The sequence below is a fragment of the Diabrotica virgifera genome, chromosome 10 (assembly GCF_917563875.1).
Source record: "Diabrotica virgifera virgifera chromosome 10, PGI_DIABVI_V3a".
Lineage (NCBI taxonomy): Eukaryota > Metazoa > Arthropoda > Insecta > Coleoptera > Chrysomelidae > Diabrotica > Diabrotica virgifera.
In genome coordinates, this window is record NC_065452.1 from 91,307,895 (window position 1) to 91,884,610 (window position 576,716).

Below are 576,716 nucleotides of genomic sequence, written 5' to 3' on the forward strand. Positions count from 1 at the left end.
TGAATAATATACCTATGTCTGAATTCTGAATTGTCAATAATACCTATATGAATGAGTCAGATAAATTTAAATTATTAGAAGAATTTTTTTATCAAGCAACAAGAACAAAATTTGTTTAATTTATTAATTATTTTGTATTTGGATAACGATTTTCGAAGTGGAAATCAAAACGTCAAATAAATTTAATTTCAGACTTAAATTTTGGTTTATTCCCAACCAAAAAACTGGAGTTTTAAAATTTTGAAAAGTATTTTAATAAATTTAAAAAAATTACAAATATGGTACATTTTTCAATAGCTCACGTTTTGTTTTTCCCATATTTTAAAATAAATTTAAAATATAGGCACTAATTAATAATTTCGTTATAAAAATTACCCATTTTCTAAATTTTCTAATATTACAATATACCAACGAAAGTATACTCTCTAATTAATATAATTTATAGAATAAATACAGCACCATTTCAAAAAGAATAAAACAAATTCCTATCCAATTGCAAATTATTTAGTTAAAATTTTTATATATATGTACTTCTAGATGGTTGAAAGGGACCAGGGACCTTACTTTTCAAAAAAGACACTAAATAGTTACCTTGGCATGCAAAAACATGCACATATATTTTTGTAATATCAAAAATTTTAAATATGTCAAATTATATTTTAAAAATTATTTATTATCTAATATTTTATAGTGATTATAATTTAAGATCCAAAAATCAAACAACAATTTTCAAAATCTAATTGGTACATACCCAAAAAACTGTTAACAAAAAGCACTAAACAAATACCACTCCGCGAGTTTCAGTTGGTAGTCGTAGTGAATGCACTGGTCGCGCGTACAAGACGAAGTTTCAGAGAAGACTGAAAGTGAATTAAAAATCAAATATGTTCTCTCCAATACCGTATGCACCACACAGCGAATGTTGCGTTTGGAACTTGGCTATGAATTTCTTTTCTACACCTTATAATTTGATTGAACCCAAAAATATACCGAATTCAGACACTGTTATACAAGGGATACGAAAACGTGACAGCCATTTATTCAAAAAAAAATTTTGTTGATTTTTTGTTATTTCAAGTAGATGTTAATCGTTTATTCATTAATATTTTACCGAAAAAGAAATAATCCATTTAACTTCTTTAATCCAATGTAAAATCTTTATTGAAAAAATAAATCTTCTTAAAGTGCCCTCTCTTCAATAGAGGTTGGCTACTACATTATTTGTAAATTTTTCTGTCTTCAGCTCTTCATATTATCTGTTTAAAATTTAGCCCTCTTCATTGTCGGATGTTTCTTAGCCACGATAGTTTTTCCTTCCTAGTCGTCTCTTCCCTCGATCTTTCCTTTCACTATTGGTTGAGCATATTGGTACTTATTATTTCTCACTATGTGGCTTAGGTATGATGTTTTTTCTAACTTTCACTGTGTCTCGTTCCTTACCTATTCTAGGAAGTTCTTCATTTGAGGTGTGAGATGAAATTTTGATGATTATCCACATTCCAAAGGCCTCCACTCCAATTTATTTACGGTTGATCTTTTAATGGTCTTCGTCTCAACTGTATAGAGAAGAGTCGACCAGATGTAGGATTTTAATAAACGTAGTCGAATTTCGAGTTTTATTCGAGAATCACATAGCAGTCATTTGATTTTTCGAAAGATTTTCTGGTCTATTCTATTCTCTATCTTATTTCTGGATAAGGATGTAGGCTGTTGTCGATCCAACATCTCAGGTACTTAAATTTATTGACCTGTTCTAAAATGTACCCGTTTATTTTGCAAGGTTGAGGTACGTTTTGGTTTTTTGGGATTGACATCACTTTGGTTTTCTTAATGTTTATTTTCATATCAAACTGCTCACAGACCACAGACCTAGTTGGTCCTGTCGATAAGTCGTTGTACAACCAAGTCGAAATCTGCTATCAACACCATACCTACCATCGGCGTAACTGATGCTAACTCCTCTGCTAATTTCTACTTCTGGCATAGTGGTTCTAAAGTACAAGTTTTTTAGTAATTTCATGTCTTTTCCATCTAAACCGACTTCTTACAAACGTTCTAATAGTAGGTCGTGTCTTACTCTAGTCAGGTCGTGTCAGAAGTAGTAAACTGCACAGGGCTGGGCTCGTTCCCATGTCGGCTCTCAATTAAAACTGATCGTCTCGGATGATTGTTTCACACTTTTTATAGATTCGGTTATGTACAACTTTTAATAGGACTTTTACTGCATGACGCATATGGTTTTTGTCGATTTCGAGCGTGTTATTGACAGCTTACATCATGCTGATAAATGGAAAATTTGTGAAGCTAAAAACATCCCGCAAAAAATTATTTTCATTATAAAATCACTTTGCTGCTGTGTGTCTTGCTGCGAAATGCAGCATGACACACAATGGAATCAACAATGATGAATTTAAATGCATACTACTTAAGTCAGACACGGATGTGTTCTTTCTCCGTTTCTTTTTAACATAGTTGTAGACTATGATCTCCAAACTAGACTCACGACACAATAGGGATACAATGACGATAACCACACACCTAAGCGATCTAGAATATGCCGATGATATCTGCCTCTTAGGACTAGTGTTGCCCAAAATCGGTCTTGGTCTTGCAGTCTTGGTCTTGTTCTTGAGTTTTTGCAAGGTCAAAACCAAGACCAAGAGCGCCTAATTTAAGCAAGACCAAGACCAAGACTTACTGTGCAAGATTTGAGCATGAACAAGACTAAGCCTGCAAGATTCTTGCGTCTTGCAGTTAGAACTAAGGGTCATTTTAGGGAGTATATTAGTTCGGGTATATTCTTAGATACTCTATGAGAAGCAAAAAAATTTGTAATAAAAATTTGAAAAATTATATGTATTTAGGCGTATTACGAACAATACCGTAAACATACATAGCGAATCAAAATATCCATTAAAAGAACACTTGACACGTTTGACACGTACTCAAAGGTCATTATTACAATGTAAAAATAAAATATTTTGTACATTCTCTCCCAGCAGACGACTTCTACGCTCTGAAAGTAGTTGTCCAGGTTTTGAGAATAGCCGCCCTCTAGTCATAAATTAATATTCTTGCGTTACGACTCACAGTAATATCCTATCGAAACTTTTTAAAAATATGTCACCTGAGCTGATAAAAATTATACCTAATTCGTAATGAATTATTTTCCTTCTTAGTTTTCTAGGAATCTAAGCTCCACAAATCTTATCGGTATATAGTATGACTATTTATTAGGTGTATTGTTTTTGCCGATTGTGCAATGACATCATTCGGTTAAACAAAATTTGCTGAAAGAGTGCGCCTACACAAAATATTGAAATATTTGATAACGATATACTGGCTAATGAGGCATTGAACAAAGAAATATTTACAGTGAAATACATGGAAAACAAAAGAACATTTTAGCAGTTTTTTCTGTACGTAAATTAAATTGACCATTTGATTTATGAATCGGCTATGGTGCTTTGTTCTTTTGTTACTCTGGTTGGTATAAACTACTCCAAGAAATTAACGCACTACCTTAAAAACGGGTCATTTTTGATGTCTCGAATTTCCTAAACCGCTTTTTTGATTTAAGTGGTTTTTTTTTAATATATTATAGCCTTATTCTTTAACAATATCGCTGTAATAAAATTGTTGCTAGACAGGTAAATTGTCACTGTATACCGGGCAGGCCCGACCAGAGGGGGGCAGGGGGGGCAAAATCCCCGGGGCCCGGGGCCCAAGGGGGCCCGGGCCCGGCCGTTAGCAAATTTAAAAAAATTCCTTTTATTAAAATATTTTACAACAGATTGAATTTGCTTGCGGTTTTAATTATGAAATTATTATAAGGAATATTATGCATTTGGAAAAGGCAATATGCAAGAAATTATTTAAATCTTGAATAGGTTGCATGTGAGAGTTCATTTTAAATGAAGTAAAAGTCAGACTTACTCTCAATCTTTATAATAACTTCCGACGACCGGTTTCGCTCTTTAAAATTTGTAGAGCATCTTCAGGTCAAAGGTAATAAGTTACAAAATGCTACAAATAAAAACCAGAATTAGCACATTGTCTGGTTGTAAAAGATGCTAAAGATCCATATGATCAAGCCAATGTTGAATAACATACATAAAAGTAGCGAAATAGCATACCAATGTACATGCAAACATTCATGGGGGTGGTGGTACAAAACTTCCCTTAAACGCAACAACATGCGCAGTAGTATGCTATATATAATCATGCAATCATAACGTGTCGTACTTACATTCGGATACAAGGTGATATCAACTCAGTTTTCATTATCATGATGTTTCTTTTAAAGTTATGTTAACGGGATATGGTGGAATAGACGGACGATGCAGCAAAGGTAAACAAATCTATGGGACTTAGGAGTTCTTGAGGGTGATGAGATAGTTGGTGTAAGTTAACCAGCAAATCTATGTCTGTTATTATGTTTGTGTAAATCAAATTAGTTAATGACTTATTTACAATTTTACAATTTTAATGTGTGTTGATTTTAAAGATTTTATTTTTATTTTATTTTAATTTTAATTTTAATTTTATCTATATTTATATATATATTAAAGAATTAGAATTAGAATTAGAATTAGAATCCTAAGTCCCATAGATTTGTTTACCTTTGCTGCATCGTCCGTCTATTCCACCATATCCCGTTAACATAACTTTAAAAGATACATCATGATAATGAAAACTGAGTTGATAGCACCTTGTATCCGAATGTAAGTACGACACGTTATGATTGCATGATTATATATAGCATACTACTGCGCATGTTGTTGCGTTTGAGGGAAGTTTTGTACCACCACCCCCATGAATGCTTGCATGTGCATTGGTATGCTATTTCGCTACTTTTATGTATGTTATTCAACATTGGCTTGATCATATGGATCTTTAGCATCTTTTACAACCAGACAATGTGCTAATTCTGGTTTTTATTTGTAGCATTTTGTAACTTGTTACCTTTGACCTGAAGATGCTCTACAAATTTTAAAGAGCGAAACCGGTCGTCGGAAGTTATAATAAAGATTGAGAGTAAGTCTGACTTTTACTTCATTTAAGAAATTATTTCTTTGCATAAGTTACAATTAATAAAAATATATCGGGAATACATTGCGCGTGGGAGCCCCTGATCGGAAGCTCGCTCTATCGGCCACTGCCACACGATTCGCAGAAGCGCTGACCTTGGCGCGACGTCTGTTTGTCTACGAGTTTACGTCCTGACTCACTACCATTCCCATATACCCCCTTCGTCACAGGTTTCAATTGCAATTTTCGGCAGTTCGAGTTTAAATAGGACGTTGAACACAGCTTTGGTGTTATTCTGTTGTTTACTTTCAGTTTTTAGTAGCTGTTATGTGATTAATTAAGAAGATTCTGAAGATTATATGTGATGATATTGAGAATAACAAAATAAGGTATGTTTTCACAACTAAAACTTTAAAACTATATGTAGTTATAATGGGCCTCCTAGTTCTAATCTTGTATTTTGGCAGAGATTATTCGTGAATTTCGCGAAGTGCTTTATTATCTGCCTAACATGTCTGTTATTTTATTTTATGTTCTATCCAATTATTAAATGCTATAACATAAGTAAGATTATGTAATGAATTTATTTAATTACAAATATATATTGAGCATACTGTACTGGATATAGCTTCAATAGAAACTGTTGGCGAAAGACAGTTTTTAGGTGCAAATGGTCTTTGTTTTTTGTAATTAAATTAATTGTAGATGTGGTTTGGATGAATTTTTTCCCGTGGGAAAAGGACAAATAGGGCCTCTCTATCCACTATCCTCTAACGGGTTTTTTTTTAATCAACTAGCTTACATAGGTTTTTATTTTTTTTTAGAATTTAAAATGGAATACCGACACAAATCTGGGGCCGTAAAGAGGAAAGAAAAACATGAAAGAGAGGAGAAGGCAAAGAAAGGCCAACAGAAGCTGTCTGTTTTCTTTACACAGCCGAAAAATGTGTCAAATGAAGAGAAAGAAACTAACATTGAAAATGATCCCTTAATCTTGCCGGGCACTTCAAATTCACAAACACCCTCCAACAGCTCAAATGTTGGTCGTGAGCTATCCTCACTTAGTAGTGACGAGTTTTTAACTCCCTTACAGTTAGAAGAACGTGACGAACAGGATGAGGCAGTGTCAGCGTCTACGAACATTTTGAGCCAACCAGAAGTTTTTGATGTAGGCAATTTGAGTTTGTTACAACTTAGTACTAAAGAAGTTGAAGCTGTTGTCACAAAGGGGCCACAAGCTCATCCCAACATGTTTCCTGCAGACTCAACGAGACGGAAATTTCCTTTATCTCTGCTTAAATTTAAACTACCCAATAATGAAGTTGTTCCAAGGGATTGGCTTGTTTGGAGCGAAGTGAAACAGGCTTTGTTTTGCTTTCCTTGTCGGCTGTTTTGTACTCAGACAGAGGTGGTGCGATCCAAATTCGCCTCAGTTAGTGGGTATCCAAAAGAACATAAATGGAAAAAGTTGTACGAAAAGATTCCTGAGCACCAAAACAGCCTTAGCCATAAAGAATGTTACTTAAAATGGAAAGATCTGGAATTAAATCTTAACAAAGGAGGTACTATATTTGGTAGCATTGAAAAACAATTGCAGAATGAAATCACTACCTGGAAACAGATCTTACACAGACTCCTTCACGTAACTTTATTTTTAAGTGAGCGAGGTCTCTCTTTTAGAGGAGAAACTCAAAAGGTGGGTCATCCAAACAACGGCAATTTTTTGGGCGTGCTAGAACTTTTAGGTCATTATGACCCTATTTTATCGAAGCATCTAGATCAGGTTAAGCAATCTCAAGAATCGAATAAGAGAATGCAAGTGCATTATTTGTCTTGGAGAACTCAAAACGAGTTCATAGCAAGTTGTGCTGATTATGTAAGGAAAGTTATTGTGGACGAACTCAAGCGATCTAAATACTATTCTATTATGGTTGACGCTACACCAGACTCAAGCCATGTAGAACAGACCTCTTTTGTATTTAGATACATTATTTTCAAAGAAGACGTAAAAGAATATGAAATCCATGAACGATTTTTGGAGTTTTTCGACTGCAATGAAAAAACTGGAGAAGACATCGCACATCTAATCAAAGAAGTTCTTAAAAAATATGACATATCCTTAGATGACTGTAGAGGACAGGGATTCGATAACGGCAGTAATATGAGTGGCAAGTATAAGGGTGTTCAGGCTCATATTTTAAAATCAAACCCTCTGGCTGTGTACTCACCATGTGGATGCCACAGTTTGAACTTATGTGGAGTATGCGCTGCTGAGAGTTGTACTGAAGCACAGACTTTCTTTGGTGTTGTTCAGAATCTGTACAATTTATTCAGTTGCAGCCCGAAAAGATGGGAGCTTCTGAAAGAGATAGTAGGATCTTCACTGCACTCATTGTCTGATACGAGGTGGAGTGCTAGAGTAGAATGTGTGAAACCAATAGCGGCACACATAGGCAAAATCATTGAGGCAGTTTCATCATTGTTGAATCTTAACGTAACTGTTGAAACGAGAGCCACAATCAATGGGGTTTTAGAATATCTTAACACCTTCAAGTGCATCCTCATGGCTTCAATTTGGGTGAAAGTGTTGGTACCCATCAACTACAGAAATCAACTACTTCAAACTATGGACGCTACTTTGGATGTTGAGAGTAGTAATATAGAGAGCCTAATTGATGATTTAAGTGCCATTAAGAAATAACTGGGACAAGATATTGTCTGAATGCAAACATGTTGCAAATGCTTATGGTATCGAACCGGAACTCTCCACTTCCCGTGCGAGAAAGAGGAAGACTTTTCACGATGAAACAGCTACAGAAGATGTAATGTTAAATTTATCCCCGGAAGAACGCTTCAAAACAGAAGTTTCTTACACAATAATTGATGTTTTGGTGGCCAACCTGAAAACGAGGTTCACAGCACTGAGAGAAATCAAAATGAAATTTTCATTTTTATGGAAGTATAACGAAATGGACGAGAATACGATCTCAGAAAGTTGTGTAAGATTCGCCGAAGAGTACAATTCAGATGTAAGCAGGGATCTAGTTGATGAAATGATTTACTTGAAAACTGTTAGTAAATCAAACATCTCAGATACGTCGCTGAAACCAGCAAAACTTTTGAACAAGCTCGTGTCCCTTAATGTGACAAATCTTTTCCCCAATGTGTGCATTGCTCTTCTCATATTCTGTTGCCTACCAGTATCCGTTGCTCAGGCCGAGAGATCATTTAGTGTTTTGAGCCGAATTAAGAATTGTGTAAGATCTACTATGGGTCAACAACGATTATCTGATTTGGGACTGTTAAGCATAAAGTCGAAACTTGCAAAAACTCTTGATTTCGACCACGTGATCCAAAACTTTGCGGATATGAAAGCAAGAAAAGTTATGTTGTAACTAACAGTTCTATTGTAAATAATTAAAAACAAAGTTTAATTGTTAAAACTGTTTTAATTTTCTTCCTTCCTGTGTCAATAGCATGAGTGTTCACTATTACATATCACAGTTTATGAGTTATCAGATTTGGGGGGGGGGGGCGGCCGGGTCTCATCCCCGGGGCCCGGCCTGGCTCTGGGCGGCCCTGATACCGGGTGTACCAATCAAACTTTTTTTTTCTCAAAGTTCGCATCAGCCTGTGGAATATTCTAGCATTTATAAAATATTGAAATTAAAACCCAACTATAGCCTCATATTTTCTTAACAATTTGTTTTTTTGATTCATTCGCTTCTGTTGGATAATAAAAAGTTAAGTACTTTTTTAACTAGCGATGTTTTTGATCAATACAGGGTGTTTTTAAATAAGTATGGCAAACTTTAAGGGGTAATTCTGACAGTTTGATTTATAAACGTATGCTCGCAAATGCTTCGTTTCCGAAATAGGGGTGTTGAAATTTTTCTTACAAACTGACGATTTATTTATTGCTCTAAAACCGGTTGAGATATGCAAATGAAAGTTTGTGGGTTTTAAGAGGTAGTTATTGCGCATTTTTGCATACAATTAAGAATTTAATATTTACCACTGGCGTGCGTACGGGTAACATGACCCGTTTGTGTAGAATTACCCCTTAAAATTTGCCATACTTATTTAAAAACACCCTGTATTGACAAAAAACATGGCTAGTTATTAACATACCTAACTTTATTGTTATCCAACTTAAGCGAATGAATAAAAAAACAGAATGTTAAGAAAATATCAGACTGTAGTTGGATTTTAATTTCAGTATTTTATAAATGCTTGAATATTCCGCAGGATGATGCGAACTTTGAGAAAAAAACACAGTTTGATTGATACACTAATTGGTACCGGTACGGTATCCGGTACCTATACAACGACAATTTACCTGTCTTGTAACAATATTATTACAACGATATTGTTAGCGAATAAGGCTATATCATATTAAAAAAATCACTTAAATCGGACAACAGGTTTAGGAGATGCGAGAGATCAAAAATGACCCATTTTTAAGGTGGTGAGTTAATTTTTTGGAGATGTGTATAATTTTCGGTTTGGTATTCGCTACTCAGGTTATTGGATAGTGACGAATAGTTAATTTTCCACGAACGTTTAATGGAATATGACATAATTGATAAAATTCAGCGTATTACGGTCGACAACGCAACTGCAAATATCAAATGTACCTATGTATGAACTGAGCAAACAGCTACGAGAGATCGATTCAGACAATCAACACTTCCGGTACTTTGCTCACATTTTGAACCTTGGTGTATAAGATTTATTAAATACCTTAGCATTGCACAGCGAAACTGACAATAATGGACAAGAACAGTAGTATGAAGACCATGAAGACGAAACTGAGGAAGATGAAGAATAACGGCAAAACATTGCTGACTTACGTACAGTTATAATAAAATTACGCAGTATTTCCAGTAAAATAAAAGGAAGTGAGATTTTGAAGAGATAAGATTTTGATCACTCTTTTTGTGAAGTAGTTGGCGTGCCATCAAATCGAAATCCCATACTCGATTGTCCATCTCAACGAGATGGTATTTCACATATGATATGATTGGATTTGATTTAAAAATGAGAACTGGCATTAACATATTGTGCACATCTATCACCGAATTAAATGCTTTTCAAATCACACATAGTCAATGGCAAATACTCGAAAAAATAAGCAAAATTCTAATAAACTTTAGTTGGTTGGAACATAGGCACGGAGCGCTGAGATCGTGGGTTCAAACCCCAACCAGTGTGAGTTATTTAGATATTTATTAATTTACTATTCTAACTGGGAAATAAGCCTCAATTTAACTTGAAAAAAAAAACAATAAAATTATTTTTTTTAAGTTAAATTGTGGCCTATTTTCCAATTAGAATAGTTAATTACAAAAGTACCACATATAAATAGCTTCAGAACAATTTATTAATTTGGTTGGTCTTTACTATGGCTATGATATTCTAGCTTTAAATTTACGTACTCTGTTATTACGTTGTTCTAAGATATGTAATAGTCTAATGGGCAACTGCGAGACTTGCAAGACTCTTGCTGCAAGACCAAGACCAAGACCTGGAGCGCAATACCAAAACCAAGACCAGGTGTACTGCCGCAAGACCAAGACCAAGACTGTCTAAGTCTCGTCTTGGTCTTGCATTTGGGCAACATTACTTAGGACAAAGGCACAACAAAGGTTTCAAGATGGGATATATCTTAAAATAAACGGTTTTGACATTTAAATTGTCACTTCTGAGATGTAACAAATAAAACATCAAAATCAATATATAATGACTTATAAGAACGACTGACCCATGACCTTGTCTTTCTCATTGTTTTTTGTTTATTTCAGTTTGTTGCCCCAATTATAATAATGCACTTGTATTAAAATCCACATTCTTTTACATATCAATCATATTTTTACAAAGTAATTCGGGTTTTGAATATAATTTGTGGCCTCCGCCAGGAGGTAGATGGTTTTCTTATGAAATTGGAATAAAAGAATGGCATAGTATGTTGAACAGTCCTGTGGTTGAACGATGGAAATCAAAGTAAAAGACAGTTCATTAGATAAAAACTGTATGTTAGAATGACATTTAACTAAAACAAATACATATTTAATAGCAAACAGCTTAAAGTGAAATGTGAACCTAATGGCACTTACATTAAAAACAAATTTAATAGAACAGATATATTTAAATTATATTCAAACCTCAAAATTAATACTAAAAATTTCTTACAAGAAAAATATTAATTAATCATTAGTCGATTTGAGTCCACTGCTAAACATAGGCCCCCGTAAATAATTCTATTGCATCCGATCTTTTTCGGAAAAACTGAACAAATCAACCCCTATGGAGTTGAAGCAATCCCGAACCCAGTCAAGGATATAAAATGCGGGATCTTTACTTAGTTTTACCATAAAAATGTGTCGCACTATTTTTTCAGAAAAACTAAACAAATCAACCCCTATAGGTTTGAAACCACCCCGAAATCAGCCACTAATAGAAAATTCGGGATAAATATTTAGTTCTACCATAAAAACATGTGTTGAACTATAATTTTTTGGAAAAACTGAAGAAATCAACTACCAAAGGGTTGAAATCACCCTGAATCCAGCCAAACAATAGAAAATTCGGGATATATACTTAATTTAAGAAAGTTAAAATAAGTCCTTATGTATGTATATTATGTATATATTACTATATACCGGACTTAGTGTTACTGCACGCTTCTCCATTTTTCGAATGACGCTAAATAGAATTTCGGACCCGTGCAAAAAGACCATAATTAGCGATAAGAAGTATTTACTTCAAAATATTTTTGATATTGATAATGAGTTTATTCGCAGAACTAAAAAGAGCTGTAACCCTCTAAAGATATAAAAGAAACTGTTTTTTTTTACAAAGGTACCACAGTTAACTGTATACAAATTTATTGGAAAAGAGGTAGAACCTAGACAGACAAAAGAAGACAAAAACAATGATTATAAGTAGAAATAATTACCCCAACGCAAAGATATAGGTATGTATCTGGAGAAGAAATCGAATAAGTCAGGCAATTTAAATACTTGGGTTTTCTGGTGAACGAGGGTTAGGACCCTGAGAATGAAATAAAGAGCAGAGTAGAACAAGCCAGAAATGCTCTCTTTCTTCTTAACGTGCCCTATCAAGTCCCCTTGACGTTGGCGATTAACATGGCGAAACTGTGTCTGTCTCGAGCTATTCTAAATAGGTGTTCTGCTTTCTTTATTCCTGTCCACTCCCGGATATTCTTCAACCAAGAGGCCTGCTTTCTACCAATTCCTCTGCTCTCTTTAGGCTTCGTAAATTTCTGACTGATCGCAACTTGGATTTCAACCTCCGATATAAGATGCTAAAGTGTTATGTTTGGCCTGTGCTCTTGTACGAAATGGAAGCATGGACATTAAAAGCCAGTTCCATTAAAAAACTTGAAGTCTTTGAAATGTGGTGCCTGCGTCGAATGCTTAGAATATCATGGACGGACAGAGTCAAAAATGAGGAAGTACTAAGAAGAGCGGGCTTATAGGATAAAGAACTTTTTAATTATGTTAAAAGTTAGAAGACTGCACACTTGGGGCACATATTACGAAGAGAACGATACACTTTTCAGCAACTAATACTCGAAGGAAAGATAGAGGGTAAGACGGTCTGGGACGTAAAAAGACAAAAAGATATCATGGCTGCGTAATATTCGCCAATGGACAGGAATACACATCTATGAAATGCTTCGTAATGCTGCTAAAAACAAAAAAAAATTCCCTCATCTTCCTTAGTCTCAGCATCCGTTATGGCTTGCAAATTGTAGAAGCCTCGGGGGTGTTACCAGAGAAGGTTCCCATTGTTTTCAATCTGGTAGGATGTAGAGTAACATTTTTTGATGTTGTTTTAAGTGCTATTAGATTGAAAACTTAGTCTTTTGCTAGCAGTTGCCGCTAGGGCATCCCTGCCATTTCGTTCGTTGCAATCCGTGACTGCACGCCGGAGTTTGTCCTAGTTGGATCAGAGAGAGCAGCATATGTGCCTCCTGATGAGAGACTAATAATGTAGAGGTGCTTGCTGCACTCTCTGATTGAACTGGAATAATGATGCGGTTGTAGTTTCGTGTTGCAACGAAATTGAAAATGGTTATTCATTTTTTACAAAATTATTTTTTATTCCTGACTATCCAACCTAAGATCTCACCAGATAAGACAATATATACAGTGGACGCCTACGCAGAGATGCACGGCACCTTAAGAAGAAGAATTTTGTAGATATATCACTGACACGCAGTGCATATCGTTTTTCAGATAATCCAAATAATCCTTTGGAACGTGCCAACACTAAAGTTCAGTTACATTGTTTTGCACTTTTTATGTAAATAAAGATGATATTTCCCTCTTTGCGAAAACGATTAAATGGCAAAAAATGCAATTAAGTACGGTAAGTTATTTTTCACAAATTTAATAAAAACACAATACATCCCAAACGAAGAAGCTGACAGGACTGCATGATAGGCAATTTTAAGCGATTATTCGGAGTCTATAGAGAAGTGTGTTTCCAGCGACATAAAGCTTATTTTAAAAATAAAGTGTGGGTTTGTGGCAAAGTGAGTGCTGTCAAACTAATTCTAAAGGTGGGTACTTCTTCTTACGGTGCCTTATCCTTAATGACGTTGGCCATTACATTTGCCCATTTAATCTTATTTGCAGCCGCCCTGAATAGTCCTATGGGGGTTATATTCGTCCATTGTCGTAGGTTTTTAAACCAGGAGTTGCGTCTTCTTCCTGGTCCCCTTTTGGTATTGATTTTGCCTTCAATTATAAGTTGGAGCAGTTCATACTTTTGATTTCTTACGATGTGACCAAAATATTGTGTTTTCTGTTCTTTTATTATAAGCATAAGCTCTCACGTCTAAACGCCACATTCTGGGAAAGGCCCGATGGAAAAAGGTCAGTTGGTCGCCCAAGAAAGAGATGGAAGGACGCAGTAGCCAGTGATCTACGCAAAATGGGAGTACAGCAATGTGAAATAGCTGCTCAGGACCGACAACAATGGAGGGAAATAGTAAACGCGGCCAAGACTCACATAGAGTTGTAGAGCTCTTTCCTTATTAATCCTCAGTAAGACTTCCGCATTTGTCATATGGCTCATGTAGGATATTCTGAGCATTTTACGCTAACACCAGAGTTCGAATGCTTGGATTCTTTTTTTGTTGCCTCGGTCATTGTCCAGGCTTCAACACCATAGAGCAAGGTGGAGAAAACATAGCACTAAAGTATTCTAGTTCTCAATGAGATAGCCAGCTGGCGGTTGCATAGGACTTTTTGCATTTTGTAAAACACTGTACGTCAGGGCCGTGCGGTGCTATGATGCGGTGAGACAGTCGCATAAGGCGGCATCATAAGGGGCGCGGCATAATCAGTAAAATCAAAATACATAAAAATAATCATAGGAATAAGATAAGGTGTGCAAAATAGAACACTTGAAAAATATCAGAGGGCGTTTTACGTGCCCTGCGCATGCCAATCTTTAAACTTAGTTTTAAAAGTGAAGAAAGCGTCTTCTTCTACAGAAACAACAACCCTTTTTGTACTACACAAGAACTGTACACTTTTTTTCTAATTATACAAAGATTTGGGAAGTTCCGAAAAAACATGTTTCACAACTCTAAAACCGTTGAGTGATACTATATCAGAGGTTCCCAACCAGTGTGCCGGGGCACACTGGTGTGCCCTGAAGTCCCTGTAGATGTGCCGCGACGTTTGATTATACTCACTATCATTATAGAGATTATTTACAAAGTGTGCCGTGGCTGAACCAGTTTTTAAGTTAGTGTGCCTCAAGCTAAAAAAGGTTGGAAACCGCTGTACTATATGGTCAAGTCAAATAGATGCATTGCAACATTTAATGCTTTAATATTTCAAGTTTACGAAATATACGATACCTCATTCGAAATAATAGAAGAAGTCAACAAAGATTCAGAAATCAGAAACTAAAGTTAAAGCACTAGGATTAGCAAAAAATAATAAAAATTATAAATTTATATGCGGTGTAGTGATGTAACGAATATTCGTATTCGCATTCGCATTCGCGAATATTCGCATGTTTTTGCATATTCGCATTCGCATCCGCATTCGCGAAATTTGCGCGAATGTTTTGCGAATATGAAAACCAGAAAGGAATAATTTTAAGATAATATTAGGTTAATAAAATCAAAATCTATTCACGTCTCATCTTTTTTTATTAAGAAAAGGTAACTTAACCTCAAACATGCAGCTACTCTCAAATGGAAACATGCAGGACACAACAGCAGACAAAGAGAAGGGAAGATGGAATGAAGCGATAACTCACTGGAGACCTTGGGACTACAAAAGAGGAAGGGGCAGACCACAGACGAGATGGTCGAATGAGCTAAAGAGATACGCAGCGACCAGATCGACAGCATTAGCACTGAACGGTGAAGAGTAGAAAAGTAAGGGGGAGGCCTACGTTCAACTTTGGACAAATGAAGGGCAATAGATAGATAGAATTTAACCTTGTATAATCACATTATCAGCCTTCACTTTTTTTTATTATTTGGTATTATGTAATAAAGCTTAAGATTCAGATTGATTTACACTAAATATCAATTAACTTTTCATTAAAAATTTAGGAAACATTACAAAAATAGAAACAAATTTAAAAAAACTGGACATTCGCATTCGCATCCTCATTCGCGAATGTCAGTAGCAGATATTTGCATTCGCATTCGTATTCGCGAATGTTAAAAAAATGACATTCGTTACATCATTAATGCGGTGTAGTTCTTTGGCATGATATTTTATTTCATAGAAATTCAATCTCGAAGATGTTGCAACAAGTAACTATAAATTTGTCAGATTGTGTAAAAATGTTGTCAGAAACTATAGAAAAAAATGAAAAGTCGCAGACAATCTGGCTATGACTTAATGAAAATTACTGCTAATGAAATTAAAGAAAATCTTGATATAAATTCGAATTTTCAGCTAAAAATAAAATTCGAACCAGGAGAAAAAAGCGTCAATTTGATTACGAAAAATCTTTGGATGAGCTCTTAACAAAGGAAGATAAATCATGAAGGGTCGCCAATGCGAGTCCATTATACTATTAGATACAAATTAAGTCAATACTCGCAATCTTTGAGTTTGTATTTAATTGATGTTAAAAAATGTGGAGCAACCGGTTTCGAGGCTTACATTTTCGTTGCCTCATCATCAGGCTCAGTACATAGTCTTTCATAAATTACAAACTATTTTACAATTTTATAGACAAAGCTTACATAGAGTCAAAAAAAATAACAATAACACATACAATTTCCTGAAATTAGATAAATCGTCAATATTAAAAAACAAGTTAATAAATTAAAAGAAAATTAAAATAAAAAACAAAACCAATATATGTATTACAAAATTAATATAAATTGCAGATTAAACATACAACATAATAAAATACAAACATAGGAACTAATAAGTTCTATCACTAAGAATTATATTAACACTCCCTGTCTTAATAGCTAGTGGTGAAAGAAGTCTTTCAAAAACAAAACTAAAAAATTTAGCACTCATTTCAAGAGTCCTCACTAGCTGCTACTTTAGGGTAAGAACAGAACAAGTGGGACTCGGTGGAGGTGGAGGTGGAGGTCGCGGTCGATGTCGACATCCATGTAAAACAAACACACTGTACTGAATGAAAGAGAACAGAGCAGGTAAGTCGCGGTGGAGGTTTAGCGCGATGCCATCTAGGAGGTTTACATCGATGCTTTTGAAAATAAAATGAGTTTTTTTTACATGGATGTCTACTACGCGGCCTACAAGGATACTTCCCTGTGATTGGTCCGTTCGAAGCCAAGTTGTCATTACCTGCGCTATCTGAGTTGATACTTTTTATATAATCCCTTTTTTGTATTCAGTTAATTTTTGAATTTCTAAAGTAATTAAATTCAGTAAATTTTTGAAATATAAAGGAGGATTTAATTACTTACAGCTGACATTTCATCACTATCATCACTTGACTGACACAACATCGCAAAAGCACAGTCTTTTTGTCATTCAAATTTAATTAAACTACTTCACTTGATAGTGGTTCTGCGACTGACAGCGCAGGTGACCTCCTTGCTATGTGCTGTCGACATCGACCGCGACTTAACTAGTGGCATCCACCGCGACCTACACCTCCACCTCGACCCACTTGTTCTGTTCTTACCCTTAGACTACACCAATCTGACGCATTTACCAAAATTATAGTCAGAAGGATAAAATTGAAATTTTTGTAAATATGTATTATTTAATGTTAATACATATTTCATTTAATTTAAATTATGTGTTGTTTTTAAAATAAAAGTTTTAGTTCATTTTGTGCAGTTGCATTTAATAAAAATAAAAGTCAAGTTTCAATAATATTTAAGGGGCGGCATTTCGAAGACTTGCATCATATTGAAAATATGTATTGCACGGCTTTGTTACGTGCCTTTTCCAGACGTATTTCTTATCTCTAGTGAGTGGTCCCCAGTTTCATCAAGATTACTTAAGGCCGGCCATTGGTAATGTTACAAGTATAGGCGATCCCATCACCTTTATAAAGTACACCACTCATAATCTAGAGCATATATGTATACCGAAAAATGCTTACCCTACTAACAATATATCTCGCTAATTACAGCCATATTTTTGCTACCCTACCTGTTGTGTATTGTTTATAAAAAAATGTGAAAGTTTTGCTTTTTTCTCAATAAATATAAGAGCGTTTATATCTAAATTACTCAAGTATTTAAATGAATTTCATGATAAAAGTCCGTTTAGCACTAGCCTATATGTAACGGAAGGATGTAACGTTAAAAAAATGTGAATTAATAAAGTACTTTTTGCGTGGTGTACTTTTAAAATAAATTTCTGGAATTAATAGAAATTGGCATGTGAAACGTAAATCTTGTACATATAATACACAAAAAGTATAGGAATCTGTAAGAATCTAAGCTCTGTTAATGTAGCAATTATGTATAAGATGGCGCTACGAAAAAAATTAAATAAACATCAAAAATTCAGGAGCGTAATGGCCCGTTTGAAACTTTCCTTAGGAAATTTCGGTACTTGACAAATATGAGTTTATTAGGGGTCCGGACAAATAATCCCGGACAAAAAATCCCCACAAATTATCCCCGGACAAAAATCCAAGGACAAAAAATCCCCACAAATAATCCTCACAAATAATCCCCACAAATAATCCCCGGACAAATAATCCCCACAAAAAATCCCGGACAGATAATCCCCACAATTTTTTTTTGACAAAATATCCCCGCAAAAAATCCCCAAGAAATATTTTTGCCGAATAAAGTTGTCAAATGAATGCTTATAATCCAAGGATGGTACTAAAGATGAGAAATTTAGACTGTCTGTCCGTCGGTACGTCCGACCGCGCATATAACTACTCCGTCATTATGCCAGGTAGAATGACACATGAGGGGTCGAATGAACGGTTATAATCCAACAATGGTACTACAGATGAGCAATTTGGTCCGTCGGTCTGCTTGACCACGAATATAACTCCTCCATCACTGTACCAGGTAGAATGACAAATGAGGTGTCGAATGAAAGCTTATAATCCAAGGATGGTACTAAAGATGAGAAATTAGACCAAGGCTGTCTGTCCATCGGTCCGTCCGACCGCGAATGTAACTACTCCGTCATTATGCCAGGTAGATTGACAAATGGGGTGTCGAATGAACGGTTATATTCCAACGATGGTACTAAAGATGTGCAATTTGGTCCGTCGGTCTGCCTGACCGCGAATATAAGTCTTCCGTCACTGTACCAGGTAGAATGACAAATAAGGTGTCGAATGAAAGCTTATAACCAAGGATGGTACTAAGGTTGAGAAATTTGACCAAGGCTGTCTGTCCATCGGTCCGTCCGACCGCGAATGTAACTACTCCGTCAATATGCCAGGTAGATTGACAAATGGGGTGTCGAATGAACGGTTATAACCCAACGATGGTACTAAAGATGAGCAATTTGGTCCGTCTGTCTGCTTGACCGCGAATATAACTCCCCCGTCACTGTACCAGGTAGAATGACAAATGAGGTGTCGAATGAAAGCTTATTATTCAAAGATGGTACTAAAGATGAGAAATTAGACCAAGGCTGTCTGTCCATCGGTCCGTCCGACCGCGAATGTAACTACTCCGTCATTATGCCAGGTAGATTGACAAAAGGGATGTCGAATGAACGGTTATATTCCAACGAATTTGGTCCGTCTGTCTGCCTGACCGCAAATATAACTCCTCCGTCACTGTACCAGGTAGAATGACCAATAAGGTGTCCAGTGAAAGCTTATAACCAAAGATGGTACTAAAGATGAGAAATTTGACCAAGGCTGTCTGTTCATCTGTACGTCCGACCGCGAATGTAACGACTCCGTCATTATGCCAGGATTAGTGACAAATGGGGTGTCGAATTAACGATTATAATTCAACAATGGTACTAAAGATGAGCAATTTGGTCCGTCGGTCTGCTTGACCGCGGATATAACTCCCCCGTCACTGTACCAGGTAGAATGACAAATGAGGTGTCGAATGAAAGCTTATAATCCAAGGATGGTACTAAAGATGAGAAATTAGACCAGGGCTGTCTGTCCATCGGTCCGTCCGACCGCGAATGTAACTACTCCGTCAATATGCCAGGTAGAATGACTAATGACGTGTCGAATGAATGGTTATAATCCAACGATGGTACTAAAGATGAGAAATTTGATCCGTCGGTGTGCCTGACCGCGAATATAACTCCTCCGTCACTGTACCAGGTAGAATGACAAATGAGGTGTCAAATGAAAGCTTATAATCCAAGGATGGTACTAAAGATGAGAAATTAGACCAAGGCTGTCTGTCCATCGGTCCGTCCGACCGCGAATGTAACTACTCCGTCATTATGCCAGGCAGAATGACAGATGAGGTGACGAGTGTACAGTGAACGGTTATAATCCAACCATGGTACTCAAGATTCACGCACGCATTTCGTTGCCGAAAGTTGCACTTTCACGCACGACTTGCGGGAAAGTCAAATACCTTGTAATATTGCATTATAATATATTATAATACATGCAATAAACTAATATTGAAAGTTTGTTTTTGACAACCTTGTCAAATAATTGATTTGTGTATTTTCACTTCTAAATAAAAATTGATATAACTCTATTTTTTTGTGGCTTTTTCCAAACGTACGGCCCTAGAATAAATATTATTCCTAACTCGTGCGGAAAGTGTGTTCCTCGCACTCGAATGCCTGCCCGAACTCCGCTATCGCGTCGTTCGGGTCAACGACAGTCTCGTGCGTGAAATTATCACTTTCCGCACTAGTTAGGAAAATAACTATTTAATGATGTCGATATTTTCCAAGTTATGGGGGGAAATAGTGACAGTTAGAGGTTAGAGTTAGAGCATAACTATTGAATTGTCTCGTTAATTATGAGTTTTACGACAAAAATGTAGGTACCTATAATACAAAAATAGAACTTAGTAGATAGAATTAACTTTTACATAATTTTGAATTTTGATCTCTTTCATTTTTTTTACGAATATTTAAAATTGTTTCAAATATGATTTCCTACAATTATTTCTTTTTGACAATTTTTTTCGTGCGGTTGATATTTTCCGAGTTAGCGGGAATATATTAAAAAGGGGTGGGGGAGCATAATTATTGAATTGAATCTTGTTTCCGAGCTGCCCCAAATTTTATAATTCTAACCTTTAGGGGAGGTCAATAGTGGTGTAAATTTAAAATTGCGACTGAATTCCGCTGAAGGGTTAGCCGTCATATTGATTTTAAAGGAGAACCGTTGATGCTAAATACCTCCACCATTTTCAACTTTTTTGCTCTACTGCTCATTATTTATAATAGTTCCCAGGTAGCAAGACTGTTTAACGCGCTCTATCTGAATCTGCGTTCCATTAGTGTGCAGATGGGTTATAGGTATAGATAGGGCTATTATAGCAATCGCCATTAAACCGGTTTTTGGTACGAAAATAGTGATTAGCAATTAAATTTAAGCATGAATTGTAATTTCGATTACCAAATATCGAATTCCAATTGTGAGTTCTTTCAAAAATCGTGCATGCAGCACTCTGCTTTGAATAACCCTGTTCAAAACATCCTATTTGTGGTGATAATTGCTTGTCCTGAAAACGATAATCTTGATTGTAATACAAAAAAACCTATTCATTTTTGTAATTTCAAAAGTATTTGCTCATCATCATCATCAATGGCGTTATAACTCTTCGAGACTCTGCCACATTTTTTATTATTTAAAATCAATACAGCTGCCCACGATGTGATATTTGATACCGTTCACGTTATCAACACCAGTAATAAAAATTTAATGTGTTTCTCGGTCGATGATCGAAATGCCACATCAGCGACTTGTTAATTATTGTGTTTTGACTGGAATAAGAATGTGAATTTTAACCGAATTTTTAACGTGCTAACAAATTGCACATACAATTTTTTTTTGTTTATGCGTATTTTTTATTATAATAAATATGTTGATTTTCACCCATTCGTGAGCAAAAATTTGGTTGTTTTGACTTCTGAGTAATACCAAAAAGTCAAAAATCGTTATAACTGAAAAAACTCGACAGAGTTATGCTCGATAAACTCATAATACTCATAAAGCTAATAAAATATTTTTGATCTTTTCGTTTCACATGATTCACTGAGCGTTGGCTTATTTTTTAATATGTTTACTTATTTTTTTTTAATTCATTGAATTATAGCGTTGATTGAGATATTAGAAGCCGTCCAATATATCAATCAACGATTATAGTGAATATGCTTATTTAATTTAAAAATAAAATAATTCTATCCTCTTCTTCTTGCTGTGCCTGTCCGTGACGAATGTTGGCGATCACCATGGCATGGCAATCTTTATTTTATCTGCAGCAATGCAGGAAAGCTTCACATATGCTGAGTTGAACCAGGTTCTGAGGTTCTTTAACCAGGATGTTCTTCTTCTTCCTGGACCTCGCTTTCCAAATATTTTTCCTTGCAGAATGGCTTGTAGGAGGGCATATCTGGATTAATTTCGCATAATGTGTCCAAAGTATTCCAACTTTTGAGATTTGATGGTGGTTAATACTTCTCGGTTTTTCCCCATTCTTCTGTAAGGACCTCCTCATTTGTGACCCGATCAGTCCATGGGATTTTAAGAATTCTATTATAAGTTCAAAAAAAATTCAAAAAAATATGCTTGAAATATTTATTTCAAACTCTAAGGCCGATGCCGCAGTGCAGGAAGTTTGCTAGGATGGTGGATGGTAGATACCCGCCTGGCGACCATCCAGCTACTTATACCACGAATAATACAACGACGGTAGCCGCAGTGGCCTCCCACAACCATCTACCCACCCGGTGGTCCGCCAGGCGTCTATCCACCCATATCAGTCGTGTTTGATAATCCATCCGGGTAGCCTCGCTATGGACGAAAGCGTAATAAGTGCTGTATATAAAATAAGGGCAATTTGGGACCCAGCAGACCCACTATGTGACGAAACATGGCTTAAAATATCTGTTTTATTTATTCTTTGCATTTGCATTAAAAAAATCCAATATTCAAGTCAGGTGAATTTAAAAAGCAATTTTTGCCTTTAAGTCGATTTTTCTCCATTTTCTGAAAAGTTTAGTGAGTGAGTTTTACCTCTAATATGACGATATGCTAAAAAACAAACCAAATGTAACGTAACAAATGAAACAAACGATTCCTCAGCAGTCAGTTGGATACCGACTTCTGACTTCATTTCACTCTTTCACTGCGTCCAGGATGCAGCGACCCTCCACCATCCACCTTTAAAATCCATCCTCCAAGCCACCATCTAGCCTCCTGCAGTGCGGCATCGGCTTAAGCTCACCCCACCTTAAGGATAGCTATGACACGAATTTGATAGGCAAGCCATGCAAGTCGTTTTTGTCTATGTATGAAATTTAATAAAAAAATGTCTCATCCGGAAAGCAGATGGGTGCAGGTCGACCTATATTCGGATCTTAGACTATAACGTATATATATGATATTTGAGTGATATAATTTCGTAGAGTTTTGCTATCAGCCGTTGATGATTTGCTGATGAACGCTACTCGTGTTATTTCTTTCCGTTCATGTTCACAAGAGCATGGGTTAACAAGTAATTGGACTTCGTAAGTCCTAGGTTTTCATCCAAAGTAATCGAAAGTAGAACTGGAAGTCGATATTTTAACTCTTCGTGTAACTTTGCGTCGATTCATATACGATTTTACTAATTTTGGATCATATTCATTTACATTAATATCATACTTTGAGTCACTTTAAAACAGATACTTGCGGTTGCAACTCTAAAACTGAAGTCCGATGTTAAATTACTCATCTTGTGTTAAATTACATACCATCCTTGTGTTATAATCTTTTATTCGAAACCTCATTATTTGTCATTATATCTGTATTAATACGGAGGAGTTGTATGTAGGAGGACAGACGGAAAGACACTCATGAAACCGGAAGTATATATATGTTCTCGCCTTGCGAAGGCTCGTCGAATAATATATCACTTTTACTATTCCGGTGACTTTAAAACAGTATTTCCGGTCCCATTTGTAAAACCGGAAGTCCTTTATCAAATTTCTCACCTTTAGTACCATCCTTGGATTATAAGCTTTCATTCGACACCTCATTTGTCATTCAACCTGGTATAGTGACGGAAGAGTTATATTCGCGGTCGGACGGACCGACGGACAGACAGCCTTGGTCAAATTGCTCATCTTTAGTACCATCCTTGGATTATAAGCTTTCATTCGACACCTCATTTGTCATTCTACCTGGTACAGTAACGGAGGAGTTATATTCGCGATCAGGCAGACCGACGGACCAAATTGCTCATCTTTAGTACCATCGTTAGATTATAATCGTTCATTCGAAACCTCATTTGTCATTTTCCCTGGCATAATGACGGAGAGAAGTTACATTTGCGGTCGGACGGACCGACGGACAGACAGCCTTGGTCAAATTGCTCATCTTTAGTACCATCCTTGGTTATAAGCTTTCATTCGACACCTTATTGGTCATTCTACCTGGTACAGTGACGGAGGAGTTATCTTCGCGGTCAGACAGACCGACGGACCAAATTGCTCAACTTTAGTACCATCGTTGGATTATAATCGTTCATTTAAAACCTCATTTGTCATTTTCCCTGGCATAATGACGGAGAAGTTACATTCGCGGTCGGACGGACAAATGGACCGACAGCCTTGGTCAAATTTTTCATCTTTAGTACCATCCTCGGTTATAAGCTTTCATTCGAAACCTTATTCGTCATTCTACCTGGTACAGTGACGGAGGAGTTATATTCGCGGTCAGGCAGACCGACGGACCAAATTGCTTATCTTTAGTACCATCGTTGGATTATAACCATTCATTCGACACCTCATTTGTCATTCTACCTGGCATAATGACGGAGTAGTTACATTCGCGGTCGGACGGACAGATGGACAGACAACCTTGGTCAAATTTATCAGCTTTAGTACCATCCTTGGATTATAGGCTTTCATTCGACACCTCATTCGCTATTCTACCTGGTACAGTGACGGAGGAGTTATATTCGCGGTCAGGCAGACCGACGGACCAAATTGCTCATCTTTAGTACCATCCTTGGTTATAAGCTTTCATTAAATGTTCTAAACATTAATTACATTTTCATTCTAAATTAGACAATTAGACAAATTTGAGTGATATAATTGTTCTTCCCTGGTATAATTTTATAATATTGGGACATGAGAAGTAGGTAACAAACTATGATGAACCAATATGCGAAATAGATTTTTCCAATACTTTTGGTTTAGATTTTACCACGAGATACGAGCACAGTATTTATCCGAGTAAAATTTTCAGCGAGACCCCGTCCTTAAACCTCCTAGAAAATGAAAAGTTCGCACCTCATATATAAAACGATTTCGAGTCATCTTATCGAGACCGCACCTGCATACCTCTCTGTACTGAAACTAAACTATCAGCTGACTATAAAGTCTGGAGTCCGCGGCTTCGCTTAGATATCTATTGCGTTATTTCTCCGATAGAGGCAGCATCTCTCGGGAAAGAATCTTTTCTCTCTGTTGCACTGCGACTTGGGGACCTCTCTTTCATACAACGGCCGGCCTTAACGTACGAAGGTACGTTATTCTTGTTACCTACTCTTTCTAGATCTGTTGCGTCGACATTGACCTTTACCCTTTTGTCTTGGTGCTTGCTGATGACCATCGTTTTTGTCTTCGCTGTATTCAATTTCATTCCAAATTCTCTACAGGCTATCGTTACTTGGTCCATTAGGCGTTGCAGTGCTTCAGCATTATCCGACAGAATGGAATGACCATGTCATCAGCGTATCGCAGGTTATTTATTCATTGTCCGTTTATAATTATACTATCTGAGGTGCCTTCCAAAGCTTTCTTAAATATCTTCTCAGAGTAAAAGTTGAACAGCAAAGGTTACAGGATACATTCCTATCTTACTCCCTTCTCGATATTGATTTTTCCAGATGTTTCGCTTTTTATTCTGATTTTAGCCTTTCGTTCTTGGTAGAGGTTTGAAATGATCCTTAAGTCTTTATCGTCGATATTACATTGCCTTAAAATATCTATTAGTTTATCATGTTTCACCAGGTCAAAAGCCTTCTGAAAGTATATAAAACACAAGTATTTATCAGAATCGACATCTCTACATCTTTCAACTAGCACACGTATTGAAAAAAGTGCTTTTCTTGTTCCGAAGCCATTCTTAAAACCAAATTCAGTTTGACCAGTGTGTTCGTCTCGTTTATTGTATACTCTATTGTGGATTTTCCGTAGGAAAAGCTTCAGCATATGATTCATCAGGTTAATCATCCTATGGTCTTCACATTTCTTGGAGTTTCTCTTCTTTGGTATTGGTATAAACACCGATGTCAGCCAATCATTTGGTATTATGCCTGTATCGTATATTTTATTAAATATATCTTTCATCACCTCACCCAAAGGTGGGTACAGACATATAAAACTTCGTATCGTAACACAGTCGCGCAACAATTTTTTGTTACGCGTCGTCGTGTCAGAAAATCTAGCGTATCAATACATCGCGTAACCTACAAGCAGAACATACTGGCGTTCAATTTCATCTGAATATTCTGAATTGTTTTTTTAGTTGTATAGTACTGCTAACGAAATGGAGGTTGCTGCAGCAACCTGTTTGTCACTCTTTTTAATTTTGGATTTCTCTCTCCTAAGTTCTGGTAATAAAGCATTCATTTTTTTACACGCATCTACTACTGTTCGAAATTCTGAAACAAGTTCTTTCCAAGTATAATGCTTTTTATGTTATTATAATATTTCAGATGCTTTGTATCCCACAAAATTTCTTTATTTTGGTAACTACTTATAAAATCAATGGTATATTCTTCCATCCACTCCATAATATTTCAACTGAATAAGTAAAACTGAAAAAGTATATCTTGCTTTTTGAAAAAGTATCTAGTATCAAAAATATGCAAGATACGCTCAAAATAAAGTTGGTCCCTTTTTTTGGTAAAAAATCGTAAAAAATTACCCCCCGCATCCCAACTGGAACCAGGGCCCGCTGATCCATGGGTACGCCACTGGTTTGGCATTCCTTTCCTCAGGCAGGTAGCTGTAGCTTTCTCCGTGGGTGTTGTTAGTCTTGTCAAAGAATATTCCATGGATAGAGTATTCTTTGGTCTTCTATTCTCACAAATTGGTCGCATGGCTCCTGTAGTAATTCTTTTTCCTAAGTTAATGTTCTCCTTTTCTAACTTGAATACACCGTACTGATGACGATCAAATAGTAAGAAATGCGTATTTATGGTTACCCTTCATCGTATGTGTCTTACTTTTGATCGTTTTCTTCTTTATTCATTACGGACGGTGGGTGCTACCCACCGTCGCGCGTCGTCCGTAAAGACATACTACACTCAAGCTCAAGCAAGCGACCCACGTGCCTTGTGGGGAGTCATAAGATGCCAAAGGCCATATCCATACGAATTTTTATCCATCACTTGGATTTGTTAATAATAATGTAACTCTACTTTATTTTGTTAACGTTTAAAGGGTTTTACCCATTACACACACCCAAACTTATATGGAATCACCGTGTATTTCAAAGTAATATTTATTTCTTTTGAAAAAACTTGTTATTGTTGCGAAAAATAAAGGTTTTTATTGAAAATAAACAAATCTATAAGACAATCAGATAGTACAGCTCGGTACGGCATAGGTTATTTGGCTAAGTTGCAAATTGAACATAAATAAATAAACTAACTTTTGCGTCCAAAAACGAAAATATGCTTCATGTGGGTTATAGAACTTAAAACGGGGAAAGATAATGTTCAAATGTTTGTGGAGAAAATAATGTTCTCAGAGGGACATAGCTGTAGAGCTATGCGTAACACAGGACGTTCTATCCAAAACCTATGCAGGAACTAGGAAAGCTTAGAAATAAAGCAAGGGAAAGTCGCCAAAAAGTAATAACGGCTCGCTACGATAGTTTAATTGTCCAATCAACTGAAAAACACCCAACCATTTCTCACATGCAGCTCCAAAAGCAGCCTTTGGAAGCTACAGGTGTAACTGTTTCAGTTGAAACGATAAGAAGAAGAGTTCGTGCCAAGAAGTATACAGCAGGATACAGTTAAGAGCTCCCGAGTTATCCAGGCAGCACACGATTGATCGCCTAAATTGGTGTCTTCACCACCAAAACTGGAACATTGGGAATTGACAAAATGTGCTATTTTCAGAAACAAATGTGCCCTTTAGACTTTTTTTGGCCCGCGAAAAAAAGTGAATTATTTCCATTTAAAGATTTTTTTAATTATTGCTTATATTAATAATTCAATATAGATAATACAGCTATTAACACTTTCGCAGCGGGTGATTTTTGCTCAAATACCACAATCATATTCGTTGGTAAAGTTTAAAAAAGGTTTTTAAAATATGCTATGAATTAGGGGAGGAAATTGTTTTATTTTTAGAAATGAAAAAATGCGACAAATTCGCTAAATTTATAAGTTTTGAACGCAAAATGAAACTTTTAAAATGAAACTAAAACTATTCATTGGTCATACAAAAAAGCAAGAATTCGTTCAATTATTTCCATAATTAAAATCGTTAAATAATGTACCATAAAATGAGTTTAAAATTTATGAAGAAAAAATTTGTAATTTGCTGGCGGTATTTGAAAATTGTTTTAACGATTTTGAAGATATATTTTTCATTACCACTTCTAAGAAATCATTTTTCAGTTCAAATTGATTTGGTACCAGCCTACATTCAACCAGAAAATAAACCACAATTTAAGTTTGAAATTAAATTTATTTGACGTTTCGATTTCCACTTCGGAAATCGTTATAAAAATAAAAACATACAAAACGATTCAAAAACATATTTAGGTGTTCATCACTTTACGATTTGACAGACAAAAAAGAAATTGAAAATAAAAATTGTCAAAACTTTAAACGCGTTTTTCTCAAAACTGCTTTTTTCAAAGGCGGTGGACATTGCAACTCAAAAGCTACTTAATAGATCCACCTGAAATTTTTTAATGATTTTCTTAGACATTTCGTGAGGTAACGTGTCGAGATATATTTGTCTTTGTGTTTATTTTTTCTTTAGAAATAATAAATATGTTGATTTTGATGTCGAGATATTTTTCTTTAACAATAATAAATAAGTTTGTTTTGCGCCCCTTTTTTACAAAAAATTTTCTTATTTTGACTTCTGAGTGATATCAAAAACTCAAAAATCATTAAAACTAAAAAAACGACAGCGTTACCTCAATAAACTCATAAGCTAATAAAATATTTTTGAATTTTTTGTTGATGTCTACTGCAAAATCCTTTTTTTTTGAGGTGTCTGTAAAAATTTGCCACCGTTAAATCATTTTTCAATATTTGGTCTTGAAATTTTTTGAATATTCTTTGAATTGTACCGAATATATTTATTTATTTTAAAAATAAAATAATTCTATCATAGTTTCAAAAAATGTGCTTGAAATGTTAATTTATGTTCAAATGTTAAACATGTTAAAATATTGCGGCCCTCGGTAATAGACCAAAAACATTTTGTGGCCCTTACTAAAAAAAGTTTGCCCACCTCTGCTATAGATTATTCGTGGGATATGCTTAAAAGAAATATTGGAGCTCACCCGGATAATCCACAAAACACCGCACGGCTAGTATTAGCTGCTCTTGAAGAATGGAGCAACCTACTACAACAAAATGTTGATAATTTGATTAGGAGCATGCTCACGCAAACTGAAGCTTGCATAGGACTAGAGGTGATAACAGTGACTACAAAAAAAAAAAAATAAAAACAATTTAAACATTATTAGTTTTACATTGAAATTTTTTATTCTATTGACTTTAAAACAACTAGTTTTAATTTGTTTCTTAAAGACTTTATTGTTTTATTTAATTGTTACGTATTTATTATTAAATTGCTTTAAAACAAATTATGTTTGACTTCGTGTATTCGGTTTTTTTTTAATTCGCACGAAATAATAAGAAATATCAATGATTCCATATAAGTTTGGGTGTGTGAATTTTTGGTGGCTCAGCATGTAATTTGTATGTATCCGCACTGATGATGATTTATGTAGATCGAAAACGTTATGTGATTTAAATCTGGCCCTTTGAGGTTTTTTTTATAAATATATACCTTTTATAAAGGATTGTTCAATTTTTTTTTGTGATTAATGGGATACAGTCAGCTACAGGAAAATTTTTCTTTGTGGACTTCGAAACATCTTCTAGAACTAAAGTAAATAGCTTATTTGGGTGAGATAGAATCTCCTTGTCTATCCCCTCCCTGTTCTATATGCGTGTAACTTATTTTTATAGAAATAGAAATAGAAGAAGATAGGAATAGAAGCACTAAATTTATTATAAGAAGGCAGATATCGAGCCCAAGTATACTTTCGCTCCTAGAGTATCATCAGGGAGCATCATCAGGGGCATTTCGTCATATTAGGAAGATATCCTGGAATGTCGTAGACATTTGTTTAAATTGATGGCAAAAAATTTAACATATAACATAAACACATACTCAGGGCCGCGCCAAGGCTTTCAAGCGCCCCGGGGCAAGTAATTTTAGGCGTCCCTTTCCTCCTCCCCTTGTAAGTAGTTTTTTGCAACTTAGTGAATAAGTCCATTTACTCACGGTTTTTGCTTCGGATTTTAAAGCACCGCTTGTATTGAAAAGAAATTTGGCATAAGCGTAGCTAACATGTCAAAGAAAAAAAGTGATATTGTGCCGATGTGTGCTTTTGCTCTGAGGGTGAGCTTTAACCCTTCTCGGGGATGAAAAACTATACGTTTAAAATAAGTACGGAAATGGATAAACTGACTAATTTTAAGCCACTTTTGTTCTATAGAGTTTTTTCACTACTTTTCGATTATTTGCGAATGAATGTCCATTTTTCAACAAAAAAAAACACGTTTTTCGCAAAAGTATTTTATCGAAAAAACATTCTTAGCAAAAATATAGCTCATAAAAAAGTGAAAAAAAAAATGGTGTATGCATGAAGTCAGTAGACCCAGATACTACTAGTAGAAAACTAGGTTCTTATTCGTCAAATTCCAAATCAAATACCTATTTCAACGAGAAATAAACAAAAAATGAAGCACTTTTCGGGGTAAACTAAGTTTCATCGGTTCAAAGTGCTTTTAACAAAAAATTGGTTTTAAAGTAATGTTTTTTTAAATAAATCTAATTTTTTTCCAAAAAAACTTAAAAATCATTGTGATACCAAAAATCTCAACAAAGAGTAAAAAAATGTACGTTTTGATTTTCTGAATATTTTGGATTTTTTGTTTTTCTGTAAGACAAAAATTGGTTAATCAGCGGTAAAAAAATATAAAACCGTGGAATTTTGAGAATCAACACCGATTTTAATGAAAATTCCACACCTGTAATTTTGAACCAATCAAAATACGTTATTTTGACAGATTACCATGGCAACGGAGGTATTTTATCGGAAATTTTTTGCTCGTGGGGTACCCAACAGCGAATTATAGTGGAAATTTTTTGACGTTTACAATAACAGAACATTTTTGACAGACTGGTTTTTATTTGTTTACATAATTTAGTTTTGATTCATTTTCTATCACTTGTAGTTACTCAAAACTTAGGTAAAATTGAAGAATATACTATTTTCTATCTTGAAATGGTATTCCCATGCAACTACAATGAGTAGAAATTACGAATTTGAAAGCCTAAATAATTGCTGACAAAGCTATGGCGCGCTATTAATCTGTTCATGCAGCTTTGGATTTTCAAATGCAAATTTGGTGTGGAATTTTCTTACCGAATACCACGCGAAGTCAAATTAATATCCGGAAATTTTTTTTTGATCATGAATATTTTTAGAAAATTTCCCTCGTCTGCGACTCGGGAAATTTTCAAAATATTCATGACCTCAAAAAAATTTCCGGAAATAATTTGACTCTTAGTGGTATTACTAGTGAAAATTTGGATTTAAGCTCGGTTGATCCTCTTCTTCAAAATCTACCCTATGCCGAACCGAGCTTCTGCCCTGGGGGTGAAAGCAACCCCATCTAGGGAATGAACATTTTTTAATCAAAATAACTATGGAAGTCGTTAGATTGACCAATTCTGAGTAAATTTTGTTCTATAAATTATTTTTGCAAAGTTGATATTTTCCAAGTTATTAGCGATTGAAACTATGCATTTTTCATTGAAAAAACTCACGTTTTATGACCGTTTTTCATGAATAACTTATATTTTTTTAATGACCTATGAAATATGTCGCTTGTTTTTCCAAAAAAATTTCACCACATTCGAGTTATTTGAGATTGAAGGTTCTCATAATTCGGTTCTAATAACTTTCAAAGTATCAACTTTGCAAAAAAATTTTATAGAATAAAATTTACTCAGAATTGGTCAATATATCGACTTCCATAGTTATTTTGATTAAAAATATTTTCAACCCCTAGACGGGGTTGTTTTCACCCCTAGGGCAAAAGCCCGCTTTGGCGTAGGGTAGATTTTGACAAAGGTTAAAATCTACCCTACCCTGAAATCAAACTTGATTCTCAAAATTCCACGAGAAAATGTTGATTGGACAGATTGGACTATAAGATATGGCTGTTCAAAATTTGCATACTCTCGTGATTAGGGACTCGATCAAGCCGATTCAACTACAGCCCTTTCAAAAATATGCACTTTGAACCGACGAAACTTACAGAGAATAAAAATAATACATAAGTAAAGTAACTTGTGAAGCGGTAACGGTTAATTTCATTTAGGATGCTAATTAGGGGGTGATTTTCACGATTTTTTTACCAAAAAAAGGGACCAACTTTATTTTGTGTGTAACTTGCTTACTGTTAATGGTAAAAACTTTTTTAAAAAACAAAAATAAACAAGTTATGATAAGTTTTCCCCGAAAAGTGCCGAAAAATGGACATATGCACTCGCAAATAACTAGAAAAGTATTGACTTAGCAAAAAACTCTATACAACAAAAGTTGCTTCCGGACTTGTTTTAAACGTATACTTTTTCACACCCGAGAAGGGGTGAAATTCACCCCCAGGGCAAAAGCAAATATCAGCATAATATCACTTTTTTATTTGGCAGGTTAGCTATGTGTATGCCAAACTTCATGTCAAGCGAAGCGGTTCTTTAAAATTCGGAAGTTTTACAATATTTTATTGTGAGTGAATGGACTAGAATCGGTATTCGGTATTCACTCCGTGCGTGACCATGGTGGGGGTACCTAGAAACGATGTCAACGTGAGTAGTGGCGAAATGTCATTGGCATTGTTGGTATAACAAATTTTATAAAAAATGGTAAATAAATGTTATCTATTTATCATATGCTTAACGTAAGTTTGTGAGATCTAAAAAGGTCAGGACCTAGATTTTTGACCCTTCGCTTCGTTATCGAACGTATTCGCTTCGTATCTGTTCAGTGTACAGATAGCGAATGATCGATAATGAAGCGAAGGGTCAAAAATCGAGGTCCTGGTGAAGCTAGGTGTTGCGTCAGTCATGCACGGAGCGAATACCCACAAACTATTTGTTATGTGTTTAGGAAAGTAATATACATACCGATAAATTATTATGACTACTATAAATATTTACAAAAAACAACGATTACACCATCGGAGAACAAATATGGTTTAATTTAATAAGAGAAATAAGGGTTCGTACAATTATGGGATCAAAGTAATACTTACTGTCATTTTTATACCTACATACGATTGGCAAGTTTTAAATTTTACAAGATAATAAAATATTACTAATATTTCTGGTAATTTCGGTATTGTGAACATTTTTTTTCGGCTCCTACTGGCGCCTTTTGAATACGGCGCCGGGGGGCTTCGCCCCTCTTCGCCCTTATGGACGGCGCGGGCCTGCACATACTGGACAAAGAACAAACAAATTAAAATTAAATGCTGCTACTACAGTACATATTCGAAGATGAAGGTACAATGAAACAAGATTGTACCTTCTTCTTCGAATATGTAATGTAGTAGCAGCATTTAATTTTAATCTGTTTGTCCTTTGTCCAGTGTGTTTGTTATATGTTAAATTTTTTTGCCATTAATTTAAACAAATAATGTCTACGACATTCCAGGATATCTTCCTAATATGCCGAAATGCCCCTGATTATGCTCTAAGATCGAAAGTATACTTGGGCAAGATATAATAAAACTCAGTGCTTGAAATCTGTCTTTTATTTCCCTAAAATTCATATATTCGAGCATTCAACCATTTCCTATTTTACTGAGTTTTATATTATCTCGATTGTTGCTTAAGGCATTAACGATTATCCAAATTTCTATCGAGTCAAATGCCTTATTCGTGTAATATACAAAAGCTATCTAGACTGTTATATTGTATTCGTTTGATTTGTATGCATCTTGTTGCCATTTTTTAATGGTCAATATGGTTCCATTTTTTTTATTTATTTAATTGTAAATTTACAATCTAACATTTAGAATAATAAGTAAATAGTTTATATTTTGTAGTATGCATGTCGTGCCTGGTACCATTCAGCAATGGCTCTCCGTACAGTTACCTACTCAAGTAGGTCTTCTGGCCAGATTCGTTTCAATCTTCTATTTTCTAACGGCTGATCGAACGGGTTTCTTACGAACATTGTCAAAGTCATGGATTGTCACGATCTGATGTTCGTTCCTTGTATTTATCCAGTCTAGACGATATTTCATCTTTTATTAATGGGATTTTTAAATCGCTATGTAAGGTTAGATTTGTTACATACCAAGGTGCTCCAGATATCATACGTCATACTAAGTATCTTGGGCTGAAATGACTATTATAATAATAATAATAATAATAATATAATAATAGAACATCTTTATAAGACCATGCAGAAAGCAGTACTACTCGCAACGGCCAGATGTGTACGAAAATTTTTGGGAGATACACCTCCATACCAAGTCACCTAGGGATCGATAATACGGAAAGAGTCCCACCAGAGCTCAATCCTTTTGATACCGTAGGTATCTGGGATGAGTCAATTTTCCCCTTAGAGGGAGTGTGAGCCGTATGGCTAAATCGTAATAATGGAATATTTTGGTATTTGATGGCTTGGTATGGTACATCCCCAAAGCTCAATCAAATATATCCAAATTGGCTTTAGCATATATTTGTAGATGGTCAATTTGTTTTCAAGTGATAGTTTGGACTTTCTATTGAGTATCCAGTACATATTTTTAATTTTCAGATTAAGTTGGCTTCTTTTTGCTTTTATGTGTGTCTTCCATGTCAGTTTCTCATCCAAGTGGAGTCCAATATATTTTACTACAGTTTTTACGGGGATAGGGTTGTTATTTATGGTAACTTGAGGTGGTCTGCTTCTTCTTGTAGTAAATGTTATTTAGGCGGATTTATCGGTATTAACATTTTTTATTTTCCATTTATGTAGCCTTCTAGAAAGAATATCCAGGTAGTATTGCAGCTTCTCAGATGCTCTCGTCAGTATCATCTGCAAATGTAGCTGTTATAATATTGATATTGTCGGTTTGTGGGAGGTCTGCAGTAAAAATTAGATAAAGGAAAGGACCAAGTACGCTACTTTGAGGAACTCCCGATTTTATCGATTGATAACTTGATAAGTCATCATCTATTTTCACTTGGAAGTATCTATCATTTAAATACGATTTCAAGATAATGTAAAATCGATCGGGTAAGACAGTTTTTAATTTATAAAGTAGTCCATCGTGCCATAATTTATCGAATGCTTGTTATACATCTAAAAACACTGAAGCACAGTATTCTCTTCCATTTAAACTAGTTTTGATTTAATTAACTATTCGATGGCACAACTGTATTATTGTTGAATGTTTTCTTCTAGATCCAAATTGATGATCCGGTATAATCTCGTTTAGAGACACCGTTTCTTCTATTCTTTTAAGTAAGAGTTTTTCAAATGTTTTTGACATTAGTGGTAACAAACTGATCGGCCAATATGAGTTGGTTTCGGTCGGCGGTTTACCAGGTTTGGCTACCATGATGACTTGTGCCATTTTCCATTGGATGGGGTAGTAACCAATCCTTAGTATACTATTGTATATGGTAGTCAGCAGGACTACTGCTTTTCGTGGCAAGTTCTTCAAAATATCTCCTTCTATTAAATCGTGTACAGGTGTCTTACGTGGGTTTAATAATTTTATTTCTTGTAGTACCTCTGTAGGGGAGAGGGGTTTTATCTTCTTCTTTAAGTTCCATCTTCTATCGAAGGTTGGAAACAATCATGGCAATGCGGACCCTGTTGACTGCCGCTCTAAATAGCTCTGCACTACTGCACTCGAACCATTCCCGTAAGTTCATAAGGCAGGAAGTTCTTCGTCTTCCCACATTTCGCTTTCCTTAGATTTTGCCCTGCATAATAAGTTGTAATCATGAGTATTTTTGACCTCTCATCCTCATCACATATCCCAAGTACTCAAGTTTTCATCTTTTGATAGTTAATATTATTTCCGGTTGAATTCCTATCCTTTTTTTTTTAATGTTTATTAGGCAATCTGTTATAACATATAACAATAGGCACATTTTATCTGAGAAATAATGACATGAAGAGATTGTGACCAGCGCCACACATCTCTATAGAGATAATATTAAATTACTGTATTACATATATTATATTAACTTAGCTACTGTAACAATATTAATGTCTGTGCGGTAAATCTAATGGTGTCTGTTTCTTTAACCGTTTTGTTTCCTGACTGTTGTCTAACAAACTAATTGCAAGCACATTCGCGTGGCTTTCAAGACGTACGATGTATTTTGCACTTAACTCCACTATCACTTCACTGACGGTTTTGTTTTCTAGATCATTGTAAATATCCCAGTTAGTAACAAACCACAGAGCATCGATTATTGAACGTAACACCTTGGACTGGAATCTCTCAATTATGGATACATTCGACTTGGATGCTGTTCCCCAGAGCTGCAGACCATATGCCCAGACTGATTTGAATATTGTGTTGTAGACTAGCAGTTTATTTCTTGTCGTGAGCTTAGACTTACGCCCTAGAAGCCAATAATGCTTACTAAATTTTATGCCCAGTTGTTTCCGTTTGTTTCATATATGGGTTCTCCAGGTTAATCCCCTGTCCAAGTGCATGCCCAGATATTTTACAGAGGTAACTGAGGGAATTACCTTATTATTTATTGTTACTGTAGGTGATTCACCGTGACATTTTGTAAAAACAATATGGTTTGATTTTTGTTCATTCAATTTAATTCTCCAATTTTGTGCCCATGTATTTATTTTATTTAATACTCTCTGGAGTTTTGCAGCAGCTTCGACGGGATTTTTGTGTACTGCTAGGATTGCAGTATCGTCTGCAAAGGTGGTGGTCGTTGTATCACGATATATGGGTAAGTCGGCTGTGTAAATCAGATACAGTTGTGGTCCGAGAACACTTCCTTTCGGTACCCCTGATCTGATGGGATATAGTTTTGTATAGGCTGACTCAAACTTCACTCGAAAGTATCTTTCTGATAAATACGACTTAAGGAGTGTATATAGTTCCTCTGGTAAGTTCTTTTTCAGTTTATACAACAGTCCTTGATGCCAAACTTTATCAAAAGCCTGGCTAACATCGAGGAATGCTGCTGAACAGTAACTTTTTTCTTCAAATGTTTTATTTATAACGTTGACCACTCTGTGAACTTGTTCAACGGTGCCATGCTCTTTCCTAAAGCCAAATTGGTGGTCGGGTATCATATTTCTGTCGGTTAGTATTTGTAGAAGTCTTTTTTCTATTATTTTTTCCATGATCTTAGACATTACTGGCATTAAACTAATTGGCCGATATGAAGTGGGCTCATTTCGAGGTTTTCCTGATTTTTGTATAAGGATAATTTCCGCAATTTTCCATTGCATTGGGAAGTGTTTTAGCCTTAGTACCGCATTACGCAATTGAGTTAGCATTTTAATTGCTTTGGTAGGTAGATTTTTAATTACCTCACCTGTGATTAAGTCATAGCCAGGTGCCTTCTTTTTTATTAGATTATTGTTGATTATGTTTTGAACTTCTTTGGGTGAAGTATGTAGTGTGTTTTCTCCTGTCGGGGTTTGGTTCTGTAGGAAATTGTAGATTTCTTTATCGTTATTTGTTGCAGCAGCTGGTATAGGTTTGAAAACTTCTTCTAGGTATTCGCCGAAAGTTTCTGCCTTTTCATTGTTTGTTTTGGTCCATGTTCCGTTGGATTTTCTAATTGGTGGGATATGACGATGTTGCTGTTTTAATTTTTTTGTAGCCTTCCATAGCGCATAATCGCTGGCATCTGACGGCGTTAAATTTTCTAGGTATTCTTGAACGCTGTTATTTTTTAGTTGTTTTAGTAGTTCCTTCAATTGTCGTGCTGCTCTATTGAGCCTTAACTTGTCATCTGGATGTCTAGTTTGCTTCCAAGTTCTACTCAGATACCTTTTTTCAATTATTTTTTCTCTGACATTTATTGGACAATTAATTTTTTGTTTTGCTTTTGTTGGTGGAGGTGTTGATTTCCATGCAGCTTCCTGAATCGTTGTTGTGTAATTTTTGATTTCTTTTTCTAGTTCTTCTGGTGACTTTAGTGATACGTTTAGTTCAATATTTGCTTCAACTCTTTCTCTGAAAGCTTGCCAGTTGGTTTTGTAATTGTGCAACTTGGGCAGAGGCTCTTTTTCTTTAATTCCTGAATGTACAGTTGCTACTACAGGAGTATGATCAGACTCTATATCAAAATTTGATTCGATACTTAGATATCCCCTTGAGAACCCTTTTGTAACAAAGAAATCTAAACAGTCGGGAACTTTTTGCGGGTCTGATGGCCAGTATGTAGGCTGATACGTAGACAAATGGTCCAAGTGTTGTTCTGATATGATTTGATGTAGTACCCTGCCTCTTCCAGGAGCGCACAGTCTTGAACCCCAACTAGTATGTTTGGCGTTATAGTCTCCACCTGCCAGGAAACGGTTACCAAGTTGGTTAAAGAGATTACTTAAAGAATTTTTGTTAGCTCTATAATTTGGTGGGCAGTATACAGCAGCTATCGAGATTGGTCCGATCCCATCTTCTATTTCAATGGAGACTGCTTGTAGATCTGGTTGTTCAATCTTGTGTAAAATATGGTGTTTTATACCCTTTCTAATGATTATAGCTGCTCCAGCACTGGTTCTTCTTGTTGCGTCTGGATGGGCAGCATTGTACAATAAATAGTTGGATATTCTAAAACTATTTTCTGATGTTAAGTCAGATTCAGATATTAGAATTATATCTGGATTGTGAAATTTTAAAAATGCCTCAATTTCATTCTTCCGATTTATGACCCCATTGGCGTTCCCTAAAGCTATTTTAAATATTTGAGCCATTAATTGTTGGATTTAGTGTTTTGCTGTACTAGATCTCTCAAATGTCTTATTTCCTTGGTTAGTTCAAGGATTGCTTGCTGTTGCCTTTTAGTTACTTCCATGTTTGACATTTTTTGAATCCATGATATTCGTAGGATTCTTCTGTAACACCAAAATTCAAAGGCGGCTAACTTATTCAAATGGACTTGTTTCAATGTCCACGCTTCCAAGACATAAAGAAGAGTAGAGAACGCGTAACATCGAAGCATCCTTTTAGGCGTAGTTCTAACCTTATATCACGACGTTTTATTCCAAATGTATATAATTTTGGTGTGGTTATAACTGATGAATAAATAATAATATTGTGTAAATAATTGTGTAATAAGGAACAGGGCCGGATTTACCACTAGGCCGACAAGGCACTGGCCTAGAGCGCCAAATTTGTTAGGGCGCGGAACGGGCGGATTTTGTTCGCAGCGTAGAGCAACAATTCAATAAAGAAAAATTTCCTAAACTAACAAAAATTTTGTAAAGAAAAAGAGAGAGCAAATAAGTAGGACGAGGCCAGCGCGAGTGTTTTATCAGCTAAACTAGTGCTTGAAAATGAAAATAGGGCAGTAAGTGAAGGGGACAAAAACGAACGCTACGAAAACGAAAACACTGTATTTAGATGATGATACGAAGTGTAACGTAGTTGATGATTATGATGTTGGTGATAATGTCGGTTCTGATAACAATGACTATTCTTTGGCGGCATTTAAATTTGAATGTGATCCTGCAAACTGGAGTATATCTGAAGAGTTACGTGATTATGTGGCTCAAAACGGTGCATCACAAAACCGGCAACCAACTTACATATTTTTCATCAAAGCGGCACTATCCATCAGATAAAAAAAGCAGGTATGTACCTGATAATCTATTTTCTCGTAAACTTAAAAATGGAGAAATAATAAATAGAAATTGGATGTCATTTTCTCAGAGAAAAGGGTCTGTGTTTTGTGTACCATGCATATTGTTCCGTTGCCCTGCTAACGCAAATGCATTTTTACAACCGATTTTAATGATTGGAAAAATGCTTCACAAAGAGTGGTAGACCACGAACTCCTTGTCGTAAGTCACACCACTCACTAGAGAATATTAAAATTGAGAGGTCAAATAAAAGGACATGTTAGTTCAAGTCTTGCTGATCAGTTAAATAAGGAAACTGAATACTGGAGGAATGTTCTTAAACGTGTTGCTGCCGCTGTAAAATTTCTATCCACAGAGGATTAACTTTTCGATGTAGCCATGAACATTTAGGACTGTTTGATCAACGCAACTTTTAGGTTTAATACAATTTTTATCTGAGTTTGACCACTTTCTTGCAGAGCATTTGAAAATATATGGTGATGAACTCTCTGTGTATTATTTTAAGTGATATGATCACTATTAACTATTATTACTAAAACCTAGAAAACATTAATTACAGTAATTTTGTATTTATTATTTTCAATCCTTAGCAAACTTCTCTTATATATCCATAGATAGAACATTGTTAAGAGTGCAGAAGAACACTAGGGTAAGGGTATAAGTTTTTATTAAAATAATCAGCAGCAAAAGCCAAGTAAGTTGGTTGGTTATGAGGGGGTTTGGGGGGGGGGGGGGTCAAGGCGTGGGGCGCCAGAAATATTAATGCCTAGACGGGTTCAACATGTAAATCCTGCCCTGATAAGGTAGTTGTGTTTTAAGTTTTTACATTGATAATTGATAATAAACATATTTTATGAACATACATATAAACATTTTTATAAATAAAGATTGTATTTTATATTTTATTCTTTAATTTTTTAACCACTTTGACATTTTAATGTAATGGAAAATAAATGTAACCTCATAATAACCCAAGAAAATGCAAATAGTATACGAAACGTATAAACTTTGATTGAAAAATATACAGATATATTTTTATCAATCTTATATTTATTATCAATCAACGATATAAATATTATCGTATAGGATAAGGATTTTGTTTTCTTCTGTTATTTTAAGGTTATATTGATTTTCCTTTACATTAAAATAAGTTCTCAATCCCAGTTAATTTTACAGGCCTTTTGAATTTACCGCCATATGGCATATAGTTACGCTCCCTACCACTGGCTGATGCGACAATCGTCGTTCCACTCGTTAACAGGGAACTTGCATTGCTAGTGGTCCAGTTTGCATTTGCCTAACCGCATTTGGGGCCAGCCCATCTCCCTGCCCCTGCTTTAGTCCCTGCGAAATTTTGAAAAAGTTTGTCCGGTGCTTTTGTATTCGTACATATACCTGAGTTTCATCCATTGTGGCTTTAATGAGTCTTATTAGCTTGTGTGGTATTGCCAATTCAGCCAATATATAGTATAGTTTGTTCCTTTTGACTGAGTCGTATGCCTGTTTAAAGTCTACAAACACGTTGTGAACATCAATATCGTGCTCCCATGATTTGCCTTGGTTGTCAACTCTTACCTTGGCAGTTTGATTCCAATATATATTAGATATAATTTTCATATCACGACTGTCAATATTTTTACTTTTTAATATAGCTGGGGTTTTATAGGAGTTTGTAGGGTAAGTTTATAGGGGTTTTATAGGAGTAAATAATTGATAGAGAGCATTTAAGAAGTCTTCGACGTCATGTCGGTTTCAATGAGAAATGATTCTCTCTATTAATTAAAACTTTTTGGTTATTACTTCCTCGGCTGATTTCCCTTTTAGATCAGACATTTTCGATAGGGCTCATGTCTGGTGAGTTGCCAGGCTATGGTAATAGATGAATTTCTTGCCATATCAAAAAACTTTTAATACTTTTAGCCTTATAGCAACGTGCTCCATCGGTGCATTGGTGGAATCAATCTTGTCTGCCAGTCATTCTAATCTTGGTTTCTTCTACCACATATAAACAATTCATTCCTTTGCCCCTCCATTATAAACCAGATCAATACTGAGGTGGGATCTTTAATTGTTTTTACTTCACATCCCTTCTCATATCTTTCCCCTAGACCTGGACATCTTGGGTTTTTCATCATGCATAATTTGAAATTTTGCTTCATCGTTAGCTTCATCTGCAAATCTAAATAAAAATGATAAAATATTTAATTTAATATTTTGAAATATAAGTGGATAGGTACATATTATAAAATATAAATAACTAATTGTTATTATATTTTATTAATTTATGTAAAATTTGGTCTGATTGTCTGCGTCATCTATATGGTAAGTATCAGACTAATAGAATTAATAAAGAAGAACACTGTAATGGGGTGAGATCATAAGTGACGAAGACACAGACGATCTCCTCTAGTTTCTGTTATCCGAATACTCAATTTTGGTGATTGAAACTTCCTCTTACTAGTTTAGAAATTTATTTATAAAGTAGTATTTATTAAACTAGTATATAGTATTATTAAACTAGTATTATAGTTTAAACTAGTATTTATAAAGATCCTTGTATTTTATAAGAACAACCTTTAAAAAAGAAATTCCACGGAAGGTTGAGAGAAATAGACAAATATAGGTACCAGAAAAAGATAAAAACTGACGACGGGATTCAACGCAACGTGAAATAACGAAATTTCTCTCAAAATTTGTTATTTATGATCATTAAACTCATACCAAACCCTAATTTATTGCCTTTTTATTGTCCTGACGGACCTGGATATTTCTGATGAATTGTCGGTAACATGACACAGTTCAAAGAAATTTAACATACAGGTGCTAAAGCGTCCCCCTTTCGACTGAGCTAGGGAGCCTGGTACGATCAGTGCCGTGGTAATTTTACTATGCAGTGGTCTAACTACGTTGTGTTAAGATTTTTACCATTGTATGAAATAACCAATTAAATAAAAATTTTACCGCCCGCACTGGCGGTTTACCTCGATATTCTTGAGGACATGATGGTCGGACTGATTTTACCATAAAAGTAAATATGTATTAATTTTACAGTACTGTGGGGTGCAAACTGTGCTCTCTTTCCATTTCACTATTATATATTTTATATCTCTCTTTGCCGACGTTTAAATTTGTAAACCACTTTAACACGTTCTTCAACGCGTCATTGGTCTGGACTTTAATAGTAATTTAGTATGTTAAAATTATAAAAAAACAAGGGGTGCCTGATATAATTTTGCCAAGGTATAATTTACCAAAAAAACTATAACTAAAAGAGAATTAGAGAATTCTACTAAAATTTTTTCGGTTGATCAGATATTATTTTAGATTGTTTGGACCATTCGAAACAAATGTTTTTTGTACCTAATTTTTCTAAGTTGATCGTTTTCGAGTTCTCAACAAAATAAAAATTAAAAAAAAAAACGAGAAATGACGATTTTTAAGGCTGAGTAACAGAAGTAAAAATATTGTTTTTGAAATTATTACAAAACCACATTTCTGAAATTACTAAATTCAAGTTCAAACCTTATTCTATGAGTTCTTGATAAGTAGGTACATATTTTTGGGCTTATTTCATTTAAAAAAATTGTTTTTAGTTGTTAGTGCAGCCCATCGCCCAGCCTCCCATAAAAAACCTTCCTCATTAACAATTAAAATAAAACATATTTTAGAATAAACTCAAACTCAAAGATGATCAACTTTTTATGATGAGAAAAATTACAAAAGATCTTTTTTGTTTAGAATTATCCAAAAAATCTAAAATAATATCTTCTCAGGCCGAAAAAAAGTTGGTAGAATTTATATAAAAAAAAAGAAATATTTTAATTATTAATGAATTATAATCTGGACAAAATTATATCGGACTTGTTTTTATAATTTTTAACACTGACTATTTATTACACTATGAATGTAGCATGAATTTTATCAGCAATTCAAAATCATAACTACATATTACTATACTATAAGATAAAGCACACGTAAAGCATTTAAAAGGATATTAAAGTTACAGGATAGAGACGATTAGCTAAAAACTACGATTTTTTTAATTCGGAACTAATTTGTTTATACCTATACACTTAGGGCCGCTCCAAGACTTTCGAGCGCCATGGAGCAAGTAATTTTAGGCCCCCCTTTCCTCCTCCCTTTATAAGTAGTTTTTTGCAACTAAGTAAATCGGTATACGGTATTCGCTCCGTGTGTGACCATGGTGAGGGTATCTTGAAACGATGCCAGCGTGAGTAATGGAGAAATATGACAACTATCCTTGTAATGTCATTGTCAGTGTTTGTATCTCTCTCTCTCTCTCTCTCTCTCTCTCTCTCTCTCTCTCTCTCTCTCTCTCTCTCTCTCTCTCTCTCTCTCTCTCTCTCTCTCTCTCTCTCTCTCTCTTGTCGTTTCCCCATTACTGAGGATCGTGATTTCTTTCAATATGTCATATATTTCTTTCAATATATTTCTTTCAAGTATAGTGTCATCAGCAAATCTTAAATTGGAGATTTTCCTACCAGCTACTGTTACTCCACCGGCCCATCCTTCTAAAACCATCCACATGACATGTTCACCATAAATGTTAAATAAGTCAGGTGACAACACGCATCCTTGTCTAACACCTTTCTCGGTCTTGAATTGGTTACTTGATCTAAAGAAAGAGCTTCTTCTAGGTTTTGTTGGAAGTCATTGATTTTTGATGGATTTAGAGACATGACTTTTCTCTGGGGTCTTCTTTTGGGGACTTTAAAACGAAGTCGAACGTTCAATACCAGGAGTTGATGATCGCTTCCACAGTCTGCGCCAGGATATGTTTTACAGTTGATGGACGACGATTTCCATATTGATCTTATTAGGATGTAGTCTATTTGATTCCTTGTTCGTCCGTCTGGGCTGCGCCATGTGTATAATCTCCGTGGATGATGTTGACATAACGTGTTTGTAATTGTAAGATGTTGTTCTACACAGAAGTTCACTAGACGGTCGCCATTCTCATTTCTCTGTCCCAGTCCATTTTTGCCCAGCACTCCTTCAATATTTTCATTAGATGACCCCACTTTGGCGTTAAAATCTCCTAAAATTATGACGAGTTCACGATTCGGAATAGCGCGAACAGTTTCTTCTAGACGACCATAGAACCTGTTGATGCCTTCTTCTTGTGCAGCTGTTGTAGGAGCGTATACCTGGACAAGGTGTAGGGTATTGGTGGATATTCTCACTTTAAGGGATATTATCCTGTCATCAATAGTATTACATCCAATTACGCAGTCGTTAAGTTTAGAGGGTATAATTATTGCGACTCCATTTGCACTTTTGTTATCTGGGCCTGAAAAATAGACGACGTTGTCAGCAGTTGTTTTAAAATGCCCTTTTCCTCTCCAGTGAGTTTCTGAGAGTCCCAGTACCGAAAGATTGTGGTCTGCCATTTATTTTTCAATTATGTGTAACTTTCCAGGGTTTTGGATCAGTCCCTGGACGTTTCATGTACCAATTCGCTGACATTTTCTTAAATTAAATGAAAATTTGGATTCAGTCGCACAATTTCTGCTAGGTGCCTGCTCCCTCACACCTTGGCAGCCGGTAGCAAATTTCACACCATTCGACCCGGAACCGAGATGGCGCCGAGCGTGAGTCGGGTCGCTACACATTCCATTTTCACTTACTGAAATTGTCATCGTTATGGGAAGAAATTTTCTTGGGAAAATAGTGCAGTGGTTTCCCTTTGCCTTCTGTACCGCTGTATATGTGCCGTTTCTGTGGCTATCATTCTCGCCGCATGGTCAATTTTGTAACAGCCAGCTACCACTGTCCAACCTATCACCATGTCTGGCTACCCTCACTTAGTTTAGCCTGCAGACCAATGAGGTTGCCCGGGATGTGGCACGTGGAGCCATAAGTGAGAGTTGAGTGCCTTATGAGGACCAGTTATCAAAAAACAATCTTCCGTCGATGACGTTTGATGTGGTCGTTCCAATAAAAGGTGCTACCTTTATAACACACTCTTACACCCCGCAGTGTTTGTCTTACAGTGTTTGTATAACTTTTATCAAATATTGTAAATAAATGTTAGGTATTTGTAATTATGAGGATAGAATAAATATAAGAAAAGAGATGAGTTTGCAAGAAGCAGAAATGCAGCTCGAAGGCATGGACGATAAAAGAGAGAAAGATAACATCCCTTCCAGAGGAAGAAGTTATCAAAGCAATACATAAATTGAAAGAAGATTAAGATCCTGGATCAGATGGCAGTCCTTCTGAACTTTTAAAACATGGCGCAAAAATCTTACTTGTAGTATAACTAGGCTAGTAGAACTGATTTGGAAGCAGGTAAAACTACCAGCAAACTGGAACGTAAGTATAATTATTGTACCTATCCACAAGAAAGGAGATCAAACAGTTTGTGAATACTACAGAGGCATTACCCTGCTAAACGTGACCTACAAAATATGGGCCTATATTCTTTAAGATCGACTGTCGGTATATTGTGAAAGCATAATAGGCAAATACCAATGTGGGTTTCGCAGAGAAAAGTCTAATATCCATCAAATGTACTCACCATTTATTTGTGGATTTTAGATATGCCTATGACAGTGTAGACAGAAACGCACTATACAAAGCCATGGCAGAATTTCATACCCCTATACACTAAGTAAAATTGGTGAAAGCAACTCTCTCAACAGTCGAGTGTACGGTTAAAATACAGAACGGAGTATCAAGAATTTTCCAGACACAAACAAGACTTCGAAAGAGAGATAGCCTATCGTGCTTTCTATTCAACATTGCCCTATAAAAAGCTATTAAAGAATCTGGAATAGCAACAAGAGGGACCATTATTATTTGAAGTGTACAAATATTAGCGTATGCAGAGGGCATTGATATCATAGCAAGAGGACAGGCGGACCTGGTTTGGAAGCAGCAGCAAAAGAATGGGGACGCGTTAATACTAATAAAAATAAAACTAATTATAAAAATAAAATAAAAATTTTATTTATTTATTTTTTTTATTTTTAATTCAGTTGCAATGCGAAGGCAAAACAATCTTACTTTTCAATTAGAATACGGAGCGCAGTCCAGTCCCTTGAATCTCGATTTTCGGCTCTTATTGGAGCCTCATCGGAAAGAACGTAGGCTTGTTCTCCATACCCCAATTGATCAGCACTGAGAGGTTTTCCCACCCATTGCAACTGAAGTGAAAATATTAGGTGACTAGCGTCATCTGGCAATTAAAAGATGAAGTTTTTGATCCTAATAGCATTATTAATAATATTTAGAAAATATGAAAATATTACTACTAAAAGATTTTTAAATCGAAAACTTATTGGTCCATTTCCTTGGTAACACCTCCAAGGCTTCTAAAATTTGCAAGCCAAATGGATGCTGAAGCGAAGAAGACAAGAGGGAATTTAAAAAACTTACAATTCACGACCCCGTCTGTTCAGGTGGTAAATTCCAACAGAAAATGGACCTAGTTACTCGAAGGAGTAAAGACCAATATAAAAATAAAATTTAATTATTATTATATAATTATATAATTATAATATTATATAATTATATATATATATATATATATATATATATATTGTTGTGATCTTATTTATTTATATGTGATGATATTCTTATATGTAATTTAATTTAATTAATGCATTAATGATAATCTAATTAATCAACCAGATCACATACCAATATGTTTTCAATCTCAGGGCGAATTATAAATTACTTACTTACTTTCGTGACTTCTAAGTATTTCTCAGTGGTTCCTAATCGAGATAGGAAAAAAATAAAATAATACACACATATGGATTACAATTATTATAAATCAATATTTTGTTTATTTTATATAAATGGCAATTACTGCTTAATATTTGTTATATCTTATATTTATTTAATATAAACATTTAAAAATGGGAATCTTATTTCCTTTTGGTTTCCAATTTAAAACTTTTAATTAATAATGAAACTATTAGGATTTATTAGCAACAAATTGATTTAAGTTTGATGAAAATCTTCTGATATTAGCGATTATGTTCTTCAATTTTTAATGTGGTATTTAATACAAAAACCCATACATTCATGTCCTGACAAATGAGACTGACCTTTATCTGGTGAACTGCGAATGTCCTCACACTAAACCCGTTTCCTGCTACCCTTGGTTGCGATGAAAAACTCGTCCTGGCCTCCAGTAATGTTCTCCTTTGAAAACTACCTCGTACAGCTCTCGTTCCTGCTTTTCTCGTGATGCCGTGTTCTACCTTTTTCGAACCACTTCAATCAGCTACCGGGATACTCTTTGCTCAAGGAGATTCTTTTCTCTCGACTCGGCCTACTTCTCGTTCCCCTTGGGTACTCAACACTCACGGAACTACACCGGCTTTTTCACTCTTCGTACACTACCGTCTCCCACTGGACTTCACTTCTCGACCGCTCAAAACATTCTGATCTCTCATCCTCATTCAATCCCCTACTTTCTCAATATCCCTTCCAGATTCAAAAATCAACATTCCACCACAAATTTTAATTCGCCGTATTCCTCAATACCAACTTTTAATCTTTCTAAATATGTTTAATGGATTTCAAGAAAAAATAATCATTTCCCAATTTAAACTTACTTTCTACTTTTTACAAAACTTAATGACCTATTATCTATTTCACTGAGTCTTATTTAGCGTAGGCTAATGATCGAATCTTCCGCGAAACACTATAATGGTCCGCGTCACTCAACTTGTTTATCTTAGGCGCATTGTTACCGAGTTTCGTACACTTCTTCGAATCACTTTCTTAAAAACTAAATATAATAATTTGTTGTATACAGGTTGTTCTAAATTTACATGCCCGTGGCTGAGAAAATTGAAGATCTTTTATATTAATTTGAATTTTGCTTATAATTATAAATTTTAATTCTCCTATCAAATAGGAATATAACAAATCCCCGCCTTGTATTCGATAAAATTTATCTGCATTTTTAAATAAATTTTCTCGAGGCAAAACCAACTCCCTGTCTATTTCCTTACTTTAATCTACGTCTTATACCCTAACTTACTATCTACTTTATGTAATTCTGTCTTTTATTCGTGATATTTGTATACATCGTGAATATTATAAATCCCTCGGATCTTTTCCGAGTTCCTATGCCTCAACTCATAACTATTTATCCCATTTTCATTATTCACGATGTACGGGCCTTCGAAAACAGGCATCAACTTTGCGCAAATGCCCCCAGGAAGATTTGATACTCGTAATGCCATCACGAGTACTTTTTCACCCTTTTGGAAAGTCACTGGTCTTCTTTTTCTATTGTTTTCCTGTCTTTGAATATACTTTTCGTTGCTTCGCCGTAATCTTCTCTGTACTGTTTCAATCACCTGTTGATATTCCTTTGGCTCTGGGTCTTCCCATGGCCTTATCGGCAGTACACCCTTCATGATGTATTCTGGGGTCTCTTTTGTTACTGTGCTCGGAATTGTATTTAGATACACTTCTATTTCCGCCATTTTCCTGTCCCAGTGGCAATGTTGACCATCTGTTGCAATGCGAAGAAATTTCGTCACTTCCTGTATGAATCGTTCCGAAGGATTACTCTGTGGATGCCTGATGCTGACAAAATTTGTCTCTATTCCGCGTTCTCGAAGTTGTCCCTTGAAACGATCATTTCGGAAATACGTTGCATTGTCCAGTAGAATCTTTTTTGGTGTTCCTACTGTGGCTATAAAGTTGTCGATTTTTCTTAATATTTCTTCCCCCTTTGTGGTGCGGCAACTATATAATTTTACGTATTTTGAAAACACATCCACCATCACTAGAATATGTTTGTTCCTTTTAGTGGTCATAATTAGATCGCTTAACATATCTATTGCTACAATGTCTAGTTTGTTTCGGGCTTCAATATTTTTGGCAATATTTTCGTTTTTGAAATTTCTACTCTTATATTTTTGACATACATCTTCTGGGTAATTTCCTTTGCAATGCGGTAATCCTGTCGGCTGATGTAATTTTCCCTAAAAACGAGCCAAACCTTTCTGCTACCAATATGCCCATTGTCCTCTTGTAATTTCTTTATTATCTTTTCTGCCAATGTCTGTGTCACTAAATATAGTTCCTTTCCGTCTATTCTCTTAAAATATATGTTATTTTCTACCTCCGCTCTTCTTTTCTCTCTTTCCTCTAGGTCTTCCTGGTTTGTCCTTATCTCATTTAACGAATATATCCCTTCTTCTTGTATTAATCTATTTAGTCCCACCTGTAGAGTAATTGTTTCCTTTTTTCCGGTGTCCTCATCCCGTGTTAGAGCGTCGGCTATTATGTTGTCTTTTCCTTTTATATATCGGAACTCAAAATCATACTCCTGTAATAATAGAATGCCTCTATGTATTCTATTATTTACTAATCTATTCTTCATGATATGTACTAAAGCTGCATGGTCTGTTTCGATTGTGAATTTTGCTCCCAATAAGTAAAACCTCAATTTGTTTACGCAATATAGTACACTGGCAAACTCCAATTCTGTAACACTATATTTTCTCTCATGTGTTTTAGTCACTCGAGATATAAAGCATATCGGCACTTCTTGGTCGTTTTGTATTTGAGACAGAACTCCTGCGAATTTTTGTATGGACGCATCAGTTCGGAGTATAAAAGGTAAATTGTAAATGGGGTGGTATATTTTCGTTCCTTTTGCGAATTCTCGTTTTAATGTTTTGAAAGCTTCCTCCTGTTCTTCTTTCCAATTCCATTTTATTCCCTTTTTTAGCAATTTTATCAGAGGAATTTCCTTTTGGCTCAAATCGGGAATCAGCTTTTTAAAATAATTAATCGTGCCAAGAAAACCTCTCAATGTTTTCAAATTCGTTGGTCTTGGGTATTTATCTATGAGCTTGACTCTGTCTTCGGCTAATCTGACTGTTTTGGTGTCCAATTGAAAACCCAAATAAATTATTTCTTTTTGAAAAAATTGACATTTTTCAATGTTTAATTTCAATCCCGCTGTGTCCAATTCTTCCAGAATTATTTTTATGTGTTCCAGATGACTCTGAGTATCTTGTGAAAAAATTAATAAATCATCGATATAATGAACTATGAAATCTTCATGGCGATTTAAAATGGTATGTAGAGCTCGGACGAGTGCAGCACAAGCACTCTGCAATCCAAATGGCACTACCTTAAACCGGTAGACAATACCATCAATTGAGAAAGCGGTGTAGTTTCTACACTTTTCAGCCAAAGGTATCAACCAAAAACTGTGTTTTAAGTCAATTTTAGAAAATATGTGTGATCCCGTAATTCTTCCAAAAATGGCCTCGATGTTTAGAGGTGATTCATATTGTGATACAGTGTGCTGGTTGATATTCCTGGCATCTAAACATAATCTCAATTCTCCATTGCTTTTCTTTACTATCACAATCGGGTTAACATACGGTGAATCACATCTTTCGATGATTTGATCTTCCAACATTTTATTAATTTCTTCTTTCACCTCTTGTCGATACTTGTATGGAATCGGGTAAGTCTTTGATCTAAAATTTCCCAAGTTTTTCACCTCAAATGAATGTTCGTACTTTTTCGCCACTCTGTTTTCCTCATTGATCAAATTTTCGTAGTTTCTTAACATCAACCGCCATTCTTTTTCTTTTCCTTCTCCACATATCAATTTTCTGTCTTTTTCCTCAGACTCTTCACATATGTTTACCGTGCATTCTGCATCCTCGTTTGCATATACCTCCTCTTCAAATACCACTGTTTCAATCATATTCTTTTCACTTTCATTTGTTAGCTTTATTTCTTCTTCTCCTGAGCTCGTCTCTTCTTTTGAGGAATCCCAGGTTTCTTTTGCTTTTGATACTCTCAATTTTTCTTCTTCTGGGCTCAACTCTTCTTTTGAGCAGCCACAGGTTTCATTTTCTTTTATCTTTTTCTGACTTTTTCTCCTTTTTCTTTTTCGTCCTTGCTTCGTTGCCAAATTCATTTCCATTGTTTGTTCTTTCCCTGATTTGTCCGTATTTTGTTTCTCATGTTCCTTGTCCTGTTCTTCTTCTTTTTCTTCTGTTAGTTTCATCGTATTATTTTTAGAATCTATCACTACATGTTTTTCTGCCAATTCGTCAACTCCTACTATCATGTCATGTGACATGTTTGGCACTATTACACATTGTAGTGCATACATCTTCTTACCCAGTCGTACCCTTACTCGTATGCCTTCATTTATAGTTGCCAATGTCCGTTTGTTTGCGCCCACTAAATTTACCCTAGGTATTTTGTAAATTAAATTTGTTAAATTAACTTCTTCTATTAGTTTTCTGTTGACCAATGTTATTTCAGATCCAGTATCTATCATAATTTTAATTGGTTTCTCGTTGATAAATCCATCCACAAATTTTAAATTAACTCCATTCTTCTTTTCGTTGTTTCCTGCCAATTTAATAAACTCCTTGGGGTGACAAAAGATTCCTGTTTGATTTTTTGTTTTTAGTGAGCGCCGTCGTGAAAAGACGCCGGTTGCTCCTCGTTGTTTATATTTTCGTCATAATTTCTCTCTCCGTCATATTCTTCTGTCTGGGTATTATTTACCTCTCTTCTATTTTCTCTTGGTCTGTCGGATCTGTTTCGGTTTTCTCGATATCCCTGTTCATTTTGTCTACCATTATTTCTGTTTTCTTGATTTGAGCGTGTGATGTTTCTACTCTGGTCTTCTCGATTTCTGTCCTCATTCCATTGCCTATTTCTTTGTTCATAATTTCCTCTTCCGTTGTCTCTATTTTCGTTTTCCCTTCTGGGATTAAAATCTCGTCTTGTATAGTCTCTCCTATTTTGATTTCTCTCTCTGTAATCCTGTGTCTCTCGGGGCCTGTAATCTTCTCGCGACCTTCTTGATTTTCTTTCTCTTAAACGTGATTCTCTTATTTGTAAGAATTGGCATAGACTATCTATGTCTTTGTAGTTTTGCAATGTAATGTGGTCTTCCAGCGTTTCTTCGAAATGTCTTGCAATCAGTTCGACTAATTGTTCCGATGAGTAATTATATTGTAAATATTTTGCATTATTGTAAATTTGTAAAGCATATGTCCTTTCTGATACCCCCATCCTATCATTGTATTTCCCATTTTGCAATTCCTTGTTAATTTCCAATTGTTGGACTTTTCCCCAGAAATAATTCAAAAATTTTTGTTCAAATTGTTGCCAATTGCCGAATTCTTCTTCTTTACTATCGAACCATAGGCTTGCTTCATATTTGAGATGGTTTCTGATAGTTTCTTTTGCTGTTTCGAAATTTCCGATGTGTTGTATTTTCTTTTTCAGGCTATTTATGAACGGCACTGGGTGTAATCTTCTTACGTCCCCGCCAAACCTTATCTTCACGTCATCTGTGCTATGTATAACCATTTCTCTTCTTTCTCCGACATTTTGTTGAGTATTGATTTCCGCAATCTTTCTTTCCACTTCTTCTATGTCTGCTTGAATAGCGTTTTGCAACTTGTTTTCCAAACTTTCCATTTTATTTTGAATTTTCATTTCTTGTTCTTTCATGTGGTCCTTCATTCTCATTTCTTGTTCTTGCATGTGATCTTTAATTTTCATTTCATACTTTTCTATGCGTTCCTCCATTTTCTTGTTGTTCTCTTCTATGGCTTGTTTTGTTTCCTGTTGGTTGTCTTGGATTCTATCCATTTTCTGTTGTGTTTCATCCATTTTTTGATCCAATTTTTGTTGTGTTTCATCCATTTTTTGTTGTGTTTCATCCATTTTTTGATCCAATTTTTGTTGTGTTTCATCCATTTTCTTTGATGTTTCTTCCTGATTTTTATCCATTGTCCTTTTTGCTTCATCCATTTTTTTTGACTGGAGTTGCATAAGTTGTAATATCTTTTCTAATTCTGACAATTCTTTTTTTTCTGTTTCCATGATTGTTGTGTCTAAAATATCTTCTTGGTCTGAATTATCCTCTTGATTTGAATGTTCTTTTTGTTATTTGTTGTCTTTGCTTTGGCTTCTTGTCACAGACATTTGTTTTCAAGAAGTACTATCCCCGCCAAATATGAAATTTTACTAGTATGTTACCAAAACGACTTTTTCTCACCCAAATATTATAAATTGTTCATAAATATATTAAATGTAAATATCGTAAAAATAAAGTATTAAATCAGTTATGTAAAATTTGTACCTAAAGAGATCTAAATTTTTATGTTATCAACTGTAAGTATCTCACTTTTTACCACAGGCATATAAATTTCCAACTACCGGCTTTTCTCTTTCTATCCTTCAAATTTGCCACTAGAAATACTTTTCAATGCTTACCACGTTGGACGACATTTTTGTTGTGATCTTATTTATTTATATGTGATGATATTCTTATATGTAATTTAATTTAATTAATGCATTAATGATAATCTAATTAATCAACCAGATCACATACCAATATGTTTTCAATCTCAGGGCGAATTATAAATTACTTACTTACTTTCGTGACTTCTAAGTATTTCTCAGTGGTTCCTAATCGAGATAGGAAAAAAATAAAATAATACACACATATGGATTACAATTATAAATCAATATTTTGTTTATTTTATATAAATGGCAATTACTGCTTAATATTTGTTATATCTTATATTTATTTAATATAAACATTTAAAAATGGGAATCTTATTTCCTTTTGGTTTCCAATTTAAAACTTTTAATTAATAATGAAACTATTAGGATTTATTAGCAACAAATTGATTTAAGTTTGATGAAAATCTTCTGATATTAGCGATTATGTTCTTCAATTTTTAATGTGGTATTTAATACAAAAACCCATACATTCATGTCCTGACAAATGAGACTGACCTTTATCTGGTGAACTGCGAATGTCCTCACACTAAACCCGTTTCCTGCTACCCTTGGTTGCGATGAAAAACTCGTCCTGGCCTCCAGTAATGTTCTCCTTTGAAAACTACCTCGTACAGCTCTCGTTCCTGCTTTTCTCGTGATGCCGTGTTCTACCTTTTTCGAACCACTTCAATCAGCTACCGGGATACTCTTTGCTCAAGGAGATTCTTTTCTCTCGACTCGGCCTACTTCTCGTTCCCCTTGGGTACTCAACACTCACGGAACTACACCGGCTTTTTCACTCTTCGTACACTACCGTCTCCCACTGGACTTCACTTCTCGACCGCTCAAACATTCTGATCTCTCATCCTCATTCAATCCCCTACTTTCTCAATATCCCTTCCAGATTCAAAAATCAACATTCCACCACAAATTTTAATTCGCCGTATTCCTCAATACCAACTTTTAATCTTTCTAAATATGTTTAATGGATTTCAAGAAAAAATAATCATTTCCCAATTTAAACTTACTTTCTACTTTTTACAAAACTTAATGACCTATTATCTATTTCACTGAGTCTTATTTAGCGTAGGCTAATGATCGAATCTTCCGCGAAACACTATAATGGTCCGCGTCACTCAACTTGTTTATCTTAGGCGCATTGTTACCGAGTTTCGTGCACTTCTTCGAATCACTTTCTTAAAAACTAAATATAATAATTTGTTGTATACAGGTTGTTCTAAATTTACATGCCCGTGGCTGAGAAAATTGAAGATCTTTTATATTAATTTGAATTTTGCTTATAATTATAAATTTTAATTCTCCTATCAAATAGGAATATAACAATATATATATATATATATATATATATATATATATATATATATATATATATATATATATATATATATATATATATATATATATATATATATAATAAAATTAAAATATAATTTAATTCAGTTGCAATGAGAAGGCAAAACAATCTTACTTTTCAATTAGAATACGGAGCGTCGTCCAGTCCCTTGAATCTCGATTTTCGGCTCTTATTGGAGCCTCATCGGAAAGAACGTAGGCTTGTTCTCCATACCCCAATTGATCAGCACTGAGAGGTTTTCCCACCCATTGCAACTGAAGTGAAAATATTAGGTGACTAGCGTCATCTGGCAATTAAAAGATGAAGTTTTCGATCCTAATAGCATTATTAATAATATTTCATCTTTTAATTGCCAGATGACGCTAGTCACCTAATATTTTCACTTCAGTTGCAATGGGTGGGAAAACCTCTCGGTGCTGATCAATTGGGGTATGGAGAACAAGCCTACGTTCTTTCCGATGAGGCTCCAATAAGAGCCGAAAATCGAGATTCAAGGGACTGGACTGCGCTCCGTATTCTAATTGAAAAGTAAGATTGTTTTGCCTTCGCATTGCAACTGAATTAAAAATAAAAATTTTATTTTATTTTTATATTGGTCTTTACTCCTTCGAGTAACTAGGTCCATTTTCTGTTGGAATTTACCACCTGAACAGACGGGGTCGTGAATTGTAAGTTTTTTGAATTCCCTCTTGTCTTCTTCGCTTCAGCATCCATTTGGCTTGCAAATTTTAGAAGCCTTGGAGGTGTTACCAAGGAAATGGACCAATAAGTTTTCGATTTAAAAATCTTTTAGTAGTAATATTTTAATATTTTCTAAATATTATTAATAATACTATTAGAATCGAAAACTTCATCTTTTAAAACTAATTATATGAAGGTCTCAAATAATAATCAAGTAGCAAAACCCAAGGATCTACCGGTTGGAACATATACTTTCGAAGGAGTAAGAGAGTTCATATATCTATAGGCTCACAAATCAACCAGAGTAGGTAATACAGTGACTGCAGAAATTAACATGCGTATATATCGAGAAAAAAGGACATACTATGGATTAAAGAAACTTTTAACATCAAATTAATATAATATAATATATTATATATAGAACTCTATATACAGAACTCTAATCAAGCCCTTCCTTACTTACGCGCCAGAAACGTGGACGATAACAAAAAGTGATGAAGAATGGTTAGGCTGTTTTGAATGTTAAATCCTTAGATTTTATAAAGGCAGGGAAACGGATTATGGCGTAGACGCTATAATCTTCAGCTTTACCGCCTTTATAATGAGCCTAGTGTTGGTAGGTATATCAAAATAAACAGGCTGCGGTGGTTATGAGGGACCACTTAGAGGGAATGAATGCGATGGAGCCGTCGAAAATCATTTATAAGCAAAGACAGAATGGAGTGAGGAGAAGAGGCAGGCCCAGAGTACGATTTAAGGACCAGGTGGAAGACGGCTTACGAGTATTAAGATTACGAAATTGGAAAACCAATGCGAAGGATAGGAAGGAATGGAAGCTGATTCTGGAACAGGTCAAGATCCACCATGGGTTGTAGCTTGTTGTAGGTCTTGACCCACCATCATATGCTTAAGGTCAAATTGTGAGATGTCAGGTGAATGTCCGTCATGCACGGAGCACAAACTATTTATTATTGGTAAGTTTTGAATTTTACAAGATAATAAAATATTACTAATATTTCTGGTAATTTCGGTCTTAAAAATTTTTTTTCGGCACCTGCCGGCGCTTTTTCGAATACGTCGCCGGGGTGCACCGCTCCTCTTCGTCCTTATGGACGGCGCGGTCCTGTATACACTCAACCAAACTTATATGGAATCACTATGTATTTGAAACCTGCAGCTTTTGGAAGCTATAGGTGTAAATATTTTAGTTGAAACGATAAGAAGAGTTGCCGTGCCCAAGGACTATATAGCAGAAGGAAGTTACGGGATCCCGAGTAACCAGGCAGCACAAAATATATCACGTAAATTGGTGTATTCAACACCAAAACTGAAACATTGAAAACTGAAAAAGTGTGCTATTTTCAAACGAAAGTAGGATGTGTTAAATCAGAGTATTAACAAATTCGTGTATTACTTAGAGGGCGAGGAAGACAAGCAAGGACGGAAACTGCAAGATTTGTTCATAAATATAAAAGAGGAAGGGCAGTCCCGGATTAAGAATCTTGAGGACCCTAGGCAACCTAAGCTAGGAGGCCCCCTAAGAAACTTTTGTCTTTTCCCTCCAAAACCTCGAATAGCCCCTCCATCTCCGAGCGGTATTCCTTTGATATATTAGTGGACATTTTGTAGATTTAATCTTAAATTTTGTTCCATTTTGTAAAATGTATTGCTTAAAGAAATAAACCAAAGAAATAGTCAAAAAACTGTTTATTTATATAATTTTGCTTAAATTCTGCAATAAAAAAATTATTTTAACTTTTGTTTTGTTATAGTTATCAATAAACCAACGATTCATTTTAAAGTATAATTTTTCTAATAATGAAAAAAAAAGAAAGTTGTAGAAAAAGTATAGTATTCTACTCACATGTAATGGCTACTACTCACTCTGACGAATAACGACACTCGCCTTCGGCTCGTGATGCACACTTCATCATCGTCAGAAATACCCATCGTTACATGCTCGTTGAATAATATACTATTACTTATTACATAATTATGTAATAATAAATATAGTTATGGATTAAATTTAATATGAGTTTTCAAAGCCTTATAGTTATTATAAAGCAACTTTTCCGAGTTTCATGGAAACAAAACTACTTAAAATATCTTCAACTTCCAAATTTTTGAGCAAATCATTCTCAATAGCCATAATTGAGGGAAATGCTAGTCTATTTTGTGCCACTGTCGAACGGTGACAGTTTTTAATAATATTCATTTTTGAAAATGACCGTTCGCCTGTTGCATTTGTAGCCGAAATGTGCCCGAGTTGGCATACATTTCGTAATTTTTTTTTTTTCTAAGTTACTTTTGGGATTTACGATTTACGGGCTAAAACTTGGCAGTTAAATAAAAAAATACCTAGCCTAACAATTACAAACATTAATAGAGCCCTAACGTTTTTTTAATTAAGTCATCATCATCATCATGGTGCTACAGCCCTTAGAGGGCCTCGACCTTCTCAAGTGTTCTACGCCATTCTGTTCTGTCCCTTGCCTGCACTTTCCAGTTGCCGACTCCAATCTTCTCGGCATCTTGTGTTACCCCGTCCATCCACCTCAACTTTGGTCTTCCCCGTCTTCTCATTCCCACGGGTTGAGCTGTTAGAATCCTTTTTATCATGTTCGATTCAGGGGCTCGGGCTACATGCCCTGCCCACTGCAGGCGATTTCGCTTAATTATAGTGATCATATCTTTTCCACCAAACGTTTGCTTGTAGATATTCTGCAGTTCAAAGTTATATCTACGCCTCCATATTCCGTTCTCACAAACCGCTCCGAATATCTTGCGTAGTACCTTTCTTTCAAAAATTGATAGAGCGGATTCATCTGTTTTAGTTAGCGTCCATGCCTTTGAACCATATGTGAGAACGGGGACTATCAATGTTCTATACAGCCTTATACGAGTTTTTTGAGACAGACGTTTGTTAGATAAGTACTTTGATAGACCATGATAACACCTGTTTGCAATTATTATTCGCCTTTTTATTTCCTCAGATGTGTCATTATTGGGGTTAACCGATGTCCCTAGATATATGAACTCTTTGACCGCTTCGAAGTTTTGGTCATTGATGATTAGATCTGCATCAACATTTCCAGCTCTTGTGTTTGTGTTGGTCGCCATGAATTTTGTTTTATTTTGATTTATATGTAACCCCATTAGTTCTGCTGCTGCTACTAGATCGGTTAGGATTTCCGCAGTTCTCGCCCTGGTTCTTGTTATAATGTCCACGTCATCTGCATATGCAAGAATTTGGACTGATCTATTAAATATTGTTCCTCTGCTATCTAAATTAGCGTCTCGTACAACTTTTTCTAAGGCTACATTAAAAAGCTGACACGCCAGCGCATCTCCCTGCCTTAACCCCTTATGTATTTCGAATGGGGTTGACGAGTCATTTTGAATTTTTACTGCTGATAGCATCTTCTTCATTGTTACTTTTTTAATTAAGTATATTTTTTTAAAAACTCACCTCGGTATGCCATCTCGGGCTGAATGTTTCGGGTAAGATGGCTTAGGGTATGCAACTTGCCAAAACTATCAAGTTACTTGAAGTAAATAAATATAATATGGAATTTAATTTTCCAATAAAGTCTATTTAACAAAAAATGCTTAATAATACACTTATGCAGACTTAGGTACAATTATTAATACCTAAAACAACATTTTAAAGAACTTAGAAATATAAAAAACACAAATTTTATTGATAAAAAGTCAAAACAAAGAAGCAAGAAAGAAGCAACTTAAGCTAAACACAAGGTTCACATATATTTACTGCTTTGTCTTAAAGGAGCAATCTGCACAGTTGCAGTGGGCCCATTTATTACAAGACAAGCAACGAATCCATCTTTCATTTGGTTTGGAGTGAGGAAATACTCCATTGCAAAAGATGCAGGCTGTATCATCTTCATCGTCACTGATCTCTGTTGATTTATCACCATCAGTTTTTCTATGTTTAGTTTTGGGGTCAGAATCATGAAACATTTTTATTTGGACCTTTTTGCCACCTTTCTTCTTAACTCAGCATTTTTTTCAGCTGTTTTCATTTTTAAAAGTTCTATTTCGGGAGTTGTATTTAAGACGCCATATTTAGAAAGGTTTTTCGTTTTCTTTTGTTGTTCTTTTGGTACGGCAGCTTTTGGTAAGGGTGACATTTCTGAGGGTAGGATTAAGGAAGATGTTGCTGGTAATTTATTTGTTTTTTCATTAATTTTTTTCTGTAATATTTTAGTTTGTATGCTGATCCGGCTACTTGCGAAATTCTTATTTGTTTGCTCTACATTACTTTTCTCTTCTGCCGTTTTCTCGTTATTATTCGGTTCTTCAATATTCTGGTTGTATTCAAAATTGGTGGTTTCCGAAGGCTCAAACATCCAATCCGGAAAAACATCTTTATTAAAAGGATATATACCCGTTTTAAGAAACCCTTTTTCAGCATTGTTCATAGTAGCTGCTTTTTGGTAGGCAGGTTTAAAAAATTTTCCTACCTGAAAATGACTGACCACCCTTCCAGGATTCTGTTTTAACCAGTTGGTAATTTCTTGATTGTAATAGGTCGAGAGTGGCCCAAAGAATGCGACATCTAATGGCTGTACCCTATGTGTACAGTGCGGTGGAAAACAAAATATGATTATGCCTTTACTTTTCGCATAAAGCTGGCACTCTAATGACTTGTGGCTTCTATGCTCATCTACTAGCAACATCACTTTTTCAGTTTCTGTAGGTTTTACAGTTTCAGCAAAAATTTAAGCCTCTTTAAAAAAATTTCGGAAGTTGTCCATCCGTTCTCCTGAGCAAAACCAATTGAACCAGGAGGAGAATCGTCCATTAATTCGATTTTCATGTTTTTGCGCGGAAATACAAAACACGGTGGTAAATAAGATAGGGCTTACAATACCGAGCCAAAATCTCAATACCGGTATTTGTTATTTAAAATTTCAAATACCGGGATCCCGGTATTAAAACCGGTATTATGAATAAAAAATATACACGTTATATTTATACTATCCTCGCAGTTGTTATATTGACTTGTTATTAAATAATATATGAAACCTATTAAATTTTGTTTTGAAATGTGTAGATGTTGTTTATAACATTACATAGAGAGTAGGAATAGATAGATACAAAAAATGTGCAAATAGAAAAACTATATATATTTGATTCTAGGATAAATCTTGCATATAATAGGATAGTACTTTTACTTATGAAATTTGCTATTTGTAAATTAATTTAACTTTAAAATATATTAATACAAAGATTAACTTACCGTGACAAATATTTTATATGGATTACTCTGTATTTCGACCGCTATATATTTTCAATTATTATTAATAATTCAGAAAATAAGTGAGCCTAATTTATACACCACAATACACAAAAAAATGAAAAATAGATCTGAAAATGTAAAAACAATTCTGATTAATAAATCTTACGGCTTATTTATAAAATAAAGTAGTCTAATTTTAAATATTTAAGAATTTTTGTATAACTCATTTTATGTATTTGAATATAGCCCAGTCGGGATACCATTTGACCTTGCATTAGGAATTGCCCCAAATTTTATTTCTCTAATTTTTAGGGGGGGGGGTCAATAGTAGTATAAATTTAAAATCTCGACTGAATTTGACCGTTGCGTTAGCCGCCATCTTGATTTTAAACGAGAACCGTTTTTGCTCAATATCTCCGCCATTTTCAACTTTTCGACAAAAAATATATAAACTGAAATTGTTGAAAATGCGATTTTCTATAATTTTATTTATTATAATTTTTTTCGTGCGGTCTATATTTTTCGAGTTATGGGGAAAAACAGTGACAGTTAAAGCATAATTATTGATTTATTGAATTATCTCGTTTATTATTACTTTTACAACAAATTTTAACCTATACAAAAATGAAGAAAATTAAATTTTGTACAATTTTTATCTCTTTCATTTTTTTGATAAAATCAATATTTAAGGTAGTACATATGCGGTAAAGGCGCGAGCGTAAGACCTGATTGATTCTATAGCAATTGTTTTTGTTCAATATCTCCGCATTTTCAACTTTTCGACAAAAAGTGTAAGGACTGAAATTGTTGCAATTACGATTTACTACAATTTTTCGAAAGAACCAGTGGCGAGTCTAAGAGGGGGGAATGGGAAAATCCCCCCAACGGGGTCCAAAATTAAAAAAAAATTGTTGAAATATTAAAATATGTTAGCTGACATGAAACTTAATTATCGACAGACAAATTCAACCAATAAAACCCGCTAGTTAATAAAATTAAGTGAACTTAATGCATATAAGTTATTATTATGTCTTTTATGTACTTAGTTTGGTTGGTGTTTCATTGGAAGTTTAAAAAATTGTATAAAATATAATTCTCTTTATTTTTGTTTATGTACAATTATGTCGTAAAGTTAATAATAAATGAGACAATTCAATAATTATGCTTCCCCTCCGCTTCCACTATTTTCCTCCTTAACTCGGAGAATATTGATCGCATAAAAAAATTGCGGAAAAGAAATTGTAGGAAATGGCGTTTCTAACAATTTTAGTTCCTACCGTTTTTGTCGAAAAGTTGAAAATGGCGGAGATATTAAGCAACAACGGTTCTCCTAATCAATATGGCGGCTAATGCAACCGCGGAATTCAGTCGAGATTTTAAATTTACACTACTATCCCCTAAAGGATAGAATAATAAAACTTGGGGCAGCTCGAAAAAAAGATTCAATTCAGTAATTATGCTCCCCCCACCACTTTTTACTATTTTCTCACATAACTCCGAAAATATCAACCGCACCAAAAAAACTTGTTAAGAAGAAATTGTACGAAATCATATTTGGAACAATTTAAGTTGAAAATGGCTTAGATATTGAACAAAAACAATTGCTACAAAATCAATCAGGTCTTACGCTCGCGCCATTAGCGCATACATACTACCTTAAATATTAACTTTAGCAAAAAAATGAAAGAAACTAAAATTATGCAGAATTCAATTCTCTCTATTTTTGTTTAGGAACATTTTGTCGTAAAACTAACAATAAACGAGATAATTCAATAATTATGCTCTATTTATATATAACTGTCATTATTTTCCGCTATAACTCGGAAAATAACGATAGCACGAAAAAATTGTAAAAATAGAAATGATAGAAAATTACATTTTCAACAATTTTGGTTGTTATACTTTTTATCGAAAAGTTGAAAATGGCGTAGATATTGAGCAAAAACAGTTCTCGTTTAAAATCAAGATGGCGGCTAACGCAAAGGCGGAATTCAGTCGAGATTTTAAATTTACACTATTATTGACCCCCCTAGATTAAAAAAATAAAATTTGGGGCAGCTCCTAATGCAAGGTTAGGCCTGTTATTCGTCTAACCCGACTGGACTATAGACGAGATTTTGGTTGTAGAAGCTGATATAACCCTTCGCCTTAAATTAACGACATTCCCGCTTTTAGAAAGCGCTATACTTGACTTGTATGTTTAATAAACGTGTTTAATAAATATTTTTTACAATGATATTGGTTGTTTATCTTCAAAAATAATTTTTGTAATAGCAAAAAATATCTTAGAAGAAAGTTTATTGTGCATCAATTCACTTTTTATAAATTAAGCTAATACCGAAATACCGGTATTTTTATTATAAATACCGGTATCGAATACCGGACAAAAATCGTCCGGGATCCCGGTATAAGAACGTACTTTTTAGAATATTCCAAGGAAGTGCTATAAACCTTCTATTTATTACTCTGGGCTAATTAGCAAAATACAAGGAAAAGTTATTTACCAGCAATTTTATTGCTGGAATCGAATCTTATTATTGTATGTATTAATAATATAGATATGCAAAGTCCGCAGATAGTGTGCTACTTTTTTATAAACAAAATGGCGCCCGAAAATCGTGTTGTTTTCAATTTTTGCTTTATAACTTCAAAGATTTTAACTTTAGACCAAAAACACTCAAATTAAAATCCACCGCAATTAAATTCTGCATAGAGACGTGTTTTTTCCGATTTACTTCGACGAAAACTTTCCCCGGAAAAAGCGGGTTTTTCCAACAAAATCTTTAATTTTCAACTAAACTTTTAGATAAGTAGTTGTTAATTAATAATTAAATAACTTGGTAACTTAAAAGCCCTTTCCGTGTACATTATAATTCCAGAAGCCGATGGGAATTGAATGAACAGTTTAGCAAAAATTGAAATGTTAATTAAAAATTTATGGTCGCTATAATAACGACAATAATTATGATGCATAAGAATAACTATGATTTTTTTATAAAAAGACACTATGCCTATCTAATGTACTTTACAGAATTGAAAATGGACTATTTAGGCGGCCTCAGGAATATTTAAAAAATTATAAACAATTTTTTGGTTTATAAACAAATAGAGTATCTCGGGAAATATTAAACTAAATTAAATTGTGCTTCTTTTAAAAGAAAAAACGTTTAATTATGACGAGTGGTTCTTGAGATACAACCGGTCAAAATTTACGGCAAAGATATAAACAATAGGATCATAATTTTCAAACCATCACCTTTTTATTTTTGTCCTCTTTCTCCACACCAATTTTCATATCTTTAAAATCCTCATAACATATATTATTAAAATAAAAACTATCGATAATACGTGTGAAAATTGCCAAAAATAGCAAAATTCCAATCAAAAATTAGGTTGGAGAAAATGTAACCCTCAAAGTTCACAATCGGTATACTTTAACAAAATGCATTTTCTCGGCTTCCCATGGAGCAATTTCCTTCATTCTTTTTTTGTTCCCTAATAACTCGAGTAGAGCCATCGAACTAACGCATTATTAAATGTCAAACTTGCTTTTGTTTTGTTATAATAGATTAATTTATTTATAAGAACAGAAAATTACATATTTTTTCCAGTTGTAGGCTTTTTTTTAGATAAACTTACTAGAAGTGTACCTTTTAAAGTTAAAAACATAAATATTCTCATTTGAAAGCTGTATAATTATTTAAACAATTTTTATTTAAACAAATTAAAATATTGTGTTATAATAAATAAATTAATTTATTATAACAAAACAAAAGCAAGTTTGACATTTAATAATGCGTTAGTTCGATGGCTCTACTCGAGTTACTTGGGAACAAAAAAGAATGAAGGAAATTGCTCCATGGAAACCGAGAAAATGCATTTTTTTTAACGTACACCGATTTTGAACTTTGAGGGTTCAAAAAAATTGTTTATAATTTTAAAATATTCCTGAGGCCGCTTAAATAGTCCAATTTCAATTCTGTAAAGTACATTTTCTTCAACCTAATTTTTGATGGGAATTTTGCTATTTTTGGCAATTTTCACACGTGTTATCGATAGTTTTTATTATAATAATATATGTTATGAGGATTTTAAAGATATGAAAATTGGTGTGGAGAAAGAGGACAAAAATAAAAAGGTGATGGTTTGAAAATTATAATCCTATTGTTTATTTCTTTGCCGTAAATTTCAGTCAACTTTGACCGGTTGTATCTGTATCTCAGGAACCACTCGTCATAACTAAACGTTTTTTCTTTTAAAAGAAGCGTCCTGCCGCTGTCTTTTGAATACCGTTTTCACAATTTAATTTAGTTTAATATTTCCCGAGATATTGTATTTGTTTATAAGCCAAAAAATTGTTTATAATTTTAAAATATTCCTGAGGCCGCTTAAATAGTCCAATTTCAATTCTGTAAAGTACATTAGATAGGTATAGTGTCTTTTTATGAAAAAATCATAGTTATTCTTATGCACCATAATTATTGTCGTTATTATAGCGACCGTAAATTTTTAATTAACATTTCAATTGTTGCTAAACTGTTCATTCAATTTCCATTGGCTTCTGGAATTATAATACATACGGAAAGGGCTTTTACGTTACCAAGTTATTTAATTTTTGATTAACAACTTCTTATCTAAAAGTTTAGTTGAAAATTAAAGATTTTGTTGGAAAACCCGCTTTTTCCGGGGAAAGTTTTCGTCGAAGTAAATCGGAAAAAACACGTCTCTATGCAGAATTTAATTGCGGTGAATTTTTATTTGGTGTTTTTGGTCTAAAGTTAAAATCTTTTGAGTTATAGAGCAAAAATTGAAAAAAGCACGATTTTAAAAGTAGCACACTATCTGCGGACTTTGCATATCTATATTATTAATATACACAATCATAAGATTCGATTCCAGTAATAAAATTTCTGGTAAATAACTTTTCCCAAAAATGGCCTATTCTCCGATAATCAGCCCAGACTATATATACTTAGAACGTACTACTGCACATCTTTGTATTAGAAGAATATATTTTTAAGGATATTCTAAGAAAGTGCTATCAAGTGCTATATTGCTCAGAAGTACCTATGTTTTCAGCATCACCTAATCTCATCTTAGGTTCTACTGGTTCTACCAAATACCTATTATATTTACATATTTTAATGGCAAATGAGAATGTAGTTAGTACCTACATTCTGCAATATTACTTAAAAAGTAAGTACATATTTATAAATTTTAGTTATCTATATAAACTATTATATTATAATAGTTAGCTAAACTAAACTATGTATGAGTAACTAAAATTTATATACTTATATGTACTTACTTATATGTATTTATTAAATAATATTGAGTTACCAAAATAGATTATACCTATTTTGAAGCACCGCAAACAAAAGAGATTATGTATGTTCTTTAGTCCTAGTTTAGTACTTTATTATAATTCGTCTTCATCCTTAACACTGCCACACTGCATAGATAGATACATATATTTTCGATTTCATATTTTACCGTTGTTTACTACCCTGATCCATTCAGGTAAGAAATGGTCAGAATAAGACAAGACGGGTTTAGGGGGATATGTATTGTGGAAGTGGAATAACAACATCGGTGCACCGCTGAGTGTTGCCAAACGGAGGGAAATTTCACTTTATGCGGGAATTTTCAACATAAAAGGTGATAAAGAGAAAAGTTAACTCAAAAGGGAATTTTTGTTCCAGTCCAAATTGTAAGATATTAAAAAAAATCAAAATATTTGAAAATAATTAAACATATCTTCTCAGATTTTGTAAACAGGAGGGAATTTTTTTATAAAAGTGGGAATTTTTAAGGTTGACGGAAAAAGCTTACTCGATGGTTGGCAACACCAAAGCCTTTGGTTGTGGGTTTTGGCATGCTTTGATTCTGGAATGGCCTCCCGTATTGAATTGAATGTATCTAAATTCAAATTACAACGATGTAAAAATACTCGTGATAAACTCGAAATGGTAAAGTTATTTCAATTATGAAAACGAATTTTTAATAATAAACGTTAATACAATTAATGTTTAAACTTTTTTACCATACAACAATTTTCAAATGAAATTCGCCCAATACTACCTACATACATAAATTTTATTAATTATTCTAAAATATAACAAAGTTGATAATCTATAAGGCTAATATTATACTTCCTATACATACATATTATTTTTAAGATTTTTTAAAAGCATCTACTTATAAGTACTTATGTGTTAAGAATGTACTTATAAGTATGTGCTAAGCATATTCGATAAAGGTATATTCTAAGAATAAACTTTTACGAATATTCCGAGTTACTACGTACACGAATGTACTCAGTATATTCGGTACGAGAATATACTTTAAAGTATATGCAAAGAACATGAAATTTAGAATGTTTTTTAAGGTACATGCTATGCTTGTACTACGCATATACTAAAAAGAATATACTCCGACGAATGTTGGTAGTATATGCTTAGAACATGATACGAACATCATTGTTATGTGGGTACTGACAGCGTTCACGAGTTCTAAAATTGTTGCCCAAAACTTATTCTTTATGAATGTTTCTGTTTTGACATTTCTTTCTCTCTCATCATGAACTGTTTCAACTTTCTGATTAGTGTCTTCAGCAAGAGTATGAAGAGCGGATTTGAAGGCGTTGTAACCCTTAGACAAAGCTCTTGTTGCATCAGCCCTCGCATTCCATCTAGTGCTGCTTGTTATTTTAAGGCAGGGGCGTCATTTGATAGGGGCGAAGGGGGGGCAATTGCCCCTCCCCATAATATTGGAATTTACAAAAAAATACATCAATTTTATTACTGTAAGATTTATTTGTATTAATACCTAATTAATACAAATTAATAAATATCCACCACTGAGTAAAATCATACGTATCAGTGATAATGTAGCAGCTCAGAAGTAGCTGCGCTTTTTGTGCTGTGCTTTTTGTGCAGTGATAATGTAGCAGCTCAGAAGCAGCTGCGCTTTTTGTGCTGTGCTTTTTGTGCTGTGCTTTTTGTGCTTGACCCCCTCAATCAAAATTTGAAATGACGCCCCTGTTTTAAGGACAATGTTTAGATCGTGGCGAATGGGATCGCTTAGTTGATTTTCATTTGAGCATTTGATCGTAGCTTCCCAACGGTGGGTAGAGGCTGAAAAAAAGTTGTACACGGACTGAACAAATCCAAAATACGATATTGCTCCAACCGGTCCAACGCAACTTTTAGCAGCACTTACTCCAACTAAAGCGAGTGTACGGCGCAAGAAATGTAAATTGCAAGAGTTTGTTAATCTTAGATAAATGATCCTGGAGACCATTGTATTTGCCTGACATGAATCGAAAGGCATAGGTAATGAAGGAGAGGGTAGCGAGGGGGCGCTGACTCATTATTGTTGCTCTTGCTCTTACTACTTTTCTAAGAAACCGTGCAGACTGATAGTTACTGTTCCTTCCACCAAACGCCATTCAATATCGACTTATTTTCACAACATAGGCTTTCTATGTGAACAAAAGTATTCATTGGGGGCTATGATGTATCTTTACGTAAGCTGATTACGTACGGTAAACTCGAATTACAGGCTGTAATCTCCCATAACACATGTACGTAAAATCGGTATGATGTATCATTGTTTTCCAACGGGTTGCCTACCTTCGTATGTAATTTGTTTTAGGTAAACGCAATTTTTAAACTTTTCTAAACTAAAATTACTTGCCCTTTAGTTAGGTTATGTTTAAATGTTTATTATTGTTATATGATATAATAAATATTATGTTATTTTTATTTGTGAAACCAAGTTGTTTGTGTAGACTTGTATTTGATTTTGAGTTTAATTGGTTTAGTGTTTAATTTTTAAGTGATATTTTAGTTGTTTAGTACTTCAATATATTATATCATAAAATGAATTCTTGTTTTTGTTCTAAGTAGCTTTCACTATTTCCTACTAACACTACATCATCAGGATACACGATACAGTAAGTACCAGGGAATGTTACCCTGCTAGGCCTGGATCCCGCGTACCAAAAAATAATTGAATAGCAAGTTGAAAATTTGTTAATAGCTTAACAGTGTCTAGTCAGGCAAACTTTGATGTATGCGAACACTGGAAGTTTTAATTGTGGAACAGTTTAAAAATTTGGAACGTAGATTACTAAAACTCCTGTGTATTTTGTCGGACAGAACATCCAATTGATTTGTTACCTGTTCATTAAACTCTCATGCAAAAATCAGACTGATATTACTAACCAACATGATTCCTGTCATTTGACATGTTCTTCTTGTTCCACACATTAAAATGCCCAGTTGGTGTTAAACAGCAGTCTGATTTTTGCATGAGAGTTTAATGAAATGGTAACAAATCAATTGGAAGTTCTGTCAGACAAAATACATGGAACGTTTTCAAAAACGTTCCAAATTTTTAACCTGTTCCACAATTAATACTTCCCTGTTCCAGTGTTCCCATACATCAAAGTTTGTCTGACTAGACACTGTTAACCTATTAACAAATTTTCAGCTTGCTATTAATCAACTTCTTTGATTACGCAGGATCCAGGTCTATGCAGTTTCCTTGTTTACTGATCCAAAACTAATGAGTATAAATAAGAACTGAGTACTTACTGTGCCTCTCCCATATTTTCATGATGTGTCTAAGTAGTTTTATGACTGTAGTTTGTTCATTATTGTATTTTTTTTTTGTTTTTTATAAACAGGTACAAATATATTGCTTCTCCATTCATTTAGCATTTGTCCAACTTCCATAATTCTATTAAATAAACGTGTTAGCCAACTTATTCCTGTCTCTCCTAATGGCTTCCACACTTCCCCAGGATCCACTGATTCCTTTTTTTTTATTTTAAGTGCTTGGACCACTTCCTCATGGTTAATGCGAGTTAACAGTAAAATCAAGGTAAGAAGTATATATCAGCATGTCTCCCAACAAGGATGGAAAAAATACAGTATGTTTAAGATATGCAACGACAGACATGTGTCTCTGACTCATCAGTACAGTATAGCCAAGTTAGAATAGGTCTGCGTTAACCTTTCCTTGTTTGAAAAACTCTAAACATTGATTGTTTGAAACATTCGGCATTCCTTTCCTCAGGTAGCTGTAGCTTCCTCCTTGGATTTATTAGTTGTTGCTCTGGAATCGTCAGGGTCTTCTAACATTATTGTCATATTGTCACAAATTGGTTGCATTGTTCCTGTAGTGATCTTTTCCCAAGCTAACATACACCTATTCTAACTTGGCTATATAGTACTGATGACGAGTAATGAGTCAGAAACATGTGTCTATAGTTGCAATCCATCTTATACATACTTTGTTTTTTTTTTCATCATTGCGAGACATGCCGATATATACTTCCTACCTTGATTTTTACTATTAACTCACATCACTAACCTTCTCTTATATAGTTGATGATGTTTACTAATTAGTAAACGTCATCAGTTCTTGTATGAATGAGTTTGATAAGAAACAAACATCCATAGAGATATAAAATGCAACAGTTGTTGCCTTAAAAAGATATTAACTAACAAGATTTAAGTAATGTAGCTAGTCAAATGAACCATTGAAAATGTAAATATAAACATAAAAGATTAAGTTTGTCAAAAACTAAGTACAGTTGACATTTAAAAATTATTTCAACAGTAAGAGAACAAGTGGTAAAAAACCATTGCAAAAAACTATGTTCACCAAGAGTCACACTTCCAAATATTTAATGCTTATTATAATTTAATACTATTAAATATTTGGAAGTGTGACTCTTGGTTCCTGTTCTTCGTTAATAAACGTTTATATCTTACATTTTCAATGGCTCATTTGAACATTACTTATCTTGTTAGTTGATATCTTTTTAAGTTAACAACTGTTGCATTTTTATATCTTTATGGATGTTTGTTTCTTATCAAACTCATTTGTAGATGAACTGATGAAGTTTACTGATGGGACCGAAGTAGCCAAATTCGTCTTTTATTCTCTACCTATTGATTGAAAAACCCACCACTTTCGAGTGATCCTTATTTGATATAGACGGTGGAGAATAAAGGCAAAGAATCCGGCTACTTCATCATTTACTGAAGACATTTTCGTTTACAAATCTGTGAAAATTCTAGTAGGTATAGCATACAGAAATGTAGATAAACTGATAATGTTTATAGATTTGTAAACAAAACATCTTCACTAAATGGATGAAGTAGCTGAATTCTTAGCCTGTTATCTGTATTTTGAGGTTGCAGTCAGTAAGTTAAAGGGCAGGATAACAAAACTCAGTTAACACATTCACGGACACGCTTCACATGTAGGCACATCTTCTTATGGAGTAAGTTACTTCATATGCAGTTGTGTCGGTGAATATGTTAATATCAAGCTTTCGCAAAATTTATTTGTTTCATCAAGTCTAAAATAAATTTATAATTATTTTCTCAATAAATACAATGAAATTAAGATGAAAAAGCATTGTATAAAAGAAGCATAAAAACTTACAACATGAGGTTAAATAGTCCATTGAATTTTAAACATTATAACTAAACATAAAAAATATAAGATTGTTAATCTATTAGTAATTACAATGTTTCATTTATTTTTATCTCACAGTATATAATAGTTTTTGGCACTGAAATATCTCATAAAAACTTGGTCGTCTGTTTCAAAGGGATTACTGGTTCACTGGTTGTCTTGTTCACCGGATGAAGAAATTAAAACTCGTATAGAAATTGCAAGAGGAGCATTTATGAAACTTAGATCTATTCTGAGCAACTCTCAGCTGAACTTACAGCTAAGAATAAAGTTCCTAAAATGTTACGTGTATCCTGTATTACTATATGGATGTGAAACCTGGATCATGAAGGTTAACATGATGAACAAATTAGAAGCCTTTGAGATGTGGTCGTATCGTAGAATGCTCAGAATATCTTGGGTTCAACGCATTTCAAACAGAGAAGTCTTAAAAAGAGTAGGTCAAGGCGAAGGTGATTTAATGAAGATGATAAAAAAGAGAAAACTTGAATATCTGGGGCATATAATGAGAGGTAGCAGATACAGGATGCTGCAGTTAATACTCAATGGAAAGATCGACGGAAAAAGAGGAATTGGTCGAAAGAAATATTCATGGCTCCGAAACCTTCGTCAATGGACTGGCTTATCAGCACATCAATTATTACATGCCGCACAAGATCGAGAACGATATCGGCAAATTGTTATGGAAGCTACCCACGCCTAAAAAATTTGGGCACGGTACTTAAAGAAGAAGAAGGTTGTCTTGTAATCCATCTCATAACTGAAGTCACTCTAGATTTAAATTATATCTTTCTGCCACAGAAGTTCATAAATAACAGATTTACAAAATTCATATTTTCAAAATATAAACATTAAATTACTGGTTGTCTTGTAATCCATCTCGTAACTGAAGTCACTCTAGATTTAAATTATGTCTTTCTGCCACAGCATTTAAGTTCATAAATAACAGATTTACAAAATTCATCTTTTCAAAATATAAACATTAAACCCATTAAACTTATAAACAAAGCAAAAAGTTGGGTTAACATGAATTAACTGACAGTCAGGACATGACAGAACCCTAAATAACATAATAGTACGTAATTTTTTTGAAACATCATACCACTTTACTGTTCTTACGATGTCAGTTGGACCAGAAGCATTTTTGGGGTCCGGTCAATAATTCTACGAAGAGCATAGAAATAAAGATAAACCATATAAACATTTGCTTGCTTCAAAATTGATCACTCCTTGTATTAGTCCACATGGACGCGGGTGTGGCTTACTACTTTCTAACGTATCTTATTGGGCAATACTGAAGAGTAATTGGTCAAATTGTTCGGAAGTGCTTAGGCTCAAATCATATCGTTATCTGGTCAAAATACCTTCTCATGTTTCAAAGGCGGCAAGCAATATAAACACTAAATAAACAGTGTCGTCGTCATAACTTACAATTATTTTATTTTTATAATACATTTTTTGTCTCATTTCTTTAGTACTTAAAAAATGAATAAGCACATTAAATTGCATTTGTAGATACGTATTATATACTTTTAATGATCAATTTTAAATTTTATTGTATTGTATTATACTGAAACTGTATTGTTTATACAGGATGTCCCATATATTATGCGAGATTTAATGACGTCAATTTGCTCAGTCCGCTGATTGGATAATGTAATTAATGGAATTTTTCATGTTTCATATTTTTATTTTTTCCATATTTTCCTTTGTATGTGTCCATGTCTAAGAGCCATATATGAGGAGAGGGAGTGTACATTGATTGAAGACTCTTGATTTTAGGTATTGGGGGTATTTTTTTTCTTTAGAATAAAAGACAGTTTTCCGAGTGATGCCCAGGCCAATCTTATTATTTTTTTTTATTTCTTCGGTCTGATTTTTTTTATTTAATTTAGTGATTTGTCCTAGAATATCTCTTTTACTTGCTTTATTCTTGTTTGTGCCACTGTAATTATTGGTTCTCCTTGTTGATTGGTCATGGCGTTTGTTTTACTGTAAGCGATGTTCAGTCCCATCTTTGTCGATTCACTATCTAGTGCTTCCATCATTCTTGGTAATTCTTCACTATTTTCTGTTTTAATACAATATATATACTTACAAGTCAAAAGTGACATTTGGAAAAATTGTGTAGCTCAAGTTTAAGTAAAATAAAAATATTATCTTGCTTTGTCACCAATATTAATGTCTTCTTCTTCTTTTCCTTCTTCTTCTTCTTGTGTAGACATGACTGTCTGTTTTTCAATGTGGCTCCAGTAAGTTGTCATTCCATCGTTTTCGTGGTCTTCCCACTTAGTTTTGGATCCCGCGTATGAAAAAAAAGTTAATTAATAGCACGCTGAAAATTTTTTAATAGCTTAAGGGTGTGTAGTTGGAGAAACTTTGATATATGGGAACACTGGAATAGGGGAAGTTTTAATTGTGGAACAGGTTAAAAATTTGGAACGGCCAGACCACGAAAACGGCACATGTATTTTATCCGACAGAACAGACTTAAACTCTCCGAACAGAGATTAAACTCTCATGCAAAAATCAGCCTACTATTTATCACCAAATGGGCGTTTTAATGAGTGGAACATGTAGAATATGTCAAATGACAGGAATTATGACAGCTGATAAATAGCAGTCTGATTTTTGCATGAGAGTTTAATCTCTGTTCGGAGAGTTTAAGTCTGACCGTTCCAAATTTTTAACCACAATTAAAACTGCCCCTGTTACAGTGTTCTCATATATCACAGTTTATCCGACTAGACACCGTTTAAGCTATTAACAAATTTTCAGCTTACTATTAATCAACTTTTTTTTTCATACGCGGGATACAGACCTAACTGATCGTCTTCCTATTGGGGAACCGTCTCTCGCCGTCCTTACTACTTTGTTTTTTGTCATTTGGCTCATGTAGTTGTTCCATTATACTCTTCTGCTTTTTACCCAGTTATTGATGTTGTCCACCTTGCATATCTGTTGTATATCTGCACTTCTACCTTTTCCCATATCCCATCGATTTTTCAAAGTATTTTCATCTCTGCTGTTTCTAGCATTCTTTCTGTCCTTTCTGTATCAAGTCGAGTTTCTGCCGCGTATTTATGTCATTATTGGTCTGATAACTGTTGTGTAAATTGCGCCTTTCACTTCTTTTCCAATATTGGTGTGGTAGTTATAAACACGACAAGTGTCGAATCAAGTTCTGAACACACGGATAGTGATATATTTCAACTTGTCAAAAATATGTCCTATGTATACCTCGTCCAATTTACTTACCGTTGCACGTCATCCGAGCCATAGCCTGTGACACGATACCAACACGAAATATCTAGGCGGTAGGTGTGTTCCCCTTTAGAATCATTTTGATTCTAAAAAAGAACACACTCACCGCCTAAATATTTCGTGTTGGTATCGTGTCACAGGCTATGGCGCGGATGACGTGCGACGGTAAGTAAATTGGACGAGGTATATAGTATTTTTACTACAAAAGCGATATTACGTAGGTCAAAATTTTTGACGTAAGAGAACTGTCAAAACATTAGAATGTGAATTTTCATTATTGCCATGTTTATTATAAACATGGATATAATGAAGAGTCACATTCTAATGTTTTTGACAGTTCTCTTACGTCAAAAATTTTGACCTACGTAATATCGCTTTTGTAGTAAAAATACTATACAGTAGTAAAAGTGATCTCTTCATTAGTCATGAATTAGACAATTCGACTGGAAGAGGAATTGTTCGTTTTCATGTATTTTATGTGTATATTCAAAGTGTAGTCTTATTTCTTTAGTTCTCAAATTAATAAGCACGTTAAATTTCATTTGTATTATGTATTTTTAATTATCTTTGGTGTCAATTTCATAAAGAAATGTGAACAGTTAACAACATTATTACTGTTTAACAAATATTGAACCATAATTTAAAAATAAAAGTTTACTCATTAATTTCTATTGCGCCGCCTATGTTTTACAAACGGTGCCGACAATCGGTGTCGAATTTTGTTTTTATACTGGTCCAACTGACATCGTAAGAACAGTACACACTTATGTTTTGACGACTGTAATCTGATGTACGTAATTCTGAACTTTACACATGTATGTAATCACTTTACGTAAACGATACATCATAGCCCCCATTGTAATGTAATTTTATACGTCCACCATCACTTTTATGGTATTGCGCGATAATTGAATTTTTCAACATAATATGATTTACAATTTTTATATAAATATAATTATTATTTTTTCAAAAAACTAAGTTTTCAATCTAATAGCACATAAAACAACATCCAAAAATGTCATTCTACATCCTACCAGACTGAAAACAATGGGAACCTTCTCTGGTAACACCTCCGAGGCTTCTACAATTTGCAAGCCATAACGGATGCTGAGACTAAGGAAGATGAGGGAATTTTACAATTTATAATTCACGTCCCATCTGCTCAGCGCGGTAAAGTTCCAACGAGAATGATTCCCTTCGTACTCCAATGGGAGTAAACATAAATCAAAAATGAATAACCATTTTCAATTTCGTTGCAACACGAAACTACAGCCGCATCATTATTCCAGTTCAATCAGAGAGTGCAGCAAGCACCTCTACCGGTTTCGAAACTTATTAGTCTCTCATCAGGAGGCACATATGCTGCTCTCTCTGACCCAACTAGGACAAACCCCGGCGTGCAGTCACGGATTGCAACGAATGAAATGGCAGGGATGCCCTAGCGGCAACTGCTTTCAAAAATCTATTCGTTGCAATCCGTGACTGCACGCCGGGGTTTGACCTAGTTGGGTCAGAGAGAGCAGCATATGTGCCTCCTGATGAGAGACTAATAAGTTTCGAAACTGGTAGAGGTGCTTGCTGCACTCTCTGATTGAACTGGAATAATGATGCGGCTGTAGTTTCGTGTTGCAACGAAATTGAAAATGGTTATTCATTTTTGATTTATGTTTACTCCCATTGGAGTACGAAGGGAACTATTCTCGTTGGAACTTTACCGCGCTGAGCAGATGAGACGTGAATTATAAATTGTAAAATTCCCTCATCTTCCTTAGTCTCAGCATCCCCCAGGCAACCAAACGACGTTTTTATAACGTAGATAACACGTCATAAAAATGACCAATTGACTTGTTTCTATGACGTAGTACTGACGTTGAAAATCACGTGTATTTGTCTCATCGATTTGACGTCATAATTGTGACGATATTCAAACGTCAAAAAGATGACGACCTTTATACGTCGGTAAAATTACGTCTTTAATGCTTTCAAAAAGTGACCTCTTTCAGATGTTTCAAAATAGTATAAAAAATACATGAAATACAATACAATAAAACAAAAAAATACAATAACATGAAACCTGTAGGCCTACTTCCCATGTGTCGAAGATATACTACCACTTGTTTAAGATCGCTTGTGCGCTAGAAGCAACATTGATTCTGCATGATTGTACCAGCCCTCACATTATAGAATTTTCACTAGTTACCTATACATACCTACTTACTGTGTCAAAACTGAAACAACATATATATGAAACTAATAAATAATTTATTAACAAATTATCCAGCATACTTAATATCTTAATTTAATGCTGTCGTAATATCTTCATTTAACGCTTAATTAAAAACAAATAAACATAACCTCAAATAGTTGTCAAGAAGAATTACTGCATTAACCCTTAAACGCCCAACCTTTTTTAGGTTCCATGTACGCCCAAGGGTGGGTAAAAAATGTCCACCGCGAAAATAGTCAACATATTTATTGAGAGTTGTTGGAAATGGATTAAACTTAAGAATCTTATGCTTAATAAACACAGCATCTTCTAATATATTAATATAAACAATTTACAAACCTTACAACAAAATTACAATGTACATCAAAATTAACATACCAGTAAAAGCCAATAATTCAGATTTGTCGATTTTCTCTACATTCTTCCGTTCAGCCTCCTCATTGGTGGATAATTATGTTGATAATGTAAGTATACGTCGATAATTAAATGGATTATGTTCCTACCAACGAGAAATTTTAGAGAAACCTTTAGTAACAAGTTTTGCCAAGGGTGTACTTTGAGATATTACTTTTATTTTCAAAAATATCGGTAAAACCAAATTAACATTCGATAAAGGGCTGTATTTTTAACAATAAATAATTTTTGAAAAATTTTTAAATACGTAATAAATATGTTACAAGGGAATACGCATTAGGTGGACATTTTTTACCCACCCTTGGGCGTTCAAGGGTTAAACTAACTCACTGAGCAAAAACGCATAAAAATCTCTTAATTAACACGTTTCTTCAACTAAATATCTAAATGATAAGTCTTATTTTATCACACAAGACACAAACCGCGTAAACAATAAATAAGAAATTTCTTATGAACATTTAGCGTCATACCTAAACGAAATTTACCAATTTTGTGACGTCAGACATAGGCTGTCTAAAATTAAAACGTTTTTTAAACGTAATTTTAACGTCATTAATCTTACGTATTTAAAATCACCTACAAAAGACGTCTATCTGACGTAATGTTCAAACACGTGTTATATTCATCCAAAAACTAACGTTTCCTCAACGTTATATGACGTCACTTGGTTGCCTGGGCCCTTATGGCTTGCAAATTGTAAAAGCCTCGGAGGTGTTACCAGAGAAGGTTCCCATTGTTTTCAGTCTGGTAGGATGTAGAATGACATTTTTGGATGTTGTTTTATGTGCTATTAGATTGAAAACTTAGTTTTGTGATAGCAGTTGCCTCTAGGGCATCCCTGCCATTTCGTTCGTTGCAATCCGTGACGCACGCCGGGGTTTGTCCTAGTTGGGTCAGAGAGAGCAGCATATGTGCCTCCTGATGAGAGGCTAATAAGTTTCGAAACCGGTAGAGGTGCTTGCTGCACTCTCTGATTGAACTGGAATAATGATGCGGCTATAGTTTCGTGTTGCAACGAGATTGAAAATGGTTATTCATTTTTTTTTATTATTTTTTCATTTTGGGCCCTGCGAGACCCTCTTTGGGACCGAGGCCCCTAGGCAACTGCCTACCTACCTTGCCTATTGGTTAATCCGGAATCCCCAGAATCCGGCACTGAGGACTGAGGAAGGGTCATGTTCTGGGTTCTGGGGAGGAATTATGATCGGTAAAAAGATCCTCTAATTTTCATCCAACCAAGTTTAATAGTTCGCAGTATGTCGAATCTTGGTAGTTGGCAGTTGGTTCTATAACATGTAGAGCAGGGGTGGGCAAATACTTTTAAGCGCGGGCCAAAATGAAATTTTCAAAATGTCCCCCGGGCCGGAGACCTATACCCAGTATGTACGCCGCGCACACGCTAATGTTTTTGGTGGAGGTTTTTCTCTGCCCAAAAAAGTTTTTTGACATAAATACTATAACTATCATTTTAAAGCATTTGGACAAACACATTTGACTGTTAATAATAAATAATAGTAATAATAAATTGTCTTACTTGTGTGTATATGCGAACAATTTGTTCTCAGTAAAATTACGAAATTTTTGATATAATCCATTATATTAAGCCATAACAGGGATTCAGATAAAAAATGAAATTTAGAAATTCAAGAGAAGCCTTTTTGAAGATTAGGAAATTTCTGAGCAACCAAAGATTCAATCTGCAAATCTGATATCGGATGGTAAAATGTTATGTCAAGTCAACCATCATAGTCGAAATTGAAAGGTGTAACTTATGTAGTATGGTCATGTAGAAAGAATGGACGACGACAGGCTGCCAAAACAAATTTTAAAACGAACGCCATGGAAAGAAGGAAGAGAGGAAAGCCGAAACAATTCTGGCTGGGTGGCATTCAGAAGAAAATGTCGGAAAGGAACCTTCATCCTGGCGAATGCAACAACGGACGAAGCTGGAAACTGGGAACCGGAAGGCGGAGAACCCTATAAAAACCGGGATGATACTAAAATGTTATGTCAACTCTATTATTCGTTATTGGATTGTTAATGCTAACTTAGTGAGAAAGCTGGAAGCTTTTGAGATGTGGCTTTTTAGGAGAATTTTGAAAATACCATGGACGGATCATATTACGAACGAAATTGTGTTGCACATGCACAGAATGGGAATGGAACAGAGAAATTTGACCATCATTAAAGGGAGAAAGACAGCAAGGAGAAAGGGCACATACTAATAAATAATAAGTACGTTGTTGTAAGTTTTGTTGCAGCAGCTGATTATGAAGGGTAAAATTGAAGGAAAAGGGTCCTGGTAGACGACAAATACCTTGGCCGAAAATTATTCGCGACTGGAACTGGTTAATCACACAGACGCTTTTAAGAAAAACAGAAGATACAGATTCATTATTTATATGAACACTACAAACACTAATACTGTTGATTTCAACAAAATCGCACAAAAGAGATTAAAAGCGTATGCGCAAAATGTCGGACTAATGCTTTTTAAAAGCATTCCTTTTTTTGAATCGTGAGAAAACTAATAAATATTTTTGAAAAATTTAAATGCAGAATGAAAGAATATTATTACCGAGGGCCAAAAATCTTTTAGAATAAACAAAAAGTTTCTTTTGAATGAGATATTTAAAATTAAAAATCACATTAATTTTTTTTTATTTTCACCCCTGCGACTTATTAAAATAGGCATTCTAGAAGTTTTCAGAGAGTTTCGGCCCTCGGCAGTATAATTTTCTCAGGATGCGAAAAAAAAATGAATTCATTTAAAAAGCATTGCACCTATGCTCTTAAAAAAAGCTTGCGGGATTTTTCAACGGGCCGGATAAAGTAAGCAAAAGGGCCGGATCCGGCCCGCGGGCCGCCTTTTGCCCACCCCTGATGTAGAGGCTCCTGAGAGAGGCGATGTAAGAAAATTTAATTTAGCATTAATTTGCTTGATTAATTATTTATATGGGAAATAAGCCACAATTAAAATGAAAAAAATAATTTTATTAACGTTTCGACGCCCAAATCGGGTGCCGTTGTCAAAATACAAAATATTACTATATATATTGACAACGGCACCCGATTTGGGCGTCGAAACGTTAATAATATTTTTTTCATTTTAAATGTGGCTTATTTCCCATATAAATAATTAATCATAAAAATGCCACAAGGAAATAGCTTCAGGACATTAATTTGCTTAAAATAATAAAAAATATCAGATGATTCCAAATATAAGTTTGGTTGAGTGTAATAATTAAGAAACGTATTTAGTCTCATGTTAAAGATTTAAAAACAAACGAATTCCAAAGATCTGAAGATTTCTTACGTTTCATAGATTAAAGATTTAAAGTTCTATTATAATAAAAAAAAGTTTAACATAAATTTCATTTATATATTATTCTGTTTTATCTAGTTTTATCTTCATTGTCAGCGCCATCTATGCGGAAAGTATCAAATTAGCGGAGTTAATGAAGAAGAAAACTGTAAGCGGGCCGGATCATAAAGTGTTTGTGTGGGTGCGGCGCAATTCAATGAATCAGTACTCCTCGAAAGCCATTTCATATACACCCAAATCGTATACAGCCCCTTTATCTAAAGCTCCAACTCATCAACTGGACATTTCAATATACATTCACATTAAGGCCCATCCTTGAATAATGTAACTGTAAAATATCTCTATTTCAAAAATTTCTTTCAATACAAAACAAAATCTATTCATGAAGTAATACTCTTTACGTCAATCTGATGTTTCCTCAACCCCAGTTCAAAAATTCTATTATACAATACACCCCCTGGAGTGAAAGGTTCGGACCTACACAATGAAAGGATTAACGTGATTATGATTGTAAATTTTTAAATAAAAACTTTAACAAAATGATGTATAGCGATATATTTTGAGATCATTCATCCTACTTTAGTATTTGCATATAGGTATATAAGTGTGTATTTATCGTACTGTAAAAATCCATACGCTAAATAAATAAACAAAAACAAAATAAAAAAGAAATAAGATTGTTTCAATAGTATTAGGGAAATACTTTGTATACTGTATTGATAAGTGATATACGTGTATAGTTTGAGCAATCGATTTTATCACCCTTTTTGTGTATGGGAATGATAACACTCTCTCTACAGGAGGTTGTCAAATGCTCTTTTTTCCAAATTTGGCAAATCAGCTCTTGAAAGGCATGTACCAAAATGTCTTCTCAATTTTTCAAACATTTTGAATATAGTGTCGGTTCTTGGCTTTGTGATTTTTAAATTTATGGATTGCTCTAGAAACTGTAGGTTCTTTCACTATGGGTTCTGCCGTAGAATACACACATTCCTTTCAGGTGACATGCACCCAAAATTATGTCTATGATTATAATTAATAAAATTAATTTCAAATCTCTTCCTACATGACTACTGAGTGAACTGAGTAGGTTAGCAATTATGTTGCCAGTCCCAAATCGGATAAAGAGAGGAGAGGGAAGTAATTACCTTGAAAAAAAAAGCAAGGTTCAGCTGACTTCGGTTGATAGTATATGTAAGAGCCACTGTCTACGGTTACAGATGAAGAATATGTCAATATCCAAAAAACAAATAAATACAAATAGGTCACAATGGTTAGAGGAGCAGATGAACATATTCAAAAATAAAGGTGGAATGAACTCTTCATGGATGACAATAATTAGTCTAGGGGAATAAAACCGTGAGGATAAATTACATGGCCCTTCAGGTTAGGGGTTGAGGAGAACCGGTGATCCACCACTCAAAAAAATTAATAGTACTTACTAATAAGCCCAAACCAAGGGACGGAACAAGGTACCGAATAAATAGAATAAATCGGCAATGAAAACGGATAATGAATTTAGAAGCATGGAATATACAGAATTGCAACATTAGCAGAAGAACAATAAGGTTTTAGGTCGGGAAGATCATGAACAGATGCTATATTTATAATGAGGAAAGTTCAAAAGAAATCATTAGAATACAACAAACCGGATATTTATGTTTCGTTTAATAAGCCATTTAACACGGTAAAATTAAAGGGTGTTATCCATTTGTTATACTGAATAGAGGTACTTCTACGAATAATTAAAACGATCGAAAACATCAACCAGAACAACACAATAACAGTAAAAGTAGAAGATGAACTAACTGGCCCAATTGAAGCTGGCAATCGGATAAGACAGGCGGATTCACTGAGTCCTTTATTATTCAACCTGATCATGGATGAAATATTAATAAAAAGTAAGAACTAAAAAAGGATACCAAGTGGGAGAAAACCAACATAATGTGACATGCAGACGATACGGATGCAGATTTACAACGTATGCTGCATCTATTTAATATAACTACCAAAAAATTTAACATGTTAATTTCCAAAAAAAAAAAGAAAAATGCGTGGTTATATCAGACGGAATCCAGATGTAAATTAGAGCTGAAGAGTCAGATAATAGAACAAGTGGGAGATAAAGTGAGTGGAGTAAATAGTGCCGCAGGTTGCCTGAATGACTCAATGTGGAGAAATAAAAATTACGGAAAAGAAATGAAAGGCAGAATTTACAAAACAGTCGTCAGACCAGTAATGACATATGCGGCAGAAGCACGACCTAAGACAGAGAAGACATAAAGATTGCTCAAAACAGAGCAGATGAAAACCCTTCGAAAAATCGATGGTAAGAAACTATGGGACAGAGCTAGAAGTATAGATATACGGCGGAGATGTAAGGTGGAGAACATTAAAAACTGGGTAAGAAGCACAAGAGTAGAATAGAATGACTACGTAAGCCACATAGCAACAAATAGAGTAGTAAGGACGGCGAGAGATGGTTCCCCAATAGGAAGACGATCAGTAGGATGACCACGAAAACGATGGAACCACAACTTACTGGAGGCACATGAAAAAACAGACAGTCATGTTTATACAAAAAGAAGAAGAAGAAGACAAGCACAAGAGTAGAATGGAATGACTACATAAGCCACATAGCAACAAATAGAGTAGTAAGGACGGCGAGAGATGGTTCCCCAATAGGAAGACGATCAGTAGGATGACCACGAAAACGATGGAACCACAACTTACTGGAGGCACATTAAAAAACAGACAGTCATGTTTATACAAAAAAAGAAGAAGAAGACAAGCAAGAATATACAGTGAGTCAATAACAAACATGGACTGGGAGTAAAAGACATGGAAAATCTAAAATTGAATATATATTTCTCACGGAAACAAAAAAATGGTAAAAAGGTGCAAGCAGAGGAGTTTCAATTCTTATAAAAAAAATTTATATAACTTGAAAATTATATAAAAATTGAAAAAAATGGGGGGTTTATTTGGTTAATAATGAATTTATGCGTTACTTTATGGACGCACATACCTAATTATATTTATATGATAAGAATTTGAGTAGTATCACGATCAGTAAGATCGATAAAATAAAATTATATAACATAGAATTATGTGTAATGTTTCTGTAGATGGTGTTTTCAAATAAAAATTATAATAAAAATCTTGGAATTTTATCAAAAGTCTAAATAAGCTTTATCTATTTACAAGATAGGTACCCCCTACTGAGAGGGTCTCTGTACCTGTCGACTTGCGGACTGCTCGATATCGACAACAAGGATAGCCTGTGATCACTGAGCGAGATCAATTTTAGCAGAACTTTGAGATTTTTTAATAAGTTTAAACAAAATAGGTGCTTTGTGTTACACTTTATGTTAAAAACAAAAACAGATTCGGAAAGTGGGAAAAATTCTCTAGTGACGTATTTGTATTTAAATTTTTTTACGTTAATTTTAAACAAAAAAAAATAAAAAACACACATTGTTTAAACAATTTAATAATTTAATAACAAATAGAGCACTAGAACTTTTTAATTCCTTTCATATAAAAAAATAATTATTTCAATATATGCCATAGTTTTAGCGTTATTTTATTTAAACTTTTACATCGAAATTTAGATATGCCCAGAATCGCGAGGAACGGCCTTAAGTCAGTAACGCCGGATTTACTTGACAGTCTACCACCGTTTTTCTTCTAAATTTACTATTTTAAAGTGGTTTGTGGCAAAAAGTCGCAAATTCATTTTTCTTTCAGGGCAGTTCCTTTTACATACGAGTATTTATTAAGTATAGGTACATAAGTTAAATAATTATTAAATTCTGTTTTCGCCTTTTTTACCAAATATTTAAAATTGTGGGAATAAACCCAGGGCAAGATTCAGATTATTAAAGTAGAGGCTACAAATATTTTTAGCGTGTCTAATAATGTCTTAATTGTTTGCTTGTTTATTAATCTAAAATAATAATTAAATTAATGAGCCAGTAGTTTTGTAGTTTATTGAGTATTATGCTTTAATCCAGCATTCAATTAAATCAAAATACTGAATGCAATACATACTGCCGAACCCTATAAAGCCTAATACATAGGCATATAAAGCAAATTTCTGGTCCAGAAAAACTCCGCTAATGCCATTGCCTGGTTCCAAGTCCAGGATGAGAAAGGAGGAGGGTTGTGCGTTGGGCTAACAACCCAACCACATTAAAATATTTTGTTATGGAATCGTCTAGATGCCTCGAAACTGGACTGAATAAAACGATGACGACAAATGCTATGAAAATGGATACGAGAGAGGTTATAAGTATATAGGGACTGTTGGAATGTAAGAACTATACAGAGCCGGATTTAAGGCCGTGGGGGCCCCTGGGCAGAATTGGTGTGGGGCCCTACCTCCTACCATTAAACAAATTGTTGTTATGACTATGGTATGGTTAAAGTCCGGGTACTTTTCGAGATTTTTTAACTGAAAATTCCTTGATTATGTCGGGCATGTCTAGTTGTTTTAAGGCATTGTATTCAATGCTCATTATAAAGAGACGGTTCAAACTCTCTTGGCCTATCATAGACCGAAGTCGATTTTTAATTAACTTAAATTTTTAGAATGATCTCTCTCCACTACAGTTAGTTACCATCAGAACTAAATATAAACAAAGTGCCACTACAAGGTTTGGAACCGCATCATTCACCTTTTTCTCTTTTAACCGTCGCGTCGGTACATTTGAAGTTCTTTACTTATATTTGATGAGCCGATTTCCTCTTTAAATGAATTGAAAAATTCTACAAATTGTACTAGTTCGACACCTAGTTTTTCACCGGTAAGCTTCAGTGAGTGAGCTTCATTTCATTGGGAGTTAAATTTTACAAATAATGTAAAAATCCAAAATTGAAATGAATGGATTCATATGCCGAAAGCCTATGACTTGAAGAGGAAATGAAGTGATCTATAATAGCTATAAAATTTTGAGTCCTAAGTTTCTCTGATGTTGTCATTTCAGTCTCTGAAATATTCCTTAGAAAAATATAAATTTTTTAATTGATTTAAATGTCGCCACTCCTGAATTAAAGCCAATATTTGGATCTTGGATAATGCGACTTGTGTTGTTTGTCCTCTCTAAGATTTCATTCCAAAATATTGCAAATATCCCTGTTTTCAGTAAACACACTCGATTATACAAACCATTTGTATCGCTACGAGTTTCAAATTGTTGCCCATCGCCTTTTGAAATTTTGGATAATACTCCTTTAATCTGATTATAACCTTTAACTAATTCTTTTGCGGCATCACTTCTATACGACCATCTAATAGTATTTACTCTTTTTTAGGAACAATAATATTTCTGCCATGGTCGGAGTTGCTCTCGCTTAAAGACGTTTTTAAACATTCGATTAACAAGTTGTATCTATATGTAGAGGAAGTGAAAAATACATAGGGTTCATACACTCCTTCCATGAAATCAAAGAATTCTATGGCAGCAGGACAACACTTAGCTGCAGTTTTAACAACTAAATTTAGAGAGTGGGCGACACATGGAATCTACAACGCCAAGATATTGTGTTATCTAAATTTTAGCTGAACCATTGTATTTTCCACTCATAACTGACGCATTGTCGTAGGACTGTCCCTTGCAGCTTTTCAAATCGATATCATCTTCTTGCAAAAATGTCTTAAATATATCTTCTGCTTTATGACCGTAATTTGTCAAAATACATTTTTAATAGGAGAGAAACCTTCCATATAACGAAATATTACAGTTAATTAATAATAATAATAATAGTAATAATAATAATGTTTATAGGGTGTTATAATGTTTATACAGGGTGTTGAGGAGGCGGGCCCCTGTCACACAAACAGCTACAGCCCAACAACAAGAACAACAACCACAAGCGAGCCAAACAACAGCAAGAGCTCCACTCGCTGAAGGTGCTGCGCCGGAACATCAGCCGGAGCTCACTCGAGCGGGACGACCGAGGCAGCGCATGAAATGGACTGTGTCCATTAACGAAAGCATTTTGCGCTTCTATTATAAGGTGACAAACCTCGGTCAAGAAACGATCTGCTACAGACAACAGCTGTATGCCGAATTTTGCAGGGAGTACCCAGATATTCAAGTATCGGAGCAAAGAGTATCAGATCAATACCGGGTAATCGTAAGAAACAACCTTATCCCAGAGACTAGACGCAATATTATCAAAAGCGAAGTCGAACGGGAGATTAATAACCAAGAGCTAGTTTTAGATCAAGTCCCTAATGAAATCCTTGATGAGCAGATTCCTGAGATTCCCATACCAGAAACTCAACCTGACAATACACAGCAGGAAAACAACGAGTTGCGCGATAGTCTAGAGAACGAAATGGCTCGTGCCGTACAAGAGTTTAATGGAACAAATCCACTTAGCAGACCCCCGCTACCACGAATAAACTCTTGTAAGAAACTAGGTGCCCTGTTACAAATTGTGAATACTGAAGTCCTACCCAATTATGTCGTAGAAGCCCACACATTGGAATATCTGCATATGCTAATCTACTGTGCAGCTACAGCAATTGCCAATGTAATGGGCGTTAAGATCAGAACACGACGGGGTACTAATAACGGAAGGACTGGTAACAGAATTGCACCCTGGGAAAAAAGACTTCTCGGAAAAATCGAATTACTGCGTAGGGATATTGGTCAACTCACAGAATATATAAGAGGTGTTACAAGTAGAAAAGTCATTAAAAGAGCTGAAGAAATAATGCGGAGCACTGCAAGACACTCGAGATACGATCCAGAAAATAACACAGCCCAACAGTGTCTGGATACATTAAAACAAAAACTCTCCGTCTATTCAGGACGATTAAGAAGGTATAAAGTTAGTAACAACCGAAAATGTGACAATGCACTTTTTGAGAACTCTGAGAAGGCGTTCTACCGAAAACTCAATTCCACCGTAGAAAGTGTCGACAAGTCTTACCCAAGCCAAGAAGAAATTCATGAGTTTTGGGGAAATCAACTTTCCACACCAGCTGCTTTTAACAACAATGCTGGCTGGATAGAAGATACGACGCACAACTGTCACCACTACATCACTGCTAACTACGAACCATTCACGACTGAAGAAGTCTCAAATGTCATCAAAGAGCTTCATAACTGGAAATCTCCTGGACCAGACGGAGTTCAGAACTTCTGGCTTAAAAAGTTTTGGAGTATTCATGAGTGCTTATCAACATTAATTAATCATGTTATTTCTAATCCGCAGGAATTACCATCATTTCTAACTCAGGGAACTACTTATTTAATACCCAAGGATCAAAATAACACCCAAGATCCATCCAAGTAACGCCCAATTACTTGTCTTCCAACTTTGTATAAATTGGTCACATCCTGTGTAACCCGGCGTATCTACCAACACTGTGCTCTAAACAATATCATAGAGCCTCAACAGAAAGGATGCGCTAAGGGTTCCATGGGTTGCAAAGAACAGCTTATCATCGACTCAGTCATTTCTAACCAGACATTCACAAAAAAAAGGAACCTTTTTACTGCTTTTATTGACTATAAAAAGGCCTTTGATTCAGTACCGCATGAATGGCTAATAGATATATTGAAAATATACAAAGTAGATGATAACATAGTGACCTTTTTAAGGCATATAATGAGAGATTGGAAGACTAAAATTCACCTCCAAATACCTAGTGAAAACAATATCGAAACCGAAAATATCGCAATCAACCGGGGCCTATTTCAAGGAGACTCGTTGAGTCCATTGTGGTTCTGTTTAGCTTTGAACCCCCTTTCCCAGCTATTAAACTCCACTGACTCACGTTTTAGCATTAAAAGCAATAACACTGTGGTAGCGAAGCTCAATCATATGTTGTATATGGATGATTTGAAATTAATGGCTTCCACTCGAGAACACCTAGAAGAGATGCTAAAAAATGTAGAAACATTTTCTAATGATATTAGTATGCAGTTCGGTCTAGACAAGTGCCGTGTTTTGAATATAGTCAGAGGAAAGGTACAGCCCGGTGGTTTTAAGCACATGAAAACTGAGATAACTACTGAGTTTATAAGAAGGGTAAAACAGCTGCTTCGTTCACAGCTTAACAGTAAAAATTTGTTTAAGGCACTAAACACCTACGCTTGTTCCGCGCTTAGCTATTCATTTGGTATTATTAAGTGGACAAGAACGGATATAGAAAATCTTCAGCGAAAAGTACGAACACACCTTACAAAGGCACAAAAACACCACCCTAAAAGTGCAGTAGAACGAACGACATTACCCCGGTATTTAGGAGGAAGAGGACTTATGGATATAGGTGAGCAATTAGATAAACAAATTGCTACTGAGGGAAGCAGAACTGCGCATAAACCACCTTACTAAGGACGAAAAAGTGCGAGCCTGGATGGGTAAACCTTTGCACGGGCGACATCCCAATGAGGTCAGCCAAGATTATGTCGACAATATAGCGTCGAACTACTGGTTGACATCAGGAAAGATGTTTCCTGAAACGGAGGGTTCATTACTGGCCATTCAGGATCAGGTTATACCAACCAGAAACTACCTGAAATATATCATCAAAGACCCTCAGGTTCAAAGCGACAGATGCCGATATGGATGTCAAGCCCAAGAAACCATCCAACATCTTACAGGGGGCTGCCAGGCATTTGCTGCAACTGAATACAAGGAACGGCATGACGCAGTGGGAAAAATCCTTCATCAAGAGATAGCTATCAAGCTGGGACTTCTCCAAACGGACCATCTCCCGTATTATCAATACGTCCCTGAGAGTATGCTTGAGGATGGCAACTACAAGCTATACTGGGACCGCACTGTGCTCACAGACCAAACAGTGTAACATAATAGACCAGATCTCGTACTAGTTAATAAATTAACAAGACAAACCACACTAATTGATGTGGCGATACCTAACAACAATAATCTACGTAGTAAATTCACTGAAAAGATCGCCAAGTACAGAGATCTAGAAATTCAAATACGAATGCAATGGAGAATGCAAAGTACCCAGACGATACCTATTGTTATGTCTACTACTGGAGTCATTCCGAAGAACCTCCTCGAAAGCATAAAAAGGCTGGGTCTAAATGAACATCTTTATAAGACCATGCAGAAAGCTGTACTACTCGCAACGGCCAGATGTGTACGAAAATTTTTGGGAGATACACCTGCATACCAAGTCACCTAGGGCTCGATAACACGGAAAGAGTCCCACCAGAGCTCAATCCTTTTGATACCGTAGGTATCTGGGATGAGTCAATTTTCCCCTTAGAGGGAGTGTGAGCCGTATGGCTAAAAGGGGAAATGTTTATAGTAGAAATTATAGTAGAAATTTGTTTAAGGCACTAAACACCTACGCATGTTCCGCGCTTAGCTATTCATTTGGCATTGTTAAGTGGACAAAAACGGACATAGAAAATCTTCAGCGAAAAGTAAGAACGCACCTCACAAAGGCACAAAAACACCATCCAAAAAGTGCAGTAGAAAGAACGACATTACCACGGAATTTAGGAGGAAGAGGACTTATGGATATAGGTGAGCAATTAGACAAACAAATTGCTAATTTAAGATCTTATTTTCAGATGCAGGCTGAAACATCTACTCTACATCGCGCTATCTGCGCAGTAGATGACACAACACCGATAAAACTGAGGGAAGCAGAACTTCGCATAAACCACCTTACTAAGGACGAAAAAGTGCGCGCCTGGATGGGTAAACCTCTGCACGGGCGACATCCCAATGAGGTCAGCCAAGATTATGTCGACAATATAGCGTCTAACTACTGGTTGACATCAGGAAAGATGTTCCCTGAAACGGAAGGTTCATTACTGGCCATTCAGGAACAGGTTATACCAACCAGAAATTACCTGAAATAAATCATCAAAGACCCTCATGTTCAAAACGACAGATGCCGATATGGATGTCAAGCCCAAGAAACCATCCAACATCTTACAGGGGGCTGCCAGGCATTTGCTGCAACTGAGTACAAGGAACGACATGACGCAGTGGGAAAAATCATTCATCAGGAGATAGCTATAAAGCTAGGACTTCTCCAAACCGACCATCTCCCATATTATCAATACTTCCCTGAAAGTATGCTTGAGGATGGCAACTACAAGCTATACTGGGACCGCACTGTGCTCACAGACCAAACAGTGGCGCATAATAGACCAGATCTCGTATTAGTCAATAAATTAACGAGACAAACAACCCTCATTGATGTGGCGATTCCTAACAACAATAATCTACGTACTAAATTTACTGAAAAGATCGCCAAGTACAGAGATCTGGAAATTCAAATACGGAGACAATGGAGAATGCAAAGTACCCAGACGATACCGATTATTATGTTTACTACTGGAGTCATTCCGAAGACCCTCCTCGAAAGCATAAAAAAGCTGGGTCTTAATGAACATCTTTATAAGACCATGCAGAAAGCAGTACTACTCGCAACGGCCAGATGTGTACGAAAATTTTTGGGAGATACACCTGCATACCAAGTCACCTAGGGCTCGATAACACGGAAAGAGTCCCACCAGAGCTCAATCCTTTTGATACCGTAGGTATCTGGGATGAGTCAATTTTCCCCTTAGAGGGAGTGTGAGCCGTATGGCTAAATCTGGATAATGTTTATTAATTTCACAGTACAAGAATTAAATACATACATTTTAACTTTATATTCTACGTTTTACATTATTACATTCTACTTTTTAATTTTGCATGTTAATCCTGGAAAATAAAGAAACATTTACTCACTACCCGTTAAAACCTATTGGTCGAACACGGGGATAGTGTGTGACAATGTATAGTTATTGAATATAGTATGTGTATACTAAATGCCAAGGTACAAACATTCTATTATCTTACATGTATTTATTTATTTTCTTTTATTTTTTTATATTATAAATAAAGGAACTGGGTAAATTTAACAAACCACTGTATTGCAAACATTCTTTTTTTTATCATTTTTTTTATTTTTTTTTTAATTTCATTCACTTGTTAAGTCAATTAAACAACTTATGTACAATATTACGATCAAGGTTCAATACATACTTTTTGAATATAGATTTTACCATACTTAATGAATTAAGAGTACTAATATATATCTTGTATATGTTCGGCAAGTGATTAAATACTTTTGGAGCAAGATACATGTCAGATCTCTGTCCTATTGATTTTTTAATATTTCCCAATTGTACGTGTTGGTTGGTTTTAGTGCGAGTCTCATAGTGATGAGGTAATGTATGCAGGATATGTTTATGGTTGTATGTGTATAATACCAGGTAATACATATAAAGTTGCCTCGTATCCATTACGTTAGTATCACAGAATAATAAATGAGACGGGTAGGTCATTTTTTTGTTAATTATTATTTTCAATATATTTTTTTGTAAGATGTCGACTTTCTTTAAATAAGTTTTTTGTACACCGCCCCACCCAAGTATTCCATATCTAATTCTAGATTCAACTAGTGCATAATATAATATTTTTAAATATTTTACATCTATTTTAGATTTGAGAAATTTGAACTTTGGAACCAAGGCTCTCAAACACTTTGTTATTTGATCAATGTGGGCATCCCACCTTAAATGAGAGTCGATTTTTACTCCAAGATATTTTATATTGTTACTTGATTTTATAATTATATTTCCTTTCGTGTTTTTAATTGTTATAGCACTATAAGAAGGTAGTGATACTTTGTAACTGCAAAACGGAACAAAAAAGGTTTTTTCATAATTAATTGTTAAACCTTTATAATTAAACCATTTTATTAGTTTGTGCATATCTACATTAATTTTATCCCTTAAATGTTCCCAACTGTCTGCGCTATATAAAATTGCAGTGTCATCGGCAAAACTGATTATCTTTCCCTCAGTATTAAGGTTATATAAATCGTTGACGTGGATATTGAATAATAGTGGCCCTAATACTGTACCTTGAGGCACCCCGCATCTTACGTGAAGTTTGTTACTATTGATATTATTTATCCTAACAATTTGTTGTCTATTGTCCAAGTAAGATTTCAGTAGATTATAAGCAGTGCCGCGTATTCCACTATTTTCTAGTGCCTCTAGTAGTTTTGGATGGCTTACAGTATCGAAAGCTTTTGCGAGATCTAGAAACACACAAGCAGTAGGTTGGCTATTGTCAATTCGATTGTATTTCATTGGTGAGTTCTATAATTGCGTCGTTTGTTGAAAAACCTTCACGGAATCCAAACTGAGAAGACGATAATATGTTGTGTTTATCAAGAAAAGATGTTAATCTGATTTTAAGACATTTTTCAAAGATTTTTGTTAAAGTAGTAATTAATGAAATTGGTCTGTAGTTTGAGAAACTTAGTTTATCTCCTTTCTTGTGTATAGGAATTACTACCGTTTCTTTAAATTTTTCTGGGCATTCACCAGTTTTAAATATTAAATTTATTAGATCCATCAACGGTTTGGTGATTTGTTTATCTATAGTTCGTATTGTTTCTGTTCTAATGTTGTCAATACCGGGTGATTTGTTCGTTTTAAGTGTTTTAATAGTTCCCTCAATTTCGCTTTCCGAGACCGGTCTTAAATGCATCACGTTGTTATATTTAGGGAGATACGATGTCGGTGGTATTATTTTTTTTTTAGCATAAGATTCTCCAATTTCTGTAAAATAACGAGCAAAAGAATTAGAGATAGCTCCACCATCTGTTACAGTAGTTCCTTCTTGTGTAATTATTTCTGTAATATTTTTTTCAGTTTCTTTACCTGTCAAAGTTTTAACAATATTCCACAAGTTTTTGGAAACATTCTTGTTTTTTTCAATTTCATTTCTAAAGTAATTTTTCTTAGCATTTTTTATTAATATATTCAGGTGTTTTCTATAATTTAAATACTCATTTTTTTTTGTTAACGTTGTCAAGATCTTTGACATGTTTACGATACAAAAGATTTTTTGTGTTTATGGATTTAATGAGTCCTGCAGTTATCCAACTTTGACGCTTCATTTCCCGTCTTTTGTGTTTTTTTATATAACTGTTTTTTTCTATAAGTTTATTTAGAATTTCACATAATAGATTGCATTTAATATTAACATTTTTAGAGGCATTATATTCGCACCAATAATAACTTTCTAAGTCTTTTCTTAGTTCTTTGTGATTGATTACGTGTTGTTCTCTGACTAGTTTTTTATAACTAATTTTTAGGTTAAGTGGTAAACAAATAACAGTCGCTTTATGATCAGTAACGTAAGTTTCCACTACTGCTGACTTAGATTGTCCATGAATTCCCTGTGCTTTTAAAAAAAATATGATCAATGCAACTTTTAGATTTTCCTTGTATTCTTGTATATTTGTTGACCATAGATTCAAATTGGTATTCATACATCAAGTTAAGATATTCGTAAGCATGTTCGTTATTTGTATCCTTAATATTAATATTAATGTCCCCGAGTAGTATATGATTCGTTACCCGTTCTTGTTTTTGTTGTTCTAAATATTGTTTTAAGTATTGAAGGAATTCTTCCACATCACCAGATGGTCAACGATAAAGACAAGTAACTAGGATTTTGTTATTATTTTCTAATTGAATAAGTAATTCGATTGCTTGAGAATGCCCAATTATTACCTTTTTATGCGAAAATCTAATGGTTTTCTTTATATATACTGCCACCCCGTCATTCCTATTGAAGTTTGATTCACTATACAAGAATATGTATTCATTATTATCGTAATATTGTATATCACATAGTTTAAAAGTTTCAGTTAGTACTATCAAATCAAAGTCTGAATTTAGTTGACTTAACACTGTGCTAAACTCATCAATGTTTTTTGTTATGCTTCTAATATTTTGGTGAATAATTTTTAAGTTATTTTGATTATTTTCCGGTTTGATAAATTCATTTAGTTGCACTATTTCATTTATTTCTTGAGTATCAAAAGGCTCAAAATCTACATCTCTTATAAATTGATCAATTCTAATGGATTACCAGCTATTAAATATAATATAAGATAATAATATATAAAAAAATATTAAAATTAACAATATATAATCTATAGATACGATATTTAAAAAGTATATTTAAACAACGATAACAAAGGGCAAACCTGTTTTACAAATTACAATGTTATTACTAGCAGTAAGTACCTATATGTAATTATTTCCTGGACTGAGAAGAAGTTGAACTGTTTCATATTCTTTGATCTTAAAGACGAGTATAAGGCTTAATTATGTTTTTCGAAGTAGTTGGTGTCCCTTTTATGTCAGCCTTACCTTCTGGTTTAGAATTTTCTTTCAAAGTAGTTGTTGTTTGTAATGGGTTTGTGAGCTCCACACCGTCGGTTGTTTCTGGTAATGGGGATTGCGGAGCACTGTTTGAACGTCTCTCGTTGTTTTCTTCCTCCTCTTCCGTTAAATCTTTTACTGTATAGGCTTTATTATTTATATACAGTCTACTGTTTTTTATATAGCAATTTTCTTTATTTTGTTGTTTAGCCAAAAATAAGTGTTTTCTTAACGTTTTTGATTCCAATTGCTGTGTCTTAGTTAAAACTGGTGAGATGGAAACCTCTTTTCCTTTTAGTTTTAACAGTTTTGTAAGATTTCGCTCTTCATCCAGTAGTGTAGAAATTCTATTTTTAATGGACTATTAGGTTTGTTTCTTAAGGTATAGTAATCTTTTATATCTACCGGTTGGAGTTCGATTTCCACTAATGAAAATATATGTGCACAGATCTCTTCCACTGTAAGTTTTTTTTTAGTTATTTGTAGTCCAAAAACTACAATACTATTTTTATTGTTATCTCGTTTTATCTGTTCTATTTCTTGTTTTAATTTTTGATTTTCTTGTTCAAGTTTGCTATTTCTCTTTTTTAGATCTGCTATCTCCATAAGTAATCTCACTTCAGATGCTTCTATAGCATTCTTTATCTCTGTTCTGTTTATTTTTATCTCATTTAGTATATCTTGTACCGTTGCACTTTGATTGACAAAAATCATTCTATGTGAATAATGTGCTGATTTTTTTAAGTTTGGGGATTTGTGGGGGCACCCAAAATGTGGGGCCCCCGGGCAGCTGCCCAGCCTGCCCCACTTAAATCCGGCCCTGGAACTATATGAATGAGATCATCAAAACTAATCAGGTAGCAGCTGGACAAAAACAAAATAGAAATTCTAGGAATTAAGGGAGGTAAGGTGGAAAGGATGTGGAAAAACGAGACTACAAAATGGAAAAACAATCTTATTTTCGGGACATACACAGGAAACTGCCAACATGAGGGCGGAGTGTACATAATGAGGGGAAAAACGCAGCACAAGCATTGATAGATTGGGAGTGTGTGACAGATAGGATTATAGTAGCAAGGTTTAAAACGAGATTTGGCAACATCTCAATATTAAATGTTTATGCTGCCACCAACGCCAAAGAACAGGTAGTGAAAGAAGAATTTTATGAACAATTACAAGCTGTATATTATGATGGAATGGAGGCAATAATAAAAGTGATATTTGAATAGTGATGGGGAATATGGCCAAACTAGGTGGAGATAATGAAGGAAAAGAGTTTGTAATGGGCAGGGAAGGCTTAGGAGAAATAAATGAAAATTGTGAAATGTTTACTGACTTCTGTGCCCAAAACCACTTAATAATTGGCGGAAGTATCTTTACACACAAGCGCATACACAATAAGATACCGTGGATTTCTCCAGGAGGTGAAGTACAAAACCAAATAGACCACATTACAATAAATAGACGATGGAGGAAATCACTACTGGATATAAATAAGATCTATGAGAGGGGCGGATGTAGGGTCCGACTGTGTGTTAGTGAGACCGCAATTTACAGTTAAACTGCGAGCAACAGCAAACAGAACACCGAATAGAGAAAAATACAATGTCCACTGGATCAGAGATGGAAATGACATACAGAATGAATTTAGAGAGCGAATGCAGAATAATTGGAGAAAGGTCGGTGACATGGAGGAAGCCACTGTTGAGGAACTGTGAAACAAGTATTAAGAGACGTTAAAGAAAACGGCAGTGGAATCAGTTGGCTACAAGAAAAACAGCAACCAGGCACGTAGCCAGAATATGTGCTTGAGGGGGGTCCAAACACAACTCAAATTTTTGGTTAGATTAGATATAAGAGGGCAATAAGTGATAAGATGGTAGACGGTAGTTCATCATCATCAGCCTCTCTCCATCCACTGCTGGACATAGGCCTCCCCTGTTTGTCTCCAAAGTGTTCTATCTTGTGCTTTCTGTATCCAGTTTTTAGTTGTCTTTCGTACGTCGTCTTGCCATCGTGTTGGTGGTCTTCCTCTACTATGTTTATCGGCTCTTGATCTCCATTCAACTAGTTTGCGAGTCCATCTTCCATCCTTCATTCTGGCAACGTGTCCAGCCCATTTCCATTTTAGGTTACAGCTTCTTTCAATGATGTTTATGACTTTGGTCTTAGCTCGTAGATATTCGTTTCTAATCCTGTCTCGCAGAGTGGCCCCTACCATTGATCGCTCCATTCTTCTCTGCGCTACTCTTAGTTTTTGTGCGTTTTTCTTTGTGAACGATAATGTTTCTGCGCCATAGGTCATCACTGGTAGAACGCATTGGTCGAAAACTTTTTTCTTCATATTAGCTGGAATGTCACTCTTAAAAACGTTTCTAAGAGCTTCGTATGCTGCCCATCCTTATATTATTCTTCTGGAAATTTGGGTTGTTTGATTGTACTTACCTATCTTAATTAAGTATTGAAAAAATATTCAGAATATTCAGGTAGACGGTAAGGTATTGACAAAATATTCAGAATAAATTTTAGATCCATATGGAAAATTTGAAAAAAACTATTTTAATATTTTAAAAATTGCAATTTGTTGTAATTATCTCATTTCATTAAATAATATTTTTAAATTCAATAAAATATATTAATCAAGTAAAACATATTATTTTTAAAAATTTTCAAATTACTTTTACTATAATAAGTATTTACTACTTTAATAAGATACAACATCTATATGACCACAATCTCACCCTAGTAAGTTGTTTTTAATACCTAATTTCACCATTGTATCTTTAATATCATTTTAGCGTCCCTGATGATATTGAAATAGGTATAGCATTCCATAGAAAAAAGTACATCTGGTCTTCTATTCAGCTGTCTACTCAATAATATTTGGTTATTTGATATATCTGGCTTTCATTCAATATTCCAATGAACGGGCCAAAGAGCCAATTTGTAAATGTTTGGAAAAATCTTTATTACAATGTTCCATTACGTGGAAACTTCGATATTTGATTCCAAAGAGGACATTGTATTACAGTTACACCATAACATATATTCAGCTTTTATTACTATAATAGGGAAGTGTCGTGAAAGTAATAGGCAGACAAATTTTCTAGCAATTTTGATTTTTCTGTAGAGGCAAATCCAGGTAAAAGAAATTGAAATGCTGATAGAATAATTATGTACAATAAAAATAATTTCGTTCGCTTCTCAAAAATAATAATATTATCTTGGGGATAAAGTCGCTGCCTTGGTACCAAAGCTGGGGCAGTTTTGGGGGGGTCCGGACCCCATGGACCCCCTTTGGCTACGTGCCTGACAGCAACAAACCCTGGATGACAAAAACAACATGTGACAAGATACAAGAACATAAACAAATTAAAGTCAAGTTACTAGGAATCAAAGATAACGATGAGAAGCATCGATTAGAACAGTAATACTGGAAAAAACAAAGAAGTCAAAAGAAGTGCAAGAAATGACAAAGATCATATCACAAGAGACTTATTAATGAAGCTGAAAATGAAGCAAGAGAAAACGACCAAAATAGAAAAAATTGGATGACATCACAAGAACCTTGACAAGAACAAGCCGAAATGGTGCCACTAAAATAAAAAATAAAAATGGTGCCGTACTGAAAACAACAAATTCTTACTAGATGGAGTATTTCAAAGAAATGTATGAAGAACAGAATGTAGCAAACCAAATAGAAGAGGAACCTAACAGACACCCAATGAACATGAACACCGAAGAGTTTAGCCATGCAGAGTTAAAAAAAGCAATTAAACAAATTAAAAGAGAAAAAGCTGCTGGAATAGACAATATCCCTGCCTGAGCTAATCAAAGCAGACATCAAAACGTCCACCTCTATACTGTACACACCTTTAAATAAAATTTGGAGATCCGAAGAGCTACTCAGAGAATGGACGCAAGGCTTAAATTGTAAAAATTCCTAAGAAGGGCGACACATCCAAATGTGAAAATTGGAGACCGATCACCCTGCTATGCACAACAAGCAAAATAATGACCCGAATCATACTTGAAAGAATGAAGAAATTTGATAAAGTTATAAGAGAAAACCAAGCTGGATTCCGGGCACGAAGATCCTGCACTGACCACATTTGTACGATGAGAACGATTATACAGCAATCATTAGAGTGGCAGAATAAGCTATATGTAAACTTTATAGATTTCGAGAAAGCGTTTGATCGTGTAGATTTCGTTAATGTGTATGCGAGTTGGTATATTATATGAATAGGGTCATATACGTTTTGGTGAGTTGGGATTCGGACATGCCAGGTTTCCTCAACACGACTCTACCTTATCGGCAGAGTCTACGCGAAGTGTACGGTAAATTGAAGCTGTAATTACAAAAAAAGAAATATGTATGTCTTTGTACTCACTTTATAATGCTCAAAAAATTACGCGATCTGGATTTCAATGCATATTATTTTTTATAATTGTCGTATCAAAGTTACGCGTGAAGTTAGTCGTATTGATGACAGTTGGGAAAACATGGGCGACCCTTGGGATTCGCTGAGTTAGGTTTCGTTGAGTTCGGTACGATAACGGTACGACCTAAAGTGCGGGCGGGATTATAAATGCACCTTACAAACGACGAAGACACCTGCGATCTTCTCGCGTTTCTGTTATCTTGTTATCCCAACACCAAATATTGTAGCAAGTTCGAGTTGAATGATATCCGTCCGTATTTATCGTCTCAACAAAGCAAGGCATCCGAGTATTCGCATTCGTATCCGCATCTATGAAAAATAATCGGATTAATCCGAGTAGTTGAATATTCGGATTCAAGGATTATTTTAATTCGAATTCAGAAATCACCAGTTGAAACTATGACGCCCGTATTTACGAGTAGGTGTTACAACAAATTATGTACATTGTATTGTATATTGTATCCTAATCAAACATATTGCTCTAAGGTATGTAAAGTATCAGTCCTAACACCAAAGTCATATAGACCGATAAGCCTATCTTCTTTTCTATTAAAAACGCTGGAAAGGCTTCTTAATAAGTATATCAGAGACGAAGTGCTAAAAGGTAATCCTCTAAGCAATCGTCAATATGCATACCAACCTGGTAAATCTACGGACTCTGCGTTGGATGATCTAAATAGGCTTATCTCAAAGTCAATGGAGGACAAAAAAATCAATGGCCGCTTTTTTAGATATAGAAGGAGCATTTAATAATGTTACTACCACTACCAGCTCTCTGATAGGGGCTGTTTGAATTCCATTAGAATTGATTTGGTTGTTTTAAATAGTTCGAAATCAGATCCCTTTTCCGCTACCCCTGTGTTCCTTTCTCTGACCGTATCGAAAATACCCCACAAATCGAGGACGTTCGGGGTTCGGGGTAAACCACTTGAAGCCAGAAATGCTCTCCCCCCTGAGACAAGACATGAGACACATTGAGACGAGAAACCTGTGTGCACCCATCGATGTTCGTTCGTTCGCTAATGTTTCGCATTCGACAAGTAAGTGGTTTTAATTACCTATATTATTTATCCCTTGTTTCCTTTGTTTCGTTTTTTTTGAGCTATTTAACCACCAATTGATTTGAACATGTGTGTATTATTATTATGTTTATTGATTTCATTCAATACCTGCTAATAACCAACATTTTTGGTCCTTCTAGCCGAATGTGAACGATTTGTTAATATTATTTGATACACTATTTAAAATTTGAATGGTGGTTCGTTGTTTGATTCGTCGGTAAAAAAAGAATATTATTTGTCGTTTGATAATTATTGTGGTAATATATTTATAATATATAATTGATATATTAATCAATAATTATATTTGTTTTGTTTGATATCGGGATATGTATCAGGGAAGATTTTGCGTTGTGTCGAAGCGAAACTTATCTGTTTAACCGTGACGAATTTAAGGGTCGTGTCTATCCAAAGTAGGTACTAAATAGTGTTGAGTTTCGGTTCCTTGAATGGGTCTAAAGATTTAATTATCGTTTCGCCGTTTTAAGAAACCAAATATTTTGTATTTTTCCGAGCGTCGCGTCACCAAGGGCGTAGAGAAATATTTTTTTGTTATACTTTTAATTTTTTTGATTTTAGGCAGTTTAGGTCTATAATCGCCTTTGGTGTTAGTATTTTATTATTACTTTATTGGGGTGTAAAGCTAGTTCGCGTCCGTAGTAGAACACTACACGTGCACCCTGGGTAACGCTAAATGAACTAGCACAAAAGGCGCCAGACAATCTTGAATCTCCTGGCAATTCAAATATCACAGAAAATCTTTCCAGAAATGACACTTGTAAATGGACCTTATCAGGACCACTTGACCAAAGAACTCGGACCAAGCATACGAGTTTGCCATTTTAACATAGAAGGCATAAGCAGGGCAAAATGTCAAATCCTGCACAGACTTTTAAAAGACAACGAAGTTGACCTAGTAGCACTTCAGGAAACGCACACAGAAAACGAAGGTCAACTAAGCTCAAGAGGAAAATCCCCGGCTATGATCTTTTGGGCGCTACCTACGATAGAGCTTACGGAGTGGCAACATATGTCCGTTCAAACATAGAAAATGCAGCATTAATCGCCACTTCTACCGAGAACAACATCCACGAGGTAACTGTGAAAATAGGCAATGTCATAATAGCTAACATATACAAACCTCCTGCTATTACATGGCCTGTCCAAGTTCTTAATCCCTATGAACACCCAGCCATATACGTAGGGGATTTCAACAGCCACCATGAGATGTGGAAATACTCAGACACTAACAGAAATGGCACGTCCCTTGTGGAATGGGCAGAGGAACATGGTGCCCACCTTCTATTCGACGCGAAAGATAGAGGCACTTTCAGATCTGCGGCCTGGAGGAGAGAATATAACCCTGATCTCTGTTTTGTTACCATTGACAACAAAGGCCAACCGCTAGCAGCATCACGAAGGGTTATGCCTGACTTTCCACATAGTCAACATCGCCCCGTCCTAATCAAGATCGGTATCAGCATTCCGATTATAAGATCGTTCCCACGCCCCAGATGGAACTTCAAGAAAGCTAACTGGTCTGCTTTCACCAGTAACCTTGACAAATGCCTAGGATGGATTCCACCAAAGAGCCAGAACTACGGGAGACTAACAGGAGCAATAATCACCTCAGCAAAAGCGACAATCCCTAGAGGATACCGCAAAGAATATATCCCTGGTTGGACAGAACAGAGCGAAAAACTGTATAAAGAATATTGCGAAGATGGAAAGCAGGAGATTACAGACGAACTACTCCACAGCATTGATGCTGCCAGGCGTGAAAAATGGACCCAGACAGTAGAAAACCTAGACTTTCAGAAGTCAAGTCGACAAGCCTGGTCCCTACTACAGAAACTCGGAAGTAGCAACCCACCCGCTCGCCAAACCAACCTAGTAACTCCAGACCAAATAGCTACGCACATAGTGTCAACCTCTAGGGCACCTCAAAATCGTTTACATACAATTAAAGTAAAAAAAGACCTCAAAACCATAAAATCTAGTCTTGCACACTCAACAGAATATTCCAACCCATTTACGCATGAAGAAATATCGCAAGCCCTAAATGAAATGAAAACAGGAAAAGCGCCGGGTTTCGACGCCATTCACGCTGAGTTCCTCAAACATAGCGGCAGATTCACTAGGCAATGGCTCGCAAAACTCTTTTCTGACATCCTTCAAACGGGAAACGCCCCCACCAACTCAATAATGCAAAAATCGTCGCCATTTTAAAACCAGGGAAAAGTAATAATTCACCGAAAAACTACCGCCCCATCGCACTCTTAAGTATGGTGTACAAATTGTTCGAAAGACTGTTGTATAATATAATCAGCAAAACCATATTCCAACACTTACCAGTGGAACAGGCAGGATTTCGGCCAAACCGCAGCTGCACAGACCAGGTACTCGCCCTGACCAATTATGTGGAATCAAACTTTCAAAAGCACTTAAAAACAACCGCTGTCTTCATCGATCTATCTGCTGCTTACGACACTGTGTGGCGACAAGGGGCAATATATAAATTAATGCGAATAATCCCATGCAGAAAGACCACTGAGGTTATTAACGCCATGCTATCCAACAGATGTTTTAAAGTTATATTGGGAGACAAGACTAGTACCCAGAGAAAACTGAATAATGGACTTCCACAAGGATCCGTGCTGGCTCCCATGCTTTTCAGCCTCTACATAGCAGACATGCCAGAAACCACATCAAAAAAGTTTGGATACGCAGACGACTGGACGCTTGCCGCAAGTCATAAAGAATTCGAGGTCACTGAACGCATTCTAACAAACGATTTAAATGCCCTAGGAAATTATTTCCGCAAATGGAGATTGCAACCCAATCCAACTAAGACAGAAGTGTCCTGCTTCCATTTGAACAACAAGATGGCCAACTATTAACCTCAAATCCATTTTGAGGACAGACTCCTTAACTATAATAAACACCCAAAATACTTGGGTGTTACACTTGACAGAACGCTAAACTTTAAAGAGCATCTTACTAAGACTGCTGCAAAACTCCGAACTCGTAACAACATCCTGCAAAAGCTCTGCGGCACTACATGGGGCTCCTCAGCACCCACACTTAGATCGACAGCATTAGGACTGGTATACCCCGTAGCGGAATACTGTGCACCAGTATGGATAAACAGTCCACATACTCACCGTGTTGATGTCCAACTCAACCAAGCCATGGGAACTATATCGGGCACAATCAAGGCCACGCCCACTTACTGGTTACCAGCTTTGAGTCATATACCTCCACCACCCATCCGCCGGGAACATGCCCTTGTCAGAGAATTTACAAAAATCAATACTGATCCTGAGCTCCGCTCCCATGTCGGAACTTCCGCCAGAGACATAAATAGGCTCCGTTCAAGACACCCGCCTCTAAAAACAGCAAAAAGGCTAGTAGATCAAAACTTTAATGCAACTGAACGGTGGAGAGAACAATGGGAGAATAACGCTGCACCAGCTAACTGGAACATGCCATGTATTACAAGCAAACCTGAGGGCTTCAACCAACCGAGACGAATTTGGACCACACTCAATAGAATAAGGACGAACTGTGGCAGATGTTCCGACTCACTTTTCAGATGGGGAAAAATACAATCACCAAATTGCGACTGCGGCGCCGAAAGGCAAACAGTAAAACACATGGTAGAGGAATGCCCGATTAGATCCTATAACGGCAACCCTTCGGATTTCCTGGTTGCTACAAAAGAGTCAATCGAATATATTTATAATCTAGATGTTTGTTTGTAGAATATTTTTGTATTTACTGTTGTTTGTAATTTATATATATACAGGGTGGTTCATCTTATTCGCCTCGGTCTCTGTACGGAAAACCACTTGATATTTTAAAAAAATTTCTTCACAGAAATATACAGGGCCTTTAATACTACAATCTAAAAATAATGTGAATTATACAGGTGCTCCAAAAAAGAGTGGTATATCAAAGTTATATTTTTTCTTATGGAATGCCCTATATCTGATGACATTACTGAATTGACCTTAAAAAATAAGCTATACTTTTATAAGGGTTCCCTATACCTAAATACAGGGTGTTGTGATTTATTTCGATTTTTATGAAAATGTAAGGTTTTGAAAAAAATAAATATATACGAATCTAAGAATCAGTAACAAATTACTTCTTGGATATTAATAATAGACTATTTAGCATACTTAAACAGATACTTACTGCAACAAAATTTCTTACAGGGTGGTCAAAATATGAGATTGCTCTATTAACAAATTCAAGCTGTAATAACTTACTTATTTTAAATAGAACACCCTATATCTTACTAGTCTATCGCGTAGAAAATTTACTTAGCTTTCAAGTTATATTAGGGTTTCCTATACCTATCTTTTACAGGGTGGTCAAAATATTAGATTGTTTTATTAACAAATTCAAGATGTAATAACTTACTTATTTTAAAAGGAACACCCTGTATCTTACTAATCTATCGCGTATAAAATTTACTTTGCTTTCAATTCTTATTAGGGTTTCCTATGCCTATCTCCCTTCATTTTTGAAATATTTTAAGATTTCCTAATTTGTAAGCTTTAAAAATTAGAATTAAGTACCTATGTCGTACAACACATCACCAACACCGGCAATATACTTAAATATCTTAGTCAAGATACTTTTGTTAATAAAATTCATATTTTTATCATTTAATCACACAGAGTGTTCTTATTTTAAATGACATACTCGATATTCTATTCTTTATAATGGAAGATATTTAAAGTCTCTTCAATTCCATGTAAACATTCTCAATACACATGTTATTCTGTAAATGTTAATTCCCATGTTATTCTGTAAATGCCCATTTTTACATATTTTTGTACAATAGGCTCGTTTTCGTCATAGTAGCCATTGCATTTAATTGTCTGTAATTGCGATTCAAAGATTCAAACAAAAAGTGGTGTTCATAAAACTATTTAATAACCGTTGGTTTAAGATATGGAAAATACTTATACGGAATGAAATATAATTTAAGTATCTTCCAGAATACGGCATCTAATATAGGGTAGGCAGTTTAATAGAAACATATTATTCAATGTCACATGTAGGCCAAAATCAACTAAAATAATACAACACTGTGTGATTACATGATAACAATGAAAATTGTATTATTGACAGTATCATGTCTAAGTACATTGCCGGTGTTGGTGATGTGTTGTACATAATATGTAACCACGACATATTTACTTAATTCTAATTTTTAAAGCTTGCAAATTAGGAAATCTTAAAATATTTCAAAAATGAAGGGAGATAGGCATAGGAAACCCTAATAAGAATTGAAAGCAAAGTAAATTTTATACGCGATAGATTAGTAAGATACAGGGTGTTCCATTTAAAATAAGTAAGTTATTACAGCTTGAATTTGTTAATAATAATATCGTATGGCATTTTTGCCGGGGAGATCCTTTCGGATAGTTCCAGCGCCAATTACATCTTTAACCCTGTTTCAAGTAACTAGTGTCGATGTACACTAGCCCAGGGGGACCGACGGCTTAACGTACTCTCCGAGGCACGGTGAGACGGCACGTGTCATTATTGGAAATGAAAATGGTTTGTCTTTGGCTGGAATCGAACCCACGTCTACTGGCGTATGAGGCCAGCGTTTATGCCGTTACCCACGGCCGAATTTGTTAATAGAACAATCTAATATTTTGACCACCCTGTAAAAGATAGGTATAGGAAACCCTAATATAAATTGAAAGCTAAGTAAATTTTCTACGCGATAGACTAGTAAGATACAGGGTGTTCCATTTAAATTAAGTAAGTTATTACAGCTTGAATTTGTTAATAGAACAATCTCATATTTTGACCACCCTGTAAGAAATTTTGTTGCAGTAAGCATCTGTTTAAGTATGCTAAATAGTCTATTATTAAGATCCAAAAAGGAATTTGTTACTGATTCTTAGATTCGTAGATATTTATTTTTTTCTAAATCCTTACATTTTCATAAAAATCGAAATAAATCAAAACACCCTGTATTTAGGTATAGGGAACCCTTATAAAAGTATAGCTTATTTTTTAAGGTCAATTCTAAAATGTCATCATATATAGGGCATTCCATAAGAAAAAATATAACTTTGATATACCACTCTTTTTTGGAGCACCCTGTATAATTCACATTATTTTTAGATTGTAGTATTAAAGGCCCTGTATATTACTGTGAAGAAATTTTTTAAAAATATCAAGTGGTTTTCCGTACAGACACCGAGGCGAATAAGATGAACCACCCTGTATATATACTGGGTTGGGCTAAAGAATGGAACCAAGCAAATATCATTGAAACGAAAAGAAGAATCTTTTTGAAACTTTGCTTGCAAGTACAGTGACGTAAAACGCATCTGTTGCTATACTTTTTGTTACTAGTTCACTTCCGGTTTCACCGGAAATACCCTTAACTTATTTATTTTAAATGGGACACCCTGTATATTTTTTCAGATTTTGAAAGAACTTATTATTTTTAATTTATACATACCAAATTTGGAAGAAAAAATAGTTAAAAAGTGTCTGTAGATAATTTTTTGTATTAAAAATAAACGAGTACTACCATCCATACTATAGACTAAAACTATTGTTGTATTTATTTAAATTTAGCATAGTAGTTAACTGTTACTGAACTAATTGACAGAAATAAGTTTTATTCAAAATGGTTCATTTAACCTTCGGATGACCAAGCGGGGGAAATTGTGACCCCAGCGTATGTTTTTCTTTAATAAATTCAAAAGTATTTTCAATTTTTAACTCATTATTTTTTTATTTACTTTAATATCATTCTGGATATCCTCATATTTTGAAATAAAAAAAATTCCCTATATTTTACGAATAAAAAATATATTCTGAAGTTGATGTTTAGTAAAATACCGTATATTATGTGTAATTCCATGTAGTTTTACGCTAATGACGTCGACTTTGCAAAGTAACAAGACACTTACTTAACATACACACTACACATGACACTAATACTCATGTTACGACTGGCGGAATAACATAAGGTCCATGCCATAAAAAAATAAATAAAAAAAAAATATAAAAAAATACAAAAAAAATAAAAAAAAAGCTTAATTTTTTTGTTAATTGTCATTTTTGACCTGGGGTCATTTTCTCCCTTGATCATCCGTGTAACAAAAAAAGGTTGGTCATCGGAAGGTTAAGTGAAAGAGATCGCATTGAAATATTAATGATAATCGGTTATGGTGATCGTGTTAGAACTCATGACGAGGTGTGTAATATTTTTAATGAATTGCATCCTGAAAGAAATTCTATATCACGTTCAATGGTTACTAAAACATTGAAACGTTTTAATGCAGCTGGGATAGTCAAAAATTTGCCAAAAACTGGAAGACCAAGGACTGCAACGAACGAAGTTATTAAACAAAATATTGCAATTGATTTAGAGGAATCACCTTAAACTTCCACAACAAATTTGGCACTAAACCATGGAATAAGTCAACGTTCTGTAAGGAGAATATTGAAAATGGAAAATATCACCCGTATAAGATACAATTGGTTCAAGAATTGTCAGATGATGATTTTGACCGACGGCTAGAGTTTTGCGAACGAATGATGGACATTTGTAACAATGACGAACATTTTGCAAGTAATGTAGTGTTTTCCGATGAGGCAACTTTTTGCTTAAATGGAACCGTTAACCGCCATAACTGTAGGTATTGGTCGAATGAGAATCCTCGTTGGATTATGGAAGCACATACCCAACATCCACAAAAGTTAAATGTTTGGATGGGAATTGTCCAAAATATACTTATAGGCCCTTTTTCATAGACGGAAATTTGAATGGTGACAAGTATTTAAATTTACTAAATAACCAAATTATTCCTGCACTTCACAGAATGGCCAGTTACCACAAAATTTTTGGTTTCAACAAGATGGAGCGCCTCCCCACTATGATCGACGGGTTAGGGATTTTCTGGATATGAATTTTCCAAATCAATGGATTGGACGTAGAGGATTCCTAGAGTGGCCAGCTCGTTCTCCCGACCTCAACCCGTTAGATTTTTTTCTTTGGGGTTGTCTAAAATCACGGGTTTACGTTATAAGACCAACATGCTTGCAGGATTTGAGACAGAGAATAATTGATGAATGTGATCTAATACGTAAAGAAATTCTGGAAAGAGTAACTCAAGAATTTATTTATAGGCTTGCACGTTGTAAAGAGGTGAATGGCGGGCATTTTCAACATTTGAAATGATTTTTTTTATTTTTATTATCATTGGTCTAACGTAAATAAATTAACCTATTTTTTAACTGTAAAGAGATTTATTTCTTGTTTTAATAGTTTTTTCTTCCAAACTTGGTATTTATGAATTGCAAATAAAAAGTTGTTTTAAAATCTGCAAAAATATACAGGGTGTCCCATTTAAAATAAATAAGTTAAGGGTATTTCCGGTGAAACCGGAAGTGAACTAGTAACAAAAAGTATAGCAACAGATGCGTTTTGCGTCACTGTACTTGCATGCAAAGTTTCAAAAATATTGTTCTTTCCGTTTCAAAGATATTTGCTTGGTTCCATTCTTTAGCCCAACTCTGTATATATATATATATATATATATATATATATATATATATATATATATATATATATATATATATATATATATATATATATATATATATGAACCTGTGATGTAGCCATACGCTAAATAAATAAATATTACTTTATTATTGCATTTTTTTGATCGTCGCATTTATAGTACAGTTAATATTCTTTTATTTTGGTCATTTCATTTCGGTTTGAAATTTTTATATAAAAAGCTAGAATGGATAAATCGAGGAAATTGAAATTCCTGAGGCATACAGCGCTCAATGACATTCAGTCGATTTATGATCTAGGTAATAGATCGGTTTCTCATCAGAGTCTACGATCGTTGTTTAAAATAAGGTGTAGCGAGTTAGACGTGATCAAGGAGGAATTTTTAAAGCAGCATACAGGCATTATTAATAATTTTTTGTCGGTACCGGATTCAGATACGGGGGACGAAGAAAAAGTCCGAGAATTATTCTTGGACTTATTCTACAAAATAAAAGTTTTTAACGCGGAATTCTTCGGGTCACCATCTGAAAGTCCAGGTCCAGCGTCTTGTGCTTCCGGTGAAGCTCATCAATCCCAAATTAGCTTGCCTCATATTGATCTTCCTCGTTTTCAAGGAAATTTTATTAATTTTGCATCCTTTTTAGACCTTTATAATTTGATAGTGCATAACAATGCAGCCCTAGGAAACGTAGAAAAATTCAAATATTTGAAAGGTTGTTTAGACGGGACTCCGCTTAGCTTAATTCGCAATTTGCCCATAACTAACGATAATTACCAAGTGGCTTACGATTTAATTGTTAAACGGTACGCAAATGTTCGTCGTTGTGCGACCGCCTATTGGGATGCAATAATGGGCGTTCAAAAAATCTCCGCGGTTAACTCGAAAAATCTAGCTAAATTGGTAGACACCTTTTTAAAAAATTTAGCCGCATTGAAAACTTTAGGCCTTCCCACTGAGCATTGGGATTTCATTATGTTCAATTTGCTTTTGTCCAAATTAGATGTTGATTCCATTAAGTTATTCGAGTTGGAAAATAACGGAATGGGACGTTTCGGCGTCGCCGTTTCGGCGTGGCCATTTCGGCGTGGCCGTTTGGGCGTAGAGCCGTTTCGGCGTAGGCCGTTTCGGCGTAGGCCGTTTCGGCGTCGGCCATTTCGGCGTCAGAAATTTTATTTTAGTTGACTAAGTTTTGTAGGTTAAATATAAATGTCTTGTATGTAAGTATAAATGTTTCAGAATTTTTAATTGGACTAGCACATATCTAATTATAACATGTAAATACTTTATTTTAATTAATATTTCGTGAATAAGTTTTGTAGGTTAAATATAAATGTTTTGTATGTAAATATAAATGTTTCAGGATTTTTAATTGGACTAGCACATATCTAATTATAACATGTAAATAATAACTAAAATAAAATATTCATTTTTCCAAAATCTTGTTTATTCATTTATTTATATATAATATCTACAGCTAGAAGCCAATTACAGATATTACATTAACTATGAGCTAAATAACAAGCACACACACATAAGTATAAAATTGACATATACAAATCTACCATTAATATTAAAATTTTGTGATCAATGGACTCCAATGTATCTATTTAAATAACTATATTAAAAGATTTTTTTCAAAATAATGTCTTACTAATAGACTCCAATGTAGGTATTTAGTCAACTAAAATAAAATCTCTGACGCCGAAATGGCCGACGCCGAAACGGCCTACGCCGAAACGGCTCTACGCCCAAACGGCCACGCCGAAATGGCCACGCCGAAACGGCGACGCCGAAATGTCCTAGACCCGGAAAATAAGTCTAATGAAATTCCGTCCTTCAAAAAATTAGTAGCGTTCATCGAAACACAATACATCGCGTATGATAATTTAGACAGTAGTATAGGGGAGGGAAGAAGTCGTCGCGGGCCCCAAATAACACGGAGCCAGGGGCCAACTCCAAACACCAGGCTGGTGATTCAAGGCACAATCGTAGTAGCTCGTCGTTCGTAACAAATTCGTCTTCAGTATGTTGCGCTCTATGCAAACAAAGTCATTATCTCAACCAGTGTTCGTTGTTCTTGAAAAAATCGGCAAAAGAGAGATATCAGTTTTGTAAAGAGTCTTCTTCCTGTTTTAAATGTCTTAATCAGGCTAACCATTCAGTCAAGTCGTGTCCTAAATCCTTCAAATGTAGCAAATGTAGTAGTCATCTCCATAATAGTTTGTTGCACTTTGATAGAAACCGTTCCAATAGTCAGTCGTCCTCAGAAAATAATAGTACAGGGACATCGGGAATCGAATCGTCTCCTGAAGTATCCCATTGTGCCGCTAGTTTTGTAGGAAAGAAAAATGAAACTAAAAAGGAAATCTTGCTCGGTACTGTCATGCAATTGACAGTAAAGGGTGCAAACAACCCTTGAGATGTCTTCTCGATTCGCGTTCGATGAGTTTATTCATTAGTCGAAAGGCTGCCAATCGATTGGGATGGCCTAAAACTCCTTGCTCGTTCGAAATTAACGGACTCAATTCGATGACAACGAAACTGAATCAGGGGCAAATAAGTTTCTCTATCCAACCTCGTCATCAGGAGTCATCGGTGTTTCATTTGGAGGCTATTATTACGGATAGATCGGGTTTGCTCGGATTTGCCCAGCACCCAAATAGATATTTCTGCTTGGAATTATATTAAAAATTTGAAGTTAGCCGATCCCAAATTTAATTGTAGTCAATCGGTCGATTTGTTAATTGGTTGTAGTATATTTTCGAAGGTGTTGTTAGAGGGTAAAATTGAAGGTAAACCGGGACAACCTGATGCCCTAAATACCGTTTTTAGATATATTTTGTTGGGCCCAACTAGCACACCTAACCTTTCGTCAACTTTTTCTTCTTCTTCGTCGCTTGTTTGTCTTTCAAATGTGAAAGACTCGTTAGATTCTTCGTTAAGGAAATTTTGGGAACTGGAGAACATACCGGAAGAGCCAGTTTCAGAACCGGAAGACGTTCTGTGCGAAACCATGTATCGGGAAACAAATAGTCGGGGCGTCTCGGGGAAATATGTTGTATCTTTGCCTTTTCGTGAATCGCCGCCTTGTTTAAGAGATAGTTATGATGTTGCTTTAAACAGATTTATGTCGTTGGAATGTCGCTTGTTTCGGCAACCAAGTTTGCAAAAGGAATATTCGTCCCAGATGCAGGAGTATATTGATTTAGGTCATATGCAATTGGTTCCTGAGGGCGAAAAGACAAAGGGAAAGTATTATATCCCACATCATTGCGTTGTTAAGTCGGAAAGTGTCTCTACTAAAATTCGAGTGGTATATAATGCGTCTCAGAAAAGTCCCAGGCTTGGTAAATCGTTGAATGATTATTTATTAGTCGGTCCTAAGCTACAACAGGACATTGTCTCGCTTTTGTTAAATTTTAGACTTAATCGTTTTGCGTTGTGTGCAGATATTCGTCAGATGTATCCTAATATTTTAGTAGTTTCTGAGCATACGGATTATCAACGTGTGTTACGGAGATTTTCTAGCTTTGAGGAGATTCAGGAATATCGTTTGTTAACTGTCACTTTTGGAGTTGTATCCTCGCCGTATCTCGCTCTAAGAACCCTTTAACAACTAGTGTTGGACGAAGGCTCTTGTTTTCCTAAAGCCGCCTCGCTCGTTTGTAATGCTTCGTATATTGATGATTTTGTTTTCGGTGCTTCGACGCTCGAAGAAGCACAAGGTTTAGTGGAAGAATTAGTCGCTTTGTTGAAGTTAGGAAGGCTTTGAGTTACGGAAATTGTGTTCGAACGAACCCAAATTGTTGTCGCAATTTCCTAAATCGCATAATAATCCTCATTCTATTAATTTTGATCCAGAATCAAATGGTCCTTCTTTAAAAATCCTTGGTTTGAAGTGGATTGCACAGTCCGATGTCTTTCAATTTGCAGTCAAATTGCAGGATGTTCCTTGTACTAAAAGATCGCTTTTGTCCGAATTAGCTCGAATTTATGACCCGTGTGGTTATCTAACACCTATCACCTTTTTCATCAAGCATTTAATCCAACGACTTTGGGCAACTGGTCTTGAATGGGATGATCGTCCTCCCTCAGAAATTATTCATGTGTGGGAGCAATATAAAAGTGAATTAACTCTTATTTCACAGTTTAAAATTCCTCGTTTTTTGAATATTTCCTCTTGTCCCATCTTAGAACTTCATGGATTTGCTGATGCCAGTGAAAAGGGATACGCTTGTGTCGTTTATATTCGTAGTATTGATAGTCAGAACATGGTTTAAGTTAATTTACTTTGTGCCAAATCGAAAGTAGCTCCTATGAAACAGATTACGATCCCTCGATTAGAATTGTTAGCTGCTGTTCATTTGGTCAAACTTATGTCGTTTGTGCCACAGTCGTGGAAGAATATAATCTTTCAAAAGGTGTATGCTTGGGTAGACTCGCAAATAGTATTGCACTGGATTAAAAGTTCACCTTCTAGGTTTAAAACTTTCGTCGCAAATCGCATTTCGTATATCCAGACCCATAGTCAAAATTATTCTTGGCATTACATTGAATCTCACAGTAATGCAGCCGATGCGCCTTCGCGAGGCATGCTACCGGCCGCTTTTGTATCGAAACTAGACTGGTTGACAGGTCCTTCGTTTTTATATAATGTTCCATTAATCTTTCCAGAGGTTCCTCCATCATTGCGGGAAAAATCCCCCTCGGAAGAGGTAAAGAAAAGTTTAGTGTTTGTTTCCACTCGTGAGGAACATTTTTTGTCTTGTTTGTTAAAAAACCAATCGTCTTTTACCTCTGTCCAAAGAATTGTGGCCTTTATGTTGCGATTCGCGCACAACTCTCGTTTTAAAAGGTCAAGACGTGTAGGACCCTTGAGTTCAGTAGAATTGGAAAGCTCGTTAATTATTCTTGTTAGGTTTACACAGGAACAGTATTTTGAAGACCAGCTTCAGTCGAACTCGTTTCCAAAACCATTTCGCAAATTAGGAGTATTTTTAGATGATAATAGTCAGTACTTAAGAGTAGGTGGTCGTCTATCGCAGTCTTCCTTGTCGTATGAGACCAAACACCCCTTTTTGTTGCCAAAGAAATCTCGTCTTACGACTCTCCTAGTTCGTTATTATCATGAAAAGTACTTACGTGCTGGATTTAAGAGTACTCAATTTTTGGTGAGTCAAAGGTTTTGGATATTGTCTTCTAAGCAGTCCGTTAATTCAGTCTTGTCTAAGTGCATTAGATGTTGGAAGCAATCTCCTAGGGCCTTACAGCCCCCTATGGGTGATTTGCCTACATTTCGTCTCGGGGCCATTAAACCCTTTTCGATTTGTGGGGTAGATTATGGTGGGCCTTTTTCGATAACTATGTCTCGTTATCGAGGAGTTAGAAGTCAAAAGGCATATTTGTGCCTCTTTTTTTGTTGTGCCACAAAGGCTTTACATCTTGAATTGGCTAGTGATTTGTCCGCAGAAGCCTTTTTAGCCGCTTTACAGCGTTTTATTGCTCGGAGAGGTCGAGTATCGCAAGTATTTTGTGATAACGGTACCAACTTTCATGGCGCGTATCGACAATTGCGTAGCTTTATGGAGGGTGCTCTCGATAAAGAAAATATTAAATTTTCTTTTGCGCCTCCTGCGGCTCCACATTTCGGTGGTATTTATGAGCGCGGCATTCGTTCTGTAAAAGAACATATCGCTCGGATAGTCGGGGCTCAAATAGTTTTACACTGTTTTGACGTTGATTGAGTCCGTTTTGAATTCGCGTCCTCTCACCCCATTGACCAATGATGTTGAAGATCTCAACGCTTTGACCCCAGGGCATTTCCTGACTCTCGAACCTTTAACATCATTGCCTGTGCCTGATTGTTCGGAGGTATCCCTCAATCGTTTGTCCCGATGGCAGTTGTTACAACGTAACAAATGGTTAGATTCTGGCTTTGTACCCAAAATCGGTAGTTTAGTTTTTTTGAAGAAGGATAATTTGGCTCCGTGTAAATGGCCTCTCGCGCGTCTTGTTGAATTGCATGCGGGCAAAGACGGGGTAGCTCGGGTAGCCACCGTGCGTATGACTACCGGAACTTTGAAACGGCCTCTTGTCCGACTCTGTCCCTTGCCGATGGAGGACTAGATGCCAACTTTTCGTTGCTTAAGATTTATTTTAGATTTACGTTTCGTTACTTTAGACTTAGGTTTTTTTTGTTCGGATTTGTTAGTACGACTGCGACAAAACCACCATTTTAATTTTAGTTGTGATTTTAGCTTAAGTTTTAATATTTTTGTTTAAGTATTTTAGTATTTTTTTGTTTATTGGATTTGTTTGTTTTGTCATTGCTTGTTGCTCAAGTAGTGATATGTAGTATTAGTTATTGTTAAATGCCTTATGGCCTTTAAAGGGGGGAGAATGTTTGAATTCCATTAGAATTGATTTGGTTGTTTTAAATAGTTCGAAATCAGATCCCTTTTCCGCTACCCCTGTGTTCCTTTCTCTGACCGTATCGAAAATACCACACAAATCGAGGACGTTCGGGCTCGGGGTAAACCACTTGAAGCCAGAAATGCTCTCCCCCTGAGACAAGACATGAGACACATTGAGACGAGAAACCTGTGTGCACCCATCGATGTTCGTTCGTTCGCTAATGTTTCGACAAGTAAGTGGTTTTAATTACCTATATTATTTATCCCTTGTTTCCTTTGTTTCGTTTTTTTTTTGAGCTATTTAACCACCAATTGATTTGAACATGTGTGTATTATTATTATGTTTATTGCACCTATGAGAATTTCCATTCATTTCTACCAATAGAAGCTATTCGAAGGCCTAGTAAACTAGCAGGTGTTGTAATATGTTTATTGCTTGTTTTGATTTTATTATTGTTTTCGTTCAATACCTGCTAATAACCAACAGGGGCTATGAGTAGACAAGGCGCACCTGTGGTAATATGCAGATGGATAAGGACATTCCTGGAAAATAGAATAGTAATATTCGCTCTGGGTAAAGCAACCATCAAAGCAAGAGTAGGTGGAGGCTGTCCACAAGGAGGGGTTCTGTCACCTCTACTTTCGGCAAACTTGGCAGATGAACTCCTTAAAAATCTGTCCACAGAAGATTTGTAATGTCTAGGATACGCAGACGATATAGCAATCGTTGTTAGGGGCAGGTTTGCCCAGGTGGTGTCTGGGAGAATGCAAGTAGCCCTAAATATAGTAGACGACTGGTGTAAACAAGAGAGACTGATAGTCACTGCTCAGAAAACACAAATCGTCAACTTTACCAAAAAGACAGCACTACATTGCCTAAAACCATGGATGCTGGGAGGAACAGAGATTTTATTTGCCAAAGAAACAAAATACCTTGGGGATTATTTTGATTATCGGCCTACATAGAATACTCACATCCTGAAAACCACACAGAAAGCTACTATGTCCTTGGGCAGATGTAGAAGAATGTCTGGTAAGAATTGGGGGGCTTAACCCCAAAATGACTATGGTTATACACAAGGGTTTATTAGACCAATGATAACGTATGGGTCGGTGACGTGGTGGACAAAGACGCAGCAAGTGGGACCAATAAGGCTGCTAGGTAATACACAAAGACTAGCATGCCTGTGTATTACGGGGGCCATAAAAACAACTCCTACAGCAGCGTTGGAAGTTCTGCTGAATCTACCACCACTTCATATCATTATACAGGGCGAAGCCAGATCAGTGATGCACAGATTAGTACATGGTAAGCGACATATAAGCCATGTGCATGGTGCTGACAACAGAAAGCTAATCGAAGAGCTAAAAGCAGGTATTGTGATGGGGCAGCCTATCGATGCAAAAGCTACGAAATATAGCTTTTACAATAAGTTCACAGTTAGTATACCAGGCAGGGAAGACTGGAAGGAAGGTGTACCCATACAAGCTGCTGATACCTGGTACACTGATGGCTCAAAAACATCAGAAGGTGTGGTAACCGGCATAGCAGTGACAAATGAAGGGATAAATTTTCCGGTAAGTCTATCTAAGGATGTCACAGTTTTCCAGGCGGAAATAATGGGAATCCATCACTGCGTGGAAAAAATCGAAAGGCAGGAAAGAACGTTCCGTTCTTTTGCCATCTTCACAGATAGTCAGGCACTCAATTCTGTATAGGTCAATTCTAAGCTAGTATAGGATTGTGTGTATGTCCTAAATAATAAAGTAGGACACGAGGGTAATAAGGGCAATGAAAAAGCAGATGAAATGGCCAAACAAGGCTCATCAATGCATTTGTTGGACCGGAACCCTTCTGCGGCATTGCAAAGGCAATAACAAGAACGGCTATAAGAAAATGGGTAGCTCACAAATCTTTGGAATGGTGGAGGAATCTACCAGGACAAAAACAGGCGAAACAGTTCATTACAGAACATTCGCTAAAAATTTACGGCAGACCTAATAAGCAAAGACAGGAAAACAGTCAAAGCCATAGTAGGTCTGCTAACAGGGCACTGTAAGCTGAATAGGCACTTGAACCTAATGGGATTGTCAGATGATGACCTGTGCAGATTCTGTCACCTGGAAGAAGAAACAGTAGAGCACATTCTATGTCAGTGTGACAGCCTGGCAAATGTGCGGTTCTTCGCATTGGGAGAAAAAAATCCACCGGCAAATAGCTACATGGAAGGTTTAGTCTAGAAGCTATTAGACCTTTTAAAAAGAGTCTGGCTAGAGAATGTTATCTAGGACTAGAGGACCACAATAGATCTGAAAAGGTCGAAGTGGATTAGGCCAAAATGCCACCTAAAATGCATTAGGCCAAAATGCCAAAATTTTTTCACAAAAAGTGTAGATACAAAAGTTGTAGATCTTTTTATTACCAACCACTTCGCCATTTAACGTTTTCCAATTGGACTTCTAGTTTGGCCGAAAATCGTGATAAACCGTTTTTAGCCTTAAAAAAATTAAACTCTGAATTTTGAAGTATGTATATTTATTGGAAGCATTTTCGCATTTTTAATAACGGTATATTTAATCCTTTTTTGAAGGATTTGAAAAGTAGTAAATATGTTTACTGTTCGTAATACAAATAACATTTTAATGATAAGGTACCAACTTATCACGAGAAATGAAATTTCATTATCAAATACCTGGGATCTAATTAGAAGCTTAGCGAGACTTATAATTTTCTCTTGAATTTGACGGAATACAGTTTAGTGACAAGTTGTAATCAAAGTTATAAAATTTTACACAAATTCTAATATTTTATCTTTGAAAGAAAATTAGTTATATAATAATGATGTGTAAGTACCTTTTTAACTATTATTTTTACATATTACTTTATTTATTTTTATGTCTTCTTATACTGTTTATTGTCTAGGAAAATAAGTTTTTCTCGAAACATATGAATAGCCAGATATTTGTGTTTTTCCGATAATATAATATAGCTATAATAAGCAAACCTATAAGTTTTTGTGCAGAAATTTCGGCTTGTTTGTTTAATTAGTATCTAACAATTTATTGCGAAAGCTGAGATTTTTTTGAATTCTCACTTACTATTAAAACTCTGTCTATTCATTAAACGCTTTTATTTAGTTCAATAGTTTGCGTCAAATCTTTAGACGTTAATTTGAGTGCCTTTTCTCCAATGCAAATAAATGAAAATTTGCAGACATATGTATTCGCGGGAACAATACACGAATAATCAATAAAAATTTTTTTTATGTTTATTAATTTTTTAAATAAAAAAAACGATTTTAGTGGAAAATGCTTAAATTCTCTTGTTTTTTTACAATGTAAAAACTTGAAACTTTTACGGATTGTAGCTAATGATATGAACTATACATAATTTCACTTTTTACGTGAATTGTTAACGTTATGATTCATAAATAAACAATAAAGTTTCAAATTTTTTGCCGATTCCGACTACTTTTCATGTTAGTACATCATATGCTTTATACATATTTTAAGAAACATGACGATATATTTTAATGTTTGAAAAGTGTAAGACTAAAAATAAAAAATAAAAAAAAATGAAAAAAAAAATTTTAAGAAACGCTCTTCTTTAGTTACGAGTGACTAAAATTAAAAATATTATAAAAAAACAACTAAAAAGCAAAAAAATTGAAAAATGTAATACATTCGTCAAAGAAAAGCGTGGCGCGTTTTCATCGAATAAACGGTTTTTGCCCCACGCTTTTCTTTAACGAATGTGTTACATTTTTTTATTTTTGTTATTTTTTGCTTTTTAGTTGATTTTTTTTTATAATATTTTTAATTTTAGTCACTCGTAACTAAAGAAAAGCGTTTCTTAAAATTTTTTTTTCATATTTTTTTATATTTAAATATAAACATTTTACTAGCATCAACGTGAAAACATCAGTATTGACCGTGACACTTCTGAAGAGCTTAAAAAAATATGAAGAGGAGTAAGGCAGAGCTGCATTTTGTCCCCTCTAATATTTAACATCTATTCTGACTTCCTTTTCAATAAAGCAGTGGATAATGTTCAATCTGCTATCAAAATGAATGGCGGCAATATTATTAATTTGAGATACGTGAATGACACGGTGTTAATTGCAAGCAATTACGAAGAATCAAAAATGAATAACCATTTTTAATTTCGTTGCAATACGAAACTACAGCCGCATCATCATTCCAGTTCAATCAGAGAGTGTAGCAAGCACCTCTACCGGTTTAGAAACTTATTAGTCTCTCATCAGGAGGCACATATGCTGCTCCATCTGACCCAACTAGGACAAACCCCGGCATGTAGTCACGGATTGCAACGAACGAAATGGCAAGTGGCAACTTGCCTAGCGAACTGGCTAGCGGCAACTGCTAGCAAAAAACTAAGTTTTCAATCTAATAGCACATAAAACAACACCCAAAAATCGTCGGCTTAGTGACACAGAAATGTAAGTACATTTTGTCTCGTTTTGACAAACGAGACACTGATATCTACACCACTGAACTTACCTTAATGAGTTCTTTTGAGTGACACCTCTTTCTGAATACCTAAAACCCCAGTGAGGAGTTACGAAAACTCCTCACTACAAAACTCACTAAGGCAAGTTTCGTACATTGAACTTCAAAATGTGAAATGTAGTTAGATTTTTGTGTCTCTAAGCCGACGTAATGTTACTCTACATCCTACCAGACTGAAAACAATGGGATCCTTCTCTGGTAACACCTCCGAGGCTTCTACAATTTGCAAGCCAGCCATAACAGATGCTGAGACTAAGTAAGATGGGGGAATTTTACAATTTTTACAATTTACAGCTTTTTTTAATTACGAAGAACTTCAACATCTGAATAATAGGATTACCACAACGTGTGATGAATACGAACTCAAGTTAAACACCGCAAAGACAAAGGTTCTGGTTGCCAGTAAAACGCCAATACAACCGGAAGTGGTAACAGCTTATGGTAAACCACTGGAGAGAACTAACAGTATCACCTTCCATAGTTGTAATCTAAATGAGAACTGGGACATGGGCAAGGAAATAAGAATACACCTCATACACACTCACACACCTCATCATCTTTAAGATGAAGACACTGTTATGTGGAAACAATATTACTTTCAGTCTGAAAATTAGGTTAGTGAGATGTTATGTATTTTCTACTCTTTTATATGGTATCGAAGGTTGGACTTTAACGGATATACTTCTCAAGAAACTGAAAGCCTTTGAAATCTGGGTATATCGGAGAATCCTACGAATAAGTTGGGAGGATAGAGTTGTAGGTGAAAATTTTCTCCTAATGCAGGATAATGCCCAACCGCACATAGTCAGGGCACGCCAGGGTAACAATGCAATACTTTATAGATGTTGGTATTCGTGTACTAACCTCATCTCCTAGAAGTGCAGACGTTATCTCCAACGAGCATTCCTAGGACAACTTGTGAAGAGCAGTAGGCAAAATTATGGCGAGTTTAAGACTGTGGTAGCGTTAGCGCAGAAACAGACGAACCACTCTGCAGCGCTACTAAGTGGATCCACAAAGTGGCTTAAACAGGCGATTTTGTAGCCCCAATGATTTTGTAATAGACACCACAGTGGCGAGAACCACAACGACACCACCGGATCGGCGACAATGGCTAACCACTGTCGCCGATTCTCACCACTGTGGCATCCATTACAAAATATCATTGGGGCTACAAAATCGCCTGTTCAAGCTACTTTGTGGATCCACTTAGTAGCGCTGCAGAGTGGTTCGTCTGTTTCAGTTTTTAGAACAGGCGCTGGTAGAGGAATGGGAACAAATACCGCAAAATAAGATTGCTGCTTTGATCCTGCAGGGAGGGACGCGGAAAATTATTGATTGTGCAAAAATATTTTTTTTATTTAACCTCCCAATTTATATATATATATATATATATATATATATATATATATATATATATATATATATATCAAGTCCTGTTACTCCGTCAAGGAGCATAGGGCATCCACGAAGCTTCTCCATTCTCCTCTATTTCTGGCCATGGTTGTTATTTCTCCCCAGGTTTTCTTCATACTTTTGTGGTCTTCTTCAACGGTACTCCTCCATGTTTTGGTCGGGCGTCCTCTGCTTCTTCGTCCTACTGCATTCCATTTGAGTGCCTGTTTTGTTATGTCTGCATTTTCTTTCCTCAGTGTGTGTCCCAGCCAGTTCCATCTTTTCCTCTTTATTGTTGTTCTGATGGGTTCTTGTTTGGTTTTTTTCCATAGTGCTACATTTGTTATGGTATTGGGCCAGTATACCTTTAGAATTTTACGTAGACATCTATTTACAAAAACTTGGATTTTATTTACATTTCCCTCAGTTATTGCACATGTTTCACTCCCATAAAGTAGCACAGTTTTCACGTTACTATTAAATAGCCTTATTTTAGTATTTTGGCTTATCTGTGTTGATCTCCATATATTTGCGAGGGTTCCAAAGGCTTGTTGTGCTTTTCGTATTCTCTGTTTAATATCTGCTTGAGCTCCACCTTTTGCACTGATTATACTGCCTAGGTAGCAAAATTCTTGAACCTGTTTTATTTCTTGTTGGTTGATGTATAGTTTATCACAGTTAGTTACTCCTATTCTCATCTCTACTGTCTTGTTCGTGTTGATTTTAAGACCCACTTCTGCCGATTTCACCTCTAGCTTCCTTAACATGCTCTTCATATCATCTATTGTGTTCGCTACGAAACAGATATCATCTGCGTATTCCATATCTGCTAGTTTCTTGTTCTGAAGGTAGTTCCAAGGGATCCCATTTTTTCTTTCAATTGTTTTTTCCAGTATATGATTAAGACATATATTGAAGAGCAAATGTGACAGTACGCAACCTTGTTTTAAACCTACTTCAATTGGTATTTTATCTGTTATTTGCCCTTTATGCAATACCTGACATGTTGTTTGCTGATACATCATTTTGATTATTCCAATGATCTTTGGAGGTAATCTATTTAGTCTTAAGATTTTTCACAGGGCTGTATGTTTTATGCTGTCGAAGGCTTTAGCAAAGTCTATAAAGGCCATTATCAAGGCTGCGTTCTTCTCTATAGTTTCGTCTATGATGATTCTTACCGTCGAAATTTGGTCTATACAGGATCTTCCCCTTCTGAAACCCGCTTGTTCTTTTCTGAGAGTTTTGTCTATTATATTGTTGATTCTTTGATGAACAATAAATGCTAATATTTTATTTATGGAACATAACAGCGTTATTCCTCTCCAGTTTTCACATAGTTGTACGTCCCCTTTTTTTGGAAGCTTGACTATAATTCCATTATTCCATTCCTTAGGTAGGATTTCAATCCATACATCTGCTAATAATGGTTCTATTAGGTCCACGGTTCTCTCAGTGTCCGCTTTTCACAGTTCTGCTGGGATATCGTCCATTCCCGCTGCTTTGTTGTTCCTCAGGTGCCGGATCGCTTCAGCTATTTTTTTTTCGTTGGAATTTCCTCGTTTATCCTTAGATAATTTTCATTTGGCTCTACGTCGTTACCCTCTTGGAACGGCGGCTCATTTTCTTCTTCTGTCATAAGTTCGCTATAGTACTCATGCCATCTTCGTGTTTGCTCTTCAGTTGTTGTAAGCAGTTGTCCTAGTTTGTCTTTTAGTGGTTTGTCACTGTTGAAGTTCTTATTTGCAAGACGTTTAGTGGTTCTATATAGCTCTCTTTGATTATTTGTTTCGGCTGCCTCTTCTGCTAAGCGCGCCATCTTCTCTGTCCATTTTCTTTTGTCATTTCTAGCGCTCTTTTTTACTTGCTTATTTGTATCTGCATACTCTTGGGTTATTCTGATTCTATCTTCTAATTTTTGTATCCTATTTAGTTCGGCTTTTAAGTATTTCCTCTTTTTTATCAGTTGCCATGTGTTATCATTTAGCCACTCTGATTTCTTTTCTTCGTTGTAGCCCAACACTTCTTGTGCGGTTTGTTGTACAGCCTCTTTGATCATCTCCCATTTGTTTGCTATATTTGTCTGTGTGTTGTTTACAGTTTCTGTGTTCAACTTTATTTTGTTACTTCACATTTTTTGGGTTTCACTGTCTTTCAGTCGTTGTATATTGTATCTTCTTCGTTTGTTCTATTGTTTACTTCCGCGTTTGGCTTAATTTTTACTTTTATTTCTGCTATTAGTAGTTGGTGATCACTTCCTACATCTGCTGATCTTTTATTTCGTACATCTAGAAGGCTACTTCTCCATTTTTTATTAATCAAAATGTGGTCTATCTGATTTTGCGTTTTATTATCTGGTGATATCCAGGTTATTTTGTGGCAGTCTTTGTGTGGGAAAATCGTTCCTCCAATGACAAGATTGTTTTCTAGGCTAAGTTCTATGAGTTTCTCTCCATTGTTGTTTCTATTCCCTAGTCCATGTGTTCCCATGAATGTTTCCACTCCCTTGTTGTCTTTGCCAACTTTCGCGTTCAGATCTCCCATGACTACTAGTATACCTCCTTTGTTCACCTTTCCGATAGTATCTGTTAATTGTTAGTAGAAATTTTCTTTCTCATCTTCTGCGCTTACCTCTGTCGGTGCGTAACATTGAATAATGGTTATCTTTCTTATTTGAGAATTGAATTGTGCTACTATTATTCTGTCTGATATAGGATGCCATTTTATTAGCCCTCTTTTTGCCTCTTTACTTAGAAGGATCCCAACTCCATTCCTCCTGTCTTCTTTTATATCGTTTCCTGAGTGTCACAGCACTCCTCCGTTTGATATTGTTGTCTCTCCTTGCCCAGGCCATCTTATTTCAGATAGCATACTGTGTATCCTTAATTCTTCCATTTTTTTACTACTTGCGCTAGTCTTGAACGCTTCATACATGGTCCTGACGTTCCAAGCTCCGATTCTGTAACGTTTTTCGAGATAAAAGGTATTATTGGGTTTGTTTTGCTTCGCTTCAGTTTCATTGATTTTAGAGTTTAAGGTGAGTGAGTAATCAACTCTCTGCACCCGAGAGTCCGTTTCTTCTTCTGTTTCCTGATTGTCCTCTTCATTTTGCCAATAATCTGTTTTATTTTTGTATGTTTTTTGCATTCTATCTGATAATTCATTTTCTTCCTCGTTTTTCCAATTTCTTTGCCTAATCGTCATCATAGTTCTGGGTTTCGTTTCGGCCTTTAGTTTTTTAACTTGTTTGACCCTGTGAGTTTCTGGGACCTATGATCCCACTTCATTTTCTTCCCGTTCACTTCTAATTTCTGATAACCCATTTTTACGATAGCACCTTTTTTCTTTTGTTCTCTGGCTATATCTCTTATATTTTTCTGGATTTTTCGTTCATTTCTTGTAAGTTCCGAGTCTATGAAAATGCCTTTCCCCTTTAGCTTTGCTTTTTCTCGGAGTATCTTTATTTTGTCATTCCATTCTACCATTTCGACTATGCATCTATCTTGTCCTGTCTTCTGCGCTCTACGTATCTTTGTTTTCAAAAGGAGTTCTGTCTGAAACATTTTTTCCAAAGCTTCTTCGAGTGTATCTTCATTATCGGTATTCGTTGTAAGTCCAGTTATTGTTAAGTTGTTTCGAATTTTTTGTTTTTCCATCCTTTCGATCTTGTCTTCCACTTCCTTTATTTTGTCATGTAGTTCTTCTTTTTCTCTCGTCCATTCTTCCTTCATTTGGGTGATTTCCTTCGCCATGCTTTTCATTTCCTCTCGGTTCTTCTGCAGCTCTTTTTTGGTGTCCTTTATGTCCTCTCTCATGTCCCTGATGTCATTTTTAATTTCTCTCTTTATTTGTGCCATATCCTCATGTAAGTCTTTTTTAAGATCGCGCAGCATTTGTTTGATTTCATCCATGCTGGGTTCTGGCTGTTTTACCTTTTCTTTATGTTGAGGTGATCTGGCTACTAATTTGTTTTCTCTGAGAAATTCCTGCTCTTCTTGTGACGAGTTATGCTCGTTCCTACCCCTCTTCATGTACTAGCAAAATACCTAATTAAATGAAGAGAAGAAATGCCAAAATACTAAAACATGGAAAAACAGATTTGTTTATTTATTAATTGTTAATTTATTATTATTAATTATATACTTTATAGATGTTGGTATTCGGGTACTAACCTCATCTCCTAGAAGTGCAGACGTTATCTCCAACGAGCATTCCTAGGACAACTTGTGAATAGCAGTAGGCAAAATTATGGCGAGTTTAAAACTGTGGTAGAGTTAGCGCAGAAACAGACGAACCACTCTGCAGCTCTACTAAGTGGATCCACAAAGTGGCTTAAACAGGCGATTTTATAGCCCCAATGATTTTGTAATGGACACCACAGTGGCGAGAACCACAACGACACCACAGGATCGGCGACAGTGGCTAACCACTGTCGCCGATTCTCGCCACTGTGGCATCCATTACAAAATATCATTGGGGCTACAAAATCGCCTGTTCAAGCTACTTTGTGGATCCACTTAGTAGCGCTGCAGAGTGGTTCGTCTGTTTCAGTTCTTAGAACAGGCGCTGGTAGAGGAATGGGAACAAATACCGCAAAATAAGATTGCTGCTTTGATCCTGCAGGGAGGGACGCGGAAAATTATTGATTGTGCAAAAGTAATTTTTTTTACTTAATCTGTAAAACATCTTTATGTAATCTTTATTTACAGTCTTACAGGTGACTTGGAGAAAATGATTCATTAATAATTTTCTTTACAAATATTTTACATAGATATAAAATTGTTTGTCTCTGGGAATTACGGCACATATAACTAAAATCGCGATGGTAAATCACTAGGTGTATTTCGTCTAAGTCTTCGTCTGACTGGTTGTCTCATCAGGTTTCTGGCTAGTACATTTGGATGTTGTGTCAGTCTGTCTTCGTATTTCTGTGCGAAGTTAGTAATTTCTTCTTTTACTGTTGCAATTTCTAGATCGCGTCTAATAATATTATTTGCAACATACCATGGGGCATTTGTGATTATTCGAAGAACCTTCGACTGGAACCTCTCCAAGATTTCGATATTGGAGTTTGATGCAGTACCCCAAAGTTGGATCCCGTAACTCCATATTGGCATCAAAATTGCTTTGTAGACAAGTACTTTATTTTTCATTGAAAGTGATGATTTGTGACCAATCAGCCAGTAAAGATTGTGTAATTTGAGACCAAGTTGTTTACGCTTCATAAAAATGTGTGTTCTCCAATTTAATCTTTGGTCCAGGTGCATTGCAAGGTATTTGACTGTTGCTTGCTGTTTTAGTTGGTGGTTGTTGATATATACAGGCGAGCAGTGACCTTTACGGTTTGTGAAGGTAATATGAACCGACTTTGTTTCATTTGTTTGAAAACGCCACCGTTTTAGCCAAGTTTGCATTTTGTTGAGGCTGGTTTACAAAAGTTGAGAAGCTATCCGTAGGTCATGATGTACTGACATCACTGCTGTGTCATCTGCATATGTAGCTGTTGTAGTTTGAAAGTTTGTTGGTAAGTCCGCTGTGTACAATAGGTATAACACTGGCCCCAGAACACTGCCCTGTGGAACTCCGGATCCAACTGGAAATAGAGACGTGCGCTCATCTCTATGTTGTACAAAAAAGTAACCGTTATGGAGGTAGGATTTTAAAATTAGGAAGTGAGTGAGAGGAAGCATTTTTTCAATTTGTATAGAAGGCCTGTGTGCCAGACTTTATCGAATGCTTGCGAGATGTCTAGAAAGTGCAGTACATTTTGTCTTCCAATGCTCGATTAACAGTTCTGCATATCCGATGAACCTGTTCTATGGCTGCGTGTTGGGATCTGAATCCAAACTGGTGTGCAGGGATTAGTTCTCTATCTGATAGGAGTGGTTGAATTCTTGAGAGTATCAGTTTTTCTGGGGTCTTTGACACTATCGGCAGTAAGCTTATGGGTCGATATGATTTGACATCTTCCAGAGGCTTACCTGGTTTGGGAATTAGTATAATTTTTGCAACTTTCCAGATGAGAGGGAAATATGCGGTTCTTAATACTGCATTAAATAATTGAGTGAGGTACATAATTCCTTTCCTGGGTAGTTGTTTAATAATTTTACTGGTTATAAGATCGAAGCCTGGGGACTTTTTCGATTTAAGATTTTGTATTATTTTGATCACTTCATTTACCTTAAACTTTTCTGCTGGAAGTTCTAACTGGTATGGAAATTCTAAAAATTGTTGGATGGATGCTTCAAAGTTTTGATTATTCTCAGCAGGGAAAGGTTGAAAGACCTCTGTGAGATATTTTGCAAACACTTCTGATTTTTCTTTATTGCTTTTGGCCCATTCGCCGTTTTCTGTGCGAATAGGAGGGTTGGTTGATTGAGGTCGTTTAAACTTTTTCGTAGCCTTCCATAGAGAATAGTCTGTACTTTCTGTTGCTGATAGATTGCTAAGATATTCTTTAATTCCATCATTTTTGTAGTTATTTAGGAGAGTTTTGAGTTGAAGTGTAACCTGGTTGAGTCTGGTTTTGTCCTGAGGTGCGTACGTTCTTTGCCATGTTTTTCTTAAATTTCGGTTTTCTATGATTTTTTGTCTGGTTATGCTTGGTAGCTCTTGTTTCATGAGCGTCGTGTTTTTTAGGGGTGTTGTTTGCCAGATTGCTTCCTGTATAATAACGTTAAAGTTTTGTATGGCTTCATCTATTTCATAGTTTGTTTTTAAAGGTATGTTTAGGTTTAGGCTGTCCTCAATCACCCGCCGAAACCTTTCCCAACCCGTATATTTGTTGTCCAGTTTCAGTGGTAGCTGTATATTCCGTTTGTTACGCAGAAGTCAAGTAGATCTGGTATTTTGTTCATGTCGGTTGGCCAATAAGTAGGTTCACCACTGGAAATATATGAGTAGTTGTTACTATTAATAGCCGCTAGAAGCTGTCGTCCTTTTGGGGTGATTAATCTTGATCCCCAATGTGTATGTTTAGAGTTGTAATCTCCTCCAGCCAGGAATTTGTTACCCAATGTTTTAAAAACTTCTTCAAATTCTTCTTTTTTTATCTTGTGTATTGGTGGGCAATAGACTGCAGAGATTTTTAGTGAGCCATGCCAATCTTCAATAACTATATTAGTAGCCTGCAAGTAGTCTTTTTTAAAGTCATTAGTCTCGTAGTGTTTAATATTGTTTTTGATTATAATAGCGGATCCACCATGGGCTGTACCATCTGGGTGTCTAGTATTGTAAGTTGTGTAGTTAGGTATTTTAAAGTAGCTTCTACTTGTGAAGTGAGTTTCTGATATTAACATTATATCAATTTCGTGACTAATGATGAAAGTTTTTACCTCAAGACAATGTTTGGCAAGCCCGTTGGCGTTCCAAAGTGCAATTTTTAATAACTTATTCATTTTGTTAAATTATTGACGACTATCGTGAGGTTTAGCAGTGTGGACAGTTGTTCCGCAAATCCTTTAAACATAGATTTTAGTTCAGATCGGTCGTTAGCTGGAGTAGGGTGTGTTAAATTTGGTGCTTGTAAAGTATTCTGAGATGTGCTTGCTTGAGGTAGTTGGTTTGTTACTGCTTATGAGTAGCTAATGCCTGGATTGATGGTTCTTCCAATATTACTCGTTAGTGGGGTTGTAGGTTGTTTTTGCCGTAGGGTTGGATATGTTTTTTTCTGCAGTTCCTTATATATAGTACATCCTTTATAATTTGCCGGGTGGTTTCCTTCACAAAGAATGCACTGAACATCGTCAGATCTTTCTTTTCTTGTACAGTGTTCAGTAGCATGATCTCCGGTGCATTTTACACATCTGGGCCTATGTTGACAGTATTTTTTTGTATGCGCATATCTTTGACATCTACTGCACTGTGGGATTTCCCTCCTTGTGTATGGTGGTTCAAATTTAATTTTGTAGTTTAGCAAGTGTTCAACATCGTAAATTGTTTTATTATTTTCTGCTGACTTTAAGTCAATGAAGAACATTGATAAAGGTTGCTTAATTTGTAATTTTTAATGTTCCACATATTTACTACTGAATGCCCCAGCTTTTCGATTTCTTCTTTTAATTCTGTCAGATTGGCTGAGTAGTGCATGTTTTTTAATACGAATCTGAAGCTGCGTTCGTCACGAGGCCTAAATGTATGGAATTCTGTTTTTTTCTCAGTTAAAGCTTTAGTTATTGTACTATAATTTTCTTTTTCTTTAGGTTGTATTTTAACTTGATCGTAATTTAAAACTTTTATTTCGTATCCATTTTTGGCTATATTATTTAATAGTGTGGTGAGTGGGTTCACATTTTTCACTCCATTTACAAATATGGGAGGTGGTTTTGAGTTTTATTCAGTTTGAATCTCAGTTTTTTCAGTTTGAACTTCTTCATTTTTTGCTTCGTTATCTGCGTCGTTAGGCAACTCCTCAAATCGATTTGATGTATGAACAGGTGAATTTAGCTAGGTGGCAAAAATGATGGTGGCATTTTTATGTTTTCTATTAGTAGGTAAAGTAGTTTATGTATAGAAGTATATTTGCTGCAATTCATAAAATAAACAAAGTTCCAAATATCTTTTATGTACATATTTGTGGACTGCAAAACTTGATCATAGCGGTCACATTAATTTATATATCGGCCAACAGTTTCATTTTATTTTTAGTGGCCGTTATTAACAGGTTTCACTGTAATTACATTTCTGGCCTATTCCCAAAATAAACCACTTTGTACTCTTTTATTTTCTCATCACTTCAAATTCGTAGTGACATTTTAATGTAACAGTCACGTGATAATGAAAAACTGTGTAACTTTTATTGTTCAGTAAATATTGTTTTAAAATTCAAACATTGCCTAAGAAGTGAAGTCGTAAACTTAATTGTCCGCAAATTACATCATACGTTTACCTTTTTTGCCTTAACTTCATGTAGTACTATTAAAATTATATAAAAATATTATTTTTTTAGTAAGACATCTGCTTTCTATCTCTTGCTGTTATACATGTGTGTGAATCTACTGCAATGTTGTTATCTTTAATTTATTTACAGTCTTTATTATACACTTTCATTTTTTTACACCAACACTAAAACTCAACTACTTAATTTATTATTATAATACATTTATTTATTAATTGGCAATCCGATCTTATTATTTAGACTGATCCTCTACCTACGATTTAATTTTAAGTATTTATATGGAAGTATTCTGGTGGAAATTTCTAGATCCCATTCCACACCTGCGCCTTGATTGTTGTTCATGTCCCACCACAGCCCAATTCTTTTGATACCATAGTATCATATTGGCTCCGTGCATCTCCCCTCTACCTACAGTCACGTGACACGCTGTCAGATTTTGTCAGGACGTTTTAACATTGAGTCTTATGGGATTATTTTGTTAAACTTGAATATTTTATTTTGTAGTGATAATAACCGAATACAATTGTTAGAATTCATTAGTTAATAATTTATACTGTAATTTATAGTGCAACAAAAATATTTTCTTTTTCGTTAATAAAGATTTATTGACATAAACTGCGATAGTGAAGTTATGTATACAAAATCAAACTGATAATCAATATTAGAAATAGAAGAATTTATATCAGATTAAGTGCGTTTTTATTTTCTGTTGATATTAATACATAATATCACTAGCGGGACACGGCATTTTTTTTAAATGTCTCATTAAACATACACAAAGCGTCCTGATAAAATTTCAAAAAACCGCCACCATGAGCAGGTCGGTCGATTTTGCTTTGACACTTTGTTAACGCTCAGAGCGAATACATTTTAAGCTCCCTACTGGAATTTGCTCTGCACTTGCTGCTTTGTCATTTTTGCTGTTTTTATTGCCATTTTAATTTCGTCGTTTAATATATTTTAAGGTATTTTTTAGTATCCCACCACCTTATACTTCTACTTCAATCTGTTCTGTTCTATTGTCTTTGAGCAACTCATTTATGTATTTTGTCCATCTCTTTAATTTTTCGTTAGTATTCAACACTAGTTCCCCATTTGTATCTTTCAGTATTCTCTGTTTTCTTTTTCTATTGTTGTGAGTTCATTATCATTTTTTTGTGTGTGTTAAAACTGTCTTTTGTAGTATTCTTCTCTTTCTGCGCATTGTTCTTCTAACCATTTTTCTTTCGATTGTTTAATTTTATATTTTATTTGTTTATCAACTTTTTGAAGTTATACTTCTTTAGTTGCGTTTAGAGGAGATTTATATGTGCGCAAATTCATCAAAAGTCTTGGTCCTTGGCGCACCTGAAACGTTATATTATGTGCTCTGATTGGGTAATTACAGTGACCTGCCAACAATAATTGTTCAATATGTCGGTTATTTTTATTAATAAGTCAATGGTTATGGGTAAACAAATGTGTATATTAGATTTTATTGTTGTGAGGACACAGACAAAAGCAAGTTTATAATTGTAGTGACTTTTTAAATAGTTTTTAAAAGCCACAGGTACCTACGTAATTGTAAATGTTGTTCAGTATTGTAATAAAAAATTACATAGGTACTTACCTACTTGGAAAATAGAAAATAGGTATTACCTACCTAGTAGGTAATGCTTTGATTTACATAATTGGATTACCAACAAAATTTCTATCAATCTTCATCTAATACATTGTTTTCTTACTCTATGTTTTGTTGTATTTTAATATTTTAATTCCACAAAAATCAAACTAATTTAATTAAATTCTGAACTGTCAAAAAGTAAAACGTTCAGTTCGCGTATCTTCCCACATGACGGATATGTGTAGATGGGTAAATGAGTAGAGGCTTCGATTACAAATCTAAGCAGGCTAAAATGCGCGGGTTCGAATCACAATGCGAGTTTTTATTTTTTTATTTTTTCTTATACATTTTATGATTGTAAGTATATTTGTTATATAATATTTTTTTCAGAAAATGCGTATTTAGTTAAAAATTTTTCCAGCAATTATTGTTCAGAAATCATTTCTTGTGGCATTTTTCAACGTGTTTGTGTGTGTTTTATTCTTTTATATTTTTAATTTTTGATATTGTTTTAATCAAAAATTTTGGAAAGTAGTAAGTATTAACATAAGTATTAATCAGTCTCGATCCAACCTTTGCTAGAGACGGTCGCATAAATTTATTTTTAGTACAAAAATATTTAGTAACCAGTTTTTGTTCCAAACTTTATCGTTAATTAGTAATATTAATTACTAGTGTTTTAAAAACGCAAATAAAATAAAACAAGTACTATTTCTATTTTCTATACGCAAAAATATCGCCAAATAAAGTCATAGGCGTCCCATAAAATAATTGTTCGTGATGTATAAAACATTTAATTGTGATACAGGATGAGCGAAAATGTAGAAATCATAGACAAAGACAATCCATTTCTAAATTCAAATAAAGTGAGCAGATCTCCGACGAGAAGATCAACTTCAGAAGAATACACCGCTAACTTGCAAACAAATACCATGGAACAACCATCGAGAGATTCAACCACAGCCTCGTCTAGTGAGCAACAAAGCAATGAAAATTACTCAAGCATTATAGTGCACCAAGAGACTGATTCTACTAACAATCAACAAGAACAACCAGGTAACTCTTTTCTTTCTAATCATGCTTCTTCTTCTTATTCTTATCAACCGTCACAAATACACATCAGTAATCTACACGATAGCCAAGAAAATCAGGACCAAGGATGGGACACTGTTCAAGCACGCAAAAGAGCAAGAAAGGACAGCCCTGAAGCTGATAAACAACTAAGACAAACAATAATGAGCGATTACTGGCTCAAAGCACCCACACCAACGTCTAATAGATTTGCTAGCTTAGATGAAATACCTGATGAGACCAACCTAACCGAAACTGATGAAGTTAAAAATAGTATTCAGCCACCACCCATATTTGTTTCAGATGTAGGTGATATAAAACCTCTTAGAGAATTGTTAGAAACAATATCCCCACTGGGATACACCATCAAATGCCTTTATAACAACCAAGTAAAGATCCAGCCCACAACCTCTGAACATTACAGAAACATAGCCAAAGCACTAAATGAGAAAAAATCCCACTATTACACCTACCAGACAAAGGAAGAAAGAACATTCCGAGTTGTACTTCGTAATATGCATCAAACAGAAGATAAAGATGCTTTAAAAGATGAGTTAGCACAAATGGGACACGAAGTAACCAACATAGCTAATATATATAAGAATGGATCCAAAACGGCGCTTCCGCTTTTTTATATAGAACTAAAAGCTAAGCCAAATAATAAAGACATTTATGAAGTGAGAGCACTTCAGAATATGATTGTGTCCTTCGAACCACCACATCCCAAGCGTCAGGTTCCCCAATGTACCAAATGTCAACGTTATGGCCACACACAAAAATTCTGTTATATGCCTCCAAGATGCGTAAAGTGTGCAAGTAATCATCATACTCTAGACTGCCCACGCAAGGAACGCAGCAATAACGTACAATGTGTACTCTGTATGGGAAACCATCCGGCCAACTATAAGGGCTGCAGCGTATACAAACAAATACAAAAAGAAAAGTTCCCCCAACTCAGACAGAAACAAGAGATCCATAGAACAGACATCAATACAATTAACAGCCAAACAGTAACCCCTGGTATTTCTTACGCTCAAAAAACGTCAGGAAATAGTCAAACAGCTGAAATCACAAACCAACAAAGTAATGTTAGCTCAAACCATTTAACGACAATTGCCAACCTGGAAAACATGATGGCAAAATTAATGGAGAGAATGGATACTATGCTTAATCTCCTTACCACTATGATCTCCAAAATGCACTAATGCAAAACGCACTTAAAATAGCCGTCTGGGACTCAAATGGGCTAACGAATCATATCCAAGAAATAAAAATTTTTCTCGACGAGAAGAAAATTGATGTTATGCTCATATCAGAAGCCCATCTAACAGACAAAAATTATATAAAAATTCCAAAATACACTGTTTACTACACAAAACATCCAAATGACAAAGCACACGGTGGCACAGCTATCATTATCAAATCTAATATAAAACACCATGAGTTAAATAAGTTCAGTGAAAAGTACCTGCAGTCAACTAGCATTGTCATTGACGACTGGTTAGGCAACCTTACCTTATCTGCTGTCTACTGTCCTCCTGGCCAATCCATCAACGAAAATAACTTTAATACCTATTTTAGTTCACTTGGACACAAATTCATAGCAGGAGGAGACTTTAACTGTAAACATCATCACTGGGGCTCTAGAATAATCACAACAAGGGGTAGACAACTGCTGAAGTCGATAATAGGAAACAATCTACAACACATATCTACAGGAGAACCAACTTATTGGCCTACAGATCCAAATAAAACACCAGATCTCTTAGACTTCTGTGTGATTAAAGGTATCTCTCTTAACCCTTAAATGCCCGTGATATGAAAATAACCATAAATGCCCATGTGGGGTCTCCTAGGGACCCCACTAAAATTTTCAATTTAGTAACGTCATTTAGCACTGACTAAAAGGAAAACACGGTTAAAAATAATTTTAAGCATATTTGAATAATTTTTATTTATTTTTCATACAAAATTAACGGCTTTTCTAGAAACAAATTATTTTCAATTCGAACAAAATTAAAATTAAATAATAATATAAGCATATAACTTTTAGTTGCAATTTTTACATACAATAGTTTTTTCTTCTTTTCTGTGCACCTGGCATATAAATTTTTTGCAAAAAGAGCAAACGGTATTCACTTTTCTGTCACAGTTTCGCGGACACTGGTAACAACGAGCACGTTTCTTAGCTGAATGGACGGATTGAGTTGCAACTTCGGTAGTTGGGTTTACCATTGGTATGCCACAATCTTTTAGAGCAGATTTTACATAGGCTTTATGTTTTATATATTTCGCTCTTTTTTCCATGTTGTTTCGAGCAAGCTCAGCCCCTAATTGTAACAGGAAAATACGTCTTCGTGAAAAATTATTTTTCTTCCAATCAGGATTTTTTTCAATGTATAAAATATAGGCATTTAGTGCACATATGTCTATAATATTCATAAAGAGCCTGAATGGCCAACGAGCAGTTCTTCTTTTACAGGAATATTCCCTAATCAGTTTGTCGGCATTATCAACACCACCCTTGGTATTATTATAGTCTAAAATCATCAAGGGTTTGTTTTGAGAGTCTTGACAAATTATATCACTATCGTGTTGACTTGAAAGAAGATGTACCATCCTGTGTATTTTAGGTATGTACGAAACCATAGCTAATTCTTTAGTAAAAGCAAATATTGACGACTCCGCAGGTCTTTTTGTCAAACTTAGTTGTGGTGGTGTATCAGGTTTATTTTTGCGGACGGTCCCAAGTAAAGTAAGGTTTTTAGATAAAAGATATTGAGCAAGAGGAACACTGGTAAAAAAGTTGTCAGTTGTAATTCCTCTCCAACTGCCATGATATGGTTCCACCAGATCTTTCACAACACGAAATCCCTGATTTTTCTCTATTGTACCACCTGGTAGTTTTCCAAGGTACACCTGAAGTTTTGATAAATAAGATGTTTTAACATCCGCGGCAGCCCAAATTTTTATCCCATAGCGGCAAGGTTTTGATTTTATATATTGTCTAAAAGGACACTTTCCTCTAAAACTCACTAACTGTTCGTCAACGGTTATATGTTCGTATGGTTCAAAGGCTTTGTCACAGTTAGAGACGAACATGTCCCAAATTACTCGTATCGCCGCTAACTTATCCTGTTCCTTCCGCTCCACCCTGGTCACTTTGTCATCAAACCTCAAGAAACTCGATAATTCTTCAAATCGGTTCCTAGCTAATGCGGCTGTAAAAAATGACCGGCGTATTGAGGTGTCTGTAGACCATATCTCTCGTGTCGATTCTTTCCCACACCTTAAAGCACCAGCTTTGATAAGTGCTCCTAAAAAGCTATCCAGTTCATTGTTGGTAAGTACCGTCCACTCTTTTTTGTTATTCGGATGTTTTTCGTTCCACTCTTGATAACGCCTAACAGCTTCTTCATTAGTATGAAGGCATATGACATTCTTCATCTCTTCGGTCAAAAATAAATTGAAATAGTCTAAAAACGTGTTGGAATTTTTACTATAGTTTGTTAAGCCTGGATGTACATTTATAATATTTTTTTGTTGCCTCTTGGATCTCACGAAAGGTAGGCTATTCCACTGCATTCCAGATTTGGATGTATATGTTGGACCACTAACCTCACTAATATTATCGTCCACTTCGGTAGGTTCTGCATCTGATTCCTCGTCACTGTTGACTTCTAAATTGTCCTCAGTTTCCGAAACATTTTCCTCAAAAACATCTTGCTCTTCGCTATCTGATTCGTCGGTAATCTCATAGTCGAAATCGGAGTCTGATATCCCTTCTTCTATATTTCGGATAATTTTTTCATGTTCTTGGTCGCTTATTGTCATTTTCATTCTCTTACGGTCCATTTTTCAATGTAAACTGACGAAAAATGTTAAAAATAATAAAAATATTCTGGTGCCTCTAAATGCCCAATCGGGGTCACAGCGAGACCCCACTTATCTAAATCTCTCTTACAGACCACTGCACCTCACGAATGTTCGTGGTATACTAACAGAAAACGTAGGAGACACGTCCACACAAATACCTGATTGCGCGGTTGCCAAATGTTTCAAATAAAGATATTATAGCCAAAAATGTATGTCTGGGGTCCCATAGTGACCCCGATTGGGCATTTAAGGGTTAACTACTTAGCAATACAATCATGCTGGGACCTCTCGTCAGATCATTCTCCCATTCTAATTGACCTAGACTCCAAAGTCATACTCAGAAATAAGCCTCCAGTCCTAACCAATAACCAAACAAATTGGAACATATTCCGAAGTGCATTAACAGAACAAATATCAACGAATTTGCCACTTAAAACAGAAATACAAATTGAAAATGCAGTACAACAACTTACTACCTCCATACAAAAGGCGGGATGGAGTGCTACACCTGAACAAACATTATGGAAGGAAACCATAAATTGTTCTCTGAGTGCAAAGAACATGATTGAAGAAAAAAGAAAACTTAGGAGAAAATGGCAAAACACACATGCACCTATTGACAAAGAAAATCTAAACAGAATTACCAGAAGACTTAAAAATCTATTAAAAAAGAAAAAAACAGGGGGATTCAAACTTACTTAGAAAATTTGACTCCATTCAAAGACACTAACTATTCGCTATGGAAGGCTACGAGAAAAGTAAAAGGACCAAAAGACGCCATACCTCCTTTAAAAAATGCCAAAGGTAAATGGGCAAGAACAGACACAGAGAAATCCGAGACATTCGCAGAACATCTTTCGACAGTATTTAGTCCTTTTACTAGAGTAGTACCATTAGAACAAGAAGAACCATTTCATTCTTTTCTTGAGGCTCCATATCAAATGGAACCGCCAATCTCCAAGTTTAATATTAAAGAAGTAAAACAGATAATAAATAATGAGATACAACCTAATAAGGCACCAGGATTCGACCTCATAACGGGTAAGGTCCTTCAGGAACTAACCGATGATTGTTACAGAATAATCACTATGATCTTTAATGCTATGTTAAGTCTGCACTACTTCCCGTTGCAATGGAAAGTGGCACAGATTATACTAATTCAAAAACCTGGAAAAGATCCAAAAGATGTCAACTCATACCGACCGATAAGTCTGCTCCCAGTCATCTCTAAGGTGTTTGAAAAACTTCTGTTAAGAAAAATAAAACCAATATTAGAAGAGAAGAGTCTCAAACCTGACCATCAATTCGGATTTCGTAATCAACATAGTACAATAGAACAAGTTCACAGACTGTACACAACAATAAGAACTAGTCTCGAAAACAAGCAATACTGCACTGCAGCCTTTTTAGACGCCTCTCAAGCTTTTGACAAGGTGTGGCACACAGGACTTCTGTACAAATTAAAGAAAAACCTACCTTACACTTACTTCAAACTGCTTCCATCATACCTTACAGAAAGGAGATATCTGGTAAAATATAGTGAAGCCTATACAAAACTCTACCCCATCCTATCTGGTGTACCTCAGGGTAGTGTGCTCGGACCGATCCTATACCTAATATATACGGCTGACTTGCCAACAAGCAACGACCTAACACTTGCAACATTCGCAGATGATACTGCTTTCCTGGCCTCTCATGGTAATCCAATAATAGCATCAGAGAGACTGCAACTACATCTGAACAAAACAAATGAATGGCTTAAACTCTGGAGAATTAGAGTAAACCCCTCAAAATCCACACACATTACATTCACTCTAAGAAGAGGTACATGTCCAGAACTTAATCTCGATGGACATCCTTTACCTCAAAAGGATGACGTAAAATATCTAGGTATTCACCTTGACAAACGACTAACTTGGACCAAACATATATGGACGAAAAGACTTCAACTGGGAATTGTATACAGAAAACTTTACTGGATGTTGGGAAAAAACTCTCACCTATCGATCGATAACAAGCTGCTTATATACAAAACAATAATAAAACCCATTTGGACATATGGTTCGCAGCTCTGGGGATCAGCTAGCAAATCTAATATTATGAAAATACAAAGATTTCAATCCAAAACTCTAAGAACAATCGCTAATGCCCCTTGGTACATCCATAATGACGCAATACATAGAGATCTTCAGGTACTATCAGTCTCCGAAGAGTGCAAAAAATCTTCTGAACAATATCAAAATAGGTTGCGGGTACATCCAAACACCCTGGCACACAATCTTCTCAACAAGCAACAAGCGAAGAGATTGAAGCGATATGATCCCTTGGCCCTACCTAACCGATCCTGACAGAGCCTACAGCAGAGGAAGCTACGCCTTCAACAGCGTCCACCCATTGTGTTCTGTGCCAGTTTTAGTTTTAGTTTTCGTGCTCGCGTAACAGTGTATGTGCGCATCTCACCGGTAAACAAGGTAATGTGTGTGTGTCGTGATGCTTTGGTCACTGGACCTTACATCTCTCTGCCATTGTAAAGACAAACAATTTTACTTATTGTTTTCATTGTAAAACAGATTGTAAAAAAACTTGGATGTTAATAAAAAAAAAAAAAATAAAAAAAAAGTAAGTATTAAAATTAGTTTAATATTTAAATAAAATATAAATAAACTGTTTAAAGTACATATATATATATATATATATATATATATATATATATATATATATAATGTTACACTTGAAGTTTCCGCGGGAGCTATATGTGCTTTCTGTTGTTTTCCGGATTTGACTCCGCGTTGAATAATTTTGGTTTTAAGAAAAACCATTATTTTGACGACGTTTCGGCAAGATCTCACTTGCCATTGTCAAGTCAGGTAGTTCCGCTTCTCGCTGCTGCTTGAAGTAAACTGAATTCTTACTCACGATACCGTCACTTATGTAGTTGATCCTGATGGGGCTGCTTGCCCTGCGCGAACTCTGGCTCTTGTTATTGGTCCAGTGTAGGTTTCAGTCGCCGGAGGGATGTTACGCGTAGATGTTGCGGCCTGATTTATTTTGGTCTTTTTCTTCAGTGCCGTTTTCCATGTTGTAGGAAGCCGTTGCGCATCATCTCTTTGGTTTAAGCCGTTGGGATTTCTTTCAATTTCTATCGATTTTCTGATTTCCCGTTTTCTTTTTATTTCGATGTTAGCTAATATCGTTGTTTGGTTCAGGTTTATTGTATGTCCTGTGTTTGCGACATGTTGAGCCAGGGATAACGTGGTTTCTCCCCTTTCGATAGAATTTCGGTGTTCTTCTCGTATTACATGGATCCTTCGGTTGGTCTGTCCAATGTACGACTTTCCACAATCCCCACACGGAATCTCGTATACACCTTGACTTTCTAACGATATTTTGGTTTTTGGTGTTGGTAAGATAGTTGAGACCTTTCTGTCCGTATTAAATATCGTTTCTATGTTGTGTTTTCTCAGCACTCTCCATATTTTCTCTGTCGTACCCTTTACATATGGCAGAATGGTTTTGCCGATCGGTTTATCGTCTTCTGTAGGGTCCTTAACTCTTCTTCGAGCATTTTGAGCTTTTCCGATGGTGTATGTTGAGAAGCCGTTTTCTCTTAACGCTGTTTTCACATTACGCATTTCTTCATTTTGATGTTCTTGGTCTGTCAGTCTTTCGGATCTTGTAATCAAGGTTTTGATGACTGAATGTAATTGTGCAGGATGGTGGTGTGAAGCAGCATTTAGATATCTATCGGTATGTGTCGGTTTCCGATACACTGTATGGCCTATGTGTCCGTCTTGTTTCTTTATTATTAACACATCTAAGAATGGTATTTGATCGTTTTCTTCCAGTTCCATAGTAAACTGAATGTTATGGTGGATATTGTTGATGTGTTCTAAAAATGCCTTTAGTTTTTCTTCTCCGTGGGTCCAGATGATAAACGTGTCATCCACGTATCTAAGCCAAAGTTTAGGTTTGTACTCAGCTGTTTCTATTGCCCGCTGTTCTATTTCCTTCATAAACAAGTTCGCTATTACTGGTGACAGTGGGGAACCCATCGGTGCTCCCTCAACTTGTTTATATCTTTGTTCCTTATAGATGAAATATGTGTTATTTAAACAGTGTTTGGTTAGGTTTAGAGTATCCGGTGATATTGGATACTTTTTGCTTATGATGTCCAGTGATTCATCTATAGGAACATTCGTGAAAATTGAGACTACATCGAAGCTGACTAGTAAATGTCCCGGCTCAAGAGTCACACCTTTTATACGTTCGATGAAGTGGCTCGCGTTCTTGACGTAAGAATCCGCTCCTCCGCATATGGTTGCAGCTGTTGAGCCAGAAATTTTGCCAGCGGTTGTAGGGGAGATCCGATGGAGCTCACAATTGGTCGCAGTGGTAATCATGCCTTGTGTACTTTGGGTAGGCCGTAAAATTTTGGGCATCTTGATGACTTCTGTCTAGGTATGAGAGTTGTTCTTTCTTGATATTTGAGGCTTTGATCTTGGCTTTTGTTATTTTCTCCAGATATTTTGTCGGGTCTGACGAGATGCTTTGATATGTTGTATCATTTAAGATGTCGTTTATTTTTGTTTCGTAGTCTTGAATATTCATCACTACCGTAGCGTTGCCTTTGTCACTTTTCTACGTAGTCTCACTTTTCACGAATGTTCCTATAGATGAATCACTGGACATCATAAGCAAAAAGTATCCAATATCACCGGATACTCTAAACCTAACCAAACACTGTTTAAATAACACATATTTCATCTATAAGGAACAAAGATATAAACAAGTTGAAGGAGCACCGATGGGTTCCCCACTGTCACCAGTAATAGCGAACTTGTTTATGAAGGAAATAGAACAGCGGGCAATAGAAACAGCTGAATACAAACCTAAACTTTGGCTTAGATACGTGGATGACACGTTTATCATTAGGACCCACGGAGAAGAAAAACTAAAGGCATTTTTAGAACACATCAACAATATCCACCATAAAATTCAGTTTACTATGGAACTGGAAGAAAACGATCAAATACCATTCTTAGATGTGTTAATAATAAAGAAACAAGACGGACACATAGGCCATACAGTGTATCGGAAACCGACACATACCGATAGATATCTAAATGCTGCTTAACATCACCATCCTGCACAATTACATTCAGTCATCAAAACCTTGATTACAAGTTGTCTAGAGTTGTCTAGTTGTCAAGATTACATTGTCGTTCATCGTCTTTTATGAAGACTTTGAAATTTACATTTTCGCGTCCGCTACGAAAAAGATTTCTTCTGTATACCAGAGAAATCTTTTCGTTTAATTCATATAGATGTCGTACCAAGTGTACTGAAGTCTGGTTATTTTATTATTACCAGAAAGGCCAATTGCATTTTCTTACACCTCGACCATCCACCTAGATGTTCCTGACGAGAGCTTGACATGAGCTCGAAACACGTCGTGTAGAATATCGGTGATGGTCGAAGTGAAATAAAATGCAATCGCCGTTTCCTTTCATATATATATATATATATCTATATATATATATATATATATATATATATATATATATATATATATATATATATATATATATATATATATATATATATATATATATATATATTGCATTTGCGTCCCTCGTGGCTTCTGTATAGTTTTGACTCTTCGTGACTTCCGATCAATATACAGCGTGTATATTAACAAGAATTATTTCATACAGTTAGCGCTCGCTTTGGCATTCGTTATACTGGCAACAATGTACTTTGATGAATGCATATGAAGTAAAATATGTAACCTTGGTCGTGTTTATGTGAGAATTTAGTTGAAGAACCCAGACAAATTCTATTTATAACTTTTGCCAACTAGGTGGTTTTGCTCAGATATACGATTTGCTGTAAATTGTTTGTTTTCGTTTTTATACTCTTAAATCAGGTTAGAAAAACTTATTTCTTGGGTGTAGTTATGGATAATGTATTTTCTAAACTTTTAAATTTTCTATTTTATTTCGATGGAAGAAGATTATGGATCTCGGAAGATTCGATGGAATAAGTTATAATGTAATATACTTAACAATACCACTATATACCCTTGACAAATGTTTATTTTTTAAAGTTAATAGGTAATTGTTTGATGAGCCTTTCGATAGGTTAGGTTTATTATTAAATTTTATTTTTTTATTTTGATAAATAATCGGTATTGTTTCTCTCTCTCTCTCTCTCTCTCTCTCTCTCTCCTCAGCGCATCCTTTTCTGTTTTATTCTTTCGAAATTTGCTATACAAGTATTTTCCATTGCTCTCTGTTTGACTTCTCTCCATCTCAACGCCAATTCTTTCATGATCTCTTGTTACAGTTCTTCTTCAGCTATTATCAGGTCTTCCTCTTCTTCTTCTTCTTTCGTCTGGTTGGTATTCGAGTGCTTGTTTGGTTATATTATTTCGATCCTTCCTCAGAGTATGTATAATCAATCCATTTTCATTTCCTTCTTTTAATCGTGACTGTTATTTTCTCTTATTTTGTTCTTCTCCGTAGATCTATGTTTTTTATTTTCTGGCCAGTATATTTTTAGGATTTTCCTCAACTATTTATTTATAAAGGTTTGTAATTTTTTGCTAGTTGTCTCTTCCTCTCTCTAAGATTCTGCGCCATACAACAATATAGTCTTAAAACAGCTGTTAAAGATTTTGATTTTGGTTAATTCTGATATATCGCGTGTGTTCCAGATTTTCCTTAATGCATTATATGATTATATAATGAGTGCATATTTTGCCTTTACTATCCTTTTTTCTACATCTGATCTACTAGCGCCTTTTTTTCCATAATTGATCCCAGATATGTAAAGTTATCTACCTCCCGTATTTGTCTTCCTTTTATTTTAATTTTAGTTTATTGGTTACTGTTTCTTAAGTTTTGTTTTTTTGTCTTTATCTTCAGGCCCATTACCTTGGAGTATTTTGCAAGCGTGTCGATCTATTTTTGCTTATGGCTGTTATGTTCGGTTAGGGGACAAATGTCATCTGCGAACTACAAATCCTCCAACTAGTTATGCAATTTCCATCTAATACCTGTTTTATTATTGCTTACTTTCTGCATGATCCAGTCCGTTATTATTAGAAATAATGTCGGGGATAGCACACATCCTTGTTTAACTCCGCTTTGTATAGCTATATCTACATACTACCATTTTTCCCGCATGTTCTAGTCTGGCTCTATATTTCTTGTAAAGTAGTCTGATTAAGTTGATGGATTTTATCGGTAGTCCATATAGTTTTAGAATCTTCCACATTTGTTCTCTGTTTATACTATCGAAGACCTTTTCAAACTCAAAGTCAAAGTAAACATGTTTATATTTTTTTGCCATTCACTAGCTTGTTCCAAGATAATTGTAGAGTACAAGAGATACAGCGGTACAGGTACAAGATACAGAGGTACAGATAGAGTACAAATGTGGTCGATAATGGAGTGTTTTGCGCGAAAACCTTCTTGGTTGTTTCTTAGTCTTAGTTTCTTGTCTAGTTCTGGCTTCAGTCTATTCAATATGATATTTGACATTATTTTGAATGTGGCACTTAGCAGTGTTATTGCTCGCCAATTCTAGCATTTATTTAAATCGCCCTTTTTTGGTATCTTAATGGTTACACCCTCGTTCCATTTCGCCTTTATTAAATCTATCGGTAGGTTGTAGCTTTCAGCGGCTTTGCCATTTTTTAGTTGATTCAGTGTGTTTTGTATTTCTTCTTTCGTAATTTCAACTGTTGTAATGTTTATTTCCTGTATTACATTATCTTCGTTTATATCTGATGTTTGGAGTATATTTCCTCGCAGTGTTCTTTTCAGCTTTGTATTATTTTATGTTCTGATGTAATTACATTTCTTTGTTTATCTTTGATTTGTTTATTAATGTTTAGTGTTTTTGCCCTGTCAAATTTCGGATGATATTGTACTGTATTTTCAGGTCGTTTTCTTGCGCAGCTTTTTCTGACATTTTTACCATATGATTTACATAGTATCTTGTCTTTTCTGGGTCGCTTTTTAACCGCTATATCTTTTCTTTGTATTTCCTTTCTACTGCTTTTCCTTCTTCGGTTGCTTCTTTTTGTAACATTTCTTCTTTAAGTTTCTTTCTTTCTTCTTTTAGTTAGTTATAACATTATAACATTACTACTATTACATTATAAATACAACAATGCCCGTCAGGGTTCGGACGAGAATTTTAGTTATTAACAAATAAGGGTCAAATATGACAGTTTTTCGTTTAAATCGCTACAGGTAAAAATAAGGTAATTAAATATTTTATTTAGATTATTCATCTCTTAGTAGATAAGCAAAGGTTTAAAATGGAAGTTTTTAAATTTTGATCCGATTATTTGTTACTTGGGAAATTGCAAAATAAAACTAAATTTCGAAAATAAAAAATTGCTATAACTTTTGCAGAAATGAACTTAAGACTTTGATATTGCATGAAATGTTGAGTCAAATAGTCCACATAATGCACAAAAAATTTCCAGACGATTTGTCAATTAGTTTAAATTTCATTCGATTTGTTTATCACAAAGAGCTTTTTTTGCAATGTTGTTGTTCATAAAATAATAATGATACAGCAATTCTGTGAAAACCACAGGAAAGAAGAATACTTATATTTTCAACTTATTTAAAAAATCAATAAGAAGTCATTTTTACCATTCTGAAAACATACCATTCTGAAAACATACGAAAGTAGAATCATTTTTGGCTTATAAACAATTTGAATAACCATATTAACATATTGACTAAATCTGCGTTGGGATTTGAAAAGCTGATATTTTTACACGAATTTTCAAAAAAAACCTTTCGCCTAGGTTAATTACGAGCAAAGTTAGCCACGTTATTTTTAAAGATATATTAACCACTATGTTCAAGTTTACTCAAACTTTTACACATAAACTATATACATACCTTGAACTTCAAAATAGCGATAGTTAGGTTTCTTAATTGTTATGAACAAACTAGCTGTGAATTAAATAAAAAAGTGGCTAACTTTGACCGTAATTAACCAAGGTAAATTTTTTTTTAACATTTATGTAAAAATACACATCGAAAACAATGTGATAACTACAGGGGTATTTCCGTTACACCAACAATCAGCAAAATATACGGAAGGATCTTAAAAAACCGAATAGAAGACGAATACAAGGAAATGGAAGCAGAAGAACAAGCAGGATTTAGAGCCGGAAGATTTACAATTGATCACCTTTTTGCAATCGCACAAGTCATGGAAAAGAAAACAGCGATTAACCAAGAGATTTATTTCGTATATTATATTGATCTGAAAAAGGCATACGACAGTGTACCTTTGGTAAAGTTGTGGGAGGCAATGGTGAATACAAATATTAACATAGAAACGTGAAAAGTGAAAACTACCCCTAATTGTAAAAAATTATAAAACAACATTTTAAACTTTAATATTGTCAACATTTGGTTTTTATTAGGTACATAATGATTGTTTTATGCTTTAAGATATACTATCGTAATATTTCAACCCTTAAAACCACCCTTCTTGGAGCTATATATAAAAAATTTACTTATCCTAAAAGAATCATTTCGGCTTGCATCGATTTACATAAAAATTTGGGATTAGGATCATCTCACCCTGTACTTCATATTCTATATCATGCTTAAGGGCGTTGATTATTTTAGGGGTGTAACCTACCCCTTATTAACAAAAATGATATAAAAACATTGTAAATTTTAATATGGGTAAAATTTGGTTATGATTGGTTAAATAATTATTGTTTTATACTTTAGGATAAAATATCATAATATTTCAACCCTTAAAAACCACCCTTAATAACATCACAATTTTTATAAGTAGATAATTTAATAGATCTATACAGAAAAAAAAAGTAGAATTAAAGAATTACAAAAATATTTATTTACACAAAAATACGAATTTACAAATATGTACAAATACAAATACAAATAGTTTTTTAGTCATCTTCTAGTATACGAACCGGTTCTGTGGTATTATACATACATTGAAAATGATCCATAAGTGGACTATTCCAATTTTTCAAAAAAATATTGGTTTTCTAAACATAGCTCCTTCATTTTTGGCGATAAAAAGTTTTTTCAAAAATAATTTTGTAGGATTTTTAAAGAGTTATAAGACTGTGAAAACTAAATTCTGTAAGAGCCCTTAGTTTTAATTGGGGTGGGTTTAAAAGAATAAGGGGGTGTTTGCTCGAAAATAGAGGTTTTAAATAGCTATAGTATCTCGCTAACTGTTCACTGTAATGAAAATCTATGCAGAAGGCAATTTTACTTATTAAATAATAAGCTACAATTTAGTAGTCCATAATTTTTTTCGTATCTCCAGTATTCGTAACTCCAATTTTTCTAAAATTAGGCCTTTTAAATAGGTCAAACTTCTTGGGTGTATTGATAATACGAATATAAAGGGAATGACAGAAAGGTGAAGACTAATTTTTAATTAGTAGGGTAGTTAGGGGGTTGTTTTCACTGATTTTTTCATAGAGAATAGCAGGTACCGACTGTTTTGATCATAAGTCGCTTAATTTTCATACTAGAGGAGCTTCATATTATTATTTTTTGAAAGGTCTAACAGTATACTTGAAAAAAGATTATTTAAGTTTAATTTAATTTGTGTTACTAAAAGATACATTTTTGATATCTACAGTTTTTTTTTGATTAAATGCATATTTTTCGAGGTATTCTCAAAAAACCCTCTAAAAAAGGCGATTTTTTCGTCGAAAAACTGTTACTTTCAAGCGCGAATAACTCGAAAAATATTAGTTTTACGAAGAAAATTTAAAAAACTTTTTTTCTTAGAATTACTTTTTACATCGATTTACATGGTTAAAATGCAATAAAAAATTTCCGTCCCCGAGATAGGGTGGCAACCACCCCAAGTTTTTAGCGTACAGCGGCATGATATAGAAAATGATTCTTGTACTATTCCCTACCTTCTGTGAAAATTTCATGTAAATCCATGTTGGACGAAAAAATTGCGAGCCAAAATGCTTCACTACCTAGACTATAGAAGGAGGAGAAACAATCAGTAAATGTTACGAATATAAATAACTGGGTATAAAAAACACGAATGATGGAACACTGGACGGAGCCATTAAAGAACGAAATACTCAGGCCAGGAAAGCAATTAGGCTCCTAAACTAAGTACTCTGGGACAAGCAGATAAACAACCAAAACAAGAAAAAGATCTATAACGCCGTAGTGAAAAGTATTATAACATAGAGCTGAGAAGTATGGCATATGAAGGAAAAATCAAAACGAATGTTAGATGTCACCGAAATGGACTTCTAAAGAAGAGCTGCAGGAAGATCAAGAAGAGAACATGTCACCAATGAACGGATACGAGAAATAATGAAGGTTACACATACAATAAATGACGAAATCAACGAAATACAACTACGATGGTTTGGTCACGTACAAAGAATGCATGAAGACAGAATCAAAAAACAAGTGCAAAACTAGAAACCGCAAGGTAGAAGAAGAAGAGGTAGAAAGAGGAAAAGTTGACAGGCAGGAATAAACAAAGTCATGGATGAAAGAGGTCTGAAAGTAGATCAATGTGCGGACGGAGAGAAGTGGCGAACGGGTATCGGAAGACGGAGAACGTTATAAACCGATAATACAATAATAATGTAAAAGTACCAGCCTTTTAAATCCTAAAGTCTAGGGATGGCGGTTGATGAACAAAAAACCGGTTTTCGGCTATACCGTTTTTTTTTAATTACGGCTTAACCTGGCGGTTATAACCGGTCAAAAACCCGGTTGTTCCAAAAACCGGTTTTCGTTTTTTTCATCAAAAGCAAATACTCAATAGGTTATAATGTTAAATTTATATTGCACTTTAGTTTGCTCAATTTTCCTCCCGGCGCTTTCAAATTACCCTAAAAATGGGCGAAAGTACCCCAATCTCTGATTCGTCGCTCGTTGTAGACGGCGTTGGCGTATATTGCGTTGTCAATAATTGGGATATTTCCAAAAGTGATGATCCTACCGATCTACCGAAATGTCCCTTGGATCTATCAGGTTTAAAAAAATATCCAAATGACATATTTTACTTAAAAATAAATTCGATAAACCAATTCATTATTTACTTCTCTATTGCCATCAAAAAATTTCAGTAGGTAATATTTTTTAATACGTTCGTATAATACCTACCTTTTATATCCTAAGAATTATTTATTGTTTAAAAATTACATAATGGAGGTTCCTAATCGGTTTTCGGTATTCAAATTTCTTACAAACAAGAGTCCCAAGTCTCAAGTACTCAAGTATAAACAATTTTTTAGATGATGGTTGGAATATCAATTTCAAGCAGATCACTTACTTTTTTATGTAAATATATTATCATCTAAATCTAAAAATAACTATTCCCAAAATTGTTTCATAAAAGCTGATGTGACACTTTCGTCCAGTTCTCTATTAGTAAATAAAAGTTGAATTATGGTTGTTTGGGTTAATTACTTCGCATATATAATACATATGATTGAGATCGAAAATAGATAGAAATTTTTTCATTTTTCTCTAAATAAATTTTTTTTCCACAGGTAACTTTTTCGGGTTTTCACCGGTAATTACTTTAAAAAGAAAAAACCGGTTATAACCGGGACAAAAAAACAACCGGTAAAACTGGTTGTTTCGAATTAAAAAAACTGGTTTTAGGTTATAACCGGTAGGTCTTTAGCATCCTTAAGTCGATTAATTTAGTTTGCAGTCAATACTAACAAAGTTATTCAAATTGTTTATAAGCCAAAAATGACTCTATTTTACTAAAATATTTTCGGAATGATAAAAATGACTTTTTATTATTTTTTTAAAAACTTTGAAAACATAAGTATTCTGTTTTCATGTGGTTTCCACAAAATTGCTGTATCATTGTTATTTTATGAAGAAAATCATGCTTCATCATTGCAAAGAAAAGGCTTTTTTTATAAACAAATTGAATAAAATGTAAACTAATTGACGAATCGCCTTGAAATTTTTTGTATATTATCTGGACTGGACATGGACTGTTCGACCCAATATTTCATGTAATATAAGTTTATGTAATATAACTTAAGTTTATTTTTGCAAAAGTTATAGCAAATTTTTTATTTTCGAAATTTAAGTTTTATTTTGCAATTACTGAAGCAACAAATAATCTTACGAAAATTCAAAAACTGCCATTTTAAACCTTTGTTCATCTACTAAAAATGAATACTCTATCTGATATAAGATATTTAATTACTTATTTTTACCTGTAGCGATTTAAACGAAAAAACTGCCATTTTTGACCCTTATTTGTTAATAACTAAAATTATCGTCCGAACTGTAACGGACATTTTTGTATTTATAATGTAATAGGTATATAGTGTCCAAAAAATCCATTTGAAACCTGGCCGGTCAAGTGTTCCGAACGTATATTTTTGATATATTTCCCTGGAGTACAATGTGTTTCCGGTTATCCATTTCTTTTCTCTTTTTTTCATCCCTATAATTTCGTTTGCAGTTTTTGCATAATGTCCTTGAAGTTCTTCCATATTTCTTCCACTGTTTCCTCATGTTGGGACAGTGCTGTTCGGTTTAATTTCAGTCTTTTTGTGAATTCGATTCTTGTGTTTTCTTGTTTAAGAGCTTCGACATTGTATCTTCTTCTTGTGTTTACTTTCCGGTTTTTGTCTTTGACTAATTTCATCTTTATTTTGGCCCTTACTCGCATGTAATATTTAGTATTCGCCATAAGTGTCTCCACTTGACCTTGTCGAACGCTTTACGATAATCTATAAAGCATATGTACAGTGGAATATTGAATTCCCTAGATTTTTCGATTATCTGTCTTATATTCAACAGGTGTTCTCGAGTACCTCTACCTTTGGTAAATCCAGTTTGCTCTTGTGGAATTTCTCTTTGAAAAAATGTTTTTATTCTCTCATTGATTATATGTAGCATTATTTTAATTTTAATGGCATGTGATATAAGAGAAATAAGTCTATAATTGTTGCATTTATGGAAGCTGCCTTTTTTATGAATCGTTGTTATTGCAGATTTTGTCCAGTCTTTAGGCCATTGTTTAGAATGCCATATTTGGTTACAGAGTCGATGAAGTAATTTTACGCCAGTTTCTTCTGTGGCTTTGAGTATTTCTGCTGTTATCATATCTGGACCTGGTGCTTTATTATATTTGAGCTAAATGATCGCTAGTCTTACTTCATTTTCAAGTATATCAGGTTCTTGTTCTACCTCGTCAAAGATTTGGTTAACAGGTTCTTGGCGTTGATCATCTTTATATAGGTCCCTGCAATACGATCTCCATGTCTCTGCTATATCTTCTCTGATTGTTCTCAGAGTTCCAGTGTTGTCTTCAATGGCCCAAGTTCTGGCTTTGAAGTATCTTGTTAAGTAGCGTATTTTTCTAAATAGACCTCTCGGCTGATTATTCTGATCATGTCTCTCAATTTCTTTGCATATATTTTGATAGTAGAGTTTTTTATCTGCCTTGCATCTTCGCTTTACTTCTTTATTGAGGTTTCTTAAACTAGCTTTTTCCCTTTCACTATGCATACCACTTTGACAAAGATTTCTTCTGTTCTCAATGATTTGAAAGGTTTCATCTGTTATCCAGTGTTTCCGTTGCACAGGATTATTTATCTTTGGATGATCAATTGGTGTTGTTACACAATGTTTAAAAGTCTCCCATATTTCTTGTGATGTTCCGTGACGAATAGAGGGCATTATTTTATGTACTTCCTGGAGAAGGTCGTCCTGCTTTCTTAGTTGTATCTAATGATCTATCTGATTCTATCTATGATAAAGGTGGTGACATCATAATTGATATATTATTATTATAGTATGAGAATAGAAAAATTATATAATTAAAAATATTGTAATAAAGAATTATATCTATATATCTATAAGCGAGGTTCCTATAGCCTCTGCTGCTTCTCGCATTTTGACCGCCATCTTTTTCTGTCCATCCATTCGTCTTCTTTGATGGCTCTATCTCTCATGATGTGCTTGCTATACATGTTCTTCCCAGGTAACTCAAGGCCTTCCCCTTCTTCTTCTTCTTTGTTGTGGTATATAATTTAAAGCTTTCTTTGGTCATCTATCTTCATTCATTCGTTTGACGTGACCATACCACACTAGTTGTCTCGTTTCAATTCTATCTACTCTGGAATATACAGTTTTTGTCCTCCTAATATCTTCATTCCTGATGCGATCTTTTTTGGATATACCACACGCTCTCCTTAGATAATCCATTTCTACTACCTACTTCTATTCTCTTTCTATCTTTTTTCGTGATCTGCCAAACTTCTGCCCCATAAGTCATAATAGGCTCTACCAAGGTACTATAGATTGTCGTTTTTTGTCTTATCTTTTTAGACCATAGCTGAGAGCTTAGAATGTTTACCGCTATTTTGCCCTGCTGTGTTCTGTTTTCGATGTCTCTTTTGCCTTCTTTAGATATTATAGATCCGAGATATTTATATTCTTTAAATGTGTTTGTGGTTCTAATTTCTAAATCTGGATTTTCTAATCAAGAATTAAGAACTAAATTCTAACACTTCTATAATATGTTACAATTGAGCAATTAGACCACCAGTTTCGGCAACTGGTTGTGATAAATTCATCAATTTTAATGAACATACTTTTTAATTTTTTTTATTTTTGTAATAAAAAAATACATTGTTAATTATACAAAGAGAACATCATTAATCTGTCACAACAATAATTGTTTTAACATACTACAATAATCATTTATAAAAATATCCGAAGTCTAAATACCAACATTTGAGGTGGCAACAGCGTAGTAGAAGCCATGAGGACATAAACTGAAATATACGGATTCCGCGACAACCTTAAACTGAATAAATATATATTTGGACGTCACCAAAACCGTTAAAGTGATTTTAGATATACAGCAAGCGAACGTGGCGCGCCTGATGGCAACTGCTCCAAGTAATGTGTATATTATTATACAGATAACGTGTCTGAGGACATCCGGCCAATATTTTGTTCAGGCATTGTAGGAAGTGGTACCTTTCACCTGCGATATATTTTAGAGAAAATCCTCGTGGCAACCGTATATCGGAGTCCACGAAGACCTGGACGCCACGAGAGACTACAGTTTAACATGGGGGGACGTCATGAGAGGCTAAAAATAAATGTATATATATATATATATATATATATATATATTTAAAAACATAAGATGTAGATCTTTGAAACACACTCAGTGAACCAAAGATCCAAGGTTATTGGTTTAACGACCACTCGTACGAAATCAAATAGATGAAATAGAGAATGTGGAAAAATCCCCTTACGAACAATTCATATATATATATATATATTGATGCACGTTAAGTTGTGACTTCCGGTATACAGAAGAGGCTGTCTGGCTTCCACCTTTTCTACTTGGGATTATTTTTTAAAAATTGTATATTTGATAAGAGGGGGGGTGCTACGATAGATCTACATATTGAGGGGAAAGGATTTACCATAATAAATGTTGTATATATATAGGTATATACGGAAGCGGACATAATACGTTGTGGCTTCTGTAAATAGGGTAGTTCAAGTCGCGTTGTCACTTCCAGCGATGTTGTCATGTTTTTGGAAGTCACAACGTCTCTTCTGCCAAATTTACCTCGTAGTTTGAGCGTGATCTGTTATCTTAGAGTCTCACACTTGGCAGTGGAATTCATTGGTATCTAGCGTTCCAATAAGAATGTCTTCTTTTTAAAGTGCCTACCCGTTCCGGATGTTGGCGATCATCATGGCTATCTTGACTTTGTTTACCGCAGCGCGGGACAGTTCAGTGGTAGTCATGTTATACCACGTTCGTAAAGTTTACCACTTTTACCACTTCCTCTTTTACTACTTACCTTCCCTTGAAAAATCCGTTGGAGAAGGCGGTAACGTTCTTGATTTCTCATTACATGTCATTTTCGCATTGGAAATCGAAATTGCTTAATTGGCTTAATTGGTTAATTGGTTAAACGGCTTAATTCTATATATAAAATATCATTAATATTATATAGTTTAACTGTAATAATAATTGTTACAATAATTAAAACTATGCATTAGTCAATTACAGCTATTAATGAACATAATTCTGTAAATGAATATGAGTCTGTAATTCGGACCCCCGGAGAATTACAGAGGAATTAATTTATTAAACACAACACTAAGTGATAACAAACACACTGAATACAATTATAAGATTAGCAGAAGAACAACAAGGTTTAAGGTCGGGAAGATCATGTACCGACGCTATATTTATAATGAGGCAGATTCAAGAGAAATCAGTAGAATACAACAAACCGGCATACTTATGTTTCGTCGATTTTAAAAAGGAATTTGACAGAGTCAAATTAAAAGACGTTATCCATTTATTTTACGCAAGAGAGGTACCTCTAGGAATAATTAAAACGATCGAAAATATCTATCAGAACAACAAGATCAGAGTAAAAGTAGATAAAGAACTAACTGACCCAATTGAAGCTGACAATGGGATAAAACAGGGAGACTCCCTGTCTTGTTCTCTATTGTTCAACCTGATCATGGATGAAATAATGAAAAAAAGTAAGAACAAAAGAAAGATACCAAATGGGAGAAAACAACTTAAAATAATCTGCTATGCAGACGACGCAATACTAATGTCTCAAAGTGAAGATGATTTACAACGTATGCTGCACCAATTTAATATAACCGCTAGAAAATTTAACATGTTGATTTCCCCAAAAAAGACTAAATGCATGGTTATAACAACAAATCTAGTTGTAAATTAGAGCTGGACGGTCAGATAATAGCACAAGTCATAGAGTTTAAATATCTAGGCATCACACTATCTAGCTCTATCTACGGAAAGCTCGAAACCGAAGTACAAGCTCAGGTGAATAAAGTAAACAGAGCCGCAGGCTGCCTGAATGACACAATATGGAGAAATAAAAATATCGGAAAAGAAATGGAAGGCAGAATTTACAAAAGAGTCCTCAGACTAATAATGACATACGCGACAGAAACACAACCTGATACAGAAAGGACAAAAAGAATGCTAGAAACAGCAGAGATGAAAACACTTCGAAAAATCGATGGTAAGACACTATGTGATAGAGCCAGAAGTGCAGATATACGTATACGACAGAGATGCAAGGTGGACAACATTAATAACTGGGTGAAAAACAGAAGAGTAGAATGGTGGAATGACCACAAAACCCGAATGACAATAAACAGAGTAGTAAGGACGGAGAGAGACGGTTCCCCAATAGGAAGGCGATCAGTGGGAAGACCACGAAAACGATGGAATGACAACTTACTGGAGTCACATTGAAAAACAGACAGTTATGTCTACACAAAAAGATGAAGAAGAAGAATAAATGAATATAATGAATAAAATGATGCTAGGTAATAGTAATTTTAACAAATATTTTTAGTGATTTTATTTTAGCTCCAGGTTATTGTTGGAGTTGGAGTTTACTAACGACATTTTAAATTTAATAATATAATATTGAATAATAAAATATTATGAACAATATAAAGGTAGATACACTCCGGCCAAGAAAATCGAGCTTAGTAACAAATAAAAAACAAAATATTGCAAATCCTATAATTGCAAAAAACGCTCAGGGAGTTTGTCAGTTATCCAAAGTCAGTGTCAGTATCAGTGTCAGTTTTTTTTAACAGTAACAGTGATCCAAAAAATTTTTTACGGCACAAAAATAGCAACTGTAACAATTTGTTTAAAACATTTTTAGAATTTTTAAGTGCTTATTTTCCGAGTTCTGTTAATATGATGTATTTTTGCACACGTTTAAAGCAAAAAACTTTTAATAATTAGATACAATTATTCTATTATAGAGTGAACCCTCCCTTGGATGGACAGTAGTTGATCCGCATAAACTGTCCGTTTAAGGCAGGTGTCCGTTTAAGGGAAAAATAAATATGATATAATTAATTATTTTTAATGAGAAATAAGCAACAATTTTACTAAAAAAAATTATTTCATTAACGTTTCGACGCCCAAGTCGGGTGTCATCAAAATAAATATTACTAGAGTAACAATGTATTACTAGAGTAATATTTTGTATTTTGTTAATTTAAAATTTTTAATAACTTTAATAATTAAAATTATTTCAGTTACTTTAATTATATGTACATATAGGTTGATGGCTCAGATCATGCACAAAATTTATTGTGAAATTTAATCATTAATACAATGACGTCTATTGAACCCAAATATCTTCATTCGACAATTAAGTTAAGATTCATATTTCAGTCAAAACACAAAAATTTATCGAGGTATTTATTATCAGAGTAATAATGGGGTCAGCAATTCTTTCATGTATCGACATACACATTAAAATTTTGCTTGCGTTGCTAACAGTTAAAAGATGTGAACAGATTTGTATTACATAATTAATATAGCGTAAACAGTATTCATACCTAATATCAAATATCACTTGTGTAAAGATCTGTTAGCCCGATCAAGGAATACAAAACTTATCGAAAACCTCCAAAAAATAAATTAAGGATGAAAATTTGGGAATAGGTAGTTGAAATTGTCTATTATTATATAAGAAAATGTTTACAATTCTACATCTCCTCCATTTTACAAAAATGGAGGGGAATACACCCTTCTTGGGGTTGAAAATATACATTCAAAATAAGTCCGGAATTGGATAAAATAACTAATTTTAAGCAACTTTTGTTCTAGAGAGTTTTTTCACTAAGTCAATACTTTTCGAGTTATTTGCAAGTGAATATGTTCATTTTTATGCTTATGAACGGTTTTTCGCAAGTAACTCAAAAAGTAAGTATTTTATCGAAAAATGTATTCTTAGCAAAAATATAGCTTATAAAAAAGTGAAACAAATGGTGTACATATGAAGTCTGTTGAACCAGTAGAAGCAGAGTTGTAGCTAATGAGGAGTAGGTCCTTCTTCGTCAAATTTCATCAAATCTTCTTTTTTCATTAAATTTCATCTTCGTCAAATCCAATGTTTCGACGTGAAATAACCAAAAAACGGAGCACTTTTCAGGGAAAATTAATTACAACTTTTTTAAAGTGTTTAAAAAAAGGTTTATTTTTGTTTTTTAAAAGAACTTTTACCGTTAAAAGTAAGTGAGTTACGCTCAAAATATTGTTACGCAAATAAAAGGGCTCAACCCTTTTTATTTTTTGGTATAAAAATCGCGAAAATCACCCCCTAATTAGCATCTCAAATAAATTTAATTGTTACCCGCTTCACACTTTATTTTTCTTATGTATTCTTTATATGATCTGTAAGTTTCATCGGATTAAAGTGCTTCTTTTTGAAAAGGCTTTAGTTAAAATGGCTTGAACAAGTCACTAATCACGAGTGTATGCAAATTTTGAACAGTCATAGCATAACCAATTTTTGTCTACCAGGAAAACAAAAAATCCAAAATAATCAGAAAAGCAAAACGTACATTTTATTACTGTTTGAGATTTTTGGTATTACTAATAATTTTTAAGTTATTTTGAAAAAAAAGAAATTTTTTTCAAGATCAGAAATTTTTTTTTTATTTTAAAACCAATTTTTTTCAAAATTGAACAGTTTGAACCAATAAAACTTATAGATCATTATAAAGAATACATAAACAAAATACCTTGTGAAGCAGTAACGATTCATTTTATTTGGGATGCTAATTAGGGGGTGATTTTCGCGATTGTTTTTACCAAAATATAAAAGGGAGCAAAAATATTTTGAGCGTAACTCACTTCCTTTTAATGTTAGAAGTTAAAAAAAACAAAAATAAACCTGTTTTAAACACTTTAAAAAAATTTTTAATAAGTTTTCCCCGGAAAGTTCTCCGTTTTTTGGTTATTTCACTTTGAAATATTCGATTTGGAATTGGACGAATAAGGACTTACTTTTCATTAGTTACAACTCCGCTTCTACTGGGTATACAGATTTCATGCGTACTCCATTCTTTTCACTATTTATAAGCTAGATTTTTACTAAGAATATCTTCTTCGATAAAATACTTATTTTTTGAGTTATTTGCGAAAAACCGTCTAAAACATGTTTTTTGTTGTTAAAAATGAATATATTCACTCGCAAATAACTCTATATTTTTCACCTCCGAGAAGGGGTATTCCCCTCAATTTTTGTAAAATGGAGGGTGTGTAGAGTAGTTAACTTTTTCTTATATAATAATAGACAATTTCAACTACCTATTCCCAAATTTTCATCCTTCCTTTATTTTTTTTGGGTCAGATTGTTCTTTGATCGGGCTATGTATCAATTTGAAACGATAAAAAATGACCTACAGTATCATAGGCAGAGCATGCGAAACATGGGTGCTGAAAAGTCAGAGACAGACCTTTTAGAAAGATTGCAGAGAAAAATGCTAAGAGCAATATAATATGGAGGTGCGAAAATAGATCAGTGGAGAAGAAGAACCAATAAAGAACTGGAAGAACTGTATAAAGAGCCAACGATAACGATGACGATCAAAGCACAGAGAATAATATTTGGGGCAAATCGAAAGAATGAGAAGTAAAAGAATGCCAAAATGGTACTCTTACGTAGGCCATAACAAAAGAGAAGGAAAGGCAGGCCAAGAGAAAGATGGGAGGACAGTGTGTACGAAGACCCGAAGAAAAGTAACATTGAGAGATGGAAACAACTCGCATTGAACTGAAGGAGAGGAAAGTAGGTGGTGAAAGATTGTATAAATGGACTGAATTGTAATTATATAAAATTTATAAGACTAAAATAAAATGTAATCAGAAATGTAAACGTTTTATTCCTAGGCCAACAAGGAATATTGAGCTTAATAAATAATAAAAAATGTAGTTTTATATCGTAAAATATTTGGAAAAAGTTCTTCATTTTATATTTACTATCCACGTTTGCGGATACGTGCTGTCGTGCACGGATGGGTGCTGTCGCCACAATTATTCAATGTGTAGTCCCAACTAATATTTCAGGAGGCACTATGGGAAAGAATTGAAGGTGTAAGGATTGGAGGGAGCATCATTAATAACATAAGATTTTCAGACGATACCGCAATCATGGCAGAGAATATAGACAATTTTCAAATTCTCCTATATATCATTATTATTAGAGCTTATTAGAGCTATTTATCACTTTTAATTCATTGTTTCAATTTTTTTGTGTGTTTTTATACTTTTACTTACTTCCAAAGTAACAATCACTAAAATTGACTTTTCAGCCTAGGTCCAAAATACCTATACGCGATTTTCGGCAATTTCGTGAAAAGAAAATATTTACCTAAATTTATTTTTTAATAAGGTTATTAAAAAATAATTTATATTATTTAATGGACACTTTGAATTTTGTACATGTATAATATACTAATTATAAAGATAATATATTTAATTTAACGCTAACTATGAAAGTAAAGCAGATCTGCTATTACTCATATTTAAATAACAGCTGCACAAAATACTACGACCGCAAATCTATAACAATGAAATGTCTGGCGTCTGGGAACGTTTACACAGCGTTGCCAAATAACGGAAGTCACAACGAGCGGTGTGGTATACGGAAGTCCCTACGCGTTGTGTATATCACGTGTATTCTCGTACGGGAGCGACACTAGCGCTGACGATATACCGTCGTACTAAAATCTGATCTTATGAGTATATTAGATACGATGTGACTTCTAGTGAAATTTTTGATATAAGCCTTCTAATACCATCTAGTAGCCAAATTCGTAAAAATTTAGGCAAAAACGTTGTGACTTCCGAAATCGGAAGTCATAACGGTATATATGAAGTGACAACGTATTACGAGTATCTACTTTGGAAGTTACATGGATACATGTATCAATATATATATATATATATATATATATATATATATATATATATATATATATATATATATATATATATATATATATATATTGTTATATTTCTATTTGATATGAAAATTAAATTTTGATAATTATAAACAGAATTCATTTTAATATAAAATATTTTCAATTTTCTCAACCACGCGCATATAAATTTAGAACAACCTGTATACAACAAATTGTTATATTTAATTTTAAGAAGTGATTAAACGAAACTCGGGACAATGCGCTTAGAACAAACAAAGTGAATGGCGCGTACCATTATCGTTGTTCGCGGAAGGTTCGATCATTAGCCTATGCTAAATAAAACTCAAGTGAAATCGATAATAGGTCATTATCGTTGTTCGCGGAAGGTTCGATCATTAGCTTATGCTAAATAAGACTCAGTTGAAGTAGATAATAGATCATTAAATTTTGTAAATAGTAGAAAGTAATTTTAGAATGGGAATTAACTATTTTTCTTTTGAAATCCATTAAGCATATTTAGAAAGATTAAAAATTGGTTTTGAGGAATACTGCGAATGAGAGTTGGTGGTGGAAGTTTGATTTGTGAATCTGGAAGGGATATTTAGAAAGTAGGGGAATGAATGACAAATAGAGATCAGAATGTTTTGAGCTGTCGAGAAGTGAAGTCCAGTAGTAGACGGTAGTGTACGGAGAGTGAGAAAGCCGGTGTAGTTCCGTGAGTGTGGAGTATCTATCGTGGAACGAGAGGTAGGCCAGGTTGAGAGTAAAAGAACCTCCTTGAGCCAAGAGTTCCCGGTAGCTGATTGCAGTTTCGAAAAAGGTAGAACACAGCATCACGACAGAAGCAGAAAACGAGAGCTATACGAGCTAGTTTCAAAGGAGAACATTACTGGAAGCCAGGACGAGGTTTTGATCGCAGCCAAGGATAACAGGAAACGGGTCTTGTGTGAAGACATTCTCAGTTCACCAGAAAAAGGTCAGTCTCATTTGTTTGGACATGAATGTATGGGTTTTTCGTATTAAATACCACATTTAAAATTGAAGAAACATAATCAATAATATCAGAAAAGCTTCATCAAACTTAAATAGAATTGTTGCTAATAAATCATAATAGTTAAATGTTAATAAAAACTTTCAATTGGAAACCAAAAGTAAATAAGATTCCCATGTGTAAATGTTATGTTTAAGAATAATAAGATATAGCAAATATTAAGCAGTGATTGCCATTTAAAAAAAATAAACAATATTTTGATTATAATTGTAACCCATATGTGTGTATTATTTTACTCTTTTCTTTCCTATCCCGATTAGGAACCATTGAGAAATACTTAGAAGCCACGAGAGTAAGTAATTAATTTTATAATTCGCCCTGAGATTGAAAACATATTGATATGTGATCTGGTAAATTAATTAGATTATGATTAATGCATTGAGTAAATTAAATGACATATAAAAATATTATCTCATATCAATAATCAAGATCACATCAATATATATATATATATATATATATATATATATATATATATATATATATATATATATATATATATATATATATATATATATATATATATATATATATAAAACAAATGAAATAGAGAATGTGGAAAAATCCCCTTACGAATAACTCACACATCCACTATTTCTGGCTGGGAAAAATTTTTCGAATAGAATCAAAGATCCAAACACCAGTTCTTAGAAATGTGTTTCGCCCTCTTCAACCTCCGTGGGCTCATCGGTAAAGATGAGAGGTTGAATATCTTTAGACACATTCCATCAAAAAACAACATCCGAGACATAGACATAACAGGAGCGTAAATCTACGCCCAACCTGAAAATGTCAGTCTCAAGTTTTAATTCCCTAATTACTTTAGAGTAAGTAAGATAATGTTTATGAAAAAACAAAAGATGTAGATCTTTGAAACACACTCAGTGATCAAAAGATCCACAGGTACTGGTTTAACGACCACTCGTACGAAATCAAACAAATGAAATAGAGAATGTGGAAAAATCCCCTTACGAATAACTCACACATCCACTATTTCTGGCTGGGAAAAATTTTTCGAATAGAATCAAAGATCCAAACACCAGTTCTTAGAAATGTGTTTCGCCCTCTTCAACCTCCGTGGGCTCATCGGTAAAGATGAGAGGTTGAATATCTTTAGACACATTCCATCAAAAAACAACATCCGAGACATAGACATAACAGGAGCGTAAATCTACGCCCAACCTGAAAATGTCAGTCTCAAGTTTTAATTCCCTAATTACTTTAGAGTAAGGAAGATAATGTTTATGAAAAAACAAAAGATGTAGATCTTTGAAACACACTCAGTGATCAAAAGATCCACAGGTAGGTACTGGTTTAACGACCACTCGTACGAAATCAAACAAATGAAATAGAGAATGTGGAAAAATCCCCTTACGAATAACTCACACATCCACTATTTCTGGCTGGGAAAAATTTTTCGAATAGAATCAAAGATCCAAACACCAGTTCTTAGAAATGTGTTTCGCCCTCTTCAACCTCCGTGGGCTCATCGGTAAAGATGAGAGGTTGAATATCTTTAGACACATTCCATCAAAAAACAACATCCGAGACATAGACATAACAGGAGCGTAAATCTACGCCCAACCTGAAAATGTCAGTCTCAAGTTTTAATTCCCTAATTACTTTAGAGTAAGTAAGATAATGTTTATGAAAAAACAAAAGATGTAGATCTTTGAAACACACTCAGTGATCAAAAGATCCACAGGTACTGGTTTAACGACCACTCGTACGAAATCAAACAAATGAAATAGAGAATGTGGAAAAATCCCCTTACGAATAACTCACACATCCACTATTTCTGGCTGGGAAAAATTTTTCGAATAGAATCAAAGATCCAAACACCAGTTCTTAGAAATGTGTTTCGCCCTCTTCAACCTCCGTGGGCTCATCGGTAAAGATGAGAGGTTGAATATCTTTAGACACATTCCATCAAAAAACAACATCCGAGACATAGACATAACAGGAGCGTAAATCTACGCCCAACCTGAAAATGTCAGTCTCAAGTTTTAATTCCCTAATTACTTTAGAGTAAGTAAGATAATGTTTATGAAAAAACAAAAGATGTAGATCTTTGAAACACACTCAGTGATCAAAAGATCCACAGGTACTGGTTTAACGACCACTCGTACGAAATCAAACAAATGAAATAGAGAATGTGGAAAAATCCCCTTACGAATAACTCACACATCCACTATTTCTGGCTGGGAAAAATTTTTCGAATAGAATCAAAGATCCAAACACCAGTTCTTAGAAATGTGTTTCGCCTTCTTCAACCTCCGTGGGCTCATCGGTAAAGATGAGAGGTTGAATATCTTTAGACACATTCCATCAAAAAACAACATCCGAGACATAGACATAACAGGAGCGTAAATCTACGCCCAACCTGAAAATGTCAGTCTCAAGTTTTAATTCCCTAATTACTTTAGAGTAAGTAAGATAATGTTTATGAAAAAACAAAAGATGTAGATCTTTGAAATATATATATATATATATATATATATAAAATGGCGTTGGATAATCGAGTACAAATATAAAAATAAATAAGCAAAATTATTGGCTAATACTCGTAAAGTGAATGTGAATTTAGTTGAAAATATATAAAAGGATGAAGGGTCATCATTCCATACATTTCTGTGCAACTATATACACCGGTGTTTCGGCCTATTTGAGCTTCGTCAGTATAGTGTAGCAAGTTAAAAAAGTTGTTTGTTAACTTGTAAAAGGATTACTACAGGAGCAAGGTTACCATTTTTGGTCAGATTGTTAGAAGACCCGCAGTCGCAAGGCTACAACTAACATTGCCAAGGAGGTAAGGTTATGGCTTTTCATTTCCTCAGGTAGCCTTACCTCCTTGGCAATGTTAGTTGTAGCCTTGCGACTGCGGGTCTTCTAACAATCTGACCAAAAATGGTAACCTTGCTCCTGTAGTAATCCTTTTACAAGTTAACAAACAACTTTTTTAACTTGCTACACTATACTGACGAAGCCCAAATAGGCCGAAACACCGGTGTATATAGTTGCACAGAAATGTATGGAATGATGACCCTTCATCCTTTTATATATTTCCAACTAAATTCACATTCACTTTACGAGTATTAGCCAATAATTTTGCTTATTTATTTATATATATATATATATATATATATATATATATATATATATATATATATATATATATATATATATGCTCTCTGTTTTCTTCCGGGTTTTACTCCGCGTTGAAAATAATTTTGGTTTTGAGAAAAACCATTATTTTGACGACGTTTCGGCAAGATCTCACTTGCCATTGTCAAGTCAGGTAGTTCCGCTTCTCGCTGCTGCTTGAAGTAAACTGAATTCTTACTCACGATACCGTCACTTATGTAGTTGATCCTGATGCTGCTGTTTGCCCTGCGCGAAGTTTAAAAACCTTAAGGTGTGACAAAACTACAGCCCATTTAATATTGCAAAAATCGAAAAAACGCGTTTTTGCTCATTGTGACCCCCATTACAACTTCTGTGCAGAAAAATATTTTGCTTTCAGATTTTCAACATTTTTTACTCAAGACACCAATTTAAAGATTTTGACTATCTCGTTCATGGCATTTGATATTATGATAGAAATTTAAGGCAATGAAATTTTAAAAAAATCGAAAAAACGCGTTTTTGCTAATGTTGACCCCTATTACAACTTTTTTGTAGAAACATATTTTCCTTTCAAACTTTCAGTATTTTTTGCTTTAAGTACCAATTTAAAGATTTTACATATCCCGTTAATGGTATTTGATAATGAGATAGAAATTTAAGGCATTAAAATTTAAAAAAATCGAAAAATTTCGATTTTGGTAATATTGATCCCTATTACAACTTTTTTGTGGAAAAATATTTTGCGTTCAAACTTTCAGTATTTTCCGCTTAACCTTCCGATGACCAACCTTTTTTTGTTACACGGATGACCAACGGGGGTAAAAAATGACCCCAAGTCAAAAATGACAATTGACAAAAAATGAAGTTGTTTTAAGAAATGTAATAATGTATTCGTAATTTTAATGTTACTATTGTATCAATTTACATTGGTAAAGCATACTTTTAATTACAACTGAACAAAAACAGGAATCATCATTCTGAACTTAGAACTAAAGAAATTTTAAAATATACACTAATTACTGTTGTTCTGAAGATATTTCATTGTGGCATTTTTATGATTAACTATTTATATGGGAAATAAGCCACAATTAAATTGAAAAAATAATTTTATTAACGTTTCGACGCCCAAATCGGGTGTCGTTTTCAAAATACAAAATACTACTAAAATAAACAAAAATGTTGTTGCTAAGTAAAAATTCTTCTAATAATTTATTTAATCTGACTCATATATATTGGCAATTCAGACATATATTATACATTTTAAAGTAGAAGTCTTTAAAATGATATTGCCAATATTTATGAGTTGCGTTCCTGGGACGACTTTACAAAAGATAGTTCATTCGATTACATGAAATCAACCCCAACGCAAGAATATCCGTCACAAAAAATCATAGCATGTGATCTGTCTTTAAAAAGACAACCAAATGCAACGATGACAGTAAAATTCTCGCATTAGAGATTCCATAGTAAATCACAAGGGAAAACCAAGAAATATATATATAAATATATATATATATATATATATATATATATATATATATATATATATATATATATATATATATTACTTTACTTAATCAGTAGACCCATTAGTACCTTTCGGTGTAGGGCCATTTATAATACAATTCATTAAATTACAATTCAATAAATTACAATATTTTACAATCTTCTGGATTGTCCTAGCTCTTAACGAACTTTCTCCATTCCTTCCTATTGGATGCCATCTGTGTTGCTTCCTGCCAAGTCTTACCCTTACTCTGCAGTATCTGCGAAATGTCACTGTTCCATTCTTTGATGGGCCTTCCTCTTCTATTCTTACCTATTGGTTTGGCTTCCCACACTCTTTTCACTTGTCTATCATTGTCCATCCGGGTTAGATGTCCGAACCATGCCAATTTTTTCTTCTTGATTGAGTCGAGTATCGGCTTGATTTTGAGTCTTTCTCTTATTTCTTCATTTCTGATTCTATCTGTTCTTTTTACTCCTATCGTTCTTCTGAGGTATTTCATCTCTGCTGCCTGTATTCTGCTCTGGTGTCTTTTGTTTAATATCCAATTTTCTGCTCCATATGTCACCGTAGGTCTATATATTGTTTTGTATATTGTCATCTTGGTCTTTGTTGATATTTCTTTGTTATTAAGGAATCCTCTATTTAGTGCTTGGAATAGTTTTCCTGTGTTTTCCATTCTGTTGTTAAGATCGTCCTCTATGTCTCCTTTGTTATTGATTACTGTTCCTAAGTATTTGTATGAATTTGTCTGTATTAATTGATGTTGGTCTATCATTATTTCTATTTGATCTTCCGTCCCTTGTTTCCTTGATATTTTCATTATCTGAGTCTTCTCTTTGTTTACGTTTAAGTTGTATTTGCTTGCTTCTAGGTTCCATTTCTCTAAGTTGTATTTCAGTTTTTCTGCTGTTTCCGCAATTAATACTATGTCGTCTGCAAATATACACATCTCAGCGTTTATCATTTGCATTCTGTTCCAACCGATGCAGTATTTCTTGAAAGTTTTCTTACATTCTTTCACTATCTCATCTATTACATTTATGAATAGCACTGGGCTGAGACTTCCCCTTTGTCTAACTCCTTGAGTTGTTTCAAATGGTTCTGACTGTATATTTAACATTCTTACTGTATTTGTTGTTTTCATGTATATACTCTTTGTTGCTTCTATCAGTTCTTCGCTTACTTCCTTCTTCTTTAGGCTTTCCCATATATCTTTTCTTTTGACTGAGTCGAAGGCTTTTTCCATGTCTATAAAGCTCAGGTATATTTCTCTATTTTTCTTTAATGCTTTTTCTATTACTTGTTGCATGGTAAATATATGGTCTTGTGTGTTGTGTCCTTTCCTGAATCCACTTTGTACGTCCTCTAATTTATGTTCTATTTCTTTTCTGATTTTCCTTTCTATTATGGTTTCGTATACTTTTGCTGCTACACATAGTAGTGATATACCTCTATAGTTCTTACAGTCTCTTGTGTTTCCTTTTTTGTATATAGGTATAATTACTGCATTTGTCCATTCTCTGGGTATTACTTTTCTCTTCCATATTAGGTTATATATGTATAACAATTTTTCTTTTGCTTTTATTCCTATATATTTCATCATTTCTGGTGCTACTTCATCGCTTCCTGGTGCTTTTCCAATCTTTATCTTTCTTATTGCTTCTTCTAGTTCTTCTTTTTCTAAAGTTTCTGGATTTTCCGTGTTTCTTATGGATACTCTCTTTATGTGGCTTTCCTTCTCCATTGTGTTCACTTGATTTCCATTCAGTAACAGCTGGAAATGTTCCCTCCATCTTTCCATTATTGTTTTATCGTCATTTATTATTATTCCTTCCTTGTTCCTGAACAACAAGGATATATATATATATATATATATATATATATATATATATATATATATATATATATATATATTTAGCATCTTATGACGTCCCCCCATGTTAAACCGTAGTCTCTCGTGGCTTCCAGGTCTTCGTGAACTCCGATATACGGTTGCCACGAGGACTTTCCCTAAAATTTATCGCAGATGAAAGGTACCACTTCCTACAATGCTTACACAAAATATTGGCCGGACGTCCTCAGTCACGTTATCTGTATAATAATATACACATTACTTGGAGCAATTGCCGTCAGGCGCGCCATGTTCGCTTGATGTATATCTAAAATCACTTTAACGGTTTTGATGGCATCCAAATATATATTTATTCAGTTTGCGGTTGTAGTGGTCTCCGTATATTTGAGTTTATGTCCTCATGGCTTCCACTGCGCTGTTGTCACCTCAAATGTTGGAATTTAGACTTCGGATATTTTTATAATTGATTATTGTAGTATGTTGAAAAAAATATTGTTGTGATATATTAATGATATTTTTTTGTATAATTAACAATGTATTTTTTTTTCACTGCAAAAATAAAAAATTAAAAAGTATGTTCAATAAAATTGATGAATTTATCATAACCAGTTGCCGAATCTGCTGGTCTAATTGCTCAATTGTAACATATTATAGAAGTGTTAAAATTGAATTCTTAATTTTTTATTACAAACTTTTACCTCGACAGCGTAGGGTACAAGAGGACGGCTTAAGTAAAGTAAGTACAAAATTTTTAATAATATAATTTGTTCAACTAATAGGTGCAAAGGTGTCTGGAAAATAATAAAAATGTTTAAAACATTGCTTACTTATTTCATACACTCAATGTATTTTTTTATGTAAGGATATAGAAAATAATATTTTGAAAAATATTTAAAATATAGTAGTAAGTCTTAAATTTCACATTACATAAAGTAGTTAAGTCTGCTAGTCTACAAAATTAAAAACAAATTGAATACATACTTAAAAAAAATTAAAGCACTCATGCCATACCAAACGAACTACATTCTTACATATTTTAAAAAGAAAAATCTTTAATTTTGCCCAACCCGACTAAACTATCGGCAGGTAAAAAGTCTGCAGTATGCGGGGGCCCTACTGTTGAAATAGATTAGAAAATTAAAATAAACTTATCTACCATTATGAAATTCTAATTTGACACAAAAAACTGTATCCTGGATTAAGAACAAGTGTGTAGAATACTCTCGTGAATTAAGAAGCGTTTCTACTGTAGGGTGACCATATCATAAATTTGAAAAAAACGGGACACATCCAAGCAGCAGTAGCGCACCTATAATTTTTCTCTGGGGGGAAGGGGGTTGGCTTGGGCGTCGAAATTTTCCTGCTATTATTTATATATTTTTCATATGCCCTGGGGGAAAGGGGGTTTAACTCCCAAACCCCCCCCCCCCCCCCCCCGGGTGCGCTACTGCCAAGAAGGGTTTGGAGCGATAATACACAAACAGGGATTGAAACACCGTCTTTTAGCTAATTTGGAACCTATAAATCCTTTTCAATTTTAAATGTGTAATTTACGTACGATCAAGACTGCGAAACGCAGAAAACTAAAAAACTACGCTAGAATGACGTTAATAAAACAACTAATCCGTCAAAACAAAACAGGGAAGAATAAAAAATAGCGAGAAACACAGCAAACTCAACAAATAAAAAGAAGAAAAATGACGGGTTTCGCTGGAGGACATTAAAAAAGACAGAAAACCATCAAATATAACAATTTTACAAAAAAGTCAGATAAAAAAATACGTCCAGCATTAAAACAAGAGTACTAAAAAACAAAAAAAAGAGAAACCCTGTTTGAAGACAAACAGATCAGCAGAATATGAGAAGAATATTACGAAAAAATGCTATTCGGTATGAAGGAAACAGATGAAGAAGAACAAGATAACAACGAAGTAGAAATTTTCACAGAAGAAAACGTACAAAAACAAATATTAAAAACATAGAAAACGGAAAAGCAGCAGAAGAAAATGAAATAACAGTGGAAAAAAATACAGAGGAAGAGAATTACATAAGGAAATAAACCAGCTAATACAACAAAAAATATGAACAAAACAGACTACCAGCCGATTGGAACGCAGATATTATAGTAGGTACCTATATACAGTAAAACCCCGCAAATCCTACCTAATTGGGGGGACAGCCTGTTCGGATTCCGAAAAGGTCGGATTATCCGAAAGTTAGCCTAACTAATAATTGAAAGTTTACTTTGTCGTTGATTTTGAGTCGCTGTGCCTGTCTCTCTCCCTCTTCCACCCATCTCAGATTGATGTCACTGATGCAGAGCCAGTGTCATCATTTGTGCTTAGTCGTTAACTCCATGGCTTGATTTCTAATTTGAATAAGCTCCATTTTTCCCCGTTCCCCTATACAAGATGGATCAGAAAACTAAGAAGAAAGTGTAATTACAGAATGGATTGAAGCTGACGACAAAGGGAGCGAAGAATTTACGGATGAATACATTGTAGACTTGGTTCAACCTCAAGGCAACCCTAATGACTAATGAAGATGAAGAAAGCGAGGAAGAAGTTTCCCTGTCATATTGAGTGTCACACGCAGATGCCACTAAAGCTCTGGGTGTGGCTGTACGTTACGTGGAGCATAACTCTGCTGCATTACCAGTAGATGTAATGTTTATGTGTAAATAGAATTAGAATTAAACAATGGTTTCGAATTCACCTGTATAAGTTGCAAGTTGGGAGGGTCAGGTAGTAAAAAAGTTACGAATTGGCCGGTGTACATTTTGATTTGAAAAAGTTTGTCATTAAGAGTTACGAGTTGGCGCGTGTCCATTGGAAGAAGGAGAATGTCACGGTTAAAGAATTTAAGGGACTGGTTTAGATGCAGTTCTATAGAACTCTTTAGAGCAGAGGTGGATAGATTAAAGATATTGATGATGATATCCAACCTCCGATTAGGAGACGGCACTTGAAGAAGAAGAAGATATTAGATTTCACTGATTATGCCGCCCCCTTGTGATGCCGCCTGATGCGGCTGCCTTACCGCATCATAGAACGGCACGGCCCTGAAAATTACAGTCTTTTCGTTTAAGTCGCTACAGGTAAAAATAAGTAATTAAATATCTTATATCAGATAGAGTATTCATTTTTAGTAGATGAACAAAGGTTTAAAATGGCAGTTTTTGAATTTTGGTACGATTATTTGTTGCTTCGGAAGTTGCAAAAATAAACTTTTGCAAAAATAAACTTAAGACTGATATTACATGAAAAATTGGGTCAAACAGTCCATGTTCAGTCCAGATATAACAAAAAATTTCAAGGTGATTCGTCAATTAGTTTACATTTTATTCAATTTGTTTAATAAAAAATCCTTTTCTTTGCAATGATAAAGCATGCTTTTCTTCATAAAATAATAATGATACAGCAATTTTGTGGAAACTACATGAAAGAAGAATACTTATGTTTTCAAAGTTTTTAAAAAAATAATAAAAACTCATTTTTATCATTCCGAAAATATTTTAGTAAAGTAGTCATTTTTGGCTTATAAACAATTTGAATAACTTTGTTAGTATTGACTGCAAACTAAATTAATCGACTAAGGGCAGTGGTGTCATGGTGTGGGAACGCGTGGGAACGCCGTTCCCGCACTGGTTAAGAAAAGAAAAAAATAATAGAGAATTTAGGTTTTGTAAACAAAAATTAGCAGTGCGTTCCGGCACTGCGTTCCCGCACTGCTAATTTTGCCATGACACCACTGACTAAGGGATGGAGAAAACCTACCGGCTATAACCTAAACCCAGTTTTTTTAATTCGAAACAACCGGTTTTACCGGTTGTTTTTTTGTCCCGGTTATAACCGGTTTTTTTCTTTTTAAAGTAATAACCATTGAAAAACCGAATAAGTTGCCTGTGGAAAAAAATTAATTTAGAGAAAAATGAAGAAATTTCTATATATTTTCGATCTTAATCATATAATATTATAAATAATAAATGCGAAGTAATTAACCCAAACAACCATAATTCAACTTTTATTTACTAATAGAGAACTGGACGAAAGTGTCACATCAGCTTTTATGAAACAATTTTGAGAATAGTTATTTAGATTAATAAATGTTTCAGAGACTGGTAAAATGGTGCATGTGATGATAATATTTACATAAAAGTATGTGATCTGCTTGAAAATCGATGTTCCAACCATCATCAGCTAAAAAATTGTTTATACTTGAGTACTTGAGACTTGAGACTCTTGTATAATGTGAATACCGAAATACGATTAGGAATCTCCATTATGTAATTTTTAAACAATAAATAATTCTTACGAAATAAATAGTAGGTATTATACAAACGTATTAAAAAATATTACCTACTGAAATTTTTTGATGGCAATAGAGAAGTAAATACTGAATTGGTTTATCGAATTTATTTTGTAAAATACCTATAAGTCATTTGGACATTTTTTAAAACTTGATAGATCCAAGGGACATTTTGATAGATCGATAGGATCATCACTTTTGGGAATATCCCAATTATTGACAACGCAATATACGCCGACGCCGTCTACAACGAGCGACGAATCAGAGATCGGGGTACTCTGGCCCATTTTTAGGGTAACTTGAAAGCGCCTGGGAAAATTTTTATAGGTTGAATTGGTTGGGGAATTTTTCGGGAGGAAAATTGAGCAAACTAAAGTGCAATATAAATGTAACATTATAACTTATTGAGTATTTGCTTTTGATTAAAAAAACCGAAAACCTGTTTTTGGAACAACCGATTTTTTGACCGGTTATAACCGCCAGGTTAAACCGTAAGTTAAAAAAACCGGTATAACCAAAAACCGGTTTTTTGTTCAACAAGCGCCATCCCTAGACTTAGGATTTAAAAAGCTGGTACTTTTACATTATTATTATATTATCGGTTTATAACGTTCTTCGTCTTCCGATACCCGTTCGCCATTCCTCTCTGTCCGTACATTGATCTACTTGCAGACCTCTTTCATCCATGGCTTTGTTTATTCCTGCCTGCCAACTTTTCCTCGGTCTACCTCATCTTCTTCTATCTTGCAGTTTCCATTTTTGCCCTTGTTTTGGGATTCTGTCTTCATGCATTCTTTATACGTGACCAAACCATCGTAGTTGTATTTCGTTGGTTTCGTCATTTATTGTATGTGTGACCTTCATTATTTCTCGTATCCGTTCATTGGTGACATGTTCTCTTCTTGATCTTCCTGCAGCCCTTCTCCAGAAATCCATTTCGGTGACCTGTAACATTCGTTTTGATTTTTCCTTCATATACCATACTTCGCAGCTGTATGTTATAATGCTTTTCACTACGGCGTTATAGATCTTTTTCTTGTTTTGGTTGTTTACCTGCTTGTTCCAGAGTACTGAGTTTAGGAGCCTAATTGCTTTCCTGCCCTGAGTGTTTCGTTCTTTAACGGCTCCGTCTAGTGTTCCATCATTCGTGATTTTCATATTCATACCCAGGTATTTATATTCGTTACATTTACTGATTGTTTCTCCTCCTTCTATAGTCGAGGAAATGAAGCATTTTGACTCGCAATTTTTTCGTCCAGCATGGATTTACTTGAAATTTTCACAGAAGGTAGGGCGTAGGGAATAGGCCAAGGATCATTTTCTATGTCATGCCGCTGTACGCTAAAAGCTTGGGGTGGTTGCCACCCCATCTCGGGGACGGGAAATTTTTATTGCATTTTAACCATGTAAATCGATGTAAAAAGTAATTCTAAGAAAGAAATGTTTTTTACATTTTCTTCGTAAAACTAATATTTTTCGAGTTATTCGCGCTTGAAAGTAACAGTTTTTCGACGAAAAAATCGACTTTTTTAGAGGGTTTTTTGAGAATACCTCGAAAAATATGCATTTTATCAAAAAATACTGTAGATATGAAAAATTTATCTTTTAGTAACACAAATTACCTCTGTAGTTATCACATTGTTTTCGATGTGTACTTTTACATAAATGTTAAAAAAAACTTTTACCTTGATTAATTACGGTCAAAGTTAGGCATTTTTTTTTATTTAATTCACAGCTAGTTTCTTTATAACAATTAAGAAACCTAACTAGCGCTATTTTAAAGTTCAAGGTATGTATATAGTTTATGTGTAAAAGTTTGAGTAAACTTGAACAGAGTTGTTAATATAGGTATCTTTAAAAATGACGTCCTAACGAAATCGACTCGTGGTCTGTGGAGCGGAATTATTAAAATCCGTGCACTCAAAAAATGAAATTAACTTTTCAAAGATATGTTGCGCTTAATATCTCCGGAGTTTGTTGATGGACTTTGATCATTATTTTTTTAATTTATATATACCTGTAGTTTTGTAGAGTATGTTATGTACACATATACCCACCTAACAATACAAAATGTTATGTATACATATACAAGTATATGTATACATATATAATTTCATAAAAATCGTTCAAGCGGTATCGGAGGATTATGGCAACTAACATTACGACAGGAGAATTTTATAGATGTAAATAAATAGATAACTATTAAAAAATAGGGGTTGGTGGTAAAAAGGTGAAAATTAAGGGTTGTATATATTTTTAATGGTACATAATATAAAATGAAGGTAGACAATTTTCTCCAAAACAATAAAAAAGTGGCAGGGGGCAACCCCCCTTATAACGTATGGGTGTAAATAATAGATTACCACCTATTTTCAGTCCTACAGAATATACGTGTAAAATTTCATAAAAATCGGTCAAGCCGTTTCGGAGGGATATGATAACTAACACTGTTACAGGAGAATTTTATGTACATAGAAGTAACTGTGAATTAAATAAGTAATAAAAGTGGCTAACTTTGCTCGTAATTAACCTAGGCGAAAAGTTTTTTTTTAAATTCGTGTAAAAATATCAGCTTTTCAAATCCCAACGCAGATTTAGTCAATATGTTAATATGGTTATTAAAATTGTTTAGAAGCCAAAAATGATTCTACTTTCGTAAAATGTTTTCAGAATGCTAAAAATGACTTCTTATTGATTTTTTAAATAAGTTAAAAATATAAGTATTCTTCTTTCCTGTGGTTTCCACAGAATTGCTGTATTATTATAATTTTCTGAACAATAACATTGCAAAAAAGCTCTTTGTGATAAACAAATCGAATAAAATTTAAACTAATTGACAAATCGTCTTCAAATTTATTGTGCATTATGGACTGTTTGACTCAACATTTCATGCAATATCAATGTCTTAATTTCATTTTTATAACAATTTTTTTATAAGTTATAACAATTTTTTTATTTTCGAAATTTAGTTTTATTTTGCAATTTCCGAAGTAACAAATAATCGGATCAAAATTTAAAAAATTTTAAACCTTTGCTTATCTACTAAAAGGTGAATAATCTAAATAAGATATTTAATTACCTTATTTTTACCTGTAGCGATTTAAACGAAAAACTGTCATATTTGACCCTTATTTGTTAATTACTAAAATTCTCGTCCGAACTGTGACGGGCATTGTTGTATTTATAATGTAATAGGTATAACTCCAAAAAACCTATTTGCAACCTGGCTGGTCAAGTGTCCCGACAAAAACCTTATTTTTCTGGACTATTGCAACTAAGAGAAGAAAGAAAGAAACTTAAAAAAAAAATGTTACAAAAAGAAGCAACCAAAGAAGGAAAAAGCAGTAGAAAGGAAATACAAAGAAAAAATATAGCGGTTAAAAAGCAAGCCAGGAAAGACAAAAGATACTATGTATATGATATGGTAAAAATGTCAGAAAAAGCTGCGCAAGAAAACGACCTGAAGATACAGTACAATATCATCCGAAATTTGACAGGGAAAACACTAAACAGTAATAAACAAATCAAAGATAAACAAGGAAATATAATTAAATCAGAACATAAAATAATACAAAGATGAAAACAACACTGCGAGGAAATATACTCCAAACACCAGATATAGACGAAGATAACGTAATACAGGAAATAAACATTAGAACAATTGAAATTACGAAAGAAGAAATACAAAACACATTTTGCAAAGCCGCTGAAAGCGACAACCTACCGATAAATTTAATAAAGGCGGGCGCAAACAAATTAGTAGAAATGTTACACAAACTCAAGATATGGGCCGACCAGGAGCTCCCACAGAAATGGAACGAGGGTGTAACCATTAAGACACCAAAAAAGGGCGATTTAAATAAATGCGAGAATTGGCGAGCAATAACACTGCTAAGTGCCACATTCAAAATAATGTCAAATATCATATTGAATAGACTGAAGCCAGAAATAGAAAAGAAACTAAGACTAAGAAGCAACCAAGAAGGCTTTCGCGCAAAACGCTCCACTATCGACCACATTTGTACTCTATCAGCACCTCTGTATCTTGTACCTGTACCGCTGTATCTCCTGTACTCTATAATTATCTTGGAACAAGCTAGTGAATGGCAAAAAAATATAAACATAATGTTTACTTTGACTTTGACTTTGAAAAGGCATTCGATAGTATAAACAGAGAACAAATGTGGAAGATTCTAAAACTATATGGACTACCGATAAAATAGATCAACTTAATCAGACTATTTGACAAGAAATATACAGCCAGACTAGAACATGCGGGAAAAATGGTAGTAGATGTAGTTATACAAAGCGGAGTTAAGCAAGGATGTGTGCTATCCCCGACATTATTTCTAATAATAACGGACTGGATCATGCAGAAAGTAAGCAATAATAAAACAGGTATTAGATTGAAATTGCATGACTAGTTGGAGGATTTGTAGTTCCCAGATGACATTTTTCCCCTAACCGAACATAGCAGCCATAAGCAAAAGAAGCTTGCAAAATACTCCAGGGTAATGGGCCTGAAGATAAAGACAAAAAAAAAAACAAAACTTAAAAAACAGCAACCAAGAAACTAAAATTAAAATACAAGGAAGACAAATACAGGAGGTAGATAACTTTACATATTATCTGGGATCAACCATGGAAAAAAAGGCGCTAGTAGATCAGATGTAGAAAAAAGGATAGTAAAGGCACAATATGCACTCATTATATATTCATAATGCATTAAGGAAAATCTTGAACACACGCGATATATCAGAATTAACCAAAATCAAAATATTTACAGGAAGAGACAGGAAGAAACAACTAGCAAAAAATTAAAAACCTTTATAAATAAATCGTTGAGGAAAATCCTAAAAATATACTGGCCAGATAAAATAAAAAACATAGATCTACGGAGAAGAACAAAACAAGAGAAAATAACAGTCACGATTAAAAATAGGAAATGGAAATGAATTACACGGACTCTGAGGAAGGATCGAAATAATATAACCAAACAAGCACTCGAATACCAACCAGACGAAAGAAGAAGAAGAGGAAGACCTGATAATAGCTGGAGAAGAACTGTAATAAGAGATCATGAAAGAATTGGCCTGAGATGGAGAGAAGTCAAACAGAGAGCGAGAAACGGAGAGCAATGGAAAATACTTGTATAGCAAATTTCGAAAGAATAAAACAGACAAGGATGCGCTGGGAAGGGATTACAGGAAGAGAGAGAGAGAGAGAGAGAGAGAGAGAGAGAGAGAGAGAGAGAGAAACAGTACCGATTATTATCAAAATAAAATTTAATAATATACCTAACCTAACTTATCGAAAGGCTCATCAAACAATTATTAACTTTAAAAAATAAAAATTTGTCAAGGGTATATAGTGGTATTGTTAAGTATATTACAATATAACTTATTCCATCGAAATCTTCCGAAATCCATAATCTTCTTCCATCGAAATAAAATAGAAAATCTAAAAGTTTAGAAAATACATCATTCATAACTACACCCAAGAAATAAGTTTTTCTAACCTGATTTAAGAGTATAAAAAAACGAAAACAAACAATTTACAGCAAATCCTTATCGTATATCCGAGCAAAACCACCTAATTGGCAAAAGTTATAAATAGAATTTGTCTGGGTTCTACAACTAAATTTGCACTTAAACACGACCAAGGTTAAATATTTTACTTGATATTATAAGTACGTTGTTGCCAGTATAACGGATGCCAAAGCGAGCGCTAACTGTATGAAATTATTCTTGTTAATATACACGCTGTATATTGATCGGAAGTCACGAAGAGTCAAAACTATACAGAAGCCACGAGGGACGCAAATACAATATATATATATATATATATATATATATATATATATATATATATATATATATATATATATATATATATATATATATGTTACAGTGAAAGTTGACGTTTCAGGGAAGGTTAACCTTTACTAGTCACGGTCGACTCTCGCTGGGCATCTTAGTGAAAGTTGAATTCTGAAATAACAAGATCAACTTTCACTAGTGAAGGTTGACCATTCTTAGTGAACGTCAACCTCCCCTACAGCAGTCTAGGGAAAGTTACACAGACGTACAAACAAGATCAACATCCACTAGTGAAGGTTGACAATTCCTATAGTGAATGACAACCTCCGTCCTCTACAACAGTCTAGGGAAAGTTAGAGAGAAATAAAAGACTAATCTTAAATCACGTATACTTTTATAACAAAAGTAAATTTAGAATTTGAAAGATGAACAAATAAGAACAAAATAAAACGTGAAACTATAGTCTACAATTTAAAGACTATAATAGAGACGAAAATACTATAGTCAACAATAATAAAATTATTTGTTGCAACATGATAATGCTTTATGGCATTTGGAATTGCATAAAACATTGTTTTTTATGCAGTAACACTTCTTTGTTTGGCACTTCTTGTTACAACTGCACTTAAAAAATCCTTGCCCACTTCCGGTTGACTGAGTAGTAGCAACTGTTCGTAAAGTAAGTGTCTTTTCCATTGGAATTTCATCTTCTTTTATAATGTTTACTGGACAAGTATTAAACTGGGATCTGCAAATAAAAAGATACTTGCAGGCTTAAATGTAAAATTACTAATTATTATACTATGCGGTATTAAATACGTTCAAACAAGTTAAACTTCATAAAAGTATTAAAAATGTAAACTAAATTGACGACAGGTCAAGGTCGTTCGCCCGCCGTGCACATCCGCCAGATGTTCAACATTCCCTAGGCTGATTCCGTGAAGGTTCACCTTCCCTAGTGAAAGCTGATATATATTTTCTACTATCAACATTCACTGGTCATTTCAGTGAAGGTCGACAATCACTAGCGACGGTACACCTTGACTAATATTCAGCTTTCACTGTAACATATATATATATATATATATATATATATATATATATATATATATATATATAAATATATATATATATATATATATATATATATATATATATATATATAAAAAGAATAATTTTGGGGAATGCAGTCAATGTGTTTTGGGCTGATTAGAAGTGAAACACTTTGAACTTTTGTCGAGCTTTCGGACAATTTATTTCCTTTATCAAGACAATCTAAAAATACAAATGTTTAAATTTAGATGAAAACTAGAAAAATAAAAACTTACTGCTCGTGGTTTACAAAATAACTAACATAATTATAAAAAACATAAAAATTCTTTCTAAAAAATTATTATGTTATTTTTTATAATTATGTTAGTTATTTTGTAAACCACGAGCAGTAAGTTTTTATTTTTCTAGTTTTCATCTAAATTTAAACATTTGTATTTTTAGATTGTCTTGATAAAGGAAATAAATTGTCCGAAAGCTCGACAAAAGTTCAAAGTGTTTCACTTCTAATCAGCCCAAAACACATTGACTGCATTCCCCAAAATTATTCTTTTTGTATTATTAACAGTCACTACATATTAATAATTATATATATATATATATATATATATATATATATATATATATATATATATATATATATATATGCTTTCTGTTGTTTCCCGGGTTTGACTCCGCGTTGAATAATTTTGGTTTTGATAAAAACCATTATTTTGACGACGTTTCGGCAAGATCTCACTTGACATTGCCGAAACGTCGTCAAAATAATGGTTTTTATCAAAACCAAAATTATTCAACGCGGAGTCAAACCCGGAAAACAACAGAAAGCACATATAGCTCCCGCGGAAACTTCAAGTGTAACATATATATATATATATATATATATATATATATATATATATATATATATATATATATTTTTAGCATCTTATGACGTCCCCCCATGTTAAACCGTAGTCTCTCGTGGCTTCCAGGTCTTCGTGAACTCCGATATACGGTTGCCACGAGGACTTTCCCTAAAATGTATCGCAAATGAAAGGTACCACTTCCTACAATGCTTACACAAAATATTGGCCGGACGTCCTCAATCACGTTATCTGTATAATAATATACACATTACTTGGAGCAATTGCCGTCAGGCGCGCCATGTTCGCTTGCTGTATATCTAAAATCACTTTAACGGTTTTGATGGCATCCAAATATATATTTATTCAGTTTGCGGTTGTAGTGGTCTCCGTATATTTGAGTTTATGTCCTCATGGCTTCCACTGCGCTGTTGTCACCTCAAATGTTGGAATTTAGATTTCGGATATTTTTATAATTGATTATTGTAGTATGTTGAAAAAAATATTGTTGTGATATATTAATGATATTTTTTTGTATAATTAACAATGTATTTTTTTTTCACTGCAAAAATAAAAAATTAAAAAGTATGTTCATTAAAATTGATGAATTTATCATAACCAGTTGCCGAATCTGCTGGTCTAATTGCTCAATTGTAACATATTATAGAAGTGTTAAAATTGAATTCTTAATTTTTATTACAAAACTTTTACCTCGACAGCGTAGGGTACAAGAGGACGGCTTAAGTAAAGTAAGTACAAAATGTTTAATAATATAATTTGTTGAACTAATAGGTGCAAAGGTGTCTGGAAAATAATAAAAATGTTTAAAACATTGCTTACTTATTTCATACACTCAATGTATTTTTTTATGTAAGGATATAGAAAATAATATTTTGAAAAATATTTAAAATATAGTAGTAAGTCGTAAATTTCACATTACATAAAGTAGTTAAGTCTGCGAGTCTACAAAATTAAAAACAAATAGAAAACATACTTAAAAAAAATTAAAGCACTCATGCTATACCAAACGAACTATATTCTTACATATTTTAAAAAGAAAAATCTTTAATTTTGCCCAACCCGACTAAACTATCGGCAGGTAAAAAGTCTGCAGTATGCGGGGGCCCTACTGTTGAAATAGATTAGAAAATTAAAATAAACTTATCTACCATTATGAAATTCTAATTTGACACAAAAAACTGTATCCTGGATTAAGAACAAGTGTGTAGAATACTCTCGTGAATTAAGAAGCGTTTCTACTGTAGGGTGACCATATCATAAATTTGAAAAAAACGGGACACATCCAAGCAGCAGTAGCGCACCTATAATTTTTCTCTGGGGGGAAGGGGGTTGGCTTGGGCGTCGAAATTTTTTTCTATATTTTGTGAAAGACAAGTTACATTTTCCTGCTATTATTTATATATTTTTCATATGCCCTGGGGGAAAGGGGGTTTAACTCCCAAACCCCCCCCCCCTGGGTGCGCTACTGCCAAGAAGGGTTTGGAGCGATAATACACAAACAGGGATTGAAACACCGTCTTTTAGCTAATTTGGAACCTATAAATCCTTTTCAATTTTAAATGTGTAATTTACGTACGATCAAGACTGCGAAACGCAGAAAACTAAAAAGCTACGCTAGAATGACGTGGATAAACAACCAATCCGTCAAAACAAAACAGGGAAGAATAAAAAATAGCGAGAAACACAGCAAACTCAACAAATAAAAAGAAGAAAAATGACGGGTTTCGCTGGAGGACATTAAAAAAGACAGAAAACCATCAAATATAACAATTTTACAAAAAAGTCAGATAAAAAAATACGTCCAGCATTAAAACAAGAGTACTAAAAAACAAAAAAAAAAAGAGAAACCCTGTTTGAAGACAAACAGATCAGCAGAATATGAGAAGAATATTACGAAAAAATGCTATTCGGTATGAAGGAAACAGATGAAGAAGAACAAGATAACAACGAAGTATAAATTTTCACAGAAGAAAACGTACAAAAACAAATATTAAAAACATAGAAAACGGAAAAGCAGCAGAAGAAAATGAAATAACAGTGGAAAAAAATACAGAGGAAGAGAATTACATAAGGAAATAAACCAGCTAATACAACAAAAAATATGAACAAAACAGACTACCAGCCGATTGGAACGCAGATATTATAGTAGGTACCTATATACAGTAAAACCCCGCAAATCCTAACTAATTGGGGGGACAGCCTGTTCGGATTCCGAAAAGGTCGGATTATCCGAAAGTTAGCCTAACTAATAATTGAAAGTTTACTTTGTCGTTGATTTTGAGTCGCTGTGCCTGTCTCTCTCCCTCTTCCACCCATCTCAGATTGATGTCACTGATGCAGAGCTAGTGTCATCATTTGTGCTTAGTCGTTAACTCCATGGCTTGATTTCTAATTTGAATAAGCTCCATTTTCCCCCGTTCCCCTATACAAGATGGATCAGAAAACTAAGAAGAAAGTGTAATTACAGAATGGATTGAAGCTGACGACAAAGGGAGCGAAGAATTTACGGATGAATACATTGTAGACTTAGTTCAACCTCAAGGCAACCCTAATGACTAATGAAGATGAAGAAAGCGAGGAAGAAGTTTCCCTGTCATATTGAGTGTCACACGCAGATGCCACTAAAGCTCTGGGTGTGGCTCTACGTTACGTGGAGTATAACTCTGCTGCATTACCAGTAGATGTAATGTTTATGTGTAAATAGAATTAGAATTAAACAATGGTTTCGAATTCACCTGTATAAGTTGCAAGTTGGGAGGGTCAGGTAGTAAAAAAGTTATGAATTGGCCGGTGTACATTTTGATTTGAAAAAGTTTGTCATTAAGAGTTACGAGTTGGCGCGTGTCCATTGGAAGAAGGAGAATGTCACGGTTAAAGAATTTAAGGGACTGGTTTAGATGCAGTTCTATAGAACCCTTTAGAGCAGAGGTGGATAGATTAAAGATAGTGATGATGATATCCAACCACCGATTAAGAGACGGCACTTGAAGAAGAAGAAGATATTAGATTTTACTGATTATGCCGCCCCCTTGTGATGCCGCCTGATGCGGCTGCCTCACCGCATCATAGAACGGCACGGCCCTGAAAATTACAGTCTTTTCGTTTAAGTCGCTACAGGTAAAAATAAGTAATTAAATATCTTATATCAGATAGAGTATTCATTTTTAGTAGATGAACAAAGGTTTAAAATGGCAGTTTTTGAATTTTGGTACGATTATTTGTTGTTTCGGAAGTTGCAAAAATAAACTTTTGCAAAAATAAACTTAAGACTGATATTACATGAAAAATTGGGTCAAACAGTCCATGTCCAGTCCAGATATAACAAAAAATTTCAAGGTGATTCGTCAATTAGTTTACATTTTATTCAATTTGTTTAATAAAAAATTCTTTTCTTTGCAATGATAAAGCATGCTTTTCTTCATAAAATAATAATGATACAGCAATTTTGTGGAAACTACATGAAAAAAGAATACTTATGTTTTCAAAGTTTTTAAAAAAATAATAAAAACTCATTTTTATCATTCCGAAAATATTTTAGTAGAGTCATTTTTGGCTTATAAACAATTTGAATAACTTTGTTAGTATTGACTGCAAACTAAATTAATCGACTAAGGGATGGAAAAAACCTACCGATTATAACCTAAACCCAGTTTTTTTAATTCGAAACAACCGGTTTTACCGGTTTTTTTTTGTCCCGGTTATAACCGGTTTTTTTCTTTTTAAAGTAATAACCATTGAAAAACCGAATAAGTTGCCTGTGGAAAAAAATTAATTTAGAGAAAAATGAAGAAATTTCTATATATTTTCGATCTTAATCATATAATATTATAAATAATAAATGCGAAGTAATTAACCCAAACAACCATAATTCAACTTTTATTTACTAATAGAGAACTGGACGAAAGTGTCACATCAGCTTTTATGAAACAATTTTGAGAATAGTTATTTAGATTAATAAATATTTCAAAGACTGGTGAAATGGTGCATGTGATGATAATATTTACATAAAAGTATGTGATCTGCTTGAAATCGATATTCCAACCATCATCAGCTAAAAAGTTGTTTATACTTGAGTACTTGAGACTTGAGACTCTTGTATAATGTGAATACCGAAATACGATTAGGAATCTCCATTATGTAATTTTTAAACAATAAATAATTCTTATGAAACAAATGGTAGGTATTATACAAACGTATTAAAAAATATTACCTACTGAAATTTTTTGATGGCAATAGAGAAGTAAATACTGAATTGGTTTATCGAATTTATTTTGTAAAATACCTATAAGTCATTTGGACATTTTTTAAAACTTGATAGATCCAAGGGACATTTTGATAGATCGATAGGATCATCACTTTTGGGAATATCCCAATTATTGACAACGCAATATACGCCGACGCCGTCTACAACGAGCGACGAATCAGAGATTGGGGTACTCTGGCCCATTTTTAGGGTAACTTGAAAGCGCCTGGGAAAATTTTTATAGGTTGAATTGGTTGGGGAATTTTTCGGGAGGAAAATTGAGCAAACCAAAGTGCAATATAAATGTAACATTATAACTTATTGAGTATTTGCTTTTGATTAAAAAAAACCGAAAACCTGTTTCTGGAACAACCGATTTTTTGACCGGTTATAACCGCCAGGTTAAACCGTAAGTTAAAAAAACCGGTATAACCAAAAACCGGTTTTTTGTTCAACAAGCGCCATCCCTAGACTTTAGGATTTAAAAAGCTGGTACTTTTACATTATTATTATATTATCGGTTTATAACGTTCTTCGTCTTCCGATACCCGTTCGCCATTCCTCGCTGTCCGTACATTGATCTACTTGCAGACCTCTTTCATCCATGGCTTTGTTTATTCCTGCCTGCCAACTTTTCCTCGGTCTACCTCATCTTCTTCTATCTTGCAGTTTCCATTTTTGCCCTTGTTTTGGGATTCTGTCTTCATGCATTCTTTATACGTGACCAAACCATCGTAGTTGTATTTCGTTGGTTTCGTCATTTATTGTATGTGTGACCTTCATTATTTCTCGTATCCGTTCATTGGTGACATGTTCTCTTCTTGATCTTCCTGCAGCCCTTCTCCAGAAATCCATTTCGGTAACCTCTAACATTCGTTTTGATTTTTCCTTCATATGCCATACTTCGCAGCTGTATGTTATAATGCTTTTCACTACGGCGTTAGAGATCTTTTTCTTGTTTTGGTTGTTTACCTGCTTGTCCCAGAGTACTGAGTTTAGGAGCCTAATTGCTTTCCTGCCCTGAGTGTTTCGTTCTTTAACGGCTTCGTCTAGTGTTCCATCATTCGTGATTTTCATATTCATACCCAGGTATTTATATTCGTTACATTTACTGATTGTTTCTCCTCCTTCTATAGTCGAGGAAATGAAGCATTTTGACTCGCAATTTTTTCGTCCAGCATGGATTTACTTGAAATTTTCACAGAAGGTAGGGCGTAGGGAATAGGCCAAGGATCATTTTCTATATCATGCCGCTGTACGCTAAAACCTTGGGGTGGTTGCCACCCCATCTCGGGGACGGGAAATTTTTATTGCATTTAAACCATGTAAATCGATGTAAAAAGTAATTCTAAGAAAGAAATGTTTTTTACATTTTCTTCGTAAAACTAATATTTTTCGAGTTATTCGCGCTTGAAAGTAACAGTTTTTCGACGAAAAAATCGACTTTTTTAGAGGGTTTTTTGAGAATACCTCGAAAAATATGCATTTTATCAAAAAATACTGTAGATATGAAAAATTTATCTTTTAGTAACACAAATTACCCCTGTAGTTATCACATTGTTTTCGATGTGTACTTTTACATAAATGTTAAAAAAAACTTTTACCTTGATTAATTACGGTCAAAGTTAGGCACTTTTTTTTATTTAATTCACAGCTAGTTTCTTTATAACAATTAAGAAACCTAACTAGCGCTATTTTAAAGTTCAAGGTATGTATATAGTTTATGTGTAAAAGTTTGAGTAAACTGGAACAGAGTTGTTAATATATCTTTAAAAATGACGTCCTAACGAAATCGACTCGTGGTCTGTGGAGCGGAATTATTAAAATCCGTGCACTCAAAAAATGAAATTACCTTTTCAAAGATATGTTGCGCTTAATATCTCCGGAGTTTGTTGATGGACTTTGATCATTATTTTTTTAATTTATATATACCTGTAGTTTTGTAGAGTATGTTATGTACACATATACCCACCTAACAATACAAAATGTTATGTATACATATACAAGTATATGTATACATATATAATTTCATAAAAATCGTTCAAGCGGTATCGGAGGATTATGGCAACTAACATTACGACAGGAGAATTTTATAGATGTAAATAAATAGATAACTATTAAAAAATAGGGGTTGGTGGTAGAAAGGTGAAAATTAAGGGTTGTATATATTTTTAATGGTACATAATATAAAATGAAGGTAGACAATTTTCTCCAAAACAATAAAAAAGTGGCAGGGGGCAACCCCCCTTATAACGTATGAGTGTAAATAATAGATTACCACCTATTTTCAGTCCTACATAATATACGTGTAAAATTTCATAAAAATCGGTCAAGCTGTTTCGGAGGAATATGATAACTTACACTGTTACAGGAGAATTTTATGTACATAGAAGTAATTGTGAATTAAATAAGTAATAAAAGTGGCTAACTTTGCTCGTAATTAACCTAGGCGAAAAGTTTTTTTTTGAAAATTCGTGTAAAATATCAGCTTTTCAAATCCCAACACAGATTTAGTCAATATGTTAATATGGTTATTAAAACCGTTTAGAAGCCAAAAATGATTCTACTTTCGTAAAATGTTTTCAGAATGCTAAAAATGACTTCTTATTGATTTTTTAAATAAGTTAAAAATATAAGTATTCTTCTTTCCTGTGGTTTCCACAGAATTGCTGTATTATTATAATTTTCTGAACAATAACATTGCAAAAAAAGCTCTTTGTGATAAACAAATCGAATAAAATTTAAACTAATTGACAAATCGTCTTCAAATTTATTGTGCATTATGGACTGTTTGACTCAACATTTCATGCAATATCAAAGTCTTAATTTCATTTTTATAACAATTTTTTTATGTTGTAACAATTTTTTTATTTTCGAAATTTAGTTTTATTTTGCAATTTCCGAAGTAACAAATAATCGGATCAAAATTTAAAAAATTTTAAACCTTTGCTTATCTACTAAAAGGTGAATAATCTAAATAAGATATTTAATTACCTTATTTTTACCTGTAGCGATTTAAACGAAAAACTGTCATATTTGACCCTTATTTGTTAATTACTAAAATTCTCGTCCGAACTGTGACGGGCATTGTTGTATTTATAATGTAATAGGTATCCAAAAACTGTAATAGGTATAACTCCAAAAAACCCATTTGCAACCTGGCTGGTCAAGTGTCCCGACAAAAAACCTTATTTTTCTGGACTATTGCAACTAAGAGAAGAAAGAAAGAAACTTAAAAAAAATGTTACAAAAAGAAGCAACCGAAGAAGGAAAAAGCAGTAGAAAGGAAATACAAAGAAAAAATATAGCGGTTAAAAAGCAAGACAGGAAAGACAAAAGATACTATGTATATGATATGGTAAAAATGTCAGAAAAAGCTGCGCAAGAAAACGACCTGAAGATACAGTACAATATCATCCGAAATTTGACAGGGAAAACACTAAACAGTAATAAACAAATCAAAGATAAACAAGGAAATATAATTAAATCAGAACATAAAATAATACAAAGATGAAAACAACACTGCGAGGAAATATACTCCAAACACCAGATATAGACGAAGATAACGTAATACAGGAAATAAACATTAGAACAATTGAAATTACGAAAGAAGAAATACAAAACACACTGAATCAACTAAAAAAATGGCAAAGCCGCTGAAAGCGACAACCTACCGATAAATTTAATAAAGGCGGGCGCAAACAAATTAGTAGAAATGTTACACAAACTCAAGATATGGGCCGACCAGGAGCTCCCACAGAAATGGAACGAGGGTGTAACCATTAAGACACCAAAAAAGGGCGATTTAAATAAATGCGAGAATTGGCGAGCAATAACACTGTTAAGTGCCACATTCAAAATAATGTCAAATATCATATTGAATAGACTGAAGCCAGAAATAGACAAGAAACTAAGACTAAGAAGCAACCAAGAAGGCTTTCGCGCAAAACGCTCCACTATCGACCACATTTGTACTCTATCAGCACCTCTGTATCTTGTACCTGTACCGCTGTATCTCCTGTACTCTATAATTATCTTGGAACAAGCTAGTGAATGGCAAAAAAATATAAACATAATGTTTACTTTGACTTTGACTTTGAAAAGGCATTCGATAGTATAAACAGAGAACAAATGTGGAAGATTCTAAAACTATATGGACTACCGATAAAATACATCAACTTAATCAGACTATTTGACAAGAAATATACAGCCAGACTAGAACATGCGGGAAAAATGGTAGTAGATGTAGTTATACAAAGCGGAGTTAAGCAAGGATGTGTGCTATCCCCGACATTATTTCTAATAATAACGGACTGGATCATGCAGAAAGTAAGCAATAATAAAACAGGTATTAGATTGAAATTGCATGACTACTTGGAGGATTTGTAGTTCCCAGATGACATTTTTCCCCTAACCGAACATAGCAGCCATAAGCAAAAGAAGCTTGCAAAATACTCCAGGGTAATGGGCCTGAAGATAAAGACAAAAAAAAAACAAAACTTAAAAAACAGCAACCAAGAAACTAAAATTAAAGTACAAGGAAGACAAATACAGGAGGTAGATAACTTTACATATTATCTGGGATCAACCATGGAAAAAAAGGCGCTAGTAGATCAGATGTAGAAAAAAGGATAGTAAAGGCACAATATGCACTCATTATATATTCATAATGCATTAAGGAAAATATTGAACACACGCGATATATCAGAATTAACCAAAATCAAAATATTTACAGGAAGAGACAGGAAGAAACAACTAGCAAAAAATTAAAAACCTTTATAAATAAATCGTTGACGAAAATCCTAAAAATATACTGGCCAGATAAAATAAAAAACATAGATCTACGGAGAAGAACAAAACAAGGAGAAAATAACAGTACCGATTAAAAATAGGAAATGGAAATGAATTACACGGACTCTGAGGAAGGATCGAATTAATATAACCAAACAAGCACTCGAATACCAACCAGACGAAATAAGAAGAAGAGGAAGACCTGATAATAGCTGGAGAAGAACTGTAATAAGAGATCATGAAAGAATTGGCCTGAGATGGAGAGAAGTCAAACAGAGAGCGAGAAACAGAGAGCAATGGAAAATACTTGTATAGCAAATTTCGAAAGAATAAAACAGATAAGGATGCGCTGGGAAGGGATTACAGGAAGAGAGAGAGAGAGAGAGAGAGAGAGAGAGAGAGAGAGAGAAACAGTACCGATTATTATCAAAATAAAATTTAATAATATACCTAACCTAACTTATCGAAAGGCTCATCAAACAATTATTAACTTTAAAAAATAAAAATTTGTCAAGGGTATATAGTGGTATTGTTAATTATATTACAATACAGTGCTAGTCAAAAGTCCGTACCCCCCCTTTTATCTTTTGAACGGTTATAACAATGATAGTGAAATTTGGAGGGAGGAAATAAACGGATGTAAGCTTCTTAACTAGTCATGACAGGTGACGTAATAGTGACAAATGACGTTACAGAGCCACTGTGACCGATAATTTTAAATGGGACCTTATGGCAAGTGATACCTCGTTTGAAAGGTATTGAAAATACCTATTCAGTCATACTAATTTTGTTTGGGTTTAAGCTAATTTTGACGAATAAATGAAATAAATATAAAATTGTAGTTCCGCATTTAATTAATAAAAATTCAAAATTCCGCGTATGATTACTTGTCAAAAAGTTTGACGTTGACGTAAAAACTATTAGAGAATTGAAAAACGTCAACTTTTTTGACAAAAAAACCATAGGCGGACATTTGAATTTTTATCAATTAAATGCGAAACTACAATATTATATTTATTTAATTTATTCACCAAAATTAAAATCAACTGAAACTCAAAAAAATTAATATGACTGAATAGGTATTTTGAATACCTTTCAAACGAGGTATCACTTGCCATAAGGTCCCATTTAAAATTATCGGTCAGAGTGGCTCTGTAACGTCATCTGTCACTATTACGTCACCTGTCATAATTAGTTAAGAAGCTTATGTCCGTTTATTTCCTCCCTCCAAATTTCACTATTATAGGTATAACCGTTCAAAAGATAAGAGGGGGGGTACAGACTTTTGACTAGCACTGTATAACTTATTCCATCGAAATCTTCCGAAATCCATAATCTTCTTCCATCGAAATAAAATAGAAAATCTAAAAGTTTAGAAAATACGTCATTCATAACTACACCCAAGAAATAAGTTTTTCTAACCTGATTTAAGAGTATAAAAAAACGAAAACAAACAATTTACAGCAAATCCTTATCGTATATCCGAGCAAAACCACCTAATTGGCAAAAGTTATAAATAGAATTTGTCTGGGTTCTACAACTAAATTTGCACTTAAACACGACCAAGGTTAAATATTTTACTTGATATTATAAGTACGTTGTTGCCAGTATAACGGATGCCAAAGCGAGCGCTAACTGTATGAAATTATTCTTGTTAATATACACGCTGTATATTGATCGGAAGTCACGAAGAGTCAAAACTATACAGAAGCCACGAGGGACGCAAATACAATATATATATATATATATATATATATATATATATATATATAAATAGTTGCTTTTTAATTCCTGGGTTTGCGGTCTGTTATAAATAAAACACTTGATTTTGCTTAGACGTTTCGGCTGTTTGCCATTTTCAATAAGCACTTTTAATTATTAAACATTACACTGTTAACAAACATATTTTATATACCATACACGTAATATTTTGAAAATTTAAAAAAATGCACATCGTGTTTCTCTATTTATAACAGACCGCAAACCCAGGAATTAAAAACCAACTATTTAAAAATTCACGGTCAGGAAATAAGCAATATATATATATATATATATATATATATATATATATATATATATATATATATATATATATATATATATATATATACAGAACTGGATTCGAAATCCGATGTATTTATCGACCGTGCAAGTATATTCTATAACACTATAAAACAGTGTTGAAATTATCGGGAAATGCGGTCTGTGGCTTAGATTGAAACTACATTTAATTCTATTGAATTCGATATTTCGATGAGTATTTATTAATTTTTCATCTTCATCAGGAACAAACTACAAAATTAACTAACAGTTAGGTACAAACATAATATTACAATGATATAACTTACGAATTGTTGTAGGTATGTTATATAAAGCAATTTAACTTAAAGCTATGCATGTCGTTTCACGAGAACGTCGAGGGCGGCACTGAATCAGGTATCTTTTCTCACATGTGTTAAGGGCCAAAAGTTCCAATATCGAGCCATCTGTTTAATATTCTGCTATTTTTAGAATTTTAAAACATTGCAGTAAATTTCGCTTAATCTACTTGTGTCTGATTTATAATTAATTGAACGTTTATTACTGTTTATGTGGTACATCTCGAGGAACAATCTTTTCTTATAATTGCTTTCTGAATCTAGGATCTTGATATCTGACAAATTAAATTGGTGTCCTGTTGTTATGGAATGGTGTGCTGCTGCACAAGTATTTTTGTGTGTTTTGCAATCACTTTTGTGCTGCGTTATTCTTTGTTTCAACCATTGCGATGTTTGTCCTATATACTGCCCATCACATTCGAGACAAGAAAGTTGATAGATGATATGACTCTGATTTAGAAGCGGTGTCTGGTCTTTAAGCTTCGAGAATAAGCTATAGTTGGATATGCTATTGTATTTCGCTATTTTGATTTTCGGAATTCCGTTCAGCAGCTTGATTATATTGTTGGTTAAGCCATTTATGAAGGGCAACTTTTTGTAAATCACGGGATCTGATGGTCTGTTGTCACGTTGCCCGTCGTATAAGTCTGAGTTATATATCAGTTGCTTAAGAATTTTACTTGGATAGCCGTTGTTCAAGAATATGTTATAGAGTATTTTTAAATTCTTTTGTGTGAACAGGTCATTGCTGATGTGTAAAATTCTGTTTTTCATTGCCACAACAGTGTTGTGTTTTTGGCTTTTAGAGTGCTGAGAGAAATAATTTATATATCTTCCAGAGTCAGTTGGTTTCTGATACCAATCCAAAATTATCTTGTTCTCTGTGGTTCTTATCACCTTAGTGTCTAAAAAGGGCACACTTTGTTCTTTCTCCTCCTCAACGGTAAATTGTAGGTGTTTGTTAAATCCATTGAAGAGGTCCAGTGTAGTTTGAATAGAGTCCTCGGGGATCGCACTTATCACATCCGTTCCATAATTCCACGACTACCGTTCAAGTTACCGTTCATATACAAATATGTGGATGATGTGATAAGTGCGATCCCCGAGGACTCTATTCAAACTACACTGGACCTCTTCAATGGATTTAACAAACACCTACAATTTACCGTTGAGGAGGAGAAAGAACAAAGTGTGCCCTTTTTAGACACTAAGGTGATAAGAACCACAGAGAACAAGATAATTTTGGATTGGTATCAGAAACCAACTGACTCTGGAAGATATATAAATTATTTCTCTCAGCACTCTAAAAGCCAAAAACACAACACTGTTGTGGCAATGAAAAACAGAATTTTACACATCAGCAATGACCTGTTCACACAAAAGAATTTAAAAATACTCTATAACATATTCTTGAACAACGGCTATCCAAGTAAAATTCTTAAGCAACTGATATATAACTCAGACTTATACGACGGGCAACGTGACAACAGACCATCAGATCCCGTGATTTACAAAAAGTTGCCCTTCATAAATGGCTTAACCAACAATATAATCAAGCTGCTGAACGGAATTCCGAAAATCAAAATAGCGAAATACAATAGCATATCCAACTATAGCTTATTCTCGAAGCTTAAAGACCAGACACCGCTTCTAAATCAGAGTCATATCATCTATCAACTTTCTTGTCTCGAATGTGATGGGCAGTATATAGGACAAACATCGCAATGGTTGAAACAAAGAATAACGCAGCACAAAAGTGATTGCAAAACACACAAAAATACTTGTGCAGCAGCACACCATTCCATAACAACAGGACACCAATTTAATTTGTCAGATATCAAGATCCTAGATTCAGAAAGCAATTATAAGAAAAGATTGTTCCTCGAGATGTACCACATAAACAGTAATAAACGTTCAATTAATTATAAATCAGACACAAGTAGATTAAGCGAAATTTACTGCAATGTTTTAAAATTCTAAAAATAGCAGAATATTAAACAGATGGCTCGATATTGGAACTTTTGGCCCTTAACACATGTGAGAAAAGATACCTGATTCAGTGCCGCCCTCGACGTTCTCGTGAAACGACATGCATAGCTTTAAGTTAAATTGCTTTATATAACATACCTACAACAATTCGTAAGTTATATCATTGTAATATTATGTTTGTACCTAACTGTTAGTTAATTTTGTAGTTTGTTCCTGATGAAGATGAAAAATTAATAAATACTCATCGAAATATCGAATTCAATAGAATTAAATGTAGTTTCAATCTAAGCCACAGACCGCATTTCCCGATAATTTCAACACTGTTTTATAGTGTTATAGAATATATATATATATATATATATATATATATATATATATATATATATATATATATATATATATATATATATATAACAGGTATATAATATTTGCTGAACAGTTAGGAAACAAGGCTGAAATATTGCATAAGACATTTTCAAAAATGCCATTTGACATACATCATTTTTTAAAATATTTTACCATTTTTCAATTTATACTCGATTTTTAGAACAATTTTTTATATATAGTTTTTAATTTTAATTTTTATATACGATTTGTACCAGGACAAAATTTCGTTTTATATGTCAGTGTTTAACAACTAGGCTCAACATCCTCAAATAATTTTCCCTGATGATGAAAATAAACATTTTCGAAAGCTTGGAACTATTATAAAGAGTTTTCTTTGAGATTGCTGCTACCCCAATATTTCAGCCTTGTTTTATATATATATATATATATATATATATATATATATATATATAAAGAATAATTTTGGGGAATGCAGTCAATGTGTTTTGGGCTGATTAGAAGTGAAACACTTTGAACTTTTGTCGAGCTTTCGGACAATTTATTTCCTTTATCAAGACAATCTAAAAATACAAATGTTTAAATTTAGATGAAAACTAGAAAAATAAAAACTTACTGCTCGTGGTTTACAAAATAACTAACATAATTATAAAAAACATAAAAATTCTTTCTAAAAAATATAAATTGTAAACGTAAATTAATTTTGAAATATGTCAAAAAGACATTAATCAAATGTAGTTAGACTACTTTAATAACTCGATAGATTGGGAAAGAAGTTAGTTAACAGTGTATAAAATAATGATGTAAAGATGTAAGTAAATTTGAAGTTATAATTATTAGTAAAAAAAAAAAACTGATAGTAATGTAAAACAAGTTGATTTAGAATGTTATAAATATTTTTCTTTTGATACTATTTAGTGAAATTTTAAAAATTAATAAGACCAAATTGTTTATAAAATGCATAAATTAGTAATATCAGATCTCAAAATTAAAGTCAAAGTTAGTAAAAATTACAGTCAAAGTTAGTTAGTCAAAGCCAAAATGTTATTATAAATAATGCTTAGATTATTGATATCAGATCTCTTATTAATACAATTTGATTTTTTTATCCAAACCATTTCTTTAAATTCTCTTTTACGTAAATTTACTTCTCTTTCCAAAATTGTTGCTTCTTGAAAAATGAAAACATGATCCTCATTAATAACATGCTCTGCCAATGCACAAGAAGGGATATTTCTCTTGATATCACTTTTATGAGAATTTATTTACTATTTATTTATTTATTTATTATTTATTTATTTATCACTATTTACGTAAAAGAGAATTTAAAGAAATGGTTTGGATAAAAAAATCAAATTGTATTAATAAGAGATCTGATATCAATAATCTAAGCATTATTTATAATAACATTTTGGCTTTGACTAACTAACTTTGACTGTAATTTTTACTAACTTTGACTTTAATTTTGAGATCTGATATTACTAATTTATGCATTTTATAAACAATTTGGTCTTATTAATTTTTAAAATTTCACTAAATAGTATCAAAAGGAAAATATTTATAACATTCTAAATCAACTTGTTTTACATTACTATCAGTTTTTTTTTTTACTAATAATTATAACTTCAAATTTACTTACATCTTTATATCATTATTTTATACACTGTTAACTAACTTCTTTCCCAATCTATCGAGTTATTAAAGTAGTCTAACTACATTTGATTAATGTCTTTTTGACATATTTCAAAATTAATTTACGTTTACAATTTATATTTTTTAGAAAGAATTTTTATGTTTTTTATAATTATGTTAGTTATTTTGTAAACCACGACCAGTAAGTTTTTATTTTTCTAGTTTTCATCTAAATTTAAACATTTGTATTTTTAGATTGTCTTGATAAAGGAAATAAATTGTCCGAAAGCTCGACAAAAGTTCAAAGTGTTTCACTTCTAATCAGCCCAAAACACATTGACTGCATTCCCCAAAATTATTCTTTTTGTATTATTAACAGTCACTACATATTAATAATTATATAAATATATATATATATATATATATATATATATATATATATATATATATATATACGAGTTAGTACATATTTTATATTTTAGTATTACTTATATATCTATATATTATTAATATTATTTATAACTTAAACATGTTAAAGTCAGAATTTGGTATTCATTTTTTTTTGAGAGTAAATTAAATGTAAGACCAAATACTTACGATGTCGGGATAGTATCACGAGGTTTTTCCTGGTTTTCCCTTGTGATTTACTATGGAATCTCTAACGCGAGAATTTTACTGTCATCGTTGCATTTGGTTGTCTTTTTAAAGACAGATCACATGCTATGTTTTTTTTGTGAGATATTCTTAAGCTGGGGTTGATTTCATGTAATCGAATGAACTATCTTTTAGTAAAGTCGTCCCAGGAACGCAACTCATAAATATTGGCTATATCATTTTAAAGTCTTCTACTTTAAAATGTATAATATATGTCTGAATTGCTAATATAAATGAGTCAGATTAAATAAATTATTAGAAGAATTTTTACTAAGCAACAATATTTTTGTTTGTTAGTAGTATTTTGTATTTTGACAACGACACCCGATTTGGGCGTCGAAACGTTAATAAAATTATGTTTTCAATTTAATTGTGGCTTATTTCCCATATAAATAGTTAATCATAAAAATGCCACAAGGAAATAGCTTCAGAACAACAGTAATTAGTGTATATTTTAAAATTTCTTTAGTTCTAAGTTCAGAATGATGATTCCTGTTTTTGTTCAGTTGTAATTAAAAGTATGCTTTACTAATATTTATTTATAATTTATTGATACAATAGTAACATTAAAATTACGAATTTATTATTACATTTCTTAAAACAACTTCATTTTTTTGTCAATTGTCATTTTTTACTTGGGGTCATTTTTTACCCCCGTTGGTCATCCGTGTAACAAAAAAAGGTTGGTCATTGGAAGGTTAAGCGGAAAATACTGAAAGTTTGAACGCAAAATATTATTCCACAAAAAAGTTGTAATAGGGATCAATACATATTAGCAAAAACGAAATTTTTCGATTTTTTTAAATTTTAATGCCTTAAATTTCTATCTCATTATCAAATACCATTAACGGGATATGCAAAATCTTTAAATTGGTACTTAAAGCAAAAAATACTGAAAGTTTGAAAGGAAAATATGTTTCTACAAAAAAGTTGTAATAGGGGTATACATTAGCAAAAACGCGTCTTTTCGATTTTTTAAAATTTCATTGCCTTAAATTTTTATCATAATATCAAATGCCATGAACGAGATAGTCAAAATCTTTAAATTGGTGCCTTGAGCAAAAAATGTTGAAAATCTGAAAGCAAAATATTTTTCTGCACAGAAGTTGTAATATGGGTCAAAATGAGCAAAAACGCGTTTTTTCGATTATTTGCAATTTTAAATGGGCTGTAGTTTTGTCAGACCTTAAGGTTTTTAAACTTCTAAAAGGCCAATATTAATGGTGTTTCTATTAGAAGCAAACGGCATTATTAAAATTTGTCAAAAATAAGAGAAGCAGGTCTCACGATTATTTTAATGGACACGAAAATTGCAAAAAGGTCACATTTTCGACAATAGGCTAACTTTTTATAGACCCACTATTCAGAATAAAAAAATGTTGAAAACTTGAATTTTGAGAGAATTTTAAAAATAGGTAAAAAACGATGAAAAAAGGTCATTTTTTCAGCTAAAAATGGCTCGTTCTCCGATTTGGAGAGGGGGAAAAATCTGAAAATTTGGCAACAGTGTTTTTTTATAACCTTCTATAACATACTAAAATTTGAAGGAAATCGGAGGACCCCCCCCCTAGCAGAATGACCCATATATATATATATATATATATATATATATATATATATATATATATATATATATATATATATACACTTTTCGAGTTTCGGTGGGTTGGAGTCAATAAAAAGGGGCTGTTAGAATACTATTTTTTATTACTCGAGCTTTCGAATGTGTTTACATTCATTTTCAAGAGCTAAAAAGTAACTGATAAAGTGGAAACAAAGATCATGTAAAAATATAACTCACCAGATAAATATAGATTAGTTATTAAAACTTGCTAACATTAATACATATAAATAAGAGGAAAACTATTAATATCCATAAAATGAATTCTTCCCAGACTGCATAATATAAATTAATGGCCAAAAGATTTAAATTTTTTGAATTGAATTTTGAATTTGAATGATCGGTAAATTGGAAAGAAATTTTAATACAAAAAATCAAAGTCAATGTCAGTGAAAAAATCAGCCTACATCGACAAGTAGCTAAAAGTAATTTATTTAAATATATTATACCGTGATGATTTATTAAAAAAAAGAAGAAATAAATAAGTAGGGAAAAAAAATATTTTAGTAGTTTACAGAAGTACAAAAGAAATGTAATAAGGATGTGAAAAAAAAGGTGACATATTTATGGTGCTGTGAATATTATTTAAAATTATAAGGAAATGATGTAATTATAAATTTTACTTAAATTTTGAATTTCTGATCTTTTATTTAAACTATGATCGCTTCTACTAATAGATACCATTTCCAAAAAAGTCCTTTTGAATTTATTACCTTCATTGCACAAAATTTTTATGTTGTCAAAATCCATGATATGGTCTTTATCAATCACATGCTCTGCCAAAGCACAAGACGGTTTTTTGATTCGGCAATCACTTTTGTGGGAAATTACGCGATTAGATAAGTTCCTCCCAGTCTCACCAATATATACAGCCTCACACTGAGTGCAACTAATGCCGTATACTACATTAGTTTTCTCTAATTTTTCTATAGGATACTTTGTCTTAGAATATAGAGATGTAATGGTTTTGATGTTTTTTGTTGTTATTTTTATATTGTCAATAACCTTTAAAATTTTTATTAACTTAGGTATATTTTATTAACTAATGTAGTATACGGCATTAGTTGCACTCAGTGTGAGGCTGTATATATTGGTGAGACTGGGAGGAACTTATCTAATCGCGTAATTTCCCACAAAAGTGATTGCCGAATCAAAAAAACCGTCTTGTGCTTTGGCAGAGCATGTGATTGATAAAGACCATATCATGGATTTTGACAACATAAAAATTTTGTGCAATGAAGGTAATAAATTCAAAAGGACTTTTTTGGAAATGGTATCTATTAGTAGAAGCGATCATAGTTTAAATAAAAGATCAGAAATTCAAAATTTAAGTAAAATTTATAATTACATTATTTCCTTATAATTTTAAATAATATTCACAGCACCATAAATATGTCACCTTTTTTTTTTCACATCCTTATTACATTTCTTTTGTACTTCTGTAAACTACTAAAATATTTTTTTTCTCTACTTATTTATTTGTTCTTTTTTTTAATAAATCATCACGGTATAATATATTTAAATAAATTACTTTTAGCTACTTGTCGATGTAGGCTGATTTTTTCACTGACATTGACTTTGATTTTTTGTATTAAAATTTCTTTCCAATTTACCGATCATTCAAATTCAAAATTCAATTCAAAAATTTAAATCTTTTGGCCATTAATTTATATTATGCAGTCTGGGAGGAATTCATTTTATGGATATTAATAGTTTTCCTCTTATTTATATGTATTAATGTTAGCAAGTTTTAATAACCAATCTAGATTTATCTGGTGAGTTATATTTTTACATGATCTTTGTTTCCACTTTATCAGTTACTTTTTAGCTCTTGAAAATGAATGTAAACACATTCGAAAGCTCGAGTAATAAAAAATAGTGTTCTAACAGCCCCTTTTTATTGACTCCAACCCACCGAAACTCGAAAAGTGTTTTTTATAAACAAGTCAACAAAGTACTTCTTTTTTCTTTACATTATATATATATATATATATATATATATATATATATATATATATATATATTATATATATATATATATATATATATATATATATATATATATATATATTTATTTTCTCTTTTCACATATAGAGGTCGTACTAAGTATACTCTGTTGGATTTAGTTTATAAATTCACGAAGTAATAGCGGCAAATCAGTTAGCTTCGAACACCTACCTAGTGTCTCCTGATGACGACTTGACATGAGTCGAAACTAGTCGGGGCACCGGTGGGGTTCGAATCTAACTGAAATGCAATTATCTATTTTTCATTTTACTGTATTCTCCAGTAAGAGACGAATTGGTTAGCCCAAACGGTGTTTGCATGATGTATTGTCGGAAAAAGGATTCCGTTACATCGCCTTTCATAGCTTTATTGTTATAAAGCTTGATTTTGCTATTCGCCGGGCTACCAAGAGAATATTTATTTTCTCTTTTCACATATAGAGGTCGTACTAAGTATACTCTGTTGGATTTAGTTTATAAATTCACGAAGTAATAGCGGCAAATCAGTTAGCTTCGAACACCTACCTAGTGTCTCCTGATGACGACTTGACATGAGTCGAAACTAGTCGGGGCACCGGTGGGGTTCGAATCTAACTGAAATGCAATTATCTATTTTTCATATATATATATATATATATATATATATATATATATATATATATATATATATTGTCTTTTCTGTCATGATCCTTGTTTCTACTCCATATGTTGCTATTGGTCGTATGATGGTTTTATATATTTTAAACTTTACTTCCCTATGGATGTCTTTGGATCCAAACACCTGCGTCAGAGAAAAGTGTGCTTTATTAGCCAGCAATATGCGTTTTCGCATTTCCTCCTCCTCGCTGCACACCCAGGTATGTGAATGTGAGCTGTTTTGCTACTTCAATGTTAGCGTCGTGTAATGTCAAATTGTGCCAGTTTCATTGTTTCCTTGCTTGTATTAGGGCTTTAGTTTTATCTACGTTGACGGCTAGCCCTACTTCTTTTGCATTTTCTTCAAGCTCCGCATAAAGTTCTGTGATGTCTCTTACGGTTCTTCACCTCAAGTTTACATCTTTTGCTTTACATTATTACAATGTGCTTAGACTTAATAAACAATAATATTTTTGGGTCTATAGACATTTTTCTTATAACATATTCCATACATATCTATTTTAATAGAGTCGGTGCCAGCCCATCTCCCTGTTTTAGACCTTTAGTTATCTGGAAGGGGTCTGTCAATTGATTTTAGGCTAAGATGACTAATAAATAGGAGACAACATAAATGAAGGATAAAAGGAAGGTAGATTCTGATTTGAGTTCTTAAAAGTGAATTTTCAAAAAATTTATTTAAATAAATTAATTACTTGTGTAAGATAGCTATTTTTCTTAGTGTAGAACTACAGTGGAAAATTTTGTTTCGAGAACTGATTCGATAGTGATCTACTATCAATTTTAATTAATCATTCCATGCGACAATCAAGCACAGCAGCGCATTCAATTTCTAAAAATAACGTTACAAAAGGTGCTGTAAATTTCAAGCGACAGATCGGTTAACGACATACTGACGATATTGACATCAAGGCTTTGTGAGACAAAACATAAAATACGTGCGGTCAATCAGGCATCCATAGATTATAGGGTAATTCAACTCGGCTGCCATACGGTTAAACACAGTAACTCCAATTGCACAAGTTTTGAGATAAATCACATTTTACAAAAAAATGCAGCCTTTCCATATTATTGCAGTTGAAGTGCTAATTTTATGCAATGGCATTATACAATCAGTACTGCATGATTTACTTACTATTCGGTTTTATTTAATATAATGAATATTTTTGTCGAAAGGCAACTTCTACTTTGTTTTTATACTTGGTTTGTGATAATAAATAACATAAAAATTATTTTAATAAAACACAGTAAATGAAATTACTGTGTTTTTTCAAATACCATGTGGACAATAGTAAAAATATTTTAATAATGTAAGTGCAATAACTGTGTTTTTAATGCAAAGTAATAATTTTTTTAAATTTCTTTAATAACGACGGAAAAAGTGAAATCTGTTATCATTTTTTTTTAATTGCAAATTTAGAGCGTTCAGCACATTTCATTCTGTGGCAAGTAAAATGTTAAATAAACTTTTTTCACAAAATTCAAACATTAATTTATTAATCACAAAATATTGTGAATAGTACAGAATGAAAAATAATAAGAAATAATAAACAAAATAAATTTAGTTTTCACTATATTGGTGGGATTAAAATTCTCCAACCAATTCCCCACTATTGCTTAGATCGGATGATACATCTGATTCGGGAAGGGTTTTCCAAAAGATTTGCCTATTTGCTGGCATCAATAGGACTAAATTCTTAAGTATTTTTTTTTAGCTGTTGCTATATTTCGAACTGGTAACGACTGTGGGACGTGATCAAGACGATACTTTTTTGCAAGAAATCCAATTTCGTAAATTCGTCATCAAAATCTAATTTAAATTCCAGGTTTCGACTTCCTTTCGTAAAGCAAACTTCAACGACGTTTTTTAACTGGAAGTCTTTCATTGTCTCGTTGCCAGAACCTTTGGTGAATATTTTTTTCTTATTTTCCCAGCCGTGAAATTCCGTCAACTGAATCACATTCAAGTTTACCCTGCTAGACTGTATTAAGTCACATAATTCCTGAAAGTCGTAGACATTTCTATGTTTTAGAATGTTTTTGTCTATGTTTCCATGTACTCCATCGGCACTCATATGAGTGTGGTCTTTTGTCAGGTATTTGATTAATACTTTAGAAGGACCTTCGCTTCGATTGACGATGTTAATTAATGTTGTGTAGAGAACCCAGTTCTTATTTTGTGCTGTGAAGTTGTCTGCCCAAAATACAAATTCAGAAAGATCACGTTCCTGGGAAATTATTTTCAATATCGAATCTGTTATTGCTTCTGCCTTTCTACCTCCAATTGCCTCGTGACAGAGAACGCAGTAACTTTTATAATGACTAGCATTACCCAAAGAAGCAAACGTTTCATTAAATACCACAAGCCTGGTTATAAAAAAACTGGATTTTATTTGCGACATGATAGGAAGCAATTTAATTTTTTGGAGATCCATAGAATAAATACGTTTGGCAGAATTACTCGGTTACTATTTTTTCCTGACGCGTGACGAGACATGTTCAACTTAGCCACCTTAAGTTAACTGCTCTGGATATGAGATGAGGCAAGGCAATCTCCAAATTAAAATCATAGTGCAACGTTGTGGTGCCGAAAAAGAAGTGGTAGTAGATCGTGTTTGATGATTTTAAAACACAGTAATTGTTTAAAACATGGAAAAACACAGTAAGCCTGAGTCAGTTACTGTGTTTTTTCAATGTTTCGTACTTACTGTGTTTTAATCCACTGAAATTGTCCGGATAAAGTCACTTACTGTGTTTACACACTTTCAAATCTTAGTTAATATACGAATTTTGATTAATTTCTCAGAATTATCCGATGCGCAAAAACACAGTAAATAAGATTCTGTATGTAATTCATTTTTTTAAAATTTAGCACTTACTATGTTTTTCTATCAGGCAGCCGAACTGTAGGTACATAGTCTTTGACAATAGAAAGATAACTGATTTTTATTTGTTTTATTTATGAATATTGTGCTACTGCTAACGCCTGGTTTCATAATCAACTTAAAGTGAACATTAACTAAAGTTCACTTTAATGTGTATTACAATCCCATTAATAAAGGTACCAACTTAAAATTTAAAGTCCACTTTAATTTTATTATGAAATCGAGCTTAAGCCAAATACTCAGTGCCGGATTAAGAATCTTGAGCCCCTAGGCAACCAAAGCTAAGAGGCCCCTTAAGAAAAAGTTACTTTTTTATGGTTTGAGATTTTTGGTACCTCTAATAATTTTTTAAGGTATTTTAACAAAAAGCATTTTTTTCAAAATTAAAAATTCTACTTTAAAACCAATTTGTTTAAAAGATAAGCACTTTGAATATACGAAACTTACAGATCTGATCATATAAACAGAGGCGGTTGCCACCCCTTTTCAAGGGTTGAAAATTATTTTATTAAAAATAACCTCATAAATGGACAGAGGGATGAATTTTTAGCAAAAAATATGTTATATCAAATCATCAAAATAAATAAATGCTTTTTGAGTTATTAAAGAACATAGATTTTAATTGTTAACTTTATATAACAAATGTTATTTTTAATAATATAATTTTCAACCCCCAGGGTAAAATTTTACTTTCATTTTTTGGCGTATCCTCTATCCTCTAACTCCTCACCAATTTGAATGAAAATCGACAGAGGTTCAACGAAATCGGAGGTAATGGTTGTTTTTTACTTTCAGTGACTGCTGATGTATAACAGGAATAAAAATATTGTTATTGCTATTAAGGCCTACTAAAATTTTTTCATTTTTTTTATAGCGAAAATTGGTTAAATCCATTGAGTGTATACATCTTTTGTTAACTGGGTAACAATGCATTTAATTTTGAGATTGACTATAAATTATTTTGATTGAATTTTCTTTAATTAGATAATATTGTGACGTCTTATGAAATAATTGTGTCAGATATCTCAATAGATGTTTTACCTTTCCTTAAAGAATAACGTATATTATTTTTATTTTATTTCGGGCATCATTTAAGCCTACAACCATTTATGATGGTGATCGTGCAGTATTATGGGGGATCTGGTAAACAACCTTACGGGGGGCCTACAGGATCTTAGTGCCGCCACTGATTCCTCTGACGAAGTAACGCACAACCGTTAATAGCCTGACTTACGCTAATTACACACATACACCGATTTTGGACGGTCGATGTTATATCGGCCTTCCTAATTCCTATAGTAAACCACATGTGAGAATGGGATATTACACACACACACACGACCGTCGATCACCGTTCGGCGTATGTGCAATGTACCCTTCTCACATGTGGTTCACGATATGAATTGTATATTCTCTCTCTCCTGTCGTTTCCCCATTACTGAGGATCGTGATTTCTTCCAATATTCCTAACAATGTTTCTCCATTGGTCTCTATCTTCAGCTGCTCTAAAAGCTTCGCAGAATGAGTTTCCAGCTGAATGCTTTATTTGGTCAGACCATCTAGTTGGTGATCGTCCTCTTGATCTTCTCCCCGGAACGTTTCCAGAAACAATTAATCTCTCCAAACTGTCGTCACCTCTGCGAACTACGTGACCAAAGAATTGCAGAATTCGTTGCAGACATATTGTGGACAGCCTTTTTTTAATATTGAGTTGGTTTATAATGGAAACGTTTGTCCTATGAGCTGTCCAAGGTATGCGCAGCATTCTTCTCCAGCACCACATCTCAAAGGCATCAATTTTTTGGCGCTCGCATGCGCGAAGAGTCCAAGTCTCTGCTCTGTATAGAAATATTGAGAATACAAGGGCATTCACCAGTCTCATCTTGATATTTTGAGAGATAGATCTTTCTTTCCAAACTTTAGTTAGGCGACTCATCGCATTTTTTGCCATACCAATACGTCTCCGAACTTCTGCTTCACAGTTACCATCGTTAGTTATACTAGACCAGAGATAGACAAAGGTGTTTACTATCTGGTATTCCTGTAATATGTTAGTCAGTTGAATAGTGTCAAATCTGTCGACCACCATTATTTTTGTCTTAGTTTTTTTGATTTTCAGACCAACTCTATTGCTTTCGTACTCAACTCTTCGCAGAAGATCAAACATTTCTTGCTCATTTGCTGGAAATTGGAGATTTTCTTACCAGCTACTATTACTCCACCAGCCCATCCTTCTAAAACCATCCTCATGACATGTTCACCATAAATGTTAAATAAGTCAGGTGACAATACGCATCCTTGTCTAACACCTCTCTCGGTCTTGAATTGGTTTGAGAACTTCTGATCTATTGTATATTAGGCCAGGATAATAAGACAAAAATATACCTTGTTCGTGACACTTCAACATTCAAGGTACTAAAGCGTTTTTTCGACAGGTAATACTTATAAGAACAAATTGTAACCATTTCCTGCGTAGGGTCTGGCGGCCATTTTAATTTATAAAAAATTTAGTGTCAAGAAACGGCTTTTTCCTTTTTTTTTTCAAATCAATAGAAAATAATTTCACAATAACTATTATAAAAATTAATGTACAGCTTTAAAATTTTTGTCACATGAGGGTTCTTTGGTGCTTAATAGGTGATAAAAATTTTACAGGTGTCAAATGAAAGAGCATGAGCTAGACTTTCAAATTGGTTTAAAAACAGTGAATAAAAAATGCATTTATTAGTAATAAATAATTATGCAAAATTATCGTCAATTTTTCCTTATAAACTTTTTGAATAACTTTTTTAAAAAAATCTATTTTTTTTACTCTGTTTTAGATGCACAACTAATAAGTAGTATTATTTATATATACATAATAATTGATAAAAAATTGTAATAATATATATAATTGTAATAATTTTCCTGTAAATAAATCAAAATATCTTAAGTTAAACAGTGAAACTAATTATAAATTTAGTATCAATTTATAGCAAATTTTTGTGGTATCTCCTGCATTCACAGTGTTTTTAATACAATTGTGTAATAGTTGGTTAATCTGCAATTAACAGAAAATAATTCAGTGTTTTGTGGTAATTTACAGATCACGAAAAAGCTGAACTTGTCCATTATCTGTAGGCAATTGATAAAGCTCATTAGTGTACAGGACCGGCTTTTAAATTTTAATTTAGAAAATGGAGTGTATGGAATGCAAGAAAGATGGTACTGAAGAAGAAATGCTTTATTGTGATAGCTGTGACCGCCCAGTTCACAAAGATACTTATTGTTCTGGTCTGTGTTCATCAGAAATTAGGGTTATGGAGTTAAAGAAGAATCGTGTTCTGCAGTTTTTGTGTCAAGAATGTAAATCTGGAATAAAACGTGTTCCAAAGCTATTCAAATTAATTGAAAAACTGCAGAATGAGGTTAATGATATGAAATTGCAGAATTCTAAAAACCAAGAAGAGGATATTGTAAGTGAGGTTTTGAAAGACAAAAGAGAATGAACAACTTAATCATTCATAATCTAGGTGAATCTGTGGATAGAAGAAATGCTGCTTCTGATGATTTGGCTACTGTGACCTCAATTTTCAAGGATATTACTCAAGAGGATATTAAAGTTGTCAAAGCTATTAGATTTGGTAAGAAAAACAAAAATGGTGCTCGTTCCCTAAAAATTGTATTAACAAATTCTTTTGATGTAATGAATATTTAAAAAAATAAGATTCACGTTGCCAAAGCAAAAAAGATATTTATAACTTCTGATCTAACTCCCCAGCAACTCAACAAACTCAATAAAGTTAAAGAGGACCTCAAAAAACGCCAAGAACAAGGTGAGAAAGATTTATTTATACGATATGTTAAAGGTATACCTGAAATTTGCAAAAATGATAATTCCACACAAAAAAACTAGACACAACGAAACATATAAGCTCACCTCCTTTATTAATTTATTATCAAAATGTTGGTGGATTAAAAACTAAACTAAAGTCTCTGGAAATTGCCATAGCTCAATGTAATTATCATATAATCATTTTGGTGGAAACTTGGTTAACTTGTGATTATAGCGATGCAGAATTAGGACTTATTGGTTATAATGTGTTCAGAAATGATCGCAATCCTGCTGCTACAGGAAAAACTAGGGGTGGAGGTGTGTTGATTGCTGTTAAAAATGACATAAGTGCGCAGAAAGTGATAATCCCTGATTGTGAAGTAGAACAAATTTTTGTATCACTGAAAATTAATAATAAGTGCATAGTTATGGGTGGACTTTATATCCCTCCTGCATCCGACCTAAATGTATACATGTTACATTGCAGTTCAGTTGAATATGTTATGGAGAAGTGTGGAAACTTGGTACTGTGTGGTGATTATAATTTACCAAATGCTTCCTGGAGTAATGACAACTTTGGATTAAATGTTGAATGTCCTGATGACTCTCCTGCTGTGTATTTGGCCAATTCTTTTGGTTATTTTAACATGTTTCAAATGAACACTTTACCTAACAGTCGTAATGTCTTTCTAGATTTAGTATTTACAAATTTAAACAATGTTGATGTAGTTATTCCACTTGATTCGCTATTTGATAATAGTATCCATCATTCGCCTATACTTGTAGAATTAACTGGTTTTGGAAAGCATTATCAACTGAACTACGAGGAATTTTATTATGATTTTAAAAATGCAAATTATGTCGGATTAAATGATTACTTTTCAAGTATTAATTGGGACTTACTTTTATCAGATGATGTGAATTACAGCTTAGCAGTATTTTATGATTTTATGTATACAGGTTTTGACTTATTGTTCCGATCAAAAAATTTAAAACAAGTTCGTTTCCGATTTGGTTTAATGGTAAATTAAGGAAGTTGATATATTTAAAAAAGAAAATACATAAGCAGTATAAATTATTTGGTAGAAGGGATGATTATTTAAGATTTTCTCAGTTAAGAGATGAATGTAAACAAGTCTCCTCTCAATGTTATACTAACTATTTGAATAACATTGAGAATGGGATTCTATCTAATCCTCATTTTTGGAAGTATATCAATAATAAACGTAAAAGTTATAATCTGCCATCTAATATGTCCTACGGTGATAGTACAGGTGATAATGCTCAAGACGTAGTTAATTTATTTAGTAAGTTTTTCTCAACTACATATTCTAATTCTAAAGTTAATCAGATCCCAATTTTTAACTATCAGCAGAGTGTAAATGTGAATAATTATAGTATTGGGCTCTCAGACATAATTGATAGTGTTTTAAAGATGCCTTGGAAATTATCGCTTGGACCAGATTTTTTGCCAGCTTATGTTCTCAAGCATTGCATTTTTACTCTCGTAAAACCTATCTGCTACTTACTTATTTAATTCCTCACTGAGTACTGGCATCTTTCCTGATTTTTGGAAAACTAGTTATTTAACACCAATTTTTAAGTCTGGTAATAAAAATGATGTTTAAAATTATCGAGCGGTTTGTAACCAATCTGTATTACCCAAACTTTTTGAGGGCCTTGTAAATAACTTTTTGACATGGAATTGTAAAGATATAATTGATGTTAGACAACATGGCTTTTCTAAAGGTAAGTCTACATGCACAAACTTAATATTGTATACTAATTTCATTGCTAATTCAGTTGAACAGAAGGGTCAGGTTGACGCTATCTACACAGACTTTTCTAAAGCCTTCGATAGAGTTAAACATGATCTGCTTATTGCTAAATTAAAAGGCTATGGATTTGGAGGTAAAATAATTGAGTGGATAGGTAGTTATATATCTGGTAGATGTCAGTATGTTAAATATGGAAACTGTTTATCTCAACGAGTATCTGTAACCTCAGGAGTTCCTCAGGGGTCTCATATTGGGCCTCTCTTATTTAATTTATTTGTTAATGATATATTCTCAGTGATTAAAAGTAGTAATTTTCTAATGTTTGCTGATGACCTTAAAATATTTCGAATAGTAAATAACCTAGTTGACGCCTCTTTGTTACAGAATGATATTAAAAGCTTAGCTAGTTGGTGTGAGGTAAACATGCTGTACTTAAATATAAAAAAATGTTTTAAAATTACTTTTGGAAGATCAAGAGAGTTTGTAAATTATGATTATTGTATAAATAATGTACCATTAGAGGCACGTCATAATATTAATGATTTAGGAATTAATTTTGATTCTAAATTAACTTTTAAATATCACATTAACGAAACTTCAGCTAAAGCTTTAAAAATGTTGGGATTCATTCTAAGAAACTGTAATCAGTTTTCAGTACAAACTTTAAAAATGTTATACTTTAGTTTAGTTCGATCAGTTTTGGAGTATGGTTCTCTCATTTGGTCTCCTTCATATAATAGTGACATCTACAGTATCGAGAGAGTTCAGAATAAATTCTTGAGGGTATGTGCTTACAAGATTGGTTTTATTAGAGAACAATACACATATGATGATATACTGTCAATACTAAATATCTCACCACTACATCATAGAAGGTGTCAAGCGGATTTATGTTTCCTTTTTAAGATTATAAATGGATATGTTCAAGATCCAGAGTTACTAAGTTTAATAAGTTTTAATGTTAATACTAGAAGAACTCGTAACACTGAGATTTTCAACATTCCATTCCACACTACAAATTATGGTCAAAATCAACCCATTACAAGAATTTTACGAACTGCCAATGAGCACAGCAATAGTTTAGAGTTATTTGGAATATCTATAGCAACATTTAAGAAATCAGTTGAGAAATTTTGAGCATTATATAACTTAATAATAACTTTAAGCTACTACTTTTATTGAATTTTGTTTAATTTTAATTTTGGTTTTTTTTAACGCAACCTATTGAACCTATGCTTTCTAAAGGTTGACGTCGTATTTTTGTAAAAATGGTGTATTGGTTCTAACATAATTTTTTTTTCTGACATGTTATTGCAAAAAAATGCTCTCTGTGATAAACAATTTGAATAAAATTTAAACAATCGAATGAATCGCTTTGAATTTTTGTCACATATTAAGCACCAAAGAACCTTCATTTGACAATAATTTCAAAGCTGTACATTCATTTTTACAATAGTTATGAGAAATTATTTGTTTTTGCAACTTTGACCTTTTTCGAAATTATATTAACCTTTGTAATAATCCATTAGTATATCAAACTTTGAGTATCAATTGAGTGTATCAAACTTTGAAATAATCCATTTTAAAGCTTTTTCCATACTCTCGAAGATGTTTGTACTAAAAACCCATAAGTTTCACTGGTTTCAATTGATTTGAAAAAAAAAAAGGAAAAATGCCGTTTTTTGACACTAAATTGTTTATAAATAAAAATGGCCGCCAGATCCTACGCAGGAAATAGTTAGAATTTGCTCTATAGGCGAGGATTCTTGTCGAAAAAACGCTTCAGTGTCCTTGCTCTTGAAGTGTCATGGAAAAAACCTTAGGTATTACCCTGGACTATATACACTTTATTGAAAATATCTTACCTGGTTTAAATATTGTAGAGATCAAAACAAATACTTAAATTCCAATATTATACCAAGCACAACACATAAATACACTAAGTCAAAAATTAAGGTGTCTGGTGATCACTTAAAAGTGCCTTGGCACTGCTTTAAAATGAAGAGTTATTAGAATAAAATATTAATCAATCTGATGTGCAAATTTATAAAATCAACTATTGCACCTAACTACACGATCACAATTATTCTCTTCCAAAGAACAAAACCAAACTAAGAAAAAATGACTTCGATATAAATATTAGATTGAAAGAACCATCGATGTTTAAATAAAACCACCCAACGCCAATAATATTAAGTTTTAGTATAGATATACAATAGAATTATAAAACTTCATAGAATGTACGTGACAAATGTCCAAATTCAAATAAATTTATTATGGTTGATATAACCTTACCCCATTGTAGGTACTTATATTGCTAAAATCTTGTATTTACTAGGTTACCTGAAATGTTTTTCAACAGTTTAGGTATAAAAATATTTTATGAGAGATATCCGCCGAAACGTCGATTTAAATGGAAATATAAAATCCAATTCCAATTTTAACATTATTTACTGAACCGAAACCCAAGAAACACAAAATCTAATTAAATATAGTGTAGTTCAAGAAACTCATTAAAACAAAATATTTTAGTAGGTATTACTCAAAACAGATATAACTCGTAGAAACATGTTGTTTAGATTATATTGTCAGTTGGGTAAAGGTAAAAATTTAGCAAATTTTTATATTTTAACAATTTTATAGTTTTCGTTTTGGGCCCTGCGAGGGCTGCGAAGCCCCCTTTGGGGTCGAGGCCCCTACGCAACTGCCTACTTTGCCTAATGGTTAATCCAGCACTGCAAATACTGGAAAAAACAAAAAACCATTGAATTAAATATCGACACATACGATCGTTCCGTATATTTTAAATCGGTTTATGATAGTGTCCTAAGAAATAAATTGTATGAAGCCATGGATTAAGTCCATTTCCCCGATAAACTAATAAGATTGGTTAAGGCTACAATTCGTAAATTTGTTTGCATAGTCGAAATACAGGGCGAACAATCACAGGCGTTTGAAACGCATGTTGGGCTGCGACAGGGAGATGCGCTGGCGTGTCTGCTTTTTAACATAGCCCTGGAAAAGGCTGTCAATGATACCCGAATAGACAACAGAGGAAATATTTTTAATAAATCATCCCAAATTTTGGCATATAGATGAAATGTATACCACCTTCTCAAATGTCTCAAAAAATATGGGCCTGCAAGTAAATGAGGAGAAAACTAAGATGATGGCATCAACACCCAACTATAGAGCCAGAAACATCGGTCATCAATTCATTCTTGATAACTCTAGCTTTGAAGTGGTGGACAAATTCACATACTTAGGCTCCCTGATCACCAAGGAGAACGTCATGACGGAAGAAATCAAGCGAAAGATAATCCTAGTAAACATATGCTATTTTGGACTGATTAGACATATGAGAAGCAGAAACAAGCCAAAAAACAAAAATAACCCTATACAAAACCCTTATACAACCAGTGTTGACATATAGATCGGAGACATGGACCATCTCCAAGGCAGACGAAAACCTTCTGCTTATATTTGAACGAAGGATTCTGAGAGGAATATTCGGTGGCATCTGTGAAAATGGTGTTTGGAGGAGGAGGTACAACTACGAGATATACCACAGATATAAACATATATTTGGTGGTAAAGACGTAGTATCTCTTATAAAAATAGAAAAACTAAGACGGGCAGGACATCTAGCAAGATCACAGCAGAACAACCCTCCTAGAAGAATCCTTATGTCACAACATGTGGGAAGTAGAAATAGGGGTAGGCCAAAACTCAGATGGAAGGATGGTATAGATGAGGATGGTAGAAAAATAGGCGAAGCAAACTGACAATAGTTGGCAATGGATAGAACTGACTGGCGTAATAGACTTGGGAAGGTCGAAGCTCTTTTATAGGGTTGTAGCACCACTGATGATGATGATTTATGAATACATTTTGTCACCTCGATACTACAACTATAGGCAACTCAAATATATGTAAAAAAAGACTAAATTTTCACTCTAACGGCATATAAAACAACATAATGCTATTCTACGTCCCACCAAAATAAAAACAATTCTCTGGTTACACCTCCGAGGCTTCTACAATTTGCAAGCCATACGGATGCTGAGACTAAGGAAGATGAGGGAATTCTACAATTTACAGTTCACGTCCCATCTGCTCAGCGCGGTAAAGTTCCAAGGGAACCATTCTCGTTGGAACTTTACCGCGCTGAGCAGATGGGACGTGAATTGTAAATTGTAGAATTCCCTCATCTCCCTTAGTCTCAGCATCCGTATGGCTTGCAAATTGTATAGAAGCCTCGGAGGTGTAACCAGAGAATGTTCCCATTGTTTTTATTCTGGTGGGATGTAGAATAGCATTATGTTGTTTTATATGCCATTAGAGTGAAAACTTAATCTTTTTGCTAGCAGTTGCCCCTAGGGCATCTATGCCATTTCGTTTGTTGCAATCCGGCTGTATTTTCGTTTTGCAACGAAATTAAAAATAGTTATTCATTTTTCAAATAAAAAACTTTTAAGGAAAACAATTCAAAGTTTTTTGCAATGATTGAATTCGCATGTGGGCTAAAACTGACATGATTTTAAAGCCTTATTTAGTTTTTAATATTCTCTTATTTAATTTTATTTTTCTATTTTTAATGGTGGGTATACTCCTTCCTCCTCCTCGTCCTCTATCTTTTCGTTTTCGTAAGGATCTAGTGGCGTCGTGTAATTTGTTTGACTATTTCTGCCCAATTATCTCTCCTGCGCGTCTTATTTTGCTTCGTAGGATGAGTAACCAGCATATAAAATTCCTTTATTTGGTTCGACCATCGTGCTGGAGATCTTCCTGTGGATCTTTTGCCCGCCACGTTGACTTTAACTATTATTCGTTCCATGCCTTCTCTTCTTCTAGTTCTATGTCCAAAATATCTTAGTACTTATATTTTGATTGATAGTAGTTGTGTTGAGTCTAGTGTTTATGTTAAGTTTTGCTATAGTTGATTTTTAACCAAGAGGAGTAAACTAAAAAGACAGATTCACACCCAAGAAAGTTACTAGAAAAGTCACCAAATTCATCTTTTTTCGTTGATCATATCAGCTTTCGATGATATTCCATACATATTATATACTAACACATCGCTAAAGAGTTCTAAAAACAACTGTTTTTATATGAAAGTAGACTAAAAATCTAAAAATTAAAGAAATAATGCAGAAAACACAAAAAATCGCCGATATACTTAATTAACCTATAAAATGACAGAAGTGCCAAAATTTCATAAATGTAATTAGTGTCAAAATTTATTAACAGTAGAATAAACTTGCCTGCGGTTGGACCAATTAGAAACAAGCATTACGGCGCGGTAAATTTGAATCACTCGTCGTGGTTAAAAAACAAACAATAGTATTGAATGATTTGTGCGATATGAGGTATATGGTATGCGTAACATTCTACGGTCCATTCCACGGAAATCCACATTTCAAATGCCATTATACGCTTCGAATCGGCTTTTTTCATGGTCCAAGTTTTTGAAGCGTAGGTGGCGATCTATCTATCTATTTAATCAGCCCTAAAAATCCATCCTTGGATATACGCCTCTTCTTCCTTCTTCCATGCCTCTCTATCTTGGGCAATTTGCATCCATTTTGACCCGGCGTGTTTCTTCAGGTCATCTGCCCATCGCATTTGTGGCCTTCCCCTTTTTCGTTTGTGGTTCCACGGTATCCAATGTATAATACTCTTAGTCCATCTCTCATCCTTCTGCCTTAGGGTGTGTCTGGCGAACTTCCATTTAAACTTTGCTACTTGGGTTGAGGTAGCAGATAAAAAAACAAAAGTTGTCTCAACCCAAGTAAGTGGCGATAGGAAATATAAATGCTCGAAAAAGGTGTAATTTTGTGTTTTTTGTAATGTCAGTGTTCTTTGATATTTTTATGAGTTTAGCTGTTGCCGATCTGGCCATTGTGATGCATCGTCATAGCTCGTCTTCTCATACACCACTGTTAGTAATAGTGAAGCCTAAATAATTTATAAAATTGTCTGACCACTTGGTAACCTGCCACGTTTCTTTTTATATTGGTTGCTTCTGATTCTATCGATGATCATTACTTTGGTTTTCTGTATATTTATTTTGGGGGCCTTCTTTTGACGAACATATGAAATGGAAGATATAATAATAATAGAAATATCAATAGAGCAGAAAAAATTAGATCACAGTGCTACAAAATAAAAAAAAAACGCCAGTGTACGGGTATGATTATAATACCAGTTGAAATGACATGACTGGCAGACCTAAACTGCGTAAATATACGAATTAATTAGAACCATGTGGAGAAATGGAGAAATGCCTTTACACTAGACCAGAGCAAGGATTTGTCCAATACTCCCAAAAATCGACAAAATGTTTTATCAGACCAATAGAAGCTAATCACGGAAAACATCTGGCAGTAGGCTTTAAAACAATGAAACATGGTATAAGAAAAATACTGAACGATTAGGCACAAGTATTTTAGGTGTTTATAAAATTAGAGTTAATAAATTTTGCTGTTTCTTTAGATTACATTCAATCAGGTTTTTTTTTATCTTCTAACTCTTCACTATCACAAATGTAAAAAACCACTATTTATTGAGAAATTAATTGGTTTTAACGAACAATGAAGCAATTTTAAAAAAGCCTTCGACAAAATATAACATAGAAGGCTTACAAACATATTACGGAACACAGAAATAGATGATCATGATATGAGAAGCATTACAAATTTATACCGATATCAGAAAGCCATAGATACCTACCTATAAGAAGATGAGTACAACAAGGATGTATACCATCCCCTCTATTTTTTAATATGTTCTTAGAAGAGATATTTAAGGAGACACCGGAAGACATGAATGAAGGCATATCAATTAACAGAACACTAGTGAATAATCTCAGATATGCAGACGATACAATACCCCTTGCGGAGATCAGAGAAATGCTTTGCACTTTTGGATTTTTTGGACTTTAAAATTTTGGATAATTGCACTACGATTGCGAGAGGTATGGAATGGCTTTAAACACAAAAAACAAAAATCATGATTGTCAGTAAGAACAAGGTCGAAGACGAAACAATCTACGTGAAAGAAAAAGCTTTAGAGAAAGTAGCCAGATACACTTACTTGGGATGTGAGCTAAATCAACAATGGGACCGCAGCCTTGAGATAAAACGATGCATAGAGATGACCAGAAACGCTTTCAATAAAGCGAAAGCAGTATTATGCAATGAAAAACTCGGAAAAGAAATTAGAACTAGAACTAGAGCATTAAGATACTACGTATTCTCTGTTCTTTTATATGGAGTAGAAGCCTGGACAATTACAGACACAACTGAAAAAATACTTGCCAGCTTTAAAATGTGGTGTAATCGAAGAATGTGGAAAACATGATGGACACAAACACGGAAACAAAGAAATATGAAAAAATAAAAAGAAATACTCAACACTATATATGTAAATTAGTAGTGGACGACAATATAATTGAACAGGTAATGGATTTTAGATACTTAGGTGTGGAAATATCTAGCGACAGGCATCTGTGGCAGGAATCAAAACAGCAGGCAGCGAGAATATCTGGTTTGCTGAGGGTTATAATCTGGCGGAATAAATATATGAGCACCGAAAGCAGAGTCCGCATTTATAAGACATGTGTTAGACCCGTACTGACATACGCAGCTGAGACAAGGGCCGAGACAACAAAGACCAAACAAATAATGAGAGCAACAGAGATGAAAACCCTAAGATCCATAAGAGGTATCACACTCAGAGATAGAATACGAAACGAAGACACATTGAGAGAGCTAGGCGTTCAAGACGTAGTGAGATGGACAAGAGCGCGACGACGCATGTGGAGAGACCACGTAGATCGGATGGACCCTGAACGTATGGCGCATTGGGCGAAAACACAGAAGCCCAACACCAAGCGACCCATAGGAAGACCCAAAAAACGATGGTACGAGAGTTGGAGCTCCGGATCGCAGCAAAGACTGTAACAGAAGAAACAGGACATAGTCCTATTACAAGAAGAAGAAGAAGAAGAAAACTCAACACTATGAAGAAAATCAAAATGAGCTACTTTGGTCACATACTAAGAAATGAAAAATATGAGTTGTTCCGATTGGTTAAACAAGACAAACTGGAAAGGAAAAAGAAGACCGGGGAGACGACGCACGTTCTGGTTGAAAATTTTAGAGCAGTGGAGTGGAAAAATAACAATAGAACACTTCAGACCCGCTGCAGACAGAGTAAAATGGACAATGCGGTGATCGCCAATATCCTTAAAAGATGAGGCACAGGAAGAAGAAGAACGGACAATAATTTTTTCTTTTTAATTTAGCAAAGGATAGAAAACCTTGCAATAATTTTACTTGCTTAATGCTATTATGGTACTACCAGTATACATAGTTTCCTAGATTTTTATATCTTATAATAGGGGCATCCATAAAAACTACGTCGTAAAAAATTTGGACTTTTTAATACCCTCCCCCCTCCGTCGTAATTCGTCGTTTACAGACGAACCCCCCCTCCCATGTCGACGTCGTCATTGCAGTTCACGACCCCCCTTAGAGTGATTTAAAAAAAATTAATGTTATTTATGTTTTTTTAATCAACCTTGAAACTTTATTTGCGAATGTATCATAACAAGAGCAATTAAGGGGGTAGGCGCAAAATCTTGGTCCAATGCTATTTAAATGCATTATTTTTTCGAATCCTGAGAAAATTAATAAATATATTTGAAAAATATAAACGCAGAATGTAAGATTACATTATTACCGAGGGCTGAAAGTCCCTTAGAATAAACAAAAGGTTTCTTTTGAATGAAATTTTTGAACTTAAAAATCAGACTAAATATTTTTATTTTTTTATCCCTGTAACTTATTAAAATAAACATTATAGATGTTTTCAGAAACTTTTGGCCCTCGGTAATAATGTAATCTCTCAATCTGCGTTTAAATATTTCAAAAATTTTTATTAGTTTTCTGAGTATTCGAAAAAAATGAATGCATTTAAATGGCATTGGACCAAGATTTTGCGTATAAATCTTCTCTAAGTATAAATACGACTTACTAACTAAATAGAACACAATATTTTATTTCCATTCATTCTTTCAGAACTATTTTTTCACACACAGTATGCAGCACATAAATGAACTAACAATTTAATATTGTTTGCTTCCAGACGTTGTTCTGTATATATAGAAGCGCTTGTTTAAACCCAAAGAACAATGTCTTATTGTTTGTTGTCCTGTACAAAAGTACTACCTAATTATTATTTTAAGGCTGTGACTGATAAAAACGAAATGTATGCGATAAAAGTATCTATAGAGAATTCTTTTTAATTTTAACATAGGTGTATTTATTCGTAAACGTTTTGTTTTATTTTCAATTTCATTTCAAAAACTATACGTTTTTATATGAATATCTGATACTTTAATGCTGGTAAAAGCTAGTAAAAAATTATATTTATAGAGGCAATAGCGACAAATTTAAATATACCAATATATTAAACGACGTCGAATGTGCACTCATACCCCCCACCCCCTGTCGTATTTTGTCGAAATAAGCAAGCCCCCCTCCCTCTTCCCAACGACGTAGTTTATGGATGCCCCCATATATAATTATATCCTCTAAAAATATGTTCCATATACAAGTATTTAGTGTCAACCAACACCCTATAACCTTCTAGAACGTAATAAATCAAGTAAAAGTCAAGATAACGTAAAAATGTTACGTTTTTAAGCATCTGAATTCTGAAAATACCTGAATAGAAAACTTGCCTGGGGATTTGTTGCACCAGAATGCCACCGGAATGGTCAATAAACGAAGGTGTGTTCTGACGTCAGCTATGCCAATTGCAGCGTTGCCACACTAACATTTTTTATTAAATTCGATGTTAATTCAAAACCAAAACATACCTAATCTATTTAGAGAAAAGCATAATCAATCAATATCAATTATCATATCAATATAATTTGTGTTGTTAAAATTTAGAAAAATATTCTCACATAGACCAGGGCGCATCTGTAAAATTATTAGTACGTAGGTACATTTGGATGTTGAGAGATGACTCATATGTTTTTACAGAAATTGCTTGAAAATAACTCTTCTTCTTCTTCTTCTTCTTCTTCTTCTTTTTCTTCTTCTTCTTCTTTTTATCAGACATCTTTTTAACAGACATTACTCTGTCTGTTTTTCAATGTGCCTCCAGTAAGTTGTCATTCCATCTTTTTCGTGGTCTTTCCACTGATCGTCTTCCTATTGGGGAACCGTCTCTCGCCGTCCTTACTACTCTATTCGCTGTCATTCGGCTTATGTGGTCGTTCCATTCTACTCTTCTGCTTTTCACCCAGTTATTAATGTTGTCCACCTTGCATCTCCTTCGTATATCTGCGCTTCTAGCTCTATCCCACATCCTCTTACCATCGATTTTTCGCAATGTTTTCATTTCTGCTGTTTCTAGCAATCTTTTTGTCCTTTCTGTATCAGGTCGTGTTTCTGCCACGTATGTCATTATTGGTCTGATGACTGTTTTGTAAATTCTGCCTTTCACTTCTTTTCCGATGTTTTTATTTCTCCATATTGTTTCATTCAGGCAACCTGCGTCTCTGTTTGCTTTATTCACCTGATCTTCCACTTCTGTTTCGAGCTTTCCGTAGCTGCATAGTGTGATGCCTAGATATTTAAACTCCATGACTTGTTCTATTATTTGACCCTCCAGCTCTAATTTACATCTTATTAGATCTGCTGTTATAACCATTCATTTAGTCTTTTTTGGGGAAAAAAACATGTTAAATTTTCTAGCGGTTATATTAAATTCGTGCAGCATACGTTGTAAATCATCTTCACTTTGAGAGATTAGTATTGCGTCGTCTGCGTAGCAGATTATTTTAAGTTGTTTTTCTCCCATTTGGTATCCTTTTTTTGTTCTTACTTTTTTTATTATTTCGTCCATGATCAGGTTGAACAACAGAGGACTCAGAAAATCTCCCTGTCTTATCCCATTGCCAGCTTCAATTGGGTCAGTTAGTTCTTCATCTACTTTTACTTTTATTGTGTTGTTCTGGTAGATATTTTCGATAGTTTTAATTATTCCTAGAGGTACCTCTCTTGCGTACAATAAATGGATAACGTCCTTTAATTTGACCCTGTCAAATGCCTTCTTAAGGTCCACGAAACATAAGTATGCCGGTTTGTTGTATTCTAACGATTTTTCTTGAATCTGCCTCATTATAATTATAGCGTCGGTGCATGATTTTCCCGACATAAAACCTTGCTGTTCTTCTGCTAATGTTATAATTTTATTCAGTTTGTTTGTTATCACTTTGGTCGTTAATTTTAGTGTTGTGTTTAATAAATTAATTCCTCTGTAATTCTCCGGGTCCGATTTTTATCCCTTTTTGAAGAGAGGTATTAGAATGCTTAATCTCCATTCTTGTGGTATTCTGTTTTGTTCTATTATTTTTTGGATTAGTTTTAATAATTGTTTGGTCAGGTCTTGTCCTCCATACTTTAGGAGTTCATTCGATATTCTGTCCTCTCCTGGTGATTTTCTATTTTTTAATTTCCTTAATGCTTCCGTTACCTCTGCTTCTTCAATATTTGTTTCTTCGTTTGTTGTCACTTCAGGTGTTGGTGGTTCGTTATCGTTATCTTTAGCAAACAGAGATCGAAAATAGTCTGCCCAAGTTTCCTTCTGAATGTCTTTCGTTTTTATTAGTTCGTTCATCTCTTTTCTTTGTCCTCTGATCATTCTCCATATTTGCTTTTGTGTTCCGTAGAAGTCGTGTTCCATCTGTTTTGAGAAACTCTCCCAGTGTTCTCTTTTTATTTGTCTGACTAGAGTTTTTGTTTCGTTTCTAATTCTTTTATAGTGGTTGTATGCCTGTTGTGTTTGTTGTGTTCTGTATTGTAAAAAGGCTTTCTTATTTTCTTCACATTTTATCTTCACTTCCTCTCGAAACCATGGGGTTTTCTTTTTTGATATATTGGTATTCGTTACTTTCCTCTCTCCAAGTGACTCTGTTGCTACGTTAATTATGTTACTTTTGAGTTTTTCCCAGCTTTCCTCGATGTTATCGTTTTCTAGTATTTCATTATCAGCAAGCTTCTCTGATATTCTTTTTCTATATAAGTACTCCGTGGATTCCGTACTTAGTCCGTCGACTTTTATTTTTGTTTGTGTTGGTGCCACTCTCTTAGGTGTGAAGCATTTCATGGTGATTCTAATTTTACATAATACTAGGTTGTGGTCACTACCTACATCTGCTGAGTTGAGGCATCTTACGTCAATTATTTTTGATGGATGTATATCTCTGTTAGTTACAATATAATCTATCATAGATCTTTGTCCACGGGTATTATTGAATGTATATTTGTGTTGGTCTTTGTAAGGTCAAAAAAGGTGTTGTTTATTCGAAGTTCGTTATTCGTGCAGAAGTTTATCATCAGTTCTTCATTTTCGTTTTTGACATTCTCATTATGTTTTTGTTTAATTCCAGGTATTACTTGGTTGCCTATTCGAGCGTTAAAATCCCCCAGTATTATCAACTTTCCTCTAACTTGATCTACTACTTGTTGCAATTGATCTTAGAATATTTCCCTTGTTGTTTGGGGCTTACTATTTTCTGGGCCGTATACTCCGATGATGTTCAGGTCTTCTTTCTCCATTCTAATTTTTGCTGTGACAATCCTTTCTTATACATATTCCTGACCTGGGGCCTATAAACATGTTAAAAATGTCTAGTTGTTCTTGCCGGTGGTAGGATTTGAACTCCGGACCACCGGCACGCGAGCCAAGCACACTACCACTTAGCTACGCCGGCCCTGTAATTTATTATTGACTCTATTAAATGTAACTGAATGTGAATGATCTACCTTATCCTGAACGTCTGACAAAAAAGAATTAAGATTAATAAATTGTAAAGTTTTGAGTAGAGAATCATGTTACGTTTAACTTACAATCGATGTAGTTTGCTGTAATGTTTACAAATCTCTTTCTTCAAGGGTTTAATCTGCATGGAGGTCCTGATGTTGGGATGTACATTATTGGATGTTCTAACTCTACAGAATATTGGGAAGACTTTATGATGTAACATCTGGATATGAACCATATGTCCAGCTTTATGTTGCTCCGTTGTGTGGCTAATCGCAAGTATTGTAGCGCCAAGTTGACCATACTGTCATATATAAACTAAAAAGGTGTAGTTCCCTAGGTTGGCTGTATATCATATAGTTAAAAAACTCTAACATGAAGTAAAAACCACTTCTATGTAATAGGTATATTTACTAAAAATTAAAAAAAACCCCAATGGATTGAATAAAATATGTCCAATTCAGAACGTTGTCGGACCTATCAGTCCATCATCAGTGAATTCAAATACTTGGTAGTCAACGTTGGCCTAAGATGGTTGATTTTCGTGATAGGGTTTCACCATGTTCCCGGAGGTTATATCTTATAACATCGGCGTTTAGCCTTTTCAATATTACTTCAAAATAATGTAGATTGAATTATAATTACAACCATTGTTTGGTTCTGGGGCTATTTAGCAAGTATTTGAATTCACTGATGATGGACTGATAGGTCCGAAAACGTTCTGAATTGGACATATTTTATTCAATCCATTGGGATTTTTAAATTTTTAGTAAATATACCTATTACATAGAAGTGGTTTTTACTTCATGTTAGAGTTTTTTATTATTATATAAGTTATTTACTATATGAAATATGAGTCACCTCTCAACGTCCATCTCAAAACAGATGCGGCCTGGACTAACTGTAGTATCGAAGTAAGCAGCTTGTTTCCTATTTAATTTTCTTAATTATCTTATCTGAGGTAGTATGTAAACGTAAACAAACTGACATCGGTGTCACAACTGAAGGAAAGGATCTTGATTTATTTAAATATAATAAGTTTGTGAGGTATATAATTAATTTGCTTTGAATTAAGGTCAACATACGATACATAAAACATTTTATTCACTATGGTAATATTGACTCAATTGTTTACCGTAAAAATGTAACTTGCTTATTAAAAACAATAAAAAGAGTTTTCAAATCATGCAAGTGCTTCAAGGCTGCGTGACGTTGCAATTAAATGCATTGGTGTGTATGAATGGGAGGCAACAGGTATTAGTTCATTTTACACAAACATTATAAATTATCACAAGCGACCGTATACCAAAATAAAAAAGGACCCAATGACATCACTAGAAAAGAAAATTTAGAAATCACTGCACTTTAAGGAATATCTCACAGGCTGGCAAAGAAGAGCCTTAACACCACACTATAGCAGGACACCACACTTATACGTTCCGAAAACCCACAAAAGAGTACCTACCCCTCAAACCAATGGACCGAGAAAGTGTGACGTCAAAACGTCAAAAAGGTTTCCAAACAAAGCAAAAGTTTGACATCTATACACGTGATTTGTGTAATCATTTTTAATTTTATTTTGTTTTAACAATCATCTGCACATTTTTTCTAAAGACACAATCCTTGTTAGTCATATCAATCGTATTGCTTTTAATTTTATAAATGGCCTTACACAAAATCAAGGATTTACACACTACATAGTACTTACTGCGTTTCTTCAGGTTCTTAGCCAGTCCTATTTGGAAATATGGTGGGAAATATACTATCAGCATTGATTACAATCAGGGGTACCCAGCACATTACCATTTTGTAAAAATTAAACATCGTACAAGCAATATATTTCAATTATAAAAACGAAAAACAAACACCACGTGTGAATTTTTGCGTTGTTTGGAACCCTTTCCACAATAGCCAACATTGATTTGATGTCACGACTATCACGGTCCATTTGTAGAAGCATGGTTTCCCCTTGCAGCAGACTGTCAAATTTCCTCTTAGAGATTATTCAGCCTCTAGCACATAACACAACACAGAGGCGTGCGGTCCATGGAAGCGGGGGAAGCACCGCTCCCCTATTTATACTTCGATATAAGAAAATATATTATTAATTAATATTTAATAATCAAAAATTTTTCCCTACTCCAAGTAATCTAGATATATTATTACCTAGGCAATAGGCATTGAACAATATTAAAAATTAATCGCGTACGAACGAACTCAATATGCACACAATTCAACTAATCGGTCCACTCCTGACAGAAGCGCATCTCAAAATCGCCGCTTGTCATGCAGTTGTCCCGTTTAAAAATTGGTCAGGGTTCAATGACCGCACCCACTAGTCGCGCGAATTCTGGTACCTTGGGGAAGCGATCGTCCTATCGCCTTCCCGAAAGTGAGATGCTCCGACTGTTACTGCTGCTAAGAGGTGCTTATTAGGTATTACATACATTCGCTTAAAGAATATTTCGATTTAAATTTTTTGCAGAGATTTTTCCTTTTACTGATCTTTTATTTGACATTTTACAGAAGTCAAATGGTATTGCATTTTGTATAAGACAAAAATATTTGGGATAAAACTGAACATATGGAGTTTGAACATGAAAGAAAAATCATGAAGATTGATAATTTCGGAGACAGAGAGACAGAGAAAACAGAGGAAACAAAGAGACCTTTTGATAATATTCTACAACAAATTAATTCTAGCTTTCAAAATTTTAACAATTTAAAATTTGTAAAATTATATATAATCTTAATATTTCTAATTATAATTCATCAAAATTTCCCACAGAGGAATTTATTTCACTACGATTAAATAATGAAATTTTTTTGATATCCCAGCTTTGCATTCTCAGTGTCATTTATGAAACAACTGACATTAATGATAAAGAAATACCCAGAAATCTGGGATTTCTTTTTTCTTTATAACTACTACTGGTTTAAACAAGTCACTGTGTGAAGTGGTCAAGTTGTGTGAATTAGTACTACTAACTATCCCAGCCACAAGTGCATCGTGCATCAGTTGAACGAAGTTTTGCAGTATTAAGATGCATTAAAAGTTTCAAATTAAGAGTTTAAAAGAAATTCAACAAGCGAAGACAGACTTTGAAAGTTAGCCCTATTATCCATTGAAAAAGACTGCATTCAACAATTATCAGAAATTGATATGAGAATAGACCTCGAGTATAAATAAGTGTCATTTTAGTGAAAGTTGTGTGTTGTGGAAAATGCCTCGGAGTTTATTTTTTTTTAAATAGGATTCTTCTTAAGAAAACCAAGCCCGGCGCGAGGACTCAAGGCCCGAGCTAGTAATACAGATCAATGATAGGTCACTAGTCACTAGAAATAGCGGGAATAGAGTGCCTCACGCATTTATCAGGGTAGGATTTAGTGCGTGAGTCCTTGTACCCAGGACGTCTCACATAAGCACTTTGCTGATAGAGAGCCCCTGCGCATCAGAGTGTTATCAGGTGGGAAGTGGCTCGACCCTCGACCCTTAAGAAAATATTTTTGTATCCTTATTGAATCGCTTCCCCTTTCGAAAAAGTCACCGCACGCCACTGACACAACATCCTTTATCAAAAACTCACAGTATTTCAAAAACAGCAGAAATATATTATACCTAATTCCAAAAATACGCCAGTCAGTTTTGAGAGTAAAAGTCTTTTCGCCAATATATCACTGGAGAAACCTTTAAAAATAATAAGAGCCAAACTAGAAAGATATTATACATTGACAACAAAAACCAAACTAAATGTATCCATCATGGAGCTATCATGCCATCATGGAGCTAATGCACAAATAATACTACTTATTTTGAACTACACAATGACTTTTATAAGCAAAGTTTCGGATTATTTCTGATATATTTATTCATGGATGATTTCGAACACAACACAGTACACAAACTAGACAAACAACCCATAGTATGATAGAGATATGTAGATGATGTGCTATTCATTTGGCCCCTCGGACCAAAAACATTGAACAAATTTCTGATAGACATCAACAATAAAGAAGAATCCATCAAATTCACCATGTAACAGGAGAACAATAATACATTTTCTTTTCTGGATGTGCTAATCATAAAATAATAAGATACAGGATATTATAATATAACCAAGTTTAAATAAAATCAACCCACACCAACACATAGTTAAAATTTCACTCCAATCACAACATAAACATCACGAAAGGAATTATCAAATGCATATATGATAGAGGTAAAGGTTTTGACCAAAAATGACTACCTGTTTTGACTAGATTAATAATAAGGAATTCCAGAATATTGAAGAAAATAAACAATAAAATAGCACAAACACTCCAGACTCGCCCACAAGAAGGAATTCAAAGATGACAACAATACCATTTATGTAAAGGGATTATCAGAAAAATTGAAAAGGATAGGAACTATGTACAACATCACAACGTTCAAAACAAACAACACTCTGAGACCCATCCTGTCCAAAACCAAACCCAACAACACACAAGAAAGATTTAAAAACTGCATCTACAAAATACCCTGTGCATGCAACAGTTTCTTCATGGGAGAAACTGCAAGACAACTAAATGTCAGGATAAATGAGCATAATGCGTACATAAAGAACAGAGACTTCGAGAAATCCCAGACATGCAGACATGCCTGGGACAAGGAGCACAAAGTACAATGGAAATATGCATTAATAATCATGAAAGAAACAGAAATGGAAAAGAGAAAAGTGAAAGAAGCGACTCTCATCCTACTTAACGAAGAAAAATATGTTCCAAACCCATCAGCAGAATGCAGTAGGCGTTGGTTACCAATACTAAAAGAAGAAGTCAAAAACAAGAACATACCAATAATACCGAAATAAAGGAAGTAGAAGAGCAAACCATTGAAAAACTCATTGAAAGAACTATGGTTGTCAAACATAAAATTGACATTGATAATGGTAAGTCCCAACTTTTGACGGGAAACCGTCATGGAACAACTGCATAAAACAGTTAGGCTACAAGAGTGAATGGATTGTCCGGAAAAGACAAGGCTGTAAATCTGACTATTGCCCTTCAAGGAGATGCTGTGGATGAACTTCAGACCACAGGCGTAGGGGAAAGATGCTTTCGAACCGCGTAAGAAGATATTAAACATGTGATATTGTAACGGTATGAAAATCATTATCATTTTCGCTTCACCCTGTATTCTAAATTCGTTAAAATCATGTTTGGTTTCAGAGGAAGATGGATGGTATGCTGGAACAACTTTGTAACCGCCAATACTGTTTTCCATGGAACTACGTTCTAAATGTGCAAAATAATGTACTGCTGACTGTGGGGAATATTATGAGACTTAACTTGCCTGTTTTGGTAGTTTCAAAATCAGTCAGCCTTCAACTTTCGGCGTAACAACGTTGTATGTGTTAAAGTGGGTCATCTTTCGTGTCAAATTTTCTGCATATGTTTTGTAAATCAACGTTTTCAATCGTGTAATTTTTCATTTCGAGCTAAAATGGATGTTAGTATAACCAATTCAGTGATTACCCAAATTAATAGAGACAAAAAACGTTTCTTAATTTCACGTGTACTTCATTTTTTATTTCTAAAACGTTTTAACTGCCTTACTTCCACACAACAACGTTTTAACCGACGGGGATTTAACACGTTGTTTTATTAAAATATCGCATATAAGTTCATAAATGCTTGATTTGTATAACCTAAGGTTATTTTTGTTGATATTAATGTTATGCATCGTCTAGTCTATCATATTACGCTCATAAATATTTTTTTCAAAATAATCAATTATAAAGTGTTTTTTCAATTTGTCAACAAAATGTGATTTGGCGTTTACAACGTTGTTCCAGCATAGCATTCGATTGTTGAATTCTCACATGAATCTATCGCTTGGTAAATCGAAAACGTAATTCGTTCTCGTATTCTCATGGATATTCATATTTCTTTTATCTGAGGGACCTCGATATGTTTATATTAATTTGTATCGACAAAAGAATCAAAGCCGTAAATTCTTCAATATTGTGTTTCTGGCGACCGAAATATATTTTTTTTTGAGCTGGTTTGTTTATGTTGGGCATTATTTTGCAGATATAAGGGTTCTGAGTTGAGTAACGGGTCCAGATGTTGTTTGAGCTGAATTAGCATTTTACATGGGAGAGTTTTGTCCAAGGTGACGCAAAACCCATAATGTTGGTAAATCTTTGATTCGCTGAAAATATCGATGGCATTGAAAAGGGGTTTGACCGAGAATGCAGTTTGTTTTTTTTTATTGGTCGATGAGAAAGAGGAAGGATTAAACTTTTCTTTAATTGGTTGATCGAGAAATATCGGTAGGAAGTGGGATGTTTTTTTAGAAGAGGATGTTTCTGAGAGATTGAGTCGTTTTAGATTGGTAGATTAATTCTAGTTTTGACATCCAAGCAGAGAAATGAGTTCCGAAGAGTCAAGAGTAGAAATCTGGTGTTCTTTCCGTCAGCAGTGTTTTTTGCCTTGCTGGCGGAGATAAATGTTTAACAATAGTTTGATGGAGATAGTTAATATTTAAGACAGTTCAGTTTTAGTTCCAGAGCCGAAGTAGGCTCAAGTGGCCGCTGTATCTATGGTCGTATAGAGTGTAAATTCTCGGCCGCATTTTATGTTTCTCATAATGAATTAAACTTATCCAAATTTGGTATTTTTTTGTCGAAATGTTTTCGTTTCTTTCAATTAAGTTTAATCAATAATAATAATTATAATAATAGTACCTATCCAAGTGTTGTGTCATCTACTGCGCAGATAGCGCGATGTAGAGTAGATGTCTCAGCCTGCATCTGAAAATAAGTTCTTAAGGTATCCAAGTGTTGAATACAATAAACGAACAAGGGAATTTCATCTCTAATGTGCCGTGACAGCAAATGTTCCGTGACATCAAGGAGAATGTTTAACACCTTAACTGCCGCATGGACTATGGAACACCCACGGATAAAGAAAACAACAAGGTACTTGCGCTATTTTTAATTGTTGAACTCTTACGTGTTCTCGCAAATTAATAAAATGATTAAGGACTTTTTTTTCTTGATAACAACTTTGCTAAATTTTTATTTGTTTTCAATAAAGTGAGAATTATGTTTAATTATTAGATTTTCTTTACCAATCTCTATCCTTCTTATAAAGTAACTATGCATGAGAGTAGCTACGGTAAGTACAAAAAATATTTCAGCAGCCGGCCTTCTTAGTTTTTCATTTTTTTTTTACAAGTAAACACATATTATATCTTCTTTTTTTAATTATGGCGCCCCCGAGCATTTGACATTCTATCATATTTAAAATCTATGAAGAATCCACCCCTAGGTCTCTGAAGACTTAGAGCTACCGAGTTACTTCGAAAAGTTACGTAAAGCATTTAGTATATTTGTTTAATTTGTCATAATGACAAATTAAACAAAACATAGAAATATACTAAATGCTATACGAGAACATACTTTGGTAAATGAAATATTTTCAAATTTTAGTTGTTTTGAACACTGTTTATAATCCCTAAAATCTGACTCTTTCATATGAATTATTTGAAAGGGTTTTTTTGTTAATTTGTTTCAGTTCCCTTATAAAGTCAAGAGGTGAGAAAAATTCTGTTTTAGATATGTGCCTTTCAATTTGGCTATGAATATGGTCTACCTCCTGTACAGCACCGTGTCCAGGAATGGAATACTGTGTTAAAACCTCCAGTTCTGGACGATTTTTAAGTACATCTAGAACACAAAAAGAAATGTGGGAGTTTCGATTTTGGGGGACGCAGTTGTCACTCCAAGTGATAGGTTGTCTAAGATGATTTTCTTCTTAAACCTTTTCTATAATTTTTCTGTACGCACTGGTTAGGCAGTTTCCACTTCGTCCCTGGAGAGTTTCTATCCATATTGCACAATATGCTTTACTTGTTGTGGATAAATGGCCTGTTAAATTGTACATAGTAAGTTTTGGTAAATAAAATTAATTACCAAAAGAAGATCTTGGGTAAGTTATTACATTTTCCAAGTCAAAACATAAAACTGGAATGTCACTTTTCTTATCATTTTGTTTTTATTTTCGCATGGCTTCCTTTTCTTTAGTATGTTTTTCCATAGATTCAGCTTCAGTATTATTGAGTCTATAAAATCCTTAAAATATTAGTCATAATTTTAGGTAATTGATAGGTATGGTATGTTAAACAGTAAATGGTTAAGTTCAATTAGTTACCACTATAAACTGCCCAGATTAACCGATAATAGTATAAAAGGCCCGGTTTCAGGTAAAATTTATTTTAGGCTTTATTATGGGAGTACCGTCTAGTCAGTGTTAATTGCAAAAGACCAATTCTGTCTACCTCGGTGGCTTATCGATCCGGGTGGATCTTAACAATGGGCCAGGTCAGATAAATTTAATAATATTTACGACCGCACTAATTGAACTCAAACCATTTACTGTTGAACAAACCATACTTACCAATTTTTAATAGGTTTGTTCTAGCAAACAGTCAAACTAGTCAGAAACCGTCAGCAAACAGTTGGTCAGTGAGAGAACATAATACGGTCACCAGTGCTATCCCCTCTACTCGCGCTGGTCTGCTATTCGCTGATGGTTTCAAACCGTTTGAAACTGATGCTAGAACAAACCTAATATTAAAGTTTTTCTATTCATGGTAGTTTGAACAAATTTGCACCCAATTTTTATATTTACACATGCAATCAATTTAAGATTATAATACACGCAGAAATCATTTCATTAATACTATAACAACGGAGTAACTACTGTTTGGGAATTACAAAGTGCTAAGTGTATTTAGATACAATTCTGTTAAATTAAACTGACGAGCAATCGCTGCACATAGAACTCTGCCATTCTTCTAAAATATTTGCCCGTGGTTAGATGGAGCTAAGGTTTATTAAATTCGATAAAAAAGAACACTTAGAACCTTATTAGGCTAAAACTTACAATTTGAAAAAAAAAAAGGTGCAGTTAGAACTTTGTTGTAAGTGGACGATGTTACATACTATTTTTTTTGCCTTTGTTATCCATAGGTGTGCTATATTAAATAGCGCCTATTCCTGGTGTTACAAAAATGTCGCCCACCGTGAAGGCTTTGGCATTTGACGTGTTAATGGCTACATAAATTTTGCACTTGTTTAGGATTGCTACAAAGTGGCTCCCATTCGTGGGACTGTTATAATATGGTCACGAACACTTCGAGCATATCTACCAGTCACAGCTCAAAAATTGAAGACAAAAGCAATATAAGACTCTTCAATAATATGATGTAAATATTGCTAGTGCGATATGCTTATCCAACTGCTCCTGAAAAGTTTGGAAAAGTTGCCTGTTGTTCAAACATTTATTATTGATGGTTTGATTTTTATAAATAAATCACAATAAACCATGTGTTTGTTTAGTTATACTACTGTTTTAAATTTTGCAAGCTCTTATGAAAAATGTCGGCGCGACGTCCATGGTAAAGGGGCAAAGCCAAATACTGCTTTCTGATTGGCTGACCGGTTCTACACCTATTTTACGTTTGTCGATGCATTCTCGTATAATGACTGATGTTAAAGAACTTACTCAACCAAGAAATTACATCAGCCCAAGTCACAAGTCACAGCCTACAATATTTAAAAATTTAGTGCCACATTTTAAAATACAATAACATATTAAATTATTAAGACAAATACATAATAAAAATTAAAAAAAACTTAAGTCCTTTATAAGAGGTACCTATATTTGTAAAAATAAAATAAAAATTCCATTTTTTTTCAGTTGCAATGCGAAGGCAAAACCGTCTTATTTTTCACTTAGAACAGGGAGCGCAGACGAGCTAGCAATCTAAATCGACGATTTTCGACTCTTTTTGGAGTCATTATCAGTGAGGCGTACTAGGCGTAGGTCTGCTGCTCTCTGCCCGAAGTGACAAAATCACGAAAGTTTCCCCCCGCATTGCAACTGACGTTTATGAAGTAGGTGACTAGCGTCATCTGGCAACTGAAAGGCAAAGTTTTCAACCTAATATAAACATTAATAATATTGAAAAATATTAAAAATATTACTAAAAGATTTTTAATTGAAAACTTATTGGTCCATTTCCCTGGTAACACCTCCATGGCTTCTAAAAATTGTAAGCCAGATGGATGCTGAAGCGAAGAAGACAAGAGGGAATTTACAAACTTACAATTCAAGACCCCGTCTGTTCAGCTGGTAAATTCCAACGGAAAATGGACCTAGTTGCCAAAAGGAGTAAAGACTAATATAAAAATAAAAAGATTATTGGTAGTGGAAGTAAAACTAGAAAATACAAATATAACCAGCATAATCGTAGCATATGGGCCAAATGATAATGCCAAAAAAGAGGAAAAAGAGGAATTCTTTGAAATATTACAAGCAGAGATGGATAACGAAGGAGAAAACATTATATTAATGGGAGACCTAAATGGTAGAGTGGGAAGAGACAATAAAGGGATTGAACGATACCTAGGGCAACATGGAGAAGAAATGAATAATGATAACAGAAACAGAATCATAGACTAGACCTATGTATAGCAAATGATATGGTTATAACGAATTCAAAATTTATGCACAAAGACATACACAAATATACTAGAGAAATCCCATCGAGAAAAGAAAAATCCATAATAGACTATTTCCTCATAAAAAGAAAAGACCTAAAGATGATAAAAGACGTAAAGGTAAAAAGAGAGGCTGAAATAAGCAGTGACCATTACTTGCTCATAATGGAACTAAGGGTGCACACACATAACACAACAGAAAAAAGAAAGGAGATAACTAAAGAAAAAATAAAAAGCTACAAATTAAGAGAAATAGATAGTAAAGAGGAATACCAGACGAAGTTAACCAAACAGTTCGAGACTATAAAGGCAATTAACATAGGAATAGAAAATAAATGGAAGCAATTTAAGGAAATCATATTGAAAACAGCAAAAGAAGTATGCGGAACAACTAAAATCACAAACATATATTCGAAGAAAAGTAAATGGTGGACAGCAGAAATACAACGTAAAGTGAAAGAAAAGAAAAAAGTATGGAAAAAGTATCTAAAAACCAAATCGGAGAACGATTACGAAAAATACAAAATGGCCAGAAACGACATTAAACAAGAAATTAAAACGGCAAAAAAGAAGTCTTGGGAAGATTTTGGACACAAAATGAATGAAAACTATTTTAATAACCAGAAATTGTTCTATGGTACATTGAAACAGCTAAGACAAAAGAAATCACATAGATTAAGAAATATAAGAGATAAAGAAGGAAATATATTAACTACAGAAAGAGAAATAATGCAAAGATGGAAGCAGTATTTTGAAGAACTAACAGAATGGAAACAATATCAACAAGAAAGAGAGGAAGACATGATCGAAAATACAAAGGAAATGCAACAAATAACAAAAGAGGAAATTGCAGAAGCCATTGACAAATTAAAATTGGGAAAATCTCCAGGCCAAGATGAAATCACAGCTGAAATGTTAAAGTACATGAGTGAAAATTCAAAAGAAAAATTCCGAGAATTACTAAATGAAATAATCACAGCAAAGGAAATACCATCTGATTGGAAAACAGATATAATAATACCACTGTTTAAGAAGGGAGACGCAAGAAATTGCGAAAATTATAGGGGTATTACATTGACAAGCATTTCTGCCAAAATATTCAATAGAATCATTGAAAAAAGGCTAAGGGAAAAACTAGAAATAAAATTAGAAGAATTCCAGCATGGCTTTACAAAAGGAAGGAGTACCCAAGATCTGATTTTCATATTGAGACAAATAGGAGAAAAACTATTGATGAAAGGCAAAGAGATACATATATGCTTTATTGATCTGAAAAAAGCTTTTGATAGAATAAGAAGGGAAGATATATGGAAATGTTTAAAGAAAAACGGAATAGAAGAGGATATGATAGAAATAATTAAAGCCTTGTATAAAAATAATAAAATAAAAATAAGGACGCACAATCAAGAATCTGATGAAATCCAGGCAAATATAGGACTAAAACAAGGCTGCGTACTAAGTCCATTACTTTTCTCAATGGTACTAGATGACGCAATAAAGCAATGCAAGGAGAAATCCAAAGACATGATATTGGGAAAATGAAAAATGAACAATGTACAAATACAAGAATTACTATTTGCAGATGATATGGTATTGTTAGCTGACACGGAAGAGAAACTGCAACAAATAATAAACACTTATATAAAAGAACTAAGAAAAATGAACATGGAAATAAACACCGGTAAAAGTAAATCAATGGTTATGGCAACTACAAAAAAAGTGATAAAAATTAATGTAGAAGGACAAGTGTGGAACAAGTAAACAGCTACAACTACTTAGGTACAATTATTGAAGAAGATGGTAAAATAGACAAAGAAATAAACAATAAAATAGAAAAAGCAGGGACAATTTATAATACATTAAAAAATACGTTCTTTGGAAAGAAAGAGGTACCCAAAGAAGTCAAAACACAAGTGTACCAAAAAGTGGTTCGACCATCAATCATCTATGGGAGTGAGTCGTGGACGCTAACAAAGAACAACAAAAGAAAAATCAAAGCTACAGAGATGAGATTCTTGAGAAAAATAGAAGGGGTCACACGAAGAGACAAAATAAGAAATGACACAATAACTCAAGCTCTAAAGATAAAACCCATAGAGACAATTATAGGGGAACGACAGTTAGGATGGTTGGGACACATCCATAGACTAAACGACACGAGAATAACGAAAAAAGTATATGAAGTTCAGAGTAGGAGTATATGAAGGAAAAATAAAGTAGGTCGCCCAAGAATGAGATGGGAAGAACAAGTTAGACAAGAAGCAGAGAAGAAAGGACTGCAATGGAGTATGGCAAAAAAATTAGCTCAAAATAGAACAGCATGGAAAAGATGTATCAAAGAAGCACCACAAGATTAAAACATATGGACACAAAGATGGGTCAAATAAGTAACTTATAATCATTAAAACTGTATTGTTAAAATAAGTATTGTATAATAATTATTAAAATATATTGAAATGTAGATATTGAACTAGTTGTAAACAGCCCAACACCGAAAGGTACGAATGGGCTTAATTGATTAAATAAAATAAATAAAATAAACATAAAATAAAAATTACATTTTTATTCAGTTGCAATGTCGTGAATTGTAAGTTTTTGAATTCCATCTTGACTTCTTCGCTTCAGCATCCATCTGGCTTGCAATTTTTTGAAGCCATGGAGGTGTTACCAGGAAATGGACCAATAAGTTTTCAATTAAAGATCTTTTAGTAATATTTTTAATATTTTTTAATATTATTAATGTTTATATTAGGTTGAAAACTTTGCCTTTCAGTTGCCAGATGACGCTAGTTACCTACTCCATAAACGTCAGTTGCAATGCGGGGGGAAGCTTTCGTGATTTTGTCACTTCGGGCAGAGAGCAGCAGACCTACGCCTCACTGATGATGACTCCAAAAAGAGTCGAAAATCGTCGATTTAGAGTGCTAGCTGGTCTGCGCTCCCTGTTCTAAGTGAAAAATAAGACGGTTTTGCCTTCGCATTGCAACTGAATAAAAATGGAATTTTTATATTATTTTTATATTTGTCTTTACTCCTTTGAGTAACTAGGTCCATTTTCCGTTGGAATTTACCAGCTGAACAGACAGGGTCGTGAATTGTAAGTTTTTGAATTCCCTCTTGTCTTCTTCTCTTCAGCATCCATCTGGCTTGCAATTTTTAGAAGCCATGGGGGTGTTACCAGTAGTGTTGCCCCAAATCGGTCTTGGTCTTACAGTCTTGGTCTTGTTCTTGCGTCTTCGCAAGACCAAGACCAAGACCGCCTAATTTTAGCAAGACCAAGACCAAGACTTACCGTGCAAGACTTGAGCAAGAACAAGACTAAGCCTGCGAGACTTTTGCGTCTTGCAGTTAGAACTGAGAGTCGTTTTAGGGAGTATATAAGTTCGGCTATATTCTTAGATACTTTATGAGAAACAAAACAATTGTAACAAAAATCTTGGAAATTGGACTTATGCGCATTACGAACAATACCATAAACATACATAGCGAATCAAAATATCCATTAAAAGAACACTCGACACATTTGACATGTACTCAGAGGTCATTATTATAATGTAAAAACAAAATTTCTTAGTACATTTTTCTCAGCAGCCGACTTCTTTGCTCTGAAATTAATTGTCCTGGTTTTGATATCTTCATATCAAACTCTTGGTCCTTGGTCTTCTAATCATATTCATATAACACAACATTCCTGCTTTGCGACGCCTACAGTAATATCGAATATCGTTTCCAAACTTTTTAAAAATATGTCACCTTAGCACTTATATAAATTTACATAAATAATTTTTTCATTATTAGTTTTCTAGGAATCTAAATACCAGAAATTTTATCAGTATACATTATTATAGTAAGACTATTATGTATTGTTTTTGCTGACTGTGTCCTGTGTTATGAGGTCACTCGCCTAAATAAAATTTGCCGAAATAGCGCGGCTATTATATTAATTAAGTATCATAACCAGACAAAAGTATAGAGATAGTGCCGGATATCGTGTAAACATAATACCGAAATATTAGTTTAACGATATACACTTCTCCAAGAAATTACCGCAGCACTTTAAAAACGGGTCATTTTTAATGTCTCAAATTTTCTCAACCTGTCTTATTCTTTATAAATATCGCAGTAATAATAGATATTTTTGCTAGACAGGTCAATGGTCAATTATTGTCAATGTATACCGGGTGTACCAATCAAACTGTGTTTTTCTCACTCTGTGGAATATTCTAGCATTATGCTAACTTATTATTCTAGCATGCAATAGCATACTGAAATTAAAGCTCAATTATAGCCTCACATTTTCTTAACATTATGTTTTTTTATTCATTCACTTATATTGGATAATAAAAAAGTTAGGTACTTTTTTAACTAGCCATGTTTTTCATCAATACAGAATGTTTTTAAATAAGTATGGCAAACTTTAATGGGTAATTCTGCACGAAAAAGTAATGACAGTTTGCTTCATAAAAGTTTACTTTATAAATGCTTTGTTTACCAATTAGTGGGGGGTTGAAATTTTTCTTACAAACTGACGATTTATTTATTGTTTTAAGACCGGTTGAGATACGCAAATGAAATTTTGTGGGTTTTAAGGTGTAGTTTTAACTTTAGTTAGTTAGAACATAGGCAGGGATCACTTAGATCGTGGGTTCAAACTCCACCCGGTGTCAGTTGTTTAGATATTTATTAATTTGGCTAGTCTTTACTATGGCTATGATATTCAAGCTTAAAATGTACCTCTTTGTTACGTTGTTCTAAGATATGCAATAGGCTAATGGGCAACTGCGAGACTTGCAAGACTCTTGCTGCAAGACCAAGACCAAGACTAAGACCGGGAGCGCAATACCAAGACCAAGACCAAGACCAGGTGTACAAGCGCAAGACCAAGACCAAGACTGTCTAAGTCTCGGCTTGGTCTTGCATTTGGGCAACACTAGTTACCAGGGAAATGGACCAATAAGTTTTCAACTAAAAATCTTTTAGTAATATTTTTAATATTTTTCAATATTATTAATGTTTATATTAGGTTGAAAACTTTGCCTTTTTGGGTATATTTGTATTTAAAATCCTTTAAAGGGCTACATCACAGAATGTTTTCAAACTGAAAAGTTCATCATCAGTGCTTTTTACATGCTTAAGCCACAAGGATATGTGGGTGAAAACCCTTTAAAACAAAAAAAATTACAAAATGTTAACATTATTAGGTACTTATGTTAAAAAGAAAGTGATGTTTAAAATATTCCTGGATATATGTAACATCAATCATCACAGGATTTTCTACGACACGTGGGTTGCTTTGTCTGGAGGATGTATCTTCACATTACGGACAGTAACTAGAAACTGTATACATAATATAATATATGTTGTGATTTGAGTGATAATTTTAGTGTCCCTCTGGGTTGAGTGCGTTGGTTTTCTGTAGGTAGACTTTAGTTATTTATTTGGTATACACCTTTGCGATTAACATATCTAGAAATGGTAGTGAGTTCTTGTTTTCCTTTTCCACGACGAATGTAATTAATTCATCTTTACAGTTAATGTCCATCAAAAAATTATTCAGTGCTTCTGGTCCATCGGGCTAAATGGAGAACACATCATCTACAAATCTCCAACCTATTGTGGATTTTGATCATGATACAATAACTGGGTTATTGTATCATGGGTTTTGATTATGCTTGTATAAAATATGTTACTAAAATATGATTTCATGAATGTATTTGCTAATAATGGAGACAATTATTAAAAGCATAACGGCTAATCCAAAATCTTGTTATAGGTGGTATCAGCGCATGATAATAAATATACAATATGCATAATAATAAAAAAAGATGTTAAGAAAAAAGTAAGTTCCAGAAATAATATCACACGCAAACTAACTAATATAAAATGGGGAGCACAACCACACACTTTCCGCACTTCTACCTAAGCATTATGTTTTTCGGCCGCAGAGTTTGGAGTACCAGTGTGGACACGCTCTGCTTACGTAGACGTAGCTCTAAATGAAACGGTTCGTATGATATCGGGTTTCCTGAAACTGACACCTATCGAAGAGGTCTACTCCATAGTTGGAATCGCTCCACCACCTATCAGAAGACAGGTCTCGCCAGAGGTAGAAAAAAAGAAGCAGGAGACGGATCGACACCTTGCACCACCACCAGATTCAGTCTACAAGTAAAATAAGATCTTGGAAAAGCTGTCTGAAAAAATCAAGATCCAAAGACCTTCTTCTTTAAGTTCCATCTTCTATCGAAGGTTATAAATCATCATGGCAATGCGGACCCTGTTGACTGCCGCTCTAAATAGCTCTGCACTACTTCATTCGAACAATTCCCTTAAGTTCTTAAGCCAGGATGTTCTTCGTCTTCCCACACTTCATCTAAAGACCAAAGGAGGACAATACCTGCAACTGTGGTGCAGTTCAGACTAGTCACCATCTACTATCATCAACAGAGATGACAGAGACCTGCACAGAATAAGGCCTAATTTTAGAAAATGACAGGGCCATCTGCTTGGCCAACCATTGGAAGTACAGAATTTAAAGTTATTAGTGTTCCAGACAGGGAAAGTAAGAAAGTACCGCATAATTTTATTGCGCAACTCATCGTCGGTTTATTTTTGTATACTTTAAAAGTCTACTCAAGAACGCGTCCCTTATTATTGGTAGTAAAAACTACCCTTCGACCCGACCAGAAAAACCTTGAGTTTACACAAAACCCTACCAGTATAACGACATTTTTCTTGAGCACCGTTGGTAAAACAATTCATAACAAATATCAAAGATGTCGAATACATGCGCGTGAAATTTACTAGCTGTTTTAATATCAATTCTATGTGTTTTGCTTAATATTGTAGATAAGATGATATCAAAAGTACCTAAATTTAAAACGAGACTAAGTAGACGAAGCAACGAAGCACTAAAAAGCCCAAAACCTAGGAATTTTGTGCAGTAAGATGAATCGTCATGCAACTTTTTGCATTCAATTCGAGAGATTGTCAGGCAACTTTGTAAACTAAATTGATCTCCGGTAAAAAATTTTGTGCATGAGAAAATGCATTTTCAAACTGCATCTCGAAAAGATGGAAAATGAAAAATTTAGAACTCTGGAAATATTGACAGTAATGAGTTAAATTTTTATATTTGGGGGTTTTGGAGGTTAGTGAACACAAATTTCATGACGGCGATGGTCTCCGAGGTACCTGGTGCCCAGGGTGGAGCTCGTCGCCTGGGACGGTCGAATAATTCGCGAAATGAAGATTGGATCGAAAAACTGAAAAATACGCGTTTAATATTTTTCAAAAATCTATCGAATGACACTAAAGACGACCCCCCACTCCATACCCTGGAGATGGGGTAAGGGTAACTTTGAAATCTTAAACGGAAACGCCCATTTGTGATTACAGATTTGGATTGTTTACTTAAAAATAAACAAATTTTATTCGAGAAAGTTTTTCGAATTGTGGATAGATGGCGCTATAATCGGAAAAAACGATTTATCGTGATACCATAGGTAAATTATAGAAACGGTCTAATATCTCGAGAAATACACTTCCAAATAAAAGACCAAAAAATACGTATTTAATATTTTTCAAGAACCTATCGAATAACATCAAACACGACTCTCCACTCCACCCCCTGGAGGTGGGGTGGGGGTTAACTTTAAAATCTTAAATGGGAATCCCCATGTTTTATTGCAGATTTGTAATCCTCATGAAAAAGTAAGTAATATTTATTCGAAACATTTTTTAGAATTGTTACTAGATGGGGCTAATAAATAGTGTTTTTCCAATTATAGCGCCATCTATCCATAATTCGAAAAAATGTCTCGAATAAAAGTTACTTATTTTTACGTAAGGAATCCAAATCTGCAATAAAAAATGGGGGCTGCTATTTAAGATTTTAAAGTTACACCCCTCCCCATGGGCGTCCGCAGAATCAAAACTAGGGGGGGGGGGCAGATTTGAGAAATAAAAAAATTGGTTAGAGAAGCAATAATAAATATAGACGTAAATTTTGAGAGTCTTCACTGAGAGGGGAGAGAGAAAAGAGGTTCCCTCAGAAAAGTTTTGAAAATAACGTTTTTGGATTATAACTCAACAAAATTATAACTCAACGCCTTCATACAAAAATGAATCAAACTAAATATAATTTAAATATTTAGAAACTTTTTTAATGCCTTTTACAAAAACGTGATGTAAATTTAACAAATTTATTTCCTCCTAGATAAGCCTAGATAAGCCTTCGATTTGTGAAGCTGGATAAATTGTCTGGTCCTAAACACTATTATTTAAACAAATATTTACGCGGATCAATTGTAAATTAAGTATTTTCTATGGGAAATAAGCCACAATTTTACTAAAAAATGAATTTATTAACGTTTCGAAGCCCAAATCGGGTTTCGTTGTCAAAATACAAAATACTATTAAAATAAACAAAAATGTTGTTGCTAAGTAAAAAAATTCTTCTAATAATTTATTTAATCTGACTCATTTATATTGGGAATTCAGACGTATATTATACATTTTAAAGTAGAAGACTTTAAAATGATATCGCTAATATTTATGAGTTGCGTTCCTGGGACGACTTTACTAAAAGATAGTTCATTCGATTACATGAAATCAATCCCAACTCAAGAATATCCGTCGCAAAAAAATCATAGCATGTGATATGTCTTTAAAAAGACAACCAAATGCAACGATGACAGTAAAATTCTCGCGTTAGAGATTCCATAGTAAAAATAAAAATGCCACAAGGAAATAGCTTCACAACAACATCAATTGTAAATTCTTGTAAAACTTTCTCTACAAACTTTTTTTTGGTAATATTTGTTTCCGATGAATGCTCATTGGAGCTAGCCCATTAAGGCGATCTTCGACCATAATACTCCGCAACCTTGTTTTTATTCTTCGAAAACTGCTGAACGACCTCTCAACTGTACACGTAGTGCAAGGCAATGTTACGAAAATTTCCAGCATTTTTTTTGTTAACGGATAAAAAGTAGTGGACGCTCGAACCAGTTCAAAAATTTCAAGGGTGTTGAAGTTGTCTAACTCATTATTAAGGCGTTTTTTACTCCAATGTTCTACCCATACTTCTAGCTCTGCATATATTCCATCTATTTCACAGTGGTTTAAGGATTGTCTCAGTTCTAATTTAAGGCAATTTAAATCCATTTTTGAAAAATGCTTGGGATGCAGAAGAGAAGGCTGGCGTATTTGCTTCGGAAAACCGTGTCTGTAGAGAAGATAATATGATAGAATCCAGATACCTAAGAATCATGGATCGCCTACAGTATTCACTAGGCGTATCATCTGGTTGATTGCTTCTATGCTGTTGCTTGTTTACAGTTCTAGGGGTAGATAATTCAAAACCGCATTCTTCGGCTATCTTATTGGCTTCATGCAATAAAGTGTTTGTTACGTTCTCTGGGCGTTAAAAGAATCTAAAATTCGTTGAATTGCATATTTGGACTTATTAGTTGTTCTTGGAAATACTTCCGGTTTGAGCTAAATGTATTCCCAGAACTCATAAGGCCATCAAAATATTTGGTTCTACGAATTCAGGGGTGGTTGCTGTCGCTTTCAGATTTAAAAAAATATTAGGTAAATAAAATAATAGCAGATTTCAAATTTTCATTAAAGTTTTGTTAAGTTTATGTGGTTTTTTCTTCCCAACTAGAATGTAGAAACAGAGTGGTTGCATTCAAAAACAAGATTAAGTTACAACTTCGTATTTTTCTATATTGCGTATTCACCAATTCTACACTCACCTCGACATCTCTAGGGGTCTCGACTCGAGGGTCGTGTTTTATGTTATTCGATAGGTTCTTAAAAAATATAACAGATGTTTTTTTGGTTTTTTTTATTTGGAAGTGTATTTCTCGAGATATTAGACCGTTTCTATAATTTACCTATGGTATCACGAAAAAATCGTTTTTTCCGATTATAGCGCCATCTATATACAATTCTAAAAACATGTCTCGAATAAGAGTTGCTTTTACGTGAGCAAACCAAATCTGCAATAACAAATGGGGTTTCTATTTAATATTTTAAAGTTACCCTCACCGCACCTGTAGCGGGTGGAGTGGGGTGGTCGTGTTTAGTGTCATTCGATAGATCTTTGAAAAATATTAAACACGTATTTTTCAATTTTTCGATCCAATCTTCATTTCGCGAATTATTCGATCGTCAAAACCCCCAAGTATAAAAATTGAACTCATTTCCGTCAATATTTCCTGAGTTCTAAATTTTTCATTTTACATCTCTTCGAGATGCACTTTAAAGATGCTTTTTCTCATGCACAAAAATTTTTGCCGGAGATCAATTTAGTTCACAAAATTGCCTGACACTCTCACAAATCGAATGCAAAAAGTTGCATGACCATTCATCTTACTGCACAAAATTCCTAAGTTTAATGCTTCATTGCTTTGTCTAAAGAATCAAAGCTGATAATTAATTTTTGGAGCCAAATCACACGTATAATAGTTTTGATTTGAAAATTATGAATTTGAATCTGAACATGCCATACTTTTTTCCGGGGTTGAATTTGCTTTGAAAAGATAATCAATGCAACAGGCTGTGACTTCATTACGGCTGATGTCTTGAAGCATCTACCGGAATGTGAAGTGAAAATATTACATTGATTGTGTAATGAAATTTGGCACACAGGCGTCTGGCCGGAAGATTGGAGAAAAACCATAATCATACCTCTACATAAGAAAGGTCCAACAAATAATTGTAACAACTCTAGACTACTAGCTCTAAAATAACACGCCAGTAAGGTGATCCTCTACACCCTGCACGTCGTCTAGAAAACTTCATAAGTTGGCAAATAGCACCTGAGAAGGCCGGGGATTTGGGAAGGGCAGAGGTACTAGATAACAAATCCTTAATGCAAGAAACATCATACAAAAAACCAGACAATATCAGATCCCGATATTTTTGTTTTGTTGATTATACAAAGTCCTTTGATAATGTTAAATGGGACAAACTATGGAACATACTGACGACAATGGGTGTACCTAAACACTTGACGACTCACAGTGGAGTGTAAAGATAACCTAGCATATATTCGAATGGATGAATTCCTATCTGATAAATGCACTTTGGAGAAGGGAGTCCGCCAATGATGCGCTTTATCTCCCTTATTATTTAACAACTATACAGTGGTCATAACGCTCAGAGTTTTGGAGGATTGGGAGGGAGGGTTAAACCTTGACGGTGTCAAGATACCTAACTTGTGTTTCGAAGACGACACCAACCCCCTACTCCAGAAGACATTGCTAACGTATTAAAGAAACTCGAGGTAGAAATTGCTAAGTTTGGACTCATAGTTAACTATAGAACAAAACCAAAATCAAGGCTATGGATCGCCAACAACACTTTCCTGAAACCCCAACTAATGCGAGATGCGAGGTAGTCCCCTCTATGATACATCTTGGAGCTCTAGTTAACAATACAGGCAGTTGTGAAACGAAATTCTTGCTAGTTGTATGCGAAGACGCATACAACTAGCAAGAGCAGCAATGGCCAAACAAAACGAAGTATGACGTGATCGTCACATTACCAATGCAAACAAGAAGAGTTTCTCAACCGTAGGAAAGAGTTTGACAAACTGTATTTTCCATATTTTACTACGTATGCGAGGCACGGTCAGGGAAATGGAACAAATACTCCAACCAAAGAAAACAAAAAGAATCTTTCAGAGCATAGTGCTGAATATTACAGTCTATGGATGGAGCAGAAATATAGACAATGACAACAACAATACGAAATAGAATAGTAACAGTTGAGATAGAATAGAAAAGAATATTGGACTTAGACCCGCCGGAAAGACGACGGAGAGGAAGGCTTGCTATGGAAAACTTACATAGGAAATACTATGATAAATAGAGATTTCAGAGAAGGTGACTGGGAGAACAGAGTGCTGTGGAGACCAAAACCTCGAACTCATAATAGGAAAAAGCCGAAAAAGAAGAATATAGTCCGGTGCATGATAAACAGCGCTATTATGAGTTTCCAAATCAAATATAAAGCCAATACTCCAGGGTAATAAGCTTGTTCCAAAGTGTTCCAAGACCATGTTCGGGACACTCAAAGATCCAGGTAGCTGACTACTTTTTTAGTTATTGTAGACCTATAGGAAGAAAACCTACCTGTTTCCTGCCTAGAATTCGCGTCCGTTTTTTAATTATTAACAATTTAGTGCAAAAATCGCGATTTTTTCGATTTTATTTGCACCCCTTTCAAAAGCTAAATAGTTGACATAAAATTACAAAATTTAATTTTTTAGAACATTAAAAACCTTCAAAATACCTGTTTTTGAAAGTTAAAAAGTTAATTTGTTGCTACGCAAACTGCAAAATAAGCGAAAATCGTTATTTGTTAATAACTTTTACTAAAACTACCTTAGAACTTTGGTGTTTCACCCAAAGTTGGGTATTGGGGAACTTAACAAACCCTCGAAATTTGAGACCGATCCATTAATTAGTTTAAGAGTTATTCTAATTGTTTATCCCAGAGACCTTTATTTTGCAATAACATAAGACGGAAAATAATGAAGGTAGGGCAATTCTGCTTATGCCAAATGAATGTAGAAAACTGATCAATAGCTATCAAAATGTACTAAAAAAGATAAAATATTATCTAATATAGTCAAAAATCCTAATGCCAAATTTGTGAAATGTTGTAGTTTATAAACATTTAGAATAACTTTAAAGATATTGTCCATAGAAAAAAATCATTTCACATATTAGAAAAGCTGGTATTTTACAAGAATTTTTAAAAATGTATTTTAATTGGTGGCTAGTCGTGGTAAGTGAAGGGAGAGCTGGGAGCCGACAAATGCACGAGTTCAAAAACTAAAAAAGGCAACTTAAAACTACTATCATTTTCTATATCTCGGGATCTACTGAATATATTTTGTTCGTTTTTTTTAATGTGTATGTAATTTTTCTGTACATTACAAATAATATGCAATTTCCCTAGACATTTATTAACTATTATACAGTCTAATTTGTTTAAACAATTTTTGAAAAAATAATTTTTTCCCAAAAATCCATGATTTTATTCATACTATCGTTATTAATCATAGAAAAAGTTAAGGTATACTTTAATAAATAAATTATCTTCAATAAATAATTATCTAATAAAAATCATTTATTTATTAAATTGTACTTTAACTTTTTCTATGATCATTAAAATAGATTAAAAAAAATAGATTTTTGTACAAAAAATATTTTTTTCAAGAATTGTTTACACAAATTAGACTGTTTATTAATTAATAAATTTATAAACAAATTACATATTTGTAATGTATGTAGAAATTACATACGAATTAAAAAAGAAAGATCAAAATCCATCGAGTTGATCCGGACATACAGAAAATTATATTCGTTTGAAATTGCTTTTTCGGTATTTTAACTCGGTGGATTTGTTGGTTCCCCCTCGTAATCGTTTGAATTACATTTTTGAAAAATCGTAGATGGTGCTGTAAAGGTACAATGGTTGTGCAAATTTTTTAAGAAAAAATACAAATCCCATTCTTTAAAATGACATTAATGAGATTCCTTAATTATTATAAACAAATTAGCTGTGAATTAAAAAAAAGCATATGGCTAAACTTGTCCCAAATGAACCCAGGCTAAATTTTTTATTTTAAAATTCGTGTTAAAATACTATCTTTTCGGATATATAAAAAGATTGTTTCCACCGACAACATTTTTAAAGTTATTCTAAATGTTTATAAACTACAAAAGTTCAAAAATTTGGCATTAGGATTTTTGACTATATTAATTATTTTCTTATATTTTTTTTTTACATTACTCACTCTTCTACTTTCATTTGGCATACTCAGAATTGCCATATCTTCATTATTTTCTGTCTTATCTTATTGCAAAATAAAGGCCTCTGGGATAAACAAATAGAATAACTCTTAAACTAATTAATGGATCGGTCTCAAATTTTGAAGGTTTGTTAAGTACGCCAATACTCAACTTTGGGTGAAACACTAAAGTTCTAAGGTAGTTTTAGTAAAAGTTATTAACAAATAACGATTTTCACTTATTTTGCAGTTTGCGTAGCAACAAATTAACTTTTTAACTTTCAAAAATCGGTATTTTGAAGGGTTTTCAATGTTCTAAAAATCCGAATTTTGTAATTTTATGTCAACTATTTAGCTTTTGAATGGAGTGCAAAAAATCGAAAAAATCGCGATTTTTGCACTTAATTGTTAATAATTAAAAAACGGACGCGAACTCTAGGCAGAAAACAGGTATGTTTTTTCCTATAGGTCTACAATAACTAAAAAAGTAGTCAGCTACCTGGATCTTTGTGTGTCCCGAGAAAATCCATACTCTGGACTAAAATGAGAATATATTTGGAGGAACCTCTAAACGTCAAAGTATCATCATATAATATGTTGTCGTCACCTAATAGAATTTTAAGGAATATATCGATAAGAAAGCAATTAAAATAATTTATTCTAATAAATAGTTAGAAACGTATTAATTGAAAACGGATTTTAGTCTCACGTAACAAGAAAAACCAAAATACCAACCCATATTTCTACCCAATCATTGAATCGAAGACTAAAAATCCCAAAGAGGAATAATGTTAAACAGCCTCTTGCATTATAATATAAGCTTTGATCGCGCCGGACATCCTGGATATACCCAGAGGGAAAACGCCTGCGCATTACAAAATTGAGTGTTCGCGGAGATCAAATCTTTCCCTCTGAACACCATCCGGATTTTTAATTCGGTGTTCGCGCAGTACACAAAAAAGATCCTGAACGTGTCCGGGATACGCTCTCGACGTTCGAGGATTTTGTTTCGGATTTTAAGTTCGCACAGGCGCACAAAATATTTGGGAAGAATTTCTTGACATTCTGTTCTTACTCCTTCCAATTCTTAACCTAAATTAAAATATTGTTTTGAAACAACTTGTAGATGTAGATTCTGGTTTTGAAATTATGTAAAGTGTTGTATCATTTAAATATTCTTGAAACAAATTTTAATATTTTTTATATTGAAGTTTTTTAAGTTGTTTTTGTCAATGTTTTCCATTTCGTATGTTTATAAATAAGTAGGTACCTTTTCTAGTATTATTCTCATTCGAAATTCGATAATTATCTATTACGGTAGTATGTATTACAATAAATTGTACTCCGTTTTTCTTAATTTCTTCTATCTAGATGAGCTTATAAGTATAAGTACCTACATATTCTTGTGGTTTATTTTTCAGTTTAATTTATGAGTTAAATTAATCTCTTATTGAATATAATGAAACATAAACAACACATCAAACTTATTCTGAAACTATTTCTTGTGTCTTGTTATATTTCATTATTTTTGTGGTGTAATAAACCACAACACAATGCCACAACCTATCAAATTCAATACATACATATCAAAATTGGAAATGATTGCTTTACTAAATTATTCCTTCCTTCAGATAATGTTCAACCCCCAGGAAGTTACAGGTAATTTTTATATCTAAAATAAATATCAACAATCTTTTACTCTCTACACAAAATGTAAGCCGGATTTCGGAGTGGAAATGGAAATACCATACACCAATAATAAAGAAAGACGCTAATCAAAATTCTAACTTCTAAGAAAGGCATTGAATTATTGAATAGAAAGTTAAAAGTTAATCCTTTGCCTGTTGCTTTTATTCTCTTTCTCTTTGTTGACGTTGGTATACAAATTTGTTGCATTTGCATTTTTTTTTACATTGATTTCGAAATAAGAAAGGGACAACAAAAGGCTTCCTAACCTTAATGTATGCAACCCGTCCCGTAATGTAATTACGAATCCGAAAATTGTTCACGGAGCGAACAATCCTGAGCATGTCCAGGATAAGTTTACGTTGACGCCTGCGCATTGGAAACTAATCCCGAACTTACTCTGAATACGTTCGAAATGTACAGCGCGAACACTGCTATAGATAGGTACATGCTTAACAAGAAGAAGAAATGCGGCATTCGATATAATACAAGAGTATTTACACAGTCGAACAAGGAGTGCTTGAATCGGTGGATTGAAGTCGCCTTAAAGACCAGTGGAAATTTCCACTAAACTTTTACAGTCTGTCTCTTGAAGGCAATATCTTTTATGTCGCTGTATTTCGTAAGATACATTTTCCGCAAGGTTAAAATGGCCTTTTTTTATTTCAAAGAAACTAACAATTGCTTATTGCTTTATAAATTATTATTCTATTTACGTTATTATTATTATTCTAGTATGAAAGTTAAATTTTTAATTATTTTTATTACGAACAGTTTCGTAAATGGATAAAATTGGATGTAATAATGTAATATAACACTGAAAATAAACAGAAAAAAATGTAATGCAATTTTTTCAGGCAGATTTTCACACATACAATTTCGGATAAATGACAAATTACAAAATAATTAGTATAATTAGTAATAATTTTATAAAGAATCATAAACCTTTTTTAGTCAAAATGCATTTAAATTTTTTTTAGTTATCTTCTGTTTGGTATCTTCTTCTTCAATCATCATGACAATTCGCATTCTGGATACTTTTGATCTAAAGAGATCAGCAGAATTGCTGTTAAACCAAGCTCTCAAATTGTTTAACTAGCTGATGTGCTTTTTCCACGACTCCCTCTGCCCGTATTTAAAACCACTTCCCCTTTTCCCATTCTCTCAACGAACGTGTTTATAGATATCGAAATCCAGAAATTATTGCAAATGAAGTAAGTAAAAATAATTAAACACATAATATGATTATAGATATCGAAATCCAGAAATTATTGCAAATGAAGTAAGTAAAAATAATTAATCTATACTCCTCTAGTATCTGGTGGTTAATAAGTAGCCCCTTTTACTGATAGGGGCGCTGCAATCTGAAAAAAAAACATAGTTCTAGAAATTCTAGTCTTTTTTAGAAAACTACATAATATATCAAATTTTAGCGTGATGTGACCATTTTTATATTTTTGCCAGCTGCATAAAATTTACCTGTTTGGAACAATGACGCATATTGAGAAAACCGATTTTCGATCTCTCATTAAACATTATTATTTGAGAACGGAGGAGAAAGCAAAAGGAAAGCTGGATAAATATTGTGGGACTAATACTCCTTCAGACTAAACTGTCAAATTTTGGTTCCGAGAATTTCGTAATGGCCTTGTGGCGACACGCTTCAATTACTATTTTGCTAATTTTAATTTTTAATACCTTTTTCAAAATGAAATAATACGTCCCATTTTAAAATTCACAAACCATATGCATAAAGGGCCTGGTATTCAGATAAAATGCCTTCTCAGCTTATAAAACACCAGATGTTAATGGCCTGCTCAGTTTATGTACGGGAAACGCAAATTCCATAATAGATTACGGGACGATAAAGGGCGAGCATCCTTATGTCAATAAATCAGTCTTCAACTTCTTTAAAAACCACAGAAATGTAAAACTAATGTTTTTAGTTCATCCACAGGCAGTCTGAACAAACCCTCGTCCCGCAAAGAATAACAGACCCTCTTACGAGATATAAGCACGCCTTTTTAACCAAAAGTAAATAAATATATTATTGTTCGTTGTCTTACACTTATTTCAATTTCACTTAATTGATTCCGTCAACACAACACCCACGGAACAGCCTTATAGCTACATTGGATGAACCACATACTGGACAGCCCACCGATGCAGTTGTTGTTTCTCCAAGACAATGCACCGACTCGCATGGGGATGCACCGAGCGTTATGACAATAACAAAAGTTCATGAGTTGGTGTTCGAATTGCTTTCTCATCCGGCTTATTCTCCTGATTTGACCCCCTCCGATAATCATGTGATACCACAAATTGTGGTATTTAAAAAATTTCAGGCGTTTCGACTTATGTCATCCTCAGATTTATAAATTAGGAGAAGTAGGTGCAAGGAATCTAAAGTTAAAAGATATTGGGGAGTTCTCCACGTCATAGGGAACCTCCCGAATACACAATTGATGTATAAAAAATAAATTAATTAATGGTTATTAGAAACTTAGGCATTCATTAGAAGTTCAAATGTACTACTGTGGGTAGAATTTTGAAAATAAAAAATTATTTAAAAAAAAAAACTAAGTTTTCAATCTAATAGCACATAAAACAACATCCAAAAATGTTATTCTACATTCTACCAGACTGCAAACAATGGGAACCTTCTCTGGTAACACCTCCGAGGCTTCTACAATTTGCAAGCCATAACGGATGCTGAGACTAAGGAAGATGAGGGAATTTTACAATTTATAATTCACATCCCATCTGCTCAGCGCGGTAAAGTTCCAACGCGAATGGTTCCCTTCGTACTCCAGTCGGAGTAAATATGTAAATAAAAAATGAATAACCATTTTCAATTTCGTTGCAATACGAAACTACAGCCGCATCATCATTCCAGGTCAATCAGAGAGTGCAGCAAGCAGCTCTACCGGTTTCGAAACTTATTAGTCTCTCATCAGGAAGCACATATGCTGCTGTCTCTGACCCAACTAGGACAAACCCCGGCGTACAGTTACGGATTGCAACGAACGAAATGGAGGCCAGGGATGCCTAGCGGCAACTGCTATCAAAAAACTAAGTTTTCAATCTAATAGCACATAAAACAACATCCAAAAATGTTATTCTACATCCTACCACACTGAAAACAATGGGAACCTTCTCTGGTAACACCTCCGAGGCTTCTACAATTTGCAAGCCATAACGGATGCTGAGACTAAGGAAGATGAGGGAATTTTTCAATTCTGCTCAGCGCGGTAACGTTCCAACGAGAATGGTTCCCTTTGTACTCCAATCGGAGTAAATTTATGTAAATAAAAAATGAATAAACATTTTCATTTTTTGGTAGCAGTTGCCGCTAGGGCATCCCTGCCATTTCGTTCGTTGCAATCCGTGACTGCACGCCGGGGTTTGTCCTAGTTGGGTCAGAGAGAGCAGCATATGTGCCTCCTGATGAGAGACTAATAGTTTCGAAACCGGTAGAGGTGCTTGCTGCACTCTCTGATTGAACTGGAATGATGATACGGCTGTGGTTTCGTATTGCAACGAAATTGAAAATGGTTATTCATTTTTGAAAAAATTATTTTTTTACATTTTATTATTTTTTAATTATTACTTTATTATTTAATTCATTGTTGGGAGTAAACAATCATTGTAGAAAAAGGGGTAGGTTTTCTGACCGCAACCAATTGATAGATAAATTATAACAATCATAAAATGATCTTGAAATACTTTCATTATTTTGAATTATCTTGTTTTTCTTTGAATGACTTAAATACTTCAATGAATACGTAACTACAAAGCAATAATAAATAATAATATATTTGTTCACTTCCGTATATTTCTATGCATTAATATGTTCGTACCAATTATCTGGGAGTAGGTACTGTAGTAAATTGATTTATTTTTTTCTTTTGTTTTGGGAGCAACTTGAACTACCTTAGGAAGTAAGTCTGCGCAAACAACCAACTATAAAATAAGAAACATGGTTTGTGTGCTCTTCATTTCACTAACAGTTACAGTCAGACTTACTGGTTCTTTCGTTCATTATTAATTTGTGATTTGTTATTTTCGCGACTTTTGTCATGCCAAAATCTAGCAGTGATTATTACAGGGTGGCGCCGAGTTCTTCGCAAAACCCTCGTCAGGGATGGAGCTTTATAAATCCAGGCACTTGGACCCAATGGGTGAGTTTTTTAAGGCAATACTATTTAAAACAGTGCTTTGTAATGTTTTACATTTACTGTACTTTATTATACATTTTTTAAGTACCTAAAATACATATTCTAATATTTTTAATAATAAATTTCATGCCTAAATAGCTAAGAAAATTTATATTTTTAGCATATTATATACTGCAACTTTATCAAATTATATGATATGGATTATCCTACAAGCTATACAATAAAACTTTATTTCGTCATTTTCGGAACAGATTTTCAAAATTAACTTTTAAATTGCTACTATTAGCCCAGTAAAAAAAGCTGAAAAAATCTTCTACAGGTTTTTTAAAATTCTAAAAGGTAGGTATATAGCTGATGACAAACGTACGATTTTGCTTTATTTTTTAAACAATCATGAAATGTCAAAAAAATCATTGTTTGTCTATAAAACGTTTTTTTATATATTAGAGAAAATTGATGCGAATAAAAGTTGTAGATCTTAACAAGTTATTTAATTTGACGAGTTTCTAAATTAAAATACATAAACAATTGACCGTGATTAATAAGAAGAACCCTCCTTTTTGCAGTAATTTATAAATGTTAATAACTTTGTTTTTTGCATAATGACATGTAATATAACTACATAGGTACTTGAAATTATGGCAATTAATGAGTTATTAAAGTGTGCTACATCTCAGCTAGATCGACCAAAAAGTTTGTGTTATTCAAATTGTTTATCCCAGAGACAGTTTATTTAAACAACAACTGTACTTGCTCAAAAGTTACTCTAAAGAGAGGTATTTAACAGATCGTAGTCGATTCTTTGACTATTCAAAAGAAAAAAAATAAATAGAGAATTTAGGTTTTGTAAACAAAAATTAGCAGTGCGTTCCGGCACTGCTAATTTTGCCATGACACCACTGTTGTAAACGCAATTAACATATTTTTTCGCAGAGTACTTTCATCCAGCACATGTCGTTGACAGTACTTTTCCAAAAATGATTTAAAACTTTCATTTTGAAATCTATTTAGTGTGAGATCTGAGTCCACCATTGCACTGCGTAGATCAAAATTAAATTGCTGCTGTTCGCAAATGCAGAAATGATAATACTACTTAAAAAAGCACCAAATAAGCACAAAAATTCAAAAAAGGCATAAAAATTAAGAAAAAAGCAAAAAAGGCATAAAAAAGTGGTGTCAAAATGACTTATTTTTGCATATTTCGTTCATATTAAAAAAAAAGAATAGTCCTGCTTGTATTATTTACCATAAGCATTATGCTTACAAATCCGGACTCTACTGATGATACTAGTTTTTACTATCCTGTACCTGTAATATCTCGGTTTCTATGGGCTTACTTACAAGTGCATGAATTGAAAAAGTATTAATGTTATTATAAATTTGTATAAGCTAAAAAATTTTTCGAGCGATTTTTTAATAACAATATTAATATTATTAATATTAATAACAATATTAATTCATTAATTAATATTATTATATTAATATTAATTTAATTAATATAGAGGTAGTGTGAGCCGTATGGCTAAATCTGTACAATATTAATAATTTTTTTTAATACACTACTCCAAGAAATTAACGCACCACCTTAAAAATGGGTAATTTTTGATGACTCGAATTTCTTTAACCTATTGTTTGATTAAGTGATTTTTTAAATATGTTATAGCCTTATTCTTTAACAATATCGCTCTAATAATATTGTTGTTAAACAGGTAAATTTTCATTGTATACCGGGTGTACCAATCAAACTGTGTTTTTTTCTCCAAGTTCACCACACTCTGTGGAATATTCTATTATCATTTATAAAATACTGAAATTAAAACCCAACCATACATAATGGGTCTTACTACATTAATAACAAAGATACTGGGTGTTTTATCTATTTTGTCATTAATGTGTACAATCAATTAATTTATTTACAATTGTAAAAAATCGAGGTCCGGATTAAAAAATATTGGAAAAATGTTCCGACCCAAAACAACACCCTGTTCATTAAATTTTTTTAAAATCGATTTTGCATTTGAAAAGAGGATAAAACTAAATTTAATGGTATACTTTGAATTTACGGAAAATGATTTTTCTGGTAAAATTTTGAATTTGAATTTTGAAATTTTGTGAATTGCTAGAGCTTGAAGTAGAAAAAAAATGAAATACGACTTAAAACTTATTAACCAACATTGTACATTTATTTTATATTTAACACGCGAATATTCTTTAATGTTTCCAATCAATTAATTTATTTCCAATTATATTATTTCGTATTAAAAACTGTTGTAAAAATGTTCCGGCCCAAAAAAATACCTTGTATATTAAACTTTTTTAAAATGGATTTTGCATTTGAAAAGATGATGAAAAACTAAATTAGTGGTATGTATACTTTGAATTCGTGGCGAAATGATTTTTCTGGTAAAATTTTTATTTTGAACTCTGAAATTATGTGAATTGCAACAGTGGCGTACTGAGCATGGTTCCGCGGGTTCGACGGAACCAGGGCCCGGGCCCCGCAGGGGCCCGCTCAAACACGCTTTTTGTTTCTTTTTTTTTTCTAAAATCGAATATTGACATAATTGTAAATTCAATTACAAAACTAGAGAGTCAAAGGTACAAAGATAGAAGGAGAACCTCAGAGATAGCATTTGCAAATAACAATATCAAAGAAAGAATAATAAATCTTGTAGGGACAATTGAAAAAAAAATTAAAGATAAATTTAGTGACGTCTTAAACAGAAATTAAAGCTGTCATATGTTATAGCTTTATTCTTTAACAATATCCTTGTAATAATACCTATTGTTGCTAGACAAGTAAGTTACCGGGTGTACCAATCAAACTGTGATTTTTTTTCTAGAAGTTGTGGTCTGCCCTTTTCTGCATTCAAATTATATTGAACTGCACCCGTACTTACCACTCCCTTAAATTTCGCAACCAGGAAATCCTCCTACGTCTCACATTTCTCTTTCCCGAGAGTTTTACTTGGATTATAAGTCTTAGCAGGGACTACCTTTCCCCTCTCATTATGTGTCTTAGATATTCCAGTTTTCTCGATTTTGTTATTTTTGTTTTTTGATTCTTTCGCTTATGTTCTATAATAAAAGAGATATGTCCTTTTATACTATTACAAATGAGGTTTGCTAGCTGATCTTTAATAACAATATCATTCCAAATCTCGAGAGCTACTTTTTCTACTTCTTGTAAGGTTCTAGGAGGTGGCAAACGCTGTCATAGTCTTCTGCCAATTATGTCCCACAAATGTTTGATTGGGTTAAGATCTGGACTATGCGGTGGCCAATTCAAAATCCGAAGATTTATCTGTTGTAAATTTTCGGTTACAGTTCGTGCAAAGTCAGGTCTTGCAGTATAGTGCATTAGCAAAAAATTTTTACCAATATAAGGAGCCGATAGCATGGTAGCTAAGTTCTTCGCTATGTAAGGTGACTGCTTGAACGCACTCATTGCGGGTCAAATGCCTTGTAGCGCGTTCCATTTTCACCAAACAACAAAAAACATTACGGACATAAATACTACATCTACTAATTTTTACAACAAACCAGACACTTCTTGACTGTTAACAATTTGACATTTATCAAATTGTTAATTTATCATAGCCTTCTTTAGGCTTGTTTATTAAACTAACCAAAAAATAAGAATTTATTGACGAAGAACATGGCTAGTTGTTAAAATACCTAACTTTTTTATTTTTCAATAAAAGTGAATGAATTAAAAAACAAAATGCTAAGAAAACGTGATGCTACGGTTGGGTTTTAATTTTAATATTTTGTAGATGCTAGAATTCTCCACAGGGTGTTGCGAACTTTGAGAAAAAAACACCATTTTGATTTGTACACCCGGTATTCAATGACGATTCACCTGTCTAGCAACAATATTATTACATCGATATTTAGCAAGTTTAGGAAATACGAGACATCAAAAAGTCAAATTTTTAAGGTGGTGCGTTAATTTTGCTACTTAGTGTATGATGATTTTTTATATTAATTAATGTTTATTAAAAACTTTTGATATACATACAACGGGTGTTTTCATTGGGCGGGGGGCCCGCATTCCATCTGGAACAAGGGCCCGTGGATCTATCAGTACGCTACTGAATTGCAAAGCTCGAGGTAAAAAAATTAAAATGTGACTTAATTTTAATTAATACCATTATAATAATCTATATTGGTAAAATCTTAACATTTCAGTGTTTTTTTAATATATCTACAAATAATTCATGACAAATATTTACCTTGAATTAATGAATAAATAATAAAGAGTCCACAAAAAATACATAACTTTTATCAATGAACAATCTTAAAAATAAATAAAGAAAAACAGAAAAAATCTGCTACAAAATAACTTAGATGAAAGATAAATATTCGCTATAAACTATTTGTCACACATAATAAAAAACACTGAAATGTTAACATTTTACTAATTTAGATTAAATAATGGTATTAATTAAAATTAAGTCAAATTTTAATTTTTTTCCACTTAGAGCTCTCGCAATTCACATAATTTCAGAACTAAAATTTAAAATTTTACCAGAAAAATCATTTTGCCGGAAATTTAAAGTATACCACTGAGTTTAGTTTTTCGTCCTCTTTTCAAATGCAAAATCCATTTTAAAAAAATTTAATATACAGGGTGTTTTTTTGGGTCGGGACATTTTTTCAATATTTTTTAACCCGGCTCTGGATTTTTTATAATTGTAAATAAATTAACTGATTGGACTCCTTAAAAATATTCGCCTGTTAAATATAAAATAAATATACAGTGTAGTTAACAAGTTGTAAGTTGTAATTCAATTTTTTTCTACTTCAAGCTCTCGCAATTCACATAATTTCAGAATTCAAATTCAAAATTTTACCAGAAAAATCATTTTACCGAAAATTCAAAGTATACCACTAAATTTATTTTTTCATCCTCTTTTCAAATGCAGAATCCATTTTAAAAAAATTTAATATACAGGGTGTTGTTTTTGTTTCGGAATATTTTTCCAATATTTTTTAATCTGGACCTGGATTTTTTACAATTCTAAATACACTAACTGATTGTACACCTTAAAGAATATTTGCGTGCCAAATATAAAATAAATATACAGTGTTGTTAAAAAGTTATGAACCAAATAAGAAAATGGCAAAATATATATAACACCCAGTATCTTTGTTATTAATGAGGTAAGACCCATTAAGTATGGTATTTTTGAGACCGACTAAGTGTCCTCTTTCTACAGTTATCGTATGTTACTTGTTACTTTCCCAATGAAACACCCTGTATAATAAAAAAGTCAGATACTTTAACAACTAGCCATGTTTTTCATCAATACAGGGTGTGCGACAAACTTTAAGGGGTAATTCTCCATGATAAGAAATGACAGTCTGCTTTATAAACGTATGTCCGCAAATGCTTCGTTTCCGAGATACAGGGTGTTGAAATTTGTCTTACAAACTGAAGATTTATTTATTGCTCTAAAACCGGTTGAGATATGCAAATGAAATTTGGTGGGTTTTAATAGGTAGTTATTGCGCATTTTTTGACATACAATTAAGAATTTTATATTCACCATTGGCGTGCATACGGGTATGGTGGTACTCCACCCTTAGGAACATCCTAGGTTAATTGGGGTAGTTACGCCCTATGATAGGGATTGATGAAGTAAACACTTTTACTGAATACTTATTTATTTACCAACTCTAAATACCACAGTAACTAGTTGATGCGTTCGAAGTCTAGCTGTCTAATTATGTATCTGAATCACGAATGATAATTGATAAACTAATGAAATAGAATGATCCACAATGATTTGCTGTAACTATAAATAAACTCGGAAAGTTTTGATGTTTTTAATGCTGACTTCGGCTTGACCGTGAATTAAGAATAATATTGAACCGCTGACGAAGCGTTATTGAAAACTGGTGCACTTGTGTTAAGTAATCGGTGCCACCTCAATTATTTAAAAACAAACGTGATGTTTGTTTTGTAGGACATTTAAAAATTAAACGAATATGTTTTGCTCTTATTTTGGATGATGATAATCCTGTACATCCTTACCCTTTCGGGAAAAATTTTTTTACCGACAAAGAAGAAAATTTTTAGAATTTAGAATTGAATTTTATAGACAACGCCACCAACTGATTATTGTGTTTTAATCAATACAAAATTAAATATTTATTTCCTATTTATTATATATAACTAATAAGTAAATACAAAAAAAATGTTCGATAACAACATTGTTCCCGTTTCACTTGTCACTCACTGTGTCCTCGGACTGTAAGCATATAATCTATTCTTATGTATTTCCTTGATTTTATTGTTTTCCATTTTGATCTTACAATTAACGTTATTTACCTCTGTTATTGTGAAGGGGCCTACATAAAGACTATCAAACTTACCATTCTCTTCCCTTCTTACCAGGACTATTAGGTCTCTTATTTAGAAGTGTTGTGGCGTCGCTTTGGCCTTATTATCTTCTTGACGCTCTTTTTTGTCTTCATTGTTTACATTACTTCCAGTGAATTGACCTATCGTATCTATGTATACTATGTCCAATGGTTTCGAAGAAGTGTCCGATATCACGACTTCTTTGACATGTGTTCTTTTCAGTTTGTTAATTTGCCAATCATGGCATTGTTTAACGTATTTTCTTACGTCTTTTTCCAAATTTTTCCATCTGAATATTGCTTTTAGCTTCTTTATTAGTCTATTTTTCCTTAAGTGTCCTCCAAACATCGGGTGGGGTGATTATGATATTCCTCTATTAATCTGTGTTTTTCTTTGTCATCTTCTATTGTTTCTGGTACTTCACATATGTATATTTCTACATTCTTCAATATTTTGTTTCCTTCTTTAATAAATTCATTAATTGTGCACAATTTAAAAATAATATAGTTTACGTATATCTTTACTTTACGTACTGCATTCTGTATCGCCAGTTTATCAAGCTGTGCCAACACTTGGTTTAAATCGAAATGATTGAATCCTGTGGCTATGCTCTTGCTGTATTTTATTTTGTTTTCGGCCTAATGATCAGTCTTGGTGAGATTAGTTCTGCTCCAAAAGACAAAATTGGTAGTCTATGCGCCTCTAAATTATTTGGTACCTTTCTTACTGTCTGTTTGGGCGCTTCTGGCTGTAGTGTGAGTTCACTTTCTGCCTTCGTTTGCCTTGATTCTTTCTCCTTTTCTCTTGCTTGAGCTCGTGTTATAGCTAGTATATGAGTGTTGTCTATGTATAAGTCTTTTAGTTGATGCAATGCTATTCTTGAAAGGCTGTCTGCGTAGTTATTTTTCCCTCTTATATACTCTATTTCGAAATCGTATTCCTCTAAATCTAATCTGATCCTCGTGAGTTTTGAGGTTGGTTCCTTCATTGAAAATAAATGCGTTAGTGGTTTATGATCTGTTTTTACTAAAAATGTTGGTGCTCCATATAAATAACATTTGAAATCGTTAATTTCCCAATGAATCGCTAGTAATTCCTTAATGATTATGGGTTTATTACATTCTCCTTTACTAAAACTTCGTGATGCGTATGCTATCGGTAGGTCTATTCCGTTATAATCTTGACTTAAAATTGCTGAACAACTCTCGTTGGATGCGTCTGTCGTTAAGATAAATTGTTTATTGAAATCCGGATATTTTAAGATTGGTGGTTTCATCAGAGATGATTTAAGCTTATTGAATGCTTCTTCACATTCCTCTGACCTAAAAACTTCTACTCCTTTTCTCGATAATCTATTTAGTGGTCTGCATATCTCAGCAAAATTTTGAATAAAACGTCTATAGTAATTACAAAATGCTACGAATCTTTTTGTCTCTTTTGCTGTCTTAGGCATCGGGTATTGCTCAATCGTTGCATATTTTGCTTTATCTGGTGATACTCCTTCCTGAGAAAGATCATGTCCTAAATATGTGACTTCTCTTCTAAGAAATTGACATTTTCCTGGGCTAAGTTTCAAATTGAATTTTCGACATGTCTCGAATGTCTTTTTCAGGTTGTCTAAGTGATGTTTTTCTGATATTCCTATTACTACTATATCGTCCATATAAAGAAATGCTTTGTCTGGTGTTAATCCTGCAAACGCTATTGACATCATCCTTGAAAAGCTATTCGGGCATACGTTTAATCCAAAAGGTAATCTGGTAAATTGAAATGCTCCATTCTCCGTGCTAAACGATGTGTATTTTCGCGATGATCTTTCTAATGGTATTTGGTGAAAACCTGACATTAAGTCTATAACTGAAAACCATTTTGCTCTTCCTAGTTGATCTAATATCGAATCTATTCTTGGTAATGGGAATTTATTTGTGACTATTTTCTTGTTCAGTTGTCTAAAGTCTATGCATAATCTCCATGCTTTATTTCCATCTATAGCTTTTTTCGGTACCAGCACTACTGGGCTGTTGTACTCTGATGTAGACGGTTCTATGATTCCTTGGTCTCTTAATTTTTGTACTTGTCGGTTTAACTCCTCTGTTTGCGCGTGCGGTGTCCTATAGTTCTTAATGTATACCGGAGTTTGGTCTTTAACTCTCAGTTTCTGTTCGTAGAAGTTGTTACATGTCAGCATGTCATGCCTTAGGGCGAATATATCTGAATATTCTTCACATAAAGATACTAATTTATTGCGTATATATTCTGGAATGTCTAACTTCAATGATTCCCGTAATTCCTTTTTACTATCCTTGCTGTCGTTAATCAGTCTATGTTGAATAATTTAATGTCTAACGTCCTGATTGTGTGTGTTTCTACATATACTGTGTCGTAGGTTGTGTTCAAAATTTTGATGTACGGACTATTACTTGAAATAATTGCTCTCGCTATGAATATTCCTGGTTGTATCTCTTGTTGTTCCACTATCCTGTCGTTCTTCAGCGTTTGAAAATTTTTTACGACTCTGTAAATTTCACATCTAGGCGGTATTATTATCGTGTCATTATGTATATTATCCAAAATGTTCGTACTAATTATAACAATCATTGTCATCTTTAATATGCATTTTAAGGTTAGCGTAATCCAATATACATTGAAAATTTGAAATAAAGTCTCTCCCAATGATTCCGTCTGTTGGAATGGGAAAGTTAGGTTCAACTAATTGAAAGATATGCTCGAATCGACTTCCTTTTACTTCTAGTGTTGTTTCAACTTCTCCCATTGTCTGCAATTCTCCTTTAGTTATTCCTTTTATTTTCGCCTTCGTGTTTGGTTTCACATATTTCTTCATAAAATCTTGTGAACATTTCAGTATTGAAATATTGGCGCCTGTGTCTATGATGAATATATTTGTCTGTTCTAGGATTCCTGTTCTCATTTGTACAAAATTCGTTAAGTTTAAGTCGAAGTTGTAAATATTATATTCCACTTCTGTCTGTGTGTTTCCATTGTCTTGTTCATTCAAAACCCCAAACTGCGGGTTTTCTGGTTCCTCCTGGCTATCTTCTAACTCTAGTAGCCTTACATTCCTGTTACGTCCTCCTCTCTGGTTTCCTCTGTATGTTTGGTTGTTAAATTGTCTACATCCTCTGTTCGAATAGTTCCGTTGGTTTTCCGTTGCCTCTGCCTCGTTCCGTTGTCCGAAGGTATTTCTTCTCCCTCTATCTTATTTGTTATGGTATCCTCTTGTGTAATGCTGCTGTCCTCTCCTATGCTCATGATTCGTCCTATAATTTAACACTCTTCCCTCTGTGTTCTCTTCTGTCGTATCAATCGATAAAAATTTGGATACTACTTGTTGCGGTGTTGTGAAATTACCTGACTCCAATATTAACTTATCTTTATCCGTATTAACATTTCGTTTCATTGTTGCTACAACTGTTTCCGTTGTGTATTTCTTCGCTAATTCCAATGACATTCCTTTCGCGATGTATGCCACTTTTAACTGTTCTGCTAGTTCTTTTATTTCAGATGCGTACACTGCAGCATCTTTATGCCCTTGCCTTTTCTTTGCTAACTTGGCTATTACGGTTTTCGGATTGTCGCATTTTAATTCCTTCTTCAGTGCCGCGGCTATAAGTGGGATCGTATCTTCTGTAGTTATCAGGTTTCAAGCCTTATTGGTCAATCTTGTCTTTATTAATGTTATCGCTGTTTCTTCATGTCCTTCTGCTATTTTTCCGAGTAGTTCTAATGGAGCTAAAAATGGTTGTAGTTTGCCTACGCTTCCATCGAACTCGTTGGGCAATACTTTGCTTGCGATATTCAAAAATTCGTTGATCGTCAGAGCCATGTTTATATCTCGCTTTATATCGCTTTGTTCCTCTTCTATTTCCTCGTCACTTTTCTCCTCTTCTATTTCCTCGTCGCTTTGTTCTTCTTCTATTTCCTTGTCAATTGGCTGATGTATTGAACTTGGGACTACTATTCTTAAGTTTACTGCTTGAAATGAGCGTATAACTTTATCTCTGATTTTCCCAAAATATTTGTTGCACGTCTCTCTTTGTTTGTCTGTTAATGCTTCCCAATTTTTATTTGTCGTGTGTGAATTTGTTATATGATTTAATTAATTGTGTCGTTACCTCTTCTTGTACTTCCTTAGTTTTAGGTAATTTCTTCTTCAACACCCTTTTGCTTTGCGTTGTAACTTCTTGTGTAATCTCCTCAATTATTTTGACGAAGTCTTCCCAATAAACCTTGTTGCTTTTCATTTATTCATAGTACATCGTAACGAACGCATAAATTCGATAGTCTTAAGAGGTACAGCAAAATTGTCAAATAAAATAGTATGTCAAAAATATTAAATTGCAATTAAAATCATTATATCAATCATTTTAAATCATCATAAAAATCACTAAGTAAATCAAATGGTCATAAAAATCAGTAGGTAAAAATAATAATTGAATAAAAAGTCGGTAAAGATAAAAATATATATTCTAGTAATTATATAAAAGTCGTATAAAAATGTAAAAATGTATCAATACGTCCTATAGATAGCCATAATACTTAAAAAAAAGATTCTCGATAATAGGTTCTAGATAATAGATAAGTAATTAAAAATAGATTAAGTAGATAAAAATAGGTCTGCTGATACATAGGATAAAGCTTGGTTAGATGTTTGAGACATATTGACTGTTTAGATACCTATCTGTTACGACACTGCTCATGTAGTCAAAAACAATTATTTCTAGTTGAAGGTACATCAATGTCACTATTTTTGCACTATGTTTTACAAAGCACGACAAAATACAGAACGATGTTACTCGCTCGACACCTCGTAGTGGAATCAATTTATCTTTCAGTTAACTACTAGTTCAGTATTCAGACAAAATATAGTATAATGCCATCTTCCAAAGAGGAAAATTATTATTGGCGTGTGAACGTTATAAATTTAAAGAACAAAAACGAAAATTAGCTTCTAGCCCAATTAAATAAAATAAAAACCAAAATGTAATTCCGTACAGGTTGGAATACATTTTTTATTAAAGTTTAGGTCAAAACAAAAGATATTATCAAGAAAATATATGATTCATATGAGGGGATCATTGTTTAAATAATTAAAAATTGGTAATTTTTGCAAAAAATTTACTTTTTTAACCGCTGCGGCAATTCTTGTTTTTATTAACGATTTTACAATTTTTTTCTGCAAAGATGAAGAAACAGCCTTTTATATGAGACTTACTAAATTAAATTTGACCCTTAATCTATTTAAATAATTGTAAATCAAAATTGAAAAACAAATTTCCAAAAAAATATTATTTGCAATATAAATAAGCAATATAAAATATTTTGTTTTGCAGAATAAGTTGCGCTATATCACTATAAATTGACAAAAAAAGTGGTTGATAAATATTAAGTAGTTTATGAGATATTTAATTTGTTTATAAAAAATTACCATTTTTTCAATTGCAAAAACGCGGTTGTTGCCAATAGAGTATACAAGTTTTTAAGGCCTCATTTTGTTTGCTTTTATGTGTATTTTCGATAAATGTATTGACAAATTAAAATTTTAATTAAACACCCCTTCAAAATGGCGTTTGAAAATTGGTGTAATTTGTTTAAAATTTGTTTTTTTAATAACATCGCCAAGATTAAAAATTTTGAAATTATTTTTAGATATTCGTGTTTCTGGTAATTTTTGACACACTTACAATAAATTTTCCAGATCCATTTTTTGCCGAGATAGCTTTTCCAAGTTTATAAATTCATAATTTGTTTATTTATCAATATTAACATTTTAAAGTGCGTGAGTACATCTATCAACATCAACCTGATTACTTGACAATTTCATTTACACATAGAGTTAAAATTTTAGAATATTTAAAAAAATAATGATTTTCGTAGCGACCTTAACTGAAAACTTCTTGCATGAAGAGTGATGCAGTAGTACTTTGCAATATCTTCGTTAATAGTACATCTAAATGACACTTTTAACAATAAATCTTCGTCAATTTGTTATAAACAATTTTTTTCAATTTTTTTTCGCTAGATGTTATAAATAAAAATTGACACAAAAGTTTTTTATAAAAAAAGTAATACTGAATTAGCATTAAAATTTGGTAAAGACTTTTTTCTTTGTACAATATTTAAATATATATGTATTTTACAATTAATCTTATATTCTTTTTAACAGGTAATACACTAAAAATTGTGTATATATTTGTTAATTTTTATTCACTTATATATGTACATCTATTTATATAGAAGTTGTCCTCCATTTTTTTATATATTTAATTTTGTAGGTGTTCACATTATTTTTGCGAGATTTTGCCAATGATTTGTACAAAGAACAAAGTTTTTGTGATTCTTTAACAAAATTTTACTATTTTGTTAAATTTTTAAAATAAAAATTTGTTTTAATGCTCTTTTGTAATTATCTTTGGTGCCAACTTTTTTTTATCACAATATTAGACAAAAATATTTTTTGAAAAAAAAATTGTTTATAACTAGATAATGATTATTTATGACAAAAAGGCTCATGCAGATGCCATTATTTTTATATGCTACCTCAAATTAATAGAAAATATTGAAATTGGCCCATTATTAACGGAGATATTGGAAACCACTCCTCCGCCAATTTTCAGACAAAAAGTTTTCATTTAAGGTGCTACGAATATCATCATTTTTCAAAATATTCTACAATTTTTATATGTGTATAAATCACATTGTTAAGTATTAAGGTTAGTAGATGTACTCACGTACTTTTAAATGTCAACATTGCTAAATAAACAAATTATGAATTTTTAAACTGGGAAAAGCTATATCGGCCAGAAATGCTTCTAGAAATTTTTTATTCTTTTGTAGGTATGTCAAAAATTACCAAGAATACGAATATCGAAAAATAATTTTAAAATTTTTAATCCCGGCGATGTTATTAAAAAATAAATTAAAAACAAATTACACCAAATTTCAAACGCCATTTTGGAGGGGTGTTTAATTGAAATTTTGATTTGTCAATACATTTATCGAAAATATACATAAAAGATAAAGAAATGAGACTTTAAAAACTTGTATACTCTATCGGAAACAGTCGCGCTTTTGCAATTGAAAAAATGGTAATTTTTTATAAACAAATGAAATATCTCATAAACTACTCAATATTTATTAACAATTTTTTTTGTCAATTTATAGTGATATTATAGTGCAACTTTTTCTGAAAAACAAAATATTTTATAGTGCTTATTTATATTGCAAATAATATTTTTTTGGAAACTTGTTTTTCAATTTTGATTTACAATTATTTAAATAAATTAAGGGTCAAATTTAATTTAGTAAGTCTCATATAAAAGACTGTTTCTTCATCTTTGCAGAAAAAAATTGTAAAATCCTTAATAAAAACACGAATTACCGCAGCAGTTAAAAAAGTAAATTTTTTGCAAAAATTACCAATTTTTAATTATTTAAACAATGATCCCCTCACACGAATCATATACTTTCTTGAAAATATCATTTGTTTGGGCCTAAACTTTGATAAAAAATTTATTCCAACCTGTACGGAATTACATTTTGATTTACATGTATTGTCATTTTATTTGATCGGTCTATTCAGGTGAAACCAAGTCAAGATGTGCAAGGGATAATTGCAAAGCTTTCAGCAAAACAATTGGAGAAAATATTACAATAACAAAAGACATTACAATTAGTTTTTTTTTGGGCTATGGATAATTATACATACCTATAGATAATTATGTCTATTTAATAAAGTTATTCTATAAATGTATTTTTTTCAATTGAGATGTAAAATTATTTGATAGTAACAATTAATATCCCATGAGCCGAGCTGGTATATTTTATATCGGTCAGTTTTAATCTTTGCGCCGACTTGGGATATTTTTAAAAGACCTACCTGTTTTTTGGGCCGAGATAGGCATTGCGCGGGAAAAATTAGATTATGTGTATCTTACATTACGGTTATATTATTATTATATTATATGATTATAAGAATTAGGACTATATCGTGGAAATACCATAAGAATAAATAATATGGACTTACCACTTTAAACGTCTAAGTTCGTATCACCAAAAGTCTGCAATTTGGGTCCCTTTTCCATACCATACTCCATTTCCATACGATGCTCCATACCATATTCCATTTTCCATAACCATACTCAGCTCCGTGTCAGGCCTAATGTCTCCATGTAGTTTCTATTTACCATTTCTTGGACGGTCGAGGTACAGGAAACCTCGTCCTTCGACGTTTTCCTTCCATTTCTCGTTCCAGACTGCCAGTTCCTGTGTTCTTCCCTGGTCTTAGATCGCCATATGGTGGTGCTCCACCCTCAGGAACATCCTAGGTTAGTTGGGGTAGTTACCCCCTATGATAGGGGTTGATGAAGTAAACACTTTTACTGAATACTTATTTATTTACCAACTCTAAGTACCACAGTAACTAGTTGGTGCGTTCGAAGTCTAGCTGTCTAATTGTGTATCTGAATCACGAATGATAATTAATAAACTAATGAAATATAATGATCCACAATGCTTTGCTGTAACTATAAATAAACTCGGAAAGTGTTGATGTTTTTAATGCTGACTTCGGCTTGACCGTGAATTAAGAATAATATTGAACCGCTGACAAAGCGTTATTGAAAATTGGTGCACTTGTGTTAAGTAATCGGTGTCACCTCAATTATTTAAAAACAAACGTGATGTTGGTTTTGTAGGACATTTAAAAATTAAACGAATATGTCTTGCCCTTATTTTGGATGATGATAATCCTGTACACGGGGAATATGACCCGTATGCGTGCCAATCTCCTTTTTGCTCTTCTCACGAATCTCTCTGAACTCTATGCGGTAATTGCACGTGGTCTTCCACTTTTTGGTAGATTCAGACATGGTATTCCCTGCTCGGACTCCGTTATTGTTCTATAAATGGTTCTGCGTGAAATATTTGCAGTAGACAAACTTTTGCTTCAAAAAGCAACTCAATATTATTTTGTTTTTCTTCTTCTTCCAGTGCCGACTCCACTAATGAAGGTTGGCTATAACCATTACAAATCCGTCTCTATGTTCTGCTTTTCTGAAAAGCGTCTGTGTGTGCAGTCGCGAATGTTTTTCAGCTAGGATATAATTTGTCGTCTACTAGGACCCTTTTTTAGTTCAATTTTACCCTTCATAATCAGCTGTAATTTTCTTTATGTAAAATTAAAACAAATGAATTTTGTGCCAAAACTTTTAGGACATACGTTAGAGAAGAGTAATAAATTCTTTATTATCCTAATTTGATATGTAAATCGCAGGATTAAAAATTACACATTATTAAAAATTATTCTTAGAAAACAGTCCTTTTATTAATAATAAATTTCAAGGATGTTTTTAAGTCAATTTGCTCTCCTTATTACATACGGATAATACACGAAAGATATGAAAACAATTTGGAATTTCCATATCTGTGCTACTACAGAATTATCTAACTATCACTCTAACAAACAACTCAACGTAGAACTTTTTCTAAAATAAGTTTAATTTGTGTCCTCGAGAAAGTATTCTAGCCCGATCAAAGAACAATCTGACCTCAAAAAAAATAAAGGAAGGATGAAAATTTGGGAACAGGTAGTTGAAATTGTCTATTATTGTATAAAAAAAAGTTTACAATTCTACACCCCCTCCATTTTACAAAAATAGGGAAATAAGGGTTGGTTTTTCATTAAAAGTGCTGTGTCTCGGAAAATAAGGCAGTAATAACAAAAAATTTTTATTTAAAAATCATCAAGGTACTTTTATCCGTACATTTTGACTAAAAACCTTGTTTGCATCTTGATTCGTTTCTAACGTATAACCCTTTTTAAAGTACTTAACAGGGGCGCTTATTTGAATTGCGCGCACAACAAAAATGTCACATTTTAAAATTAACTAACTTTTAAATCGATAATTTGGGGCATTTATCAAACATTAAAATGTACGAAAAAAAACACAATACCTTTAGAAAAATATCAATTTTAACGTGAATATATTTTCATTGTGAATTACAAATTATTTAATTTAGAAAAATATGTTTTAAAATATACTAATACAAGTTTTCAGAGCAACACATATTTTTTGTGTCAAAAATTTACATAATTATTTAAATTAAAATTCCTTTTAGATTTACGTTTTAAAATGGCTAATTAACATTTAGATTTAAAATTGCACAACGTTACTTTAAAGGATAAAAATTTGTATGGCGATAAAAATGGATATTTTTTTGATTTTTATTTTAAGTCAATTTTCAAGATTTCAATCAATAATATCTTTGTTGAAACTTCATAAAAAACTTTAAAAATATGCTTGTAGGTACTTGAAAATGTACTCTTTCGAAAGCGGTATCTATTTTTCTTATGCATAGAATACTTTTTAAATAAGGCTCACTTATTATAAACAATTACAAAAAAATGTCATGTTTTAATAAAATCGATGCCATTCTTTTCTGAAAGCCTTTTTTTAAATGAAAATATGGGAACATATTAAAAAAGGCTTGAATAACATATTACATATATATACAACAGGCCTATTGCAAAAATAAAAATATATGGGGCACGTAAACACAGGTGAAAAAGTTGCTTAAAAGAGAAAACAGCGCGCTTTCTAAACACAGTAGACGAACATAACCTAAAAAATTGGAGCAATGTTCACGCTGCAATGTTTTGCTATCGTTTTCGGCTGTCAAAGTTTTTGAATTTATAACTTATTATCAATAAAAGTGATCTGTTAGTTATAAAATAATTGTGTAAATATTTACAATGAGTGAGAACAGTGAAACAAATAATAATAATTATTGTTTTATTTGTGAAAAACATTTAGAATGTGATAACGAAAACATTGTAATTGTCAAACGTGGAATTGAAACATTAAAAAGTGTAAGTTTAGAAAGAAAAGATGATAGACACAAAATGCTTTTGGACTGTGATGAAATTAGAATGTAGACTAAAATATGTATTAAAAAGAGGAGAAACCTTTTCATGCTGCATGCGGAAGTTGTCAAACTGGTAATTGTACAAATCATAAAAAGGAAGACATTATAGTTTCTGATGATTAAGATGATAATAGTTTAGATGGTAGCTGCCAAGAGACTCAAAATTATGATTTTACAGTTGATTCTATTATAAATGAAGTTGATTCAGACACAAATTTTACATCAGACGAAGATGAAAATGAACTTTGAATAATTTATGTAGATTAATTAATTAAATGTAAACAGTGACGATCCAGTTCGATATACAATAAACGATTTTTCATTGCACCTTTTATCATTTTAGTACTTCATACTCATTTGATCCTTTATAACTTAGGAGGCAACATCAGCGCGCGAAAAACGCGTTCCAAGATTGCAACTTTAATTTTGAATATTTTGTCGAGATATCGGGCACACATATTCGCAATATAGTAAAGAATTGTGGTACAGAGCCCAATTTAAGAAACATGTTAGTATGTAGAAATTACTTTAAAATTAAATTAAATATAAAAAACGAGTATGTGCCGCTTTAAGAAGAACAAAAAAAATACAGTTTCTTCAAATAAACATTTTTATCCCATGTCTAGATTTTGTGTCACAATGGAATTACTAAAAACGATTATCTATAACAAGAAATCGAACTTGACTGACATGGCAACATTTAGCGCGCCTATGAGTATAATAATTATTGTTATCACATTACTGTGCCTTTGTTTCTGATAGTATAGTGTATAGTGTATAGTGTCACTGACACTGTAGTACTGCCGACACACTGTTGCCGCACTGTTGAAAGTTCGGAGAACTATCGAAAAAAATATTGATGACGCGCTGATGTAGCCTCTTAATAGAGTACATTTATTTTTAATTAAGTTAATTTAATTTTTAAATGAACTTTAGAAAACCTAATAAATGTTTAGTAAAAGAAATATTTTTTTGAGAAATTTTGATATATTTTCATTTTATATGTTTATATTGAAATAATTAACTTAAAAATACAAGTATGTACTTTAAAATTATAGTTTTTCAAATTATTAACTTAATTCAAAAAGAAAATAATATAGGATACGTACACGCGCATGTAATTCGTTCAGGTAAGTACATACTTACAAGAAAAAACAAAGTTTTCAGTTCTTTTTCCAAAAATTCAAAAAAAATTTCCAAAATTTTTCACTGGCCGTAATTTTTTTTTGAAAATTGTTGGAAAAGCTTAACCTTAAGCCCTTAATAGATCTGTAAAGAGTGTGTTTACCAATTTTCAGATTAATTGATACAAAACTAATCGAATAAGACCGTTTTAAAAATTTTTGGTTTTCAACCCTTATTAAAAATAGGCTATATCTCATAAAATAATCGAGATCTAAAAAAAAATTTAAGACCAATCTTTAAGGTTAAATCACTCTGATGACTATTTTATTTTTCACTGTTACATTTTTTTTATTATTTCTTTATTTTTAAAATACAGCACTTTTAATGAAAAACCAACCCTTATTTCCCTATTTTTGTAAAATGGAGACGGTTTAGAATTGTAAACTTTTTCTTATATAATAATAGACAATTTCAACTAACTATTCCCAAATTTTCATCCTTCCTTTAATTTTTTTGAGGTTTTTGTAAAGGTTTGTGTTCCTTGATCGGGCTATTCGAGATGCGGTAAATAAGACAATTTACTATTTTTATTGGGAATAAGCCACAATTTTACTTTAAAATCATAGACCAGGTCAGTTAGCACTAAAAATACCGGAATAAATCGATTTTTAAATACAGCACCTAGAGACTTGCAACTTTTTGCATTGTGTTCAGGATGATGTCAGAATAAAAGTCTACTAAGTATAGAAAAATGGGTGGAAATGCAATATTTCATTTTAAGGTGCATAAAATGCATCCAAATATGCACAAACATATCAAAATTAGCATATTAAGGGCAAGATTTTGTTACTCGGGAGTTTTTGGGGTCGCTGAACACGAATACGCCATCAGAACCAACAACCGGAGCACCTGGTGCTCAGGGTCACTGCTACGGCACGTCATCTAGAGGTTCGAGGTTTATCGACCATACTTGATGTAAACATATTACATAAAGGTTTGTGGAGTCGCTGAATACGAATGCGACATCAGAACCGACTCCCGGATTACCTGGTGCCCACGATCACTGCCAAGGCATGCCATCTTTTCGATTTTCGACACTGAATGCAAACAAATAGATTACTAGGCGGTTTTTGGAGTACACCAAATACGAATAAGCCATGAGAACTGACCCTCGGACCACCTGGTGCCCAAGGTCACTGCTAAGGCATGTTATCTTCTGAAATTTGGAGTGTTTTGGCCACCAGGTGCACTGGGGAGTCGGTTCTGATGGCGTATTCTTGTTCAGCAGCCCCAAAACCCCCCCCCCCCCTAGTAATCTGTTTGCATCAATTTAGTGTCGAAAACCCTCGAAACTCCAGTTGACGTGCCTTATCAGTAAACCTGGGGACCAGGTGCTCCAGTGGCCGGTTCTTATGACGTTGGCGTGTTCACGGACCCCAAAAACCTCCGAGTAATAAAATTTGGCCCTTAATATGCTTATTTTGATATGTTTATGCACATTTGGATGCATTTTATGCACTTTAAAATGCAACTATTTAAAAATCGATTTATTTTGTGCTAAATCTCTGGTCTATCAGCTTGTTTTGACGTTTTGATTTCTACTTCCAAAAGTAAAATTGAGATATTCCCAACAAAAGTATTAAAGTTCAAGATGCAGCAAAAAAATAACTTCAGACGAATTATTGGTAAATAAGATAATTCTACAGAACATTCTTTTTGTAGCGTTAAACATGTCTTTAGAAATTCGGACAGCTTGGATATTAGTGTAGCTTACCCGTGTTGAGCTGCCCCCCCCCCCACTTGCAAAAATCAAAAAACAAATTTATGAGCCCTGATTTATGAGCTATTTATGAGCTTTCATATTCCGCAAACTAAAAATTTTGAGCTCGTTCCACTGAGCAGGAATTTAATACTTTAGTGGGTGGGGGGGGGGGGGGGGGCTTTAAAAATAGGAATATTGAATCGGTTTTCGCGGCAGAATTACGAGCTATTTATGAGCTCTTGAAATTATATAGTTTCGATTTTTGAGCTCATCCACTTCACCCCCAAACAACCCTTTAATTGATTTAACTTAAGAGAAAAATGCTGAAAAAACTTAAAATATATCGTATTGCGGATATAATTCCTATAGCTTATATACTCTAAGAATAAACTATTAAATCACGTGCATTTCGATTATTGAGCTACAAACCCTCCGCAAGAAAACCACCCTATCTTCCCGGCTTAAGAGAAAGTTGTACTTAAAATGCATTAAATTAATTATTTGGCGACTACATATCATTTAATAATTTATAAGCTCCCAAATTACGCGCATTTAGATCAGTAAATTGCAATTTATTTTGTATAGTGCAGTCACTGAAGGTAAAAATCAACGATTACCTTCAATTCCGGTGAACCTTCATCTATTTTCACGAAAATTGGTCAGTGGTTATAGGATACGTCAAGAAACAAAGGTGATATGGTACCACCTTGCGCCTTTACCCTGAGGGTGGATACCGCCCCTTCTCGGGGGTGAAAATTATTTTATAAAAAATAACTGCTCAAATCAATAAAAGAACAGATTAAAAGCAAAATTTATTATATAAAGTTATTAAAATAAGTCAATACTTTTTAAGTTATTAAAGATCAAAGATTTTAATTATTCGTGAAAAAAATGCATGTTTTGAAGCGGTTTTTCGTAAATCACTGAAAAACTGTAAGTTTTTACAAAAAAGTTAATAGTAGTTTAATTCGTATAGCTTATATTCTAAGAATAAACTCTTAAATCACGCACCTTTCGATTATAGAGCTACAACCCCTTCGCAAGAAAACCATCCCATATTCCCGGCTTAAGAGAGAGTTGTACTTAAAATAATTTAAATTAATTATTTGGCGACTACATATCGTTTAATAATTAATGAGCTCGCAAAATATAAGCATCTCAATTATTGAATTGCCATTTTCTTTCTATAGTGCAGTTACTGAAGGTAAAAATCAACTATGACCTTCGATTTCGGTAAATCTCCATTCATTTTCACGACTTGACAATAACAACTTGCGGTTTTAGCCTGGAACCCCCTTCTCGGGGGTGAAAATTACTTTATTAAAAATAACCCCACAAATCGAGAGAGGGACAAATTCTAAGCAAAATTTGTTATATAATGTTATTAAAATAAATCAATAATTTTTGAGTTATTAAAGATCAAATATTTTAATTTTTGTGAAAGAAAATGCAAGCTTTAAAGCGATTTTTCATAAATAACTCAAAAACTGTAAGTTTTTACAAAAAAGTTTTCGTCACTAAAATTGAACCTAATAAAAAATATAATAAATTGATTATTTTAAAAACCCTTTAATGTTAATTTAAAGTAAGTTATTGGTAATTAAATGTATATTTTTTTCTGCGACTGTTCAAATCTAAGGATTCAAGCTTAAATACCGGGAAAGAGATGCATTTTATAACACTTAGGTACTAAATACTTGTCAAAGTACTTATAAATACCTATCAAGAATGAGCTCCAGAAAAAGTTGATAGCATCAAAATTTATACTTATAAAGTATATAGCTATAAAACTGTAAAACATTTAATCTTTCAAATATAGATTATTTTAGATCATATTTAAAATAATAACTCCAACAATACACGATTGACGTAAAAAATGATAGATAACGAAATTTGAGTTTTTTTTATTAGCAAAGATTTTACTTGTCTTTTGATTTATGTATGAATCAAAATAACGAAGATAGAAACGTTTAAGCCTAAATTTTACTACGAGAACAATGTAACTGGAGCCCTTTAACCTATTATCCTAAAAAATAAAGTATTTAAAAGATTAAGCCGGTAATTTATGTCTCGGTTGACAGCCGGTTAGTTAACCGGAGTTTAATCGGGACCTCTTTAAGGTCTCTTGCGTTGTAATAAATGCAATTACAAGTATTATTATAATTATAAATAAGAATAATAATAATACTTATAATTGCATTTATTGCAACGCACGAGACCCTAAAGTGGTCACCATTAAACCCCGGTGAAATAACCGGCTGTTAATCGAGACATAAAGTATCGGGCCTAAATGTAATACAGTTTTATAGCTCTTGAAATTACCTTTCAAATAGCTGGATGTGCCTGACATCATAAAAATTAACAGAGTGATTAAAAAAAAATTCATTTTTTTTGAAAAAATTTTTGGAGTATAAATTTTGATGCTATCAACTTTTTCTGGAGCTCATTTGATAGGTATTTCTAAGTACTTTCGCAAGTATTTAGTAAGTGTTATAAAATGTATCTCTTTCCCGTTATTTAAGCTTGAATCCTTAGATTTGAATAGTCACAGAAAAAACTATACATTTAATTACCTATAACTTACTTTACATTTACATTAAAGGGTTTTTCAAGTCAGCAATTTATTATATTTTTTATTAGCTTCAATTTTAGGGATGAAAACTTTTTTGTAAAAACAGTTTTTAAGTTATTTATGAAAAATCAATTTAAAGCATGCATTTTCTTTCACAAAAATTAAAATACTTGATCTTTAATAACTCAAAAAGTATTGATTTATTTTAATAACATTATATAACAAATTTTGCTTAGAATTTGTCCATCTCTTGATTTGTGGGGTTATTTTTAATAAAGTAATTTTCACCCCAGAGAAGGGGTGACATATACCCCCGGCTAATTTGTTATTGTTAATTTTCTTTCTTGACGTATCCTCTATCCGCTCACCAATTTTCGTGAAAATGAATGGAGATTTACCGAAATCGAAAGTCATAGTAGATTTTTACCTTCAGTGACTCCACTATAGAAAGAAAATCGCAATTCAATAATTGAGATGCGTATATTTTGCGAGCTCATAAATTATTAAACGATATCTAGTCGCCAAATAATTAATTTTAATTATTTTAAGTACAACTCTCTCTCTTAAGCCGGGAATATGGGATGGTTTTCTTGCGAAGGGGTTGTAGCTCAATAATCGAAAGGCGCGTGATTTAAGAGTTTATTCTTAGAATATAAGCTATACGAATTAAACTACTATTAACTTTTTTGTAAAAACTTACAGTCTTTCAGTGATTTACGAAAAACCGCTTCAAAACATGCATTTTTTTCACGAATAATTAAAATGTTTGATGTTTAATAACTTAAAAAGTATTGACTTATTTTAATAACTTTATATAATAAATTTTGCTTATAATTTGTTCTTTTATAGATTTGTGCAGTTATTTTTTATAAAATAATTTTCACCCCCGAGAAGGGGCGGTATCCACCATCAGGGTAAAGGCGCAAGGTGGTACCATGTCACCTTTGATTCTTGAGGTATCCTCTAACCACTGACCAATTTTCGTGAAAATCGATGAAGGTTCACCGAAATTGAAGGTAATCGTTGATTTTTACCTTCAGTGACTGCACTATATAAAATAAATTGCAAGTTACTGATCTAAATGAGCGTAATTTGAAAGCTTATAAATTATTAAATGATATGTAGTCGCCACATAATTAATTTAATGCATTTTAAGTACAACTTTCTCTTAAGCCGGGAAGATAGGGTGGTTTTCTTGCGAAGGGGTTGTAGCTCCATAATCAAAATGCACGTGATTTAATAGTTTATTCTTAGAGTATATAAGCTATAGGAATTATATCCGCAATACGATATATTTTAAGTTTTCTCAGCATTTTTCTCTTAAGTTAAATCAATTAAAGGGTTGTTTGGGGGTGAAGGGAATGAGCTCAAAAATCGAAACTATATAATTTCAAGAGCTCATAAATGGCTCGTAATTCTGCCGCCTCAGCCCCCCCACTAAAATATTAAATTCCTGCTCAGTGGAACGAGCTCAAAATTTTTAGTTTGCGGAATATGAAAGCTCATAAATAGCTCATAAATCAGGGCTATTTGTTTTTTAATTTTTGCAAGTGGGGGGGGGGGGCAGCTCAACACGGGTGTGTACCTTAATATGTCTGTGTAGATTTTGGCATTGGATCCGAGCATAATATGTGACACCGTTGCCGTATCCCCTATTTTTTCATACTATCACATTACAATTTTTTGTGATATTATATTTGTGTGTGAAATGTATCATTTGTTTATTTTAGGTATGTTCTCATATGTTATGTATAGATAGGTTTTTACTTGATTATTTTAAATCATTGTGAAGTTTAACTTGCTAGAAACCTTGTAATATTGTGTAATGTGTAAAAATAAGTAGTTTGAAACACCACTTAAGTAAAGTTTATTATGTTGTTGTTTTCACTAATTTTGATAAAAATGTGACAACGTTGAATTATCCACGTCCGTCTTTCCGTCCGTCCGTCTTGTCTGTCTGTAAACTCAACTCCTCCGTCATTATACCAGGTAGAATGACAAATGAGGTGTCAAATGAAAGCTTATAATCCAAGGATGGTACTAAAGGTGAGAAATTTGAACTAGGCTGTCTGTCCGTCTGTCCGTCCGACCGCGAATATAATTCCTTCGTCACTATACCAGGTAGAACAACAAACGAGGTGTCAAATTAAAGCTTATAAACCAAGGTTGGTACTAAAGGTGAGAAATTTGAACTAGGCTGTCTGTCCGTCCGACCGCAAATACAACTCCTCCATCACTATACAAGGTAGAATGCCAAAAGATGAGAAATTTGACATCGGACTTCCGGTTTTAGTTTTGCAACCGTAAATACTGTTTCAAAATCACCGAAATAGTATAAACGATATATCATTCGACGTGCCTTACCAAGATGAGAACAAATGTAGTATTTTGGTTTTTATATTATTTCCGGTTAAAAGGTTCTAACCGGAAGTGCCATATTATAGTCGCAGAAATACATGTAACACATCAATCGAAGCGTATTGAAAAGTCGAGTTTGAATCTTTAATTTCGATTTTAAAGTCATTTCTGTTTAAACAATTATGACCCACAGTTTAGTAAATATGACTCAAAATTTGTAAAATCGTATATCAATCAATGCAAAGTTACAGGAAGGGTTCAAATATCGACTTCCAGTTCTACTTTGGATTACTTTGGGTGAAAACCTTGGACTTGGTTGTCCAATTACGACTTCGTCTAATAGGACGAAGTCCAATTACTTGTTTTTTACAAACAGCTTAAAAGAGGGATGTTAATTATAAAAAAGTAGATAAATAATTATAATAAATTAAAAAATAGTTTTAAAACACCAATAAAGTAAAGGTTTTTTTTCATTTGACACCTTATTTGTCATTCTACCTGGTATAATGACGGAGAAGTAAACGTTCTTATAAAATTATTCTATTGTTCTTGTAGGTACATTTAACGTTGATTGAAATTATGAAACAAATAAAGAAAACAGTATGGCAACACTGTGACGCACAAGCATAAGATTCAGCTGTGGGTTACATAGGGTGCACTAAATATGCGTTTAAAAAAGGGTAGAGCCGTGAAACAATCAATACTTTCCGCAAAAAGGCTTAAAAAAATTACCAACGATGACGAAAGTGTACCAAAATAAAAAAGTACATCCCTCTTGTTTTAGTAATGAAATTTCATCATTATTCGTACCTATATATTGTACGATATACATAATACACAAAATACAAAAACGAGTTAAATATTTGATTTGGCACTATATGTTGCAATACCTAAAAACACAATGCTAGAAAATGCTCAGAATATCGATTAATTAGCCTAATGAGCCACACTTAAGATTTTACTTAAGATTTCACAACAGAATTAGACGCAAATACAAAGATCTCGAAGATACTCATTTAGGTTTTAGAAATTATATGGGAACCAGGGAGGCACTTATTGCGCTAAATATCCTATTACAAAAACGCCGTGATAAAAAGAGATGTACTTGCATGCTTCGTGGACTTCGAAAAGACATTCGATACAGTACAGCATGTAAAATTAATGCAGATGCTAAAAATACAGGTGTATCCAGGAGTAGATGACAAAGATATTCATGTCATTAAAAGTTTGTACTGAGGAGTTCGACAAGATTGCATTTTGTCGCCAACATTTTTAAATGTTTACTCGGACCAGTTATTTAAAAAGGCACTTGAGAGACAGCCATATTAGTCCAGGGCGCATCTGTTTTGAGATGGACGTTGAGAGGTGACTCATATTTTTTTGCAGAAATTGCTTGAAATTAACTCATATAATAATAATTGAGGTATCCTCCCACTCAAAAAGGTCCGGAACAATGTTTAAATAATCAAAATTTCAAAAAATTAAGAAAAAATTCGATTTTTTTTCTTCGTTTTTTGATTATAACTTTAAAATTATTCACTTCCGAAAAAAGCAGCACTGACGTAAAAGTTGTGTAATTAAATTTACTGCAATATAGGATTAGTTAAAAAGTTTAAAAATTGTCACCCTTTTTGCAAAATAGCAATAATTGCGAAAAAACAATAAAAATATTAATATTGGTATTTTACGTCTTTCAGCCATTTATGCTAGACTTAGGACCTTCATATTTTACCCAGAAATACTTTATGATATAGTTAAATAATACTGAAAATTTCATTAAGATCGGTTCAATAGATTTTGCAAAATAAATTTTGCAATCCAGCTTTCGCAAAAAAAATCATCTTTTCAAGAACTGAAAATAAAGCAGATAGCAAGTTTAAATTCTTTTTACGTATAAAAGAATACTGTACCTTTCATTTGCAATTTGCAAAATTAAAATCAGTTAACTACCACGGCGTCAGGAATTTTTTTAAATAAACATTAATTTTTGGTGCTACGCGCAGGACAGCGATGTTCGATTTACGCAAGTTGATTTCCACCAAAATTTCTTCCAATCTTTATTTAATAGGTATATTATTTTCTTACTCCATATTTTGTTGTAACTTAATATTTTAATTCCACAAAAATCAAACTAATTAGATTATTGTTTGTGAAATATTGTTTAAACAATTGCGTATGTTTAAAAATAATAAACTTTTATTCTCTAAGTTAAAATATTATATAAACAAAAAAGTTTTTGCTAAAAAAGTGTTATTTCAAAAGACATAGTATGTGTTTTTATTTTGCAATAAACAAATTTATTTATTTATATCGAAATGTACTAAAAATTAAAATTTATCAATCATTATCAAAGGTAATTGGAATGATCAATCAGAGCAAACGTATCCGCTGTCCTGCGCGTAGCACCAAAAATTAATGTTTATTTTAAAAAAATTCCTGACGTTGTAGTATTTCACCGATTTTAATTTTGAAAATTGCAAATGAAAGGCACATTATTCTTCTATATGTAAAAAAAAATTTCAGTTGCTGTCTGCTTTAATTTCAGTCCTGCAACATTTTGAAAAAATGAATTTTTTTTGCGAAAGCTGGATTGCAAAATTTATTTTGCAATATCTGTCACACCGATCTCAATAAAATTTACAGTATTGTTTTATTATATCATAAAGTTTTTCTGAGTGAAATATGAAGGTCCTAAGTGTAGCATAAACGGTTGAAAAACGTAAAATTCCAATACTTGTTTTTTTATGGTTTTTTCGCAATTATTGCTATTTTGCAACAAGAGTGACGATTTTTAAAATTTTTAAGTAATCCTATATTGTAGGAAAATTACGCCACTTTTATGTCAGTGCAACTGTTCTCGGAAATGAATACTTTTAAAGTTATAATCAAAAAACCAAGAAAAAAATCGAATTTTTCCTTAATTTTTTGACATTTTGATTATTTAAACAATGTTCCGGAAATTTTGAGTGGGAGGATAAGTCAAATATTATTATATGAGTTATTTTCAAGCAATTTCTGTAAAAAATATGAGTCACCTCTCAAGATCCAAATGTAGGTACTAATATTTTTACAGATGCGTCCTGGTCTATATGGAATACAAATCAACGGAGAACTACTTAATGTAATTAGATACACGGACAATACACCAATTCTGTCGGAAAATATTAACGGTCTCTAAATTCTACTTGATCGTTTTCAATAAGTATGAGAGTAAATGTGCCTTAAAATAAACCCAAACAAAACCAAATTTTTAGTCTTTAGTCGTAATCCACATCCAGATGCAAAACTTTAATTAAATAGAGTCCAAGTTAAAAAAATTTACAAAATGACATATTTAGGAACTGTCATATCAGAAAACTACTTTTATAAAAATCGTCATTTATTTGCAATAGTGATGTAACGAATGTCATTTTTTGAACATTCGCGAATACGAATGCGAATGCGAATATCTGCTACCGACATTCGCGAATGCGGATGCGAATGCGAATATTCAGTTTTTTTAAATTTGTATCTATTTTTGTAATGCTTCCTAAATTTATAATGAGAAGTTAATTGACATTTAATAGTGTAAATAAATCTGATTCTTAAGGAATCTTAAGGCTTAATAAAAAGACCAAATAGGTAATAAAATAAAGGCTGATAATGTGATTATCCGAAGTTAAGTTACCTTTCCTTAATAAAAAAAAAGATATATAATAATAATAGTCTACCGTTTTATACCGCACGCGGCTTTGGGAGTATAGCAGGGTAGTCTGCTATATCTAGGGCCTACGGTATATAAGGAAGGTAACAGGGCCAGTGCTACGCTTCAACCGCCTATTATTACCCCTGTTTTACCCAAGGTACTCATTATATTCAGGCTGAGTCGACCTGGGGCCTATAGACATTTTAAAAATGTCTAGTTGTTCTTGCCGGCGCTAGGATTTGAACTCCGGACCACCGGCATGCGAGGCAAGCACACTACCACCTGCGCTACGCCGGCCCTTAAAGATGAGAAGTGAATATATTTTGATTTTATTAACCTAATATTACCTTCAAATTATTTTTTTCTGATATTCATATTCGCAAAACATTCGCACAAATTTTGCGAATACGAATGCGAATGCGAATATTCAAAAATATGCGAATATTCGCGAATGCGAATGCGAATACGAATATTCGTTACATCACTAATTTGCAACAATAATCTCAGTTTAGAACTAAGACCAAGAATGGTCAAGTGCTATGTTTGGCCTGTACTTTTGTATGGTGCAGAAGTGTGGACACTAAAAGTGTCGACAATGAACAGCACCGAAGCATTGGAAATTGGATTCATAGACGGATGCTGAGGATACCTTGAACAGCAAGAAAATGAGGAAGTACTAAGGAGGGTCAACAAAGATAGAGAACTGCTAAAGACTGATAAACACCGGAAAATGCCTTATCTGGGACAAATAGTGAGAGGAAATCGATATAGAATACTACAACTGATCCTTAAAGGCAAAATAGATTGCCATAGAAGTGTAGGAAAAAAACAAGTTCCTTGGTTAATAGACCAAGGCATCTGTAAAAATATTAGTACATTTGGACGTTGAGAGGTGACTCATATTTTTTTGCAGAAATTGCTTGAAAATAACTCATATAATAATATTTGAGTTATCCTCCCACTCAAAAAGGTCCGGAACATTGTTTAAATAATCAAAATGTCAAATTAAGGAAAAATTCGATTTTTTTCTCCTTTTTTGATTATAACTTTGAAAATATTCATTTCTGAGAAAAGTTGTATTGACATAAAAGTTGTGCAATTAAATTTTCTACAATACAGAATTCGTTAAAAATTTTAAAAATTGTCACCCTTGTTGCAAAATAGCAATAATTGCGAAAAAACGATAAAAAACAAGTATTCGCATTTAACGCTTTTCAACCATTTATACTACACTTAGGACCTTCATATTTTACCAAGAAAAACTTTATGATATAAGAAAACAATACTGTGAATTTCATTAAGATCGGTTGAATGGATTTTGCAAAATAAATTTTGCAATCCAGCTTTCGCAAAAAAAAATAATTTTTTCAAAATCATGCAGGACTGAATATAAAGCAGACAGCAAGTTTAATTTTTTTTTGCATATAGAAGAACACCGTACCTTTCATTTTCAGTTTGCAAAATTAAAATCGGTTAACCACTACGGCGTCAGCAATTTTTTTAAATACACATATTTTTTTGGTGCTACGCGCAGGACAGCGGATATTTTGCTCTGATTGGGCATTCCAATGACCTTTGATAATGATTGACAAATTTGAATTTTTAGTACATTTCGATATAAATAAATAAATTTGTTTATTGCAAAATAAAAACACATGCTCTGTCCTTTGAAATAACACTTTTTTTTGCAAAAACTTTCTTTGTTCATATATTTTAAGTTAGAGAATAGAAGTTTATAATTTTTAAACATATGCAACTGTTTAAACAATATTTCACAAACAGTAATCAAATTAGTTTGATTTTTGTGGAATTAAAATATTAAAATACAACAAAATATAGTGTAAGAAAATAATATATTAGATAAAGATTGGAAGAAATTTTGGTGGAAATCAACTTGTGTGAATCGAACACCGCTGTCCTGCCCGTAGCACCAAAAATTATTGTTGATTTAAAAAATTCCTGACGCCGTGGTAGTTAATGGATTTTAATTTTAAAAATTGCAAATGAAAGGTACGGCATTCTTCTATAAGTAAAACAAATTTCAACTTGCTCTCTGCTTTATTTTGAGTCGTGCAACATTTTGAAAAAATGAATTTTTTTTATCCGAAAGCTGGATTGCAAAATTTATTTTGCAAAATGTATTTTTCCACCTACCTCTACCGAAAGTATACTTTTCCGGACCTGATTGTAGGGAGCAAAGTTGTACTTTTCCTCCCTAGGGAGGAAAATATTTTTCCTCCCTAGGGAGGAAAAGTAAAAGTGACGTCATAATATTTCATTCATGAAATATAACTTACTGACGCCCTGTATAATATCTATTTTCTATTACGGAGTATCTATACATTTTAACGTTTATTTATAAAACATCCTATATTTTGCAGAATGGTAAAAAACAGTAAATTGTTATTTTGATTTAACAATGTTTACATTAATAATTTGACTTATATTTGACAGCTGACAGTTATATTGTACCTACTTGTTGTTTTAGTTCTAATAAATTTTGTTGGTTAGTTACATAAATAAATTAAGTAAAAATGACAAAATTACTTGTTATTTGAGGAAGGTGGAAAAACCATATGTATAACATGGGAGTAAAGTGCCTTTTCCTCCCTTGAATGATTACTGCCCTCCGCTACGCGTCGGGCAGTAAACTTCATTCTCGGGAGGAAAAGTTACACTTTCCTCCCTTGTTATACAAATAGCTATTACCGATATTAATGAAATTTACAGTGTTGTTTTACTATATTATGTAGTTTTTCTGGGTAAAATATGAAGGTCCTAAGTGTAGCATAAATGGTTGAAAAACGTAAAATGCAAATACTTGTTTTGTATGGTTTTTTCTCAATTATTGCTATTTTGCAACAAGGGTGACAATTTTTAAAATTTGTAACCAATCCCTATATTATAGGAAATTTAATTACGCAACTTTTATATTATAACAACTTTTCTCGAAAGTGAATACTTTGAAAGTTATAATCGAACAACGAAGAAAATAATCGAATTTTTCCTTAATTTTTTGACATTTTGATTATTTAAACAATGTTTTTTGAGTGAGAGGATAACATTTTTAGAGTGGGATTTTTAATTATTATAGACATTTTTGAGTGGGAGGATAACCCAATTATTATTATAGGAGATAATTCTAAGAAATTTCTGAAAAAAAATGAGTCACCTCTCAACGTCCATCTCAAAACAGATACGCCCTGAACTATAAAAAACATTTGTGAATGGACTCAGACATCAAATGCAGGATAATTATTCCTTGTTGCAGAATATCGAGAAGCCTTCGCAATGGTGATCGTCAATGTCAGATAATTCTGATATGGCACTTGAAGAAGAAGAAGAGGCCGAACTCCCTATAATCTTATTAATACAGAGTTGAAACCCGCTAGATAGCGCTATTTTTCGATGAAAATAAATTGAACTTGACTGAATATAAAATTTTTTGAAAAACTCCCAGCTAACAATGTTCGTATGTATAACGTCAAACAAACGTCAACATTTTGGGAGAAGTTACGACAAAAGTTACATCAAATTTTACCTAAAATATACGTAAAAAGTCACAGCGATGTTACGTAACAATTTTACTTTATTTCTACGTAACCTTTTTAACGTCACAAAAACGTCACTTTTTAGGAGAATTTTCGGTGTAAATGATATTTATAAATAGTACTTAAAATTATTGTGCAAATAAAACCACATACATGATGCTGACACATTTATTAAATATTTGAAATAAACATTTATTATATATTTGACTTTTATGTGAGAGAAAGAGACAAAATTATTAATAGCTACTTTATATTACAATACATAAACATACCCTTGAAGTAATCTTCATTCGTAAACTGCACACCTTTATATAAGGACTAGACTGCTTCCCCATTTTTAGAAGATATTTCCATACATTTCGTTTTTCAACTAAACTGTCATTGAATAGAATTCTATTTTGTTTATCCTATTTAGGGAAAGAATGAAACGATAAATTACTATTAAGTACGCTTTATCCAAGAATCACATTGAGGCACACAACAATAATAATTCGATTTTTTTTACATAACTCCATACTCCATAAAAACAAACACGATTTTAATCACGGAAATGTAAGGTTAGGTATTAATGAAAGGTTCAAAATAAATACGCGATGGCGCTGCAATCTCAAACGAGATCTTATACGTGTCTATACCTACCAAAAATCCACGTGTTAGAGACGAATAAATTCATACGCATTAAAACCTACCAAAGAGCCACGTTTCAGAAACGAATAAATTCATACGTATAATATACGTATTAAAATTTCGTATCAGTAACGTCATTTTTTGATAGATGTTACGTAACAATACAAAAAAACCTAAATTTAACGTTAATGTAACGTTATCTTGCTAGCTGGGCTCGCTTACGTTAACTTTATTTATATTTTATAACATGGAATAATGAAGTTTGGAACTTGGTTTATCAACTTGAACTCGTAAACAAGCAGAACAATTATTGTTTTATGCCAAAACAACTACAAAAAGATCTATATCCAGCAGGTTTAATATTATACTTAGATCTAGATGGGTTAAATATTTTTTGGAACTTTTGTTCTCTATTTTCTCTCCCACGACAGAAAGGTACATACATCCATCTATTATTTCTTACACTGCATAGAGACCATAGAGTCTAACTCTGAGGTATTAGGATGTGATAGGATATCATTGTCGTTTTAATTCATAATATTGAAGATGGCAGGCGAAGTTTAAATTAATAGGCTTTGACACTCACCGAAATACAAGTTTTGTTTTGGAATTTCTTGTAGTACAACACAATGCACTGCATGATGAAACCACTTTTAAACAATTAATCCAGACCGCAAATACAGAGATTAACCAATATATTATTACAAAAACTGTCTTATCTATTTATGACCTAAAAATACACTCGTATTAGTAAAAAATGATTATTTTTCTGCAAGGAGACTATCGTAGTTTAAACTTTAAAAAATGACTCACAAAATTCCATGTAAATATATCACAAGTGAAATTTCAAAACATTTTTTTGCCCCATATTTGTTTCACCTGGCGGACGACACGCGCATTAAATTTTAAAAATCAGCTTCACTTCTTTTCCGCGAGTTCTACATCTATTAGTTTAGTATTACGATATCTAAGATTGAAAGTTGAAACATGGAAAACACTGCAACTATGAGCTGTAAGTTGCCTATATTTGGCGCAAATCAGAAAAGTAAAATGAAAGTTAGCCGATTAAACATATTAAATGAACAGAAATTAGCCAAAATAACGTAAAACTAATAATAATCTTTCGTAGAAATTTACTCGTAAGGGTCAATCCAAGCCAAGTGGTCCAAAGGTGGTTGCTTGACTATTTTCAATATTTTTTATTTTTCTACCTTTTAAACTTCAGTCTATAGAGAGTACAAAATTGCATTTATTTTATTTTTAAACAATTTAGTTTGCCGATGACGGCCATTTTTTTTAAAGCGTGTCGATCATTTTCACGGAAAATATGGCTTCGTTCTTTAGCCAATATTTTTACTGAGGTTTGTCCTAGAACAATAAATCAAAAACCAAACTTTTTAGAAAAGTATGCTCTAAAAAAATTGCCTGTGGTCTTATTTAATTTTAAACTACCCGTAGGGCCTTAAATGAACCTTAAAGTTGAAAAAGGTAAACTGATAAAATTCCACTTTCGGCATTTTTTTAACAGCATAAGGCAAGCCGATAATGGTTTGTAATTTTTTTCTGGAAAAGACGTACGTACATACTTTAAATAAAAAAAGTTTAAGCTTTGAGACTTCAAAAAAAATTTCAAAAATGTAATTTTTTAAAAAATCTCAAAGTTTGACCCCTTATATCCCTAATGGGCACGGATGAAAAAATTTGAAATTAGTCTGAATGTTAGCCCCTAGCAAGTAGAATAAGAAGTAAAAATTTGGAGTTGCAGACTTACGTCATATAACAGGCCTGAAAAAATGGTCAAAAATCAAAATGGTCAAAATTTGAGCCTTTGCGGGCAGGGTAATTAAAATTCAAATAAACTATCCAATGAAATAAAAATTAATGTATTTTCACCAGATTTCACAATGAATACAAATTTATACAGGGTGGGCCAATGAAAAGAGTCCACCTCGATATTTGGCAATATTTAAGTATTATATTTTAAGGAAATGCCGAAATAGGTCCATTTTTATTTTTATTATATTGCAACTTTTTGGGATACATTTTATACTACGTGACGTCATCCATCAGAGCGTGATGACGTAATCTATGATTTTTTAATTGGGAATAGGGGTCTTGTGACAACTAAAAATACATTGTACTGCTGTCAGAAAATAGAAAAAAGTTTATTTCACAAATAAACATTTCTTTTCGCTTAAAGTAAATCACAAACATCCTCCCACCTACCTCTTGACAGTTTGAACATTTAATATAAGCGAAAAGCAATGTTTATTTGCCAAATAATATTTTTTGTGTCAATTAATTTAATTAAAAAATTATTTTTTGGCCACCCTGTATAAATAATTATATTATTGTTTATACTACTGAACAGAGAATTGAACACTTTTTCAAATGAGATAACTTACGACCCCTATTGCCATTAAAAAAATCATCGATTATGTCATCACGCCCAGATGGATGACTTCACTGACGATGACACGTCATGGAGACGTATGAAATATATAGAAAAAAAATTGTAATTTAAAAATAAAAATCGACCTGTTTCGGCATTCCCTTAAAATCTAATAACTGCCAAATATCACGCTGAACTCGTGCAGTCTGATTTTTGCATGAGAGATTAATCTCTGTTCGGAGAGTTTAAGTCTGTTCTGTCGGACAAAATAAATGTGCCGTTCTCGTGGTCTGGCCGTTCCAAATTTTTAACCTGTTCCACAATTAAAACTGCCCATGTTCCAGTGTTCCCATATATCAAAGTTTATCCGACTAGACACCCTTAAGCTATTAACAAATTTTCAGCTTGCTATTAATTAACTTTTTTTTCATACGCGGGATCCAGACCTACATCAATTAGTGTTGTTTGTCTCGTTAGTTTATTAATTATTAGTAAATGTAAGATTTGTTCTATTATCTGCTACTATTTGGTCTGTGAGCACAGTGCGGTCCCAATGCTGCTTGTAATTGTCATTCTTATGAATACTCTCAGGAAGGTATTGATAATATAGGTAATATAGGATATGGTTGGGTTGGAGAACTAGCAGTTCGATAGCTATGAAGGATCTTTAACCAGTTCAAAAAAAATTATCCAACTCGCTGAAATATGTGTAAATGGCTGTAGATCCAGAGTACAGATCGGTAACAAAGGTTATTTCAGAACAGGTTGAAATAAACAAAGGAGACACGCTGTCACCTCTCCTCTTTAATATAATCCTGGAGAAAGATGTCAGAACAGCACAAATTAGAACAGAGCTATTGACAGGAAATAGGTCCAAATGACTACTAGCGGATGACATTAACATTGTTGGAAAAACCGTCACCAATGTAAAGGATTATTTAAACAAGTTAGAAATAGGGGTATAAACCAGCCTAAAGGTCAATGAATAGAAAACCAAATACATACATGCATTAACAGGCAAATGAGACAAAATAGATTAAGGCAAAATCTAACAATAGATCCATATAAATTTGAAAGAGTAAATAGTTTTAAATATCTGGGAGAGTCATTCAACGCAGATAACGATATCACGGAAGACAGACAAAAGGGAAAATCAGTCATCAGACAGGTATACCTGAATGTACCCTCCACAACACTATTAAATCCAAGAGCCTAGCATGAACATAAAAACAGTGCTCATGTATGGGTGTGTGAAGTGGACTCTGACAAAAGCAATGGAAAGACAATTCAGATGTTTTGAGAGAACAATTGTGAGAAGGATCTTTGGACCCTATCACGATCCTAATACTAACAAATACCGAATGAGAACAAATGTGGAGGTCAAACAGATGTATAGAGTTAGAGACGTCTTCCAAGAGTTTCAATCCCAACGAATAATATGGGCAAAAACGTGTCCAGGGAGCCAAGATTCGAACTTATAAAACAACAATGAGATCAAGGGTGTTGTATGTATGCGAAACTTGGAGAATGAATTAGAAAGTTTTTGGTGGTATAAAGGAGGCTAACGGAGAATGGCGCAGAGATGTGTAAGAGACCTAAAGTATAAGAGAGGCCACAGCAAATCAGGATGCACAGAGTTAGATGGTTGGGACATGTTTCACGAATGTTACAAGAAAAAACATCCTAAGAGTTTTGCAAGCAGGAAAACAAAAGAAGAAAAGAAGAGGGAGACCATGAAAGAATGTTTGATGCCGTCCGGACTGACAGAAAAAATGGGTTCAAGCGAAGGATCCGAAAATTGGAAGAATCTAGTCTAGTGTATCGAGGCCAAGGGCCTCTAAGCTAAGCCTACTGTAACCATTTCTTCTTATTCCTTCTTTGGTGCTCCAATTTCTTTCTTATCGCATCTTCAACCATAATTTTTTTAATTTTCTGGAATTCCAATGTCAAATATATGTCAAATAAATGGCTTTATTGCCTTCTTCTTCTTTAAGTTCCATCTTCTATCAAAGGTTGGAAATCATCATGGCAATGCAGACTCTGTTGACTGCCGCTCTAGACAGCTCTGCACTACTCCATTCGATTTATTCCCTTAAGTTCTCAAGCCAGGATGTTCTTTGTCTTCCCACATTTCGCGTTCCTCGGATTTTGCCTTGCATAATAAGTTGTAATAATGAGTATTCTTGCCCTTTCATCACATGTCCCAAGTACTTAAGTTTTCGTCTTTTGATAGTTAATATTATTTTCGGTTTATTTCCTATATATTCTTTATATTCTTTTATTAGTTACTTCCACGTTTGACATTCTTTGAATCCATGATATTCGTAGGATTCTTCTGTAACACCAAAATTCCAAGGTGGCCAACTTATTCAGATGGACATGTTTTAATGTCCACGCTTCCAAGCCATAAAGAAGAGTAGATAACACGTAATACCGAAGCATCCTTAGGCGTAGTTCTAACCTTATATCCCGACAACAAAGAAACTTTTTAAGTTTATTGAATGATGCACGTGCTATTTCGATACGTGTCTTAATTTCTTTGGTTTGGTCTACATTTGATGTTATCCATGTTCCTAAGTATTTGCAGTTATCCACACTCTTAATTACAGTATGTTCAATAGAGTCAATTGGATATTTGCGTGTGCTGATTTAGTCATGATCATGTATTTAGTTTTCTATAATTTCATCTTCAGTCCGTACTCATTACAGCGTTTATTAAGGCGTTGCATTACGTTCTGTAAATCATTGTTGTTATCCGTTATTATTACGGTAACGTCTGCAAAACGTTAGTTGTTTAAAACTTCTCCATTGATAGATATACCTTCTATTGAATCTTAGAGCGTTTCTTGAACTACCGCTTCACTGTAGACATTGAAGAGTAGTGGGGACAGCACGCAACCCTGACGGGCTCCTCTCTGTATTTTGATATCTTGGGTGTCCTGGTTCTCCACTCTTACCTTGTCAGTTTGATTCCAATATATATTAGATATAATTTTCATATCACGACTGTCACTATTTTTGCTTTTTAATATATCTACAAGCTTTTTATGTTGAACTTTATCGGAGAGAGGATATGGGACTACTGATGAGGAGGAAAAAACCTCCGAAACCGGTATATACTCTTCCTGCACTCTCCGATTTAACCAGGGTATTATGCAGCTGCTGCATTTTCGTGTTGCAAAGAAATTGAAAATGTTTATACATTTTAATTCATTTACTCTTTTGTTGAGTACTAAGGAATCTTTCTTGTTGGAACTTTTACCACGCTGAGCAGATGGGTTGTGAATTATTTAGAATTCTCTCATCTTAATTTCCTCGGCATCCTGTATGATTTATAATTTTTGAAAATCTCGGGAGGTTGTAACCAAAGAAAGTGTTCCACCTGTTGTCAATCTGGTGGTATGGGAACGATATTTATTATCGTTTTCTGTGCTACTTCGATTGATAACTTATTTTGTTTATCAAATGCCTTTTCAAAGTCTACAAAACATAAGTAAATATCTTGATTCATGTCCATGCATCTCTGGGCCAGCACATCCAAGCCGAACAAAGCATATCTTGTGCTCATACCATTTCTAAAACCAAATTGTGTGTCACTAATTTCATATCCAAGAGTTTTAACAATTCTGCTGTGTATTATTTTCAAAAATGTTTTCAAGTGTGTGACTCATTAAAGATATTGTTCTGTGATCTGAGCAGATTGTTGCACTTGCCTTTTGGGAATTGCTACAAAGGTCGATTGCAGCCATTGTCTGGGGATTGTGGCAGAAGGATTTATTGCCTAAGAAGACTTTATTTTTTATTGTTGTAAATATATTACAGCGTAAGAGATCCATTCTTGTTTTGGTTTAGAATGATAATATGAATCAACTTTTAAGGATTCTGTCTGCAGCTTTTCGATAATGAACACTATCGGAAAAACAATAGTTGTGACACGTGATTAATTAACTGCTTTTGAAAATGGATGAAGCGAATCGATTGGGTGTGCAAACCTTGAACTATATTTGAAATGAAAACTCACTGAAGTGAGAAAATAATATCAAATCAAAATTTACTGATAATGACATTGAGAAACCTATCTTGTCAAGTGCATGTGTACACCATCAATCACAATTAATTTGATCTCTTGTTGATATATATTATTGGGGAGCTCTGTGGATTAGATTACCTTTAAATATAGGTACTAACAGACGATAATAGACAAACTGCAGATATACGCCAGGGAAATAAGATATACGCCAGGGAAATAAGGCAAAAATATACCATGTTCGGGACACTTGAGCAGCCAGGTTGCAAATGGTTTTTTTGGTTACTATATACCTAATACATTAAAAATACAAAATGCTAAATATCTTATTAATTTATAGTATCCTTCTATTAGTAGATGAGCAAAGGTTTAAAATGGCAGTTTTTGAATTTTAGTCCGATCCTTTGTTGCTTCGGAAATTTCTAAAATAAAAAAATTGCTATTATTAGTATCGTTCGCGGTAACGATTCGGTACTTGTCCAGGATTACTTCGCATGCGCACTTTAAAAAAGAGCGCGAAGTAATCCTGGACAAGTGCGGGATCGTTACCGCGAACGATACTACTTTTTCGAAAATGACCTTAAGACTTTCATATTGCATGAAAAGTTGAGTCAAACAGTCCATGTAACGCACAAAAATTTTTAAGACCCGTCAATTAGTTTAAATATTATTCAATTTGTTTATCCCAAAGAGCAATATTATTGCAATATTATTGTTCAGAAAATAATAATGATATAGCACTTCTGTGGAAACCACGTGAAAGAAGAATAGTTATGTTTTCAACGCATTTAAAAAAAATCATTTAAAAGTTATTTTTTTCATTCCGAAAACATTTTTTTTAGTAGGGTCATTTTGGCTTATAAACAATTTGAATAACTTTGTTAATATTAACTCTAGACTAAAACTACTTTGGGATTTGAAAAGCTGGTATTTTTACACGAATTTTCAAAAAAAACCTTTTCGCCTAGGTTAATCAGGGTCAAAGTTAGCCACTTTTTTTATTTAATTCACAGCTACTTTGTTTATAACAATTAATCAACCTAACTAGCGTCATTTTGAAGTTCAAGGTATATAGTTTATGTGTAAAGTTTGAATAAACTTTGAACTTCAATAAAGTGGTTAATAAAGCTTTAAAAATTACGTCCTAACGAAATCGATTCGTGGTCGGTGGAGGGGAATAATTATTAAAATCCGTGCACTCAAAAAATGAAATTGATTCTTCAAACATATGCTGCAATTAATATCTTCGGAACTTGTTGATGGATTTTGATCATAATTTTTTGAATTTGTATGTACTCGTAGTCTTGTAGAGTACGTTATGTACACATATCCCCACCTAACATTACAAAATGTTAGGGGGAACCCCCCTTCTCACTCAGGGATATTAAAAATAGATTACGACCGATTCTAAGACCTACCGAATATACATACATAATTTCATAACAATCGGCCAAGCGGTCTCGGAGAAGTATGGCAACTAACAGTGTGACAGGAGAATTTTATAGATGCAAATATATAGATGGTTATTAAAAAATAAGAGTTGGTGATAGAAGAGTGAAAATTAAGGGTTGTATGTATTTTTTAATTCTACACCATAAAAAATTAAGGTAGACAATTTTGTCCAAAAAAATAAAAAAATGTCAATGGGGCAACCCCCCTTATAATTTATGGGCATGAAAAATATATTAGAACCTATTCTCAGTCCTACAGAATATGCGTGTAAAATTTTGATAAAAATCGCTCTAGCCGTTTCGGAGGAGTATGGTAACGAACACTGTTACAGGAGAATTTTATGTACCTATATAGAAGTAACTGTGTTTTTTTAAAGTTTTTTTTTTGAAAATTCGTGTAAAAATACCAGCTTTTGAAATCCCAAAGTAAATTTACTCTACAGTCAATATTAACAAAGCTTTTCAAATTGTTTTTAAGCCAAAAATGACTCTACTTTAGTAAAATGTTTTCGGAATGATAAAAATGATTCTTTACATATTTTTTTAAAGGGTTTTAAAACTCTTTCATGTGCTTTCGACAGAATTGCTGTATCATTATTTTTTTCTGAACAATAACATTGCAAAAAAGCTCTTTTGGATAAACAAATTGAATAAAATTTAAACTAACTGACGAATCGTCTTGAAATTTTTGTGCATGATATGTATTGGTTGTCTCAACTTTTCATGCAATATCAATGTCTTAAGTTAATTTTCGCAAAAGTTATAGCAATTATTTTATTTTAGAAATTTTAGTCTTATTTTGCATTAGAGCAGCACAAATGATCGGACCAAAATTCAAAAACTGCCATTTTGAATCTTTGCTCATCTAATAAAAGATGAATACCTACTCTAAATAAGATATTTAATTACCCTATTTTTACCTGTAGCGATTTAAATGAAAAACTGGCATTTTTGACGCTTATTTGTTAATAACCAAAATTCTCGTCCGAACTGTGACGGGCATTTTTGTATTTATAATGTATGTACTTTAGTTTTTATTTTCTTGAGAATTGTCGTGCTGCAAGATTTGTGGCCTGTAAATTTTTTCCCTGTGCAGGATGTTTTCTAACATAATTTAAAAGTATAAATGTAGTTTATGAAATTTTATCACCTAAATGCCAGTAGGTAGTGTTCGAAAAACTGTTGAAGGGCTTCTATGCGTCTATATTCGTTGATGGAACTAACTGTCATACGTTACAGTCATCTGCAACAAGTCTTCAAAGTCACGTGGTTCGAAATTGAAAACCTGCACAACTAAATTTATTTATCTGCAATTTGGTCCTATCGTTCAGTAGAAGATGGTTCTTAGGTAGGTACCAGAACATTTGGTTCCTTATTGCAGGACATGAATCATACTACTTACATTCTGTACGAACCAATAACTTCAATTAAAAAAAATGTGAATTGGTTCTGTACAATTAAGGCATACAATATATGAAATTATTAATATAGTTTCAGTGTTGTGTGGACTGTATGTTTTGGTGGCTGGTTTAAGGTAGATTACAGAGGGAATATGATGATACAGACACTATTATAAGTTTATAAAAAGTCTTAACCAAGTCAGTTTTGGGTCACTGTTCACCTGCGTCTCGATCAAACACATATGCGGGCTTCACACGTGGTTGCACTTCGGACTTAATAGTTTTTAGCGGATTAGCGGTTTATCTATATCGGACTAACGTCTTATACTATCGCGCAGAAAGAAAAAGTGTTTAGAGTGTGGTGGAATCAGTAGTAGGAATTATTAGTACGGGTTAGATTAAGGAATTATTTAAAATTAAGGATTGTAAATATGGGTTTAATACGGTAAAAAAATATTATTTTTTGCATGTGAAAAATTGAAAAGGTTCCTTGTTGTATAACGAGGTCCAATTCATCCCACATGTCTCACCTATCATCATGTTAGAGTGCTCCCCATTTTACTGATATAGCGTTCAGGTTACCCGCTATACAATCAGTTTGTTTAATACCAGTAATTTGGTTGCAATTTCTTCTACAGTCCTTTTATATTATCTTAATGTAATATTTGAGGAGATGTCATGATTTTGTTAGAGGTCACCTACCTCTATGACGGACATTTCAAGTTCCAAAATCACATATTTTATCTTTCTTTCCTTTTATATGTGTGTAAACTTTATTTTTTTTATACGAATACGAAGCAAGTTTTCAATCCTAATAGCAAATAATTAATATTGAAAAATATCAAAAATCACTAAAAGATTTTTAAATTGAAAACTTACTGGTACATCCCCATGTATACGCCTCCAAGACTTCTACAATTTGCAAGTCATATGGATGCTGCAGTTAAGACGATAGGGAAGGAATTCTAAACCTTGCAATTCAAATCCCACGTCTGCAGCCGGCTAGGAACTGAAAGATGCACCATAGTTACTCTACTGAGTAATACGAAAATAAAATAATAAAAATGTGTACCATTTTTATTCGGCAGCAATACGTAGGAAAAACAATCTTACTTTTTAATTAGAATAAGGAGTGCAGCCAGTCCCTTTAACTGCAGTTTTCTGCTCTTATTGGAGCGTCATCAGAAGGAACGTAGGCACTGTTCTCCTTAATCCAATCAAATTGCATCGAAAGGTTTTCCCAAATATTGCAGCCAAAGTGATGGTAATGGGTGGCTAGCGCCATCTGGCCGTAAAAATACGAAGCAAGTTTTCAATCCTAATAGCAAATAATTAATATTGAAAAATATCAAAAATCACTAAAAGATTTTTAAATTGAAAACTTACTGGTACATCCCCATGTATACGCCTCCAAGACTTCTACAATTTGCAAGTCATATGGATGCTGCAGTAAAGACGATAGGGAAGGAATTCTAAACCTTGCAATTCAAATCCCCCGTCTGCAGCCGGCTAGGAACTGAAAGATGCACCATAGTTACTCTACTGAGTAATACGAAAATAAAATAATAAAAATGGTACACATTTTTATTATTTTATTTTCGTATTACTCAGTAGAGTAACTATGGTGCATCTTTCAGTTCCTAGCCGGCTGCAGACGGGGGATTTGAATTGCAAGGTTTAGAATTCCTTCCCTATCGTCTTTACTGCAGCATCCATATGACTTGCAAATTGTAGAAGTCTTGGAGGCGTATACATGGGGATGTACCAGTAAGTTTTCAATTTAAAAATCTTTTAGTGATTTTTGATATTTTTCAATATTAATTATTTGCTATTAGGATTGAAAACTTGCTTCGTATTTTTACGGCCAGATGGCGCTAGCCACCCATTACCATCACTTTGGCTGCAATATTTGGGAAAACCTTTCGATGCAATTTGATTGGATTAAGGAGAACAGTGCCTACGTTCCTTCTGATGACGCTCCAATAAGAGCAGAAAACTGCAGTTAAAGGGACTGGCTGCACTCCTTATTCTAATTAAAAAGTAAGATTGTTTTTCCTACGTATTGCTGCCGAATAAAAATGGTACACATTTTTATTATTTTATTTTCGTATTACTCAGTAGAGTAACTATGGTGCATCTTTCAGTTCCTAGCCGGCTGCAGACGTGGGATTTGAATTGCAAGGTTTAGAATTCCTTCCCTATCGTCTTTACTGCAGCATCCATATGACTTGCAAATTGTAGAAGTCTTGGAGGCGTATACATGGGGATGTACCAGTAAGTTTTCAATTTAAAAATCTTTTAGTGATTTTTGATATTTTTCAATATTAATTATTTGCTATTAGGATTGAAAACTTGCTTCGTATTTTTACGGCCAGATGGCGCTAGCCACCCAATACCATCACTTTGGCTGCAATATTTGGGAAAACCTTTCGATGCAATTTGATTGGATTAAGGAGAACAGTGCCTACGTTCCTTCTGATGACGCTCCAATAAGAGCAGAAAACTGCAGTTAAAGGGACTGGCTGCACTCCTTATTCTAATTAAAAAGTAAGATTGTTTTTCCTACGTATTGCTGCCGAATAAAAATGGTACACATTTTTATTACTTTATTTTTTTGTCTGTGTCTTCTCCTTTTCATCGAGTTATTTTAGTTCTTATACTATTCACAAGCCTTAAATTTCCATTGGACTAAAACCGATTCTTTGTTTCACTGAATGGTAATCACCTAATCACCAAGGGTATATCAAATCAAAAATCGGATATTAGCGAGACATAATCGGATCTTGCCGGTAAAATTACTATAAAATAATTAATGTGGTTGTTTAATAAACCCAGTCGATTATGATGAGTGTTACTACAGAAATTTTTACTATTACTATTGAGGTAAGTCATGTAATGCTTGATTAATTGTGTGAAATATTGTAACAATTTTTTCGGAATATATGATAATATAGCTTACTTACTAAAGTTATTAAAGAGTTATTGCCAACGTCTTTTAAGTCGGCCTGTAATAAAAGATCCTTTATTTTGACATATAAGCATGCGCAGTATTGCGTCATTTATTTTTGTCCTTTAATAAAATACTGTATTTAAGGAAAATTAGAGGACACCGTTCTTTTAATAAAAGTTCCTTTATTTTGACATAACGTGTCAAAAATGTGAAGAAAGGTCTAACTTCACTTGTATTTTGAATTTATCTTGTCGCTTCTTTGGATTGATAATTTATGTATCGTGGGATTGATATTTGATTACTTTCATCATTAAAGTTGTATGTTGGGTTTTATTTATTAAAAAGAACTCTAAGTAATATTCTCATATATAGATTATTGATGTTTTCACCCAAACGAATATAAAAAAGAACATTTTATTGACTCTTGAGTTATTAAAAAAAGTTGTAAAAAGGAATATTATGTAAATAATTTTAAAATGTTACTAATTACAATGATCATTAACTCATTTATTAAACTCAATATATTTTACATTTTTGTATACAAATAAATATTGATTATAGATATGAGGTAATTTCAATAAATTTTAATGAAAGTTAGGATTTGTTAAAATTCTAGATTAAAAAGAGAGTTTAATTCAACAGATATATAACAATAACAACAGGTTAACACAATAAAACAAAGGTTCAAATATATGTTTGAAATTTTAGTCCTTTAGAGATTAGAATCTATAAAGTTTTTAATCAAAAGTATTACACTTTCATTTTCATGCCATCTTCTTCTTTTGGTTCCTATCCGTTTCGAATGTTGGAAATCATATTAGCAATCATAACCTTGCTAGCTGCGATTCGAAACAGTTCCATTGATATTCTCCCTCTGCCGAGTCTTCGCTTACCTTTGACTGTACTTTGCAATATGTACTGCAGCAGGGAGCAATGGTGCTGATTTCTCATATGTGTCCCAGATACTGAAGTTTTATGCGTTTAATGGTAATCACAATCTCCAATTCCTTCTTCATTCCTTCCAGAACCTCCTTGTTCGTGATCCATTTCGTGCCATCAGTATTTGTTTATTTAAACACTGCCAAAAAAATTAATAAAAATTCACCATAAATCTTAATTCTTGTGTTATATTTTTATCTATCACTCGACACCGTAAGGTACAAGAGGGCGGCTTAAGTAAGTCAGTAAGTAAGTAAAGTATTTTTATCTATCGGGAAATTTATCTGACAGATTAGATATTAGAGGTCTTTTCATTTCCAGATAACTAATTATTGGGAAGTTTATATAACAGTATCCTTAGTATCTGTCTTTTCAGCTCCGGATAACTAGTTAACGGGAAGTTTTTCTCTGTCAGATATCTATTAGTATCTAATCTGTCACATAAACTTCCTGATAACTAGTTATCCAGAGGTGAAAAGAGAGGGCCATAATGGATCGTAATGAACATTTAAACGATAAAATATCAAACACCAATAGCATGTATATATTTATAAATTTATTATTTAAAACCTGCTAATGATCATAAAATACTTAAAATCAGTCACCAATATAATATTTATATTTATTTATAAACTTATTAACAAACTGCAGTCCAATAAAAATACAATTAGTTAAAGCTAGTTAAAGCTTTAAAAATGTCGAACAATATTTTTAAACAAACACACACACAATTTAGTTGCATTAGGTTAGCTCCTGGTTGAAAATGTACTGCCACAGCTTCTATATCAATATCAACAAGCACGCTCATTTGATAGTATTTCAACGTTTTCTCTATTATCTACTGCAATATTATGTAAAACTGAACAAGCTGATATTATTCTTTGAACAAAAGGTAACTTGCATCTCATTACATATTATGTTAAAATGGGAAATCTCTTCAAAATACCAAATGTTCTTTCAATAACAATTCTTGAAGGGATTTGTGATTGATTTATAAAAACACAACTTCTGTCTGAAAATTCTGCAATGGTGTCATTAGGTAGTTGTAATTGAGGACTGGATATCCACTATTCCCTAATAATATATTCTCCAGAAATTCCCCATTTTATATACCCATAATGCAAAAGTATGTAAAAACTCCTAAAATAGTATTTCCAATTGCACTTCCATATTATTGAACGATGAGTATTATAGGATATATTATGTTGTTCTCTAAACATCTTTAAATGACAAAATAATTAAATTTAACGTTTTACTCTTTTCAATTATCTTATTTTAATTTTTATCAACAAATAACATTTTATAGGTTTTTTTATATTCACATACTTACAAAAATATTTCATGTCATTTGTCAAAATAAAAGATTCCTTAACTGCGTTTGCAATACCACTCTTTTAGACCCTCCTGTATTTGTCCTTTATTAAAGTATCCTCTAATAAAGGATCCTTTATTTTGCGTTGGCAATTAGAGATATATCGAAACCCTATTTAACATCGTCCTTTAATAAAAGATCCTTTATTTTGACATATACGCAAGCGCAGTATCACGTCCTTTATTTTTATCCTGTAATAAAATATAGGCAAATATAGTATTTAAGGAAAAATAGAGGACAAAAATCTTTTAATAAAGGATTCTTTATTTTGACGTAACGTGTCAAAAATGTGACAAATTTGTCAAATTATGTGAAGAAACAAGAAAAGAAAGGTGTCTAACTTCACTTATATTTATGTTTTTATCAACAAATAGAATTTTATAGGTTATTTTTATATTTACAAAAATATTTAAATGTGTCATTTGTCAAAATAAGAGATTCCTTAAAACTGCGTTTCCGATAACTCTCATTAGACATATCTTGTATTTGTCCTTTATTAAAAGATCCTGTAATAAAGGAACTTTTAACTTAGGGTTTAGATATCTCTCTAATAACTCCCTATTAGCTACTTTAAATAATCTTTTATTTATTTACTTTTTCATTACCGTTCAATGGTATGGTTTTTAAAGTTTTAGTAAAATGAAAATTATTTTTTGTCGCATGTCATTTTTCAAGTAAACTTTTGATTAAACCATTGAGACGAAATTCCACGCTTGAAAAATTTTCTTATAATGTAGGAGTTTGTCACCAGTGTCCAATAGCAAACGATTTTTTAACATCAATACCTTTAATTGTATATATTTTTGAAGTTATACCTACTTCTTTAGGCGCGTTGCGAGTAAATTTATATGTGCGCGAATTCATCAAAAGTCTTGGTCCTGGGCGCAGCTTAAACGTTATACGTCCTCTGATTGGGTAATTACAATGACCTGTCAACATTGTTCAATATGTCGGATATTTTATTAATACGTCAATGGTTATGGGTAAACACATTGTGTGTGTATTAGTTTTTATTGTTTTGAGGACAGAGACAAAAAGCAAGTTTATAATTGTAGTGACTTTTTAAGTAGTTTTTAAAAGCAACAGGTACGTAATTGTAGTGTTTCAGTATTGTAATAAAAAATTACATACCTATTTAGAAAATGTACCTAGCTAGTAGGTAATGCTTTGATTTACATAATTTGCTTACCAACAAAATTTCTACCAATCTTCATCTAATATATTGCTTTTTTAGTCTATATTTTGTTATATTTTAATATTTTAATTCCACAAGAATCAAACTTATTTGATTAAACTAAGAGAATAAGCAACTGTCAAAAAAGATTAAAACGTTTAGTTGCTATATCTTCCCACATCATTCATATGTCTCGATAGCTAAATTCTGCGTGCGATGAGTTCAAAATCTAACAACCTGATAGACGCAGGTTCAATCCCCAATGCAAATTTTAATTTCTTTTTATTTTTTTTTCAGAAAATACATATTTAGTTAAAATTTTTGTCGACAATTATTGTTCAGACATCATTTCTTTGTTTCATTTTTCAATGGGTTTTATTCTTTTATTTTTTTAATTTTTGGTATTATTTTAATACATTTTTTAACGTAGTAAGTATTAAAATTAGTTTAATATTTAAATAAAATATAAATAAACTGTTTAAAGAATATTGATTTCGTTGGAATCATATAATAGAAGTATAACTTCTTACGTACGTACAAAGTACACACATTCTTTTTTTCTCTATATTTTTGGTTTCTCCTCGTTAGGTTTAGGTTTCTGAGTTCTTTCCAGACTATTAGATATTATACAGCTCCATTTTACTGTTATTTTAGCTTTCATTTTAATTTTAAAGTTTTCCCTAAATTATATCACTTGAATTGTTGTAGAACTTTGTAGATTTCTGCCAATTGTACGGAATATTCGCAAAAATAGTGTCTTGATTTATGCATAATTTTTGGTAAACAGTATACCAAGCAATAAATTCAGCAGAGGTTTAAGATGAAAATGCTCCACACATAGCTTTGAATTTCTAAAAGGGCCGTGCTAAGCCCATGGACCGTACGAATTGTATACCAACATACATAGAAACCTAGAGTTATAAAATTATTACCAATTTTCATCAAAAAGTTATATCAACCTACGCCGAGAATATGCATTAATTAAGGAATACAACAAAATAATGGATAGTCGTCAACTTCTAGTCCACAACGACATCCCTGCTATTTTTGGAAACTATCTCCGATCCAGGTTACCTCCCCTGAAATCCGCTCAAGCGCTGCAGCAATCCAATTTCGACTTAAATGCCCGATGGAGAGAATAATTGGAAAGTAAGACAGATACCCATTACCATAGTCCACTGGACGTCATAGACCAGCGGTTCTCAACCTGTTTGAGTGATCTACCACCTACAGTTCTTATTTTTATTATTTTTGTTACCACCTATATTTTTAAATTGTATTATCAATACTTACTAAGTACTACTATTTTAATTTTTTCTGTGTTTTGTGTACCACCGCCAATAATGATATGTACCACCAGTGGTACATGTAGCACAGATTGAGAACCTCTGTCATAGACAAGCCTGACGAATTTGAACGTCCCCGTAAGATTTGGGCAGCCCTTAATTGAATCAGAAAAAAGTGTGGAAGATACGCCGGCTCGCTCTATAGATGGGGTAAACTTCCCTCGCCTTCTTGTGATGACGGCGCTGCAAGACAGACAGGCGGCCCTATAGACTTTGTCATGGTAACAGAAAAGAGTGAATAGAATATATTTCTGTATGCCGGGGGTAAAGGGCACTATGTCCATTTTTGTCAATATTGGGATTTTACTGCAGTTATAATGAGCTTTTAATTCTCCACACAGAGGTATAGAGTAGAGCACTATGTCCTACTTTATAAAAGAACAAAGATAAGCACCTTATAAAAAGCATCATGTCATATTTTGTTTAGAGGCAGAGGGCAACATGTGGACATGAAATCCTATCCCCCTCAGGGTAAAGTATTACACTTTACCCTGTAATGTTTGTCATGAAGGAGAAACAAATTAAAGTTTAACATTGTATAATGCATTTTTAGTAAACATCTAAGTACCATGACCCAAAAGATTGCAGAGGTAAACAGCACTATGTCCACTACATTGTGTTTTAATTTTTTTATTAAAAATAAATAAAATTTATTATCACAATATGTGCTTTAAATAATACAATTTTGAAAGTTAATAATCTGAAGAATAAATCAGACAAGGGATTGTGACATAATGTGTATTAACATACATCCTGTGAATAATGAAACACAAAAATAAACTTAAAACGCTTCTCCTGTAAAATTACAAATTTGTGACATAGTGCCCTTTATTATGCTGGTTTTCCACCAGAGAGACAGTTTTTAGAAACACAAACAGAAACTTTTTGAACGAAAAAAAACAAAAACAAAACTTAAACAATCCCAAAACTCTTGTTTCCATTTAGCGGACTTCATTTTGTTCGAGTTTTGTTTTTGTTTTCGGTCCTTTTCCACCGGAAAACAAAAACAAAACACAAACTCGTGTCGACAACAACATTTGTTGTCGCGAGGAAGTCAAAGCAGTTTTTCTTTAATTAAAACAATGTTTTTTTCTCAAGAAGATTTTTTTATTCTTAGTTGTGGATGGTTAATATTGAAGTCATTGGAAAAAAAGTAAGTAAATATAATTATGTTCGGTGTACTAGCTGTTTACTAGCCAAATAATCACTTTAAACGGTACATATATATTTTTTAGTAAATATAATTCATAAATGATAAAACAGTATTGTTTTTTAGGAGAAGAAGAAAACGCAAACACAGATATTGGGTTCGATCACTTTTATCTAGAAGAGTGAACGATGGTGCTGCACAATTGATGAACGACATCCAAAATGATGACTTTGGGTTGCATGGGGAACTGCGCTCATCTTTTCATAATTTTGTGAGAATGTCTTCCTCTGATTTTGAAGAACTAATTACATTAATTGGAGGAAAAATTGCCAAGTTAAATACAAACTTCAGAGATTCAATTTCTATTAAAGATCGATTAGCAGTAACACTGAGGTTCCTTGCAAGTGGGGACAGTTATCAAAGCTTAATGTACTTATGTAAAATATCTGTTCCCTCCATATCACGAATTATACCAGAAGTGTGTGATGCCCTAAATGAAGTTCTTAATGATTACATAAAGGTAAGCAATTAAAAATACTATATATTTTATTTATTTCTGATTATTAAGAAGAAAAACGAAATTAATACATTTTAACTTACTTTTAATACATATTTTTTTAATTAATGTCCTGAAAAAGTGATGAAAAAGCTTCTTTTAAAATACTTGTCTCTCCTTGTATTGGGTTGAAATCATTTGTCTCGCTTAAAGTAATTACTTGAACTTTCTGTCCTGACATTGCACTTGCTGATGAATTGTCAGATATGACAGCCCATGACGGTGTGGAAGGTGAAGGCATTGGGGTGCAACTGCTTTGTGGAAGGTGGGACCTGCGAGCATCAAACAATATATTTGTAATCTGCTGTTGCACAGTAATCCTTGAGTATTCAGTTTTTAAGCTTCTAATATTATTAGCTACCATCTCTCCAAATACGTCATATTCATCACGCTCTTTTTTTTCATATACTGATTTCATCATATTAAATACTTGTGTGCTTTCACTTTCATTGTCTTTCTCCACATTTCTATTGGTTTTCTTTTTGGGTTGGTTTTTTGATGTAAACTCATTTTCAGGTGCATTTGAGGTTGAAGCATTTTGCATACAAAACTTGTCAGTTTCCAATGGTGTAGCAGAGTTTTCAACTTTAGATCTTTCAGGTTCATCCTCGAGGTCATGGATGTCAACAGAATTTTGGGTCTCCGTTTGAGGGTCGTCATCTGAAGATTCACTTTCCTGAAAACAAAAAACTTGTATAATTTTATGCTAATCTGTATAAACATTGCTCAAATTATGTTCGTTATGTTAATGCCAAAATTATAAACAAATTATTCTTTTTATTTTAGGTGCCCACCAACTCAGCACAGTGGCAAAAGTTGGCGAATGATTATAACACTAGCTGGAACTTCCCAATGTGCGTGGGAAGCATGGATGGGAAGCACGTTGTCATGCAATCACCCAAATATAGTGGAAGTGAATTTTTTAATTATAAAGGCACATTTAGCATAGTTCTCTTTGCTGTAGTCGATGCAAACTACAATTTCACCTACGTGTACATTGGTTGCCAAGGGCGTATATCAGATGGGGGAGTTTTTAAAAATACCGGCTTTGCCAAATCTTTGAGCAAAGAAATGCTTAACTTACCCGAAAACGCATCCCTTCCAGAAAGAGAGAAACGTGTACCGTATGTTTTTGTAGCCGACGATGCTTTTCCCTTATCACCAAATATATTGAAACCGTTCTCCGGACACCAGGATCGCGGATCTATGCAACGCATATTTAACTACCGTCTGAGCCGAGCAAGAAGAGTGGTCGAAAATGTGTTTGGTATATTGGCCTCTGTGTTCCGTATTTTCAGAAAACCTATACTACTAGAACCACCAAAAGTAGAAAAAATTGTGCAAACTTGTGTTTTATTACATAATTACCTGCGCCGAAATACCGAATCAAAAAATACTTATACACCACCGGGGTCATTTGACGTAGAAGATATAGATTCGGGAACTATTAGAAATGGATCGTGGAGGAATGAATCACAACCAACTGCATCAATGTTACCTCTAAAACCTGTGGCTAGGAAATCTTTGCAAGAAGCACAAAATATAAGAAATGAATATTGTGAATATTTTATTTCAGACCAAGGACAAGTACCCTGGCAATTAAAATATGCGTAAATAAAGGGGATTATGTTAGCAATTTGTAATTATTGATTTATTTTCTTTTTTTTTGTGAATACCTAAATCCCTTAAAATGTAAGTAAACAATAAACAAAAAGCTTACCTCATATTCTCCACCGATTTGAACGCCTTTTCTTGGTTTATTTTTATCATGCATAAAACTCATTGCGTTATAACCAAACCACCTGGGTATAAAATTCTGACCCGCGCCAGATTTTTTTATTTTTTTATAGTTTCTTCTTTCACGTAGGTATTGTGACGTTATGTTTTTTATTTTTCTGGCTATTTCCAGGTAATTGGTGTCAAACAATTGGGCAATTTGTTTATGTGAATCCACTTTTGCAATCCTATTTTTATAGTTGGCATCCCTTGGGTACCACAAATTTCTATGTTCCCTCAAGGCATCTATGAGGGTACAAATTTCTTCAGTAGTCCACTCCTTTTTACCACCTTCAGACATGATCTGAAATAACCAATGAATAATGTATATTATTTATTTAATAACCATGGTAATATTATTAATGAACTATTCAATTAATTACTATCTAAAAAAAGGAAAAAGTTTGTTTACATCTGATCATATGGGTCACTATATCATGTACAAAATTCAATATTTACCCATCTTGCCTTTTTGAACATTTTGTACATGAGATCAAAACAATTTATAATTTATAAAAATATCTTACAAAAACAACAGGCTACATAAATGGTAAATAGATTTCACTTAAAACTAATTTTGCTATAAAATAAAATTAACTTGTTACAATAATCTATAGGATGGTTCTGATAAGATGAAGTAAATATTCATTTTACCTTTATTTCTTTGATAAGAAACATCAGCTGTATTCATATACATTGATTTTATGTAAATAGTATTTATATAAAAAAATACATTATTTACTTACCTACAATTTGGTTCAATTCAACAAATATTGATAACCTGGCTGGTTATATTAATATTATATTATTATTATATTATTAACCTTGTTGGCTACAAGTATAAAAACAAGAGAACAAAACACGACTGTTTCCACTAAACAGACTAAAACAGGCTACAGTTTCAAAACATGTCGAAACCTTTTGATGTTTACCGCTACCGAACGGGACACGATAAACAAAACTGCAACTGTCGCAAAACACGCCAGTCTTCAAAAAGTTTCCAAAAAGTTGCAGTTTTGTTTTATTCGACACGAGTTTGTGTTTTGTTTTTGTTTTGTCCGTTCAGTGGAAAACCGGCATTACCTCCGGCATACAGATTTATAAGAAAAACTGGACATACGTTTATGTAAGGGGGGATTTTTATTACTTTACCATCATTTTTAAGCGGGCATTAAAATGACGAAGGCACTATATTTGTGAACGCACTTTACCTCGAATTATTGATTCTTAGGAATTTCAAAAATTGAATTGGCGCATGAACGGTCGGATAGTGTCACCGATCAAACACTTCCACTAAATTCTCTGTTGTGCAAGGTAGAATAATTTACTGACAATTTGAAGCACATGTTTCTGCATTTATACACTACTACTTAAAATGTGGATTATGTGTAATAAAACAGGGCCAAAGTAAGTCTGTCTTTTTTATAAAAACGTTCATTTTCCGGTGAATGAAAATAATCGATAGCTCTGAGGTTTTCAGGGTCAAGATCATATCTGTCAGTTTTCTTATATTCGTAGTATGTTGTTTCAGTTAGTTTTTAGTAACTGCAATAACTATGGAACTATTATCTCTAAGTAAGCTAAGTATTTACGGAGAAGAAATGAAAAGTGGTATTTCTAAGTATTTTATACAATAGCTATTTGTATAACAAGGGAGGAAAGTGTAACTTTTCCTCCCGAGAATGAAGTTTACTGCCCGACGCGTAGCGGAGGGCAGTAATCATTCAAGGGAGGAAAAGGCACTTTACTCCCATGTTATACATATGGGTTTTCCACCTTCCTCAAATAACAAGTAATTTTTTCATTTTTACTTAATTTATTTATGTAACTAACCAACAAAATTTATTAGAACTAAAACAACAAGTAGGTACAATATAACTGTCAACTGTCAAATATAAGTCAAATTATTAATGTAAACATTGTTAAATCAAAATAACAATTTACTGTTTTTTACCATTCTGCAAAATACAGGATGTTTTATAAATAAACGTTAAAATGTATAGATACTTCGTAATAGAAAATAGATATTATACAGGGCGTCAATAAGTTATATTTCATGAATGAAATACCATGACGTCACTTTTACTTTTCCTCCCTAGGGAGGAAAAATATTTTCCTCCCTAGGGAGGAAAAGTACAACTTTGCTCCCTACAATCAGGTCCGGAAAAGTATACTTTCGGTAGAGGTAGGTGGAAAAATAGTTTACATTCGTATTTTAAATAAATGATGGATTCGACCGTTACTCGATTCATTAAGAATTAAACGCTGAAAAGTTTTGTTTTCTCACTTCCGCAAAATTTATTAGAATCTACACTAAGCGTCAAAATTAACGCACCACCTTAAAAATGGGACATTTTTGAAGTCTCGTATTTTCTAAACCTGTTGTCTGATTTTAGTGATTTTTTTTAGTATGTTATAGCTTTATAAGAGTAGTTTCATACTCTCATTCTTGCAAGAGATAGCGGTATGAATTCATCTAAAAAGAGTTTATTATTTACAATATGTACAAGATAGATTAAAAACATTAATATAACTGAAATAACTAAAAAATACAAACCTAAAAAGAGAATAAAGAACAATGCTATTTCTTACGCTATGAGTTTTTTGACAACTATCAAATAATTTACGAAATGTCAATCAAACTACAATTATAGAGTCATGCTACCTAAAACTATAAATAACTTAAAATAACGAAGTGCGGTTTTATTAAAAATAAATATAGTTTTATTTTTACATCCCCCCACCAACAGGTATGACTAATCATTAAAGTCTATGGTTGGTATCAATTTTGAGATGTGAAAATAATTTATATCGTTTCTTTTTTATCCAATATCTATTTCATATAACGTATTTGAAATTCGTTTCTTTATTTGAAACGGGCCTAGTCTTATTTCATCAAGCTTTTTTATATTTAGCTTGGATTTATTATCTACATATACCCAATCTCCTTCTTTAAAGTCATAGAATTTTCTATTTTTGTCATACAGCTTTTTGTAAAAACTAGTTGAATATTTAACTGTGTCATATTGTTTCTAAATATTTTGGAATTTACTCCCGGATACTGATCTGTTAATAATGTTTTTATGGGGTGTTTATCTTGAATTTTAGCTATTAGTTTTATGAAATCATCCGTCGTCTGATTTTTGAAAGTAACTGCAAATGCATATCTGGTAAAATGATCTACAAGTAAGTGGAGGTATTTTTTTGTTGAACGATTGCCACCAAATCCTCCGATTGTATCTAGAGACATTATCTCGAAAGGTTCTTTTGCCGGTCCTAATTGTGACAAGAGACCATATTTTGGACTTACTCTCGTTTTATTTTTACAGCATTTTTGGCAGATATCCTTTGCCAGTAAATCCAAATTCTGAATGTAGTAAAAATTCCTAATTTTGTTAATTACTTTACCAGCACAAATATGACCATAAAATTTGTGAATTTTTCTTCCACTCCAAAATCCTTGGATAGTATTATTTTTTTTTTCTGCTTCTACTCCGGTCAACTTACGCATCCGAGGCTACAAAAATTACCATTAAGCTGAAAATTGGCAGGATTGTTCAAAATACCATTATAAATTAAATCTAAAAAGTCCTCATAAATCCGACCCGTGCTAAAAAATTTACGCGGGGTCAAAGGTCACCAAATATGGTTTTTAGCGATTTTCAGCGAAACGGTAAGTTTTATCGTAAAATTAGTTCTAACAAAAAATGTAGATTAGATAATTATCTATAAAAAATGCCTTATTACTTTTTTTCCTGAGAGTCACCGTTTTTGAGATATAGCGATTCAAAAAGTGGTAATCGTCATAATATGCGCACACGTTTCCACGCCACCTTTGAGGTAGTGTACTTAGCGCGTTTTTTTAACGTGGTTTCCCCAGTAGGCCTATTCCAGGGATCTGTTATGATTCTGTTTAATTTAAAGCTATTTAATAATTGATATTGGCAGGGGTTAAAAATGATAAAAGTTATATACAGTTGAGTCCGCGAATCTTTACCCGTGCGTTATCATGTAAAGCATACGAAATAAGTCGATGATAAGTCGGAAATTGAAATTTACTAAACGCATCAGCAAGTGACAGTAAGCGACTTGCTGTTGCGTTTAGTAAATTTCAATTTCCGACTTATTATCGACTTATTTCGTATACTTTACATGATGACGCACGGGTAAAGATTCGCGGACTCAACTGTAAAGCGGTTTAAATTAAAAAAAGGGAAATTTATCAAACTGGTTCATAATTTTCTAATACTTCTGCTTCCCTTGTTTTTCTTCTCATTCTTCTTCTTCCTCTTCTTCATCTTCTAGTTCTTCTTCTTGTTCTTCTTCTTCTTCTTCTTCTTCTTCTTGTTCATCCTGGGTGCAAGTAAATTGTCCCAATAATGACACATCGCATCGCTACTCGATAGAATTAAATGAATCCTCAATTGTTGGTGATTCAACATTGGAGCACGACCGGTTTTGACAATTAGTGCATGCTACCGAACAAAACAGTCCAACTTTTTTGCAACCACATTTAGCGCTACATCCCTTTTTACAGTTGCAAAAAATTGTGTTCAGGAGTTTTCCGGCGCAGGGGGGAGTAAAGTTTGAATTGGTTCTAATGAATTGTCGACTAATTTCCATCCCCAGTCTTTTGGATCTAGCTGATAACCAAGCCACACTTGAACTTGGTAATATACGCGAAAAAGATGTTGATGAGCAGCCGCTGAGGTTGGAGGAAGACAAGATAACTGCACTTGTTTTTTGTAATTACCCAGGAAGATTACGGTGTAATTTGCATAAGTATTTATTAGTACTTAGCAATAAACATTTTGCCTAGAAAGTTGTCTTTCATTATTATGTTCAAACCCTTCTGAGAAAAGAATAGGTAGGGTGATTAGATTAGCCGACGAACGTGTTTATTCCGACAAAACCCATCTTTACAAATTGAACTAAGGCGCATAAATAAAAAGAATTATTATAAGTTAATACTTTGTCATATCAATTTACTATTTTTGTTGGGATTAAGCCGTAAAATTCAAATAATTCTTAATATTTTCGCGTTACATTCACTTTGTACAGATTTTTTTTTTTGGTGGCACTGTAATAAATATAATACAGCTTATACATTGCATCCCTCGGTAGACCGCAAGCTGTATAGTAGAAACATTATCATATTTATAATCTTATATTATTATGTATAATATAAATTAAGTTGACCGATAGAATATTATGTTTACTTGTATTACAGCTTCAGTGATGTATATACCTGGTGTACAAATACATAGAGAGGTCCTAAATTATGGAATAAATTCATTTTCTCTAAAATGGACGACTTTGGAGAAAAATCCTGAAACAGGTCGATTTTTATTTTTAAATTACAATTTTCTGGAATATATTTCATACTAGTGACGCCATCCATCTGAGTGTGATGACGTAATCAATAATTTTTTAAAATAGGAATAGGGGTCGTGTGGCACCTCATTTGAAAGGGTGTTCAATTCTCTATTCAGTAATATAAACGATAATATCATTATTTATACAGGGTGACCAAAAAAATAATTTTTGAATTAAATTAATTGATCCAAAAAGAATAATGTATGTAATTTATTTAACTCAAAATACATTGTACTGCTTGATGGTAATTATTGTAGCCTCACTCCTATTTTTGAGTCTAACTAGACCGGTCTATTCTTCCTTAATTTATAGAATACATCTTGGTTGAAAATTGTTCCTATAATTTTATCTATAGCTTGTCGATTATTATTCTGGTCTTGTTTTATCTCTGTTAATGTCACTAAGTTTACTGTTTTTATAAATGTTTCTGCATTTTCTATATTCTCCAAAACTGGGTTTCTAGAAAGGCAGTCTGCTTCTACATTTTCTTTTACAGGTTCATATTTAATGTCGAAGTCAAATTGTGAAAGAAAATGAGTCATATCTCCCAATTCCTCATCTGGTCTTGTACGAAGTTCTCTTCCCTCAAGGGGTTTATGATCAGTAATAACGACAAATTGTCTTCCCATTAGCCAGTATTGCCAAAATTTTAATGCTTATTTAATTGCCAGGCACTCTAAAAAAATTGCTTTTTTGTTTTTCTGATATTTGTTCAATTTTTTTGAAAAATAAGCCACGGGTTTCATTTCTCCATTTTCCAGTTTTTGTTTGAGAACTGCACCAACTGCTAAAATACTAGCATCGGTATATATAATTGTAGGAGCATTTGGGTCAAAAATAGCTAGAATAGGTTCAGAGCACAGGATACTCTTTACCTTATCAAAGGCTGTTTGGCAGCTTAAAGACCAGTGAAATTTAATATCTTTTCTAAGTAAATTATGTAATGGCTCTAATAACCTAGATGAATATTTTATATATTTGTGGTAAAAATTTACTTTTTCCAAAAACTGCCGTATTTTTTTTCTGGTATCTGGTGCTGGAAAATTTCTGATCGATATTAAATTATCATGTAAAGGACGAACTGAATTGTTTCCCATAATGTGCCCCAAATATTTTACCTCTTCTCTTGCAAAATTACATTTTAGGAGTTTGAGCCTAAATCCCTCTTCAAGAATGGCTTCCATGAGTCTTTCAATGTGCTCTAAGTGTTCTTCAAATGATACTGAAAATATTAAAATATCATCTATGTAATTTATACAAAATCGGGTTTAAATTATGTTTTCTGATAATATTACTTAAAATTCTTTGAAATATTGCTGGTGATGTTTTAAGTAGAGTTGCACAAGTCAATCCTTCTGACAAATATTTCAAGTCAAGTCAAACTGGTCAATCGTACAGGTTTGAAAGTTCAAACTGTTAGTCAAACTAGTTTGAAAGAGTTTGAAAAATAATTTATTTAGTAGATATACTTTTTTGTCGAGATACACATGTTAGTTGCCAATTAAGATAAGAAAATTAATAATGCAATGAGTGCCACATAAAAGTCAAAATTTTCAATGTGTTTTAATTTAAAACTTTTAAATGTAGATATATGTATATTTTTTTCGAATCCTGAGAAAACTAATAAGTATTTTTGAAAAATTTAAACGCAGAATGAAAGATTGCGTTTTTACCGAGGGCCGAAAGTCTCTTAGACTAAATAAAAAGTTTCTTTTGTTCACCCTTTTTATGTTCACCCCCGTAACTTATTAAAATAAACATTATAGAAGTTTTCAGGGATGTTCGTCCCTCAGAAATAATGTAATCTTTCAAGCTGCGTTTATTTTTTTTAAATTCTTGTTAGTTTTCTCAGGATTTGAAAAAAATTAATACATTTAAAACACATTGAACATTTTGATAAGCGACATGTTACGCCTATGTCCTTAAGGGTTACAATAAAATAAGACTGTTTGGTTTCTCAATGGACATCTCAAAATAAAATGATTTGGAATTTTTATGACTTTCTTTTATTAAAAAAGGCATTTATTTATCTTAGGGCCAGTTCGAAAAAACATGTGGTACCAAGCTGCTAGTTCACTCGAAAATATGTACCACAATACAAAAGTTAGTATTGCTGTATATTGGTTGGTATTTCTTTAAAATTTAAAACTAACCATAGGGTTATTAGACCTGGATCCCGCGTACCAAAAAAAAGTTGACCAAGCTGAAAATTTGTTAATAGCTTAACGGTGTCTTGATGTACGGGAACACTGGAACAGGGGAAGTTTTAATTGTGGAACAGTTTAAAAATTTGGAACGTCAGATTACGAAAACGTCCCATGTATTTTGTCGGTCAGAACATCCAATTGATTTGTTACCCTTTCATTACAAAAAACTCTCATGCAAAAATCAGACTGCTATTACTAACCAACATGATTCCTGTCATTTGACATGTTCTTCGTGTTCCACTCATTAAAATGCCCAGTTGGTCATAAACACCAGTCTGATTTTTGCATGAGAGTTTAATGAAATGGTAACAAATTAATTGGAAGTTCTGTCCGACAAAATACATGGAACGTTTACGTAGTCTGACGTTCCAAATTTTTAACCTTTTCCACAATTAAAACTTCTTCTGTTCCAGTGTTCATATACATCAAAGTTTGTCTGACTAGACACCGTTAAGCTATTAACAAATTTTCAGCTTGCTATTAATCACCTTTTTTTGGTACGCGGGATCCAGGTCTATATGGTTTTATATCTACAATTTAAATTTTTTTCGGATACAGGCTACAAATGTTGGGTTTAAATTAAAAAAAAAATAATGTATAAATATGCATTAACACTAGCAAGTCTGGATTAGCATACCTACCTAGAAAGTCAGAGGGGATCATTTTGGCCCTAAATTCTTAAATTAATAAAAACTCAGTTTAAAGAAATTATATTAACTCTAGACGATATAATCTGATTTTATTTTTTAGTTTTATTGTTTAACACATTCGCTGCCTATCAAAAACTTTTGGAGCACCATACAGTTTACAGTTTTTGACATTTGCCACGCATTGTCTTGTTATAGCCCTGGCACTGATTGGAAGTATGATTTCCTTTATAAAATATTTTGAACTGACTTTTTTTTTCGTTTTTGGGTAGTAACAGTAGGTACTGGTTGTCGGTAGAATCGGTGTTCCTGGGTATAGTACCAGATTTCGGGAGCCAAGGTATGGAACCCAGAATTCTTCACACAGCCGACAAATAAACTTTCGACGAAGACTGAGTCTACTTTCAGCTACTTCTTAATAAATAATGCATGCCATTTATTGCTCGTAAGTCAAAAGTATTATAAAATACGTGAAAAGGCCATCGTCTTGAAGCAGCTTTTGTCTCTACCAACCCCATATTTGGTTTGTTTATAAAAATTTACTATTTAAGGAAGTCTTTTCCATAGACAGCAACATCCACTGCTTGGTGTAACGAACTCAACAAAATCACATTTTTGTCGCTCTTTCCTTGGTATTCAGTAAGTGTTATTTTTCGTCGCTCTGGAATATAAGGGTAACATAGGTAAAATTCTCTATTTTCACACTTTACGCTTAGAAAATCGTGCTTTCTGTTGCGATTCAAAGTACCCACAAGACTTGTTGATTTCTGTTGCAATGCCTTGGTCAATTTCAGCGAAGTAAAGTAGTTATCTGTTGTAACATTTTTGCATTTTCCCAGTTGATATTCCATTATCCGCAAAACAACGTGTTCACCAACAATTGGTATCTTTATTGCGTAGATTTACCATTTACAATAAACAAACAACAAACATACATATATATAATAATTTTACCCATTTGACAGGAATTTTAAAGAAAGACTCGTTGAATTTCCTAGAAAACGATAATAACTTACACAGGGCCAATTTGGCCCCTTCAGACTTCTATGGTAGATTTGCTGGAAAAACCGTTTAATAAATTTAGTAAACAATATTTTTTCTGTGTTAAATAAGGCTTTGTACCAAAATATTAAAAGTCATAAAATATGAAATTATTATTGCCTCAAATAAACAAACTACAATAACTTCAATTCGCAACAGGGGCCAAATTGGCCCCTCCGACTTTCTAGTGTTTAAGCTTTCTTAATAATTATCCTTACTGGCGCGTTTATTGGGTGTTATTTGTCTGTCTGCGGTTTAAATATCGTATCAGCCAATACATTTCTATGTTTATTGAAATTTGTCAAAAAAATTTTCCTCCCCCTCCCCCCGTTGATCCCCCACTGAACAAATAAAGGCGTAGGCGGTCTCATTTAAAATTGAAAATAAACACGTTGCGTAATATTCAAACTTTTCAAACTGTTTGAAGATGTTTGAATTCAAGTCAAGCCTAAAGATATCGAAATCAAGTCAAGTCAAACTTTTTTATACAAAAAGTTTGATTTTCAAGTCAAGTCAAGTTTGTTGAGTAAAATCAAACTAGTTTGACTTGATGCATCTCTAGTTTTAAGCCCAAAAGGTAAGCATTTCCATTGACATTGACCATCTTGTGTGACGAAGGCTGTCTTATATTTATCTTTGTTCCGAACTGGAATACACTAAAAAGCCGAATTTATATCTAAAGTAGTAAAGAACCTAGCATTCCTTGTTTTGGTCAAGATCTTGTCAATTAACGGAAAAGGTTGGGGTTCGGGAACAATTAATTTGTTTAACTCACGAAAATCAATGCATAATCTTGTTTTAGATCCTTCATCTTTTTTAAGAGCTAATGTAACAGGTGCTGCAAAGGGTGAAGATGATTCTTCTATTAAATTTGCTTTTAACAATTGTCCAATTTGAAATTCTATGTCTTTTTGGTCCTCTATTGAGCATCTATATGGCTTCTTTGCGACAAATTTATGTTCTAAAAGTTTAATTTGAGCTTCATTATTTTGAACTTACCCAATATCAAATTTATGTTGTGCAAAAATATTGTCATATTTTATTTAGTAATATTTCTATTTTACTTTTCTGCTCTGGCTGTAAATGTTCTAATTTTGCTTCAAAAAGCTCTGTGGGAATTCCTTCATTAAAGTTTATTGAATATTCTGTCAAATTAATATTGTTATTAAATTTTTCAAACTTCTCTTCAATATCTAGATCTAATCTTTGATAAATTTCTAAATCAAAATCTTGTTTCATTTGAAAATTCAAAATAGAATCCAATCCAAGTAGAATATCATACTCAAAATATTCATCATTAATTACAAGATTAACATTTTTCTCAATTTTATTAATTTTCATTTTTGCAATTAGTTTTCCTGTAAAATTTGTTGTGCCATTTATCGTTTTAAACATATTCTTATCTTCATGAATAACTAATCCCAACTTACCTGCTACTTTCGAATTCAGAAGAGTAACAGTCGAACCTGGTCATAGATCCCACATAATTCTCTATTATTTAGGAATACTTTTAATTTAATCAATGGCAGCAAATTCAGTTTTTTGGTCGGTTACCGTTTTATTTAATGTCTCCTGTATAGCAATATTATTAACATATTGAATATCATTTGATTTGTTTTCTTGTATTGCCCTTCTATCTTTTTGCTTTAAACGGCACATTGCCTCTGGATGAAACCTCCCAGGGAATCCTATTTTATCACAATATTGACAAATATTTTTTTCTTTTGGTATCATTGTATTTAATTTGGTAGGTATTTGTTCAAAATTTGAATTTGTCTGTGATTTATTCTTCTTGCTTATAACTGAACTCTCCAATTTTCGTAACTCACCTATCAATTTTTCCATTGTTGTAACGTCAGCTCTATTAATATTATTTTGTATATGAATTGGCAAATTTGTCACAATTAAATCGATTAATATGTCAATAGGAAAATCATTTTTGACATTTAGCAATAAATTTTCTTTGCGAAATACATAATCAACAAGACTACCACCTATATACTTAAAAGAATAAGCTTTTCTATGATAATGCCAAACTGTTTCACAAAAACTATCTAAAAAATTAACTTTCCATACCTCAAAACTGTTATCTAAGCCTAATGTTATTATTTTTAATTCAAACCATTCCTTTGCTATTCCATCAAGAAACAGACGTAGAATTAAAATCTTGTCTTTATCAGCATCCACCTCACATCGCGAACATTCTAATTCGAAGGTCTTGAGCCATAAATTCATTGGAACATTTTTACCAATTTCGAAGTACAAAATCATCTTTTATTTTTTTGTAATTTTTCTTTTCAACTTTAGGTATACCAGTTTCACCAAGTTTCTGGAGCAACTCGACTAATGGTGGAGATTGTTCAATCGCTTCTTTCTTCTCGTACACTGGTAATAAGGTCTGTTCTAGGTACTCATTTTGATAAACTACATCACCATCTGAATCAAAATAAATCATTTTCAAATTATCATCTACTGCAATGGTACATGTTCTAAAGCATCCTCTTGATTTCATAGATGCTAAAATGTTTTTTACTTTTTTCAGACGAAATAGTTCAGAATGATAATCTTGAAGTTGCTTTTCAGCAGGTATTTCATAACAAAAACGGGACTCTGTTGGCTGCAGCCACTTAAATTTATACACATTCGTCTTACTATCACTACAGCTTGCTTGTATAGCAATACAAATTTTCATTGATGTAATATTCATCCTTAATTTATCCAAATAAGGGCTTGAAAATCTATTGTTATCACTATTTTCGCTTGGTCAGCTTAAGTTCTTGATGTATAAGAGTAGTTTCATACTCTCATTCTTCCAAGATATAGCAGTACGAATTCATCTAAAAAGAGTTTATTATTTACAATATGTACAAGATAGATTAAAAACATTAATATAACTAAAATAACTTTAAAATACAAACCTAAAAAGAGAATCAAGAACAATGCTATTTCTTACGCTATGAGTTTTTTGACAACTATCAAATAATTTACGAAATGTCAATCAAACTACAATTATAGAGTCTACCTAAAACTATAAATAACTTAAAATAACGAAATGCTGTTTTATTAAAAATAAATATAGTTTTATTTTTACAGCTTTATTCTTCAAGAATATTGCTGTAGTAATATTGTTGCTAAACAAGTAAGTGTCATTGTATACCGGGTGTAACAATGATAGTGTGTTTTTTCCTCAAAGTTCGGAACACCCTGTGGAATATTCTAGCGCATATATAATATTCACATAACACATCCACAAGGTGCCGGGCGGTGCCGTGGTCCAAAAATTGTTTAAACAATTTTTTTAAACAAATTCACAAAAATAATTTTTTCATTGCGAACAATTTTTTTTAGATAATTTGGGTTATTCTGGAAAAAAGTCTCTTGTGATTTTTCTCTAAAATTGATTGTTGTCGAGTTATATGACCATTTTCGCATTTTTCAAATTTTAAATCGCGTATAACTCGACAACAATAAATTTTAGAGAAAAATCACAAGATACCTTTTTTGACCAGAATGTCCCAAACTATCTAAAAGAAATTCTCGAAGTGAAAAAAGAAATGGTTTAAACAATTTTTCGACCAAGGCACCGCCCGGCACCCTGTGGATATGTTTGTGCAAAGTTTGTGCAAAAAAATCGAATCGGAATAATTTCACTAACGGGGGCGACGATAAATCCTGGACTATAACGCTAATTGTTAATAATTAAAAATAACAGCTTTGTAATAAAATAATGACAAAAATCTCTTAGGACCTTGAAGAAAGGGTTTGAAAATTGATTTGGTCACTTTTTGAATTTAATAATAATAATTCTTAATCGAGTTATTAGGCTTTGAAAATGGCCAATTTCGCATTTTTCAAATTTTTAATCTCATATAGGTAACTTGACAACAGTGAATTGTAGAGAAAAATGACAAGAGACCTATTTTGCTCAGAATGACCCAAATTATCTAAAAAAAATTGGTCGAAGTGAAAAAATTTTTTTTGTGAATTTGTTTAAAAAAAATGTTTCAACAATTTTTCGACCACGGCACCGTCCGGCACCCTGTGGATATGTTATAAGGACCTCTTTTTGAGTAAGTTTGTGCAAAAAATCGAATCGGAATAATTTCGCTAGCGGGGGCGACGACACTGCCCGGTCTAAATATTTATCGATGAAATACAACACATCATTCACAAACGCTTTTTTAAATTTGACAAAAACATAAAACGAATAATTACAATTTAACGTGTTTTATTAGTTGGCTGTTCTGATAAGACCGTTGATTATTTTAAATGTTGTTGTAATGTGTTTTCGTGTTGTAATAATTTGTTTATTTATCAATATTAACATTTAAACCTGCGAAAGTACATCCATCAACCTTACAACTTAATAATTTCATTTATATATTAGTAAAACTTGTAGAATATTTTGAAAAATATGAATTTTTGTAGCGAGCTTAAATGAAAATTTTGCCTGAAAAGTGGTGGATGAAGTAATTTGCAATATCTCCTTTAATAATGAACCGATGAAGTTCGATGTTTTTTTTTATATTTGGGATAGCCTATGAACATAATAGCATCTGTATGAGCTTATTTGCAATAAATATTAATTAATTTGTTAGGAGCAATTTATTTTCAATTTTTTTTCTCTCTAATATTGTGATAAATAGGGGTCTCCAAGTTCTTGAAAATGTCAAGATTTTGTATTGCTCTTGTCTTGATTTCTAGACAAGATTAGGACAAGTAGTAATTTTAGATTTCAAGACAAGACAAGAAATTTTATGTCAATACCAAGATTTCTTGTCAAGAAAACAAGAAATCTTGATCTTGACTAATAAATAAAAACTTGAAAAACAGGCAGAAAAAAGAATTTTTTTCTGCCTCTAGTGCCAGTATCGCCTCTAGTACTACTACTAAGACTATCCTGCATTGGTAAATGCTGCTGCTTTTTCCTTTTTCTGTCACTATCGCAGACACTACAGTCTCACTGGTCACTGGTTTCAGTTTTGTCATTTTCAGTATTCACACTCGCACTAGTAGTCTCACTGATTATTTCATATTGACTGAATCCGTAGCGCTTACGTTTCTTTCTAATGATTTTTGGTAAATATTCTGAGCCAGAATCAGAGCTAAACTACTCAGCAGACATACTATTTACTGAAGAGTCGATGTCACTCATGGAAAAATAAAAGATAATTTTAATATAATGTACTATTTATCACCAATATTCACAAGCTCGGATCAAAAATATAACCAAACCGGTACATACTACCACTTTTGTAATATTAACCTTACTTAACTAAACAAGATAAAGCATGCATGCAACTGCACATCAATTTTGGGGCAGATTGCAATTGCGCGCAGCGATCAGGGTTCTCAACAGGGTGTCAAGTTTTATTTACTTCTTATTCGTTTTGAACGAAAATTTTGCTAATTTTAAAAAATTAATTAATTAAAACATTAATATATTATATATTATACAGTACAATTTTCAAAGGAGGAAGACCTAACCCTTCGGTCCAAACCTAACTTTCGGGTATTAGAGTGTAGAGTACCCCAGGAGGTATTTGACCGCTGCGCGCAATCACAATATACCGCAATTTTGTGTTCGTCAGGAAACAAATAATGCAGATCGGAGCTCCCCGGGGTCGGCAGCCAGTAGCAGTGAAAGCCGAAGCGAAGAAAAGGTTGCCGAAGAATCACCGGACCGAGTAATCAAGAAATTTCAAGATCTTGAAATTTCTTGAATCAAGACAAGATATAAGATATCAAGAAAGCGTCAAGACAAGATTTTATAAAATTTCTTGATTTTTTCTTAAGACAAGACAAGAAGTTGTTATCAAGATAAGAATTCTTGTCTTGTCGACCCCTAGTGATAAATAAGAATTGGCAAAAAGATAAACGCAAATGAGTATTATAACAAATTTATATAATAACATTTTTATTAAAAAGTATCTTTATATGTATAATGAAAATAGACGGTTTCGTTTTATTCATTTTTCTTTTCAATAAATATTTACACGTTATTATTATTATTTTATATATTATAATATTTTAAAACAGGTTTTCAATATTTTTTAAAAATCTGTCGAATGACACTCCACTTTCATCCCTGGGGGAGTGGAGGGGGTAGCCGTAAGATCTTAAGTAGTAACCTCCATTTTTTATTGCCGATTTGGATTCCTTACACCGTTGATTGAAATATTATATTATTATTATTATATATAAATCCAATATATCAATCAACGCTTATACAAAAATAAAAGCAACTTTTATTCAAGACATTTTTTAGAATTCTTAATAAATGGCGCTATAATCAAAAAAAATTATCTATCCTTATACCCTAGGAAAATAACGGTTTAATATCTCCGGAAATACACTTTTAAATGAAAAACTAAAAAACCACTTCTTCATTATTTTTAAAAAATCTATCGAATTACACCAAATATGACCTCCATCCTACTCCCTTTAAAACTTTAAAAACTTTAATAAGGAACGCCCATTTTTTATTTGTATATTATACGCTTGTAGACTTCGGATCTGTATATTTTTTTCTGTAATTACAGCGCAATCTATCGCTAATCGAAAAAAAAAATTAGATAAAACTGGTTTACTTTTTCATGTAGAATCTCCAAGTGAAAATTTCCATTGAAAAATGTGGTTTTCCCTTTAAGATTTTAAAGTTGTCCCCGTCCCACCCCCAATGGTGGGTTGTGTTTGATGCCAATCGATAAAATTTTGCAAAATATTAAACAGATGTTTTTTGGTTTTTCATTTGGAAGTGTATTTCTTGAGATATGAGACCGATTCAATAATTTACCTAGGGAACCACGAAAAATATTGTTTTCCGATTATAGCGCCATCTATAAACAATTAAAAAAAATGGCTCGAACAAAAGTTACGTATTTTTGCATAAGCAATTCAAGTCTATAATAAAAAATGGGGGTTCCTATTTAAGATTTTAAAGTCATCCCTTGGGGTGGAAATGGTGGGTCATGTTTGTTATATTGAACAAGTCTGGACCTCGGAGGTAAACTACACTATGTCATTTTAAGCAACTTTTCAGTAGAGCAGATTGAATATTTTAAAAATCTTATATATCCCATAATTAGGTATCTGTCGGTCTGAAAGACAATGTGATCATATATGAATCATAACATATAACTAGTTTGTACAACACAACTGATAAAACGTTTAAATTTGCCCTATGGGGCTGTAATTCATGGTATTTTACAGTAACATAGTGCAGTTTACCTCTGAATGTTTTAAAAATATTATATATCCCATAATTAGGTAAATTTCGGTCTGAAAGACAATGCGATCGTATTTTAATCATAACATATAACTAGTTTGTACAATCCAACTAACAAAACGGTAAAATTTACCCTAAATACTGTAATTACATAATGGTAATTTACAGTGACACCTCTGATAGGTTTGATCTATACTTATAAAAAAACATATGAAACAAATTTTTATTTTAGTTAAATGTGTTACAGTAAAACCGGTGTTAACGGCCACCTGTCAAAATCGGCAATCTGTACTAACGGCCATTTTCTAAATTCTCCTTTATAATACGGACGCGGCCAAATAATCTTAATATTTTTAAAATCCATTCCATTGAAATTTACCAGTTAATATCGGCCAAAATATTTTGATATAGGTACTTGCTGATAATACAAAATATTGGGAAATACCCAATACTTATCGTATTTATCTAAAATAAGATTAAAAATAACCGGCATAATAATTAGGGCCGGTGTCTACTATCACAAATTTCTTAAAGCTCTATAATAATATAATAGCTGAGAAAGTGAAAAGTATGGTTTAAATTCGCAAAAGTTGGCCCAAAAATATGGTGTTGTAAAATTATCAAGCTATATTATAAAAAAATAAAAGTGAGTTGAAGAATTCTTTAAAACGCTTGACATCAGATATTTGAGATCTGATAACAATCTGAACAGATTCTGTTTTTTACGTACCATACAGTATCTGGCCAAATTATTAGGCGCATTATAGATTTTATAAAAAATAATTATGAGGTAATATCATTGTAATACTGAATAGGTTTTTTGTATGTGCCAGACACAAGGTATGTTGTTTGGTTGTCGATTTAATTGTCTATATTTTATCACAAATAGAACATTATTATTAATGAACGAATATGTATTTATTCTTTAGATTCTTCAAAGAAAACAGAAATAACGACAATTAAATGTTGTCAATTTGTTGTTGTCATATTGTGGCTCAAAAAATAATAACATTTGATAATATTTGTTGTTATTCCTGTTTCTTTTATATATTTTTTAAATTTATCATAATTTTAAGTGATGCATAACTTTTGAAACTATGTCAATAATATCACTCGAAATAGAAACACCAATTTTTAAGAGAAGGTACACAATATTTGTTGATTGTTTATTAAAATGTATTAATAACCACGATTTATATAAAAACAACAAAAATATGTAACTATAAAAAAATAATAGATGAAAACAAACAGATTTATTTCTGTTAAGAACAGTCATCTATCACCCGTTTGCCGCTAGGTGCTCAGTGCACAAGTCAACATAGTGTTGTTTGCCATCAAACTACTGCAGTAACTGTGAGTCAACCTACTGCAGTAACTGTGAGGTAAAAACACACAAGTTTACATCGCGCTTTTTACCTCTTACATTATTTGAACATAGTGTTCTATTTTTTTGCTAATTTTGTTTTCGTGGTCATTAGTACAAAGTGTTAGTACCTCTAGAAAGCTCTTGGAGAGGTGAAAGAGTTAAAGGAAGAAAAACAAAACAACACCATGTCGACATAGTGTAGTTTACCTCCGAGGTCCAGAAGTGTTTTTCAGTTTTACATTCCGATGTAAATTTTGCGAAATATTCGACCGTCCCGTTTCTTTTGACGGGCGGAGGTAAATTCCTCACCAACCAGTAGAACCATATAATCCGACAGGTATTAATCAGGTAGGTAATAACTCACTCAGGTAATAAAATAAAAAATGTAGATGTAATTTAAGAATGATTATTATGAAAGCATCCGAAATCCGAATAAAAGACATTCATTTCCTTACGTTTTAATAACAGTTTATAATATAGATAATGTGCAAAACTTATAACTTATTATTTATTATTTACTATAATAAGAAACACACTTTACAAAATCCATTATTGGGACCGTGCAAGTTCGGAAAAGCAACACCTGATTTCTACGCTTTGCACTTTTATTCGCACTTTTAATTATATTGGCCAATCATATGGTCCTGGTTACTGGATAATTGTCAAGGCCATAGTCCAAAAAAATAATAAGAAGAAAAAATAAGATTTAGGTTATGCTATTAAAACGTAAATAATTGTATGTAGTAAATAAAATTAGTTATTAAAGTGCAGTACTGCAAGCAAAATACAATTAATTAAATTTACCTTTATATACTAATTGCATATCATATCAATATTGTGGAGCAATATATAATTTTTCTTCTTAAATGACAATAGGTATGAAATGTACATCAATTTGACAATTTCAATTGACAATATGAATTATTTAAAAAAGTTGCAATTTTTCTCCGCTATTCGCGCACGATCGTTTCGCGTATCCCTTCCAAGTACTTGCACACCGCGAATAGTCATTTGATTAGACTGATAACTTATTATAGTTATTAAGGTACCAAGGGTATTATAAGGATAATAACGCTTGAGGTCAATAGTGTATAGACCGAGGGCCTTCGGCCCGAGGTATATACGTTGACCGAAAGCATTATTTTATTATTATAATATCCGTGATGCCTTCAAGTTTAATGTCCGACTAAATTATTCTTTATTTGCAAAAATTTGAATAAATTTTAAATTAATTAGGTTTCGAATAAGTACATTTGCCAGAAATAGTCGTAACGTAATTGTGGTAACCATAGTTTTACTTGGAGTTTTATTTGTCAACTTGACAGTATTTAACTCGTTATTTAAATTTAATAGGCCCTAGGGCGTTATTTTTCTATAACACCCCCTTAGGCGTTATATCGTACTTAATAGACTTCGAAATAATGTCATTATTTTTCAAATAATAGACCAGTCGTACGTAAATTTTCTACATTTTTCTCAGCTTACTTGCAGACTGCAGTAATAAAAAAATTTTATTTTCTAGTTTGCATGACATTAAATCAAACACAAAACAATCTGATACGTCTTCCGATTTTATATAATGTAAGGCCAAAAGTATGTTTGAGCCTACTTCAGAATCATTTGTATATTCTGATGTTAAATTAAGAGACTGAATTTTCTATACCAAGTTTGGTGTACTTAGGTGAAATCTTCAATCATGTATTTCAGTGTTTGGACACATTTGAATGATTGCATTATGTATAAATATAGCCTTTTCAAAATCTACAAAAACTTTACTAGGATTAAACTCAATTTCGAGAGCTTTAAAAATTTCTGATTTTAACAAATAGAAAAGATTGTTTAAAGTTTCTGTTTTTTTTTGTTTGACAGTAAACGGTATAGTAAAGAAATATAATGCCCATTAATTGGCCCATGAATAGTGAATAATTGCAAATAATATGTGGTACGGTAATTGTGCCATACAGATAATATACGAGAGGGGCAAAATTATGGAATAAATTAATTTTCTCTAAAACAGACGATTTTGGAGAAAAACCCTGAAACAGGTCGATTTTTATTTTTAAATTACAATTTTTTGGCATATATTTTCATAGTAGTAACGTCATCTAACTGTGCGTGATCACGTAATCAATGATTTTTTTAAATGGGAATAGGGGTCGTGTGGTAGCTTATTTGAAAGGGTGTTATATTCTCTATTCAGTAATATAAACATTAACGTAATCATTGATTGATTGATTGATTTATTGATTGATGACGTCACTAATATGAAATATAGATATGCCAAAAAATTGTGATTTAAAAATAAAAATCGACGTGGTTCGGGTTTTTTTGTCCAAAATCGTCCATTTTAGAGAAAATTAATATATTCCATAATTATGCCCCTCTCTGTATAAAATTCAATGTTGCTAAAAATCTTATATTTGTTTCACATTCACAACTAAATACAGTTATCTTACTTTTGACACAGTTTATAAAGAGAAAATTTTCCTCCTTGGTTGTTTCTTGAGCACAGCTCTTCACAAATTCTTGAACCTCATCAATATTGGAAGGAAGTCGACCAGGCATCATTTTCGTCGATAATTATATATATTTTTTCTTATGTAACAGGCATCAATCGTAGTAATTGTTTCAGGCAAATTAGCTGCAAGCTCTTGGCGAATGATTTTTGGCGGTTTTTCAGTATATTCTCTTCGGCTTTACGTTTACAAGAGTTAGAAACAATTTTTTGATCTATCTTCTGCAGATCTGGTTCATGATTATGTTGTAGGCTACTTCTAGTTATTGTAAAATTTGCCCCAATAGTATTCAATTTCGCACTAAAAGTTATTTTATTGCCTCCAGAACACTTCTTCACTTTCTAAAACTTTCACGTTATAAAAAAAAAATTTTCAAATACCGCGATTACTTTCTATTAAACATGCCATTTTTGTCAAAATTCCAATTATGACTAAAAATAAAATACTATAAAATTAATTAATTATTATAGGTACCTATTGTAATTTTATAGTAGATAAATAATTCCGTTGAATGCCTTTTAGTAAAATCTACCTGAAACAACCATTTCAGTTTTGGTGAGGAAAATACCTGTGGGATTATGACATACCCTTCCAAACTCAGGTATAAGATTATTTTGGTGAGGAAATTACACCCGCCGCTTTTGACACACTCTCTATAAACAACTATTCATTTAATTATTAATGAAATTGCTTTATCACAATTAGATAGTTTTTCTATGAATTAATAAGAAAATGTCGTTAGTATGTTTAGCTCAAAATATATTGTTGCCTTTCTCATTTATTCGCAAAGAAAACAGACAAGAAATATTCCTACAAGAGTCAACATCTTAAAATAGACCTACACTCTCAAACACATGCGGTTACGCAATCTGAATATTGAAAAAATCTAATTAAATGCAAAAACACTGATTCATATATACAGTACACAAGGGGGACTATGCACCTAAACAACAGATATCTGCGTCATTTCCTTATCAGGATTATAGTCACGCTCCTAGAGAAAGATCAGTGTATGTTTTTATTAATTAATTAAGAATTAGTGTATTTATACAATCACCGGCAAAATTAACAGCCCACATTAAAAATGGGTCATTTTAATGTCTCGAATTTCCTAAACCTGTTGTCCAATTTAAGTGATTTTTTAACATGTTATAGCCTTATTCGTTAAAAATATCGTTGTAATAATATTGTTGCTAAACAGGTAAATTTTCATTGTTTACCGGGTCCGCGTGTACCAATCAAACTGTGTTGTTTTCTCAAAGTTAGCATCACCCTGTGGAATATTCTAGCATTTATAAAATACTGAAATCAAAACCCAAATGTAGCCTCATGATTTCTCAACATTCTTTTTTTGAAGTGAAAACTTTTTGAAGTGAAAACTTCTTTAGGGACGTTGTGCACTTTTTGGATGGGGTAAAAGCATTGAATTCGCGACCGTCATTGCGACCGTCATCGCACTTTTTGGATGGGGTAAAAGCATTGAATACGCGACCGTCATTGCGACCGTCATCACGACCGTCATCGCTTCGGCGAAATAAATATTGTACGTATACATACACACACCCAAACTTATATGGAATCACCATGTATTTCAAAGTAATATTTATTTCTTTTGAAAAAACTTGTTATTGTTGCGAATAATAAAGGTTTTTATTGAAAATAAACAAATCTATAAGACAATCAGATAGTACAGCTCGGTACGGTATAGGTTTCTTTGCTTGAGTTGCAAATTGAAACGAAAATAAATAAACTAATTTTTGCGTCCAAAAACCAAAATATGCGTCATATGGGGTTATAGAGCTTACAACGGGGAAAGAATATTGGTCTTGTGGAGTAAGTAATGTTCTCAGAGGGACATAGCTGTAGAGCTAGGCGTAACACAGGGCGTTCTGTCCAAAACCTATGTAAGGTAACAGTAACAGGACTAGGAAAGCTCAAAAATAAAGCAAGGGAAAGTCGCCAAAAAGTAATAACGGCTCGCCACGATCGTTTAATTGTCCATTCAGCTAGAAGACACCCAACCATTTCTCACCTGCAGGTCCAAAGGTAGCTTTTGGAAGCTACAGGTGTAACTCTTTCAGTTGAAACGATAAGAAGAAGAGTTCGTGCCAAGAAGTATACAGCAGGAGACAAATATGGGTTCCTGAGTTATCCAGGCAGCACAAGATTGATCGCCTAAATTGGTGTCTTCACCACCAAAACTGGAATATTGGGAATTGACAAAATGTGATATTTTCAGAAGAAGTCAGGATTTGTGTAAAATCAGATGACCCACGAAATCGTGTACTTAGAGGTCGAGGAAGACAATCAAGAACGAAAACTGTCAGATCTGTTCACAAATATACAAGAGGAAGTATAATGTTCTGGAGAGGAATTGTGATCCGTAAAAAAACTCCTTTAATTTTCATCCAATCAACTTTAACTGCTCACAGGCATGTTGATAACCTGTATTTAGGCTCTCGAGAGGTGCAACAGGAGAAAATTTAATTTTCTTGCATGATAATGGGCCTCCTCATACCATTAGAATGACTAGAGACATCATTGAAGCAGAAGGTATCCCTTGTTTGGAGTGGCCTGCTTGCTCACCCGAGCTTAACCCTATAGAGAATTTGTGGATTATGCTTAAAAGAAAAATTAGAGCTCGCCAGAATAATTCACAAAACACCTCACGGCTAGTACAAGCTGCTCTTGAAGGATGGAGCAACCTACCACAAAAAATGTAATGATAATTTGATTAGGAGCGGGCCCACGCAAACTGAAGCTTGCATAAGGACTAGAAGTGATAACACTGACTACAAAAAAAAACAATAAAAATAAATAAAAACAATTTAAACAATATTCGTTTTGCATTGAAATTTTTTATGCTATTAACTTTAAAACAACTAATTTCAATTTGTTTGTTAAATACTTTATTGTTTTATTTAATTGTTATGTACTTGTTATCAAATTGCTTTAAAATAAATATTGTTTGACTTCGTGTGCTTGTTTTTTTAAATTCGCGCGAAATAATAAGAAATATCAGGTGATTCCATATAAGTTTGGGTGTGTGTATATTATAATGTATGTGTATATAGGGTAAGGTAGATAACTGGCCTATTAGAAATATCTCGAGAACTAAAGGCAACAGAATCATGAAAATTGGAATGTAGGGGTTTTGAAGCATGATCTATTAAATGAATATATTTCCATTTCTTTGCAACTTCCGGTTATACCGGAAGTTGCTTATAACTTCGTTTTTTTTAAATGGGACACCCTGTATATTTTTACATTTTTGGATTCTCCTCAATATCTTCTTTCTTAAAATATGTGGTTTTGTAATATTATACAGGGTATTTTAAAAGATATTTACGTTTTTTTATTAATTTCGTAGCAAAATTCACACCCTGTAGAATTGTAACAGTTTGACATTAAAAGCTCTGCTTACGTTCAAGTGATTTTTAATATAGTCTATTATTGTTAAGAATCATTAGTATAGCTAATTTTGAAATTTTATTATACAGGATTGGTCGAAACTCGGAATGAATATTTTCTGAGTTTTCTTAAGTGGAACACCCTGTATTTTAGTATTGTAATGAAATGATATTTCATGGTACTTTTTTATTTTATAAGTATTCCCTATACCTAATTGCTTTAATTTGTGAGTTATTGGTGATTCAAGCTAAACATTAATTGCAACAAAAAATACGTAAAATTTTATTAGGTTGTCCGTGAAAAAATTCAATCATAAATAATTTTTCAGAAATAAATACATATTAATCCTGACTGATCCTTAAAATGACCAATAATGGTTTAGGTATCAAAATACCTACGTAGTTAAGGTTGTTGGTGCGATTAACAATTAAGCACAAATTAAAGCAGTTAGGTATAGGCAATGCTTAAGAAATAAAAAAGTACCATAAAATATCATTTCATCATCATCATCATCAGGGCTTTTCATTCCAGGTGGAATGTTTGCCGCTCTTACTTAGAGCTCTCAGATTCGCTTATTGCGGTGAATCACTCCGCATTCCACTTGTATGTTGTCAAAGTTTTTTGTATGACTTGGCTTTCGATACTATTTTCTTCCACTCATTTCGATATGTACATAGTTCCCTCCAGTTTCTCACTTCCAGAATTTTGATATCTCTCAAGACCTGGTCCTCCCATCTCTCTCTGGGTCTTCCTCTTGGTCTTTCAGTTGCCGGTTTCCATCTGGTGATCTTCTTAATCAGTCGGTCGTTTTTCCTTCTTTCTATGTGTCCCAGCCATCTCAGCCTCTGTGATTTAATAAATCTAACTATATCTTCTCCCTTCATTACGTCTCTTAGTTCATGGTTCATTCTTCTTCTCATTTCTCCGTTGTCCATTCTTATCGGACCCATGATGCGTCTGAGGATTTTCCTTTCGAATATTCTCAATTTTTCTTCATCTTTTTCCGTGAGGCATATTGTCTCAGCTGCGTACGTAACTACTGGTCTGATTGCAACTCTGTATATTTTCAGGTTTGTATTTCTGGATAAGTTCTTGTCCTTCATAAGCCTATGATATCTCCAGTATGTTTTGTTGCCTGTTAGTATTCGTTCCGTTACTTCTTTACTTCTCTTGTTTTGGCCATTCACTATTACTCCCAAATATTTAAATTGTTGTACTCTTTCAAAAGTGTAGTTTTCTATTTTGATTTCTCTCATCCTGTTATCTTCTCTTCTAGAGCAGAGTAGATATTTTGTTTTTCCTTCGTTAATTTCTAGACCTCTTTTCCGTGCTTCTTTTGCCAGGATTGTTACTGCTTCTTTTAATCTTTCCTTGTCTCTTCCCATAAGAACTGAATCTGCATATGCAACTATTTGTGTTGAGGAGTGGGCTATAGTTCCTTTCATTTTGCTGGCCTTGACTGTTCCTTCTAGTGCTATGTTGAATAATGTGGTTGACAGGGAGTCGCCTTGTCGCACTCCTGTTTCTGTTGCAATTGATTTTGTGCTACCTTCTTCTGTTGTTACTTTGGCTCGAGCTCCATCCATGGTCATTTTTGTTAATCTGATTAATTTTGCTGGTATCTCTTGATTTTTCATTTCAATAAATAATTTATTTCTTCCAATACAGTCAAAGGCTTGTCTGAAGTCTACGAAGAGGATGTGGAGTTCTATGTTGTGTTCGTGGCATTTTTCGATTGTTTGTGTAACTATGTGGATCGCATCTGTAGTGGATCTGCCTTCTCTGAATCCTTGCTGGTAGTCCCCAATTTTTTTCTCTGTGAATTGATTGAGTTTTTGTTTGATGAGGGCTGTTAGAATTTTATATGTTGTACTCAGTAGAGACATTGCTCTATAATTGTTACAGTTTGTTACTTCTCCTTTCTTAAATATTGGTATAATTCTGCCTTCTTTCCAATCCTCGGGCATTTCTTCTGCTTCCCATATTCTAACTATTAGGTTATAGATGCTTGTTAATAACTTTTCCGCTCCGTTTTTAATGAGCTCATTGGGAATTTCATCTGGGCCTGGTGTTCTTTTCTGTTTCATTCTTTGAATGATGGCTAAATATTCATCATGTGTTGGCATCCCTATTTCATTATCTCTAATGTCTTCCATTGCGCCTACCTCCTCTGCCGGGTTTTCTTTGCATCTATATAGTTCTGTGAAGTGTGTTTCCCATGATCTATTGTCAATTTTAACTACTGGTCTGCCTTTTCTTTGTTGAGCTTTTAGGTATCCAAATAGTTTGGCGCTGTCTTTACTATTCATTTCTAGTTCCTTTAACAGCTCTTCGATCCACAGTTTTTTTTTGTTCTTGCAACAATTATCGGCTGCTTTCTTTTTTTCTTTATATTCGTTTCGATGATGCACTTCTTTAGTTGATATCCATTTATCTCTTGCTTGGTTTTTCTGTTTGATTTTGTTTTCGCATTCTGCATCAAACCACTCTTTCCTTCTTTTTATTTCCCTCTATCCTAGCACCTCTTCAGCTGAATTCAAAATGGATTCTTTTATATTTTTCCATATGTCCTCTGAGTTATTTGCTTGTGTTAGGTTTTTCTTTAGGGTTGTCTCATATTGTTCTCTTAGTTCCTGTACTTTTAACTTCTCCAGATTCCATCTTCTTTTGTTTTGTCTTGTTCTCTCTGCTTTAATTATCTTCATTTTGATTTCTCCTATTACTAGAAAATGGTCTGTGTCCGCGTTTGCTCCTCTAAATGATCTGACATCGTGCATTATTGCTTTCCATTTTTTGGATATTAGTATGTGATCTATCTGATTGCCATCTGTTGTGCCAGGTATCAACCATGTTACTTTATGCTCTCTTCTGTGCATGAAGTTTGTACTTATAATGTAACTGTTTGTTATTGCTGCTAGTTGGCATAATTTTCTTCCGTTATCGTTTGTCTCGTCATGAATAGTTTCTTTCCCTGCTACTTCCTTATACTGGTTTTCTTTGCCTACTTTTGCATTGAAGTCACCAACCATTAGTACTATATCATTTCTGGGTAATCTTTCATATAATTCTTCCAGTTGTTCATACAATTCAATTTTATCATTTTCTGGTGCATTTTCTGTGGGTGCATATATGTTTATGATTGTCATATTGGCTTATTTGTTTTCTACTTTTATATACGACATTCGTCCATTTATCGCTTTAAATTCTATAACTTTGTCCCTAATCTTACTGTTAACCATGAATGCTGTACCGTTTTTCCCTTGCTTGTTTTCTCCCGAGTAGTATATTGTGTAGTTTTTCTTTTTGATATTTCCTTCTCCTTTCCATCGTACTTCTTGTAGTGCTAGTATGTCTATTCTGTGTCTTTGCATTTCTCTTGCTACCTCTTCCATTTTTCCTGGTCTCAATAATGTTTGAACGTTCCAGGTTCCTACTTTTACTCTATTTTTCTTCTTGGTTTTTCTTTTTCTATCTCTTTTTCTTATGTTTGATTCGTTGTTCTTTTTCCGTGCTAGTTTCGTCTTCAGGTTTTCATCCATTTTCTTTACAGTCTCTTTACATTCCATAAATGCGTTTTCCATATTCGTTTGCCGGTATGTTTTAGTGATACTAGTCGTTTGTTCTTTACTATGTGCTACTTTTACATACAATCTCAGTTTTTTGGCTCTGTGCCGGAATTATTTGCAGTCTTGGTTATTTTCGCCATATTTTCTGATTCATTTTCGTCATCTCCTGGTGATCTTTCAGTATATGTTCTTCCTCTGGGTTTTCCTTGAGGTGTTTTAGTATTCATCGTTTCGCTTTGTGTCCTCTTGTATCCTAAGCTTTCCACATTATATGTTTTGTCGTTTATTTTTAGCTTATTATAATTTAGCGATGCCTTCTGACCCCTTTCTCTTGCTTCCTTTAAGTGTTGTTTCAGTATTTTTCTCTGGTCTTGTATCTCCTTGGAATAATCTTCACTTAGGTAAATGTCTATTCCTTTTAGTCTTTTCGATTGGTTCAATATTTCAGTTCTTTTGGAACCGCTTTTAAGTTCCAGTAGTATAGGTCTCGGTAACTGTCTTAGGGGATCTCTTTGTATACCAACGCGTTTTATGTCTATTATGTCTGTGTGTTCGTTTAGTGGAACTTGGATTTTAATTGCCATATTTTGTATACTTTTTATCATATCATTTTCTTGTTCACCTTCTTTCTCTGTTATACCGTATACTATAATATTTTTCTTTCTTACCTCTCTTTCTAGATCTTCTATTCTTTTTTCGTGTACTTTATTTTCTGATTTTAATGCTATATTTTCAACTTTTAATCCTGCGATTTCCAGTTTCATGAGCTGTAAATCATTTTGCACTTCATCTAGTTTTTGTTCTATTCTTATGCCTCTATTATCCATACAATCTAATTTTTCACTCATCTTTTTCATCATTTCCTCCATCTTTTTTCGACTATGGATTATTTTTCTAAATCTCTAGGCTAGCGTTAGAATCTTTCTCACTTCGACGGTTCATAAGACTTTGCTTTTATCCAATCTCAGAGATTAGAATTTTACTATTTTGTTACGTAGCGTAAAATGAGCCACACCCGTTTCAACCACGCGGAGGTGTGTCCACTTATCCACGCACCAAAAATATTCTTATTTTTCGAAAGTATTCTTATTTTTATTTTCTGTAGATTGTTGTTTTTATTTTAAATCCGGCAACACTGCTTAAAATTCAAGCAGAACTTCGCCTCTGGTATACTGGTTTCCTTATCTGCTTGACCACTTAGCTTTTTGTAGTGTTCCAATGTTTATTATTTATCAACCACAATAGTTACCTTATAAAAAACGCTGTTCTGTTTATGTTTGTCTATTTCCACTTTTTTTGTCCCAATAGAACGTCTTCACTTTTATAATTTACGTTTCGCACTTGCTTTGTATTTAAATTTCACTACACCACGCGATATTCGGGGAAAATGCAGGAGTAAATTTAAACACCTTATTTGCGTTCCAATGCCACGTTGCCAAGTCCCATTCAAGTCATTATTTCATTACAATACTGAAATACAGGGTGTGCCATTTAAGAAAACTCAGAAAATACTCATTCCGAGTTTCGACCAACCCTGTATACTAAAATTTCAAAATTAGCTATACTAATGATTCTTAACAATAGTAGACTATATTAAAAATCATTTAAACGTAAGTAGAGTTTTATATGTCAAACTACTACAATTCTACAGGGTGTAAATATTGCTACGAAATTAATACAAAAACGTAATTATCTTTTAAAATACCCTGTATAAAATTACAAATACTCATATTTTAAGAAAGAAGACATCGAAGAGAATCCAAAAATGTAAAAATATACAAGGTGTCCCATTTAAAAAAACGAAGTTATAAGCAACTTCCGGTAACCGGAAGTAGCAAATAGATGAAAATATTTTCATTAAATAGATGACTCTTCAAATCCCCTTAATTAAAATTTTCATGATTCTGTTGCCTTTAGTTCTCGAGATATTTCTAATAGGCCCTTTATTTGCCTCACCCTGTATAAATTGTGTAGAAGTATTTAAATTTAAAATAAATGTAAATTCTATTTTTGGATGGGAAAAAGGATTGATTTGGCGACCGTCATCGCTACCGTCATCACTTTGGCGAAATAAATTTTGTATGTATATATATTTTTTTGAAGTGAAAACTTCTTTAGGGACGTTAAGCGATTTTTGGATAGGGGAAAAAGCATTGAATTCGCGACCGTCATCGCGACAGTCATTGCGACCGTCGTCGCTTATGTTATATATTATGTGCATATATAAGTTGTGTAGAGGTATTTAAATTTAAAATAAATGTAAAACCTATTTTAGGATGGGGAAAAAGGATTGATTTCGCGACCATCATCGCGATCGTCATCGCTTCTGCGAAATAAATTTTGTACATAATATATAGGTATATTATTTGTAGGTTTTTATAAATTGTATAGAAGTATTTAAATTTAAAATAAATGTAAAACCTATTTTAGGATTCGGAAAAAGGATTTAGGATGGGAATTTGTACGTTTAACTATTATGTGTATGTATATATACATTGTGTAGAACAGCGGTTCTCAATCTGTAGTACATGTACCACTGGTGGTACATATAATCAGTTGCGGTGGTACACAAAACACAAAAAAAATTAAAAAAGTAGTACTTAGTCTTGATAATACAATCTAAAAATATAGGTGGTACCAAAAATAATAAAAAGAACTGTGGATGGTACATGACTCAAAAAGTTTGAGAACCGCTGGTGTAGAAGTATTTAAATTTAAAATAAATATACAATCTATTTTGGTATGGAGAAAAAGGATTGATTTCGCGACCGTCATGTCATCGCTTCGATGAAATAAATTTTATACGTATATTATTATAATCTACTTATAATAATAGTAATATTATTGAAGTGAAAACTTCTTTAGGGACGTTGTGCACTTTTTAGATGGGGAAAAAGTATTGAATTAGTGACCATCATCGCTACCGTCATTGCTTCGATGAAATAAATTTTTAAAGTGAACACTTATTTAGGGACGTTGTGCACTTTTTAGATGGGGAAGAAGTATTGAATTAGTGACCGTCATCGCGACCGTCATTACTTCGACGAAATAATGTTTTGAAGTGAAATCTTTCTTAGGGACGTTTTGCCCTTTTTAAATGGGGAAAAGGTATTGAATTAGCGACCGTCATTGCTTCAACGAAAATAAATTTTTGAAGTGAAAACTTCTTTAGCGACGTTGTGCCCTTTTAAGATGGGGAAAAAGTATTGAATTAGCGATCGTCATCGCAACTGTCATTGCTTTGACGAACTAATTTTTGAAGTGAAAACTGCTTTAGGGACGTTTTGCACTTTTTCCATGGGGAAAAAGTATTAAATTAGCGACCGCCATTGCTTTAACGAAATAAATTTTTGAAGTGAAAACTTCTTTAGAGACGTCGTGCTCTTTTTAGATAGAGAAAAGTATTGAATTAGCGACCGTCCTCGCGACCGTCATTGCTTCGACGAAATAAATTTTTGCAATAAAAACTTCTTTAGGGACGTTGTGCACTTTTCAGATGGGGAAACAGTATTAAACTAGCGACCGTCATTGCTTCGACGAAATAAATTTGTGAAGTGAAAACTCTTTTAGGGACGTTTTGCACTTTTTAGATAGGAAAAAAGTATTGTGTTTGCGACCGTCATCACTTTGTCGAACTAAATTACGTACGTATATATATATTATGTATATCTACACATAAATAGCATAGAACAGCGGTCTCAATCTTTTTGTGTCATGTACCACCAAATACTTTTTATTATTTTTGGTACCACCTAACTGAAATACATATCTAACTAGGTGATCTAATTAACTATAATAGTGGTGCTGATTTTGGCTGTTTATGCGTTTTCTGTACCACCTCAAAAAATGAAATGTACTACCAGTGGTACATGTACCACAGATTGAGAACCGCTGGCATAGAATGTACGCAACGCGTATATAATATAGGTATAGCACTTCTTTTTGGATGGGGAAAAAGCATTAAGCTCGTAATTTAGATACTATAAGAAGTTTTCACTTCTGTCGGCACTCCCATGAGTGCTTTAAATATTTTTTTTATTCATTCGCTTATGTTGGACCGTAAAAAAGTTAGGTACTTTAACAACTAGTCATGTTTTTCATCAATACAGGGTCTTTTTAAATAAGTATGGCGACTTTAAGGGGTAATTCTGCATGAAAAAATAATGACAGTTAGCTTTATAAACGTATGTCCGCAAATGCTTTGTTTCCGAGATAGGGGGTGATGAAATTTTTCTTACAAACTGACGATTCAGAAGATTCTGAAGATCTAAATAAAAATCTACAAATATTTATATTCATTTTAAAAATTTGACCTAAGAGCTCATTCGATATAATTTTTACAGAACGGCAATTATGGGAGACTGCAAAATACAGACAGCCCTTGCATTTCGACTTCAACCACCGCGACGAACTTTGTTTATTGTTAGTTGTTGTTCGTTCATCACTGCTACGGAATATACGCCATCTTTCATAAAATCCCAGAAGGAAAAGTCAATTGGGTTAAGATCTGCACATCTGGAGGTTCCAATCCATCGTCCAGGATACTAAGCGGAAACATATTCTCTAATTTCATTATGGTTATGCGCTGGAGCGCCATCCTGTACCAAACACACATTTTTCCTGACTGTGCGATTGATCTCGTCTAAGTACTCTTGTAACACGTTTTGTAGAAAGTGTAAATAATTTTCACCATTTAAATTGTTTGTGTCCGGAAGAAATACTGGTCCTGTTAGGTTGATTATCCACAATTCCTGCCCAAACATTGAATTTAAAAGTTCTTTGGTGATGAGTAGAGTCCGGAATTCTAAGCATAATGCTTATGGTAAATAATACAAGTAGGACTATTTTCTTTTTAAATACGAACGAAATATGCAAAAATAAGTCATTTTGACAGCACTGTTTTATGCTTTTTTGCTTTTTTTAATTTGTATGCCTTTTTTGAATTATTGTGCTTATTTGGTGCTTTTTTTATATATATTATTATCATTTTTATACAAATCTAATTCACTGTACGTGTTTAGCACACGGCCTGAATCGCGTTGCTGAAATTATACGGCTGCAATTTTCACTTGTTAATGAGTTGATAAAAAATGGGAAAAAGCTTTCATTAAAGCTCCTTTAAGGGTGCAACTTTTTAGAGAAAGATTCCCCAACACTCCATTACCACCGGAACCAGTGTCAACTAGATGGGGTACATGGTTAGATGCTGCTTTATACTAGGCCGAATATTTCGAAAATTTTAAAAGCTTCGTATTGAAATTTAAAGATACTGCTAGCAAATCGATAAAAGATTTTCAGGATGTTTTAGGTAAAACAGAATTACAAAACAATCTAGCTTTTATCAAAATCAACTTTTGTTTTGTGAGTGAAAAACAATAAAATATTTGGAGAAACAGCAAATGTCAGTTGAGTCGATCCAAAAAATACAGTCCAAAAACAGTTTTGAAAAAAGATGGAAGGTTAGTATTGACAAAAATATCAAAGATGTATTAACAAAAAACGAAGGATTTAAACAGATAAAGAAAATATTTTCAGTTTTAAATGGAGAACACGTTGAAGATATAAATATGGATCCGGCAGTAGTGGTAAAGTATAAGAAGTATGCACCGATAACCATGTGGACATTGAAAGAAGCTTTTCGATATACAAAAATGTTGTGAGTGACAGGCGCCGAAACTTTACTATGGGACATTTAAATAAATATTTAGTTATTTCATGCTTAAAACAAAAATGTTATATTTTCCATCATGTAAAGCGTGTCGATAAAAATTAGGTTAAAGCATTTTTGTTTCAGTTATCTATTTTTTTTTTGTTTATTTTATCTTATTATTTTTAAATTTATAATAGGTACTTCCTAGTTCTTAAGCGAAGCTTAGGAATAATTATAAATATTTTATTCTTATTTTCGTAAAAAAATGGTTTGTCAAATTTTATATGCTTATTTTCATGCTTTTTTTCATAAAATCGTTATGCTTTTTAAGCGCTTTTTATTGCGTTTCTTTATGCTTTTAAATCCGAACTCTAGTAATGAGAGACTTTTTTTGCGTGGGGGTTTTCTTCGGCCCAGATATGCGTGTTATGATGGTTCGTAATGACATTTCTCTTAAAGATAGTGTCGTCGATAAACAAAATATGATTAATAAAATTGACACTTATGAGTTTTTTCTTGTACTGCTTCCAGGGATTTCTTCAATTGCTTCCAAAATCGTTCATCGTCGTGTGTATCTGCTTTTGGTCGACCATTATTCCAACAAGTTGCGATCGCAGTGTGCCTTGTCTCTCGTAAACGATGCGTCGCGACGCATTAGATATTTGATATTTGATATTTTGACGATTAAGATATTTTTCCGCATAACGCCTTGCAGCTGCTGCGCTATTAATTAAATGAATATCTGCCATTTCTGAGAACGTGTACGCAATTGTAATAGAAAATTTAGTTTTTTTAATAATCTTAATTAAATGCACAATGATTGGAATATTCATTACTGACGATATGTACTGTTGATGCAGCTGTTGATTACATAGTATATCTGGCAACAATAAGTGTTATACAGCCAACTACACAATTTTTGAAACATAATAAAAAAGAACTCGATAAAAACTGGCGTATCAAAAAAGTATTAATAAGGCAAAATAGTTTTAAAAACATTGTGTTTAACTAATGGTGACATAATAGTAATTTAATTGGAACGTATACAAACATTTGGGGGTTTAAAGAAACAAAACCCCCATAAAATTTAATTTAATTTTTTTAAGATGTTCATGATACAAGAAAGCCATTTTCAATATAAAATCTCTAACAGTTTTTGACATATTGAAAAAAATTAATTTTCATTTTATAACTTCAAAGGTCTGTAACTTTTTTTATGTGCACATTTGTACTAAACTAAGTTGGGTTCAATCAAACTATTTTTGGCCCCAGCAGATGTGATTTAATTTATGACGTACCTTTTTGTTACACTCTGTATAAGAGGAGATACAAGAACTTAACAATATTGTCAAACTTCCCTGGTATTATAGTCGAAATTGTAAAAATCTAACGTTTTAGTTTATTTTAAAACCACATTAAACTACCTATCATTTTGGAAATAAAAAATCAGAGAAGGTGACATGCGTCACGCCGAGGTCAAGATCCAACTAACCGTTCTTGTCGAATGTTGTACAAATCGTCTAAAAACCTATCAAGTCTACAAATATTTATATTAATTTTATAAGTTTGATCTAAGAGGTCATTCGATATGATTGTTTACAGAATGGCAACCATCGGAGACTGCAAAATACAGAGAGCCCTTGCATTTCGACTTCAACCACCGCGACGAACTTGTCGTGCCTTGCTGATTCGAACTCCGCCATAAACCAGAAAAAGATGAACAAGGACGCCAACATCCGGGTGGCGGCTCAAGAAATTGAGCCTCTCCAGAAGGTGAAAGTGGAAGCGCCAGTTCCGGAAGAGGAGGAAGAACCATTTGACCTCACTTTTAAAAATATCAAAACACAAGTAAGTAATATTTTATGCTTTTTTCCTTTGATTTTAATGCTTCTTTTCAGGAATTTCTTATAATGACTTAGCATATCTCTAAATCTCTAGCTCCATGGTCTAAATGATCTGTTTGTTTAATACGGTTAATGATAATAATAATTTTACGTCTTACCTTATTTATTTGTATAATGTTTATATATTGTTTTTTTTTCGGTTTTAATCCACAAATTAATGGTGCTATTTGTTTATGTAGGTACATGAAATTTAATTCAGATATTTTTATTTAACTTTGGCGTCTTGTTCTTCTTTTTGTGTAAACATGACTATGTCTGAGGCACATGACTATGTGCCTCTAGTAAGTTGTTCCATCATTTTCGTGGTCTTCTCACCGATCGTCTTTCTATTGCAGAACCCTCTCTTGACGTCTTTACTACTCTATATGTTGTCATTCAGATTATGTGGCTATTCCATTCCTCTCTTCTGTTTCTTAGCCAGGTATTAATGTTTTCTAACTTGCATATCCGTCGTATATCTGTACTTCCAGCTCTGTCCCATAGTGTCTTACAATCGATTTTTCGAAGGGTTTTCATCTCTGCTGTTTCTATCATTATTTTTGTCTTGTCTGTGTCAGCCGAGTTTCTGCCAAGTATGTCATTATTGGTCTGATGACTGTTTTGTACATTCTGTCTTTCATTTCTTTCCTGATATTTTTATTTCTCTATAATGTTTCATTCAGGCAACTTGCGGCTCTGTTTGCTCTATTTACTTGATCTTCCAGTTCCGTTTCGAGTTTTCCGTAGCTAGGTACTGTGATGCCTAAATATTTAAACTCCATCACTTGTTCTATTATCTGACCATCCAACTCTAATTTAATGAATTTGTTGTTATCTCCATGCATTTTTAAATTTTGCTGTCGGTTATATTAAATTAGTGCAGCATAGGTTGTAAATCATCTATCTTCCCTTTGAGTAATTAGTAATTAGTATTACATCGTCTACATAGCAAATTTTTTTTAGTTGTTTTTCTCCCATTTGGTATCCTTTTTTACTTCTTACTTTTTTTATTATTTGCTACTACAGATGTATCTCTGTTGCGTACAATAAATGGATAACTTCCTTTAATTTGACCCTGTCAAATGCCTTCTTAAGGTCCACGAAATATAAATATGCCGGTTTGTTGTATTCTAATGATTCCCCTTGAACTTGCCTCATTATAAATGTAGAGCGTCGATGCATGATCTTCCCGCCCTAAAACCTTGTTGTTCTTCAGCTAATGTTATAACTTTATTAAGTTTGTTGCTTATCACTAGACTTAGGCAAATATGCAAATTGCATATTTTGCATATTTTGCATATCCAATTTTGCATATTTTTATATAAATGTGCATAAAGTGCATATAATTTGAAATTTTGTTTGTACATATATATATTTTTATATTCATGTAACAAATATCTTGGAAATCTCAATATTTAATATTGTTTTATAATTTCTTGGTATTCAAATTTTTGGTATCGGAACTAATAAAAGATAGCGGCTTATACATAATTTTGTCACGTTTTGTCCTTGATACAAGGGTTCCAAAATCTGCCAGTTTATATCACTAGGTAAAAATTTTAAGTTTGACGGTCCTTTTCACTTTTGTTGTGAACACCTGTGTTCAGTGTCATTCATAAAATCAAACTATAGTTTCGTTCAGAAAACTATTACCCAATTGGATTCCTCCAAATTATCATTGATAGGCAATACATGTTTAAGAAAACGAAAGGAACCATTCTCTTTGGAACTTTACCCGATGTGAAGATGGGACGTGAATTATAAATTGTAAAATTCCCTCATCTTCCTTTGTCTCAGCATCCGTTATGGCTTGCAAATTGTAGAAGCCTCGGAGGTGTAACCAGAGAAGGTTCCCATTGTTTTCAGTCTGGTGGGATGTAGAATAACATTATGTTGTTTTATATGCCATTGGATTAAAAACTTAGTCTTTTGCTAGCAGTTGCCGCTAGGGCATCTATGCCATTTCGTACGTTGCAATCCGTGACTGCACGCCGGGGTTTGTTTTGGTTGGATCGAGGAGAGCAGCATATGTGCCTAATGATGAGAGACTAATAAGTTTCGAAACCGGTAGCGGTGCTTGCTGCACTCTCTGGTTGGACTAGAATATTATGCGGCTGTATTTTCGTTTTGCAACAAAATTAGTATATAAATAGTATGCAACTAGGCTGCATACTATCACCTCTAAGAGTAAGTGGAGTCTTAATTAACAACATCAGATATGCAGATGATACAGTAATAATAGCCGATAGTTTACAAGACCTGCAAAGACTCATGAGTAAAATAGTAAGGTGTAGTAGGGAGTTCAAACTCTCTCTCAATATCAAAAAGACGAAGTTTATGAAAATTAGTAAAAACAACCATAATACTAACGAAATCTTGATAGTAGAGGGCCAGCAGATCGAAAGAGTAAAAAGTACACTTACCTAGGAACACTTATAACAGAAAATAATGACTACACTACAGAAATAAAAGTCAGAATCGAAAAAGCACGTTCTAATTTTATAAAAATGAAAAATGTCATATGTAGCAAAGATTTAACATTAGCTCGTAAAGTACGCCTAACAAAATGTTACGTCTACAGTGTACTATATTATGGAGTGGAATCATGGACGTTAAATGTAGAGACAATTAGACGACTTAACGCCTTTGAAATGTGGACCTATAGAAGAATTATGAGGGTTTCCTGGGTAGATAGAGTTACGAACAATGAAATACTGAGAACAATAGGTAAAGAGAAGGAAGTTGAACTTACAATTAAAGAAAGAAAGCTACAATATCTCGGACATGTGATGCGGGGCGAGAAGTATGGCATCCTACGACTCATAATGCAAGGAAAGATAGGAAGAACGAAGGATCGGAAGAAGACGAATTTCATGGCTGAAGAACCTGAGAGAGTGGTTTGGATGTAGCTCAAAACAACTATTTAGAGCTACTGCCTCAAAAATTAAAATAGCTATGATGATTGCAAACCTCCGTAGCGGAGATGGCACCTGAAGAAGAAGAAGAACGAAATTGAAAATGGTTATTCATTTTTGATTAACATGTTTACTCTGACTGGAGTACGAAGGGGACCATTCTCGTTGGAACTTTACCGCGCTGAGCAGATGGGACGTGAATTATAAATTGTAAAATTCCCTCATCTTCCTTAGTCTCAGCATCCGTTATGGTTTGCAAATTGTAGAAACCTCGGAGGTGTAACCAGAAAAGGTTCCCATTGTTTTCAGTCTGGTGGGATATAGAATAACATTATGTTGTTTTATATGCCATTGTATTGAAAACTTAGTCTTTTGCTAGCAGTTGCCGCTAGGGCATCTATGCCATTTCGTTCTTTGCAATCCGTGACTGCACGCCGGGGTTTGTTTTGGTTGGATCGGGGAGATCAGCATATGTGCCTCCTGATGAGAGACTAATAAGTTTCGAAACCGGTAGAGGTGCTTTCTGCACTCTCTGGTTGGACTAGAATATGATGCGGCTGTATTTTCGTTTTGCAACGAAATTGAAAATGGTTATTCATTTTTGATTAACATGTTTACTCTGATTGGAGTACGAAGGGGACCATTCTCGTTGGAACTTTACCGCGCTGAGCAGATGGGACGTGAATTATAAATTGTAAAATTCCCTCATCTTCCTTAGTCTCAGCATCCGTTATGGCTTGCAAATTGTAGAAGCCTCGGAGGTGTAACCAGAGAAGGTTCCCATTGTTTTCAGTCTGGTGGGATGTAGAATAACATGTTGTTTTCTATGCCATTGGATTGAAAACTTCGTCTTTTTTTTAATAAAAGAATTTGAATCATTGTGTCAAAACGTTAAAAGTAATACATATTGGAAAGACAACTTTCCAAACATTTTCCAACAACCATGGAAAAAAGCAGTGGTTACCAGGTTCTTTCTGAAGGGGTTCAAGTAGTAGCTTGGACATTTTCCGAACCACTTAATTTACCACTTAATTTATAGCCAACTATTATGGTGAAGTTGAAAAATACCCCAGTTACATCAGTTGATGTCGAAAGAAGTTTTTCTATGTTCTCAGACAGAAGCCATATGTTTCTGTTAGAAAAACAAAACAGCATTTGATAATTTTGTTGTTACAACAGTTCGAAATAATATAATTTATTTGTTAAAATACTTGTGATAATACCATAATACAGCATGTGAAAATATTTTAAATATTTTTGTAAATTAATAAATGTTGTAAATATTTTTTTATTACATGCATATTTTCTAGATAAACTTGCATATTTTTGAGTAAAACACTGCATATTTATGCGCATATTTTATACCTTTTTATTTGCATAGTTGCCCAAGTCTACTTATCACTTTGGTTTTTAATTTTAATGTTTTGTTTAATAAAATAATTCCTCTATAATTCTCCGAGTCCGATTTGTCTCCCTTTTGGAAGAGAGGAATTAGGATGCTTGATCTCCATTCTTGTGGTATTCTGTTTTATTCTATCATATTTTGGATTAATTTGAACAGCTGTTTGGTCAGATCTTGTCCTCGGTACTTTAGGAGTTCACCTGATATTCTGTTCTCTCCTGGTGATTTTTAATGCTTCTTTTATATCTTTTGCCTCAATGTTTATTTCTTCGTTAGTCGTTACTTCAGGTGTTTGCGGTTCATTATCTTCACCTTTAGCAAATAGAGATCGGAAGTAGTCTGCCCATGTTTCCTTCCGGATGTGTTTCATTTTTATTAATTCTTTCTTCTCTTTTTTTTACGTCTACAGTGTACTATATTATGGAGTGGAATCATGGACGTTAAATGTAGAGACAATGAGACGACTTAACGCCTTTGAAATGTGGACCTATAGAAGAATTATGAGGGTTTCCTGGGTAGATAGAGTTACGAACAATGAAATACTGAGAACAATAGGTAAAGAGAAGGAAGTTGAACTTACAATTAAAGAAAGAAAGCTACAATATCTCGGACATGTGATGCGGGGCGAGAAGTATGGCATCCTACGACTCATAATGCAAGGAAAGATAGGAAGAACGAAGGATCGGAAGAAGACGAATTTCATGGCTGAAGAACCTGAGAGAGTGGTTTGGATGTAGCTCAAAACAACTATTTAGAGCTACTGCCTCAAAAATTAAAATAGCTATGATGATTGCAAACCTCCGTAGCGGAGATGGCACCTGAAGAAGAAGAAGAAGAACGAAATTTAAAATGGTTATTCATTTTTGATTAACATGTTTACTCTGATTGGAGTACGAAGGGGACCATTCTCGTTGGAACTTTACCGCGCTTAGCAGATGGGACGTAAATTATAAATTGTAAAATTCCCTCATCTTCCTTAGTCTCAGCATCCGTTATGGTTTGCAAATTGTAGAAACCTCGGAGGTGTAACCAGAGAAGGTTCCCATTGTTTTCAGTCTGGTGGGATGTAGAATAATATTATGTTGTTTTATATGCCATTGTATTGAAAACTTAGTCTTTTGCTAGCAGTTGCCGCTAGGGCATCTATGCCATTTCGTTCTTTGCAATCCGTGACTGCACGCCGGGGTTTGTTTTGGTTGGATCGGGGAGATCAGCATATGTGCCTCCTGATGAGAGACTAATAAGTTTCGAAACCGGTAGGGGTGCTTTCTCTTTCTGCACTCTCTGGTTGGACTAGAATACGAGGCGGCTGTATTTTCGTTTTGCAACGAAATTGAAAATGGTTATTCATTATTGATTTACATGTTTACTCTGATTGGAGTACGAAGGGAACCATTCTCGTTGGAACTTTACCGCGCTGAGCAGATGGGACGTGAATTATAAATTGTAAAATTCCCTCATCTTCCTTAGTCTCAGCATCCGTTATGGCTTGCAAATTGTAGAAGCCTCGGAGGTGTAACCAGAGAAGGTTCCCATTGTTTTCAGTCTGGTGGGATGTAGAATAACATGTTTTATATGCCATTGGATTGAAAACTTCGTCTTTTTTTTAATAAAAGAATTTGAATCATTGTGTCAAAACGTTAAAAGTAATACATATTGGAAAGACAACTTTCCAAACATTTTCCAACAACCATGGAAAAAAACAGTGGTTACCAGGTTCTTTCTGAAGTGGTTCAAGTAGTAGCTTGGACATTTTTCGAACCACTTAATTTATAGCCAACTATTATGGTGAATTTGAAAAATACCCCAGTTACATCAGTTGATGTCGAAAGAAGTTTTTCTATGTTCTCAGACAGAAGCCATATGTTTCTGTTAGAAAAAAAAACAGCATTTGGTAATTTTGTTGTTACCACAGTTCGAAATAATATAATTTATTTGTTAAAAAAACTTGTGATAATACCATAATACAGCATGTGAAAATATTTTAGATATTTTTGTAAATTAATAAATGTTGTAAATATTTTTTTATTACATGCATATTTTCTAGATAAACTTGCATATTTTTGGGTAAAATACTGCATATTTATGCGCATATTTTATACCTTTTTATTTGCATAGTTGCCTAAGTCTACTTATCACTTTGGTTTTTAATTTTAATGTTTTGTTTAATAAAATAATTCCTCTGTAATTCTCCGAGTCCGATTTGTCTCCCTTTTGGAAGAGAGGAATTAGGATGCTTGATCTCCATTCTTGTGGTATTCTGTTTTATTCTATCATATTTTGGATTAATTTTAACAGCTGTTTGGTCAGATCTTGTCCTCGGTACTTTAGGAGTTCACCTGATATTCTGTTCTCTCCTGGTGATTTTTAATGCTTCTGTTATATCTTTTGCCTCAATGTTTATTTCTTCGTTAGTCGTTACTTCAGGTGTTTGTCGTTCATTATCTTCACCTTTAGCAAATAGAGATCGGCAGTAGTCTGCCCATGTTTCCTTCCGGATGTGTTTCATTTTTATTAATTCATTCTTCTCTTTTTTTTGCCTTCTGATTATTCTCCACATTTATTTTTGTGTTATATAGAAATATGCTTTATTGTCACTGAAAATTATACAACTTTATGGACAAAGCTTAACATAGAGTCACAAAAAAAATATATAACAATAACAAATACAATTTTCTGAAATTAGCTAAATCGTCAATAAAAAAAATATAAAAGTTAAAAAAGTGAAGCAAAAAACAAAACCACTATATTGCAAAATTGAACATACAACATAAAACACAAACAAAGGAACTAATAAGTTTAAGCTGCTGTATGTGACACCCAAATATAGATAAATATACTTTAGTTACTTGTAAATTACTGTAATTTCTTAGTTAGTCATTAAGAAACTCTTCTACTGAATAATATAGTCTTTTAGATAAATGAACTTTTGTCATTTTACGGAACTTGAGGAAAGATGTTGCAGATTTAAGTTGTAAAGGGAGATGGTTGTATAGTTTTTTTGCAGAATATAGTACAGATTTCTTTACTAACTCAGAAGACGGTATCGGTAAATAAACATCAAAAGTTGAATTTCTGGTGGAGTAGTCATGATGAGGCTTTGCTGGAAAGACATGCAGGTGTTTACGAATTAAGCAAACAGTTTCTAAAATATACAAAGATGTAATATACGAACAAAGAAAAATATGTTATTTTAGAAGATGCTTAATTGAGTTCCATCGAAAGAGATCTTATGGCATAGCAGGCTGAGGCGAGTTTCTTACTTAACAAATCGATATGAAGGGACCATTTGAGGTTGCTGTCTAAAAGAATACCAAGATATTTTACAGAATCAACGGTAGAGATCTGGCTATTATTCACAAGCAGGAGTTGAAGAGCACCTTTATAATATGATAGTGGTACCGTTTTATCCACGTTAAAGGAGAGTAAATTAGAGTCAGACCAGGTTTTTATCGTAAGAAGATCAGAAGTTATAGTTACATGAAAAGTTGCAATAGTTGAGTTGCTCCAAGTGATACTGGTATCATCAGCAAAAAGAAAAATTTTTCCATCGATTTGTAAATTAGTGATGTCATTTATAAAGATAAGGAAAAGTAGAGGACCCAATACTGAACCTTGTGGTACTCCACATACAATGTTTTTGAGACTAGAGTCAGTATCATTTGCTCTAACCAGTTGTTTCCTATTATCTAAGTAAGATTTGAACCAATTCAAAGAAATACCTCGAATTCCATAGAAATTTAGTTTTTTAATCAAAATGTCGTGATTTGCACAATCAAAAGCTTTGACATAGTCACAAAAAACAGTGGCAGTATAAAGATTATGGTTTAGTGCTTGGTAAACCTCTTGAAGTACAGAAAACATGGCATCAGTATAGTACATTTATTAGTTAAAAAGCCGAACTGATTTTGTGATAAAATATTGTTATCAAAGAGAAAGGACATAAATCGGGTTATTATGAGCCTCTCAATAATTTTGGAGAGTACCGGTAGTAAGGCAATAGGTCTATAGTTGCAGACATTAGATTTTTCGCCACCTTTATGAAGAGGAATAATAATGGCTGTCTTTAGGCACTCTGGAAATTTACCATTTTCAAAGGAATCATTAATTAGTAAGACGAGGAGTTCTATCACATTATCTGTGAGATTTGAGAAGATTTTTACGGATAGTCCATCAGTACTACAAGATGATTTGCTTTTGATACTATTGATCGTTTGGATCAATTCAGATTTATAGATTGGTCTTATAAAGAATGAATTCGAGACAATTCCTGAATTAGGAAGATAGTAAATGGGATCTTGTTGAGACTGAATAGTTGATGTTATATTTTTACTCACGTTAATGAAGTATTCGTTTAGATTTTCAGGGTTTGGAAAGGCAAATGTTTGAGCTGCGTGGGTTTTATTTCGAAGATCGTTTATTATGGACCAAGTTTTTTTGCAACACTTTTGGAGCTTCCCAGACGATTTTGATAGTAGGCTTTTTTAGCTGATTTGATGAGTTTTAGGTAGGTGACTCTATAATTGGTGATATATTGAGTGACAGACGTTGGTAGTAAATTTCTTGATATACAGTAGTGAACGCATATTTTTGGCTGATATGCAGATACCTTTGGTAGCCCAGGGTTTGCGATGTTTTGGCTTAATCATAATTAAAGGAAATGCCTTATTGAAGATACAGACAAGCTTCTCTAAGAAATCACTGAAATTATAGTCCATGTCCGTAGAAGGAAAATGCCAGTCAGAAGTTAAACATAAATTTTGGAATTTATGAAAATTCCGAGCGGAAAAAATCCTACCTAAACGTCGGGTTTTCGAGGAGGGTTTGCTGAAGATGTTAAACGTATATACTGCTTCATGATCCGATAGTTCCGTTAATAACTGTAGAGCAGACATCAAGGGGTGAGAAATCGGAAACAATATAATCGATTATGGTAGATGTAGTTTTTGTAATCCTTGTAGGGGAATTAACGTGCACTGAGAGACCATATGATTCAAATATGTTGACCAAGAACATTTGGGTAGCACAAGCAGCAGCATAATTTATGTTGAAGTCCCCGCATAGAATTTTTCTGCTTTTGGGAGGCAAGTCATCTAACAAATTTAACAGCTTCTGAAAAAATAGTTCCACGGAAGAGTCAGGTGATCTATAGATGCAAATAATGTAAAGATTAAGATTTTTATTAAAAACTAAGGAAAACTCAAAGAAGGCTTCATTCAACAGAAAGTCATATTTTGTTATCAGAGAATAATCATTGTTTGCAGAAAGAATTAGGGTGCCTCCATGAGCTGAGTTTGGACGATCATACCTAGCAATTGTGGTATATTTATCTACAAAAAAAAAGGCTCGTTGACTTCAAGCCAGTGTTCTGTAACCGCAACTATCTGGGGAAATCCTAATTTCTCTATAAACCAAAATAATTCGTCATTTTTATTTCTTATAGAACGAATATTAATCAGAACTATACTAAAGTTCAGAACCATACTAAAGTAGAAGTTTTCCGTTGAAGTCGTGTTGAATATGTTTTGGGAAGCTCTGCCAGTATTCCTTTTTAATTTGTCTGACTAAAGCATTCGTTTATAGCCTGTTGTAGACCTGTTGTGTTACTTTGTTCTGTATGGCATAAGGCTTTCTTTCCTTCACATTTTATCTTCACTTCCTCTCTAAACCATGGGGTTTTCTTTTTTGAAATGTTAGTATTCGTTACTTTCCTCTCTTCAATGATTTTTTCCCAGCTTTCCTCGATGTTGTCGTTTTCTAATATTTCATTCTCATCAATCTTCTCTGATTGTTGATGAACAAAATATTAAGTGTAAATAAAAAAACTCCCCGCAGAAGAAGCTCAGTTACTTTTTTTTAACTTCACACACTGAAATTGAAGTTTTGTGGCGCCCTGTATAAATAAACATTACCCAGTCCGTAAAAGGAACTTTATGGTTATTTAAAGGTGGATGGCATTGTTTAGCTTTACTATTATTATTATTATTATGATCACTACTCTTAATGATTTTATATTTCAGTTTAACCTTTTAAGATGAACATGAATACACTTTATTTTATCTAAAGGTTTTTGACATACCTTTTTGAGAAACACGTGCTAAATTAGTTATTCAGCTTTGCATTTATGGAGGGGTCAATATATAATCAATCCAAACAAACTAATTGTCAGGTAAATTGCCAATAAAAACAAATCAACTGTTGATAGTAGTGCCAGTTAATGTGCCGTGTGAAATTATTACAATGTTGATTAGGTCCGATACACATGTGAATATTATTGTATCTATTGACACTCCAAAAGCAACTTGGACGTTTACTCAGGTGGATAGTATAATATTATGAACATTTTGTGAAATTGTAGTTTTTTTATCACGTTGCATTGTTTTGTTTGATTTTGGGTACCACTATAGCATGCGGTCTACCGTCTGCTATCGCTTGCGGTCTACTTGTTCGGCTAAACAACACCATAATCTTTTCTTAAAAGGGTTGGTACACAATACTGAAAGGCAGCAAACCGATTGTAAGCAAAGTGTTTATTGCTAAGTAGTAATAGGCATTTTCAGGAATATCCAACAAACGTATTTCTTTACTATTATGTAAATAACACAGCTTGGCTAGGGTGAATGCATGACTTTTTTTAAGTTAAAATCATTAACTACCTTTCTTCCTTAATTTAAGGTGCATGAATTTTTTCTTTGATAGTAATTAAGCTGTATCGTTTTATAAATAATTAGGTTACATATTTTTTTTTGTAAATAGTCGGTGTGCTTTTTTTGTAAATTAATAGTCCCCTTTCATGTTACATATATTTTTCTCCAAATGCTTATTATATATATATATATATATATATATATATATATATATATATATATATATATATATATATATATCCAATCCTGTTACTTCATGAAGGAGCATAGGGCATCCACGAAGCTTCTCCATTCTCCTCTATTTCTGGCCATGGTTGCTATTTCTCCCCAGGTTTTCTTCATACTTTTGTGGTCTTCTTCAATGGTACTCCTCCATGTTTTGGTCGGGCGTCCTCTGCTTCTTCGTCCAACTGCATTTCATTTGAGTGCCTGTTTTGTTATGTCTGCATTTTCTTTCCTCAGGGTGTGTCCCAGCCAGTTCCATCTTTCCTCTTTATTGTTGTTCTGATCAGAGCCGGATTTAAGCCTGTGGGGGCCCCTGGGCAGAATTGGTGTGGGGGCCATACCTCCTACCATTAAGAAAATATGGATCTACTTTTATAAATATAATTTTAAATAATAAAAAGTACAAGAGCTGTAACTTGTTACAGTAAAATACTAAAAATAATAGTAAGATGGATGGTTAAAGTCCGGGAACTTTTCGAGATATTTTAATTAAAAATTTCTTGATTATGTGGGACATAAGTTGCATTTAGACATCGTGGCCAATGCTCATTTTAGAGAGATGAGTCCAACACTCTTGGCCCATCATAAACCGAAGTCGATTTTTAATTAACTTAAATTTTAAGAATGATCTCTAACCACTGCAGTTAGTTAGCATCAGACCTAAATATTAACAAAGTGTCACCTCAACATTTGGAAAAGCATCATTCATATTCTTTTTTTTTAGCAGTTGGTACATTTGAAATTCTTTGCTTATATTTGATGAGCTGATTTCCTCTTTAAATGAATTAAAGAATCTTACAAACTGTACCAGATGGACACATAAGTGAAGTGAAACCTTCTATGTAACGAAATGTCACAGTTAATTGATTTGTATGAACTGAATAATATTTTGACTTCTTAATCCTTGAAACTACTTCATTTAATACGTTTTGACCCATCAGATGTACAATTTCCTCACATATGGTTGATGAAAGATAGTTGACATGTCCGCTTCCAGGATTTGAATATTTATTAAAATATGGTGCTTCAAAAATTGATCATATTCAGCTAATAACTGGAGTATTTTCAAATAATTTTCATTTTGTGATGAACTCGACAACTCCTTTTCGATGCGAAATGCTAAATCTCGTTCACACATAAACTTTATAACTCTAAAATTAGTCTTTGAGTTAACATTTTCCAATAATTCTTTATTTCTTCGGTCTGTTTTGCTACTTCAGTATCAATACACCCAATTCTTTCGTGTGCTTTAGACATTTCGTGATCCATAAGCCTACTATATGTATCTACATGTTTCCTATCACAAAATTCTCTTCTCATCACTTCATAAGAATTTACAAACGAAGCAATACACCCACCTGGTGGAAGGTCAAAAACATAACCATGAACAATGCAATATTATCACTCCTTCGCTCCTTCATTTTATACTTGTCATACATTGTTCCTGTATCTCCTGCCAATATCTGTTTAAATGAATCTCTTATGTTTGGGACTTTGTGGGGGCCCCCGAAATGTGGGGGCCCCGGGCAGCTGCCCAGCCTGCCCTCCCTTAAATCCGGCCCTGGTTCTGATGGGTTCTTGTTTGGTTTTCCTTCATAGTGCTACATTTGTTATGGTATTGGGCCAATATACCTTTAGAATTTTACGTAGACATCTATGTACAAAACTTGGATTTTATTTACATTTCCGTCAGTTACTGCCCATTTTTCACTCTCATAAAGTAGCACAGTTTTCACGTTACTATTAAATAGCCTTATTTTAGTATTTTGGCTGATCTTTGTTGATCTCTATATATTTGAGAGGGTTCCAAAGGCTTGTTGTGCTTTTCGTATTCTCTGTTTAATATCTGCTTGAGCTCCACCTTTTGCACTGATTATACTGCCTAGGTAGCAAAATTCTTGAAACTTTTTTATTTCTTGTGGGTTGATATATAATTTATCACAGTTAGTTACTTCTATTCTCATCTCTACTGTCTTATTCGTGTTGATTTTAAGACCCACTTCTGCCGATTTTACCTCTAGCTTCCTTAACATGCTCTTCATATCATCTATTGTGTTCGCTACGAAACAGATATCATCTGCGTATTCCATATCTGCTAGTTTCTTGTTCTGAAGGTAGTTCCAAGGGATCCCATTTTTTCTTTCAATTGTTTTTTCCAGTATATGATTAAGACATATTGAAGAGCAAAGGTGACAGTATGCAACCTTGTTTTAAACCTACTTCAATTGGTATTTTATCTGTCATTTGCTCTTTATGCAATACCTGACATATGTTGTTTTCTGATATATTATTTTTGATTATTCCAATGATCTGATAAGCTAATTTATTTAGCCTTAAGATTTTCCACAGGGCTGTATGTTTTATGCCGTCGAAGGCTTTAGCAAAGTCTATAAAGGCCATTATCAAGGCTGCGTTCTTCTCTATAGTTTCGTCTATGATGATTCTTGCCGTCGAGGTTTGGTCTATACAGGATCTTCCCCTTCTGAAACCCGCTTGTTCTTTTCTGAGAGTTTTGTCTATTATATTGTTGATTCTTTGATGAACGATAAATGCTAATATTTTATGGAACATAACAGCGTTATTCCTCTCTTTAGTTTTCTCATAGCTGTACGTCCCCTTTCTTTGGGAGCTTAACTATAATTCCATTATTCCATTCCGTGAGTAGGATTTCTTCAGCCCATATATCTGCTAATAGTGGTGCTATTAGCTCCACGGTGCTTATTACTTACGAATAAATATTTTTTTCTACAACAGTTTTCTTGCATTTCATTATTTTGCACAAATCCTTCAGGAATTTTCAGATTGCGATTGGTACACCGCGAACTATATCCACAGGTAGACCGCATTTAGAATACAATTTCGACGCATATCATTGTATTGATTTTTATTTTTTTTTAAACGCTTTTCTTTACTTCAATAGTTTGCATCCAAATCTTTATACGTTAATTTGACTGACTTTTCTTCAATGCAAATGAATGAAAATTTTCAGACATATGCATTCGCGGGAACAATACACGAATAGTCAATAAAAATTTTGTTTTTATGTTTATTAATTGTTTAAATAAAAAAAAAACGATTTTAATGGAAAATGCTTAAATTCTCTTGTTTTTTACAATGTAGATACTTGAAACTTTTACGGATTGTAGCTAATGATATGACCTATACATAATTTCACTTTTTACGTTAATTGTTTACGTTATGCTTCATAAATAAACAATAAAATATCAAATTTTAAACGCTCATATATTTGTTTATATAAATCGGCGTTTATTCGTGTTAAATTTCAATACGATACGAAACAAAACTTCAACCAAAACTCAAATTAAAAAAATTCGTGTTTTTATCGTAGTCTTAGAAAAACCACCGGTAGAGACGTTTTGTGCAACAATTAACATTAGAATTCGTTTTGTCGTATTAATTAATTAAACGCTTTTCTTTAGTTCAATCGTTTGGATCAAATCTTTGGACGTTAATTTGACTGACTTTTCTTCAATGCAAATGACTAAAAATTTGCAGACATGAGCATTCGCGGGAACAATACACGAATTGTCAATAAAAAAATTTTTGTTTATTAATTGTTTAAATAAAAAAAACACGATTTTAACGGAAAATGATCAAATTCTCTTGTTTTTTACAATGAAGAAACTTGAAACTTTTACAGATTGTAGCTCATTATATAAACTATACATAATTTCACTTTTTACGTTAATTGTTTACGTTATGCTTCATAAATAAACAATAAAGTTTCAATTTTTTTGCCGATTCCGACTACTTTTCATGTTTGTCCATCATATGTTTTATACATATTTTAATAAACATGACGATATATTTTAATGTTTGAAAAGTGTAAGACTAAAAAATAAAAAATAAAAAAATATGAAAAAAATATTTTTAAGAAACGCTTTTCTTTAGTTACGAGTCACTAAAATTAAACATATAAAAAAATCAACTAAAAAGCAAAAAATTAAAAAAAATTAAAAAATCTAACACATTCGTTAAAGAAAAGCGTGGTGCGAAAACCGTTTATTCGATGGGGACGCGCCACGCTTTTCTTTGACGAATGTGTTGGATTTTTCAATTTTTATTTATTTGCTTATTTATTAACATTTATTAAAGAGAAATGAGAGAGATGTCGCTACCGAGCGTTCGATACGCAGAACTATTTTCATAGTTCTGCTTAATAGACTGCTTGGTTTCGTGTCGAGGTGTTCATGTAGCCCCACTGAAGACATCTGGAGAGCCAGAAACGTGTGTATCGGGATGGTACATCACCTCTGAACCGAATTGAGACATAAGCTGTTTTTTAATTTTTAGTTTTACTCATATTTTGAGTATAAGGAATCAACTTTCGTTGGAATTTTTCCTCGACGAATAGACGGAATGTGACTGCATCTTTTAGAGTCCCTTTCGTCTTCTTTATTCATCGTCTCCTTGACTTATAAATGGTAAAAGGCAGAGATTAAGGATGTTACCAGAAAGTGGAAAGTGGAGAAGTTTCAGATTTATTGTTTAGTAGACTAAGAGCCGTTATCGGTGAAATTTGCTAATCATTTTAGGCACGATAAGATATAACTTAAATATATATACATAGTGGCTAAACACCCCTTTAGGGGTTACGCCGCTTTAGCTCTCTAGATCTATGTTTTGAGGTAGATCAGTCCTCATGTTCGTTATTTAGTTTTCTCGGTTATTTTTATCCACTCTCTCCTGTCTCTGGTTTTTTCTTTCCAATGTCGTATGCCCGCCTTGTTGAGATCACTTACTACTTCTTGTAACCATGTAGATCTTGGTCTTCCACGTCTTCTTTTGCCAGCTGGTGTTCATTCCAATATTGAGAATATCGTCGTAGTTGATCCGGATCTCCATATGTGTCCTAGTCATTTTGCTCTTTGCTGTTTTATTTTACACACTATATCCTCCTTAATTTCTTTCAGTAGCTCAAGGTTCGTTCTTTGTCTAAATTCATTGTAATTTATTTTTATTGGTCCTAATATTGCTCTTAGTATTTTTCTTTCTTGTATTCTAAGGTTTCCTCTTGTTTTTTTTTTGTCATGGGTCACGGGTTTCGGCTGCATACATCATCGTCGGTCGAATTATTGTTTTGTATACTTTCATTTTTGATTTCGTACTCAATAACTTATTTTTAAGTAATTTTTTATTTGCATGGAAGCTCTTATTTGCTGTAATAATTCTTTCTTTGATTTCGGTTTCTCTTTCTCCATTGTTTGTTATTAATATTCCTAAATATTTAAATTTTTCGACTTCTTCAAAAGTGTATTCTCCTACTCTAACCTTTCTGTTTTTAAAGTTTTTGTCAAATCTCATTATATTGGTTTTTTCTTGGTTTATTTTTAATCCCATTACTTTTCCTTCTGTTACCATTTCGTTTAACATTTGTTCCATTGTTTTTCTATTTTTTGTTATTAGAACAATATCATCAGCGTATGCTTTTATTTTGTCCTTCTCTCGTTCGGAGGGTGCCTTTGTTGATCTTCCTGACGATGTATTCTAGGGCAAGATTAAACAGAGTTGCTAATAATCTCCTTGTCTCACCCCTTTATTGATGACAAATTCTTCTGTGTCGCCTACTTGAGTTTTTATACTAACTACAGTTCTACTCATTGTCATTTGTATTAATCTTCTTAATTTATTTCGTATTCCCATTTCTTTCAGAGCTACCATTAATTTTGACCTTTTTATTGTATCAAATGCTTGCTGAAAATCTATAAAAAGCAGTTCAATTTCTATCTTATATCCATGAGCTTTTTCCATAATTTGTTTAACCGTATGTATGGCATCTGTTGTAGACTTTCCTTTAACAAATGGTTTTCCTTTAACTATGATATTCGTGGTAGCTTCGGTCAGTCTTCGTTGTATTAAGGCGGACATAATTTTATGTGCTGTGTTTAAGAGCGTCAGTCCTTTGTAGTTATTACACATCTCTTGATCTCCTTTTTTATGAATCGTGATAATTTGTCGTTTGTACCATTCTTCCTGCATTTTTTCTTCGTCCCATATGTCTTTTATTAAATTGTATAATTTATCTTTTAATTCTTCAGCACCATATTTTATAAGCTCCATATTGATAAAGTCCGATCTTGAGGCTTAACCATTACGGCTGCTATTAATAATCTCCTCAACTTCCTCTTTTGTTGGTCTTTCTAGCTGGTTTCCTGACATCATTGTCTCTTCTTCTATGTTTTCATTTAGGTCTTGATCTTCTTGTTCTGTTAATAATTCTTTAAAATAGTTAGTCCAAATTTCTTTATACTCTTCATCGTTTTCTGATACTTTTCCATTTTTATCTTTTATGTCTTTTATCTTTCCTTTAAAGGTTTTGCTCTGCTCACTAATTTTCTTATAGAGTTCTTTTGTGTTTCTGTTCTTACTTTTTTTATATTTCTTTTATCTTATCATCCAACCAGTCAAGTCTAATTTTCCTTATTTTTTCTTACATTCATTCCTTATTCTATTGCATTCTTCCTTATAATCCTGTCTATTTGTTCTTATCCACATTTGTCTCATTTCTACCTTCTTTTTTTAGCATGTTATGGCATTCTTCGTTATACCATTCTTGTTATTTTGTTTCTTTTTATCTATATATGTACTTCCGCTGTTTCATTTATACATTTTTTTATATTTCTCCATTCTGTTTCTATATCCTTTGTAGGATTAGATTGTTCCTTCAGTTTTTTATTCATGTCATCAGCATACTTAATCATTATATCTGGAGCATTCAGTTTTTCTACGTGCCATTTATTTTTTGTTGTCGTGTTTTTTGAAGTTCTTTTGACTTTTTGTCTTACCTTTGCAGTCACCATAAAATGGTATGTGTCTGCATGTGCACCTCTGTAGGTTCTCACGTCTGTTGCCGATGTTTGCTTCCTTCTTGTAATCAGTATATGGTCTATTTGTGACCATGTTTCCACGTCACTATATGGTATTTAGGATGCTCGAATTTTGTACTAACGATAATCATATTGGTACTAGCTGCTAGGTTACATAATCGTTGACCGTTGTCATTAGTTTTTTCGTGTATTGTGTGCTTAAATGCTACTTGATTAATGTAGTCTTCTTTCCCTATTTGGGCATTAAAATCTCCCATTACCAGTATTGTGTATTCTCTAGGTATATTATTCATTTCTCGTTCGAGTTCCTCATACAATTTGTCTTTTTCTTCCGCAGAAGCACTTTCAGTTGGGGCATATATGTTTATGATTGATATATTAAATGGTTTGGCGTTAATTCTCAGGTAAGCCATACGTTCATTTTTTGGTTTAAATTGCATAATGTTATTTTTTATTTTTCCCATAATTATGCAAGCAACTCCATATTGACCTTGTTGTTCATGTCCCGAGTACTGGGACACATAACTTAAATAGTAGAACTTAAAAGAAAACGTATGGACACTATGCCGTCACTTTTTAGTGGCACATGCGTCGACAGTGGCGCATCAAACTTTCCACTTATGGACGGGATAAATAAATTAAAAGGTACCCTCTCTCACTCCCAGAATTCAATGTTTTTCATTTTTTAAGTTATATGTGATTAGAAAATAAGACTCAGTCTAATTTTAATCCACCACCCCCTTCCCTCTTCCCCCACCATCCAAAATTTCATTTTTCGTTTTTATTTTTTTTAGGTAGGACGCATTCAATTTAACAATTTCAAAAAATTCATAGGCGTAGTTGATGCTTTTACAAAACATGTCTATTTTTTATAGATCCGTAGCTTGAGTGTACATAACCCCCAAAAATTTTTCAAAATTTTTTTATTTGGAAAAAAGCGTTTAACTTTTTTTTAGAGATTTCTGGAGGTCTAATTTATTTTTTATTTTATGTATTTTATAAAACAGTATGTTTTAAATTTTTTTCAGATTTTTCCGTAAGGTTCGCCACCCCCAAAAATCCAAAAAACTGTTTTTTGGGTATTGGTTCTAGTTTATAGACTTCAAACTAGATCAAATCAATGTTCTTTTTATAGGTTATATTTGTAAATTCAAGTAACTGAGTTCTTTATAATATTTAAAAATGGGAGAAACACGTTCAAACGCCCGAAACCCCCATAAAAAACAGTTTTTTGTATTTTTGAAGGTGGCGAACCTTACGGAAAAATCTGAAAAAAAATTAAAAACATAGTGTTTGATAAAATACACAAAACAGAAAAAAATTAGATATTCAATTATCTCCAAAAAAAGTTATACGCTTTTTCCCAAAAAAAAAATTTTAAGAATTTTTTGAGGTTATGTACACTCAACCTACGGATCTATAAAAAATAGATATGTTTTGTAAAAGCATCAAATACGCCTATGAATTTTTTGAAAGTATTAAATTGATTTCATCACACCTAAAAAAATAAATACCAAAAATAAAGTTTTTGATGGTGGGGGAAGTAGGAAGGGGGTAGTGGGTTAAAATTACGCTGAGTCTTATTTTTTAATCACATAGAACTTAAAAAAATGAAAAAAAAAATGAATTCTGGGAGTGAGGGAGGGTACCTTTTAATTTATTTAGCTCGTCCATAAGTGGAAAGTTTGATACGCCACTGTCGACGCATGTGCCACTAAAAACTGACGGGACAGTGTTCATACGTTTTATTTTAGGTTCTACTATTTAAGTTATAGGGTCTTATCGTGCCTGTCTAAAATGATTAGCAAATTTCACCTACACCGGCACCTAGTCTATAGATCTGGGACTTCTCATTTCTCCTTAACTAATTTTAAATTGTACAGCGTTTAATTACCTACGTCAAATAAAAGGTAAAGTAATACTAAAAAGAGGGATCCCATTTTTTAAATTGAAAAAAATCCTTATGTAGTTTTAAAACTTGGTCCGAGATTGAAATTTTTATATGTAAAAAATTGTAAAAAAATTAAAAAACATCTAGAACAGCACGTGGGATTTTCACACAACAAACACATTAAAAATTTGATCCTGGTGAGGTTAAGAACCTACCAACTAACGTGGGAGCAACGAGCAACCGGCAGAATGAACTGACAGCAGACTGAAACACGATGTGCTCGCCTAAATGTTCCACATTTTTAAAAGTGACAGCTGACGTATGACACATGTCAGCTGTCACGTTTTCGTGTGTTCGTTTCCGTCACAACACATTTTTCAGATACTACTTATATTTTCCTACAACACATAAGTAATTTTGAATATTGTTTCCTTAAAAATGAATAAACATTTTCAAAATTCAGTTGCAACCCGAAACTGCAGCCTTATCACATTCTAGTTCAATCAGACAGTACAGCAAGTATCTCTACCGGTTTCGGGGCTTTTTAGCCCCTCATCAGGAGATACGTACGCTCTTCTCTCTGACTGAACCAGGATAAAACTCCGTGTGCAGTCACGGATTGCAAAGAACGAAATGGCAGAGATGGCCTAGCGACATCTGCTAGAAAAAAGACTAAGTTTTCAATCTAATAGCACATAAACAATATTTAAAATATTATTCTACATCCTACCAGATTGACAGTAATGGAAACCTTCTCTGGTTACACCATCCGAGGGAACTTTACAATTTACAATTCACGTCCCATCTGCTCAGCGCGGTAAATTTCCAGCGAGAATCGTTCCCTTCGTACTCCAAATAGAGTAAATATTAAATAAGTTAAAAATAAACAAACATTTTCAAAATTCCTCAAACATTGTTTCCATTAATTTGAGAAGTTCCTTTACAAATTAAGCTAAAACTCTAAAAGTTTTGAGAGTGTACAAACGTGGGGAGGATAGATAGCGCATTAGGCTAGTTAGGCATCTCTTTTCTTTTGTTCTCACTTAGTCTTCTACCCATATGGACAAAATCGCTAAGTCTCACGCTATTTTTGGCAACAATATACTGAATCGATCTTAGTCATCGATCTTGGTCTGCTACTCTCTCAGAACTCTTGCTGAGCTACTGACACTTACTCGTATATATTTATTTAGATTAGATAATATTTTAATTTCATTTTCAGTTGTTTGCTGCAATTGCTGTATCATGGGTTTCTTTAATCATAGGATACTCCACTGCATATACAGCACCAGCTGAATATTCCCTTCGGAGAGATTTCGGTTTTAACGACAATGAGGTAAGTTTTAATATTCCTGTATTGTATATATAGGGTGATTCATTAAGAATGTCCAATCTCCGAGTTGTAGATTCTAGACCTCAAAATATTAAGTTTTTACCCAAATCACTTAAATAAAATGTGACTCTACTGAGGGTGTTTTACTTAAAAATTTAATCACTATTTTTACGCAGTACTGTTAAACTATTTAACGTATTCCCGTCATACTTGGCACAAAGTGTAGGTACTGTACACCCTACTAAATTATGATAAACATATGTTTCTGGCTACTACCAGAGGCGTACGACAGGGGACAGTGAATGGTTGGCCCTTCCCAAATTCTACTCCACTGGCAGAACTGCTAGTTTAGCGCAATATTTCGCTTCTTTTTATCAATTCGCAATACTTTTTATGTAAATAATATACTCTATATTATAATATCTTCTACACAGTCTGTTCCAACGATAATTTGACCCCCCAAGAAACTCAGAAACCAACAGCTTCTTCAAAATTAAAAAAACACGTCAATTTTTGTGACATTTTGTGACATTTGTGTCATTTAGTGAGTGTGTCATAGAATTGGATAATAATAAAACCAGAGATTTGCAAAGTGCGATTTTTTTATAAAACGAAAGCTAATGGTGAGAAAATTCTTCGCGAGCGGTTAGAGTACAGTCCTACATGTAGCCGTGTTTATTGTTACGTTTGTTACGAAAATTGTTCTTCTAACTTCCGATGGGTATAATGACTGGAAAAATATCAATAGGACAGTTATTCAACATGAAACATGAGCGGTCTCCCGAATATTTTTCATCAATTGGTAGGTACGTTAGTCTAGAGAAGTAGTACAGCAGGACAAATTGTAACATTAATGGAAAAAAGTTATTTAGAAGAAAAGGAACATCGGAGAAACGTTCTTCAAGTAAAAATAGTAACCATTAAATTTTTGTCCAAGAAAGTGTCTATCATGTTATGGTTGAAGAACCAAATTATTTACAAAAGGAAATTACATAATATTATATTATGTCATTTATCAAATATAATATTTAAACAATGTTTAATTGTTTAAATATAAATTATATTTATTGTTAATATTAATTTATAGTTTATAATTACATAATTTATTGTTAATAATTTCTGGTGCAACTATATTTCTATTAAATAATTAATACATTTAAAAAAGTTTATATTATTATTCGATTATATTTAGGGGCCCGAAAATTGTGTAGTGCCTCGGGCCTGATTTGAAGTAAAATAGTCTCTGGACAAAATAATAGAAAACCTTCCCAGAACAGTTGGATTTAAGACGGGTAACACATTCTTTGGAGTCGTTTGCTACGCTAACGATGCTGTCCGTATCGCCGATTCTGAAGACAATCCCCAAAGGCTACTGCACGCATTTAATACTAAAGCTAAAGAAATAAATATGCTCATCAACACCGAAAAGACTAAGTGCTAGTAATTTCCAAAGAACCGATAAGATGCAAATTAGAAATTGACTCCAAAACTGTAGAACAGGTGAATCACTTCAAATATCTTGGAGCGGAAATAACAAGCTATAGAAATCTCTCAAAAGACGTCAGAGAACAAACAATGAAAGCAGCTGGAATCACGGGATGCCTGAAAGAAATCGTATGGAAAACAAATATCTAAATATTGAATGCAAAGTCTTCTTCTTCTTCTTCTTCTTCTTCTTCTTCTTCTTCTTTTATATAGGCAGTACTGCCTGTTTTTCTTCAACGGTGCCTTTCATTCTGCCCCTAAGTTGTCATTCCATCTTTTCCTTGGGCGTCCTATACTTCTCCTGCCTAACGGTGACTTGTCCCTGGCTATTCTTACTATCCTTGATTCAGACATCCTGCTTATGTGCTCATTCCATTCTTCTTTTCTGTTCTTTACCCAGGTATTTATATTGTCTACTCCACATATGCGTCTGATTTCCTCACTTCTTACCCTATCCTGTAGTCCTTTTCCAGCAATCCTTCTTAAGATCTTCATTTCGTTGGTTTCCAGATGTCTTCGTGTTTTGCTTGTATCTGGTCTTGTTTCGGCCGCGTAAGTCATAACTGGCCTAATAACTGACTTATATATTCGGGCCTTTGTTTCCAATCTTAGGTGTTTGTTTTTCCAAATTGTGTCGTTTAGGCACCCGGCCGTTCTACTGGCTTTAATTATTTGGTCTTTTACCTCTTCTTCGATATTGTTGTCGGCTGATAGATTAATTCCCAGATATTTGCAAGTCATTACTTGTTGTATAATTTGATTGTCTAACTCCAATTTGCATCTTATTGGTTTTTTGGCCATTACTTTTTGTTTTTTGGACTGATATTTTCATATTCATTTCTTTTGCGTTAATGTTGAACTCGTGCAATAATCTTTGTAGGTCGTCTTCGCACTCTGCTACTAACACGGTGTCATCAGCGTAACAGAGTATTTTTATCTCTCTATTGCCCATTTTGTACCCTCTTTTTTTCTTCACTTGTTTTATTATTACATCCAATATTATGTTAAACAGTAGAGGGCTTAGTGAATCTCCTTGCCGGATTCCTGTGTTTGTTTCTATGGGTTCTGTTATTATTCCATTGACTTTCATCTCTATTTTATTTCTTACATATATGTTTTCTATCAGTTTTATGATATCCAGTGGTAAATTTTTCTCATATAGAAGGTGTATCACATCTTTTAATTGGATTCTATCAAACGCTTTCTCTAGGTCTATGAAACAGAAAAAGGCTGGTTTGTTATATTCTAATGATTTCTCCGCTATTTGCCTTATCACAAAAACTGCATCGTTACATGATCTTCCACTTCTAAATGAAATCGAATGCAAAGTCAATATATCGTCGCCTTAATACTATAACTTGATAACTCGAAATAGTTTTGAGATAAACGAGTTTAAAGATTTAAAAGATATTTGTGCTGCTACCATGATGTTGGTAAATACGGAATTCACTCTGCGGCTCTAAAATATTGTTCCTTAACTTTTTGGCAACTGATCTATTTGGGAATATGGTGTAAATTTGTTTTCCAATATGGAAAAAAACATGAAAAATTAAAGTTATCAACTTTTAGCACTACCATAATGTTAACATTTGGTAATGTCGCATGTTGTGCTAAGTCGCATATAAGTGAACTTTTTAACACAACTAATATTTTAAACATTATTTTGTTGAAAATTAGCCCTCTGCCATGGGGGTTGCCTGATGTGCTAACAATTCTTGAATTCTTGCATTAAAATCAACCGAATAAATAGATAGCAATTATGTGGTAAGTTCAATGGTTTCAGAGAAACACGTGCTAAAACTAGATAACTCGAGTTATCTAGTTATAGCATTCAGTGTATGTCGTATTCACGATTATTTCGATTAAATAATAGCTTGATAACTTATCTTGTCAAGTTTTAGCACTGAATATTAGTGGCATTTGAGTTTTATCAACTTTCGTCAATCATAAATAAATACTTAACCCGTTTGAAGTGAGTTATCAAGTTTTTACACAATATGGAGGCAAATAAAATACATCTTGTGAACTAGTTATCTCAAAAACGTCAATTTTGGAGTTATCAAGTTATAGTACTAAGGCGACGATATATAAAAAAAAACAATAAGACCTATTATAACATATGCGGCAGAAACAAGACCAGACACAAATAGAACGTTACAAAATTGATGAGAACAGTTGAAATGAGAACACTAAGAAGTATACAAGGCAAAACTCTACGTGACAGAATAACAAGTGAAGACATTAGACAAAACTGTGGAATACAGAAGATAGGAAGGTGGGTCAGACAGAGACGAAGATATTGGAACGAACATATAAAGTATAATGAGAATGGAGGACAGCAGACTCGTTAAAAGCAGCGCCGGATTAACCATTGAGCGTGCTAGGCGGCCGCCTAGGGCCCGGGCACTTGATGGGGCCCGCATTCCCGCTCAAATGCACTAATTAATATTGAATTATTTAAGCAGTAATTAAAAAAAATGTAAAATAAATCAAAGAGGACTAACTGAGACAAAAAAAAAGAGAATGGTTAATTTATGATTTTCAATCAAACTCAGTTGTTTGCTTTGTCTTCTGTCAAATATCAGGAAAATACAATCGACTTCAAGACAAATTAAGCAGTTATCTTCAAAGGCATTTTTATATTCCATGTTCTAATCATTCCCTCAATTTGGTAATCAATTTTGCAAGCAAATTTTGATTAGACGCTGGTAATTATTTTGGTATGGTACGTTTTTTTTTTCAATTTGTACCCACCGATGGGCCTTATATAGTCCATTCACTCACGGTAAAATATTGCAAAACCTCCGGATTTTAAAGAATCTTTTGATTTGAAAGAAGAGCTTGGATTGACATGAAATTTGGCATACATATTATAACATCTCAAAGAAAAAAGTGATATTGTGCCGATGGGTGTTTTTGCTCTAAGGTCGAGTCCACCCCTTCTCGGGGGTGAAAAAATATACCGTCAAAGTACGTCCGGAAGTGGATAAACTGACTAATTCTAAGCAACTTTTGTTCAATAGAGTTTTTTCATCAAGTCAATACATTTCGAGTTATTTGCAAGTGAATATGTTCATTTTTCAACAAAAAAAAACACGTTTTTAGACGGTTTTTCCAAATAACTCAGAAAGTAAGTATTTTATCGAAAAAAATATTTGATAAAAATAATAAATTTAAAGATAAAACCCATAACTAAATTAAAATTCATGGTGACGTTTCAATTATTACTTTAATCATCGTCAGAATAATAAGCTTCTTGAGCGGATGCTTTAAAATAATTTTAAAGGAACAAACATAATTAATGAAAACGTAAAAAATGACATTGACAATCATTGGGTTAAGTTAATAATTTCAAACACGCCATGTTTTGTTGCGTGTTTAAGGGTGGCTTCAAAAGAAATATGGATAATGCCTCCTTGATGCTGAGTTCTGTTGGAGAACTTGCATGACCAATGATTGAGAAGTCCTTACGACTAATAGTGTGGTCAGAATCAGTCATATGTTGGAATACTGCTGAATTTGGAACTGTTCTTGATCGTCTTCCTAAGTGAGGAGTGATACCTAAGTGTTCGCAACATCTGACATTAAAGTGACGTCGAGTCTTCCCGACGTACGTAGCTGTACAGCTACTACATTTGAATTGGTATATAATGTTAGATGCGAGATCACTAGGAATCATGTCTTTCACATGGAAACGAGATCCTATCCTTTCCAAAGTCGTGAAAGCAAATCTTAATTCTATAGAGGGAAATGCTTTTTTAATTATTCTACGGATGTTGCGTCGGATTTGTAAGCTGTGGTAACCAGTATATGGAAGTTTGATATAGATCTTTTCTTTGATTTCTTCTACTTTGTTGTTTGGTTGGAATTTGTTATTGAAAAAACGTCTGATGTATCTTTCTAAGAAGTTCAACGAAAAACCATTTTTACTTAAGATCATCTTTATGTTTTCTAATTCTTCATGTAGGAATTGCCAGGTTGAACAGATAGTGAAAGCGCGGTGAACAAGTATATTGATTAAACTTGTTTTGTATTTGTTGGGAATGAAGCTATCTGCGTTTATATACAGGCCGGTGAAGGTTGGTTTTCTGTATATTGAAGTGGAAAAACCTGAAGGTGATCTGAATATGTTAATTCCTAAGAAGGGCAGATTTCCATTGATTTCAATTTCACTAGTAAATTTCATATTGTGGTGTTTCTGGTTCAGATAATCTAAAAAATGTTGAATGTGATCGGTATGTTTGAAGATGAGAAAAATATCATCCACGTATCGTCTATAAAGAAGTGGCTTAAAATCAATTGGACAGTCAGCTAACCATGTTTTCTCATGGTGACATAGAAAAGTGTTCGCGAAAACTGGTCCTAAAGGAGAGCCCATTGCAACGCCATCTATTTGTCTATACACTTTTCCGTCAAAACTGAATAGACATTCTTTGGCAGCTAATGTCAGTAGATCTTTAAATTTTGACTGCTTCATTCATAAAAAGCTTGAATTGGAACTTGGGAAAAGTGAATGTATTATTATGTTGATGGTTTCATCTAAGGGAACGTTTGTAAACAGACTTTCAACGTCGAAACTGACCATAATTCCATCTTTGTGTCTGTCTTGGTTGGTAATTTCCTTCGCAAATGAAAATGTATCTTTTACTGTGAATTCGTTTTCTGTTAGTATTTGAAGGTGTGGGACAAGATATTTAGCTAACAGATAGTTTGGAGTATTGATGGAGCTGAGAATCGGTCTTAGAGGGCCACCAGTTTTGTGCACTTTTGGGACTCCGTATAAACGTCCAAGTTGTGAACCAGTGGGAGCAGTTTCTTTGAATATTTTGGAAGAACAATTTTTAAGTTTTTTCCGGAAATTGTCTTCAAATGATAACATTAATTTAAATAGGTTATTAAATGGTATGTTAATAAATTTTGTATTATCCGATAGAATGTTGTTTAATTTTTCTACGTAATTTAAGCGATCTAAAATGACTATTCCGTTGCCTTTATCAGGCCGGATAATGTCAGTTTTCGCGAACACTTTTCTATGTCACCATGAGAAAACATGGTTAGCTGACTGTCCAATTGATTTTAAGCCACTTCTTTATAGACGATACGTGGATGATATTTTTCTCATCTTCAAACATACCGATCACATTCAACATTTTTTAGATTATCTGAACCAGAAACACCACAATATGAAATTTACTAGTGAAATTGAAATCAATGGAAATCTGCCCTTCTTAGGAATTAACATATTCAGATCACCTTCAGGTTTTTCCACTTCAATATACAGAAAACCAACCTTCACCGGCCTGTATATAAACGCAGATAGCTTCATTCCCAACAAATACAAAACAAGTTTAATCAATATACTTGTTCACCGCGCTTTCACTATCTGTTCAACCTGGCAATTCCTACATGAAGAATTAGAAAACATAAAGATGATCTTAAGTAAAAATGGTTTTTCGTTGAACTTCTTAGAAAGATACATCAGACGTTTTTTCAATAACAAATTCCAACCAAACAACAAAGTAGAAGAAATCAAAGAAAAGATCTATATCAAACTTCCATATACTGGTTACCACAGCTTACAAATCCGACGCAACATCCGTAGAATAATTAAAAAAGCATTTCCCTCTATAGAATTAAGATTTGCTTTCACGACTTTGGAAAGGATAGGATCTCGTTTCCATGTGAAAGACATGATTCCTAGTGATCTCGCATCTAACATTATATACCAATTCAAATGTAGTAGCTGTACAGCTACGTACGTCGGGAAGACTCGACGTCACTTTAATGTCAGATGTTGCGAACACTTAGGTATCACTCCTCACTTAGGAAGACGATCAAGAACAGTTCCAAATTCAGCAGTATTCCAACATATGACTGATTCTGACCACACTATTAGTCGTAAGGACTTCTCAATCATTGGTCATGCAAGTTCTCCAACAGAACTCAGCATCAAGGAGGCATTATCCATATTTCTTTTGAAGCCACCCTTAAACACGCAACAAAACATGGCGTGTTTGAAATTATTAACTTAACCCAATGATTGTCAATGTCATTTTTTACGTTTTCATTAATTATGTTTGTTCCTTTAAAATTATTTTAAAGCATCCGCTCAAGAAGCTTATTATTCTGACGATGATTAAAGTAATAATTGAAACGTCACCATGAATTTTAATTTAGTTATGGGTTTTATCTTTAAATTTATTATTTTTATCAAGTTTAAGGGTGTGTCCTTATCTACATAGAAAAAAATATTCTTAGTAAAAATATAGCTTTTGAAAAAATGGTGTATGTGTGCAATCTGTAGACCCAGTAGAAGCAGAGTTGTAGCTAATGAAAAGTAGGTTCTTATTCGTCAAATTCCAAATCGAATATCTTAACGTGAAATAATCAAAAAATGAAGCACTTTTCATGGAAAACTAATCATAACCTTTTTAAATCTTTAAAAAAGCATTATTCTTGTTTTTTGTACTTTCTAGCATAAAAAGTAGGCAAGATACGCTCAGAATAAAGTTGATTCCTTTTTTGGAATTTGAAAATTTTTAACAAAAAAATTTGAAATTTTTTTAAAAAAGACGCTGTATTTTACCGGCTTAAAGCAAAAGTAACTTTTAGTACTGGAATACCTCATAATTTAATCATCAAGTGTCAAAAATGCTTAAAAATTTAAGACAAAAATGTTATGCGATAAAATAACCGTTGACCTACCCAAAACCGGGGACATCTAAACATTCCGTATATGTATTTGGAACCTAGGAGTTTTCTATTGGTTCGTTGCAGCACGCGGTCATATTTTAACTAATAGGCGGCGAGGTCCCAAACGCATATACGGAATGTTATTCGGTTCCAAATTCATATACGGAATGTTAAATATTCGTACACCGAAAAAGATAAGTTTTTATTAGAGTCTGTTAAAAGGAGATTAATTTTAAAATACTTGTTACTGTATCATTAAATAAAAATAAAACAATTATAGTATTTGGAATGTTATTTGGTGCGAAATTCATATACGGTATGTTAAATATTCGTAGAACAAAAAGACGATTTTTATTAATGCCAATTAAAATGAGACTGGGTTTTAATAGTATATTATGCAACGAGCATTTAATAATGGTCATTATGAAGCGAGTATAAGGGATACGAAACGAGCCGCCTAGCGGCGAGTTTCGTATAGAGTACGAGCTTCATAATGATAATTAAATGCAAGTTGTTTACACGATTTTTTCTATGATCATTCACAAAAAAATATATTCAAATTATTAATTTTGTAACGCAAACAAATTAAGTAGTTTGTCAGTGTGACAGTTTCTTTACATATTGAGAACTGTCAAAGAGTATGTATTTGATTCGCCATTGGTTACTGCGCGTGTGCCACCTTTATCGCTAATGTCATATCGCGATTCTATTGGTTAAAAATCTGTATCCTAATGAAAATATGTATCATAATGAAGTTCATTATGATACAGGTAGTGACATCATAATTGATGTATTATAGTATGAGAATAGAAAAATTATTGTTAATGTATTATTAAAGATCCACAAGGAAAAAGGTTTACCTGTAGTTAGCTGTATACCATATAATACAAAAAAACGAATAAAGTCCTTTATAAAAAGTCTATATTTAAAATCCCTAAAAAGGGCTACATCACAGAACTAGTTTCAGATTGATTGACCAGTGGCCAGATTAGTGCTTTCCTAAAATGAATATCACCTGATAAAATGATGCAAAGGTTTTAAAATTTTGACTACGTTTAAAAAAAGTCGTAGGTTATACCTACTCACTTGTCCTTACCATGCTAACCACCAAAATATATTATTACAAATTTTATTTACATATATTACATAATTACAAATATTTTGGTGGTTAGCATGTAAGATCACGTGAGTATAACGTACAACTTTTTTTAACCGTAGTCAAAATTTTAAAACCTTTGCACCATTTTATAAGGTTATATTCATTTTTGGAAAGCACTGATGATGATTGGTCAACCAATGGAAAACTAGTTCTGTGATGTAGCCCTTTTTAGGGATTTTAAATATAGACCTTTTATAAAGGACTTTATTCGTTTTTTTCGTATTATATGGTATACAGCCAACTACAGGAAAACTTTTTCCTTATGGATCTTTAATAATACATTAACAATAATTTTTCTATTCTCATACTATAATAAATCAATTATGATGTCACTACCTGTATCATAATGAACTTCATTATGATACAGATTTTCAATATGATACAGATTTTTAACCAATAGAATCGCGATATGACATTCGCGATAAAGGTGGCACGCGCGCAGTAACCAATGGCGAGTCAAATATATACGCTTTGACAGTTCTCAATATGTAAACAAACTATCAGACTGACAAACTACTTAATTTGTTTGCGTTACAAAATTAATAAAGTTGAATATATTTTTTTTGTGAACGATCATAGAAAAAATCGTGTATACAACTTGCATTTATTCATCATTATGAAGCTCGTACTCTATACGAAACTCGCCGCTAGGCGGCTCGTTTCGTATCCCTTATACTCGCTTCATAATGACCATCATTAAATATACTATTAAAAATGTATAATAAAATGTATAATAAAATGTATATAAAATGTATATTATACTATTAAAAACCAGTCTCATTTTAACTGGCTTTAATAAAAATCGTCTTTTTGTTCTACGAATATTTAACATACCGTATATGAATTTCGCACCAAATAACATTCCAAATACTATAATTGTTTTATTTTTATTTAATAATACAGCAACAAGTATTTTAAAATTAATCTCCTTTTAACAGACTCTAATAAAAACTTATCTTTTTCGGTGTACGAATATTTAACATTTCGTATATGAATTTGGAACCGAATAACATTCCGTATATGCATTTGGGACCTCGCCGCCTATTGGTTAAAATATGACCGCGTGCTACAACGAACCAATAGAAAACTCCTAGGTTCCAAATACATATACGGAATGTTTAGATGCAAACCGGCGCATATGACTGGTACTAGAATTTCGCAACTAAGGAAATCGATTTATCTCATCATTCTCTTTGCCTTATCCCTATGCGGGGTCGGCTTCCCTAATTGCATTTCTCCACATCGTTCTATCTTGGGTCATGTCAATGTCAATCCCCTTTACCAACTTGTCCTGCCTTATCGTCTCCCCCCAGGTCTTCTTTGGTCTTCCTCTCCTACTCCTTCCAGGAATCTGCACTTCAGCTATTCTTCGTATTGGGTGATTAACGTCTCGACGTTGAACATGACCAAACCATCTTAACCTATGCTCTCTCATTTTGGCATCAATTGGTGCCACACCTAGACTTCCCCAAATATACTCATTTCTAATTTTTCGTTCTTTGTCACTCCACTCATCCATCTAAGCATTCTGATTTCCGCCACATGCATTCGTTGTTCCTCTTTCTTCTTCACTGCCCAACATTCAGTTCCGTACATCATAGCCGGTCTTATGGCTGTTTTATAGAATTTTCCCTTCAGTTTCATTGGAATTTTTCTGTCACACAACACACCACTCGCTTCTATCCACTTCATCCATCCAGCCCTAATTCTGTTGCATGCATCTCCATCTATTTCTCCATTACTCTGTAATACCGATCCCAGGTACTTAAAACTATTGCTTTTTACAATCAGTTCACTATCCAAAGATACCATTTTATTTGTAGTAACTCCATCTTTAAATGAACATTCCAAATACTCTGTTTTTGTCCTACTAAGTTTTAAACCTGGAAGATAAATAAACGTACTAGAAGATAAATAAACGTACCAGTTTTCGTTGTTCTAAATAGTTTTTTTCTGAATTTATTTTTTCATATTCAACAAACGAAAAATTTTCAAATCGATTTTTCTAGAAAACCGTGTATCCTACCGACTTAAAGCCAGAGTACCTTTTAGTTCTAGAATACCTTACAATTTAATAATCCAGTATAAAATATGCTTAGAAGTTAAACATAAAAAAGTTATACGATAAAATAACCGTTGCCCTACCCAGAACGGGCGCCTATGACCGTTACTATTAGAAATTCATAATTGATGTAGATGATTTATCTCTGTAAAATAAATAAGTGTACCAGTTTTCGTTTTTCTAAATAGTAGTGTTCTGGAGATATTTAAGAAAAACTAATTCCAAGACGCCATCTTCAAAGAGCTCTATCTCCCTTAGGAAGCATTTTCGGACTAGGTGAATTGGGTTAAAGTGTCTTAAAATTATCTAAAGAATCTCCAGTCTTCGTTTGTCGGGAGAGATTCTGGACAACCTGTATATTGGCCGCGAGTGAAGTTGAAATAATTTAAAAACCATCTCCTTCACCAGGGTAATTTTCATTTATTGACAACAACCTCCGCTTATTATGCTTTGCCAATTTTTATGTTTCTGAATTAAACCATAAATTACCTTAGATCCGTACCAAATTAATTTTTTTTTTATTTTAATTCCTCACTCACATCTCATTGCAATATCTCTACCTGAATAATTTTTAAATCTGCCGATATAAATATTAGGAAGACTGTTTCAATATTTACTTTCGGATTTTATTTTTTTTATTTGTTTATTATTACAGTTTTAAATTACCTGTGCAATTTTTAGAGTATAGTGAGTCTATTTAACGCTTCCTTTTAAATCATTATGATTCAAATTGTTGTTTAATTGTATGTACTGTCGTTTTTTAAATAATTTTCAATCGACAAAAATTGAGGTTTAATTTTTTTAATTGCCTTCAATTTTTTCTTGGGTGATTTTATATCACGTTCAATTGTATATTATACATATTGTTTTAAAAATACAATAATAGTACCTAGTAATTCATCACCATGGCATCTACACTCCTAGCGGAGTGATTGCCGCCCTCTTTGGGCTCTTCCGATTCGTTTGTCGCCGTGAATCAATACGCATTAACATTTTGGTTTTACAATTGGTTGTGTGACTTGGCGTCTTCTACAATTTTCCTCCATTCGTTCCTGTTTTTGCTTATGGTTACCCATTCTCTGACTCCCATCTTCTTAAGGTCCTCGACTATCTGGTTCTCCCATCTAGTTTTGGGTCTCCTTCGTGGTGCGCCTGATACAGGTCTCCATTTGGAAATTTTCTTGATTACGGCTTCTGGATTGCTCCTTTCTATATGTCCCATCCATCTGAGTGACGATGTCTTCTCCTTTCAGAAGTTCTCTTACTTTGTGGTTCATGAGTTTTCTAAATTCATTATTACCTAAGTTTAGTGGTCCTGCTATCCTCCGAATTATTTTCCTTTCTAGGATCCTCAATCTTTCTTCCTCTTTCTGTGTCAGACATATTACTTCAGCACCATATTTGATTACTGATCTAATTGCTGCTTTGTAAATGTTGAGGTTTGTATTCTGAGTAAGCTTCTTATCTCTGAGGAAGTTACTGTATTTCCAGTAGGTTCTGCTTCCTGCCTGGATTCTTTCATTAATTACGATGCTTCTATCATTAGTTCCATTAACTGAGACTCCAAGTTATTTAAAGTGTTCTACTTTTTTAAATTCATATTCACCAGTATTTAAGCTTGTCACATTAACTGGGTTTTTTCTTGAGCATGTTAGGTATTTTGTTTTGTTTTGATTTTTTCTAAACCTCTTTTGGATGCTTCTTTGCATAACTTCGTAAATTCTTCCTTTAAAGGAAGGCATTACCTATGCATAACCTGTTTAGATTTCTGCTAATTAATCCTAGTCGGTGTTATAATCGTAGCTTTTATTTCTGTAGCTCTTATTGTTCCTTCTATAGCGACATTAAATAGTGACGTTGATAGAGAGTCGCCTTGTCGTACTCCACTTGCTATTTCTATATTTTTGGTGATTCCGTTATCTGTAATTATTGCTGCAGTCGATTCTTTCATTGTCATTTTCGTAAGCTTTATAAGTTTCATTGGTATATCTAGGTTTTTCATGTCTTCTATTAGGTCGGGTCTTCTTAAGCTATCAAAGGTTTGCTTGAAGTCTATGAAAAAACTGTGTGATTATGTGAACTGCGTCTATTGTTGACCTTCCCTCTCTAAATCTGTGCTGGTAGTCTCCTATTTTAGTTTCAATGTATTTTGAGAGTTTTTGTCTGATTAATGATGTCAATATTTTGTAGCAGCTGTTTAACAGTGTTACTCCTCTATAGTTGTTACATTTTGTGGTGTCCCCTTTCTTAAGAATCGGAAATATTCATCCAGTTTTCCATTCATCGGGCATTTTTTCTTCTCCCCAAATACTTATTATTAGGTCGTATACGACCTAGTAATTATTAACACAAAATATAGCTAAAGTTAAGATTTTAATTATTTTTTCAGTAATAACACAGTATTTGATTTTTGAGATTTCTCTAGGTGTGCATGAAAAAATTAAAATTAAAATTATAAAAAAATGCTTATCTCATTTATAATAAATATTTCTTATTTACCAAACCTTCGTTTTGACGCCCTTTTGGGGTTGCCTTACACGCGTTGCGCGCCCTGTTACGGGGCCCTGAAAATTTTCACAGGATCTCAGATAGGAGAAATTAAAAAAACTAATTTAAGCACCATTTTGGGAACACGGATACAAATTTGAAAACAAAATATTGAAGTTGAAAATTCTTGTTGTTCATTCAGCATTATCTCTTTTATTTTGGTGGCACGTTTGCTGAACTCCAATTTAATATTGGAACTTTTCGTTACTTAAAATATATACAAAAGTGGTTCTTGATAGACTAATTTTAGTCTTTTATTTCCTAAAACCGCTGTAATATGGTATGATAACTAACACATTGGCAACCGTTTGATACCTTGAACTTCAATTAACAACATAATGATAAAGGATGAGTGCCAACTATAAATTAAAACAAAAATGTGAGGTATAAGTCATTCATTTGTATGTTTAGTCCTAAAATAAGCACGTGTATCATAGGTTTATTTTAATTGTATCACATTCAAGTAGTAAAAATAATTATTTGCTTTGTGATCATGATATCTTCCCGTGAGTTAGATATACAACACTTTTTACCAAGGCAAAATAGTTCTTCGCAATCAGCAATGAGCAATAATAAAGATAAACTACATTAATTCATTCGAGGTCAAAAAGATAAACTTATTTGGTATAATTAGATATGTTTAGGAAGGTATATTGTCAAAATTATATCGTTTATTACAGGGATAAACAGATTAAATTATTTAGTAGGTATAATTGGATATGTTTAGGAAGACATTGTCAAAAAACTATAAACAACTTATCAATTGAATTAATATTATTTTGTAAACTATACATATTTTATAGTTATTTAGAAAAAATATAAAAAAAAGAATAATTGTTATTCATTAAGGGGGCAGTACGGTTTGAAATCAACATTTCAAGCACATTTTTGTGAATTTTTTTGAAACTATGGTAAAATTATTTTATTTTTAAATTAAATAAACATAGTCAGTACAAATAGAGTATATAATATATTTAGGTCAAACTAGGCAAACAGAATCAAACGGCAGAGATAACTAGACGAATCCGAATGACTTGTAGACGAAGCAACGAAGCACTTAAAAGCCCAAAACCTAGGAATTTCGTGCAATAAGATGAATCGTCTTGCAATTTTTTGTATTCAGTTCGAGAGAGTGTCAAGCAATTTTGTGAACTAAATTGATCTTCGGCCAAAAAATTTGTGCATGCATGATGGAAAATGAAAAATTTAGAACTCAGGAAATATTGAAGGAAATGAGTTCAATTTTTATATTTGGGGGTTTTGAAGGACAGTGAAGACAAATTTCTTGACGGCGATGGACTACGAGGTACCTGGTGCCCAGGGTGGAGCTCGTCGCCTGGGACCATCGCGAAATGAAGTTTGGATCGAAAAACTGAAAAATACGCGTTTAATATTTTTCAAAAATCTATCGAATGACACTAAATACGACCCCCCACTCCATCCCCTGGAAGTGGGGTGGAGTGTGCGGTTAACTTTAAAATCTTAAACAGGAACGCCCAATTTGTTATTACAGATTTGAATTGCTTACGTAAAAATAAGCAACTTTTATTCGAGAAATATTTTGGAATTGTGGATAGATGGCGCTATAATCGGAAAAAACGATTTATCGTGATACCACAGGTAAATTATAGAAACGATCTAATATCTCGAGAAATGCACTTCCAAATAAAAGACCAAAAAATACGTATTTACTCCACCCCCTGGAGGTGGAGTGGGGGTTAACTTTAAAATCTTAAATGGAAATCATGTTTTATTGCAGATTTGGATTCCTCATAAAAAAATAAGTAATATTTGTTCGGAACATTTTTTAGAATTGTTAATAAATGGTGTTTTTCCGATTATAGCGCCATCTATCCATAATTCGAAAAAATGTCTCGAATAAAAGTTACTTATTTTTACGTAAGGAATCCAAATCTGCAATAAAAATGAGAGCTCCTATGTAAGATTTTAAAGTTACACCCCACCCCACCTCCAAGGGGTGGAGCGGAGGGTCGTGTTTTATGTTATTCGATAGGTTCTTAAAAAAATATAAAAGACGTATTTTTTGGTTTTTTATTTGGAATTGTATTTCTCGGGATATTAGACCGTTTCTATGATTTACCTATGGTATCAACGAAAACATCGTTTTTTCCGATTATAGCGCCATCTATCTACAATTCTAAAAAATATCTTGAATAAGAGTTGTTTACTTTTACGTAAGCAATCCAAATCTGCAATAACAAATGGGGTTTCTATTTAAGATTTTAAAGTTGCCCACACCCCACCTCCAGGGAGTGGAGTGGGGTGGTCGTGTTTAGTGTCATTCTATAGATTTTTAAAAAATATTGAACACGTATTTTTCAATTTTTCGATCCAATCTTCATTTCGCGAATTATTCGATCGTCCCGAGAATTATTCGGTAGTCCCAGGCGACTAGTTCCACCCTGGGCACCAGGTACCTCGGACACCATCGCCGTCATGAAATTCGTATTCAGTGACCTCCAAAACCCCCAAGTATAAAAATTTAACTCATTTCCATCAATATTTCCTGAGTCCTAAATTTTTTATTTTGCATCCCTTCGAGATACACTTTAAAGATGCTTTTTCTCATGCACAAACATTTTTGCCGGAGATCAATTTAGTTCACAAAATTGCTTGACACTCTCACGAATCGAAAGCAAAAATTTGCAAGACGATTTATCTTACTGCACAAAATTCCTAAGTTTAATGCTGCCCCGTCTATTGGGCACCAGTAGGAAGACTCATTGGTGTGTTAAAAAACAAAACGATACCAATAAATCTAAAGAAAAGGGTATTCAACAGTTGTATTCTACCAGTTATGACTTATGGAATGGAGACCATGACACTTACAGAGGTATCAGCCAATAGATGGAGAACGACACAGAGGGCGATCGAACGAGCTATGTTAGGAGTATCTCTGATGGAACATATACGAAATGAGGAAGTGTGAAGAAGGACGAAGGTGGAAGATGTAATTGGAAGAATTGCGCAAATGAAATGGAACTGGGTAGGACACGTGACACGGTAAAACAACGACCGGTGGACGAGAAACATTGCACATTGGAGACCTCGCGAACACAGTCTTAGTAGAGGAAGACCACAAAAACGATGGCTAGACGACATCAAAGTAGTGATGTTGAAAAAGTAACTATTCGTTACAAAGTACTCGTTACTTACGAATACCGAAAGTAACGATTACCATATAGAGAGGCAGATCGTTACTTATATTACTCTGATTACTTCGTTACTTCGTACCAATCGTATTAGAGCGAGTAACGACTATTGTATCTATGTACTATGATTACTTTGATTACTCTGCTTACTTCGTTACTTCGTACCAATCGTATCAGAGCGAGTAACGACTATTATGATTACTTTGATTACTCTGATTACTTCGTACCAATCGTAAAAGAGTGAGTAACGACTATTGTATCTACCTTGATTACTCTGATTACTTCGTACTTCGTGAAGGTCGTGATTATATCGGAATACCTATACAAAATACCTACCTACTGAGAAATACCATTCTCGATATGATTACCGGTACTCAAATGCAAAAGTAACAAAAGTAATCATAGTAATCAAATCATTTTTATCCCTTAAACAGATTGGTGAAGGTCGTTGTTATATCGGAATACCTATACAAACCTACCTACTGAGAAATACCATTCTCGATATGATTACCGGTACTCAAATGCAAAAGTAACAAAAGTATTCATAGTAATCAAATCATTTTTATCCCTTAAACAGATTGGTGAAGGTCGTTGTTATATCGGAATACCTATATAGTCCATGTGGTGAGACCGCTCCCGTCTGGAAAAATTTCTGATTTGGTTTCTTTGTGGATTCCTATTTAAAAATGTCCACTTTAAACAAATCTGAAGGGTGCCGGGCGTAATTTTTGGGCAGAAATTGTTTAAACAATTTTTTTAAACAAATACAAAAGATCACGATTTTTTGCTCTGAAATATATATTATTAGGTTTTTTTGTTTCATTCTTAACAAGAAAGGTATCTTGTAAATTGTCTCAAAAATTAATAGTTTTCGAGTTATAAGCGATTTAAAATCTGAAAAATGCGAAAATACGCATTTTCGAGGCTTAGAAACTCATATTTAAATTAGTATTTTTGAGGTTGCTATATACTTAAATTGAAGTTTAAACATTCAGCTTCAAGATTCTGAAGAGTGATCGCGTCTAACCTTAATTTAAATCGTTGTTTTTTAATTGTTAAATATGCATGTCCATCCGATTTTTTTGCCGGTGCGGCGCGCTCTATTCCAAAAATCTCCTATTTTCCTCCAAAAAATATTTTTTATAGATTCTTTGGGACATTCTAAATAAAAAAAGTTTCTTGACATTTTTCTGAAAAGTTAATAGTTTTAAAGTTATAAGCGATTTAAAAACCGAAAATACGTTTTTTGTCATTTTTCCGATTTTAAATCGCTTATAACTTTAAAACTATTAACTTTTGAGAAAAATGTCAAGAAACTTATTTTATTTAGAATATCCCAAAGAATCTAGAAAAAATATTTTTCGGATGATAAAAGGAGATTTTTGAAATAGAGCGCGCCGCACCGGCAAAAAAATCGGATAAACATGCATATTTAACAATTAAAATACAACGGTATAATTTAAAGTTAGACGCGATCACTCTTCAGAATCTCGAAGATGAATGTTGAGCCTTCAAATTAAGTATCTGGCAACCTCAAAAATACTAATGTAAATATCGAAAATGCGTATTTTCGCATTTTTCAGATTTTAAATCGCTTATAACTCGAAAACTATCAATTTTTGAGAAAAATTACAAGATACCTTTCTTGTTTAGAATGGCCCAAAAAACCTAAAAATAAATATATTAGAGCAAAAAAATGTGATCTTTTGTATTTGTTTAAAAAAATTGTTTAAACAATTTCTGCCCAAAAATTCCGCCCGGCACCCTTCAGATTTGTTTAAAGGGGACATTTTTGAATAGGAATCCACAAAGAAACCGAATCAGAAATTTTTTCAGACGGGAGCGGTCTTACCCCATGGACTAATACAAACCTACCTACTGAGAAATACGATTCTCGATATGATTACCGGTACTCAAATGCAAAAGTAACAAAAGTAATCATAGTAATCAAAGTAACGAATACTGTAAATGATTACTTTATAAAAATGTAACGATTTGTCACGAATACTCGAAATTAACTATAATCAACATCACTACATCAAAGCTAAAGTAGGGAGAAACTGGCGCCAAATAGAACAAAACAGAGAAGAGTGGAGAGCTCATGGAGAAGCCTTTGTCCAGGAGTGGATGCAAATAGGCTGAAGAAGAAAAAGAAAACGAAGGAGAAGAAGAATCAATACAGTTCAAAGAATATCCAAAAAAAATTTCAAGCGAAAATATTGAAAAGTAAGCCAACGGTGGCAAATTTTTTACAGACACCTAAAAAATGGATTTTGCAGTGAACATCAGAACTCGCCATTGGATCAGGTGTAAGAAAACATTCAAAAAGATTTTTTTAGCTTATGAGGAATGGCTTGATTACACGTAACGAGTACAGTGGCGAGACAGCAAACTGTTACTAGGCCGAGACAGTGGTGAGGGCGAGAGATGGTTTATACGTATTTGGCAATTTTTGAATTTGGAGGAGAGTCAGTTCAGTTTCGATTCACAAAAACAAGAAGTAGTGTACTTATGGATCATAAAGCTAACATTAAAAATATATCAAACGGCTTATACCACTGCTTATACACGAATCGACGGATATATTATGAGAAGGAGATAAGCGTCTTTGGACTATAGACAATGGATTTTAAGAAGACCAAATCTCGCTGCAACCGATTTCTTCGATTCATTGATTTTTTTATTTCTTGTCTATACAGGGTGGGGCATTAGTGTGACAACGTCCAATTACTCGTTTGTCGTAAGAGATACGAAAAAAAGTTATTTAGGTTTTAGGTAAAAGTTGGGGAACACATAGTACCATAATTTAAAAATAGTTTCAAATATACAGGGGCGTCCGTGTTGACAGGGTGACACAAACTTATGTTTTTTCAAATGGAACACCCTATATGAGGCGCTCAGAGCAACAGTGGCCTAACCCACAACCCGCAATTTTACCAAAATGTTTTTATTACATTAAATCTATCCCTTATTTAAGTATTTTCAAATGCAAAGGGGCTCAAGCATTAGTTGCTTGAGCCACTCAACATCTGAAAATACTTAAATAAGTAATAATTTATTGTAATAAAAGCGTTTTGGTAAAATTGTGGATTGTGAGTTAGGCCACTGTTGCTCTGAGCGACTCATATATAGACGTATATTTTTACATTTTTGGATTCTCCTCAATGTTTTCTTTCTTAAAATTTATGGTTTTGTAATATTATACGAGGTAGTTTAAAAGTTAATTACGTTTTTGTTAATTTCGTAGCAACATCTACACCCTGTAGAATTGTAGTAATTTGACATCAAATTTTCTATTTATATTCAAACGATTTTTGATATAGTCTACTACTGTTAATAATTAACAATATAGCGAAATGTTTAATTTTAGTATATAGGGTGGGTCGAAACTCGGAATGAGTATTTTCTGAGTTTTCTTAAATAGAACACCCTATATTTTAGTATTGTAATGAAATGATATTTTATGATACTTGTTTATTTCATAACCATTCCCTATACCTAAGTGCTTTAATTTGCAAGTTATTTGTGATTCTTTAAGCCAAACATTAATTGCAACAAAAATTACGTGTAATTTTATTAGGTGGCCGTGAAGATATCCTAATCAAAAATAATTTTTCGAAAAAAAAAACAACATAATAATCTAGCCTGATCCTTAATTTATTAATGTTGGATGATATATCCAAATACATTCGTAGTTAAGGTTTTTGGTGCTTAAAATTTTAATCAAACATACAAAATTCTCCCTAGTTGGCTATGACACAAAATTTGCTGAAACATTTGACATTAAACTTCCAGTTGATTAGTTACCATTACTAATATTAATTTTTCTAATGGGGAACTGATTAAAATGGCTTTGTGCTAGGAGAGTATAATAAAAATGAGCTACTTGCAATAAAAATTTATCCTCAGCAATTCCCTGATAGACGACAACCAAAAAGAGAATCTTTTGAAAGTATACTAAAACGGTTTCAACAGACTAGATACTTAAATTGTAAGAACGGTTGTACTAATATGCAGATCCTCAGTGACACTAATGATTACATTTAATTCCTGTTTTCTTCACTTGCTATAGTTTTTGTTCAATCAGATTTATCATAATCTAAGTGTCCAGTCCGTTTAAACCGTTCTAGTATATTTTTAAACGTTTCTTTTCTTAGTTGTCGTCTATCAGGGAATTTATGATGAAAAATTCTTATTGTTAGTAGCACATTTTTGTTATACTCCACTAGCACAAACATCTTATTAATCAGTTCCTCATTAGAAAAATTCATATTAGTAATGGTAACAAAGCAACAAGCACCTGGAACTATAAAAATAGTATAATATCAAATGTTTAAGGAAATTTAGTGTCATAGCCGACTAGGTAGAATATTGTATGTTTTTATTAATATTTTGCTCACCAACAATCTTAACTACGAATTTATTTGGATATCTCATCCAATATAAATAAATTAAGGATCAGGCCAGATTATGATGTATTTTTTTTTTTCGAAAAATTATTTTTGATTGAATATTTTCACGGCCACCTAATAAAATTTCACGTAATTTTTCTTGTAATTAATGTTTGGCTTAAAGGATCACGAATAACTTACAAATTAAAGCACTTAGGTATAGGGAATGCTTAAGAAATAAAAAAGTACCATAAAATATCATTTCATGACAATACTAAAATACAGGGTGTTCCATTTAAGAGAACTAAGAAAATACTCATTCCGAGTTTCGACCAACCCTGTATACTAAAATTTAACATTTCGCTATACTGTTAATTTTTAACAATAGTAGACTATATTAAAAATCGTTTAAACGTAAAATAAAAATTTGATGTTAAATTACTACAATTCTACAGAGTGTAAATATTGCTACAAAATTAACAAAAAAACGTAATTATCTTTTAAACTACCTCGTATAGTATTACAAAACCATATATTTTAAGAATGAAAACATTGAGGATAATCCAAAAATGTAAAAATATACAGGGTATTCCATTTAAAAAAAAACATAAGTTTGTGCCACCCTGTCAATACGCACGCCCCTGTATATTTGAAAATATTTTTAAATTATTGTCCTATCAGTGCCCCAACTTTTACCTAAATACCTTTTTTTCGTATCTCTTACGACAAACGAGTAATTGGACTTTGTCATACTAATGCCCACCCTGTATGTCGAATTTAAATTTTTTATTTTATTTGACTTCTTGAGTTTTAAAACCAACAATATTTATTTATTTTACAATCGATACATATGCTGCATCACGTTTTTGTTTATTTTTATACTCCAAAGATTTGAAATTTCATAAGCACGGATGTTACTTATCTATACAATTGAACTAAACTTTATTGTCCTATCTGAGTTCCATTTATTAGATATTTTTGAGAATCACATATCACATTGATTAACACAAGTCGTCTCCTTTGATGAAGTGGTAATATGCACAGTTACACAGTGAGTAGCGAGTGTTGTTTACACATATACCGAGTGGATTGGCGAGTATACGATTGAAGGGTGGGAGGTCGAAGACTCGGCCTAGTAAATAGAACAAGATCCGAGTGACTGTCTCGCCGTATGACCGGGTCGAGTGCTCGGCCAAGTACTCGGTAGTATGTTTATACCTACCAAACGAGCACTCGGCCGAGAACATTGTCTCGCTACAATACTCGTTATGTGTAATCAAGGTTTTAGTTTTAATGATTTTTGAGTTTTTGGTATCACTCAGAAGTCAAAATAAGGAAATTTCTTGAAAAATAGAACCGTGAAAATCAATATATTTGTTACCGGCCAAATCCGATTTCAGGACAAACTAGTTTGGCCTAGGCCAAACTAGCTTGTCCTGAACGCGATAGGATAAACTAGTTTGGCCTAACTAGTTTAACCTAGGCCAAACTAGTTTATCCTGATATTAACACGGACATTGCAGGATAAACTAGTACGGCCTAGTATAAACATTATAGTATACCTACAAAGCTAAAATAAGTAGATAAACTGAATAAAATACTCTGTAATTTGTAAAAAACCATTTCTGTTAGAACGATAATGATTTGTCGTTAAAACTAATGGACAATTGGTAATACCTACAAAAAATCAGAAAATAAAAAATAATCAGTGTTTTTTTATAAAAGCAATTATACCTCAATTATAAAAATGATTATTTATTTTTCCATGGAGTGCTTTGGTGACACTTAGAATAATTGCAGAGTATCATTACCTTCTTGCACTTGCATCTGTTTGTGGGGAACAGTTTTTGTTGCAGCTGCAATTTGTCCTAATCCAGAGTGACCCAACTGAATGTCTCATAGCTGCAACCCTTAACGATATTTCAGAGACTTGATTTACATCTGCTACCTCTCAAAAATTTGATAGCAAATGTCGATTTCTGATCTAAAAAAAATTAAAAACCTTTTAGAAACATTAATACTTACCTACCCCAAAAAGTTAGATAAATTATTAAGTAAGAAAAAATAAAACCTACAATATAGTTTCTAAAGTACCTACACCACAAAGTTGGCACCAAACTTTGTACCGGGTGTCCCAATAACAATGGCCCTCTGCCATATCTCAGGAACCCTTTATAGTACAGCTTTGAGAAAAAAATATTTATAACAAAAGTTGCTTCGGGAAAAGCCTGGAAATTATTTTCATAATTGTAGGTCCACCGTTAGAGGGCGTAATTGAATATCAAAAATTAAAAAATCAAAATTTTACAATATTTACCTAATGAAAGGGTACTGGAAATCCAATGATCGTATTCTTCATAAAATTCTACGCATATTTGATTTCACAAGTTTAAGTCTACCTTTCCAAATAAGAGGTGGGGGTGAGTGGGAACCTTCTTATGAAAAAAAGTCCGGTTCTGCTAAATCGAATTTTGCATACTTGCTCTTGTTGAAAACAGCTCTTTTTCGTCAATGTAAGTGTCTTATTTTCGAAATAGCCTAATAAGTAATATGCCAGCTGGGAGGAGTTATTTAATTATTTTCAGAAATCTAGTTTTCTTTGAAAAATAATAAATACAAGTATGCATTTTTAATCCTGTATTACAAAATTAGACCAAATTAGCAACAGAATACTGAAAACCGCATGTCGATACCTATTTTCTATCTCGAGATATTTTAAGAAATGTCTTAATTCTAAACATACTTGTTACTGTCACCGGTAAACTAAGTTAAGGAAAAGTAAAATATTCAAATTGTTGCCCATCATTTTCGATGCAATCATTTACTCTTTCAAGAGTAAATTGAACACTTGAACAGCAGTCTGAATTTCTGCACTCGCAATGCTTTGAATGGCGTTTCGTATTATTTAAATCATGTTTTCTCGAGCAGTGGGCCTAGCGGCAAAAACAAGGTCTTTAATCCGTCCCCATAAATATAAGTCTAAAACAGTTAAATCTGTTGCTGTTAAATATTCTCTAGAAAGAATAAATGCTTGCATCACAAATGATGGGCAACAATTTGAACATTTAGGCCGTCACTAAGTAAGTAGTTGCTTTTATTTCTTTGTTATTTTTATAGTGTTGTTTATCTTATTGTTGTTTTAATTAATTATATACGTTTACATCTGGAAAATGTTTATTTGTTTTTTCCATAGCACATTACTTTTCCTTAACTTCGTTTACCGGTGACAGTAATAGTTAGGTTAGAATTAAAACATTTCTTAAAATATCTCGAGATAGAAAATAGGTATCGACATGCGGTTTTCGGTATTCTGTTGCTAATTTGGTCTAATTTTGTAATACAGGATTAAAAATGCATACTTGTATTTAATAGTTTCTAAAGAAAACTAGATTTCTGAAAATAATTAAATAACTCCTCCCAGATGGCATATTACTTATTAGGCGTTTTCGAAAATAAGACACTTACATTGACGAAAAAGAGCTGTTTTCAACAAGACCAAGTATGCAAAATTCGATTTAGCAGAACCGGACTTACAGCCATTTTTTCATAAGAAGGTTCCCACTCACCCCCACCTCTTATTTACAAAGGTAGACTTAAACTTGTGAAATCAATTATGCGTAAAATTTTATGTAGAATACGATGATGGGACATTCAGTGCCCTTTCATTAGGAGAATTTTGTAAAATTTAGATTTTTTAATTTTTGATATTCAATTACGCCCTCTAGCGGTGGACCTACAATTATGAAAATAATTTCCAGGGTTTTTCCGAGTCAACTTTTATTATAATTTTTTTTTCTTAAAGCTGTGCTATAAACGGTTCCTGAGATATGGCCGAGGGCCATTCTTATTGGGACACCCGGTACATATACTTCAGAAACTATAATCTGGATTTTATTTTTTCTTACTTAATAATTTATCTAACTTTTTGGGGTATTGAGTTCTCGAATAGGTGTTTAATTTTTTTTCATATCAGAATTCGACATTTGCCATCAAACTGATTTAGATATAGCAGATGTAAACTAAGGCTCTATATATCGTTAAGAGTTGCAGCTACGAGAGATTCAGTTGCATCAGGACAAGGTTTTGTCAAATCCAGCTGCAACAAAAACTGTTCCACAAACAGATGCAAGTGCAGGAAGGCACTGATACTCCGGAATCTAAGTGTCATCAAAGCACTCCATGGAAAAATAAATAAGAATTTTTATAATTGAAGCTTGCCATATGCAAAACGTTGTAAGTGCCACTTTTTCACAAACGCGGATTATAAGCAAAATAGATAGTATGTGCCATGCTTTACTTGCACAAGAAAATTTACATCGATGGCGCTTTGCCTAGCGGCGATATAAGGAATTAAATACCAAAACGTAGTAAGTGCCAACGAACAGTTGCTTATTTAACATAACCTAGCAAAGCTTTTGGAGCGGTGTTTGGGTGTACTGTTTTCGAAAAAAAAAATGGACATTCCTGAAGATATACGTGCCAAAAAAAGAAAAATTACTGGAAATGTAAGAGAAGATGTAAAACGCAATAAAAACTCTGGAAGTCCATACGTAACTTTAAAGCAAAAGCGAGCAATACCTGGCAAACTTTTTTGCGAAGAGGTAAAGTAAAAAGTTTTAATTTCTTTTTGGGAGCGTATAGAGCTTAGTTGCCTGAAGGGAATTGGTATATTTCATTAAAATATTCTTTTAGGTAAAGTGCAGCTGTCAGTACTCTTACTCTTGTAAGCTAATTAGTGTTGTTGCAAGAAAAAGAGTGTTTGAGCAGTTTTGGAAACTGGCAGATTATAATGAACAACACAACTTTTTACGTTCCCTCATTCGACCTACTTTAATCAAACGTAGAAGACATGGAAATTACGATAATCACAACCAGAGCAGACGACAGCACTCATTTAAAATATTTTCTACCACTTCCAGGAGAATCTGAAGTTCAGGTATGTAAAAGTACTTTGTGTTTAACTTTGGCTATTACACAAAGAATATTGGAGATACTTAGTCAGCGATTACTCTCCTCCGGCATATCTGTTCAAGACAGACGAGGTGGTAAACGTCGTGCCAGAAAAAAACCCTATGGAAACAAAAAATTATTGATTTTATTGCGTTAATTCCTAGCAGAGAAAGCCATTACAGTCGAGAAAACGTTACAAATCGAAGATACCTGTCTGAAGATTTGAATGTTCGTAAGCTATATAATGCCATTCTTGAAAAACATCGGCTTGATAGAACAAAGCCCCCAGTTTCCCGACAATGGTTTAATGAAATTTTCAACAAAGAATTCAGTTTAGCCTTCGTAGCCCCAAGAGTGGACACCTGTCCTACTTGCGACCAGTACAAAATTTCTATAGCTGCTAGTAAGACTCCCGTGGAAAAAAATGAATTCGAACTAAAGAGAGACTTACATCAACGTAAAGCAGAGAGCGCTCAAAAAATGATGTCCCAAAATATAGTAGCTTGCAAAAGTTCTCAGTCTGATGTATGTGTGCTGTCTTACGATTTACAAAAGAAGCTATATATTCCAGCGTTGACTCATACGCAGATGTACTATAGTCGGCAATTTACTTGTATTAATCTGGGAATACATTTTGAAGATGAAGGGAAAGGTTTTATGTACCTATAGTAGTTGTTTGTATAATTACGTTACAGGTCAGCTTAATACTACAAAGCGAAAATTGGTTCTATGGTCCGATAACTGCGGAGGGCAGAATAAAAACCAGGATATTTTGGCTGTTTATATTACCCTGGTAGCCAAATGGTATTTCGACGAGATAGTGCATAAGTTTCCACAAAGTGGCCACACATTCCTATCATGTGATCGGGACTTTGGCTGCATTGAAAAAGCCAAAAAAAGGTCTTAAGCCTGAAGTACCTACGGATTTGGTAGAACAAAGAAAAAATTAAAGAAATTAGAAGTATGATCCCTTTCATTTCACCCGCCAATCAAGAATTTTATCAAAAACTGGTGGAGAGTCAGGAGCCCTACAAAATGAATAAAATAAGTTACAACTTATAAGTTTATAATAAAATGTTTTGTATTAGCATTATAATAATAACATTGTATTTAACAAACTGTTTTGTATAGTAAAGGCGTCAAAAAAACAATATGTTCATCTTTTGTTTAAAATACGATTTTTACCATCCATTATACATGTGCAACTTTATTGGCACATATTAGGTTTTCATAATTAATGGCTAATAACAAATTTATTACCGATGTTTTAATTAAAGTATATGTTTTACTACCTGCCTATATCTAAAATGATATCAAAAATAGCTACAAATATTTTAATTTCTTAGTAAGCTAAAACAAAACAAATTAATGCGCCTACTGTAAAAATTTTAAAATTGCTCATACCATCTTTTGCATATGGCACGCTTCAATTGAAGTATAATTATTGCTTTTATAAAAAAAAACACTGATTATTTTTTATAATGTGATTATTTGTATTACCAATTGTCAATTAGTTTTAACGATCATTTTAATTAAAATGATTATTTTCAAATTACAGAGTATTTTATTCAGTTTTTCTATTTATCTTGGCTTTGTACGTATATGTTTATACTAGGCCGTACTAGTTTATCCTGCAGTGTCTGTATTCATATAAGAATAAACTACTTTGGCCTATGCCAAACTAGTTTATCCTGAGATCGGGTTTTGCCGGTAACATATTTATTATTGTTAAACAAAAAATAAGCATAAAACAAAAAATATCTCGACGGTGTTACGTCACGAAGTGTCTAAAGAAAATTCATGCAAAAAGTCAGGTGGGTCGGTTGAGCAGTTTTTGAGTTACAATGTCCACCACCTTTGAGAAAAAAGCGATTCTCAGTTTTGAGAAAAACGCGTTTAAAGTTTTGACAACTTTTATTTTCAATTTCTTTTCTGTCTGTCAAATCGTAAAGTGATGCACACCGAAACATTATTTTGAATCGCGGAGGAATTTACAAAAGATAAAGAGAGCAACTGTTGACTTTTTCTCACTACGCTGAAGCGCGCTGGCGCGAAGCTGCTGCAATGCGAGTCGAAGGTAGGAATATACAACATGCTATGTATTTTCGGTAATTTTGTTCCCAATCTGAAATTTTTAGAAAGCATTCTTGAAGGTATGTACTTTTATTTAAAATAATAAAAAAATCGAAAATTTAAAAATTTTCAAACCACTATTGGCATCAAGTATTTGCTGGACTTCTATATATGGCATATTAAATTATCAAGAGATTCTTGAGCAATTTCTCCCCATAACCATGGTAACAGTTCTCGAAGTTGCTGAAGGGTCTGCTGAGGGGGTACGTAATATGTAAGCCTTCTTTGTAGCGTGCCCCAAGACTGTTCGATGGGATTGAGGTCAGAAGAGCGTGGTGGTAATGCCGAATGAGGAATTCCATTTAACACTCTATTTTATTCGACTACTAACTGCAGATATATGTGGTCGAGTATTATCGTCGAGAAAAAAACTGACCTCCAAGGCTGCATAAAATTTAACAATAATATTATCAATAATGTCCCGTCTGTACATATCATCATTCATAGTGTCCTGGTAAAGATAGAAATCTGTTCTTCCACCGAGACAGATACCAGTACCACCATCCCCAAATGGATGAACCATCTTACACAGTCTTTGATTTCTTGTCCGTACACGTACTCAACAGCTATCTGAAAATCAGCAAAATCTAGACTCGTCTGTGAACAATACTTAATGCCATTCATCTCTTCAATGTAAATGTGCTCTAGCCAGGGGCGTAACAGAGGCTCCCGTAGCATGAAGCTTGCGGGGGGAATATATCAGGGGCCCCATCTTGTCGTCTAACATATTATGTAAATATATATCAATGATAAATGTTTTAAGCATGCATACGCAACGTTTTTCAGCAGTGCCTGGAAATCTTCAAAAACTTTCCTCGATTCGATTTAGCAAACAATGCAGAAAAACGTCCTACCAAAATCGCTTACTCTAAAAACGTTATCGGTGACTAGGTGGTCATCCAGATTACAAACTGTGCTTGGTGTAAAGCAGAACTACATGACAGTTTTAAAAACATAGTCTAAAATAATATTAACTACCACAGATCGTGAGTAGAGAATGACAACTAATAATTATGGAACAGTTTGAATTTGTGTTCCCATCTATTTTACAAAATAAAGTACTACTTTTACATTACAATTGTAAAGAATTTTTCTCAAATCTTTAGACAAAACTATATGCCATTTTTACAAGAATCCAAAGGTTTTGCTACTAATTGTGGCTTTCCCGGTACTTTTAAAATCAAAAGGTTTAATAGATTTAAGGAGCATTTTGTAATTTTGGATTTAGGCATGTTTTTCGAAAATCTCGATGCAGTCATTGAACAAATTCAAGCTGGATTTATAAGTATGTACAAAGTGAACAACGATTTTAAAGTCTCACATCCTAGAAGTGGATATCTTTTCAAATCGGATCCAGAAGTTTTCGCAGGAGTCAGTAAATTAGTTGCTGCGTACCCGTCAGATTTAAGTAATGAGTTTTTCGAGCAACTGCAATTTGTTAGAAAATCATTGAGGACACGGTTGGAATCGGCGAACTCTAATTATGTATGATGCAGCCAAAACTATTCTTTTAGATTTTTATTTCACTAGTGATTGCATAGTGATTGCATCTTGCATACCAGAAGTGTGTCATGTGTACATTTTGTTTTCAACTTTACCCGTCACGACCACTAGTTCTGAGAGATATTTTTCTGAGCTTAAATTAATAAAACCATATCTTCGTAGTACAATGTCAGAAGTTCTCTAGCGCTAACCATTAAAAACGAATTTGTCCATCAGCCATCAGATAGATATTAATAAAATAATTATTGTAGATATATTCGTTGATAGTAGTGCACGAAGAAAGTTGTTCACCTCATAGAATAATACTATGTAATATTATAATAATTTAAAAAGTGTAGGCCAAAAATTTCGGACTAATGATTTTTAAATGCATTCATTCATTTTATTCTAATCCTGAGAAAACTAATAAATATTTTTGAAAACTTTATACGCAGAATGAAAGATTACATTATTACCGAGGGCTGAAAGTCTTAGAATAAACATAAAGTTTCTTTTGAATGGGATATTTGCAATTAAAAATCATACTAAATTTTCTCTTTTTTCATCCCTGTAACTTACTGAATTAAACATTACCTATAGAAGTTTTCAGGGGCTTTTGGCTCTCACTAATAATGTGTTTAATCTTTCATTGTGCGTTTTAATTTTTCAAAAATACTTACTAGTTTTCTCAGGATTCGAAAAAAATGAATGCATTTAAAAAGCAATGGCACGAAAGTTTGCGACTACGCTCTTAATTTTTGTTCTATTTTATTATATATCAATAAAGTTGTTGTAAATGATAGTTCTATACCAATAAAGCTGTAATAAACAGTGCACAAATACACTATATGTATGTATACGTTTTTGCTATATAAGTCGCATCTAGTAATTTTTTCAATTCTGCAGGGGGACCCCGACGGAGTTTGTTACGCCACTGGCTCTAGCTCAATCTAATTTTTAATACCGATATCGTAAAGTCAATAGTACACGTCTCAAAAGACGCCTAGACACCAAACCAAATGTTTTTAAATGTCTTCGAATATTTCGAGGGGAAACAAGGGTACCAGTGCCATCTTGAAGGCGCTGAGACAGTGTTAATGCAACAGAAAAAGACTCCCTCCGGTCAGTTAGTGCAACATATCGGTCATCTTGAGCCGTGGTAATTGTAGACTGACCTGTTCTTTGTTCTTAAGCAACATTTCCGGTGTTCCAAAATCTAGAGGCACCTCTTGAAATACCACTTTGCGGAACATTGAAAATATTATTGGCAACTTCGATTTATATGGTAAAATTTTGGAACTTGGTTTTCTATAAACTTGCAAGTTGGTTTATGTTCTTTAGGTTCACTGCTAAGTTTTTTAACAAGCTTCGATGCTATTTTGCTACTATGTGTCTTGCCCATCTTTTCAGGTTGTTGATTCACTTTTCCTTTCTGAATTAACTCACCTGTTTGAGTAGAACTGCTCAGCAATCAACCGTTTCTGGGCTAAAATAGAAGAGGCTACATTTTACCATGCCTTTCCATATCTAAACTGGTGTTGACAGAAATTTTTTATGTCGCCATATCGCTGGCAACTAGTGCATTGGGAAATTACCCTTCTTTCTTACGGCCGTTCAAATATTATTGATGTTTGAGAAATTATTTGTTTTCTAATGAGAAAAAGTGCTGTAGTGTGTACTGAGTTCCTGCGCCGCTGTAAATTTATTGTATTAGCGTATGGCTTACATCACAGAATAGGTAATTATTTAAATTTATGCATTATACAATGCATCACACACAGATGTGCAGTTTTGTATGTATTCGATTGACCCTTCGGTTGTGTATGATCTGCGTGGGAAGTCCTGAACTATGTATGTGTCTGATCGTCTGTCTTGTAGTGCTGCAGTCAAAAGAAGAAGACGGCGAGGGAAGTTTACCCCATCTGTAGAGGGAGTCGGCGAATCTTCCACAGTTTGTTCTAATTCGATTAAGGTCTGCCTAAATCTTGCGGGGACGTTGAAATTCGTCAACTTTGTCTATGATGTCCGGTATACATACTATGGTAATGCAGATCTGTCTTACTTTCCCAATCTTCTCTCCATCGGGTATTTAAGTCAAAATTGGATTGCTGCAGCGCTTGAGCAGATTTCGGAAGAGGAAATCTTGATCGGAAACGGTTTCCAAGAATATCGGGGATGTCGTTGTGGACTAGAAGTTCACAACTGTCCATTATTTTGTTATAGGCTTTAACCAATGCATGTTCTTTATTAGTGCATATATACTGTTATGCTCTGTATTTCTCTCTGTTATGAGATTGATCAGCAAATTCTTATTTTGATTAATTACTTAATTATTTTAATTATTACTTATGTAAAACAAAAGCAAAATTAAATTGAATTTTCTAATAAATTTTATTCTCAGGGCTATTTTAATTTGAATGCATTACTTTCGGTTTGTGGCTTCTAGTATCTCTAGTTGCTTATTTCATCCAGGGACAAAACAGGGAAATTAAACACACTCGATGTCATATAAATGTTATAAAATATTTTTTATTTATTTAATATACCATAAACATAAGATTTAAAAATTATACTAAAATTTAATTCTGTTGCAACTCTTTTTCATCTACTAAACTAAGCTTTAATTCTGATATCTCCTTTGTTTTAACAAAAACTTTATTTAAATAATTCGTTAGACTATTTTTCCAAAAAGTACTAAAATTTACTTTTCTCCTTTTGAATTGATTACTTATTTCTTCTTTAAATTTTGGAATGACTAAATTATGCTATAGAACTGTTCAATACAAAAATAAATGAATATGGTGTGGATATAAAACAAACTCTCTCCGTTTCACAAAAATTCTGACTAACCTTTTTGTTCTTCATTACTTCTTCTCCTGATGTAGCGAAAGGTCCTTCTCGTCCAAACTGTTTCACAAACAAACAAACAACGGGACTCGCTCGAAATCTCTATTCAGTTTTTTCTCTGCTCGATGTCTTGTGCAAATTGATACCCACCCGCTACTCGTTCTAGACAGAAAACAGGAATCTCCTCGGACACAAGGAAAATTAACTTCTCAACTCGGTCAACGATTTCGTCTCACCACGATCTGCTCGCAAAGGCCAATTTCACCACTTTACACCGACTTCTCACTTTTTAAAAACTGGACTGTCCTCTCCAGATATTAATTACACAGTGACCATTTTTTCTCCCCTCAAAATCAGACTCAACACTCTCATCCCCACCATCTATCTTTCTCCGCCAATCACAAATATCCTGTCTACCCACAACATCCATATTTTCATTTCTTAAGAACCAATTTATTTTGTATACAACTTTTCCATTTTGTTAAATTCTAGGAGACACCAAATTACTTTCGTTGTTTCACAATGCTAAACAAAAGGCCTTATATTCTAAACTCAATAAATTTGCTTATTGCCTGTCCTTCTAAGAAACATTTATAAAACGTAATTTTTCATTCCAAAGCGAACTAAATGTACTTTCTAATTTTTACCGCATAATTGTATGTCTGTTCAAAGAACCATTAACAAATCACTTAACGATTTCACTTTCCGCGAAAACCACTGTTTACTAACTAAATTATAACATTTACAATTTTTGGTCATATACCGGGCGATGAAAATCTATGATCTCGTGGTCTCTGATATAAATTTATTTTCTAAATGTTTCCCATAAAAATTATACAACAATATATTGAAGAATGTTATACTATCAAACGCAATAAATACATAAAAAAATTGTTCTGGGCATATTTATATGATGACTTAATTAATAATGTTAATTAGTGTTAATTAATATTTATACTCAGTATTTGTTTTAGATATCTTGGATTTCAAGTTTTATGCCTCTTGGTGCTCTACTTGGAGGACTTGGTGGAGGAACTCTTATTGAATTCATTGGCCGTAAATGGAGCATCATGTTAACAAACGTTTGTTTCCTGGTGTCCTGGTTGCTCTGTTACTGCGCTTCAAGCTACCTATATCTCTACATAGGCAGGATAATAATTGGGCTTAGTGTGGGGGTAGCCTCCCTAACGCTTCCTGTGTACACCGCTGAAAGTTTACAACCCGAAGTTCGAGGATCTCTAGGACTTTTGCCAACTGGTCTGGGTAACTTAGGTGTACTTATTTGCTTTACTTTGGGAGCATTCTACGAATGGCAAGTACTTGCCTTAGTGGGGGCTCTGGTATCCATTCCGTTCCTTGTAATGATTTGGTTTATACCAGAAACTCCCAAATTTCTTCTAGGAAAGGGAAAATTAGACAAAGCAAAATCATCTTTACAATGGCTTCGTGGAAAAAATTCAGACATCGGAAAAGAGTTCACAGATCTTCAAAGAATACAGCAGGAATCTAATGAGCTTAATGCAACTCTCTTAGATCTTTTTTCGAAGAAAAATATGAAACTTATAGTTGTAGCCTTAGGTTTAATGTTCTTCCAGCAGTTCAGCGGTATAAACGCTGTTATTTTCTACACAACAACAATTTTTGAATATGCAGGATCAAGTCTAGATAAAAAATATTGTACAATAATTGTTGGTGTGGTTAACTTTGGATCAAGTTTTATTGCCGCGATGCTAATCGATAGGTTAGGTAGAAAAGTTTTGTTATATATTTCAAGTATATCCATGATAGTGTCGTTAAATGTACTTGGAATATATTTCTATTTAAAAGATGTAGCACACACTGATATATCGGCCATAGGATGGTTACCCCTTGTAAGCTTCATGGTATATGTTCTTGGTTTCTCTTTGGGTTACGGCCCCATTCCTTGGCTGATGATGGGAGAGATTTTCCCAGCTAAAATAAGAGGCCCTGCGGCATCTCTTGCTACTGCTTTCAATTGGACATGTACTTTTATAGTAACCAAGACATTTTTGCTCATCCGTGACGGTATAGGCACGCATTATACTTTCTGGATGTATGGAATTATTGTTACATTATCATTATTCTTCGTATTCGTTTTTGTGCCAGAGACCAGAGGAATCAGCTTAGCTGATATCGAAAGAAGACTGACTGGAATTAGAACTACTAGAAGGATTAGCTCTGTAGCGAATCTTAAACCATTACCAAGCACTATTGGATAAGCAACTAAAGCTTCTGGTATTATACAACTTAAAAATTATTGTTTGAGTTTTATAATATGGGTATGTCATATGAACTTATTTATTATATTGAATAAAATAAATTTAAATACAAAAATATACAAAACTTAAATATTTATGTTAGGTATAAATATGTTATAGTTTTTATATTGTGACCACAGGCTCTATACCTATATTATTATGTATACTTGACCATTGACCATCCATGTAGAACAAATTGACAGACATATCTGAACCGCCAAAGTCAGACTGATCGAAAACTTTGGTTATGCGACGTTGTCAGATCAATCGAGTTTCAAAGGTTCTTCGGTTTTTTATTTGTTATTTTACCTGTTTCATAATAAAATTTCCTTCTGCGTAAATTTTAAAACATAGTGTATAGTTTTACGGGATTGTGCACTTAGTGTCCTATTTTTCACGGCACATATGATTAAATGTATTCTAAATAAACAACTAACTGGCCATGTCACTGATTTCGTGCACAATGCATTTAAATGGATGTTTACTATTTGCACCAACGCGTTCAACTGAAGTCCGTTGATTTGCTGCCAGCGTTCATTAGCGGTTTCGCATATTTCTGTACAACTGTACCGATTATCTGTCAAAGATCCACGGCCACACTAACGTATGACGAATGACTTATGGCGACTAACAGGGCAAGTAGTTGTAGTAATAATTTTTCTGTAGGAGTGACAGGCTCATCATTTCTCTTTCCAGATTGCACACACTAGAATATTAGGCTCAGACAATAAATTTTAAGTTGTATTCTATTATGTGGTAGAAAATATTTGCTGACAGTTGACGTACCTGGTTGCTTGATCAAAAATGAATTTCCAAAATAGTTCCCTAATTTTATAAACTAGTTACAATTATTATTACCAAATTTCGGTGTTACTATTTGTAAAAGTATTATCAGTGATGATAAACTACGTTTAAATGAGTAGTTTCGAATTTTGCTGTTTATTATTTTCTTTTTCTTTCACCAACAAGAGCAGTATTTGTGGGTTTATCTGATGTTTACTTCACAGAAATATATTATAGCAACGTATAATATCCACAATGTGTCAGTATCTCGATGTAACTTAGTCGCATTGCTTTATGGACAAACAGATGATGTAATGATGTTCTGAAAAATGGTACAAATTATCCTATTAGAAAAAATGTGAGTTTACTAAAACCACCATAAATTAATTACAACATTATAACAGAACTAATTATAAGGTATTACATATATAAATTTACCACATTAATGTTGCATTAGAAACCAAATAAGCTATGCCATGATAAACCACAGATTTAAAAACAGTATACAGAGTGTCAAAACTTACCCTGGTGATGAAGGTCCCTCTGATCAGAACTTATTAGTAGCCAAGTTTGAGTGCGCTCTGAAAAAAAAAAAAAGAAAAATAAGACAAAAAATGCACACGAAATTACTAAAAGAAAACGATATAAACAATACACAACAAGAGCTGAAGAACATTCTAAAGAAAAAAATGATTCTAAAGGTAAAGGAACAGAAGATTAGGACAAAATATGGAGCGACCTAAAAATAATATTGCGGAAATAAAAAAAAACCTCAAACCAGCAGAAAAACGGCAAAGAAACCTTGTGTGGCCAAAGAAATACTAGAGAAAGAAGACAATACAAGCACAAGGACAACAAGAAATACAAAGAGATACATTGGATGACAGAGAGGTGTGGAACTACAGTTTTTCCAATATAGATAATTTTAATCTTACAGTGCGGTACGACTTGGTGAAACGTTATGTATTCTACTATATGGCATGTAAGCATGGACATTGAAAATCGGTACAATACGGAAACTGGAATGCTTTGAGATGTGAATATTTCGCAGCTTGCTAAAGATTCCTTGGAGACTTGCTATAAGTTAATCTGCACTATTATTGCCATAAGGTAATATTTACAATATTTTTGGTATCTGATCTTACAACATTCTTTTGAGAGGTTTTCTTCGGTGTCTTAAAAGCTCTGTCTCTTTTAACACTCCAACAGTAAATAGCCATCGCGTGTACCTTCTGGTACTTTTCTTCCATTTTGTTTCCGGAAAAACTATTTTGTATTTAAGTCTCGAACAAATTATTATAAAGAAAAGTTATGGTATGAGATCTGCCACGAAGGATTTGTTTAAGAGAATTTGTAGTTCATGATGACATTGTTAGGGGTATAGTGTATACCTACACCTAAAGACGAACCAACACTTTTTTACTGGAATCTCTCCTGTCTCAATTTGGAGAAGAAGAACCTGTTATTAAATTTCTACGCAAAATAATGATATCACGATATTGATGGCATGCGAGCCAATCACATTGTAGAGAAGTTGGCTTTAGAAACCTTTAACACGAATATGAAAGAACTAAGCTGCCGGTTATAACCGGTCAAAAAACCGCTTATTACAAAAACATATTACTTATATCACATTGCACTTTAGTTTGAGATACTCCATTCGAATCGATATCGTTATTATGGATATCGATACTATAGAAAGAATAATATGTCGATATCAAGATAATCAATCGATATAAACGGCGTCGGAGTGTATTGCGTAGTAGGATGGGGAAGGAGGAACTGGAGGTTGGAACTAGGCAATCGGGATAGAAAACAGAAATCAGTCATCAGTGTAGTCAAATATGTTTAGGTTTCGAGGCGAAAAATTTCCCTATTTTTTCGCTGAACTCATTATTTTTTCTAGAGATAACATCAGCTTTTTCACCGGTTATTACTTTAAAAAGAAATCCGGTTATAACCGGGACAAAAAACAGAAAACCCGATTATTGTGGAGTAAAAAACCGGTTTTAGGTTATAACCGGTAGGTTTTTCCCACCCCAATCGATTACTAGATATTGGCGCATGTCTTCTCAATGTGAAATAGCTGAATCCAAAGTGGAATATGTCAACTTTTTCGATTAATATAGCAATGTGGCTTATTCACGAACTCAAACTGATTTTTATTCAAAATATGTATTTACTACATATATACAGCAAAAACGTAAATAACTTAAGGGTTAAACACAGACATTTTTATAGATATTTATTGAAAGGTAAAGTTATATTTAAATACCAATTATACAGGTATCATCAACCGTTTATATAAATCGTTTTTTATCAGGTACTTTCTTGATTTCATAAATAAATTAAAGCCAGTAGTTTTAGAACTGTTGGAGTTATTAACGGAATTTAAAATAATATAAAAGCTTCTTGCCTAGAAGCATTAGTGAAGTTACAAACATTCGTGATATGGTTACAAATATTCATAACATTTTGGAAAATTCTGTGGATAAAATGGGTCCGGATTTATGAAATATGCAATTTCTATAATATGTATGTACAAGTCGACAGAAATATCTAAAACTGCCAAGGTCTGACCGATCGAAAACTTTAGTTACGCAACGTTGCCAGATCAATCGGGTTTTAAAGGTTTTTCGATTTTTTATATTACCTGTTTCACACTAAAATTTCCTTCTGCTCCCTCTTGCGTAACTTTTAAAATATTGCACACAGGTAATTTACACAGGTTTTGGATTACGTAAATATGCAAACATTTAACTGACTATTATGTACAAACTATTGTGTACAGTTCGTATTATATATGATTAAAATGTGTGGTTTTTGTTTTTAAGGGGTGAAAACTACCCTTTTTACCAAAAACTGCAGATTAATGCGTTATTTAAATCTTAATCATGTTAAGTATGTTAAATAACGATTTGTTTGTCATATGGGAATCAATAGATATTCATAGTTTTATTTCGCAAGTATTTTCCACCCATATAAACCACCCCCGACATTAAAATTAAAAAAAAAATCGATCCTTTAAAATTTTAAGCGGTCTATTTATAGCAGATTAAATAATTTATTTTGCTAATTTTAAATTGATTTTGTGATATACTTACGGCATTTAGTCAATCGTTAAAAACCACTCTTTACAAATATAATGATGTATAAAAACTCGGGTATTTTCCATCAGAATCACTTTTATTTTTGCTCATTTTAAAGCTCCCATTAAAAAATACTTTTAAAAGCGAAAGACTAAGTTTTCACTCTAATGGCATATAAAACAACGTAATGCTACTCTATATCCCACCAGACTGAAAACAATGGGAACCTTCTCTGGTTAGACCTCCGAGGCTTCTACAATTTGCAAGCCATACGGATGATGAGACTAAGGAAGATGAGGGAATTTTACAATTTATAATTCACGTCCCATCTGCTCAGCGCGGTAAAGGTCCAACGAGAATGGTTCCCTTTGTACTACAATCAGAGTAAACACTTTTAAAAGCATTATGAGCATTTTTTGAAAAACCTCTTCTTTGGACCTTATTTGATGATAAATGTTTTGCACGTTAATTCAATACACCCTCTTCTTCATCACCCTACACGTATAGCCGCAATAATAACTAAAAGAATATTTGATTTGTTATTTTAAAAGGTTTCTTTTTGATTGTTATAACTGTTTGGTTATAATGTAATGCTTTACAGTTATTTTTGAAAAACCACCCAAAACATGCATTTTCTAGGTAAGAAATCAACAATTTCAATCCAGAATAAGTTGGAAAATATTAACTTACCAAAAAAAGTCTATATTATAACATTGTTTGCTATAAATTGAATTCTTTATCGATTTCGGGGGTTATTTAAAGGTTAAATATTTTCACTCTGGTGGCACCCCTGGATTAAAAGCACACATCGGCACTGTATAACTTTTTTCTTTAACATGCGTATTTGACATGCGTTTGACAAACGTCCTATGCGTATTTCAAATTTCATGTCAATCGAAGCACTTCTTTAAAACACTGAGCAAAAACCGTGACATAATGGACTATATTATAATATGTTGGTACCTACTCTTTTGTTTTTTTTTAATATACTTTGACAATAATTAACATTTTTTCGTATGTGTCAAGAATTTCGTAGTTACGAAAGTTAAATCGATTTTTTGGGATATTTGAGTTGTCAGTTGTCGTTACCCACCCAAAACATCAACCTAAACATTGAGTTTTTAGTTGATCAGTTGAATGGTTAATACGAAACCACTGTAAGTTCGTTGAATACATTTATTTATCTAAAGAACTAGAACTTGTAGAAAAACGAATGGTATTTTGGATTCATTGTGCCTGAAATTTTTAAAAGCTGCTATTTTGTTGTACTGTTATACGTTGACGTTTTAAAATTGTTATGAATTGAGGGGATTAGATGCTAAGAGGTACAAGTGACAAAATATTGTAAACTGAGTTAAGTGCACAAAGTAATACTATTAAAAATTTAGTGGAAAAGAGATACAGGTGAATTAAACTACTGGTGGCGACATATCGCAGGTTCTAGTTTGACTACTTACTAAATATTTAAAAACAGTTTGCGGCAAACAGGTATAACTTCACTTGTATCCCTATGCCTGTAAGGTGCTGGATATTATTTTTGGTGATTTGTTTAGTATCTTTGCAAATCAAGCTCTTAAAAGAGTATTCAAAATAAGTGAAATAATAACACAAAATGTACCAAGTAAGTTTTCATAAATAAAAATGTTTAATTTTTGCGTAATTTTTCTTTTATTTTAGTTTAAGAATCTAAGAAATTGGTAAGGTACTTAAGTGACAAAAAGAAACAAGTGCAAAATTTAAAGCAGAGGGGTACATGTGCGAACGTTTTTTTCCAAATTTCAAATATTTTTAATGAAAATAAATATCAACTTACAAAAGCTTCTACAATTCGATAAATAAGAGGTATAAAATTAATTTAAAATAAGTTCATAAGCGATTAATTTGCTGTAGAATTTACCATGTAAATTTAACTTTGACTTCGTTTTTCTCAATTGAACCATTTTATCACTTGTACCCCTTAGCATCTGATCCCCTCAATTCTAATAGGAATTTGCCCTAAACCACTATGTGGTAACAGGGTTTTTGAAAATATATACAGGGTGCGCCAAACCTCTGGTCTTCTTTGATTACGGCTAAACTATGAGATATACAAAAAAATGTTTATAACAAAACTAATGTGTATCAAAGAGGTCTATAATTTAAAATTATTTTTAATTATACAGGGTGAGTCAGAACGACGGTATGAACCAAAGTTGTATTTTTTTAAATGGAACACCCTGTATATTAAATCATTTTTGAATAAATATTTTAAAAATATGAAAAATTTGTATAAGGTCTTATAGGCCTAAAGTTAATAATTTTCGAAATATTTACATTTTTATTGAGAAAAATGGTAATATTTATAGGGTTGTGGATTATGTTTCCAAGGAAATAAAAATTTAGGTGATAGGTCAAAGTTTTTAAAATATAGTGTTATTTTTAAATAATTTAATATTTTTTACTTTTAGCCATAAAATATACAGTGTGATCACTATTTGCAAATACAAAATTTTCTCATTTTTTTTAAATGGGACACCCTGTATATTAGTTTTGCGTTTTGTAGTAAATATTACAACCTTTCTTTTGGTATAAGGTTGTATGTACCTAGCATGTTTCGTTTTGTAGATATTTTAAAAAAACTATAGATTTTACGTGTTTGCGGATTTTTTATTTAATTTTTTTTTTTGCAAAAAAAATAATTATAATCTGGTTTTAGAAACATACACTAAAATATAAAATATGAAAATAAAAACGTAATTAAAGATTAAAATAAATCGTATGCTAGTACAACTCAATTGAATTTAATAACTTTAAATTATTTTACAAAAAATATTTTACCATATTAATGAATGCATAAAATAGTTACTAAATTAAATAAACAACCAAATTTTAAATCAACCATAGTAATTTTTCTACTACAGCAACTTTCCTGTACCAAATTAATTGTTAGTTAAATTGTATTTAGTTAAACTTTTAAATTTACTTACATACATCTTGAGAATATAAAAATTATTATAAAGTATGCTTTGAAACAAATGAATGTTAAATGTATCATCCAAATTATTTATTAATATAAATAGTATTTACTGGTGTCACAAAAACTGGTAATACTTTTGTAGTTGAAATTTTTGTAACAATTTTTTATATTTTAAATTTTAATTTTTTAACCGAAAAATGTTTGGATATGACATTTGTTTTGGGCGAAACCATTAGAAATTATTACCAGCTTTTGTGACACGAGTAGGTACATAGATACTATTTACTTCTTAATATACTTCCATAACGTTCATTTGTTTCAAAGCATACTTTATACGTTCTCAAGATGTAGGTAAATTAAAAAGTTATTAACTGATCTTACTCGTAAATACAATATAACTAACAATTAATTTGGTACAGGAAAGTTGCTGCGGTAGAAGAATTACTACGATTGATTTAAAATTTGGTTGTTTATTTAATTTAGTAACTAATTTATGTATTCATTAATAAGGTAAAATATTTTTTGTAAAATAATTTAAAGTTATTAAATTCAATTGAATTGTACTAGCATACGATTTATTTTAATCTTTAATTACGTTTTTATTTTCATATTTTATATTTTAGTGTATGTTTCTAAAACCAGATTATAATTATTTTTTTTGCAAAAAAATTTTTAAATAAAAAATTCGCAAAAACGTAAAATCTATAGTTTTTTTAAAATATCTACAAAACGAAACATGCTAGGTACATACAACCTTATACCAAAAGAAAGGTTGTAATATTTACTACAAAACGCAAAACTAATATACAGGGTGTCCCATTTAAAAAAAATGAGAAAATTTTGTATTTGCAAATAGTGATCACACTGTATATTTTATGGCTAAAAGTAAAAAATATTAAATTATTTAAAAATAACACTATATTTTAAAAACTTTGACCTATCACCTAAATTTTTATTTCCTTGGAAACATAATCCACAACCCTATAAATATTACCATTTTTCTCAATAAAAATGTAAATATTTTGAAAATTATTAACTTTAGGCCTATAAGACCTTATACAAATTTTTCATATTTTTAAAGTATTTATTCAAAAATGATTTAATATACAGGGTGTTCCATTTAAAAAAATACAACTTTGGTTCATACCGTCGTTCTGACTCACCCTGTATAATTAAAAATAATTTTAAATTATAGACCTCTTTGATACACATTCGTTTTGTTATAAACATTTTTTTGTATATCTCATAGTTTAGCCGTAATCAAAGAAGACCAGAGGTTTGGCGCACCCTGTATAGGTTTAAATAAAATAAACTGTTAATAGTTCGATATGTTACTAACGAGACTCGTTTAAAATAATAATTGTAATAAAATTGTTTATATACCGCGAGGCATAAGTTAGGGATATAGAAAATTTATGCTCATTTTCATAGTTGATTTTTTCGTGAACGGATGAACGGATTACACTATTTTTTTTATTATTTTAGATATTTCTTTAGTATTTACACAGTTGTGCAATGATATACTCAAACTTCTTTTTTGTACTTATACCGGGTGGAAAAAAGAACTGTTTTTCTCATGTTAAGTTTGAAACACCCTGTAGGGAGGTCTTATGTTTTGTGGTCTATTGTAGTCTTATGTTTTGTGAACATTTTGTTTTTTTAATTTGCCTGATATTTTTAGAAACAGAGAAAATAGAGATTTTTGTAGTTTAGCATGTGTTTTAACCGAAACAAAAGTTTGAGATACCCTGTAGGAAGGAAGAGGTAAAAAGGTGATTATGCATCGACACTATGTTGTATTCTTATATTTTGTGAACCTTATATTTTTTTAGTTTCTCTAATATCTTTAATAAAAAAGAAACTACTTAAAAAGTTTACTTAGAAAGTTTTACTCTTTAATATGTGTTTTAACTGACGACTACGATAAGTAAGGAGGCCATGTCTTATCATACCACTAAGATGAAATTATTTCCTATACATATATAGCGCGAAAGGAAAAGAGTGTTCAGAGAAAAAAAAATGTATAATGTACCTCTCGCTATTTAAAAAGCCTACACGTAGACACCAAATCCGTATTACTATCAGGGAAATTACACCCAAAACATCACAAAGCCTCCAGTAAACAATCTCGTCCCTCTTATGTTACGCTGTGCATATCGCTTACCTGTAAACATGTTTTGTAAAAAAAGAAGTTTGAGTAAATATTTGCACAACTGTGTAAATAAAGAAATAATGTGCTTAAAGAAATATCTAAAATAATAAAATAAAAAATTAGCGGAATCCGTTAATCCGTTCACGAAAAAATCAACTATAAACATGAGCATAAATTTTCTATATCCTTAACTTAATGGCTCCAGTGTAGTAGATTAAGTAGATATACTTTCTGTGAACTACGAATACTTAATAGTTAATAATATCATCCTTAAATAATCCAAACTTCAACGAAAGACACCGAAGTAATACCAAATGGAGAGAGGAAAAATACTCCAGACCTCTCTTCCGTACATGAAAGCCTTCTCTCATCCGATATATTGCTCTTGTGCAAGAGGACACCGTCAGGCAGATGTGTAATATTGGAAAAAACAAATCTTCTGACCTTGATGGTATTCACAGAAGATGGCTCAAAAAACTTCCATACAGTATCATCCCGTTGCTTACCAAAACTTACTTAAGTTAAAGTTGCTTACTTAAGTTAAACTATTTTCCAACTCCATGGAGTTGGAGTTGGACAATCATGATTCTCAAACCAGGGAAACTATATACCACAGAATCCTATCGACAGAATATTATCTTTACTAAATACTCTAGGTAAAGTCTACGAGAGGATCCTCAAGGACAGACTCGTAGAATTCCTAGAAACAAACCACATCATTCCAAACTTCCAATGAGGATTCAGAGCTGAAAATTCCACACAAAATGCATTGATTATCTATCTCTCCTATCTAAGTTCCCCACGGCTCAAAGGCTCAATTTTAGCTTTAATATTATATACAGTCTACAGTGACATCCCCCACCCTATGAGTAGGTCCGAGTCTATCCTGCTCTATATGTTGACGATACCGCGTTTCTCTCTGTAATAGTCCAAGAGGCAGCGCTGAAAAATTTCTCTGAATTTACTAAAGCTAGTTATTTCAGAGTTGATTACTGTGATTGTGTAGAGAAACATACTGCAGTCGGTCAAGCGAAACGTAGAACAGGTGGTACTGACAGCTTGTCAAAGTTGCTTACCTGCGGAGGTAATTAAATCCATTTACTAAGGCTGAAAATCAGTATACACATTCTAAATTAATTATAAATAAAAGTTATTATAGTCGGTCAGCTGTATGACGGGACAGAGCCGGTCGGTCGGTCCCAATGAATGTACAGGGTTATTCACTATATTTTGACCCCCTCTAAACTGCTTTATTGACAGGATTAGAAAAAATGTAAAATACAAAACTTATTCAATTTTTAAATTATGATTTTTTGACATATATCGTACTAGTGACGTCATCCATTTGGGCGTGATGACGTAATTGACTATTTTTTTTTAAATAAAAATAGGGGTCGTGTGCTAGCTTATTTGAAAGGTTATTCAATTCCCTATTCAGTAGTATAAACATTCGTATGATTTTTTATGCAGGGTGTCCAAAATTTTTTTTTAATTTAATTAATTGTTTAATTAATAATTCAAACAATTTTTTTGGACACTCTGTATAAATAATGATCTTAATGTTTATATTACTGCATAGAGAATTGAAGAGCCTTTCAAATGAGCTAACACAAGACCCCTATTCTAATTTAAAAAAATAGTCGATTACGTCATCACGCCCATATGGATGACGTCACTAGTACCACATATATGTCAAAAAATCATAGTTAAAAAATCGAATAACTTTTGTATTTTATATTTTTTTTCTAATTCTGTAAATAAAGCAGTTTACAAGGGGGTCAAAATATATTGAATAACCCTGTACATTCATTGGGGCCGACCGACCGGCTCTGTCCCGTCATACAGCTGACCGACTACAATAACTTTTATTTATATTTAGTTTAGAATGTGTGTACTGATTTTCAGTCTTAGTAAATGGATTTAATTACCTCCACAGGTAAGCAACTTTGACAAGCTGTCAGTACCACCTGTTCTACGTTTCGCTTGACCGACCGCAGTATGTTTCTAGCTAGCTTTAGTAAATTCAGAGAGATTTTTCGGCGCTGCCTCTCCGTATATAAGCACCGCTCATGAGACGCAGAGGCACCAGTCTATATTACATAGAGCCTAAAAACCAACTCAATAAAATTGTAAGATGCACCCGTTTCGAGGATGCTAGGAAATATATACTAGATATCACTCCTTGGAGAAAAACTCGAATTCAGATCTTCGGTGTTCCATTTGATTTCATAGCATTGATCGTTCGTACGAATACTTCCAGGTTTTTCACGATAATTTCCCTGCTTAAACTAAACTTGTTGTAGATATTTATGTAGAAGATTGTCATGAAAGTGTGTATCAGACCTATACTGGTTTCTCGAGTCAAAATAAGATTTACAAAAGAGAAGTGTATGTACCTAAAATACAATGTCAGTATAAAATTAATGCCAAATCGTTTTACTTATCATAAGAAATAACCATACTTTATAAATTAAGTACTACAGGGTGTCAAAACTAGAACGACTTCGAAAATGAAATATTTCGAAAGTAATTCTTAGTCTTGACGAGTAATGCGTCAGAGATTCTCAAACTTTCTCAAATTCACTATTTAAAAGTTTGTCTTCCAGTTTTGTATAAACATTAGGCATAATAACAAACTTTTGTCTTGGCAGCTATTTGGTGTACTTATAAAAAAAATTAGAATTATTTTAGTTACGATTTGTTCGTACCTTCAAGTTTTGAGTACTGATGTAATACTGTATACTTAGTATTATTGTTGTAAAGGTGTTTACTGTTTTTAGAAAAAATCTGTGAAAAATGCCATATGACTTGGGTCTACAGTTTATGTGAAGATATTTAAAAGTAGATAATTAGGTGAGGCTTACCATCAACTGTCCGTGGTCATATCTAAGTAAGGCTGAATTACAAAATAATTCTAAGTTTTTGTTATTAGATAAGGGTCTTTTTAGCAATAGAATATAGACATGTATGTATGTATATAATAAATATATTTAGGGGTTATTTATTTTGTAATAATTATTTTTATACTAAAAATAAATATCTTATTTTATGCAGTTTATTTTTTCTCTCCTTCATTACGTTTATAGTCTGTCGTAGAATACATTTACAGCAATTACGATACTCTTACGATTTTTCAACCAGATCTATAAAAAAGGAAAAATCAATAGAATAGAATAGAATAGAATAAAATAGAAATATGCTTTATTGCCATGAAAAATTTAACAATTTTATAGACAAAGCTTACAAGAATCATAAATAAAAACAATAACAAATACAATTTACTAAAATTATATAAATCGTCAATATAAATAAAATATAATAAAGTGGAAACAAAAAACAGTAACAATCTATTGCAAAATTAAAAAAAAAATTGCAAATTGCGTAATCTACCTTAAAAAATTTAATAAGATGAGCTGCTGCATATGACATTCAAATATAGATTAAGATTCTACTTATACATAAAAATACTGTAATTTCTTAGTTATTGGTTAACAAACTCTGCTATTGAATAATATGGTCTTTCAGATAAATAGGCTTTTGTCATTTTACGGAACTTGGAGAAAGATATTGCAGATTTAAGTTGTAGAGGGAGATGGTTGTATAGCTTTTTTTGCAGAATATAATATAGATTTCTTTACTAACTCACTGGATGGGATCGGTAAATAGATGTCAAAGGTAGAATTTCTGGTGGAATAGTCATGTCTAGGTCTTGCTGGAAAGACGTGTAGATGTTTACGAATTAAGCAAACAGTTTCTAAAATATATAAAGAAGGTAGTGTTAAAATCCTGTGATCTTTGAAGTAGCTTCTGCAATGTATTGTTCTTCTGAGGCCAAACAGATATCTTATTGCTCTTTTTTGTAATTTAAAAATAACATCGAATTGGGCAGCTGTACTAGAACCCCAAAAGGGAGACCATATCTAAGATGGGACTCGAACAAAGAAAAATATGTTATTTTGGAAGAGTCTAAATTCATTTCCTTCGAAATGGATCTTATTGCAAAGCAAGCTGAGGATAGTTTCTTGCTTAACACATCGATATGAAGAATGCATCTAAGGTTGCTATCTAAAAAAATACCAAGAAACTTTACAGAATCAACGATACTGATCTGGCTGTTATGAAGGGGTAAGGGTTTAAGAGCTCCTTTATAGGATCATGCTACTGTTTTATCTACATTAAAAGAGAGTAAATTAGAATCGGACCAGGATTTTATTGTGAGTAGATCAGAAGTTATAGTAGTATCAAGAGTTGCGATATTTGAGTTGCTCCAAGTGATACTGGTATCGTCAGCAAAAAGAAAAACTTTTCCATCGATTTTTAAACTAGTGATGTCATTATTAAAAATAAGGAAAAGTATAGGACCCAATACTGACCCTTGTACCCCACATAAAACATTTTTGAGACTAGAGTCTGTATCATTTGCTCTAACCAGTTGTTTCCTATTATCCAAGTAAGATTGAAACCAGTTCAAAGAAATACCTCGAATTCCATAGAAATCTAGTTTTTTTATCAAAATGTCGTGATTTACACAATCAAAAGCTTTGGCATAATCACAAAAAAGAGTGGCAGTGTGCAGATTATTGTTTAGTGCTTGATAAACCTCATGTAGTACAGAAAACATGGTATCGGTGGTACATTTATTATTTAAAAGGATTCCCTGTCCAATAGTTTGTATCTACCTTTATCTCTTTGCCAAAAAAAGAATAACGCAACAAAGTGTCATGAGCCATTCCTTAAAATTATTCCTCAAAGTTCTTCACTACAGAATCTCCACAAAATACGATAAGGTTATTGGTTGCTCATAAGTTGGAATATAAAAAGGAAAGATGTAATGCTGTGCTTTATAGATTATGAAAAAGCGTTCGACAGAGTACAACATCATAAATTCGTTGCATAGAAGCTCTTTACTGGAATAAAGCAAGTGTCGTCAAGGTGGATAGAGAAACAACGCAAACTCAAAAAATTCTCAGAAATGTAAGACAGGGGTGCATTCTCTCCCCACTACTGTCCAATTTATATTCAGAAAGTATCTTCCAGGAAGCTCTTGAGGAATGCGAAAGCGGCATCAAAGTAAATGGTACCTAGTTCACAATATACGATATGCGGATGACTCGGTCTTAATAGCGGAAAATATAGAAGACCTCCAAAACCTTCTTAATAAAATTGGAGAACATAGCAAGAACATGGGACTTATCATCTACATAAAAAGACGAAGTTCTTAATAATCATCCGTCAATTGTGTCAACATCAAAATGCAAGACTAGAATATAACAATCAAGGTGTAGTAGGGATGGAAAAAACCTACCGGTTATAACCTGAAACCGGTTTTTTTCCTCGGCAATTATCGGTTTTTCCGGTTGTTTTTTTGACCCGGTTATAACCGGTTTTTTCTTTTTAAAACAATAACCGATGAAAAACCGGTTAAGTGGAAGAAATACTGAATTCAGAGAAAAAATCGGAAAATTTTTCGCTCCCCGCGCGTAAATGAGAAATTTTCAGCTGACTGAAACCGATTTCACAACACTGATGACTGATTTCTATACTGATATAGACTGATATCGATTCTAATGGAATATCGCAAACTAAAGCGCAATGTAAATGTAACCTATTGGGTATTGGCTATGAATAAAAAACCGAACACCAGTTTATGGAATAACCGGTTTTTTTGACCGGTTATAACCGCCAGGTTAAACCGTAGGTAGAAAAAACCGGTATAACCGAAAACCGGTGTTTTGTCAATAACCGCTATCCCTAGGTGTAGAGCGCTTAAGAAAATTTCATCATCATCATCCAGCCTTCTGCATCCAAAGTTGAACATAGGCCTCCCCTAATTTCTTCCAATTTTGTCGGTCTTGGGCTTTCTGCAACCAATTCCCAGCAATCCTTTTGACGTCGTCTGTCCATCGTGTAGGTGGTCTACCTCTACTTCTTCTGTCTTCTCTTGGTCTCCACACTGTAATTTTTTGGGTCCACCTCCCGTCCTTCATTCTGGCTACATGACCCGCCCAATTCCACTTCAGCCATGCTACTCGCTCTATGACATCTGTGACGCCTGTCCTTCTTCTGATTTCTTCGTTTCTGACCCTGTCTCTGAGAGTCAGTCCAAGTAGTGACCGTTCCATTCTTCTTTGGGCCACTCTAAGTTTCGTTGCTGTGGCCTGGGTTAACGATAATGTTTCAGCGCCGTAAGTCATGATTGGAAGCACACATTGGTTGAACTCTTCCTTTTCAAATAATTTGGCAAGTTGCTCTTGAAGATGTCTGATAGAGCTCCATATGCGGCCCATGCTAAGGTAATCCTTCTCTGTAATTCAGCAGTTTGATTGTCCCTGGCAATTTGGATTTCATGCCCTAAGTATTTATATTTATGGACCAATGCTATTTCGTTGACGTCGACTTTTGGATTTTCGCTTGGTACCAGGTTTGTCATGTATTGTGTCTTTCCAAAATTTACGTTTAAACCAACTTTTTTACAGGCGGCATCTAACTCAGTAAGCATAGTTCTAATCTCTTTTAAGTTGTCTGTTATAAGAACTATGTCGTCTGCGAATCGTAGGTGGAAGAGCCTTTCACCGTCGACATTTATTCCTTTGGCGTCCCACTCCAATTGTTTGAAAGCATGTTCAAGGACTGCCGTAAAGAGTTTGGGAGATAACGTATCTCCCTGTCTAATTCCTCTTTTGATTTTTATATATTTGGTATCCTTGTGTAGTCGGACGGCCATGGTTGCATTATTCTATATGTTCGCTATCAGTTTGGAGTACCGATAATCTATACGACTTTCCTCCAATGCTCTCATTATGCTGTTAATTTCAATCGTATCAAATGCTTTGCGAAAGTCTACGAAAACCAGGACCAATGGTCGGTTGTATTCGATAGATTTTTCTATAATTCCTTTTATGCAGTGTAGGTGGTCGTTAGTGCCAAAGTTTTTCCTAAAACCCGCCTGTTCTCTAGGTTGGTAAAAATCCAATTTTGTTTCCAGTCTATTTGTTATTATTCTTGTGAATAACTTGTAGAGATGGTCTAATAGGCTTATGGGCCGGTAATTTTCGAGGTCTGTTGGATCGCCCTTTTTGTGTAATAAGATGGTAAGTGCACTGTGCTATCTTGTAGGTGTTTCACTTTGGTGCAGGCATAAGTTGAACAATTCCTTTATGTTGTTTAAAAGTCTGTCTCCTCCAATCTTTACGGCTTCTATAACGATATTGTCTTCTCCCGGAGCTTTATTTCTTTTCATTTTTCTCAATGCGTTCCTGATTTCGTCTGTTGATATCATCATTCTCTTTGCCTTATCCCTATGCGGGGTCGGCTTCCCTAATTGCATTTCTCCACACAATTCTGTCTTGGGTCATATCAATGTTAATCCCCTTTACCAACATGTCCTGCCTTATCGCCTCCCCCCAGGTCTTCTTTGGTCTTCCTCTCCTACTCCTTCCAGGAATCTGCACTTCAGCTATTCTTCGTATTGGGTGATTAACGTCTCGACGTTGAACATGACCGAACCATCTTAACCTATGCTCTCTCATTTTGGCATCAATTGGTGCCACACCTAGACTTCCCCTAATATACTCATTTCTAATTTTATCCTTCTTTGTCACTCCACTCATCCATCTAAGCATTCTCATTTCCGCCACATGCATTCGTTGTTCCTCTTTCTTTTTCACTGCCCAACATTCAGTTTCGTACATCATAGCCGGTCTTATGGCTGTTTTATAGAATTTTCCCTTCAGCTTCATTGGAATTTTTCTGTCACACAACACACCACTCGCTTCTTTCCACTTCATCCATCCAGCCCTAATTCTACTGCATGCATCTCCATCTATTTCTCCATTACTCTGTAATACCGATCCTAGGTACTTAAAACTATTGCTTTTCACAATCATTTCACCATCCAAAGATACCATTTTATTTGTAGTAGCTCCATCTTTAAACGAACATTCCAAATACTCTGTTTTTGTTCTACTAAGTTTTAAACCTTTTTCCTCCAGAGCTTGTCTCCACTGTTCCAGTTTTTGTTCTAAGTCTCTTTCACCATTTCCTACTAACACGACATCATCAGCATACATTAAGCACCATGGAATGTTACCCTGTAGTTTCGCTGTTATCTGGTTCAAAACTAATGAGAATAAATACGGACTAAGCACAGAGCCTTGGTGCAATCCTACTTTCACATGAAATTTATCAGTCTCTCCCACACCTGTCCTAACACTAGTCGTTACTCCCTCATACATATCCCTCACAATCTTTACATATTCACCAGGGACTCCTTTCTTATTGAGTGACCACCACAGAATCTCTCGAGGAACTCTATCATATGCTTTCTCAAGATCAATGAATTTCGTCTGTTGATATATCAGGCATCAATTCCGATCCTTGGTTGACTAACCTTTTTCCTGAATCTTCTAGTGACTCATCATGGTTTTGTTGGCTGTTGTACAGTTCTGTATAGAAGTCTTCTACTACCCTTAATAATTCATCTCTGTTGATGATGATATTTCGATCTCTATCCTTTAATTTTGTTATTTTTTTTTGCCATTTGTTAATTTTCTTCTTAGAACTTTGAGGCTCTTGTTATCTTCAATTGTTTGTTGAATTTGTTCGTTTTTATATTTTCGGTTGTCCGTCCTAATAGATTTTTGTATTCTTTTACTTATCTCTCTAAGATCGTGGTGTTCTTTATTTCTATTACTTTGCATTTTTCTCCGCTCTTCCATTACCCTAATAGCACAAGGACGTCCAATGGACGTCCATTGGACATCCTTCACGGACTTTAGGGACGTCCATTGGACGTCCGTTTTCGTCCGAGGAACGTCCTTTATACGTCCTATTTTGGTCCAAATGTCGCGCTACCGAACGTCCATTGGACGTCCATCTAAGGTCCGAGGGGACGTATATTGGACCTTAATCGGACGTAATTTGGACCTTGATCGGACGTCCTAGGGGACGTAAATTGGACCTTAATCGGACGTAAATTGGACCTTAATCGGACATAAATTGGACCTTAATCGGACGTAAATTGGACCTTAATCGGACGTAAATTGGACCTTAATCGGACGTAAATTGGACCTTAATAGGACGTAAATTGGAACTTAATGGGACGTAAATGGGACCTTAATCGGACGTAAATTGGACCTTAACCGGACGTAAATTGGACTTTAATAGGACGTAAATTGGACCTTAATCGGACGTAAATGGGACCTTAATCGGACGTAAATTGGACCTTAATCGGACGTAAATTGGACCTTAATCGGACGTAAATTGGACCTTAATAGGACGTAAATTGGACCTTAATTGGACGTAAATGGGACCTTAATCGGACGTAAATTGGACCTTAATCGGAAGTAAATTGGACCTTAACCGGACGTTCTAGGGGACGTGAATTGGACCTTAACAGGACGTCCAATTTTGGTCCAAATGCCACGTTGCCAAACGCCCAATGGAGGTCCACTTAACATCCGAAGGGACGTTCGGTGGACGTCAATTGGGCCTTCATAGGACGTCCCAGTTTGGTCCAATGTCTTGCTGCCGAACATCCATCTAATGTCGTGGGAAATAAAAAATATATTTTTTAAGGAACTTATATTACATCTTATATTAAATTACAATTATTGGATATTACATTATTTACATTAAATTACAATACACTTCTCCAAGAAATTAACGCACCACCTTTTAAATATGGGGTATTTTTGATGTCTCGTATTTCCTAAACCTGTTGTTTCATCTAAGTGATTTTTTTATAATATTATAGCCTAGGCTATAGGTTACCTCCTTAAGCTTGTCATGCACAGGGAGCTATGCTGTAATATATGTACATTATATCATATCGCTCTCTATAGTAATGAGTGAGCCTGCAGACAGAAAACAAATGGTTCCATATGTGCAGGCTCACTCATTACTATAGAGTGCGATGTGATATAATATATATTACAGTATAGCTCCCCGTGCATGACAAGCATAAGGAGGTACTTAACCTATAGCCTAGGGCCTAGGCTAGAATATTATAAAAAAATCACTTAGATGCAACAACAGGTTTAGGAAATTCGAGACATCAAAAATGCCCAATTTTTAAGGTGGTGCGTAATCGGCTGTATATACAGGGTGTAACAAAAATACACGTCATAAATTAAATCACATATTCTGGGACCAAAAATAGTTTGAATGAACCTAACTTACCTTAGTACAAATATGCACATAAAAAAAGTTACAGCCCTTTGAAATTACAAAATGAAAATCGATTTTTTCGATTATATCGAAAACTATTAGCGATTTTTTATTGAAAATGGACATGTGGCAGTATTATGGCAGGAATATCTTAAAGAAAAATTATGGTGAAATTTGTGCACCCCATAAAAATTTTATGGGGGTTTTGATCCCTTAGATCCTCCCAAACTTTTGTGTATGTTCCAATTCAATTTTATTATTGTGGTACCATTAGTTAAATTCAATATTTTTGTTTCTTAGTATTTTTCAGATAAGGCAGTTTTTATCGAGTTGCGACTTCTTTTTTAACATGTCTACATAAAAATTTTATGGGGGTTTTGTTCCTTTAAACCCCCCAAATGTTTGTGTACGTTCCAATTAAACTATTACTGAGGTACCATTAGTTAAACAGAATGTTTTTAAAACTTTTTTGCCTCTTTGTATTTTTTCGATAAGGCACATTTTATCGAGATCTGGCTTCTTTTTTAATATGGTTCAAAATATCCCTAAAAATGTAAAGCATAAATAAGTCTGCATATTATTACCAAGTCTCCATAATCGTACTTAACCATATACAAATATGTGGTGGATTTGACAAATATTCAAAATATTTCGATAAAAATTGACTTTTCGAAAAAGCAATAAGAGGCAAAAAAGTTTTTAAAACGTTGTGTTTAAATGGTACTACAATAATAATTAAATTGAAACGTGCACAAAAGTTTGGGGGGGTTTAAAGGAACAAAACCCCCATAAAATTTTTATGGGGTGTCCAAATTTTACTATAGTTTTTTCGTAAGATACTGCTGCCATAATAATGCCACATGTCCATTTTCAATAAAAAATCTCTAATAGTTTTCGATATATTGGAAAAAATCACTTCATCTTGTAACTTCAAATGAGTGATAAAGGCACAGAGACTTAGATGGCGAGGTCACATTGAAAGGATGCCAAACACGAGGACTCCAAAAATGGTACTAAACTGCACTACAGCTTCAAGAAAGAGAAGAGGAAGGCCGAAAAATAGATGGAAGCAAGAGGTCGAAAAAGATTTGGAAAGAATGGTGCTACAGGGTCAGAAAAGAAAAATGAATAACAGGAAGGAATGGAGAAAAATCACATATCAAGCCAGAGAAGATCTCAGTACATAAAGAAACGTGAAAATGAAGAAAAAAAACAAACTTTTCAAGCCATGGGCCTCTAAGACCCTTGGTGCTATTATATATATATATATATATATATAACTTCAAAGGGCTGTAACTTTTCTTGTGTGCACATTTGTACTAAGGTAAGTTAGGTCCAATCAAACTATTTTTGGTCCCAGAATATGTGATTAAATTTATGACCTGTATTTTTGTTACACCCTGTATATATCTACATACTTCGTCTAATTTACTAACTGTTGCGCGTCATCTGCGTCGTAGCCTGTGAGGTCGCATGATACCAACACGAAATATTTAGGCGGTAGGTGTGTTCTTTTTTAGAATCACTTTGCCGAGTACACTGGAATTACAGCCACTAGACATATTTTATTATATACGCGTAGAAATAATATTTGAAGATTTCTATTGTTAACCTAAAGAAATACACAATAATATGTTTCATTTAATTTGTATAAATGGATTATAAAGCGTTTTTATGAAGCAGATTTGTTCGGATCACACTGTAACTGTAATCGAACGAAGGTGACATTTTAGAATAAATTGGTAACATTTATTTGACAGTTACGGTGATGACACTTCATATTTGTTTATATTCTTTACTATAAGTAACTGTTTTATTTATTATATTTACTGTTTTTATTATTTACTTTACTATAAAAAGATCCTCTACTATAAAAATATAAATTTCACCTAATTTTATAACGACTTGGAATAATCGAGGTATCTGACAACTTTTTTAGTTGTTATTGTAGACATACTTATACAAAGAAACCTACCGGCTTTTTGCCAAGAGTTCGGAGCCGTTTTTTAATTATTAACAATGCAGTGCAAAAACTCTTGCACTGCAAATCTTAAAAGATTATAACTTAATTCTTGTTCTCTATTTCTTAAGTTTTTACTTATTTACATTGAATATTAATTTGTTTTGTTGTATAATCCACGTTTACAATAATTATGTGACATATTTGATTTAAAATGGATTCAGGATCTTTTTATACTTTGGCAACTATGTCAACTTAGATCTCTGGCGTAGATAATGACGTGGAACAGTAAGTAAATTAGATGGACTGTAGGTTATATTTGGTTCTTGGGACATCAAAGTATATTTTTTAGACATTCTTAGTCACTGATGTGACATACCTCCGATTTGTTTTTTCATGAGTTTTGTAAGAGAGACTAAAAACTTTTTTTATAGTCACCTCCTGTTTTCATATATTTTTTGACATGTTTTGTAGTAAATTCAACTATCTATTTACTACAAAACATGTCAAAATTTACATGTGAAAGCAGATGATCCTAAAAATGGTTTTTCGTCTCCTACAAAATTCATGAAAAAGCAGATAGGAGAATTATTGTACATTACAATTCTCTGATGTTTGGGAAAAAGGGCTTAAGTCAGAATTGCACATCGATAATGATTTGATGATTTCTACAGTACTGTAGTAGATTCTACTGTACATACAGTTTACATCTACAACAGTTTTTTTCTGGTCCAGAAATCATCAAAACATTATCAATGTGCAATTCTGACTTAAGTCCTTTTTGCCAAACATAAAAAAACAATCTGGTCATAACTGACCAATGAGCAATTTTAATTTAACCTAAATTACTACTGTTTCTTAAAATGAAGAGCTTACCCCATAGCGTCTCTTATCTAATCTAACAAGATCGTGCACTATTATTCTAACATACACAGGCACAGCACACAAGCACTATGCTCCGTTTTTCACTATCACCTATCACTCAAACTAGTTCAAAAGGATTTGTCCTCTTCAATCTTCTAGTTTGCCCAGTAGTATGGAGGAGCTGGATTTCCTCGATATTCTTGAACTTATGAAGTTGATGCTCGTGACCCTGCTATCTTCTTGATATTTGTTGATAAAGTAATAACTTATTATGTATGGACAATGTGGACTTTCTTCCAACTAGCCAATACACTTTTTATATCTCTCTTTTGCCTTTCATAGCCACAAGGCTATACATTTCCTTCTTGGTTTTTTTTTGTAGGCCACTTTCAGCTGATTCTAAAAAAAATTAAAATGAACGGTAATTTTTCTATTCTTTACAATTAAAAATCAAAAGAAATAGGTACCTATTTACAGGTAATAATATGCATGTATAAATGATTCGTTTCATAAAGAATAAAGAAAATTGAAAACGGATTTTATAATACTTACAAAATTGTTTAAACAAGAGATCTAGCCAGAGCCCAGAGCAAAAACTAGCAGACAGTACAGCAAAAAAGCCACTAATTTCCATTTCCCACACCCCCTTATCGATGCACTTTTTTCCAATCAAAATTTTTACTTTACTAAATTTTTAGGTTATCGGTTATGTTATGAAAATGAAATGTGATGACCAATGACCACGAGACGCTACATAGATACTCGCGCGGCAAATTTGAAAATGAACGCAAATTGAACAGTACAATAAATGGCCTCTCTTAAAATCTTGTAATGGAAAATTTTACCCCTCCAGGAAGACATTGTACTATGTTCATAGAATATCTTGTGGTAACTTTCCACCCATAATCAGATAGATGTTCACGGAATAGAACGGTAGTACCTACATTCCTGGAATGTTTTGTGTTGTTAGGATTAAACTTTTATTTTATTTATTCTTGAATATTTCCTATTGTTAAACATTGTAACCAATAATTTACAAATAAGATTTTCATTACATTACATAAAATCAAAAACATTTTTTGGATATTAAACTATAGGTATAGTTTGTTTATAATTGTAATAATTGTATATACAATTTTGAATTAAGATTTAATCTTTTCGATTTAAACTACAGTAAAACCTGTGTTACCGGCCCCCTGCAAACACCGGCCACCTGTACTAACGGTCAGTTTAAAAATTACCCAAACCAATTACAGTAAAACCTGTCAGTAACGGCCACTAAAAATGAAAAAGCTATTGGCCGATATAGAAAGGTGACCGGTATTGCCAGTTTTTGTAGTCTAGATATAATTGGTTTGGGGAATATTTAAACTGGCCGTTAGTACAGGTGGCCGATTTTATCAGGTGGCCAGTAACACAAGTTTTACTGTATATCTAGACTACAAAAACTGGCAATAACGGCCACCTTTCTATATCGGCCAATAGTTCTTTCATTTTAGTGGCCGTTACTGACAGGTTTGACTGTATTTCATTAACGTAAAGTTAACGCGTAAGTTAATATTTTATTGAATTATTTTGCTATTTGATCCCGTAATTGGTATAATGTGTCCAATATAATATATAAGCGTTCATAAAACGTCCGTATTTCATCCAGTATGGACGTCCAAAGGACGTTCAACGTCGGACGTCCAAAGGACGTCCATATTTATTCCGTCCGAAGGACGTCCAACGTCGGACGTCCAAAGGACGTCCATATTTATTCCTTCCGAAAGACGTCCAAAATGGGACGTCCAAAGGACGTCCGTTTATAGTCCATGGACGTAAGGACCAAAAATGGACCTATTTTGGACGTCCAAAGGACGTCGTGTGCTATTAGGGTAATGCTTGTGTTTGGGGGCTTACTCTTTTGTTATGTGATGTCTTTTGGCAGTGTATCTTCTGGCTTTCTTCTATAGCTTGTATTATAATGTCATTAAGGGTGTTAACATTTAGGTCTGTATTCCTGTCGCTTTCGAGAATGCTGTTGATATGTTATTCAAATGCATTTATATTTTTAGGCTCGGTCCAGGTAGTTGTGGACTTCTTTTTGATCATGCGGTATCTCTCTTTCCGAAGGTCTATTTCTATAGAGGCTTTTACCATTGTGTGGTCGCTACCTGTTGAAAACTGGTTTAGAACTGTAACGTCTTTAAAGATTTGCTTCTTGTCGGTGATTATAAAATCGATCTCGTTTCTAGTTTTTCCATTTGGGCTCTGCCACGTCCATCTACGATGTTCTTTTTTGTAGAAGAAGCTATTCATTTGAAATAGATTTTTCTCCAGCAGGAAACTAAGTAAAGTTTCACCGCGTTCGTTTCTATCTCCCAAACTAAATTTTCCCAGTGATGTTTCTGTATCGTCTGCCTTTCTCCCCATTTTAGTGTTAAAGTCACCGCATATTATGGTATAGTGTGTTGATAGTGTGTTGTTGTATCATTTAAGGCTAGAAAAATGTCATCGTAGAATTCGTCTACTTCGTAGTCCGCATGGCCACTTGTTGGGACATATACCTGTACGATTTTTAAGGCATACCGTTCATTTAGTTTTAAGGTTAAAGAAGCTACTCTAGTAGAGAAACTTTTTACTGATATGATGTTGCTTTCATGCTTTCTATGTACAAAGAAGCCAACCCCTCCTGTTGTTTCAGTTTCACTACCGATCTGATAGAATAAATGACCTGATTTCAGCTTTTTCAGGCTTTCTCCTCTCTGTTTTACCTCGCTAACGCCTATTACATCCCATTTAATTTTCGACATTTCTGCTTCCATCTCTATGATTCGTTCTTCAGTTGCCAGGGATCTAGCATTATATGTAGCGACGTTGAGTTTTAAGGGTTTTCTAGGTTTGGTATGTTTACTTGTCATAATCTTGTCCCCCACAGAATCCGAGTTCGTGGGACAGACTATCAGTTTAGTGCGAGATTCTGGAAGTTTTTTCCTACTCGCCTGGGGTACTTCACTTTTAGATAATGACATTTTCATTTTGTTTTAGGGGGTATTTGGCGTGATTTTAAAACCTAAGAAAATTTAAGTACCTGGGAACCTGGCTAGGTAAAGAATGGATATCGAATATGGAAATTAAATGTCGGATAGATATTTAATTTAGATAACATAGATAGAAAGGATCAGAAGCGCATTCATAAAATTCAGAAACGTCTTTGCAAGTTCTGGCTTTGACCTGAACCTCTAAGATTCACGAAATGCTATATATGGTCGGTGCTCCTATATGGCATGGAAGGATGGACTTTAAAAATAAACACAATGAATAAGTTCAAGGCATTTGAGATGAGGATTTATCGACGAATCCTTAAAGTTTCCTGGACCGCACGAATAACAAATGAAGAAATCCTGAGAAGAATTGGTACAGAACAGCTGCTATGCACAATTAAACCGGGAAAAACGGCATACCTGGGGAACGTAATTAGAAACGAAAGATACCAATTTCTGCAAACCTTAACTGAAGGAAAGATTGAAGGAAGAAGAGGAGTGGGCAGGAAGAAAATGTCATGGCTCCGTAATGTCAAACAATGGACAGGGCTAAGAAACATAGGAGACCTAATACACACTGCAAGGGATAGAGAAAAATAATCAAACGTGATCGCGAACATCCATTAGTGGATTGCATAAGTAGAAGTGCTGTACTTAAATGCCTTGTTACGTCTCGTGTGATAGGTCTTGTACGCATGATTTTAGGTAAGATCTTATCCACCAATTAAATTTTTACGTATCTTTGTAGTTGCATGCAACTGGGAGTCTTTGGGCATCATTTAGATTTTTTGGATATTTTTCAATTTCTATTGACTCCCTAGTTCTGTTAACAGTCACCGATAAAGAAGACCTATAATATTTTAGAAAAAGTAAGTTATTGTTATCAATATAATCAATTAGAAATCTTCTTCTTCTTCTTCCTTTTTGTTTGTAGGCTTTAAAGCCTGTTTTTCTTCAATATTAGCCTCCTAAATTGTTTAAATTATCGCACCATCTTTTTCTTGGTCTGCCAACACTTCTTCGTCCATTTGGAGACTTATCTCGTGCTATTCGTACTATCCTATCCCCTGCCATTTTACTAATGTGTTCGTTCCACTCCTGTTTCCGTTTTGTCACCCATCCATTTATGTCTTCTACATTGCAAGATCTTTTTATGTTTTCGCTTCTCTCCCTATCCAACAGACTTTTCCCTGATATTCGTCGAAGTAATTTCATCTCTGTTATTTCTAGTAGTCGTCTCGTTTTAGATGTGTCAGGTCTTGTCTCCGCCGTGTATGTCAATATAGGTCTAATTTTTGTCTTGTCTTAGGTGTTTGTTCTTCCAGATTGGATCCAACATCTCCGTAACTGGTTATATCCATTCCCAGATATCTAAACCTTGCTTCCTGCTTTATTATTTTCCCATCAATTTCGATTTTACTTCGTAGTGGGATTTAGATATTGTCATGTATTTGATTTTTGCTGCTGATATTATCATATTGTATTTCTTGGCTGTTGTATTGAAGATCTGTGTTAATCTTTGGAGATCGTCTTATGTCTTGGTGATTAATTTGGCGTCGTCTGCATAACATAGTACCTATCTGGATTTCTTTGTTCCCCATTCTGTAACCATGACCTTTGCGTACTGCTTCTATTATTTGGTCCATTATTAGAAATCGTTTATGTATATCCGCATACGTTCTATTTTAAGAATAAAATGACATTCATGACATTCTCATCATATTTCAATAGGTCAGTAAACAATCTTTAATTTCGCTATATATTTATCATAACAAATAAACTAGAAAATTGTAAACAAATATGTTCTTAGTAGCTGTGAAAATAACAATACTTTTTAAAGTCTAGAATATTTAGCTTATTATATATTATTATATAAATGCCGCCTATATATCTTAAGGTTATCAACGGTCAGGGATTTTTAATGAATATTGCTGTAAACACCAAAAGACACTAATAAATTTAATTGAATTTTAATTTTATTTACAAGAAAAGTACACAATTCAATCAAGTTGATAGTGTTCCCATAGGTGATGTTGTTCCGTAGGTAATTGTCACGATTATTCCATCACGTGCCGTTGTATACAGGGTGAGGCAAATAAAGGGCCTATTAGAAATATCTCGAGAACTAAAGGCAACAGAATCATGAAAATTGGAATAAAGGGGGTTTGAAGGATGATCTATTAAATGAAAATATTTTCATCTCTTTTCAACTTCCGGTTATACCGGAAGTTGCTTATAACTTCGTTTTTTTTAATGAGACACCCTGTATATTTTTATATTTTTGGATTCTCTTCGATGTCTTCTTTCTTAAAATATGAGGTTTTGTAATATTATACAGGTTATTTTAAAAGATAATTACGTTTTTTTATTAATTTCGTAGCAAAATTAACACCCTGTAGAATTGTAGTAGTTTGACATCTAAAACTCTACTTACGCTCCAATGATTTTTAATATACTCTACTATTGTTAAGAATCATTAGTATAGCTAAATTTTTAATTTTAGTATACAGGGTTGGTCGAAACTCGGAATGAGTATTTTCTGAGTTTTCTTAAATGGAACACCCTGTATTTTAGTATTGTAATGAAATGATATTTTATGGTACTTTTTTATTTCTTAAGCAGTCCCTACACCTAACTGCTTTAATTTGTGCTTAATTGTTAATCGCACCAACAATCTTAACTACGTAGGTATTTTGATAGCTAAACCATTATTGGTAATTTTAAGGACCAGTCTGGATTATTATGTATTTATTTCTGAAAAATTATTTGGGATTGAGTATTTTCACGGGCAACCTAATAAAATTATACGTATTTTTTGTTGCAATTAATGTTTAGCTTGAATCACCAATAACTCACAAATTAAAGCAGTTAGGTATAGGGAATCCTTAAGAAGTAAAAAAGTACTATAAAATATCATTTCATTACAATACAAAAATACAGGGTGTTCCATTTAAGAAAACTCAGAAAATACTCATTCCGAGTTTCGACGAACCCTGTATACTAAAATTAAAAATTTAGCTAAGCTAATGATTCTTAACAATAGTAGAGCATATTAAAAATCATTTAAACGTAAGTAGAGTTTTAGATGTCAAACTACTACAATTCTACAGGGTGTGAATGTTGCTACGAAATTAATAAAAAAAACGTAATTATCTTTTAAAATACCCTGTATAATATTACAAAACCTCATATTTTAAGAAAGAAGACATCGAAGAGAATCCAAAAATGTAAAAATATACAGGGTATCCCATTAAAAAAAACGAAGTTATAACCGGAAGTTGCAAAGAGATGAAAATATTTTCATTTCATAGATCATCCTTCAAACCCCCTTTATTCCAATTTTCACGATTCTGTTGCCTTTAGTTCTCGAGATATTTCTAATAGGCCAGTTATCTGCCTCACCCTATATAGGGCATGCCACTGAACATGGAAATGGAAAACAGAATAACTGAAAATACGATGCTTCAAAATATGACTTGCGGAGAGGATCGAGATAATCACAACCAGTTCAAAAAATGTGGTGGATGATTGACAAGATTAGCAACCTACAAATAGTAAAAACGAATACCGCTAAAGGAATAAAGGCAAGAGAAAAATATTCAAAATTCAGGTGAGAATGACTAGATGGAACATCAGATCGCTCAACATAAGAGACCAAGAAATATCCCAAGTGCCAAAAGAGAAACAAATAGACATTATACGCTCTATAGCAAACTAAAAAGAAATGCAAAGGACAAAATAAGAAAAAGGGGCCAAAGAAAGTGTAGCCTTACTAATACACCAATCCTACCAAAGAGAAGAAATACCTGAACACCATCGGAGTATACGGCCGAGAAAATTACAATCCTCAAACAACAAGAGAAACATGACCAATTACAACAAGTAGTAGACCAAGTCAGAGGGAAGATGATAATGCTGGGAGATTTTAACCCTTGAATTGACAACCAAGTAATACTTGGAATTAAGCAAAAACAGAACGAGAATGTTAAAAACAAAAATGGAGAACTGATGTTAAACTTCTGCTCTTGAACTTAGAATAAAGAACACATTTTTTTACTACAAAAACCAACACAAATATACATTCAAAACCCGTGGACAAAGATATATGGTAGTTTATGTTATAACTAACAGAGATATACATCCTTCAAAAATAATCGACGTAAGGGTACAAACATGCCGAAGATACATGGATGAACGCGGTGTAGGTCGCGATCGCGGTCGAGGTTTACATCGATGACGGGCAGAACATACCGAAGATACCTTCCATTCAGTGTTCTTTGCGGTTTCTATAATATAACCAAAACTTGTCGCAACCTGATTACAACAAGAAATGAATAAATACACCACCCGTATCTCTGGCAAATATCACTTGGTTTAAAAACCACCAATAAACTTTAATTTACCACGCGGCCAGCAGCTCAATCGCGATGTATAACAAACGATTTTGTTTTGGCATCGACATCGCTGTAAACGGCGATGATAGGTCTTGAGGAGGAACGGGTATGTGTGATCTCATAAGAAAATGAAGGTTTGTTTTGACATCGATGTATTCCGGTGGGTGAGTTGCCGGAATTTAATTGAAATGAATGTAATAAAAAGAACGATACATATTTTATTTATTGTTGTAACAAAAATGTGTTTCGCTTAAGACACTCGGAAGGAAAGGTCGATGTTAGCGACGGCCAAGGGGTGTGACCCGATACGTATGCCTGTCGAGCTGTGACTGAAGAAAAAAACCACAAACGATAAATATGTTTGTGGTGTTTCTTTTACTTTGACCAGCTGTCAATAAATCACTAGGTCTGGCGTACACTTTCGCAGTTTTAAGAAAACAATTTCGATGCATTAAGTGAGTTGTTGACAACTAATTTATGTGGGTGAGAAAACAGATGTTGTCAGAGTAAAGCCATGTCACTCTTAACATTTTTGTATTTAATTAAATGTGAATTTCGAATGACTAAGTTGTTTCGCTTTTGAGAAAAAATATTAAAATTAAAATTAGCGAAAATAGTAATTATAGCATATCGCTATAGATGTAGCGACCGCGATCGCAACCTACACCGCGCTCATCCATTTATCTTCGTCATGTTCGTACCCTAAGATGCCTCAATTCAGTAGATGTAAGTAGCGACCATAGCCTAATATTATATAAAATAAGAATCATCATGTACCTTAAACCCAAGATAAGGACACCAACACAAACAAAAACAATAGTCGAAAGACTAAATACGGAATACACAGAATACTTACAAAAAACTTCCAAAAAAGATATCAAAACGCTCCTTATTTTCACTGCGAATCAAATAGTCTTAACTTAGTTTTAAATGATTGAGTCAAAAATATTGAGTCTGTAAAAAATTTTCACGACTTTATTGAAAAGATTTACCTTGTTTTTTTGGAATAGTTTCACACGGTGGGGTTTACTATATTCAACTAAAAAAGACAGCAAAACAATGAATTTAAAAAGATTAATACCCACAAGATGGTTTCTTAGACACGATGCCTTAGGTAGATGTGCTTCGATTTAATTTTATAAATATATTAAAAACACTGACTACTTATTTTAACAGTTAAAATAAAAAATGAAATTGATGAAGCAAAATCCCTTAAAAATTGTTTAGAAAAATTTTAAACTATTTTTTTAATAGTATTGGAAACTAAGATTTTGCAATCCATAGATGTTCTTTCCAAATTACTTCAAAAAAGTCGCATATATAAGTGAAGCTGCTAAATTATTTGAAAATATTTTAAATAAAAAAATATGAAAAAAAAATTTAAGAAACGCTTTTCTTTAGTTACGAGTAACTAAAATTAAAAATATTATAAAAAAAATCAACTAACAAGCAATAAATAAAAAAAAATTGAATAAATCTAACACATTCGTCAAAGAAAAGCGTGGCGCGTCTTCATCGAATAAACGGTTTTCGCCCTACGCTTTTCTTTGACGAATGTGTTAGATTTTTCAATTTGTTTTATTTTTTGCTCTTTAGTTGATTTTTTTATAATATTTTTTATTCTAGTCACTCGTAACTAAAGAAAAGCGTTTCTTAAAAAAAATTTTTTCATATTTTTTTATTTTTTACTTTTTAGTCTTACATTTTTCAAACATTAAAATATATCGTCATGTTTCTTAAAATATGTATAAAACATATGATGTACTAACATGAAAAGTAGTCGGAATCGGCAAAAAATTTGAAACTTTATTGTTTATTTATGAAGCATAACGTAAACAATTAACGTAAAAAGTGAAATTATGTATAGTTCATATCATTAGCTACAACACGTAAACGTTTTAAGTTTTTACATTGTAAAAAACAAGAGAATTTAAGCATTTTCCATTAAAATCGTTTTTTTTATTTAAACAATTAATAAACATAAAAAATTTTTTATTAATTATTCGTGTATTGTTCCCGAGAATGCACATGTCTGCATATTTTCATTCATTTGCGTTGGAGAAAAGGCACTCAAATTAACGTCTAAAGATTTGACGCAAACTATTGAACTAAATAAAAGCGTTTAAAAATATGAAACAACTGAGGGAGCAGTTCCAGTGTGTTTAAAGTGAAGCGGAATAATTGGCTATTAGATGGGGAATAAATCCAGTGTTTTCAGAAACAAAGGTCCCGATCAAAATTACTTTACGACAAAACAAAAAATCATTATAATGTAGCGAGCAATGGAGAACATTTTAGAATAACTGTTTTTTTTTAACGCTAGACATTTTGATTTTGCAATTAGAAAACCGATCCAAGGGTGTTTGTCATATTAATAAAACATTTAAGACTTTAGATAAATATGTACTAATTAACAGTACAAACAGTCAATTATTCGAAATTTCACAAGATTGTTATACAACATACAAAAATGACGTTACAAAAGTAATTTCTGCTCAACTTTTATCTTTTCAACAATGCTTCCGCGAACAACTAGCCAATATCAATTCTGTAAAAGATCTTTTAAAATTTTTACTGATTGATAATTTCTCATCAAGCTGTAGTTTTTCTAAAATTATAACAGCCTGTACATTGTTTCTTGCAATACAATACAATACATGAATACATTGTTTCTTACAATACAATTCTTACAATACGTTGCAACGGTAGAGCGAACGTTTTCTAAATTAAAATTAATAAAAAATTATCTGAAAAATACAATGGGCCAGGAACAGCTATCTAATTTAGCAATAATTATCTCAATGGAAAATGAGATAGCAAAAAATTTTATGTATCCAGCCTTATAACATATGTTGCTACATCAACAGTAGGAAAAAGATTATAAATATAAATATGTATGCTAATTTACGATTTTTGTCTTTTTTCTCTCGATTTTTGTTTGTTTATTTGTATATATTTGTTTGTTTTCAAATTTCAAAATTTATCCAAAAAATATGTCACTATGAAAAACGATAGGGCAAATATTAATTTATGTTTTAAATTAGCTTGAGTTTTTGTAAATATGATATAATATATATGATGATTTATACTTAATATTGATTAAGAACTTGTAATATAAAATGTGTGTTTTTATTGGACGGACCCGCATTCCAACTGGAACCAGGGCCCGTTGACATATATCAGTACGCCACTGCCCCTTAGGCTAAGCCTCAGAATGAAGCGCGCATGAAGCGCGAAAAATGGGTCCTATCCTATGATACTATGTTGCTGCGCGATATTCTACAGCTCAGTCTGGCCATCCACTAAACTCACCGTGGGACCCATTTTCGCGCTTCATTTTACTGCCCTTACAGCGCAGTAAAATTGTCGCTTGTCTGGCCGTAGCCTTAGTTCCCTATTTGCTAAGGCTACGGCCAGACAAGCGATAATTTACGGCGCTGTAAGAGCACTAAGCGCAATAAAATGAAGCGGTAATAACTGCCGTAAAAAGCATGGCCAGACGGGGATGTAAATTACGGCGTGTCGCGAGATGTAAATACAGTGTTCCGTTGTTGTGGCTAGATGAGCTACAAATTTGGACCCAGGTCCATTCGTTTGCGGCACGACGCCGAAGAAGAGCCCGTTCGATGTTGCTGAGCGATATTTTACAGCTCAGTGTGGCCGTCCACTACACTCACCGTGCGACCCATTTCCGCGCTTTATCTTACTGCTCTTTCAGCGCCGTAAATTGTCGCTTGTCTGGTCGTAGTCTAAAGGTGACCATAATGAACCACCAACAGCATAAATGACGACAAACGAAGAAATAAACATTAATGCTACGGCCAGACAAGCGACACTTTACGGCGCTGTAAGAGCAGTAAAATGAAGCGCGAAAAATGGGTCCCACGGTGAGTGTAGTGGATGGCCAGATTGAGCTGTAAATCCTGGTCTGGCCATCCACTACACTAACTTACCGTGAGTGAGACCCATTTTTCGCGTTTCATTTTACGGCGCTGTAGGAGCAGTAAAATGAAGCGCGAAAAATGGGTCCCACGGTGAGTGTAGTGGATGGCCAGATTGAGCTGTAAAATATCGCGAAGCAACATAGCAATATAGGATAGGACCTATTTTTCGCGCTTTATTTTACTGCTCTTACAGCGCCGTAAATTGTCGCTTGTCTGGCCGTAGGCTGAGGAGAGAGAGTACTACTACTACTACAGTGGAACCTCGATAAGTCGGATTAATCGGGTTAGCCGGTGAATATGGTAAAAATTAATAAAATACATATAAATAAATAAACAAAAATACACATAGTTGCAAAAACATGACATACATCGACACCCCCATCTAACAAGGTTGTAACTCATTTTTAGCGATTTTACAGGGGAGGCAAAAAACGAAAATGATTTTTTTAAAATTTGTAGCGAAATGGTTAGATTCTTTTACACTAATGCGATATGATATTTATAACATAATAAGGGATTACTTTGAGATGTATGATTTGTAATTTTATTAACTATTGAAAATCTTGAGTTTGATTGAGATACAACCTTGAGATTAAACATGATTATTCGTAGAAAAAGGTTGTAACTCGCCTAACAACCATTTTACACTCTTCGTGTTAATTATTTTTCCTGTTTTACTATTAAAAGGTTGTATGTTTTGAGTTATTGGCAATATAGATAGAAGAAAATTAGTTTTTATGGCATATTTAAACAAAATATCAACTCACAATTTTCACAATTATAATTGGAAATTATAAATTTTACAATAACAGTAATATTCTATCAATATGAAAAAAGCATGCTATAAAATATCTCAAATTTTTCGCATTTATATTGCGTATCTGTAAATGTTTAATTTTAAACCATTTTACTTTATTATTACTTTAATTTTTTACTACTAATATCTACTTCATAATTAACATGTGTGTCCTTAATTAGGTTAAGATTTATAACTTGCTTCTGATTTATTTCAGTTACGGATTAAGGCTTCCTGATGCTTTGGCACATCGTACCATGGTTTCATGGTTACCCATTGATCTGGAGCATACACGACTCAACATTTTTCCGTTTTTCTATAAGGACATGCAGGGCGGTCTTAAGCACACACGGCGCCGGGGTGCAATACTCATCTTTGCGTCCCCTTTGGTCAGAAGATTATAATATATTTATTTCAGTTACGGATTAAGGCTTCCTGATGCTTTGGCACATCGTACCATGGTTTCATGGTTATCCATTGATCTGGAGCATACACGACTCAACATTTTTCCGTTTTTCTATAAGGACATGATGCATTGAATCATCCTCGTTTGTGTGAATGTGCTAATATTAAACTTTTTCACTACATAGAAGTATTCACGCCTATTCATCCAGTGTTACTGTCTTTTTCACGCTAAAATGGCACACGTAAGTTAAAATACAACTTTTTTCAATGGAGTATTAGCCAAACTATTGAGAATTAGACTATGTCGTTTATATTGAAGTATGCGCAATTTTTTGATGAATTCGCAATTCGCCTGTATTGAAATATGAAAATAGATGTAACTTGAGTTACAACCTTGTTCGATGGGGGTGTTGACATATGCACAGTAGGGTACATCGAAAAAGGCGAAAACAAATTTTTTTTTTACGATAGAAAAGTAATACCTCACAAAAGTTGCCCATTCAACTGTTTATTATTTTGGTAAAATTTTTTCGAAATTGGAAAATATCTTCTGCCCCCCAAGACAATTAAAAATTTTGAAAAAATGGTAACACGAAACAAATTTTTATTTTGAAACGAAAATGTAGTAGCTCACAAAAACTGCCTAACACACTATTTAGTATTTTAGTAAAATTGCGTTGAAATAAAAAAATATTTTCTGTCCCCCACAGCAACTAAAAATTAGAAAAAATACATTAATATGCGAATTTTTTATGTAAGCAAAATGTAATACCTTATAGAACATGAATAAATAAATTCGATTTAAATTGGAAAATATTTTCTGGTTTCACAAGGCAATTAAAAATTTTATTTAAGAAAAGTATACTAAAACATTCATTTTATAACAAAATAGCCTAACTTATCCGTCTCCCTGACGTCATCCAAGTTTTTTAATACTAAAATAAATATAAAGCAAAGTACAAAATTAGGTATATAAATATTACAAAAAAATATGGTAAGAGCCTATTCGAAGATGTCTTCCGATTTAGCATTAAAGTGAGGAATAGTTTTTCTGGAATCAATTCGAGTGTTTATAAATCCATCCCTCGAATACGGTCCACAAACTGCTAGAGAAGCTTGTGTCACAAGCTTGACACATCGTTCTACACATTGTTTGTGGCAGTGATATTTCTCAATCTCAATGTTAAAAAAGTCTAAGTTAGGATTCTTAATAAAATGTCGCAGATTTTCACTCGAAAATCTAGAGAATATAGGTGGTTCTGTAAGGTGATAGTCTTGTTAGTTAATTAACTCAAAGTAGTCGTTTGAATCAAAATTTTTATAGGAGAAAATTTGAAGACCCTCACGTTTTTTTGATTTGGTCACTGGCAAACTTCTTTTTATGTCTAAGGGGTAGATCATTTGAATGTAGCAGACATACAAACCACTGAAGCGGTTTTATGAGATGTTCTTCTAACAGCCGTATTACGTCACCCTTAACGCCAGTACTTACGACTGTTTCGTCACATGCAATAGTTGGATTTGGTACTTTCTGATATACCAGACAGCGGATACCCATATCCGAAATATTTGCACCCTGGCTCATGCACAAGTGTTATGTGTTCTTCCACGATCGATTGACCATAAAACTTGGTACTGTTTTTTACTTGAGCTTAAGTTTTGTCTTTGAGTCGGTAACTTTCTTCTTTTACCGTTCTTCTCTCTGATTATATTTGTTTTTTCCCTATCAATCGAGCTTATTACCATTTTTCTGGGACCTCTTTGATTTAATAGAAATTCGCGCTCATCCAGAGGCACTTTTTGAGATTTGCTACAAAGACAATTAATCAGAGTGTCTGTCACATTTGCATGCTGCATGCTCGAAACCTGTAGTCGTTTTTACTTTTGTTCTTAAAGCATTGAATTTTATTTTTGTAAAATTCACAGTTTTGCCTGTTCTTAAATGGTTTCATAAGTTTCATATATTTGTCATGATAGGCTTTTAAAAGCTGAATAATTCTTGTATGTTAAATTATTGGAATTAAATATTTTTTCCATATTTCCTCCAATCTAATTGCAACCTGTTCGGCAATACCAGAAAATTCTGGCTCTTTCTTGCTTTTTTATCCTCTTGCAACCACAAAATTTCATCGCCTGTTTTCTATTTCGGTAAAACATTTTCAGGTATATTTGACGGTTGCCCAAAAATGGAGCGATCCACAGCACATCTTGATTGTATTCCCCATGGTCCTGGTTTATCTATTTTAAAAATCTTTAATTTACAAACAACAATAATAACAAAGCAAGGATTCGCACCAAACATAAGTGAAAATTACACGCACGAACTCACGAAGCGAGACATTTCAAAGGGGTTGGGGAGACTGAAAAAACAATCGTTTAAATATCGTTTAAAATTTTAATTGACAACATTTTAAGTTTACTTTAATCGATCTTGGACCGAGTTGTACATATTTTATTCCAAATAATATAAATTGAAATTTTCATAAAAATCAGATATTTAATAAAATTCAAGGTCGTTGAGGGGGCAGAAAATTCGCTTAGAAAAAAAAAATTAAAAATACTAATATGCTGAAAAATAACACTAGCAACTTTTTCACGCTATTAGATATAACATTTCCAACTTTTATTTTTTCGATGCACCCTAATGCACAGTACATCTAAATTACATATAGTATTGTTTAATTCTTGGTAAAAACTAAGTTAAAGTGAAAAAATTATTGTTTTGTCTGATGAAAATCGGTCCGGGTTAGCCGGACTTCCGGGTTATCGGAGGCAGACTTATCGGGGTTTCTCTGTACTACTACTATAATGTCGGTTTATAACGTCGTTTTCCTACTTCCAATCGCCACTTCGTCCGGTTGTTCCATAAGTTCCCTTCTATGTTAATTTCTTTTAGCTCTCCGTCGATTCCTTCGATCCAACTTTTCTCGGTTTACCTCGTCTCTCTTTCCTTCTAGTTGCCATTTTAGTATCTCCTTTGGTATTTGTTGTTCATCCATTCTTTTTATATGTCCGAACCAGATAACTTGTTTTGTTAATGAGCAGAGGTGTAACCAGGATGATCCTAAGGGGGGGAGTTACAACTACAGAGGCGTCTTTACCTATTGTGCTGGGAGTGCGGTGCACACGGGCGCCGGATGTTGGGGGCCCCGAGCACCAAAGAGCGGGTCCTTTACTTTGTTTCAACATAAAATGTGCTTTAAAACGTTTAATGAAAAATTACATTGGCACGATTTACAGATTTCCTCCCGCCCGGCTGTCCGTCCAATCTTTTGATTCGTTTGAAGACATACCGACAATGATTCCGAAATCGGTTGTGGAACCTATAAAGGTCAAATTGCTTGGGACTTGCCGGACATTTTCAAAGGCGTTTGTACACGTGTCGCGTACTAAGTTTGACGAACGCTTCTAAATTTTAAAGCAAAATAATAACACTTTTTCGTTCCTTCAAAAATTAAAACACTGGAAGGATTTAGAATTAGATACAAAAAGAGCCTGTTGTTTTAATTTAGAAAATAAATTGTGTCATTTGGCTCTTCAGACGTAGATAGGTTTAAGCTCTTTAATGAAATAGAACTATTACCAATGTTTTTGATGATTCTATTACACCTTTGAACACTTGGATATATTATGTTCTTTGTTATTCATCTAACCAATTCCTTCCCAAAAGTACTATTTACTCGTGTACTCAAACCTGTCAAATTTCCTCAACCAATTTTCAACCTTACCTCATAGATAAAAAAGTTTATTTTTAATTAAGTATTTTTAACAGATTTAGGTAGGTTGTTCTAACGCCGTGAATACTTATTGGCTCCCGACATCATTTAATATTGCACTATTTGTATCTGAATTTTTGATTACATTATAAGCGTACCTAATACTCTCTAATACACTATGTACTAGTACTAGGTAGTATTCGACTATTCCATTTTGACTGCGCGTCTACCAAAGGGCGCCAGGGCATCGACTGCACACGGGCGCTACGTGGGCTAGAGCCGCCTCTGAACTACTAGATGGTCTCTGGGGGTATGGAATATTAATGGTGTTAAGTGTAATAGAGCTCAAAGTACAACCAAATGGGGGGTTACAACCCCCAAAAGCCCCTCCTGGTTACGCCTCTGTTAATAAGTCATCTGTGATTGTTCCTTTGATTCCATTTATATGGTAAATAATAAATAAATTAGATGGTAAATAATAAAGGAAAATTAAATATATATTTTTTTATTAATTTAGAGTTAAATTTGTGACATTATTATTATCATTTTATTGAATCTGGAAGAAGCCTTACTGTTAAACGAATACGCGAATAAAGTTTTCTCTTGACCAGCTTAAAAAAACATGTTACAGTAAGCAGACAACCTACGCATTGAATATTTACTTGAAATGGAAAATACCTTCATTAAGCGAAAGACAATCGATATTTTGTGCACTTTTATTGGTACAGAAATAAATACACAGACGTCAAAACATTATAGTGGAAAGGTTTTATAAAAAATTAATAGTCAGGGCAATGTTCTTCGCAACAAATAAAAAATAATCTTACTTCTTCTTCTTCTTCAAGTGTCATCTCCGCGACGGAGGTCGGCAATCGTCATAGCTATTCGGGCTTTGGAGGCGGCTGCTCTGAAAAGTTCATTAGATGTACATCCGTACCATTCCCTCAGGTTGCGCAGCCACGATATTCTGCGTCTCCCTATGCTTCTTTTTCCTTGAATCCTTGAAGTTGTATCTCTCTCCACGTGTAATATGTCCGAGATATTCCAGATTTCTGGTTTTGATTGTATTTCCATACAAGACTTCCATTTCTTTATTCATCTTTCACGGAACCTCTTTGTTTGTGACGAATGTAGACAATTTATACGCTGTCCAACCAAGAACCGGTCTTGGTTGGGCAGCATATGGAAAACTGAGAAAAACTTTTAAAAGTGAGCTGCCCACATGCGCGAAGAAAAAGTATTTGATCAATGCGTCCTCCCAGTGTTGACATATGGAGCAGAAACACTTACCTTACCAAAAGCCTCGGCTAATATACTGAGTCACACAAAGAAGAATTGAGCGATACATGTTAGGAATATCTCTTCAAGACAAAATAAAAAATGAAGAGATCAGGAGAAGAATCAATGTGACTGATGTCATCGAAAGGATTGCCAGACTAAAATGGAGATGGGCAGGACATATAGCTAGAATGACAGTTGGGTGATGAACAAAGAGGTTATTGGAATGCAGACCAAGTGAAGGCAAGAGAAGCGTGGGGTCGATCACGTACACGATGGACTGACGATTCATCATTCGAACTTCGATCTTGTGTTAATTGCATCCATCTACCATCTATTATTTTTATGTCGTCTGTCCAGCGTGTTGGTGGTCTGCCTCTGCTTTTTTGTCCATGCGAGGTATCCATTCTAACAGTCTTTTTGTCCACCTGTCATCCTGCAGTCTCGCTGTATGTCCGGCGAAACTCCATTTTAATCTGGTAATCCTTTCTATGATATCTTACACACCCGTTCTTTGCCTTATTTTTAAAGTACCCCGCACAAACCTTATGGAAATTGGGTCCCAGTGGATTTCGTTCATACTTTGGGAAAATACTCTTTGAATCATCCTGATAAAAAGTTCTCATCACGTGTTCTCAGCACAACTCAATCGTATGAAGGATTTTCAAGATATAGAGGCACAAACTTGGAAAATTATATAAGATTTACTGGGTATTCCAATTCCCTGAGTTACTGGTTATCTGGCAACATGTAGAATTTTGGATCAAAGAAAAGTACTAGTAGTCCAGGATTTTTTCCTGGTTATCCAATGGCGACCTTTACTTTGACCTTAACCTTCAACGGACGTCATCTTCTAGAGTTTCGAGGGTTTTCGGCATTAAATTGATATTAACAGATTACTCATGGGTTTTTGGGATCGCTAAACACGAATATGCCATCAGAATTGACCTCCGGAGGAGGTGGTGGCCAGGGCTACTGCAAGGGACGTCATGTTATAGAGTTTCGATGGTTTTCGGTATTTAATTAATGCCAATGAATTACTGGAGGGTTTTTTGAGGTCGCTAAACACGAATATGCCACCAGAACCGACTCCCGGAGCACTTGGTTTCCAAGGTCAATGAAAGGCGATCCTGGAGTTTCGAGGGTCTTTGGTACTACATTAATGCAAATGGATTAGTTATAGGTTTTTGGGGTTGCTGAACACGAATGCGTGATCAGCACAGACACAGAAGCACCTGGTGCATAAGACATGTTATCTTCTGGAGTTAAAAACCTAAGAGTAATCCATTTGATTCCTCTATTTGATTTCTCCGAAACTCCAGAAGTTAACCAGTCTTAGGCACCAGGTGCTCCTGTGTCTGTGCTGATCACGTATTCGTGTTCAGCAACCCCAAAAACCTATAACTAATCCGTTTGCATTAATGTAGTACCAAAGACCCTCGAAACTCTAGGAGTCCCTTTTTTGACCTTGGAAACCAGGTGCTCCGGGAGTCCGTTCTAGTGGCATATTCGTGTTTAGCGACCTCAAAAACCCTCCAGTAATTCATTTGCATCAATTAAATGCCGAAAACCATCGAAACTCTAGAAGATGACATCCCTTGCAGTGGCCCTGGCCACCACGTCCTCAGGAGGTCAATTCTAATGGCATATTCGTGTTTAGCGATTACAAAAACCCATGAGTAACCTGTTTATATCAATTTAATGCCGAAAACCCTCGAAACTCTAGAAGATGACGTCCGTTGAAGGTCAAGGTCAAAGTAAAGGTCGCCATTGGATGACCAGGAAAAAATCCTAGACTACTAGTAGGTACTTTTCTTTGATTAAAAATTCTACATGTTGCCAGATAACCAGTAACTCAGGGAATTGGAATATCTAGATAGTAAATCCTATAATTTTCCGAGTTTGTGCCTCTATATCTTGAAAATCCTTTATACGATTGAGTTGTGCCCATGAGAACTTTTTATCAGGATGATTCAAAGAGTATTTTCCCAAAGTATAAACGAAATCCACTGGGACCTAATTTCCATAAGGTTTGTGCGAGGTACTTTATCTATTATAGCTATCTTGTCCTAAAAATTAATAGCAGATATAAGCTAAAGGTAATCGGTGACAGTAGGACTGACGATTAGAGAAGGATAAGTAAAAACTGAATGAGCTTAAGACAGACGGGGTTGGAAACAAAAGGAGGAGGCCTATGTTCAGCAGTGGACTTTTGAGGGAGGCTGGATGATGACACTTGTAGCGTCGAGCTCCCGCTACGTCAGCCCAACTGATCCTCCATGTTTTACTTTCCAAAAAATACAGATGGTACTTTTTTTGGATAACAATACAAACTTAGCCCAGGTCCAGAGGAGCAAAGTTGCGTACTACAGTATTTATTGTCTATTTAAGATTCATTTTAAATAGATGATTTCACTTGTTCACACAAGGTCACGTTTCACAGTGGTTCCAAATGCTGAAAACGTGGTCATGAGGTAAAATAAAAAGTCCCTATTTAGTTTCATGTTTACAGTTGTTTTCTCTCATACTATCGTAGAGTCGTAATACGCAAGTATAAGGATCAAACCAGATCTAGTCTTATTCATATCTCAGGGACAAGTGAGCCATGTACGACGTTATTTTGGCCGGCAGTAAATGTGAAAAAGATCACGTATTTTGAAAACGCTGTAAAATGTATTGTAGCTTATCACTTTTATCACTGTAAAGCAGATGCTTCTTCTTCAAGTATGTATTAATGTATGATGTAAGATAAAAGTTCACTAAAGATTTGATAACAGTAAATGCATAATATTTGTTAATGAACAAACAGTAAAAATACTTGAAATAATCAAAATTTCGTAAAAATACACTCAAAAAGTAGATAATTTTAGCTGCCTTTAACCGTTACACCCAATACATCAATCCACGCTTTAACTGCCTTTGCATTGCTGGCAATTGTTTGAATACAAAAGTGTAAAATGGCGCATTTTACATGATTCTGGGGATTATTGAATAAGTATGTACGGTTGTATATAAGTAACAGGTTGTGAATATTGTACTTAAAAAAGAAAATGTAAAATTAAAAAAAATATATGCGTTTAAAATAAAATTTCCGAATTTATTTCGGCCATATTGGATCCACGATTTTGTTTTTCAAAAAATAATGTTATATTTTGTAATCTAATCAGTGACCTTAAATGACCAAATTTTACAAAAAAAAATCATCTTTACCTTAACATCACATTACATTAAGTACTTATCTTGTGTTTATCACTACATTATATTTACCTAATATTTATATCACCTACATAAAAAAGAAAACATATTTCTAACGAGAGAAAAAAATTACAGATGGTGAATTAATTAATGTTAATTCTTAGTACTAATAATAGTTGTCTTTTTACTTTCTTCACACACTTAACGAATTTTATATGTCACAACCAAATTTTATCCCTATTTTTTTTTTGTTTAACCGCTATACGGTTTAACATTATTCTCTTGAGTGACTATGTTCACTTTTATTTATAATAATGTTATGTGTTTTATCGTCAATAACACTATATTGGACCTGAAAACATAGGGTTTAGTTTTGACTTCGACTTTTTAACTAATACCTTGTCTCCTGATTTATATGTTATTTTTCCATTTTGCCATCATGTGCTTTCTTTCTACCGCATTTTGACCATGGCCGTTCCTCTGGCCTCTTTGGTGGCTACTTTTAATCTGTATTTTAATTCCATGAGATAATCGTCAAAGTATTACAGGGGTTCCATTTCGTTTTTTACATTTGCAGGCAGTCTACAGCAGGGTGGAACGAAAAAATGTTTTTATAATTTCAAAGTGTAATAGTGATAGAAAGTTGCCTATAGGCATTGTTAAGCCACAAATAAAATATTTTTCAAAACAAAATATTAGAGGTGCCGCAAAAGTGTTAAAAATTAGAATTTTTAGTTAAATTTTGCGAATTTTGATGATTTTATTTTGGTCACAAATAGCAGTTGTAATGTCTTAATTCCTATTTTAAATGATAAATACACACTCTAAAACTACTCTTTAAAGATAATTTTAGTTTTAACTTCCAACAATCCAATATTTATTTTTACTAAAACTGACAAAGTTTGAACTAGAATTCCACATTTAAAGAAATATTTAGTAGTACATATTCATTTCATTCCTTAATACAATTTAACATTCTTAGTAGCAGATGAAAGCCAAGACGTGAGGAAAATGTGTATTGTTAGAGTTGACAAGATAGTTTCAAAGGTTCTGGCAACGAGGGGGGAAAGGAGGCAAAGACTAGTACAGCAGCATTTGAATTACAGACAATAAATAGTAGCTGATGGTAACATAGCTGTAAATATTACATGTGTTACATGCTGATGATCATGATCAAAGTTACGAGCAAGAATTTATTTATAATTCCAAAACGCCCTTAAGTTCTTTACGTATAACTAAACAAATGCGAGTAGAACTGCCAACAGTAGCTTCTATCTGTGACAAGAGTAGTGTCTTAGACAGAATAGCAGCAGCAATCACCAGTTCTGTACAAGGTGTTGGCATTATTATGGAAGATAATAAAAGTAAGGTAATTGACAGGATGAAAATACGTCGACCACGGTTGAAAAATCGTACAAAAGCCACATAAATTAGCTTCACTTAAATTGGAAAAAATTCAGGCTTATTCTTTGATGGAAGAAAAGACAAAACAATTATTCAAGAAAAACGAGGACACAAATTTTACAAAAAGACTACTAGAAGAGCAAATTTCAATAGTAGAGGAACCTGGATCAGCCTTCCTAGGGCATATAACTCCTGCTTCCGGAACAAGTAAAGCTATAAAAGATAGCATAGTGGACAACATTTAGTAGCAACATTTCCAATATAACAGCTGTCGGATGTGATGGAACTGCCACTATCACCGGTGTTAACAATGGTGTAATTTCTTTAAAAGAAAAAACTAAATAAGCCGCTGCAGTGTCTGATTTGTTTATTCTATACCAATGAATTGCCTTTGCGTCATTTGTTTTGTACATTGGATGGAAAAACTAAAAACCCTAATGACTTTGAAGAGGTTTTAAGCAAAGAACTTGAAATCTGTTACCAGCTTCCTGTGGTTAATTTCGCTCTCATAAAAAACAACCTCTCTATTCTAGAGATTAAGGATGATCTAAGCACAGATCGAAAATATTTACTTGAAATGTGCAAAGCAATCTCCAGTGGAGTATGTCCTTCTGATCTTTCTTTAAAACCCCTGGGAAATTAGCTCATTCACGATGGCTTACGTTGGAGAATCACATTCTTCGGTTATATGTTGCAACACAGAATCCTTAAGATAATCTGAAAACTTTAACTGTGTATGTGATGAAGGTGTATGCCCCAGTCTTGTCTCATATCAAACTAAAACAATCTTGTGTAAATGGATCAAAACATCTATGGGGACTCATCAAATCTTCACGTTATCTTTGTGAGGAACATCTCCAAATAACTGATCCAGTAATTCAAAGGAATAATTATTTCGCTCACCCAGAAAATATGCTTCTCTCCATGTTATGTGACAAGAGAAAACACATAAGGGAGCTAGGTCTAAGGCGACTTTTGAAGGCAAGATCGGAACTCATAAATGGTTTAAGGAACTTTGTTGTCCCGAAGCTTAACTTTAATGCCAATGACTACATTGATATAATTAACTGGACGGAAGAAGAAATTATTGAGCCTCCTATGATAAAACATATAACTGACGAGGACTTAAAGTATATAAGTGAAGCAAGAGACCCTAGTTGTCAGGTGCAGTGTGTGGATTTTCAGTGTTTTCCCTGTCATACACAGGCAGTGCAAAGAGTCATAAAGCTCGTGACTGAGTCATTTCTTAGTGTCTGTGGTAGAAGCAAGAAATGGCTTTGCTAGAGCAAATATTGCTTCCCAAAAGCTTATGCCCAAGTTTGAGACAAAAAAACAATGTTTTGAGTATCAAGAGGAATATTGTAACAATAAATCATATAGCAATGTGCACATATATAGCAATGATAACAATGTTAACTGTTATTATAAACAATATTTGACTAAGAAATGTTAGCTATGGCACCAGGTTAAATATTTGAAAATTTCTGTTTTTTTTTTTGTTAAAAACCTATCTTTTAAATGCTCTTGCGGCACCTCAAGATGTACACCTATAACAAAATTATTTTGTAGTTTTATTGTAGACATGAAAAGGCAAATTTCGAGTGCTATTAGAGAAAGTTCTTTGAAAAATTGTTTTTCCTATCCTTTCGTTCCACCCTAGTCTACAGGTCTTTACAAATACTCCAATTTGTCGGTAATTTTAACAGCTAAGATAAGCATTTAAATGCTTATGGGTTTTTGTAAGCTCCAATTATCTCATGGTAATACGCTGTGGAGTTTAGTTTCTCTATTTGCAGCAATCCACGTGTTTCCTTAAAATATTATTATTCTTGCCATAAACTGTGCATGTGCATGGGTCCGTTACTATCCTTCTGGGTACTCCATACCTCAAAATGAAATTTTCTGCCAATGATTTGGCTACTGTTTCGGCTTCTTTATTTTATATTCTACATCCTTATATGTATTTCCTTAACTCGTACTGTAGTATCAATACATAACTGTTCTCATTGTCATCCATCTCAAGTGGGCATACCAGATCTATAAAAAATTGTGCCAAATGTACTGTAATCCATTCCAGAAATAGTATTTCCTTATATTTTTGTACATTTTATTTATTTCTGCTTGTCTTTCTGTAGGTAACATGTGGAAAGAAATCGTTAATTATTATAGCTCTTCTTGTTTTCCAATGTGTTATGTTCTGTTTGTCTTCTATTATGTTTATATCTTTTGCTTTAAACATTTTAGGATTCTTTCTTATTTCATCAAGAATTGGTAGTTTTCTAAGAACCAGGGTCCTTGTTTTTATCCCTGAGCCAAAATCCATAGATCCACGGTGATTAGGACGCACCTTCAGAATCTGAATCCGAAGCTGAGGACACAGAACTGGTCCATATTAATCAGGGGCATAGAGAACGGGGCCAGCTCCTGGCCTTCGCTATAGATGAAGAATGCTGCAGAAATGTGAAGGACAAGAACTACAAAGCTTACTATGGATTTGGTAGGGCAACTTTCATAGATATGCAAGTCAAGAAAGATAGGTCTAAAGGTAGTTCAAATAGATATAGGTGGACGACTGATCTACATCTGTTGAGGTCCTCTATACCTGTGTGATTACCAAGAGGGCAATCACACAGGTATATCTCTCAGAAATCTTATGCAAGCCGTATAAATCACCAAAAATTAACGCTATATATCCAGTGTTATTACAAAAGGGATCGAATCTTTTGCACTGCAGAATATGCAATGTAACTGGATAAGAGGACGGAGGGGGACAGGAAGAATGAAAAAGGAAAGCCTCTAAGACACATAGGTCTAATGTATTTCCTACAGAATACATAATATAAGAGAAACTGATCGAAAAGTATATCAGGGATTAAACATGTTGGTATACACTCGAATAAATCAAAAATAACATACCTAGAGCAGGGAATTAATAGAGACAGCACTCCACAGATTCATAAAAAGTGAATAACATAATTGAAAATAAAATTATGACAACACTTCGATAATATCCATAACCTGAGACGTAAATGACTCGAGGATATTTGTTTGGACTGGAAAGAATCTACGCTCCGGGATAGAGTTGTACATATCACCATCCTTGGAGTAACCGTGTTGACGGACTAATAGGGACTTTAAAGGCAAACGATCATAAAAGAATTGGATATGCAGATGATTTGGTAATCATCTCGCAAGCAAAGTACAATATGGTAGTCAGAGATCGAAGAAACAAGGCCCTAGAACTAGTGAGACAATGGACTGATTTAGAGGGGCTAAATATTAGCCCTTACAAATCCACCATAGTCGCTTTCACACGCAGATGGAAATTGGAGGGATTAGGTCCTCTAAAGCTGCAGGGACAAGAAATTTAGCTAAAAGGAGAGGTAAAGTATCTCGGGGTTGTAGTAGACTCGAAACTTACCTAGAACAGGCAATTAGAAGAAATAGCAGTGCAGTGACCACTCTTGTGAAGTTTTTGTGCTCTGGGTGTATACCACGTTGATTACACCCGCAATTACCAATGCAGTGTCGATGTGGTGGACTAAGATCCTTAAAACAGCTGCAAAAGCCAAAGTCAGCAAGGTGTAAAGACTTTCATGTACAATATGGATAATTGATGCAGTGCGTACTACTCTAATGCCAGCTATGGAGGCTCTACTAGGCCTACCTCCCGTCCGTTTGATAATACAAGGAGAGGCAAGATTGGAAGCCTACAGAATAAAAAAATCCTGGGAGCACGACATATATATCTACCAAATCTTTGTAGATTTTCGATAAGCCTATGATAATAAACATAGAGATAAAATATATGTAATTATGCAAGAATTTGGTATTTGGTATATTAAGAAAATTAGCAAAGTTAGGTCAAGCCACCATGACTTACACAGAAGCGCAAGTATGAGTTCAAAATTAATTGACCGATCCCTTCCAGATAACTAAAGGGCTAAAACATGGAGATGGGCTGGCACTGACTCCTGTTTAATATTTGTATGGAATATATTATAAGAAAAATGTCAGTAAACCCCAAAAACTTACTGTTTACTAAGTCTAAGCAGATTGCAATGTACTCAGATGATGTAGACTTGATGGGAAGACCCGCAAGAGACTTCACAGAACTATATGTGAAGCTTGAAAAAAATGTGAAAGAAATAAAGCTCGCTGTCAACGTAGATAAAACTAAAGCCCTAATACAAGCAAGGAACCAACGAAACTTGCAGAATTTGACAAAAGACGACGCTAATATAGAAGTAGTAAAACAGCTCACATACCTCGACAACGAGGAGGAAGAGATACGGAAAGAGATAATGCTTGCTAACAAAGCATACTTCTCTCTGTCGCAGGTATTTGGACCCAAAGACAACCATAGGTAAGTGAAGTTTAAAATATATAAAACCATCACACGGCCAATAGCAACATATGTTGTAGAAACATGGATCATGACTGAAAAGACAATAAATCTTATTAATACTTTTGAAAGAAAGATATTAAGGAGGATACTGGGACCCATTTGCAACAATGGTATATGGAGAATAAGGTTCAACCACGAGTTATACCAATATTATAGAGAACCATCTATAGCAAATTATGCAAAAATACAAAGACTGCGCTGAGCAGGTCACCTTATAACAATGGATAACGACAAAACACCTAGTACAGTGTACATTGTTTTTCGATCTGTGGGTCGCGACCCCCCGGGGGGTCGCGAAGCCTTTTGGGGGGGGTCGCCGACTGAAAGAAAAAGTTAAGGTTCTTAAAACACAATTTTAGTAGGAAGGATGTGCGTGTTTGTTTTTCAAAAGTTTATCGAATTGTGGTGCTATTTTTGAAAGGTTAATAATCAAGTAATTTTCTAATTGCAGTCTATTTCTCTCTTTAGTTTTAATGTCTACCATTGAAGAAAATGTCAGTTCACACAAGTATGAAGTGGCGAATTGCACTAATAATTTAAGAGCTTCCCTTGCCAGTTCTGGATATTGGTGTTTTCTTTTCATCCAAAATACATCGTCACTTTGCGAATAAAATTCCATTTTAAGCATTACCATCAGCAGCTAAATCTAGATGACATTTTTAATTTATTTTTTTGGTGACATCAGCCAGATCTTTTTATTTGTCCAAAAATGGTTTAAAATCCATCTACGACCATATGTGTGATAAAGGTGATTTTAATGAAGCGAGCCCATATACGATTATGAATAGCCGGGTTTGCAAAGCTTTACCTTTGATAGAATTTACAATTTTTATTATCTCCTTGAGCACGTCATTACCTTAGCAGCTAGAGCCTGTCGATGAAGAAAACAGTGTGTCCAGGATATGTTTGGCATTGTCGTTTTTATTTTGCAATGAGTCCGCTATTTTTGCCAGTCATGTATTTAGCGCCATCGCTACAAATAGCGATACATTTTTTTCCAATCGATATTGTAGTCGCAAGTGCTTTCTAAAAACATATCGTACAAATACTGGCCAGTAGTGTCTGCACTAAGTACTTTGCAAAATAAGATTACTTCCATGATACTGTCATCTGCTTCAAAGCGCACAGATACTACAAACTGTGCACAGTCGGAAACATCTGTAGATTCGTCAAACTGCAAAGCAAAATGTTGGCTGTTCTTTAATTATTGTTGGCCACGTGAATAAAAGATAAATGTACCAAAATTGAAGCGTTTTACATGTCTGCTTAGATGGGATCAGGGATAAGACTAACTACTTGAATACTGGGGGTCGAAATGGGCTAAAGTAGAAGGAGCAGGCACATAAAGCCTCTTTGCGAACGACAGCTCAGGTTTTGTTGTTGGCGGGTCGTGGAATCGTTAGGGGGGTGAGAGGGTTTAAAGATGACCAACTACCATAACCAAATAAGCAAAGGATACTTACACAGACTAGAGGACTTTTCTACCATTTAAAAATGGACGTAGTTTGAAATAAATCCTCTGGTTCATTACTGGGTACTTACTGGACATATTCTGTACTTACGGGTACCAATTGGGGGACATTCATCTTAGATTACTGTGTTGGGTTTAATCGGGCTACTTTATCATCAATATTGGCTTCTATGCCATATTCCTTTTTTTTCTCTACTCTAAAACTTATACAGTTGCATTAGAAATCTGGTTAATAACTTTCCTAAGCGTTAGAGAAAATAAAATAGGTACATTTTCAAAAACATTTATTTTGAACCTCAAACTCTATTTTTTTAAACAAAAAATTTTTAAACAGGAAATAAATGACTTTACTACAGGAAAAAATATGAACAACTACAACTTTTATATGATTTTACAAATACAAACCTTTTGACTTGGTTGAGCAGTGTATCTCAAGCAAAAATTTGACTTATGCTGTCAAATGTCACTGCCATTGTATTTACTTTACATAATACGCAAATTTATTTTCAAACTAAATTTTCTTAAGGCGGAAATACATATCCGCGCCGCGAACTCCGCGCCGTGTGAGCGCCGCGCGTTCGTGGCGCGGTTAATGTTCGTTAAAATTTTTCATTTTGACGAACCTTCCGCGATCCAGAGGAAACTTACGAACATTTAGTAATTGTAGATAGTTAGTATTAAATGTGGGTGCCTACATTGGATCCTTTTTTCTCCGATCAGATCAGATCCGATATCGGCCGACGTCGGGAGTAGCTTCTCCTATTCTCATCGAGAAGTGTTTGGTTTCATTCCGATTGGTTGCAAGTTGAGTTGCAAGTTGGTTGCAAGTTGGTTGCAAGTTGGTTGCAAATTGGTTGCAAGTTTGTTGCAAATTGGTTGCAAGTTGGTTGCAAATTGGTTGCAAGTTGGTTGCAAATTGGTTGCAAGATGGTTGCAAGTTGGTAACAAGTTGGGGGTTGCAAGCTAACATGTTTAAATATATTCAATGTCATCATCTCATTTTCACTTTCCACGGTAAACATCAATAAGTTTGATATTTCCTTCCTAACACTCCATTACTAACAAATATTCAACTCAGGCGCCCCAAAACCAACAAACCACTCGCAAACCCGTCAAAATACGTATTGCGAACCATCAAAGCATTTGTTGAAAAGCCGACAGAAGTTAGATCGTGGTGCGCCGTGTGCGAGCCGTTTGTGTGCCACTTGAAAACACGTACTAATCTAACAAATATGCTGCGCGCGAGCGGCTCGCACACCGAGCAGAGCGCATATGTATACCCGCCTTTAGACATCTTTCATAGCAAATCAGGACTTTAAATATTAAACAAACGTTACAAAAATTAAACCATTATGAAAGCAAAATATTTTTATAAAAAAGTTTTAAATTTTACAAACTTGTAATATCCACTTGGAATTTAATCACTTTTAATTTACAATCAAAATAGTACTGTACCTTTATTAAAACGACTTGTCACACATCAACAAAGCAAACATTTTCATGTGTCAATCTACAGGTACAGGTGGGTGGGGCGGGCATTCCATAATACAAAGGGGCTCTGGGAAACTGGAAACTTGAACACAGGAACATAAAACAAACATCTCATCGGGACATCAATAGGGGAATAGGAACATAAAACAAACATCTCATCGGGACATCAATAGGGGAACAGGAACAGAACATCACCACACAAGGCCGGCCATCAGCTACGCAATTCATTTGTACTACCTACGTATTTACATTTTCACTTCAAAAACCCAAAATTAGGGAGTGAAACTTTCTACGAATACTCTTCAATGGTCACGGAACAAACTACAAATTCTTCACTTTGTTTCACATGGCGATAATATCTTATTGATGCCGGCAAGGTGGTGGCTTCTCTATGAGCTCCACCGCTGGGTCGATGTAACACCAGCAGATTTTCGTGTGGAACTGATTCTCTTCGGCGGGGTACCTAACCTTCGAGAATTCTTCTGCGTACTTGACGCGTAATTGCAAGCTAAATTCGCCCTTAATGATGCAACTCTGCAAGTTTGGGACCAGTCCAATAGGTTTTTTGAAGGGGAAACAGGTACTTTCCAAATATTGTGTAATATTTTGTAATAGGGGCAGAAGCAGGGGCGATTCAGAATTTTTATGGTAAATTACTTCATAAAATAAATTGGAAAAATAGATATTTTTCTTGAGATAGGATATAAAATTTATGGTTGGACTTTTTTCAAACGCTACAAAATAGTAAATACAGTGGAACCTCGATAACTCGGATTAATCGGGACCGCGGCCGATCCGGGTTATCGAAAATCCGGGTTAGCCAGAGAGCATGGTAAAAATTAATAAAATACGGTATACTTATAGATAAAGTCCGTTATAATTAAAATAACATGAAATATAATATATGCACAGTATGTACACATCTAACTTACATATAGTTGTATATACTTATAGAGTATAGTATAGATAGTATAGAATAGAGTATTGTTCATTTCTAGGTAAAAAAACTCAGTCAGTTTTGGTTGTGCCAATCGGAACGATGTTATGTTATTTAAGAACAGTGGCTCTTTCATTGTTTAAAAGACTATTGTAAGAATTTTTTAAAAGACAGTTGAAAATAAATAAAATAATAACAAGTGCCTGTTGTTTGCGATAGCCCTAGATAATGAACGTCGCTCTGCCGCCGCAAGCCGTGTGCCATGAGTAATTTTTACTATCGTATAGTTCAAATTACACAAATACCCATTATCTCTCAAATGTTATATTCTGGTCAAAGCCAAGTTTTATCAATGAAACTCGATATTTTTAAGACATTCCAGAAGAGGCTACAGATAAAATGTTTTAACAGAGTACATACATTTTTATTTTTGAAATGTTTGTCTGATGAAAATCGGTCCGGGTTAGCCGGACTCCCGGGTTATAGGGGGCCGACTTATCGAGGTTCCACTGTAGTTATTTTCCTAACTAGTGCGGGAAGTTATACTTTTCCGCACGCGATTGCAGTTTGCCGAACGACGCGAAGCGGAGTTCGGCAAGCAGTGGAGTACGGAAAAGATATTTTCCGCAAGAGTTAGGAACAATATTTTTTCTACGAGCGTTTAACAAATGACTAAATCTTAATCAATTACATAATTGAATTAAAAAAAACGCTAATAAGTTATAATAATCCCGAATTAAAGTCAATGCGGTGCCTAAATACCTGTTATGTAGGAATTAATGGTGTATATCAATACAGGTTTTAATATTTTAAAGTCATAGCAACGACGTCAAACAAAGCAATTATTGTCAAAAAGCACGTCACACAGTCACACACTTAAAAATTTCTATACATCTTTACTTACGAATTTTAAAATAATTCAGTGATTTAGATGGCATCAAGTGACGAAGAACTACCCCAATCTATTCTCGACGTTGTCAATAATCTTGATCTGTTACCGGAAAAATCAATTAATTAATTAATTAAATTCAGTGCGGAAAAGTAATGCAGAGAAGTAATGCGGAAAAGTAAAACTTTCCAAACTAAAACGCGTGCGGAAAAGTAGAAAACGCTCGTAGAAAAAACTATTACCTAACGTATGTACTTAATTTTTAATTAAATTATTTCTTTGGCTTTCTATGACACCAGGGGGTCGCCAGAATATTTCAACCTGTAAAGGGGTCGCGAAATCAAAAAGATTGAAAAACACTGACCTAGCAGAACTCTTAGCGGAACTATGGTGGGACGTCGGCCAGTAGTAAGACCACGGAAGAGGTAGATAGAGGAAGTGAGAACCGATGCTAGAGATATTGAGGGTGAACAACTGGAGGAAAGCAGCCAGAGACAGAGATACATAGGAGAGAGAGAGAAAATAAAAAAATCACTGAAACTTGCAATGATGGCATAGGCCATATTGTATGTTCATGTCATTTACTTTTAATAGAGCAAAATTCAACGTTCTTACTGAACATAAATAGGAAATTAAATAATTTAAATAATAAATAGGTTGCATGTGTGAGTCCATACTATTGTAGTGAAGAAAAGAGAGACGTTCTCACAAACAATTTATTTTACAACTGATGACCGGTTTCGCTGTCTACACTTTGCACAGCATCTTCAGGTCCCGGTTAAAGTAAAATTAAATGCTACAAACGACAAAAAACCAGAGTTAGTTAAGTGGTCTGGTTTAAATCAAAAGTTAATGATCAAGCCAATATCAAAGTACATATATTTATGCATGCACATGAATACCCACGTGTACGTACGCATGGTGTACAATCCTCATACTCACATACATGCACGCATTCATTTGCAGTGGCAAACAAATAATCTTATACTTGACATACTTTTGGTTGCCACTGCATATGAATGCGTGCATGTATGTGAGTATGAGGATTGTACACCATGCGTGCGTACATGTGGGTATTCATGTGCATGCATAAATATATGTACTTTGATATTGGCTTGATCATTAACTTTTGATTTAAACCAGACCACTTAACTAACTCTGGTTTTTTGTTGTTTGTAGCATTTAATTTTACTTTAACCGGGACCTGAAGATGCTGTGAATATTGTAGACAGCGAAACCGGTCGTGAGTTGTTAAATAATTTACTTTTTGAGTGACTTGCAATTAAATTTTAAAATAACAACTGTTTGAGACCCACTGATCATCGCTTAAGTCCAAAACGGCGATGGTACATGGTTTTTTTTATCTGATTGTTAGCGTAAAACTAAATAATGGAAAATTATTATAAGCCAATGGCAAACAAATAGGACAACCTTGTGCTCATTATGCAAAAATGCTCTAAAGGCTTCAAAATAAGGAACTCGGAGTAATGCCAGGTGTTCTTACTGACCATGTGACTATTGCTTACTCAGAAATCATATCTAAAAGGCGTTTTTAGAAGCGTAGACCGGTTGGACCAAACATATATGTAGGGTATACTCAAAAGATCTTTTAGTCGCAAAATGGAAAGGACAATAAACACAAAAAAACCCTGTGAAATTTACAATCTATAATCTAGGAAAATAGACTCAACAAGAACGCTCAAGATACAACTACCGTGGAAAGGTTCTAGTGGGATCAAAAAGAAAAAAAAACGGAAAAGTAGAGGAAGCGGATTAAAGGATGATCAATCAGATAAATGATGAAATCAGATACAAAGTCTTCATTGTATCTGATTTCATTTAATCGAAAAAATATTGAAAGGAATAAATGGTGTAAAGAGAAAGAAAAATCAAAAGAAACGATTTATTGATCTATAATATTAATTAGATCTTTCTCTAAAAAACGTATAAATATCAGAATAAATACACACTAAAAATAAATAAGTTGGGAATTATGGGTTTCTGCATTGCGTGCAATCTTCCATTGCCTCTTGGAATTCTTCGATTTGAAGGGTCATCTCGAAAAAGTTATATTTTTCATGGATATTTTTTGAAGCAACCATTAACACATTTTGGGGATTGGTACCTGGGCCTAAAAAAATTTAAACCAATTCAATAATGTCTACAATAGAAGAAATCGTGCCATTTCATAAACATACCATTTCTTCAATGTATATTTCTTTTTAATATTAAAAGCTTACAAATATACAGGGTGTTTCATTGGGAAAGTAACATACGTTAACAAAGTTACTGGGTGTTTTATCTATTTTGCCATTTTCTTATTTGGTTCATAACTTTTTAACCACACTGTATATTTATTTTATATTTGGCACACGAATATTCTTTAAGGTGATCAATCAATTAATTTATTTATAATTATAAAAATTCCAGGTCTGGATTAAAAACTATTGGAAAAATTCTCCGACCCAAAAACAACGCCCTGTACATTAATTTTTTTAAAAATGGATTCTGCATTTAAAAAGGGGATGAAAAACCAAATTTAGTGGTATACTTTGAATTTTCAGCAAAATTTTTTTATTGGTAAAATTTTGAATTTGAATCCTGAAATTTGTTATTAAGGCATATTCATTTTTTCAGACATAATATTTCAAAAATACCAAATTTTTTATGGTGGTCATTTTAAATAATTACTTTAGTTTTGAATTTTTTCTGCGAATTTTCGCTGTTTTGTTTTAATTTTTAGATACTTTGTTGATTAAAGTGTGATGTATTTTTTATGGACTCTTCATTATCTATTATTTAAACATGAACATTCGCTATAAACTATTCGTTACACATAATAAAAAACGCAGAAATGTTAACATCTTACCAATTTAGATTAAATAATGGCATTAATAAAAATTGAGTCGTATTTAAATTTTTTCCTTTTTAAATTTAATTAAATAAATTTAAATTAAATTCAAATTCACAATTTTACCAGAAAAAACATTTTGCCGAAAATTCAAAGTGCACCACTAAATTTGGTTTTTCCATTTTTAAAAAATTTAATGTACTGGGTGTTGTTTTTGGGTCAGAGCATTTTTCCAATATTTTTTAATGCGGACCTAGATTTTTTAATTATAAATAAATAAATTAATTAATTGAACACCTTAAAGAATATTCGCGTGGTGAATACAAAATAAATATACAGTGTGGCTAAAAAGTTATGAACCAAATAAAAAATGGCAAAATAGATAAAACACCCAGTAACTTTGTTATTGATGAAGTAAAACCCCTTAAGTATGGTATTTTTGAGACCGCCTGAGTGTCCTCTTTCTACAGTTAACATATGTTACTTTCCCAATGAAACACCCTGTATCAAAGCTTATAATTTTGTAATATTTTTCACCTTTTTTTATTTAAATTACTTACTTATTGCTATGTGGGCTGACATTGCTATTTTATCTAAACTCAAAGCCCAAATTCTCAAATTATGAACCCTTTTAACTCCTTCAATCCTTAGCAATGTGTTCATAACTTCTTCGAAATTAACTCCTCTTGGTAGTGCTTCCATTAAAACCATTAACGCATCTTTGATGATGGCAAAAGTAGTTATAACAACCAAAACGGAAAAGAAGAAGGTACAAATTGGATCCACAATCATTAGATCTGGCTAAAATGTAGAGAAATGTTGTGTTATTTAAAATTATATAAAAAATGTAGTTTATCTCGTACTAAATATAGATTAAATAGCAAAATTAAAGACATACAACAATAAACAGTATGCAGCAAAATAAACAATACTGAAATGAATATTGAAATGTTTATGGTTACTTATATATTTATATACTTATATACATTATCTAGTATACATGATATAGCCTTGCAAACATTATTCACGGCGCACGTTCCCGATAAAACATATGTTAAAGATGCCATCTGACCAGTGGCGGATCTACGGGGAGGGAAAATGAGGAAATTTCCTCCATAACAAGGTCCAAAATTAAAGAAAAACATTGTTCAAACATAAAAATATATTAGCTGACATGAAATTGAAAACCACAGAAAGACAAATTCAACCCAATAAACACGCTAGTTAGGAAAATTAAAGGAACGTTATGCCTAAAAGTCATTATTTATGTCTTTTATGTAATCTGAGTGTATCTTTTGGTTGGTTTTTCATTGGAAGTTCCTCCCTAAGGAAAATTACCCCTCCCAAGACAAATTTCTAGATCCGCCACTGCCTCTGGCACGAAAAAAATATTTAATTCTAGTCCGCAATTCCGAAATGGCAGACGGTGGATCTGTCTGACTCCTTCAGCATTTCCCGTATATACGCATAACGTGGCGTTAGTTCTGGCGTTGGTTCTCTATTAGAATAATAGGAAAAATAATGTAAACACTGTATCTATCTGCGTTTGCTACTTTGTCTAGATTTAGTAGAGATTTTATCTTAATTCTAATGGTAAATGCTTACAACTTGCTCATAAAAGCGAATTTAAATACTACGATTGTTATACAAATCAAAAACTTTTCACGTTGGTACTACTGGTATTGCATGTCAAATCACTCGGACAAAAACTTGAGGATCTCCGATTTGTCCGAAACTTGGTGTATAGCTTCTGTTTAACATAAAAATATGACATTGAGGCCTTAACATTTAAATACATTTGTGTATTTTTTTATAAAGTATCAATGGAAAAATAATGTTTCAATAGAAGGGACTCAAAAATGACATTATACGGTATTATAACAAGTTATTTTGATGTTTTCGATCAAATTTTAGTGTAGAAAACGTTAAAACGACATTTTTAGATTTTCCCCAATTCCCAAAATACATATTCTTAGATTTGGCTGAAAATTTGTCCACCTGTAGCCAAATAATAGGACTTTAAGAGGTTAAGAGAATTTTTATTTTTTTACAATAAAAAAGGATATGCATGCTATACATGCTATATCAGAGTCAAAAATATAGGCTTCTACTGTAAGTACAATTAACTCAGAAAATATCGACTGCACGAAAAAAATTTTTAAAAAGAAATTGTAATAATTATAAATGCGATTTATTTGGAACATTTTCAGTTCCTACCATTTTCGTCGAAAAGTTGAAAATGGTGGACATATTGAACAAAAACAACAACTGCTATAAAACCAATCAGGTCTTTCGCTCGCGCATTTACCGCATATGTACTACCTTAAATATTGATTTGATCAAAAAAAAAATAAAGGGATCAAAATTGTGTAACATTTAATTTTTCCATTTTTGTATAGGTACATTTTTGTCGTAAACTAATAATAAACGAGATAATTCAATAATTACGCTCTAACTGCAACTATTTTCCCCCTTAACTCGGAAAATATCGACAGCACAAAAAAATTATAATAAAAGAAATTATAGGAAATCGCATTTTCAACAATTTCAGTCTGTAAACTTTTTGTAGAAAAGTTGAAAATGGCGGAAATATTGAGCGAAAATGGCGGAAATATTGAGCAAAAACTTTAAAATCAAGATGGCGTCTAAAACAACGGCTGAATTCCTTAACGATTTTAAATTTACTCTACTATTGACCCCTGTTATGATTAGAAAAATAAAATTTTGGACAGCTCGGCATGCAAGGTCAAATGCAATCCGGACTGGACTATATATTTTTGACTCGTGATATTATTGCCTGTAACCTTTTGCAAGAATTTTTTAGATCCAAAATTATGTGGTTTAAAATGGAATCACCCGTTATATTTTAACACTGTGTGGTGCAAAGATATTACCTACCTTAAAATAAATTACGATAGCAGCTACGAAAACTCCAAAACTTTGGAGAAAATCGCCCAAGACGTGAATGAAAGCCGCCCTGACGTTAATATTTTCCTCTTTTTTCCCACCATGTGCATGTCCATGTTCACCATCGCTACCACTGTGAGTGTGTCCATGTTGGTGTAAAGTTATACCCATTCTACAAGATAGACAGTATTAGTTGTAATTTTATCTGTAAACAAAGTTTATAACCACTTAAAATAAAAAAATTAAGGATCAACATCATTATCTCCCAGAACTAAATACGTTTTCTGGTCAAACGGGTAATAGTTAAGTGAATCTATATTCATTAAGCATTACAATCCTAGGGAACTTGCACATAAAAATATTTTTGCATAAAATTGTTAATTTATGTTTAGAAATGTTATATTCAAAATATTACGTCTTAACAATGAATATTGTCCGTACAACAAGTGATAATAGTTCCGCGCCCAACATTTCCGTTTCAAACAACTTCAAAAGCGCGAGCTGGGGTCTGACGTCACCAACCACTGTTCTCGTTCGCCTGTTCGGTGAGCTATTGCATTGAATGCATTTTGCCATTGCTAGTTGTGCATGTCGAATAACTGTGTTGTTTATATTATTGTATTTAGTGTATAATAATATACTTTATCAAAATGGAAATATCCAAACTGTCAGAACATCCAACACACATTTTTTGCTCTATCAGTAGAACCAAAACGTCGATTTAAATGGCTAAAGGCATGCAGGCGAGATAAAAAGGATATTTCACAAAGTAGCAAATAGTCACAGAGCTAGTGAACCCTCCGACTAACGGTCGTCCTGTAAGGCTAGAAATTTGTCTAGTGATAACTAGAGACTGGAAAATATGCACTAAAAAATGTCTAAAATATGCATGCAATATGCATTTTAAAACAAGCTGAATATGCACAATTAACATGCAAATATGCATTTATATATGCACTTATTTTTATATGAATAATTTTATGGTTTACGTTAAATACATAAATAAATAAAAAATAATAAAAATAAATAAATAGGTTTGAATTTAAACCAAATTGTATTATTATTTCTTAATATATTTTTTTAACTTCAGGTTTTGTGACAAATAAAACGGCAAAATATTTTATTTTGACCACAAGATAAATAAGAGTACAATAAAATAAATGTACATATTTTTATTGTTACAATATTGATTCATATTTTCTAAACTAATATTATAAAAAGAGTACAATAAAACAAATTTACATATTTTTATTGTTACAATAAATAATCATATATTGATTCATATTTTCTAAACTAATATTATGTCTTCTATCTGTTAATATTTGTTTATAGGCAGAAAAAGATCTCTCAACGTCACAAGATGTAATTGGGGCATATTTAAACTTTGCTATTAGAGACGGATCCATATTAATATTTTCATCGAAGTTTCCAAAATTGATTATATTATTTATTGAACGCAATAAAGTGAAACCCTCATTTTTGTTTAAAACGTCATCAAGTTTATCTTTAATTTTTACTCCAATTTCCCCATTCAGATTTGTTATTTTCTGTTTAACCGAATCAACAATAGACATACTATTGTGAAGACATAAATTTTGAGCCTCTAATTTTGTAATTGAACTTTCAATGATATCGAAATTCGATTTTATATACAACAATTGATTTTTAATAGACTTTTCTTTAAAAATATTTTGACAGTTATCAATAGCGGTACAAGTCGGATCAAAACTTGAAATAACGCTTTTGATGTCGTCGTAGTGTTCAGATAAAAATATAGCACTTTTAAGCCAAGTTCCCCATCTGGTTAATACTGGTTCTGGTGGTAAAGGAATATCGGGAAGCATCTCCCTATATACCTGTACACGTAGTGGTGCTTTCAGAAATACTTTTTTTACATTATTTATTAAGGTGTTTACATTGGGAAATTCAATTCTAACTTTCTCTGCAACTCTGTTTAGGCCGTGCGCCAAACATGTACAGTGAATTAAATTAGGGAAAAAGATTTTAAGATTGGATGCAGCTTTCATCATATATGAGGCGGCATCACTAAGCATTAATAATATTTTTTCAAATGGTACTTGATCAGGTAAAAAAAAATTTGTTAGGGATTCGTTAACAAATCTAGCTATTGTAGCATAGTTTGTTTTTTCCAAACATTTTACACTAATTAAGTATGAGTTTTTAAAATCGCCAGAGTCGTTAAGAACTCCAACAATTAGATTCGCAATTTGTCGACCCTTTGTATCCGTTGTTTCGTCGACGGAAATCCAAAGATATTCGGCTTTTAACTGATTTTTAATACTCGTCATCACATCTTTGTAACATGCACTGACATATTTTTTCCGAAGAGTTGAAGAACTTGGTATTTGAGCTGGTTTATCTTTAATCTTGCAATAAGTTTTTAAAAAGTTTTGACACGATTTATGTTCTAACTTGTGCAGAGGGATATTGCAGTTAAAAAAAAAATGGCATAAATCCTTTGCAAAGGTTTCTTGCCCAACTGACGTATTCTGAATCTGCAAACTGTTCTGTAGAATCTGCTGGCGAGGTTTATTATCATTTTTTGATAGCTTAGTTTGGTGAAGTGAAGTTTTTATGTGTTGAACTACTTGGAATTTCTTTTGACATGGAATCTGGAATATAATGATAATGATGTTTTAGATGTTTTCGTAAATAGATACCTACATTAAAATGATCAAACTTTTTAAACCTCCCCCAATTTTTTTTTTATTTCTCAAAGTGAAATTGAAATCGTCAAACAATAAAGTACAGTCAGTGTACCGTAGTATACAGGGTGGGCCACTCTCAACACCTCGCTCTGTATAAGCCAAACCGTTGCGAACTTTAAAAAACAGTTTTTGAAGAAATGGGACGGTTTGTCATTTTAGAATAGACAGACACATAGATGTGCAAAGAAGTTTGATAAGTTTAAAAATCTATTGAAGTGGAGAACTTACCTTTTTATCACAAATGGTGCAAAACATACTTTCACTGTCGATAACTTTTAGATGATTGTTACTTCCAATCCAACTTCTGAGAAGACTTGATTTTTCCCTTGCTACTTTAGGCATTTTCACAATAATAATAAAATGATTTTTTTACACAGTATAGTCAATAACTTGCAATCACAAAAGTTGAATAATCGGCGATTGATTTAAGACTAACCATTCATAAAATAAAATAATCTATCCTACCCTTAAAATGCTTAAAATTTCGTTTTGGTTGGTTTTCCCAGAATAATTCATAGTTGGCCGACACCAGCAGAAAGTACAGGTAATATTTGTAATGTTATTCAAAATATAATCGGTATTTACTTAGGTAATTTGTAAATTCTGAGAAGTCTATAAATCTTAAATATCCGGATAATGATACCTGCAGCTATAAATAACGCCCATTATGTTTATGGGTACAACAACAAAGGAGCTTAACAGCAAAATATTTACTTTCACATTTTATTTTAATGGATGTTGATGTTACTAATATATACCTTATTTTTAAATGGGGTAGAGTAAATTCCCATCAAAATATGCATTTATATGCTCTTAAATCTCCAAATATGCAAGGCATATGCATTTATGAAAAACATGAGAAATATGCAGCATATATATGCATATGCATTTTGCATATAATCCAGTCTTTAGTGATAACTCATAGCACACCAAGGTTAAAAACCATGACCTGGCAGGCATCAGCGGTGCACGTGTATCTACCAGGTGAATCGAAAAGTGCAAATTTAGGGGGTAAAATAAACTTTTTTCTGTAAGGTTTAAATTTAAGTATGTGTTTGAATAAGTCATTTAGAAGAAATGTGTACAATGACAGGCGATTCTGAAGAGCATAAGACCATGCCAGGCGAGGGGAAAGATTAGGGGTTTTTCCTAAAATTATTCTTTTTGCATCGAACACATTTTTATTAGGTTTTTTGAATCATTCCAAGCAAAAAAGTTCTTTAGTGATTTTTCTCTTAAGTTAATAGTTTTTGTTATACCGGGTGTCCACTTATATTTTCCCCCATTTTAACTGCCTATAACTTCTAAACGGCTCAAAATAGAAATATGCGGTTTGCGCTGAAATGTTTTAATTTAGTAAAAGTTTTGTCTGAATGGATTGAGTTTTTTATATCACTTTCAAATTAGTAAAACAAAATGGCGGATTTTTGAAAAAAACGTTGTTGACTTTTTTTTAACGGAACACCCAGTATATTTTTTTGTGAATTGAAAGAAAGGTCATTCACCTATCCAGCGATATAAAGTTTTTCAAAATCACTGAGTAATTAATTTTTAAAATGTGAGGTGCAACATGGATATCACATAACATAATATCAATTATGTGATTTCCACATTGCATCTCTCATTTTAAAAATGAATAGCTCAGTCATTTGACAACCGATTTTAAAAAAATTTATATCGCTGAATAGGTAAATGAACGTTTTTTTAAGTTTTTAGGTAAATGACCATTTTTATATCGCTTTTAAATACAAAATGGCGGAATTTAAAAAAAAACGTTGTTGACTTTTTTTATTAAAACACCCAGTATATTTCTTTGTAACTTGAAAAAACGGTCATTTACCTATCCAGCTATAAAATTTTTTTTAAAATCGGTTATCAAATGGCTGAGCAATTAATTTTTAAAATGAGAGATGCAATGTGGAAATCACATAACGTAATATCAATTTGCTTATAATGTTATTTAGGTACCTATGTGATATCCACGTTGCACCTCTCATTTTAAAAATTAATTAGTCAGTGATTTGACAACCGATTTTGAAAAACTTTATATCGCTGGATAGGCGAATGACCTTTCTTTCAATTTACAAAAAAATATACTGGCTGTTCCATTAAAAAAATGTCAAGAACGTTTTTTTCAAAAATCCGTCATTTTTTTTCGTATTTGAAAGCGATATAAAAAATTCAATCAATTCAGACAAAACTTTTACTAAAATAAAACATTTCAGCGAAAACCGCATATTTCTATCTTGAACCGTTTAGAAGTTATAGGCAGTTAAATTAGGGGAAAATATAAGTGGACGGACACCCGGTAAAAGCGACTGAAAATTTTGAAAATTACGAAATCGGCCATTTTTAACCCTAAATCGGACATTTATTTAAAAATTTCAATGTTGCCAAGGTACGTAAAAATTCTTTAAACATTGATTGATGAAATCCCGAAGAGTTTTTTGCAATAAAATATCGAAAACCCCTTTGTTTTTTTAATTGCTATTCAAGCGGGCGCGACACTGTAGTATAAGTGAGGACGTTTGAGTTTGCATAAATTCATTATCTCGAGAATGGGCAAATTTCAAGAGAAATCATCAGACAGGTCGATTTTTATTTTTGAATTAGGACTTTTTGGCATATATATATATATATATATATATATATATATATATATATATAATACTAGTGACGTCATCCATCTGGGCGTGATGACGCAATCGATGATTTTTTAAATAAGAGTAGGGGTTGTGTGATAGCTCATTTGAAAGGTTATTTAATTCTCTATTCAGTAATATAAACATTAACATAATTATATATACAGGGTGTACAAAAAAAAAATTTCTTCTATTTGTCACATTTAATCAAAGTTAATTTAATAAAAAATTTTTTTTGTACACCCTGTATAAATAATTATATTAATGTTTATATTAGTGAATAGAGAATTAAATAACCTTTCAATAAGCTATCACGCAACCCCTACTCTCATTGAAAAAAATCATCGATTACGTCATCACGCTCAGATGGATGACGTCACTAGTATTATATATATATGCCAAAAAGTCCTAATTTAAAAATAAAAATCGATCTGTCTGAGGATTTCTCTTGAAATTTGCCCATTCTCGAGATAATGAATTTATGCCAACTCAAACGTCCTCACTTATATTACAGTGTCGCGCCCGCTTGATTAGCAATTAAAAAACAAAGGGGTTTCCGATATCATATTGCAAAAAACTCTTTGGGATTTCATCAATTAATGTTTAAAGAATATCTACCTACCTTGGCAACTTTGAAATTTTTAGATAAATGTCCGATTTAGGGTTAAAAATGGCCGATTTCGCTACTTTCAAAATTTTCAATCGCTTATATAACAAAAACTATTAACTTAGAGAAAAATCACTAAAGACCTTTTTTGTTTGGAATGATTCAAAAAACCTAAAAAAAAATTGTTCGATGCAATAAGAATCATTTTAGGAAAAACCCCTAATCTTTCCTCTCGCCTGGCAAGGTCTTATGCTCTTCAGAATCGCCTGTCATTGTACACATTTCTTCTAAATGACTTACTCAAACACATACTTAAATTTAAACCTTACAGGAGAAAGTTTATTTTACCCCCTAAATTTGCACTTTTCGATTCACCTGGTAGATACACGTGCACGGCTGATGCCTGCCAGGTCATGGTTTTTAGCCTTGGTGTGCTATGAATTATCACTAGAAAAATTTCTAGCCTTACAGGACGACCGTTAGTCGGAGGGTTCACTAGCTCTTAGACTAGAAGGTCTTTATGTCGGTGAGGATCATTTCGATGTGAGTATTTACCTAATAAGACATTTACTATTTCAAGAAAAATATTAGTTTTCCTCTCATGAAATGTGCCTACTTAAACTTGTTTATTTGTTGCAGTTGGAACAAGACATGGATAACTATATAAAATTCAAGATTATGGGTGGTCCCAAAATTTTTAAGTCAGCTGTTGTCCCGCACATATTTGATTTTCAACCAGACAGAAAACGAGCTTTTTCTCAGCCTGTGAGGGGCAGCTAAAAGGTTTAAAGGGCCGCTTCCTAAAGATGCCGCTTCTACATCCAAGTATGTTCTAGAGGACAATGATGAAAAGAGACAGTGTGGTCCTCCTTTCACAAACTTAGTTCAATCGGGACCTGAATTAAATCAACCAGCTTTATCTCAAAAACTGAATAATGCATCAACACAGACTCACATCAAAATCAGAAGTAAAGGTATTCAGTGTAAATTTCAAAGGAGTGTTACAGTCGGATTGTCGCCATTGAAAATATATAATATAAGGAAGCGGGAACTTCACCTATAAAATACTCGCAAAGATTATTTGAAGATACAAAAGTGAATCAGAAAGTTCTGTATTTGAAGATAATAGTGAATATAGTGGTATGTAGTGATGACTATTGGTACAATGAAAATGATTTTTTATCTTGCGATGAAGTGCTCTGAAGTGTACAGTAATGAAGTTACAATACAGACCTAGATTGTATATGTTTCAATTAATGAAAAATATTGTAAAACACAAACAATGCATCTATTTTTAACTCTAAAAAAGATGAGAACAGTACACACTTTATTTATGTCTCTTGGAAATTATTTCGGCATAAGCGAAAGCAATGCTTCGAGAATATTTGCAAAATCTGTTCCAATAATTAGTAAATATTTAAGATTTTATATTTTTAATCCCCAATTAGTTCAGTTAAATTAAACTTACCCTTAGCATTTCAATTAAAGACGATTAAAATGTACCTACTATAAAATCCCCAGGAAAACTTAATCGCTTTCTTTTAAAAAGCCCTCGCGAGTAATAGTACTTATGCGTTTTAAACACTTTAGAAAGTCAGATTTTTATAAATTTTACTTTGAAACTAAATAAACTCATTGTAGAACTATGCAAGAATACAAATAATACCTGATAATTTCCAATTAAATATGATTAAAATGTAATATACAAGCCGCGTAATACTTTAATCGCGTTTTTGTCGACTCGTAGCCCGGTTGTTCGTGGTCCGTGACGTCAAACCAATAGAAGGACGTTCAGGCGCCTCCTAAGAAATTTGAATTTTATATCATTTTCAATGCCTCGTAATAAACGTAGGGCTTAAAAACATTTTTTTGCATGCAAGCGTTTTAAGATCATGTTACCTTATGTTTTTTAATATTATTTTAATATTTAAAAATTTATGCAAGTTCCCTATTATCGGTCGCCACGACCAATGAGGGTGCATTTTTAATCGTCTTTAAGAGCCAAACAAAAGACAAAAAAACTTTTTTTCTTTGATATATGTTTTAAATTGTGTTCTGTTGTGATTTTAGCATTTTTTTCGAATTTAAAATTTTATGCAAGTTCCCTATTAACGTCATGGCGTTCAAAATCCTATTGTTGGGTGAGGTGGATTACTCCTCTGTCATTTATAGTTTGCTGTGTGTCTTTGCTGCTGTCATCACTTTTTCCATTTCTTCCTGTCCTTGCACTGAACTTTCCAGTCTTTAACATACTTTGTTCTTATATCTTCTTCTACATCATCCAGACATTATTCTTCGAGGCCTTCCTCTAGTCCTATGCCATAGTGGTGTCCAGTTAATCATCCTTCTCAACATATCTGAGTGTAGGTGTCTCTGTATATGTACTACCCATTCTAAGCGAAGAGATTTTATGTATCTGACTATATTTTCTCCCTTTAAGTCTTCTTTAATTTCGGCATTTGTTTTAATTCTTCTTTCTTCCTCTTGTTATATTATGGCCCAGTATCTTCCTCTTCTATCTGCCTCTTTCTTGTTAATCATCGTTGTTTCTATCCCATACATAAAAACAGGTCTTATTAAGGTCTTATAATATTCACAATTATTTCCTCTGTTCTCTCTTTTTCGGATTTCCCTATTGTTACTCCCAAGTAGCTAAAGGTGTTCTGTGTTATTAAATATCTCTGAGTGTTGTGTCATTCTTCCCTATCGTCATGTATTTTTTTCTGTGCTATTTTATGTCTAGCCTAATTCTCTTTGCGTCCTTACATAATTTTTCAATTGCTTTTATATGTGTCACCTTCGTCTTTGCTACGATGGCTAGATCATCTGCAAAAGTTAATCTATATACTATATTTAATTAGTATGCTGTTTATTCTTCGCAAATGTTCAATCATTTACCAATTTTTTATACATTTAATGTGATTTGTCTTCTCAAGCTCTGGAGAGATTAGGAAATGCCGAAAGGTCTTAATCTCTGGTTAATGGTTAACGCAGATAGGAATCGAACGATTGCTGGTATAAGCAATGCATCATTTACTGACCAATAGCTTCGGACAGATGAGTTGATAGAAACTAGGGCACTATTTTGTCCTATGGCTAAGAAACCGGCCCCAAAGGCAGAAAACCAGTGATTGGTCAACGGCATAAGAACATAGAAGGCAAGGAGAAATCACTACATTCAAAATCCATATGGATATCTCTTCATGATACTTAAAAAATCGAGAAAATATAGGTACTCATCAATGACCATGGACTGTAAAACTTGAGATGCACCAGGGGAGGTAAACTAAAAAAGAAATCCAGAGCCACCCAAGTCGTCATCCAATGAACCCCCTGTGTATTAGATTTCCAAACAAAAAGTGAACATCAAGAATATACTTAAGATAGTCACTTGGAATGTAACCACCTTGTATAAGGTACGTTTCTTTATTATCTCAACCACTTCTTCATAACTCGGATTTTCAATGTCCTGCTCCGCCGTAGTTGATATATAGTATTGTCTCGTTTTGTTAATTTCCATTGTCTGCATTTAGGTTTTTTTCGGAGTATTCTTTAAATCTCCTTATAATTTTTTGCTTCTCTGTTAGTAGTTCTCCGTCCTTGTCTTTGTATATCGTCAATTTTGGTCTAAATGACTGTATGCTTTCTTTTATTCTATTATAGAATTTTCTGCTTTTCGTGTATATTTTTGTTGCTGTGTTTCGTACCTCTTTTTTTTTCTTCTGCATATTATACTCGCGTGTATTCTCATCTCGTTATACATTTCCCCTGCTATTTCTAGTGTTTTCTTTTTGAAGTTGATTAAGTCTAGCTTACCTTTTTTCCTCTACTGCAGTTCTGCATTCATCATTCATACCATTCCGCATTTCTTTGTCTCTTGGCTTGTGCAGTATCTTTCCCTCTAGTGTATTTAAGTTATATTTGGAAAGCATAATTGTTTCTTTGGTGGGTTTTTGCGCCCACAGTATAGTAATCTGAGTCTGATTCTTTGGTTCCTGGTATTTTCCACGTTCCTTTATAGATATATTTTCTCTGGAAGTTTGTACTGATAACTACATAACCCTAACCCTAACTCCATTTTGACTGGTTTCAGTACGCAAACTATGTTTCCCAAATACATTTACAGAAGTTTCTTCTTTTCCAGCTTAGCATTAAAATCGCCTAATGTTTTAATAGCATCATGTCTTTGGATTTTATCACATAGTTCCTGTAGTTCTATCATACTTTTAAGTCATATGGGGCAAATTCTGTCTGATATTTGCGTAAAGGCGATAATGGGTTTTCGTAGTCTTTTGGTAACTATAAACCGTACTCCTCGTTCACCTTGTCTGATTTTGTTTCTGGAGTAGTATATCTAGCGATAATTTATTTTCACTAATAATTAGGACAACTTAGTCTGTAAAATTTGCCATTTACTATTCTGAGCTGAATGTAGTGATACAAATACTCTTAAAGGGTTAAGCTTAATATAAAAATATATTCTAGGTACTTACATGATATTAACAATAACACCGACACCAGAGGTAATCAACATAACTTTGGAATCGACTTCGTAAGTTTTGTAAATAATTCTTTGTACGGCCATGTATACCAAGATGCCAGTAACAACCCAAATTAAAAGTACTGAAGTTAGAGCACCAATAACTTCGGCTCTATACCAGCCGAATAACATTTTTTTGGTTGAAGGTCTGTTTGCCATGTACAATGAAAATAGAGAGATCATAAAACTGGCAAAATCTGTTAGTAGATGAGCTGCGTCTGATGCTATTGCTAAACTGTTCGATAAATACCCCCCTGAAAAATATAGTAGACATTAATTAGTATAGTTATCTTTATTTTAAAATATAACTGTTTTTATACTACGAAACCGAAAACTTAAAACACGTTCAATAAACTTCCACATGGAAGAATTTCCTGTAGTTGGCTGTATACCATTAATTACAAGTAAATTTAGTGAAAAAATTCCTCTTAGTAATAGGTATATTTATTCAAAAAACCCTTAAAAGGGCCACAAATATCACAGAACGTTTTCACTCTCTAAAAAGAGCATCATCAGTGTTACCTAAAATAGGTATAACCGTATTAGTGAAGACAAAAGTTAAAGTTAAAATGTTGACCAACGTAAAAAACAAAGTTTGGCTATACAGTGGAACCCCGATAAGTCGGCCCCCGACAAGCCGGAAGTCCGGCTAACCCGGACCGATTTTCATCAGATAACATTTTGATTTTCAGTACATATTTTGTATTTTGACAACGACACCCGATCTGGGTATCGAAATGTTAATAAAATTATTTTTTCAATTTAATTGTGGCTTATTTCTCATCAAAATAGTTAATTATCAGATAAATATTTCAACAACAAAAATGTATGTATGCAATATAATATTTGAGAGATAATGTGTATTTGTGTAATTTGAACTATACAATAGTAAAAATGACTCATGGCACACGCCGGCAGAAACAACAGGCACCTGTCTCTAGTATTCCTTTATTTTTTATTTCAAACTGTGTTAGCATTGTTTAAGAAAGACTAGGTATTTAAAAAATTTTTTTTTTAATCAATGGTCTTAGTTTTCACTGTTCTTAATACATAATAACAAAACATCGTTCCGATTGTGAATGTATGAATACAGTATTGTATTGTTCGCTTCCGTTTGCTTAGGTTTGTGTTTGCGTGTTTTTAGTAATTTAGATGTGTAGGTACTGTGCATATTTATATATATTTCATGTTATTTCAATTCTAACGGAGTTTATCTGTAAGTATACCGTATTTTAATAATATTTACCATATTCTCCGGCTAACCCGGATTTTCGATAACCCGGATCGGCCGCGGTCCCGATTAATCCGAGTTATCGAGGTTCCACTGTACTTCATGCTTGACATGCTGAGCCATCCAAAAATACAAAGGTTAAAACCTTTTAAATGTATTTTAATTTTTTTTTAATATTTAAAAATATAAAATAAAAATGTATACCATTTCTATTCAGTTGCAATGCAAAGGCAACACAATGTAATTTTTCACTTAGAACAGAGAGCGCAGTCCAGCACTCCGAATCGACGATTTTCGACTCTTATTGGAGTCATCATCGGAGAGGCGTAGGCCTGCTGCTCTCTGCTCAATCGAAGTGACCAAACCATGAAAGTTTATCACCGCATTGCAACTGACGTGTATGGAGTAGGTGACTAGCGTCATCTGGCAACTGAAAGGTAAAGTTTTCAATCCTAACAGCAACATTAATAATATTGAAAAATATTAAAAATTTAATTTTAATATTAATAAGAGTCGAAATAAGCTCCAATAAGAGTCGAAAATTGTCGATTCAGAGTGCTGGACTGCGCCCCCTGTTCTAAGTGAAAAATAAGATTGTTTTGATTTCGCATTGCAACTGAATAAAAATGGTATACATTTTTATTTTATGTTATATTAGTATTACTCCTATAGAGTAACTGGGTCCATTTTCCGTTGGAACTTTACCTTTTATCTTTAAAAAATTTATTTTAAAACTTTAAATATTTTTGGGTGGCTCAGCATGTCAAGCCTGTATGTATGACCAAACTTTGTTTTTTACCTTGGTCAACATTTTAATTTTAACTTTTGTCTTCACTAATACGGTTATACTTATTTTAGGTAACACTGATGATGCTCCTGTTAGAGAGCGAGAACGGTCTGCGATAAATGTGGCCCTTTTAAGGGTTTTTTAAATAAATGTACCTTTTACCAAGGGGATTTTTTTCATTAAACTTACATTTAATAAACTGTTCAATAAGTTTTGTCATTCGATAACAGAAGGCATTGCTTCTTCTTTTTCACGTGCCATATCAGAATTATCCGAGGTTGGCGATCACTGTTGCGAAGGCTCAGGGGCATTATTTGATAGGGTTAGGGGGGCATTTGCCCCCCTGAAAATGACTGAAATTTACAAAAAATACATTAATTTTCATCATTACATCATATATAATATATTGTATATATAATGCTTGACCCCCCCCGAATCAAAATTTCAAATGACGCCCCTGCGAAGGCTTCTAGATGGAATAATTGTCATGCATTTGAGTATCTGAGTCCATTCATAAATGTTTTTAACAAGAAACTTGTTTTCTTCCTACGTTGCTACTGGTCTAAATTTCTTTTGTTACATTGATACACTCTTCTTGTGAACGTCTATGATGTTTTATTTCAATCTGCCTATTCATTCTTTATTTACAAGCTATTTAGTATCGACAGGTTACCTACAGTATTTGTTACAATGTAAAAAATCAAGTATTATGCAGTGATTGACTTTTTATTTTTGGAAGGTTTAAAAGCAAAGGCGAACTTGTAACTCCAGCGAGCTACAAGTACTCAGACTAACTGAGTACATAGCAGCTGGATTCAACAACAAGCAGTACATGGAGCAGCATTCCTGGACGTAAGCAAAGCTTTCGACAGAGTATGGCATATGGGGCTCATATACAAAATGCGAGGTTACGGGTACAGCGGGGCGATGACGAGGCTGATCTTTTCGTACTTGGGCGGCCGGAGTTTCAGTATTCGGATAGGACAAGTCCTGTCCGAGCTCGGAAACCCGGAGGCTGGAGTGCCACAGGGAGCAATCCTGTCACCACTGCTGTACACAATATACACCGCAGACGTACCAAGAACACCAGGTACTCTGATGAGTCTCTATCCCGATGACACAGCGATAGCGGCCAAACACAGAAACGTAGATGTAGCAGTGACCAACCTGCAAACAGCGTTAGAAGACATCGAGGAATGGAGTATAAAGTGGAAGATAGCCATCAACTCCGAAAAGGCGCAAGCGATGCTATATAAGAAAGGAAGACAACAGCCAGAAGAACAGCTGACGTTGCAGAACAACCCCATCGAGTGGAAAGATGAAGCCAAATACCTGGGAGTCATCATGGACAAAGGATTAACCTTCCAAAAACATGTAGAAGCCTCGGTCCAGAAGGCCAACATGGCAAGAACAACATTAAGAGGACTCACAGGCAGGAAAAGTAAATTAAGATTAAAAATGAAGATAAGGTTAATAAACAGCATCATATTACTGGTACTAACATACGCATCTCTTGCATGGGGACAAGTATGCAAGACACACAAAAAGAAGATAAAAGCGGTTCACAACAACAGCCTAAGAAAAGCAGTCAAAGTCCTGAAGGACGTCGCAGAAAGATTCCTGTTCAGAGAGCTACAACAGGTGAGAGTTACAGAAATGATGACAGACAAGGCTAGGGTTAAATTCGCGGAGCAGGAGCACCACCCAAGCCCCATACTGCGAGAGATGCTAGGGCATGCGCTTTCTACCGATGGAAGGACAAACGTCCTAAACAGCAAATAGTGGAATAAAGTAAAGAAAATAAAGTGGAATAAATACAGTAAATAAAGAGTGACACAAAGAATAAAATAAAAGTGAAAGTAAAGTGATAAAGAAGTAAAAATAAAAATAGTAGATAGTTCGTAGCTCGAAACACCAAGTGCCGAAGAAACACGTAACCCAAGCATAGGTCCAATACCACGATCATAATAAAGTCAGCCTACAAAAAAATATATAAAAAAGGCGCAAGCCACCAAAAAAATATAAAAAACAAAAAAATACTTGAGCACCAAGCCATTGGACCGAGCCCAGTGAGGCTTGGTACAATGACTTGGGGCCCAAGCAAGCAATTTTTAGTTCGCGGATAAGTGATTAGAAGATAAAGGCATAGAGCGCTTCACGCTGGCCTAGTTTTGAATTCGATTAGGGCACCACATTGGAATCTTATTACCCCGGATTCCATTGTGAAGAGCATTTGGCTACGATAGTTGTGCCCCTATCGCGCATCAGCGTGCTATAGGAGGGAAAGGGATGGCCTGGAGCATTGGAGCGAGGTGGGGTGATCCATGTTTTTACTCGGGTTAAAACACCTCGTCCCAATGAATTGTTACACCCGAATGTACTTTTTCGATAGGAAAAGCAAAGGAAATTTATGAACGAATCTTGAAAGTGTATAAGGAGTCTTCGCATTCAATTAGTATAATAGAAAGATAGGCTGCTGAATTTAAACGTCGTCGGTTGTAAAAGCCTTAAAGACGATCCACGTTAAGGATGTCCAAAAGCAGTAACAACACCAGAAATCGTAGAAAAAATACAGGATATCGTATTGGAAAATCGTCGAGTGACTGAAAGAGATTTAGTAGAAGCCCTATGCATCTCAGTGAACAGTTTAAGCAATATTTTGACTGAAGTATTAGGTTTTAGAAACTGTGTGCACAATGGATGTCGCATTCACTAACAATGGAACAAAATCACATTTGAATGCGACTTTTTGAACAACATTTAGAGCGTTTTCGAAAGGATAAAATAGATTTTGCGCGTATATTTATCAATATGGACGAAACTTAGGTTTGTGGCGATGATCCTGAATCAAAACAAGAGGCTAAAGACTGGTGTGAACCTGATTCTTCAGAATGCCTTGATGGCAAGGTTTCGAAAACTCAGTTGGATACTTACGAACCGCAAAATACCTTAGTACTTGAGGAGCAAAGTGTTCAACAAGTGAATCCTTTCTATAATGGCCTATGGATGTCAAATCTGGACCCTAACCAAGGCAAATATGAAGAAAATAGCCACCAAAAAAGAGCAATGGAAAGGGTAATGTTAGATCTACGACTGTCAGATAGAAATAGGAACGACTAGCTAAGATCAAAAACAAATGTCGAGAACATCACAATAAAAACTGAGAAACTTAAATGGAGCTTCGCAGGCCACACTGCTAGACAAAAAAATCAACGTTGGAACGTCAGAATACAACATTGGAGACCTTATAAAGGTCTACCAAGAGGAAGACCACAGATGATATGGATAGATAACATAAAAAATTAGTAAGAACAAATTGGAAGTATGTTGCTTAAGATAGAGATCGATGGAAGAAGTTGGGAGATGCCTCTCTCTAAAAATGGACGATAGAAGGCTCAGAAGAAGAAGTTAATAAAAAGATATTACATTAATGAATGAATATCTGGAATGTTAATAAATATTAAGACCGTGGAAAAGGAAATGTGAAGGGATGGGAATTCCAATCCGGGACAACTTTTTGTATACAAATTAGAAGAGGAATACACAAAAAATGGACTGGAAATAATCCTAGAAAAGACCGAATACTTAACAAAAGAAAAAGAACCAGTGAGAAACTTGGAAATGGACGAAGATTAACGGCACTGGAAAATTCAAATAGGTACTTAGCATGCATTCTTATTCTTTTACGGCACTACAGCCCAAATTGAGCCTTGGCCTCCTTTATTTTTTTCCTCCACCCTTGCTCTTCCCCATACACGGACTCCTAAAAGGGCTTGTGCGTCACTGTTTACTGTGTCTTCCCAGCGCTTTCTTAGCTTTCCAACCGGTCTCTTTCCCTGCATTCTAGCATTCAGTGCTCTTTTTGGTAGCCTATCCTGTCCTATTCATATCACATGTCCGGCCCATTGCAATCTTTATATTCTAATGAAGTCTGACACAGGTGCTTCCTTATAAAGTTGATAAAGTTCGTTGTTGTATCGACTTCTGAAAATTCCGTTTTCCCTCACAGGTCCTAGTATTCTCCTCAACACTTTCCTTTCGAATGTGTCGAGTTTGTTTTTGGATGTTTCTTTCAGGACCTAGGCTTCATTGCCATAGCATGTTATTGGTCGAATTAAAGTTTTATAGATTCTCATCTTTGTATTTCGGTTGGACACTTTTAGACCGAAATATATGGGAGAGGGCAAAATAAGCTCTGTTTGCCTGCGTTATTCTCTTTCGTATTTCTCCATCTTCTGATCCGTCGGGATATATTTCTACTCCCAGGTATGTAAACTTTCCAACCGTTTCAATGTCATCTTCATGTATAATGTTTTGTGGGACTATATTTCTTCTCGTCTGAGTCATTATTTTTGTTTTTTCTGTGTTAGTTTCCAGACCTAGCATTTTTGTTTTTGTTTTTAGCTCTGCGTATGTTTCCTGTGCTCCTGTTGATGTTCTACTCATAATATTAATATCATTGGCATAAGCGGCCAGTTGAACCATTCGGCTGGGCATTAGGTTTCCTCGTCCAGTTTGCATTTGCCTAACCGCATACTCCAGTGCCAGGTTAAACAATGTTGGGGCCAGCTCATCTCCCTGCTTCAGTCCCTGCGAAATTTTGAAAAAGTCTGTCCGGTGGTTTTGTATTCGTACACATGTCTGAGTTTCATCCATTGTGGCTTTAATGAGTCTTATTATTATTGTGTGGTATTGGCAATTCAGCCAATATATAGTATAGTTTGTTACTTTTGACTGAGTCGTATGCCTGTTTGAAGTCTACAAACACGTTGTGAACATCAATATCGTGTTACCATGATTTGCTCAAGATCCCAGTGTCGATCTTCCCCGTCGGAAGCCTGCCTAATACTCTCCAATAATATTTTCTGCTAGTGGTTGGAACCGCTGGTTTATAATATACGTGAGGACTTTATATGCTGTACATAGTAGAGATTCCACGGTAGTTTTTGCATTGGAGTTTGTCTCCTTTTTATAGATCGGGCATACTATACTTTTTTCCAGTCGTCGAGTATTTTCTCTTCTTGTCATATGTGTTTGATGAGCGCGTGGATGTGACTTGCTAGGTGGTCGCCACCTACCTTATACAGTTCTGCTGGTATTTCGTCAACTCCCGGAGCTTGATTGTTTTTCTGGGCCTTCATAGCTTTAAAAACTTCCTCTATAGTTGGAGCTTCTACTCCATTATCTACTTTATTCTCTTCTACGTAGTTCATACCCATTTCATCTTCCATGTCTACTTGTGTTCCAAGTAGGGTCTGAAAATAATGCTTCCAGGTTTCTGTGACTTTCTGTTGGTCACTGATTATTTGCCCACTTTCATCTTTACATAGACTTGTCTGAGGTTTCTACCCACTTCTTATCTTTTTTAGGTATTCGTATGCCCCTCTAATTTCGTTGTTTTTGAAATTTTTTTCCATTTTTTCTATTTGTCTAATTTCATGGGCTCTCTTTTTCTTTCTACATATCTTGTCTGCTTTCCGTCTTGCGACTTCAAATAGTGTTCGTCTTTCCCGTGTTCTTCTTAGCATGCATACTCTTAAAGAATGGAACCACCGAGTAAAAGTAAACCAGCAGATTAGTACAGACAAGAACATGTATTAAACAAATGTGCGGGGTATTGTGGGATAGACAGATTACCAGAAATACAAAGAAGAGAATATATAATACCTTGGTAAGTAGTGAAATGATCTATGGAGCAGAGAATTGCGTAATAAACAAACGAAACAGGTCCAAAATTACAGCAATTGAAATGGAGTTCATGAGAAAAAGCTGCAGAGTGACAAGAATAGATTTCATTGCAAATGAAGAGATAAAACGAAGAATGACAGTAGAACAACGCATACTCATTCAACGCTACATTGAAGAGTTTAATTTGGTGAGATGTGAGAAGAGCAGATCGTACAAGGTGGTTATCAAAGATTTAGGATTGGGGCCCAATAGGAAAGAGAAGAAGAGGTAGGCCCCGATGATCATGGAGGGATGAAGTGGACGAGGTCATGGAAAGACGAGATCTTAGAGATGGAGAATGACATAACAGAATGGACTGGAGACGTTGGCTGAAAGAAGGAAGGCGGCGACAGCTGTAAAAATCCTTATATAGGATCAAATGTAGATAGATTAATAAATGAAATTGAAAATTCCCTACATTCGAACTATAACCTCTCATTTATAAAGTGTGCACCCACAACACTCAACTATCGACAGGAAAATCATTTAATAGTTTGTTAATTAAAGTTGACGAAACAATTTAATAGAATAATTCCACGGAATGTTTGTAAACAAAATCTGAATTTATCATGTGGTGGATATACATGAACGACTTATTTCAATACGACCATTTTCAACCAATCTTCATTTATTAACCATTTTTAACTGATATTAATGAGGCAGAAAATGTCAACAACTTAGAAATAAAATATTACATAATAAACCGTTTCCTATTATCGTTTTAGTAATAAAAAATGGTGCAAGCATTCAAAATATAGATAACGTTGGTCCAAACTTAAAAAAAATAGTCATATTATGTGTTGAAAAATTGTTAAAAATAATCAGAAATCCCTTATACGAGCTATCGTTCATTGAATACACGAATGCACATTCGTGTATTCAATCAAAGGTGCTATTGAAATGACGCAAAAATCATTACTTTGTGAAAATTGTACTTAGATCTTTAAAAATATCCAGAAGACAAACAGAATTGTAGAGAATAAAATGACAACAAATATATACTATATAGACTCGGACATAGATCTTCAAAACCATATGGTCGCCAAAAAGGAAGCGAAAGTAGCAGTAGCAAAAGCTAAAGCAGAAGCGTATTCAAACATATACGATAAACTTGATACCAGGGAAGGCGAAGCAAAGATATATAAAATAGCCAAACAGAGAGCAAAGAAAGCAAGAGATTTTAATCAGATTATATGTATCCGAGATGAAAATAATAAAATACTAATTCACGAAAACGATGTCAAAAAGAGATGGAGAAAGTATTTTGGCAGTTTATTAAATGAAGAATTTGACAGACAGCCTGTGAAGTTAACGGAGACAGTAACAGCAATGGTTACCAGAATAACAAACGAGGAAGTGGCTCAAGCGGTTCAAAAAATAAAGAAAGGAAAAGCAGTCGGACCAGATGACATTCCTGGGGAAGTATGGAGAGTATTGGGAGAGACAGGAATAAGTTGGCTAGCAGGTCTATTTAATAGAATTATGGAAGTTGGACAAATGCCAGACGAATGGAGAAGCAGTATATTAGTACCTGTCTACAAAAACAAGGAATACATACAACAATGAACAAACTACAGGGCTATAAAACTACTTAGCCACACCATGAAAATATGGTAGAGAGTAATTGATAGACGGATATGTGAAGAAACCGAAATATCCGATAATCAATTTGGCTTTATGCAGGGCAGATCAACAACAGATGCAATTTTCATTGTAAGGCAACTGATTGAAAAATACAGAAATAAAGAGACCAATGCTCATATGGTATTCATTGATCTTGAGAAAGCATATAATAGAGTTCCTCGAGAGATTCTGTGGTGGGCACTCAATAAGAAAGGAGTCCGTGGCGAATATGTAAGGATTGTGAGAGATATGTATGAGGGAGTAACGACTAGTGTTAGGACAGGTGTGGGAGAGACTGATAAATTTCAGGTGAAAGTAGGATTGCAGTGGGCTTAGGCTCGGTGCTTAGTCCTCATTTATTCTCATTAGTTTTGGACCATATAACAGCGAAACTACAGGGTAGCATTCCATGGTGCCTAATGTATGCTGATGATGTAGTGTTAATAGGAAATAATGAAAGAGACAGAACAAAAACTGGAACAGTGGAGACAAGCTCTGGAGGAAAAAGGTTAAAACCTAGTAGGACAAAAACAGAGTATTTGGAATATCCATTTAAAGATGGAGTTACTACAAATAAAATGGTATCTTTGGATGGTGAAATTATTGTGAAAAGCAATAGTTTTAAGTACCTAGGATCGGTATTACAGAGTAATGGAGAAATAAATGGAGATGCATGCAGTAGAATTAGGGCTGGGTGGATGAAGTGGAAAGAAGCGAGTGGTGTGTTGTGTGACAGAAAAATTCCAATGATGCTGAAGGGAAAATTCTATAAAACACTCATAAGACCGGCTATGATGTACGGAACTGAATGTTGGGCAGTGAAAAAGAAAGAGGAACAACGAATGCATGTGGCGGAAATGAGAATGCTTAGATGGATGAGTGGAGTGACAAAGAAGGATAAAATTAAAAATGAGTATATTAGGGGAAGTCTAGGTGTGGCACCAATTGATGCCAAAATGAGAGAGCATAGGTTAAGATGCTTTGGTCATGTTCAACGTCGAGACGTTTATCACCCAATACCAAGAATAGCTGAAGTGTAGATTCCTGGAAGGAGTAGGAGAGGAAGACCAAAGAAGATCTGGGGGAGACGATAAGGCAGAACATGTTGGTAAAGGGGATTAACATTGATATGACCCAAGATAGAATTGTGTGGAGAAATGCAATTAGGGAAGCCTACCCCGCATAGGGATAAGGCAAAGAGAATGATGATACTATATTATATGTAGATAATAAATATGACATAAAAAGAATACAAAGAAAAATGTTTTGTTGTCTATACAACTACTGTCAAAATACCTAAAACATTGATCTGCTAACGGCTACCCCCATTAAGATAGGCAAAATACCCTCACTCCCAAGAATGCATTTTCTCCACATTTTTACGTTTTATCCGATTAAAAAATAAAACTCAGCGCAATTTTAACCCTCCGCCCCCTTCCCCCTAACCCCACGACCAAAAACGTCAATTTATTTTTTTTACGTGGGATGAAATCAATTTAAATTTTTTTAAAAAATTCACGTAGTTGAGGCTTTTACAAAACATGTCTATTTTTTATAGAACCGTGGGTTGTTGTACGCATAACCTCAAAAAAAATTTATTTCTTTTTGGAAAAAAGAATTTAAAATAAAAAATAATTATTTTTTTATTTTGTTTATTTTATCAGAAACTATATTCCTAATTTTTTCGAGATTTTTCCGTAATATGCGCCACCTTCAAAAATTCCAAAAGCTAGTTTTATGTTGGGTTTTGGGGATTTTCCCCATTTTAGAGACTTCAAAACAGATTAGATTATGATTTTTTATAGCTTATATAATTTAAAGAAACTGATTTCTTTAGGACAACCAAAAATGGGAGAAACACGTTCAAACTCTCAAAAAATAACCCCCAAAAAACCCTTACGGTTTTGGGGGATTTTAACGTGTTCCTCCCATTTTTTAATGTTCTAAAGGACTCAGTTACTTCAATATATATAAAATGGGGAAAATCGCCAAAAGTTCCCTAAAAACCAGTTTTCTGAATTTTTGAAATTGGCGCACCTTACGAAAAAATATGAAAAAATTAGAAATATAGTTTTTGATAAAATACAAATAATAAAAAAAAATAGACCTGTAGCCATCTCCAACCTAGGGGTCTATAAAAAATTACATGTTTTGTAAAAGCATCAAATACAAGTGTGAATTATTTTAAAATTTTAAATTTATTGCATCCCACCTAAAAAAAATAAAAACGAAAAAACGACATTTTTTTCGGTGGGGAGAGGGGAAGCCAAGATTTAAAATTGCGCTGAATCTTATTTTTTATTTACATAAAATGTAAAAAAATGTAAAAAAAAATGAATTCTAGAAGTATTCATTTGGCCTATCTTTGGCCTTTTCGTTGGCAGTGAAGCCATAAACCTGCCAAATCTCAATCAAACTTGTTGCATTCGATTCGTAAGAAATTTGGGAAACTTTTGAACTAAAGTAATGCCTAAATGAAAATTACATTATTGAACAAGGAAAATGCATTTTCCAAAATGCATTTTGAAGTGATGAAAAATGATAAATTTATAATTCGGAAATAATTAAATGAAATGAGTTCAATATTATTACTCCGGGGTTTGTGGGTCTGATAAACATGAATATCATGACGGAGATGGTCTCCGAGGCACCTGGTATCTAGGATGGGCACGCATGGTTTCCTGGAGTTTTGTAGAAATTAGGTATTATAGCTAATTAGATATATGGATAATTCATTGTTAGTATACAGTGCTCTGCAGCTCCAGGTAGAATGAAATGGCAAAAGATATTAGTAACAAATAGTTATTGTTGCAGAAGATACTGTCATACTCGTGCTACTTACTTACGGAAAAGAAGAATATATTATATCAAAAGACTTGATTAAATCTGTTTCTCACACGAATCTATACCTAAAAAGCGACTCCAGACAACGAGAAAACAGTTGTAAGCAATCAAATTGATTTTGTTGTGATTAATCATAGATTTAAGTTAATTATTCAGAATTCAAAAACTACTCAAACATGGATATAGATTCAGACCACAACCTGACATAAACTAAAAACAATAAGTCGAAGGATGCTAAGAAAGAAATACAGTGCGGTGGAATAAGTGTTGCCCCCCCCCTATTAACTTGTTTATTTTAAGAATATAAGCAAAACGCTCGGATAGGTCGATTTTTAAACTAACCATAGTATATTATAGCATCAACGTTTCGAACTTTACGCGATCCCTCTTCAGGTGACAGGCATAACTTTGATTTTTTTAAATGGGAAAGTACATCATGTGATACCTCATTAAAAAGCTCTTAAAATACTGATTTCAAAAATGTATAATACTTTAATCCTGTTTGAGAGCGTAGGCGCAAAATTTCGGTCGAATTCTTTCTAAATGCAATCATTTTTTTCGAATCCTGAAAAAACTAATAAATATTTTTGAAAAATTTAAACGCAGAATGAAATATTACAGTATTCTCGATGGTCCAAAGTCACTGAGAACTCCTATAATGTTTATTTTAATGAGTCACAGGGGTGAAAAAAAGAGAAAATTTAGTGTGATTTTTAATTTCAAATATATCATTCAAAAGAAACTTTTTGTTTATTCTAAGGGACTGTCAGCCCTCGGTAATAATCTAATCTTTGATTTTGCGTTCAAATTTTTCAAAAATACTTATTATTTTTCTCAGAATTCGAAAAAAATAAATGCGTTTAAAAAGAGTTCGACCGAAATTTTGCGCCTACGCTCTCAAACAGAATTAAAGTATTATACATTTTTGAAATCAGTATTTTAATAGCTTTTAAATGAGGTGTCACATGATGTACTTTCCCATTTAAAACAATCAAAGTTATGCCTGTCACCTGAAGAGGGATCGCGTAAAGTTCGAAACGTTGATGCTATAATATACTATGGTTAGTTTAAAAATCGACCTGTCCGAGCGTTTTGCTTATATTCTTAAAATAAACAAGTTAATAGGGGGGGGCAACACTGATTCCACCGCACTGTACATGTAATGTAATTACTATTTAAAAGAGAAAAGTGAAAGTCGGCCAAATTAATTATTTTCAATAGTCAAGCTGCACCAAATAAAAGAACTATTCAGAGCAGCAGCATCTAAGATCAGAATAGCAATGATGATTGCCAACCTCCGTCGCGAAGATAGCACGTCAAGAAGAAAAAATAACAATTTTGAAAAATTTTAAAGAAAGTTCTGAATGGATCGGATTATTTTACGTTGATTTTACTTCTATCCTCTCTATCTGATGCGAAACATGGCAACTGACTACATCCCTGGAACGACGCCTACTTGCATTGGAAATGGACTTCAGGAGAAGATCTGCTAGAAAACCAAGGCTTGAAAGAATACAAAATGACCAAATCAGAAATATAATGGGAGTCAAGTCAACCATCATAGACGAAATTCAAAGGAGACAACTGATCTGGTATGGTCATGTAGAAAGAATGGATGACGACAGACTGCCAAAACGAATTCTAAAATGGACGCCCAGGGAAAGAAGGAAGAGAGGAAGGCCGAAACAATCCTGGCTAGGCAGAAGGCAATGTTGGAAAGGAACCTTCACCCTGGCGAATGGAACGACCGACGAAGCTGGAAACTGGGAACCGGAAGACGAAGAACGCTATAAATAACCGGGATAATAGTAATAATAATGATTTTACTTACCTACTATTTCTCCTAACATAAATATTACGCATAATATACTGGCCATAATAAGTTTTTTTCTTGCCCGGTTGTCCACTTCAGGAGTTTTATTTGAGTGACAGTGCTTGTTAACTGAAATCAAAAATAGAAAACATATATTTTCCATAAAAGGAAAATGTTTTAACAACCTTACATTCATCCATTTAAATTAAAAATCTGTTATGTTATAAATTTTAAATTTGATCTATCTTTGCATCCAATTCGATTAAAATCGCATCATCTCTGGCCTGATTTCATTAATCTTATTAATTCACTTCACAAAAACTTTGTGACAATTTTCTTACGTCCGATTGTAATAATCTTTATATTCACGTAACACATTTTCACTCTGCCACCCAAGTAGTCTAGGTTGGGAGGTCGCTCCCATATGAAAAAAATTCTGATTCGGTTTCTTTGCGAATACCTGTTCAAAAATGGCCCCTTTAAAAGGTACTAGTACACTTTAGAAGATCAAAAATAATCATTTTTTTCAAGAATTTTTTTCTCAGAACCTTTATTAAAAATGAACATAAAACTTTTTACATATTAATATCTAACTTTTAGAGAGAGTACAAAAAATATATCTTTGTTTATTTATGCACATACACTAATATTGTAGAGGGCGCAAAAGTCGAGGCCTCAAGAAATGATGGCGGACAGTTAATCTTAGGATTGGGATATCTGAAACAAAAATATCGTACTGTATTTGAAAAAGAAAGGTTTCTTACGTCACAATTTACCACAATTTGACTAAAAAATACGAAATAAATATTTTTTAATCATGAAATACTTAAGAAAAACGGGCGATTTTTTCACAAATTTTTTTCAAATTTCCGTAAAATCTTTTTTTGTGGAATATTTCACTAACGGTGGTAAATTGTCACGTAAGGAACCTTCCTTTTTCAAATGCCGTACGATTTTTTTGTTTCAGAGATTCCAATCCTGAGATTAACTGTCCGCCATCGGTACTATTTTTATCGAGGCCTCGAATTTGGCGCCCTCTCCAATATTAGCGTGTGTGCATAAATGAAAAAAGATATATTTTTTTGTATTCTCTAAGAGTTAGATATTAATATGTAAAAAGTTTTATGTTAATTTTTAATAAAGGTTCCGAGAAAAAAAATCTTGAAAAAAATGCTTATTTTTGGTCTTCTAAAGTGTACTAATACCTTAAACAAACTTGAAGGGTTCCGAGCGAAATTGAACAGAACAGAAATTCTTTGAGTCACTTTTTTAAACAGATTCCAAAACTAACCTTTTTCTTCTCCGAAAAAACCTTATTTTAGGTTTTTTGGACCATTTTAAATAAAAAAAGGCTGTTGCTATTGTCTACAAAGTGGATAGTTTTCGATAAACGATTTAAAATTTGAGAAATATGAAAATACGCATTTTCGAGGCTTGAAAACTCATAGGTAAATTATTAATTTAGAAGATGACAAGTACCTAAACTGAAGTTTAAACATTCAACTTTAAATTTCTGATGAGTAATGGAAGCTAATAAAATAGTTAATTATGCGCGTCTACTCGATTTTTAAGCCGCCGTGCCGCAGAGCGCCGTACTATATTATGGTGCGTCTCTTATATAATATTATACATACTATCCCCTACCTGACATTTAGTAAAGTTTATTATTAGCATAGTTTTTTAAATAATTTATTTATTAAATTAAATATATTATTTCCTATATGTCAATTAAATACGCCAATTGTCACAATACAATAAGTGTTTTGTTATATTCTTCTTTTTTTAATGTGATGATACAAAATATTTATTTATTAAATATAAATATATTTATTTGTATTAATTGTAAATAAAACTGTAATTATACAGAGTGTCCAGAAACTCTCCCGCCAAACGAAGACCGGAGATTATTCAGATAATTTTAAGACAATTTAACCCAATTCACCTAGGCCGAAAATGCTTCCTAAGGGAGCTAGAGCTCTTTAAATATGGCGTCTTGTAATTAGTTTTTTTTAAATACCTCCAGAATGCTTTTATTTAGAGAAACGAAAACTTGTATGTGTATTTATCTTCCAGATGTAAATCGTTTCCATCAACAGCGAATTTCTAGTACCGGTCATAGGCGTCCGTTTTGGGTAGGGCAACGGTCATTTTATCACATAACTTTTTTGTCTTTAACTCTTAAGGGTTTTTGACACTAAATTATTAAATTGTTGGGTATTATAGTACTAAAAGGTTCTCTTGCTATAATAAGTCGATAGAATGAACTGTTTTCTAAAAAAATCGATTTGAAAATTTTTGTTTGTTGCATTAAAAAAAAAATAAAAAAACTATTTAGAAAAATGAAAACGGGTACTTTTATTTATCTTCCAGAGATAAATCGATTTCGTTCGTTTGCAAAATTCTAGTACCGGTCATATGCGTCCGTTTTGGGTAGGTCAACGGCTATCGCATAACTTTTTTGTCTTTAATTTTTAAGCATTTTTACACTTGATAATTAAATTATGAGGTATTCTATGATATGGATGATACCCAATTTGGGTTCCGCAAAGGACTTGGAACAAGAGAGGCATTGTTTGCGTTTAATGTCCTCTCTCAAAGATGCTTAGATATGAACCTGGATATTTATTCCTATTTCATCGACTTCGAAAAACCGTTCGACAGGGTCCGACATGAAAAACTAATAGAATTATTAAGAAGATTATGTTATTAAAAGTTACTCTTGCTTTAAGCCGGTAAAATACACCGTTTTTTTGAAAAAAATTTTCAATTTTTTTTTCAAATTCAAAAAACCAAAAATTTTTAAATCGATTTTTCTAGAAAACGGTGCATCCTACCGACTTAAAGCAAGAGTATCTTTTAGTACTAGAATCCTCACAATTTAAAAATCCAGTGTCAACATGGCTTAAAAGTTATAGACAAAAAAAATATGCGGTAAAATAACCGTTGCCCTACCCAAAACGGGCGCCTATAACCGGTACTAGAAATTCGTAATTGATGTAATCGATTTACCTCTGGAACATAAATAAGTGTACCAGTTTTCGTTTTTCTAAATGGTAGTGTTCTGGAGATATTTAAGAAAAACTAATTCCAAGACGCCGTCTTCAAAGAGCTCTATCTCCCTTTTTTTGGACTAGGTGAATTGGTTTAAATTGCCTTAAAATTGTCTGAAGAATCTCCAGTCTTCGCTTGTCGGGAGAGTTTCTGTATAATATTTGCATTTTTTAAAATTAATTTATTATTAACATTTCTAAAATAACTAAAATATTAATTTATTTTGTATCGATCACAATTAAAAAAGAGGCATTATTTAAATAACAATACGGTTATTATATTGTGATGAGTGGCGTGTTTAATTGGCAAATTGGCACATTGGCAATAATTAATTTAATTTAATAAATAAATAAATTATTTAAAAAAACCTGTGTTAATAATAAATTACAAAATTTTAATAAATATCAAGTATTTTTAATAAATGCCAAAAAATAAAGGAGGTTAAGGCTCAATTTGGGCTGTACTGCCGTAGAAGAAGAAGAACCAATACAAGGAAGGTTTCAATGTCGACTTGGTCCTCCTTCTCATTCCTCGAGCCCTTGTCAGGGCATGGTGACACTCCAAATATTGTTAGCTTGCTGTCTTGATTGGCTGCGATCCTATGCCAGGTGGACGTCTTCATGTAGGGACTTTACTACCGGTCCTCATTTGGACTGCCCATCGTGTTGAAGATCTTCCTCGTGGTCTCCGGCCTTCTACCTTTCCTTTAACTAGCAATATTTACATGGTCCCCGTTCTTCTCGCTATAGGATCATCATCACATAGCGCTACAACCCTGGGTGGATCTTGGCTGACTGTACAACTTTTTTCCCATTTGTTTGGTCTTCCATCAACCTAAAGTCAAATAAAATGTTCATTTTCCGGAGGTCTGCTTGGATATTATCTCTCCATCGCATTCTGGGACGTCCCAGTGGTCCGTTGCCTGTAGGAATCTCCTCCCATACCAGTCTTAGGGTAAGAACAGAACAAGTGGGTCGCGGTGGAGGTGGAGGTCGCGGTCGATGTCGATATCCATGGAAAACAAACACATTGTAGTGATTGGAAGAGAACAGAGCAGGTAAGTCGCGGTGGAGGTTCCATCGATGCTTTTGAAAATAAAATGAGTTTGTTTTACATGGATGTCTACTGCGCGGCCTACAAGGATGCTTCCCTGTGATTGGTCCGTTCGAAGCCAAGTTGTTATTACCTGCGCTATCTGAGTTGATACTTTTTATATAATCCCTTTTTTCTATTCAGTTTATTTTTGAATTTCTAAAGTATTTAAATTAGTACATTTTTGAAATATGAAGGAGGATCTAATTATTTATGGCTGACATTTCATCACTATCATCACTTGACTGACACAACATCGCAAAAGCACAGTATTTTTGTCATTCAAATTTCATTAAACTACTTCACTTGATAGTGGTTCTAGCTTGACTGACAGCGCAGGTGACCTCCTTGCTATGTGCTGTCAACATCGACCGCGACTTAACTAGTAGCATCCACCGCGACCTCCACCTCCGCCTCGACCCACTTGTTCTGTTCTTACCCTAACAAGTCTCTCGTTATGAAGTTTGTGCACGTGGCCTGTCCATCTTAGTCGCTGCGATTTAATTTCTTGGACAATATCGGCGTCATTGTTATTTTAATTCGATATTGGTTCTGATCCTATACTGGTTTGTGATAATGCCGTGGTGAGGGTCCGAAAAATTTTCTAAGTATTTTTCGTTCAAAACGTCTGAGCTTTTCTTCGTTTGCTTTGGTCATGGTCCACGTTTCGCATCCATATGTCAGTACAAGTCTGACGAAGGATTTATAGATTTTGATCTTTGAACTTCTTGTAAGATTGTTTGATTTTATAAGCTTATTCAGTGCGAATAGACAGCGTTTTGCCGATTGGCCTCTGTCTTTTATTTCTTCAGTAACATCGTTGTCAGCTGTGATTGCGGCCCCCCAGATAGGTACTTAAAACGTTGTACTCTTTCGAAATTGAAGATGTTGACCGTCACATTTTGTCCTATCCTGTCTCTTCGTGTCGTTCTATTTATACACATACACTTCGTCTTTTCTTCATTAAACTTCAGCTCGACTTCACTGCTTGCTCCTTCCACCTTGTTGAAAATGTCTTTTATGGATAGGATGAAGTCTCCAACGAGATCCATGTCATCTGCATATGCTAGTAATAGCTTGGGAAGATGCTTCTTCTCGCTATATACCCGAAGTAATTTAGGTATGCTGGGTTTACTTTTTTAAAGCCTGTCTTTTATATGAAGTCCTTCCAGAATTGACAGGTTGGTTCTGCCCAGGACACGCGTAGAATTATTATGTAGCCCCACATTTCGACGGCTTCTATCTTACTTCTATCGATTTACTTGAGAGTCCACGTTTCAGTTGCGTATATAGCAATGGGAAAATAAGGGCATTGACCAACCTGAGCTTAGTATTCCTTGTTTTTATTCGGTCTTTCCTTATCCGGCTTCATTCAGGCTTAAGTATAGTAATATGAAGGTCGTGTGTTAGCGTAGAGCTTATATAGAACAGGTCTAAGTCGTGTAAACTGGTATAATAGTCCAGGGTAATAAGGTTTTTTCCATGACACTTTAACAGCCAGGATACTGAAGCATTTTTTCGACAGGTAATGCCCATAAGAACAAATTGTAATTATTTCCTGCGTAGGATCTGGCGGCCATTTTTATTTACAAACAATTTAGTGTCAAAAAACGGCCTTTTTCCTTGTTTTTTCAATTCAATGGAAAACAGTGAAACTTACAGTGTTTTTAGGACAAACATATTCGAGAGCATGGAAAAGGCTTTAAAATGACGTATTATAAAGATTCATATATTTACTCATTTATTGTTAATATAACTGCGAAAAAAGTCGAAATTGCAAAAAAATTAATTTTGCAATAACTAATACGTATTATAAAGATTCATATATTTACTCATTTATTGTTAATATAACTGTGAAAAAAGTCGAAATTGCAAAAAAATTAATTTTGCAATAACTATTATAAAAATTAGTGTACAGCTTGGAAAATTTTTTCAAGTGAGGGTTCTTTGGCCAATATGTGACAAACATTTCAAAGCGATTCATTCAATTGTTTAAATTTTATTCAAATTGTTTATCCCAGAGTGCTTTTTTGCAATACCGTAAGTCCGAAAAAATTATGTTAAACCATCCTACATGTGCCAAAGGAAAGAGCATAAGCTAAACTTTCAAATCGTTTTAAAAAAAGTGAATAGAAAATGCATTTATTAGTACAGTAAAACCTCGATAGAACGGACCTCTATTTAACGGACTACGGATATAACGGACACAAAAAAAGATAAAATGTAAAAAAAAAATTTTGAATGCAAAAAAGTAAAGAATCGAATTCTGGAAGAAAAATCAGCAAGAACGGGATCTCTGCACTGCTTTGTGCTAAAGACGATGGATCGCATGGATTGGCTGCTATAAATGTTGGCAAATCTCGTAAACCTAGAGTTGTCAAAGATATAATCCATCATCTGCCTGTTTCATATTATAGCTCTAATAAGGTATGGTTCACCAAGGATATTTTCAAAAATTGGTTTTTTTAAAGAATTTGTACCTGCAGTAAGAAAATTTCAAGAGAAGAAACTGGAAATACCTCCGAAAGAGGTGAAATGTTTATAGATTTTAGACAACACCCCTGCTTATCTCCCTGAAAATATTCGACATTCAGAAGATGTCACCTTTAATTGTATGTTTTTGCCAAAAAATACATCGCTTATTGCGATGGATCAGTGAATAATAATTTTGGAAATCAAACGAGCATATTGCAGAAGTTTTTAGATGAAATAGAGTAAATAAGTAAAAAAGTAGCAAACAAAACTTAATTCTTTTTTTAACTTACAGATTTGTACATTGTATCTAAATAGAGTAGGTACATATTTAAAAAAAAATTTTATTGATTTTAAACCTATTTTTATATAACGGACTTTCGGCTTTAACGGACATACTGTCCCCCCAATTAGTCCGTTGTATCGAGGTTTTACTGTAATAAATAATTATGCCAAAGGATCGTCAATTTTTCCTTATAAAGTTTTTGAATTACGTTCTTGTTATTGTTCGTACAAAAAAAATTTTAATATTCTAAAAGCATGATGCATTTTTACACGAATTTAAAAGTAAAAAGGTTAGCCTGGGTCAATTAGTGCCAAAGTTAGCAACATTTTTTTTAATTCACAGCTAATTTGGTTATAATAATTAAGGATCAAAAATAGCGCATTTTGGCTTTCAATGACACGAAGTACCTGTGTATTCATAAAAAAAATTGGTTTGATTTGCACTTCAAGGGAGTCGTCATTAAAGCTTAAAAAAATTGAAATATCAACTTCAAAATCCTACAGTTTTTTGAATCTTGGGAACCAACCAATGGATTTTAATGTTTTTTTTTAATTTGTATGTACTTTTAGCGTAGTTTACAAATATGGAGTCAGTTGATTCATACATTATTTGATAAACAATTTAATTTGTTTAAACAAAAAAAATCAAAAAAATCAATTTTTTTACCGTTTTTTAGGTGCACAACTGCCAAGTACTGTTATGTATATATTAATTGATAAAAAATTGTAATAAATGTATATAATATAAATTATATAATAAAGAAAAAATTCAATAAAACTGCGACTTTTACTCTATAAATTTTCTTAGAGTTGCAGTAATTTGAAGCTTGTAATTGATTGTTTAACAAAACCTTTTTTTTTTTTGAATATGTAAAAAAAATTTTGTACGAATAATAACAAGAAACTTATTCAAAAAGTGTATAAGGAACAATTGACGGCATTTTGCATAACTATTTATTACTAATAAATGCATTTTTTATTTACTTTTTTTAAACCAATTTGAAAGTTTCACTTGACACCTGTAGAATGGTTATAAGATTATTTTTTTCTAACTTTTGTTATTGCAAAAAAAGCTCTCTGGGATAAACAATTTGAATAAAATTTAAACAATTGAATGAATCGCTTTGAAATTTTTGTCACATATTAAACACTAAAGAACCGCTATTAGACAAAAATTTCAAAGCTGTACACTTATTTTTACAATAGTTATTTTGACTTTTTTCGCAATTGTATTAACAATAAATGAGTATATCCACCTTTATAATACGCAATTTTAAAGATATTTCCATGCTCTCGAAGATTTTTGTACTAATAAAACCATAAGTTTCAATGTTCTTCATTGATTTTAAAAAAAAGGAAAAAAGACTGTTTTTTCACACTAAATTGTTTATAAATGAAAATGGTCGCCAGATCCTACGCAGGAAATAGTTACAATTTGTCCTTATAGATATTACCTGTTAAAAAACCGCTTCAGTACCCTGGCTGTTGAAGTGTCACGAACAGGGTATATTTTTGCCTTATTACCCTTATTAATGGGAAAAAAATAAAGAAAGTCAATGGGACATAATTATAACATACACAAATATGGACTATGGACTAATTATTAACAATCAATAATAACACATTAAGAAAAATCTATAAATATTTAACAGTCACAAATATACCTACCAAATGATAAGAAATATCTAAAGAAGAGTCGGCATATTTTTTGTCAAACAAAACATGAAATTATCAAGAACAGCCGAATCAAGGGTGATAACTTCTTGTGTCTGGATAAAGTGGCAATTTTTAAAATTATCTTCTGTTGACAATGTCCAGGTCATTGCCTTATTTTAGAAAAATGTTATTATCTGAGATAAAACTGCTTACGGAAATGACTCAATTTTGTTCCGCATAAAGTCATTTTTTATATATACAATACGCAGATATATGGAGAGGTTCAAAATTATTGAATAAAGTAATGTTTTCGAGAATAGACCACTTTGGCGAAAAATCCCGATACAGGTCGATTTTAATTTTTAAATTATGATTTTGGCATATAAATCATACTAGTGACGTCATCCATCTGGGCGTGATGACGTAATCGACGATTTTTTTAATGGGAATAGGGGTCGTGTGCTAGCTCATTTGAAAGGTTATTGAATTCTCTATTCACTGATATAAGCAATAACCTAAATATTTTTACGGGGCGTCTAAAATAATTTCTTTTAAATTAATACATATCACTGCTGTCAGAAAATAGAAAAAAAAATGTTTATTTGACAAATATACATTACTTTTCGCTTAAATTCAATATTCAAGCTACCACCCACCTGCCTCTTGTCAGTTTAAATATTTAATTGAAGAGAAAGTCAATTTTTAATTGTCAAATAAATTTTTTTTCTGATTTCTGAAAACAGTAAAATGTATTTAGAATTAAATAAATTAAATACATTCTTCTTTTTGTGTCAATTATTTTAAATTAAAAAGTATTTTTTTGGAAACCCTCAATAAGTAATAATTGTGTTAATGTTTATACAGGGTGCGCCAAACCTCTGGTTTTCTTTGATTACGGCTAAATTATGGGATACACAAAAAAATGTTTTAAACAAAATTAATGTATATCGAAGCCGTCTACCATTTAAAATTATTTTAGATTATACAGGGTGAGTCAGAACGACGGTACGAACCAAAGTTATGTTTTTTTAAATGGAACACCCTATATATTAAATCATTTTTAAATATATTTTTTTTAAATATTAAGAATTTATATAAGGTATTATAGGCCTAAAGTTAAAAATTTTCGAAATATTTACACTTTTATTGAGAAAAATGGTAATATTCAAAGGGCTGTGAATTAGGCGCTGAAGGTAATAAAAATTTAAATCACATGTCAAAGTTTTTTTAGTGTACTGTTATTGTTAAATAAATTAAAATATTTGACATATAGACATAAAATATACAGTGTAATCACTATTTGCAAATACAAAATTTTCTCAGTTTTTTTAAATGGGACACCCTGTATATTAGTATTGCCTTTTGTAGTAAATATTACAGCCTTTCTTTTGGTATAAGGTTGTATGTACCTAGCATGTTCCGTTTTGTAGATATTTAAAAAAAACTATAGATTTTACGTTTTTGCGGATTTTTTATTAAAACATTTTTTTGCAAACAAAAATTATAATCTGGCTTTAGAAACATACATTAAAATATCTAATATGAAAAAAAACGTAATTAACGATTAAAATAGATCGTATACTAGTACAATTCAATTGAATTTAATATCTTAAAATTATTTTACAAAAAATATTTTACCATACTAATGAATGCATCAATTAGTTACTAAATTAAATAAACAACCAAATTTGATATCTACCCTAGTAATTTTTCTACCACAGCTACTTTCCTGTACCAAATAATTGTTTGTTATATTGTATTTACGAGTAAGATCAGTTAAACTTTTAATTTACCTTTTAAATTTACTTACATCTTGAGAATATAATAATTATAAAGTATGCTTTGAAACAAATGAATGTTAAATGTATTGGTCAAATTCTTTATTAATATAAATAGTATTAACTGGTGTCACAAAAGCTGGTAACACTTTTGTAGTTGAAATTTTTGTAACAATCTTTTATAAGTGTTTTAAATTTTAATTTTTCAACCGAACAATTGGTGGATATGAAATTTATTTTGGGCGAAACCATTAGAAATTATTACCAGCTTTTGTGACACGACTACATAGATACTATTTACTTTATAATATACTTCCATAACGTTCATTTGTTTCAAAGCATACTTTATACGTTCTCAAGATGTAGGTAAATTAAAAAGTTATTGACTGATCTACTTGTAAATACAATTTAACTAACAAAATTGGGTACAATAAAGTTACTAGGGTAGAAAAATTTCTAGGGTAGATTTTAAAATTGGTTGTTTAATTTAATAATAAATTTATCCATGTTAATTACTTATTAGTATGGTAACATATTGTTTGTTACATAATTTTAAAGTTATTAAATTCAATTAAGTTGCACCTGAATAGGTTTTATTTTAATCTTTAATTACGTTCTTATTTTCATCTTATGATATTTTAGTGTATGTTTCTAAAATCAAATTATATTTTTTTTTTGGAAAAAACATTAATTAAAGTTATCGCGGGTATAAAATATCCGCGAAACGTAAAATCTATAGTTCTTTTTTAAATATTTACAAAACCAAACATGCTATGTCCATACAACCTCATACCAAAAGAAAGGTTGTAATATTTACTACAAAATACAATACTAATATACAGGGTGTTCTATTTAAAAAAAATGAGAAAATTTTGTATTTGCAAATAGTGATCACACTGTATATTTTATGGATATAAGTAAAAGATATTAAATTATTTAAAAATACCACTATCTTATAAAAACTTTGACTTACCACTTAAATTTTTATTACATTGGAAACATAATCCACAGCCCTATAAATATTACCATTTTTCTCAATAAAAATGTAAATACTTCGAAAATTATTAACTTTAGGCCTATAAGACCTTATACAAATTTTTCATATTTTTAAAAAGTATATTTAAAAATGATTTAATATATAGGGTGTTCCATTTAAAAAAACAAAACTTTGGTTCGTACCGTCGTTCTTACTCACCCTGTATAATCGAAAATAATTTTAAATTGTAGACGGCTTCGATATACATTAGTTTTGTTAAAACTATTTTTTTGTATATCCCATAGTTTAGCCGTAATCAAAGAAAACCAGAGGTTTGGCGCACCCTGTATAACTGAATAGTGAATTTGATAATCTTTCAAATGAGCTAGTACACGATCCCTATTCCCATTTAAAAAAATCGTCGATTACGTCATTACGGATTGCAACGAACGAAATGGCAGGGATGTTCGTTGCAATCCGTAACTGCTCGCCGGGGTTTGTCTTGGTTGGGTTAGAGAGAGCAGCATATCGTCCCTGAAAAAAGGGGTTATGTGCAAAAATGATAGGTACAAAGGATCCACCTATTCTGTAAAAAGAAGTCAAGTGTATTACTTACTGTTGATGAGATAGTCTCATAATTTTTGGTGCCAAGTAACATTTTTTTAAACTGGTTGTGTAAAAAGGAGGAACTAAGTTCCATTTAGTAAAAATATAAAAATGTTTCTTGACCCCTTTTTGCAAATCAGCGACGATCTTTGCCACCTGATAAGAGACTAATAAGTTTCGAAACCGGTAGAGGCGCTTGCTGCACTCTCTGATTGAACTAGAATATAATGCGGCTGTAGTTTCCTATTGCAACGAAATTGAAAATGGTTATTCATTTTTGGTTTACATGTTTACTCCGATTGCAGTACAAAGGGAACCATTCTCGTTGGAACTTTACCGCGCTGAGCAGATGGGACATGAATTATAAATTGTACATCAGGGCCGGCGATAACGGGCCTGCAAGGGATGCACTGCAGGCGGGCGCCCCTGTTTGGGGGGCGCCAGAATGAGCTTTTTTTCTGCTGGTGTTATGCAAAATACTAAAATAGAAAAATTCATTTTTTTTAATGTGGTTTAAATTCGTGATAATACCCTAATCAGTGTTTGTTAGTTTTGCATATCACACATGTAAAATATACAAAAATATGCAATGCCGCATAGAATTCTTACCATGTAGTAATATATTTATTGGTCAAAGATATTATATTTCAACCAAACAACTTTGCTCTAAATGAGAATGCTTTGTTTATTTTCTTCAAATTTCTTGCAAGTTGTTAAGTTTTCTTAAATGAATGATTTCTAGTAAAATAAACACGATTGTGATACTGTTTTCTTGCCGCCAGTGTAATTTAATTATTATGTACTTATTAATAGGTATCGAGTATTAATCCCATAAAAACATAATATTTAAAATAAACATTTTACATAAAGTTTAGTTTAGAGATTTTTAGATTTAGATTTAGTATTATTTCATGTGATTATACCTATACTAATACAAAATAGTTTTGTCAGTTGTACTCTACAGTTAAAGAATCCAGTATTGCATTCAATTAATATAAAATTATATTTGTTAAGTACTCAGTACTTTTATTAAATTACGGTTTCACATTACTGCAGAAATATAATCTTAAGGTTTTAAATTTATTATTTTTATTTAGTTAAATAAAAATGGATTCAAAAAAATTATCTGGGGCACAAACCGAAGAAGAAGAGCCGAAAAAGAAGAAATGACAAAAACGATCTTAGTTATCTTAGCCAATTTCTTAAAAAAATTAAAATGAAGGTATTCTGTCAGATCATGGATCCAATAGAACTGTAACCGAACTTTATTTACCGGGGACATTTGCGGGGAGGGGAACACTAACTAAGTCGATGCCTCGCTGCCTGGAACACACATTTTTAGGACACAAGTCCAAAATCAAGTCATTAATATGGAGGAAAGCTCTTCTAGCTACCCCTAAAATCAGGTGGTTTAACCACATAAAGTAATACAGAGGATGTCCGATTACCCAGGGCATCCAAGGAAACGTTCAGTACAAAGCCTCCTCATTCGTTATGTACTGCAATGGGGTGGGGTGGTGTTATAGCTTGGGGGTCAGATAGATACCACTCCAGGTTATGGACGGTCAGATAGGTAGGTCAGTGACCGGTTTGATCTTCGGAAATGTGGGTCTCACTGTTTCATTAAAACACACACACATAATGTCCCTAAGGCTGGGGTTGTACGAGTATCTGCATGGGCGCCCATGCAGGCACGCTGTAAGGGAGGCCGTGCCACCCCCTAGCTTTTCGAGTGCTTTAAACTATATATTGTCATCCAAAGTATACAAAATGTAATGTGCAACATCTTCACATCGAGCGGGAGTCTCCACAGAATCGGCACTGCACCATCTTGTACAGAGAGTGGAGTACGTTCTAGAAAACCAAGAGGTGATGTTGGGTGCATTTCTCGATATTGAGGGAGCATTTGGCAACACCTCCTACGAAGCAATCACAAGGACGATCCGTCTAAGAGGAATAGACGAAACAAGCTGTAGATGGATAGACTGCATGCTGAGAAACCGTTTGATATGCTACGTTGCTAGGGGATAGAGTGTCAGCTCAGGTAGCCAGAGGCTGCCCACAGAGGGAGTCTTATCTCCTCTATTGTGGAATCTGGTCATGGATGGCCTGATAGCTAGACTCGACAACGATAGGCATCACGTCCTGGGTTATGCGGATGATCTAGTAATCTTAGCCCACGAAAAATTTAATGGTACAGTCAGAGATCGAATGCAACAGGCTCTGACCGTAGTTACAGAATGGACTTCAAATGTAGGGCTTAACATCAGTCCTCTAAAGTCTAAAATCATGAAATTTACTAAAAGAAGGAATTCAGAGGAATTAGGTCCTCTAAGTCTAAATGGCGTACATTTAAATCTGGTGAGTGAAGTAAAGTATCTCGGGATAATATTAGACTCAAGACTTACTTGGAATCAGCAGACAGAAAGAATAACGAAGAGAGCGGTATCTACGTCAATGGTAGCCAGACGTACTCATGGAAAAATATGGGGATTGGTATGATGAAGAATGTCAAGAAGTAGCAGAAGCAATAAGAAAAGTAAGACTTAAAAATCTCACAAATGACGAAGAAAGCACTAGAGAAGAATACAGAGAATTGAGAAAAATCATGAAAAGAAAATGTAGAAGCAAAAAGAGAAAATACAATGAGAACAAACTGCAAGAAATAGAAGAAAAATTTCAAAAAAAAGAAATAAGATCATTCTACCAGGAAGCAAAAAAAATGGAAAGAGGATATAAAAAAACAACCCATATATGAGAGATGATAAAGGGATGTTGCTAAATGAGCCGGAAAAAATAATGGAAAACTGGCAAAACTATTTCACAGAACTGCTAAATAAGAGCGAAGTACAAAAGGAAACAAGCCATGAAATTGAAGATGATCAGATAGCAATAGAAATACCCACAGAACAAGAAATAAAGAACGAAATAAAGAGCTTGAAAAATAACAAAAGCCCAGGAATAACAGAAATATCGGCCAAAATGATAAAATCAGTAGGGAAAAGACTACAGAAAGAGATATATGACCTGATAAAAAGAATATGGGAAGTAGAAAAAATGCCAGAAGAGTGGACCATAGCAAGAATATGCCCTATACATAAAAAGGTGATAGAATGCTATGCAAAAACTACAGAGGCATCGCACTATTAGAAATAGTTTACAACATCTTGGCACAAAGTATAAGAAAAAGGCTAAGTCATTATTCGGAAAAAATACTGGGGGAATACCAGGCAGGTTTTAGAAACAACAGATCAACGACTGACCAAATATTTGCCTTAAAAGAAATATAGACTACCTGTTACGAACATAAAACAGTACTATATGCTTTGTTCATAGACTTTAAGCAGGCTTACGACACAGTAAATAGACAGCAGATGTACGAACTGATGAAAGAACTGGGGATACCAAGTAAAATTGTTAGGATGATAAAGATGACGATGGAAAACACAACAAACGAAATAGCTTGGAAAGGGTATACATCCAAAAAGTTTGAAACCAAGGAAGGATTACGACAAGGAGACCCACTATCAACAATGGCATTCAATCTAACATTGGAAGGAATAATCAGGAAAAGCAGAATAAACATGCAAGAAACGATATTTAAAAACGGCCACCAATGCATAGCATTTGCAGATGATCTGACGCTATTAGCAACAAGCAAAAAAGAACTACAAAAGTTAATGAAAAACATAATAACGGAAGCCAAAAAATTCGGACTTAAAATAAATGAAGAAAAGACAAAGTATATGATAATGGGAGAGATCCAAAAAGAAAAAGAGAATAACATCATAGTACAAATAGATGGAGAAAAAACATACTCGTTCAAAAGAGCCAAAGAAATTCTGGGAGCTAAAATAGATGAAAATGGTTATGAAGAAGGGGAGATAAAGGCAAGAATAGCTAAAGGAAATAAAAAATATGGAGCATTACGCACATTATTGAAATCCAAATACGTATCAAGAAAAACAAAAATAAGAATTTATTAGACTGTTATCAGACCTACAATAACATACGCAAGTGAAACATGGGTGCTCAAAAAGTCAGAAACAGACCTATTAGAAAGATGGGAGAGAAAAATGCAAAGAACAATATATGGAAGTGTGAAAATAGAAGGTCAGTGGAGAAGAAGAACCAATAAAGAATTGGAAGAACTATATCAAGAGCCAACGATTACGACGACGATCAAAGCACAGAGAATACGATACTTGGGGCACATAGAGAGAATGGGAAGTAACCGAATGCCAAAAATGGTACTCTCACGAAGACCAACACAAAAGAGGAGGAAAGGCAGGCCAAGGAAAAGATGGAAGGACAGTGTATATGAAGACTTGAAGAAAAGTAACATTGAGAGATGGAAAGAACTAGCATTGGACAGAAGGAGATGGAGAGAGGTGGTGAAGGAGTTTATAAAAAGACTGAAGTGTATTTAAATAAAATTTACAAGTTTTATAGGTTATGTAAGTTATACTAAGTTATTTATTATATTATTTATGTAATCAGAAATGTAAACATTTTAGCCCTAGGCCTACAAGGCCTGTTGCGCTTAATAAATATAATATATAAAATATATAAGTCTAAATGGCGTACATTTAAATCTGGTGAGTGAAGTAAAGTATCTCGGGATAATATTAGACTCAAGACTTACTTGGAATCAGCAGATAGAAAGAATAACGAAGAGAGCGGTATCTACGTTAATGGTAGCCAGACGTACTCATGGAAAAATATGGGGTTTGAGACCAGACATGGTATATTGGACTTATAACATGGTAGTTAAACCCACAATTACGTATGCATCAGTGGTATGGTGGCCAAAAGTGCAGCAAAAAAGTGCCATCATCAAATTAAGCAAGGTGCAAAGACTTGCTTGTCTCGGGATCACGGGGGCTATGAGGGGCACACCTACGGCAGCTATGGAGGCACTACTGGATCTCCCTCCTTTACATATAACAATAAGAGGTGAGGCGAGAATGGGATATTATAGACTGCGAGAAAACCTGAGCAACGTACCAGTTAAATCAGGACACAGTAGAATAACAAATGAAACTAATGATGCCGAATGGATGATGATTTCTGACCATATGACATCAAGATTCAATCCTGACGTACCTTTTCAAGTGGACATTTGCCCACGATACGAATGGGACAGAAGAAACTCTCGACCCAGACTGCAGGGTTGCACCTGGTATACGGACGGGTCTAAAACTGCAGACGGTTTGGGCGCAGGAATATTCTGTAGTGGTGGAAATTTCAACATTTCTATTACACTTTGAGAATATACCTCCCTCTTTCAGGCAGAAATTTTTGCAATCTTGCAGTGTGCAAGAGAAAATAACCTGAGGGAATTCGAACTGCAGCGGGTTAACATATACACAGATAGCCAAGCAGCCATTGGGGCTCTTATAAGCCCTAAGGTGTACTCTAGGCTAGTGTGGGAATGTCTACAAGAACTTGATAGGCTGGCACAACATAACAGTGGTATACTGGTATGGGTTCCAGGTCATCGGGGCATATACGGCAATGAAAGAGCTGATGCACTTGCCAAGAGAGCATCAGCTACAAAATATCTGGGTCCAGAGCCGGCTGTGGGAGTGCCAAAAAGCACCGTCCGCGAACGAAAAAAAGTCTGGATCCGAAGCCAACACAACTCACACTGGGAGAGTGTACCCGGTCAAACACATGGCAAGATGTGTATCGGACGGACATGTGCTAGTAGGGCTGAGTTACTGCTGAAAACAAGCAGGAATCAGCTCAGAGTCATAACAGGTTTCCTCACTGGACATGCGCCAGTTAAGGGTCACCTGCATACAATGGGGCTGTTTCATGGAGACTTGAGCTGCAGACTATGTAACAGAGAACCTGAAACAGTCAACCATATTTTGCGTGACTGTGAGGCATTGGATCGGAGGCGGCAAACACTTTTCGGAGACATCGAAGTGACTCCAAATTTATATGGCACCCACCTACTAGACCTGTACAAGCTAGTACAGGGTTCCATAATTCTGGAATGGGTTTGATAAACGAATGGAAGATGTACAATAAGCCAAGTGGCTGCAGTACAACCGGTTCACAACAGACGGCTTCCAGGAAAAAAACATCTTCACGTCTGGCCCCACCCTAAAAATTTTTATATGGGCGCCCATAAGAATGTGTGTGGGGGGGGGGGGCGCCTGTGCTAGTTTTGCAGGCGGGCACCTTATACCCTAGCGCCGGCACTGTGTACAATTCACTTATCTTTAGTCTCAGCATTCGTTATGGCTTGCAAATTTTAGAAGTCTCGGAGGTGTAACCAGAGAAGGTTCCCATTGTTTTCAGTCTGGTGGGATGTAGAGTAATATTTTTAATGTTATTTTATGTGCTATTAGATTGAAAACTTAGCCTTTTTAATAATATCATTATTTATACAGGGTGGCCAAAAAAATAATTTTTGAATTAAATTAATTGACGCAAAAAGAAGAATGTATGTAATTTATTCAACTCAAAATACATTCTATTGCTGTCAGAAAATTGAAAAAAATGTTTATTTGGCAAATAAACATCGGTTTTTGCTTAAATTAAATGTTAAAACTGCCAAGAGGTAGGTGGGAGGTTGTTTGTGATTTAATTTAAGCGAAAAGAAATGTTTATTTGTGAAATAAATATTTTTTCTATTTCTGACAGCGGTACAATGTGTTTTGTGTTAAATAAATTATATACATTCTTCTTCTTGCGTCAATTAATTTGATCCAAAAATTATTTTTTTCGTCACCCTGTATAAATAATGATAATATTCCTATTTAAAAAAAATTATCGTTCACGCCATCACGCTCGGATGGACGACATCACTAGTATGAAATATATGCTAAAAAATTGTAATTTAAAAATAAAAATCGACCTGTTTCGGGATTTGTCTCCAAAATGGTCCATTTTAGAGAAAATGAATTTATTCCATAATTTAGCCCCTTTCTGTATATACAGGGTGGGGCATTAGTGTGACAAAGTCCAATTACTCGTTTGTCGTAAGAGGTACGAAAAAAACTTATTTATACAGCGTGTCTACTTAAGTTGGAAACATAAAATTTTGTCAATATTATACGAGGTATGTCAAAAAATATGAAATTCGTTCAAGAGTAAAGTACCTTTACTTCTCTCACTATCGAAAATTCTTATTATGAAAAGTTGTTTGGAAATCAAAACTAAAATAAAGTATGCAATTACATCCTTCTAATTGGAAAAAAATATTTTCCAAATTTTTCTCAAATTTATTGATACTTAACTTCGTTTTTATTTATTACACATACGATAACTCTTTTATTATTACTTTTACGAAAAAAATGTATTCTTTATAAAAAGCTCTGTATGTCCTAAGACCGAAGATGCAACCATCAGATATCACATTTTATTAATTTTATACGAGGTACGTCAAAAAATATGAATTTCACTCAAGAGTAAAGTACCTTTATTTTTCACAATATTGAAAATGGTTATTACAAAAAGTTGTTTAGAATTAAAGACTATGTTTCAATCTGCAATTATATCCTTCTAATTGAAATATTGTGAAATATAAAGGTACTATAATCTTGAGCGAATTTCATATTTTTTGACACACCTCGTATAAAATTAATAAAAGTTGATATATTATGGTTTTATCTTAAATTTTAGACCATGCAGAGCTTTTTATGAAGAATAACTTTTTTTCGTAAAATGAATAATAAGAGAATTATATTTGTAATAATTAAAAACGATGTTGGGTAGGTATCCATAAATTTGAGAAAAAATTTTTATTTTTTTTTTCAATTAGAAGCATGTGATTACATATTTGATCTTAGTTTTTAATTCCAAACAACTTTTTATCATAAGAATTTTCGATATTGAGAGAAATAAAGGTACTTTATCCTTGACCGAAATTCATATTTTTTGACATACCTCGTATAATATTGGGAAAATTTAATATCTGATAATTGAGTTTTAGGTTTTGGGGCATGCAGAACTTTTTATAAAGAATAACTTTTTTTCGTAAAATTATTAATAAAAAAGTTTCCCATATGTTTCCAACTTAAGTAGACATACTGTATAAAAGTTGGGGCACACATAGTACCATAATTTAAAAATATTTTCAAATATACAGGGGCGTGCGTATTGACAGGGTGACACAAACTTATGTTTTTTTTAATGGAACACCCTGTTAATTTTTACATTTTTGCATTCTCCTCAATGTTTCCTTTCTTAAAATCTATGGTTTTGTAATATTATACGAGGTAGTTTAAAAGTTAATTACGTTCGTTTGTTAATTTCGTAGCCATATCTACACCCTGTAGAATTGTAGTGATTTGACGTCAAATTTTCTATTTATATTTAAACGATTTTTCATATAGTCTACTACTGTTAATCATTAACAGTATAGCGAAATGTTTAATTTTAGTATACAGGGTGGGTCGAAACTCGGAATGAGTATTTTCTGAGATTTCTTAAATGGAACACCCTATATTTAAGTATTGTAATGAAATTATATTTTATGGTACTTTTTTATTTCTTAAGCATTCCCTATACCTAAGTGCTTTAATTTGTAAGTTATTCGTGATTCTTTAAGCCAAACATTAATTGCAACAAAATTTACGTGAAATTTTATTAGGTGGCCGTGAAAATATCCAATCAAAAATAATTTTTCGAAAAAAAATACATAATAATCTAGCCTGATACTTAATTTATTAATATTGGATGAGATATCCAAATACATTCGTAGATAAAGTTGTTGGTGCTTAAAATATTAGTCAAACATACAAAATTCTCCCTAGTTGGCTATGACACAAAATTTGCTTAAAAATTTGACATTATACTATTTATATAGTTCCAGTTGATTTGCTACCATTACTAATATTAATTTTTCTAATGAAGAACTGATTAAAATGGCTTTGTGCTAGGAGAGTATAACAAAAATGAGCTACTTGATATAAAAATTTATCATCAGCAATTCCCTGATAGACTACAACTAAAAAGAGAAACTTTTTAAAGTGTACTAAAACGGTTTCAACAGACTAGATACTTAGATTGTAAGAACGGTTGTACTACTATGCAGATCCTCAGTGACACTAAGGATTACATTTAATTCCTGTTTTCTTCACTTACAATAGTTTTTGTTCGATCAGATTTATCATAATCTAAGTGTCCAGTCAGTTGAAATCGTTCTAGTATATTTTTAAACGTTTCTCTTCTTAGTTGTCGTCTATCAGGGAATTTCTGATGAAAAATTCTTATTGCTAGTAGCACATTTTTGTTATACTCCATTAGCACAAAAATCTTATTAATCAGTTCCTCATTAGAAAATTCATATTAGTAAAGGTAACAAAGCAACTGGAACTATAAAAATGGTATAATGTTAAATTTTTAAGTAAATTTAGTGTCATAGCCGACTAGGTAGAATATTGTATGTTTTTATCAATATTTTCCGCACCAACAATCTTAACTACGAATTTATTTGGATATCTCATCCACTATTAATAAACTAAGGATCAGGCTAGATTATGATGTATTTTTTTTCGAAAAATTATTTTTGATTGAATATTTTCACGGCCATCTAATAAAATTTCACTTAATTTTTCTTGCAATTAATGTTTGGCTTAAAGAATCAGGAATAACTTACAAATTAAAGCACTTAGGTATAGGAAATGCTTAAGAAATAAAAAAGTACCATAAAATATCATTTCATTACAATACTAAAATACAGGATGTTCCATTTAAGAAAACTAAGAAAATACTCATTCCGAGTTTCGACCAACCCTGTATACTAAAATTTAACATTTCGCTATACTGTTAATGTTTAACAATAGCAGACTATATTAAAAATCGTTTTAACATAAAATAAAAATTTGATGTCAAATCACTATAATTCTACAGGGTGTAAATCTTGCTACGAAATTAACAAAAAAACGTAATTATCTTTTAAACTACCTCGTATAATAATTCAAAGCTATATATTTTAAGAATGGAAACATTGAGGAGAATCCAAAAATGTAAAAATATACAGGGTGTTCCATTTAAAAAACATAAGTTTGTGTCACCCTGTCAATACGCACGCCCCTGTATATTTGAAAATATTTTTAAATAGTGTTCCTATCAGTGCCTCAACTTTTAGCTAAATAACTTTTTTTCGTATCTCTTACGACAAACGAGTAATTGGACTTTGTCGTACTAATGCCCCACCTTGTATAGGTAGGTATATAAGTTTTTTTTAAACGTTTATTAAACAATCTGTTTGTTATAAAAATTCTAACAATAAGCGTCTTTGGGGTTTGAAATAAAAAAAAGAATTGACGTTAGAGAGGTCAGTCCAATGACTGGACCTCTAGTATGGAACAAACATGACATTCCGATAATATGCTACATACAAACATACATTTTACATTTACAAACAATACATATGTCTAAAATATAGACACAATTACGGTGAGGTATAAAACTTATTTATAAATAAGGTATATAAGTAGTAACTTAAAATAGTATACATTTTTTAATTTAAAACAATTTTTTGTATACTAAATACTTGAAGTAATAGAAAGTATTATTAGTTATTTAAAAAAGGTATTTAAAGTATCTTTACATTTTTCAACAACAAATACCATGATTTATACTGTCGTGTTATATTGTGGATTAGGTAACGCCCGGGCTATTTCTGTGTCAGTTAAAATATTTGCAGCACATTAATACTCTAGAAATTTTTAATATGAAAAACAATAGCTTGGATCTCAAGGAACGTAAAATATGTTTGTTTATGAAATATTTTTATCAAACTGAATCACAATGCAGGTGCTTGTAGACAAAGCGAAAACAGCGGCTTCGTTGGAAAAAATATTTCCATGAGATTTTTTTACATAATCACATTCATGAGACACACCAATTTTCTAAATGGTACTAAGTGGCAAAGTACATTTTTACACTGGTGGGCCATCTATTTCCGGATTTCTAAGAACCTCAAGGAGAAATTTCCAAATAATTTTACTTTATCTGAATTAATTTAGCAGACTTGCATACCAAATCGTTTCAAAAATTTTGTAACCTTCTGATTAACAAATTTCCTGGTAAATGCGATAAAGAGTGTATCCGCTGATCTTAAATCGTAAATGTAATATATATTATATATTATTAAATGGTTTTATGTGACCCAAAACGATTTCATTTATAATTCTCCATCAATGTTTCTTTTTATCTTCTTTTTTATGTGCCTTGTCCGTTCCGAACGTTGGCTATTTTGACTTTGTTTACTGCAGATCTGAACAGTTCGGCAGATGACAATCCGAACCATGGCCACAAGTTTTCGAGCCACGAGTGTCTCCTCCTCCCTGGACCCCTTTTGCTCTCTATTTTCCCTTGGATGATTAACAATAGTAGCCTATATTTATTGTGCCTCATAACGTGACCCAAGTATTCCAACTTTATTTTCTTTATAGTTATTCCTACCTCTCTCTTCTTACCTATCTTGCGTAGTACCTCCTCGCAGGGCCGTAAGTACGATGTTGGGGGCCCCGCGGCAAACGTGATGTGGGGGACCCCTATCGGGGGTCTGGGGGTTTACCCCCCAGCGGAAGGTGGGGTCCGGAAAAATGTTTGATATTTAACCCCTTGAAAACGCATTTTAATTCATTCCATGGCTGAAGTTTCCTTTATTACTTTGTCAGAACTAGACTTGAAAGGCATTTCAAAACATAAGCAAGGTTTGAACAATTGTTTCAAATGATGAAATCACAACAAGAAGAGAATAAATTATGAACAGAAAGAAAAGAAAGGGCTTTATAGAGACAAACAAGTCAAATACAAGCAATGAAAGAAGAATAAAAGAATAAACGACAAATGGAAGATAATAGGCTATTGGCAGAAAGACAAGAAAACGCTTTAGAATTTAAAAAAAAAACAACAAAATGAACAGATGGTAAAACAAAAGCCTGCAAAGAAATTATAAGAAGCCTAAAACACGGAGCTGCTTTGTGGTTTGAAAGCAAATAAAATGAGGGGACTTCATGGAGATATTTTGAGAAAATCTATGCACTGCCAACCAAACGGGTGCCCCTGCGAGGCCCCCCTTGAGCCCCCCGGTTGCCCCAATGGTAGTTACGGCCCTGCCTCCTTGTTGGTCCTGTGCTCGGCCCAGGATATACGTAATATACGTCGGTAAGTCCACGTTTTGAAGGCCTCTACTTTTTTCATTAATGTTGTTATCATTGTCCACGCCTGAATTGTATATAACAAAACCGAGAATACATAACATTTGAGAAGTCAGATTTTGAGAGGTGAGGTGTGGCTGTTAGAGGTGAAAATTTGCTTCATGCTAGTGAACGGCGCTCTTGCTTTTTCTATTCTTATACTTACCTTGTTAGCTTGATCCTAACTTGAATTAACTGTTGTTCCTAAGTAGGTGTCCAATTCGAATCCACGTGTTCAATTATTTGATTGTCTAATATCAGTTGTCTTGGTCGTTGTTGGGTTTTGTTACTAACATCCATTTGCTTTTAGTGATGTTTAGTTTGAGCCCGCATTGTGCAATTGTTCTTTGTATCTTACTCATCAGGCAACTCAGCTCCTCCATGCTACTCTCTAGAATCAGCGTCATCAGCATACCTTATGTTATTAATTATTTCTCCATTTATCTTTATGCTTTCGTGTTTTCCTCTAGCGCTTTCTTAAATACTTCCTTTCTTTATACTTCCTCGGTCTGAATCTTGTTTCTCCTATAACTTTCTTAAGAATTAATCCCAATCTTCTAGAATATACCCATATTTTGATCTCTAGTTGCCAAGTATTACACCCAACTGAATTATGATAAATAAACGTTTCTGGCTACCACCAGAGCCGTACAAGAAGGGACAGTGAATTGTATACCCTTCTCACATTCTACGCCACTGGCGGAATTGCTATTTTAACGCAATAATTAGATTCTCAAATACTTTCTATGTAAATAATATACTCTTTATTTGTCACGATAATGTCATTAGTTTTCTAGATATTTGAAGTTGAAAATGAAATGGCACAGCTATTTTGATTAAGGGCCAACAGTAGCGCGTCATCAATATAACTTCGGGCGATAGTAGCAAACCTTTTTTCGAAAGTTCTGCGAAACTTTGGCAACAGTGCGTCGGGATTATTTGACATAACTTGAATATTGTGACATTATACTCATAGTTGCGCTGAATGGATGTAATAGAAAACAATTTTATTATTAACTAAATAAATATTTATTAAAATAAACCAAAATACAACGGCTATTACACTTAGAAATCTGACGCAGGTTTGTCAAAATGACAGTGACTATTTCTGTATGTTACCTAATCAGTTATTAGTTATAATATGTTCGATTTCTTGTTAGAGGTAAAAGATTTTAGTGGTTCCAATGTGACACAAAATCTAGGCATGGGATAAAAAAGTTTATTTGAAGAAAGTGTATTTTTTTGTTCTTCTTAATGGCGGTACAGGCTCGTTTTTTTAATATTGTATTTAATTATAGAGTAATTTCCACATTCTAACATATTTCTCAAATTGGGCTCTGTACCGCCATTCTTTACTGTATTCTTTACTGTATTATGAATATGTGTGCCAAATATCTCGACAAAATATTCAAACTTAAAGCCGCAATCTTGGACCGCGTTTTCCGTTTTTGATGACGCGCTACTGTAGCCTCTTAATCTTAATGTATTGTGCCCCTTCATTTTTAACTTCAATTATTTCAAAAACTAATGATTTTATCGTTAAGAATGAATAATATCTTATTTACATACAAAGTATTGGAGAATCGAAATATTGCACTAAAATAGCAATTCTGCCAGTGGCGTAAAATTTGGGAATGGTCAACGGCTTTCCCTGTCGTACGCCTCTGGTAGTAGCCAGAACGTTTGTTTAACATCATTTAGTAGAGTGTACAGTACCTACACTTTCTGCCACGTATGATAAGGATATGTCAAATACTTTTGAAGTACTGGATACAAATAGTGAATATTTAACCCAAATCACTTAAATAAAATGTGACTCCTTACTGAATTATAGGATGTTTGATTTAAAAATTTAAAATTATTCGTACCCAGTACTTTAAAAGTATTTAATATATCCTTATCATACTTGCCAAAAATTGTAGGTACTGTACACCCAACTAAATTATGTTAAATAAACGTTTATGTCTACTACCAGAGGCGTACGACAGGGAAAGTGAATGGTTGACCTTTCCCAAGTGACCCGCCACTGACGGAATTGCTTTTTTAGCATAATTTTTAGATATCCCAATACTTTATATGTAAATAATATACTCTTCATTCGTAACGAGAAAATCATTAGTTTTTGAGATATTTGAAGTTAAAAATGAAGGGGTACAATACATTAATCAAAATAGCTGTGCTGTTTCATATTCAACTTCAAAAATCTCGAAAACTAATGGCTTTATCGTTACGAATGAAAAGTAACTTAGTTACATAGAAAGTGTTGGAGGATCGAAATATTGCGCTAAAATAGTAATTCCGCCAGTGGCTTAGAATTTTGGAAGGGTCAACCATTCACTGTCCCCTATCGTACGCCTCTAGTAGTAGCCAGAAACGTTTATTTATCATAATTTAGTAGGGTGTACGGTACCTACACTTTCTGCCAAGTATGGTAAGGATAGATCAAATAGTTTTAAAGTACTGGGTAAAAATAGCTAATAAATTTTTAAATAAAACACCCTGTAACTCAGTAAGGAGCCACATTTTATTTAAGTGATTTGGGTCAAATCTTAATTAATGAATCACCCTGTATACAACGGCTTTTTTGGCAAAGAACCCCGCACAAACCTTATGGAAATTAGGTTCCAGTGGATCTAGTTCATACTTTGGGAAAATACTCTTTGAAGCATCCTGATAGTTCTCATGGGCACATCTCGATCGTATGGAGGATTTTCAAGATATAGAGGCACAAACTCAGAAAATTATAAGATTTACCGGGTATTCCAATTCCCTGAGTTACTGGTTATCTGGCAACATGTAGAAGTTTGGATTAAATAAAAGTACTAGTAGTCTAGGATTTTTTCCTGGCTATCCAGTGGCGACCTTTGCTTTGACCTTGACCTTCAACGGACGTCATCTTCTAGAGTTTCGAGGATTTTCAGCATTAAATTGTTATAAACAGAATACTCATGAGTTTTGGGATCGCTAAACAAGAATGTGCCATCAAAATTGACCTCCGGAGGACGTGGTGGCCAGGGCCACTGCAAGGGACGTCATCTTCTAGAGTCTCGATGGTTTTCGGCATTTAATTGAAGCAAATGAATTACTGGAGGGTTTTTTGAGGTCGCTACACACGAATATGCCACCAAACCGACTCCCGGAGCACCTGGTTTCCAAGGTCAATGAAAGGGGCTCCTAGAATTTCGAGGGTCTTCGGTACTACATTGATACAAATGGATTACTCATAGGTTTTTGGAGTTGCTGAACACGAATACCCCATCAGAACAAACATCGGAGTACCTGGTGCCTAAGGCACGTCATGCTTTGGAGATTCGAGAGCTTGCGGTACTAAATTAATGTAGTCTGATTACTCACAGGTTTTTGGGTCTGCTGAACGTGAATACGCCATCATGTCCGACCCACGGAGCACCTGGTGCCTAGGGCAGGTCTTTTTCTGGAGTTTCGACAGGTTTCGGCATTAAATTGATGCAGATGGGTATTACTCATGGGTTTTTGGGGCTGCTGAACACAAATACGCCATCAGAACAGACACCAGAGTACCTGGTACCTAAGGCACGTCTTCTTCTGGGGTTTCGAGAGTTTTGGTACTAAATTGATGCAAGCGGATTACTCTTGTGTTTTTGGGGTTGCTGAACACGAATGAGACTTAGATAAAAGAATCTGGAGTATCTAGTGACCACGATGAATAACACTATCAAAATAGAATACAGTAAATTGATCTTAAAATAAATGAAGGAAAAACATTGTCAGATATAAATTGAGTTTATATTTATAAATAATTAAAACAATTGAGTAGCACAACATAGTTATTTTAATAAAAATCTACCAAGAGCAAAAAAAGCTTTTCACCAATTTGTACGCTTTCTTTGAATAGCAACTCAGAAAACATCCGAGTACTCGGTGTGTACCAATCCGTTTGCATCAATTTAGTACCGAAAACTCTCGAAACTCCAGAAGATGACGTGCCTTAGGCGATAGGTGCTCCGGTGTCTGTTCTGATGATACAGTTTGCAACAGAGATAAATGAGACGGAAACGACGCAGGCAATGGGCAAGGCAATAAGTAAAAATAACAAAAAGAAAACTAAAGTCAACTTGGGTACATGGAATGTAAGAGGCACATACGAAACAGGAAAACTCAAAGAATTAATTAGAGAAATTAAAAGATATAATGTAGAAATAATAGCTTTACAAGAGACAAAACAATTGGAAACAGAAATAGTAGAAATAGAAGACGTGGTATTTTTTAAAAGCGAGGGAGAAAACAAAAGGTTAGGAACAGATTTTATAATATAGCGAAAATGGAAGGAAAGAGTAATGGCATTCCAACCAATATCAGATAGATTATGCACAATAAGATTAAAAGGGGACAAACGAGACATAAGTATAATAAATGTACACGCACCGATTGAAGATGCCACAGAAGAAGAAAAAGATGAATTCTACGAACAATTGGAAAGAGAATATGATAAATATAAAGAGAATATAATAATGGGAGACTGCAACGCCAAGTCGGAAGAGAGAATATATACGAGCACATAATAGGGAAATATAGTAAGCATGAGGTGTCGAACGATAATGGCCAAAAAATAATAGGCTTTGCAACAGAAAGGCAAATGGTGATGAGAAGCACACAATTACGACGAAAAGATATATGTAAAGGAACGTGGAGTTCTCCTGATATAAAGACAGTAAATCAGATAGACCATATTTTAATAGAGAAGAAACATGCAAACAATGTAATAAATGTAAAGAGCATGAGAGGAGCGGACTGTAACTCGGACCACTACTTGGTGAGAGCAGAATACAAAATCGAGCATAACATAAAGAAAAACAATAAAACAAAAGAAAAAATTGGAAAACAATTCAACATAGGACTACTAAAAGATAACAACACACAGAAGAAGTATGAACAGGGAATAACCAACAGACTAATCAGGGAACAAGAAACGTCAAACCCAGACAAACAATGGGAAAATATAAAAGAAGCAATCTTGAACACAAGTAAAGCAATCCTAGCGAAAACCAAAAAAAAAACACAAAACAAAAGATTGGTATGATGAAGAATGTCAAGAAGTAGCAGAAGCAATAAGAAAGGTAAGACTCAAAAATCTCACAAATGACGAAGAAAGCACTAGAGAAGAATACAGAGAAATGAGAAAAATCATGAAAAGAAAATGTAGAAGCAAAAAGAGAAAATACAACGAGAACAAACTGAAAGAAATAGAAGAAAAATTTCAAAAAAAAAAGAAATAAAATCATTCTACCAGGAAGCAAAAAAAAATGGAAAGAGGATATCAAAAAAACAACCCATATATGAGAGATGATAAAGGGATGTTGCTAAATGAGCCGGAAAAAATAATGGGAAATTGGCAAAACTATTTCACAGAACTGCTAAATAAAAGCGAAGTACAAAATGAAACAAACCATGAAATTGAAGATGATCAGATAGAAATAGAAATACCCACAGAACAAGAAATAAAGAACGAAATAAGGAGCTTGAAAAATAACAAAAGCCCAGGAATAACAGAAATATCGGCCGAAATGATAAAATCAGGAGGGAAAAGACTACAGAAAGAGATATATGACCTGATAAAAAGAATATGGGAAGTAGAAAAAATGCCAGAAGAGTGGACAATAGCAAGGATATGCCCTATACATAAAAAAGGTGATAGAATGCTATGCGAAAACTACAGAGGCATCGAACTATTAGAAATAGTTTACAAAATCTTGGCACAAAATATAAGAAAAAGGCTAAGTCAATATTCGGAAAAAATACTGGGAGAATACCAGGCAGGTTTTAGAAACAACAGATCAACGACTGACCAAATTAATATTTGCCTTAAAAGAAATACAGACTACCTGTTACGAACATAAAACAGTACTATATGCTTTGTTCATAGTCTTTAAGCAGGCTTACGACACAGTAAACAGACAGCAGATGTACGAACTGATGAAAGAATTGGGGATACCAAGTAAAATTGTCAAGATGGTAAAGATGACGATGGAAAACACAACAAACGAAATAGCTTGGAAAGGGTATACATCCAAAAAGTTTGAAACCAAGGAAGGATTACGACAAGGAGACCCACTATCAACAACGGCATTAAATCTAACATTGGAAGAAATAATCAGGAAAAGCAGAATAAACATGCAAGAAACGATATTTAAAAACGGCCACCAATGCATAGCATTTGCAGATGATCTGACGCTATTAGCAACAAGCAAAAAAGAATTACAAAAGTTAATGAAAAACATAATAACAGAAGCAAAAAAATTCGGACTTAAAATAAATGAAGAGAAGACAAAGTATATGATAATGGGAGAGATCCAAAAAGAAAAAGAGAATAACATCATAGTACAAATAGATGGAGAAAAAACATACTGGTTCAAAAGAGCCAAAGAAATTATTTACCTGGGAGCCAAAATAGATGAAAATGGTCATGAAGACGGGGAGATAAAGGCAAGAATAGCCAAAGGAAATAAAAAATATGGAGCATTACGCACATTATTGCAATCCAAATACGTATCAAGAATAACAAAAATAAGAATTCATAAGACTGTTATCAGACCTACAGTAACATACGCATGCGAAACATGGGTGCTCAAAAAGTCAGAAACAGACCTTTTAGAAAGATGGGAGAGAAAAATGCAAAGAGCAATATATGGAGGTGTGAAAATAGAAGATCAGTGGAGAAGAAGAAGAACCAATAAAGAATTGGAAGAACTATATCAAGAGCCAACGATCACGACGACGATCAAAGCACAGAGAATACGATACATGGGCACATCGAGAGAATGGGAAGTAAACGGATGCCAAAAATAGTACTTTCACGAAGACCAATACAAAAGAGGAGGAAAGGCAGGCCAAGGAAAAGATGGAAGGACAGTGTGTATGAAGACTTGAAGAAAAGTAACATTGAGAGATGGAAAGAACTAGCATTGGACAGAAGAAGATGGAGAGAGGTGGTGAAGGAGTGTATAAAAAGACTGAAGCGTAATTAAATAAAATTTATAAGTTTTAAAAGTTATGTAAGTTATATTAAGTTATTTATTATATTATTTATGTAATCAGAAATGTAAACATTTTAGCTCTAGGCCTACAAGGCCTGTTGCGCTTAATAAATAATAAATACAACATACCAATATAAAACCTCCGATTTATTCCGAATACCCATGTCCAAACAGCGCCGAGACTCATCAATTGGTTTTTGTTTTGGTATGAGAAATCACTGCAAACATTTGGAACACAGCATTTTCGTACCCAAATGTTAGAGTAAAATAGGAAAACCGCAACCTTTGATAACTTTAAAGTATCAACTGTCTTTTGCAACTTCACTTTGCGGTTTTGCATATTAATTTTCAGCGTTTTTTCAATATTTTCAGTAATCTGCCGCATTTGGCCTTCGAGAGGGCTCAGCATCATAAGGGTTGATCAATGGACAGTTTTACGAAAACAAAATCCATATAATATGACTATAGTTATACATATTCCTCAGTTGTTGAAAGGGGTAGCAAATTGGAAAAAAAGGAACTCATGATTTGGTCCGTTCTAGATCTGCACGTGTTGCTATATTGGATGAAAATGTGAGACATCTCTTAAAAAAATTTTATGTGCAAATATGCATATGATTATTGGAGATCATGAAGGAATTAAGGAGAGTGAAAAAATCGAGTTAAAAAAATTTCTCAAACATTGGTGTGGGAACTGTTTATTCCATAATTCGTAGTTCTAAGTCGTAATCCATAATTCGTAAGTTCTTATCACATAGTTGCTCCTTATTAGATCAAACTACTGCTTATTGATAAACAGAAAAATTTGTTTTGGATTTGATGTGCTATTAATAAAAATTTGTTAATTTTTTATACCAAATTTTCGACATTGATGAGCTTTGGTGTTATCACTACGAAACAGAATCCAAAAGACATTTGGAGGCAGTTAGAATATCGGAAGCTAAGAAAGTGCATATCAATCTTCAGGATACGAGGCATCCATTCATTCATCCAATGACACTACAGCCTAAGAAACCGGGCCTTGGCCTTCTTCAGCAAGCTTCTTCAATAATTTCGATTTATCCTGAGTAGATAGGCATTATCTTTATAGACTATTTTAAACATAGAGAAACAATCAACGGCGACTATTACATTGGTTTGGTTGGAGCGTTTAAAGACCGCCGAAAGTAACAAAGAAAAGTCCTTATTTGTTAATAGACCGATCAAATAAAATTACAATACATGTAAATCAAAATGTAATTCCGCACAGGTTGGAATAAATTTTTTATCAAAGTTTAGGTCAAAGCAAAAGATATTTTCAAGAAAGTATATAATTCATATGAGGGGATCATTGTTTAAATTATTAAAAATGGGTAATTTTTGCTCAAAATTTACTTTTTTAAGTGCTGCGGCAATTCATTTTAATATTAAGGTTTTTACAATTTTTTTCTGCAAAGCTGAAGAAACAATTTTTATATAAGACTTACTAAATTAAATTTGACGCTTAATTTATTTAAATAATTGTAAATCGAAATTGAAAAACAAGTTTCCAAAAAAATATTATTTGCATTATAAATAAGCACTATCAAACATTTTGTTTTGCATAAAAAGTTGCGCTATCGTATCAGTATAAATTGAAAAAAAATTGGTTGATCAATATTGAGTAGTTTATGAGATATTTAATTTGTTTATAAAAAAACTACCATTTTTTCAATTGCAAAAACGCGGTTGTTGCCGATAGAGCATACAAGTTTTTAAGGCGTCATTTTTTTTTGCTTTTATGTATATTTTCGATAAATGTATTGACAAATCAAAATTTCAATTAAATATCCTCAAAAATGGCGTTTGACAATTGGTGTAATTTGTTTAAAATTTGTTAACTTAATAGCATCGCCGGGATTAAAAATTTTTAAATTACTTTTCGATATTAGTGTTTCGGGTAGTTTTTCACACATTAACAAAAAAAATCTAGAACCATTTTTTGCCGAGATAGCTTATCCAAGTTTAAAAATTCCTAATATGTTTATTTATCAATAATAACATTTAAAAGTGCGTGAGGTGAGTACATCTATTAACCCTACTACTTAACAATGCCATTTATACACATAATAAAAATTGTAGAATATTTTGAAAAATAATGATTTTCATAGCAGCTCAAATGAAAACTTTTTGCCTGAAAATTTGCGGAGGAGTAGTTTGCGATATCTCCGTGAAAAATGGGCCAATTTCAATGTTTTTTTTTAAATTTGGGGTAGCATATAAAAATAATAACAGTATTTTGTATATTTTCTTTTGTATTCACATTACTTTTGCGAGATTTTGCCAATGATTTGTACAAAGAAAAAAGTTTTTATGTTTTTTAACAAAATTTTACTATTTTGTTAGATTTTTAAAATAAAAATTTGTTTTAATACTGTTTTGTGGTTATCTTTGGTGCCAATTTTTATTTATCACAATATTAGAGACAAAATTTTTTTTAAAAAAATATTGTTTATAACAAACTAATGAATATTTATTGCAAAAAGGGTCCTGGAGATGTTATTATTTTTATATGCTACCACAAATAAAAAAAAATACATTGAAATTGGTCCATTATTAACGGAGATATCGCAAACTACTCCTCCGCCAATTTTCAGGCAAAGAGTTTTCATTTGTGGTGCTATGAAAATCATTATTTTTCAGAATATTCTACAATTTTTAATTATGTGTATAAATGGCATTGTTAAGTAGTAGGGTTAATAGATGTACTCACGCACTTTTAAATGTTATTATTAATAAATAAACAAATTATGAATTTTTAAACTTAGATAAGCTATCTCGGCAAAAAATGGATCTAGAAATTTTTTTTCTTTTGTAAGTATGTCAAAAACTACCAGGAACACGAATATCGAAAAATAATTTCAAAATTTTTAATCCCAGCCATGTTATTAAAAAAACAAGTTTTAAACAAATTACACCAATTTTCAAACACCATTTTTAAGGAGTGTCTAATTGAAATTTTGATTTGTCAATACATCTGTCGAAAATATACATAAAAACAAAAAAATGAGACCTTAAATACTTGTACACTCTATCCGCAACAACCGCGTTTTTGCAATTGAAAAAATAGTAATTTTTTAAAAACAAATTAAATATCTCATAAACTACTTAATATTTATTAACCAATTTTTTTTCGGTTTATACTGGTACCATAGCGCAACTTTTTCTGCAAAATAAACTGTTTTATAGTGTTTATTTATAATGCAAATAATATTTTTTTGGAAATTTGTTTTTCAATTTTTATTTAAAATTATTTAAATAAATTAAGGGTCAAATTTAATTCAGTAAGTCTTATATAAAAGATTGTTTCTTCAGCTTTGCAGAAAAAAATTGTAAAATCCTTAAACAAAAACATTAAACTACCGCAGCAGTTCAAAAAGTAAATTTTGTGCAAAAATTACCCATTTTTAATTATTTAAACAATGATCTCCTCATATGAATCATATACTTTCTTGAAAATATCTTTTATTTGGACCTAAACTTTGATAAAAAAATTATTCCGACCTGTACAGAATTATATTTTATTGGACTATAAAGAAAAAAATGTGTTTCACTAAGATAATACACTATATCACAATTTAAAAAATTATGTCAAAAGTCGATGAAAACGATAGCAAAATACATTAATTAGATTTAAAAAATTCTGATTTAAATCTTCTGATTTAAGACTTTCAGATTTAAAAAATGCCCCGTTTCAAGAGATATCGCTCCGATGAGGAAGTAATCGCTGAAACTGAAGCCTATTTTGAAGACAAAGATAAATCATTTTACAAAGGCGGCATCGAAAAATAATAAAAGCGTTTGAATGTTTTATCGCCGCGCCGTTAAAGAAGATTGTTTTGATAAATTATGAATAATTTTTGCAAAAAATGTTATTAATAATTCGTAATTACTAAATAAGCCTGCAAAATTTGTTAAAGAATGACCTCAATTATAAAAAAGTATTTTTCAAATTATTCATTTAGAAAATCCAAAAAATTAGATTAATATGTACTTACGTCCGTTTTCTAAATTGATCATCTTCGGAACCACCATTGAAACAATTTGAACGTTAAAATATAACTGTCTAGAAAACTGTTTTGACGTTATATAATTTTCGTATCGATTATTCATTCAATGATATGATTGTACATTCAACAATAAACAAAACGATACTAGAACAAGTATTGTTGCACCAACCGTGACTAATTTATTTTTTCAAATGCAAAATGCCAAATTGGAATGAATTAGGGATAAGAAAACCCTTGACGAATATTGACGAAAAATAGACATGCGATTTATAGTATTTTTTCAATATTTTTTATTATTGCTTTGAAACAATTTTTTGTGGCATCTTAATAGACCAGGGAAATAAGGATTTTCTCAGGACACTTAATTAGCCAGGTATCTGACAACTTTTTTAGTAACATATTGTGAACCTGTAGGAAGAAAACCTACCTATTTCCTGCCTAGCGTTCCTAGCCGTTTTTTAACTATTAACAATTTGCAAAAAAGCGATTTTTTCGATTTTTTGCACTCCTAAACGCTAAATAAAAGACATAAAATTACAAAATTTGATTTTTTTAGAACATTGAAAAAGCTTTCAGTTTGTTGTTTCGCAAACTGCAAAATAAGTGAAAATCGTTATTTTTTAATAACTTTTATTAAAATTTGAGACCCATCCATTAAATAGTTTAAAAGTTAATATATTTGTTTATCCTAGAGGCCTATTTTTCCAATAAAATAAGACAGAAAATAATAATGATAGTGATAGGGCAATTCTGGGGATGCCAAGTGAAAGTAAAATACTACTTATACTATCAAGATGTATAAAAAGTTACTTATTATAGTCAAAAATCCTAATGCCAAATTTAAAGTTTTGTAGTTTATAAACATTTAGAATACCGATAAACATAAACATTTAAAATAACTTTAAAAATATTGCCCAGAGAAAAAATATTTTTACGTAGACGGAAAGCTGGCATTTTAACACGAATTTTCGAACAAAAAAATTCGCCTAGGTTAATTTGACCATGTTTTTTTAATTCACAGCTAATTTGTTGATAATAATTAAGGAACTTAATTAATGCCATTTTAAAGTGTTATTTTTTGTTAAAAAATTTGCCCAGACATTGTACCTTCACAAGACAATGGTGACTAACTAGGGGGAACCTACAAATCCACCGAGTTCCAGTACCGAACAAGCAAATTTTAAATCAATGGATTTACTCAATGGAATTTACTCAATAGATTTTGATCTTTCTTTTTTACTTTGAATGTTATTTCTACGTACCTTAGAAATATGCAATTTGTTTATTTTATTAATTAATAAACAGTCTAATTTGTTAAAGCAATTTTTGAAAAAAAATATTTTCTTCCAAAAATCTATTTTTTTAGGGTTAGTATCATTAATAATCATAGAAAAGGTTAAGGTACACTTTAATAAATAAATTATCTTTAATAAATAATTATTATTTATTAAAAAAAATTATTTATTAAAGTGTACTTTAACTTTTTCTATAATTAATGATAGTATGCATGAATAAAACAATATATTTTTTGGGAAAAAATTATTTTTTCAAAAATTGTTTAAACAAATTACACTGTTTATTAATGTCTAGACAAATGGCATATTTGTAATATACACAAAAAGTACATATAAATTATAAAAAGAAAGATCAAACTCCATTGAGTAGATCCCAAGATATAGAAAATGATAGTAGTTTTAAGTTGCATTTTTAGTTTTTGAACTCGTGGATTTGTAAGCTCCCAGCACTCCCTTCGCTTACCACGACTAGTTACCATTTGAATGGCCGCATATGAAATGCCTCCCGAAAAAGGGTCTCTTACCTGTCGCTAAAATGTTCACATTTGAATTGCCTCCCAAGCTTTAAATAAATTACATGCTTCTAATCTTTATGTGAAGGTGAAACGTTGCCACATCTTCGTCCCTTTGTAAATTTTTTTCAAAATTGGTATTTTGTTATTTAATTTTCAACCTTTATGTATTAAATATTATTCACACTAGGCGGTATTTATAAATTTCAACTAACTACTTATACATAAAATACAATTAGTTTTATAACAATTATAATATATTTTATAATAACCATTATTTTTTGTTATTATAGTTATTAAGGTACCAAGGGTATTATAAGGATAATAACGCTTGAGGTCAATGGTATATATAGACCGAGGGCCTTCGGCCCGAGATATATGCGTTGACCGAAAGCGTTATTATTATAATACCCGTGGTGCCTTCAACGTTTAATGGCCCACTAAATTCTTCTTTATATGCAAATACTTTGAATGGATTTTGAATTAATTAGTTTTTAAATAAGTACATTTACCAGAAATAGTCGTAACGTAATTGTGGTAACCATAGTTTTACTTAGAGCTTTATTTGTCAACTTGACAGTATTTAACTCGTTATTTAAATTTAATAGGCCCTAGGGCGTTATTTTTCAATAACACGCCCTTGGGCGTTATATCGTACTTAATAGACTTCGCAATAATGTCATTATTTGTCAAATAATAAACCAGTCGGACATTAATAATTTAATGTCCGACTGGTATATTATTTGACAAATAATGACATGATTTCGAAGTCAGCTAAGTATGATATAATGCCCTATGGCGTTATTTTTAAAAACAACGCCCTAACGCCCTAGGGCATTAAATTTAAATGACTAGTTAAATACTGTCAAGTTGACAAATAACAATCTAAGTAAAACTATGGTTACCACAATTACGTTACGACTATTGCTGGTAAATGTACTTATTTGAAAACTAATTAATTCAAAATTCACTCAAATTTTTTGCATATAAAAAATAATTTAGTAGGACATTAAACGTTGAAAGCACCGCGGGTATTATAGATAATAGCGCTTTCGGTCAACGTATATCCCTCGGGCCAAAGGCCCTCGGTATATACACCATTGACCTCAAGCGTTATTATCCTTATAATACCCTTGGTACCTTAATAACTACACACACCGGCAAAATTAGCTGAACACCTTAAAAATGGGACATGTTTGATTTCTCGAATTTTCTAAACCAGTGGTCCGATTTGAATGATTCTTTTAGTATGTTATAGCCTTATTATTTAAGAATATCGTTGTGATAATAGTGTTGCTAGACAGGTAAATATAATTTTATACCGGGTGTACCAATCATACTGTGTTTTTTTCTTAAAGTTTGGAACCCCCTGTGGAATATTCTAACATATGTAAAATATTAAAATTAAAACTCGATTGTAGAGTTAGGCTTTCTTAACATTTTCCTTTTCGATTTATTTAATTATGTGAGATAATAAAAAAGTTATGTGCGTTAACAACTATCCATGTTTTTCATAAATAAATCCTCATAGTAGGGGAGAAAAGTATGCTAAATTTGCAGTTACTCGAGCGTCATAGTCACCTATTGGATTATGAAGAGTATGTGCTAAAACCAGAAAAAGGTTAATATAAGTTAAGTTTTCCATATAGTGGGGGACTTTTCATTTTTTAATTTAATTTTCCATTTGTTTTCAATCGGTTTTTTTTTCGATTATAGCGCGATGTATCCATACAGTGGAACCTCGATAACTCGGATTAATCGGGACCGCGACCGATCCGGGTTATCGAAAATCCGAGATAGCCGGAGAATATGGTAAAAATTAATAAAATACGGTATACTTACAGATAAACTCCGTTAGAATTGAAATAACATGAAATATATTTATAAATATGCACAGTACCTACTCATTAAAATTACTAAAAAAAACACCAAACCCAAACGTAAGCAAATGGAAGCGAACAATACAAGACACACAATACTAAAGACCATTGTTTATAAAAGAATTTTTTAAATAGTCTTTCCTAAACAATGCTGACAGTTTGAAATAAAAAGGAATAGATACTGCAGACAGGTGGCTGTTGTTTCTGCGGCGTGTGCTATGAGTCATTTTTAATATCGTACAGTTTAAATTACACACATACACATTATCTCTCAAATATTATATTACATACATTTTTATTGTTGAAAGGTTTGTCTGATAATTAACTATTTTGATTGGAAATAAGCCACAATTAAATTGAAAAATACAAAATATTGAAAATCAAAATGTTTATCTGATGAAAATCGGTCCGGGTTAGCCGGACTTCCGGGTTATCGGGGGCCGACTTATCGGGGTTCCACTGTAATTCGAAAAAATGTGTCAAATAAAAGTTGCTTATTTTTACGTAAAGAATCCAAATCTGCAATTAAAATTGGGCTCCTATTTAAGATTTTAAATTAAATCCCCCACCCCCACCTGCGTGGGGACTCGTGTTTGGTGCCATTCGATAGATTTTTCAAAAATACTGAATACGTGTATTTTGCAGTTTTTCGATCTGATGTTCATTTTTCGTCGATGTTGTATATAAAATTTGTAAAAAAACATGCAAAAATAAATACTGAATATTACATACTTGCTTCAAATGCATGTGCGCTCAGCGTTTGACATTAAAACCCCCTCGAAGCTAGTTCAGATAAAATCCAAGGGAGGTCGTCATTGTGACATCGCTTACATCGCTTAGTAATTTATTTATTTAATAGATCTATTGAATTACTTTAGGTTTGTTTATTAAACTAAGCAGATAATGATGGTAGGGGAGCCCAAGCGGGAATTTTTTCAGTTACTCGAGCGCGTCAGATTATCACATGGGGAGAAACCTTGTTCCCTGTAAATGTACCTATACCATATATTGGTTGTTAACACCGGGGAATTCATTAAGGGGGACCGAAAAAAAATCTATTCCTAGAAAAACTCGAAATCGTCAGATTAAGATAAGGTAAGCTAAGTACATGCAAAATAGTGTATATTTAAAATCTGACGATTTGACCGGGCGTAAGAAAATGGGTGGGTCACAAAGTTTCACTAAAAAAAAGCGAATATTTCGCGAAATAAACGTCAGATTGAAAAACTAAAAAATACGTGTTCAATATTTTTCAAAAATCTATCGAATAATACTAAACACGTCACCCCACGGAGAGGGGTGCGGGGCAAATTAAAAATTTTAAATACGATATTCCGCGAAATGAACATCAGATCGTAAAACTACAAAATACACGTATTCAATATTTTTCAAAAATCTATCGAATGGCACCAAACACGACCCTTCACGGAGGTGGGGTGAGGGTTACTTTAAAATCTTAAATAGGAGCCCCCAATTTTTATTGCAGATTTGGATTCTTGACGTAAAAATAAACAACTTTTATTCGCACAATTTTTTCCAATTATGGATAGATGGCGCTATAATCGGAAAAAACGATTGGTGGAAATGAAAAACTAAATTAAAAGAGTCCCACACTTTATGGAAAACTTATCTTAACTTTTTTTGGTTTTAGCACCCACTCTTCACAATCCAATAGGTCCACAATAATCCAATACTTTCCTCCCCTACTGTGAGGATTTATTGATGAGAAACATGGCTAGTTGTTAAAGCCCATAATTTTTTTATTTTTCAACATAAGCAAACGAATCAAAAAATAGAATGTTAAGAAAGCCTAAGTCTATAATGGAGTTTTAATTTCAATCTTTTATATATGCTAGAATATTCCACAGGGTGTTCCGAACTTTAAGAAAAAAACACGGTATGATTGTTACAACCTGTATAAAATTACATTTACCTGTCGAGCAACAATATTATTACACCGATATTCTTAAATAATAAGGCTTTAACACACTAAAAGAATCACTCAAATCGGACTACTGGTTTAGAAAATTGGAGACATCAAACATGTCCCATTTTTAAGGTGTTCGGCTAATTTTGCCGGTGTGTGCATAACAGAAAATACAAAAACATAATAAGTACATATTTTATAGATTTATTAAAAATAACATCACAAAAAACTTATTTGCAAAATATTACAAAAAGTGTATAGAAATATAAAATTACAAAATATTTTTCCTATATTTATATGATACTACTTTGACAAATTCTAATGTATTTATTTTACATTCTCTTAATCCAAAAATTTTTTCATTTAGAAAATTTATTTTTGCTTTACTTTCGGCAACATTTTTTTTTGGTGTCGAAACAGAATTCATTTTAATATAGGTATTTATTTGAAATTGTAAAATTATATCAATCAAATTATTAATGTTGGGATGAGGGCAGTAGAAAGAAGAATTATACTTGGAATGAACACTTTCGCATGGGTTTGTGGTTCTTTGTAAGGATGAAGAGTGCTCAGCCCAAAGATGTGGAGGAAATGTTGAATTTTCAGATATGTAATTATCAACAAGATTAGCACAAAATTGGGTGACTCTTTCATCGACTGGTTTAATTTCTGCCTAATTTATAGCAAAAAAATCGCTGAGAACTTCAGGATATAAGAATGAAAGACTAAAAATATAAATAAGAAAATGCGTAATTTCGGTTGAGTTAACACCTTTTTTCTGGTATTCTGGAGCTAATCCCAGTGCTTGAACCTTTCTATACCATGCTTGTCCCAAATGAAAACGACATCCATGAAGATCTGCTTCAGGAAATGCCATACGAGTACCATTATGAATGGAAATTTCAAAGTCTGAAGTTGTTACTTTAGAGGATAGAGGACAATTAATTGTAAAACATTCTTCTATGATATATTTAAACTTTTTTTTTTTTAAATTTAAATTTTTATCTTGAAGTAAACAAAAGACAAGAGGAATATAATGTCCATTTTTCAAGCCATGTATACTAAACAATTGAGTGAAAGAACGAGGCAGTATTCAAAAGTTCCGTCAACATACCAATTGGAAACAGTCGAAAGAAAACGAAGATTTGAAAAGCATGTTAATATAACAATATATCTTTGTCATTTTTAATTATAAAATTTTCATTTCTATTTGTAATAATAGAAGATAAATCAAGAGCTTGATGAAATTCAGATATATTTTTGGGAAGTTTAATTAAAGAATTAGTGGTTCTAGCATAATATAAATTTTGTCTCACCTTATTGATATCATTGATAGTAAATGTCTCTATATTTGTCTTCTTCAGTTCTTTACAGATGAGCTTCATTGGTTTTTCGCTGAGATCTTTCACGGCTGCTCTTTTTGTTGGATTGCTTACGGCTTTTCTATTGTAAACTTCGGCAGACAACTTCTCGTGGTTATGATCTAATATTGATTCAAGATTATCGTATTTTCACATCCCTGTGTTTTCACAAATGCTTTGCAGGTTTTTTAGTACATTAGTACATATTTAGTACAATATAAACAAACAAAAATATTAAGGTAAAAGTACCTATTCATGGAATCGTTAAGAAGAGATAAGAATCGAAATTGGAATTACCCAGAAAACCTGGCTATTAGATTGTCGGAACAAGTTTAGTTTCTAAAAAGAAATATGTCATACTGTGAAATATTTATGTTACCATATTTTATGTACATTTTAGTACCTATTTAAATTATGATTTGGCAACATTGTCTCATTATACAGAGATTAAGTAGACAAAATATCAGCCTAAATGTTTAACAAACTGGAGGCATTTCGATTGTACCTGGGAGGCATTTCATGTATGAAAATATTTAGCTGAAAAAGTGGGAGGCATTTCGATAACGCCGATTTGAATTACATTTTTGAGAATTCGTGTAAAATACCAGCTTTTCGAATATGTAAAACGATTTTTTCTACGGACAACATTTTTAAAGTTATTCTAAATGTTTATAAACTACAAAATTTCAAAAATTTGGCATTAGGATTTTTGACTATAATAAATATTTTTTATCTTTTTTTAATACATTTTGATAGTATCACTCTTCTACTTTCATTTGGCATTCGAAGTATTTCCCTATTTTCATTATTTCCTGTCTTATGTTATTGCAAAACAATAGTCTCTGGGAAAAACAAATAGAATAACTTTTAAACTAATTAATGGATGGGTCTCAAATTTTGAGGGTTTGTTAAGTACCCCAATACCCAACTTTGGGTGAATTAGAGATTGTAAATAAATGGGATGTTAAAAAAAATTACCGCCAAAATATTGCTTTTGGTACATTAAATATAAAAAAAACATTAAACATACCTGTAAGTTCAATCATTTTAGCTGTTTCTCAACGACACAACACTAGAAATCAGTCTTTTCAATTGTAACACTTTGAAACAGTCGAATTTTATAGTCTTCTTTTATTATAAAATGGTAACAATAGCTAGTACGTAGATAGTCTAATCCCAAATATTTCCCGAATAAATTATATCAGTCAATAAAAATCTATGGGTAGTGTGCAAAATAATAGAGCCGAATGCAAAACTATAGTCACGTAGGCTGTTTATTTTCCAATGGTGCAGTTTCTGGATGTTTTGCATTGTACCGTTCAAAAGAAAATTATAGTTTAATTAATACACCCAAGTGTTTAGGGACCACAGGATGTTGGTAAATGATATTAGGAACTGTTGAATATATTTATCAACACTTAAATCCGTTTAAGATTACTTAAAAGTAAATATTTTAATTATAGGTAAGTTGATTCTTGATTAGATTACTATCATAATGAGAGCAGTTAATAAAAATAACCGAGGTGAAATTCTTTATATTTAAAACAAAATGTTAAAATACCTTCTTCTTCTACTCTCAAAAGTTTATATTATATTGTCTGGGCATGAATAACTACTAGTACACAGATGGTGTTATAGATTCTTAATAAGAAACAAAAAAATCAGTAATTCACGTGTATAATTATAACTGACAGAGGAAAAAGAACAGCAAGTAAAACACAACTTCTTTGAGAAATAACAAGAACTGACAAATATCTTACCCACAAGGGACATGCATACTATCTTGGGAGATTTCAACGCAAATATTGAGAGGGAAGCAGCATACAGACCAACAATAGGTAACCATAGTGTCTATGATGTCAGTAACGATAATGAAACAAGAGACGATAGAGTTTTCAGCATCCCACAACCTTTGCAGAAATTTCAAAAATCTATACGAAATAAAGTCAGAGGATTACAACAACATAGACTCTGATTTGAAAAATATAAAATTAACTTTGACCAGTGTATCAGATTGCCTGAAATCCATAAAAAAACATGGGTAAAAGGGACATGCTACAAAATCCCTCGCACAACAACAGTGAAAGGTATAAACACACAAGAATAGAGACAAGAAAACTAATGAAAGGGACAAAGATGGAGTACCAGAAACAAATAATCAGAGATATAGAAGAAAATCGGAAGAACAACCAAGTAAGATAGCTCTTTAAAGGAGTTTCAGATATCACGCAGGAAGACGAAACTTGCTTCAAAAGGACAGCGAACAGCTTATTACTGATGACAAGGAAATCCTAAAAATCTGGAAGGACTACTTCTATACAGAGTGATTGGTTAGTAGGGAAAAGCTCAATAGCTCCGCTATAGTAATAGATAGCAATAAAAGTTAATAATAAAAATTTTAGCCACCTTTGAGCTTCACATTACAAAATTAGTTAGAATGTTACAGGTTGTTCGATAACACAGTGGCAGACCTAACTTATGTTTTTTTAAATAGAACACCCTATATTTTATTTTATATTCGAAATATTGTTTAGCAATCTGTTTTAGTCCACTTTTTTTCCTCTGTTTAATAAAAATGTTTTGTAATTCTCCATTACGTAGCCTTAGTACAGATATTAAAACATCTTAATACTTACTGAGTTCAGTTGTGTCTGCATTTTCTCTGGTGTTTATTGTCGATTCACCTTCCATCTCTAACACTTCCCCCTCAAGCACTGTACAGCATCCTGCACTAGGTTTACCATGCACACAGTACACAACACCTCTGAGGCTGGATACGCTATTTTCTCGAGTTCTTTTCCCCATCGAACCATAGTTACTGTTATCGATTTTACTGAAAAGTATAGCACTACTGTAAATATTTTGTAACATGTTTCATATAGTTAATAAATGCGTTCTATCGCCAATAATATCAAAAATAAAATCAAAACCACACCAAAAAAAATTGGTACGCGATAACCAAGCAATAAACACAGCTGGGCTTTAAGAAGGAAAGACTCTTTTAGTTCATGTTATGCGGCCGCTTGCGTGATTCTTTGCTGATTCCTTTTCAAAAATATCTACATTAAACAAATCAGAATGGTGCCGAACAAAATTTTTGAGCAGAAATTGTTTAAACAATTTTTTTAAACAAATTTAAAAGATCACCTTTTTTGCTTCGATAAATATTTTCTTAACCCTTTTCTTGGCAAACCAAAATAAAAATGTGAAAAATGTGTTTTCTTTCTATTAATGCCCTTCTAGATTCATTTAAAAATTCATGAAATTGAAATTTTACCTTTAATTTATTGCTAAGTAGCGAATTTGAATTTATTACAAATTTGTTACATTTCTAAATATGCGACGATTTTTTATAATTCAAGAAACAAAAAACAACTAAAATGTACACTTTCTATTTATAGGATAATTGCACAATATAAAACAATCACCAAAATAAAAAAACACACTATTTCTTACAAAAAATTAAAAGTTACTAAAAGCATTCGAGGACCTTCTCAAAAATTTATCAAATATATCCAACAGATGACAGATGGCATCAATTAGAAATGATCAGAAATCGGTAATAATAAAAATAAAAGCCAACTATTGCCATTTAGGGATAGTTTCATATTATTAGTACAAAATATGACTAACAAAATATACCTCAAGTTACCTAGAATTCACCTAGGACCTAATATTAAAATGTTACAAATTTGTTACATTGGCAAAAAGAGGGTTAATAAGTGAGACAGAGACGCACCATATTAACAATTAAAAAACAACGGTCTAAATTGAACTGCGCCCTGATTTCTGTTAGACCAGGGCGCATCAGTAAAAATATTAGTGGGTACATTTGGACGTTGAGAGGTTAAACCTAAAACCGGTTTTTTTACTTAGCAATAACCGGTTTTACCGTTTGTTTTTTGTCCCGGTTATAACCGGTTTTTTCTTTTTAAAGTAAAAACCGGTTATTAGGTTTTTACGGGGATTAGGATTAGGTTAGGTATTATTTTGGATCCCAATCATAATTATTATTCTCAAGTAATTATTTAATTATTCCAAACAAAACCATAATTCAAATTTTATTTTATTTTATAAAATACAGAAGCAAACTGAAAGTGAAATCTCACATCAGCCAGAAACAATTATTAAGTTTTATTATAATATTTCCTTGAAAAGGTATTTGTAATCATAATATTTACATAAGAAGTGATCTGGATGAATTAGACGCAAATATCATCTATTTTTCACACTTAACTCTTGACATTGAAGGTGGGTGAATGACTTTTTCTGATTACTAAAAATAATGCTCTGACTATGAATATCGAATTACTGATTACGAATACGAATCTCCAAGAATTTCGCTACGTTTTCAAAACGATACACTCATACAGGAAGTATTAAATGAGTTAAAATGTATCTATTCTACAAATATACAAACGTATTAAAAGTAATACATGTTCTTTCGATAGTACTAATTTTGATCATATTGATATCGAGTCGAATAGAGTATCGCAAACTAAAGTGTATTGTAAATGTAACTTTGTAACCTATTGGATTAAAAAAATCGAAAACCGGTTTTTCCAAAAACCGGTTTTTTTGGCCGGTTATAACCGCCAGGTTAAACCGTAAGCAAAAAACCGGTATAACCGAAAACCGGTGTTTTGTCAAAAGCCGCCATCCCTATTGAGTAGTGACTCAAATTTTTTTACAGAAATTGCTTGAAAATAACTCAAATAATATTTGAGTAATCCTCTCACTCAAAAGGTCCGGACGGAACATTAATAATCAAAATGTCAAAAAATGAAGGAAAAATTTAATTTTTTTCTTCGTTTTTTGATTATAACTCTAAAAGTATTCATTTTAGAGAAAGGTTGTATTGACATAAAAGTTGCGTTATTAAATTTCCTACAACATAGCATTAGTTAAAAATTTAAAAAATTGTCACACTTGTTGCAAAATAGCAATAATTGCGAAAAAATCATAAAAAACAAGTATTCGCATTTTACGTTTTTCAACCATTTACGCTACACTTAGGACCTTTATATTTTACCCTGAAAAACTATATGATACAATAACACAATACTGTAAATTTAATTAAGTTCGGTTTAACAGATTTTGCAAAATAAATTTTGCAATCCGGCTTTCGCAAAAAAATTCATTTTTTCAAAATATTGCAGGGCTGAAAATGAAGCAGTTAGCAAGTTAAATTTGTTTTAGATATAGACGAATACTGTAGCTTTCATTTTAAATTTGCAAAATTAAAACCGGTTAACTACCACGGCGTCAGGAATTTTTTTAAATAAAAAATAATTTTTGGCAGCGGTGTTTGAATCACACAACTTGATTTCCACCAAAATTTCTTCCAATCTATATCTAATATATTATTTTCTTACTTTATAGATTGTTGTATTTTGATATTTTAATTCCACAAAATCAAACTAATTTGATTATTGCTTGTGAAATATTGTTTAAACGATTGAATATATTTAAAAATAATAAACTTTTATTCTCTAAGTTAAAATAAATGAACAAAGAAAGTATTTGATAAAAAAGTGTTATTTCAAAGGACAGAGTATGTGTTTTTATTTTGCAATAAACAAATTTATTTATTTATATCGAAATGTACTAAAACTTAAAATTTATCAATCATTATCAAAGGTCAGTATTCTTCTATATGTACAAAAAATTCAACTTGCTCTCTGTTTTATTTTCAGTCCTGCAACATTTTGAAAAAATGAAATGTTTGCGAAAGCTGGATTGCAAAATTTATTTTGCTAAATCTGTTAAACCGATCTTAGCATAAGTGGATGAAAAACGTAAAATGCGAATACTTGTTTTTTTTATGTTTTTTTTTCGCAATTATTGCTATTTTGCAACAAGGGTGACAATTTTTAAAATGTTTAACTAATCCTATATGGTAGAAAATTTAATTACGCAACTTTAATGTCGGTACAAATTTTCTCGGAAATAATTACTTTTAAAGTTATAATCAAAAAACGAAGAAAAAAATCGAATTTTTCATTAATTTTTTGACATTTTTATTATTTAAACAATGTTTCGGACCTTTTTGAGTGGGAGGATAACTCAATTATTATTATATGAGTTATTTTCAAGCAATTTCTGCAAAAAAATATGAGTCACCTCTCAACATCCAAATGTACTAATATTTTTACAGATGCGCCCTGATCTATATTAACAAGCTGAATTACAGAAGCGCTTAGAATAGGTGTAACATGTTTTCCTAATGTCAGCTTTTAATTATTGTCACATTTCCTAATAATGTCACATGTGTGATCTAAAGGATTAAAAACACAATATATGAGATATGAGAGTCAATAAAATTGTTTCTGATTTGACCGTGTGAAGACACTAGAAGAATTATTTGAAAAATCCAAAATATTTAAGTACATCTAGAGAGCAAGAAAAGTTACTAGACCGGTGGATAGGCTCGGTTGTTATTATTTATAACAAATTGTATTTACCTGTTTACCTTTGTTTAATCCCCTATCTTAGGTCAGATAAAAGTGATATAAATAACATAACATTTGTACCGAGAAAAAGTAATTAACAGTGTACCTACATATCCTAATCTTATGTGGTATCTTATCTAACGTAATAAGTATTTTTTAAATATGTCGATAAAAAAATTCAAAATATTATAATCTACCAGTATTAATATAACTAACAATAATTATTAAAGCAGGTAACTTGAAAGTGTGCAACCCAATAAAAGCCTTTCGAACCATCTTGACCTATGCTCTCTCATTTTAGCACCACTATTGGTGCCATCCTTTATCTTCCTGTAATATATTCATTCTTAATTTTATCCTTTTTTGTAACTTCACTCATCCATTTCAGAATTCTAATTTCCGCCACATGCATCTGTTTTTATTCTTTCTTTTAAAATGTCCAACATTCAGTTCCGTACATCATGGCTGGCCTTATGACAGTTTTATAAAATTTTCCTTTTCGTTTCATTGAGAAACCTTTCTGCCAATGAACATACCACTCGCTTCATTCCACTTCATGCATCCCGCATACCATCTATTGCATACTTCTCCAACTATTCATTTCTGTAATACCAATACTAAATACTTAAAACAGGTACCGAAGTAGTTAGTAGCGAAGTAACGAAGCACTAGAACAAGACATCTGAGGAGACCTCTACAAAAAATAGTCATAAAATAATAAAGACGGAAATTTCTTGTAGTTTGGAGGAAAATAGAAGATTGGAGGTGGCAGTAAACATGTCTCCTTCTCAGGACAAAGTGCAACTAAAACAAACCACGTTAGAAGAGACACCAAAGGTATGAACAGAACAAGTGGGTCGCGGTGGATGTTACTAGTTAAGTCGCGGTCGATGTCGACAGCACATAGCAAGGAGGTTACCTGCACTTCTCAGTCGAGCTAGGACCACTGACAAAAAAAGTTTTCTTCTTCTTCCACCTATATTCGTCCACTGCTGGACATAGGTCTCTTCCATTTGCTGCCATCGATTTCTACTCTGGGCAATTCTCATCCACTGCTTGCCCGAGACTTGTTTGATATCATTTGTCCACCTCTTCTGCGGTCTGCCTACTCCTCGCCTGTTTTTTTAGATTATCTCGGTCAACATGCCCGACCCATAGCTACTTGAGCCTTGCTATACTTTCTGTGACATCAGGAATCTTTGTCCTTTCACGAATATCGATATGTATTTCGAATCCTGTCTCTCAAACTAATAGCTAGCATGGCCCTCTCAATCGCTCTTTGGGTTGTACTGAGCTGCCTAAGGTTTTCTTTGTAAAGGCCATGGTCTCCAGTCAAGTGAAGTAGTTTGATAAAATTTGAATGACAAATAGATTATTCTGTTTAATTTTCAATTTCTCTAGTTTTCTAGATCCAACAGCTATTGGCCAATAACAGTTTGAGGCGCTACTCTTTTGATGTATCCAGTTTTTGTCGTGACGGTGTTTACATCTTTTGAGATTGTTTTACATTTGTGATGTTTCCTGAAGCTCCATTTGCAGAAGGACGTGAAGCACGACTTCTTCATCACTTCTTTCTTCTTCCCCATTTTCTGATACGCTAAGACCGGTACTCTCATCTTGGTTGGATGCCACCACCAACGACAGTTGTAGACCGCGCAGTAGACATCCATGTAAAACAAACTCATTTGATTTTCAAAAGTATCGATGTAAACCTCCTGGATGGTATCACGCTAAACCTCCACCGCGACTTACCTGCTCTGTTCTCTTCCATTCAGTACAATATGTTTGTTTTACATGGATGTCGACGTCAATCGCCTCCACTTGTTCTGTTCGTACCCCAAGAGATTTCACACCACCGGTTTTAATAAAAATACTAATCAAACATAAACCAGAAGTGTTATATTTCCTATCTATAACAATTGACTAAGCAGATAAAAATCTTCAGATGAATTACAATTTGCCAACCTAGCACTATTATCAAAGCCCGGAAGGGCAATGGGGGAGATAAATTCATCTAGATCAATTTGTTTGCTGGATACCTTAGGAAACACTCGAAATGCTTATAAAAAAATAGATTGATTGCAAAAGATTTTGGATAAAGGTAAACAAATATCAGCAGTCGAGTCAATAAAATGGAAAGCAGAACAAGTTAAGAAAAGCGAAAGAAAGTGGGTAGTTGCATTAGTTGTAGCAATGCTAGATATGAAAAATGCGTTTAATACAGCAACTTGGGCAATGATAATCGAAAGAATGAAGACATAAATATACCTACATACCTAACAAGCAATATGTGTGACTATCTATCAAACCGAAAAAGAAAAGTAACCAGTAAAAAATGGTTGGACACAACGTCGGGAAAAGGTGAAAACAGTCGTTTTTGTAGATAATCTAGCCATCATAATAAAAGATAATATAAATTGGGAGATTGGGAGAGTAAAGAAGGGAAACAAGGTTCTAAACGAAGTATCCATATGACTTAAAAAAATAAATTGGTATTAGCGGTGGAGAAGACAGAAGTGATCCTACTAAAAAGAAAGAGGAACTTCAAGTCTAGAAAGTGTTCAACTTCATGAAGTTCAACCTAGATGGGCTTGAAATTATACCGAAAAAAGAGGCGAAGTATCTGGGGGTTCAACTCGACGGCCGATTTAATTTTATAAAACATACAGACAGGGTTGTGAGATCTGAGAAGACCGCCGCTTTAGCAAAGATAATGCCAAATATAGCAGAGCTTAATTCATACAGAAGTCTTTATGGAATATCACAAGTCTTTATGGTAAAGAATTCGAATTGACAGAGGAAATGAAAACATACGGCATTGACATACTAGGCCTGAGCGAAACGAAGAAGAAGGGAAGAGGAAATATGAGATGTGGCGATGGTTATAAGCTCTTCTACTCAGGTGTACAAGAAATGGAAAGAGCAAAAGAGGGAGTCGGTTTTATAATCAAGGATGATCTGAGTGTGAGAGTTGTAAAGTACCAAGCAATAAACTCTAGAATAATTACTGTAAGTATAAAACTAGACGAGTTAGTTAGCATAATAAGAGCTTAATTCATACAGAAGGAGCAAATAGTACACTATATAATAGGCTGGGCCGAAAAAGGGCAAAAAAAAAATTTTTTAGGAAATTTTAAATGGGCTAGTAAAAAAAAGTTGTGTATGGTAGTCCTAATACTGTGTACCAAACATAGGCCAAATTAAAATATTTTTGACCGGGCCCCCGGGAACCTAAAAAAAATTATTTTTTTTTGCTTTATTTTTGGGGCGGGCTAGTGTCCATAATATTAATATCGATGCTACTATCTCATTAAGAAATTTTCATTATGATTTAAAAAAATTTAGCCAGCCCCCAGGACTAAAAATATAAAAGAGGGGTAAACAATTCATATTTATTTACTATTTTTGCGCTGTGAACTGTGCTGCTCTTTGCTTGAATCAATATTCGGCACGAACGGTTGTTACATTGAACTATTATGGACATATTTAACATTATTTTGTATATTATTATTTATTTAACCCAGAACTCATCACGATGAGGTAGCCGCATGGCGAGTTCCACCCTCCCACTATGAGATGTATGTTATCTTCTGCATCGAAATTGATTTAGGGATTTGGGATACTATGAAAACGCAATTTTTATACCAGCCTTCCTATATTTTAAAATTTTTTTTACAGCAACCTCTCTAATACGTTAACGTGAATCTGTTAACATACAAATTTAAATGACTTTCGAGTGTGCAAATTAAGCATTGTCTTGAATAACTTTATTGATAATTGATGAGACATTACTCGGAAAATCTCTCGAGGCCTGTATTAATTTCCATAGATGCCTGGCACCATATTTTAATCTTGGCTAAGTTTTATCTCAAACCTCATACGAGAATATACTTGTCTTGTAATACAAACTCAGCTAAAATCTTAAAGCTTTCACAAAGGATCAGTTGTAGCTACATAAACTCTAATGCGGTTTGCTGTCATGAACCAAAGTGTTTGTGCCATCCTGGACTTCTCTCTGCCAAACTTTGAGAACATATTCCATCTCAAATTATTATTATTATAATAATTGGAGAAAACTATATAATTATATAGTTCGAATAAATACTGTTGATCTGGACTTAGATCATTTTCGTTTACAAGAGGCAGGATAGCTTCTATGGGTTTAAATTTAATAAGAGGCATTTTTTAGCAATTGTGAAGAGGGGATCCAATCAGCTCAGAATATGAATAGGGACCTTTTGTGTGCGCATCTAGTTTTTGCAGAAAATATCACAAGGCAAGTTCAGTAGCGTGCAACGGGCATACATTCCGCTGTAATGGTTTATGCACTCGCCTTTCTATAATTCCAATGATTCCACCTTCCAGCCGTATTGACATGTGTACCATCACATCACATAACACTTAAACTGCTTAGATTTATATTATGGCTTTGTAAATAATAATAGATATTCCTTCGACAATATCTATGACACGAGAATGGTTAAGAGCTAAGTACCCAAAATATAAATTACCGGGTCCTTCGATTAAAGCTATATAGTCTTCAGTTTTCATAATTCGCCTCGCGTTTCCGAAGACCATGGTTTGATATTTTCTCTCATCACAGTATAGCCCTTTAATTGACTTGTTTAAATTTTTATTCTCGCGCTGGAGTTGCCGTCTGTTTTCCTTAACTCCTCTCCGAATTTTATTTTTGTCGATGACCAGCGTTGTATTATCTTTGAAAATTTAATTTAGATCTTCTAAAACGGCATTTAAAAGCTTAAGTATTTTTTCCTGTCGACTGTATTATCTTTCTTTCGCTTAACAATATAATATGACAACAGAAGCTTTTTTAATAGCCCCTAGCATTTTTTTAACAAAATAAAAATTCTTTAAGGGCCGGGGGGCCCGGTTAATTACTTTTAAACCGGCCCAAATTTGATATAGGATTATATAAATAGTAGTTCCAACTTTTGGCCACTAGCCTTGTACAAGAATTTGAAAAAAAAAATTTTGACCCAAAAAAAATTTTAAGGGCCAGGGGGCCCGGTTAATTATTTTTAAAACCGGCCCAAATTTGGTATAGGATTATATAAATACTAGTCACAACTTTTGGCAACTAGCCGTATAGAAAAAGTAGAAAAAATTTTTTTCGGCCCGGCCTACTCTATAATTCTATATGCGGTCCCAGTCTGGGAGGAAGTATTTAAAAAAAAAGGCGCAAAAGAAACCACTACTTTGGTGGTAAGCGCATATAGATAGCTGGTGTTGTACCAATCCAGTTAATGAAAGGAGAGGGTGACTAGGTGCAATAACAGAAAGGGAAAATAAAGAAGATAAGGGAGGAAACTAGAAAAAATAGTGTGAGAACTAAAGCAAATTAGTCCTGGTCCACGTCCTCGTTGGAAGGAGGAAGCTCGCTCCCAACATAGAGCCCTGGAACAACTGCCACTTTAGACAGTCCAATTTTTATTTCACACAATTTTTGACAGGCCATGGATTTTTTTAGAACCTAAAGACAAATGACGTTATTAATACATTAATGTAAGTAAAAACATACATATTTTTGGGATGCAATTAATTTCTCATAAAATATTTCAATCCCCAAAAAATAACAATATAATAAGGTAAGGAGTAAGGAAGTCCCTGAAATTGTGGAATTCAACACTTCACACCCAGCACTAAGATTGCAAAATAGGGCTTTTCATTCACAGTCATTTGTTTCGAGCTTCTGTCATATTTAGTATAATCTGTGTATATTAATATTATACACAGATTATACAACATCTGACAGAAGCTCGAAACAAATGACAATCGATGAAAAGCCCTATTAAAGTATACAAACCTCGATTGTGATGATGTTGTGTTTCTATTACTTGTTTTGTTAAAATTATAATAATATAAAGTTTAAATAAAAAAAACATAGCCATAAACTTTAATACCTTTAAACTCATAAAACCATTATCCATTATTTAATGCGATAAAATTGAGTTTGGCGATTATTTTTTCTCATCTATAAATAGTCCATTTATACTCTCGGTTTTCGCCCATAATTGTGAAGAACCGCTTGGATTAACATTAAATTTGGTATACACATAGCTAATATGTCAAATAAAAAAAGTGATATTGTGTCGAAGTTAGCTTTTGCCTTGGGGGTGACTTTCGCCCCTTCTCGGGGGTGAAAAATATACGTTCAAAATAAGTCCGCAAATGGATAACCTGACTAATTCTAAGCAACTTTTGTTCTATAGCGTTTTTTTCACTTAGTTAATACTTTTAGAGTTATTTGCAAGTGAATATTTTGCGAGTGAAAAAAATATTCTTAGTATATTTTTATAAAAAAATTAGCTTATATCACGAAGAAAATATGGTGTGTGTATGAGGTGTCTAGACCCAGTAGAAGCAGAGTTGTAGCTAATGAAAAATAGGTTGATATTCGTCACATTTCAAATCGAGTATTTCAACGTGAAATAATCAAAAGATCTTTTTGGTTAAAACTCATTACAATTTTGAACTTTATTTTTAAAAGCTTTTTTTTATTATTGAAAAGCTTTATTTTTTTAAATTTCTAGTATCAAAAGTAAGCAAGCGTAGCTTAATAAAATAAAGATGGTCCCTTTAAAAAAATCGGGAAAATCACCCCCTAATTAGCATCTCAAATGAAATTATTCGTCATGCTTCACAAGTTGCTTTACTTATGTTTTATTTAAATGATCTGTAAGTTTCATAGGTTTAAAGTACTTATTTTTGAAAAAAATTGGTTTTAGTAAAAATTTTTAATTTTTAATTTTTAACTTTGAAAACAATATTTTTTTTTTAAATATTTTAAAAATTATTGGTGATATTACCAACAATATAAATGATTAAAAAAATGTAGGTTTTGCTTTTCTGAATATTTTAGATTTTTTGTTTTTGTGTAGGACAAAAATTGGTTAAGATATGGCTGTTCAAAATTTGCATACACTTGTGATTAATGACTCGTTCAAGCCCTTTCAACTACACCCCTTTTAAAAATAAGTACTTTCAACCGAAGAAACTTACAGATCATATTATATAAAACAATACATACACGAGTAAAGCAACTTGTGAAGTGGTAACGATTAATTTCATTTGAGATGATAATATTAGGGGGTGATTTTCACGACTTTTTTACAAAAAAAAAGGAACTAACTTTATTTTGAGCGTACCTTGCTTACTGTTTATTGTAGAAAATTTTTTAAGAAATAAAAATAAAGCTTTTTTTAAACACTTAAAGTTAAAATGAGTTTTCCCCAAAAAGTGCTTCATTTTGGTTATTTCATGTTGAAATATTCGATTTGGAATTTGATGAATATGAACCTATTTTTCATTAGCTACAACTCTTCTTCTACTTGCTATAGAGCCCGCATACATACACCAATTTTTTCACTTTTTTATATTCTATATTTTTTCCAAAGAATGCTTTTTTCGACAAAATACTTACTTTCTGAGTAATTTGTGAAAAAGCGTCTAAAAACGTGTTTTTTTTGTTGAAAAATGAAAATATTTACTCGCAAATAACTCAAAAAGTATTAACTTAGTAAACAAAAACGCTATAGAACAAAAGTTGCTTAGAATTAGTCAATTTATCCAATTCTGGACTTATTTTGAACGTATATTTTCTCACCCCCAGAAGGAAAGAAAATCGCCCCCAGAGCAAAAGCATACATCGGCACAATATCACTTTTTTTGGCGTGTTAGCTATGTGTAATGTGTATGCCAAATTTCATATCAATCCAAGCGGTTCTTTAAAATTCAGAGGTTTTGCAATATTTTACCGTCAGTGAATGGACTACTACCACCTACTACTATATATTTTTTTAAATTGACTGTAATTTGCACAATAATCTCACTCTCCAAGGTTGGAAACACTGCATGAGCGCCACCTCTTAAAAAAAGGTACCTAAAACTATTACTTTTCACAATTATTTCACCATGCAAAGTTATCGTTTTATTTGAAGTGGTAACCCTCTCTTTAAAAGAACCTTCCAATTACTCCGTTTTTGTTCTACTAAAACTAAATCTTTTTATTCGAGAGCTTATCTCCACTGTTTACAACAAAATTCCCAGGAAACTCTATGCTGGACTTTCCCAAGATCAATGAATACCATATGAGCCTTTGTTTTTATTACTGTATTTTTTATCCGTTGCCTCATAATAAAAACTGCATCTGTTGTTGATTCAATTACTTTCTACCATATTTTCATGGTATGACCAAGTAGTATTATGGTACTGTAGTTTGTGCGTTTTGCATCATGTCGCAGCTCTCCATTCGTCTGGCATTTGTCTCACTTCCATAATTCTATTATAGAATAGAATAGAATAGAATAGAAATATGCTTTATTGTCACTGAAAATTTTTACAATTTTATGGACCAAGCTTACATACAGTCAAAAGAAAAACATAATATAAATAACAAATAACAACTAAAATTTACTGAAATTAGATGAATCGTCAATAATGTACAGTATAAGATATAAAAGCCAAGACAAAAACAATTTATTGCAAAATATATATAAATTGCAAATTGAACATACAACAAATAAAATAAAATAGGTACAACATAAGGAACTGACAAGTTTATGCTACTGCGCATGGAACCCAATTTTCTTAGTTATTCATTAAGAAATTCTTCTATTGAATAATATGGTCTTTTGGATAGATAGGCTTTTTGTCATTTTTCGGAACTTAGGGAAAGATGTTGCAGATTTAAGTTGTAACGGAAGATGATTGTACAGTTTCTTTGCGGAATATAATATAGATTTCTTTACTAACTCAGTGGATGGAATCGGTAAATAAATATCAAAGATTGAATTTCTGGTGGAGTAAAGATGATTGGGCCTTGATGGAAAGACATGAAGGTGTTTACGAATTAAACAAACCGTTTCTAGAATATATAAAGATGGAAGTGTTAAAATTTCGTGATCTCTGAAGTAACTTCTGCAATGTGTAGATCTTCTGAGGCCAAACAAATATCTTATTGCTCTTTTTTGCAATCTAAAAATGACATCAAATTGAGCAGCTGTACTAGAACCCCAAAAAGGAAGACCATATCGAAGATGAGACTCGAACAACGAAAAATATGTTATTTTAGAAGATGCTAAATTGAGTTCCCTTGAGACAGATCGTATTGCATAGCAAGCTGAGGCGAGTTTCTTACTTAACGAATCGATATGAAGGGACCATTTGAGGTTGCTGTCTAAAAAAATACCAAGAAATTTTACAGAATCAACGGTACTGATCTGGCTGTTATGAAGTGGCAAAGGTTGAAGAGTTCCTTTATAGGATAATGCTACTGTTTTATTTACGTTAAAAGAGAGTAAATTAGAGTCAGACCAGGTCTTTATCGTCAGTAGATCCGAAGTTATAGTTTCATGAAGAGATGCAATAGTTGAGTTGCTCCAAGTGATACTGGTATCATCAGCAAAAAGAAAAATGTTCCCATTGATTTTTAAATTAGTGATGTCATTTATAAAGATAAGGAACAGTATAGGACCCAATACTGAACCTTGTGGTACTCCACATACGATGTTTTTGAGACTAGAGTCAGTATCATTTGCTCTAACTAGTTGTTTCCGATTATTCAAGTAGGATTGGAACCAATTCAAGGAAATACCTCGAATTCCATAGAAATTTAGTTTTGTAATCAAGATGTCGTGATTTACACAATCAAAAGCTTTGGCATAGTCGCAGAAAACAGTGGCAGTATAAAGATTATTGTTTAGTGCTTGGTAAACCTCATGTAGTACAGAAAACATGGCATCAGTGGTACATTTATTTGTTAAAAAGCCGAATTGATTTTGTGATAAAATGTTGTTATCAACGATAAAGGACATAAGTCGAGTTTTAATGAGTTTCTCAATAATTTTGGAGAGTACCGGTAGTAAGGCAATAGGTCTATAGTTGCAGGCATCAGATTTTTCGACACCCTTATGAAGAGGAATAATAATGGCTGTCTTTAGGCACTCTGGAAATTTACCTTTTTCGAAGGAATCATTAATTAGTGAGAGGAGGATTTCCAACACATTTTCTGTGAGATTAGAGAAAATTTTTATAGATAGTCCATCAGTACTACAGGATGATTTGCTTTTGATACAATTGATTGTTTGGATAAGTTCAGAGTTATCGATTGGTCGTAAAAAGAATGAATTCGAACCTGTCTTGAATTAGGAAGATAGGAAATGGGATCTTGTTGCGGCAAAATTGTTGATGTTATATTTTTACTCACATTAACGAAGTAGTCGTTTAGACTCTCAGGATTTGGAAGGGAAAATGATTGAGCTGTGTGAGTTTTATTTCGAAGATCGTTTATTATAGACCAAGTTTCTTTTGCAACACTTTTAGAGCTTCCCAGACGATTTTGATAATAGGCTTTTTTGCTGACCTGACAAGTTTTAGATATGTTGTCCTGTACTTCATGATATATTCAGTGACAGCAACATTGGTAGTAAATTTCTTGATGTATAGTAGTGAACGCATATTCTTAGCTGATATGCGAATACCTTTCGTAACCCAAGGTTTCCGATATTTTGGCTTAATAGGAATTAAAGGAAATGCTTTATTGAAGATGTGGAGAAGCTTATCTAGAAAAACACTGAAATTATAGTCCACGTCTATAGAAGGAAATTGCCACTCAGAAGTTAGACAAACCTTTTTAATATATCTAACTTGTTCCAGTCTCTCCTAAAACTATCCACATTTCGTCAGTAATGTCATCTATTCAACTGCTTTACGTTGCTTAATTTTTAAAGTGCTTGTGTAATTTCACGGTTTGTTATTTTGGTCACTATTACTGTTACTGCCTCGATTAGCTCAATCGCTTTCCTTTCAAAATATTCATTTAATAAACTGCCAAAGTACTTCTTTCATCGCTTTTTGACATCTCTTGAACTAGTATTTTATTAAAACGAGGAAGACGAAAAGTCTCAGATACAAAGTTTACTAGATTTAAACAATTAAAATAATTGAAATAAAAATAATAAACAATATTTTAAATCTAAGACTTTTCGCTAAAAGAAACTGCTTTCGGGCTACTTCCTGAATATCCGACTTTTGCAATTTATAAGCACGGAGACCACGAATATAGAAGAAAGCAGAAAGGACAACGGTCACGTATCTACTTTCTTTTCGTCTATAGGAAAAGGGCCGAAAGACAGTTTTAAGTGCTCAAAAATCTGAGTAAAGATGGAAAAGGAGGAAGGGCAGGTTTTGTTTTTATTTGATTTATAGTTGGACCACCATCTCCAGATAGCTATTTCTGCCTCTCAAGCATTATAAATGGAGCTATGCAGTCACAACTCTGAACCAAACACCAACAGACTGCCTTATTTAAGGGAAATTACCGCGAATGCAATAATTCCACCTTTGAGACGCAAATCAGCGACATCTCTCGTAAAACGAGGAAGACGAAAAGTCTCAGATACAAAGTTTACTACCATTAAACAATTAAAATAATTTAAATAAACATAATAAACAATATTTTTAATCTAAGGCTTTTCGTTAAAAGAAACCAAGTTGCTGATTTGCGTCTCAAAGGTGGAATTATTGCATTCGCGGTTTCCCTTAAATAAGGCAGTCTGTTGGTGTTTGGTTCAGAGTTGTGACTGCACAGCTCCATTGATAACGCCTGAGAGGCAGAAATAGCTATCTGGAGATGGTGGTCCAACTCTGAATCAAATAAAAACAAAATTGCCTTCCCCCCCTTTTAGTATTTTATTATTTTATTCTCGGAAATATCCAATATGATTAAACTCTGTTGAATTCTTTGCTCTGTTTGGTTATTTTATACATATATCTTTGCTTCTCTCTCCCTAGTATCAAGTTTTGAAGATCTATGACCGACCTATTTTCTTGCCACTGTTTAAATACTTTTCTCATTTGTTTATTTTTTCTTGAACTTCTTTTGACCACCCCTATAGTTCGCTTTTATACATTCTAAACAGTTCATCCCAATTGGTTAGTGAATAATATTGAATATAAACTGAATTCTAATGCAAATAGTTGAAGAAACACGATTAAAAAGAATTAAATCCTCAGACCAATAAATAAATTTAGTTAGCTTGTAAGGTGTAATAATAAGTGGCCTAGTTAGACTATTGGCATAAGTGATGTTTAAGTCGAATGTTTTCTGTAAGATACTTATTGAATAGCATTGCATTATACTGCATTGTGTGTATGAGGCGCGAATCGGTCTCAGTGGAAATGAAAGAAAAGCTTTCTATTATCAATTAGGAGACATACTGAGTAACATTCCATCAGATTAGAGAGTCGTGCCAGGAGTTGGTTTTAAAGCACATATGGGCCAATTCAACAGGGGATCGACAAAAAGCAAATAGACTGATAGGATACCTTAACAACATGTGGCGAAACCGACATATTAAGACTGAGATGAAGTCAAGATTGTATAAAATCAGAGAAAGACTAATGCATCAGAAATAAACCCCGACCCAGCCACAACACAAAGACTACTGGAAACGACAGAGATGAGAGTACTAAGAAGAATTACAGAAAATACTCAGAGATAAAAAGAGGAGTGAAGTGAATGGACACTAAAGACAAAAAAGAATGGAAAAACCAGATAAGCAGAACAGGGGAGACCCGTGTGGTCAAAATCATCATCATCTTCATTCAACCCGGATGCTGGATATAGGTCTCCCTCAGTCTTTTCCATGCATTTCTGTTTTGTGCTGTTTGCATCCAGTTTGTGTCGATCCGTTTTATGTCATCAAAACCGTCTGGTTGGCGGACGACCTCTACTTCGATATGCTTCTTGTCTTGGTCCCCAGTGTATTATTCGCTGTGCCCATCTGTTGTCTGACATTCTAGCTATGTGTCCAGCCCAGTTCAACTTTAGGGTCATAATTCTTTCTATGGCATCCGTCACTCCTGTTCTCCGTCTTATCTCCCTGTACGTAATTCGATCCCGACGAAAAATGCCTAACATTGAGCGTTCCATGGCTCTTTGGGTAACACAAATTTTATTTCTTACTTTCTTGGTTACTGGCAACACACACTGATCAAAGACATTTCTTTTGAGACACTTGGCCAGTTCTGACTTAAGGGCATAGCTCAGCTTGCCGAATGCCACCCAAGTGAGTCCTATGCGGCGGCTTAGTTCGCACGTTTGATTATCTCTTCCTAGAGACCAGGGCGCACCTGTAAAAATATTAGTACATTTGGATGTTGAGAGGTGACTCATATTTTTTTGCAGAAATTGCTTGAAAATAACTCATATAATAATATTTGAGTTATCCTTCCACTCAAAAAGGTCCGGAACATTGTTTAAATAATCACAATGTCAAAAAATGAAGGAAAAATTCGATTTTTATCTTGGTTTTTTATTATAACTTTAAAAGTATTCATTTTCGAGAAAAGTTGCATGGACATAAAAGTTGCGTAATTAAATTTCCTACAATACAGGATTAACTGAAAGTTTTAAAAATTGTCACCCTTGTTGCAAAATAGCAATAATTCCGAAAAAATCATAAAAAGAAACAAGTATTCGCATTTTACGTTTTTAAACCATATATGCTACACTTAGGACCTTCATATTTCACCCAGAACAACTTTCTAATATGATAAAACAATACAGTAGATTTCATTAATATCGGTTTAATAGATTTTGCAAAATAAATTTTGCAAATCCAGCTTTCGAAAAAAAAATTAATTTTTTCATTTTTTTTTTTCATAATCAGTCTCTCTTCAACATTCGAACGAGACAGTCATTATCGGCTCTCCGTTATCAATTGCAAAAACTTGATTTCGATAATAGGTGTTTTAAATTAAAAACAAAACCATCGTTTTGAATTAATTTATCGTTCTTTAATGTGAAAGTGATTTAGAACGTAAAGATAAAACCTAATGATATTTTAATTGTTTGTACAAATCAACAAAATAGTGTTATTTGACTTATAGTCCAGGAACTAAAAACTATTTTGCGACATGAATCTACGAGACCAAGTAACCTAGGAAATTGTCGTAAAATGGAAAATCACATGCAGCACACGATCTACCAAAACGTTCCAGGTGCCAACACTCCATTGATCTACAGTCAAATACCAGGGCACATGCCATGCTTCTCTCAAGGTATGTTAGCAACAAACACAGCCTATCCTACAATCCCACTACAATTATCTCATTATCTCAACCTTTAAATAATTATCAACAACAATCTAACCCAATTATAGTACCTGAATCAATACAACCCAGCACTTCAAAAGATCAAGACGTATGGGAGACGGTACAGTACAAAAAGCGTCTACGAAACAATGAAAGTCCTGACAATCGAATTAAAAAGCAAGCAGTTCTAACAGGCTACTGGCTAACAAAACCAGCTGCGACAGAAAACAGATTCTCAGCACTGGACAAAGAGCCGGACGAAGAGGCTAACAAAAAGCCTGAAGAGGAAGCTAACAAAGAGCCGGAAGAAGAAGCTAATAGCGGAACAACTGGCAGAGAATCAAGGAGGCCTCCATCCATATTCATTCAACATGTAACATTTATCAAACCTCTGCAAGATTTATTAGACAAAACAGCATCCAAACAGTACACCTTAAAAAGCCTGAACAATCAAGTTAAAGTACAGCTAGACACAGCAGAACATTACAAAGAAACTGTTAAAGCACTAACCGAAAAAAAAAACGCAGTTCCACACTTATCAGCTAAAACAAAACCGAGTCATGGTTAGAAACCTGCACCCCTCTACTGATCTGGAAGGCATAAAAAAGGTATTCACAGAGCTCGGACACTCAGTCATAAATATCTCGAACATAAGACAAAGAGGCACGAAAGAATGCCTTCCTCTGTTTAGTATCGAACTTGAAACAAATTTAAATAATAAAGGGGTGTACCAAATAACTAAAATACTTAACACCGTAGTTAAAGTAGAACCTCCCCACCCAAAAAGAGAGATACCACAATGTCAAAGATGCCAGCAGCACTTTGGACATACTCGTCAATACTGTCATAGAAGCCCCCATTGTGTCAAATGCACAGGCGCTCACTCAACCAAAGAATGTCCAAGAAAAATAAGAAATAATGAAGTCCAATGCGTAAACTGCGAAGAAAATCACCCTGCAAACTAAAGAGGTTGCTCAGTTTACAAAGAATTACAAAAAAGTAAATTTCCACCATTACGCGCAAAAGCACCACAGCGACCAACAAATGATACAATTCAGCAGAATCCACAACAAACACTCAGCTATGCTCAAGTTGCAGGAGCAACAAATTCCAATACTCAACAATTTAACCCACCTCAACAACAACAAGGTCTACCACCTATGTCATTTCGACCAACAAACAACTTAGAACAGGTCGTCTCAAAACTGATGGAGAGAATGGACAAAATGTTCGACATCCTAATGACACTGGTCACAAAGTTTAGCATTCAACACTGAACTAAAAATTGGTACATGGAACGCCAATGGTCTGACTAATCATAGTCTGGAAGTCAAAGCCTTTATTTCAGAGCATGATCTGGACGTTATGTTAATATCTGAGGCACATATGACAGACAAAAGCTACTTCAATATACCCAAATTCTCAACATATATAACTCAACACCCTCTAGGAAGAGCCCATGGAGGCACTGCTATAATTATAAAAAACAGCATTAGACACCATGAAATTATCAAGCATAGTGAAGTAAACTTACAAGCCACGTCTATCTCAATAACTGACTGGAATAGCCAGCTTATACTATCTGCAGTTTACTGTCCACCAAATAAAATTATTAAAGAAGAACACTTCACGACATACTTTAACAAGCTTGGAAATCGCTTCATAGCTGCTGGTGACTATAATGCTAAACACCTTCATTGGGGATCAAGACTCATAACCTCTCGAGGTAGAGAATTATTAAAAAGTGTCCAAAACAATAATTTACTAACGGCATCCACGGGTCAACCGACGTACTGGCCAACCGACACACGAAAAGTGCCTGATCTCATCGACTTCTGTATTGTCAAAGGTATCTCTCTAAACTACTTGAAAGTTCAACCTTTGTTCGATCTCTCATCTGATCACTCTCCCTTCATTATTACTCTAAGTACACAGGTGCACCACATCACAAAATCACTAGTTTTATCCAATAGCCGGACAAACTGGAATACATTCAGAGATATAATAAAAAATAGTATAAATTTAAACCTACCACTAAAATCTGAGCAAGATATAGAAGAAGCAGTCAAACATCTAACTGTAAAAATTCAACAAGCCGCATGGAAAGCTTCACCTGATATATCATATGCTAAGAGACCGGGCTCATACCCGCTCTATATAAAAACCATGATATACGAGAAAAGACAATTAAGAAAAAGATGGCAGACCACCTGTGCTCCAGATGATAAAACCAAATACAACAGAGCAACCCGTCAATTAAAAAAGGTCCTACAGGAACACAAAGAACAAGAAATAAACTATTTTCTAGAGAATCTGTCTAGCTCTGAAGAAAAGAACTACTCGTTATGGAAATTGTCTAAAAATCTCAAAACACAATCACAAACTAAAGCACTGATAAGAAAAAATGATGGCACCTGGTCTCGAAGTGACGAAGAGAGGGCTAACACCTTCGCTGAACATCTTCAGTCAGTTTTCCAATCGCACCAGAGAGAGGTTCCAGAGAACGAAGAGAAATTTATTACAGATATAGCAGATGAACCCTACCAGATGTGTCGTCCTACCAGAAAAGTTAAAATTACCGAAATTGAAGAAGTAATCAAAAACCTAAATACAAAAAAAAGCACCTGGATATGACCTGATAACAGGACTAATTCTCAAAGAACTACCTGAAGAAACAATAAAGCTACTAATGTACATATACAATGCTGTCCTAAGATTGTGCTACTTCCCCTCCCAATGGAAGGTAGCACAAATCATTCTAATTCATAAACCCAACAAAGACACAACCCAACCTTCATCCTATCGTCCTATTAGCCTTCTGCCTTTACCCTCCAAAGTGTTTGAGAGGCTTCTCCTGAAAAGAATAGGCACTGTCATTACAGAAAAAAACCTAATACCTCATTACCAATTCGGATTTCGACAACAACATGGCACAATCGAACAGGTCCATAGGGTAGTCAGAACCGCAAGAGATGCACTCGAGAACAAGAAATATTGTACAGCAGCCTTCCTGGATGTCTCCCAAGCCTTCGACAAGGTATGGCATAAAGGTCTAATATCAAAACTTAAAAGACAATTGCCTCATCCAATCTGCATGCTCCTACAATCATACCTCACCAGCAGATCGTATCAGATAAAACTAGGGGAGGCCCTCACTACTCTACATCCCATCCACTCTGGCGTACCCCAAGAAAGTGTCCTTGGACCCACACTGTACCTCCTGTTCACAGCAGATATACCAACTTCAGATCGTACAACAATTGCAACATATGCTGATGATACTGTCCTAATGGCTTGCCACGAAAATCCGACCCTAGCTTCACAGATACTACAAAATCACTTAAATAGACTTGAAATATGGTTTAAACTGTGGAGAGTCAAAGTTAATAGCTCCAAGTCAACACACAATACGTTTACACTAAGGAAGGGGATCAATCCAGCTGTAACCTTTAACAACACACCACTGCCAATAAGAAGTGACGTCAAATACTTGGGGATTTACCTAGACAGCCGCCTAACATGGCAAAAGCATATTTGGAACAAACGACTGCAACTGGGACTCGTTTATAGAAATATGTACTGGTTCATGAATCAAAAATCACGCCTAAGTCTAGACAATAAACTTCTGATCTACAAAAGTGTACTGAAACCCATCTGGACGTATGGCATCCAAATCTGGGGAACTGCCAGTGAAACAAATTTACTTAAGATACAGCGCTTTCAATCAAAAGTTCTAAGGCAACTGTGCCAAACTCCTTGGTACATTTCCAACGATAATATACATAGGGATCTCCAAGTCCAAACCGTCAAAGAAGAAATTGTTTCTCTGTGCTCCAAGTACCACAATAGACTACAGGTTCACCCAAACATATTGGTCACCAATCTCCTGACACCCCTACAGAACAGAAGACTAAAAAGAAGAGACACTCTTGACCTCAACACTAACTAATCATTCCCACTTATTAATTACTATTGTATTACTATTCAAATTAATTCAATTAATTTATTAATAACTGTACTAATTCAATCATTATTGTACTCTTTTAGGTATTCACCACTGGGTGAATACTGACTGTGTCACATTCTTAAAACTTATATGTATTGTTTATTATTTTTTATAAAATAGATTGCAATAAAATGGATGTCAAAAAAAAAAATTTTTTTTCATAATGTTGCAGCACTGAAAATAAAGCAGACAGCAAGTTGAATCTTTTTTCACATATAAAATAATACTGTGCCTTTCATTTGCAATTTGCAAAATTAAAATCGGTTAATTACCACGGCGTCAGGAATTTTCCTGTTCTTTGAAATAACACTTTTTTAGCAAAAACTTTCTTTGTTCATATATTTTAACTTAGAAAATAAAAGTGTATTATTTTTAAACATAATATGCAATTGTTTAAACAATTTTTCACAAACAATAAATCAAATTAGTTTGATTTTTAGTTTGAATATATATTAGATAAAGATTGGAAGAAATTTTGGTGGAAATCAACTTGTGTGAACCGAACACCGCTGTCCTGAGCGTAGCAACAAAAATTAATGTTTATTTAAAAAAATTCCTGACGCCGTGCTAGTTAACCGATTTTAATGAAAGGTACAGTATTCTTCTATTTGTAAAAAAAAATTTAACTTGCTATCTACTTTATTTTCAGTCCTGCAACATTTTGAAAAAATGAATTCTTTTTGCGAAAGCTGGATTGTAAAATTTATTTTGCAAAATCTATTAAACTGATCCTAACTTTTTTTTTTCATCTATAAAGAGGGGGGTCTGGAATCTTCAAAAGACACCTCAGTCCAGAACGCCGCCTGACTGACCTTAGTGCAGGATTCATTCTTCGTAGTACCAGCGATAGTTCCCGAGGTACTTTAAAATGTTCTCTCGTCACCGAGGCTACGCCGAATGCCTACCTGCTAAACCAGACCCTCCTCTGTCATCCAGCGCTCCGAAAGCGTAATGGCCGCTGCAAGGTCGACATCGCTTCCGAAGCACTTTACCTTCACTTATCCACAGACTGTAAGCAGGGTGGCCCTTCATTTTCCCCGTTCCCCCCTTTTTTTGGCCCAAGATTGGGCTTTTTTTTAATTAGAGCTTCTTTCCCACAGTCTGTCTCATACAATATATCTCACCTATTCGCCTCTCGTCAAAACTTATTCCCTCTGCCTTCTACTCACAATATATTTCCTTCTCACCCCTATCGTTGGTACAGCTGTTTTTCCTCCTCTTCTTTCTTCTTGATCACTACACGGATATAGTTGTGTATGCTAGTCCAACCAGTTTTATTTTCAATCATTCTCTCAATCATTTCTCGCACTGTCACAAAATTCACACCTGTCTCTCTTTCAATTCTATTTCTTTCTACTATCCATCTGTTGCACTCTAGCATCGTATGTGTAACAGTGTCCGGGTGTCTGCAGTATAGACATTCATCATTGTCAGCCTTTCCAAACCTAGAGAGGTAGGCTCTAAAACACCCGTGTCCTGTGAGCACCTGCGTCAGGAAATAGTCCAGTCGCCTGTGACCACAGTCCATCCAATCTTTTAAGTTAGGGAGCAACATCGTTGTCCACTGTGCCACATGCTCCACGTTGTTCCATTCTTTCTGCCATCTTTCAATTGATCTTTCTCTTTCCTGTCTTCTCTAGGCCATAGTGAGCTCAAGGTCTCTTCTCTCATACAGTTCTTTTCTTTCTACTACCAACACATGCAGCGGAACACATCCAGTGATGCCCACAAGGCTGCGGCAGACACAGTCCTGTAGGCGCATGCCACTCGCAGCAGTCTTGTTCTGACCACTCGTGTAATGAGCCCCCTGTAGGCCCGTATCCCTACCGCCTCACTCCAGACTGGTGCCGCATAGAGGACGATCGACTGCACAACACCCTCCCCAACGCAGCCGCACTGTTTGCAGCCTTCCGGGTCACCACCTGCACGTGCTCCCCCCATTTTCCATTCTGGTGCAACGTCACTAATAGGTACTTAACGTGTTTCTTGGGTATTAGACACGCTCCTGCACATTGTAGCTCCACACTTTGCCTGTTCCTTTTCCCCTTCAGAATGATGGCCTCGGTCTTCTCTGCCGCGAGTTTCAGTCCGTGCTGTGTCATCCATTTCTTCACGACGCCGCCTGCTTTCTGTACCCGGTATTTAAGATCTGGCTCGTCCCGCGCCACTACCAGCACAGCGAGATCGTCTGCGAATGCGGAGGGAGACGTACCCTCTCCATATTCACAGTTCAGAATCCCGTCATATGCTAGATTCCATAGCGTCGGGCCCAAGACAGATCCTGGGGAACATCTGCCGTCACATCCACGATCGTGCCTTTCTCCACCATAATTCTTCTTTCAGACAGATATTCCGCTACCACGTTCATCAGGTATCCAGGACATTCTCTCTCCTCCATTGCCTTCATTACCTCGTTCCACTGCAGCATATTGAATGCATTCCTAACATCGAATAACAACAGAGCCGCAAGGGCGGATCCATGGAGAATATAAAAAATATAAATTTAAATATTTGCAGTTCAAATGTTTTTAGTTTCAAACACATGTATATGTTCAAAACAGTGGATAAGTACATATTACGTCTTCTGGACTAGAATTGAACAAAAGCAGTAACGGAACCTTCAAGAATGACATAGGATGTTTTGTAAATCAAAATGTTAGAACGACCTTGACAGCCATAAAAATCGTATCAATTTCCATATTCTGTACACACACAGGATAAAAAAGAAATGTAGTGTTACTTGGGTCACCAGCACTTAAAACAAAGGAGTTGGTTGGTACTTTCGCCAATTCAAAAGGGATTGTTCTGCAAGCATTGCGTTTTATTTTTCTAATGAAAAATATACTCACAGTAAAGGGATGACAACCCAAAGCCTTGTGAAGAAACCTTTAAAATCTTTCGCCAAACTCATGAGCAAAGACGGAGGCATACAACTCATGAAAAAACATCATATCACAAGGAGTGCGTTCAAGTTAGGCTGGATTTTCTACAAAGTTGTCGCAACCCGCAAAAGTCAGTCATTAACCAGCTAGACCCTCAGAGGTCCAAACAGATACAAGAAAATAGAGAAAGACTACGACCAATAGTAGAGCCTATAGTGTTCTTTACGTCGACAAAACAGGACGAAGATGCTGGACCTAGTAATGAGAGGAATTGTTAATGTTTAAAGTCGCATCAGAAGATAAGACTCTTAAGCAACACATATCCACAGCATCTTACCGAGCAACATAAATTAGTAGCTCCAGTCAAAATCAATTGATAACATGTTGTGGTGAAGAAATAATTGAAAAAATAATGAATCAGGTTCAAAGTGCAAATTATTACTCTGTCATATTTAAAAAAACGACCGACGTATTCCACGAGGAACAATTTTTTTTAAATTTGAGATACATACAGAGTACCAACATTAGTAATGACTTTGTCAAGTTGATTGACGTCTATGAGAACATAAAAATACTTAGCGAAAATCAATAAGAGTGGAAGTACAAGGCATGACAGGAGAAGCATTGGGAAAAATAAGTATTAAACTTGTTAAAAGAACTGCACTTAGATCCGAAGAAATGTGTAGGAATCGGTACTGACTTTAATAATACTTTAATAGCGACAAATTTTGAATGTCTTTAAGGCACTTAAAATTTTGTGAAAAGTGCCTTAAAACTCACCATTGTAACCATAATTTTTAAAAATTACCCCCAGACCCCCCGGTACAAATCCCAAAAAAGTTCATGGCCCCTCCCAAAAATCGGTCCTGGATCCGCCCTTGCAGGGCCGCCCAACGGTGTTCATCCCCTCTATTGCGCAATGCGTCGAATACACTCACGATTGCATCAATCGTGCTTCTCTCTTTACAGAAACCAAACTGGCTCGGGGACAAGCCTCCCGACCTCTCAGTCATGCCATCGATTCCTCCCCGCAGCATTATTTCATACAGCTTACCGACGCACGGAAGAAGGCAGATGGGTCGATACTTTTCCCCAGCTTTGGGAAGCAGTACCAACTTCGATGTCCTCCAAGGCTCAGGAAGGTCTGCGCTTCCAGCAGTGCATTCATGTGCTCCAGAAGCCACGCGGGCTCCGCCCGTCCTAGACACCTCACCGCCTCAGGTGATATCTGATCCAGACCGGGGGACCTGCGCGTCTTGAGTGCGCCCAATACCTCGACAAGTTCATCCATGGTAAAGGGTACAGCCCGCTCAGCTTCCTCGTCTCTCCGTACACCATGCCACCTGCCCGCGGGAAAGAGCTCTCGTGTTACCTCGAGCTTCTTATCCATAGGCATTTCATACGAGGGGTACGCATGGAATTTTTCATGGCGATCCTGTATCCCTGACCCCAGACGTCCTCATTCAGTTTTTCACACAGTTCTCTCCAGTGCCTTCTTTTTTCTGTACGAATTTTCCTATAGAGTTCCCTCTTCCGTACGCGGTACTCCTCCTCGATCTCCTCGATGACATCAGGATCGACTCCTGCTCTGCCCCTTGCTCTCTTTAGCCTTCTTCTCATGACTATACATTCATTTCTTTGTGTCTCGATGTCCGCATTCCACCAGTAGGGCATCTTGTTTACATCTCGGCGACCCCTCCTGCTTCTCTCCATCGCTTATTTAATTACCCTCTCCAGGTTTGCGACTGTCGGTGATTGACCCTGCATCATGCTAACTCTGCACCCATTTGATCAGCTCCTCGTATACTTTCCAGTCATTTCCATCGCCGCCTCCGCCTCCCGACGTACCAGACGCGCGGACTGCGTTAGTAGTTTCCGCCCCGACTATCGAGAATCCGATGTACTGATGCTCCGTTCCGGTGTAGTCTGGTAAAACCTTCCAGCCTCTTGCTTTCGCCGCCATTCCTTGTGTCGCCATAGTCACATGGATGTACGTACCCTTACCTCTCCTAACAAACGTAGGCGCCACACCTGTGTTCAGTACTACCAGGTCCAGAGTACCCACCCAGTCGGTCAGTATCCTGCCGCGAGTGTCGGTGATAGGAGATCCCCACTCCGTTGCTTTTGCATTAAAGTCTCCCAGCACTACGCATTCTCCTCCTGTGTTCCCCACTTCCTGCATGATCTCGTCCATCTTCCTCTCATACTCACCCACTGTTATGTTTGGAGAAACATCATGCATCCTGCATCCTTTACCTGCTGCTTCCTCTGTGGGCTTTTGGATCAGCTCCTCCGTTGTCTTGGGTGGGATATCTTGCATCAAGATCGACACACATGTGCTACCAGAGAGGAGTTTCTTCACTTCCTCCGCCATTTCCCTGCCTCCTCCCAATTCCAGTGATATTCCTTGATTTCTGGTCTGTCTGATCCTTTTAATGTCGATGGATTTTCTTCCTGTGAGGTTACTTTTCACTTCTGTCATAAGGTCCACAAATGACTTTTCCTTGTTTTTGCTGATAAGTACTCCTCCACATTGTTCTCTGGGCTTGGTGTTAATGTTTGCCCACCCTCTTCTGGCTTTTTTGCCTAGGAGCGTGATCGTCACACCCCTTCCTCTTGCTGCCCACTCAAGGATTCTCCTCGATGTCTCAACTCCTAGTGATGTTGGCGTGTGGATTCCCACTCTTTCTCTTCCTAGCTCCTCCATCTTCTGTACCAGTTTCCTGCATGTCTTGAGGAACTTCACCGACTCGAGTTCTTCCTTCTTGTTTGGGAGAAGTTTGAATCCATATTTCTCCTTGTCAATCCACGTTCCATCTACATGAGCAGACATCGTGACTCTCACAGTTCCCAGGCCTCCATCCTAATCCACCTCCGCTGGAACACCTGGTAGGTCAGGAAACATACCTTTCACCGTTTCCATGGCTTTGTTGTCCTCGTCGTTGTTGGTAACAAATACTGCCACGTCTGCTGCTATATCAGAGATGTCCCCCTCTTTCACTTCAGTTCTTTGGAAGACTTCCTCCGGCCAGTCCTCATTTAAGAACTCTGTTATTTCCTCGTACTCGCATATTGCCATTTTTTCCGTGATGGCGTCCACCCTCCTTTTAATGGCTTCTGGGTTCTCTAGGTCCACTTGAACACCCATTGTCGCCATTTTCTTGACTTTCAAGGGCTCCATGTTCGTCTGCACACTTCTGGATGTCGTGCAAACAGACTTCCTTGGAACCGATCTTAACTAAATTTACAGTATTGTTTTATCATATCATAAAGTTTTTTTGGGTGAAATATGAAGGTCCTAAGTGTAGCAGAAATGGTTGAAAAACGTAAAATGCGAATACTTCTTTTTTATGTTTTTTTTTTCGCAATTTTTTGCTATTTTGCAACAAGGGTAACAATTTTAAAAAATTTTAACCAATCGTAGGAAAGAAATTTAATTATGCAACTTTTATTTTAGGGCAACTTTTCTCGGAAATGAACACTTTTAAAGTTAAAATCAGAAAACGAAGAAAAAAATCGAATTTTTCCTTAATTTTTTGACATCTTGATTATTTAAACAATGTTCCGGACCTTTTTGAGTGGGAGGATAACTCAATCAGGGCTTACAATACCGATCCAAAATCTCAATACCGGTATTTGGTATTTAAAATTTCAAATACCGGGATCCCGGTATTAAAACCGGTATTATGAATAAAAAATATACACGTTATATTTATACTATCCTCAGTTGTTATATCGACTTGTTATTAAATATTATATGAAACCTATTAAATTTTGTTTTGAAATGAGTAGATGTTGTTTATAACATTACATAGAGAGTAGGAATATATAGATACAAAAAAATGTGCAAATAGAAAAACTATATATTACCTTTTATTCTAGGATAAATTTTGCATATACATAATAGGATAGTACTTTTACTTATGAAATTTGCTGTAAATTAATTTAACTTTAAAATATATTAATAAAAAGATTAACTTACTGTGACAAATATTTTACATGGATTACTCTGTATTTAGACCGCTATATATTTTCAATTACTATTAATAATTCAGAAAATAAGTGATCCTAATTTATATACACTACAATACACAAAAAAATGAAAAATAGATCTGAAAATGTAAAAACGATTCTGATTTTTATAAAATAAAGTAGTCTAATTTTAAATATTTAAGAATTTTTATATAACTCATTTTATGTATTTTTGTATACACGAGATTTAATAATTTGGTTGCAGAAGCTGATATAACCCTTCGCCTTAAATTAACGACATTCACGCTTTTAGAAAGCGCTATACTTGACTTGTATGTGTAATAAACGTGTTTAATAATTGATTAATCGAATTCATCAATTGTTTAATAATTGTTTTTTACAATGATATTGGTGGTTTATCTTCAAAAATAATTTCTTGTAATAGAAAAAATATCTTAGAAGAAAGTTTATTGTGCATCAATTCACTTTTTATAAATTAAGCTAATACCGAAATACCAGTATTTTTTATATAAATACCGGTATCGAATACCGGACAAAAATCGTTTGGTATCCCGGTATTTGGGATCCCGGAATTCCGGTATTGTAAGCCCTAAACTCAATTATTATTATATGGGTTAATCCCAAGCAATTTTTGCAAAAAAATTAGAGTCACCTCTCAACGTCCATCTCAAAACAGATCCGCCCTGGACTATCTCATGTCCTAAGTACTTATAAGAGGTGGTTTCTTCAATAGGCATGCCATTTACTGAAATCTTTTCGCTTAACACAAGATTTGTCATGATTTGTGTTTTTGTATGGTTGACTTTTAATCCAACTTGTAAGGAGGCTAGGTATAGTTTCTCCAGTTGCGATACTGCATCATCGATGCTGTCAGCAAAAAGAACAATATAGTCAGCGAATCTCAAATGACTAAGCATTTCTCCGTTGATATTAATTTCTTTTTCACTCAGATTTGCGTTCTTAAACATATGCTCTAATAATGTTGTAAACAATTTTGGCGAAATTGTGTCTCCCTGTCGCACTCCGGCACTCCTCGTTTTATTTTAAATGCGTAGGTCTTTTTATCTGCCAGTTTCACGCTTGCTGTCGCATTTTGATAGATGTATTTAATCATCTTTATATAGCGATGATCTATACGACACTCTGTTAAGGCTTTTAGCATTTTTTGATGACTAATGGTGTCAAAAGCTTTTTCGTAGTCAACAAATATCAGGACTAATGGCTTGTTATATTCAAGACTCTTTTCTATTAATTTCTAAATTATTTGTAAATGATCATTCGTGCCATATCCTGCTCTAAAACCTGCTTGCTCTTTTGGTTGATAGAAATCCAACTTACTTCCTACTCTGTTGGTAATAACTCTTGTGAATAGCTTATATACTTGTGACAGCAAAATACCAAGAGATAAATCACCAATTGGAAGAAGTATATGTTCAATCCTTCAATGAACAAGCAGAATTGCTTACAAAGAGAAGGAGAAGAAGGATATGACGCCCAATAAAAAAATATGGGAGACAGTAATTGATAGACGGATACGTGACGAAACCAAAATATCCGATAATCAGTTTGGATTTAAGCAAGGCAGTTGAATTTTTAAGGCAATTTTAATTATCCTGCTTCTTCTTCATGTGTCATCTCCTCTAAGAAGATCGGCAACCATCATGACAATTCGCACTTTCGATACCGCTGCTCCAAAGAGATCAGCAGAAGTGCAGTTAAACCAAGCTCTCAAATTGTTTAACCAGGAGATGCGTCTTCTTCCACGACTGATTTATAGACCGATCACAGAACAATCTGACCCAAAAAAAATAAAGGAAGGATGAAAATTTGGGAATAGGTAGTTGAAATTGTCTATTATTATATAAGAAAAAGTTTACAATTCTACATCCCCTCCATTTTTCAAAAATAGAGGGGAATACCGCCCTCTCGAAGGTGAAAAATATACATTCAAAATAAGTCCGGAATTGGATAAACTGACTAATTCTAAGCAACTTTTGTTCTATAGAGTATTTTCCCTAAGTCAATAATTTTCGAGTTATTTGCAAGTGAATATGTCCATTTTTAACAGAAAAAAACATGTTTTTGGATGGTTTTTCGGAGATAACTCCAAGAAAACTTGAAAGTAAGTATTTCAGCGAAAAAATTTTTTTCTTAGTAAAAATATAGCTTATAAAAAACTGAAAAAAATTGTGTATGCTTAAGGTCTGAAGACCCAGTAGAAGTAGAGTTGTAGCTAATGAAAAGTAGGTTCTTCTTCATAAAATTCCAAATCGAATATTTCAATGTGAAATAACCTAAAAACGGAGCACATTTCGGGGAAATTCATTTCAACTTTTTTAAAGTGTTAAAAAAAAGGATTATTTTTGTTAAAATAAAACTTGTAACATTAAAAGTAAGTGAGTCACACTCAAAATATTGTTGGTCCCTTTTATTTTTTGGTAAAAAAATCGCGAAAATCACCCCCTAATTAGCATCACAAATAAATTTTATCATTACCACTTCACAAGTTACTTTGCTTATGTATTATTTATATGATCTGTAAGTTTCATCGGTTCAAAGTTCTTATTTTTGAAAAAGCTGTAGTTAAAATGGCTTGAACGAGTAACTAATCACGAGTTTAGGCAAATTTTGAACAGCCATAGCATAATCAATTTTAGTATAACGGGAAAACATAAAAGGAAAAATATTCAGAAAAGTAAAACCTACATTTTATTGCTCTTTAAGATTTTTGGTATTACTAATAATTTTTAAGTTAATTCCATGAACAATTCAATTTTTGTTCAGAATTTAAAAAAATGTTTTATTTTAAACCCAATTTTTTTCAAAACTGAGCACTTTGAACCAATGAAACTTATAGATAATATAAACAATACATAAGTAAAATAACTTGTGAAGCGGTTAAGATTAATTTTATTTGGGAAGCTAATTAGGGGGTGATTTTCGCGATTTTTGTAACAAAAAATAAAAGGGACCAACAATAATCCAACTAAGAATCCGTTCCATACCCATATTAATTTCATTAAGAAAGATACTTTACAATTTAGAACCATCGACTAATCTGGATCCATTGACCCCACCAAGAGTTAGATTAACCAATAACTCTAATAGTCGATATCTTCTGGCCAGATTAAGGGAACCGGATATCTTAAAGGCCATTAAACTTCATCTTGCTTATCTACACGACCAACCTGCATCAGTATTTTATGATAGGTATACCAACACAAGTGTTAAATTGTTTCTGGCTTCCGAAGGAATTCCTACAAAGAGTGAAGATCTACGGAAAATTCTTCTAGATTTTAATTATGCTTAGGGAATTGGTGCAGATGAGGTAGACGCTGATCTTGCTGCTTTTAGGTCTTTTCTAACTTCAGAAAGAATTATTCACCTGCAAAAATCAAGGGAATGCCACCGAAACTACTATTCCGCTGCCTCTCCAGGACGAAATTTTTAAACATCACGACGTGTTCTGAGGGACGTGTAGACGTGTAGAATCCTCAAATTATTTTAGTGATAACAACTTTAGCATGGTTCTGATTATTATTCGTTCTATAAGATATAAAACTGATGAATTATTTCTGTTTCTAGAGGAATTAGGGTTTCCACCGATAGTTGCGGTTACTGAGCACTGGCTTGAAGTCAACGAGCCTTTTTTTGTAGAAAAATATTCCACTATTTCTAGGTATGACCGTCCAAGTTCAGCTCATGGAGGCACCCTAATTCTCTCTACAAATAATGATTTTTCTCTGGTAACTAAATATGACTTTCTATTAAGTGAAGCATTCTTTGAGTTTTCCTTAGTTTACAGTAAGAACCTTAATCTTTATATTATTTGCATTTATAGATCACCTGACTCTTTCGTGGAACTATTTTTTCAGAACCTGCTTAATTTGTTAGATGACCTGCCCCATAAAAGCAGAAAAATTTTATGGGGGGACTTCAACATTAATTATGCTGCTGCTTGTGCTACACAAATATCCCTGGACAACATATTTGAATCATATGGTCTATCAATGCACATTGATTCTCCTACAAGGATTACAAAAACTTCATCTACCATAATTGATTATATTGTCTCAGATTTCTCACCCCGTGATGTCTGCGCTACAACTGTTAATTCAGGACTATCTGATCATGAAGCGGTTTATACGAAGTTTAACATCTTTACCAAGTCCTCCTCGAAAACTCGACGTTTAGGCAGGATTTTTTCCGGTCGGAACTTTCGTAAATTCCAAAATTTATGCTTAACCTCTGAGTGGCACTTTCCTTCTATGGAGGTCGATTATAACTTCAGTGATTTTTTGAATAAGCTGGTCTGTATCTTCAATAAAGCATTTCCTTTAATCACAATTAAGCAAAAACATCGCAAACCCTGGACTACCAACGGTGTCCGCATATCAGCCAAAAACATGCGTTCACTACTGTATATCAAGAAATTTACTACCAACGTCTCTGTTACTGAATACATCACCAAGTACAGGGCAATCTATTTAAAACTTATAAAATCAGCTAAAAAATTGTACTATCAAAATCGTCTCAGGAGCTCTAAAAGTGTTGCAAAAGAAACTTGGTCCATAATAAACGATCTTCGATTTAACACTCACACAGCTCAAACATTTTCCCTTCCAGACCCAGAAAATCTAAATGAATACTTTGTTAATGTAAGTAAAAATATAACATCAACTATTGTGTCACAACAAGATCCCATTTACTATCTCCCTAATTCAGGAAAGGTTTCGAATTCATTCTTTATAAGACCGGTTGAAAAATCCGAACTGATCCAAACAATCAATAGTATCAAAAGCAAATCTTCCTGTAGTACCGATGGACTATCCATAAAAATTTTCTCAAATCTCCCAGACAATGTGTTGGGAGTCCTCATCTCTCTAATTAATGATTCTTTTGAGAAAGGTAAATTTCCAGAGTGCCTAAAGACGGCCATCATTATTCCTCTTCATAAGGGTGGTGAAAAATCTAATGACTGCAGTTATAGACCTATTGCATTACTACCGGTACTCTCCAAAATTATTGAGAGACTCATAAAAGCCCGACTTATGTCCTTTCTCGCTGATAACAAGATTTTATCACAAAATCAGTTCGGCTTTTTAAATAATAAATGTACCACCGATGCCATGTTTTCTGTACTACATGAGGTTTATCAAGCATTAAACAATAATCTGCACACTGCCACTGTTTTTTGTGATTATGCCAAAGCTTTTGATTGTGTAAATCACGACATTTTGATAAAAAACTAGTTTTCTATGGAATTCGAGGTATTCCTTTGAACTGGTTTCAATCTTACTTGGATAATAGGAAACAACTGGTTAGAGCAAATGATACAGACTCTAGTCTCAAAAATGTTGTATGTGGGGTACCACAAGGTTCAGTATTGGGTCCTCTACTTTTCCTTATCTTTATTAATGACATCACTAGGAACTCTTCAACCCTTACCTCTTCATTACAGCCAGATCAGTATCGTTGATTCTGTAAAGTTTCTTGGTATTTTTTTAGATAGCAACCTTAAATGGTCCCTTCATATCGATGTGTTAAGCAAGAAACTATCCTCAGCTTGCTTTGCAATAAGATCTGTTTCGAAGGAAATGAATTTAGCCTCTTCCAAAATATCATACTTTTCATTGTTCGAGTCCCATCTTCGATATGGTCTGCCTTTTTGGGGTTCTGGTACAGCTGCCCAATCCGATGTTACTTTAAATTACAAAAAAGAGCAATAAGATATCTGTTTGGCCCCAGAAGAACAACACATTGCAGAAGCTACTTCAAAGGTCACAGGATTCTAACATTATCTTCTTTATATATTTTAGAAACTGTTTGCTTAATTCGTAAACATCTACATGTCTTTTCAGCAAGACCTAGACATGACTATTCCACCAGAAATTCTACCTTTGGCATCTATTTACCGATCCCGTCCAGTGAGTTAGTAAAGAAATCTATATTATATTCTGCAAAAAAACTATACAACCATCTCCCTCTACAACTTAAATCTGCATCATCTTTCCCCAAGTTCCGTAAAATGACAAAAGCCTATTTATCTGAAAGACCATATTATTCAATAGCAGAGTTTCTTAACCAATAACTAAGAAATTACAGTATTCTTATGTATAAGTAGAATCTTAATCTATATTTGGGTGTCATATTTAGCAGCATAACTTATTAAATTACTTATTAAATTTCTTAAGGTAGATTACGCAATTTGCAAATTTTTTTTTAATTTTGCAGTAGATTGTTACTGATTTTTTTATTTCACTTTATTATGTTTTATTTATATTGATGATTTGTATAATTTTAGTAAATTGTATTTGTATTATTTTTATTTATGATTCTTGTAAGCTTTGTCTATAAAATTGTTAAATTTTTCATGACAATAAAGCATATTTCTATTCTATTTTATTCTATAATATTTTGAGCGTAACTCACTTATTTTTAATGTTAGAAATTTTTTTAAAAAACAAAAATCAACCTTTTTTAAACACTTTAAAAAAGTTGTAATGAATTTTCCCCGAAAAGTGCTCTGTTTTTTGGTTATTTCACATTTGAAATATTCGATTTGGAATTTGACGAAGAAGAACCTACTTTTCATTAGCTACAACTCTGCTGATACTGGGTCTACAGACCTCATGTATACACCATTTTTTCAATTTTTTTATGGGCTATAGTTTTGCTAAGAATATTTTTTTCGCTAGAGTACTTACTTTTTGAGTGTTCTGCGAAAAACCGTCCATAAAAATGTTTTTTTTTTTGTTAAAAATGAACATATTCACTTGCAAATAACTCGAAAAGTATTGACTTGCTGAAAAAACTCTATAGAACAAAAGTTGCTTAGAATTAGTCATTTTATCCAATTCCGGGCATATTTTGAACGTATATTTTTTCACTCACGAGAAAATATTTTTCACCCCGTATTTCCCAATTTTTGTAAAATGGAGGGGATCTAGAATTGTAAACTTTTTCTTATATAATAATAGACAATTTCAACTACCTATTTCCAAATTTTCATCCTTCCTTTATTTTTTTGGAGGTTTTCGTAAAATTTTGTGTTCCCTGATCGGGCTATTAGTAGAAAATACTGAAAGATATTTAGAACAAAAACTTGAACAGCGAAGACAAGCTATTCAGGAAAAAGAGAAACTCTAACCATTACCTATTCCCAGGTTTGATACAACCAAAGGAAATGTTAGAAATGTTTTGGATATCATACAAGTTAAACCAGTTGACGGTTTATATGGAGAATGGACGAAATACAAACAACAAACTTTTTTAAAGTGTTTAAAAAAAGGATTATTTTTGTTTTTTAAAAAACTTGTAACATTAAAAGTAAGTGAGTTACGCTCAAAATATTGTTGGTCCCTTTTATTTTTTGGTAAAAAAAATCGCGACAATCTCCCCTAATTAGCATCACAAATAAATTTTATCATTACCACTTCACAAGTTACTTTGATTATGTATTATTTATATGATCTGTAAGTTTCATCGTTTCAAAGTGCTTATTTTTGAAAAAGCTGTAGTAAAAATGGCTTCAACGAGTAACTAATCACGAGTTTAGGCAAATTTTGAACATCCATAGCATAATTAATTTTAGTATAACAAGAAAAAAAAAGGAAAAATATTCAAAAAAGCAAAACGTACATTTTATTACTCTTTAAGATTTTTGGTATTACTAATAATTTTTAAGTTAATTCCATAAACAATTCCAATTTTTTTCAAAATTAAAAAAAATGTTTTATTTTAAACCTAATTTTTTTCAAAACCTATCCCTTCGAACCAATGAAACTTATAGATAATATAAACAATACATAAGTAAAGTAACTTGTGAAGCGGTTACGATTAATTTTATTTGGGAAGATAATTAGGGGGCGATTTTCGCGATTTTTGTACCAAAAAATAAAAGGGACCAACAATATTTTGAGCGTAACTCACTTATTTTTAATGTTAGAATTTTTTTTAAAAAACCTTTTTTTAAACACTTTAAAAAGTTGTAATGAATTTTCCACGAAAACTGCCCTTTTTTGGTTATTTCACATTGAAATATTCGATTTGGAATTTGACGAAGAAGAACCTACTTTTCATTAGCCACAACTCTGCTTATACTAGGTCTGCAGAACTCAAGCGTACACCATTTTTTTTCAATTTTTTATAAGCTGTATTTTTTACTAAGAATATTTTTTTCGCTAGAGTACTTACTTTTTGAGTTATCTGCGAAAAACCGTCCATAAACATGTTTTTTTTTTGTTAAAAACATATTCACTCGCAAATAACTCGAAAAGTATTGACTTAGTGAAAAAACTCTATAGAACAAAAGTTGCTTAGAATTAGTCATTTTATCCAATTCCGGGCCTATTTTGAACGTATATTTTTTCACTCACGAGAAAATATTTTTCACTCCGTATTTCCCAATTTTTGTATCCCAACTTATAGATAATATAAACAATACATAAGTAAAGTAACTTGTGAAGCGGTTACGATTAATTTTATTTGGGAAGATAATTAGGGGGCGATTTTCGCGATTTTTGTACCAAAAAATAAAAGGGACCAACAATATTTTGAGCGTAACTCACTTATTTTTAATGTTAGAATTTTTTTTAAAAAACCTTTTTTTAAACACTTTAAAAAGTTGTAATGAATTTTCCCCGAAAACTGCCCTTTTTTGGTTATTTCACATTGAAATATTCGATTTGGAATTTGACGAAGAAGAACCTACTTTTCATTAGCCACAACTCTGCTTATACTAGGTCTGCAGAACTCAAGCGTACACCATTTTTTTTCAATTTTTTATAAGCTGTATTTTTTACTAAGAATATTTTTTTCGCTAGAGTACTTACTTTTTGAGTTATCTGCGAAAAACCGTCCATAAACATGTTTTTTTTTTGTTAAAAACATATTCACTCGCAAATAACTCGAAAAGTATTGACTTAGTGAAAAAACTCTATAGAACAAAAGTTGCTTAGAATTAGTCATTTTATCCAATTCCGGGCCTATTTTGAACGTATATTTTTTCACTCACGAGAAAATATTTTTCACTCCGTATTTCCCAATTTTTGTAAAATGGAGGGGATGTAGAATTGTAAACTGTTTCTTATATAATAATAGACAATTTCAACTGCCTATTTCCAAATATTCATCCTTCATTTATTTTTTTTGGAGGTTTTCTTAAAATTTTGTGTTCCCTGATCGGGCTATTAGTAGAAAATACTGAAAGATATTTAGAACAAAAACTTGAACAGCGAAGACAAGCTATTCCGGAAAAAGAGAAACTCTAACCATTACCTATTCCCAGCTTTGATAGAACCAAAGAAAATGTTAGAAATGTTGTGGATATCATACAAGATAAAACAGTTGACGGTTTATATGGGGAATGGAAGAAACACAAACAACAAACACACGTTTTTCGATAAATCAGATAAAAGGATGCAAATAAAATTTTCATGATTTGGATTTTATGTGTCTCTAAGCGTTCAGCTGTGTCTAAAGGAAATCAGTGCAAAAGATTATAAATTTGGGGGCCAAAGCTTTATAAAACGCTACTGCAATAAAAATTTCTCTTCAAAATTATTTAAATGTAAGTCGTCTAACGTATAACATCAACAGGAGCACAGGAAACATACGCAGAGTTAAAAACACAAACAAAAATGCTAGGTCTGGAAATTAACACAGAAAAAACAAAAATAATGACTCAGACGAGAAGAAATATAGGCCCACAAAACATTATACATGAAGATGACATTGAAACGGTTGGAAAGTTTACATACCTGGGAGTAGAAATATATGCCGACGCATCAGAAAACGGAGAAATACGGAAGAGAATAACGCAGGCAAACAGAGCTTATTTTGCCCTCTCCCATATATTTCGATCTAAAAGTGTCCACCGAAATACAAAGATGAGAATCTATAAAACTTTAAGGGCCGGTTGTTCGAACGCTAATCAACAATGATCATTATTAAATATTTAATTACTGTCACCAAAACTGTCAATGTCAACTTTGTTTGGGTTGCTGAAAACATAATTAATTACAATTATGAGATTTATTATTAATTATGTTAAAATTATTGTTATATTAATTGATTATAGTCTCAGAATTGTAATTAATTATGTTTTGACAACCCAAACAAAGTTGACATTGACAGTAATTAATTATTTGATAATGATCATTGTTGATTAGCGTTCGAACAACCGGACCTAAAACTATAAAACTTTAATTCGACCAATAACATGCTATAGAAGTGAAGCCTGGGTCCTGAAAGAAACATCCACAAACAAACTCGACACATTCGAAAGGAAGGTACTGAGGAGAATACTAGGACCTGTGAGGGAAAACGGAATCTTCAGAAGTCGATACAACAACGTCAGACTTCATTAGAATACAAATATTGTAATAGGCCGGACATGTGATAAGAATGGGAGAGGATAGGCTACCAAAAAGAGCACTGAATACTAGAATGCAGGGAAAGAGACCGGTTGGAAAGCCAAGAAAACGCTGGGAAGACACAGTAAACAGCGACGCACAATCCCCAAGGCTTTGAGGCCAAGGCTCAATTTGGGCTGTAGTGCCGTAGAAGAAGAAGAAGAACAAAAAGTCATCTAACGTGTGCATTTCTAAATGTCATAATGCCTCACCATGTGAAAATAAATACTAACCTTTGATTTAATTACAACAATATAGAAACAATAACATCAAAACTAAAAAATGACATAAAATACCTAATCTTATAAATTTATGACATTTTAATACCTATTGGAGTTTGACTGGTCAAATCCCGACTTTATGAAATTAAGTTTCGACGTTTGTCTGACCAAATTAGTAACTCCTAGGTTTGACGGCAACACATGCAACGCAGAACTGAAAAAGTAGTCGAGCTAGGGAAGAAGGTCGGACTTAACACAAACGTCAGAAAAACTAAGATAATGAAAATAAATAAACCAAGAGAAATGGGAATATCACTGGGAGGCAGTAAATTAGAAATTTAACTACGTGGGCAGTATTTTGAACAACAAAGGAAGGACGGAGGAGGACGTAAAATGGAGAATAGCACTGGCGAAGCGTACATGCAACCATTGTTACCATTGGTAACAATTAAAATTTGCAAATAAATATTTTATGACTACTATGAAATAATTCCATTTATATTTTTTAAAAATAGAAATATTTGTTAATAGTATCTACCTAATTCAGTAAAATAGCCAACTAGACGCACGAAAATATCAGCGAGTTTATGTAAAATACGCACGTTATTATAATACGCCCTTACCGTGCGCCGCGCCGTTACCACTTCTGTGAGTGGCAACGATGCTAGGATCTTTGTATCGGTCAGAACTGGATCGTCTCTGAAAATTTTGCGGGCACGATGGCTCTGAGGCCGCTGTGGATTAGTATTCGTGTTACTAAATCTTAATTTGGTGACGCTAGGTAGGGCCGGTGTCTATCGGAACAGAAAATACCGACCGTAAGAATATCAGACTTAATAAATGCAATTTTAATTATCATTATAATTATAGGTAATAATTATAATTCCATTTATGAAGTCTGTTATTCTTAAGGCCGGTATTTTCTCGATTAAACTCCGGTTAGTTAACCGTACCGGCCCTTTGGATTCGATTATTGCATAATATGCATTATTAATTATTAGTTTATAACTTGTAACTGTACTTGCTTACTATACAGATAACATATCTATACCTTTTTATCCTATGTAAATCATATTAATCGATTTTAATTACTTGTCGAAATATATTAATTAACAACAACATTATTATATGACATATAATAATATTGATTATACAGTACATTGTAGTGTATAATCAATAAAATAAAAACTATTTAATATTTTAGGCTAAAAATGACAAATGAATGTACTGATTAGTATACTAATTATACAATTTGGATTTTTTAATAAAGTATAAAGGTGATATAATACATATTTTACCTAAAAACAACAAAAATGTTTTTAGTTTGTAGATACTTTATATAATTTCTTAAATTTTTAATTTTTTAATTTTATTTCTGTATTTCATCTATTTTTATAAAAGACCTGGATAGCGCGTACCAAAAAAAAGTTGATTAATAGCAAGCTGAAAATTCACGGTGTCTAGTCGGACAAACTTTGATGTATGGGAACACTGTATATATAAAAATATTTATAAAATACATTATATCAATCATTATCATATGATTATATACAATCATATCTGGTTTTGGTAACACTTTAGAAAAAGTCACGCGTCGCCACTGGAGAATAGGACTAGCTCAAAACGCATTCAATATGCTAATAAAAAAGTGGTCTTCACGTCAGATGACAAGTAAAACCAAGATACGATTATTCAACAGCAACGTGAAGACTGTACTAGTATATGGAGCAGAAACTTGGAAAGTGTCAAGAAAATATATCGGACAGATTCAGGTGTTCATAAACATATGCCTTAACATTTAGTGGCCAAACCGCATATCAAACCAAGAGTTATGGACAAGAGAACTAACCAGGAATCAGGAACCTATATCTAAAACAATATGCAAAAGAAAAGGAGTTGGATGTGGCACACACTAAGGAGACCTGAGACAGACATAGCGAGGCAAGCCCTAGAATACGCACCACATGGCAAGAGAAGACCAGGTAGACCCGTAGGAACGTGGAAAAGAAGTGTCGAGAAATAAATTAATGATATTGGGAAAACCTGGGCAGAAATAAAGATCAGTGCAAAGGATAGGACATAATGGAAGTAGACAGCTGACGCCCTATGCTCCGATTGGAGTGAAGAGGAATAAGTAAGTAAGTAAGGTTTGACGGAAATTCTTTAGTCAGAACACGAAAAATATAATTTATTTGGGCTTTGACTTTTAACTAAGACATTAAGTCAAACTTAGGGTCTTAAACTTAGGGTCAAACAAAGTGTAATTTTTAGTGCTGCAAGCCTTTATCACTTAGCCCTCCCAGTGCCATAGGAATATGATTTCTGTTCCGAATGCGATATTTTAGAATGTCATATAAATTTTTGATCGGACTTAGATCTAATATGGGCTATATGGTGGCCAACATAATCTTTTAAATTGAATCTCATCCAGGTAAGTATTAACTATTCTAAGGACATGAGGACGTGCGGTATCGTGCATTAGCACGAATCTGTCATATCCAATATGACTGGTAAATGGCAAAACATGATTTTTTAAAATGTTTTCAATGTAAATATCAGCTGTCATTCACCCAATCACATCCACAAGTTCGGTATGTTCTTTCCAAGCAATACCACATACCACGATGGTTTAATTGGGCATGTTAAGAGGACTGTCGAGCAGTGGAAAGATGTATTGTTCATAGATGAAACTAGAATTCAGTTATGGAAGCGAGATTGACGAAAAATCATCTACAGAAGAGTTGACGAATGGTATAAGTTGTAACCGTATACAGAGCGTTAAGTTTTGATGGCAGTGGCATAGTGCTATGGAGCGGTATTTCTTGGAAAGGACATACCGAATGTGTGGAGGTGATTGGGCAAATGGTAGTTGACATGTACATTGAAAACATTTTAGATCATGTTTTACCATTTGCCATTCACATTGGATATGACAGATTTGTGCTAATTCACGATAACGCACGACCTCATGTCGCTAGAATAGTGAATACTTACCTTGATGAGATTCCATTTAAAATATTCTATTGGCCACCATTACTCCATATCAGATTTAAATCCAATCGAGCATTTATATGACACTTAAAAACATAGCATTCTAAAAAGAAGTCATATTCTTATGACACTGGTAGCGCTAAGGATTGCAGCACAAAAAATTTCACTTCACGTGATAATTTCAAAATTTCCATATTTTTGTCCATGAGCCATGAGTGTACATATAATAGCAATGCTTTAGCACTAATCACAATACCTACGTCTTCTTTGTTTCAAATATATTAGATATTTGGCGAAAACCATTATAACGAAATCAATAACTTACACTAAGGACCCTGTTTCTGGACCATTCTGCATCTTTGCTGTTTACGAAGTCAGTGGACTTCCTGTAGTTGGTCAAAACTAAACGTAACTCTATGCGATACCACTATAGTAAACGTTATCGATTTCTGATCACAAAAATGTCGATATCAAAAAATTCACTTGATATCTTAGTTACTCGCCATTCACACTAACAATACAATCGAGAAAAATTCAATTGTAATATCTGAGATTCAACTTGAAATCGCCACTGGTGATAAGAACTTGGTAAAAATGTGTAAATAAATAAACCTATTAATGCTTAACATAGCTACTTAGTTATTTTAAACTGGAACTGAATCGCAGAACCGACTTAGACCCGTGATTTAACTTTAGTAGAAAAATAGCTCAAGTAGGCATAGCTTATAATAAGTCGTTATCTTTTTGATAAGACCCGGTCCGAAAAACTATATTTATTTTAAAACGTAATGGTTTAATTATATTATGAATATTTTTATTGTTTTAAAAGAGTATAGGCCTATGAGAGGCAAGTTTTTTACATATTTATCTGTAAAGTAATTAGGATCTTTCTAAAGTTTGAACATATATAGTTTAGGATATTTTAAAAATAATCAAATTAATTTTCAAACCGCACATGTCGTGGTGTATATAGTCCAGAGAAATAAGGTTTTCGTCGGGACACTTGACCGCCAGGTTGTAAACGGGCTTTTTAGGTACTATATACCTAATACATTATAAATACAAAAATGCCCGTCACAGTTTGGACAAGACTTTACTTATTAACAAATAAGGTTCAAAAATGGCAGTTTTTTCGTTTAAATCTCTACAGATAAAAATAGGGTAATTAAACATCTTATTTAGAGTATTCATCTTTTAGTACACGAGCAAAGGTTTAAAATGGCAGTTTTTGAATTTTAGTACGATCATTTTGTTGCTCCGGAAAAATAAGACTAAAATTTCGAAAATCAAAAATTTGCTATACCTTTTGCGAAAATTAACTTAATACTTTGATATTGCATGAAAAGTAGAGTCAAACAGTCCACATAATACACAAAAAATTTCAAGACGATTTGCCAATTAGTCCAGCAATTCTGTGGAAACAACATGAAAGAAGAATACATATATTTTCAACGTATGTATTTAAAAATCAATAAAAAGTTATTTTTACCATTCTGAAAACATTTTACTAAAGTAGAGTCATTTATGGCTTATAAATAATTTGAATAACGTTGTTAATATTGACTATAGGCTAAATCTACTTTGGGATTTGAAAAGCTAGTACATTTACAAGAATTTTTGAAAAAAAAATTTTGCCTAGGTTAATTACGGTCAAAGGAGCCACTTTTTTATTTAATTCACAGCTACATACTTCTATAAATATAAAATTCTCCTGTAACAGTGTGACATACTCCTCATGTTATACTCCTCCAAAACTGTTTGACCGATTTTTGTGAAATTTTACACGTATATCCTGTAGGACTGAAAATAGGTTATAATCTATTTTTCATACCTATACGTTATAAGGGGGGTTGGCCTCCTGAAATTTTTTTTTATTTTTTTTTTTTTTGGAAAAAATATGTATCTTCATTTTATATTATGTAGCATTAAAAAATACACACAACCCTTACTTTTCACCTTTCTGTCACCAACCCCTATTTTTTAATAGCCATCTATATATTTACATCTATAAAATTCTCCTGTCATAGTGTTAGTTGCCATACTCCTCCGAGACGGCTTGACCGATTTTAGGACGTCGTTTTTAAAGCTTCATTAACCGCTCTGTTGACGTTCGAAGATTACTCAAACTTTTACACATAAACTATATACCTTGAACTTCAAAATGACGCTAGTTAGGTTGCTTAATTGTTATAAACAAAGTAGCTGTGAATTAAATAAAAGCAGTGGCTAACTTTGACGTTAATTGATATAGGCGATTTTTTTGTGATAATTTTTGTAAAAATATCAGCTTTACAAATTAATAAGAAAGTGGATTTAGTCTACAGTTAATATTAACAACGTTATTCAAATTATTTATAAGCCAAAAATGACTTTACTTTAGTAAAATGTTTTTGCAATGGTAAAAATTACTTTTGTTGATTTTTTTATTAAAAATAATGAAAATAAAGGTCTTCTTCTTTCATATTGTATCCGCAAAATCGCTGTATAAGTATTATTTTCTAAACAATAACATTACAAAAAAAGCTCTGTAGCATAAACAAATTGAATAAAATTTAAACTAATTGACGAGTCGTCTTGAAATTTTTTGTGTATTATATGGACTGTTTGACTCTACTTTTCATGTAATATCAAAGTCTTAAGTTCATTTTCGCAAAAGTTATAGCAAATTTTTGATTTTCGAAATTTTAGTCTTATTTTGCAATTTCCGAAGCAACAAATGATCGGACCAAAATTCAAAAACTGCTATTTTAAACCTTTGCTCATCTACTAAAAGATGATTACTCTAAATAAGATATTTAATTACCCTATTTATACCTGTAGCGATTTAAACGAAAAAAACTGCCATTTTTGACCCTCATTTGTTAATAACTAAAATTCTCATCAGAACAAACTGTGACGGGCATTTTTGTATTTATAATGTATTAGTATGTATATGTATATAGTACCCAAAAAAAAATCATTTGCAATCTGGCTGGTCAAGTGTCCCGAACATGGTATATTTTTGCCTTATTTCCCTGGATTAATACCTTTACTTTGTTTTATTACATTACACAAACAGTTTAAGTAGTTTCCGAATAAAGAAGAAAAGAAAAAATAATTAAATTTATTGTTTTCAGTAAAATTATTTAAATATACCGATTTATAAAAAGGGCGATAGAACGGATTGCAACAACTACAGAGGAATAGGTAACACTCTTACGCACTGCAATGGAAATATACGAAAAAATATTGAACAAAAGAATAACCAGAAAAATCGACAGTACACTCGCGGAATCACAAAGCGAATTCAGAAAAGGCAGAAGCACTCAGGATCATATATTTACCATCAAAAAAAATAATAGAAAAATATCAGCAACAGTAAAGAAATGTATATGGCGTACATAGACCTTGAAAAGGCTTTTGACACGGTACCAAGACGAAAATAATGTGAAATATTAGAGAAGAGAGGTATTAGGTATTAGTAACAAAATGATTAGGGTAATTAAGGACATTTAACACAACAATATGAAGTGTCATTAGTCAAAAAACCAAAGTAATCAAAACCATTGACTACAAACGAGGGTCTGAGACAAGAAGGAGGATCAAGTCCGACACTATTTATAATGTACATGGAAAAATATAATGTAAAAGGGAACGAGGATTCGCTGACGATGTCGTCATATTATCCGAAAATGAGAAACAACTACAAAGAAATATAGAAATATGAAATGAAATACTAAAAAAATATGGAATGACAATTAATAAAAATAAAACAAAAATTATGGTCATGGTAGAAAATGAAGAATAAGAAAAGATAAACATAAAATAGAAGAAGTAAATATAGAACAAGCACGAACCTTCCAATACTTAGGAGTAGAATTAGAAGACAACGGGAGACAGAAAACAGAAATTAATAATACAATTCAAAAAACGGTGAACTTATACTAAGCAGTAGGTAAGCAAAAAATTCATAAATAAAAAAGAAATAACAAGAAAAACAAAAATTAATGTGTTCAAGTCAATATATAGGCCTGTATTAACCTTTGGTTGCGAGTCATGGGTACTAACAGAACGACAAAAGAGTAAAATACAGGCAGTAGAAATGAAATACCTTAGACGAGTTCGAGGAGTTACTAAAAGAGATAGACTACGAAACACTCAAATAAGCGAAGATTTGGAAATAGAGTCAACTTTAGAATTTGTAGAAAGAATGCTTTTCAGTTGGTGGGGTCATCTTCAGAGAATGGATTATACAAAACTGGTGAAAGAAATTTGGCAGGCAAAAACACAAAGAAGAAATAAGAAAGGTAGGTACACCACGACAAACATGGGATAGAACTATAGGAAAAATATTCTAAAAAAAAGAGGAACATGTATAGAAGCAAGGACGCTGACCAGAAAGCAGAAGGAATGAGTCAAATTTGTACTGGGTGTCCCAATAAGAATGGCCCTGGGCCATATCTCAGGAACCGCTTATAGTACAGCTTTGAGAAAAAAATATTTATAACAAAAGTTGCCTCTAAAAAAGTCTGGAAATTATTTTCAAAATTGCAGTTCCACCGCTAGAGCGCGTAATTGAATATCAAAAATTAAAGAATCAAAATTTTACAAAATTTGCCCAATGAAAGGGCACTAGAAATCCCATCATCGTATTCTTCATAAAATTCTGCGCATATTTGATTTTACAAGTTTAAGTCTACCTTTGCAAATAAGAGGTGGGAGTGAGTGGAAATCTTCTTATGAAAAAATGACCGGAAATCGAATTTTTCGTACTTGGTCTTGTTGAAAACAGCTTTTCGTCAATGTAATTGTCTTATTTTTGAAATAGCCTAATAAGTAATATGCCAGCTAGGAGGCGTTATTTAATTATTTTCGGTAATCTATTTTTCTTTGGAAAATATTAAGTACAAGTATGCATTTTTAATCCTTTATTACAAAATTAGACCAAATTAGCAACACGATACTGAAAACCACATGTCGATACCTTTTTTCTATCTCGAGATATCTTAAGAAATGTGTAAATTTTAAAACATAACTGTTACTGTCACCGGTAAACGAAGTTAAGGAAAAGCAGTGTGCTATGGAAAAAACAAATAAATATTTTCCAGATGTAAACGTATGTATATTATTAAGTAAAACGATAATAATACAAACAACACTATAAAATACTTATAACAAAGAAATAAAAGCAACTACATACTTAGTGACGGCCTAAATGTTCAAATTGTTGCCCATCATTTTCGATGCAAGCATTTACTCTTTCAAGAGTAGATTGAACAGCAACAGATTTAACTATTTTATAGTTACTTTTATTTGTGGGGACGCATTAAAGACCTTGTTTTTGCCGCTAGGTCCACTACTCGAGAAAAACATAATCTAGAGTCTAGAGAATACGAAACGCCATTCAAAGCATTGCCATAGCAGAAATTGAGACGTTCAATATATTCTCGAAAGAGTAAATGCTTGCATAAAAAATGATGGGCAACAATTTGAACATTTAGGTCGTCACTAATTAAGTAGTTGTTTTTATTTCTGTGTTATATTTTATAGTGTTGTTTGTCTTATTGTTGTTTTAATTAATTATATACGTATACATCTGGAAAATGTTTCTTTGTTTTTTCCATAGCACACTACTTTTCCTTCATTTCGTTTACCGGTGACATTAACAGTTGTTTAAAATTTACACGTTTCCTAAGATATCTCGAGATAGAAAAAAGGTATCGACATGCGGTTTTCGGTGTTATGTTGCTAATTTAGTCTAATTTTGTAATACAGGATTAAAGATGCATACTTGTATTTAATATTCCCCAAAGAAAATTAGATTTCCAAAAATAATTAAATAACGCCTCCTAGCTGGCATATTTATTAGGCTATTTCGAAATTAAGACTCTTACATTGACGAAAAAGAGCTGTTTTCAACAAGACCAAGTATGCAAAATTCGATTTAGCAGAACCGGACTTACAGCCATTTTTTCATAAGAAGGTTCCCACTCACCCCACCTCTTATTTGCAAAGGTAGACTTAAACTTGTTAAATCAAATATGCGAAGAATTTTATGAAGAATACGATGATTGGATTTCCAGTGCCCTTTCATTTGGGTAAATTTTGTAAAATTTTGATTTTTAATGAAAATTATGAAAATAATTTCCAGGCTTTTCCCGAGACAACTTTTGTTATAAATATTTTTTTCTCAAAGCTGTACTATAAACGGTTCCTGAGATATGGCCGAGAGCCATTCTTATTGGGACACCCGGTACATAATGTAAAGATATAACAGAATATTAGTTAAGTTTAAGATTAAGTTGGATAATAATATTAAGTTGGTTTTGTATTGTATTATAATGTATTGTCGCCCTACACCACTCTGTGGCAAGAGGATTTTTGAAAATATATATTTATATTTTCTCATTAAAAAAATTATTTCTTTAATATTTTTTAAGGAACTTTACTGATTTAATTTTGTACTACCTAAATGTACACATAATAAATATAATATGTCTGTCAATATGTATTTATATAATTTACTGTGTAAATAATAACTAAAACAGTATTATTGTACTCGATATACTCAGGTACAATAAAAGAAGTAAAAACTAAATATTCAAAATAAAAATTGGAAACAGAAAATAGAGGGGGTTAAATTATGTTAAATTCTTGTTCTACACAATCGGCACAGCATACTTTTATATGTTCCATTATTCGATTCATAACCAGTTTTTGCGTAATTGGCAAAAATACTTGGTTTTTCTTTTTTTTTTTTACAATATCTACAGCATCCGCGTTTTCCTGGGTCTGGATAATCCCTCTTCGTTTACTCCATTCCAGAAAATTTTGCAGCAACTAACCGAGATGTTTCTGGTATGGTATATGCATATTTAGCACTCTTCTTTTTATATTTTTCTGGACTAATGCAATTCCTAAAGACTTCAGAAAAAACGACGAGAAGACCGATATTCTGCATTCGTATTATTGGATCTGTATGTATACAGTTCTCTTCAGGTAAAATTATCCACCTTAAATAACTTTTGAACCACTGATTTTTAGAAAAAACTCAAAAACACGTCAAATAATACTTGAAGGGGAAACAGTATGCCATACTTAACCTTGCCGGGAAAGGCACCCTCTCACCCCCCGTATCATTCCTTAATTTTTTTTATTACTTCACCTTTTTATTTGATATTTGGATTATCCTCTTTGTATTGATTTCAAAAATGTATAACACTTGATGCTTAAAGTGATTAGTTTATGAAAAAATAAATACAAATGCAAGAAAGCTGGATTGAATCAAAATGTTGTATGTATGTAAAATTGATTTTTTTAACAATTTTATAACATTTAGAATGAACATTTCACTACCAAAAATTCTTGGTAGTAAAATTTTCATTCTAAATGTTTGTTTTTAATAAAATTGTTAAAAAATATTTTTTTTCAATCCAGTTTTCTTGTTTTTGTATTTATTTTTCTCATCAACTAATCACTTTAAGCATCATGTGTTATACATTTTTGAAATCAGTACAAAGAGGAAAATCCAAGTATAAAATAAAAAAGGTGGAAGTAATTTAAAAAAAAATTAAGGGATGATACGGAGGTGAGAGGGTGCCTTTCCCGGCAAGCTTAAGTATGGCATAATGTTTCCCCCTTCAAGTATTATTTGACGTGTTTTTGCGTTTTTTCTAAAAATCAGTGGTTCAAAAGTTATTTCAGGTGGATAGTTTTATCTGAAAAGCACTTTATAATAAATGTATTTACAGCTGCAATACATATTAGCCAGCCATAGAAAATTACCATTAGCCACCTTTTTGTCCCTCTTGCTATAGTATAAGGCCAGTATTATATTAGGCAACTGGTGACGCCACCAAGTTGCTCCACCAGTGACTCATTACGTCACGGGGCATTTAAGTAAATGAGACCTATTAGACTACGGTAACTGGTTGTACCACCAGTTGCCCATATCGGCCACCAGTTGCCCGTAATATTTTGTGTGCTTTAATTTGGTGGAGCCACTAGTTGCGCCACCAGTTGCCCCACTAGTTGCGCCACCAGTTACCTAGTCTAATAATGGCCTTAGATGTAATCATACGATCTACTGCATCTACTCAACTTTTAATAGAATTGTAGAATGTAATCATTTCTGGCTTACAGAGATCACCAGTGCTTTCATCAATGTATTCATCCCTGTACATACAATGTACATACTAAAAACGACCAAAACATTTTTATTTTTTTTTGGGACGTAAGAAACCAGCGTCATTTGTTCACCATATGCAAACACTGAAGAATGTACAGTTGCGATCATTGAATAGTTTACAGGCTTACGTATGGTCCGTTCATAAATTGTTGAGAGATAACTACAAGTTTGACCCTCATTAGGGGACTGAAATACAGAGAGGACAGGTAATATGATATAATAACAAAACCAACCTAAAACTCGCAGTTTAAGATGTTTTCGACTAACCTTCTTAGATAATTTCTTCTCCAACATATTATATCTTCCCAGTCAATCAAAAGTGATTTGTGGTCTGATTTCTTCCACCAGAAATTTAATTCTTTTAAAACTTGCAACAATTTGGTTCGTCCGATATAAGGCAAATCGGGGTCGTCTATAACTTCTTGCAAACTTTTGTTTAATTTGGGTATTTCTTTTTTGAAAAAAATCCGTGAATTTTCCTTCGAATAACATTTTTGGCAAATACATTAATTTTAATAGGCTTTTCCCCCTCTTTAAGTGTTAGTTTTTATTTGGGTTAGCTAAAGCTTGTTTTTTCTTTCTGATAGGAACCTATAATTATATTGATGACTTCCCTACACCCGTCATGTTGACACAACTCTCGATTATGTTTCGAACAGTGTTTGTGGGTTTCTGAGAAACTAGTGCATGGTGAACGTTCAGGACAATAGTCTTCTCTTTTGGTGAATATACAGACTTACTGACTGTACGCAACAGTACCGCTGTAAAACTTGATGATGTTGATGAAGCCATCGCAAGCAATCAAACAAAACAAGCACGAACGAAACGTGCGTATATGTTCGTAGGTATATGGAAAAAAAATCTACTCATGCACTGCACAAAATTCGCAAAACAAATATTCGAGACGCTAATTACTGCCGTATTTTATTCAACATAGAATATTGGTAAACGTTTTGACAAGGAAGATAAATGTACTTACTTATTTACTTATAATCAGTAGACCCGTTTGTACCTTCCGGTGTTGGGCCAAGATAAATGTAAATCTGCATTAATTTTAATGAATAAACACTTCAGGAACCTCCGCCTACGATTTTAATACTTTTACGATCGTTTTATGACTTTAAGGTAAATTTCGTGCTCTCAAGAATTTGTGAACGGACCATAAAAGCCGATTTTTTTTTTTTAATTTTACCTGGTTTAAACGCACCTTTTACGTCAAAGTGACGTTACCAGTGGTGTATTTAGAATAGGTTGAATAAAATTAAAAAATCAAAATAATATAAATATATTTTATAAAATTTAACAAAAATGCCAAGGTCCATTAGTTGTCGAGGCATTAAGCTAAATAAAAAAAATTAACAAAATGGAAAGCATACA

General features: G+C 33.5%; 6 protein-coding genes across 11 annotated transcripts in view; 2 read left to right on the forward strand and 4 right to left on the reverse strand.

The window, feature by feature from the left end:
- LOC114334477 (3-hydroxy-3-methylglutaryl-coenzyme A reductase) overlaps window positions 1-848 on the reverse strand; it is a 490,400-nt gene extending 489,552 nt beyond the window's left edge. For both annotated transcript variants that reach the window (XM_050641423.1, XM_050641422.1), the window contains exon 1: window positions 752-848. The gene's annotated coding sequence lies outside the window, so the exon portion shown is untranslated. The remainder of the gene's footprint in view (window positions 1-751) is intronic.
- Window positions 849-118,555: 117,707 nt separating this feature from the next.
- LOC114337497 (facilitated trehalose transporter Tret1) lies at window positions 118,556-401,901 on the forward strand. Of its 3 annotated transcripts, none has more exons than XM_050663429.1 (5): window positions 118,556-118,705; window positions 251,420-251,492; window positions 339,627-339,872; window positions 361,058-361,171; window positions 395,065-401,901. In XM_050663429.1, the coding sequence occupies exons 3-5, from the start codon at window positions 339,741-339,743 to the stop codon at window positions 396,328-396,330; spliced, it is 1,512 nt and encodes a 503-aa protein (XP_050519386.1). In that variant the 5' UTR covers window positions 118,556-118,705; window positions 251,420-251,492; window positions 339,627-339,740; the 3' UTR covers window positions 396,331-401,901. The 3 variants fall into 3 exon arrangements, with proteins under 3 accessions (XP_050519386.1, XP_028143751.2, XP_028143752.2); XM_028287950.2 differs by lacking the exon at window positions 118,556-118,705 and adding an exon at window positions 221,794-222,173; XM_028287951.2 differs by lacking the exons at window positions 118,556-118,705; window positions 251,420-251,492; window positions 339,627-339,872 and adding an exon at window positions 350,404-350,542.
- On the reverse strand, window positions 125,015-125,815 carry LOC126893117 (radixin-like). The gene has a single exon (XM_050663062.1). It carries the CDS (start codon window positions 125,813-125,815, stop codon window positions 125,015-125,017), a length of 801 nt encoding a protein of 266 aa, XP_050519019.1.
- Window positions 302,276-304,870, forward strand: LOC126893346 (uncharacterized). Its single transcript, XM_050663430.1, has 3 exons — window positions 302,276-302,687; window positions 302,811-303,204; window positions 304,027-304,870. The coding sequence occupies exons 1-3, from the start codon at window positions 302,617-302,619 to the stop codon at window positions 304,852-304,854; spliced, it is 1,293 nt and encodes a 430-aa protein (XP_050519387.1). The 5' UTR covers window positions 302,276-302,616; the 3' UTR covers window positions 304,855-304,870.
- On the reverse strand, window positions 303,229-306,092 carry LOC126893349 (uncharacterized). The gene is made up of 3 exons (XM_050663432.1): window positions 305,763-306,092; window positions 304,961-305,320; window positions 303,229-303,916 (listed from the first exon to the last, which is right to left on the reverse strand). The coding sequence occupies exons 2-3, from the start codon at window positions 305,315-305,317 to the stop codon at window positions 303,302-303,304; spliced, it is 972 nt and encodes a 323-aa protein (XP_050519389.1). The 5' UTR covers window positions 305,318-305,320; window positions 305,763-306,092; the 3' UTR covers window positions 303,229-303,301.
- Window positions 401,902-451,583: 49,682 nt separating the features above from the next.
- LOC114337496 (zinc transporter 2) lies at window positions 451,584-567,866 on the reverse strand. Of its 3 annotated transcripts, XM_028287947.2 has the most exons (7): window positions 567,498-567,866; window positions 524,734-524,930; window positions 480,014-480,124; window positions 465,924-466,224; window positions 455,444-455,624; window positions 453,106-453,346; window positions 451,584-451,825 (listed from the first exon to the last, which is right to left on the reverse strand). In XM_028287947.2, the coding sequence occupies exons 1-7, from the start codon at window positions 567,527-567,529 to the stop codon at window positions 451,686-451,688; spliced, it is 1,203 nt and encodes a 400-aa protein (XP_028143748.1). In that variant the 5' UTR covers window positions 567,530-567,866; the 3' UTR covers window positions 451,584-451,685. The 3 variants fall into 3 exon arrangements, with proteins under 3 accessions (XP_028143748.1, XP_028143750.1, XP_028143749.1); XM_028287949.2 differs by lacking the exons at window positions 524,734-524,930; window positions 567,498-567,866 and adding an exon at window positions 523,128-523,466; XM_028287948.1 differs by lacking the exons at window positions 524,734-524,930; window positions 567,498-567,866 and adding an exon at window positions 515,111-515,147.
- Between the last annotated feature and the right edge of the window lie 8,850 nt (window positions 567,867-576,716).

What these genes read in the sequence shown, in the direction of transcription:
- LOC126893117 (XM_050663062.1), bottom strand. Translation starts at nt 125,815, where the DNA reads ATGAAGAGGGGTAGGAACGAGCATAACTCGTCACAAGAAGAGCAGGAA.
- LOC114337497 (XM_028287950.2), top strand. Translation starts at nt 222,112, where the DNA reads ATGAGTCACCTCTCAACGTCCATCTCAAAACAGATGCGGCCTGGACTA. An exon ending in GGACTAACTGTAGTATCGAA is followed by an intron (nt 222,174 to 251,419) that starts GTAAGCAGCTTG and finishes TGATTATTACAG; the next exon opens with GGTGGCGCCGAGTTCTTCGC. An exon ending in CAGGCACTTGGACCCAATGG is followed by an intron (nt 251,493 to 339,626) that starts GTGAGTTTTTTA and finishes GATTGTTTACAG; the next exon opens with AATGGCAACCATCGGAGACT.
- LOC126893346 (XM_050663430.1), top strand. Translation starts at nt 302,617, where the DNA reads ATGTTTTTTTCTCAAGAAGATTTTTTTATTCTTAGTTGTGGATGGTTA. An exon ending in TTGAAGTCATTGGAAAAAAA is followed by an intron (nt 302,688 to 302,810) that starts GTAAGTAAATAT and finishes ATTGTTTTTTAG; the next exon opens with GAGAAGAAGAAAACGCAAAC. An exon ending in TTCTTAATGATTACATAAAG is followed by an intron (nt 303,205 to 304,026) that starts GTAAGCAATTAA and finishes TTTTTATTTTAG; the next exon opens with GTGCCCACCAACTCAGCACA.
- LOC126893349 (XM_050663432.1), bottom strand. Translation starts at nt 305,317, where the DNA reads ATGTCTGAAGGTGGTAAAAAGGAGTGGACTACTGAAGAAATTTGTACC. An exon ending in AAATCGGTGGAGAATATGAG is followed by an intron (nt 303,917 to 304,960) that starts GTAAGCTTTTTG and finishes TTTTGTTTTCAG; the next exon opens with GAAAGTGAATCTTCAGATGA.
- LOC114337496 (XM_028287947.2), bottom strand. Translation starts at nt 567,529, where the DNA reads ATGCAGAATGGTCCAGAAACAGGGTCCTTAGT. An exon ending in CCAGAAACAGGGTCCTTAGT is followed by an intron (nt 524,931 to 567,497) that starts GTAAGTTATTGA and finishes TATACTTTTCAG; the next exon opens with TAAAATCGATAACAGTAACT. An exon ending in GGTGTTATTGTTAATATCAT is followed by an intron (nt 455,625 to 465,923) that starts GTAAGTACCTAG and finishes TCTATCTTGTAG; the next exon opens with AATGGGTATAACTTTACACC.